General features: G+C 38.0%; 7 protein-coding genes across 14 annotated transcripts; 4 read left to right on the top strand and 3 right to left on the bottom strand.

The window, feature by feature from the left end:
* The first annotated feature begins 3,826 nt into the window (after positions 1 to 3,826).
* On the top strand, positions 3,827 to 20,968 carry LOC128782416 (NEDD4-binding protein 2-like 2). 3 transcript variants are annotated; one of them, XM_053932774.1, is made up of 6 exons: positions 3,827 to 3,896; positions 6,348 to 7,774; positions 14,879 to 15,003; positions 15,403 to 15,491; positions 15,839 to 15,915; positions 19,174 to 20,968. In XM_053932774.1, the coding sequence occupies exons 2-6, from the start codon at positions 6,348 to 6,350 to the stop codon at positions 19,370 to 19,372; spliced, it is 1,917 nt and encodes a 638-aa protein (XP_053788749.1). In that variant the 5' UTR covers positions 3,827 to 3,896; the 3' UTR covers positions 19,373 to 20,968. The 3 variants fall into 3 exon arrangements, with proteins under 3 accessions (XP_053788749.1, XP_053788744.1, XP_053788739.1); XM_053932769.1 differs by having other exon boundaries at positions 3,834 to 4,070; XM_053932764.1 differs by lacking the exon at positions 3,827 to 3,896 and adding an exon at positions 5,209 to 5,225.
* Positions 20,969 to 25,812: 4,844 nt separating this feature from the next.
* Positions 25,813 to 33,412, top strand: LOC128783746 (uncharacterized). Its single transcript, XM_053934774.1, has 3 exons — positions 25,813 to 25,820; positions 32,688 to 33,315; positions 33,395 to 33,412. Exons 1-3 carry the CDS (start codon positions 25,813 to 25,815, stop codon positions 33,410 to 33,412), a joined length of 654 nt encoding a protein of 217 aa, XP_053790749.1.
* On the top strand, positions 33,405 to 58,370 carry N4BP2L1 (NEDD4 binding protein 2 like 1). Of its 5 annotated transcripts, XR_008428781.1 has the most exons (6): positions 33,405 to 34,453; positions 36,846 to 36,931; positions 37,520 to 37,565; positions 39,095 to 39,281; positions 43,821 to 43,880; positions 53,626 to 53,711. XR_008428781.1 is itself a non-coding variant. In XM_053932794.1 (5 exons), exons 1-4 carry the CDS (start codon positions 33,481 to 33,483, stop codon positions 39,247 to 39,249), a joined length of 1,260 nt encoding a protein of 419 aa, XP_053788769.1. In that variant the 5' UTR covers positions 33,405 to 33,480; the 3' UTR covers positions 39,250 to 39,281; positions 53,626 to 53,699. The 5 variants fall into 5 exon arrangements, 4 of the variants coding, with proteins under 4 accessions (XP_053788769.1, XP_053788778.1, XP_053788763.1 ...); XM_053932794.1 differs by lacking the exon at positions 43,821 to 43,880 and having other exon boundaries at positions 53,626 to 53,699; XM_053932803.1 differs by lacking the exon at positions 53,626 to 53,711 and having other exon boundaries at positions 33,405 to 34,033; positions 43,821 to 45,332.
* BRCA2 (BRCA2 DNA repair associated) lies at positions 58,327 to 93,572 on the bottom strand. Its single transcript, XM_053932752.1, has 28 exons — positions 92,975 to 93,572; positions 92,424 to 92,484; positions 91,984 to 92,087; positions 91,115 to 91,366; positions 89,121 to 89,226; positions 88,269 to 88,321; positions 88,122 to 88,162; positions 87,912 to 88,023; positions 86,263 to 86,318; positions 85,235 to 85,349; positions 81,326 to 82,495; positions 75,733 to 80,454; positions 74,433 to 74,525; positions 73,488 to 73,557; positions 72,714 to 73,132; positions 71,556 to 71,746; positions 70,800 to 70,987; positions 70,283 to 70,453; positions 69,620 to 69,971; positions 68,773 to 68,928; positions 66,616 to 66,760; positions 63,702 to 63,823; positions 62,435 to 62,636; positions 62,046 to 62,212; positions 61,822 to 61,957; positions 60,932 to 61,188; positions 60,346 to 60,489; positions 58,327 to 59,065 (listed from the first exon to the last, which is right to left on the bottom strand). Coding segments are annotated over exons 2-28 (10,023 nt in total). The 5' UTR covers positions 92,426 to 92,484; positions 92,975 to 93,572; the 3' UTR covers positions 58,327 to 58,588.
* A 1,510-nt stretch (positions 93,573 to 95,082) lies between these two features.
* Positions 95,083 to 97,680, top strand: ZAR1L (zygote arrest 1 like). Its single transcript, XM_053935269.1, has 4 exons — positions 95,083 to 95,679; positions 96,071 to 96,163; positions 96,311 to 96,385; positions 96,785 to 97,680. Exons 1-4 carry the CDS (start codon positions 95,083 to 95,085, stop codon positions 96,926 to 96,928), a joined length of 909 nt encoding a protein of 302 aa, XP_053791244.1. The 3' UTR covers positions 96,929 to 97,680.
* Positions 97,681 to 97,771: 91 nt separating this feature from the next.
* Positions 97,772 to 257,041, bottom strand: FRY (FRY microtubule binding protein). Of its 2 annotated transcripts, XM_053935267.1 has the most exons (62): positions 256,972 to 257,041; positions 228,319 to 228,518; positions 212,041 to 212,094; positions 203,660 to 203,799; positions 201,686 to 201,776; positions 201,231 to 201,310; positions 201,034 to 201,114; positions 199,300 to 199,468; positions 196,846 to 196,938; positions 196,652 to 196,750; positions 194,125 to 194,226; positions 190,857 to 190,960; positions 190,281 to 190,389; positions 189,260 to 189,346; positions 187,287 to 187,458; positions 186,076 to 186,208; positions 181,782 to 181,889; positions 177,518 to 177,773; positions 176,248 to 176,430; positions 175,262 to 175,348; positions 173,531 to 173,790; positions 173,014 to 173,203; positions 172,133 to 172,257; positions 171,883 to 171,940; positions 169,207 to 169,298; positions 168,834 to 169,006; positions 167,627 to 167,787; positions 166,695 to 166,805; positions 165,334 to 165,488; positions 163,176 to 163,275; positions 162,702 to 162,873; positions 160,702 to 160,958; positions 160,180 to 160,326; positions 156,635 to 156,803; positions 155,780 to 155,870; positions 153,227 to 153,309; positions 149,891 to 150,041; positions 149,231 to 149,334; positions 146,931 to 147,116; positions 144,747 to 144,945; positions 144,030 to 144,151; positions 142,988 to 143,175; positions 141,965 to 142,059; positions 139,699 to 140,300; positions 138,004 to 138,101; positions 137,741 to 137,911; positions 132,425 to 132,565; positions 131,503 to 131,682; positions 130,646 to 130,807; positions 129,750 to 129,824; positions 128,534 to 128,704; positions 126,462 to 126,470; positions 122,662 to 122,862; positions 122,001 to 122,162; positions 118,483 to 118,646; positions 117,435 to 117,624; positions 113,067 to 113,216; positions 111,449 to 111,547; positions 110,918 to 111,001; positions 101,425 to 101,535; positions 99,785 to 99,978; positions 97,772 to 99,230 (listed from the first exon to the last, which is right to left on the bottom strand). In XM_053935267.1, the coding sequence occupies exons 1-62, from the start codon at positions 257,039 to 257,041 to the stop codon at positions 98,972 to 98,974; spliced, it is 9,030 nt and encodes a 3,009-aa protein (XP_053791242.1). In that variant the 3' UTR covers positions 97,772 to 98,971. The 2 variants fall into 2 exon arrangements, with proteins under 2 accessions (XP_053791242.1, XP_053791241.1); XM_053935266.1 differs by lacking the exon at positions 126,462 to 126,470.
* A 154,118-nt stretch (positions 257,042 to 411,159) lies between these two features.
* B3GLCT (beta 3-glucosyltransferase) lies at positions 411,160 to 456,664 on the bottom strand. The gene is made up of 16 exons (XM_053936549.1): positions 456,521 to 456,664; positions 448,571 to 448,632; positions 446,325 to 446,364; positions 443,260 to 443,369; positions 432,325 to 432,401; positions 429,785 to 429,896; positions 428,100 to 428,236; positions 427,209 to 427,272; positions 424,639 to 424,770; positions 423,577 to 423,646; positions 419,406 to 419,519; positions 417,672 to 417,771; positions 416,600 to 416,719; positions 415,926 to 416,070; positions 412,623 to 412,803; positions 411,160 to 411,511 (listed from the first exon to the last, which is right to left on the bottom strand). Exons 1-15 carry the CDS (start codon positions 456,606 to 456,608, stop codon positions 412,636 to 412,638), a joined length of 1,539 nt encoding a protein of 512 aa, XP_053792524.1. The 5' UTR covers positions 456,609 to 456,664; the 3' UTR covers positions 411,160 to 411,511; positions 412,623 to 412,635.
* Between the last annotated feature and the right edge of the window lie 594 nt (positions 456,665 to 457,258).

Below are 457,258 nucleotides of genomic sequence, written 5' to 3'. Positions count from 1 at the left end.
TTGCTTAAACATTAGTATATTAAGCATTAAACATTTGAACATATTGTCCTCCATAAAATGCTGAGTATTTTTTAGTTGCTATATCTGGTGCTGTCTTTCTTCTACTCACACTTTTTGCTTTTACCATTCCACTGTCTGCCCTCTGTTTAAAGCTACTTACTTTAATGTCCCATTGAATTTCAGTCCACTGAAGGCATTACACTCAGTCTCCTTCATTTTTATGTAAATGGGAGATGCTGTTTAGAGACTCCCGCAGACTAAGCAGTGACTGGACCTTCACCTTGAGTGTCAGCTTCCTAGAAACTCCCCATGCTCTACTTTGAAAGACATGAATTGTTAGGAATCCTGTTTCCTTGGCTGGCTTTCACAACCCAAAATCTCAGCTTTGTTGTGGGCCAGCAGTTGTTATATTGCCTAGAGCACTCTGTCTTAAAAGTTAAATCTCTTCCATTCTTTTAGTTCTGTTTTGCTGTAGCACTTGAGACCTAAATCACAGAACATGTGCCTTACTGTCAAGAAAAAAATCTATGTATCGTGCAGATTTCAGATAAAAATCATTAAATGAAAGGTTTCAAGAACCTCCAAAATAAACTAACTAGGTGTTACTTTTATTCTTTCCCCACTATTTTTATCTCCGAAAGGATTTATCCAGTACCAGAAGGGAATCAAAGAACAACATTTAAATTACAAAGTAGTTATATCATAGTCAAAAGAAATACTAATCTAGCCATGATGTAAATATCACTTGCTACAATCTGTTGAATATGTAAAATAATACTCCTATCTCACATAATCAGCAGGCTTCCTGGAATTTTTTTTTTAATTTGTAAAAATACATAATTTTATCAAAACTCTAATTCTTAAGTTAATTTTCAAGTTGAAGTTTGCAAATAAAAACCTCCATATTATCTGTGGAAATTAATAAGCAAAAAGCTCTTACTGTGTTTTTACCACTGAAACTTTGATGTGACATTTGCATACCAGAATTCCTCTTTGTCATATAAAAGCTTCAGAAAAACAATTTGGCAAGCAACATTCCTGGTTTGTTGAGTAAACCAGTTCTCTTAAAGTTCACCAGAATTTCTCCCAAGATAGTTTGATTTGAAGTCAAAGAATTATGCAAGAGTATTTCTTAAATCATCTTGAAGCCTCACTTTTTCAAACAAGATTTAGTAAAGTGACAAGACAATCTATGACCCAAGGCCCTTTAGAAAGAGGCATGATTAAATCTAAGTCTGTAACTTGTGCTCTTGAACTGAAATAGACGGTATATTTAAGTATTATTAGAAGAAGAAAGAGCATTCTGCTATGTTAAGTCTGATAACCATTTCACTTCTGGTTATCAGCTATCATTTCATATTAACCCTTAAACATAAAAGCCAATCTAAAGTAGTGCCCATTGGATAATTTTAATTTTTCCCCTTTTAATAACAGTTGGAGTCTCATCATTCTGTCTATCTTAAATTTGCCTGATCTTTTCTATTAAAAGGCATAACACAGGCATTTATTGTTTCACTAACAAATATTTAATTTTCTGCATTAATATTTTTTTATGCTAGCTACCTTCTTTATGCTGAGTTATTTCGGAAAGTTTTATCTAAAATGTTTCTGGAAACAAATGTAATGGAAACCTTTTCATACACAAAATAATAGTATGATGTTTTTATTAAAAATACCCAGTTTTCAAACAAGAACAAAAGCCACCAGTTTAGAGCAGGCAGGACAGCAATTAGGCAACACCATGGGCAGGAAAGAGTAGCAGAAGCACTTTCTCTGGCAGAAGGTCAATTTTAGTGTGGTTTGCCTGTAATTTGAAATTGCATCTTAAAGCTTTTTTTCCTACTGAGCCTGAAAACAGGCCCATGCAGAAGAAAGCAGTGGAACAACTTCATTTGGTACAAGTATCAGAGATCTCTGCATTGCATTTAAAGCATCAACTGTACCAGTGAACCATAAAGGAATCAGGATGATCCTCCAAAGTGGTCAGCTGCCATCTTCCCTTTGTAATGTAGGAAATCATATGCAAAAACTACTCGGAGAAAATGCTCCATTTGCAAGTTCAAACACTCAAGTTCTGTAACATCAAAACTCTTTTTTTTTTAAAAAAAAAGAACATTACTTACTTCCCATACACATATAAATTGATGTGATCTGTAAGGTTCAAATCAACTTAAACTTACAAGTCACTTAGAAAACTGAATCAAAATCTGATTACATAAGGTGGAAAATTTTCCTTTCACTCTTCTCTTAGATCAGTTAAAGCCTACAATTCATCAACTAATATGAAGGTGATGTAAAATGTCTAGGAACACAGGAACAGATAATTTTTCATATCTTGTTATCTATGCAGTAACACAACCTCACTCTAAGATTTTTTACCTCTGTGAGACACTTCCACCACAATCATAGATGCATGTTACGGGAAGCGTGGTTTGGGCGACACTTAGTAGTGGTACATGGTAGCATTGAGTAACTTTATAAATTTATGTGAAAATAAAATTTTAAAATTCAGACTCCTCTGAAAACAAAGAAAAAATGTGATCTATTAATGCTTCTTTGTAAATATTTTCACTGTTACAGTGTTTGACCTCTTGGATACTGCTTTTTCCTACCCTATCAGCTTCTCCTAACAATGCTTCCAATGGAACTTTTTTAATGATCTAGTGCAGGACAAGGAATATAGGGGAATTATTTGCAGCTTTTTCTCAAGCAAGAGGCTTCCCATGTGCTACATGATTCCCACGTAGGAGCTGTAGCAGCTGTAACAGGATCGTCAGGGAAAGTCTATTTCATTATACTCAATGAGGTTGAAAAAATGACATTAGGGTGCTGCCAGTTGTAACATGTGGCTTATTTAATTAGGTACAAGTAATGGGAGAACTCCTCAGATTAAATGCATCTGAGACAATTACTACATATACAACATGAATGCTTGAGAGCACTGATCTCCAGATATTACCTTCAAAATGTCTATGTGCAGCATTCTTACTTTCTCTTAATGGTTAGCTTGGGTGTTGCATGTCTTAGCCTGTGTAGGGAAGCACGTAATTACTACTACAGATGAAAAATAGAGGCAAACTGGGAGATTCACTTCAACAGCTCACTTCTGATCTAGATTAAAATGCTACCAAAGATACATCCATACATTCCAAAAGCACAAGGCCATGACCTGGTACAGGAAAGGAGACTATGCTTTGGTTGCAGGGTTAACTGGAAGGAATGCCTGGCCAGTGGATTTGACCAGTTCTCTTTCTACCATTTATAACAAATAAACTAATTTCAGTGAATTAATAAATTGTATACTTTAAAACCTTCATAATCCATTTGGCTGATGTGAAAGGGTGAACGTTGCAGGTATTTGGAATGGGCACATCGCTACTGGAGCTTTTGTGTGCGCTAATGAAATTTGGGGAATTACAAGACTGAGGGGTTTTTTAGGAAAAAATGTGGTTTGGCTTGCATAGTATCACAAGATTTGGGGGGGAAAAAAAAAGTAGTTACATCATATTAAAATCTTACTTTATACATGCAGGAGGGAAAGTTGCAAATCCACGTTAAGTACAACATACGTCTAAGAAACTTGGGCGGCTTTTACACTAGGGACAATCCTCACCGGAACTCTGTTCATGTTCCGTGACAAAGAGCAGAATGACACCGAAAGCAAACGCTCGGACACAGAGCAGCCAGCCCCGCGCGCAGGTAAACCGGGATAAATCCCACTCCCAACCCTGGCACCGGGCTCCTCCCGCCAGGCAGAGCGCGCGGCGTGGGGGGGGGAAGGCTCCGCCCCTCACGGCGCCACGCGCGGGGGGAGGGGGCAGCGGGAGGCGGCGCCATTTTGGGAGTGGGGGGTCGGAGGCGCTGCCCCTCCCGCAGCCGGGGGCCGCTGCCTTGAGGTTCGTGTCCTCCCCCGCGTGTGGCTGCGGCGGCTGCTGCTTGGCCGGGCCGCGAAGGGAAGCCGCTTCTCCTCCGCCGCCAGCGCTGCTACCACCAGCCTCTGCCACCACCAGGCGGGGAAGGGGCAGCGTGGGGATGGCGGTGTCAACGCATAGGAGCCGGCGGCTGCTGAGGTTGTTTGACGTGGGCGCCGCGCTGAGGGAAGTGTTTGTGTGTGTGGGAGAGGAGTGGGCTTTGCACCGTGGGGAAAGGAGGGACCGGGCGGCTGATACACCTCCCCAAGCCGTGAGGCCGGCGGCTGCGCCTTCGCCTCGGACACGCCGCTGCCGGCCCGGTGTGGGAGCAGCGCCTGCTTCCCCCGGCTCCCCGGTGTGTCCTGTGCCGTGTGAGGGGCGCTGGGCTGTGCGCCTCTTGACCGCCGTACCCGCCGTGCAAGGAAAGCCAGCCAGTTCCCCTGTCTGCAGGTTCTGCCAAATAGGCCTTATTTTTCCGTTTGGGAAAGGTATTATACAGGTGGAGTTCAAGGCCTTGAGTTAGTTAGTTGATTGAATCTTCTGGATGTTTCACAGGTCAGTTAAAGTGGTATATAAGTCTGGCATCCCTGTGTGCTGGCTTAGGTTCAATGCTTACAGCCAGTTCCTTATAGAAATTATATAGACCTGAACTTGCCCCATTCAAGAGGTGAGAGTGTCAGAGAGACTGCATTTTCCTTGAATGTACTTGCTCTGTCCTCGCCAAGGACGCAGGCAGATAACGCTTTTGCATGCAACTTCACTCTTTCCAAGGTTAGTGAGGGAAAGTGTGTCAGAGATTAGCAAGAAAGGATATTCCTATGTGGGACAGTCACAGAGCAGCATTTTTTGTCAGTGGAGGTCTTGTCATGCAGCAAGTGTTCGCATGTTTGCTGTTTTAATTCCACATCAGGAAATGGGGTCTGCTTAAAACACCATCTGAGAAGATGAGGACATAGAAGCTAATAAAGTAACTTTTTTTGTACCCCAGTACTGTTTTTGAGTGGAGGCAGAGGAAGTAGACAGGGATAGACTCAATGATTAGTCTTTGATTAGTCAGTGATTAGTAGTAATGTCATACTTGCTTTCTAATGCACAAAAATGAAGAGCAAAGAAGCTGGAGGTATGCATACAACATATAAATCTTGAGGAGAGAACATGGTATCAGTTCTGAGGAAGAGAGAGACTTGCATGGCCATATTTCTCCCCCTTCTGACAGTAATGCTTTCTTCCCGGTACTAAAGTCAAGTGTGGACTGTAACATCTTGGTTTAGCCAGTTTGATATTGAGAATGGCAGGTTTCTCTTCCTTTGGATGGTATGTGAGAAAGTGCCTAGAGTACACCTTTTCTTCTCAGTTTTGCAAGTGACCATGTTGGATAATGGTTACTTACAAATCTTCCCATAATACTACCTACAGATCCTTTTCAGATAAAGAAAAAATTTTTCTTGTCCAGGATGAACGACATGTGACACTTGGTAATACTTAGTCATGGAAAGTCTAAATGTTTCAGAAAACAGTAGAATAAACCTTCCAGTAGGAAAATGATGTTCTTTTGTGTTTGAAACTGCATTTATTTGGAGGGGAAGAATTTGCTCTTTATTGCATACTCTGTAGACTTCAAAATCCAAGAAATTCAGACTAATAGATGGCATGTCACAGTGGTTAGTGCCATCTTGCTTTGTAATAGTTTGTCTCTGAACCTGTCTAGAACTTAGTGGTTTAGTTCTTAGAATGCAGTGTCTTTGGGACAGGGATTTTTTTGTGTGTGTTTTATTTTAGAAGACATGCAAGCAAGTGATCTTGGTTCCTAACAAAGGTCTTTAGTACTTCCAAAACTGTAATAACAGATTGCAGCTTTGATTTTAAGTCTTACTTGACTAGTTCTAAATTACGAATGCCACCCAGCACCTCTTTGATTGGTGTTAAATGAGTTAGTTGAGTTTGGTTCATGTCACAGAAAATAGCCCTCATGGTTGAAGTATTTGCATTTTTGTTGGTCATATTAATAGTGATGTCAGGTATCAGTTTGTGCATTGGAAATTGGCATATGCTTATCTTTAAAAGAGATTTCAAACACTTGGCAGAATAACAGCTAGTAGAGAACAGTAGTAATATCAGCCAGAGATTGTTGATGTAATTAATTTTTCAAATAGTCGCATTTTAAAAGCATGATTTGTAAATTAAGGGATATCAGAAAATGAGACTGCTCGACTGATACAGCACTAACATAATTTTTTACTAAAGATGAGCGATAAGTAATGTAGCAGTCTAGTTTAAACCATACTTGTGGTAGGTGATATCTGTTTTTCTTCTGGGTGAGTGCATTCCAGTTGTGACCATGGAGAGTGTGATGTCATGGGCCTGAGTAACTTCAGCTTTTTTATACTTTACTTTAAAAATGTGCATGCTGATGATATATTCATTCTTTTTTCTAAGATGCTTCATGCTGAAAATACAGTAAGGCTCTTGGAGTGTCAGGACGATATTGAAATTGAGCCGTATTTTAAAAGAATGAAGTCAACAGAAGGGGCTTCTGAGAAACTCCCTGGTGATGATAACAAAGATACTCAGAAGAAAGTGGATGTTGAGAGGAATTCAAATGGTTGGATACCTATGTGTGCCTTAGATAACCAAGGACAATGTGACATGCAGAAGCAAGAGAAAATACCTACTGGTGTCTTGGGATCCTTGAGTGAAGTTCTCCCTGACAATAAACCAGTGCTTAGTCAGCCAATTGATTTAGAAACTCTGCAGAATATAAATCCTCCATTTACGTCAATGAATGACTCTAAAGTTGAAGATGAGAAGGACCCTTTTATTACAAATAATGCTGGTGAAGATAATGTTGAAAAAAGCAGTGCATCATTCTCAGTAAATAGAAATCAATCAGATGAAGACTTTTTTACAAGTAAAGATTTTATAGGACCAATTTACAAGCCTGCCAAAAGTAACAAGCAGGACAAATCTGGCAATTGCAATGAATGTAGGAACACTGGAGGAGATGAAAATGAATTACATGAAAACAGATGTAAAAGAAAGGAGGCGAAGAAGATGCAGGCTGTTTCTGCCACTGTACCAGAAATAGATGATCAACTGGATCAGTTCTATAAAGAAATTCACCAGCTGGAGAATGAAAATTTAGATACTAATGGTCAGGAAAAAGAAACTGAAATTTCTGAGGAACAGCACTCTCCATTTAACTCTAGTCAGGGCTCACAAGAGAATTCTCAGCCTGTACTTTTTGGCAGTCCACACCTATTTTCCGAGAATGGACAGTGTTCTTTGGGGGAACACAACAGTCAGAAAACAAACAATGAGCAGCAGTTAGTTGTGGAAACAGGTGGCTGGAAAACTGAAAATACCTTTAATGGCCAAATAGATACTTGGAACTGCTCAGTGCCTGAATTCAGACCTGCTTGGCAGACTAGAGCATCTTTCAATAAACCTCAGGGACCTTTTCCTCCTAGATTTAACCATCAATCCCATTTTCAGATATTTGATCTCCCACCACGAATCCCAAATGTTCCCCCTTCTCAGAACAGGGGACTTCCTTATGAAAGTTACCGAGAAAATACTGATATCAACAGTCATGGTCCATTGCTTGATCAAAATACTCACTATTCTGGTCATACTGACATCCATACTACTCAGGTCTTCAGGAATGGGAACAATGATCAGAATGGACCCCAAAGTAATGGTTTCTGTGAAACCAGAGAAGAGTGTTGGAACTATCCAAAAGCTGACAGTACAGAAGGAATGCACAACTTTTCTTCATTGCAATTATCTGAAGAAAAATTCAGTTCACAGAAATTACTTGTAATCTTAAGAGGCCTACCAGGTTCAGGGAAATCAACACTTTCTCGGTAAGTGAAGACTTAAAGCTTGAGAAGTTCATTCAAGTGAATTTTTTTTTAAGAATTTAAATATATCTGTAAGCACCAAGAAAACTTTTTAGTTTGTAAATTAGACTCTTAAAATGCAGTAGTTTAAAGCTGTCGTTTGTATTTAAATAGTGCAAGTGACAGTAAATATTAAAAATACTTACTTGGTGGTTTTATCTCCCTGAGAGTTTTGATGCACAGGAGCTCCTCTATTAAATTTAAAATGTTGAGCATCTATTAAATTTTATAGTCTTTATTCTGAAATTTTCATACTAGTATGTGGTAGTCTGCTGCCTTTTTTTAATTCTTAAATTTCCTAATTAAAAAAAAAAAATCCCATCAAATATAACAATGTCAGTTTGACTGAACCAGGAGTCCTTTTTCATGCCCATGCAAAAATTTTCAAAGGCCATTAGAAGAATGCTGCTAATGTGAAAATACTTGGTTTTGGTATATTGAAGAAACTGAGCATTATCTCATTCCCTTTTTTCATAGTATGGTCTGTCAGTTGGTCTTCCTTATTTGTGAACAACACAGAATAAAAGCATTATTTTTTCTTCCAAATATACTTGTTGAAGTCTGACAAGGTTAAAAGCACATAATACCTCCAACTTGGAATTTTCCTTTTGAGTTTATTTTAAAAAGCACATTTTTATTATTTTTTATTTTAAAAAGCACAAAAAGTGGACAGAGCACTGTATTAAGTGAAAGTAAGTTTCTCTTGTGTATGTAAAAAAAAGTAGCTGAATCTGTACTTACTGATTGAGTTTCATCCAGAAACTACATCACAGATAGGGTGTCTTCCATAGTTATCATATGTTGTATGTGTGGAGTCTGTGGATTTTTTCCTGTTATTTAAGAGACAGTAATCTCCATATTACAGCTAGAAATCTCTAATAGGTATTTTTCTTACATGTTTCAGTAGTTTTTGATAAAATTTTTTAAAGTAACTGGTTGCTATATTTTGCAAGCTTTATTTTGCTATATTTTGAAGCTGCATGTCCCCATTTGGTATTACTACAGTAATTCCTTTAATATGTGAAGTCAACAAAAAACATTTTAAAAATAACGCTGTGGAGAAAATGCTGCCTCATTCAGTTTAGTGATTGGATAATACTTAATATGAAGATACGAAATATATTTGTTTTCCATGTTTGGTGTGCTAAATTGTCTCTATATCTTTCTCCAAATATGACTCATATCATCTGAAAAATTCTAAATATCTTCAGGTTTATAAGAACACATATTTGTGGTGTTTTTTTTTCATCTCTCATTAGTGAGATCAGTTACTAATTTTGTTTAGCAGATGGGAAAGTGAGCACTATGAGATCAAAGTTAAGAATAGTTACCAAAAGTGAGTGCAGAATTTGAACAGCTTGGGGCTTGTTTTTCAGTGTATTCAATTACATGCAGTTTCATATGTTTAATGCTTGGTTGCAGTTGTTAATTCCCATGAAATCATGGGTCTTGGGGAAAAAAAATTCCCAGAATTAATGGGTGCCGATGAGGAAGATAACTTTATTAGTAGTTAAGTCCTAATAAACATCTTTTGAACATGTTTTTTCTGTTTAACATCATAGAATTCTGCAGTGTAGCCTAGGACAGCAATGATGTTATATCTGATGCCATATGAGTACCCACAGGTATCTTTGCAGATATTTGCATTTTTGGCAGCTGCAGACAAACCTTTACCATTTTGCCAGCAAAATAACTGAAGGAAAAGCAGAAAACTGACATTGTCTGTGTGGATCAGCACTAGAGGGAAATGAGGTGTATCTTGCAAGGGAGTTTCCCAAGTGGGAAATGACAGCAGAGCCAGTAACAAGACCTTGGAATATCAAATTTCACAAAGTTTGTGTTTTGTGCTGAGTATGGGTTTTTAAGTACAGACACTTTTCTTCCTGCTCACAAACTTGACTTGTGTCTGTCTCGAGTCTCCCACTGAAGTTTGTTTTTGGTTTTGACTCTTCCATTCCAACCAAGCAGTTGGAATTACGAGCACATTTTTGGAAGAGAGTAGTGGATGTGAACTAGTTCATTGTTCTGCTTGGAGAAGGTCTGTCACCATCACTGGATCAGGTCAGGTATATCATTGTCAGTCCTGAGCTTAAAAACACCACAGAGATTTCTGTGGTCTCACCAAACACCTCTAGTGCAGTACAAACCACCTAAGTAAGGAAGTTGTTCCTGATCTCCAAACTGAAGTTCCCAAGCCATAATTTGCATGTCCTTTGTAATAAGGTGTTGTTACATGGTAGAATATGGCTCTTCTTTGCAGCTTCCCTACTGATAAGGGAGAGGTTTATTAACTGTAATAGGTTGACATCAGACCTTTTACTGTGTCCACTGCCAGACTAAACAAGCCCAGCTGCTATTAACCTCTCCTTGTAGGTTGTATGCCTGTAACCATCTTGGTAGCCATCTGTTCAGCCCTCCCATGTTTTTCAGCATGTCTCTTGAACTGGGAAGTCCCACACTGGATATAGTATTTCAGAATTGACCACACAAGAGCCAGGTAAAGTGTGGGTGATACCTTCTCAGGTGATCTCCTGGCCACGCTTCCTCTACTAAAGGCCAGGTTGTGATTTGCCCTGCCTTCGATGAGAGTACACCATCACTCATTTCATCTGATGTCCACAGACATCATGTAATGTCCACATGTAATCCTCAGACTCTTTTCAACAGAGCTGCTCAACCACTCACTTTCCTGCCTGTGCTGAGGCTTAGGTTTCATTCATTGTAGAACTTCACTCTTCCTCTGTTGAGCTTGCTGGGGTTTTGCTTAGCCCAGTTCTCAGTTTTCTCTGTGGCCTTCTGGATAGAAGCCTCACTGTTCAGCTCAGTGTTGAGCATCACTGCTAATTTGGTGTCATCTGTAAGTTCTCTGCCTCATTGTCCAGGTTTATGGTGAAGATACTGAAAAAGTGATCTTGCTATGTTCTTTGTTGTTCTCTGCTCGTTACTGGCTGGGAGATGAGGTTGGAAGATTTGGTAATTCTGAGTGTGCTGCATTCATCACTCGGTCCTCATTGACAAATGCACTTGTTTCATCAGAGTGCATTCCGGTCAGTAAAGAATGGTTTGTCTGTTGCAAACCCCACACTGGCTTTTCCTGGTTATCTTAATTTCCTTAACATATTTGGAAATAGATTCCAAGGATGCACTCCATTGTTACCAGGACAGAGCTTAGGTGAGGTTGAGCAGCCATTAGTTCTTTGGGTCTTTGTCTTTACTTGCCTTAAATATGAGCATAAGGTCAGCCATTTCTGGCTCATTGGGGAGCTCCCATCATCTCATGGATTTATTTCCTGTGTCCACCTGACTTAGACAATCCTAGCTGCTGAGGCTCATATGAAATCTGTTTCTTAACCATCCATTTCAATTTTTGTTTTCCTGTTCCTATCCAGTCGTGGCTTTTGGTCTGTGCTCACTAACTCCATATCTGCTTCTAAATACTAAGCTGATTTCTTCAGTTCCTGCTCTATCCTGTTTCTTCCCAGATTCATTTTCTCCCTGTTTCAGTCAGTGGTATTATCTCCCTCCCAATTTCATTATACCAATGTCTTTCCTCTGATTCACTCTGCCTTTGCCCTGTTTCCTAGCTTTACTGTCAGTATCAAGTTGCTTGTTCCAGTGTTTATACCACGATGCTTCCAGTGTCCTCCTACTTTAGGCCAGTTTTGTTCCTTCTGTTGCCATTTGTGCATTGGGAGAAATGTGTTCTTAAAATGCAGTATTGTTCCTGAATCAGCTTCCTGCCACTGCCAGATTGCTCTGTTCAGGATTGGGTTTGCTGTGAGAATCATGAGTTCTTTTCACTACTGTTTGTTGTGCACATGACATTTTAAAGTTGTATACCTTGGGCAGATGTACAAAAAGTTTTTGCATGGCAGACAAACACATGTACTTTGTCAGATTTCACTTCCTCAATCCAAAGCTTCTCAGAGAAAAGCTTGGAATAACAAATTACTATACAAATGCTTCCCTTTTTCCTTGGTTTTGGAAGAGATTGAGCATTTAGTTAAAAATGTTTGAAAGCGGTTTGGCCAGACAGATACCCAGCAGTGACAGCTTTACCCTAATAACCAAAATCTGCTACAATTAGAAGTAGATGATAATGTGATCTTACAGTCCTGGTAAAAGTTATAGGAAAAGAGACTTGTATTTTTAACGTATTTTGCTACTGAAGTTGGCAGCAGTTGCGATTTGCCTTTTCTCCATAAATACATAAGCATTAATTTGAATAAAGGACAGCTTAATGAAATTGGAAGAGCATGTGTTGGTGTCATTTAAGAAGTCCATTTTTAGTTAAATCCAGTAATTACATAAAGATAGTTGTCTTTCTATAGCTGGATGTAGAAGCAGTGGTGTGCTGTTGTTTCTAATTATGTATTTATTTAAGCAGTATTATAAACAGTGCTTTTAGAGGAGTGTTTACGCAGCTCAGTAATGCTGCATATTTTTAAACTATATTTAGCTATTGTCTACTTTTTTCTTCATCCACAATATGGTAGCTATTTTAAATAGGTGAATTATTAGATTCTGAATTATCTTTTTTATTATAATTTGAGTAGGCTAACCAGGATACATATTTAGGGACTGTTTTAAAAGGATTTGTGTGTGCATGCATGCACACATATATTGGAAAAAATGGGTATTGGTTCACTGAGTAGTTAATATTTTGGTTTCAACATGAGATTTTTGTATGTCAGGATAATAGCTTCTATTAGATCAGGTAGCATTTCTGGAAAAAGTAGGTGAGCTGCTTTAATTTCAGTGTCCTACTCTGTTCAAAGGTGGTGGTTGCTTGGAGGGTAGGTTTAGGGTGAAAAAGATGTATTAAGAAGTCGGATAAAATGCTACTCATTGCAAGCATGTGCGTATATTGACTAACCTGGAATTTGACTCTCATTAGAAATACATTTTTTTCTTTTTTCATCTCTTAAAAGTGGAATATAATTTCTGTGGGTTTAGATAGTAATGATGTTTCTTTCCATGGATAGGCTTCTTGCTCTTTCTTTTCTCTAGTTCATGGGCTTGGGATAAATTTATTTCCAAACATGTGTTAGAGGTAAATGAACTATTCCATATGATGTCAACAAAAAGTTTTCTGCTTTGAATTTTGTTTTTGGTTTTGCAAAAATGCAAGGAATTCTTGACTAGGTAATTGTCGGGCTTTTAAAATGTTATGTTTTACAATTTAATTTCACAATTTAAAAAGAGGTTCCAGTCATTACTGTAGTTTTTGAAGTTTGAGTTCATTAACTCATGACGTAGTGATAGCTTGTGTGTTGTGTATGGGGTAAGGGCTCTGTTACTCTGGCCTCTTTGGTAGCTACTTTGCCTTATCAAATTCTGTGGGTTTAGGATTATTGCAAATACAGTTTACTATATTAAATCTGTTATTTCAGTTATATTGGTTCATTAGTAATTGTGGTGTATACTGAACTTCAAGGAACACTAACAAACAGTTTCAAGAATATGCTTTGTTGATGGATTTGCAAGATTTCTGAACCCTTGTCACAGTATTTCTTTATTGCTACTAATGATGTTTGGAAGATACAACAAAAGAATTCAATTAAGAGAGTTATTCTCCAGAACATGAGCAAATAGAGTCAGTTCTTAGAAATAAAAATGAAAATAGTGTCTCATTAGTGCTGATTTGTCAGTTCATATATTCCTATGGAAACCTGATGCTCTGGCCCCACACTACCAGCTGTAGTGGTGTGTCCATCTACTCAGCCAATAGAAGAATCCCAAATATTATTTGCTATCTTTTTTTATTAAGGCAAATGGTTCTTTAGGATATGTGTATATACATTCAGCACACAAAGAGTGAGTGTGGAAGATGAATCCAGTTTTTCTTGCATTATTAATTGGCAAATGTAGCATACTGTAAATAAGAGAATTGAGCCATGTGTGAAATCACAGCCAAATAATTTAATAAGTACAAATTTGTTACATATTTTATACAAGAGAAGAAGAGGGATAAAAAATTGCTGCTGTGTGTGGTGTATCATTTAACCTATTTAGAACAAAAATAGATGGTTAATTCTTCTGCACTCTTCTAAAGCAGTGTAATACACACCCTATTGAAATATCTAGGCTGTAACAAATCCAGTTATTTATATATTACCAGTGTTCAAATAAAGTAGCTGAACTTTAGGTGTATCATGCTCTGCTTTCTCAAATAGCTTTGCTGTTTGTCCTGAAGCAATCATAATGGGCCAGGTGGCAAAACATAGCAAATTCCTTGTGTAGGAATTATATTTAAGTGGCTCTTCCTGCAGATATATATGGGAAAGCTTGGTAACTTAGAACTAGCATATCTTTGTTTCCCTAAGTTATTTGGGATCTGGCCAATTCAGGGATCCTGTCACCTCAGCAGTAGTGCAGTCCCACATCCTGCTAGTGCAGTTTGGCTTTTGTAGCCTGTGGGTATGTTGCCTATTTCTGAGCTGGAATAGTTGCCTAAATTTCCGCTGATACCTGAGTGTTGCAGTGGGCTCTACATGCTCTGTGGCGCCAACTGGCTGTTTTCTGTTTTCAGATTTAGATATGCCATAGAATTAAAAAGAGACAAGGAGGCTTAAAGTCCAATCTACACCTATTCTGTAGGCTGGACTTTAAACAGAACTGTACTATTGTCTCAGTTATATAAGGTTTTCATTAAAACACCAATTTCCAAGGACTTTCATAAACAAAGTTTGCTTTTGGCAGAATGAAGAGTTCTCATTATCAGATTGTTTTCTAGGCGTATTTGCAAGTGAGGATTGAGATAGAAAATGTTAGCAAATACATTGAATTATTACGAAGTACTTACTGTAGTATGTCTGTAAAATTAGATGTATGCAAACATCTCTTGGGAGTGGAGAAGAAACAACAAATACAGAAATAGTAGAGAGGAAATATTGCTTTGACTTGGATTAGAATTATTGCTAATATATATGGGTGTGCTTTTTATAAATCTGTCTGAAGTTTGCAAGTAGTTCAGAAATAGGTCACAGTTCAATTCATTTTATATTTTTTTTCATGTTTGTTTATCTAAAAATTAAAAGTGAATGTTTTTGTGTTTTCCTTGAACAGTGTCCTGCTTGGTCAGAGTTGTGATGGCATTGTGCTCAGCACTGATGATTATTTTCGTCAGCAGTATGGATACACCTATAATGCTGCTCAGCTTGGTGATGCCCATGAGTGGAACCGGAAGAGAGGTTGGAATGAATTAAAGTCATCCTATTAAGCTGTGTTACATAGAGGAAATAGAAGTGTAGCATAACATATATGAGTATTAAGAGTCTATATGAAAAGGAGTATATATATTTTAGCAAAGCATATATAGAAGTATTTAAAATGTTTTATTACTTTAATTCATTTATATATGTACATTAAATTTTGAACTTCTAGTTTCAGAGTTAAAAATAGATAACCTTGTTTCTTTGGGCATCAGGTTCTTGTTTCTACTTGTTTTCATTCCTGCCTGTACCTTTTATTCTTTCTCTCAGAACAGAGTGCTTCAGTCAGAGTAGATTAGTGAAAGAAAATCTGGGCCAGTTTTTTTGTTTTGTTTGAGTTAGATGTGGTTTATTAACTTGCACAATTTTTCATTTCAGCAAAGCAAGCAATGGAGCAGGGAAAATCTCCAGTTATAATAGACAACACTAATACTCAAGCCTGGGAAATGAAGCCTTATGTGGAAGTGGTAGGTTTGTTGCATGATTGTCACCTGTAACAATAATAAGGGATAAGTTGATACATTTTGTCCAGAAACATTTTTACTCAAGTTTTTAAAGAGAGAGATTGCTTATTGATAATGATTAGTAATTGGTGTGGCAATAGTTTAGATCAGTTCAAGAACTGACTTGATTTAATTTGCTTAGCAAAAATTTGCTTAACAAAAGCTAAGACAGGCTAGGTGTAACTAAAATTCAGCATAGTACCACAGCAGAGTATGCTGCTGCATCTGTTTATTATACTTGTCTTTTATTTTTTTTCTTATGTTTTATGTGATCATGGTACACATCACACATATTTCTTTGCTTGCTGCAGGCTCTAGAAAAAGGATACAGAGTGGAATTCCATGAGCCAGATACTTGGTGGAAGTTTGATCCTGAAGAACTAGAAAAGTAAGGTTTCTCTTACAGAAATCATGGTACTTTATTATATATAGAGATAGATAGGCAGATAAATATGAATGCATAAATATATATGCAGTAAGTTATATTTTATTCAAAATATTTTCTCAAGTTCTTTATTAGTAGTATGAAATATATTTTATTTAAATAGGTATTTTGAGGTATACCTTTACATGGAAGTTTAATGGATAAACAAGTAGACCAGCTCCATCTTGTTGACACAAAATGTCAATATTAAAATTTTATTGGACATGTGTAGATGTGACTTAGAGTACTGCTGAACATGGGTCATTGAACTTCTGGGTTCTGAGAGTGCTTGGGAAGCTGCTTATTCTTCCTGGTTAATGTCCTTTTTGTCTCAGATATATCTGCTTTAGGAATCTATGAGTTACCAAACAAGCTCAAGGATATTTCTTTTGAAAAGTAGTGTAATATTTTCACAGTTGATGACAGAGTTCTCTCACTGATTTTTGTTTTATATACATCCAGCTGACTTTGCCTCAATTGTTTCAGCTTTGTAAAGTAGCCCCTACAGTGCACGAAATATGTGTATTTATATATATGCATAATGCTTGCATTACTGACTTGGACTTTATTTGGTTTATAAGTGTTCTAAAGTTTTCACCTTCTGCTCGAAAGCTACCACTCACTTGTTTCTAGAGTTGAAGTTCTCTCTCTATAGAATGATAGTAAGTTTTCCTAGTTTGGCATGCAGCACAGCCAAGTTAGGAATCTTAGTAATCAGGCACTTAAGATTTCCATTACACAAACCAGACTAATTTTCCAGGAAAAATTATGTTTCCAGATGATCTTAACAAGCAACAGGATAAACTGTTGTGTAGTTACTGTTGAGTTTTACTGTTCAGTTATTAATTGGAGGAGTAAAGTTGTTATCTTTCCCAGAGCAAAACCCTTGAACTGTGCTGTTACCAGTTTTTAGAAGATTCCCAGAAATATTTTAGCAGTTCTGGTTGCTTTAAATATTTAAACAGAGGCCCATTGCCTGGAAACTTTCTTTTTTGGGAGTTTAAGAAAGGTGGTGATGTTAGTTTTCATTTTCTTGTTTAGTTACTTTGGGAGAGGGCTCCTCAGTTTTGTTTCATCAGCAAGCTTGCTGAGGGTGCAGTGGTGAAGGGTAGTATGGAAGCATTTAATAGTGGCAGGACTTTGCTTTTATCAATAGGTTCTGTGTTCCTCCATGCAAAATAGTCTTCCTTGTCCTATCTGTTAGGAGCTTTTGCTGGTATGTCTGCTTTGGTTGAGATAGATGACTTTATGAGCTCTCAATATAGCCAAGCTGCCAAAGAATGAGTGAAGACATGCCTGAAGAGGAGATACCAGTATTAAATGACACTATACAGCAAATATATTTCCTTTTTTAAATCAATTTCTATGCTTCATGCAATTTTGCTGCTGCTGATTTTATTATCCTGCCTTATTCTGCAAGGAAAAGTACTACAGTACTTCCTCTTTTATGAAGTGACTATGCACAAGTCCATTCAATTGTGGATGTGTGTGCACTTGATGGCCAGTGCAATTGAGCTGTAATATTTTTCTAGGAGTACTAAGTTAGTAAAATATTGAATATTGATAGGACAACATTGAATAACTTTCTGCTTCCAACATTTTGCATTAAAAGACCTAGACTTGCTCTTCTCATTTTTTGTCTGTCACAAATGTCAAATGTTTTTTAAAATCCACATATTTCTAGAGGGCCGACTTTTTTCTCTATCATTAACCTTGTTCGTATTTGTGAATAAAATCAAAACTGCTAAGACTCACCAAGTTCAACATTAGTTCAGCATGCAGCTGCTCCTGGGCTGCTTTAGCACAATGTAGAAATTAAAAAGATGTAAACAACGACCCACATGCGATGATCACTCCAGCTTCTGGTGTTGCCTCAGGGAAGAGTGTCTGTGAGGGAAATGCTCTGCTTAAGCATTTTCTTCACAGAAAGAAAGCTGATAAAATACACCTTTAAGAAGCCAATTTTGAATAGTTCTGACATCACCAGTTCTACTTCCATTCTGAATGTGAAACTAGTGTGCTACCTACAGTGTGCTTTGAGCCTTTGTCAACTTGATACTTCTTTGTTGTAATAAAGTCCTGAGGGGACTGGATGGTGAGGAATCAGTCTTCTTAAAATATTTCTGTATGGAATATTGTCTTTCCAGTGTAGCCTGTTTGTTCCCACTGTTGATTTCAACTGATCAAGTTTTTAAGGCCCATACCTCTTCTGTCCCTGGCAGAAAGCACACAGATGCAGAAATATATTCCCTGTTGGTTTGTTGTGGACATATTTTAGCTTGGACAAGGTTTCTTGGCAATAAGAGCTATTGGGTTATGATAAATGCTTGTTTATGCTATCAAAACCTTTTGTTTCTGTTTTATGTCTCTTCTTTTAGATTCATTTCTGCTACAGTTCTGTCAATTCTCTGACATTCAGTTTGTGCATGAGGCTTGTGGTTTTCTTCTGACAGAGACTGAAATTCTCTGCTAACACGGATTTTAAGGTCCTATTCCATAAATACTGAGGAGATTATATATATATACTCTAATGTATTGTGCTCAGGTATAGACCAAATTCTCCCTGAAAGTAGCTGGTCACTGAGCACTGCAAGAATAGGACAGCACTTTTGATACCTTTTCCCTTACATGTGTCTCACTACATTTCTGAATTTACAGCAAGTGCAAGTTATAACTAGTAGATGGAAGTGTTTTGAGTGTGTTGCTCTGGTTCAGAACTAAAGTAGCTTCTTATTCTGTAGAGAGATTTCTTGATGAGAAAATATTCTGTCATTAAGTCTTGAAACAATGTAGTTACATATTTTATGCTAGTTTGAACGTTTCTTTCATAAGGAGTAGTCTGTGCTATTATTCATCTCTCCTTAGCTAGTATACCATGTAAAATCTGATGAATAAATAGTAAAATCCTTCTAGGGTAATTCAGATACATAGTTATAGTGAATTACATCACATTTGTGTATGAAGAAGAATAACTGTATTGTTTACTGTTACTCAATATATACAGCTGTGAATTGTTAAAATAAACCTTAATGCAAGTTGAATACCTTGAGAATGAAGATACAGTGTAATAAAAGCAAGAAGAAAAAATAGAGAATTTAGAGGGTTTTTTCTTACCGACTGTAACATGCAATTTTATGTGTATATATATATATATTTACTTACATATAACTATATGTAATTATAAATATACCAGATAATTTATTGAAATTTTTATTTTTGTAGAAGGAATAAGCATGGAGTCACTCGTGAGAAGATTGCTCAGATGTTGGAACGATACGAATATCAAATATCCATCCCTATTGTCATGAATTCAGTGGTACCTCCCCACAAAAACACTCAAAGACCACCTCTGCAGAGAAGACATAGGTGGGGAGACAATACAGACTCGTGGAGTTCTTTCAGTATTTCCAGTAGCCAGTAACACAGTTGCAGTCAGTTAATAAGAATCTGTTATTTGCCCTTTTGAAACACATCATCACCTCCAATAAAGTAGTGGTTTCCTGTGTTTTAAATAGGCCTCTTTCAAGACCCATTTTCTTCTGGAGGTTGTTCTTTTTAATGGACTTGCATGTAAATAAAATTGTACATTTAATGGTTTTTAAAAACTATTAAAGTTGTAAAACCGTGGATTTTAGTAATATATTTAATATAGTATGGCATATAGCAGAGTCTTTATTCAGAAATTTAAGACAGTGATGTCAGATAACAGTTGAGCAGTTTTTTTTAAAGAAGGGGTCATATTAAGGATCTTTTAAAAGAGAAATAAAGCTCAAGAAGATGAGTTTATTTACATAATAATCAATTTTAATGATAGTTATTTAGTCTTCTTAGCTTTCTGGAGATTTTTTTGAAAGCAGTTGTGTTCTGGATTGTCCTTTAGTTCTATTTGACGTATATTGCCAACTGGCAAAATTTTGGCATGTGTTTTTTTGATTTCAGTTAAGAGGTTTAAATTTTTGTTGTTGTTTTCTTGGTTTTTGGGTTTTTTTTTCCTTTTTATTTTCGTCTCAGAAGTTCATGTGGCAGTGAAGCAACATTCTGCCAGTACAGTATCTACCAGTCATAAACAGCACAACCTGAATTATTTTTTTATTTATTCTCATTGGTAGTATATCAACTATGATGATGTTGGCACACTGCCAACTTGTTTTGTGCTGACTGAAAAAAGCCGTAAATTAAACTTTTTAAAACTAAACTACTGAAACCACTGAAATTTCAGAGCTGTGTCTTTCTAAGTCAGTTTCTTTCATTTGTGATCAAAATGAAGTTTTAAAAAATTGGGCTGTCAATTCCCAGTCCACAGTTGAGATGAATCAATTCAATTTAAATAGTGGATATAATTCTGTAAAACCATCTTGCATTCCCAATTTTGACATAGCAAAGGTAATCTGTTTAGCACATAACAAAGAATGAGCCAGCATGGAGACTGACTAATTTAATGCTCTTTTTCTCTTAAAAAAATTATGAATTTGTAAGTGTTCACTTTGCCTTTTTTCTAACAGTTTGCTGTATTAATAAAATATATTTGTGTTCAGTATTGTTGAAGTAGTTCAGTGTAACAGTTTATATTTTCAGGCTCATAGGATTTTATACAGATGACCATTATTACTAACCTGCTAGCTGAAATAACCTAACTACTACTCTTGATTTCTTTATACACTGAATGATGAAATGTTGACCGGAAAATCTTGTCAAGAACATGAGTATGTAACTAAAAGAATTTAGATTGTTATCTACTACTCATTTTGTGGCACAGTATCAGAATTTTGAAAATTTCAAAGCCAGCATAATTTTTTTAAATTGTAGACAGTTTTTTAATAGATCCTAAAAATTACTTTGTCAATAAAGTCTGAATACCATGAGAGCTGAAAATCAAGGTATATAATGAAGTATCTTTCCTACGTGGTTTTCTGCACCTATTGTGCAAATTTATATTTTAATTATTTGAAACAGAATTTAAAATGTCTCACTAGCGAATGCATTGTTAATATATTGAATTATGTGTATGTGCAGAAAAGAGACTCCCCAACTATATTAATTATCTTCCTTCATTGTCTGTTATTCATCTCAAGTATCTTACTGTATTTTACTTTTCATTGTTATCTTTTCCATGTCTCAGAAGAATCATGGATATTATTGTAAATGCTCAGTAATACTTCAATTATGCCAAAGTTTTTATATTTAAACATGAAAGCACAGTTCAAGTGTGGGGGATATAAAAAGGTTTTAGACTAATTTACTCTATTTTACAGTAAGCTATAACATGATAAAATTTATTGAAGCTTATGTAGTATTCGCACAGTGCTAAGGCAGGGCAAAAAAGAGCTGATTATTGAAGATTGAAATGGGGCTGTTTAGCAGTATCTATTTGAAAATGTACTAATTTGTACTGTTTTAAGATGCTGCAGCTTTTCTTGTGATGCCTTTTTAATTAATGGTGCATGGGAGTGTTTTTGCTGTGCAAAGCATGCTGATCAATTGCCCTGCAGTTTGAAAAGGACACTTAGGAAAGGGAAGCTTTGCAATTTGTGTATCAAACATTTGCAAATTGCTTCATCTATACAGTGGTATTCTAAGGTAAGTACAGTGACATGGTAGGTGAAAACCCCCTGGAAATACTGTCAGTGTAACACTTCTCTGTTTCATGGTATAATCATATTTTATGAGGATATGACAGTCACATATCCTCATAATGTGAGGATGGACAGACATATATCTCAGAAGTTGATTTTACACTATACTATTTATAGGTAAAAAAATATGTGAAATACATGTTACAGGTACTGAATTTCTCATGCCCTCAAAACCAAGGAAAATTAGTTATTTGCTCAAAATGTGCAAGAAATGTAAGAACTTGATGCTTAGCTAGACAGGGGATCTGAAAATTCTTACTGTCTGTACTTTCTGTACAGTACTTCTGTTGATGGTGATAATGTAACTAGAATGTTTTCCATTGTTCACTTTTTAAATAAATTGCTAGTTCATCATATTTCATGAAATAATAATGTCAGGTTGGGTTTTTTTTTAATTTAATGCATAGAGCCATAATATTTTAAATAAAAATCCTAAGTTTCTCCTGCATACTTGAAACTAGTGGAATGTTTGGTAAATAAATGTGAGACTTAACTTTTCTAAGCATGAAATTTAAATTAAAATTAATTTGTAGAACATACATAAATTGGTTAATTCTCAAGGCATCAGTAGAGCAGACCATTTAGCATCAGCAGTATAGGGAAAAGTGGTTCTAGTTTTACTACTTCATGTAAGCTGCTGTTCCCTGATTTATGGTTTACATCCTGAATTACCAAAAGTTTTCATTAGCATTCTTTGGGTGATTAGTTTTCTTATTTTAATTTTGTATAGATAAGAAAAAACTTACTACTCCAAGACCAAACCCTAAAAAACCTGTGTGCTGGTTCTGGGTGACATAAAGTTAGTTGTTTTCAGAATAGCTGGTTTGGGACTGTGTTTTAGATTTGCCCTGGAAACAGTATTGATAACACGGGTGTTTTTGTTACTGCTGAGCAGTGCTTACACAGCATCAAGGCCTTTCTGCTTCTCACAGAGTTGGGAGGGGACAAAGCTGGGACAGCTGACCCCAGCTCACCAAAGGGAGATCCCAGACCTTAGGCATCACACCCGGTATATAAAGCTGGAGGAAGGAGGAGTGAGGGGGTTTGGAATGGTGGTGGTTGTCTTCTGAAGCAACAGTTCATGTGATAGAGCCTGGCTTTCCTGGGAGATGGCTGAACACCTGCCTGGCTGTGGGAAGTGGTGAATGAATTCCTTGTTTCGTTTTGCTTGCATGTGCAGCTCTTGCTTTACCTGTTAAACTGTCTTTATCTCAAACCATGAATTTTCTCACTTTTACCCTTCTGTTCCTCTTCATTCCACCAGGAGAGAGTTGTGTGAGGGGCTGTGTGGAGCTGAGGTGACAGCTGGGGATAAATCATGGCAATCTGGTGTAACACTGCTGATTTTTTAAGATGTGATGTTAAATGATTTCCTGTTAGGGATCCTGTCTTCTGTTCTTGTAGCCATACCCTCTTGAGGTTAATTTTAATCTAGTTTGCCATGATGCATAATTTTTTAAGCCTTTTGTGTTTAAGAAGGCAGCCAATATTTCATCTGTTGTCTGTCTCTTGAAACTTTTGCAGAGATGGTTGCTTCTCTGCTAATAGATCACTGAAAACAAGGCTTTCTCTAGCTGAGATAGGACCCATAACATTTACATTTAATTGTTTTGTGTATCTTTCCTGTTGTAATTTAGACTGTTGGTATTTTCTTCTTTTAGCTGAACAGTAAGTTTCATTCTCAGTGAATTAGAAGAATTCTTACATTCATGTGTGACATGTAGTTTTATCTGCTTCTTTCTCCTAGCAATTGTATTTTCTGGAGGAAATGTTTTGCTGAGTGCTGGTACATCATGGAGATGAGGTGACTAGGTATATGTTGAGACTTCAAAAGAACACACACATGTACTACAATTCCCTGTAAAAAAGCATTAAAAATACAGTGTTGAAATGAAATTGAAAGTAAGCCCTCATTTTAAGTGATCATATGTTTCATGGGGATCAGATGTAGAAGTATTTCCCTTCAGTGTTTCTAGATTGATGCTTGTCTCATTTTAATGTTCTCATACTTTTGAAAGAAAAGCAAGAGCAGAGAATATAGCTCTCTGTTAATATCCTAGGTGAAAATCTTGTACATCAATAAAATTGTTGTGGTTTTTTTTTCTTTTTATAGGCTAATTGGTTGAAATTAACTTCAAATCTGCTTATTTTGAGTTCACATAAAAATGTGTGAAAACATAATTGGTCTTATTTTGAAAAAAAAAGTAACAGTTTGTCAAGGTCTGATCATCTCAAATTTGTCTAAATTTATTACTGTAGTAATGAAGAAGCTGCAGATGATGGTTTTTGGTTGAGGTATACTGTCAGTGTAATTCTAGATCAAGGATAATAAAAGCATTGAAGTATTTTGTCTGGAATTGGTCTTTGCAGTTTCCTCTTAGCTGATAGTGCTGCCACATCATTTCTCTGGTAGGCAGGCAGTCCTTGACCATGTCATGTGTACCTTAATGATTTATAGTGTTCTTGTAAGAATATCATGTGCCAAGCCAGTATATATCCATGAAAACTAAAAACAAAAACAACAACAAAAAAAACCCCCCAAAAAAAAAAAAAAACCAAAAAAAAAAAAAAAAAAACCAAAGAAAAACCCAAACAAAAAAAATCAGTTGTACTTTGAGTCTGTTTAATGATGGTAAATTTTTTGTTTTGTTTTGTTAATCCAATCTAAACTACACATTTTTAAAAGCCTGAATTCTATTGGTCACGTTGTTAAACCTCTTTCTAAATTGCTAACAGACTAAGAAGTACTGCTTTAGCTTACTGAGTAAACATTTGCTTATTTCTGAGGGATGTATTGTATCATGAACAAATCAGTCTTAGTCATAGGCCCATAATCCTGTGTGGCTGTTGCATTATTCATGATACTTTTAATATTTTTTTTCTTTATTTTTTAGTCCTAGGTCTGTGTAGCCTGTATTATAGGGTATAATAGTCTATGAGAAGTCACTGAACAGCTTATCCCACATCTTGCTCTTAACCATTAATAGTTTCTGTAGGCTCATGAACCTGGCTTGGGAGTGGATGGACTTTATTACTTTCCCCCATTTAGCATTTTTCCTGATAGCCTTTAAGATGGATACAGTGCTTTACAGGGACTTTGACAATAAAAGTCAAGACATGGAATGGTCTGCCCTGGAGCAGGTCAGGTCTGTATGTCTGAGCTGCATTTGTGGCTCTTTGCAGCCATTTGCTGCATGTGCTAAATACTCAATGAATATTTAGCATTATTCTTCACGTTATGGAGACTGCTTATGGCAGTGCAGCAAAAATTAATTATATAGGATTATAAATTGAATTTTGTATGCAGTATGTGGATGGCAGAGCATTGTGTTTCATTCTGTTACTGCTTTGTTCCTGCAGTCTAAACTGAGTTCTTGTTTCTAATAATTAATTCTTAGGTGCCTTTCTTGGTCCTAGGTGTAGGTCCTCTTAGATGAGAAGCAACAGGTGGAGGTTGCAACATGGAAAACTTGTATTGGATAGTGGCTTGTGTAATCTCATCCTTTGAATATTCAAAACTTATATGGGCAAGGCACTGAGCAATAAGGTCATGATACTGCTTTGAGCAGAGGTTGGACCATATGATCTCCAGAGGCCCTTTCTGACAGAAGTTACACTGTTGTAAGTAATGGAGTGAGAGCAGTGTCCAGGATATCAGAAGAGTTAGCCCTTACCTATCAGAGCAGAGTTTTAAATCACTAATGAAAGTGCTGCCTGGCCTCAGGGTGTTGGATGCTGGCTGTGATGCTGTTCTTATTCTCAGGTGGATGCTAAGTTTCTGCCTTTAACTAGCAGGAAAACTGGCTGTACCCTTTATTCTGGTTATGTTGTTTCATAGCCATGTTGGCAAATTGCTCACAGGTTCCTGACAACACCTTTAGTTGCTCCCCTTTTCTCTCCCTAAGTGTCCATTTGTTAGCTGTATTGTTTTTCCAGAACTAGAAAATAATACCATATATTAGTACTTATCTAAAGTAATTTTTTTATTTTCTGTTCAAACACAAATTATTATTGATGCTCACTAAATTGCAGAATTGAAATTTCTGCATCTATTCATCCCCAACACGCTAGGAATAATATAGGGCTGTCTTGTAAAAAGTCTTTAAGGGGGTAATTCATCATGTCTTTTGTCTAGCTCTAGCCCTTTGGTGAAAGATATTTGAAAAAGGAAATGAGTGAATATCAAAATGTAGTATGCAGAAATAGTAAGTAAAATTTGGATGCTAGCATGACGAAGTATGGAGATTTGTTAAAAAAGGTGTAATAACATCCACAAAGTGTGCATTTTATCTGAATGCTCTGTAGTTCTCAGTATTTCATAGAGCATATGAGATGCACAGAATGAGTGCAAAAAGTGGAACAGATATTCTGAATAGCAACATTGTCTGCAGTTACGTGTATTTGAATTTTAATACATTAGAGGCTGGGATGGTTACCTAATATTTGCTGAAACTGTTTTCTTTTACTGTTTTCTTTTACTGTTGTAACTTCCCCCCCCCCCTTTTTTTGTTTATTCTTGAATTGCTTTTTTCTCATCTGAGTCCTGTGTGTTTGTTAGTGCAGTTGTCTTCATAACTTTAGATCCATCTCCTTCCCTTTTCTTCCCTTCATTATAAACTTGTACAGAGAGCTAGACCTTATTCTCTAAGTTTTTAAATGCCTCTAGTCCAAACCCTTGCTTGATTTAGAAGTTGAGCATATAGTACCCCACCCCATAAGCTGTCCTTTTGAGTCTTTTCTGTTACAAGTAGTGTTTTGTGTCATAGTATATTTGTCTTTATACTTTTTTTCCTCCTTAAGTTTGCAGTATCTTCTTGTGTTTTTAAAACTCATGCTTTTGTTCCAGAATTACAGTCTGTGTTTTGGTGGATAGTTAGGTCTTTGCTATAATTTTGCTAATTAAAGTTATTTAAAATAGAGCTAAAATCTGTCATCTTTCATTGAAAGTTCCTAACAGGGAATAGTTTATTACTTATCTCTTATCTCCAAATCTTTAAGTCTGCTCTCATCACGCCCCTATTGCTTCCTTAGTCTCCCACCCATATTTTTCTTCAACTTGATTCTGCTTGTGTCTCAACTCAAATTTAATTTTGCATTTGTTTTTCGTGTGAATGTGCATTGGTAAGAAAGGTCAACACTTCCCCCTTTAAATCTCATTTTTACTTTTAAAACCCTGTTGTTGTACTTGCTTATCTTTACATCCTGTTATGATGTCTGTCATCTGTGTTCAGGTGCTAGGATGATGTATCAGAGTGTGTGGGTCTTTTTATTTTCTGGTTAAAATATTTATTTCTTGATTTGAACAGTAACTTTAGAGTGCATGACAAGATGACTGGTACTGTATTTGTAGTGCATAACATTGGCATTGGTGCCTATCATGTTCTCTTCAAAGGACTAAATATTGCCAAAACTCAAAACTGATCCTCTGAGCTTTCATGGGGATGATGGTGAAACTGCAGGGTTCTTTCTCTGTATTAAGTTCATCCCCTTAAGATGTAATTAGATCACTTGGAGTGTTTCATGTTGTCCTTTTTTTTTTTCGCCTTAACCTGCTTTTTAACACAAAGTCATACTTAATAGTGCAGAAAAATTCAGTCAAAGAAAAAATTGGCACCTCTTCTCCATCTGTTGCCATCCATCAGTCCGTCTATTTCAGGGGGAGTTGTTTTGTTTCTTTTCTCAGTTTCGAATTGTGAAAGATGAGATATTTATGGCATCTAGAAGAGGTTGAAACAGCTTGTTTTTCACTTGTTCAGAAAGTAGATGTTTCATAGTAGGCACAAGTATATTCAGAACACATATGTTTTAAACAGTATATTCAGGATTGATTTCTTTAATGTTGATCAACATAGTCTATGACTAAGGAGCCAAATTAGGACATTTAAATCATAAGATATTAATGACTTATAAGATATTTAATGACTTACAAATGAACTAGGCAGGACAAAGATCAGTATAGTCATCTCACCTGAGATTTCTATGGAGTAAATGGACTGCCGTTTGAAACTGAATTGCTGTTACCTCAGGAACATGGGGATTTTGGTGGGTGTGTTGTTTGGGTTTTTAACCTTGGAAAGCAAAGTGCTTGCACTTTGCCATGTATTTGATTAAATGAACAGCTTCTAAAGGCATGCTTTAATGAGACCAATTGTATGCTATTCTCTGTGTACTGTCTAGATCAAGGTCTTTTGTGTCTGGACTATAACAGGACAGCAGTCTGACTGATAATACATTTCACAGAACTGTATATACATCACTCCTGTATAAAGATTGGACCAGCTTTTTGAGCATTGTGATAGATTAGTTTATTTTATAAAGGTACTTAAATCTCACCACCAGTGGCAATGCTGTTGAGAGACAAAAGAACAGTAAGTACTGAGTTACTTCAGATTTAATTCAGTTAGTAGGCTCTTTACTGATTTGGGGCAGAGAGAATTAATTTGCAACACTAATGTGTAAACATTTCTTACAAATAATTTATGGTGAATTTTCTTGCTGTGAGGCAGCCTGATATGGTGCTGCTGAAGGTACCCACATGTTCCCACCAGCCACTTCTTTGTCTTAGCTAGACCCTTTTTTTTACTTCTTGCTTTGGAGAGTTACATAAGCATAACAACAAAGTATGTACTTATTTTCTTTTGATGCAGGGTCAAGGCAGGTGAATCCACCCACAAGGAGAGTGGTAGAGCCAGCAAAAGACCATAGTGGAAGTGCAAGGGTATCATCTGGTGACAAAGACTGTTTCTTCAGCAGCAAAGTGCTAAGTTGAATACTCAGCTGTCTAATGGCATTTCAGCTTTCAGGAAACCCAGTAATGCTGGCAAGTTTTGTGTTTTTTTCCAGGTGCTTGATCACCTGATAATATAAAGCAATTTTCCATTTGGTTTGTAGAACTAGATCTTTATCACTCATTTCAGTGCTAAGGGCAAGATATGTAACAAAAAGGCTGGTACCTTGGCTTTTTTTTTTTCATTCCAAAATTATAACTTCAATTTTTAGTTGTTTCTGAAGCAAAATTAGGTCATAAGGAATTCAAGAATGTACTTGGACTTACCAGATGGGGAACGTGAAGTGTGTCCCAGTAAATGCCATCTTAGGCAAGCTGCTCTGCTGTAATTTTTATGTTGAAAACACAGTCCAGAGACTTTGGAGATTAATGATGGCATACATTTCTGAAAGACCATGTACCTCATTGCTAAATGTCATTCAGAAATGGATTTTAAATTTATCTCCATCTTGCCTGATGATTAGGAAACATTTCTTTACTGGTTGTCAAGCACTGGAACAGGCTGCCCAGGGAAATGGTAGAGTCACCATCCCTAGGGGTATTTAATAGACATGTAAATGTGGCACCTGGGGACATGGTTTAGTGATGGACTGAGTTAATGGTTGGACTCAATGATCTCAGATACTTTTTCCAACCTAAATGACTCTATGATTCATTACAGCAGTGACTGCAGGCATGTTTCTATATCAAGCAGACATCAGCTTAGATGCATGCTGGAGGTGAAGTCTGTACAACTGCAAATAAGTCAGTCTTTTGGTTTTGCCATTTTTCAGCAAAATGGGACTAATTGCTTTAGATTAATTAGTTAGTGTGTTCTACTTCAGTGAAAGTGCATTTGTTTCTCCAGTTGAAAGTGTTGTCTGAGCACAGACTCTCAATCAAGCTGGTCAGTGCTACTTTGAGCAGTAGGGTACAACCTTAAAGTCATATGTAACAAAGTTATGGCAAAAAGCTTTTAGTATGGTCTAAACAGTAGGCTGAGAAATTTAAAAGTGTTACAGAAGGGGAATTCCTATTTCAATGAAGATACCATTATATTTTTTCAGGTTTTTTTTATTACTAACCAGGTTTCTAAATGCATAATATGTAGCAAAATTTAAATACCAGCTGAAATAGCACCTTTTTTCTTTTCCTTTTTGCATGAGTTGTAAGCCTTTAATAACAGCTCACCAGCAAATGTCTCTGTAAAAAAGAGAAGTCTGTATCCATGCTGGTTCTTGCATTTTCTCAGTGGTTGTGTGCCATATGGTTTTACAGTAGGAGAAACTCTCAAAAGGCATGTAGGTGGACTAAAAGAGGAGAAGCTATATTAATCTTATGAAAACTAGTAGACAATCTGCTTAAGTGAATGCAAAAACTTTAACATGATATGAGGTTATACCCTAAGCAGGAAATTTTAGCTATGCCATCACAGTGCATTAGAATATTTCCTTGGAGTAGTATTTTCTTAGAATTAATTGAAATACAAAAGTTACCTGGAACCATGAAGTATAATACATTTTATTATTCTACATTTAATAGTTCATCACTTTCTTTTTTGCTTTAGTCCTTTCTTTAGGAAATTCAGATCTTTAGAAAACTAATTTCCTTGAACTGTTATAAAACCTCCATATTTCCAAAGCACAGAAATTACATAGTTGTATTTATGATTAAATGTTGAATATCACTATTCATGGTCATATCCAGATATGCTAAATCATCATCCTGGATCAACATTTGCATTTGTTCTTACTTTGACATGCAACAATTTCAATGCAGTTATAGCTGTTACTTTTTCTGGATCATCCAAGGGATTCTTTTCCCATTTTTTGGTGGATGTGGTTTTTTCTTGCATTCTAAAGTGAATCCCATCTGCTGGGATTTTCCTTCCTGATTCAGAATTAATAGTAAGGAGACTAAGAAAGTGTGCAGACCTTTAAGACTTTCCCCCTCATTTCTGCAATACCCTTTGATGCAACATCCCAGCTTAAGAAAGTTTCTGTCAGCACTGTCCTGAAAGTGTTGTCAGATGTGTCAGGGGATAGACATCAGAAACATGCTTGCACCAGTATTAGGGAAGTTAATTTCCAGCAGCACAAGTACAAATTCACATCTGGGAGAAGTGATAAGCAAAGTTTAGCTACAATAATATCAAGGGTTGAGAAATTCATTGCTTTCCTGTGCCAGTGCTGACATGGATACTTTGATTGTCATTTATGCAGTTGTTCTGGCAGCACAAGGACTTTTAGGTACAACAGTAAATTCTTCTTGTAATTAGTGCACAGGTCTGATGTTTAATTCCCCACTACATTAAAAACAGTTAAAATTGGGACATTTCACTGGTAAGGGGTTTATGAATCTGAAAACTCCAGAGAATTTTCAAGTTATGAATTTTCTTCACCAAAGTAGAAAGTTAATGTCAAGATTTAAGATATAATTGTGGATTAGTATATGATTTCTGCATAAGTGGGGTATATGTAAGAAAGTAATCTCTCCAGCTACAATTTCAGGTACTTCACTTTGATATCATTTGTTTTAATAGACAAATAAGATCTATTCAATCCTTTAACTTTGGTATCCTATGTCTCTTTTTCTGGAGAGATAGGAGGAGACATGTTGTTGACTATGGAGTGTATTGTGAACAGAATTCACCATGGTTTGGACATTCCCATGTAAACCACAGGGCACTGTATCAAAAATACAGAGATCTTGAAAAGGAGAAGTCAGTTTCCATTACTTCATTACCATAAGGCACTGTATCAAAAATATACAGATCTGGAAAAGGATAAGTCAGTTTTCATTACTTGGAGAAAAGTACCATTTGGACTTAAATGCCAACAGTTGAAGAAAATCCCATTTCTTAGTAGGATTTCTTATCTGGATGCTGTTATAGAGAAATAAAATTTTGGATCGCTATGGAGATCTGTAGTGCCCCTTGCAGCAATATCAAGGCACTAAGACTTTTGAATCCTGTTGCAGTCAACAAACTTCATTGCTATGCTGAGAAGGCTGTTGCTGCTGTCCTTTGCACTCAGAGAATTAGGAAGGTTTGTGTTGTAGAGTTCAAATTAAGGAAAAACTTATAAGAGACTAACAGTGAATAAATTTAAGAATTAATAAAGAGTAAGGATAGATTCCCATAGGATTCCCATTAGGTCCCAGGCTGCCTCCTAGTGATCAGTTTTCCCTCTACATTGACAGTCACCCTTTTATGGTTTGTTTTGTATTGTTTCTCTCAAGATTTCAGAATACAGCATTTAATAAAGCAGGTAATTTTACATACACATTCCCCAAAATCAACTAATTTTACCCTATAATTCTAGCTTCTGCTTTGCTTTAGTGTGTTATGTGAAGTACCATCCCAAACAAAGGCTTTCAGAAAAGTGAAGAATTACAGAAAAGGAACAGGTCTTTGGTACAGAGATTTATCAATCAAACTTAGCTCTGAAAACCTCATCTCTCTGAAGAACTGAAAAGGGAGATATTAGGTTTCTGGACGGAATCCTAGACTGGGTTTTTCTTACAAGTTTTCATTTCAGGATTAGCTGGTTGATGGGCCAAAGTCAAGATTTCAGAGAAGTCGGGGTTGCTTTCTTTTAAATTTGATGAGAAATTCAGACAAAATAAATAAGATGTTCTGAAAAGAGCTACAAAATTAACTGTAAACATGTAATTTTTCCTACAGCATCTTCATTTTTCCACTTGTATTATTTTGTTGGTAATAAAGTATGAAATATTTCTTCCAAATATGTATGATTCAACACTTCATATACTGAGCAGTAAATATCAGAGTTGCTGTAGTCACTGTAACTTTACATTATTTGGATTTTGGTTAGTATGTTTTGAAATTGAGTATTTGATGTAAATGGATGACATTATCCTTTACTTTGTACCTTTCAGCTCCACATGGCATTTACTGAAATTTCAGAATAGCACCAGCTTTTCAGGATCTATTATTCAAACATCATGCTAGAAAGGCACTGTGTTTCCAGAAACACAATGTTTGGTCTAATGATGGTTTGTGATACTTTTTGTAAAGCAAAGTTATTGAGACGGCAGCTGGGTTCACTTAAATGGATTTAAATGTTCAGGATTGAACAGGATCATTGAACATGATCAAATTGTATTGATTAAGCATTTGTTTAACCAATAGAAGGTGTTATCTGAGATATTATCAGTTGAAAAATGCAGATAGTCTGTGTTTGATCATCATAATAACATAAAGTACCTATTCTTCAGCTTGATCATGGTGAATACATTATTGCTCTAACTTAGTGGGGGCTTGGTTTTTTTATTTTTTGGGGGTTTTACATTTGATCTTCTTTGTTTTCACATAGGGAGACAATTTTAAGCAAGAACCCCGGATACCTGTTAATAAAAGCAAAGCAGAAGAAAAAGAGAAAAAGAAGCAAAACAATGAAAAGTAATCGTGCAGAAATTACGAAGAAAATGTTATGTGGAGTAGCTCATCATCCAATTCCAGGTGACCATGATGGATCAGAAAGCGAAGAGGATGACCTGGGAGAAGAAAACAAAAAATCATTGTGTACATTCAGCAAAGGCCCAGAGGATCCAGTAACAATTTGTGAAGAGCAGCCTAAGAGTAGTGATGAAAGCCTAAAAGAAGCCGCAGGAGTTTCAAGAGAGAGTTTTCTGGTCACTGTGCCTGAGGTCTCAGTGATGTCAAATAGTGCATGGAAAAATGAATTGCCTGTAGAAAGTGACAGTTTGCTTTTAAGAGATGTAAAACCTTTTTGTACTGAAAACCTAACCAAAAATGCATTAGATGATGAGGAAACAAAGCAAAGGCACAATCTCTGCAGTTTCCTAGCAATAAGCAATGATGAAAATTCCATCCAGGAAACAGAAGGCATTTCTGAAGACTATGATATGTCATTGCTAACCACAGAAAACAAACTGGGATCATGTCAAATTACATGTGAACCTGACTTGGAAGCGAAGCTGGTAAGTTTAAACAGTGAAGAAAATGAAATCTCTCAGTGTTGCAATTCAAATGTACTTGATAATGTGCCTGATAACACAGACGGCAAATGTCCTTTAAAAGCAGAAGAAACTAGGTCAAATGCCTGGGCTTTTTTTTCAATTAATATATCTACTGAGGAGTGGCAGATGGGCTTCAATACTCAAGTTTCTCTCTCTCCTTGCTCTGAGGATAAATGTGTAAGTGAACAAAGATCTCAAAAAGTGAGGAAACCTGAACAGACTCACACAAACAGTTCAGCAGAGCTAAACTGCTATCAGTCAAATGAGGAATTGGTAAAGGAAAACTATCATGAAACAGAAACTGAGGAAGTTGGCAATGTAATAAGCAATGGTGTGTCCGCATCTCCAACTGGTGAAGTGCACTTTGATTCCCTAGTGGAAGCCAGGGCTGCCTTCATGCAGGGTTCGAGTGAAGCAGATATGCCAATAAATTATGCTACACCAATTACACTGAAGAGGAAGAGATACAGGAGAATTGTCAACTTAGCACCAAAGTTTAACCTACCAAGACAGATCTTTGCTCATACAGAGGAAGGGGAGGACATCCTGATAAGAGAAGATGTTCCCCAAAATAATGTTTTAGAAGTGAGGCAAAAATACTTTCTAAGCAAGAACTGTGAAGAAGCACATGAACAGGACCATGCATTGCAGGAATATTCCTCACCCACTCCGGATGCAGGTGCTCTGTTACATAATATTTCTTACATTCATTCAGGACAATGTTCTCCTATATCAAAATATGCCTGCAGAGTTTGGGTAGATTCCAAAACAAAGGAGGTGCAAGCTACAACTCTTCAGCAACAACAGATAGTTAATAAAAAAGAAGATGAGGTTGAACATGTTTCTTCAGCGGTTACAAACGGCCAGCCAGATAATTTATCTTCTGTTAAAGTTGTTTCTGAATATCTAGAAGATTCTACTCCATTGGCAAGCTGCAGTGAAAATGCTAATGGAGCAGATGACTCTGAGCCACCAAAGACATCACAACTTGAAGATTATCAAGATGCAGATGTGAAATGCAGTTTTCTGGGACTTCCCTTATCATTAGGATTTGCTTTTCAACTTGTGCAGCTCTTTGGTTCTCCAGGTCTTCCACTGGGTATAATGCTTTTCTTACTACTCCTATGTAAAATAAAAAAAAAACACAATCCCCTCAAAACCACAAACAAAAAACAAAGCACTCCCTCCAAACCAAAAAACAAATGAAAAGACTATGGTTAAAAACTAATTTTTATTACAGTTCTTAGTTAAATATTAATGCTGTTGAAACAAATCACTGCTATTTTGGTGATAGTTTTTAGTTTGTACCTAAAATCCTCAGTCTCTGTCAAAGGGGCTTTTGGTTTGGCCTTGTATTTGCAGTCTTTTTAGTAACAAAAATTGACTAAATCCTTGCTTGCTGAATTTTTAATATATCCTAGTAAGACTTTTCTGTGTTGATTACAGAACTAAATGATGTTTTAATGCATCCTACTCAGTAAGATTTTACTGTGATGATTATGGAACTAAATGAAAATGTGGTACAAAATGCGTGCACTTATATAAAGGCTACATATTTGGTTTTCTATTCCAGATAGTGACATTTTTTTTATTTTAATAGAGTTTTCATACACTCTTATGTGGCTTAGATGCTGTTGAAAAACTTCCCCAAAATCTAATTTAGTTTGAAATTGAATATCAAGCTTACAAGATGTGTTCTGATAGTGAATGTCTTCTTTTTAAGTGTGCCTGATTAATAAGTGTCCCGGTGATGTATACTTACCTTCCAGAGCTCCAGATGTCTTATTTTTATACTTTCAGTTTAATACTTCTAAGTTAGCAGGTAAAAGATGAGCAGTCCTCAAAGGAATTGAATGTGCCAGCCATCATTTCCCAGTATACTTCAGGCTAATGTAATCCCACAGAGCTGTAACCAGTGAAAACAACAGAGTTTTGTTTGAAAGTCACCCTAGAACATCTGCTGAAAGAGCCATATTTCCTGTGCATAGTGTTTTTCAGCTTCTTGGGTCCAAAATTAGTGGAGAAACTGTAACTTTCATTTAGCCATCAAACAGAATTAAAAAATACAGGGCAGCTTTTCAGTATACCTTTACATTTATTTTTTTTTCAGTAGAATTTAAAGTTAAGCATGAATTTTCATATGAAAATTTTAATCTGACAGCTGAGGAGCAGCTTATGTCATTTTATCTGCTCAAACTGACCTCAGGATTCTTTGTTGTTTTTTAAAATTGACGGCAATGCCACCTGCCAGAACAGTGATGCAAATCATAGGAAGCATTATTTGGCTTTAGGTCCCTAAAGGGGGACCTAAAGGACTGCTTTACCTAAATCTGGCACCACACACCAAAGAACTTGCCATATAGAGCTGAAATTAAGAAAGGGAGTAGTGCTGATGTCCTCAGCTGTTACATACAAAACATGTTTCTTCTCCAAACTTGGTTAATCTTTGTATTTGTGATCTTAAATGTCATAATCTTAGAGGGAGTTGGCCATGACTTGAAAACAGGCATCTTCCATGAAAGAAAAAGAATAACAAGGCATTCAGAAACACTCAATAGGTTAGTGAACCAAATGTCCTTCTTCTCTGAGTCAGTAACAGGTGACATTTTCTGGAGTTTAGGTGAGTTTGCTTTGGAAATAACCTTCAAGAAATACAAATCCACCCCAATATCTCTCGGGAGCTCTGCCAGCTTGTGATTGCTGACTGCTGGGGTTTTCCCACCAGAACTGTGCCTGACTGACCATGTTCTCCTTTGTTATTATTTTCCTACAATTCCAAAAGTTGTCCTGCTTTCTTTTTTTTTTTTTTTTTGGGGTATACAGTACATTGACAGGCAACTATTTATTGATGCACACATTTGAGTGGTATTAGTTTACAACACTTGGAATTGCAGTCAGTCTTTATTGAAATTATTTTGGAGGGGAAATTTTTGGTAAATAAATGAATAAATGTCTTTATTTATAAATGGAAGACTTAATTACATGTCTTGCTTGTATGATTCTTATATAAGACCAGAATATATTTCAGACAGTTTTCCTATAAAGAACCTCTTTTCAGCTTCTTAAACAGTGTTACAGTTAAACATTTTAGGAAACACCTTCTCTACTGATAGTGCACAAATTCTTATAATCGAGCATTTTAAATTTTAAAGGTTGTCAGTTAAGTTAAATTTAATTTAATGGCTGAAAACTTTATTTTTCTTGTGTGTGCCTATTTTTATGGGAGTATGTGTGGGAAATGAAAGTATGGTAGGAAAGTCTTTGTCTAAATAAAGAAATGAAACCCAAATCTCCTTCCCCCTCTTTCCCCTCTTGTGCACTGGCCTTAGAGTCCAGAAATTGTGAATTCTGATTTTACTGCTGGCTCATTTGAATATCTGCTTTTTAAAAAAAATTATATAAATAACATGTGCAAAAATCATAGTTCAGTGATATATTTTGGCTGTGGAGAAATCTGAACACTCAACTGCAAAAAATATTTTCTTCTGCAGAATCCTTGTTGCCAGATGATTATATAGTTCCCCTTGACTGGAAAGTTTCAAAGATGATCTATTTACTGTGGAAGACCTCTGTGGAGGTATGAATTTTAGGGGATTTTGGAAGGCTTTCCAATATTTTAGGTGCAAAGGGGAATTCGTCAGTTCTTTGTTCGTAAATTTACTTTAATATCCACAACGAGGAGACAGATGTATTTTGTCCTCTTCTGAGTATTTCTAAACCAGCTCATTGGCATGGTAGGATTCAGGTTTTAAAATATCAACTTCAGAAGTGTGAGCAACTACTAGTTAAAAAAGGGTGAAAAAACTTTGATACCTGTGTCTTGACCTAACCTATGTTCATTAAATACAAGCTACCATCATTCAGATATTTTCTGTCTTATAGTTTTCTCTCATCATCTGAGCAGATCTCATCCTCCATCACCTCTACTAGAGCTGCAGCAGAAAAGTTATTCTGCGTGACTGTGGGCAAATTAATTCTCTTTGTCTAGCTGGAAAGTGTTAACTTACAAATTACTTTTTTTCCTTGTCCGGTAGTGGAAATCAGGAAAGTCCTGATTACAATGAACTACTAATTATAAAAATAAGAGCATGGACTTTGTTCTTACCCAAAATAACATCTCTTGTCAAGTACTTTCTTTTTGCTGGACTATTGTTATCTATTTTAGGAAAAACAGAAAACAAACGGATTGCAGAAGGAAGATGGCTTGACTAGTAAGTCTATTCTGTGATACAAAAACTGTATAAAATTCTTCTTATCAAAGGGTTTTTCATTACCAGTGAGTGATAACACTCCTCTTCATGCAAAAGCACAATGATGGGATAAATTAATTTATGCTGCCATTGATCATGTCCATGGTCCACAGAGCTATGGTTGCTGTCATCACTTCATTTTTCCTCATCTAAGTGCTAAAATTGCCTTATAAAGTTTCCTACATTGAAATATTCCAGTAATTAGTTCAAGTTTATCCATTCAAGATCAAAATGGTATTTAGCATGATATAGTCTTTCTTGAGACTTAACTTCCTTGAAAGGTTGAGTATCTTCAAGTTAATTAAACTTCATTATCACTAAAAGTTGGCAGCATAATAATAGAACCATGGAATTATTTAGGTTGGAAAAGGCCTATAAGATCATTGACCCAACCATTAACTCAGCATTGCCCAAGTCTGTCCCTCAGTGCCACATCTATCTGCTTTTTGAACACTTTCGGAGATGATGATTTCACTGTTTCTTGGGGACCCTGTTCCAATGCCCAGCCACCCTTTGTGAATAAATTTTTTCTAATATCCAATCTAAACCTCCCAAGTGCAACTTGAGGCCATTTACTCTTGTTCTGTCATTTGTTGCCCAGGAAGAGACCAACCCCCACCGGGCTGCACCCTCCTTTCAGGCAGTTGTAGAGAGCAATAAGGTCCCCCCTGAACCTCCTTTTCTCCAGGCTAAACACCCCCAGCTCCCTCAGTTGGTCCTCTTCAGATTTGTGCTCCAGACCCTTCCCCAGCTCCATTGCCCTTCTCTGGACATGCTCCAGCACCCCAGAGTCTTTTTGTAGTGAGGGGCCCAAAACTGAACCCAGAACTTGAGGTGTGGCCTCACCAGTGCTGAGTACAGGGGGACAATCACTGCCCTGGTCCTGCTGGCCACACTATTGCTGATAGTGTACCATTGGCCAGGAAGCCATTGGCCTTCAGCTGGCTCATGTTCAGCTGCTGTCAAACAGCACTTGAGGTCACACACCTGGGCAGTAAGAGATATCAGGGTTCATGTGAAGCTCTGGACTCCTGCATGCATTAATTCCTGCAGTCTGGAGGTTATGGGATAAGGTTGTTTGTTGTCTTTTTCCATTATTTCCATATTAATGCACTACAATTTCACAGGTTCTGTAACAAGTTTAAAAATACACTACAGTAGTTCCCTGAAAGCTGGTAGAATTTGCTGTCTAAAATAGGAGAGAAGTTTCTGTGTTTTAGAAGAAAGGCTGCTTTTGGAGAGGCAGCGTAAGAATGGGAATAGACACACGCATGCATGGGTGTTGTCTCTCACTCCCCACCCCTTATGAGAAACAAACCAGAAAGATTTCATTTATTTTATAGGCCCTTTAGGAGGCAAAAATCAAGAGGATTCTGAAAAAAATAAAAACTTGTTCTAGAAATACTCTATCCTGACACAACAGAAATGACAGACTATGTAAGGTAATTTCAGGTGGTTTTGGCTACAGTTTGTAATTTCTTTATTTTTAGATGATTTTATTAATCTTGAAGATATAAATAAAAATCACCAAGAGAATCAAGACTCTTCTGAAACACTATCAGACATGGAGCTATGTCAAGATGTGATAGAGAAGAACATCATAACCTGCACTGGCTGTCTGGATGCTGCATTTCATCAGTCATGAGTGACTGTCTTAAATTCTGCATGAAAAAACAGGTAATCAGTCACCTTTTGAATGTTTCACTCTTTTATTATATTTGACCAAATATCTAAAGAATATTGTTTGTTATAATGTTTAAGGTCCGTTTAGTACCCTCCAATTTACTTGGGTTTTGAGTTAGGGTTGAGGATTGTTTGGATATTGTTTCTTTCAAGCCTGAATGGGGAAAAGAGAAGGCAGTATTTTGTTATTAAAGCCATATGATTTTATTTTTTCTTCTGAAATCTAAAACATGTGTGGTGAAGTGAAAGCAGCAGGGTAGGATGCCTAAGAGGTGGAATTTATTCCCATTTTGGTTGCTGTGGCAATCTGTTGTGAGTCATCACAGTCCTACTTTCCTTGTCTTTTCAGCATGGAGAATAATGCTGGCTCCATTAAGGGTCTAATTATGAAAAGAACTCTATGAATAATAAAACAGTATTTCACCAAATTATGAAGAAGTGGCAGTTGTGCTTTTCAGTGGAGAAACAGTAGCAAGAGGTCACTGGAGTAGTAAGACTCTATATATTGAAGTGTTCAATTTTCATTAATGTTTTCATTTGGTGTGACAAAGAATGATATCGTGTTCTTGTTTGTCTCATGAATTTTTGAACCCTTTGGTAACTTGCCAAAGTTTCTTTGGTTTGTTTATGAGAGATATTCTGGGAAGATTGAGATTAAAAGGAAGGATTATGGATTCCAGCAGGAAAATGCTAGCTTAACTTCTCTATCATTTGCCATCAGTTGTTTGTTCCAAAATAGAAAATGGATTAATCTGTAGTTTTTAAACAAACAGAGGTACATAGAAATAGAATAACTTGTACCATGAGCAAACTGAGCCAGAAAAAGATTCCATATCCTGAGGCTTAAATTGTTCCCTTCCAGACATCACAAGACTGGTGGAATATCACCCACATGGGGTTTGGTCAGGGGGTCTTTGTCACCTGGTGCCCTGTGCCTGACCTGACCATGCCTCCAGTCGATGGCTGGAACAGGAGTCAAGGAGGTGGGTGTGCACTGTTGGAACTGTTAAATACATGGATGTTTTCACAGTGGATGTTCATGTCAGAGGAGAAGTAGCTGAATACTTTGGGTTGGAATTGAAACCTCTTGAATGGGGTTTAATTTGATGATATGGTATTTGATTTGATGACAAAAATGACATTGCAGGCTGATTAGCTGGTACCAGCTACCAATGTAGGAAGATGAGGGAGATTTCTGTGAACTACGTGGCCCAGAGAGTACCAGTCTTGCAGGGTGCTCTCAGCACAGATCATTAATAACATCAAGAACATCTGGTAGCAGTATTTTCCTCTTAAATAATCAGATACTACAATATTGGGTAAGCAAATAAAAAATATTTTCACAAAATACTTAGGCCTACACCTGCTATCAATTTTTAGAAGCTACTTATTTATAATATTGCAATATGAACACTCTAGAGGCAGAATTTTGGCTTATGGTCCTGACTGGATGTCTGTATGAGTTTGTATCCTAAGCTATTATCCAGAAATGTCCAGGTTATTGATTAAATATTTATATGCTAAAGAAACAGATGTGAAGAGCTGTGTTTGCTTCCTGGGAGCATATATTTCACCATTTGGTGAAATATATTTTTTTTTTCCTTTTGTGCTTTAAGAAAGGAAAGACACATGCTAGCAAATTGTCCTGCCTTATTGTCTGTACCTTTATCTGGTTGCTGAATCCAACAAACTGTTTTTTTCCCATCAGATTTACTCCCTTTGTCTGTCCACTCTGCTACTCCAAAAATTGTTTCAGTCTTCCTCTCCTGCTTGTCATGACTGCAGCAGAAATGACCCAGAGCCCTGTGTGTTTGTGACCCAGCCGCTGTCTGCTGCCAGTTTATGTTGTCTTGCAGTCTAACACTCTAGTGTGTCAGCTTGTGTTAGTTCTATGGAATATAGAATGAGAGTAATGCAGACTTTGCCACGAAAGAAGACTCCTCATCAGTTTTGGGCTTATAAAAAGGCCTTGTACTGTCTCTGCAGGGCTTGCTCATTGAGATCTATGCTGGAATGGGGAGATACAGCTGGAGTTTTATGTTGGAGGTTTTTGTTTTGCTTTGTTTTAGTTCAGCATCTGAAATGAGTCAGGGAAATTCCTGAAGGCTGTTGGAGGGAGAGGATAGGTTTAGGCTGCTCTGAAGTTGGGATCTGCCATCTCAGACCAGGCTGATGCAATGGGTAACTGCTGCCCAAAGTGTGAAGTGCCCTTCCTCCCAGCCCTGCTCCAGACAGCAGCTCCAGCACTTGCTGGCTGACACAAAGGCTATCATTTAACTCACTAACCCCACAGCAAACAAATCAATACTTTCCTGCTGGACTGAGGCATTTAGATAAGCTGGTGTAAGGTCCAGCTCAGTGCCAAGGCTGGGGCAAAGGAGCAGATGAGGTTGTGCAGCTGAAGATATGAGGATAGGATGTGCCGGTTGTCCTGTCTGGGCAGCAGTCAGCTCTGATATCAGGGGCCATGTATTCTGCAACCAAACCTTCAGGTGGAGGACCCTTTTAAGCTTTTACAAATTTAGGATGTTAAAAGAATTAAAGCAAGAAAAGTATGTGGAAAGGAAGAAACATACCTTAGGGTTTTCAGTCGGCTCATGCTCATTGTCAGGCACAGGATACGGGGTAATGCAGACCCCACGTGAGTATTCCAGTGCTTCCACAATGTCTGCATGCAGGCATTGTAAAAGACAGGTGAGTTTTCCTGATTGATGGTGCTCCTGGCTTTGAGGGATAAGGTTGTCTTGCCTCACCACAAAATAATTCCCCTCTGGTTCTTGATTAAAGCAGACTTGCCAAGAATGATGTCCCAGAGTGGTTGTGAAACTGTTCAAGTGAACAACTGTAAATGTTGAAATGGATTTCATTCCTTCAAATGTCAGGGGGAAATAAAAAACTAGGAAAATTGAGACAATCCTACCAAAAAGATTTTAAAATCATAGGAAATCAAGGAAGAGCTAATATGATCATTTTGGTCCCTTTAGATTGGAAAGCAAACTGAGCATTACTGGCCAAATACAACTTAATCTGTTAGCCAGATGAACATGTTTCTGTATTCATGTTGTGTAAGGGTGTTTGTATTCCAGTGGGAGGGTGAGCCGTGTTCCTCTGTGAAAACACAGGGTTAATCTCAAGTTTTTGTGAGAGCTCCTTATTGCAGCATTGGCAGCACATGAGTATTTGTTCTGGAGATTAAGCAAGAGTTCCCAGTTTGAGAAATGTCAAGATCAGTGAAAACAGCATTATTTTGGTGCCTAGAAGTTCTCCTTAGACCAGGACTCACAGATGCCAGTGCAATTCAAATGTGTCTGTTCAAGCATTTATCTGCAGGGCTACAGCAAAGCAAAAGCTGACATGTTTTGAAGTACAGCAGTCAGTAACTCCCTGCAGGAATACTTCTTCCACAACAGCCCTGAAGGATGTGGTTTTAATGAGACAAATCTCTTGGTACCCCGTGTTATCGCTTCTCCTTTCCCTGACTGTGCTATTCCCAGCACTTCCCTTTGCCGGCTGTGATGCTTCTGAGTGAGGCAGTTCAGCTGTAACATCTAACGCATGAAGACATCCAAAAAGTTTTTGGTCTGGACTATGGAACTGAAACAAATTGTCCTAGAGCCCATGAGATCAGCAGGACATGGGCAAAAAAGTAGGAGTATACAGCTGGGACAGGTAGGACTGGTTTTTGGCTAAAATGAAAAAAATTAATCTGAAGGATACAAAGCAGACTAAAGCAGTTTTCCAGTATTGCCACAGAAAATATCATCCCATGGTCAAACTTCTTCCAGTTGCTATTTTGATACACAGATAACAGTGAAAAAACTTATCTGTCCTTTGACATTTAACCACTTATATTAAACAAAATGAAGTATGAAAAAGTGCACAGAACTGTGACCAGAAAACCTCACCTGCCTTTTACAGTGCTTATCAGGAAAACCTGGCTCAAAAAGTCATTCAAGCAGAGAGTCTAATTACCTGGGAGAGTAAGTGCTGCCCACAGCAATGTTGCTGGAGCTCTCAGGAAAGAGCAACAATTGGTTGTGCCAGTGCCTCACACTAACTCTGTAACATGAAAGCCTGTGAGGTCCTGAGTGCATGTAACAGGGGAACTAATTCACATTGTAACAAAAAAATTGAGATGTACCTGTACTATGGTGGTATTGGTTGAACAGCTGTTCATTATATAGGGTTTGTGACTTTGTTACTCTTATTATTTTTCAGCTTTGAGGTGGTAAGGTCCTTACTGCTTCTAGTTTTGACATCCAAGTTCCTATCTTCCTTTTCCACTCCTTGCATTCTTTTATTTTTCCTTTGCTTTCCAGTGCCTGCTTCCTCTCCATTCTTTTTAACTTTTTAAAAAATAACCGACAGTATTAGAAATTTTAGAAAAAATTAGAAACCAAGAGTATTAGAAACTTTAAAAAACATTGGACAGACTCTTTGCAGTCTGAGGGCTGGATTATCTGTTAAGTCTTTTTGCCGCCTGTGCTGTTGTGGAACTTCAGCAGACCCTCTTCTTTTTTTTTTCTATTTCAGAAACTTCTCGCTTTAATTCCACTATGGAAGGACTTCAGTTGGCCATCAAGGATTTTAAATGTGAGGGATAACCTGGAAGAAAGAAACCACTGTAGATTTTTTGGTGTACATCTTTGGCCACCTCCCCCCAACACTGCCCCCTGATATCAACCTCTCTGACCACGTAATAATGATCAAAATTGAGATAATTTTGTGTATGGCAAAAGGTCATTTTCTGAAGCCATTTGGGATTTACACTTTGTCAGTACATCCTCAAGTGTGGTATAAAGAGATTGAGAGTGGAGACTAGAGGCATCTGTCACGGGGTGTGAGCTTCAGGCTGTAGTATTTCATTAACTTGTATCAGGATCCAGGATATCACCACAGAAGCAGGCAGTGATGCTCACCTGCAGGGAATGGTATTTGTTATGCATCTTAGCTGCCTCCTTCTGCCTTCACCCTCAGTCATAATTGCACCCAGTCCCTTTACAACCTCAGATGGTAAAAATCTTCATCTGTCTTTCCTATTCACTCATCCAGAGGTGCACAACTTGCCTTCTTTTCACCTGAAACCAGGCTTTAGGCTTCTCCTCAGCTAGACTCATTGGGGAATTTGGGACTACAGAAAAAAGAACATTTCACTACAGAACTGATTCAAACATGCTGGAGGAAGGGTGTGTGTGGTTTGTGGTAGACTGAGAAGAAGTATAACTAGCACTGGTAAGCAGTGATTTGATGTTTCTGTTAGTGGTGTTGGAAATATTTATGTATGTAGAGATAAACAAATCATAATTAATTATAAAGAGCAACCTCTGTCAATTATGAGGCATGCATAAGGTTGGACACTTCCTTGTAGGGAGAGGGAGTGACAGCTGTCACCTCATTTAACAATAAAAGTGTGTGAAAAGATTAAGGAAAAGCAGGAAACTTGGTTGCGTCTACTTGTCAGAGGTAGTATTTCCCACTTGAGCAGCTTGCAGATCCTGAATATTTCTCCATTCATTCTTTCATATCCTGTTCCTCACCTTTCCCTGTATGTGCTTATACATCAGCTGAAGATCCAGAATTTGACTGAACTTGTGCTGAAGCTCCACCATGGTCAAATTTGCCAATGTGTCTCCACTTTCTACTTAAATACTGCATCTGTATGAAAACAGTTAACAATGTATGTATTTCTAAATTAATGTTGTACTGGAGAAATTGTCTGGCTGCATTGTTTGAATGCATCTCCCATGTACATGTGTGTGTCTTCCTTGGCTGGAAATGTCCTGTTCTACCAGCAGAACATTATATAAACTGTAAAGGGGAGGACGAAGGGAGCTCATACCCGCCATAACCACAGCTTCAGCCTTCTGTGTTGTACTAGTGGCACCAGACAAGTTAGTTTGATTTCAGAAAAATGTCACTCAAGGATTAATACTGTCTTCGTACTTCTATTTATTGAGCGAGAAATCTGAATGCCTCTATTTTCTGTTACTGAATCCTGGCCTTCCTCAAGAATGCTTGAAATAAAAAATAGTTTTCAAAATCTCACAGTACTCTTGTATGGGCAAGTCATGTTTCATCTCTTAGTAGAGTGTTGCCAGTTCAAGTTTAATTTGACCACCCCCCCCCCCAAGTATCTATGAAATTCAAAATTTCTGTCTCTTCCTTCCTGCTATATTTTCCCTACTTGCTTCAGTTAGCGTTGGTGTGCCATGTCCCTGTGTGTGAACACTCTCTTTAGCACTATTTGGAACCTCCGAACCTAAAGCTCCAGCATTGAGGTTTGGTGGTGGTGTGTGCTTGGGGCATACCTGGAGCTGGCTCCTAACCAAGCTGGGCACGATGCTGTGTGTAGCTCTGAGAAGGGAGGGTGTGATACCACTCCAACTATTTTTTGGTTTTATTGAAAACTGTCATTTCTTTGGTAAGCAAGTTAATGGAAATCAGGTTTTCTTTAGAGGACAGAAATCTTTAAAACTTCCTTTACTTTCTCTTATGATAATACGTTTGAAAAAGAAAATAATTAGGGTGGTGGAGCGTGGTGGAGCGTGACGCACAGGGTCATTTGTTCTGTGCTGGGCAATTCTTTAACTACAGCCCCTTGGCATGCTTGTTGCTTCTGTGGTTGAAGCAACCACATCTATCTCCGATAGCTCGTTGCTAGGGAAGGGATGGGCGGCGAAAAAGTCTCCGTGCATACCTGGTGTCCTGTGACCAGCCCCACTTCTCTTTGCGGCTTTGGTGGTTCATTCCCTTTCGGGCCTGCCTTGTAGTTCACAATACAGAGAAGCAGCACCTGGGAGTGGAACGCTGTCAGCGCTGCCTCGTGTTTTCCTGCCTTTGAGAATTTGGGGAATAATCCTGACTTTAAGTAATTGGAGATGGTATCTCGGGCCAAAGTTCCGGGTCTGCAGAGAGTGCCGTAGCTGAGCGCTTTGGCTGTGCAGCCGCAGACGCCCGTCTTTGCCCGTGTCTGTGCTCCCGGCAGCTTTCGATTTCGCGGGGCAAAGTCTCGGCCTCTCGGGCCATGGAGGGACGCGCGCTCCCGCCCGGCCCCGCCCGCGGGGGCAGAGGGGCGCGGGGCCGGGGTCGCGGCCGGGGCCGGGGCCGGGGCCGGGCTGCGGAGCGGCTGCCCCGGGCCCCCCATCCCGGCCCGGCCCCGACCCCACGCCCCGGCGGGGCCGGCGCCGCGGCCGTGGACGAGCGGCTGCTGCGGGCCCTGAGGGGGCTGAGCCTGGGAGCCCCGCGGGGCGGCGGCGGCGGGAGGCTGGTGCTGCTGCGGGGGCTGCCGGGCGCCGGCAAGAGCACCCTGGCCAGGTAAGCGTGTCCCGGCCCCCGGTGTCGGGGCAGGAGGAGCGGTCGGGGGCAAGAGGGGCAGTGCTTGGGAGCCCCTGTGCCCGCCCGGCACTCGCTGCAGACCCGCCGGGGCAGGGCTGGGCTGGGGTCGGGGGGAGCGGGAGCCCCGCGGGAGCCTTGGCCGTTGGCAGCCGCCCAGAACCCGCCCGGCCCCAGGCCCGCTCCAGGCTGCGCTGTTCCCGGCACCTGTGGCAGTGCCTGGGTGTCCTGCCCGTGGGATTGTGCGAGCTCCTGCTCCGAGCGAGCGGTACCTACAGGGATGCTTCTGGTGAGATGGACTGATCACCCCGACCTAGGCGGTACTTTTCTCAAAGGTACCAGATTGGTGGTGGCTTTATTTTTTCTTTCTTTCTTTTTTTTTTTTTTTTAAGTTTTATTTTTTGGTTGATTGCTTTAGTTTGGTTTGGTTTTGTTGGGTTGGGTTTTTTTTTTTATTATTTGGGTTTTTTTGTGTTTAATCACGATCACGGTAAAAAACTTCCCCTCTTTGGCTGAAAATTGGCAACTTTGACTTCTGTTTTTGTAATGTCCTTCACTCCTGGTCAGAGCTTTAGTGGTGTATAAAATGAGGAGACCACTTCACTCTCCAGCTTCTCAAAGGCTGATTGTAAATAGGTGGAAAAACACAGTGGGGAGTGCTGGGAAGCAGCACTGCAGTCGGTGTGACCGTGGGGCTGTAGTTTGATATCACAAAATTTCACAGTTTGGTATTGTGCAGCTCCCAGTGCCACCCACTCTCTATCAAAAGAGGAACACTCCCTGTCTTCTTCCTCTGCTGGGCTGAGGAACCTGTGCTGGGATCCTGGGCTGCCACAGGAAGGGCTCTGCTCTGAGAGGTGGCAGCACGAAGCTGTGTGATACACTGGGCTCATCTACAGTTTCCTCTTGTCAGTACAACACTTCCCTGTCCCACTGGGCCTTCTGCCTCACTGTACTTTGGCAAACAAAGTTCTTTTATAAATTGCCAAATGCTGTGTTTTGCTCACACCCAAAACACGCACCTCTCCCTTAAAGACGCCGTGTAAGTGTGGGCCTGCTCCTTCAGGGAGATTTGGGTCTTCTCATAGCACAGTAAGAACATAAAGGTTTGGGAGCATATTCTCAGGCAGTGCAAGTAACTGAACTTACCTGTACTTTTTAGGTCAAAACACAGGGTTAATTGTTAATAACATACTTACAAAACCAGTTGCAAGTATTGTTGTAGTAGTCCTCTGTGAGATGGAGGTTTGAATATCTTACTGTTTCTAGCCCCTGTTAATCACATCATCGTATTTATCTGTTCAGCCACACACAGATCAAAAGGCAGCATTTAGTACCTCTCTTTAACCCTGTCCAGATTGTGAAGGGCTGTACCAAGAGAATTCTTTTGCTGTTCTCATGCTGCATACTTTTGGTATTGGTAAATGCTGTGTGCTGCACAAGGGAAAGTTTGCAAAAAATGACTGCAACAGATCTCAAGGCAAGATCCCACTGGAGGAGGAAGGAGGTTGTTTATTTGCAAAAGCACTCTGGAAACTCATTTTATAAGTCCAAGTTTATTTTCTCAGATTTTTTTCACTCCCAATACCACAACTTAATACTTGCAAGTGTCAAGATGAATGTGCACAGGTGATCTGCCCAAAATCAGAGCAGACAAGGACAGTCAGCTGTCCCATCCTCACTTGCTCTGCTGGGTTGCTCTCAGTTGGTGCTGACAGGGTGGGTTTTGCCCAGGTCTGCTCTGCCATTTCCAGCCAACAGCTCCTATACTACCATTTTTTTACCTGTGAATTTTGCTTACTTGCTGCTTTATGAATCTTATGTGAGTTTCCCCCCCCCCCTTATATTAATTTTCCCATGTTGGGTGTCTTCATTCTCTGCCCCTCTTGGAACAAGGAGAAGGAAGCAGATGTGGAGAGGCTGGTGTGACCTCCTCCTGCTCTCAGAGCATGGGTTTTCCTGTGGTGGGTCACCAGTGCTGGGCCTCAGCTGAGTGCTGGCCTTGGGGGCTGTAAAAAGGACCTGTCCCAGTTTTATTGCTGTTAATGATCTTGGCGCTCAGTGGGTACCATTGTTTTAACCTTTGCTCTGTTCTTTCTTCTGGTGTTTTCACACACATCTACATTAATTCTTTCTGTAGATCAGCCAGTATTTCTGTGTTTCTGTCACAAACTCTACATCTTTAGAGTGCTCATGAGTCACAAACCATGAATGTTATCACTGGTGATACTGCAACCCAGTGATAACTCCAGTCAAAAGGCCCCTTTTCTATTCATCACACAGTCTGAGGAGCAACCTTGGATCCATGGCTTGTTTCCCTGACCTTTCAATGTCTCTCAGCAGAGTTTGGATACAGCTTTATAAGCTTGTTTGTAAGTTATGGCATTTTTGTTAAAATTATTTCCTCATCCTGGTTGCTCCCAGCTCAGAGCAGCCCTACATTGGCATGGATCAGTTCAGATCTGGTTTTTGGTTTCTGGTAAAGGCAGCGAAGGACCCACGTGTGACATATTGAGTAGTCAAGCCAGGATGAGGAGTTGCTCTGCTCACCACCAAGCTTCACACCTTTCCAGCAGCTTCGCTGTTAAGGATGAGCTTCCCTGAACCACGTATTTTAGGTGGCCCCCTGCCTTTAACCATTCACCAAATGGCACGGAAGTGTGAAGGAGAAGGGGCAGCTGGGAGTCACATCTCCATCAGCCTCCTTCAGGCGTGCTGGACACGCTCCTCCTGAACACATGGTCCTTGACTTCACAGTGCAGGTTTTGTGATCACACTGAGGCAACTGCTAAGAAAAAGGTTATCTGGGGTACAGTGGCAGCTATACTTCTGAAAATGCCTCCAAAATTTAAGTGAGCCACGTACAAGCTCATATCTGCTTCCCCAGCAAACTCTGCATTGCACAGTAGTTGCATTTACAGCTCTTCAGCAGCACGTTGTTGTGCTGCACAGCTCAGCTTACACCTGACCCTTTATCCAACAGTTTAACTAAAGCACTATGGGCTGGGCATGATCAAACTTGTAACCTTTCAGCCACAGCTGTTGATTTATTACTCAAAATGAGCTTGTTCTTGTACTCCCTTGTGAAGCACAGAGCAAGTAATCTTTCAGAACAGGAGGGGAAGAAATGGCACTCAGGCATCACTGCTTGGCACAATCTGTGTCTTCTCCAGTTCTCTCTGCTGCTGTTGCCCGGTTTATCCCAGCACCTCCAGTCCTGGGCCAGCTGTTCCCAGCGTTCCCAGCACCGGACCTGCTGCAGAACTGTAGCTCTGACGGGTTCATGGATTTCAGCTCTGCAGCTCCTGCCTCCACGCAGCACTGCACTGTAAACATTTACCTTTGCATGAAACCACTTCAGGTGAGTCTCCCGAGAGCCTTGATCAAATAGGACACAAGCCTCTCGGCCAGGCAAAACCCTCGGGGCACCAGGAGTTGTTCAAACGCAACAGGCAGTGGCAAGCGCTGGGCACGTGCTCCAGATCTCGGAGTCCTGCTTTCCTGCTGGATCAAAAGGCTTTTCATTTTAGACACCTTTGAAATACCAAGGGACACTTAACATTTGGAAGAGTGGCCAGGGCAAGTGGTTGCGTGTAGTGGCAGTACATACATGTTCTGGTCTCTGATATTCCATTCTGTGGCCTGCTGAGCACTGAAAATGTTTATTCCAATCTGCTATCAGAAATTAATTTATTTTCAAGTTTTCTGATAGAAAAGTATGATAACCTATGGATACAAAATGCATTATGCTCTATCCTTGGCTAAAGAAAGGTTTGCTGCTCTTTCAGAAATTACAGAGGATAGGAAAGTAAGAGAGCGGGGGATTCTCTGCTTAAAATAAATCTCCTTAAACAGTTTTCTCCTCACCTCTCTACAAGGTGAAGGAGGTACCATGTCCACTGCAAGATGAAGACATGTAGCACTGTGCAATTATGTGTCCAAAGGAAATTAATACTGAACATTTCACAGATGCTGCCTGTTACAATGCAGTGCTTCCAGTTCAGTGGCTTCTTTAAAAAATGTGAACATAACTCCTGTGTGTCCTTTGATCTTGCAAAGAGATTGCATTTTTCTTTTCCTCCTTAGTAAGCTTTACACTTACTGATCTATCATCAGTGGGTAATTATCTTTTTTCAGGGCAGTTCAAGATTTATTCATAAATAACTGTGGTCTCAAGCCCTCCCAATTTTGCATAGCTGGTGTGTATTTTTCTAAAATACAGGCATTTTTCTAAAATACAGGCATTTTAATTGCCTACAGTCATTAAGAGCCTGATGTGATTATGCAGGACTTTTCTTCTAAACCAACCTTAGGTCCTGTGAAGATTGTGGAAAGCTCATTTTGTAAAGAACACATGATTCTTGGTGCCCTTTGGAATGATAAGGGAGAGAAGAAATAGGAGTTTTATCAGCTTTGTGGGCAATATGGAAGGTATTACAGAAAACAGATGTAAACTTCAGTGACAGTTTGGTTGTTTTTGAAAGCTAAAAGTTAAAACCAGCAAAATAAACAGAAGGTTTATTTTTCCCACTTCATGTTTTCTTATGTTGCTGTTTGCAGGAGCTCATTTGGTATGAATATAGCAATGTTACAGTAATTAATAGCTCTCAGCCCATTTTGTCCCATATTTTTTCCTCCTTTGAAACACAAGTTTTATCTACTTTAATTATTGATGTGAGGACCATAGACTGAGCTTACAGATACTCACCTACAGTTTAGATTGCTTAAGGGTTAATATCAAAGCTCTCAGTGTTGAAAATTCAGTAAGATATGTGCTAAGAAAATGGATTTTAAAATTTGCACTCGTTAAGAACATTTTAAAAAGAAATACTGAGCAAGAAAAAAAGTTAGTCTTGAGGTCTTTTGTTAATGTGCATATTTTATGTGCCTATTAGTAGCTAAAGGGACAACACATACTTTAGCAGTCAATTTTTTAGAGAAGGAATTGCAATAAGTAAAGCAGTGGGAAAGGTGAGGTGCTGAATGATAGGGAGACCTGAATATATCAGGTTATCCACAGCAGTAACCAGATAAGCATTAGGTGTTGCTGAGCTTTTCATTATAAGAATTTTTCGCCTGAGGCCAAAATTGAAGCAACAATATTTTACTGTTTGTTAACAGTTTAAAACATGACTTTTCTTAGATCAGGTTTTTTTTTTGTTTGTTTTTTTTTTTTTTTTTTTTTTTTGTGAATCAGCAGTAATTTTGTGAATAAAACATCCATTTGGGGCTAGAAGATAAGGACAGGTAGGTGCTGAAAGATGCATTCCAGGGGGTACAGCCCAGTCCTGGCTCCATCAACACTGAGTCACTGATGGAGCTCACTGGGGTGGACCCCACCACAAAATCATATTAATTAATCAGCAGATGGTAGAAGTTACAGTGGAGACAGAGTCAGAAGCTGACCTTTATTCAGCTAAACGCACCCTGCAATTCTTAGTGAAGAGCTGCTGCTTGCAGGCAGATTAGGGTACAGTTGGTAAGTAAATGGTTGGAACAGAGCTGGGTGACAGAATCAAGGTTTTTCTGTCTGTGTGCCTGTTCTTCTGCTGATAACCTGGAGACACCTTTTCCCTTGCTCTTGCCCATGTAGATAAGACACTGAGAAATGGTTATTTTGCAACTTGTGGGGATAGAAGGAGAAATGTTTTAGTAGGAAAGCTGAAATGAGTCACAGGGGCTGGAGACCATGTGTGGTGTGAGACAGCAGGGCAGCAGCATTCATTCTTATGAGAGACACAGGGTTTCTTGATTGACCTTTCTTTTCCCAAGACATTCTGGGAGATAGATGGATGATGCCATGGGCTCTCCCTGACTTCTTGCAGAGACCCTGTCCTCCCTCAACTCTTCTCTGATTGCTAAAAAAAAAAAAAAAAAAATAGGACAATTCTGTCCATGGACACAAAAAATTCTGCATTATACACAAATGGGAACACAATCATACATTAAGGTTTTGTTTGGTGTTTGTTTGGTGTTTTTTTTTGTTTTTTTTTGTTTTTTTTTGTGGTCTATAAGGACTTGCAGAGGAATGCTTCATATTTAAACCTGCACACAAGGCAGCAGTTCCTTCCACCTCCAAGAGCCAGTGGCTGCCTGTGAGGCAGCTGGTCAGTGTCCAGCAGGACACACATTTGCTCCCCATGGCACCCCTGGCCTGCAGGAGCACTGCTGGGGACACACACCTGTGTGAAGGGAAGTGGGATTGCCCGGTGCCACTCACCACAGCAGTCTGCTTTAGAGATCTGCAAATTTATCTATAAAATATTTTTTATAAACTCAGATTTGTCTATGAAATTAGTTCAAAAGCTGAAAATATAAAAATTACTCAACTCTAGAGGGGGAGGTTTAAGTGGAACAGGGACAAGTGATAAGAACTATAAAATTACATAAAATAACACAAAATATTGACTTATCACTCAGATACTTGTTTGCAAATTAAAATTTTTAAAAAGTGCTACCTACTTTAGAGCCAGAAAAGCCCCTCAAACCAAACTGATGGTTCTCTGGACCATCTTTACTAAATGATAAATCCTTCCTCCTGGTTATCTTCAGAAATCTGTGTAGCAACATTCTCATCATCAAATTGTCTTCTGACACCAACTTCCATGCCTGGATAAGCAGGTTTGGGTTACTGTTTTTTTTTTTCTTCTCTTTACAGTCCTGCTTTCTCAGATAACTCAGAAGGAGAGCTGAATATATTAATAAAATTAAAGACTCAGATGTTGGTAGTCCAGTGTAGATTTCTCTGCTGAATTAAAGAAATCAAGGCCACGCCTTCAAGCTCCATTCCTTTCTTCCTACGTGTCCATCTACTGCTTGCAATACTTCAGATCCTTTAAATTAGGATTTTTCAAATGAAGCACTTTGTGTATTTGCAGAGCACTCAAATAGCTCATGATTTAATGGTCTCTTTTAAAGGGTGTTGCTTTCAGCTACTAATGAAGTAACTTGCAGTTACTAATTACAGCTACTAATCCTTCTTTCATTTTTTTTTTCATTCCTGCAGACAGCTGAAACATGACCACCCCAGTGCTGTAGTCCTTAGTACTGATGACTTCTTTGTTGAAAATGGTGTTTACGTCTTTGAGCCTGACTTCCTGGAGGATGCACACAAGTGGAACCAGAAAAGAGGTGACTGAACTTGATCCAGGGGCTGTGCAAAATAGTTTTGCATTTCAGGCTGTCTTTAAACTTAGCCCCCAGAATAAAATACCTCAAGGTGGTGTCTTACTGTAGTTCATGGGGTGTTGGCTAAAAAATACATTTACCATTTCTGATTGATTTCTTCTGACTTGTAAAAGGGAAATTTGTAAATGAGAACATTTTGGATGTTGGTTAATATTGTTTTAGAGGAAGCACTGCTGAATATTGCCCTTCAGGCACCAGCCCAGCAGCTGCTCCTTGCAGTATAGGCACCGCAGCCTTCACCTCTAACTTCTTAGGTGTCTGTCCTGACCTGGAAGGGGGTGGGAATGTAATGACAGACAGGAAGAAAACTTGCAGGCTGAGTACAAGATTGAGAATTAAACAACCCAGGTCTCTACTCCACGTACCATGCTTTTGTGGCTGTGCTCTGAAGGAATTGGTAGCGATGGCAAGCATACTTCTGAGGTGATGTAACAGGGATCTCCTGCAAATGACAGTAATTTTTGGCTCTTCTAAGTATGTTCTATAAGAGCTTCAGATCAGCCAGAGGCTGCACCACCTCCTCCAGGAGAGCTGCTGGGCAATGACCTCAGCTCCCATTTGGGTGGTAGCTGCAAACCCAGGTCTGGTGGGGAGCCAAGCGTGGGAGCAGTGGACAAAGAAAGGACACTGTAGGGCTAGTAAGGCCTGGCTTTGTTATTTAATATATTTTAGCTTTACTTAATGTGTTACATTGCAGCACGCAAAGCAATGAAGAATGGGAAAAGCCCGGTTATTATTGATAATACCAACATCCATGCTTGGGAAATGAAGCCATATGTGATGATGGTAGGGAAAACTCTGATTTATTGCTTTTATATGCCTAGCTATGACATTTACGGGTTGATCTGACTGAAAAGGTTCTTTACATGGCTAAAAATATTCAGTTTTCCCATAGTTCTCTAATTATAGTTAAGGGTGGATATTGTGATGAAGTAGGGGCAGAGGTGCCAATGTAGTTGTTTAGCTGGTCAGCTTTGTAACTCATTGAAGGCAAAATGACTTGAAAAGATTAATGGCCTTTGAACCTGCCCTGCTACTTCTTGGTGACGAGGGCATCATACCCTTCCCCAGTATTGACATGAATTGAACAGTTCCCAAACTATTTGTTGACAAATATATCAAGATACGATTTATAATTGTAGTTCATGACTTGTGAAAAACACACCATACAGAGTCTTTGAAGATGCACTGGTGTCTCTTGTCAGGAGTTCTGGCAGAGGTGGCAATTCTTTTAGTGCAGTTTCATAATGTCACCTTTGTGTCCTTTAGGCACATGAAAACAGATATGAAGTTACATTCCAAGAACCAGACACACCCTGGAAGTTCAACGTTCAAGAACTGACAAGGTACATAGTTTTTTCTTTGCTGGAAACAGACAGATTCTCTCATTTTGTTGACATGCTCTCAGGTCAGCCTTCTTCCTCTTCATATAAGGAAGAATGTAGCCTGGTAAATGACAACAGAAGGATTGTTTGGAAAATTTCCATTACTGAGTACCTGGTCTGTAGTGAATTCAGCCCCGAAAGAGCCTGAAGTGAGTCAGGCAGTAGAAAAGGCAACAAGCCCTGAAGCATGTTTTTGTGCTGCAGGCTTGATGGGGCAGGAGCCCTGATTTACATTTTGAGCAGCAATCTCTTTTGTTTGGGCACAAACTCGAATCTAAGCACTACAGCCAATATTCAGACTTCTGTCCTGAAGAATCTAACTATAACAGATGCTGTTCTGCTGCAGCATGGAGGGATGGTGGGTAAGAAAGGGGGTTCTAGGGGATCTTTATAAAGATGTTAACACACACACACAAAGGATATAAACACTCTGCACAGTGTGGTAGGATATAGAGGCAGCTGAATGTGGCTCTAAGAATGTTACCTTGACCAGTGATTGCAGGGTTAATGGCTGTAGTCACTGAAAAATTTAGTGCAGGCTTTCTAGCCTTTAGCCAGCCTGATGTGAAATGAGTTACAGGGAGCTGTGCTCTCCCAGCCACCAAATCCAGAAGATAACATATGCTTAGAGCAAGAAAACAAGGCATGGGCACTTCATTGCAATGGATGGATTTGTCTTCTACCAGCCAGGAGCTCTAGTCAAAAATTAGTGCTGCTCCTGTCTGTATGTGATGGACTCAAATGGCAGAGGGCCGAGGCCCAGAGCACTTGTGGCTGCAGAGGGAGGCAGGACCTGGCAGATGATGGCTCAGGCTTCGGGACAGGTGAGGACACCACCAGCCTGAGCTGTCAACCAGCTCTGGCCTCAGCAGCACCAGCCATTGGTAGGGGAGCACTGCAGGGGCACAGTCTGATCATTCGTTGTAGGCAGAGTAACTTGCAATTTGTTTTATTACATATTTGACACATGTTGACTTTTCACAGCAGCACTGTAAAGCTAATTCGCATACACTTACTGGGGCACAGGCTGCACCTTAATGGCAATAAATGGCGAACCCAAAGATACTCGGGGTTTCTGAAGCCACAAACAGAAATTCCTGGTGGCCTTTGGGAAGACAATTCCTGCTAAGCTGTGGAGGGATCATGGTTGGTGCTACTCTGGCTGTTCTATCCAGAAAGCCCTGCATGTTTGAGCATTGTGTTTCCCTCCCTCTCAAACTTGTAATTTACAAGTCTACCCTGGAGCCTGAGCCACATCACGAGTGACGTTTCCCTGCTTGCTCTCAAGGCAACAGTGGTTTGTGACCTCCATCCTTGCTGCTGCGTCAGTGTCTGGGCTGGCTGCAGCCTTTGGCCGCCCATCTCCAGCTAGACAAAAGCTCACTGAGGCCAACAAGCTGTTAGTGCTAAACACAGCAACACTTGTATAAAATAAAACACCACACAGGTCTTCTACACAACTCTTATTGTGGACATTTGTTAACTTCCCATGTCTCGTTTGCCTCCCAGAAATAACGGTGTTAACGTTTTTCAGCAGTCATAATAATATTCCTAAAAAATAGGGGTAATTTGTAAAAATAGGCCAGAAAGAGATCAGTGGAGACCTGAACCATTATGCTGAACCTATCAGGGACTTCAGCAAACTGAAGATAACCTGTCATACACAGGCAGCTAAATACTTGTATTTTCTGTTATTTTTTACTCTACAGAAGAAATATTCATCATGTCCCTCGGGAAAAGATACAACGGATGAAAGAACAATATGAGCACAATGTTACCTTCCACAGTGTTCTCCGGGCTGAAAAACCAAGCAGGGATGAGGGAAGCTACAGTGGAGCAAGTGCAGCTTATGGGACAGGTCTCCATCCCACCCACCTTTCTGCCATCCCAAGGAGGAGGCCTGGCACGGCACGTATGAATGTGACATTTAACTGAAGATGTGCATTCCTCGGTGTTTTAATTATCAGGGTACAAGAGTCTCTAGTTTTACATTTTTTTCTAAACTGTTTTTTATTCTTGTGTTTTTCTACTACATTTCTAAATTACTTATATTTCTTACAAATCTTTAAATGACATTGGACCATGATCTCACAGCTCTACACAAGCACTGTAAGAGCACTGTACCCAGTACAAACTGTACTCCATCTCATCTCTCTTCTTCCATGAAAATCCATCCAGGTATATGTGAAATGCACTGGGCTCTACCACATGCCACATTTCAGTTATTTTTTTCTGCATCATAGTCTGACACTAGCAATGAACATTCCTAACTCATTTCTGTCTTAAGGCCATTGTGGCCAATTCTTTCCCCACACAATTGGCATTTATTGCCATTTTAATGCTTTATATCTGACTGTATAAACTTTTTGTATCTACTACCTTGCCTACAGCACTATTGGAACTTTCAGAGGCAAAGTGAATGATGGCAAAAGTAGCTCAACAGATGGCAGCAATATCTGATGCTGTTCCCTCTCTCCACTGACTGGATTCATGCTTCTCTTACCTCACACACAAACAGCTTCTCCAGCCTGCAAGCAAAACACTTCAACAGAGCAAACTTAGCTCTTCATCCTGCCAAGACATAGGAGTTCACTGGTCCCAAGATGCAGAGGCTCCTAAAATGAAACATTAGTGTTAGGCTTGCGTGTGTCAACTCCTAAGTGGGAACAGGGCTACAGGAGCAGCTTTCAACAGCTGAAGCAGAAACACAGACCCAAGAGCTATTTAATAGTAACTCTGCATGGCATTTTGCTGTGAATCAAATGATCATAGTATTCTTCAAACCTCTCTTAGTGCTATATGGAAAGTCTGAGGAGAAAAGTACAAGAACTGTGCCAGAATAGCAGAGCAATATTTCGGAATTAAAGTGTTCTGTTTGGTGAAGAGAACTCTTTATTATGCTCTGTGCCACTTTGGACAACCAAACAACTATTCTAATGTTGCAGAGGGTAACAAAACGGATGGCTTTAGAATGAAACCAAGATCCTGCTGTAATATAAGAACACAGAATCAATGGCTTACAAAATGTCATCAAACCCTCAGCCACACTGATGCTATTGTACAATACATCTTTGTTACAAGTGTTTACCTACTAAACATCAAACTATTTTGCAAATGAAGTGTTATTTAATGAGTCTGTTTTTGTAATAGAACTTTATTAAATACAATGAAGTTTTAATGTACAAAGTGTAAAAATAATTCTAATTTGAAATATATACAACACTGTACATGTGCATTAGCAGCATTTTCGGGATTTTGGTCTTTGTAGCATTCTGTGGGCTGGTGATGCGTCCTCAGGTTCCTTTGGGTTCTTCTGAAGAACCTCTGCTACTTCAGAACTGCTTTTGATGAGTTATTTGCTTCCCCAGTAGACCTGGAACTCTATCTGATGATCTTTCATCCAGAAAAAGTAGTAGCTGTTGCTTTGCTGTTTTCATTTACGTAATCCATCTTCTTTTCTTCTGGTAAATTATTCATGAGTGCTTGTGTATTAATCATTGCCAGTTCTTCATCAGCAACCAGGTCACTGTCAGGAAGATGGACAGTTTCTCTCACTTTTCTGCAAGGATTGACAAGGCCAATATTCTGATCTGTCTCTTTAGGTGACTTGCTGTGCTGTAAACCCAAACTCCGTGGAGGCTGAAATGCTCTTTTAACAGATGGAGAAATTACTGAACATATTGGTGTCAGTGGTGGAGGGGCAGGTATGCAACTGAGGAAGTCCATAGCTTTTCTCTTTTTGCTGGTTTTGAGATGGTCTTCATTAACTGTAGCAGGTGAAGGTGTTTTTGCTGACCCTGGTGTAACAAGTTCCATATTTGGTGTGCTAGTTGACAAAGGGCTTGGATGCTTCATTTCAATTCTAGAAGAGATCTGGGTAAAAAGAGAAGTTTTATGTTGAATAGAATGTTCTGTTTCAGGAACTTCCTCAAAGCCTTCCAAAAAATGGGGGAACCCCCCCCCCCAATATAAAAACACTACGACATCATTCATATCCCATTTAAGTTTAGTTTGGTATCTCTTGCTTGTGATTAATATGATTCCTTCAAGTGCTGATGACTGATAAATCACTGTTTACCTTTACATTTATATTCTGTTTCTAAGAGCTAAGCAAAATGTATAGGAATTTTTCTATATCAGATGGTAAGAAATCAAAGCACTCATAATAAGTCTTCTACTGCCTTGGCTATGTTCTCCACACATGGTTGGTTAAATAAGTGGAAAGGGGAAAAAAATTTTGAAGAAAAACCAGGATAGAACATAGACCAAAAAATTTGAAGATAACAATACAGACAAGACAGATGCTGCATAGCAAATCTTTCAAGCACAGGCCTGAGAATACACTTAATGTCTCATTCTTTAAAGATGATTAATGTATTTAATAAACTATACAAATATAAACTAGTTAGTCTATAAAATATATAAACTAAACCCTCAGAATTAAACATTAGCCCTCCCTTTGAAATAGAAAAGGATGCCTTATAAGCTTAAATTAGTCCCCAGGAACTGATATCACACCAGGGGTGTTTCCACCTCCCTTGCAACTCATGGCAGGAAAAATTTTTGTTCTGACTGTGCTCAGTACTCCACATCAGAAGCAACTCACCACCAGCAGCATTCATGGGAAATTTGAGTACCATTTAAATAAATTTTTATCAAGACTGCTAAAATACATTTACCAGGTGACACCTCTTCCCTTTTAAATCCTAGAAATAGTAAACACTATCTATAAAAAGACCAGGAAGCAAATTCTCTCAACAAAGGTAGGAACTGCAGAATGCCTTGAAATAAAAAGGTACAGATCAAGATTTTTCCCTTCTGTGACATGCACATTGGATAATCTACACAGTGGGACCAAAGAAGCACTAAATAATCTATAAAGAAAGATAATTCATTTTACTCACATCAAATTCAAAATACTTAAAGTACATTGTGGAAACACAGGCCACAAGGGGAAGTTTTCATATAGTCTATCTCATGGCTTCTCTGGGGAATAATCCTAAACCCACACACACAGAGAAAGCTTCTAATCAGCTTGCATTGCCCTGATAATACTGGATGAAGTGGATGCAGAAGTGAGACCATTCACCACAGGTGTAACACTTGCATGTACTGCCAGTATAAACACAGCATTATAATTACCAAAAGCTTACCAAACTTCTATTCTCTGCATAGCTGCAGGAAGGAGAGGGGCTTTCCAAGCCACATCTTTTAGTTAAACTGGGTGTAAGCAAGAGATTTCCTCGTAGCAAATTCATCAGTTTACTTTCTGCATTGGAGCAAAAGGAGGCCACATTCTGTAATGGAGAACAGAGTTTGCAATGCAGAATAGTTGGCTTTCAAACTATGTAAGGACAATATACACTACATTTAAGACTTTTTCTCATCATTATCCCACTGGAATTTTACTTTATATCAAACCAGCAACATAGAAGATTGCTGCACTTTCTGTCCATGGCAGATTCCCAATTGACAAGTACAAGATCTTTAGTCACTCAGAGATTCTGTGGCACGTCCTAAAGACAGTGCTAGATGAGTTGGGAAAAAAAATCAAGATATTCAATCCCCCAGGAAAACTGCATTAACATCTTACTCTATCTCCCAGAAAATCCCCCTCAAATTCAGCATTATGTGCATTACTTGTTTTAAAGATTTATCAATACTAACAGACTTTTTGGTGAAGGATGTAACTCAGCAGTAACTGAAACTAACCATCAAATGACACTTCTACAGGTTTACCTCTATCACACTTTTCAGTTCATTAACCTTCTCTTGAAGATAGCATTCCTTTGGACTGGTTGAGAATAAAGAAAGATCTCCAGCCAACAGCACAGGAATTTCTGATCTGAATTCAGACTGCCACTGAAGGTTGCTTGCAGAAATGAGTGAGCAGCGGACAACTACATCTTCAATAGCCAAGTGTCTGAGATCTGTCCAGATCTTTACTGCCACTAAGTTATAGTTTTCATCAGACAAGTATACCACAGTAGTGAAGCCTAAAAGCAGGAAAAAAAAAGTGTGAATTAAACCTTTACATCTCTTTAAGTAAGTTGGATTTAGTAAAAAAAAAGTCACACACATCTTAAAATGTGTGGCAGCCCATCTGCATGGTGACAACTATCTCATACTTCTTTCATATTCTACACTAGCTTCCTACTGATTACAGAAAATAACTCAAAGTCTGTGTCTTTAAAAACAATACCCCTAAAGAACTTTCCCTTTTTACCCATAAGATTATCCACCTCTCCCTATCCATGAGCTCCAGTGTCTGAATTCCATGACCCTGTACGCCAAAGAGGGAGTTCACGTACATGTACGATGGTGTTTCTGCAGATGCTGAACACAGATGTGAGAACTTATGCCCACCATTTATGGAAAAAAAAAATAAAAACATTTAAATATAAGCTGCTTTTGAGCTTTGATCCTGCCTTTCTAACTTCCTGAGCTAATAAAGCAGAGACAGTTTTTCTTCAGAAATACAGATTTATCTGCCAGCATGTCACTGTGATGGGCTGTATCAGCAGGGACAGGCCTGAGATTCAGGTACAACACCAAGATAACTCTTACTATTGAAATAAAGAATTCAGTGCTTATTCAACAGGAGGACATGAATGTGGTTCACGACATACCTGCTCTGCTAACAGAAATTACAACTCCGACTAAATCCACTTCAGCACACGGTGGCTGAAAAGAAGGATCCAACAAACTGGTGAATTCTAGAGCCTTTCTTGGAAAAAAAATCTGTACCAGCATCTCTTGTGATACCTGATGAAACACAAAACTTCAGTATTTACCACACGTACAGAGTGTGACACATTTTAATGATGCACCTTTATGCACTTCAAGCACTTACTGATAGCTGTAGATACTGAGTTTTCTTGGTGGCTGTTAACTGGATGTTGGTGGAGTCTGCCCTGCCCCTGGACTGGGACGCTGACAGCTGGAAGATCCTGTAGCGAGCGCCTTCCTTCAGCAAGGAACACACGTCAGGCAGCGGGCGCCAGATACTCACTACTGCTCCTGACAACAGCACAGTAAGCTCAGTTACCTGCTCAGTAATACTTTGAAGGCTTTTAAACAAATCTACAATGCTCCCTTCCTTTCCAAAAGCCCTAAACCAAGAATCAAACTGGAAATATTAACATATAAGCAAAAATACTGTTGGGAAACTCTTCAAATCTATCTATGCTGGCCAGTTACCACATTTAGTTAAAAGTTTTTTATAATTTTTGAAGCACTGACCTTTATGTTTTTCTTGTTTTCTGTAGTCTACCACATATAATCTCCATACTGCAGACACGTCCCTTTTGTAACAACCATTTTCTTCCTGTTCTGCTGACTCTAAAGCCTTCTTGAATTGTTCCTGCAACTGAGTTTGTTTTTTGTCGTTCATCAGCTGCCTGTAAGCCTTCAAGGCTTTTAATTGGTCATCACTGAGATATCCCTGCAACCAAGAGAAGATGAACTCAGCATCGTTTTATTAATCAAAAAAACACAAGATTTTTAGATAGCCTCTTTCTTGAGTGTTCATCTGTTAGAAGCAATTTATTTCCAGCTGATGCACTACTAGGACTTGAAATGAGGTATATTAAAACAACAGGAGGAAGCAGTGGTGCTGCTGGTACTCAGCTGGTGCTCTGGTCTGTGCAGAGATTACACTACACACTACACTAATTGTTCTTATGTGACAATTAGTGGGAAGCCTGCTTGAGAGTGCATAAGTAAGGTGAATATTTAACGTAACAGGCAGGCTTGCCTGTTTCATATGAAGACAGTAGGAAAAATTTCTGGAAGAATAAAGGAAGAGTTGCACTTCTCCTCCAGCTGTTGTCTCTGAGCTGACACAATGATTTACACTAAAATGCATCACACCCTTCACTTTACTGACCAAGCCTTCCAGACCCAGATGCCTGTACGTGCAGCTCCAGAGACATGGATACCATTTTATCAAATAAATCAGATCATATGGCTTTATGACAGACAAGGATCCTCACTTGCAAAAGGCAAGGCATGTATTTAATTTTTAACAACCAGCAGGGACTAATCACCTGAATCTTTATTAGTGAAGGCATAAACACTTAAAAATTGTGATTTAACTGGAACAGGGAATGAAGACAACAAAGACAATGTAATTATCCAAACAATTCAGTGAACAGCATGCCAGAGTATGAAACTCTAGATTGATGATATGCATTAAGTTTTCATATTTGCAAGACAAAGCAAAGTAATAAAATTACAAGTAGCATTAACTTCTACTTGTGCTATATCCTGGATTCTTATACCAAAAGATAATTGCCATCCAAGATAATATTAATCAATTACAACAAGCCTTCATTAAGTTTTTTTCAAAATTTTTAATATTAATTTATTTAGCAATAAGCATGCTGTAGAAGATATCAAAAGGCAGCAAAACCAAAGAGTAATTTAATGGTCAACTTTAGCAGGAGTTATTAAATTTTAATTTATTCCAAAAGCTTTTCAAAATTAACCCAGTAGTATCTACAGTTACCTCCATATAACCAGGATCAGATGCATTCTGAATTGCTTCATAAAGTTCTGCACCATCTTGCAAATGATGGATTTGCTGTCTTGTGACGATCCGTGATCTTGGTGTTCTTCTACTGGTTCTCTCTGTTGAGAAAAAGCCTTTATGTGGATTACAACCAATACACTTTAAAGTGAAAGAAGAAATAATTATATAAGAAGCACAGTAGTACTTAGGCCTTGCCAGAATAAAAATACAAACCACATGTATAGGAATTGATGTGTGTGTGTATGTGTGTATACACATATCAGGAAAATACAAGAAGAAAAAAAATCTTATTAATTTCAATACAACATAGATAGACTATTATACAAACCTTGGGGAAGCCAGTATCAGTGGCTAGGAGGCTAGCAGCTAGAATCAGTGGTTAGTATCATTTAGGAAAATGTGGGAGATTTGATGGGCTGCTAAGAACCTTCATAGATACTTGACTACATTTTCTTTCTGTATATCACTTGCTCTTCTTATGCAGCAGAAAGTCTTAAAGACACCAAGATGTGGGACAGCAGGTGACCACAGGCCTGGACACAAATCCTCCTTAGGACATCAGCTAAATGCCAAGTTAACTTATATTAAACTACTACCCTCTCCTTATGTACGTCACTTTGCTGCCAGAATTTTTTGTCTTCAGCACAGCAGACTCCTGTGTACAAATTTACCAAACATAAAACAATACACGAGGTGTCACAGAAGTAACATTAAGAATTACAAGGCCATCTCTGATTTCAATTAAGAATTTCATGCTAGAACTACTGTTAGTAATCACTGGCAGAGGTGGACAGTGTCAGCCATTACAGAATTAGAATATATTGAAGTGGAAAGGACCTCTGGAGGTCATCTGGTCCAACACAGTGGTGTCCAGTGACAGGTCCTACAGAAGGCTGACCAAGACCATGTCCAGTGAGCTTTTTATTATCTCCCAGGATGGAGATTTTACAGCCTCTCTAGGCAACACTGTCAGTCAACCATCATAGTGAAAAAGTTTCCTGATGACCAGAGGGAATTTCCTGTGTTCCAGTTTGTGCCCATTTGGCTCTGGACCTGTCACTGGACACCACTGACAGAAGCCTAGCTCCATCTCTGCACTGTCCTTCCAGGTATTTAAGTACATTGATCAGATGTTCCCAAGCCTTCTCCAAGCTCAATGGTCCCAGCTCTCTCAGTTTTTCCTAGGTCAGATGCTCCAATTCCTTAAACACATTCATGGCCCTTTGTTGTAATATCTCCAGTAAGTCCATGTCTTTTTGTAGTGAGGAACCCAGAACTGGACATGGCATTCCACATGTAGCCTTACCAGTGCTAAACAGAAGGAAAGGATCACCTTCTTAGACCTTCTGGCAACAATCCTCAACTTATCCACCAGGACCCCCAGGGCTCTTTCTGCCAAGCTGCTTTCCAGATGGGTGGCCGCCAGCATGTATTGGTGCATGTCACTGCTTCTCCCCAGGTGCAAAATTTACAATTTGCTTTGTTGAACTTCATGAGGCTCTTGTCAGCCTCTTTCTCCAGCTGCCAAAATCCCTCTGGATGGCAGCATAATCCTCTAGCGTATCCATCACTTGTCCTAATTTTCAGCATCAAACCTGCTGTCCATCGCCCCACTCTCCAGATCATTACTCAATTTGTTAAAACAGGACTAGGACTAGACCCAGTACTCATCCCTGGCATACACTAGGAGTTGCTGGCTTCCAAACAGACTTTGTGCCACTGATCACCACCCTCTGGGCCCTACTGTTCAGACAGTTTTCAATCCACCTGCCTGCCTGCTCATCCAGCCCATCAGCTTCTCTCTGTGGATCCTAAGGGACACAGTGTCAAAAGCCTTTCTGAAGTCCAGGTAGACAATGTTACTGCTCTCACCTCAACTGCCCAAGCCAGTGATTTCATCACAGAACATTGTCAGGTTGGTCAAACTTGACTTCCCCTGAGTGAATCTTTGCTGAATACTCCAAATCACATTTTTATCCCTTTTGTGCCTGTTAACAGCTTCCAGGATTATTTGTCCCATCACCTTCTCAAGGATCAGGGTAAGGCTGACTGGCCTGTAGTTTTCTAGGTACTCCTTCCTACCTTTTCTGAATACAGCAGACACATTTGCTTTCTTCCAGTCTCCAGGACCTCTACCAATCAACTAATGATCATTCAAAGAGGATCAAAAGCAGCCCCACAGACATCAGTCAGACGCTCCTTCAGCACTTCTGAGTTAATCAGGTATGGATTTACATATGTCCGGTTTGCCTGAGTGTTCTCTAACTTGATCCTCTTCCACCAAGGGTATGTCTTCCTTGCTTCAGAATTTCCCCGTCTCTGTGGCCTGGGATTGCCAACAAAGGGCATTCAGTAACTCAGCATTCTCCGTGGCCTGTGTCACCACAGTCCCCGTCTCACTGAGCAGCTCCACTGACCTCAGTATCCGCACAGTCATGCAATTATTAATGAGGAAAGATGCTCAGTCTTGGTGTTCAGGTCTACTGAGATACATCCTAGCAGCGCCCACCTCTGGGTGAAATCTTACAGTGTCACGTCCCTGAGGGGAATGAAATTATGAATTCTACAATTTTGTAGCATTTCCCTGAGAATCATCTCAAGGATAATTTTTTAGTGGCCTGCCTACCAATATGTTCAAAAGGTGTTTTCTAGACAGCTGCAAAGCCATGCAAATAAGCACAAAACCATTTTGTACCAAAAGGTCTTGACACACAGGAAGCAAAAACCTGAAACAACAACAAAACAAAAACAACAACAAAGAAAACAACCCAAAATACCATTTCTTCTCTATCACCAGACGACATTTTTGACAATTTCTTTAGACTTTTCTGAAAACATCAAAATGTTTTTTTTGTTCTTTATACAGGTTCTGAAAGAATGAAAGCTTTACCTTCATGCTTTTCATATTCTGCTTGAATTTTTGCAAACAGAGCTTCCAATTTCTTTTGCTGATCCTCTGCATGCTTGGCAGCTTCCCTTTCTTCTGCTCGGCTATTACGAAAAACGTAGGAACCAGCTGATGTCTTTTCCATCCACTAAAATAAAAAGATTAAAACTAAACCCAGACTTTTAAAAACTTATTTTTAACATTATCTTTCATACTCACTGTTAAGCAAAAATGCTTTAAAAATGAACAGGCAGCAGACCGTAAGTTCTTCCACTAAAACAGATAAAAGGCAAAACCCCACAGGATTGGTTGGTAACTTGTCAAAGACAAGCAGAACGGAGTAGTATCCAAAACCACATGATTTAACAGCTGAAGAAAACATAGCTTCAAGTTGTGATTTAGATGATGAATGGATCCCACTGGTAGATACATTAAGATACAAACCATCAAAATCAATGCTGAAAAATACACCAGACTGCATTCTACCCAACTTGTCTTTCCACATCAGCTGTACTTTCTGTTTTAACACCCTGGATTACATGCTGTAAAAGAACTATGATGTAGTTCTGCAGATGCTCCTAAACCTTTTCCGCCTGAGATGATTCCATAGCCTTGTCCACAACCCTGCCAGAACTGGCTTGCCTGATTTGAAGAGGCCAGTGAACTAAACGAGGAGATCCATGGCTGCTGAAAGTGGTCCCTTTTCTTCCCTTCCCATTTTCTGCACAGTTCTGTCTTCTCCCTTGCACTGGCTCTAGCAGTGACCTCAGCAGACTGTATCAGTTTGGTAATTCAATAGACATTTATTCATTGAATAGCAGTTCATTGTGTGTTCTTAATATTATTATTAGTTACTTTTTCCTAGTTTAATGAACTAAGTTACCTAAGTAACAGGACCAGGTGAGTTCCAGGTTTATAACAGAGAAGCAGCAGGAGTGTATAGTGAAAGCAAGATAAGGAAAGATTGCAGAACCAATCCTTACAAGGCAGTGAATTGTTGAAATAGGCTCTGCCTACCTCATTAATTGCACATCTTGTATTTCCTGCATTACTCACAGTTTGACACCTTTAATTAAGGCTACTGTGATTCCCACACTCCTTGACTCTTGAGGTAAAACGAGACAGATAGCCCAAATCCTCCTATAATTTTGGCATGTTTGAGCAAGAGTCTCAGTGTTTAAAGCAGAAAAAAGTACATCAATCTCGTGACATAGCCAGATACGAAGAAGCACTTTCCTCCCCAGCCTGGAAACCATTTACTGTGATGCAGTTACAGATTACAGTCCCCTTTCTGAGACCTAAATAAATGTTTGTTCTACCAGGCAGATCATACAATAAGTGCTGCAATTTCCTCCATTAAAGTAATGATCCAAACCAAATGTTGCTAGTACCTTTGCAGAATTCATTCTACATCCACCAATAATAATATAATACCTTAGAAAGAAGGCAATGAAAAAAGTATCCTAGATATATATGCCAAGCATATATATATATATATATATATATATATATATATATATATAAAACCTGCTCTGAGAAAAGCTAATAAAATATGAAAGTTGTGTCCTGGTTAAACTGTTTACATTAAAAAGATTGATTACTAACAGAAATATTGTTTCATTTTGTGTCTGGTATTGTTATAAAACCAAGTAGTTGCAGTGAAGTCTGACTGCAGTATTTAAAATGTCTGGATATCAAGTGGTATTTAAAAGATCTTAATTCTATTTTACACCATAATTACACACTGTATTTTTAGTAATATAAAACTTACACAGTACATCAGCTACATGTAAGAAAAAGTAATCCTACCAATGCTTAGAAATATGTAACTTTTTGTTAATATTTTAATAATAAAACAAGTGCTGTACTTTTTTGAGTACAGGACTGAAATTCAATTATTTCTGGCTTTTTGAAGCTGAAAGCAAAGTCAACTAAAGGATACTGAACACAAACTTCTTACAGCAGGATACTCTAGTCCTGAAATACTAAATACATGCACAATGCAAGAACCACTCCTGTTTATTTTACACATAACAGTATCTTAAAAAAAACCCTGTAACTCTCTATATTGTGTCTGATTTAAGGAATGATATAGCAATTAATTAATATAATTGAGATCTTATAGAACCCTGTTAGATTCATAGAATACTTCCACCATACCTGAATAGGGTAAGTTCTTTGAATAACCACATCAATGCACCCCACTGCACCGCCCTCACTGTAAAGTGATGACAAAGGCACAGGGAAAGGTCTGGGATCCCGATGAAATCCTAGTTTTGTGTGCCATCGCACACGGCGAGTACTGTTTGCTGAGATCTGAGCAAGGGAAATGGTGCAGGAGAAACTGTCACTGCTATAAGTTATAGCAAAATTATATCCAACTTATTTTATCTACATATCTATTTTCACACTGACCTCACTAATAATATATGACTTTTGCACCTGAGCAGATCACATTTTAATTTAAAGATTTCCTTTCACATTGAAGACTGTATTTTAAACAGAATCTAAAGATCTGATGAGTGAAAATTCTCAGGGAAATGAGAATCTGTGAGACAATCCATTGCTTTGTACCAGAGGAGCAATTTCAGTATTATGCTGAAACTTCACCCTCTTTAAAGTTAAAGCTCTTTAACTAACCTCAAATAAGCAAAGGCCCTCCCCCACCAGTTCACCCCCTCATGACATGGTTCCCTCCCAGCCTCCCCATTCTTCCTCCAACTTCCATATTGTCTGAGATGGAAAAATACTTCTTTGCAACTTGGTGTTTAACCAAAGTAAGGAGCTGGAGCTGCCAAAACACGTAGCAAAACTTGGCAGAATTTTATACTACAAACTTCTCTTCCAACTGTATTGAATAACACCCTTGTCTTACAAATCTGGTTATTCAACTTCACCAAAGCTCCATCTGTTTGTAAAGCCCCAATAACTTTTTCTGTTTACAAAATATGGCTCAACGAAGTAGCATCTCTCTGTCACATCCAATCAAGCTGAACTATTTATTTACCTTTAACATAAGGGTATCTGGGGCTTCCAGTGGTGTACATCCATTTTGAGGACCAACAAGTTCTGCTCCATGCACTATGATCTTCTGACCAACAGTCAGCCTTCTTCTATCTAAGAAAGCTTTGAGAGGTGGATCCAGAAGAGCTCTGATCCCATACCAGCCATCAGTAACTTCAATTAAAGCTGCTGCTTTTTTACTTTCCATGTTCTTATTGCTACTGCTAGGAGATACAACTGTGTTCAGCGATATGATTTTGGAAATACACAGTACAAGTGTTTTACCTGCTGCATCATCTCTTTCCATTATTTTTTTGATTGCTGATCGTTTACTTTTATCAACTTCCAAATCATACCTACAAAAAGGAATTTGTGCTTAGTTACAGCAAACAAAATCCATCACATTGTTTTTCTTTAAACACAATTGTAGCAAACTGTTAGTTACTCAATTTACATGATTAAGCACTGCATTAGCAAAGCAAATGTTTTCTACATTTTTGCAGGTAACACACACTGCGTTTTTAATACTGCTGTGTGTAAGTTTAACAATACAAGCATTCTGCTAAGTAGTGAGTGCAAGGTGGATGTGCTTATTTTGTAATACTGATGAACCAGAAAGCACACAGTAACACAAATTACAGCTCCCAATATATTGCTATATACATACCTGTATTTCAACTGCAACAGTACCATTTCTGGTGTCAAACATCTGTTAGCAAATTCATGTGGGAAAGACACTTCCATGGCTGCCAATTTCCATACAATCCATCTATAGTGATTGTAAACCCAGGCCTCTGTGATTAGATTGGGGTTCACACCAGGAGTGTCACAGAGGGCTCTGCAGATAAATTGTTAATAAATTAACCTGAAGTCCACTGCAAATTTTAACCTCCCTATTACTTAAGACTATTTGCACCTTTGAAGAATTTCTAGAAATTTTCCAAATTGACTTTGCTTTCTTTAATGGTCAGTGAAGATCAATCAGTAGCAACATTAATCTATATAGCAAATTTACAGTCCTATAATATCTTGATTTATGCCAACAGATGTGTACTAAAAATGCATAGTAAAAAAAACAGTATTGAGAGGCTTTAAAATACCACTGTGTTGGATTTATTCTAGGAGACAAGAGAATTGCTATTTAATAAATAGCATAGTTGTCCCAAGTTCATAAGCAACAGTACCTGTAAAACTCCTTTTTCCCAGCTTTTCCCTCATCTGTAGGTATTAGCCATCCTCCATCAGCAAGCTGCATTCCATTTCCAGCTAACAAATACTCCTTACTGAAAAAGTCTTTGATGAGAAACTGGAAAGATTCTGCATTTGTGCTGTTAACCTGTACACACTGTTTTGAAACACCATATGTGTATAGCTGAAAAAAATCAGATGGAGAAGACAAAATAATGACAATACAGTAAGAATTCAACAGAGAATTTAAATATCCAATCTTATAAATTCAGATTAAATATTTCTTTAAGGTTGAGACAGCTTTTGTCTGACCTTGCCATTTCATATGCAAACCATGGAAAATGGAGGATTCCCAACAACTGTTTTAGCAGAACAGCATCAGTGTTCCTTGAAAGTGTTTAAAAAATTCAATAGGTTTTGTACTTTTACAGTACCAAAAGCAAGAGCATTTTCATATAGATTTACCTAAGCTTAAATTTTTAACTGTTCTTTTAAACCAGCTCTTCATATGAATTTTAATTGGTGGATTTTTTCCTGTTTGACTACAACACTAGAGATTTATGACCTTTATTATTTGGAATAGTCTTAAAAACTGGATATATGCCACTTAAGTACTGTAGCAACTGGTATAACAGCTACTGTAAATACTTACCTAAAAAGTGAAAAATGTGTCTATTCAAAAGCTACTGAGTTTTTATTTGCTAGTCTTGAGAAACAGATGTGAGACAAAAAATAAAAAGATGTCAATATACCTCCTCTGTAGAATAAAAACTAGGAGATTTCTCTTCTACTGCAGTTTTCAGAGAGATTCTATTGCTTGCAGATGTTTTAATGACATAAAGAGTGCCTGGCTGTGAACGAATATTTTGCCTACATTTCTTTTTAATTCTCATTTCCTGCAGATCTCTGGCACAGCGGAGATTTGTCACCATCCTGGCCATTGCTGCAAATTAAAAAAACCCAAAACATCACAACCTTTTAAAAGCATAATCAAATAAAGACACACAGTCACACTGTAGCAGATTCAGAGCAGCATTTTTTCTATGGCACTCTGCAGATTTTCAGAAACTGCAAGTCTAAATATTAAAAGTTTAATGCATTTAGAAAGCAGTATTTACTGAAGGCATTTGAATATTTATATAAAACAAATTACATATCCATATTAATTTTATATAAGTCCCTGAACTAAACTTCCACCACATATTTTTCTCATATGAAGATTGAACTCAGCCTTCATAGAAAACTCCAAATGGAAAGAAATTAGTTGATGACTACAGAATCCATAATCCTGAAATTTTGGCCTATCACTGCAGGATCTAATTCTGCAAATGTTCATACACCTGTTCAAATATACGCAAGTCCTTCTGAAAAAAATCCAGATTATTTGATTGTAAATTACAGAAGTAATCAGAAGAACCAGAGCATTCAAGAGAGCTTAGAAGGCATAAGCCCACATTCTTAAGTCGAACAGTTGAGCATTCAAAGTCTGCCTCTTTGAAAATGACACAACCAACCATTTATATGGCTAAGTCTACATTTTAATTAGAGGACAGAATAAAAAGAAGCTCCTGTAAAAGTGAATGAAGTATAGCAAGGCTAATCTAAAGTTCCTAGATTATTTTATCTATGAGATATATAAGAAAAATCTAATATCAAATGTTTCTAAGCATTGTGTGAAATATTTTCCTTCTTCTCAATTAACTCTGGCAATAAACAGGATGTGCTCTTTTAAGAGTGCAATATAAAATATTAGCAAAGTGGTAATTTCCTAATTTTCCTGCCAAAATAAAAAAAGTTTTAAAAAGAAGCTTCTTTTTATTAAAAAAAAGTCTGCAAATTATGCAAAAACCTGTTAAAGAATCAACTCTGATAGTATTCACAATAGTTAAGTGAGTAAAATCAGAAAATACCTAAATTGCCATTTTCTAGGTCAGTGTCTGCTGCATGCTGGATACAAGGCTGATGATCTTGAGGGTCAGCAGTATTTTGTTCGGTTCTGATCTGATTTAGTTCCATCTCTTTGGTCATACTTTTGCTGATGGGTGAGTCACATCTGCTGCTGCTGCCTTGTTCGCATGTGGAAAATGTCAGCTTGGTTTTGAAAGGTGGAATAAAAGTTTTAGCAGCTTTGCCAGATTTGTACAAACTTCTCGTTTCTTCACTCTCTTTTGCCGAGGCCTTACAGGGAGTGGAAACCCCTGCAGCATTGTCTGAAGAGTGCCTGAGAGCACAGTGCTGAAAAATGGCAGGTTTAGACTGAAATCCTCTCAAGTCTTGATCTGGCAGAGTGAGGGTAGGATTCTTGACTTCTTGTCGTTCTTTAGTTGACCTACAGAAATGAAAATATTTAAGCATACAGGTTTCATCTTCCTGACAAAAAATCTTTGACAGGAGTTTTGTATTCTTAATTTAGTAATACAAATTTCAATTCTGCATCTATAAAAAGACAAAATATCAGTCTTTGATATTTAAAAAAACAGAATACTTCTATCTATTGAGAAAAGACATAGTATAATAGGGTATATTTTGTTTAGCATCTCACTGGTCTACTGCAACAGCATGTGTTATATGGTAACTTAGTATTTATTTTGTCATAAAAATGGTTAGCCTTTTACAAAGTTGGGTAGTAAATTATTACTGTATATTTTCAGACAGCTACAAAGAAGAACTCAAAAATTTCTCACCCAAAAGGCTGACAAGTTACAGGTTTTAAAGGCACATGGTACATAAATTTTCTTCTGTCCCTAAAAATACCTGTAAGATAATAAGAAAAAAAAAATGTTTGAAATGACGCATTACATAGTTAGACAGAAATTTACAGCACATCCTTTATCTATATTAATGATATATTGAAAAGTCTTCAGAGTGCATTTAAACAGCTTTATTCTTTCCTGCCCCCAAAAATGTTTTTTTAAACATCTTTCCAGAGAGATCTAAAGGATATGTGCTCACAATGCTCAGCTCTCAAGAGTTTGTTTGTGAGCCAGCAAGATATTTTTAGGCTCCTGAAAGGGAAATGTTTATCATGTATTTAACTCCAGGTAAGCTCACCATTCCATTTAGAATTCTTTCAGCAACTTTTATTCTTTTATTTGACATTACAACAGAAAAAGGCACATTTGCACAAACTCCTCCTTCCATTACTGAGGGACATGCTTATCTTGGAATTATCAATGTAACTAAATCATATCTGCCTGGACTGTAAACCCATTTGTGCTATGCCCTTAGGGTGCAAAAAGGAAGTTTCATATGAGAAGTAATTATATAATAAGTATATTACCAGTAAGTATCTACACAAAGTTAATAAAATGCATTCTTCCTATTGAGCCTAGAATTTGTGAGATTTAGGATTGTGAGAGAGCAGGTAAATTCCTCCTGAACTGGAAATTAAACCATAGTTCTTGCAGAAGAACATATTTAGAGTCTGTGCAATAAGGCAAATCATTAATCACATGATTTCAAGTCTGCAGGGACATTACCACAGCACCTTTCCTGAATTTCCATGACTACATTGATAAATGCAGTAGTTAAGCAAACTCATTACATGTTAGGTTATTGGAAATTGAAGAATTCTCAAGATAACAACTGACACTGGATTACTGCTTAGAACACAAGATGACTAACATTACCATCAGGAGTACTTTTTGAAGCTTTCAAAGACCTGGGGTAATTCTTTGTTCTGTTAAATTCAAGCAGAAGCTGCCTCTTAATTGGAGGTTCACCTAAAATAAAAACACAGAGTTTTAAAAGTGATGTTCCTTTCAAGTTCAGTTTCTTATCAATTGGCACAACACAACTGTAATTTCTAAATAAAACACTGAAGTCAGAGCAAGCAGAATTAGCATGTTTTCAGGTCACATGTCTTAAATGGCCTTTTCAAACACAGAGCCACCTCACCAAAAATTGCAGAAGTTTGTCCTGTACAGAATGACTGCATATTGTGTTACCAAGAGTGACAACAAAATCCCATATAATGAAGCCTGTTATTAAAACTTTTGTGACCAGTAATTCTTTTCCACCCAAAATGAAGTCTGTAAGCCTGAAGTTCCCAAACACATTCAGTTTGCCTCAGAAAGTGCATCACAGTGCACCTCAGCAGCACAGCTCTCACAGTGCACTTCACCTGCATCTCTCTTTGAATTTTCAGTTCAAGAGTCCCTCCAAATTTCTAAGAGTAACTCATCTTATACAGAAGCTGTAACTAAGGTCAGGGTTCAGCTGTGGCATAGCTATTTCAAGCTGGAGAGGTAAGAGTCCTTCCCTGGCTTTTGCCACCTACCCAAACTTTCCAGCGCTAACCTGCCTGACCCTTACACCTGAACCTGTGCAGCCAAGCAGGGACTTTGCTGCAATCACCCCTTCCACAAGGAGTTTTCAGCTAGCCCAGGTCCCTGAACTGGTCTGGGTGTCTGTGCAAGCATCAAGTACCAACACTTCAGCCCTAGGCAGTTCAGTTTCAGAAGGCAAGAAACTGCTTTCAGACCAACAACTATTTTTCATATCAAACTAGCAATCTTGATACAAGAGAAACATTTTCCTCACCTACGATGCACAAAAAGGTGAAAATGAAAATACTGCTACTCATTTTTCAAAGAAAAAACACTAGATTTGTACAGAGAGGGAAAAAAAGTCTGCTCAGAAAGAAAAGGAGCAACAACTTTCTTCTGTAAGCTTACAGTAAAAGAGCAAACCTGTACACCTTCAAAATTACTCATCATTAATTTAGCTTCCACTGTGCATATTTAAGCCTGGAAAGAGTGGATGAAGCACCCTGCAGCACGAAGAGTTTTTGTCATTGACACATAGAGAAAGAACTTGAATGTTTCTGTGAGCTAAAAATCAACGTAACATGCAAAAAACCCCCCAAAACCTAAACCAATCCACTATGCAAAAATATGGAGTTGAACATCTGTAAGATAAAACACCTACCAAATGAGTTATTTTCTTCAAAGTGCCTCTTCCCAAAGGTCTTATTTTGGAAGTTTTTATCTGGTCTGCCACTGAAGGTCTGCGCAGCATTAATTTGTACTCCAGAACTGGAAAAATTGTCTTCCATAAACGCTCTTTCACTTTCTACAGCCTCTACTTCCAAATAATTTTTTGGACTTTGGAGAAGATTAGTATTAATTTCTGCTTTAGCAGTAGCACTGCATGAAATTGCTTCAGGTTCTGGTTTTGACCACAGATTCAGCTGCCCTTTTCCAAAAGACTCAGTTTTCTCTTGCTGGAAGTTATTTCTAAATGATGCTAATTGCTTGTTTTTCTGATTGTATGGTGTGTGCTCAGGCATTTTGACATGGTAAGTACTTTGAAGATACTTTATTTCCTGAGGGCAGATGCTTTTAAAGTCAGAATCTTGATTGCAGCTTTTTTCAGTTTTGAATTCTGGGATCACCTTATCTGATAAAGATTTTACACGTTGACCGCTGTCTTTAATTGAACTAAGCTGATCTGTAGTACAAAGCCCACTACTCAAAAAGTAATCAGATTCTTCTAAAATTGCCTTTGCTTTTTGATAGGCATCTTTAGAAACTTTTACCTGCTTTCCACTAGCAGTGCTGAAGCCAAAAGCAGAATCTGAAATCAATTCAGGGCTGGTATTTTCTTCCCCTTTTGATGATACTACCTGCATTTTCCTAGGAAGTACTTCAGTGTGCATTTTAGACTTTTCTACATCTTCCTCAACTAAAAATTCTTCTTGTACATGTGGTGAATGATTACTGTCCATTTCAGAAAAGAGATGTCTAGCTTTCCTGAGTGACTCTTCTGAAAGCTGTACAGGCTTTCCACTTGCTGTACTGAAAAATCCAAAATGGCTTGTAGAAGCATCTGATGGCTTTATTTGCTTATTTGGAACAAAGTGCCCTAAAAGCTTAATATTCTGCTCAAAGGATTGCTTCTGAGAATTTGAAACAGACTTTGCATCTGCAGATGTGCTTCCTTCTTGGTGATTGTCTTCACCAGCACTTGCATTTACTTTAATAAATTGGGATGTGGCTGAATTGACCTCTTCACTTGTTGTAGCATTAAAAAATTTAGCAGAATTAGGACACTCAGTGTGAAGGATTACAGATGAATTTCTAGCAATTTCTGTTTGATTCCTTCTTGAGTTAGGCTCAATTTCATATTTTACAGCCTCACTGCAGTCTTGAAACATTTGTCTGACACTTGCTAATGCACTTTCTGAAACAGACACAGCTTTCCCTTTTGCTGTGCTAAACACCGTTTGTTTCAGATCACCCCTTTGCTCTTCAACCTTAAGTGTTGTTTCTTTTAACCGGTTAAAATTAGCTTTCTCTTCAAGAAGACTGACTAGTGACTGGTTTTGGCAAGAACTGTCTATGGTGTCTGTGAAGCAATTTTTATCAGCAGCAGGCTCATGTAAATGTTCTAAATCGAATTCCTTACTGTCACCATTCATGTAAGAGCAGCTACTTTTTGATTGATCAGCTTTATTGCTCTCCTCAACAAATAAAGTATTTTTTTTATCTCCAGGCACACAGTTATCTTCGAGGTCATGTGGTAACTTTATTAAATGCAGAGATGCAGCAGAGTGCACAGGAAAATCAAGTGTGTTTCCTGAATCATCCCTCTTTCTTGGTGCATAATCCACCTGTTTCTCTGCAAGGAATTTTCCGTCTTCAGACAAATGAGTTCTATTTAAATCATCAATCTTCTGTCCTTTAAGGGATTCTAATTCTGACTTTCCAGGTCTGATATCAGCTTTTTTATGAGTATGTACCAAACTCTCTTCACAAGCAGGATCAAGAATCACACCATGTTTAATAGGACTGCTCTCTATTGCCTGCTTAAACTGATCTCCAAGCTCTTCAGCAACAAGCTTTTCATTAAAATTGAGTTCTTCTGAGTCACACTGAGCAATGCTTTCAATACATAAATCACAGTCTTTAACACAGTTCCTGCCACATTTCCTTTTCTTGGTGAGAGTCTCAAAATTGTCATTTCCTATGTCAACATCTGCAAAAAATTGTTCCGCTTTAGCCAAAAATCCATCAGCAACTGCTATTTTCTTGCCACTAGCAGTATGAAAACCAGTCAGATAACTCCCTTCCACTTCATTTTTCCCCATGTTTACCTCTTGTTCAAGAGGTATTTGATAATGATGGTAAGAATCTATTTTTATTCTGCTTTCATTCACTAGCAGGTCCTTATCATGACTGGTATCTTCTCCCATATTTTTACAATCTGTTTTTTCTTTATCAGAGTTCTCCAAAACATTTATGTCTCCTTCTCCGCACTGTACACTGAACAAGGGCAGAGAATGATCCAACACTGCATCAGGAATGAATATATCACCACCAGTTGGAGTCTGAAGTTTTGGTGACAAACATTCATCTTTCTTTCTGTCTTCTCCTTTCTGCTTAGGAGACTGGCTTTCCATTTTGTAAGAAGTATTTAAACTGTGTTCTTCTGTAGTTGTAATAGCATCTTCTAGACATGTTACATCTAATGAGTGATCTTGCAAATTGCCTTCATCATCTCCTCGATTTAAAATTTGTTTTGAAGTTTTATCATTCTGCTTATGATTTTCAGTGGATAATAGGCTGTTGATAATGTTAATACTAGTCAAGCTAACGTTTTCAGTATTATTTACTGATATTTTTGTCTTGTTTTCCATATTTTCCTTGAATGCCGTGCTAGTATTTTCCTCATTTTCATTCTGTGCATAGTAGGAGAAACAACCTGTATGGGAAACAGCATTACTGCTTTTGAAATCTGGAACACGAACAGTTTTTTCTTTGCTTTCTTTTGTCATGCATCTGGAAAAAATACTGTTAGAAGACATAGATCCATTCAAATTGTGACATCTAGTACCAGTTTCAGAAGACTTAAACAAATAGTTATCATCATCCAAGTCTCTGAAGAGCTCTGCAGACCTGCTCAAAGCTGCTTTTGAAATATTTATTTTTTTACCTCCAGCTGAAGTAAAGCCTATGAAATTAGAAAAGCTGTCCTGCTTAGCTATGGGAAAGCTCTCATCAGATCTTCTACTTTCATTTACGTCTAAGTTAGTAAAAGTAACCTTTTTATAATTTTCATGTAAAAACACTGCATTTTCATTTTTCACCAATTCAGTGTCTTCATTGGTGTCTTCCTCCTGAGTACAATACTTGTCATTTTTTACTTGATTTTCTGATTTAAAAGTGCTACAAACCCCCACATTTTTCCTTGCTTCAGAAATACTTTCTACATTCTTTGTTCCATGTGTTTCTACAGTTCCTAATTGTTGCAAGCCGTGACTTTGTATTGTGCTACTTTGCTTTCTGAACTGTGTAAATTCAAACTGACTACCTGTTTCTTCCAAGATACTGGAAAGTTCAGCAATTTCAGCTTCTTGGCTAGCTGTCAGGGTTTGGTTTGCTTCTTGCAATACTTGTGGTGTTCTAGGAAAGCTTTTACACAAGCCAACCTTATGTTGAGTAAACTGTGTATGCCTGGGCTCAAGAAAACTTGCCTGTGAATCTGAAGAATCAGATAAATTACTGCCCAGCTTGCTTTTTGAATCTGAGAACAGCATATTTTCCTTTTTAACTTGATGTGAAAAGTTTCTGCCTCTTTCCATGCAAGAGGCTTCAAAGCATTCATTTTCAATATCCTTGAACAGCATTCTGCCTTTTGCTATACTGGCTTCAGAGAATTTAATCTGCTTATTGGAGGCAGTCTGAAAGCCATTGAAGCCCAGATTCAAACTGCATGCATTAAGATTCACTGATGATTCCCCTTTACACTTTAGGTTCTTGTTTGTAATTTTGCTGGAATACGTAGGTGGTACTTGTTTATCTTCCGCAGAAATTACTTTATTTAAAGAATTATTATCTACACAATCTAGTAATTCTTTAGAAATGTCTACAGCTACATTACTGAATGCAGCTGCTTGAGGGCTTTTGCTGTTTTCAGCTGGCTTTGGGTCTTCATTGTTGGCTACATCCTCTGAAAAGGCAGCTGCATCTGTTTTCTCCCCTTGTTTTAATACAGTACGGTCATTTTCTGTGCAGTTTATTCCCAAGGGTCTGTGTAGTTCTCTACAGCCAACTCCTGACCTCTGATCTGTAGAATGCCTTTTATTGGGTGATAATTTATTGCAACAGTCACTACTGACTCCAGTTATGCCAAAGTTGATCTGACACAATGTATTATGGGAACTGCTGTTTGTCACAGATGCAGAGTCACTGTGACTATCAACCACGAGTTCCTTGTCCCTGTGAGAAGACCCAAGTTCTTTCAGGCTCTGAGGTACAGCAGCTCCATCATTCACCTTAGCACTTACATCCTTATCTTCTTCACCTTTCCCTAAAGCACAGCTTTTAGGGAGAAATCTGGAATGCTTTCTTGACATTAGGCATGCTGAAGTCAGAACTTTACGTTTTATATTTGAAAGAATCTCACTATTTAAAGAATTTGTTGTGCCTTCTTTCAGTGTATTAGATACTTCTATGCATTTTATTGGTGCAGCAGGTTGATCTTCTCTTGCATTTTCCCCCAAGTCTCTCAGGTCTTGTTGTTTCAACCTATCACTGAAGGAATTATCGGATGAGTTATCCATTATATCCATTTTTAAAGTAGAAGTGCTGAAGTTCTTTGTCCTCTTACTTGATTCCAAATACTTTCTCTCAGTAGGAAGAAAGTGGTCTACAAGACAAGACATTACAGAGAAAATTTTGAATTAATTTATTCAAACAAATCCAGATTTTCATGAAATTTTGGCGGATTAGATAATTTCTACACAAGCTTAACAGCAGAACCCAAAGTATCACTTTTGTTTTCAAATGTAAAGGCCTTGACAAGGCTGGAGGTCTGTTTAACCTAATTATATTCTAACAGCCAGAAACAAGAGATTTGGCTGCAGCTAATGCTACAAGGAAAAAAAACCCAATAAATAAGCTTTTAGTTGTAATGAAATTTCAAAAGATGGGCTTCAACTCCTTGTGTCTCAACATAAGGATTTGTTTCAAATTTGAAGTACCTCAACTCCTAATATTAAGTATTTCTTTTAGCAAGAACGACAGCTTCTAAAAATAGAAGCATGTGCTTGCTTTCATTATATTGTTTTTTAAAGTATTTTGTGCTTTTGGAAGAAACGGATGTACAGCACCTAAATTCTGGAAAAAGCACCTAATTCTGGAAAAATAATTATACAACTTTAACATTCTTTATGATCGCTTTGAAGTTACTAACTCGGACAAAATGGCCCTTGACACAATGGATTTTGTAAAAGCATCATTGACAGAGATAACTAAGGTTGTCAATTACAATAATGGCTCAGGGTGGAAGTTTCTATTCCAGAAATTAGCCTGTAAGGAAAAAAGTTATCACAAGATTACTTGAAAATGATGCTATCCTTATCACTGTTTAACAGACCAATCCCATATGTTGACTGCCAATTGCCCAGCTACTTTTCCACAAACACAAGATTTTACATTATTTTATCTGAAACATTTACATGAAAGGCTCACAATAAATAATGAATCCTCCACAAAGGAAGAAAAGCTTAATAATATACCTTGCTCAACATCACTGGCCACCAGACAGCCTCTAAATTCGTATGAATCCGATTCCAAATGTGGTAATGCAGTATCAATAGGTGATTCAGAGGTTACTTCTTTTTCTATTTTTTCTTCTTGATACAGTAAAGTATTATTTATTCTATAAATAAACTTCTTGGATCTCTTTCTCAGACTGGGTAACATCTTCAGGTTTTTAAAACCAGACTTTGTAAGAGTATTTTCACTATTTATTAAATGTAGATCATCAGAGTTATCTGGAGATTTGGCACTACACACAAGTGGGTGAGACAGAACGTCAGTTAAGACAGATTTAGAAGTTGCTTTTAAATGCTCGGAAAACTTGTCAGTGTAGACTACAGAACATTCTGTGACATTTGCATGTTCAATTAAAAAAGAATTACAGTTTAAGAAGCTCATTTTGGAAACCTCAGCTGCACATCCTTTTACTAATTCTGGATCTTGAACACTCAATGACACAGATTTTACTGGAGTTATTTCTGATGTTGGGTTGGTTTCAGTGTTTTTCATTTCACAGCATTTTTCTGACAAATCCACACTCAACAGCTTTTGTGCTTTTATCAAGCCTGAAGAGTTCAGTAAAGATGTTTCCACATCATCATCCTTGGCCATTAGTAATGACTTTTCTTCTAAATTTTCTCCCCCATGTAAGTCAGAGGGTGGAGAGCTACATACAGACTTCTCCATATGAGTTTCGTCAAGACCAGATAAGTTCAGTTGAGACCACTGGCTTGATGGAGACTGCACTCCTTCTTTCACAGGCCTCTCATTCCCAAAGGACTTGTGTCTTCTATAATCATTCTCATCTCCTGCATTTCTAAGAGACTCCAGTTCTTTTTTGTGTGCTATTAAACAGTCATCTTCACTGGTGTTTTGGAGTAAAGAACCGTTCACTCGAGTACAGTGGCTATTTTCTAATTTCCAGCTATTTGTTTTGACTTCCTGTGAAATGCCATTCTTTCTTCCATTAGGCTGCTGAGAGGGAACATCCCCTTTTTCTTGTGTTTTATCTGGATTTATCTCATATTTCTCTACTGCATCCAGAGCATGTGGCATCAGCAGAAGAGTTCCACTGGACTCAGCTGGCATGTTGACTGTGCTCTCAAAGCTATCCATCTCACCCAGTAAGCCATCTAACACCTCCGACTCTGTAGTTTAGAGAAGATGGAGAGAGGAAAAGACATAAGAAAATAAGCTTTAGGAAATAACTTGGGAACAGTATTTGTAAATAGAGCTTTCAATTTTATAGTCATTAGCTTTACTCAGGAGTTACTTGGTAAAGAAAAACATAAGCAGCTGCTAGAGGAAACAGGAGGTAAAGGAAATACATGGAAATGCCCTGGCCTCCTGGGCTCTCTAGTGGCTAAGGCTACCAAGATGAAACCTGGCTGTCTCAAAAGAGCATATTTTCCCCCTTACAAACAGTGAATGAGTAGTAAATTTGACAAGATAAATATATTGATTTTTTTTCTTCCAAAATTTATACCTGATGGTAGGTACCAGATACTTTTAAGAAACTGCCTATTTTTATCTATAACTGGCAGCTAAAGAAACTGTTATATAAAGATTAATTACTAAATTGTCTTCCACTATGATATAAAATAGTACAGTATCTAGAAAGATTCAGAAATAGTCTCAGTCTTTTAACTGATTAGAAAGCTTTTAAGTAGTTCCATGATTGGCACAAATATTAGAAAAATAATGAAAAATTTTTGTTTGTGTTTAGAAATAACATGCAATGGGGGGAAAATAACCCAAACTCTACTTTGTAGAGCTTATACATATCAAATAAAAATATTACCTTCTCAAATGTATGAAATGAGACCCACTTATCAGAACATTCAAAAACATGTTTCATTTACAGAGTGCTTTTTAAGGTTTTTTCATATCACAGAAATCATAATAAAGTACCTAGAAAACAGTCCTCTGTTTTCCTTAGGTGCATAACCAATAGCTTAACTTTTTCTGTTAGCTTTTTTTAGGTATAATTTCTTTAACTCAGGACTCTATAACTTTCCCTACTAGAACTTATAAATAGCATAGTATCTGAAAGATTTTCCATTTGGAAGTTCATAGAAGATTTCCCAGTACTTGATCACACACAACCAATTATTTGCAATACATCCACTACAGGTTCATGCTGATGTTGTAGGCATAGAAAGTTACCCATTCTTTTTACTTTCTATTTTTTTTTTGCCTGAGTGGTAAATGAGATTTCAAGAAGAAGAAACTGTAACAGATTGAGTGTACATGTAGGTAATTTTCCTTTACTGAAGTAGGTTCCTCTGAAACAACTTCTGTGTCCATACTCTTTCTTTCTGTGATAACTTGTCAGTAGAGCTTTCTACATAGACACAGCTTATTTGTTTTTACTTAAACAAGAGACATTACTTTCTAGGATTAAAGAAAACAAGGACTAACTGAAAGACTGTACAGATACTGTCTGTACGCTGAATAATCTCATGACAGGGAAAAACAAAAATTAGGGAAATTAATTCTGACTTCTAAACTCACTGGAGGGCAGTATTATTTGATGATTTGATATATTATGATCTTATGTTCTTTAACTGAAACAAAATGTAAACCTAATAAAATCTATTGTACTTTATGATCATATAACACTATTCCAGAGAAAACCAACCTCTGAAAGCTACAAATGTGGAGCTGTCTTTTTTTTACACAGCATCTTCAAATGCCAAATTATCGAAAAGGGAAGACATAGGAAAAGGGAAAACACTTGCAAGTTATTTTGAACTCTAAGACAAATGGTGGTCTTCTCCCTTTTATTTTTCTCAGACACTGTTTTAACTGATCTTCTCTATGGTAGCAGGCAATGTAATAGGACCTACTGGAAAACAGACCAAGATCCATTAATTTGTCCTTAATTTCTAAAAGTATTTTGCTAATTACAGATTACTTGAATACATTTACTACCAAACACATTATTTTCAACATATTTGAACCTACAGTATAAAAACAGCAGGCCCAAATCACTCTGTAAGCCACAATGCTTCCTGATGCTAGCATTCTCAGCTCTCCTTATCAAATTCTAAACTGATTCTTTCATCATTCTTACATGTACCACCAAACCTTATTTTTAGGGCAGGCCATTCAATTCAGATAAGGAGACACAAGATCCTAAGGATATACTGTCCTGTCTAGCCAATGTGAATCCCTCCAGCACTCTTTTACACCCATGCATGCTGAACAAATTTCTGGTAATAATCTTCCCTTCTGCCATCATTTCTCAACTAAAATAAAAAAATATCCCACGGGAATTTACACTTTTACTTGTTCACTAACATGATCTAAAAACACAGAATGAAATATTTTTCCCTTGTCTTTTGTACTTTCTGCATTCATTTAAAGAAATCCAAAACATTTTTTTCCAAAAGGATTTGTCACTTTTGAACTACCCATTTTGAACAGGTGAAGTAAATGAATAAAGGATATAGCAAGATCAAAAAACAAGCTCACCACAGAATAATGAGTGCTGGGATGAAACTTCACGATAAAGTTAAGCCTGTTCAACAACTAGAAACAGTAATCTTGCTCCCCCTTGAGCCTGTACCATTTTTCTGTCTCAGCTCTCCCACAGTCTCACCTCTCCAGCTGCAGTGAACACACTTCACAGTACTAATCTGGTTGTTGTCCAGTGGCACCATAACCTGACTTTCATGGCTTAACCAGGACACTAATTTAATTCACTCACTCAACAGACACTCCCTTTTTTAAGGCTAGATTAATTTTACAAAAGAGAATCAATTCAGGGACTCGGAGTACACAGCTGGCAGAACAAACCAGCCGTAAGAACAGCCCAAAACACAGAATATAGTTTTATCTTCAGTCTTCATCAAATACTTATTAGGTAAAGCATCAATGCATACCCAGATCTTTGATGTCATCTTCAGCGTTTAGCTTTACTGTCTCTGGTACAGACAGCATACTTGCATCACTTATCCCAGGACATTTATCATGCTTGGAAAAATAGTTGTACAAAATCTGTAAACCAAAGACAAAATATGTACCAGTAAGCATCTCTTTAACTGAAGGACAAACCTCTAAAAATTTACTGTGTACCTGACTCCATATCTTAAAATGAAAGGTAACATTTTCACAGGTACATGTAAAAAAACAAATAAGCAGATAATCCCCATTTTTGATGCAAATCAGGTTCCATTTTAAAGTCACCTTCAGGGCAGTGAATGGGTTCAGCAGTTTACTGTAATCCTCTCAAAAAGGGAACAAAGGAGATATGAGGAGGAACAAAGACATTTGCCTATTTTCACTTGTAACAGTTTTTTAACTGTGAAGTTTCAGGTCGTTAAGGATCAAATTTAAATTTGTAATTGAATCCTTTTAATGCCATCCTCAGTTTTCAGTCTCAATAATCATTCAGCTTTCATATACACAGTGTCAAATTCCAATTATGCAAGAACTTTCCCCATCACTACCAAAGGACTAAAATTAATACTCAATTTCAACTCTTGATTGTAGTGCTTGAGAGCAAGAAATTATTCCCAAAGAACAACTTTCCAAAGTTTGATGGAAGTGGGAAAAAACCAGACAAACCAATCTTCAGGTAAGTAACATAATTCCTAGGTTTGATTTCTCTCTGCATAATACTCAGTGCTGCTGAAGCCAAGTGGTTTAGGGGGCAGGTGTTCCTTTTTTTTTTTTTTTTTAATAAGCACAGCAAAAAATATTCCTCAGAGAGGATTATTTTTGAGAACACATTCTACAACCATGTATTGCAAATTTAGTCTTGTGAGCAGTAACTTTTTTAAAAACAGTCAGATAGGAGAGCTTAAAATGAAAATGACAGAATTTTTTATTCTTGCCTCAAGGAATGTAAACATGTAACCGAATAGCCTAAATGAAATTAAAGAACAACATAGCTCTTAAAACTACTTACTGTATTAGCTCTTCCATCCTGTCGCTTTGCTTCAGAAATAGAATCATTCTCTCTAGCTTTAGAAGGAGACAGACAAGTAAGTTTATTTTCTCCTGAGTGACCTGCTGAGTGTGTTCAAATACAGCTGTGTTTTGGGAGGGTTTTCATTAGATTATTTTAAATTCCACTCAAATCTGTAAATAAACTACTAAAAACTAACAGTTCTAAGTAAAAAGTCATACATATGGGGCTGAAGGACAGTATACAAAAGCAGTTTTGTAACAGCACAAACCACCCCAAATCACAGGTTATGGTTTCTGCTATGTTTCTAGTTACCATCAGTTACCACCTTGAAACAGCACTGCCATTCCGCTTTTAAGCAGTTATTCATGGCACTACTCCCCATTTTCTTCTGTCCAAAGATCTGGATGAGATCTTCAAGCCTTTCAGGAATGTGGGGTTTTTCTCCACTTCCTCCCAAAACAGCAGTACTATCTTCACTTTTGTTACAAAAGGAGAAAGTGAATCCTATTTCTAAAATGTCTGAAGAGCATATAGCAAAGTGTTTCATAGACATAGCATCTAGGTTCTGTGTAGCAGCTCTTTCTTTTCACAGGTGTCAGAAGGCAAAGAAGTATAATATCACAATTATAAAATACTAGGCTTATCCAAGACATGGAATAATGGGAGCTCAAACCACAGCTCATCTCCCAGAACATCATCATTAAGGTATGGATACTTCCCCCTGCCCTTCTTTTCAGCTCACATCTTTCTGGACCAAAGAACACCCAAAACTGCACAACTCAATAGCCTTATGAATAGTACCACCCCCTACATCCCAAAAGAAATGCCTAATCCTAGGATTCATTCTTAATATGTCTTATATGCTCTATATAGTGGTAGTTTAACAACATGAAAAAGAGCAATACCAGAAACTAAGGAGACACATCCAGGTCTTCCCATTTTCTCATGAATTTTCATCAACAAGTCATACAGTCAAACTTAATTTTGCTTATCATATGCTAATGAAATCTCACTTTCACCAACACCTTAGGTTGAGGCTTGATGTTTATCATCACTGTTAGTTACCACTGAGCAATTATCACCCACTCAATTCTCGTTCACAGCTCTGCTGACACAGCTGTTTGTGCAGCTGTGCAGTAAATGAACTCCAGGAATTGGCCCGTCCAAACAACCCATGAAATATGAACCCAGGAGCTCGGGTCTTAAATTGGATGAGTATCCCAGTCCATCTCACTGGATTGATTCTGATGGCAGGCACAGTGAGAGTGGTTAAAAATGCTGAACCCAGCACTGCTGCTGGGAGGTTAACTCAGCAAGCCACCTTCTTACACTTCATAAACAAACCCATTTAACTTAGCCCAACAGTTTCTAGTTACGTGATAGGGCAAAGGAAACATACCTAATCCTCTTTCTATGCTTTGCTATGTTATTTCTAAATTTATATTCCCTAACCCCTCAGACAAAGGAAGAAAACTTCTGAAAAGTTTTCTGTGTAGGGCTGCATTATCTAAAGGCACCCACTAGTAATCACTGTAAGAATTTTGTCTTTTTTTTAGCTAAAAAACCAAACAGTTCATACTGAGTGAACTTCCAGTGTCAAAACCAGAAGTTTTAAACCCTTAGCAACTGTTCATTTTTAGAAATACCTATTATCACAGTTTCACCAAGGGTAGGAGGCGTGGCTAAAGAACTTGACCAGGACATATCTGGATCCACTTCTGCTCCCAGACTTTCAGAAATACATTTTGGAGTTCTGACCTAGAAATACATTTAATAATCACATATATAATTTCTATGCCAAATTCTAAATGTACAACTCAGGAAAAGGAAACAAAATGCATGAATAAAATCTGTACCTCCAAAAGTTTTGGTGTGTAAAACAAGCTTCCATATGGACCTGAAAAATATTATGTAAAAAGGACATTAAACAGTAACTAAAAAAGTTAGGATTTTAATCTGGAAACGTAAAATATTTTGTAGAACTAAAAAGTGAAGATACAAACCAGGGATATTATTTCTCTGAGGTGTTCTGTAAGTATTTCTTAAAACAGTTGGACTGCAAAAGAAAATTAAAGCCATAATATTAATTTCACGTCTCAATTTCTTAAAATAATTTAATATTTCAAACATTACAAATATTACCATCTCCATTATTTCTTTTCTTTGCACCATGGCTACTTCCCTGACTAGATAAAATGTAGATTCCTCCAAAGCATCAGTCAATATTTTAAACATTACTATAAGTATACTATAAACTGTAAAATATTTCTTTCAGGAAATATTTTAATTTTCATTGATGATTTTTCTGACAAATAATACATTCCAATGTAACCATGCATTTTTATAATCGGCTGTAGGAAACTAGGGAAATTGGCTTAACTGACTGTAATTAAATAACTAGTTTAACTCTTCTTATAATCAACACAAGTACTTTGATAAAATTTATCTGAAATACAGACATTAAGCGTCAAAATCAAGGCTATTATTAAAAAAAAATCTCAGTAAATATTACAAATAGCTTTACTACTTGAGAAGCACATGACACATCACTACTACTCTTTCTTTGGATGTTTGGACTTGGAAAGCTGAAATAATGTTAAAAAATTTTGTATTCCAGCTTTGAAAGAGTAGAAAAATAGGAAGAATGATAACCTTAAAGCAAGGACATTTTTGAATTTAGCTAGTGTTTTATTTTCAACTCACTTAGCAACCTACAAGTATCATAAACATATCAGACATACAAGATTATTCACTGCTCTTAAAAGTTCAACAGTCAAGTATGGTGGGTTAAATATTGCTTTTTGCTTAAGGTCCAGCTTATTTTCTATTTGGTTGGGTTGACATATTTAGCATACCTAGCAGCAAAGCAGTTGTGGAAGGTACCAGGAGGAGAAGCAAGTACTTCATTTTCTTGGTCTATTTTTCTTCTTGTGTTACTTGGGCTTATCAAATACTCTCTGTCTACAACATAGAACATAATAATCAGCACAACTTTGCAGAGCTCCAGCTAACAGTTTCGATTTTGAAGTTTAAAGCTAAGCTTTCAAAAAGACCCAAACAAAACCAAACCAAAACAACAAAAAAAACACACCAAATCAGAACAAAAAAAAATCCAATCCTAATCTCTATTCTAGTATATGAATATGTTCAAATTTTATATCCAAACAATGGTAAACATGTTTCAAATGCACAGCCAAGAAGACCCCTCTTTATGTCTTGTCTTACTGACTTGGCATTAATCAAGTCATATATTCAATTCCATTTCAGTTTTAATGTACTGCATTGTGCCTTTCTTGTCACTGCATAACAAGTTATTCTTAGCAAAAATACAATATATGCAAACACAGGTTTGTGCAGCTTCCCCTCAAATTTACTAAGTCATACACTTAATTGATTCAAATAAGCAGCAAAAACAAGAAATTATTTCCAGAACTGTTGTTGGAGTCACTGTCACTGTCAGCAGCATCTATTCATTTGCAAAGCATCTCCAGGCAAAAGAGAATGCTCCTACTAAAGCAGAGAATCCTATAAACAGTGAGACCCTTACATGGGCAATTCACCTACTAACACGAATTTTTACTCTGAAGTTTCCAAACAACCTTATTATCAGACATTACACTTTAGTTTGTACATTTCTCTCTGCTTCTGAGTTCCTGAGTTCATATACACAGCACAGGTGCATCCCAGTACCATACCAAGGTATGAAATCCATCAGCTCCCATCCAGGCTCTTGTTTTCACAAGAGACATTTGGCTCTAACCAAGAAAACAGAATATTTCAGGCAGTCATATGTGAACTTTGCACATATGCAGACCAAAAGTGACCATTTTGAAATAAACAATCATAACGTTCCTTTCTTTGGCATTTATGAAAGTGCCAAATGAAATTCCTGAAAACAAGAATTCCCTAGGGACTTAACACTGTAAAATACAAATAGCTACATTTAGAAGAAACATATTCTCAGCAGAAGTTGAGCAGAGAACTTCAGAAAAACAGAGTTACAATATTCCTTGGAAGCAGTGTTATAAAGTATACTTGAACTGCAGCAGGCTCTAACCCTTCACAGAATTTGCACTGGATCTAAGAACAATTCTGGTAATAAAAGGCAGTCTTGTGTTTGTCTGTAACCTGGTTAGAAAAGCTTATCAGAAGGACACAGACACAGCAGATGTACCAATCACATACTTCAGGAATGGGGTTAAATACTCTTCCATAGAAGAGATTTTTACAGACAATGTTGCATACATTCTCCATAGAAAAGATTCTTCTTGCTGTCCAAGGAGGGTGGGTGCATCAGAAAGGAGTAGAGTGACATGTACTTGGGATTTGGAAATAATGTATGAGAAGTACTTCACAAAATTCCTTTTTTTTTCCAAATGGAAAAATGTAGTTTTTTCTATATTTTACAATCTTAGTAACTCAAAGAGATGGTGCTTCTAAAACTTTCCAAGAAAGGTTAAGGAGTGCCCTACAGACTGCCTCACACTTCATCATGATAAGGATGATTCCCACCCTTTAAAAGCTTCAAAACTTCTGCATAAAAAACCAGACTGCTAAAAAAATTCACTTTGATTTGCAGTCAACAGGTTATACTAAGTTCATATCCCCTCATATCCCCAGTACTTAGAATGTTTGGACCACAACAGTATTTTTCTACAGTGCATTTTGCTTATATATTACCAGTTTATCACAACCTGAATTCACTATTAAGATTAATTCTGCATTTTTGTAGATGATCTTCAGAAGACTACTAAAATAAGCTTTTCAGTCCCACAGTTCCTGCAGTAGCATTATCTATGACATTAACAATCATCAGCTGCAACAAAAGGTTAAAAAAAAAGTTACTCACTTGCTCCTATTTTTTTCTGATCTGGCTCTTTTTCAGGAGAAGAACAAGGTGGCAATATTGAATTTTGTTCTTTAAAGAGCAGTGGGGTTGATGCCAGTTGACTGTATGTTGAGGGTTTTGTCCTTGGAGTTTTAAAAGCTGTTTGATCAAGCCAGCCAGACGGCTCATCAACCTCTGCAAACGATTTGGGCTCATATGGGGGTGCTTCTGCGCTGAGTTCTTCAAACCAATTAAGACTGATAGGCCCTAAATCTACGAAGGGAAACATATAGAAAACTACATGAAAAGGAAGAAGGTTCCTCCATGAAGGATGTGAAAATACACCAGGCATTTACATGCTAACAGCTAAACACATCGCTCCTTCAACTGCCATACTTCTGATTTGTTTGTTTCTAGATGGCTTTGAACTCTGATACCCACAAAATATAAAGGGATGTCTGCCCAAATTCTCAGACCATTAACAAAATAACCAAAGGGCCAGAGAAATATACAGGTGTTTAAAATCATAACTATACTCTGGCTTTTAGTTTCTCTTGTTTTGCTCAGAGTGGCCAGTTAAACAGGTTTTAAAATTGTTAACTACCACAGGTGTCTGTAGCAAAAGACTAAGCCTGGTCTACATATGGGTATGTATAGAGGTGAAAACTCTAAAAAAGTAAGTACAAAAAGTAACTAAGCATATATAATGGAATAAAACTACAAATGAAAATTTGAAGAAATCTAGGTATTAGGAAATACAAGTTTGGGGCAAGAACAGCAGCTAGCAACTTGCAGAAAGCTTTCCTGTGAAACATATAGCAAACACATATAAAATATTGGTGCCCAGAAAGCAATCCTAATAAGAGCTATTTACTTCAGATAAGCTGTACCTGATTCACTGCAGTGTGCCTTAAATATTTCAAAGAAAGTTGGTCTTTCCACAGGTTTGCAAGCCATTTTCTTATCCATTACATTACTGGAACAGTTGAAAAACCTGAGAAGAAATAAAACACTTGCATACACTGCTGTTTGAATATCTTAGGCCGGCTTTCCTGCATTTTGTGGTGTGCCAAAGCCCAGCTTGTTTAGCTTCGACTGCAATGTGAGCATTAAAACACCACAATGATGAACATGGAGGAAAAACAACAGACAAGAGCATAGGGAATTATACCAGAGATAATGAAAACACTCAGTAAACACATGACACGATGGAATGGGCAGGACACTTCTGAGGTATTTTAAACACAAATCAAAACCCCACACTCACTACAACGTGTTAGGATGGAATATGTACTATCACATATATATTCTAACAACCACTAGAACTTACATGTCAAGAATTTGATTCAAAGTTGCCTTCAAGTGGTGCAGACACTGTCAGTTTCACGGTTCTATTAAAAAAACATGTATAATAAGCGCATAGTGAGACTTCCCCGTTTAACACATCTATGCCTTCCACAGTAAATCCCGTTTCCCACACGATGGCCGTGTTACACACGGTGCCTTATCAAAACCGTGGGAAAAACGGACGCTTTAAAATAGGGTACGGGCTGCATTAAGACAGAACACCTAGGAACATAACACTGCCTCAGAAGTACATTTTAAAAAGTGCGATTTGACCAGTCTGCTCTGCTTTCCGTGAGAGGAAGCTCCTCCCGGGCAATGACCGCGCACAGAGCGCGGCCTGTGCAGCCACGCCGGGTCACCGCGGGGTCTCCAGGGACAAGCCCAAACCCCCTTTCCCCTCACCGAGTCACACCCGGTGACTGCGGACCCCCGGCGGGCTGAGAGGAGAGGGAGGGACGCCCGAGGGGCGGCAGTGACACCCCCAGGTCACAGCGCAGCCCCGGGGCAGGGCCGAGCCACTCGCGGGGCCGTTACCTGCCGGCGGCGCCTCGGGCGGGGCGGCGGCCGCAGCATCGCCTCACGCAGGGGAGCGGGGCGGGCGGGACGGGCAGGGAAGGCGGCGGAGGATGAGGGGGCAGCGCACACCCCCAGCCCGGCCGTCCCGTTCGAAGCTTGGCGCCAACACGGCCCCGCGCCTGCGCAGCAGGAGCATCCGCCGCTCCCGCCCTCCGCCGCAGCCACTCCCAAGCAAGGAGGCGGCGAACCGGCCCCGCCTCGGCCTGCCCCGCACGGGGCCTGGCATTGCGGCCGGGGACGCGTGGTGCCCGCCGTAAGGGCTGTCCTGGTCGACTCCGCACAGAACAGAAACGGTGCGTGCCCTGAGCCGGCATGGCCGCCAGCAGCTTCACTAACGCGTGTAGAGGCGAGGGGGTGACGTATCCACATCCACAGCTGACATTGCCCACGTTGCTGGGCAACAGCAGCTAACACCGACCTCCCGGGAAAAGGCTCTGGAAGGCTCGCAGCGGCAGGGCCGTCCGCAAGTGAACTGTGCAAGCCTCAGACTCTGCTTCTCAGGTGGTTCTGTAGGCCTTGACACATGAAATGGTTGTTGACGTTACAATAAAGAGAATATTAATATCCTCCACATACATATCTATTCCCTCTTTGTCTCTTGATGAAATTCTTGGCTTTGGCGATGGAACAACTTCAAGACGGGTGGAACACTCTCTCTACCACCAACTTTGAGTTTACCATCTTCATGTTGTATGTTCATCTATTTTTGTGCCATAAAGGGGCTTTTTCATACCTCTCCACACCAGTCCTTATGCTGCAGTTTTATCACATCACCTGCTTAGTCATCTGTCACTTTCATTAGTTTCTTGTCCTACAATAATTTTCCATATCCCTCGTCCTTTCAAGGAACTTTAACTTCTAACCCTGAAGTGTTCTGGGGAGCTGCAGTAACTTTCTTCCCAGAACATTTTAGAGGAACTCAAACTGCTGGTTTAAATGATGGCATGTAGTTTCCAATTTGATTTCCATCCCCATTCCCAAAGCACCTAAAAAACGTAGTCTTTTTGCAGCCCCACTGCAATCATTAAGTTTTAACTTGGCTATATCAATACCCTATTTTTGCTTTGATACTGACAGTGCTTTGAAAACCCAAAAGCAACGTGCAGTCTTGAGACACGTTTCTTTTAATTATGATGTGTTTCTTGAATCTTAACCTCTTGCACCCTGTAAAAATGCTGTTTCTTACTGATTTCTCTCAGACACTTGAAAGTGTCAGATACACTCTGAACGTTTAAAGACATCATCCCTATCAGGTCTTCTCTAGCCTCTCTCTTGCTGGCCCATTGAATTTTATAAAGTAATGTATTTATAAAGATGGTGAGGAGTCATACAAAGAAAGGATTTCACATCACTGTAGTTCCAGGGATTTATGGGTTCTCCAGTCTCTAAAGGCTTACATACACATTTTGGATGATTTAATTACATTATTTTAACTGTATTACCATAAAATTGAACTAAAGTGATGTAATTATGTAAGAAGGACTATTAGTCTATTATGTATGTGGTTTTACTACTGCTTGTATTAACAGTTATTTCATATACAGATATTAAGCCACTGCTTTCCCTTACTTCAGTTTGTATACAGGAGTGTATTCCATATTTTCCTAAAGCAGTTCGGTTGATAGAAAAAGTTTCAGGTAGATAATCCCCAAATAATGGTACAATGGGGATGCTCTGACCTTTAAATACCGGTATAGACTTCTTTTCAGAGATGTAATTGCCTGAATTCTTTGCTCAGCTCCCCGAGGGACACCCAGTTTATCGGGACTCTGTTAGTTTCCTAAACCCTCTTTTCCTTCTTTTAAGACCATGAGGAGAATTCCTTCTGTGAGCAAGCAGGCTTCTCCTTGCTACACAGGCCGCTGTTTTCCCATCTGTGCTGAATGACATGTCTCCATCATTAGTCTGGCAGAGAAGAAATGCAGGCCAGCCGGCCTTCCCTTGCCATCAGCCCCCCTCCCCCAGCTGCCCCCACTTTCCCCATCAATTAGCAATCATTATCTCCCCAGTTAAGATAAAAGCAGGGCAGAGAGACAGGTAGGGCTAACCATTCAGCGGCGATAATCATGGACAGCTTCGTCTGTTCCCCCATCAGCACGTACCAGGACTTTAGGAGCAGCCCCACGCTCGGCCGCGGCTGGGACGCTGCGGCCAAGCAGCCCAGCTGGAAGCAGAGTAAGAGTGGCGGCATCAGCCCCTTCCTCAGAGGGCCCTTCACGCCGCTGCCCTCCGACTACCTGGACAGCTACCGGCGAGCGCAGCTCCAGGCGCTGCTGTCGCAGGTGGGCCCCGCGCTGGCGCCGCGGCCGCGCCGGGGCAGCACGAAGGAGGCGGCGGTGCAGGTGAGCCTGCGGGCCGACGTGGCCGTGCAGTGCTCGCTGGGGCCGCGCACGCTGCCGCCCGCCCGCGCCTTCAGCCCCGCCGCCCTGCGCGCTCCGGGACGCCTGGCCCTCTACTCACCCGTGCCCGACCGCCTCCTCTTCGCGCCGCCCGACGCCGCGCCGCTCCTGGAGAAGGCAGCGCCGACCGAGGAGACCCCGACGGCGGAGGGCGGCGAGGAGCAGCAGCAGGACCCGGCGGGGGCCGCGCTGCCGCCGCGCCAGGAGTCGGTGGGGACGCGGCGGGAGGAGACCGCGGCTCCCAGGCAGAGAGCTGCTTTCCAGGTGCGCCGGGTTGGGGCGGGGGGTGAGCCCTCAAGCAGGGAAGGCAGAAATCACCTCATGAGCAGCACGGTAGTCCCTGTCCTGCCCCGGGCTGGCTCTGTCTTACCTGGAGCAGAAGAGCCTGTGAAAACCCACACGTGTGGATCAAAGCATGGCAGAGTCGTTTGGGTTGGAAGGGACCTTAAAGTTGCAACCTCCCTTCCATGGGTAGGGATGCCACACGCTAGACCCTGTTGCTCAGAGCCCCGTTCAATACAGCTTCAAATATTTCTATATGGCTTCCTGGGCAACCTTTTTCAGTGCCTCACCATCCTCGGGGAGTAGCAGTGAGGGAGCTGGCTGGGTGCTCTCAGGGTCCAGGAGGAGGTTCAGTGAACTCTTGTCTCTGCAGTTCTTGGAGCAGAAGTATGGCTATTTCCACTGCAAAGACTGCAAGACCAGATGGGAGAGTGCTTATGTGTGGTGCATTTCTGGAAGCAACAAGGTAGTTAACAAGTAATTTCTTTCCTCCTTAGACTTGTAAGAATGCCATAAAGTCTCTGAAAAATCAGATGTTCTGGCACAAATTTAGGTACCTGTACAGAACACCTCAAATAAGTCTCTGTGCTAACAAAGCTTGCAATTTTTTCAGGTGTACTTCAAGCAGCTCTGTCGCAAATGCCAAAAGGGCTTCAATCCCTATAGAGTGGAAACAATCCAGTGCCAGGTAACTTAATTGTTCTCCATTAAGACTGTCAGATATTATCATGTACACTAATTCTAATGTTGAGTTTGTTATTGACTTTACCTGGAAGAAAACTTGATTTCATGAATATACTAGGAATGGTTATTTGCGAAATGTGTCTTGGGGTAAGCCTCCCTCCTCCCATGGATAGCTTATGTTAACAGCTTTCATATAGCATTATGGCTTGCTACATGTATGGTAGGGTTTTGTGCCTCTAGGTGAGAAAGCTCTTATACCTTAAATCCACAGGGTTTTTACCAGAAGAGCTCTTAAGTATATCGGCCCCAATGTGTTGCTGTGATTAAGGAAAACCAAATGTTAGTCTAACATGAAGTGCATCCACTTTGATCTACTACTACTAACATGTCTTTGTTTCTTAAGATCTGTTCCAAGACTCGTTGCTCTTGCCCTCAGAGGAAGAGACATATTGATCTCAAGAAACCTCATCGTCAAGAACTCTGTGGCCGCTGCAGAGGCAAAAGGCTGTCCTGTGATAGCACTTACCGCTTCAAATACATTGTCTGATCCATGTGCTCTCTTCTGTCTTGTGCTTTGCACTTTGTCTATTGCAATGTTTTGACTTAAGGCTTTTGACCTGGCATTGGATAATGGATGAAGACTTTGGTATTATTGTAAAATACAATAACTTATTAAAGTGTGTAATTTCACTATATATATGCTGTAAATAAAGTTCAATAAAAGTTTGCACTAGTTTGATACCCCTTAGTTTCAGCCTCCTTGGCTGAAAGAGGGACAGTATTTCTGTAAGGAAGCAACCCATTTGATTTCCTAAAGATAGTAGACTTTATTTTGAAGTCTTCAGGGAATGCTAAGATTCAAGCTACAATAGCAAGTTTTTTCCTTCAGTCACTCAACCTAAACTGGGGGGTGGAAGATGCAAATATTTTGGAGCATAAAGTCTGGTGTAAATGCAAATCTGTCTTCCCCCCTGCCTCTGCCAAATGTATATATAAAAAGCACAGCTGCTTGGTAATCAAAGACTATCTGCCAGAACAAGACTATGGCTGTAAAATAGGAGGGAAAAGGGTATAAGCTACCCATGTTTGAAATGAGGAGGGCAAGAAACTTTTGAATGGCAGTATTTGTGACAGTGTAAAAATATTATTTAGGATAGGAGTTCAGAGGCTTTCATAGTCAGTGTAAGACCAATTAAACTATTTTTGCTGTTGTAGTCTTCTGTGCTGAGTTGCGAGGATTTTTTTGTCGGGCTCTAGTTGCATTTCTCTTTTTCTATGAATGGTTTCAGCACAAACCAGGAGACAAGTATCTTTTGGAGGGCTGCTTATCATGGATCCCATGTACAACAGTACTGATTCAGACAAGAACACAATTTTCACAACAGGCATGTACTGTGTTGTGTCTATATATGACTTTTATATTTTAGTTAAATGGATGAACTGATCCAAATTTCAAAGTTACTTCACAAAAACAGTTAAGTGTATTTACAGCATGAATAAGTTACATAGTTGTCAGAATAAAAGTGTCTCAGATGTGCAACAGATTTACATGCATACATTTAACACTGGACAGCAGTTAAATGTAAGAAAAACCATAAAGTTATGACTTTATATATACATTACAAATAAAATAAGACCTCTCTTTAAAGAAACTTAACATGAGAACTTGCATTTCATGTTAATATTTTTACTTTTTATACTCAAAATTTATATTAAATAAAAATATGCATGCTTAACAGTTCAAAAGATTTGACTCTGTGATGGGACTTTCTCCTACAAAATGGCAAGTTAAATTAGATCAACCATCCTTTAATAGTATAAATATATTCATAAAAGCAAACCTCTAGTAAAAAGCAGCCAAGGTCCTTAATAAAAAAAAAAGAAAATCTACCAAGATCTTTCATGATCCTTGGGGGGCCTAAGAACAGACCTCTGCAATATGATCCAGTACCTTCAGAGACAGTAGCCTAGTAACATTAGGAAATGTACTTCATAGCAGCTCATTGTTTTAAGATACAGTAATCATATTCAGATTACAGTGTACATTAAATTATAGTTTGTTTACAGTTTGTTTCATATACACAGGCTCTCAGCTTTTGACCAACAAGTTTGTGAGATTCTGTGGCCAGCTTCATTCTGCCCATCTTTCACTCAACTAAATAAGAAAAAAAAAAGGAAAAAAATGTACAAGGTTTGTTTTTTTAACAAAAAATACTATTTTGTGAAGGAAACATTGCACTTTTGCCAACCAAAAATTAATTTGCTATAAAGGAATTATTGTTCAGTGTAGTAGGCTTTGGTATGCAATGGAAGTCACTTCTTCAGTAGTGAGTTGCAGTTGCTCAGTGAAATGCTAACTGGTTTTTGTGCAACACAGAACAAAGGATGTTATCCCAGGTGCTCTATGCTACCTCTGTCCTTACAGTATTGCTACATGTTTGAAGTTCAGCCCATCGCTTTTTAGAGGAAATCCTAAATGTAACAAGAGTGAGTACAGTTTGACCAAACCTTTGTAAGGCTGAGAAGACATCGAGCCACCTCACTCCCACAGGGCAGCACTCCCAGCTTGAAAGGGGGCCCAAGGGTCCTGTCAGAGACTTGTGCCAGAAACGCTGGAGTCTGGAAGAAAAGTATTGATCACCCGGTAGCTCTGAGCTCTGCGAATCATGTCGCGGATCTCTATGTTCAGTTCCATTAATTTGGTGCAGATTTCAGTCAGGCTCTGGTTGGAGCCCACCAGTGCATAGGTGCCCGTCTGACCCAGGGTTTGGTGGCGGAAGTAAATATTCAGTAGTGTCTGGACTTCATCATCAGAGCTGCTTCCAAAGATATCATTGGGCCACAAAATCCTGCAATGAAACAGGAAAAGAGCAGGCATTTCATTATGGGTTTATTAGCAGAGACAGGAGCCATGTGACAGAGATCTCTAAAAGAAGAATGAGCTTTCACATGCTTATAAGCCTAAAGCAATCCACTGTTTTACACCACTCATTTGTTACTCATATTCTGGTATCAGGCACTGAATTCACATAAAAGTGCAATTTCCATTATCTAGAAAAAATGCTTTAGGAAAACTCATTCAAATAGGTGCAAGTGAAACTGGGCTGAATGTTAGCTCATGCCAATAACATGCACCTGTATGGAATTAACTCAATAAAAAAATTCTTAAGTGCCTCACAGGACTTTTGATATACAGAATGTAATTAAACATCTTAGTTGTTTGCACGTTTGATAGTTACTTGTGGCACACCTCTCCAAAAATCAGTATCAATAACCCTGTGTTCCTTGTGAAACAATTAATTAATTTTGCTGATCCTGTGCATTGTGTTTCATTAGGAAGATAATAAATGCATACTTTTCTAATAACATGAAAGTCTAATATGAACCATGTAGCAAAACTTGCCTGCATTCTCTTATTTGTCTGACGGCTTTAACAAGTTCATTGTTTTTCAAACACTCCAGCATGGACTGAATAGCTGCTTCAGTAGAGTTGAATGTGGGCTCAGATTCTGTTGTCAGAGGCTCAGCTGCGATTGCAGCAGTAGCATCCTTCAGATTTTTCTTCAGCTCACTCAGTTCTCTTGACATATTTAACAGCTGTTCCAAGGAGAAAAATGTGAGATGGGTACTTTCATTCTCCATAAGCCCCACATGGAGTAGGTACTTCAAGTTTGTCCTTACTACTACATTGGATATACACATTATGGAAAAGACAAGGACATTTCTTGATCCCTGTACAATATAGAGAAAAAGCAAACTACAGGTTTTTTTTTACCTTTGTGCATCCTTTAACATTATGCTGTAGTTTTGGCTTGCTAAAATGCAGGAGCATATCTAAACAAGCTTTTATTTTTCACCCTTGATACTTTTTTCACATCATAATGGAAGAGCTGAAGAAAACATGTACTTCTCCTAGGAAGATGTTGATATTCATTTACGAAACACGTGCAGCATCTGACATGATTAACAGATGGACAAGAAATATATAACCCTTTCTCAGGCTGAAAAGTTAGTATGTCACAGGATTCATAAATAATTAGTAAGTTAATAATTTCCAAGGATTTACTTTTTCAGGCTCCTACATGCTAAAAGTAACCACTGTCACATGAACTAACAATGGAATTTCCTCCAAGTAATAGCTTATGGCTCCAGCAAAATATGCAGATGTCATGGTGAAATAGCTATTCTTTGTACAATTGTTGTACAATAACATAGCCCCAGTTCCATGGGCTGTATTATTCATAACAATTTAACAAAGTCATAACTGTGAAATACATTTACAGAAATCAATTATAAGGAATACAAAATATTTTTAAAACTTGGGCTGCCCTAGTAGTAGTAGATGCCTATTGTCCTGTCTTGTCTTAAAAGTGAACAGCCCAGTCATAATGTGAGCCAGCCTTCACAACACACAATTTATTGTATCCTTAAGATACAATAAATATTCAAACTCTTTTTACTCAGACAGCACATTTAATAAAACAATTTCTGTTTATAGGCCATATCTAAACTACTAGAATATGTCATAAAATACATGTAATATCTTCAAATTTTATTTTACAAAGCAGAGTACAACCACTTCTTCTCCTCAATAGTTTAAAATATATACAGTTTTCTCCTTACCTGGAGAAAAGTACACATGGAATGGTAAGTTAAATGATAATCATTCAGCTTAAAGTGATCACCTCAAAGATGTTTCAAAGTATTATATATTTTAAGCAACTGCTGAAAATAAACTTGACTAACAGTACTGTTCTTGTGAAGTTTTTTGTAAGTAAGATTCATGGATTTATCTAAAAACAAAAAGCTGTTTGGGTCAAAGGTGAGAGTGTACCATGTCAAAATATTTAAAGAAAAAGGTTTGTAAATATTACAAAATTAAAAATACAGGACATTAATGTATTTAGTTGATTATGTATGCCTGCAGATTTATAGTCAGGGTGAAATAGTGGGATCCTTGTTGTTAAGTCGAGAGAAAGGAAAAATAAGAACATGAAAATGAAGTGGAATTTTCAGTATAGGACTCTGTAGTTTGTTACATACCTCTGGCATGGAACTCACTTCGTGCACTTGTCCAATAAGTTTACAGTAGGACTGAAAAAGCAACAGCAGCTGGAAGTGCAGTTTATATAATCTCTGACAGAGTTCCAATTGCTAAGGAAAGATTTGTAGGAGAAGAAACAATTAATAAATATTAGTGAGCTTAGACAACTTTTGATGACAAAACACATTGAGATAGTTTGTTCTCAAAAACATTATTTTACTGAAGTATGATCATATACTATTTCAGAAAATAGTATGATGTCAGCATCAGCCTCAAAATATTCTGTTTTGGTTAGCTTCACTGTCTCCAGTTTGCAGCTGGAAAGCAGAGACAAAATATAAGGGGAAGTGACTTCCCTGCACAGAACATGAAATGCCCGAATTTCAGATAAGGTAGAAGACCTCCTCTAAGGGATGGAAATCTAAGAGAGAAGCCATGAAATAGTAGTCCAAGATGGTCAAAGCTCCTGCCTGCTCCTCTGAGGAGAGAGAAACAGAGGTGATAAATTCGTCTAGGAGTGGGAAGGAGGAAATGCCAGCCCTGGAACTTAAAACACTGCTCATGGATTTTCCACCATCCTAAAGAAACTATTCAACAGATGGATGGAGTTTAATTTTTAAGAGGGTATTTGGCTTCTATGAAGTATTCTCCCAGATTAAGTAGATACTGTTCTATGAATATTCACTTGTTTCTTCCAGTGTAAAGTGCAGCATGACATAAAAGATGTTAGATACATTTAAATAATGGGTGATGGGCACGGCTGCCAGAGAGGTCAAGTTAATATGCTTATGATTCCTGGTATTCTTGTGTCTAACAGGAGGGCATCTGTAGTTCCACAGATGGATCATGGTGAAGAAGGGAGGAACATTTAATCTTCAGCTAATTATATAGAAAGTGAAAATCCTGCAAGTACAAGTCCTGACCTTATACTGACCCTTTGGCAGGAAAACCTTACAGACTTCCAGCCGTATTTGATTTGCCTACTGTAACAGACACCGTCACCAAGGGTGGGTTCAGTGATATTTCCATCTGTTTGGAGGAACTAAAGCAGAGTTTCATGCCAAAACTGGCAGAAAAGAAGAAGCTATTCACGTTTGCTTCTTTAAAGCACTTCATACAGGCTTAGTTACCAGCACGTGCTGCAGCTCTTTGCTGAATTTGGGACTGTGCAAATGTCAGCACAAACACTAATAGAAAGTACTTGAAGTACATTAAAAATGTTAATTTGACTGAGGTGTTTTATTTACATATGGTTCAACATTTAAGTGCCACATTTTTTATTAATAAGCCAAAATTAGAACCACAGTTTAGCGTTCCAGTTCCCCAAATTTCTGTACTAACCTCACAAGGCTGAGGGGCTAAGGTCAAAAGCAAATTTCATCTTTATTCATCAGGGTGAGGTGGACACCCTGGTGACAGGTGGACAACTACCCATCTATGAACAGACAGCCAAGGGCACTGCCAAAATGAGGCAGAGCTAGTCTCCTTCTAAAAGGGGGTTTGTGGAGAAAAGTGGGAGCAGGAGGATAGTGCCAAGCCAGCAGGTGTCAGCAGGGTTTGTCCTGCTGAAGGCCAGGCAGATGGGGCTGCTCAGCACCAGCACAGCGGCAGAGCTCAGCACTGTAAATTTGGCTGGTCTGAGCTCTGTGCCATTCTGGATCTGGTATCTGTGTCGTTAGGTTTAATGTCTATTACTGGTGGGCAGCATCGGAGTGCTCCTGTCCCAAATGGAAAGGAGGAATTTCAGCGAGGAGGAGGCCTTCAGCAAGTTTGCAGATGACACAGAAGGATGGGATGCCATCCAGGGTGACATGGACAAACTTGAGAAGTGGGCCCATGAGAACCTAATGAGGTTCAACAAGTCCAAGTACAAGGGGCTGCCCCTGCACTGGGGCAATGCCAGACCTGAGCCCAGACTGGGAGAAGAACTCATTGAGAGCAGCCCTGTGGAGTTCTCCTGGATGAAGAGCTGAACATGAGCTAGCAGTGTGTGCTCACAACCCAGAAGGCAAACCACATCCTGGGCAGCATCAGGAGCACCTCTTCTATGAAGACAGGCTGAGAGGGTTTAGCCTGGAGAAGAGAAGGCTCCAGGCTTCCAGTACTTAGAGGGGCATATAAAAAACATGGAGAGCAACTTTTTACAAAGGCAGATTGTGGTAGGACAAGGGGCAGCAGCTTTAAACAAAAAGAGGAGAGATTTGGATCAGATGTACGGAAGAATTTCTTTATGCGGAGGCTAGGGAGCCACTGGAACAGGTTGTCTAGAGAACTTGTGGATGCCCTACCCTTGTGAGTGTTCAAGACCAGGCTGGTTTTCAGCAACCTGGTCTAGTGGAAGGTGTCCCTGCCTATGGCAGGAGGATTGGAACTACATGATCTTTAAGGTGCCTTCCAACTCAAACCATTCTATCATCCCACCAGACTGGATATGACAGCAAAGATCCACAAATGCAGAAAGAAGGCCCAGCAGATGTGTGGTAAGGAGCAGATGTGCTAGGGCAGAACTGACTTGTGGACAGGGACAGCCTATCAGAACAAGGAGGTAGGGCATGAGGAACACTGCCAGTGAAATAAACCTGCCCAGGGGCCATTCTCTGTAATGCAGGGCACAAGAGCACTGCCAAATTTTTGATTGTGTGGCCAACCATTCTCTCCCCAAAATAAAGACTGATTGTTTAGATACAGCCTCCTGGAGATGGCTCTGGCTTCTGTCTTCTCTCAAACCATGCTCGGGCTTGTCAGAGGCTGGCTGGTGGCCCAGCCAGGGAAGGTGCTGACTGCTCACCCCAGCGAGTGCCAGCCCAGGGACACTCGCTTCCTCCCTGGTCCTGTTCAGCTTTCAGCTCCCAAGTAGAGACACAGCCTGAGGTTCCCCAGCAGGGATCAAATTCACTCTATTCAAATTTTGGAGACCTGGCAACACTACATAGCAGTTACATACAGATATAGTTGGAGCTGTCAGAGAATTAATAACTAATTGAAAGTAAGCATAACATCATTTAAAAAAACTCATCTCATGATAGTTTTTAACACTGGATTTTTTTTCAGTCCTTGAAGAACAATAATTCAGTTTCACCCTTCTGGCTGCTAACCTGAATGAAAACAAACGAAGGTCAAACTAATGGTTCTAGTTTGACTCACTTCGTATTTAGTTACTGTATCAAGAAACTAAATTTTTGTTCTTTCTAAGTATTAGAAACCAATAGTAGTGAAATTGTTCATCAGCATACACACAAAACCCATTTGAAATGTAGCTGCCAACTATAAATTGTAGTTTTTCACTAGGAAAAATGGAAAATTATTAATTTTAAAATAACAAGAAAAGTTTCCTGCCCCAGCATATTACATCCATTCAAAAGTTTGATTTGTAAAAATGTATGTAAATGACCATTTGAAACAGCATATGAAAGTGTCAAAATTTTGGCACAGTATTTTTTGATTTCACAAAACTCATGTTAGTAAATTATTTTAGTCACTGCATTTAGAACCATGTATTGTACAGGAAAATTATAATGAAAAAGAAAACATGCTTAAAAATAAAACAGTAGAATTGGGGTGTATTAGTCCATTCACAGATGGACAAAAAATATGAAAGAACTTCAACTTACTGCAAGAGATTCCATTTGCTACACAGCAAGCATGGCACAGGAGAAAAGGAAAGGAAAGAAAGTATAGTGTCAGTGTAATGCATGCAATAGGAAGCACAGCCCATCTGTAACAGCATAACTTATCAGCAGTATTAGCAATGCTTGCCTCAACCTGATAATTGGTTGGAATATCACATTCAACATGCACAGCATTCTTAATAAAATCAAGCTTTCATTCTAATGGTAAATTCCAGTCTCTATATCCTCAGTTAGATCTTCAGATTTATTAGTTTAGATTTATCCCACCCAGCAGCTCAAGAACTTACAGTGAAATAGTGTTAGAAACTGTTAAAATGATGATTATATTTAATTTTTTTTCTTATTAAAAGGAGCTCATATTTCAAACTACTAAAAAAATTAGGAATTATTTTCAAGTGATGAACAAAATTGAACTTTGCTATTTCTAAACATTTTCTTGTTTAAAAATACTTCTATTTTTTTTTTTTTTTGACAAATAGATCTAATGAAATTGGCAGGATAAGTTTTATGGCTGCTGGGCTTATTACTTGGCACATTATAATGGAAATGTTTTGCATATAACTTTCAAGTTATGACTATCAGAAAGAAAAAAAATGTGTGGAAAATGCCAGTTTTGTTTAACTTCATGGCAATGCCACAAGTTGAGCCTTGTATCCCTTCCTCTCACCAGTAATGATTCACTGGTTTAAAATTCTAAGGCCATTAAAATGTCAGTGCAAGTCCTGTTCCAACAATAATAAAAAATTTAATTGACTTACATTAACATTTCAAAGATTAGGGGACTAAGTGCTCTCTTTGAAATGGAAGTGTTCCTCTTTGCTAAGAGCTAACATTTGCACTCTGTGTTTGCTTAATGTAGCTTTTCTTATTTTATAAATATTACAATCTCATTACATTTTACATGAAGAGAGTCATCATGAAAATGCTATAAGTAACAAACACAACCACATCTGCCCTGTTACAGCCTGATGTCAGTGCATAGGCACACACTGTTAATAAGCATATGGAATTCTTATTAAAATTATTTACCTTACCATCAATACAAAGGCAGAAACACAGGAATGTGAAATAATATTAACTTTGATGAGCCTAACAGAGCATTTCAGTCTGTTTTCTTTACATTGGCCTTACTATTAAAAAATATATATGAAAAGTGTTGCCCCAAATCTTGGACTATTTTTCTATAAAACCATGACAAACTAAGTTTTAAGCTCTTGTGATGCTTAATTTTTTTTTCTTTAACATTGCTTGAATAGTTTTCTCTTCTATTTAGTACTCTTCAAAAAAACCTTTTATATCTTGGCTTCCATGCAGTTCACATAAATGAAGCTTTATAAAGCTAAATTCAAGATAAGAGGAGGACAAGAGCAGACAGATCACTGTGTTCCACTAAACTCACAGGTGTGTTTTTTAAATCTTATTGTCTCTCTTAAGCTACTCTGAAGTTTAGCATGCCACCAAGTTTCACTTAGACTTTCAAAAATACTGGAATCCATATATAATTTCTAATTTGCCATGGAATTTACTTTAAAGAAGAGGGGAAGAAGGAGGCGGAAGCAACAAATAAGTGAATTCCATGGTCTTTTTTGCCAGAAAACACTGTCTCCTCTGTACTGCTTCCAAAACCAGGGTAAGCCAAAAAAAAAAAGGGGTGAGGGGTTTCACATGACATGAAAAACCCTTCTTCACTGGAAGAAAATACACTGGATACAAAATTTCCCTGAGCTACTGATGCTCAGCTCCATATTGCTGTCCAAAATCATGATTGTAACTTCCTCTCTCTTTCAGCATAAAATGAAAGATTTCTTGGAAGTTGAAGAGAGACTAATTACTGGCTTAAGTGATATTTCTTTTATTCTGCAGCAGCAAGGGCTCAGGTGGAATGATCATAGCCTTCACACTTCTCAATTTCTGGTTTAATTCTTAGAGTAAGGGAAGTGTTTTAGATTAGTTGATAGACACTACACAATCAGTGGTTTTGGCAGCTGAAAATACCGAATGTTTAGAGTACTTGGATCATTTGCACAATTCTTTAAGCAGCCGGTAAATGCAGCATCTAAGAAGGACACACTCCCTAGCAGCAACACTTTGATTTAGTTTTTTATTCCTAGAATTACTGTTTTGTGCTGTTAGCAGATCAGGAAGGCACTAATTTTTAGATCTCAGATTTTCTTGCTGTTTTAAGGAATCATTTTTATTTACTGAAAAGAGATGACAGTTACATAATTACTTCAGTCTTCAGTCATTTACTGGCACAGGAGAGCCCCAGCATAACAAAATAACCACTGCATGCAAGGGTTTATTAAATGCAAGTGCATTTTATTAAGGTATTTTATTTGTCTTAACATGTCAGCAGACAGAACCTTTTCCTATTATCTAGGAAGTTGAGTATATACACAAACTTGTATATATACAAGAGACAGAGAGAACAGCATTTGCTGTGCATATTTGAATATCCACTAGACTTGAAGGATAGTAGAAAGTATTCTGCATGGGGAAATCTACACATAACTGTGTTCTTCCTTTAGAAATGCTGCCTACCTGGGCCAATTTTACCTCATTGTCAAACCATGGATCTGTCAAACAACAGATAATTGACTATTAAGAATTTCTTGCTTAACAGTGGTTTCACTGTGCCTTGAGCTTTACAGTATCTCAGCTCAGCTCCAGATTACTGTGGTCCCAATGGGTACTCCTCCAGCCTTATTGGTGGCCTAGAGTGATTGTACCTTTAGACACAGGGAAACTCAGCAGCAGGTATATTCTGAATTTTGGGGGCAAATTTTTATGGGGTGCATCATGTTTTAAATATCCATTAACAGTTAGAGTTTGTAAAGCCCACATCCATTAGCTTATGGTGAGGAAGGTTTGAGAAAGGTGTATACTGACTTTGGTCTTATAAGAGTAAACTGAATGTCTCATTGGGAAATCAATACTTATTTGAATTAGCAGTGTTAATTGACAAGAAAAAGAGGATCTTCCAAATACATTTTTCCACAAGAGTAAACAGAGAAACCAACCAACCCAGTCTTTGACTAGATTTAAAAAAACTCCTTTCTTAATAAGGCTGAAGAACGTATTGATAGCTGTACTCATCTAAGCCTAACACCTGGACAGACAACACAATGGCGTGTACAATTATCTTTTGTCTGTAAATTGACTCCTATGTCATTGAGACTCTGTTGCTTAAAGTAGCATCAAAGCTTATAAATCAAACACATCTAAATCATGTAATCTGTTGCAATGATAAGGCAGGGGAAAGACATTTTGGGGCATGAAACTTTTACCCAATTTCAGAAAAGGTGCTAGCTTTAGCAGCTGACCTAGACAACTTCTATTTCAAGCTTCTTTTATGTCAGAATAAGCTAATTTTTGCCTTTGCCCATTTTCAGTAACAGTAACAATAGTCAACAAATCATGTGCAATTATTTTGAAATAAGATCTGATTAGAGAAATTGCGCCAAATTAGTCACCAGCATCAGGAGGCATTTGTGACGCAACCACTTGTGACAATGGTGAATTTGGTCTCACATCTGTCTCATCTGTAAAGGGGTCTGTATTCCCCTCAAGCTTTTTACCAGGTGAGGAGTTCTAAGAATCTAAGATCTTTGCCTTTCTAGAGCAAGCTGTTGCTTTTTCTTCCTTATCATTAATTCTGAACCTTTTCCAGGAGTAGCCTGGTTTTGTGCTTGGCTAAAAAAAATTTTTTGGACAGAAGTTTTCAGCAGAATTTCAGGCGCTAGACTAAACCTTAATGAGTTTGAGAGTTTGGGCAGGTTCCCTTGTGACTATTACTGGAAGAGAGATTTCTTTCCCCCTACAATTATTAGATTCTTTAGCCTTTCATGCTGAGGGAGAAGTGGAAAGGAAAGATAAGAAAACAAATACTTTCCAGTCTAGGAATAATTTTTCCTTGCCCCTTCCTAATTGCATTTCCTCAGTTTCCCTGGCTTCTTCCTCCCTTTACACTTTCATTGAATAAACAAATTGTTCCTTTGGGAAAAGCTACTTCAATTGAGGTGAATGAGTAGGGGAAGAAAAGAAATATGCCTATTCATCCTGTCAACTTCCAAGGAATAATGCATTTTGGCCTGAATGAATAATGATGGAGAGAAACCAGGGACTCATGAAGGAATGAGAAACTCTTCAATCTGTCTGATAAGGAGTATAAATACCAACCCTGGCTTCACAAAACACACATTTAATTCTGAAACAGAGAACACCTAGTTATAAAACTACTTTTAGATGTGTTTAGGCCAGCTATATGAGTTCAGTTCACAGGTTATTCCTTCTCCTTAGTGTTATTTATTTACTTTTTCAAAAAAGAAACAATGCAGTTGATCAGCAAGATGTGTCATTCTCATCCCATTCTATGCATTTCCAAAAGAGAGATGAAGAGGATAAATTAAGCTGTCTACAGCAAGGTATGTAACACTAGAGTCTGAAGTCACTGTTGAGGTTGTTTGTACATCAGAGGGAACGGAATGCCCATGCTCATCCCATTAGTGCCTGCCTCTCCACTTCCCTCTTGCAGGAGAGGCAGTGGCATGTGTTCCAGGTCTCTTTTTTTAGACTTCAGAATAGCTCATTTGCAACTTCCTTGCACACCATCACAATTACAGAGGAGACAGTATCTTACTTAAATGCACTGGAAAGGGCCTAACTTTTGATGGTGCCAGTGCTAGGTGGGGGAAGATTGAACAATTTTCCCACCGCCTGTGATTGCAGCCAGAGGATTTATTAGAAAATTAGATTTGCTAATAAGGTCAAGGAAGCCAAAATGCAGGGGTGGCAAGGATTTGGGATTCTTGGAAAGTGGCATATAAAAACAAAAATCAAGGGAGTTCAAAGACAAGAAGACACATACATAGAGACGGGAAAGAGAGGTTAAGATAAAGACAGAAAAAAATAACTTGACTTGGAGGAGAAGACAGACAAACTGAAACCAACTTGAAAAAATGGTTACAACAGGCAAGTCTGTATTCTGAATATGTAACAATTAGCTTTTATAAGTGAAAATATATGGGAGGAGGAAACGTCACTTTTTTCTACATGCTGTTTGCTTGCTTCCCAATTTTGGTGAATTCTGTCCAGTCCCCTCTTTTTCCCATCCCTCCACTGTCTTTCTTCCAAAAGGAAACAGCCCAACAAAATAACATTCCTTAACTCATTATACATCACCAAGATATCATCTGTTTCCTATACTTAGTATATCAAATAACATAGTATATCAAATAACAGTATTAACTGCGATAGTATTGATATCTGAAAATATGATTCCTTAACTGGAATCAAGAAACACAAACAACAAATAAATATACATGTACACGTGTGCATTAATTTTTTGTTAAAAATTGATAAAGAGACATTTTGCCTTAGCTCTAAATACTTATCTACAGCATAAATCATTTTGCTGGCCATTTTACAGTCATTGTTTTGTAACTACCGATCGAAGTGTATTTCAACCAGGCAATTTTTGCTGTTGGGCAGAGGGAGACTGTAACAGCCGAAGATAAAATGGGAGTAACATGGAAGGCGAGTACAGCAGGAATGATTTTCAGAGACACTGTGGAAAACTGCTGCTGCAACATCTCTCTAAAAGGGAGAGCACAGGGTTAGGGTCAGCTCTGCTTCTTTGTCTAGAGTAGGACAGCAGAAGTACCTCCTGTGAATACTTCCCATTTCCTGCGGCCAGGACTGAGGCAACAACAGTAGCTTCAAGCCTAAAGTGTGAAAAGTGGATCATGTCCAAGCCCAGCAGAGAATCAAGGAGGAAGCAGAGCAGGCTCTTGTGGGTTCAAGAACAAGGTACATCACTCATATGTCACTTTATGGGAGAGAAATAATACTGGCCATTCATTACCTTCTCTTCGGAGTCCCCTGGCTGGCAAGTAATAACTCCATCTCGTGAGCCCCCAGCAAATGTTGCTTTGCAGTTTGCAAGCCACTGTTTTCAGAAAGTAATTAAAGAAAATATTAATAAGTTCTATGGTTTGATTCAAAGAAAGATAAGCACTATTTTAGTTTCACAGCACATCATGTTAATAAAAAATTTGCAATTGCATTTTTTATTACCATAGATGATGACAATTTGCTTTGATTGTAATTAAAAAAAGTAAAATCTTGATTTCTATTAGTATTTAAATGGCATGAACTAAGAAAATTATTAATGAATAAATAGGAGAGACACTAGGGATATTAATGATGCTGTTATTTCTAATATTAAGGGATAAAATAGCTACTTTTTACTCCTGGTTTATATGTCCAGGAAGAAACATTCAATGAATCCAGTATCTGAAACATGTTTTTCTAGTTTAAACAGATGTAAATGGATGTGCAGTTTCCTGACATAGCCTAAATAGACAGACAAGACCAAGAGCATAATTCAGCATACCGAGAGTGTTGCCTCTTTCCTGTTGTTGTATGTGTCCAGGTACTCCTGCAGCTCTAGAACACTGAACTTCAGCTTTTCAAGAAGGCCACAAGAGAGCAGCTGGAGAAATGAAATCAAAGGGTCTGTAAATGTCACTATAAAAGAATAGAAATACTGGTAGACAATATAGGAAAAATATTGCAAAAGAATACCTAGATTTATATGTAATAATACTGAAAAATATTTACTTTTATGCAAAAATCTACATAACTAGGATACAATACTGAAAAGTCAAACAGCAAAAGTTGCACCTATGGTAACATGGAATTGAAACTCTGTTCTGTGTTTAGTGACTTAGCAGAGGTCTTCTCTAAAATGGAACAGTATATAAAGCTTATCCAGTTTCTCTTCACAGCTCTCTGATGATGTAAGGCACAGTACTTCCATGGTCACAGCAGTGCGCTCAAGATTACACTTGGCCAGTTTCTACCTCTAGACTTACTTCACTGTCAGATGTCACACTGTCCTGAAGCTGCTGGATAAACATGAGCCAGAATGAAGACAATGGGAAGGGCCATCTCATTAATTCCCTAATATATATTTTTTTGTGGAATTATAGAATAATTGAAGTTGAAAAAAGATTTTCAAGATCAAGTCCAACCTTTGACAAATACCATCATGCCCACTATACCATATCACAAAGTGCCACATCATCTTGTTTTTTAAACACTTCCAAGGACAGTGACTCTACTGCTTCCCTGGGCATCCTGTTCCAATACTTGACACTCTTTCAGTGAAGAAACTTTTTCTAATATCTAACCTGAACATCCTCTGGCACAACCTGATGCCGTTCCCTCTTGTCCTGTCACTGGTTGCCAGGGAAAAAAGGCTGCCCACCACCCTGGCTACACCCTCCTTTCAGGCAGTTGTAGGGAGCAATAAGGTCTTCCCTGAGCCTCCTTTTCTCCAGGCTAAACTCCCTCAGCTCCCTCAGCCAATCCTCACAGGACTTGCACTCCAGACCCTTCCCTAGCTCCATTTCCCTTCCCTGGACACACTCCAGCCCCTCAATGTCCTTCTTGTAGTGAGGGGCCCAGAACTGGATACAGGATCTGAGGTGTGTCTTCACCAGTGCCAAGTACAGGGCACAATCACTGTCCTGCTCCTGCTGGCCACACTATTGCTGGTACAGGCCAGGATGACATTGGCTGCTTTGGCCATCTGGGCACAGCTGGCTCATCTTCAGCCAGCATCATCCTCACATTACAGTTGACTCAAATGAAACCACTATACATATTATCATCTTTCATGCTGAACTACGTAAAAAATAGCTGCTTTTTTTTCATTTTTGGATCCAACTGGGTCCAGTAGGCATCTGTTTTATATTGGGGTTGAGCCTGCATGCAGGCTCAACACATCATAACTATTCTATGAATCTGCCCATCTGTCACCACTTACTTAAATGTGAAGTAATACAGAAAATGAATGGAAATACGCTTCCCAACAGGAGATAAAAACATGTAAGATAGGAGGAGAATTTCTTTTTGACATATCTGTTCATGAGTTGCTCAAAAGTGAAACAGCCAGTACAATAACACACAGCAATGAAGTACATGCCTTTTGAAAGGAATATACTCACTGTTTCTGCATCTACAAAGAGGGTGGGACATTCTGAGCATGATGTTAACATCTGAGAAGACCTCACAAACTTGGAGCCTATTCCTCTCAAGTTGTCTCCCAAGTAACTAGCTGCATCACAGGTTAGGAAGCAGAATCTTTTCTGAATATTCTGGAAAGCAAAATACAGTTTATTACATGATTTACACAAGTACAAGCTTCTTTCCTTTGTAAACAAATGACATGGTTGTTTTTCTTTGCATAGTAAAGTGCAAAAGAGACCATCTCTCTGTGGAGAACTGAATGTCTGCTTGAGGATACTGAATAAGAGTTATTGTGCTGGAGACAGTGTACAGCTGGGCAGCTGTGAAACTAATTACAGAGTTCATCTGTAAACCTACTACTGAAATACATTCTTTCCTGTAAAGACGAATCAATCTTTATAAGCCTTTTAGTCACAGGTAGCCTTTTTTTTTTTTTTGTCTCTACAGGGTTAACAGAGTTGATCAGCACATTACTTTTTCTGCCCATTCCGGGCATTGTTTTGTTAATATTCCTGTCAAGTGGCTAATCACATAATATAATGGACATACTAATGCCAAACAGCAGCACGGGAAAATCAGAAAAAAGCCTTTTGTTTTCCCCTGTGGGAAGAACCTTCTTACTAAAACTTTACTGCTGCTTGGGAAGATTCCAGAAATACTGCACTCCATCCGGGAATTATTCTTCTCAGCAGATTTTTTAAAATGTTTTGAGTCCTAAACCAGTCTGGTCTTCCAGAAACATTCTAGCGCTTTTCAGTGACTAATATATAAAGTGAATAATGAACAAAAACAATATATTAAACTTGCACTGACTGAAACAATGATTTTGATAAATACCCATCAGTTTTCACTGCCCAAATACATCTCACAAAGGCCTAGTGCTCAGCAGTTAGGAACAACATGAGAATATTTAAAAAAATAAATGTTTGCAACAATGATTAATTCCAAGCTACCAAAGGCATTTCTCTGAGGAATGTAGCTTAGGACCTGTACCGTAAGTATGCATCACTGGAGAGAAGCACTTCCCAAATGCCAGTCTGGATGACAGACATAGATATAAATATAGACATAGATATAAATAGCCTTTTACTATTCCTGCACTGGTGCATGGGAGTTAAGTACCTAAAATCAGGTTGAATTCAGATTTTATTGATAATGGAAGCTGTTGGACTGAAATGCTAATTAGGCACTCACACTGTACATAGGCTATACACTAGCAATGATTTACAAAATGGATGGAGTTCCTTACCAATCAATTTCATAACTACTTATTTGTGAATCTCTCTTAAAAGCATCTCAACTGCCCATCTGAGCACAGTTAGGACCAGGCAGACTGATACTGGTCTTACTGTTTCCATCTTGCTTCAACACAGAAACAAAGTGCTACACTTATGATGTGCTCATTCAGCACATGGTACAGATTCTCTGCTGCACTGAGTCTGTTAGAGGCAAGGGGTTATCACTCATGACCACCAAACCAGAAAAATTATTATTTTTATAAGCAACTAGCAGAATCATCTGAATCATAGGGCTTGGTGAAAACTAGAGATTAACTACTGTGATGTCTTCTGGAAAAAAAGATTCAGCCAAATCTTTGTGAAACTGTTGCTGATAACTCTCCCGGCAAAGCAAAGATATGATCTTAACCAACAGAAAAGACCTAGCTGAGAATGAAGAAGTGGAAGGAAATTTAAAATGACAGATTTTGAAAGAGAACCCAAGACACATTGGTTGAAAAAGGACCTCTGGAGAACATCTGATGCAACCTTCAGCTCCAAGTGGGACTATTGCTGACCCCAGATCGTGTCAGATGTGCTTTTATCTAGCTGAGTCTTAAAATCTCCAAGGTCAGAGCTTCCTCAAGGCTTTGGGTAACCTGTTTAGTTGCTTCAATGCCCTCCTGGGGAACAATGATTGAGTTTGTAAATCTGAGGCAGTGAAGGAGACAGATTACAGAAAAAGTAACAGATATTCCTCCTCTACTCCTTTCCTTTTCAGATATTCATAAAGGCAACAATCAATCTACAGCTAAAATTATAGTGGTCATGAAAAGGGTTTTAAATTATTAAGAGTGAAACAGTGAGAGACTGTACTTTGCTATCTAGGTATAATACTTCACTAAATATATTTATTTTGTGATTACATGGACTAACAGTTCTATCATAAATTCTCATGTCAGCTATGTCCTTCTGGGTGCAAGCTACAGGGGCTGAAATCTATCAAGCAAGGTCTGAATGCAGTATATATTTTATGAAATGGGATTACTGTGAATAGTAATACCAGCTGTCAGGCATATTATGAATAAATATATACCTGCATATAGTCACTGTGCTTTGTGTTCATGTAAATAATAAAAAATATCTCAGAAAGTTTTCTTCTTAACCTCAGATTTCCTCTCCTGGGAAGAGGACTTTATATAACAAAAGGGCTTGATTGTGGAAGGTACTTGCTAGATCTGAAATCTACTTGTCTTGCAGCTGTCTGGTCCACTGAAAGACATTTAATTTGAGGGAATACAAAGAGGCAGCAGTAAAGATAATCTCTAACCTCTGACTCGTTTACAGGAAAAGGAGTTCAATAATTTCAGGAATTTTAAACAAGTTTAGTGTGTTGTGGGCAAGCATCCAAGATACCATTAACTTGATACTGGACTGAAATGTAGGTGCCCTGGAAAATGCACTTCTTTCACTTCACCAAGTATTTAGTTGACAAGCTCCTCCAAACAAGGATTTTGTTTCACAGTCAAGTATTTTGGCAGTACTTTGCATTGGAAGCTTAGCACATACAGGACTTGTTTCTGAAATTTCCTGTTAATGAGGGTCAAAAGTCAAAGTTGGCAGATGAGTAGTAAAATTTAATAGTGCAAACAAAATACAATTCCAGACAAGCTTGGATCTTACAAAAAAAAAAAAAAAAAGGGGAAATAATACTCCTATGTTTTAACACTGAAAAGAAGAATAAAGTTATTTTTATACATTAAAAATAAGACAGTGACTCCAGCTAAAAATTGTGACTTGTTGCTATTATTAACACCTTTTTCTTTCTCCTCCAGTATCAACTGAAGAAAATGAATAGGGTATCTTCTGACTATACAGCATGCACAACAGCAAATGAAGTGTGTGCATTACTAGGATTTGGAGTTAAACAGGTACTCTACAAGTAATGTTTAAGTCTTCCATTACACTACATTATTTATTTAGTCTTCAGAAATGTGGCACCAGTTCCTTTTCAGCTCTTCAAAGAGGAGAATCAAGGACAAATAAGTCTCTAAACACTCAGACAGGGCTATTAACCTCTAGGACTGGGGTTAAAACAGAAAAGCTGATATCATGAATAAACACAGGATTAACACTTAAGTCAGGACTGTTCTTTTCTTCTTCCAAATGGTTATTTATTAGTGCTTAAAGTGCTTAAAAGAATGCCTATAAAACACCCATATATACAGTGGCAAAATGTTTAAAGGAGGACAGTGTGCAGGTGGATAAGACATTCAACTCCAGTGGAGCACAGAGGAAACATGATGAAGAAGAGATTCATAGTATAGGATGCTTCTTTCATATCAGGTTAGTCTTAGACATATGAAAAGATCTTGAAACTGTGTATTTATTATCAAGGTAATAAAATGTTAATAAAACGTTGTGTACTCTGAGATCACAGGTACTTAAACTCTGCAGAAAGTTACCTGGCTACTGCTTTCACTGCTGCAGCATGTTAAACATCCTGCAGCTGTAGGAGAAACAATTAAAAAAGGCTTTAAAACTAGTTATAGGTAAAACCAGATGATCATTCTTAAGAACAACTTGTACATTTGACTCTTTCTTTTCTTATCTTTTTGCAAGATTCTTATCTTTGCAAGCATACAGTTTTAGAAAGGAGAAATGTATTTCTAGTCTTCAATCTCTGGAATTTATTACATGATGGCAGCTGGGTATTGCTATTCAGATGAGTAGGTACAAACCATTGAATTATGCTGACATTTACATGGACACACTCAGATTTCAAGAGTTTACAATAAAATAACAGATTAACAATAGTTTAGGATTAAAAAGGTTATTTCCTTGTCTCTTGCAGTTACTCTTCCTGCAATCTGTTTGTAAAGTACCAAAGAAAACATTCTTTAAAGTTGCAACATGACCTCCAAACCTGCAAGTATGAGATACATAGTATTTTCATGACAAAACTGGTCACAGAAGACAGTGCTGCGTGAAAATGTAGTACAGCAATTCTGCAGTATGCAAAATTAAAAGGGTTATATATCTAGTAGTTCATTACTGGGGCTGCTATCAAGAAACACTAATTGCCACCCACAAAAACCATGATTTTGCATCTTAAACTTATTATCTCACCTTAAACAGGGAAGAGAACACATGAAATGTATAAACTGCACAGGAGCCATCAGAGTCACACATGAGCTGGTTGATATGACTGCGCCAGGCTTCTTCTGCATCATCACATGCTGCTGGCTGAAATGCAGCAAGGATGGCGGAAAAAAATGGTGAGGGAGGAGGGGAGGCATTTCGATCAACATCTCCAAAACTGAAGGAGAAAACAGAAAAAGGTGATGAAAGGAGAATACCAAGAAGGTGGCAGATAAAATATGCTATAACAGAGAGATAAAATCACAGGAACAATTACAGCACTTTCCTAAAAATATTAATGAATTTTCAAATTACTTTTGAAGGTTGACAAGATGTTGAGTACAATGAGAAAAACCTCCAGATCAGAATCCCTATCTTCAGGCCATTATGATTTATCTTCCTCCATTCCAGAACACTTGAATTGTTTTCTTATATCATCATTTCACAGAAGAAAGCTGAAACTTAACAGGAGAATAAAACTCTCTCTCCCTCCCCATCCACAGGCTAACTGCAGTCTAACTCAGCATGCAAAATCTGAGAGAGCTCCAGATGGCATGTAAAAAAATCTTAAAGTCTTTTTATAACATATACTGGGGTCCAGCCACACTCACAAGCAGCCTTAAGAGCATATAGCTGGGATTTCTAACAATACTGAGACTTTCTTTCATGAGAAATCAGAAAGATGAATACACATCTGATCTGTTGAACAGGTACCTAAGTAATATCTGCATTACTGCCAATCTTTAAAAATTCTCTTTTTAATTAAGCATATTATATACAGAATGCCTAGTTGCATAGATGTACATAAATATTGTATCTTATTTTTCCTAGAATGAAAAGCTTGGTTTTGTTTTGCTTTTTTTTCAGTTGTGTGATAATTATGCAGATAATTAAGGCATTGTCTTCTCATTGCTCCAAACTCATGAGAATTTTATAACTCCTGTGGCTAAAACATCCATTCCATTAACTACCACCTTGAAATCATTTTTTTGTACATTGTAAAAGAACTTGTGTGAATAACAGTGCATCAAAGTACCTAGCAAGAGCAAATTGTTCCAGCCTGTCAGCTTTCTCTTCAGTTTCTGTCATATCCAGACTAAGGCTATCACTGCATTCAAATGCTCCAGGGAGTTCATTTGTAGACCCTGAAAGGTCATCCTCATGGACTGCTATATCTTGTTCTTCAGGTACAGCTTCAGCCTAGGGGAGTGAATGATGATGTCTTAGAAAACAGCAAATTAGTAAGTTAATTCCTCTAATAAATAGAAAGCATTTAATGAAAAAACCCGCCTGACAACACATTAAACTACACAGATATAAAGCCACAGGTTATAAATGACATGAATCAATTTACACTTCTTCAAAAATACTGTATTTGCTCAACTTTCCGACTTGGATAAATTTTATTTTTAAGGCATTTTTTCAACTTGTCTAGCAAAGAATTTAAGATTCCAATGCATGTGGCAACAGAGCAAGGAAGTAATTTTTCAGAAAAAACAATTAGATTTGTTGTCTGTCCTTATCTCTTAACACTTTATAGTGTCCAAGACTGTACTAAAGCCTCTCAGAATACACTGGAAACTATTACTGTCTGGAAGACTCTATGCATGTTTAGAACTGGGAATTAATTTTAGCATGTCATTTACATTCAAGAGGAGTCCAAGCATTCTAACAGACCATTTAAAGGATTGTGCTTAATTTCCTTCCTTTTTCATCTATCAACACCTAAAGATCATGATTTCTTTTTGAAACGTTCCAATTTCTCTTGCATTTTTAGTCTGAACAAGTTTTGTTTCAGCTTTAATCTTTTGACTTTTGTCTGCCTCATCCATAGCATGCAAAGCACTTCCTGTAGGGATGACTGCAGTGGGTTGCTCAAACCTTTGTGCACATTTGCCCATGTGCATGTTCATACATGTGTTGGGAATTAATAGGGAGGGAAATCTGTGGCAAGTGGAATTAAACAAGAAAAGTGGCCCTCCGCAGTTTATCAAGTCTGCTTGGATCCTACAGATTAATTATGAGGATTTGTATTTGTAAAAATAAACAAGACTTGTAACAGAGTGTACAGGGTCAGAAATTAAGTAGAATAATCTTTTGGTTTGCTTTGTTTTCTAAGCAAAAGATAGGGATATTCCTGAGCTCAGGGTGAATGAAATGAATCAGAGTCCAAACCATCTTGAAAAGACAAATGCAAGCTATCTGGCTGAATTGTCAGAATAGGAACCAAAGCACCTGGTAAAAAGCGTAAATGTTTCATGCTTATCAAGAAGTAATGAGTACTAAACAGTTTCATAGATTAAATATTAGCTTGAAAGAACCATTACAGTTTCTTCACTGCAATGACAGAATCTGTAGGAGGAAAACACATTTTGATGGGATAGAGCAAGGGAGGAAGGAAGAGGAAGCAAACACCTCCCACCCACTGGAGTCTAATATGATGCCCCAAAAGCAAAATAGAAAAGTGAACTTTGAATATTAATGGAGGATTGTAGTACACTTCCAGGAATATGTGAGTTCTGGAAAAATACATAATATAGCATCATCTGAATTTTTGTAACCCTCATAGAATTATCCCACTATCGTTAATAGAAAACAAGTTTAACTAATTAAGTACTGTTAACAATAATATGTGGATTTTGGCATTGAAACATCTAGGAAGAGGCTACATAATCAGTCTGTTTCCCTCAATTGCTGTATCTATTTAAAGGTTGAGATATTTTTAGTTTTGCTTATGACGCAACAACTAAACATTTTGTAAATCACTGAAGAAGTAAAAAAAAAATTTCCATTTCATTGATGACACCTCATCAGCTCTCTGAAAAGAAGAATTCAGAGGAAAAGAGTAAAGAGCTCAGATTTTGTGTTATAAAATAAAGTAAAAATTATTTAGGTGTAAGTTTCAAGTTTTCTGACTAAAAACTGTCTTCTTTACATTGACTCAAAATTATTTTGAGTAAAAATACAGAAGCATGCACACTAGAAGAAAATACCTTTGAGGCAAAAACCCACCAATAAGGCATTCTGTGCTTACCCATTCAATCATTCTTGTAACACTTGTAACCAGGGCTATATTTTAAACCAATATCAAATCTGTACCAGGATTAGCTGAATTTGCCTGTCAATTCCACAGGAAACTGCTCTGATTTTACATTCTTCATTTACTTACTTATTTCAAAGCTTTTAATTTTTGATGAATATTAGCACGTGGGACATTAAAGAGATTTTGACAGTAAAGATTCCAAACCCTCAGACATACACTGAACTCCTAAGCTGTGATTTTCAGTTCTTAATGTACACACCAACAGCTACTGCAGCTGGATGCATGAGATCAGCTACAGTTAGCACCTGCAAACACGTCTGTTCTGACTGCTGCTTCCTGAACTGAAATTCTGCCAACTTCTGCTGTTTACAGTTGTTATGTGGTTACTTGTCTACCAACATTTTGACAAATGATAATGAGTTTACCTTCTCCACAGCCACTGTTTGGAGAGGTTCTCCTCCTTTCTATCCTCACAAACACTTCCCTCCTCCCATCCTTCCTTCCTACTGCAGCAGTTTCTGACACAGACAATTTGTTCCATATTCAGCATAATTCCAACCTCCTTTTCTATGACCTCTTCTGTAGAAGTTTCCATTCCTTCTGAAACATGCAGTGCTAGCAGTATCAGTTTTTTGTGTGGCTGCATTTGGAGGGGGCAAGGGCAAGAAGGAAAGCCAATGATTACAGAGCAGTCTCATACACTGCTCTTTCTGCAGAAGTCACTCAATTTAGACATGACAGAGAAACTTTACTGACAGAAGCCAACAGTATCATCAAGTCACTAATTCACACCCCCCCACCCCCAAAACTAGATTATATTTCTGGAGAGACACTGAAAGGAGTAGGTTCACCTCATCTATCATGAGCAAGTACTGTCAAACAGAAAATTAAAGAAACCATCCCCATTTTGATAATGATTTACCAACCTTGCTTTGTCTTCATCTTCTGATACAGTTCTCTGAAATACACTGTGCTGAACATGGTTGCTGTATCCTTGCAAATCATGCCTCCCCACCCCCAGGATGGTTTAATATTTTGGTCATGAATTTAAAATTTCCGTGTGTCTGCCAAAAGGCAAGTACTGAATCCAGGGCACACAATTGTACAATAGGTCCCCACATACAAAAATATTTCAGAGAATACACGCATACACCCACCACATGAGCTGGCATATTGTTCTTTAATTCAGCATGAAAAACAAAAGAATATTGCCTTGGAGTTGTAACTTGTAGCCAGTTCATGAACTTGTCTTCTGATGAGTTTGTAGTATTTTAGTGCATATGTAGTGCAACATATTTAAGAAACAATAAATAAAATCTCTTACTGAAGAAAGTATAAGTAGAAAGGAAATGGTAGCAAGTGAACGTATTGGACTATGCCACTAGACAGAGGAAACCAGAATGTACTTGATTTCACAGATCAAACTCTTTATGAAGTGTAAGCAAAAGAAATTGTAACAGTGTTACATAAAATACAATCCAGTTGGAAAAGAAAGAAAAAAATGTATTCACCTTAGGTCCTTCAGACACCTGGAGATTATTCATACCAGGCAAAGACACATCAAAGCTGGATGTTCCCATGTTAAAATGATGAGGGTCTGCTGAGGTTGTGTCACATGATGTAGAAAGTGAGTCAATATGATTTGCATCCTCAGATGGGGAAAGATTTATAATCTGTTTAAAAGACAACAAAAGCCCAAAAGAACTGAATACACAGCTACCCTACCACATGATGCTTTCATGAACATGCAAAGCAGAGAGTGTCTTACAGTGCAGTGACAGTGGCTCCCTTAATTTGTATATAGACACAACCCTTTCAATATTTCTGTCATAAAAATTTTATTAAAAGCACCCCAGAAGTGAACAATGAAAATCTGAAACCACTTACCAACCTGGAGTCTTGTCCTATTTCTTTAAGCGTTAAATACATAATAAAGATTATTATTGGCCAATTGTCAAAAATTGTCCCATAGTAAAAAAAGGCAAATAATGAGATCTGATGATTCCTGTGTTTCAAACTTTGCATTAAAATTCCTGTTTACTTTTACAAATAAGGGAAAATGTATTCACCAATTTCTGCTCATTAGATTGCACCTGGGCAGAGGAAACTAAAAGCCCAGCTTATTTAAACCCACCACCCTATCTTTTCCTAAATTTCAACTTTGCAACTTACTAGGTCTGAGTTCTCCAAGATTTGGCTCGTGGTCAGGTCCTCCTCCTCTGATGACTCATCCGAGTCCTCATGGTTCATTTTGTTCAGGCTGGGTGTGCTCCCTGAGAGCTGGTTCTCTTCCATCAGCTGCATGTCACACTTGTCCAGGCTGTCCAGGGACCGTCTGCGCACTCCCCAGTTGAAGTTGTCCATGCTCTCACCCTGAAATCAGACAGAGGGTCAGCTTGCTTGATATAAAACTAATCATATGCTAACACTCGATCAAAGTTAGCTCCGGAAATATTTTTATGTAAAAATATAGTAAAAACTTGAAATAAGCATTATCTTGCTTGTTCACCTGGAGATAAGAGCAGAAGCATGGAAATGGCAGTTAAATGAACACTCAGTCTTTTCAATATTAGATATTTTTCATGCATTTGCTAATTTAAGAATTTGTTTTGGTGAGTCCATATATACACACTCCTCGATACCAGCAGAGCAGTTACACGCAAAGGAAAAGTTTGAAAGCAATTTCAAAGGATTTTTTCATTATGTTTAAAAGTATTAGAAGCACAATTCATACCAATGGTTCAATTGCAAAACTTATGTTAAAGATTTTAGATTTTTTGCTTTATATATATGTAACCATAATGGTGAGTAGATTTGAACAAACCCTTGCTTTACACAAAAAATGTAACACCTTAAGCAGCACACCTTTTAAACTTTTTTTCTAGGCCCATATGCTTATGTTTGAATCTACTTGAATTATTTGAAACTATATTTTGGGAATAGCCTGATAAGCATTGCCTGTGATCTCACATTTTAGAAAGGACATAGTCAAATGGACCAAACATTTTATATTTATCAGATTTCCAGTTCAGATCCCACACACAGTTACATAAAGCTGAGTGCATTAAGCAAATCGTGTAACAATTTGTTAAGCTGCTGACCTGATAAAAAGATCACTTGATTTCTTTCATGTATAAAAATGACAATAAGTTTTCCACCCCATTTCCATTTATTTACTTTCTATATTTTCCAGTGGACTGTATGACTTTTCCCTGATTGCAATAATGTCTCGTTCCCTTCCTAAGTCTAGCCATGTTCCTCTCTGGCAAATGCAGGACCACATCCACAGCTGCTCCTGCCATGGACCTCCAGAGGCAAAAGGGGCAAGAAAGGTTTCCCCAGAAGTATTCAGATGCAGTTTCGGGTACTTTACCTAGATGAGAGCCCTCAATTCTGCATCAGCATGGGAAGGAAATTTATAGAGAAAAATGTTTCATTTTAAGGCTCAGGGCTGCCTGTTTTAAGCAAGACTCTGTAAGTTACAATGCTCTTAAACAAGCAAGTCAATTGGTGAGAATTCAAGCTGACAGTGATACTTAAATATTAATTTGAAAAAAAACTTAGTTCTGCCAAAAAATAGTATTATTATCAAATAACTGATTACAATTATTTCCTGGGTTTATGCAGATCAAAATTATGATCACTGCAGTGATTGAGAAAGAAGTCTCAGTTCAGTAAGGTCCCTTAAGAAGAGTTGTGATTTTAAACACTTGAGTGATGCCCTTTTGGGACTACTCAGACATTACTGACTGGAGACCAAACTACGTAACATGGAGTGAATTAAATTGCAATCTTACCTCCTTAACAATCAACAAACTTGCACAAACTGACCTTATTTTGCATCATTACCATTTAATGCAATGGACTGTGGAATTTGAATAGGAGGGAAAGTTCAGTTTCATGACATTAAGCTCACCGTTTCATGAACAAATATGATGAAAATAGAAACAAATATTTTTAAGGAAAAAGACAACCCTTGCAATTCACAATAACATTTAAAACTAAGGAATGCACTGTAATGAAGAGAAAATAAAGATGAAATTGTTATGAAGCCTGACACATTATTGGAAGAACTCTGTGTTTTCACCCTGGGACTGGTATCATATGGTAGCATTGTGTGGAAAGAGAACAGAGCACATCTGACACATCTAACAGAACACATCAAACTTTAAATCATAAAAATGACTGCTCTGTTCCAAGATGTTTATTTTAACAAATTATTTGGTTGTCCATCCTCCCCCTCAAAGGCTGGAGGACACATGCAGCAATTAGATATCCTCCACAAACATATCAATTACTGAACTAACAAATGACAAAATGACATAAATAAGCAAGCAAGCAAAGATGACTGTCATCACATCCTTATCCTCATGATGCCTAGTAAAGCCATCAGTAAATTTAGCACTCCATGTCTATGGGAATATTTCCTGTTGCAGTTTTATTCTGCAATGCCTTAAAGAAGGAAGCCAGCAAAAAGAAGAAAAATAAAAGGGACATTTCCAGGGCATGCAGTTAGAAGGGGGAGTGAATTAAAAGTGAGTGAAGAGGGTAAAAGAGATGAAACGCTATAACTCAAATGCCCATAGCATTTGGATTAGTATAAGTTTGCTACAGGGGAACCCAGAACCATACTGAATTTAAACAAGAGGTCAGTACATATCTGTGAAGATGGAGTTGTTTTTATAGTCTATTTAGGAATCTTTCTTCCACAGTTAACAAGAAAGAGCAAAGATGTATTTGAGAGGCTGTTCATTTTTATCTACAGCAGGAGCAAAGCCATCTCCCATCTGAAAAGTCACCAGTGGTACACATTAAGTCAGAGGAAAACAGTCACATTATAAGTGTGTCTGGCCAGCAGTGAGCAGGTACCACACAGAACTTCCTACAGTCACCACCCTCCTTTACGCATCTGGTAAAGGAACAGATGTGCCCTTGCAGCTACTTCAAACTTTACAACAGCTCAGGGAAAAGGAGAGACAGAAGGGAAAGTAGCCCTGTGTGGGGGAGAGCAGTCAGGCTCCTCCACAGAGGCAGTAAGAATCATGCAAAACCTCTTTCACACAAGTTGACAAAGTATGCAAAGTTAATGGAAACACTCCAATATTACAGGGTGTAAGCAGAAGCATTGTGGAACTACATAGTAAGGCACTATTTCCATATGGATGTATCTCTTGCAGCACAGGCATTTTGAGACAAAGATTTCTGGGAGTTGTGTTTGCATAATAACTGATGTACAAACTATCAGAAACAGACATGTAAAATTCTGTGGTTGCTGATTTCTGTATTATTTGTACAACTCATTAAATTCTCTATAATTTCAGTTCTCTCTATATCTGATAAACTTAAAATTTAGGTCCCAAACTGGCAATGACTGATGTGTCTTTTCAGTTTTCCTCATAGGGTAAATGTGTGCAGGTGGTTGGTAGCTGTATTAATTTAGGCTGTAGAAAATAATTTATTTATCCAATTAAATTCTTTCTGATAGCAATAATGTAAACTGTCTTAAGAGGTCTCAGACATCAGCTTTAGCAAGATGCTAACAGGAGACAATATGCCACAACAGAAAAGGTAGAAATTATATATAAGTTGCCCCTAATAACAAATGGCCCAAACTCTATAGATAATGAAGTTTCTACAAATTAATTAGGCACAAAGATATAACAAGGAGAAAGGGCTCAGTTTGAAAAACATTGATACTAGAATTAAGATATTTTAAAATTTGTGAAGACTGTTGAACATGTCAAAAACAAACTTAAAATGAAGCAGAATTTTTGAAAAAGACCTCAAAAGTATTTCTAATACAAGACAAAAAATGAAGCACGTGTCAGAAATGCAAGCACACACACACACACTCACCTACGCACACACTGAAGGGGGGAGGCAACAGCAAAATTATGATGTTATTCTACAATACAAATTTGCAACAAGGCATAACATAGGCTGGCACATCTGAGTTCAAGTAGCATTCTTACCTGAAGTTCCTGGGTAGCAGATATAACAGATAGAAAAACAAATAGAAAGAATCTATGTAAAATCACTGCATCAAAGACATCATAGATAAACATTTGCCTACAATTTTAACAAATATTACCACAGAAACTTCAGCTCTACCTTTTAAGTTTGAAAATAATTATTTCTTGCTTTCACATCTTTAGGAAATTTCAAACAAGTATACCTTGTGGTCTGAGGATGATCCAAGCATCACTGGCCTGATAAAACCATGTGCATTTTTTTGAAGGACTGATATTTCTCTTGCTAGCTTTAGTTTTCTAACACTGTTTTTTTTCATTTTTATGAATATACCACACTCAGATATGGGGTAAATGTTACAGTTTCAACTCAGTCATTAGAGAAGTAGCCTTTTACACGAGGTTTAAGTTTATTTTTAAACAGTAATAAGTCAAGTCTGAACTAAACTTTGGAATCCACGGCAATTTAAAAACCACTAAGTGCAACTCAACATTTTTAATTTTACTTCACATAAAGCTAGAGAAACTTGGTATCTGTTTCATGACCAACTTAAGACTGTTAGAATATGAATCGATTTAGGTCTCAGTCTTGAAGCTGGCCACATGTATAAAAAAATCTTTGCAGAGTCACAATCCATGAAAGTAAATTTACTTTAAAAGGAATTGTGCACAATTATATATACTCTCTATATAATTTTAACTGGTGAAGAGAAAGAAGAAATTCCTGAATTTCTGTGGCCAAAATATTATGAAGTGATCTTCAGTCAAAGTTGCAGTCATACATCCTTGTAATACCTTAAAAGCATTTAGACACAGAAATTACTGAAGCCAATGTATTTTTGCCAAACAACCTGGCATTATTGTTTTATCATTCATCCTTGTTTGGAACCTTGAAGCTCCTTCAATATTTGTCTAATGTACTTTCAACCATTGCTGCCAACTACCCTTTCAGGTTTGTTTTTGTTTGTTTTTGTTTGTTTGTTTGTTTGTATTTTCCTTAGCAAAGTCATGGGCATCTGTGAGCCAAGACTACTAATTCCTGACTTGGAAAAAGAAGGACTTTGGGACTTTTTTTTCCCATTCATTCATCCTTTCTCTTAATTGGAAAAAAAATTTCAAATGTACACAAGTTCACATCTAAGTGTTCTATTTACCTTAAAATTATTTTACTACTGTAATATAAATAGGTAGAAAAATGAATATTTCTTCCTGTACACATGTTCTTCTCAGGGCTAAGAGTGATGACTGAGAGAATTCCTGTTAAAAACAAGTCCACAATTGAGTCTTAAGTCCTTCAAAAGAACTAACAATTTCTGAACTTTTAAACAGCAACAAAATTGTTAGACTTGTTTGGCAACAGATATTCATTTTTGGTCTTTCTTGATCAAATAGAAAGAAATACCCCAAGTTTGATATTAGCAAAGTTAAAGGGTGTAGCCCTCAAAAATTTATCAGTTCTTCAAATTTTTCCCTTCAGCAGTTTCAGCTCAAGGTGAGCTGACAGCCTTCACCTGTCAAGACTTGATCTGGGGTTCAGAATTTTGTTTAGCTCCTGCATGAAATGATGAAATCACAGACATCTCAGCAGAGTGGAAGCTACATCTCTAAGTGATTTCATCGGCAGTTGCAGGAATAACAGCAGCCTGAAGGCCTGAATTAATGTTTCAGAGGGTTCTGTATGAACCAACAGATTTGTAACAATTTCATTTTATACATTTTTAATCAGCAAATATATATATATATATATTCTTAACAATTTAGATCTTTACAAACTGTATTTAAAATAAGTTCACTTAAAAGTAAGTTCACCAAAAAGGTTCTCGAACAGAGGCTTTCTTTTCCACTACCAGTTTTGCAGTGTTTCCTAAAGCAGATTCAGAAAGGAAGGGTGTGGTAGTCTTTTTACTGTTACACTACTGAAATAAACACTAAGTGAAGATCATAAATAATCTGAACTTAAAAGTACATTTATAGTTACACAGTTAAAGTTTTATGTTACAAGAAGAGAAGTGTTCAGCAGAAGGAGTATAAAAGTATTTTAATAAAAAAGCTGTTTCAGAGAAAATATACTGTACCTCCCCATCTTCCAGCTCAACATCTAGGAAATCAAAGTCCCTAAAGACTCTGAATTGCTGTTCACTGTTTGAATCATCCATGTTCTCCTGCTCCCTTGTTCCGTCTTCTGAAGAGACCAAGCTCGTCTGGTGCTCAATCAGATCCAAATCACCACAGGAAGAAAAAATCACCTACAATTCAAAGGATTTCTTTTGTTACAAAGTGTTCCCTCTGGTTGTTTCTTCCTAAAAGCTGTAATTGGTTATTCAGAAGACTGTATTTCCAGTACACACCTAATTCCTTCACTGAGTATTTTTAGAACACTCTTTATTATTTATGTTGGACAGGTGCCTTCAGATTAAACTTGTACAAAGAAACAACTTCATACTGTGGGAACACATCCAAGAATATTACAGCTACCTCCTAAAGGCTGCAGATTGATGTTGCCTGGATGTTTGCATACATATATAGGAACAAAATTCAGAGAACTTAGCAGAGAAAAACTGTCAAGGGGATGATACAGTAAGTTCATTAAAAAAAAAACCCTCCAGTTAACAAGTTGTTAAAAAATATGTCAAGATTAGAAAATATAACAAGCTGTAATTTTTTCTTTCCTACTGAGTATACTTGTATCTGCAATTTAGTTGCACAAATTTAAACAGTTCCTGTCTTGCAGAAACAAAGGACCCGTTCTCCATAATACAAGTGACATATACAATGTTCAAAAACATTCAGAAAATTTTCTTTTTTTCTGTAGAAAATATTTAATTAATATTTAAAGAGCTTCCCACCCTGGCTGATCAATCACCCTTTTCCTGGCACCAGATAACACTAACTTTTAAAGAGTAACATCAGAACTAGTGTCTAATGGAAAAATCAGACACACACACCCTTTCCCCTCCTATTTTATTTCTGTAATATAAGTTTTTACTTTATAAAGATTCTGGATTGGTAATACAGAGGTTGTTACTCTCTACCCACTGAGATGGCGTAAGTAAAACCTACAGCATGAGAGATTCTCACAGGAAAACCACACATAGCTCTCTTTAAGTGTAAGGGCCATCCACTCCCTGGTCCATAAGGTGAGAAACACAGCCAGGGCCAGTACAAAGGATAATGACAGTAGCGGCTTCAAAACTGTGCAAATCTGGTCAGCAGCTCTGGGAAACACAGTTCTTCACTTTCAACACTTAGGACACAATTAAACAAAAAACTGGTCAATACAAGGCTACTTACTGAAGGGTTTTTACTCAGCCCAACTTCCTGACCACACAGGGAAAGGACATGCACCAGTTTTTCCTTTGTCCTTTTCTAGAAAACAAGATGTTTTTCAAGTGAGCATTTTTTTAACCACACATTCTCCCTGTGGCTAGCAACATACATTAGCAATTTTTAATTAGGAGGAACCAACCAAAGAATTACTCATTAAATGCTCAAAGGATTGCTTTCAGAGCAACTATGCATCAAGGAAACAAAAATAGCTGTTAATGATTTTGCTGTTTATTATATTTAAATTAGTCTATAAATTCCATTGAGTATATTAAGAAAACAATGGCTCATATGCATCACTTCAAAAAGACAGTTCAGAAGCCTAAAATTAAGCACATGCATAATTTTTTTTTTTTTTTTTTTGCAGAATTGGGCCTGCGTCACTGCTGTGTAACCTGCTATATCAAAAAAGAGAAAAGAGCAAAAAATAAGTTTACTCTGCATAACTTTATTTTAACTGGCAGATAAACAAAATCATTAAGGTAATCAAATATCACTTCTAAGAAAATTGTTCTTTTTGTTGAATTTCCCCAGAAAACAACTTTAAAAGTTACACAGTCTATCTACCCTTGCTAAAATCTGAACTCATGTGTTGTGTTTACTTAAATCTGACCTAGACTTAAGAAGTCTGAAAGAGATGCATTTCCTGCAAGCTAAAAGGAAAACAGCTTTGGGATAGAAGATGGACATAACTCAGTCCATTTTTGAGTTCAAGAAAGACACTCAGCACACAGGGTCAGATGTTGTGCTGCCACTGCCCCCAGGCTGCACAGGGCACAGAGGGCACAAGCACTTAAGGACCCAAGCATGTGTTAATTCAGCTGCTCTGACTGCAACTTGCTAATGAATAGTGGACTACCTACCTGAGAGTACTGAGGTCTCTTCCAGCTCACGGGAACAAGGACATTGGAGTTAGATCCTGATGAGGTTGAAGAAGTGCTTCGGGTGACAGCCATTGCCCTGGGTTTACCATCTCGCCCAGAAGAACTCTGCAGCTCATCATACCTTCTCCCAATAATTGGAGTCTTAAACAGAGAGCAATTATTCAGTAGCACCCTGATTCAGGATGAACTTAGAAGAGCCATATTGCTTCAGTTGGAGGAAAAGATTATTTTGAAGATCTTTTCCAGGGATAAAACAAGGAGTGCAGCAAATTTCATATCACTTGGTATGTTTCTTATTTTCCACTCTGAATGTCTGAGTAGCAACTGCCATACTTCGTAGCCAGAGCTTATGTTCATGGATAGATAATACTCAAAGCAACTGCCACACAAGTTCCTGACATAAGAACCAGCAAAAACCCAAGAAAGCTGATGAAGTTAATTTCAAATCTGCACTTCTTGCATATTTGATTTTTTTTTCCTAAGAGTGCTGAACACTTTGGCCCTTTTCCATCAGGTATTGAAATGCTTTCTTGGATTGACAATAAGATGCTCAGCATTTTCCAGAATTATGCTGACAGGAAAGCAAATAGTAGCATATGCCTTTTTAGGCTTGTATTTCCTTTTAACCTCAACAGCTCACTATTATCTATATGGAATAATCTATAATCCTGCAAACAAGTCTTCAGCTTCTTAACAATAGTTATTAGGACCCATTAAGGTCACTAGGATCATTCAGTTCTATAAAGTTACAAGGGTTTGCAGGATAAAGACTGCTGTAAGAGAGTCCAGTGAGAAGTCAGAATTAAGGTGTTAAGAAACAAAACTATAAGAAATACCTCTGAAATATCAAAATGAAACTCCAAAGTCTTCCCTGGTAGCTCCTTGGAGGCACTGTTCCATACTCGATGTATTTCCATTTTTGAAAGATCACTATGTTGATAGGAAGGTAGAACTAAACTGGCAGAACGAGAAACTACCAATTTCAGGATATTCAAGGCTTCTCTCCAGTGAATGCTCTAGAAATAATATATTTACTCAGCAAACAGAAAGTGAGATTCATACACATTCAAGATTATTTACATTTTACAGTTGTATTTGTTACCACATAATTAAAATGTAGAATTGGAATATATGTATTCTTTGTCTCTCTTGACAAGGTGTGTAATTGCAGAATAATTTCAACATCAGAGACCAAGACTTGCCTAAGGTCTCACTGTTAGGGAACTGGCCAACAAGCTGGGAGACCTGTGGATAAAGCCAACCTGGCAGAGGATTTAAAATCTCCTACCTGAATGTCTTATTCAGTATGAATAAATATAAGGGCCATAGCAGAATCCTCATTTAATAAAAAAGGTGACTTGACACAGGTTTTTACCTCTGTGAATTCCTAGTACTCCCATGTTATTTTTCACTTGTCAAGAATTAGGTACAGAAATCTCTGAAGATAACTGCTTATGCCACATCTCCCTTGTGCTAATAATTAAGGAATGGTCACTCAGGCTCTGAGTGGTATTAAGGTTGCTCTGAGGTACTCCAAGGCTGAAGCCCAAAATTCCCCCACAGTGAAGATGCAGCCAGGCATCTTCTCTGGGGATGCACAGGCTACGAGACATCAGGATGTTTTACAAACTTTGTACCACACTAGATACTTGCAGCCCTCCCTGCTAATCTAGTCTTAAATTCTTACACAGAAAATCAACTTAGGATAGTGAATGCTGCTAAGTTCCTATAGTAATATAAAAATGATATGGTATTTACCTGTACGTATTTTTCAATGGTTTTTAGCACTTCCATGTTAAACTGCTTCACAGGAATAGCCGACAGGTCCACATAACTAAGAAGACTGTAGATCATCTGTAAGAGGGACTGTTGCATACTAGGAAGGCCCTTTTCTAGTAGCTTTTAAAAGAAAAGTGAATATAATAAATTTTTGAGACATTTCTTAAGTAAAAAGCTACTAGTTTCACAAACAGCAATTTTACTCTTCATCTCTCTTCACTCACTGATTTTGCAATGCCATTTTACAATAATTTCACAACTGATGATGATACAGGCATGAAACAAAAAAGAGCTTAAGTTGGAAGCCAAATGCAAGCCTGTTATATTTTATATATGCCTGCCCTAACTTATCCAGAAAACACATTCAGCAGATGAGTAAAATGGTAGGTAAAATGTACACTGTAATTGGGTAAGCTCATGCAATAAAAACAGGGGAGGATCTTTTTATGTCTACATTTACTGGAAGTCTGTGAGAAAAAAGAAAACTTGCTGAAGAAACAAAACTACTGCTATTCAGACATCAATAAATATTTATCAAATATATTTCACTGCCAGTGCTCACTGGCTGTAATTGCCAAAGAAACATTTTCTGTTTAGGAGGAGGTGGAGTCCCTGGCCCCTATTACTGTAGAGAGTAATACAAAGAAGGGCTTGATCTAAATCCTGGAATTTTCATATACCTGAGTGTAGATCCTGGAATAACACAATGAACCTTGGAAATGCTCATAAATATGTGTGACAGTAATTCCAGAGGCAGATAGCCATGATTTGTTTGTATATGTGTGAAATATCTCAGCTGAGAATTTCCTGGCAAGCAGCTTGTTCTTTCACTGGTAACAGGCATTGCTCCACCCCACAAATTTCAGAGGCAATCAAATGTTTTGACTGGAGGTTATCAGAGCCTCAATACTAGACACCATCCTCCCAATTCAGGCTGACAAAAAAGTTCTAACACTGGCTATTAGCATTATTGGATTCTAGAAAAAAAAATTGCCTATAAAATTCCTAAGCTGCTTCCTGCCTTCCATCAGAGAAAAATTTCAATTCTTATCCAAGTGGACTTCAGTAATTTTTTAGATATCCTTCTAAGGATATAGAAGGATAAGGTGTCTCCTTTTATTGAATGCGAATGTTTCATGCCAGTGCAAGTGGAATCTATTTTATCCCACTAAATATCTTCTGATTTCTTTCATCAGCAAAAGTGAGTAGCAATTAGTGATTCATAAAACAAAGCAAGCAAATTCCATTAACAGCAGAATAAAGGAAACTCATTATACTTATCTATTCCTCTACAAATAGACAGGAAGAATTTTTAAATTAAAGGTTTGGCAACCTGCTTCAGCCCTTAGACACTGACAGCCCCTCAAATACCTTTACTGAAAATGTGCTTAGAAATTCTTCTTCAAAACTGGGTTACCACGGGGTTTTTTTGCCCTCTATTAGGATCTTGCAATAGAAAGTTTGATTCCTTGTTTGCAAATAGTTGATGTGATGCAGCACATCAGCCATTTCAGTGCAGGATTAGAAGAAAGTATCTGGATAACAGAAAGAAATTTTTTGTTCTCTGACAGAGGCTACTGCATCAGACAATCCCTTTTGGGATAGGAAAAGGAATTCTTGGAAAATAATGGGAATTTTGTGTCAAATGCTGTTAGAGGAACCTTATCTCTGAAAGTTTGTAATTTCCACTACAGTTTGTATAAATTTGTTGTCAAAAGTATTTGTTGACTGAAACAGCTCTTGGCCCTTAAACCTGACGTATTTGTGGACTGTGTCAGTTTTCACTTGCTCAGCTGAATATATGTGGTGGTTGGTAGTCCAAGTGTGTCCTTAAATACATAATGAATTTGCAGTAAGAAAGAGTATTTCTGTTTAAAAAAATAGCATCCTTAACATGCCTTTAGTGCAACGTGAATTCTGTTGCTGCTGGAAGTAAAAAAATAGCAGTGAGGTGGAGTTGTGGTAACAAATCATTTGGATAAGAGAATTCGAGGACAAAGAGTTTCCACTGTATTTTTAGAAAGAAATACAACTGTTCTCAGAATTTTTCTTTTTTTTTGTGCTTTTGTACATATGACCCGGTTTGAAGAATTGTGTGGTCACTACTGGGGGCTTATCTGGGCTCAGGAATCAACACTGCATTGATTCCTGAGGGATTCCTGAGGGCCTGGGGATTTGCCCTCTTCCCGAAGCAACAACTACCCCTGAACAAAGTGGAGAAGAGAGCCTTCTTAAGGGCTGCCTGAGCTACTGGGGTGCTACCCCAGGGGACAGCTCCCTTTGCCCCTCCCAGTCTGGCAGGAGGTGTGAAGAGATACCCAGCTCTGAGGCAATGCCATGTAGTCAAACAAATGTTTTGAGGAAATAAAGAGGGTATTTTAAAAAGCCATGTCTGAGAGATAAGCCATTACTCAGATTAATGCCTTATCTAGGGCATGCTTCCCCTTGCAATACAGATGGTTTAGTTTCTACTGATTCTTTGGTTTTGAACAGGTTATAAATGCTTATGTTCTTATCACCATCTAACAAGGAGGAGGTGGAAAAATCTACCATAAACATATTACTGTGCACTATGGATTCTTGTCTTTTCTTCTCTATTAATAGCATCAGCTACTTAAGTTTGAACATGACCCTGGACTTAATGAGTCACCAATTTAACATGACCCATGCCAATTCAGATATGCTCCTAGAATAAGTGTGCTGCCATGATTAAAGTTTAAATTTCAAAAATTAACCTGCAAAAATCTACCATAAAACCCAAGTAAGCTTCCAGTAATATGTTTGTATGCTGATCTGATTTTGGTTGTGGAGGTTGAGAGTTCTATTGCACTACTGAATAGCAATTTTTCCTCATCTGTAGATTGAGACTTCCCAGTATTTTTCTAGAAGAAATTACAATTTTTCACTAATAGAGAATATGTAAAACTAAGTAAGGAGCACTACTTGTCACTCTGAGATTTGGATAATAACAGAGCTCAAATATTTTATTTTGTACTAGAATCATACTCCTTGATGACAAGCAATGACTTCCCATTGAATAGGTTAAATACAAAATTTTATCTGAATGGCAATAATTCAAACTTCTACTTTGTGCTGAGAGCATTTCTTTTCATGGTCTTAATTTGTGGTACAGTGTCTCCTTCTGAAGCTACACCTGTGTTTGGAAGGGTCACTGTTGCAATACAATTTCCTTTGGTATTCTTAAGCACTGCCTGTCTCACTATTTCCCTCTGTCCCAAGTGTTGGGGACTGAACTAAGATTGTTAAAGCTTAAAGGCTTGTTAAAGGCTGTGTACAGCTTTAACATTCAAGTGCAGGTTGCCCAGTGGGGCTGTTAACCTATTTGGCTTTACCAGTTGACAGTATATCCCACAGCTGGTTTATAGGAGACAGGGGCAAATTGTTTATCCTGGCCTGGGGATTAACTAGGAATAAAAGAGGAAACATTCTGAAAGCTGGGAAAAAAAATATTCAAGGCCACAGCAGGCTGAATAAGATGGTTGCTTGTCTTTTGCTACACCACCAGACTGACAGCTACTTTGTGCCCATATAAATATTCTCCAGACATGACTCAACAGAGCTGTACTCAATGTAAATACAGAGAAAGGAAGTCAGTGCTTACAACTCTGTCATCCTGCTGCTGGTGGTGTTATGCAAGGAATGTGTTTTAATTACAGTATAAAACCTGCCTGGCTTGCTGTTGATACAGTAGGTGGTGCCAATCTACAGCAAGGGGGAGCCATGCAGAAAAGAGTCTCCACATGCACATCTCAACCATTTCAAGGGGAGCAGGATCAGGAGCAATGGTCTTTGTGGAGGTGGTGCAGCACTAGTGACTGTACAGAGAGCACTGAAAGGAAATCAGAGGGGCAACCGCTTTCCTAAGGCTGGGAAAGCAAAGGAGAAAGAATTTGAACACTTACCTTTTTACATCATTTATTACAAATATAGTTTTAATAGCATTTTTTTTTTATTAGGAATACAAGCTTCCACTGTGAAGAAGACACTTGACTCTGGAGGGTTCAATGTCATGAAGAGCTCTTCACTTGAAGAGCTAATAGCACTCTGGAGTATTTGGACTTGAAAAGAGACTGAAAAGCCTCAAGGTCCCGTTTAAGGTTCCTACAGAAACCTTCAATGGCTTTCACCATCACTAAAGATCATATGTGATTGTTTACTTAGAGCCTCCATGAGCAAGCAAGGTGAGGAAGCAGCTTAACATAGCTTTGCTCTGAGCCTTGAGTGTGGGAGCAGCAGCTGGCTTTTCAGGCTCTTGCAAATTTTGAATAGCCAGTATCAGAGATGCCTCAGGATTTTTAATAGATCCTTTGGCAGATACTAGTTAATTTATGTAAGAGAGGTGAGTGTCAACCTCTTCTCCAGAGTACCAGTTGATAGTATAAGAGGAAATGGTCTCAAGTCAGGCCAGGGAAGGTTTAGATTGACTGTCTGGAAAAATTCCTTCAGGAAAAGTTTCCCAGCATTGGAACGGGCTGCCCAGGAAAAGGGTGGACTCACCATTCCGGGAGATATTTAAAAGATGTGTAAATGTGACAGTGAGGGAAATGGTTTAGTGGTGGACTTGTGTTAGATTTGGGGTTAGACTTGATGATCTCTAAGGTCTTTTCCAGCCTAAAAATGATTCTGTGAATACAGAACTGTCTTCTCCCTGGACAAGAGGGGAGACTGAAGGCAACTCAGCAGGGAAGGCATAGATCTGAAAACCCTGTAATAAGATGTTGTCCTGAAAGTGATATGACAACAGGGGTGGCAATATCAAGCAGCTTTGTGCTAAAGAGCAGAACTGAACCTTGGAGCCCCAGTAAGAGCACTGCATTAGCACTATACTCCACAGGTGAAAAATGTTAGGAGTAAGCAATGAACATGGGAAAACCTTTGCAGCAAGATGATCCCATTCAGTATTAGAGGAATGCATACAAATTTGTATCAAGAACCAGATCCTTATATAGCAGATGGTATCTTATTATGCTGGAAAACCCATTGTGGAGTTAGTCTTCTGATTTTCCTCAATGGGATCTAAATAAATGTCCACTTTCACAGTGGAAAATCCAACTGGCTGATGAAGGAATCTGCTTTAAGGTGTATCAGCTTTTGTTTTAGTGTTAAATATTGTTTTTTTAAAGTAATTATGGTTTTTTTCTGCCAAATTCCGCTTGTATTTTTAAATTATAAATAACAGATGCAGAGCTCCCAATAATTTGCTGGCACACTTCATCTCTTTGGGCTGCTGGGCAAGAGAAGAGTTAGAACAGTGAAAAGTTTTTGAAAACTTACCTCAGCCAGATATGTAACCATACTCAAAGTAATATCAGCAAATGCTTCATGAAGGTAACGGCAAACCACGTTTACCCAGGTAACACAGTCCCTTGTATAGCTGTGTGTTTTATAAAGGGTCATGACATGTGCAAGATTTGATAGTTTGGGATTCTTCTCCTCCAAACAAACCTAATTAAATATAAATATCAAAACATATCAAGAACAAGGCAACTGCATTTACAGGGTTTGAGGATGTACAAAACAGCAAATGATTTTGATACCTGAGCAATCCTTTCGGCTATATCTTTACAAAACTGGTTTGGGCTGTCAAAATGCTGAATTAAATGGGGCAGGAGACACAAAACATTCAGTGGAAATCCTAGAACAAGAAAATACAGAACAAAAATATAAAACATATATTCTGGACAGCAAGAGCTGCAGTGATCTTTAAATTGCTGTTTCATGGGAGGTCACAGTTCCAATATTACATTAGCCATAAACTCACACAGACCCTGTCAAGCTGGTCATACCACTGGCCATACCACATTTGTCATAAAGGGGCCTTAATTTGAAAATCCAGTATGTCATTTAGGCAACAATTCTCTTGTAAAGCATGAGCCTATTTCTGCAAACACTACTGCACATTTCTGCCAGAGATAATTTTTATCTTTTCCACTTAACTGGCTTATTGACAGTCTTAACCAGTGGCATTTTCACTACAGCTGCTAAAACACAAAAAGGAATTCAGTGAGTATTGATTAATAAACAACTGTTCTGATCAGCTGCCAGGCACAGCTTCCACTGTTTTACATTGTTCAAGATAATAATAATGCACCAAGTTCCAGGTGCTGTAATTAGCTTAAGTGCTGTCTGGAACTGGGATTCAGATCTTCTGCACCAACTCATAGCTCAAAGTGGTTGATGAAATACCTGCAGCAGCTGTAACAGAGAGCTATAACAAAAGCTGCTCTAGTTCAGGTGGGAGCTCAGAAGTCAACTAATTGTATCTGGACACAATCTGGTTTTTAAAAAGAAAGGATTTGTTCTATGAAAATAATTTTCTAACCGTTCATTCCCTCTCCTTCTACACAATCAAACAAGGTGCTGAAATTAGGATCATGGTTTCCCTACTCTTCCTTTGTATTCAGGGAAAAGGACAGATACCTCCAGATAGTACTGTCATAGTAATTCAATGTGTGAATTGTCCAACCAAAGCCTGGAACACAGGCACCACACACAGCTGCTTAGAGATGGGCAGGCTGTTCATGGCATTCATTCCTTTACTCTGTGTCTAGGCTTGTTATGACTAAGTTGTAAAACCTGGACATTTGTCTTAGTATCTGTTTCCGACCAAAAGAAAGGAGCAAAAATCTAGAACAATGCAGAAATTCTCCACAAGAAATATAATTAAGAAGTAGCCACAACCTCAGCAAAATAATGGGGAATTTCAAAAAGCTATCTTATTTCCCTATAACCCAGACCTCTCTCCTCACTCACTATTGTGCTATTGTAGCTTATCTAGAATGTACAAGAGTTTTTGATATTTATATTTTTAGAGAAAACACCATGAAACACTAATTTAAAATCAAACAATTTGACATAGTCCAAAAACAATTGAACAGAAAAACTGACCAAAGTAGGTAATGAAAATTTTGACACTATCTCCTTACATGCTTACTTTGTCACCAATCAGAAACTTTATATAATGCTAAAGACCTAGAAATGAAATGCTAAATAATGCATGATTTCTCTCCTCCATAACCTTATTGTATATTGGATTCACTTTCTAGAAACAGATCATTATTTCTATGAAATTTCAAAAAGAGCTCACCCAGCTCAAAGCAAAAGTACATTATGCTATATTCCAAGAGAAAGAAAAATTGCTATTTTTGGTTTTGTTCAGATAGCTGAAGGAGGTCTGTCACCAAATGTCAGTGCAACAGAAACTGAAAGACAGGAGAGCATAATGGTTTTACCTATAGCTTGAGAGGAATCCACCATGGATATTCGAGACACTGGTGTCAGCAAACTAAAGAGCTGGAGTGTGAGGTCAGTGGTAGTAAGGGAAGTGAATCCTTTCAGGAGTAGCTGCTGAAGTCCTGAGAAGTCTGCCCATTTCAGCTGCCCTTGCAGCTTCTCTAACTTCTCCCGGTTTTCAGCTTTATCTAGTGGCAGATGAGCCAGAAGTTTATTCAGCAACCGCAGTGCCATTAGATACTCAAACTCAAAATCTGATTCCATCAAAGCCACAGCAACCCAGAAGATGGTAGCCAGTAGGTTGGTTGGATTGTTAATATGGGATGGATCAGTGAGACTGTCCTTTAGAGAGGATGAACTTCTAGTTTTAGAGGACAGGCCTTGCTGGGTGCATGCTTGAATTCTGTCTAGTGTGGCACTGCGTGGTGGGTCTGAGGACTTGTCCACATCTCCAAACTTTTTGGGTACAGAGAAGCTCCTCTGGTGTCTACTTCGCTCAGCAGTGGCTGTGTTGCCACCTGCAGGATTCATATTCAGCTGCCCTGTGCTCTTCCGGTTTGCGGTCAGTTTGGTGTTTGATGTTAAATCTGGTGAAGATGAACTGAAACCAAGATTTAGAACATCCATTACATTGTGTGAATGCACAGCTTGAAAGGGTACATATTAGATGCAAGCTAAGTATTTTTCAGATTGTAAATAAATATTTAAATGGGAGAAATAGAACACCAAACCATCTATTGCAGCCTGCCTTCTTTTTTCCAGAAGACAGACAGGCCCACAGATATGACAGAAGTGAGATTCACATGGCACTGCACCAAACCAGAGCAGGATAGCCTACAGTCTACACAGGCAAGAATGACATGGGAATAAGAAATACAGAGCTGTGAAGTGACTTATGGCAATTCCCAATGGGACAGTGGCAGAACTGAAAACAAGTTTGGTCTTGAGAATGCCCTCATTAATGGAGCAAACCCTGAATTTGGCACAGCTGGCAGGCAAATACACAATTGCTTGCTGGGTAATGTGAGAACTGTGGGCAGAAAAACCAGCATATCTTAAGCAGAACCACAAATACACCCCATTATCCTCAAAAAACCTGTCATGTGGTTGCCCAGGCTCTTGTCAATACAGGTCCTTCTGAAAATTTCTTGTCACTGCATCCTATCCTATCCTAAGATCTCTTTAAGATGGTTTACAGAAAGTGTAGGTGTTTCAAATTCAGTGGCTAATGCCTCCTCATGGACTACCACACAATGATCCAGACATACCTATCAGTTATCTGCACAGAGGAATGTGTTGTGTTGATACACACAAGGAAAGTTTGTTCTGGAGAAAAGCTAATTCCTGACTCTGATCCCATTTCTACCTCATACACTGTGAGTCTCTACTGTCTATAGTACTTGAAGAGAATCTTATTCTGGAATCAAGTGTCAGGGTAAAGTATATTGCATCCCACTGCTTTCTGGAGTGTTTCCTACTCTTTGTTCCATCTTGCTATTTGCTGAAATGTGCACTAAAGAAAGATAAACAGCTCTTAGTTTAGAAAGGACAAGTGTATTTACCCCTCTCTACTCTGTCCCAAGGCATTCCTTGGGTCCTGCTATGGCACAGCACCCTGCCTGCTAGCTTCAGAAATGACAGCCCTGGTATTTTTGTGCTGCATGTAAAGCACAGTAACTTATGGATATTTAAAAGAAATATTTACCTATTCTGTTGTTACTATTGGGAGTCAGATAGACATTCAATCTCCCTCAACAGCAACGTTACAGGGGGAGCCTGTGACTTCCCTCCATGTACAAAGGCCAAGGGTTTCATAAAGATGGTAAACACGTCAAGCAATATCCATGTCTACACAAAAATTATCCTAGTTTTATTGAGAAGAAACCATGATCATTTATTCCTGGGGAATACTTCACCTCAGAATAACCATCTATATGAAACCAGTACTACAGAACCCATGTTCCTTCCCAGATACATTTTCAGGTTTATGACACAAAGGTGCAAAAATACAATATTTTTAAAGGATGTTAGGTTATAGCAAGCAGCAGCAAGGTTGAATTTACAGCACATTGTAAAGTTTTATTGGTTCTATCAACATTATTTCAACTATGGCAAAATTTGGCTGAAATGTGCTCGTAGTCTGGTTCCCAGAAGGTTACAAATGAGGTTAGTCTTATCAAAATTATTTTTTGCTGTTAGACTGCAGAACTGCACACTTAATGTCATGAAACATTGAAAAAAACAGTTAGGAGAACAGATTCTTACCGTGATAACACTGTCAAAAGATCACTGTTCTTCAAACAGTCAGAGAGATTATCCACTGCAGCTTCCAAAGTAAGTAGTGCCTCCATTACATACCCCTACCAATGCAGGAGGTTAAGCATCTTAGCCAAGACATTCAAAAAGTAACATTTAAAAATCTTCAGTTCATAAAAGGAACAGGCACCTACTGAAAACCTATCATTTCTCTGGAAAAAAAGCTCCAACATTCATATCAAAGCCACTGCCCTGAACATTAAAATGTCACTACAAGTATGTTCTATTTTCTGCCTCTGAATGATCTGTGAAGGTATGCAAGAAGGGCACATATCTCATCAAGGGATTGGTAATGACACACTGAACCTCTGACTTGCAGGTCACTGATTTAGATTCTACACAAGCAATTGTGACAGAGTATTACTGTCATCTTGTGGCAGTTTAATTATCTAAATAAAATATGGAGGTGATGTCAGTCTATTTCTTACTGAAAGCCAGTATTTCTCTTTATTAAGTCTTAGATCTTGCTATAAACAGTCTCTGATGGTAAAATTTCAGTCTGTTTAGCTAAACAGAGTGAACATCATAGTGCTGTGAAATGAAATTAAGTCAGTGTAAACCTTGTATTATTATGGATGGTGCAGATTTCTTTACTCCAAAACATGTTATCTTCTGAGGAATGAGACAGTGTCTACTACATGTTTTGAGATTACATCACCAGACAGATGATGGATTCCTTAAACCCAAATTAATGAACTTGAAAAGGAAAACATTGGTCAGTACAAATATATCATTTTGAGTAACAATTACTAAAATTTTCTAGTGTTCTCTTTAGAGCTATGTAAGATTGTAACAGCCTGATGAAGGCTTAGCTAAGGTACATATGATTTCAGCAAACTCAGAAGTAACCTTTTCTGAGGCCACATTCTACTCTTCATCACATGACTTCAGAACACCTTGTTAAAATGGTAATTTTAAATTAAGTATGCATTGAATCAACAGTTCTAAGAAGCATTATTTACACATGAATACCTGAATCTCATCTCCATGCTCTCCAATAACTTCCACCAATCTTGACAGGAGGTCAGACAACGCGTGTGCAGAAAGGGGCTGCTTTAGGGCCCTGAATATCTGGAAAGAGCGACCAGCGTAATGTCTGGAAGAGCTTGAAAGAGCTGTTTGTAAAGCAACTTCACTCAGATGCTGCTCCAAATGAAAACCTAAGCGAAAGAATAGGATGTCAATTTTTTCCCCTTTTTTAGTACAGACTTTACTGTGGGTCATAAACAGGCTGAACTTACTCTGTGAGGAGGATATACTCGTTAGTACATGCTGCAAACACTGAGAAATAGAGGTGCAGAAATGTCTGTGCTTTGGAGAATTTAAATTTATTTTGCACAGAATGCAAGAAAATTAACTGAATTAACTGAAAAACAAAATTTGGAGTATGAAATTGATAATCTGACTTTTTTTTTTTTTTTTTTTTTACAATTCCTGGACAAACTTTCAAGCCATCCACTATTCTTGCTGGCAGCAACAGTTACTTCTGAAAACTCCCAAACCTGAAGTCAAATTGAGTTAGGAGACTTTCTGTTAGCTTCAGAAGGCTTTGGATAAGATCTTTAATATAAATACTGATGCTGCACTCTGCTTTGATCTTGGAAATTATTTAATTAGTGACTGTGCTGGTTTTCAAAATGTAATCAGCACATTCCCTATGTTCTAAAAACCATAATAAATGAAAAATAAACTTTTATTGCCAGAAGAAATTTAAGAAAGTATATTTACTTAGTAAGCTGTGATGTATTTAACTAAAAGGACACAGAGGAGATTTTATCTGGCAGAATCAATCAAAAGGCTTTCCACCAACAGCTTTGAAGAAATATTCAATTCAACACTGAGGCAGTTTAATCTGACATGACTGTTTTAAAGCAATTCTTTCATATGTAATACATCCTTGTTAAGACATATTTACTGTGCTTCTGCATACGCAGATATACTAAGTCACAGGATAAACATTAAGTGTGACTGTGAGGGAATATTTTTTTAGTTATGAAAGGAAAATATTTACTACCTGACTTGGAATCTTTAAATACAGATACAACATGGCGCAGAAAATTAGTGAGCTGTTCAGCACTCTTGGTGTTCTGGTTTTTGGGAGTGATATCTTCATGGCACCATAGTGGACCAAATGCCCTTAAAGAAATACATAACAAAATGTAAAATTTCTTCGAGTTATCTGAAATAAATGTAATCAGTTAAAATATATAATCTGTACAGGTACTTAGATATTTACAGGGTCATGACCTGGTTTACCAGGTTGAACAGAATTTTAAATAAAAGTAGATAAATATTCATATGCTGTATTTTAAAATATAAGCTATGCTGTGTAGCGAGCAGCATAAATAAATCCCTGTCTTTCAATTTAACATTGTGCCTAGAATCTGCTGGCTACAGCTGGTAGTTAATATTAGTTCCACTACAGCCTTTCACTATGCGCTGTACACTTGATATCTTATTTTATAATAATGAAACTGGCTTCTTCTATTAGTTCATTTCTGAACATAAAATTATCGGTCAATTAAACATTTTATTTCTGTCAGGCAAGATTTTTTTTTCCTGGTTTTTGTCTGACACTGTAGTGCTTTTCAGTACCTACCTACTACTGTAAGTATCAATAAAAGAGGAATGGGGTCTGCAATTACTATTAGAGCTCAGTCATTTTCCTTTAAGTTGCTTCATGAAAGTGTGCATTTCGAGTACAAATATATCCTCTGCTTATCTGCATTACCTGGTTGTCAGAAATTCAATTAATTTGTTTGCTTTCTCATCTGATTCAGCAGCAGTGTCCACATCTTCAACTTCTTGTGTAATCTGTGGGAGATTTCCACTGCTGCCTCCCAGACTGATACTGGAGGAGGTGGAGCTGGAGCTCAAGCCAGAGTCTGGCACTGGAGATGACTGGTGTTCCCGCAGAAAGTCAAAGCCACCTGCCAGCCAAAAGGGAGGAGATAAAGATGGAATGCACTGTTGGGCCAGCTTTGCAGATGAAAGTGTCTGCCAAGCAGCTCTTTTCAGAGTCAGCAGCAGAAACCTTCCACTGGGAAACACAGGGAAAACCTGCAGAACACAACAACCCTCAAATATTGATGGGAGTGAAAATGGTACTTTGTTTCTAAATGTGTAGAGTCCAGAATAAAATGAAAACTCTCCAAGTCAAGATTTCTTTTTTTACTGCACAAGGACAACAGTACTTGGAAAACAAATATTCTATGGCATTTTACATTCAGAAGTAGGATTTTTTAAAAGTGAATTTAGAAGCTGGCAAAGTGCATGCAAAGTTCACTTCTCTGGGCTAGTCTGATATGGAAAAAAAACTGCTGGGTGAAATTTTTAGAGTGATTATGCTGTCCTAATTTTACAAATGTAATGGAAATCAAGACACAATGTGGCTCCTTTGAACACCTTTAGTAACTGTACCCACTGGACTAGTCATACAAAATATTTTCAGCATTAGGATGAAGCACCTGAGCAAGAGTTCTGCTAGATCAAAAGCTTGCCACAGTTTCAGAGCTAAGATTAGAAACCAAGACCTGTTTTCCTAAGGTTAGACTTCTAGTCATGTTTAGGCTATACCTACAACACAAAAAAAAAATGGCCTTGTGAGAAAAATGGGAGCAGGACAAAATCTATTGCAAATCAGAAGACTCTTAACTTAGTTGCCTGACATTACGTGGAACAAACCTGAGCTGAAGCATTTTCACTTAGGATTCTTTGCTATAGCTACTCACCCACACTCTCACTCTTTATATTAACTTCTTAAAAACCAGTCAAAAATACCAAGTCTTGATAACTTCTTGTACTCCAGAGGGCCAGAATGAGGGTACCAATTACATTTTTTAGATGCAAGAATGAAAACAGTTTTTCATTTTAACAGAAAAGCAGTAATATAATTTTAGTGTAAGAATTTTATTCTGTATTTAATAATTCATAGATGTGCACTAGGAAAGAAATCCAGCCAACTCCAGGCAGGAAATTAATGTGAAATAATTTTTTGCAGAAATTATTCAGAATGAAATTTCTTTGGCCAAAATACCAAAGAATTTTAAATTCTTCTAAAATTTAATCACTCTAAAATACCTATCCCTTCTGCTCATTACTTTAAAATAATTTTGTCATGTCTCAGAAAAAAATAGTAATAAGTAATCATGTAATATTTTTATAAAGCCTAATTACCTGTTACTTCCTAAAGAACAATGGAAATGGCACTTATTTGAGAACCTTTACTTTTCACTTTTCACTGTATGTAAAGTTCCTCACCCTCTTACCAACAACTAATCCTACACCCATAACTCTATATTGGTTCTGTGATTCCTTCAAAACTGAACAGTACACTTGCCTTTAGTAATATTATATGACTACAGTAAATCTAGCTAGCAGCTTTCTACAAGTTGGTTCCAACCAACTCCTTAAAAGCAGGTAAATTGCTAAAAGTAATAGAACACTGACCTCATCAGAGGTCTGAAGTAAGACTCCTAATGCAGAAAGAGATTTCAGGACAGAAATGCAATGTATCAGTGATATAAAGGAGGGTGTGTATCATGTGAAACTTAATTTAATAATGGAAAATCTGAGCTGCACATTCTTGCTGCTCTTCCTGTGTCGGAATTATTTAGTCAATTCTTTTAAGGGTGAGGAATGATTGCCCTCATTTAAAGTAGCTCTGGATCCCTGAGGGGGGAATCAGGAAGTTATTAGCCCTATTAATTTTAAAATATTACATTACATATTTTTTGCCTTACATTAGATAACTTTCTCAATATCATGAAAAGTTGCCTAATAATAAATTGCATGCATCCCTAGGGTAGTTCACATGGAATTAGTATTAATGGGAACTGTTCATATTTGCCACTTTATTACTCTGACTTATCAAAACCTGACAGTATGATACAGTGTTCTTCTTTTGCTTCATTACCTGTGTAAAGATATTCAGGTAAGTATGCTGGTTGTACTGTCAGAGTCTTGGTCTCATTCATCTCTCTGGTCTGAAGAAGCACAGATGCAATAGCTTGATAGTTGTTATTGCAAGATAATGCAATCAAAAGGTGAAGCAGTAACTTTTTACTGTGTTCAAAGACCTCCGGGCGGTAATGGTCAAGACCTAAAAAGAAAAGGTTACAGCAATCTCTGAATAAGAAGTAATAATAAACAAGTTCACATTCCAGAAATAGCAAAAATTCCAAGGCAGTTCACAATAACAGTGCAAACAAACAAAAGATGTAGCATTTCCAGACATAGTTACCAGTGCTGTCACTTAAATGTACGTGTATATTTAGTTTCCAGACTGAAGTCCCACACCTGAGGTACAACGAATGAGTGGCAATACAGCTTTATGCATTGTCTCACTGCAGTTAATTTGACAGGTCTGGACAACCTTTAAAGATGAGGTATTCTTGATGGTGGTTGTAATTACATTGCTTACCACAGTATCTGGCTTTCTAGCACAGACATTAGATTTAGAATGAGTGCAAACTGTAAGAGGCAGGTACTGATTTATTAAAAAAGGAACTGATAGACAAATCACTTGAAAAAGAACTTCAACTACCAGTGAGCAGCATGAGACATTAGCCCGTAACTCAAACTGAGGGTCCAGCACTGCAAGACTCTGATTTGGTTTACACTACTGCCATCTGTAAGATTTTAAAACAGCCAGAGAGTTCACAAATTACAAATACAAAGGAAACAGATATTTCTGCTCTCTGTTTTAGTAATATCATTTTGATTCTCTTTCAGTTCCCCACAGTATATTTAAACATACTTTCTTCTGTTTAAGAGTAGTTTCAGTGCTGAAAAAGTTAACTCTTTTCTTCTTCAACTCCTCTCTTCTCAGGATGCATACCTCTTCAAAAAGCAGCTTCTTCATTACTCTGTGTGGCAGCAGCCAACAGATCTTCAAGTCAGGTGTTTTTCTAATATACTCTAGTCATGCTGGTTCTTGTTTGGCCTGCAATAATGAAGCTGCTCACACTGCCATAGTCTGAACACTGTGCCTTTGGCTCCTAAAGGCAATTCTTTGAAGGTCCTGTGACCCTTACTCATCTCCCAATAGCCTCCTCCGAAAGAACTGTAGCCATCCTGCCCACCTCTATTTCAGCCTCTTAAGGTTTTTGCTCCTATTCACCTTTCTCCATTTACTTCCACCTGCCAGGAGATAATGAACCCATCATACCTGGTTTCAACATGCATTTCAAAGGATATAAAAAGGTCTTTTAGTTGAAAATAAATTCTATATTGGCAACAGTGGTAGCTGAAATCCTATTAAACCCCAAGTTGTATAAAAGTATTGGCACAGATCTGCCAGTAAAGGAGAACAAGTATCTTCTTCAACATATACTTCATTTTACCACTGTGCTGTAACATCCCAGTTAAATCTCTTGCCTGCTGATCAGCAGATCTTCCCAGACTGACTGTGAATACTTAGTGGTAACTATAGTGACTGAATGAGAAGTGAACTGTGATCTCAGCTATAATAAATTTATTTCATAACTATCTATGTTTATTTGTGAACACTATAATTTATCAACCATGGAAGTCAGGCAATGGCTTTGTAATGCTGAATAACCCTGTGTGCTAAAAAATTAGGCCACTCACTTTTGGTAATGTTGAATGGCAGGACAAGGAAGGTAACAGCCTCCAGATGAGCTATGCTACAGTCAGGAACAGACACAGCAGTGGGGAAAAAAGCAGTGCCTCAGTGCTCAAGCACATAAGGGAGCACATGAGTGATAAAGTATTCCATCAGCAGTGAAATTAATGAAGCTTTGCTTTCCAGTGGTCTGTGTCCTACTTCCACTACCTCTGCAGTACAGCTGTCCTGGCTCTCTTACAGACTATTTTTGCAAATGCAAGAGACAGCGCAGGTGTGTGTAGTCCAGGTCCAAGGTATGTGTAGACTGTCATCACTAACCAAGCTGGTCAAAGGCATGAGTTTCACCTCCTTTTCTTGCAGGGGCCATGCCACACATTTTTATAGAGATATTTTAGGAAGCCATTCATCTTCAAATTTCTACACACCTCTCAAATTTGGCTGAAATCGGCCAAAAACTTCAAAGTTTTGAGACTAATTTACAGACTTCAACTGCCTTGGGCTTTCTCTTGTAGGGTGGAGGGAGGAAATCATAAAACATGTAAGAAACACAGTACCATAGCTTCAGCAAAACTAAAGTAAAAGGAGGGAGTACATTTATACTTTCTTTCTTGTTCTGTTGGTCTTACCTAAAAAGAGAGCATGTAGCAATAAAGGGAGGTGAAGAGCCCAATCTTCTCTCACACTGTGATCCACTACCATCTCAGTCATGAAGATAACAGCAATATTGCACCTGGAAGTTCAACCAGAGCATCATTGCAAAGCTCTTGGAAACGGGAAAGCACAAAAAGGATGCTTGTTTCTGAAGAAATACACAATCTATAAATTTTCAGATTTGTGGCATTTCTTCTCAATACAATTAATGCTGAAGCACTTTACTTACAGTCAAGCAAACAAGTACCCATTACTGAAAAAACCCCTAGTATTGTCAATATAAATTATGTAAAATAGGAATTTCAGAATATGCATGGCCTAGTTAGAATAAAAGATCAAAGTGCTATGAATAACAGGCACAGAGGCCCGGGAAAAAGAAATTTTCCTTTTCTGTTTCAGTTGTTTCATCAGTCTTATTCTTATCAGTGATGTCCTACATTGTAAAAAGGCTTTCTGGTAGAAATCTGCTAGAATTGTGAGCTTTCACTGCATGTTGATTTTTGCACTGGAAATTATCAGAAATTGACTATATGATTTTCAGATGTTCTGAATGGTGGGACAGTTGGATTGGTGTTGGTCAACTACTAAGAGGAAGCATCTCAGTGTCTGAAATGTCAGAATGAGAAACTGCTCACCTATGAAGGGGTCCCCGGGGTGTGATGGTTTCTGGGAGATAGTCCACGAGTGGTGCCCAACATCCTCCATTGTAAGGCATGGGCAGGGGATGTGGCTGTTTGGTTTCAACAATATTCAATAACCAGCTTGTATATGGAGAAACAGGATCATCTGCATGGAAAAGCATTCCAAAAAATGCATAAAACTCAAGTCTGATTACCTATTTTTGCAAAATACTATAAGAGATTTTATGCTAACATATGAGTTCAGCTGTTTGGAACAATATGATAAGATGCCATGAGGTTTGCAAATTCCTATGTTCAATAACAAGTGATGCATTTTTAATCCCTCTTTCATGCTGCTGGAAATTAAAGAGATTCCAGGCAGACAGCGCTGAATGGTAGGAGCGGCAGCTGAATCCCTGCTGTCACTTAGTAGTTTTGGATTCAGATCACAAAGCACCAAGCAACAGACTTTCTCTTCAAAAATGAGGGAAAAGTTCAGCCAACAAAGCTGCTGTCAGAAGCCATCTGCTGCAAGGAGCAGAGTACCAGTGACACATTCTTGCAGCTCCTCACCACTGCCCTGCTGAGCGACGCTACAAAGGCAGAAGTTAAATGTCCTGAATTAGCAAGGAGGCATAAGGAATGCAAAGAACATCATCAGGGTAATTTTCTTTCAACAGGGGTGAATTATATCTTGAATTTCTCAAAGATGTATTTAATTTTGCTTTAGTGTGACAGCTGCTGTTTGTTAATGAGTGTTAGAGTTTTGCCTCCCACCTGTTTATCTGCAATGAGATGGGTCAAGTAAGTTATTTCCACCACTTTCTGTCTTGTCTCAGCTGCACAGTTTCATTCATCATCTCCTGCATTCCCTCATTCCTCTCGATTTTCTCACTGTTCAGTTTTTATTTCTGAGGTCTGGCAGTCTGTGATACACTGCCATGAAAGTATCCTTTCTTGGTCTGTTTTTGACATACATTCAAATATTGCTCTTTATGAATTTTTAATGAGTGTTATTTTTTGTTCTGTTCCTTCTTTTTGTGTTTTTGTTTGCTTGTTTATTTTGTTTTGGTTTTGTTTTATTACACTTTTGTATTTTAGGTAAGCTTGAAACTCAGCATTTTCCTTTTCTTTTTTTGATTAACAGCATGTATCTGATGCTTGTCAGCTTTCCCACGGGAAACAAAACTGTTTTGATGTCTACAAAAGTATCAGAGCTGGATTTTTCTAATGTACATCACTTCTTAGTTTTAGAAAAACATCTTCAGATTTCCAGATCTTCAGGACACTTTCAATGCAGTAGCTACTTCTCCAATTATTTCAAAAATGCCAGCTTTATAACTCCCATTTTTAAGTGTTGGTCTTTTATAAGGAACACTTTATACCTTTATGATTTAGACCTCTACTTAGATTCTCTGGAGGATGATTGATCAGTTACAGATAATGAAGAATAAAATGACTTAATAATGTAGCAAAGTATGGCATTTTCACATATTCTTAACCAGAATTAACCAGATAATGTTTGCCAAATGCTTTTCATAGAAAAAGCACTGCAGAGGAACTACTTATTTCTACCAAATTAAGTGTTTCACAGAAAAGTGCTTCATGAAGATCACACCAAGACCTAGATCCTCACTTCTGTTTTCATGGGTTTATGTGCAGACTGAGAAAAAAAAGAAAAGAAGCACCTTGAAGGCAAACATATAATCCTTGCCTGAACAAAAAAGTTTGTGTTCTGCACAATGGTGTTCTGTATTTATATCCTCAGCAATACATGAATGTTAAAGTAGATTGGAGAGAGGGCAGAAGCCATACCACGAAATCCTTTGCAGCCTAGGCTGCCTGTCTGAGGGAGTAAGTTGGAAGTTGCATTATGTTTCTTGTAGAATGACAAGAGATATAAAAATTCCTTTCTCTTATTAGAATTCTATATAAATGTCAGTAGCTAAGTAAAATGCATTTTATTTTCCTTCTAGGTATTCACATACTTGCTAAAGGAACCCCTGTGAGAATCACACTCTGCATAAATATTCATGGTAGTACAAAACTTGCAGGTAGAGGCAGGAAAAAACATTTGGGCACTGGCTGGAGGAGACATTCCAAAAGAGCAAAGAAAATTTCAGTATTTTTTAACTTTTTATCACTCCAAACTCTTGCCAAAACCATGTATTTGTGAAGGCTGTTCTGATAATATAAACACTATTCTGTCTTGGAAGATTGTTCATGCAGATCAGATTAGCACCAGTGCTTCAATTAACATCTGGTGAAGCATTTTAAGTAGCTGCAGAACTAGAAAGCCATAAAAAATTCAAGACCCGTGTAATAAACCCCACTGAGTTTTAGATGTTGCACACTTTCTGATGTATTTAAACACTGGAGTTTGTACATATACAATATTTTGTCAATTCTGTGCTTCATAATTATGAATAATAATTGTTGGTGCACATTAAATTATCCTATTGTATTGTGTTTTATAGTCTTTGCATGTTTTGCAGAAGAGTATCACCAGAAATTACTTGGATTAAAAAATATATAAAATCTTTACTTTTCATGTCAAAATACAGTTCCAAAATGATGTCTGCAATGCCAAAACAAGACATGATGGCCAATAGAGTACTTGACCTGCCTTTAATAAGCCAGTGATCAAAATCAATAACAAGATCTTGCCTTTTTTACATTTGGTTAGGGCCTAGCCAAAATCTGTATATTGAATTCACTCCAGAAATGAAGTCAAACCATCCAACTCTTCAATTTTGCGCTATGGTACAATAGTAAACTGGTTTTCTTTGGAATCTCTGCTGAGCAGCAGTGTCCATTTATAGCACATTTAGCAGAAATACATAAAGAACAAGAAGCATGCTCAGGAGCCCCATCTCCCCTCTAACACGTTTGCACAGTGCAGCCCAAAACTGGTTGCAGAGAGCACATAAAAGCTAATGAGGAGATAAGACCTCATATTTGGAAACTCCTGAGCCTCTTTTCATGCTTATATAACAGCACTTGATTTGGAGGGATATACTGCCAAATGGCACAACTCAAAGTACTTGCTTTAATGCTCTTACAAGTCTTTTGCCTTGCCATGTATGAAAGGCTCAATGTGTTACTCTCTGGGGGATTCTCTGCTGCTGCTTCCTGTGAAGTTCTCTGGCCTTCAGATGGGTTTGACTGAACCCAGATTAAACAAAGTAAATTAATTAAATGAGATATGGAGGTAAAATAAGGACACTCCCTGCATGGTGATGCTACATTACTGTTTCTACAGAACCTAAACAGAGAGGCTCCACTGGTCATTAGAATGTTTTCCTCTCCAACCAAAACACCAGAAATTTCATTAAATTGAATATAACTTACTTTTGTCATCATCGTAAGATCCTCCAGAGCTATTACTGTACCTCGATTCTAGTCGGGTATGTGCTCTGATGACATTACTAAACCTTCAAATACAAGAAAAAAAAAACCTTCATTAAAAACACAGACTGACATTAAACATCTGGGCTTTATGTTTTCCTTAAAAAAAAAAAAGCATTTCCTTAAGCATTCCCTTTTACACAGGAGTAGACAGTAGACAGCAAATGAATGTAATGCTGATTCTTTCCACAAAACATTTTTGCAGCCAGTTTCTGAAAAGTTCTAACAGTGTGCTCCTGTGTCACAAGCCTTTAAAATTAAGCAAAGGGAAACTCTCATGCTGCAAATGTGTGATTTTTTTTAAGGAAGAAACTGCTTAAGGATGAACTGAGATATAAAATGTTCATAGCTAGTATTTGTCACAGATCAGGCTCATGGGTAAAATCCTGCCAAACCGATAAAGCACTCAAAGCACGGTGCTAATAACATCAAGGCTGTGGGTTCAATCCCCATATGGGCCATTCAATTCACAGTTGGGCTCCATGATCCTTGTGGGTCACTTTCAGCTCAGAATATTTTGTGCTTCTGTAACTGACTGGAAAGTCCAAAGCCAAGCTCATACTGGTACCAAGCAGGAAAAACTACAGCAGATCACCCTTCAAGTGGAAAATCCAGCAAATGCCAGAGCAGACCTAATAGAGAAGTTAAGGGATATGAGAGCCAGAGCAAACTGCTCACAGCTGTCCTCAAATCTGCCACTGATTCATGCTAAGTTGACTTTTCCTGGTGATCTCCTTTGACTTCCCCCACCTTGTAAAAAAAACCAGGGTAATCAGGCCTGAAGTGGAATGAGAGGAGCCATACTGACAGCTCACACACTAGTGGTGATCTAAAAACATCACCATTCCTGCAGAGCTAGGAAACTAATTACAAATAACCATGGATCAAACAAGACAAGACTGAAGATTTTCTAGACAAAATTCAATTCAATTTCTTACTAATGTTCACACACCTTAGTGCAAGTTATTTCACTACACATCAACTTATTACATTGTTTCCAAAGCATAAATGTCCCATAAGCATGCAATAAATTCCCTGTGCAGTTGACAAAAATGCATTGTGAGCCATCCAATACATGGTATTCTATCTATGACCCTCATTATTTCATATGTCCTGGCATATGAAGTCAATATTAATGGGCATTCTCAGATTGACACACTAGTTTTGAAGTGCAGATGCACTTACAGCCGCCTTCAGTAACAAAAATGCCAGCAATAAGTTCAGGCAAATTACTTTCCATTTTCTTCTGAGGTATCTTTCAGCAGGATCCTGAATACCAGTATCAGAACTTTGTAATTTTCCTTTCATTTTTATCATAAAGTCTCTGGCAGATCTGAATTCTAAAAACCTTTTTGGAGTCACATTTAAAACTTATTTAAGACAAGAAATCCTGACTTGAACTTCTGTAAGAGACATTTGCTCAACTTGGCTGTAAATCAACTAAATAAAAATTCATCTTAAAGCTCTGCAGCCATAAACATTCATGTAAAGAATAATAAAAAATTCAGAGGAAAAAATGGTTTTATTATTATCCTTTTAAGTATATTTCTAGTGCATATATTGAAAAACATAACTTAGAGCAAAATCTGCTTCACTAACAATTTGAAACTTAATATTGAGTGCCATTTTCTACTTACATTTAAATTAGCAGACACATCTAACTAACCTGACAAAATGCTACTCTTGTTTGTAACAGGGAGAGAGCAAGTAATTCAAAAGTTTTGAAGTACAGAAAGGTTTGCTCACATAATTATCTCTGCACCTCTAAGCTCTGAACCTTAGGGAAGGAGGGTTGGACTACTAAAGTGATATTAGTGGCTATCAGTGACTAATGTAATACTAAAACACTAACTGACAAATGCTATTATAAATTGTCCAAAGTTCTCTTGAAAAACTAAGACTGTTTCTGTGAGAGAAACAATCTGTATGTCTGTGCTCTAGGATCTGATGGCCCTTAGGCTTTGCATTTACTCATTTGTCATTTGTCAGTAGGTATCCTAAGTAGCAGAAGAACTGAATATATAATTTATAAACAAGTTATTTTCCATAGCTGTCCTCTACAACACATTTCATCTAGACAAAGGAGGTGTCCTTGAAATCACTGATATAAATCTGCAAACTAAGTTTAGTCTCTGTCCATGAAGTCAAACGGTGTGATCAAATCTGATTTTTTGTGAAGATTTTAGTAGTTGTTATTTGGTGCACATTCCTAATTTTTTCTTTCACCTTTGTGGATAATTCCTACAAAACCATGACCTCCTTAGCACAATTCACTGAATGTAGGTTTAACAGTTCTTCCTTTACAATTAAACAAGAGTCAGGAAATAGAATAATGATAATAGCTTAAAAAAAATTATACATACTGGGATAATGCCACTTAGGATCTATCTGAGCACCAGAGCTCCTCACAGTATAATGCAGAACTTTGTCCAACATCTCACCCTCAGCCTAGGAAAACACATACATTTTGGAGGAAAAAAAAACCAAGCCACAAACCTTTCATCATTCTCTTTCACCGCTCTGTTCTCCTCTGCATCAGGAAAACTATCTTGGCCAGCTACAACAGTGTTACTGCTGGAGGTGGTTCCTGTAAATGAGATGTTAATAAGAACACCTGTTAGATGCAGCAGACAGCATCTGCAAAGCAATAAAAGCTCATAACTCACAGGCTTTTTTAGCAGCTACAGTCAAAGTGACCATCCTCACACACATGAATGAACAAACACTGTTACTTCTATAGACCTGGACCTGCTTCCATGGCTGGATGGTGTAAAGTTCACATGCTTTGAGAAGTACATTAACAGAATGATGGTGGTCTACTCCTTAAACTAAGCTCATGCTCAAGGGACATAGTCTAGTGTTTTTCAAGGCTTTGGCAAAACATTTACAATGTTAAATGTGGGGTTGGTTCTCAAGTATATTTGACTACTGCAGCTTGGAAAATGGCATTAGGCCTTTTGAAACAGAACTGCCACACCCTTGAGGCTCTCAGTTTTCAGGAAACTCTGCTTGATGTATCTGCTGTGTTCACTGCATTGATGATGATTTCTTTCTTTCTGAGTAAAACAACCACTATAGAGTGGAGTTTTCTGAAGAGTGGCAGAATTCTGAACAGCATCAAATATTAGTAATATGCTATTAAAATAGTTATGATAATTAAGCACACATTAACAAAGCATATACATCATTAGGAATGAAAAAGAACTGTAATTTAGATATGCAACAAGGTCCTGAAACTTGTACTTTATCTACACAGTTCTGAATGGATGCAAAAGTAGGAGATTGTTTTTTGCAAAGAGATGAAGACTCAAAAGAGCAGGAGAGCATAAAGAAAACACATTCAGGTCATACCAGAAGCTGCAGCTGAGGCTTTGTTACTGGCAGCAAAACGGTAAAATGGAGGATTATCACAATGTTGGACTATGGGGTTCACTGGGTCCGTTTGCTGCAGCTCAAACAGAAGCTCTTCCATTGTCTGAATAGTGTTATTGCGACACAGATATATCGCAACCTTCTTTATCTGTGGAAGGAAGTAACAGTTGTTAAACTCTGACCAAAGTGAATTTTCAAAGTAATCAATGAGTGTTACACTGCAGTACTGAAATTATCTAGAATGCAAATGTTGTTCCTGGACAGACACCACACCACACCTTTACGAACGCACAGTTCAGAGAAATAAAACTTCTCACTTTGACATCGAGATCATTTCCCCAGCAGACTGACCCTATGATTTACTTGCTTCAAAGTTTTTGCTTACCATTCACAACGAATTGTTTATGTTTATAACTATGTAACATGTACATCTACAAAACTGTAGCTGTGGTCACAAAGAGTAAGCCAGGCTTTGAGTTGCTACTCGTATCTGTAAGCAAAGTAATAGCTAATGGAAGAAAGGCAGAGCAATTATGTACACAGACTTCATGTATCCTGATTTGAAAAATCTGAGAGTATCATTTATAGAAACTCTTGAAATTTCTATAAATCTTTTAACAAGACCTCAAATCTGCACTGCAGCAATGAGGACTGTTGAGATACTGAGACTAAATTCAGCTGTATTCTTGAGGAAAAAAACCCTGATCACTATTAAAAGCAGAGACTCTCTCCAGCTCAAAACCACTTGATTCATAAACTGCTGGAGCTGGGAGACCATATGGGGAATATCTCTCTGTGCTTGCCTGCTTGTTTTTTAGATGTGCCTAAACAGGTGCTTAAAGGGGAGCTAATATATTAGACGGAACAGCCTGTTGGCCTCACCAAGTATTGCCATTCTTATACTCTTAAATACTTCCATTAAAATAACTTCCTTACTGCTTCTCTTTCCCTTTATTTTTTTTTTTTTTGTTTTTTGTTTTTTTTTTTTTTTTTTGTTTCCTTATAGAAAATGCATATATGCAGTCTCTTTTACTCTACTGTGCTAAAATTTTCCCAGGGACTTTCCAGAGACAAATCCGTCTTCCCGAGGCTAATTTCTGGTTGGGCTCATAGTGCCACTTTCAGCCTCTCTCACCACTGAAGGGGTCACATTCCCAACACTGAGTCTTGGCTGAAGAGGTTTCTGAACTGTAAATACTAAGAAATCTTTCAGTACATAATGTGAAAGAATGGACAGCTCAGCAATTTGTACTGGGGCACTGGGAAAAAAATGCTTAAAGGAAACATAAGAGACAAAGCAATTAATTTAGATGATAAAAAAATTATTTTAAAATGTGAGTCAGGCATGCTTTTGGCTTGGACCCACACAGGGAGAACAGATGGCCAAAGGCACAAAGCAGCTGGTGACTGCCTCGGGGCACAAGGGGCTCCTAAAGGAGATGGGTAAACTGGCAATCTTGCAGCTCTGTGCTCTTTTAAGCCCAGGTGACCTGGAACACTGCTGATAAACTGTCCAAATGATCTTTATTTGCTAACGTGTATCTGTTATCTACATGATAATGGAAGACACATGTTCATGGTATCAGCAATCTTGTGTAGTTAACAGAGTTAGGCAGGATTTCTTATCTGTAAACTCCAGGGCATTAGCAAAACACTGAGCAGATGCATGTGATAAGACCAGTGTATTTTCCTACTCCAGACAAAGCTATCAGCAAAGGAGTGACTCATAAGCACAGTCAGGCTTCCTACAGAAGCTAAAAACTTTTTCAGATTTTGCAAAATCTGAGAATCAGACTTTTGACTCAACATGACAAAACACAGACTAACTGGGTGGTAGAAAACATGGGAACCTTGTCAGCTGCTGCTGCCACCAGCCATGAGAAAGAAGCCTGGGTGGGAGACCAGAAAAGTCCCACAGGCAAAATAGGAGATGCTGAGCAGATAAAGCTGGAGATGTAAGAACAGACTGCTCTCCTGAAGTAAGAAGACTGCACTGTCCTGGAGGAGGACAGGACTGTGAAAGCCAAGGCTTTGAGGCAAAAAAAAAAGACTTTGAAGAAAGAAGTGCACTGGGTGGAGGGGGTTTGAGGAAAGGCTGCTCAGAGCTGTGGCATGGCAACAGTTATGGAAAAAGGAGGTGTTGAAAGCTTTGGCCTGGCAAGTATCTGGATGGGAGATAAGGTATGTGAGGGGCTCCTGGGCAACTGGTGACAGGGTTATCAGGCTTTTCCAGTCAGGCTACATAAGGAGTCAGCACAGGACTACTCCTTCCTCTCAGAAAACTGCCCCTGTTCCTTTTGTAAGCTGTCAAAAATGAGGGTAATAGCCCTCATTTTCTGTTTTCTCTCTTAATAGGTGATTTCCACTTGTTCTCTGCCAACACAGATGGAGACCACCTTAATCCCAAGTCTGTCATAGATTGTAGGATGAGGCAGGCTGGAAAGAAGCTGGGAAGTCTCTCATCTAAACTCCTACTCAAAGCATGGTCAACATTGAATGGAAAGCCTCTGTAACAATTGAAGGAAAGATCTCATTTCAGATCAACCCCTTTGTTTTCCTCTCATATGAACCTTGAGCTTTTTCTTACACCAATTCCACTTTGCAATTTTTCTACTTTTGACTAGCTAGGCATATATATACATTGATTTGAGAATATAGAACAGGAAATCCTACAAATGAAAGGAAAGAAATGGGATGCCTATGGTACAACAACATGTTGAGGATTTTTACGGGCTTCTTTATTTTCTTTATTCTAATATGCATAGCAGTCATTATAAACAATTTGGGCAAACTCTTATTTCAGCAACTGTAAATGAAGTGTGTTTATGAGGCTTTTTAGATCAATTTCAGTTTTATTTCAGGGAAATAAATGGAAAGAGGCTAACTAATAAACAACCATATTTTAACTGGGCTGGAAAATTCACTAAATTTAGATTCTGTTTCATTCAGCAACTAAGCAAAAAAGGAACATGGGAATGGAAGTAGCCTGTTTTTCTCAGACAGCCCTGATTTTATTTTAACTTGAGTAATAACAATATCCAGCACAGTGTGAGTTGCACATTGCAGCAACTGTTAGATAATTTATGACAGTCAAGCTGAGGCAGAAGTTGATATGGTAAGGAGCTTATAAAGGGTAACTATCTTCTGTCTCTTGAGATGTCAAACAGAAAGCTCTAGTATGCTAAAGAAAAGGATGTAGCATTTTCTGGCAATTTATAGGCACTCTCTGTTACTGTCCCCATTCACAGACATGCAAGGTTTCTCTTTGCTTGAGAGAAACCCACCACTCACTTGCAATGGGGTATGCTGCAGGCTGAGATTTGAACTACTCAATTTCTTTTTTTTAAATTTCAGTTTCCTGGGACTTTTATTCCTGCCATTTAATTTTGTTGGGTGTGTTGGGGAATATGTTGGTATTTCTTATTTTTGATACAGAAATTAATTTTCTGCAGGTAATAGCTGTTTTCTTCACTACAACCAGCAGTGAAATCAGCAGTAAATAAAATAAAAGTGCTAAGACTTACATATGGTAAAAGGATGGTATCACTGCTAACACCACACAAACTAATGAGGAACTGCAGTGTTATCCTAAGGTTGTTACTCCATTTTTCATTGTTGGCCAAAGCATTCCAGACATTTTCCATCTCTGGTCCAGGAATTTCATCTCCATACTGCAAAGAATCATAGGCATACATTCCTTGAAATATGCAGACTTCCAAACTAAAGCACGTTCTTTTAGAACATTTTCTCACACAAAAAATTCCCAGTGAAATGCTGTAAAAAGTTACAAAACAGTATTTTAAATTGCTACCTGACAGATTTCAGAGCATTAACTCCATTTAAAAGTATTTAGGTTCTGATCCACAGAAGGACTTAAATCATAAGAGAACATAAAAGTCTTGAGGGCTGTAAATTCAAAAAGTAATCCTAAAATTAAGCAGGTTTTATTTGATTGGTACAGACTGTTCCAGTGTAAAATTTCTGGTACTAGAGGGAAGAAACAAAAGTTTTACAGGTTAGTTTCTTTGTTTGATTTGTTTTTTTACCTTGGCTGTCATATACATGAGATTATTAAGAACCAGGGAGGTGGCCTCAGGTGAGCCCCAGCCATTGCCTTTTAGTCCACTTGTGACTGCTATTTCCCCATCCTTGTCCTTCAGTTCATCTTCTGGAGTGGTAGGGCTTGAGCCAGGGAGGAGCAGTCTGTTGTCTACCAGTTCAATATTATGAAGCCATGGTAGCAGATAGGTAAGCATGATCTGTCTTCCATTTGGATGTGTTGTTGGAAATCGCTGGCTTACCTCTAAAACAGTAAGAGTTGAAAAGGACAACATATTCATTTATGATGGAAACCCTAAATACACTGTTTACATCACATTTCTGACATTTGTTAGACTACCTGATAGTTTTTACTTTGCACATCACAAGCATAAAAAACATGTTCTTGAATTTCCTGAAGAGACACATAGAATTAGTTCAGTAATAGCAAGCAATTGGTCATATCTTCTGTCTAAAATACCTAACTCAGTCTGGACTTAGAAACAGAAAGTCACCCCTTGTTACTGTGCCATGTTATATATTAAGTAAGGTGGATGTCAATAAAGAGGAAAAAGGATAATTCAGTTACTGGTGGTTACTCTACAATTCCAAGAGCTTCTGGAGAATATACAAAAGTGTTCTGCAGATTACAAATGCCTCATTGGCCTCCAGGTTTATAAGCTATAGTTTAAATAATAAGGCACTTATTATACTGAGTTTACAAAAAAAAATCTTGCATATATTGGGATCCTACTTCCTGTGGGAATGTCTATAAAATTCATAGCTGGCTGTCAGTTCAGGAATGCTCGTATACAGCACTTTATATAGTTTACAAAAAAAGAACTGGCACTGTAAGGCAAAGGGATTTGGAAAATCTGGGATAAGAAATACAGCTTCCTGCCAAAGTGAACCACATTATCTCTCTGTACCAGAATTCTTCTGTAAAATCAGTAGAGCAAACATTTCCTTTTTTACTCACTCCCTGGCTTTCAAAAATCATGAAGACACAGACTGTTCTCTCCTCCTTATGATTCTAGATGTACAGAAAGGCTGTCTCACTTGGACTGTAATATCCGGTATATCTGAGATTTTTGTAAATGACACAGTCGTTACAGCAACATGAGTAGACGATACCAGAGATAATGAACAGCATTTGCGTAATGACAAATGAGCCATCAGAATTTCCCTACACCAGTTATTTATAACTCATGGTATCTTGGGCACTCAGAAATGTAAGGGTGATGTATTGCTCCTTTACCCTCCCTCCAGCCCCTACAGACTGAGTAAAAACAACAGAAAAAGATTTTAAGAGCCAGTAAAAATTCCCATGATTACAGACATTTGCATTCTATTATTTAAAAACTAGAGCAACACGTAAGATTGATTAAACCAGATAGATATGTCTCAAAACATCATTGTTCCCAGGAATGGCCTCACAGTGGGCATATTCTGAATTGTGCTCCTGCAGGTCTCATTCTTTAACACTTTTCTCAGTAATCTTGAAAATATATATTTCTGATAAAATTTTAAAAATGCTGAGACATGCAGATGTGGCAAATAACAAAAGGTGGAGTTCACTCAGAGTAATTTGAATCATTGGTAGAACTGGACACAGGCAATCAATCTGCCAAAGTCAAAGTCAAGTTTATATAGAATGAAGAAATACGTTTTCCCACGTATGATCTTTGTAAATCCATGTGTAAGAAGAATCACATGAGAACCCATCATAGTAGAGTTTGCCAATGTCATTTTACCTCATTCAGGGCACTTGTAATTTCAAAGTTAGCCCAAGATCATGTAAGTGGCACAAAGTCCCCAAAGAGGGTTTCTGTACATTGTGTGAGTACCTCTAGGAAATATTTATTGGATTCCTAAATCTGATTTGACCTGAACCAGAACAAAAACAGGTCAAGCTAAATTTATAAACAGAACTGTGGTTCAAAATGGTAGCAGTCTAGCATTTGTAAAAAAATGTGAAGGAGATAATAAGTCAAATAAATACAGGTACCTGAAAAAAGTGGAAGGGTAAGTTCAGGATACATCCTTGCTAGTTCATATGAAAGAAGGGCAAGTGAGACACTGTAAAGAGGTGGCAGTGGACCATGTGTCCCATACAAGATACTGCCTGGTCTTTGCTCAGCTACCTTTTTTGAATAAACAAAAAGCTTTGATTCAAGTATCTATAAAAGACAAAAGAAAAAAAAAAGGAATGAGACAATAAAAATTGATTAAATCAGGAACTATCAGCATTTGAAGTTTAGCTATCAGAGAATGCTCTGTATATTTCAGAGTACATGCTCCAAATATGAAAGACACGACAGCATTCATTTCTATATAAATATTTGCATAAGTTTCTATAGCCAAGACAAAACTGATTGTTTATTTTTGAAGCAAAACTAATGTGCAAATAACAGTACTTTATAAGAAGTTCACCAAAAACGTCTCCAAGGACAGAAGGAAAAAATAAGTAGCTGATACATGCCTGCATAAGTTGCATGGAGATTTCATAAATCTCTCTGTTGGTGTCAGATGCCTTGAACAGCACCAAATTTAAAAGTGTCACAATATCAAAAGGATAGTTCCTAGAAGAATAAACAGAACATTTTCGTGAATGCTGGTGAGGAATGCAGATTATATTCACTCTGATTTACTCTGTAATATGGTCTAAAGAGAATGTCATCTTTCTTTTTTCTCTTCTACCATCAGAATATGGTAAAGGGAGCTCTTATGAATACACACTGCTTAATCAAAGGACCATCTGGTGAATGGGAAGAAAGAAAGGATTATTTATAATTACTTTGGACCAATGCTTAGGAATGCACTGAGTTACCCACAATGAGAAATGGAATACCTGTGTCTATGACTATCAATTCAGTTTAATTTATAGCATAAACTGTTTATGCTATAAACAGGACAGGCTGACACCCATGAAAGAAAATGGGGAGCATGAAAATTTCCAGGGGTAAAGAATTTCTTAAGCCAAGCTGCCATTAAAATTCCCTTTGGGCAAAAGACACTATCTCTGACATGAACATTCTGAGGTATTAGACAATTCTATGAAAATTGTTTTCAAAGAGTAAATATTAAGAACTGCTTCAAAAAGCCTGCTATCTATAAAGTCAACATCAATTGTAAGGTTAAACATATCAAAGTGTTAACTTAATGAGACTATTGTTAGAGGAGTAAATCCCATATCACAATATTTGGATTTGCACTAAATAGGTTTCTGTTTTCTCATGATGATTTGTAAATGCACTGATTGAATTGTGAACCATCAATTTATCACCCTAGATGTCAGCTACAGTGCTCCTGGATGGCTGCAGGATGCCTATTTGGACTTTTTAATATGGCAGACACATGTGTGGTATGGGACAGTCTTGGTAATTCCATACTACTAGCTGCAAGCCAAGCTCTGTAACTGGCTCTTTGCCCTTCCATTGCTTAAAAAATATATACAAAAAGAAAATAAATGAAGGGAGGTGGCTTCTTTGTAGAAAGTTGGATGGACATCATCAATTGCTGCTTATTTTACAGGTAGTTTAAGCTGTGGTCTCCTGATACATTTTGACAGATGATAGAGGAAAACTATTAACAGCTTTCAAATATTAATAAAAATTCCTGGCTTGATAGAAAGAGGATTTTCCATTCAAAATAAATCACAAAGATAATACTCTAATTTTTTACTGTAAGAAAGGAAAAGAATACTTTTTAGAACACAGTAGCACAGGTAACACAATTTGAGGAAAAAAGACTGGCAGAAACTACTGTGTTTCTGTGTTCATTAAAATAAAAACCCTGTTAACATAACTGAGTTTGCAAACACCAAATTCCATTCATATTTAAAAAAATCTCCATGTAATGAAGTCTCTCGTCTAGTTGTTCCTGCGAGAACAAAACAGTGTTGCAGGAAAACTATGAAATTCATGACTTATTTTGATTTTCCAAATCCCAGTTATTTCTCTATTGAGTATTTCTCTATGCTGATCAGACATCTTGCCAGATTATTTTTGTGAAGAGTAAATTTTCACATTTATTTTAATAAGATGCAAATTACTGCATTATTTAATTTCTCTATAAACTTTTCCTTTGAAAATAAAAAAGGGATAGAGTTTTATGAAGGCCTGACACAAAGCAATATTTGTATTCATGTCTTCATGTAGCTTGTGCTTGCTCAGCATTAGCAGTAATGATGACACCAGTTGACAGGAAAGGAACTAAATAAATCAAATGAAAGTCAGTTCAGAAAAAGAACATGACTTTCAAGATAATGACAAATCAAAATAATGACTTTCAAGCTATTGATATTTAAAACATTTTTCCTTTTAAAAATTAAATTTAAAAAAATCCCAAATATTTTGAAACCAGATTTATGACCTACATTCAAATAAAACTGTTGTAGCTTTGTTTGTATCTTTCTGAGCAAAATAGCATCAAAATTCCCCAGATTTCAAATATACCTATAGTAAGAAAATCTTCTACCTAGCACATCATTTTGTTTTCAGAATCATGAAAATCAAGCGATACAGTCCAAAAAACTGTTTGAGAAGAGAGAGTGCGACCTACAGCTCCTAACAATGCAGTGAGCTGAACCTTCAGTTTTCCTTACATTTGAAAGTGTAGATTAATAAATGAATTAATACCTGCTTCCACACACAGTTGCAATGGCTTTGAAACACCCAGAGGCAAGCTGGTATGATCCTGTGTAACATCGATCTATAGCCCAGTTGAAGAGATTGATTTGATCAGGATTCAGTTCTAGCAACAGGACCACAACTTCACAGCCAAGCTGGTGAACCTGAGCAAACGTCAAAACATGATTGGTGGGGTCTGATATGTTCATTCTTTAAGATTCTGAGAGTGACACAGGCAAAACAGGGCAAAAATGGAAAATTCAAATATGTCAGAAGAAATCAGAACATTTATAATAAATTTATTTTAGGGATATCAGAGTTGGAATGTGACTCAGGTTTCAATACTCATCACTTGAAAAAATGGTATGCACAAACACTACAAAAATGAAATAAATTTTCCAAAATTGGGCACAGCGATGAAAAAAAGCAGAATTTTTGGAAAATCTAAGATACTTGGTAAGTGTTCTTGGGCAACTTCCTTTTATTTCAATTAACTGACTTGTTAACTATTTCCTACTTCATGTGAATTTCACAGAGCGACAGACTTCCATGTTTATCCTTCTTTTGACTAACACAGAAGCAAGGCAGACAAAGAAAAATACCTTTTACAAGACTGAAAACTTGTATGTTTAATCCAACTACATCAAGCAATCTAACGACTCTCCCTACAGACCGTGAATCCCTTAATCCTGGTACCACCACTGCTACAAACACATCACAACTAAGGCTTGGACTTCATGTTCTTTCAGTACAGGATAGGGCTGGTACACCAAACACCAATGCCTATTAATATTCTGTCACCAAATGTAGGTGACTGCTTGTAGAGACTGCATATCACTTGCACATATCTTTATAGCTCTGTCTCTACCAACATTTCAAAATCCCATGTAATTTCTGAAGGATTTTCTCTGCAGCTATTAATTCTTTCTTTAAATTGTTCAACTTTTTTTTTTTTCCTAATCAATTACCATTCCCACAGCCTCTATCCTCTAGCTGCTTCACATGCATTGATTTATGTTCTGCTATTTACCTTTCCTTAGCAGAGATATGTGTGCTGGTATGAGAGTTTCAGGAAGAACAGCAGGACAAAGTGCAAGATACCAAAAGGGAAAGATTGTTGTCTCTCTCTCTCCACTTGATATAAATCACCAGTCTACTCCTCTTCAATCAAAGAGGCAGTCCAATCAGCTACAAACACAGAACTATGACTATCTAGATACAAAGTCGAAGCCCATCTTCACAGAAATGGAAAATGGCAAGAATAATCCATTACATGTTCTTTAAGAAGAAAGAAAACACTTTACAAACTCTTTACTCCCTCAGTACAATGAGTAACTGCCCATCAGCATGCCATTTTGGTCAGTACTTACACGTAAGTCTTGACAAGCCAGAATGTTATCAAGCCATTTGTAAAGATATCCATCGGGGGAAAGACCAACATTATCAAACACAGGTCCACAGCAGAGCACAGCCGACATGGCCTGGAAACACATGGAACTTCAGCCACAAAAAGTAATACAATGAACCTTCCAGAACAATTTGAGTCCAGGCTAACAGGACTGCCACTTGCTTTCTGTTTGGAAGGAACTATGGGGAAAATGGTAACAGCTGACTGACTGGTAGAATTCAGTAATTATTTTGCTACAGATTTTATTGGATTCCAGATCATGCTCAAAGCATTTTGAGGGGAGTACTATCTTCAAGATATATTTTGTCATTTTACCCGGTATTCATAAATCAAGCTACAAAAACAATTAAAAGATACTCTGATGTTTCAATAGTATGTTACTGCAAAAATTAAAACTGTCTTACAGCAAGTGGTGCAGCTTATATAAGTATATAAGCTATTACTTTCCCAGCTTATTCATGCAGGGGAGCTGCAACTAGTTTTGCCACAGAAGTACATTATTATTGAGCATGTCTCCAGGCAAGTGTGGGAGGCATTCCTGAGTTGTACATTGGTACAGATTCAGTATCCTGAGGTACTGCATCTGAACTACACGCAATTTCAGAGCCTAAGAGCTCCTTGCTGAATCTGGTAAATGAACAGCTAAGTAAAATTTCAAAATGAACTCTGGTTTTTAAAATAATTAGCTTTGAAAAGTGTCAACAAAGAAAAAGAAAAACTTACCTTCAGTGCTATATTCTATGATACCACTGTACATTTACATATGAACATACAAGTTTGCATCAAGTATGCCAATTCAAATTTCTTTGAAGTTAAAGGAAATAGATCCCACAACAACTTGTATTTTCATGGAAAAAACTGCTGTTACTGGTTTGTACAGTGAAACTTTAGTACCTTTAATGCACAATACTGATATCTTGTAATCTGGTGATTTCTGTCACTGTAACGGTCCAATGGTGTGAACATAATACTGAAAGGTCCTGCCCACTGACTGAATAAGATGAAGAGGTGATGCCTCAAGCTCTGCTGAGGGAAGAGAAATCTCCTGTGGTGAACTAAGTGAACAGAAATAGAAATAGAAATAGCTGTTATTTGTTAATATTAAACACACATTCATGTGGCACAATGCCTACAGGATTTTCAAATTTCTACAAAAAGGGAGGGGTTCAACATAGACTTAGTCCGAAGTATCTAAGCTCCTTTAAAAAATCTAACCAAGTGAGTAAGATGCATCTTATTTCTAAGAGCCTTCAGTTTTGCATTAAGATGTAGTTATACAAACATGTACACCTGAATACAAAAAAGCATTTAAGAATCTAATTATAAAATCAGGGCTTTTCATTGCCTCCTGCATTCCTTTCGTGGCAAATTTACTTGGTTTTTCCAATTCTTTAAATTTGAGCCTAAACAATACATATGTCTTACTCTAATACAGTAATAAGTAGGGATAATAAAAGAAACTTGGCGGCTCTTTTTTTATAACAAATATGTGTTATATATTCTGAACAACTGAATTACCTGAGCAAATGAAATCTTCCAGTAATTACATTCAGGCCTTTACAGCAGAAGCTTTTTAGATTTTTTGCTAATGTAATTATGTTATATTTCTGAAGTGATATTGTAATATATAAAAAGCATGAAATCAACTGGATAAATCTTTGTGATACAATTGGACTCAGGTAACATGGGATGTTGTCTCAACACCTTGGGCAAGTTTTTCATTGCATTTAATATTGCACATTGTCTGCATGTACTTGTATTTTTCAAGGCCTGTCCGAATTTATTAAGAGTCTGGCAATCAAGTCAGATGGGAGAAAATAATAAGAAGAAATCTGGAGTCCCTGGAGGTCACAGACAATTTCTTTGCTAGGCTTTTAAAGAGGTGATTCTTAGACATGACGATTACAAGCTTCATCAAGCTTTATTGGTATTTTTATTTCAATCTTAGCAGACTCCTGAACACTTTCTTTTTCTACATTCCACTTTACATTCATTATATGAAAATTCAAAAGTAGTGAAAAAAGCACAGACAAAAAAAAAAAAAAGAAACAAAAAATTACTTTTCCAATATTTTTATTAAATGCATAATTTAGCTCCATACCTGGAACACACTGAATCAAGTTGGCAATCATTGCACTGAAATGTGCTCTCATATCCTTAAGGATTTCAACTTCTTTATCATTTTCAGCCTCCAAAAGCATGCGAGTCAGATCAACATACTCTAAGAACAAGGCTCCAAGGGCTAGTGTATCTCTTTCTAAGGCTCCATTTGTACTAGCATAAAGGAAAGTTGCACATTAATATAGAATAACAGAGTAGTTATGCTATAGTTTTCTGCAGAAATTCATGCAAATCTCTCCATACTGATAGACCACACAATTCTTCAAAGAACATACTGACATAATCTCAGTGTAGCAAACACTGAAAATTGTTTCACGTAAAAAATCAATATTTATGATGAGTGATAGTCCTACCTGTCACTTATAACACCAGCATCAGCAAGGAGTTCAAAAATTCGCAGTAGCTGCAGTCTTAGTAGATCTCGTCGTTCTCGACGTTTCTTGTTCTTGGAATTTAAAATAACAACCATGTTTATATGCATAGGTGTACACATTAAAAACTAGTACCTTCAGAAACGCCAGTATCGTAGTGAGATTTAAGAACTCTAGTCAAGAATTTTCTTCACGAAGGAACCAGAGTACTTGCACTGTAACATTGTGCTTATACATCAACAAAGAACTGAATATGATCAATTTTTTGTCTTTGTAAGTATTCTTGAAAAAAATATTAACAACTGCCTTAGTACTTATTGAAAATGTGGAAATGAAAAAATGAAATATTGGATAAAAAAAACTAATATTCAAGGCACCTGTACCAAAAATCCATGCTATCTTCAGGTTACAGGGCTATTTATGTTAGTTTAATGTCATCTAGTTTGGGTGTTACAGGCACTCATAGTGCAGAATGTATATCCAGACCTAAGGAAAGTATTTTAGTGATTAGCCATTCCTGAACCTGGCAATGCTGCAGCACACCATCATTCACATTCAAGTGAGCTCCTAGCAGACACCACTCCAGTCCAGTACTGGGTGTGTTGACTGCAGGGGTTTTTGCCCACAGTAATGTATCCTCCCACAGAACAGGGCTGCATGGTTGTTAACTGGCTCGTCATATCTCTCTGTCTTCTAGAAAGCTGTCCTTTCTGTCTTCTATCTTTCCTGGAAAGATGTGACTGCAACAAGGCCTGTCCTTTGCTGAAAGGCAAAATTGACTTGTTTGACTGTATCAACCCTAAGCAAGAAAAACATGAGGAGGTAAAAAAGCTGTGTTGCACTCAAGGAAACAAGAAAAGCTCAGAGAAAATGCAGATTTTGCTCTTCAAAATTAAGCAATACTAAGATCAAAGGCTTATCTCTTCCAGAACTCTGGCTCTGTCCATGGCCAGCAGTAGATGTGTGGGAGAACAAAATGAAGCTTTGTCTGGTATTCTGACCCAGAACTGGCAGAATTGCAGCATCCCAGCCAAAGGTTTTATTCAAATAACTATGCCATTTGATTTGTTCTATTCAGAGTACTGTTTTTGTCCTGTTACACCTTTAAGGCTCCAGGAAGCACATGTAGAGAAAAAAGCAGTTTTATTGTAATACAGTATTTACCAGACACAGCTGCCTCCTGCAGCAGTGTCAGAGGTGATCTGGCAAGCTCTGTGCCAGCGCCCACAGGGTGGATGTTGTGTAATGTCCATTTTGGTTTATCCCTGCAGCTCTTGGCCATGCTGGGAATTCTCTTCCTATTCATAGCATATGTTCAAGGACATTGTTTCTGGTGTCTTGGCTACCTGCCTGCTGACATGGAGGTCTGCCATGTTCTCTACAGCCACACAGCCCATGCAGTCACTCTTTCCAGGTGGCACTGCTTTGCAGGAAGGTGTCCCATTTATTCATATCAGGAAAAATACAGGAATTAACATTGCCATCTCTTGTTCTCATATTCCTCTACTGACAATTTTATGTGCTAAATTTGCTCTTTCTGCATGCAGTAAACCTCTGAAGTCTTCCGATTCCTTTCCTGAGGGTACACTGGATGTGTATGTCTCCAGAAAAGGCTTTTCAAGTCTAAGTTGTCTCAAATGGCACACACACAAAATGCAGAGGCAAGTGGCTGCACTAAGGTGTATCAATCCACTTCTGACCAGTATCAAAACCAGTGACCTTCAAATCAGTGACTTCATAGGAATGGAAGCCACACAACAGAATTGAGGTGTGAAGCAACACAGAATGGAAATGATTGTGGATGTTTACCAGACACAGAATTATTAAGAATTATCCATGAGCCATCTCAGATTTCTATCTTCAAGCCAGATGGAATGGTCCAAAACTGAGTCAAGGAGGGAAAACTGAGCAGAACTTGAGTCCAGTCCTGAAGCTCTCCCCATGGTTTTTCTGTTTAGCTGAATAGACACATTCTGCAACATTTTGCTTACTGAGGCTACAGATTTTACTGCCAGAGAACACAGAATTCTCTCTTGTATGGGTTGGAAGATCTGTTGGGAACCCTTCCAACACTACCTTCTCTTGTAACTAAAGAGAGTACTATAATGAAGGAGAAAACTCTGATGAATTTGTCAGTTAATTGAACATATTTGGAATGAATCCTGTGCCATATGATCCAGGATGACCCTGCCTGAGCAGGGAGGTTGGACCACTTTGGTCCCTTTCAGCCATTCTGTGATTCCATGAAGTTGAAATAGGTGACCCTGCCTGCCCTGAAAATAAAAGCACACCTAAACATTGCTACAAAATGTGCTTGTAGCCCAGTTGTGTTAAAGTTTTTTTTTTTTTTTCAGATACATAAAGTGAATTTCCAACATATGCAAGTTCTGTATCAGGAGGTTCCATATTGGATGGGAAATTTTTCCTCAGGATAGAATTCCATATTGTACATTTCAGATTACTGATAGAATTTAACTTAAACTAGGTTTTAATGGAATTACTTTAAATTATGCAATTAATAAAATTCTTGTTGCAAACAGAATTAATTTGCTAGTTAGTACAAAAGAATATATTTGTATTTCAAACAGACAGAATTACTATTTTTAAAATAATTTTTATTTAAAAAAAAAACTAGTACATTTGATTTTTGCAACTAACCTCTGGTCTTCTTTCTAGGGCTTCTTTCATTAGTGGGTGGAGTTCTTCTACTAATTCCCTAAATTAAAAAAACATAAATACTTATAAACAAAATCTAATGTCCTTTTGAAAAGCATAAATATTTTATCCAGCATATAAAAATGAAGCTCTAAAGTGCAAATAAAATTTTAAATATATATTAAAGTTACCACAAAAATAAAGCACTTGTATTATAGGCAAATAAGTGAGAATATGATAAGTGGAGAAGTACCTGAAAACAAGGGAATTTGTTCTTCCAAATCCTAATACAAGTGATTCTGTTATTTCTATGCTTTCAAGTCTCATCAAAGGAACTAGCTGCTTTAGTAAGACTCCAACAGATGGAGTTCCAATAGCCTAAAATATATTAAAATATTATTGAATTTGTCAGGATATCAATATTAAGTAAACACATTTTTTTTTGCAAACAAACATTGTCTGAGAATCAATACATATTTTAAAAACATGCTGGAATGATTTGACTATTATGGATATCAATCCACCAGTCTAAATGGATGTCTGCTACCTGACAATCATCTCAATAATACCTAACAAGTAAATACATCTGGGAAATCTCTTTGCTTTAGTACGGATTATTGTAATTTACTTTATTTGTTGTTTCATTAAAATATTCCAGTAATTGCATTTGTGGAGCTACTGCTCCTCTCAGGTTGCTACTACTTGAAGGTGTATTTTATATATTATTGCTTCTGACAGGCATATATCCAACAGGAATACAATTTGCATTCGGAAATCTGCTTTATTTCCTAATGCTTTAAATTTACGAATTGCAGTGCTCCACAAAGAAAGAAAGGGGATGAGAAACTGAAGTTAACTTCAAAACACATTCAGACCTTCTATATTTTGAATGCACATTGCTCAGAATGCAAAAAAAAAAAGCAATATATTGAAAACACCATGGCTCTTGCCAAATATTTATCAACACATCGTATCATTATATCAGATGTTTTAATTGTTAATTATGTGTGTTATGTAGTTTGCATATATCAAAATATTCCCTAACTGAACTACTTTCATCAGGAGAGGATTTTGCATGCAGATGCAGCTTAAAGTCTCCTAAAGGAATAGTTCACTTGTAACAGGTTACATCACCTTATTATCATAGTTCATTGTTCCATCAGGAGTGGTAGCCATGATCTCTGGTGTTGAAGCACGCAGGTGTCCTGGGCTCATAATACTGGGCTTTGCTACTCCAAAACACAGAATAAGGTAGTTTCTCCACAAAGTAACATAGTTGTCTCCACTGCTTGCTGTACTTGTTTTCTTTGCATTAACAGGAATACTAGAATTTAAACATACATTGTAATTCTTAAAACAATCTTCCAGTCTTAATTACAAGTACTAAGGTCTTAATTACAGTAGTTTAAAATATTTTAAGAGGGAATAAATCATGCTCTGTATCTACCAGCTGCAATTCAACATATCATGATACACAGGAAAAATCAACCTTACAAGTTGCAATTACGAAACTCAAACCTATTTCTGTGTGCCACGCCTTGAAGGATGCGTGGACTGATACTCGAACACAAGACCAAAGAAAAGTTTATATTAAAATCACTATATTAAAATCACACATACAAAAGAAAGTGAAATGCAGATTTCCACTTACTTTGGATCCACAAGAGGCATTATCAGCTGCAGCCTCGTGAAGGCGTATGGCCAAGCATAGCTGAGTGCCGTAGGACAGTGCTTTGGTAGATTCTCCTGCCTAAGAAAACTGAAGAGGCAGAGAACCCATGGGTCTTTAACGGACTGTGCAAAAATCCAGACATGGGAAGGACTTTTCACATCATAATGGCTATTTACTAGGACAGCATTCCACTCCACCAGCCACTGCAAATCCACGCTGTGTGTTAATGGGATTGTTGTCTACGGAGAGAAAAGATAAATTAACACTCCTTGCTGTACTAGTCAGAAACCAGGCACAGAGGCAACACATTTGCTTGGCTTTATTATTAATGAACAGAATGAAAGCAAGAAATTCAAACCTTGGCCTCTAAAAACTGCAACACCCAAACCCAGGTGCTGCTATTTCAGACAAATTTCCTAATTCCTGTATTATGAAGTCAGAATGTCTCTTTCTTGCTCAGTTTCTGTTTCCAGATGCACAGGGGCTCAATCTCTCCACTACTTTAATATCCACTTCTTTGCTGGTTTTGGCTGGAGTAGAGTTTATTTTCTTCACAGTGACTGGTATGGGGCTGTGTTTTGATTTGTGCTGAACACAGGGTTGTTTTTTTTTATTGCTGAGCAGGGCATGCACAGAGCCAAGGCCTCTTCTGCTTCTTGTACTGCCATGCTGGAGAGGACGATGGGGGATCTTGGGAGGCTGGGAGGAGACACAGCCAGGACAGGTGACCCCACCTGACCAAAGGGAGGTTCCAGACCGTATGACATCATGCTCAGTGTATAAAGTGGGGCAAGAAGAAGGAAGAGAGATGTTTGGAGTAGACATTTGCCTTCCCAAGTCACTGCTATATGTGATGAACCCTACCCTCCTGCCTACCCATGGAACCGGTGAATTAATTCCCTATTTTGCTTTGCTTGTGTGTATAACTTTTGCTTTCCCAGTTAAACAGTCTGTATCCCAACCTACAAGTTCTCCAGCTTTTACCCTTCTGATTTTCTTCCCGATCCCACTGGAGGGAAGTGAGTGAGCAGCTGTGTGATGCTTGACTGCTGGTGGGGGTTACTTTTTAAGCATACAACATGTGGCTCACATCCACAGCCCTGGAAAGGGCACTCAATGTGGACAGGACCATTTGTTCCTTTAAACTTAATCAGGCTGAAAAGTGCCCCAAATTGATTTCTCCTGCCCTCTAGAAATGGGCATTTCACTAATCTCTAGGACAGCATGTTGTCTTATGTACCAGTTCTCCTACTGACACTTTTTTATTTAAATGCTCAATCTCTGCTTCTTCTGATGCATGTCAGACACATCAGACCCCTGGGAGAGCAAAAGGAGAGATTCTCCCCTGCTGTGAATTACTCTGGAGCTTATGCTCAGGCATGCAGGCAGGGTCACTTTCTGAGGACACAAGGGAGCTAAAGCTGATTCCCTTCTCAAACAGATGATAGCAGTGAGTGCCTCCAGCATTAGGTGGTGCTGGCGATAAGACTTTCTCAACTGTTCTTTTTTCTGTACGCAGTATCTTCCATATCCACAATTACTTTCATGGAACAGATTGTCTGGGACATTGTGGAGCCTTGGAGCTCTTGGGTAGATGGCTGGAGCCTTAAAGCTGTATGATTTCTTTGATTTTTAGCAGTGTTGTTTTTAGTATTTCATGTCTAATATTTGTTATGCAAACACAAGCAGTAACAGTAAAGTAGTACTTACTGAATCTGAAACAGCCACATGAATAAAGCTTTCAAGAATAGAAGAACTCAACTGATCCATGACATCAATCATAGGTCTGTCATCATCCTGAAAAACACAGAGAATACAGGTTTACTGCTCTCCTGACCAAATGATTTATTTCCCTTCTTATGTTTCTAGGATATGCAACAGAAACATCTAAAAATTATGACATGATTCTGAAGTAGCTAAAAATATTCATTGTTGCCGATGGGTACATTTTGTCTTTTTCAAATTAATCTCAGAACTAAGTCCAAGCTGTGGTTTGAAATGAAGTTAATTTGTGGCTATAGCTTACTGCTTAGTGAACAAAAGCACATATCAGAAAATCCCAAATGACTTTGGATAGCCGGTATCAAAAGACTGAAAAATTAGCTTACTGTTTATTGAAGCATTCCTTTGCCATGAAAACACATATTTGTGTTCTTAGGCATTTAGATGGCTCACTGAGCTGCGACCACCAGTACACAACATGACCCTCCATATTTCTGTATCCATAAAAAAGACTTAGAGGTCTTTACTATAGAAGAAAAATGTATGTGAATGATCTTAAAGGTGTCTTATGCTATGGGTTTTTTCACCTACAATGGTATGGGTGAATGGGAAACCCACAGGAATGGGTTTCATTTCCAATGTAAATTTATAATCTTGACAATACAAAAATGACCCATGCAGTAAAAAAGGTTTTACAGTGTATTTTACATTCACATAATTCCAAGAGAAAATAGAAGTTGTTGTACATTTCCCTTCAAATTCTTATACAGGGCATTGCCATTCATGTTATATTGCTGAGTCCATAGAAAGGTTTGCAGTGTTAAGGCAAATAGAAATAGTAAGCTGAGATCAAATGCTTTTTTATAAACTAAGTGCATACCTGCTACACTGCAGCAATTATGTTAAAAGCAACTGTAATAGCAGTTTATCTTTAGGAAATTTTAACTCAAAGTTCCAGAAGAGAAAAATCCTACCTCTGCCTGGCCAAGGGCCAAGAATAAAGAACGGATTTCTCGGAGGATTAGAACAGCCAGTTTCCGTGTCGCAACCTGGAAACTACACAGCAGAACCAGTGCAAACCCTTCGACTGCGTGCAGGACGTTGGAATAGGGGCTCCTTTCAGACTGTATCCTGTGGCTGGATCCGTTTGGTATCAACTGTACAACAGTGCAAGGGAGGGAAAATGGAGTGGTGGTGTTTGCAAACCAGGTCTCCAAGAAATATTCTATTAACTAGGACATATAAAGAACCAAAATGCAGAGGCCATGTAGATGCCGTACTGGGAAACTTGACATATTCTCTCAAACAATCAAATTTTGTTGCTTTTTTGTTCCACAAAAGCAGTATATGAACAGAGTCCTTTGAACAAATCCTTTCCTCTAATTTTCAATTAATCTATCCACTTTTTTCCACCCTCCACTTAAAAATTAATGGATTAATGAGTCAGACAGTGAACACCACACTTTTTAAACTCCAGATAGCATGTCCTCAAGTCCTTCTTTGGTCCTGTAGCAGCCAACGCCTTAGGTAGGTGGCCTCTAGAACCCAACCCCACCAGTAAAGTGTAACAATATTTAATGAGAAGTATGCGAGGACTCTCTTTTCTACATTTGTATGTACTCCTGTTATTACCTATTCATTAACGGCCCTCTGTGATATAAAACACACATCTTGTTTGCCCAAAGGAAAACATACTCAGTGTGATTAGTTTAAGAGATAAGAAGCCTAAAAATCATTTCTCATAATGAAAATATCTGTGGGAAGGTGCAGATGGGAGAAGCAGGAGAAAAGCTGTTCAGTTCCCAGAAATGTTTGTAACACTTGGAGGCAGCAGGCTACAGTAACAACCAGGTTCTTTGATGTTTCTGAATCAACCAAGAGAAATGAAGATCCACTTCACTCTTCACAGCATTCCCACTAGCATTATCAATCTGTTTCAGCCCTGGGAAAATGTCCTTCTGCCACATCGACATACACATATTTCCCTTTATGTGATTTTGTTGATGTGCATATTTTAGTTTGACATGCATTCTCTTATGTTGCTCAACAACAACATCTGCTGTATTACACAAGGACATGGCTGTCCTCAAAAGACACATGAACTAATTGCCTAAAAAAATTTTGCATAGTGAATTCTTCTCAGGTGAGTAAACACGAAACACACAAACAACAGTGTTATCAAGGAACATAATTTCTGCCTTCAATTAGTAAAAATGTTAGGACACAGATCTCTTGATTCCATACCTCTGCAGATCTGGTTTTGGCCTGCTCTGAAGCTTTTCCTGGAGTGTGTATTACAAGCTTCCATTGCGTAAGCAATTGTAGCAGCAACTTCAGTGAAGTATCAAGAAGGGTATGATGCATATCATTCACTTCACGTAGCAGAAAATTAGTGAAACCAAAGAGTACATCCTCCCGCCAGTCAACAAAGTCAACAAGTAGGCCCTGAAGAGAATTCTGTGCAATGTGTCGAAGTTCATCATCCATATGGATGGACAGCCTGTAAGTAAAAGTAAATGTCAGATAATAAAAGATATGAGGAGTGTTTATCACTACATGAAAGTGATGGAAAATTCCCACTGACAATGGTGGATGATGCTATCATGGTTTCATTATTGCTGACCACAATTAACATCCTTGACCTGTTTTCTATATTGTAATTTTTGCTACAGCAGAAGATATTAATGGATCAAAAAGAAGTATGCTCCCCTCCTAAAACAGGGTATCTCTAAGGTACATAATTTGGCAACTTTTCTCAAACTAAGTATATTTTTTATTTATTCATAACTCAATAACTTCCATGTAGGTGTGATAATAAAAGACTTACAAATAAATACATAATTTCAGAGTTTATGTATTTATTTTTTAACATTAAATATAAAATTAAAAGAATCACAACTGGTCAGCTAACAGTTAAAACAAATCTTTAGCCAAGATGCAAATCACAATTAATGACAGTGAATCTTAAAAAGAATTAAAATTAGGCATTTGAATTGAAAACTGCTTTATGTTTTAAATAACTTAGGATGAGGAAATGCGGAAAACAGCCTCAGGACTTTCTATACTTTTAGAAACACATTGAACACCCTCAAAGTCCTTCTGAAAGATGGTGACATTTCAGATCCCATTTTCAAATTTTATTTTCTTCTTTATTTGCATCATGTTGAAGTCCTGCTGAACATAAAAAAACTTATACTTTCTTTTGACACAGAAATCATCAAACCACTTCTGTGCTAGAAGTTGGCAGAATAAAGTAAATTCAGATTAGTGCGTTCTGCAATTTTTGGTTCATTGCCTTTATGATACATTTTGTTTTAATTACCCATGAGACTATAATTTCCTGTAGTGTGTTAGAACTCATTTTCAAAGTATTTTATCTACATTTAATCTACACAGTTGAAAAGGAAGACTCATAATGAAGTGGACAGAAAGCTAGGAGAAAAAACCCAAAATAGCAAATGGAGCGGAACCAAAGTCCATTCAGTTGGAAGTGTATGATGAGATGTGGTTCATAAAAAATCTGGATCATTATAGCTGCCTAATTTGGAGGCAGGGGACATTTTATTTAAGCAAAAAGAAAACAACTGCCATGAAAATTCACCCCTGGTGAGTATGACTCCAAAAATAACTGTTATGCTTTAATAACCATGTGACCTTCTATATATATTTAGAAACACAGTATTTTGTTATGCTAAGAAATGGTAATTTTTGTCTCCCTTTCGGAATGCCAAAACCAGATAAACAAGCAAAACCTTTTGAGACCATAATTAAGTCATCCATGAAATGACATTCACAATGACACAAAGCAATAACAGAGAAGAGAATATAAAAGACATCTCCTAAGCTCAAGTTACTGTCCAGTGGCACTATCGAACAAAATGAAACTCAAATTGAGCGTAAGAATGCATCTATGCATTACCACTGTATGACAGGCAGTGTAGGAAGCAAGTACAAGTTTGTATGCACTTGAGTCAGGTAAATTTAAGACATGCTCGGGAATTTGAAATGAATGGTAGCAGTGGGCAGTGAAAGGGCAAAAGGTACAGTATATACTTGACATCTGCTTCACGGTTTATAATTTGAATACAGCTGTCCTGAAAAAAAGTCTAGCTGCTGACTTACAGACTTCTTCTGGAAACCACCAAAAGACAGATCTATTGTGAGGATAAAAAAACTCAAACCAAACTGTGAATACAAGAACCAATTAACTCAAAGATGTAACCTTATCTTTTGTGAAAAGAAAATATTTAACAGCTTTCCATCTCAACAGCACAGGCCCACAGAAATCCCTGGCAGAACAGTTTCTAGGGCTCTTTTATAAAACAGGGAGAAACTGAAACCTTACCTCTTAGTTTCTTATCCCTGTACTGAGTCTAGTTTCTGACCCAGAACACACAATATTGTAATGCAGAGTTCTCTAGAAGTGCAGATGCTTACCTTCTGGGCCTACACTTTCAAAACTGGGAGAAGTAATCAGTGTGGTCTCAAATAAACATGGGACAGTATACAGAGTGCAGAAGCAGCTCTGGTGCTGGGGCATTCTGGTAATTTACATTAAGTCCAGGCCAGGTATTAATTCTTTAAACACTTTATTACTTTCTTCACTGAAGGTATATTTTTGAAGACAATTTTCAGTTCATGATGTCCCAGGCTAAATTAAATCTAATTTTTTCAATTCACTTATCTTTTTCCCCTTTGTTCTCTGGTCAGCCTCTTCTTCAGCTACAGTGCCCCAGCTTGCATGCTGTTCTACAAATCAGGCATCCTTTATATTGATTAGACCAGAAGAAATTTTTGAAAAACTTCTAGACCTATACATGTGAGTAAGGTTTGTCTTTTCACAGGAACATCACTTCTTTTTATCTGTTCAGTTTGTGATCCTGCTCTGCACCCAGCTGTTTCAACACCACTCTATATGTCTTCTGAACCATAAACTGGTTTGTTAATTGCTTTCCAACCTATTATGTACCTACCTATTTTACCTAATTTGTGATTCCCTTGTTTACACTTAGGAATATGACTTAAATCACTATCAATGTCTCAAAGATGCTGTAGCACGAGAGGAGAACAGATTTCCAAAGTTCGCCTTCTTGGGGAAAGGCTGAGCATGTAATTGCTTCAGAAGTTGCTCTAGAGAAGCTTCCCTCAGCTCCTCTTGATGTCTCTCTTCTTTTCACAGTCAGAGTCAGATAACTCAGCAAACTTATGGCTTGCACTGTCCCAGCAGGGCAATTACCCAAGAAATACTTAGAATCACAGCTTGATTGAAGAGCTGTGTCCTGAATAGATACGTGCCTTTTGCCAGCTCAGTTAAGGCCCTTAATAAGGATAGAACTCTAGTTAAAATATTGGATTAAAGGAAAACATCTCCTTTTAAATTGCCCTTAAGCAGAATTGATGCAACTGTTTAATAAGGTATCTGTATAATTTAATAATGCAATTATTTAAAACAACCTACAAGTGATTCTAGCAGACAATGTGCACACAAGGAAATCAAACTGGCCATGCACTACAGCACACTGTAATAATACAAACTGGCCATGCACTACAGCACACTGCTGGCTAATAATCTGGCTTGTTTGGTTGTCTGCACTCTCCAGAATCAATTGTTTCACTGCTTTAGCACATCACTGAGAGTTAGTTGTTCATAGAGCAGAAAAAACTGGTTTTGTATGTAGCCTTCTGGCTCCCACATCTGCCATTCTCACATCTGTGATGTTTGAAAAGCAGGAACAGGGTGGCAAGGTTTGCTTTGTCCACAGTTACCTGAGAACAATATGCTGTACAGCCCTCTTGGTTCAATTTAATACCATAATCCACTTACATAAAGAACATAAGCTGGAACCTTGGTCTTAGATACTTGAACTGAAATATAACAGACTTTTCTGTACTGATCGGCACCTTTTATCATAATTATTTGCCACAAGTCACTGATTTGATATCTTGAAACCTAAGTGGTGTAGCAGTCATGTCATAGATTACCTTGTTCAGTGAAGTCTACTCAGACAAATTAAATGGAGGGATATAACATTTTTTAAACTGATTTTTTTTATTTTATGGTTAATAATAATAATATAAAAAGATTTTTTGCAATATACCACATCTAGCACATTCTGTTTTACCAAAGAGACATGTGGGAATCATAAATCAAAACTAAACAGGTATCTCCATGTTTTTCCACTACACAGAAAAGATGCTTTTTCCTGTTAATCAGAATGCTGTGATGGTTAGAAAACAGTATGCTGTGACTTTCCTGAATAATATGAATATCACATAACCTACACACTGATGGGAAAGAGTTCTGGAGGACATACCAACTTTTTCATAAAATTATGAACCATAATAAAACCACAAAAACTGTAAAAAAGCTGCTAGGACATCTCTGTCTAATTCATTAAAAGCAATTTACTTTTTTAAAGTACATATAAAAAGAAACAGTTACATATTCTGTGGCTCAGCTTTTCACACTGCTCCCCTGGAGCAGTCATTCAATGCTTGTACAGCTTACCTTGCCAGCAAGTCGATCAACTCAAGTTTTGACATTCCATCAGGAAGTAATCGAGGAATAGCAGCAACACATGTTCTGAACAGATCAATTTTTGGCTTTCTTTCACCACTGAAAAATGAAAACAGAATTTTGACTAAACTTAAGAAGGAACTGTGTTAAATGATCCATCTCTAAAGTGCCAGAGGACTGCTAAGAAGATCAGGATGGATGGCTAGACGCTATAATGAAGTAGAAAAGGAAACATGAATACATTTTTCCATTGAATAAATGGTTTTGATTTTGACATTTTCCATGCATCCTATCTATACATTACTTGGAAAATCAGTTATTAATGATTCATTTGCTTCTCTCTGAGAGGAACTGGCATATATATAAAAAATGGAGGTATAATATAGGAAGGTTCCTTCATCAAGACCAGCATTTATATGATGCAAGCTTTGGATGAGCAGTGAGGAAAGAGTTGTGGTGCTCCACCATAGTGCAGCTGTATTTCACCAGTTGTATGAAGCAAATAGCAGATGCCTAACAAGTTCAAATAACACAACTGAAGATCCAGAGATTTGCCCTCAACAGAGAACAAGCCTATGGAAAACCATCATGATATATTTTAATACTGAAAAAGGTGTGTAATTTAGAGGTAGGTATGGTAGGAGAGTTTCTGTTGATCACTGCCAGAGATAACAGCATTTTGGCAGCTCTTATCAGCTAGAACATGTTTTAGCAGCCCTAAGGGTGTTCTAATCTGTGGAATGGCACAACTGTTCCCTAACAGCCTGTGAAAGTCATTAAGCACAAAGTTCAGCATGAACCAAACACTAGGTTGGAAGTCCATGAATCTTCTAAAAGTAGCTCAAATTTCAGCTGTTGATTATTTTCAAATCAGCAGTGACTTTGTTTTCTGACTGGTTTTCAACATTTTTGGTAAGTCTGCAGATTAAATAAATCCTTCAGATAGACCCCCAAAGGGTGGATTTTTTTTTTTTTATTTGCTCATTTTTATCTCAATCATCTATTATCTGACGATGGAGTGTAAAGGAAATTACCAAAGCATAACAGCATTTCAAACTGTGCAGTCTTTCCCACAGTATTATTAATTATTAGCCTGTAGTATGCTTTGGAAGGATCAAAAAAGTAAGGTCCTATTTAGAGACCATATTATAAACATGCAGAGAAAGATTGTTCCTCTTTTAATATGCTTCCAACAGAACTAGAAAAGAATGACAGGGGGGAAAAGACACACCAAGAAGCATTGTAAGCTACGTAACACCACACTGAAATGGAGTGACAAAACAAAAAATGAACTTCATTTTCTTGCACCCCTGTCCGTTGCCCCGGTTACTACATTACTCTGTCTCTCCACCCAACAGAGGACATTGCATTTGGGTATCTTTTGTGTTCAGTCACAGAGAAAGCCTGGATGCAATGCAGTCTGAAAGAAGATTGTCTGTACTCATTATTTCAGTGAGTAACACTGAGTACAGTTCAGTGAGTACAGAAAAGGCATAAACTGATATTAGACTGACTTAAAGATAAAAGACAGTTTTGTAGTGAACACCATACTGTCTCTTAACACCCTACTTATTAGCTTGGATATATATTACATGAATAAAATGATGACATATTCTTAATTAAGTGTCTTAATGGTACAGTTAGGAGAAACTATAATCATGATAAATTAATTACCTCTATCTCACTGCATCTGTATTCTAAGAGGTAGAACTTGAAATGTGTCAGCAACTGACTGGAAAAGGAGTAAAATACAACATCTCACTGAGAATTTGGTTATAAACCAAATAGTAGAAATCCTTTTCAACTATTATCACAAAGCAAATACTAGTAGCTGGATTAACAACTAGTGCAAAATCTTATCTTTTTACAGTTGTAAACATTTAAGTGCCATTAGGAACTTGAAATGGAAAATGAACTTTGCAGAGTTTCCTTATGCTCAGACCCTAGCAAGGGCAAAGTTCGTGCATTTCAAATGGAGACTTGTAAAATAATAGCTTGAGAGGAAACTCTTCTGAAGGCAAATGAGTAATTATTTATAAATATAAAATCTGTGGGTGTTCTGTGGGTTATCAGCTGCTCAGAAGAGTAGCAGGAGAAGATCCAAACCTCAGGCTCAATTTCCCAACTTACCATCTGAGCTACCAGGCACAACATGCGAGGGAGGCAAGGGGTGCCTTTGAAGTATTTGCAAGGAGAGGTTTGTATTTTAGAAAAATGCATGCCCTATTCTAACTAAATGTTGGAAAGTAATTATAGCCAGTATTGAAATTCATATGCCAGTGCAGGATGCAAAGGATGCTTCTTACTCAGGATTTTAATAACTCTCCATACTGGCAATTATTACTTCAACAATAAATGCTTAGAGGATCAGAAATTAAATATTGTCTAGAAGCAAGCCTAACACTGCCAAAGAACATTCTAGAATCTGCAATGCTATGTCTGCTCACTGCCTAGCTACTTCCCTCAGATTCTTATTTTATTTGTTAATAAAAATACCACTGTGGTATTCATTTTATACAGTTTCTACATAAACTTTACATAACTATGATAAAAGCAATAACTTAAAAATGTACACAAATATAGTGTGATATCTACCACTTAAAGCCCATAAGAATTCAAAATAAATATGTAACTTCAGTAAAGTATAGAATTCTGTGAATAAAATGGGAAGCAATTACATAAAAAAATGCTGGTTTTTCCACATATCCACAATGCAGTTTCTGAAAAGATTATTTTCAATCCTGATAGTAACAGCTACTGATGTCTTTTGTGAGTTCACATGATTTTAGATCAACTGATAATTAAGCATTCCAGATATTTTTTCCCTTGAAAGAACAAGTAAAAATGTCTTATAATGTGGTTTGACTTTCAAATATATATATTACATTAGAGCTCATCTGGATATAAAATACAACACAAAAGGCAGTAACTTACATGTCTAAATAGTCCAATCTTGATGTTTCTTACAAAAGTTACTACCAAATCTTAAGACTTCCTGAAATTTAAAGCTCTTTTGAGTCTATTTGTTCACTGACTCTAAAAATAAACAAAATTTTGGTGATGCTGAAAAACCATCCAAAGGATATTTATAGCAAAGATTCAGTACACTTCTTATCTTGGCGCCCAAGGTTTCACTGTGCAATTATCTCTTGAGAATAAAATGTGAGTTTCAAAACTTGCTTTCCCTGCCACAAAAACCTGAATACCCAAAATGGTTATGAAAACTGGGTGTGAGAACTGAACAGGACATGGGGTAGGACTACAAGAAAAATATAAAATATTATTGGGTAGTAATATTAGCTACAAACATAAATAAAGTAAGACAAGGCTGATGACACAGTTTATAGTCTCAGCTAGAGGCACTGCAACAAATAAGGGCAGAGGAACAAAACTATAAAGATTGCATCAGTTGTACAAGGTAGTTCAATTTGGTCAGGCCTTGCAGGCAGGCTGTCACTCACAGTACTCCCAGCAAGTTGACTTTTTTGGGCAGTAAATAAAAAAAAATCTTGAAGTGACCAGTGTCCTTTTCATTACATCTCAAACTTTTTTCCAGGGGTTGTTTCTTTTCTAGAATAACAACCATGTCCACTGCTCTAACAGGAAAGATACGCAAGTTCTCCTTACAGCTGAGATCTCTACAATCTGTGCTCTGCATCTATCAGATGATGTCTCTGTGTCTCTAACCTCTATTTGATGTTCACCTCACCAGAACTCTTCCCAAGAAACTTCCCTCACTAATAATTCTGGATGAAAGTAAAAAATGGTGCTGTTCAACGCAGCTTGAAGGACACTGGTTTGATTCTGTTTCAGTGGGATACTGCTTAAATCCAAGCTGTATCACAAGATTACTTGGGATTTTAATTAAGATTTGACTTTGATTACTGGCAAGAAAAGCAAAGGGAATTTTTGCATATTATTATTAATAGGGATTTACAGAATTCATTGCATTAATTTTGAAGTTCAGTGATGCAAATATACCCTGAGACAGTGTTCTGAGGATAGGCTGCCAGGTTTTCTACTTTAGCATTCTATTTCTACCATCTAAACAAACATAGGATTCACATATAATTTTACCTACATAAAGAACATCTTCAGTTCCAAACACTGCAGCATTCAAAGAAGCACAATCGACTTGTCATAAGCATTTTTTCAAAGTATATACTAAGCTATATGTTCCCATTTCTTGCTGTTTCTCTGATGACTTATGATAGACAGAAATAGAGAAAAAGTTCCAAAATTACACCTGCATGTTTCATGGGAATTACTGTTCTTTAGCACTTACGTAATCATGTCTTCAGGTTCTTTGTTAAGCATCTGTATGTTGGTAAGCATCATGCACCGACCCACTTCCTTGTCAAGGTGTCTGAGTATGTTGTCCACAGCTTTCCTTACTTGAGAATAATATAATGACATACCTGCAAAAATATGCATTTTTGTATAATTGGGGATATTTATAGATACATATATATTCTGAAAAAGAAAGTTGCTTGCTCATGCTGTGGTGCATGAAATAAGAAAAATACTTTCCTCATGACATAGGATATTCCTGATATCCTGATCCAAAGTCAGAATATGTTGCCTACTCCAAAAGGAACACTTACATATTGTACGTGGAAACTTGAGTAGTGTATCACAAGATTGCAATGAAATGGCTAATACAAGAATTTTATAGTGCAAACATTTGTTATCAAATACTATCCTCAAATACTTCAAATACTTTAAATACTTCAACAGCAGTGGGTCTTACACTGCTTATTTTCTTGATATTAGTACAATGATCTAGCACTCAACACAGTACAACACAGGTCTTTGCCACTGGTGTAAACTTCATTTCATTCATGCTGCTTTAGGGAAGTGTGAAGGGGAGCAGCCAAATTTTTTTTTTTTTTTTAACCAACAAAACCAGGCACCTTCAGGGCATGATAGAGAGACTCTTCTACAGCACAGGATTCTTGCTCTACATTGAAGCCCAAGATAGCAGTGCTGTTAACTTAGGCACTTCAGTACAACTTTATTTTACAATTGAAAGTTTTGCCATTTTGAAAGTTTAAGATATTGCAGTTAAAATGAGGCTATCAGTGGCATCTTTGATAGTTTTCAAAGCTGGTACATCTTCGAGCACAGGCACTGTTTCTAATAGGATGAATATCCACAAATAAACACAGCTATCAGCACTGAAAAATTAAAGACTACGTGTGTCTTTAACCCCTCCCAGAACACAGGGTCACTACCTCTTGTGGAGCAAGGACTTTGCAGAATAACCTACGAAACAGAGATTTTGTAGGAGGACTGAGGACTTTTCAGAACAACCTACGAAAAGTGGCATTTGTCAAACCGAACCACACATTTCATTAGAACACACAATAAATTAAATGCTTACAATACAAAAATAAATCAAATACTTAACAATAATAAACTATTCTGCTCAAGTGCTGAAAACATGTTCACATCCATTCTCACACAAGTTTCTGTATTGTCCATTCTCTTACTGACCTATCATTTTAGCTTCCTCCTCGGTAAGAGTTTTGCTCAAATACGTTTTCTTCACTCTGAGAGTGTTTCCCGAGGGAAGGACAGCTCCAGTCACTGGCATTGGCGGTTCACCATCTTTCTGCTGCAAGCTATCAGCAATTACCAAGAAAGCTCTCAGCCCAATATTCATTCTCTGTGAAGTTTAGAAGATGGATGAGTTCCATAATCAAATAATCATATTCTACTCATATTCTTCATTCAGTCTGAAATTTTGAGAATGCACTTGCTGGCATTTTTTTCTGTGTCTTCTCTACATTAACTAGTCTGATATATTTCACAAAAACTGCCCATGAAATAAATAGTGAATTCTTATCTCCACTGTGAGCAATGCTCTCCCCTCTCAGAATTTTAAGTATTTGCATTAGCACATTATCTTTTTATCTTCAGGATACAACACCTGGATATGATCTGTAGTGCAGCAATGCATCTTAAATGGACCTTCAGTTAAACATAAATGACCTACATCTGTTATGAAAAGAAAGATCAATAACTGTCTTGAAAAGGCCTCAGGGTTAATCATACTGAGAGAAAAGTCTGGAATGGTGCTCAATGCCAAAACTACAGTGTGAAAATATCAGGAAGCTGAATCTAATTGATCTGAATGCCTTCTGGGAATGCACCAGAGGAAAACTTGCAAGCTTTGCATTGCAGTGATTGAAAGACTAGAATGTTTTCGATTTCTCTGCAATGTGTTCCAAAAACTAAAGAGGCTGTCCTACTGACAGTCTCCCAGAGATGCATTTACACAGATTACGGGGATTTTTTTTTTTTTTCAGAATGCTAAAGTCCCTGGACATAAAAAATTGGCGCTACAATGTCTTTATTTTCAGACTTATAATGCTGTTGAGAAACAGTAACATTTCATATGTTGATTCAACAAGAAGCTAAGGACTATGTCCACCCCCTCTCAGCTGGGCTAACACAAAATGTCCTTTGTAGGACCTTTCTCAGTCAATGCTGCAGGTGGCTGACCCAGAGCATGGCGAGGACTGCCTGCTCAAAAATTCTGTTTCATTCTTTTTTACTCTGCCATAGAAAGATGAAAGCCATGTTCAAAATAAAGCTTGCCTTTCATTTTCCTGCTTTTGACAGTAGAAAGTTTAATCTACTTTTCCACATTTTTCTAGCAAATATAATTTGTGCAAGGCAATCGCTCTATTTTAACTTCTTAGTGAATAGATACAACTGTTTAACTCTGCAATATTAATACAGACATGTTTTATGAGAGGATCACAAATTATTTTGCATTTTTTCTTAATTTTTAATGGAAAATATTTTCAAAATTTTAATAAATTGTATATTCTTAAGAGAGTTTTTTATTCTCTTATTTATATTTTTATTTACTTATTTATATTTTGATTTTTTTTGAAAAGTTTTTCAAATTTCTGATTTTTTCTGTAGGAAAAGCACTAGGAAGCTGACTCATGACACCAACACCAGTGGAGCTTTGCTGGTCAGAGTGGTAAAATTTTTTTAGAGTGTTTTCTTTTTCAAGTTTTCTTGCATTATGCACTCAGTAAAACTGTTTGAAAATCATCGATATTGTTACAGAAAAATTACTGTTTTATTAGAATAGTTTAAGGCATTGCATGTAACAACAGCAGACATAGTGCTGATAAGGACATATTGCAACCAATAGTTTTGTTTATATTTTTCTTTTTGTTTTATACATTTGCAATAGTTCACATTTGATATTCTTCACTGAGAACACACCAGAATGGCATCAAAATATGACATTTTACAGTTAGAAATTCAGATGTATTTTACCAATAAATCAGATTCAAGATTTTGCCTGAAAATAGGACAAAGGTGAAAGCATGCTTAGAATGCAACCAGGAAGTAAATGTAGAACAATGCAATACATACTAACTAAAAAAAAAAAAAAAAAAAAAAAAAAAGCAGCAAAATCAAAATAGCACAGATGTACATCATACCTCAGGGTTGAGACTGAAAGCTTTTGCTGGTTTTCCAACACAAAGGAAGTCAAAGATAATTTCTTTCATTGCAAAATCTAAACGTTCCTAAAATAGCAAAAATAGTGCAAATCACTAAGCTGCTCACTTCTGTTAGTTATTTTCATTAAGGCTATAGAATGCTGAAAACCAGTTTAATCAGGGTTTATTTAAATATATGGAAAAACAGATATTCAGAATTATGTAGAACATATTACCAGATCTAAAGTTTTAACAATGCTTTATGTTGACAAAATCAAAAATGTATAGCATTTAAATAGAAAATGACCCATTTTGGAAATAAAGCTTTTTAATTATTTCATTTAAACTGCAGTAATTATGACACTAACACAGTATTTTATATAAAAAGAGCTTGTTCACAGATGGCACAGTTAAGGGAAGATTTTAAGCATCTGTTTGCTTCATTTCTATTCAGAGACTTTAAGTACATGCTTAAGTGCTTTGCTCAATGGGAAAATTTTCTGAATTTAAGTCATAAAAGAGATGAAACTTCCAGCACCGCAAGTTAGTCTATTTTAGCAGTTCCCATTTGAACTGATGAAAACTACATGTGTCAACTCCATGCTGAACTTGGTTGACATCTGACTTCTTGCTTTGAAAGCAGTGCAACTTATTGTCCTATACACCAGGGATGATTCAGTATCAGGATGAAATATGGACTAATATTTTAAACTTTATTGACAGAGTGTGTCAACAAATGCATTTTTTGACTTGCTGGAAATTTTAAAAACTGACAAAAATTACATGTGAGTTAAGTGAATACATTTTAATCTATTTTCAATGGAATGAGATTAATCAAAACCTGTTGTTCAAAAGAAGTTTGCCCCAGCTCCGTCTATAATTTCATCATTCTCTGGATGAAAGATAATATCAACAGGGTGGCAAAAAATCCAGTCATTAGAAGTTCACTTATTTGTTGATTTGTTATTGGGAAAATAAATTGGTCATTGTATGGAAAGATATATGCATTGCTCTCCCATACCTGTGCAATAAACTGTATTATCTTCACAAAGATGTTTAGAGGCATATCTCTTGGCACAACACCACGGGACCCTTTTGGGAAAAGGGTTGTGACAATAGTAATAAGTCGACTGCAAAAGAAAAATAAACATTAGACATTTTTGGACCTCACAGATCTTCATTTAGCATGACACTCCATTTAGGAAAACCAGGAAAAAAATCCTTTGAAATGAAAATGTAATGGAGTGTTTTGTTCTGATCCTTTACTACAAATTCAGTGCAATTATTTTATTTCATTACTATGTTACAAGTAAATTAACAACTCAATGGCCACTACAAAAGTATTTTTAACTTACACTGAACAAGAAGTTCTAATTTTTCCAAAAGCAGAAACACTTTATACAGCAATTTTCATAGGTGACAGATTAACTGACAGCGCCACAAGAGGGAATATTTTATTGTGTACAGCTGAATTTCTTATTTCACAACAAAAATACGTACAGTCTGAAGGACTGAAGGAATTCAGGAGAACTATAAAACCTCTTCACTGGCAACATCCACTCTACAATGGATTTTCATTACAAATAAAGCACTTTACCTTTGGGTAGCTGTGTTGCTTTCACATTTAATTCTGATCATGTAAACCCACAGTAGTCTGTACAGAGATTCCAGTGCAACTCGAGCCATTTTTGGGTCCTTATTCTAGAGAAACATATCACATAATAAAAACTTCAGGCACAAATTAGCAAGGAAGTTCTACACTTAATGGATGCCAAGGTTCAGCATTTTGATAATGAAACTACAAAAAGGTAGAGCCTCACAACTGCTCAGTGCTCTATTCCTGTAGCTGTAGGACGCTCATGCATCCAACCTGCTTCTGACATTACTTAAGTAGTTGAAAAACCCAAGTATCAATTTAGTTAAATTAGATAGATGTTACCAATTAAAATTTCTGTTTGAAAACCCCCACAATTTGACTATGAAAAGAAAAACTCCTATTTAGTAGACTACATCAATTCAAAAGTTGTTGCCCTATGGTGGAGGCCTGTTATGAAGAACAGATAAAGGAATGTACCACACTTACTCAAAAGTGAAAGGACAAAAATCAGTGGATGCTTAGGCTAGCCTAATTAATATGGCATCTGTGATCAGCTGGACTGAATTGGTTTATCTGTTTGGATTACTGTTTATTTTTAGAAACTAGTACAGGATTGTCTTTGGGTCTCTTCAGTCATATGCAGTTTTCTGTTCCTGTGGCAGTTGTAAGGGTTGTCTGAGTGAAAAACAAGTAAGTGCAGTCCAATCAGATGGTCTCCCACATGTTCAGCCATCTGCTGGGTTAAACTTTGCAGGAGTCCAGTACACTTTGACCTGAGATAAGGTTTGCCTGGCCCACAGGGGAAATCTCCATGGTAAAAATCTGAGATATTTTTGGCAGACAAATATTGAGTCACAGATCAAAGACTGCGGTTTGATCAAAGAACCTGCAACTGATGCCATCAGAAATTCCTGAATGTCTATGGGTCTGGGTCCTGCAAAATGACAGAAGACATTTTGCCAGTGATATGGGAGATGACTTCAGCTTTCAACGTGGCATCTGTCACAAGCTTAGGAACAAAACCCCTGCTTTTGGGCTCTAATTTCCATTCAATTCCTTGACAACACATTTTATGCAATAAAGTTTTATAGGGACAGAAAACTGAATAATTTTTTTTTGTTTATTATAGAAGCATACAAGGCTTGTCAAACATGTTTAGAATAAGTAGTAAAACGAATGCCGAAGTTTACTTGGCATATTAATCTCTGCAGGATTTAAAAAAAACAAATTTTGTTACAATAAATTTGCTTATGAACCTGTTTACGTGCAATCAATTTTTCATCAGGTATAATCACATCAGTCCTTGTACAATTCAGACCCAAGAATTTTATTTCTTCAATAGGTAATGAAGTACATTATCAAAATTTATTCTTATTCAAAAGCTTTCAAGAAAACAGCAGGCTGTGGCTAAGCAAGTTAAGGTAACGAGAGACTGCGTAGCAGAGGAGGAAACTATTTGTTAGCAAGTGTCTAAATATCCCAGTGATGAGGCACATAGCTGTGAGGGCTATTGAGAAAGAGGGAGGAGAAAAGGGCTGAGACCAGTACCACTGGAGTTTTCAAAAAATAGCAGACCATTTTTTGTCAGATCAGTAAGCTGCTTGGCACAAACAGGATTAAGTGGAAGATGATAAAAAGCCTAAGATACATCCAGGGATATTATGGGCATCTGTCCAAGCTCATGGTGTAGATGTGCACAACTCTCCCTCTAACGAGTGGATTTCCAGCTTTTCCCCCAGCTGTGTGAGTTTGACTTGGGTTTTGAGGTGCCAGCCTGTCTGGTGAAAAGTTTGTTTCAATGGTTGGGGATCTCCTTCTCTGTACTGGGAAGGAGTGGCCAACCACTTTCTTACTTTAGCCACGTATTCAGCTGCCTTACTTTCTCCCCAAAGTAAAGATTAAACTAGTGCCACCACATTAATCTGAGAGCCTTATAAATTGAAGCATATATCAATGAATTACAGGTTGCAAGATAAATTCCAATTTTATTTTCAATCAGTAAGATAGAACCAACTTTTCTTATATTTTCTCCAATGGTTTCAAATAATTTGTCAGGATCTCCTAATTTTCAGAAAAATATATATTCCCACTTGGCTTTGCCTTTTCTGAAGCTTGTACAATTGCGTAAAACCCCATAAAATTAGTTTCAATGACAACAAGGTTATTTTCTGAATCTCTTTGCAAGATTCTAATGCATTGTCACTGAAGGTTAGGTATTCAAGTACTGGCAGAAAGAAATCTTCAGGCAGATTGAACATTCTGAAGAGCTAATCTAACAGCAGGATCTATATGAAGAGAGTCAATACAAATTGTTTCATTAAGACAGAGAGGAAGCATGACCAGAAAGCAACAGGATGCAGCAAAAAAGGATGCAATATATACCTTTTTGATAAGCTTGAGAACTCAGCTTTTGGAGGACAGATACTTGCCTTTCAGCTGAGAAAGTGGCTGAAATGTGAAGTTTGTGTGAAGTTTGAAGTATGCTGTTAGCAGAAGCCTCCTAACCACTGGTTCATCAAGACACAGCTGGGAGGCCCTTCATTTGCTCTAATCACTTCACTGTGTTTCTTGTATTGCCCTTTTCATGTGGGCACAGGACCATCCTTTCACAGGGATGCAGTTTTAGCACGGCATGGGACATTTTACTTATTGCAAAAGTAAAAGGCACGTGGAGGAACAGCAGTGATAACTAGCACATGTGCATTGAACACTACCTGTAACCTGGGAATCACAGCAATATTGCAGTGGAAAAGTAACCTTAAACCTCAAAGATCTAACGTATGGCAAGGGAATAAGAAGGCTACATGGAGGAAAAAACTTGAAACAGTTTAGGGTTTTTGTAATGCAAACATTTAACACGAGTGAAACAAGAAATGGAATCAGTGTCCTACAAGTAGTTCCATTTTGAAAAAGTAATAACAAGTTCTTTGTTTCCAATGCTTATGTGAAAAAAGCAAGTTACTACTAGCTCAGTTTTGGTATGTCACTCAACCTATTAACTTCCATCAGCAATTTTTTCTGTTTCACAGGTGTTTGACTCAGTCTTGGTTTGAGTTAGAGGAACAGCAGAAATTCAAACTAAGCCCAAGAATACTTTTTTGCTATTGAAAAAACCTGCACAGCTAAAGAACTTGTACTGTCAGGAATAAAGTTATGTATGGAATCAGACAATAGCAATAACTCAGCACATTAACCTAAAAAGGCTATGCAACAGATCAACAGTGCATACTGAACTCTGAATACAATATTAAAACCAAGAGATACTAACCTTGAGATTGGAAAGGCAGTTGTTGAGGAAAATATGCCATCTGTTTAAAAAGAACTGCTTCTGACTGACACAAAGCAGGCATGTTACCAAGGGGTACAAAGCCTAAACAGGAAATGGATGTCAATATAGTGTTATTTGCATGTCTACACAACACAAAACTAACTTAATAGAGCCACTGTAAACTTGAAGTTCTAACTCCTCCATTTTGTGCAATACAAGTTAGCCAACATAAACACATTAGCAAGCAGTACTGCTTAAAAGGAGCCTTCTCTAAAGCTGTTACTGATATGTTTCACAGATGAACTAAAACCAACCACATGCGTACTCATAGCAGTGTAAGATAGGGTACAATTTTACAGACTCTCAGGGCTAAGCTCTGTCAGTTTATTGAGAAATAAAAACATGGAAATAACTAAACTCTATTATTATAACAACAGGATCCATAGAGATTGTTGGAACTTGTGAATCAGATGACTATTACTCCTCAAAATCTGCAGTCACAATATTTACCGCCAGACACGTCAAAGAATTGTGTTAAAATACAGGGAATTCCTGGATCTGCTGGGAGTTACAGCTTGTGAAGTGAAAAAAAAAAGAAGCAAAGCAGAACACAGAAGATAGAAGTTGAAATACCAGAACCCAGCTGCTTTGTCAACACTTACTTTAACACTTGTAAATGATACTAAAAAATAAGCTAAAATGCACCTAATGATTTGGAAACTGACTCTGCTATTTCAAGAACACTAAAGGTTCAGTTGTAATACTAATAAATTCAGTCAGGACTTAAAAGGTGTTAGCCAAAAATAAGGTAAGTTCACTTTAAGATGAATTATTTTAAAAATTATCTCTAAATTCTAACTTCAGTCACAGCTCAAAGTATAAATGCATTATAAATCTCAATTTCTGTTCCAGTAACACATAACATAAACTGTCCATATCTAGGTTAATTTCTTGAGCAAATGTACATTAATTTTTATTTTTATAATCTTCACGTCCAAAATATGTATGGGACAGGATAACTGAAGTCTTCTTATAGAAGACTTTCTTACAATACAGTTGAGTACTTGATTGGATCACAGAGTTTAGTAACATTCCAAGAGTGTTGCAACCCATCCTAAGGAAGATCCCTAGGAGGGAAGATAAACCATCTCCTGGAATTTCCTAGTTCTCTCCATTCACTACCAAGAGAACCTTAATGACTAGCTCATATGAGGTACTTTTAGATAGAAAATGAAAAAAGATGACTTCCCCCATCCTGTCTGTACAGTGAGTGCATGGTCCTGTTCAGACTTTAAGGAGTGTGCTTTCTTCCTGGAAGTCTGGAAATATGCACTGCAGCTATTTTTGTCAACTGTTTGCCTTTCCCCTCCTCCTCCTCCTCGCAATGTTTGTATTTCTAATCACACTCTCACAAGAATCTATTCTATTTTGTCACTTTTAACTATGTAGCCTCCAGTGTGGTATGTGTAGACAAGCAATCAAATGCAAAGACCCAGCTGTGCAAGCCTTTCTCAAGAATGTAGTATTGACTTTGGCAAGTATGGCCACAGTTTGGGAAGTTCTATTTAATGTAAAAACTGTACAGAAAATCTCTACTCTGCTGCAGTTCCAACAATGTTTTATTAACTCAATAGAGTGGAACAGAGCCACACAAACGCAAGCAGAGTGAAATCAGAAATCTATCTCCCACTAATTCAAACTGGATCAGGACTGCACCCCGGGGATGCTCTGACTGTCCCCAGGGAATGCTGTAACAGGCAGAGAGCTCCCGCACACTCCTGCAATCCTCCCAGCAGTTTCGCTAGCGCCACTGACCAGCATTCACCAGAAGAACTGGAAACAGGGAAGGCTTTTTGACTTTCCCCTAGAATGAGGGAGGACAAATGACAAACTTTCTCTACTTAAAAGGTCCAAGACTTCAAAATGGATTAGCTAATGCCACACTGCTGACAGGCGCTGACCCAGTTGGAGAGACAGACTGCTTAAGGCAGCCAGCATCAAACTGACTCAGATCCTCATTTAATTCAGATCAACTCATGATTCCAAAAATACACACTGCAGTGCCACTGTTCATCTCACATGAAAAAAAATGAAATAGGGAGCTACACAGTAGCCAAGTTATGGATTTAAAAGGGCATGTGTTATAATTTTTTTCCTGCCTACAATGTATTATTTAAGCCCTGTGAAGGAGTTGTTCCCACATGCCTCATTTGTTCTCACTTGACAAGAAGTGAACTCCATTCTTTCTCCTCTTCTCCTAATGTTTACACATAATAACTATGAGAAAACCTAACCATTTAATAATCACAGAACCAGAAGCTGACAACATATTTGATTGGACTAATTTAGATTATATTTTTAGTAAAATAAGTACAGTTACTTTCTGCAAACACAGTAATCTTCCCTGCAAATAGAAATGTATTGGTTATAGCCAAATGCAAATAAAACATTCTGCAATTTCCCAAGAGTCTTGCTCAGAAATATGTGTGACAATAAATTTTAACCTCTGCTTCTTAGGGTTACTAACCAATGAGTGTTTCTTCCGTGATGAAAGTTCAAGCGTTGTATCATACAGGCTTTCAACAAAGTTCCTCAGACAGGGGACATTCACTTCATTTTTAACAGCCTGAAATAAAATTTCATGTTAGCAAAAAAACTATTTCACAAGCTGTGTTATCTAATTTTTAAAAATTATGCAAACAACATAAAAAATAAACTCACAGCAGCTACGGGGACAAGAATTTCAACAAACAGTCCTGCCAATGCATGCTTGATATCTTTGTCTTTAACTTCAAGGAAGTAATGTGCACATTCCTAAATAAAAAAAAAAAAACAACAAGAAACATAAATTGCATATCAGCTTGAATAAAGACCTCTGAACCTGTGCTGAATGTGAATCACGTGTCAGTGACTATTTTTATCCTGCAAATCCCACTGAAAACATTTGCCTCTTAACTTCTAAATCTGCATTTTGCAGCAAGCAGAAAGCAGGACTTAAGTCAAGATCAAGGAGCTGTTACTCTAATCCAGAAAGTCTCCACTGACTCCAGCTGTGCCTGGTGGTGTTTTGGACTGGAAATGGAGTTGGACTCAGCAGCTGACCTCATGCCCTGTGTGTATCTTCAGGAGCAAAACTAATAGTCAACATGGACCGCTTTACACAATGCTTTGAGAGGCTAGAAAAGGAATGTAATTCTCTGTAAGACACACAGGGCAATGAACAATGTTATTGTAAATGTTTTTGGATCAATTTCATTGCTAGGATTCGTTGCATATTGAGGGTCAATATGGAATTGTGCTATGTGAGGACAATTTCCAGCCTGCATCTGGGGATTAAGAAAAAAAATAAAACCAGACTTTGTCCTAAAGATGCAGCGAACTACTCTCCAGACAGCTGTGTTGCTCAGGAAGTGAGGGAGAGGAGATAAGCATCCACCCATTTGTGTGTACAGCTTCTCTGAGGATGACAAATCCTATTGCCACAGTTACTTTTTCTCTGGGTTCAAGGCCCAAACAGCCCCTGACTGTATGAGGAAGGTCCCCACTGACCATTTTTCCTTCACAGTCATGCAGAGCAGTTTACACCTCAGATCATGCATATTTTTTTTCCTGTGTGCTAACAGGATTATACAACATACGCTTCAGTCACTCCAGCCAGTCTTCCTGAGGTGCTTCTGCACTCTTCGGGAGCTCACTCCTGAAATTAGCTCACCCTTTGAAAGCATCTCTCTCTACTACAGCAGCACAGTGTGACAGAGGTTTTAGATGAAACACTGCATGGAGATACTCAAACAGATAAACTGCCCAAAGAGTTGAAATGTACTTCACCAAACTGAGCAAACGAGATTTTCCTGTATGCACAAGTGCATCTTATGATGCAGAGCAGTAAATATAGGAATTCATTTAGTACTGAGAGATTGTAGCAGGGGAAGGCAGAGATCCAAATTTCAGTTTTACTGCATAGGATTTTTATCTATATTTTTACCTAAGATTTTAATAGTAGTGAACACTGGATAAAGCTGAGCCACAACCCCAATTACTCATCAAGTGAAATGCACTGAACACACATTACTTTGGTATTTTGTCAGCTCTTGATAACTTAAACTAAGTTGACACATACTAGTATGTGTCTACATAATTAAGAGTAAGGTAGGAAAAAAATTTACCTGTTTCTGTGTTTTTAAATATGTCTTAAATACACAATTAAATATGGTTTAGAATATATTGCAAAGCTGAAATAGAATGTGCTTCCTGTACATGACTCAAAAGAAAAAGCTCAGTGTGTCTGTATGCCTGTATATTTGTATTCCAATGCCAAATCCTTACCTGTGGGCATCTAGCATTGATTTTTTTTCTCCATTTACACCATCGATACACTAAACTATACAAGGAGGTTTATATAAACATTTATTTTACTGGATGAGTGGCTACAAACCATGTAACCATGTGGGTGATCCCAAGAAGAAACAGGGGAATAGAAAGATTAAGCTAAAGAAACCTGCTGGTGGGAACGAAACCAATTGTACATTACCAGCAAGGACTCTGAAACATGAAGTAATTTCTTGCCTTTTACAAAATGATGTAATCTATTAATTAAAAGCATTCATCGTAGTCAAACAGTCAAACTATGTTCTGTACTAGTGACTTTTGAACAAGGAGGGTACAGAATGCACTGTACAGCAAGCAGGGTGAAGGTGTGGTAGAAGGAAACGACATGTCCAAAGGAAATTCTATCCAGCTTTTGCCTCAATTCTTTGTCTCTTCCTCAGTGTTTTCCTCCATTAGAAGTTTCTCTCTTTTCTGGCAACTGTGTGAGTATTGGAAGATCACTTTGGAGGCAGTGAGCAGCTAGGGAGACACAGCTAGGCATGGACAGAGGGCAAGGGACAGCTGTGGGATAGTGGGGTGGAAGGGCTGGGGTGTACAGAACAAGACTTCTTCTAGCTGGAGGATGACCTCTAGGGACTAGAGGTATATGACTGATGAGAAGTTGGTATGGGATGACTCACTCCAGAGACCAGAGCACTGAGGGGTTCAGAACAAGCAGAAAGTAGCTGCATGTAGGTTTATGTGGAAATTACATATGGAAAATCTCCTGGAATATTACATGGAAAATAAAGGCTAGCCCATTCAGAAAGGTCTGAGAAACCACAGCAATATACTTGAGAATTTTACCTGCATAAACTGAAGAGAAGCTTCGAAGTCCTCCACAGGATACATCTTAATGCGAAAGAATTTCATTCCCATTATAAGACTGATAATGCTTTGAACTACATACGGGCTTTGTTCTTTATGCCGCAACTCTTTTAGCTCTGCCATAAATTTCTTCTTTACAGCAGGAAATCTATGAATTCACATTGGTTAGTTTCAAAAAGTTCAAAATCAATATTTGAAATGTATTGTAAGGTATATAAACTGGGAAAAACCTAAAGAAGATAAAACTTAGGTTGTATAAAAGTGCCATTTCGCTCAGTATTTGAATAGATTTTTTTTTTTTTGTTTAGCTTTCTTTCACTTCTAATAAACTGAGAAAAGGAAGCATACAGCCTGATCTTAGTCCTTTTAGATAACCACGTTTCAAATTATTTTATTACCATGCATCTCTTTTACACAAGAACTAACAATGTCATTTAAGTAACCCCTTCAAATGTTTTTCAAAAATCCATCATGGAAGATAGCTATCTTGCAAGTACATGTAATATTTTCAAAAGAAAATGTTTATACTATAACCCTGAAAATATTCATATAGGCAGTTTGTACCTTCAGGCTTTTGTCCCTAATAGCCATTACAGTAACACTTACAACTACAATAACTTAGGGTAGAGGGCTCAGTGATCATTTTTGGTCTCCCCCACAAATCTATTGAAGATGTCTTTGGAGACACATTGTCCATAAAAATGATAAACAGAAAGAGCATCCAACAGGACCTCCTGCCCTTTTTGAGGCAAAATGGGAAGATTGTAATTGTCGTGGTGGGTGTAACAACCACAAGCATGTAACAACCTTTTGTTATCCCCTTTGATAGACAACCCAAGTGAACTCAAGAAATAGATTAGCAGGAAGAAGCCCTTCAGTTATAGAAACATCTTAGCAAGGCCCTTCAGAACTTTTGACAGTCAATGTGAAGCTTTGGATCCAGATGCAACTTCTCCTTTTGCATTTGACCCAGCCAATTCAGAGGCCCAGGTAAGACCTTAGCTGAATTTATATGATTTCCAGAATCTCAAACTGTTTTAGCCACATCAAGCCAAACTGACTGGTTTTGTAGAGCTGAGACTCGCCCTCAGCAACACCCAAGAGTTAGGAGACAGACAGCATTACATCAAGGCAGTAAAATTCATCCTCTGCTTAGTTTGTGGTTTAAGTGTACAATGAGATGCTATATTGGGTATGAGATCCTGAGTTTGACTGTTTTCAGATTCAAAATTTAAGATCTGACCCACAAAATGTTTTATGTCATCTGTTCTAAGAAGGATGAAGGGTTCAGAAGCAGATGCATTAAGTTCTGAGCTGAAATAGCTGCAGAGAGCCTTAACATTGCTGCTGTGCAGGATGATAGCCATTTATAGGTTTGTCCAGCTAAAGAAAAAATAGCATCTACAGAAAAACTAGTTAAAATAGCTCTCTTCAGCCCTTTGGGCTTTCTACAGACGTCATTGCTGAGATAGGAAAAATAACACTGCTGGAGTTGAGTTTAATTTATTCAGTATCACTGGACTAGATGCAGAAAGCCTGTGATTCCCTAGAGGCCTATGTTCTAGAACATCTGGATAAATAAAAGGCCAATGAACTGAAGTGACTTATTCCTACAGAATACTTAAAGAAAGTGAGAAAATCAGAATATTCACATCCTAAGCAAGTAGACTTTGTCATATTTATGAAGGAAATAATATATTGAATTTTTCTTACTTTGCTTGAGCTAGAACACCTATTACTTCTGCATACAAATCTGCAACAATGTGCATATTCCCAGTGTTAGGACCAAGGTACCTATCAAGACACAAGAAATAATTCTCAGCTGAGAAAACATACTGTTTAAACCACAACTATTACAAAAATAAGAAAGAAGGTTTTTCATAGAATTTTTGCATGAAAAAGTGCCTTACCCTTCTTTGTACTTAAAGTGCTTGAAAGCCAAGTTAATAACATCATTTACCAAACTGTCTATTACTGGATGAAGTGGAATCTGAAAACACAAAATAAAATATAAGAAGTACACATATATTACACTAGTGCTAGTATTACTCATGGATATCATCCATTCAGAAATATATCAGTTAAAATAGCATGTAGCTAACAATACAGCAATAATGAGCCATCCATTCTTACTTTTAAAGATAAATACTTTTGTTCTAAAGACTTGGCAAAGTAATGTCTGTATGAGCACAGAATGCTATGTATCTTACAGATGCAAGAAAGACAGCAATGAAGAAGCATGCAGGATCTATTTCATGATTTTATTATAATCTTAAAGATGCAAACAGAAAGAAGAATCCCCAAATTCACTTGCATTGGTAATTTCTATCATTTATTAGTTAATGGATAATTTGAGAACTCCTACCTGTTTCAAAACTTCTATTAATACTAAAGAAAAAATAAAATCAATAGCCAGATCTCTTCTCTCCATTAAATAGTCCCTCTGTTGTTCATCACTGCAAAATCAAACCAAGAAACACAATATTTTGGAGAAGTGTCATAATTCATATTCTTCTTCAATTACACAAATACAGATAACAGGGAATTGTGTCCTACCTTTTAAACTGAGTCCAACATTTCAGAAAGTTATGCTCTTAAAATCTGAGATAAGCAGACCTAATCTAAAGTGTTACTGTGATGTTCTTTCAAATGCTTAAATATCACCTATCCATTTCCTCCCTCTTTTTTTTTCCAGTTAAAGATCCACAACAATAAAAAAAAAAAAAACAAACCAAAACCAAGAAAACTTGTGGAGTCTGTAGTCTAACAAATTTCTTGCTGATGACACTATTTAGATCATTCTTAATTACACTTTGGAAGCAAATGTAACTCTGTGCTATCAATTCATATTTAGACTTGTCATGAATTTTGACAAGTGCTTTAAATGTACTAGTGGAGAATTCACAACCAAATTGTATTATCTCTTAAAAACTGTTCCAGTGTTAATTTTTTAACTTTGGCAACACTTGTCAAACTTTTCAAACACATTTCTTGTACAGAACAACACATAGGAGTAAAAGTCTGAGGTGAATAGCTTCCAATAAAAATACCAAAAAACCCAACCTATTTGAATCAACTGATCAAAGTTTCAAAGTGTACTGAAAAGATAACATGAAATATACAGTACTTATTGTAAAATTAAACATTAAAAAAACAGTTCTACAGTCCATTTGAAGCATTTAATATGATTCCAGTGTGATTTTTGTGTAAATTCAGAACAATTCTTATAAACATTGAGAGTTTTAGTGATTTCAATTGTACTTACGTGTTTGTAATAAAACAGGCATTTAAGAGTACAATTTCATCAGTGATGAAACAAGTTATTTGCATTTTGGTTTCCTTTGGTTTTACATCAGCTGGAGAAAGGACTTGTTATACATTCCTTCTGTAACACCACCAATTGACAGAGAAGTCTTGTTTCACTGCTAAACTGACTTTCAACGGAATTTTGGGTGGAGTTTCCAAAGACAGCAATTTATGAGCAGGTAGTCATGGAACAAGTTGGGAGAAAGAAGCAATTCAAGGCAAGGATTCATCTCACCAAAAAGCAGACATCTAATTAATGAACTGTGTCTTCATACTGCCTACTTCTACTAACCTAATACAGGTTCATTTCTACCTTGGTATATAAACCTAGCCCCTACCCCTTTGTTCCAGCAACTACTGCTTTGTGTAGTTACTGGGTTATAATGTAATCCCAATGTGAAGAATTGCCTGTGCATTTCTGAACACCAGGTCTGACAGTGTTGATTCTCCTGCTGTTTCATTGAAGTGTGTAAATGTAGCACTGAAGTATTCAGAAAAACTCAAAGTTTGAAGACTATACCTGAACCACACCACAAGACCTCAGTATAACCAAGATCAGTTTGCTGCCTTATGACTGAGGAACTACTGACATAATTATTTTTGTGTGCTTGTTACTTTTAAGAGGTGTGTTGCTAAAACTCTCTGACTGATTCTCAAATTTTTGTATTGAGGGTAGGTATATGTGAAGTTTTTATGTGTAAGCAGAATGCTGTATAAGAAAAATTCTTCCACGTGGCATAGAATTATTGTTTGATCACTTGAGTAAATACTGTTTATACAAACTGGTATTTAAATATGAAAGCATCCAAAACATCAGTAAGACAATTACAACAGCACTGTTATGTTTGAACTATGAGGAGCATAATGTGAAAGACACAATTATTCCATCCATCAAGAAGACAAGAGAAGAGTTCCAGGAACAAGCAGTAAAACAATACAACTTTCAAGCAACTGTTACCTCACAAAAGCTGATGGCTGAAATGTAACACACTTAACCTTAGAATTTATCAATTACACATATTCAAAACCATACCTTTTGGATTTAGTGCTTGTTCTTGGTCTATACTCATGAGATTCATCTTCTATGCCATTCTGCCTTTTATACCAATCGAACAAAGTGCGCAAGATAGAGGGTAGACAATATTCTGAAAGTGAGCTCATTGAGCTTATAACCTATTGGGAAAACACAACGAAGCAACAAATGAAATGCTGTTCAAGTTTTCTCTCCTCCTTAAAAAGAGTACTAATTCAATGGTTCTTTCTTGTTTTCATTCATTTTTTTGAAAACTATGGTACAAGTAGTGACTTAATAATCTGGATTTCCTGTCTTTAAAATATGTGTGGACATGGCATGTAGGAACATGCTTTAGTGTTTAGACTTGGCATTGTTGGGTTTGTGGTTGAACTTGATGATATCAAAAGCCTTTCCCAACCTAAATTAATCTATGATTCTATAAAACATAAACAGAAATGCAACACTGGAGTGTATGTTGATAATCTTTATATTGATGTTATTAAAATGCATTAAAATCATGTATAACATCTTTCAACAGACCAGAAAATCATCTAATTCTTCAAGCAGGTTATTTTGATTTGTTACACAATGTTGATTTGAGTTCAAACTGATAGTAAGGAAAGAAAAAGTAATGAGTCAGAGGTACTGTCTCCAGGGGTTATATCTGACTGCTGGATGCCCCCCTGAAACTACAAATATATTGAGAAACACCACAAGTTCTGCAATAATTTTAATCAACTGACCAGGCAGATGCATGTATCTTACTCTTAGGCACCCACACACTTGAAAACTTAGACAAAAACCTGGAAACTTCTCTTTTATATATAGGAAAATGTTTAGAGTTTCTTGTGTCTTTGTGGGCACAAATAAACAAGATATAGTTTAAAATTATTCCTTAAAGGTTGCCAATTAAACACCTCTAGGGGCATACTGGACAAGAAGATTACTGCTCACGAAGTATTAACTGTGTCACCAATTACAGAAAAGTTACTGAGCATGTTGGAATGAAATGTGACTTAAACATTCTATTACAGGAAACTATAAAGCTACAAAACATGAAAAGATCAACAAGTAGGGTGGAAAAAAAAACCCTTATTATACAAGAGGATAATACATGTATTGCAACTGAATGTTCACAGCTACAGCATTTGTGCATATTCTAAGAAAATAAAAAACAACTATTTAAAATAGGGAAGAAATTAGTGATCTAGAGATTTTTGACCACCTCAAGATCATGCAGGGCTTGATCCTGCAAAGTGCTGAGTATCAGGAGTGAAGAGCTGAAGAGTGCCCTACATGCTAAGTACACTGATTATGTAATTGTCAGGTTTATCCATCTGCTTAAACTCAAAGCAGCATGTTTCAATGCTTGTGGAATAGAGTTTAATGTCACATGTAACACCAAACTTGTGTGAATGCTGTGACTAAGACAAGAGCAAAATTGGCAGAGCAAGCATTCCCAAACATTACTATAGCCTTAATTGAGAACTTTTGTGCATGACACTTAGTCTAGATGAGTAACTCTGAATCTCTTTTGTAGTTTTTCAGCCTCAGGATTTAACTAATTCACAGTGACTTTTTGGACTAAAATTAATGAGACACTTTGAGGACAAATTATTCAGGTATTATTGCCTAAAGTTAAACATGCTGCATTAGAAAGATATAACAACTGCCCCTGCTAAATTAAAAGTTTCCATAAAAGTAATATCTTTGGAGAACTATCAATCTAGTCTTTACAATAGATTTTATTACCTGAAATATAAAACAAGTTGCTGTGGAAGATACCATGAAGCAACTGCTTGCAGCAGTGACGAGGTCTTTCATAAAAAATTACTATAGGACTTCAGGCTCAATTATAGCAAAGCCTTCTAGTGTTAAGGCTTCAGATAAATACTCAGAAAAAAATCAGTCACATGGTGTCAGGGCAAACTATACACTACCAACTCACTTCTCTACTGTTTTTCCAAAACTTTTTATGAAGTTAGCACAACATTGCTTATTAATGATGAAATACAATGAAAATGGGTTTCCTAGGGAAGACCAGAAAAGAACCATAAAATCATAGATTCACAGAATGGTTTCGGTTGGAAGGGACCTTAAAGGTCATCTACTTCCAACCTCCCTAACACTGGCAGGGACACCTTCCACAAGACCAGGCTGATCAAAGCCTCAACCAGCCTGGCTTTGAACACTTCCAGGGATGGGACAACTACAGCTTCTCTGGACAACCTGCTCTAGCCTCACAGTAAAAAATATCCTCCTTCTATTTAGTAAAAAATTACCCTCTTTTAGTTTAAAACTCTTAGCCTTTGTCCTATATCCATGGGCCCTACTAAAAAGTCTGTCCTCAAATAGACCTAAATATCTTTTCTGAAATCACAGTAGCTAAACTGAAAATGAAAAGTTATTTCAGTCAGGTCTTCCTGCATGTTTGCTGACATATATAAACAGCTGTTCTCTAAATCTCACCTAAACAATTTCACCAGAAAAAGTTAAAGTGATCCTGTTAAATCTTCTCATGCCATACTTTCTCTGTTGAATTTACAGTGTCTGTCCTCATTTGGGATAAAAGGTCAATATAGCTTTTTATTTTTTCCTTGTTTTTTTTTTTTTTTTTAAATCTTTCTGTCATTGCACTTTTAAGACAGGAAGGAAGGGTGGACTGGGAAAAGACCTGGCTCTCAGGGAACAGGAAGGGAGGGAAGTCTAGCCAGCATGCTGGTTACTCAACCCTTTCATTTACTGGAAGTAAGTCCAGGAGTGAGATGAATTCTAGCTCTGTGCTGCTCCTGAAAGGGAGTGCACAGATGTACAAATATGTCCTTGTTGGACAAGTGATCATATTCTTCCATCATAAATGAACTACCTACTGTACAGCTTAAGGATAAGAAAGCTGCATAAGTAGGGAGCTGTTTAAAAATCTGTCTTCACAGAGCATTAAATATACTTTATGTAAATGTTTAATATTTATTTTGGAGTAAAATATTAGAGTAAATTTAATGAAATTCTGCTCAGACAGCTCACTACAATTTATATACTTTCATTAAAGTTTTGATATATTATCAAAATTCAAATATAAGAAATGTTTCCACTAACAGCAAATCGGTAAGATTACCTTTTTTATTTCACTAATGAATTTATATGTACTTTAACACCACATATATTCAAAACTACACCCAATTTCCAACAGTATCATTAATTTTTTGGCCTGGCATTTTTTTCTATACCACATATATCAATATATATGTTGAATGGGCATTTTATTGCCATTTTAATAAAGCAGAATTGCAATACTTTATTTTTGCACAGTCTTGGTTTATTTCTTGTGACTCTATTTTTTGCAGAGTGTCTGCATATTTTATCTTCAAATTGTTGTGCAGATTCTAAATAATGGACAAGCACAAGTAAGGTTTTACACTTTCTATCAATGCTGCTGAATGCATTTGTGATTGTGGAGATCTCCTTTCCTTCACATCTTTGTTCTAAGCTTTTTTGTGGACCATGCCGTGAAGTTAAATCTCCCTGGAAATGGTTAAAACTGATAACTATTCAAGTTGAACTCACTAGTTTTCATTAATGGCCTTCAATTTGTGAGGCAAAAAAAGAAAGCAGGACTTTTTAGTACCATAATTTTGTGGATGGGTAATTTCAGCTAGTATGCTTATATACTACCAATGTTTATAGCTATTTTAATGCCAGCATAACAGTTTACATGAAAACCCACTTATTTTTAATGGATAGCAAGTTCAGTTCTGGAGGTATTACCTTTAATTTTGCCTTCAGATGTACTTCTTTGTACACTGCTTGAACCCAAACCTCTGACCAGGAGCCAAAGATTATTTTATAACCCCATGACCAACAGCTCTTATACTTTCTCTACCCTGTGCCTTTTTCTGGTGATGAAGGACAAAGTGTAAAACTCAGGGAAAGGGAAAACACAAAAGCGGCCAACTGCCGTGCTGCTGCAATGACAATGATAGCAGTATTCATTAAATACATTTAAAAATAATATTGGATAAGAATCATCAATCATGTTTAGGCTGTTAGGAAAAAGGACACTTTATCATTAGTATGGTGCTTAGTGCCTTATTTATTTATTGCATTTCCCATTTTTTATTATTGTTATTATTTATTTTAGTTTCCTTTCTTTACCTTGGCTGATTTTATTTTTTTGTTTTCATCTACTATAAGCGTATAAAAGATTAAATGTTTTTGCTTTCCAATCTGTATTCTCCAGCATAGTGCACTTCTAAGAAGAGAGCAGTAAAACTGTAACAAGAATAAGCTTTTGTGCAGTTTATGCTGAAACTTCTGCAACAGGCTCCTTGAACAGATAGCTTCATATGAAAACTAAGCCTTCCTGTTAAATTTTCACTTCCATGGCCAAAACATTACATTCATTTTGTGTTTTTATATGGAAAGCAGTCTGTAGCTCAGTCCAAAGTTACACAGTGCACTTCTTCTTCCTCCAGTGTTGTCAGTTCATGGAACATTTATACAACATGGTTAGAACAAATGATACATTAGCAGAGGCTGAGAAAAGAGTAATAAAAATGTTTCCTTAGGTGAGGATCACCCTCTTGGAGAATTATGGGTTTTTGCTAGCTTTTGATCTTTTCATGTACTGCAACTTTATGGTTTCCTGTAATAGGAAGTTTAAGTCATAGTTCACTAGTACAATGTTTAATAACATTTCTTTAACTGGGGACACAGGGCATGCTAATGCTGGAGCTGTAATGCCCTTTGCCAATAGGCAACTAGAGTTGTCTAATCAAGGACTTTCAAAACATGATTTTAAATATACTATGAAAATATTTAAAACCATATGAAAAAAAAGACATAATTTCCTGTATATATTTTCTTTATACACATGCACACCTAGAAAGGAAAACACAGTCAGTGTAAGGAATGCAGTTTGTTAGCCAATGGTGAGACATTCAGCAAGTTGGGATAAGTATCATCACTTCATACATTGCTCAAGATACTATTATTTGTTCAAGGAGGGTGATGCAATTGGCAGCCAGACATGCTGTCTGCCTAACAGGACACACTGACTACACCTATGTGGAGAGAAACAGTCCTGACTCAGTCAGCTTTCCAGACGTTCAATCCATCACCACCATCACAACCAATGCTCCTAAAATGGTGTCTAAGAATGGGCAGGAAAAAAATGCTGGTTCTCAGGGAGCCAGAGACAGAACTATTCAGGGGTAGCAAGCAATGCTTTCATAGCCATCTCAAATGGTTTGGGGGTTTCAGGGTTAAACTTGATGCTGATTAATTTGGGTAGCCAAGTGCCATTCTGCTCATTGTTAAGTTACTTTTTGGGCTTTTTTTGTTCCACCTCTGAAGGTGACTTGCAAAAAAGCAAGTTTTAAATCAGGTCATGCCTTATTTTTGTTGTTCTTTAATTTACCTTTAGAAGATTGAGCTCAGACATTTAAAAGTAACTAGTGACCTACTCACTTCAGCATTACTTATAATTTTCACTTTAAATGAATAGAGATCATTTTGAACATATCAAAAGAAAGAAAATTAGATTCCTTTGGCTATCTGTCACTTAAATGCCCTAAAACTGAAAGTAAAAATTATTAGACACTCCTCGAAGAAGTTTGTTCATGGGGATTGTCCCTCTTTCCTCCCTTCATTTCTGTAGTAAAAATATCAGGAATGTCATGGCTGGCATTTTTTGTTTTTGCTAGATGACTTGATGGGTTTCAGAAAGAAACACCAAAGCTTTCTGCACCCTAACTGGAAAAGGGAAGTAATGGATTACTAACCTGGTCTTGTCTCATCCCATAAATACTTGAGTTAGCCTCAAAAATAAAACCTGAGTGGTTTCAGTTAAAAGCATATGTCTTCTTACTTGGTTTGTGGTACCATGTCATATCATGATCTTCAGAGCTTCCCAGGCAGACCTCACTTTCAGTTATTATCCATACTTTCATGATAACTTTATAATACTGACACATTATCATTTGAAAAACAGTTTTATAATGCAATGTACTCACATAATCTAGTGAGTGAAACATGCCAGGTAAAGAAAGACTTTTTGCTCTGTCTTCCTGTCTGTACTCTAGCTCAGTTCTATCAAATCTGTATTGTGCAATCTTTTGAATGCAAACTATCTTAATACAATTAAAACTGAAATACAATTAAATCATTATGATTGTAAGGATTTAGCCAAACTAAAATCATTTTGGTAAGCATGAACCATGTTCTTGAAAATGGGCTCATAAGCCAGATTCAGGTCCCATCTGCTGATCACAGGCCTACATCAATCCCACGAGCACCAGAACACCTCAAAATGATAATGCTATTTAAGTAGAAAACAATGTGAAAGCTGAAAAGGGAAACATTGCCAGCAACCTGGCCTGAGGCTGACAAATTCTGAAAATTTCAGCTTAAAGATTTTGTTTTAAAAATTTCAAGCACCTGAAAGCAGGTTTTCTGACAAGACATCTAAGTTAATCTCACCACTGTACTTTTCTGCCAACTCTGCACATAGGTGGGACTTCAGATATGTGGATAGAAAGATACATGAATGTCATATATAACAAAATTTACCTTGGTGTTTGGTCTGCATCTGGTTTTTTTTTCTCTCTGCATTCAGAGTCAATTGCTACAGCAGTAAACACACAGTTGTTTCACTCTAGGAAGCTTTTGATGTTCTTATTAAATGATCCTGACTTAATTTCTCAATTTTCTATTTACCAATTACCAGGAAAAGTATCAGTCTTCCAATTCTTCCTTTTAAAGGGCCAAAATTTGCTAAACCATAAATATTTAATCAAATCACGGCTACCCATTATGAGTTTGTTTAATGCATTGCAGGAACAGTATCACAAGGTTTTTATCTGGATGGCTTAATTTGTTTTACTTTCCCATGAGTGTAACATTCTTCCCATAGGAAGGAAAAGAATATGTATATAAAATTAAGGTCAAAATATCACCAAGAATTTCATGAGGCAGGTAGAGAGTACTCAGAAAGAAACTCCTTTAGCCTACAGTGGCTGGTTTCCCTGCAGGGTCTCTGTGGTCAGTGAGGCAGACAGGGAGCTCCCGAGTATGAAGCAGAAGTCTCACCTCCTCTGTTCACCTCCTGCTCTGAGCAGCCCTCCAAGCAGGCTCTCTCTCCCCAAAAAGCAACTACAGAACAATCTAGAATCTCTTTGTCAAGCTAAAATTAGAAAGTGAACCTTAGTGAATGCCAGTGGAGTCTCACAAGGGAAATATCTCAGAAAACTCAATAAATGTTCAGCTGAGGTTCTGAAGTTGTACTTACACCTATTTCCTCTCCCAAAGTCAATCAGTATGGTACCTGTATCTTATGGCATTGGTCCTAACTTCCTTGTCAATTATTGCTGTTGCTGCTACTTCTGTCCTGTCTTTCTGTCCTGTGTTTCTGGCCCTGATGGCAACACAGTGGTGTGAGCAGATGTGGAGTCAGTAGCAATGGTGACAGCAATGGCATACCTAGAGTTAATCATTCCTCCTTGGTGGGAGTGAGATTTGCCAGTTTTGGCATCCTTTATGTAACTTAAACTCTTTGGAATCTATCTTCCTTTATTTCAAAATAGGTTATCCTAGATGTTGCTGACAAAAAGAAAGACTGCTGACAAAAATAAATTGCTTTATATAATCAATTAGACATGTGTATATTGCTGTTGGTTTTATTTTTCTACTTGTCCTATTTTCCTTACATAAAAAATTAATCTAATGCCAGATATAAATTTCATTTTATTAATTACAATTTTATTGTTCTACTAAATGAAATCAGACCAATTATATAAACTCTATTTACTTTTAAATACTTTTTCCCTGCCCACCTTTTTTCTAATAAATATCTACCTTGTCATATACAGGCATTTATCCTGACTATTGAACTTAATATTAAACACAACAGGTTCGCTCAGCCTATTTGAAGTGCAAAACACGTGTAAGTCATGCTGAGTAACAGCTACAGAGGCAAACCAGACTGATGAGGCTGATGGCAACAACCATGATTCTATAGGCCCTCATATTAGCTATAGAAGAAACTTCATAAAAGAAAGATTGGGAGACACACACTTGTTTCAAAAACCACATGATTTGAAAAGATGCAAATTTTGCTTCAAGATCCCCATCAGGGGAAACAGACAAGAAACACTACATGTGCTGAATACACTATAAAAGGAACAAGTTTTATGGCAGAAAAATATTGACCTTGGAAAGTGAGGAAAAATTCTTCTAATTTATATCCAAGAATGGTTAGGCAAGCACTTATCATTCTAACCAAAGCACATCAAGAAATACTATTTTTGCAGTATGCAACAACAATATAAGGACACTAAAATGCCTTCCAATGCACTCCTCTTTTAGCCTGAGGAATGGAAATAATGTAATTTGAAGTGTCTTACTTGATCAAACTGGGGATCTTCTCCTCGTTGCAGAGATTTGGTCAGTGGCTTCTCCTGAAAGAAAATATATTAAATATGCATTACATAAGATCAACACCATCATATTCTAGTATTATTTTTCTGTTAGATTTTTTACTCACATAATGTGCCTCCTGATCTGATCCTAGAGATACCAGGATGGTTGTTGCATATGCAAAGGAGGCCTCTGCATATGTATCAGCCAATACTGACAGAGTGTTTTGAGTGATTTTTGTGTCTCTTCACGAAAGAGAAGGATTGGCCATTCATTACATTTGAGTTTGTGCTCACACCGATGATAAATTCTTACAACATCCTAAAAAGCACCTAGTGTTTCCTCTAATACATAACCAAGGGGCTCTGTTTAGGAGAAAAGGAGACTCGGGTTGACTTTATCACTCTCCACAACTTCCAGAAAGGTGGCTGTAGTCACGCGGGGGTTGGTCTCTTTCACCAGGCAGCAACTGACAGAACAAGAGGTCACAGTCTCAAGCTGCACCAAGGGAAATATAGGAAATGGATATTAGGAAAAAGTTTTTTATGGAAAGATGATAAAGTACTGGAATGGTCTGCCTGGGGAGGTGGTGGAGTCACCATCCCTGGATGTGTTTAAAAAAAGACTGGATATGGCACTCTGTGCCATGGTTTAGTTGAGGTGTTAGAGCTGGGTTGGACTTGATGATTTTGAAGTTCTCTTCCAACCTAGTGATTCTGTGATTCTGTTACATGATGTACCTTCTTGTTATAAAACTACCAGGCAATACAAACATGCCCATAGATATAATGCATCCTGCAGGGCATTCTGAAAGTAAGGTGGTCTTAGAAGAATCAAAGACCATAGAGTTCATTTCTAAGGAAGACAATTGTGGGGGAAATAATTACTAAAAGAATTTTAAAAGGTATTTTCAGAATGGAAGCAAATTTACAGGTCATATTCTCAGAGTAACTGGTAAAGCCAAGGAGAATTGCCCAACTCAGAGAAACTATGTGTGAACATCCATTCACCTGCATGGCTTCTTTGTCAAGCAGGCTGAACTACTGAGACGTGGAGAAGTACACAGGCCAATATTCGAGATGCATGCAAGAGTATATAAAACATGAATCTCCTACACCACAATGAAAATAAACAACACATGAGGGCAGATGACATTCTGAAAAACACATCAGTTGTCACCATCACAATTCTGCTGTGAATTACACTACTGTTTCTGGTGTCTGCAATGTGCCAGTGCCTTATTCTTCTATAACTCATGACTCTTTCTTCTCCTACAGCTGCAAGACTGGGACTCTCCCACCAGCTCAGAATGAGATTTTGTGTTCAGCTTTCAACAAACTATTCCACTCATCAGCATCTGTTAATGTAGCAGGCAAAATACCACCCCTGCCAGGGGATATTAGATGTAAAATAAAGAAATCTGTAAAGTTGATGAGATAAGGAAATGGAGATGTAGTTGGACCAAAGATTTCTATTATTTCATGTTTCTTTCAGAAGCAAATGTTGCCCAGCATAATCTGCTGACTGATTTTGAAATTAATTATGCTGATCCACTTGTAATGCCAGCTGGCAAGGAGGCCAACTGTGGGGTGACTGCAGTATCCCCTGACTACCTAGCAAATACAAAAATCAACAAAATGTTTTCTACTGAGTCACTGATTTACCCAGAATAGCCATCAGTATTTTTCACTGTTTTCTCCAAATATCTAAAGCGACTCCTCCAGGTTACATTATGGGCACAACAGCTATTAGCTACAACTTTATTACAGATTATTGGTGATGAACATCTGCAGTAAAAAACCTTGTAACCCTGAGAAAAACACAGGACACCACCCCACCCACAGTCCTCCTCCTCCTCAATCAGTAAGTCGGTGCTATCCTGCCTAGTTGTGTCTCACAGGAGGACAATGCTTCTTTTGTCTATTGCTGCTATTGTCACTGAAAAGGACAGCAGATAAACTTTCAAAAGTAGTGTTCAACTTATTTGCAAGGAAAAGGGTTCTTGTTTTCATGGGTCCTGGACAAATCAGCATACTAAGAATTTTCTGACGTTTAGAGAAAAAAAATCAACACCCCCTTTTTTGTCTTTTTAATAATGAAATTTCTGATTCTGTTACAGAAGACTTGTGTTACCACAGAGAAACGTCTTAAGGTCTGTTTCAACAAAAAGGGCTTCAGCATGCAGAAGCTTTTTTTTCCATGACCAACACTGCAGCACTTGGCTTTCAGAGAGTAGAGTTTCAGGCAGAAAGGAGGTGTGGGACTCCTCATCACATGCTGTCTCTAAGGGGGACACTATTAAACATAAAAACCCATACTCTGGGAAACCCAGTCAGGAATTGCTATCCTGAAAATGTCCTCATCACCTGTAACCTATCAGCATATACACCTCCCAAATACTTTAGTTTCTGATGATGACATTCCCCAGGGGAGGCACCCCTAGGTTAAAGAAGATACCTCCATTTGACAGTGCAATACAAGCCATCACGTGCCCTCCTATGGGTGCTACACCAGGGCTTCCCCAGCTGTGGTGCACTGACCTAAAGAAACCGCCCACAGGCCATGCAGCAGCCTTGGTCACAGCAGAAAGCAGCTGGGATGGAGAACTGCCAAAAGCCAAGAAGGCTTCTGCTGCCATAACTTCTCAATGTCTCCAGGTTAGGGCTTCAGTTGAGGCCTTTTTCCTCTCTTCATCCCATCCTGCACTTACTGCTGTTCCCACTGTTCCCTTCCCCTTACACTTTTGCCAGGCAGCAGCTGCTGCTGCAGCTGCCTCTGCCTCTTCATCATGCCCCTCTTTGGGTTGCTGCTGCTGCTGCTGCTGCTGCTTCTTCCTTGACTCTTTCCAAGGACAGTGCTGCCACTGGCACTGCCTGCAGCCACTGTGTCAGGACCCAACCTGACCCCACGGAGACAAGAGTCTTTGCACACACCCTTCCAGCTCTGGGGCTCCCACACCAGAGCCACTCATTGTATCCCTGCAGTGAATGGCAACAGCCATATAAGATTGTATGTGGGGTTTGGAGGTTTGAGAGAACTCAGCACAGAAGTTATTACTACTTATTACTAATGCTGAGTGCTGCATAGATGAAGAAGTGAGTAAAGATGAAGGGCCAGATATTAATGTGTTTGGGGTTTTGATGTCTAAGCACTCCTAAAATATAAAAGCATGAATACATTCATGATAAGAGTAACAACTGACCGTGTCAGGGAGAAACTTCTGAGTAAATTCAAAGGCAACTCAATTATATGCAGGTACTTCAAGTATCCTTTGAAAACAGCATTCTTTCATTATGCAGTGGATAATTTATTTTCATCTACTGTAAACAACTTGCTTATTCTATTTGCTTAGTTCTAATATCCTTACAAATCTTACAATTTCATTTTATGCAGTAGTTTCAACATTGTTGCTATGGCAGATACTATATAAAATATATTTATACTCATGGGTAGGTGTCTTTACCACATCCCACAGGTTCAGGACTTGCAAAGAAAGGTTAAAATGCATAATAATATGAAATTGTCTCTGGGCAATAGATTCCATAGTAGTCTATTTAACATGGAGATACGCTTCATGAGTTTTCAAAGAATCCTAAAACTGTTTTCTAACCTCATGGTACAATTTTACTTCAATTTATTTTCTTGCCCACTCAACTCAGGAATGGCAAAGAGGCCTTTTTAAAATAAAAGTTGACTTATTTAAGTCTCTGTCGATATACATTCTATAAAAATGTCTTCCAAATCTTAGATGAATAGTTTGGCTGAATTTGGAGCCAAAGCCAAAGCCTACAACAACAAAATATGAATAAAGAAAGTTTTGATTAATATGGAAGGGCCCATAGCTTACTGAACTATCAAAAAACATCAGAAAATTTCAGAAGAATGGGTTCTCACTAGTAACATTTCAACTTTTAATCGCTAAACTAAACATGCTTATTTCTTCTTTGAAGTGCTGCTTTCAATTGTATACTCTGTATTTGTTCACCTTGGTAATTCCCATGATATAAACATGTTTGAGGTAAGAAGTAAAGGCAATTTAATATTTGAAATTATTGTTTCTCAATAAAAACAGCTAAATGTTTTGTGTCACCAATGCCTACAAAACAAAATGCTCAATGAAGACTTAACTTCTGTCCTCTCTCTCATTGCTCTTGGGAAAACATAAATAGAATATAATAAAGCAGAATATGTTAATTATGCAATGGAAAAATGCATATTTTATCATATTTGCATGCATCAACTAAATACAATATTTATAAATTACCTGAAAAACAACATATCTTTCAAACCCTCTATCCACACAGGCACACTAAAACATTTCTCTGAAGACTGTCAGTGACTTTTAATGGTTAATATATTAAGGCTTTTTCAGGGCTGCTACACAAATATAATTGGGTAAATTTACACAGGAAAAGCCACCTGTCACAGAACTGAGCGTTCAGGGAAACATAAAAACAGAAGGATGTTGTAGTGCCTATTAAGCTTCACTATGTCACCATGTTATAATGACATATAATGCCCCTTAAAGCTATTTCTAATCTCAGCAACCATTAGGCCTGTTTTTCCTACTGAACTGTGACAGGCTACTGTATTACTGATTGAGATAAAACCCCTTTTTCTCCTTCCTAAAAGCATGGTGAAAGGATATTTTTACACAAATTTGAACTTTTGCACTGCACACTAAAAAGCAGCCAGACATACTCTACTGAGTGCTCTTCTGGGGTGGAAAACACACCAAACAGAAAGAAGACCTTTTCACGTAAAATGGAGTAGACATAGAACACATTCAACTACTACAGCTACAATATATGTAAAATACATATAAGCACAATCTTAAGAGCCCAAAAATCCCCAAGCATGATTCCTTCTTCTTATGATGAATTACCCAATCAGCCTGCTCTCCCTGAAATGAACATCTCTGTCCTATATACTTTTCAGCAGGAAAGAGAATTGGTGTTTGTAGGAAAAGGTCTGCTCCCAAACATGCCAATTATTATTTTTTTTTTGCCTTGATTATTTTGTACATACAAAACCAGGAAAAGGCATCACTGTCAATCCTGCGCTCATGTGATGGGTAACCCATGTCCTCCTCTCCAGCTGTGTGCTCCTGCCTTCTCCCTCCCAGAATGGATCTGTGCTGATCCTGCACTGAGCAGGTTCATGAAGCTGAACTTGCGAGAATTTACTTCTGTTTGGCCCTTTCAAAATCGGATATGGAACAGTCTGTGGTCACACAAAAAAAGCTCTTGTACAGAAAATAGCTCTGAACTTCTCAGGAAGTGATTTTTGTCACTTATATACCTTTTCACTATTTGGGAATTCCCACCACCACCCCAAAGAGTATAATTAATTTATACCTAAGCAATTAAGAGAGCCAAGCTTTTTGACTGAAAAGCATAATCTGTTTATTCTGATAGTCTCCCAACTGTCTCCCACCTGCAAGTTCAATGAAACAGGCAAATTAGTGTCCTGTTTTCATTAACTATTCTTTGCAAGTCAGCAGGTCCTCATGCATAAACACATAAACTGCCTGTTCAGTGGATGACAACAGAATCTTTGACTTCTCTTAGCATCAGTTAGCTGCTAGACACTTTTAAAAACTGTGTCAGTGACCACAGTACACAGAGAGTGAAATAAAGGAGATTTCCCTCATTAACCTTTGAAATTCTAAGCATACAGCAAGTGGAAATTCTAAAGACAAACTCAATAAAAAAGATATGATAATACAGCTTCAAGGAAACACCACAACTTTGCATAAGACAAAGTAACAGATACACAAAATGTTAACAAAAACTGTGATAGACTTCATTTAACTGTTGAAAATTGAGTAAAAAAACAATGCTAATTGTGCATGGTAGTTCATATGGTGGAATAAGCATATTTCAAGTGGCTATGAGATATATGTAAAAATATGCTACATCTCCAAAAAAAATTATTTAACAAGCTCAAGTCAAAAACCTACTTGTCATTACAGTTAATGCACATAAATAATGAAAGGTGCATGTTTAAAAGACAAGCTCAGTATTACTGAGTCTATTCTTTCTTCATGTAATTGCTTTGCAGTTTTACTTGTAACAGCTCTTCTGTTTTGTTCATGTGGAAAAGGATGTGCCTGCACCTGCTGAATATAAAAACACAGGAAAACATCCGTTCAGCTTCAAATACAGGTTTTCACTCCCTGGCTTTGACTCTTTGGCATCCTCGTCATGCACTGTTCTGATTTGATGATAGACTGTGTCATCACATCAGGTATTGCAGGCTAATTTTTGTCTGATTACCACATTCTCTGCAAAAGACATCTTTTACCTAGGCTGTCTACCAAGAAAACTAAAATGTGGACACATAAATTTTCGTCATGTGAATGTTTAGTCTGAAGTAACTGACATGTCAGAAAAAAAATGGCCATACAGGACAAAAAAATACCTAATTGATTTTCAGAAGTGATACTCTACAGAAGTAAATTTCAAGCATCCTGAAGACAGAAGCAAACACACTGAACTAGAGATTGCTATTTGAGGCAAAGTACAAAAATTAGCACTGCTACTTTCCCAAGATAACATAACATGTAAAAAAAAATAAAAAACAACTCCCAACAAACAACAAATTTTCTTTCACTAGCCTTTAGCAAGCAACTCAAGAACTCTACCATTCTTACCTAACAGTATAAAAATTCTCTCAACTCACTGTTGGCAATAAACAGTTGCAAACTTTAAACAAAAGTTAAATGATGTTACAGATATACAGGTAACAGCAAAAAAAAAAAAAAAAAACAAACAAAACAAAAAAAAACCCAGAAAACTAAACCAAACCAAACGAAGCCAAAAAAACAACAAATGAACAAAACAAAACAAAACAACCCCAAAAAACAACAACCCAAGCAAAAAAAAAAAAAAACAAAAACAAAAAAACCCAACAAATCCAAACAACAAACCTACTATTTTCTATCTTCCATTGCAAAGTAAGATGCTTTATTGTAGGCAGGAAGTAAAATGTCTCTTTTACTACAATATTTTAAGCCCAAAAAAGCTGATAACTACTAGTGGACCAGCTCTGAAAGAAATATTTTAAAGACATGATTTTGTGAAACCTTAAAGAAATATTTCAAAAACATGCTTTTGTGAAACCTGTAAGTTGAAAAGAGTACTAAGGATAACTTTACTGAGATTTGAAGTACACTCTAGCACAAGTGAGAAAGGAAATTTTCTTGACTGTTTGTTTTCAGAGTTTGTTTTAACAGGAATGCCTTTTCAAAATCGTAACTTAATGAACACATCAAAATCCTCTGTCTATTAGGATCCTCCTGGTTACTATTACAACACTGTCCCTTGGTTTTTCCTGATTTTATTTATTCCAATACTACACTGTACAGAAAGAGTTAGATTTTACAACGTGTAAGTATGATAAATTTTCAAAGATCACCTGGAGACAAAGTGTGGGCACTTAATGTTGACACCATAATTCCATCACAGCCTTGTGTTAGCAGTGTGTGTCTTTGCAACCTAAAAAAATCCAATATATAAAAATAAAACTTTGTTGATTGTAACCTGATTTACTAAGGTAGGGAATGTATAAGGTCTCAGTCAAGAGTGGTGTAATAGGATGCAGTATGAGAGTCCAAGATCTTTCATTTCTGAGCCTGTTGGACTGGAATAAGCATGATGCTCTGTTTGATACAGTAATTTCCAAGTAACAATAAGAACAATAATGGAGATTGAAACTTCCAAGTCTATGTTAAGACCTTCCCATGAAACTGCTATTCAAGATATTGTTTCAACTGTTTATTAAGGTTTTTTATGGATTTTCAGCTATGTGACCTGGCTCAGTAAGGGAGGGGGCAGGGATGTGGGAGGAGGAGACTGTTGTGGCAGTTGTGGCAGGGACTAATTGCTCCAAAACCTGGGAATGGGTCCTGGCCTGTGGGCAGGTGTGGGAGAGACTCAGAGGAGGCCATTAGGGCTTATTAGTGCCCTTAGGGCCCTGACCACTGGTTACCCACTCAGAATAATGTGACCTAATTTAATAAAGCCTATAGGAAGCCCTTATCAGTTGATTTGAATAAATTTAGGGCTGTAATTGCTGGGCTGCGCCAAGCACAGCAGAGACCTCTGCAAATAGGAACCATATTATCTCAAGACTCAGACAGCCAGGGGTAATAAAGGAGAGCAAATGACCCTGGCCACGGTCTGCTGTCTGATGTCCACTACTGCTTTAAGATCAGGTAGATACTTATTGTCACCAACCGTGCACCTGTTTTTACAGAACAGGAAAAGAGATGAGGAAAGTGTATTTTTAAAGTGAACTTGAGAACTATGCCAATAGTTTTCTTTAAAAATCTGTTACTTGGACCTTTCTTGGCTATGTGTTTATTTCAAAGGCTGTAACTGTACCATATGAGAGGTGTCACCAGGTGATTTGATCTGAAGCCTTTTCCTACTGGTTACTGGTACTGATTTGACAGACTTTCAAGGAAGATGCCAGATGCCCTTGCAGAGTTAATGTAAGCCTTCACTGTTCTTTTGCTACAAGTATGCTGGCCCTAAAAGCCATAGTTCCACACATATAGCATGCTCAGCTAGTGAAACAAGGCCTTATTGGGTGGATCTCCAGTTTAGGAAGTAGTTATTTCAAGTTTTCTCATATTTTTCATGCCACCATATATGCAGGGTCAAATAAATTAAGCAGTACCTCATTGACTTCAAATGCGACTCTGAAAGCATGCAAAGGATGATGCTGTTGTGAAGTTATGGGAAGATACCTCTTTACTGAATTGCTACTTATGTGCCAACAATGCTACCGAAGTGTACATTTGATTTTCTTCTGTCCTTCATAATGACAGACTTCAGTGATAAGATTGGCCTGAAATGACTGTAGTAGGATTTTCATTTTCTGGAGAGTGGTAAGAGCCAATATCCTTAAATGACACAATAATGTGATTAAGGGCATGCGGTAGGTTTTCTGCTATATTTGCAAGCATTGGCCAACATGTGATGCAGTGTGACAGCCTCAGAGACATGGGATTGAATCTTGTCTTGCAATGTTAAATTCTCCTAGTGATTTGAACCATTGTATGTGCCACTGACTATCCTCCAACTGTATCCATGCAGTAATTAGGCTGAGGGACAGCGAGCATCCTGCAGAGTCTTGCCACTGGAATGAGCTCTGCTCATGTCCCAGACAGCATTCTGCACACACACTCAGCCATGGAAACCCTGAGAGCACTGAGAAAGTGCCCATTGACACTGTCTTTGAAATGTGTGAGTGTTCTATGGACCTGTATCTAAATGCAAACGACGATGCCAATGTCTATGCAAAAATGTGTCTGTTTCCTTCTTGACTTGCTAAATGGCATGAAGTTTTCCCCTCAGTCTCATATGGAATCAGACCATACTGGATGCTCACTCTGTTCTCCTGCACTCCCTACAATTATTTCTGAAACCCTACATTTGTTTCTTCCTCCAGCTTTTTTTTTTTTCCCAGCTACATACTTCATACTCTTTTCTCTCAACTTCTGTGTTTCAATTCTGCAATATGTCCCCCTGAACTACACAGAAGATAGCTGATCTATGATCACTGCTTCAATCACACAAACCTTTCTAGGTCTTTCTGGAAGATAATTGGAAGATAATTATTCTGGTAGATAATCATCCTGAGATTACCCACCCTAGTTCTACACTATTCAGTGCCTGGCTTCTGCTACAGGTCTCAGCCTGAGATACATACTGAGATAACTGCAGGAAGATATTATATCTGAGGTGGTAAATGGAAGGGGGAAGTGAAGGATCTTTATGCCATTGGACTTTGTTATATTTGATTGCTCTCCATCTTTTTTACAAAAGGCCAATCTTTCCCATGATTTTATGCCTTCATATCCTTTGAGTTCCTGAGTAGAGCTTGCTTATTTCATGGAAGAGTTCTCCCAGGCTTAGCTGCCTTTCCTTCTGCTGAAGAAAAGAACACACTGATCTGGCGCAGCTTGGGCTTCATTATCACTGGTGGACTGGACTATATTTGGAAAGCCAGTGAACTCCCAAGGGAAGATAATTAGTGAAGGAGGAAAGAGTGATGACTGAACCATTGTTCTGCTTAATTGATTTCTTGAAACAGACAAGTTAGCTGCTGGAAAGTCTGAGTAAAAGGAAACAGAACCAAGGAGACAGTCCACACAGAATTTAAACTCAGAATCATAGAATCATGGAATGGTCTAGGTTGGAAGGACCTTAAAGATCATAAAAATCCAACCCTCATGGGCATGGACCCTGCATGGGCAGGGACACCTTCCACAAGATCAGATTGCTCTGTTCTGGTCTTGAATACTTCCAGGGATACTTAAAGCTTCTCTGGGCAATGAGAAGTCCTTAGGTGCCACCGTGCCCACCCTGAAGCTCTCTGGCTTCGCCTGTCCGGCAGAGGCACGGTCAGCAGCGGGGGACACTCCCCTGTGTCTCGAGGAGAGTCGGGGAGCGGCTAAGACAGAGCGCTTCACTGTCCGCCTTGTATGGAGGAGAGGCAGCATCCAAGGAGGCAATAAGGGAGTCGACTCAAGGCCGGGGAAAAAGTCTCAGGTTTAATCTGAGCTCCGAGGAGCTCCGAAGGCCAGAGCATCTGACAGCCGAAAGCGCCTTCGAGGCTTTCGCAACAGCTCAAATATGGGGACGGTAACCAGGGGGAAGGGACACCCACCACCCAATGGAGGGAGATGGGGGAGGGGAAAGCAGAAGGACAGACAGAGACACAAACCAATGGGGGAAGTTCAAAGGAGGGACCCCTGGCCCTTGTCCATTCACTCAATGCCCAAAGTGGAAGATTCTGGGAGAGTGGGATGGGGAGCCGAGTGATGGACAGGGTACCAGGGAGGGGACAAGGGAATGACTGAGCATTTTCAGGGAGATTGGCATTGAGGGAAAGGTGGGAAAGCTCGGGGTGGAACCACCGTGAGAAAATGGGGGGTGAAGGGGCAAACCATTACAGAACTGTTACAGAGATCTAAAAACACAATACAACACTTAGGTATGGCTAGAAGTTAAATAAAATTCTGAGACCAGCTACTAGTCTAAAAAGCTGACCCAGGATCTAATCAATGACTTGCAGAAAAGGAACTCTGCTGAGCTGACACTTTCTGGGAGGACTAGGAGACAGACCCTCTCCTGAGGTTCTTGGTCCTCCAGACTGTCCTACGACTGACTGACATAGATTTGCATATTCAATTAACACATCCACTGTAACAGATCTGTGGGGCTCCATACAATGAAAAGATCATACACATTCTGGTTACATATTGAGTACCTAAAGTAATATGTTGTGCATATTACTTTCACTTATGAGGAGGTGAGAGAACAGTCCTCAGCACAGTATAATAAAGTGAGGCAGAACTTCATAAAGAAGCATCTTAAGTACTTCAGAGACAATTCTTGAAAGAACAATTAAGAATAATTATTTTTAATGATCTACACATTATTTGTTGCAAAAAAAGCTACTATAATAATATTTATTTCTATAATTTAAATGCTAAATAAATAATACAGTAGAAATAAAGAATAATGAGACATTAGATACAGAGGTATGAATGATGAGGTCCTTAGAGCTGGGATTGACGGCCACATGCTTTACAAGATTTTGACTAACACAAACATGCATGGAATAAAAGAATTAGATTAATGATCAGTGGCATAATCCTTCAGTGACACAGAGGTGGATAGGGACAGATGACAATAGAAAGCTGGCATGCTTGTAGCATTTATAAGTCCTAGGGAGATAGGCTTTGTATGAGAAAGGAGAACAGAATTTTCAATATATATTTGCATAAATGTATTCCAATAAAGTCATGCAATTGTCAATTTGTCTGGGCATACATATTCTGAGTGAATAGCCAGAACAGAGCAAGGTAGCTTGCCTTTCCTCTTTTCCAGGAAATTATTTGTTCCTTACAGTAACTACTGTGAATTCACTGTGAACAAACCAGGGTCCAAAGTCCTTGTACAGGCCAAGCTATTAATGAGGACTTCAAATGTAATATACATGTAGCGGTAATGTGTGTCATTACAGGTGACAGCCAAGGAGTTGTCACCTGGTGTGATGCAGCTGGAGTTTTAGTCCATGTAAACCAGAAAATTGTACATTACAGCTGTGGGATAAAACTGCTTGGTATTATAAATCTTACTAGTTATCATAGCCCAGTCCTCAGAAAACAAAAAACCCACTTCCTTTTCTCCCAAGTCTGTTCTTAGCATATTATTCTCCTGCCTAGACAAAGTGAAGCCTAGACTGAAGTTAATCAGAAACCAGTCCCATTATACATATTGGTTGGTCAGTGTCTGCAATTTGCATTATTCTTTCCTTTTTTTTCAAAGTCTTCTGAACCATCTGCTATGTTGTTATCACCAGCCCTGTCTTGAAATAGATCTCTATTTTAATGTCATCAAGCTTTTAAGGAAATGGAAGTAATAAAGACACTAGTGACAACCACATCACTCCTTTCAGGGTTTTCTCCTAAATGGTGAGATGAAACCTGTATAATAAAATGAAGGAGCTACATGCAGAATACATTAATATGCTTATACTCCCAATCCTGTAATGAGTAAATTCTGTTCTTGAGTTCAGTATTCAGAGAGATCCTGAATTTAGACAAGCTCAGTAAAAGAAGATGCTTGCAGCAGAAAAGCATAATGAAAGTTTACCAACAGCTAAATTAACCATTAACAACTGTCAATGCCTGTAGCTCCCTATGTTTTATCAATGTCTACAGCTGTGTGTAAGTACTGCTGAAAGCTGTATTTAAAGATTAGCTTGCTCTGTATGCACAGGATGAATTATTACCCAAAGTGATAATCAACAGGCCTAAAAAAGGAAACTGTTTTCTGGGTTTTCTCCTTACAGAGCTATGATACATATACTTTCATTTGAACTGGCAAGAATATTTCCCTGGCTTCCTCTTTCTAGCTTCATTTCAAGGTCACCGCTGCTTGAAAAAAATCAGCAGTAATAAAATATCAGATTGTGTTTATAAGTGAAGCAATGCAGAGAAGATTTAAAATAAAAAATTGTAAAAATTAAACATGAATTAAATAAGCTGTGAAAAAAGGTTGACGGAATAAAATCTTACTATTTGTCACAAATAAGAACAATTATCTACAGAAAAGAACCAGGAAATTATTAAATATTACCAAGAAAAAATTATTTACATTTCATTTATGGGAATTTAATTTTATAAACTGAACCATCCACTTTAATCAAGTCTGCTGTCAAATACTTTTAATTTGAAATAATATAACTTGACAATCTGGGTACAGTAGTCATTCATTAAAAATTATCCACATTACTATGAACTTATAATTACTGAATTGGTTTTTTATATATCAGAGATCCTAAAAAGGGGAAAAATTGACCTGAAATTCCGAATAAAATATTCTGTAGACAAAGTTAAAAAATGTCAAATCTGGAAACAAAAGTTTTCCATTTTAACTTGATTAAAGACTTAGCAGTGGATAGTTGACATTATACTCATATCTAGAAAATATATTAACTGGGGAGTGTGTTTTGTGATGATCACTGCCAGATCCAGTAACCAAAACATCGAATGATACTCAGTTGCCAGCCAAGGCAGCAGGAGGAGTAGGTGACATTGCCCTCTGCTTTCTCTCCCGCTGGAATATTGCTATCCCAGATGAGACCTCATGGGGCTGCAGGAAGGGGTGGGATTTGCTGTGCCCTTCACTGACTCCCTAGAAAATAACAAAGCTTTCTAGTGCCTTTCTAGAATCTGCAACTCATGGTGTGACACAAACATGGTTTTCCAACATAGTTGTCAGAACATTGTATTCTACACTTCAGCTCTGTGTGTACCACAAAAGAAAGAGACTGATGTATCACATGGGCATATGGAACCCAAAGAAACAGAGAGAAAAATTCATAAAACCAACAGTAATGATAATCAGGAAGTATAAGCAGGCAGAATATGTGTATCAAAAGAATGATCCAGGTAAAAAAGGTATCAATAAATATTTAATTTAACCATAGTAACTTCAGAGCTTTAATGTGAGCTGACTTGGCGATAAAAGAGATGCAAAAGTGACAATATTATAAACAGATAATTTTATCTTCTCTAGAAGATATCCTAAATATTCATCACTCATTATAAAATTAAACTGTCATATCTTGTAATGACTTGGAGATATCAAGCTAGAAATATCTCAGTGTTGAGCACTGTGCATGTTTGACTTCCTTTGAAGTACACTTGAGTTTAATTAGAACATAAACTTCAAAGAGTTCACCATCTGACTACCTATTGTGAAAAAAGGCCAAAAGGTAGCTTTTCACCATCAATTTATACACTTCGTCTCCCAAATCCCTGGGACCTCTTGGTCACAATTCTAATGAGTTGATTAAAATGTGGGAACAAAGCTGCTAAACATCCAGCAGCTACCTCACCAAAAGGGTAGACTTATATTCTTAGTTGTTATTTGAGAATATTTTTTTGCCATTTTCCTTTGTCACTTCTTTCATTACAACCTAATTATTTCAAGATCATTTTGACTGAATGTCTACAGAACACTGCTTACTCATTGGTCACAGCCAACCTCAAACAGCAGCATGCCATGGCTTGTAAGTTTTATTAGTACTAATGAGATGTGAGTACGTAATTGAATTATTGTTAGTGTCTCATGGTCACACCTCTGTAAAAAATACATTCTGAAAATGATGACAAGAAGGTGACATTCCAGTCTCTTGTAATATTTCTACACTCTACATTGAATTTAGCAAATAAAATTCCATTGAACAACCTCTAGAATAAGATCAACATTCAGATAATAATAGTTTCTCAAAGTGAAAAAAACAACATATTACCACACAGCAACTCAAAATCATCTTAACACAAGGTGAAATGGGAAAAAATCCATTCCTGAAATCTTACATGAAAATGCAGAGGTTCATGTTTAAGAGTAACAAAAGTGCTGCAAGGAAATGATGTCCTCAGTACTGGTCTTCTTGCTGTTTTCCTGATCTTGTCAAGTAATTTTATAAACATTTTGTTTTACAATTTTAAAGATGTTCTCTGGGCATTATACGAAGACTGTATGGTAATAAATAGCTGCTGGTATTTTATTTTTCAAAAGGACCTACTCTATGACTGTCAGTTTATTCTACTTCTCGTGATTTGGAGAGAACTTATCAAAGAAGAAAAAAACGGATTTTTGTCATAATATTCTTTACTGTAAGCTTTTTTTTGGTGTTATTTCCAAATTACATAAGATAGCTCTGTCATCTTGCATCTAGCTAATGTTTTAGAAGAAAGCCTGGTAAAACTTGCCAAGCATCAAATGCTTCTGAATCTAAATCAAAGCTAAACAGATGCCATCAGAATAAAGAAAATTTTATTTTTGCCCCCCTTCAAAATATCCTGACAATGGGGAACCGAACTAAGTATTCTACATTGGACTTTATAACAAAATAATTCCAAGATTTTATTAAAATTCCCTTTTAGTACAGAAATAGAGATTTTTGGTTATTTTTAGGTCTTGGGGTTTTCTTACCTCATCAGAACTAAAATATAAGTTATAGAAATAGTCTTCCTTAATCAAAATAGCAAGAATGTATATAAAATGTAACCTCAAGTTAAATGAGCAAAGTCCTGGAAGTTCAGTTACATAAGACAAAGTGTAACAGACATACACGTCTGTTAAATTTACCTAAAAATACAAATAACAATTGCTCTCTCGCTGTGCAAGACCTTGTAATGTAACTCCTTTCTCAAGTGCTGCATGATTTTTCATATCTGGAAAATAGGTGCTGTAGTCTTCTATTAGATTGTGAAATCTACTACTGTCAGAACTAAAAGAGGAGCCAGCAGTGGTAGCCATTTTCATGTTTTAGCTGAAAACTTATAATGTTCAGAAATACTGCTTTTATCATATTTCAGTATTTTCTAATCTATTTTGACTCAAGTGACTGCTCTCCCAGCTCTCCCAGTGAAATCTATGCTGGCTGATACCCCTTCTGCCTCCCAATCCCATTACTGTGTGCCCACATTGCAAACAGAAATTAAATATTAATTCTGTTTCATGTCACCCCTATGGCATATTTTTCATACCTCTGCCCTCTCCCACAATATTCTAACTGCCATAGCAGCAGATCTTACAGTTTGGGAAACAATATCAAACTCCGACGCAGACAACAAGCAAAATATTCTTCATTGCACAGCAAGCAAGCCTGATTTTAAAACAAATTCAAAGCACAGTATACATATATACATGGAGTTTCTTTTTACTCACCAGAGGTTCTGCCATGATGATGCGAATCTTGCGTTCAGCCAGGGTAGTGAAGTTAACAAACAAGCTCTTCAGGACATATTCGCCTGGTTTGCTGTCCGGGTCAATGCTGATGGGCAACATGGCTGGGGGTCCTCTTTCTCTCTGTGTACCAGAAACAGGAGGGACAGGTGGCTTGATATATCCGTTACCAACTGGAGAAGCTGAAATGTAGAAAAGGCACATTAACTTCTGGGTAATTCAACAGGGTTTAACTTTCACAGAGCACCTCAACAGCTCACTACACTTTTAAAGCAAAACTGGAGACTAGCTGCTTAATCAAAGAAATACACAACACATCAATATAACTTCCAGGGTACCATAGGTAAAATATACATTATCTAACTGTAAGAAGAAATCAAAGATGAAATCTTTTATATTAAAATTGAGTGGTGTTTACTATACAGTGTATACAGTGCATACTCAATCCTCTTTTTTTTTTTTTTTTTTTTTTTTTTCTTTTACATGGTAAGACTTGCTGACACCTAACTGATAAACATCCTCATTTTTTATCTTTTGCATGCAAGCCAGACCTGTAACTCAGCTGTCAAGTAACAAAAATTTATTCTTTATTGCTACTCAAGCTGGCTTAGCCTTGCAGAAGTCAGGAGTCTGGTCTTTTGACTATGATGAATTGTAAAGGATCTTATTCTTCTGTAATCTATACTGAGGTCATTCAAGAATTACTCAAAAAACAACATACATGTTACCAGTATAAATCTTACATGAAAAGTAAGACACGGAATGTTTTCCACAGTCAAAAAAGTATTAATTATGCATTAGCTTTCCTGAAAGTACCAAACCCTACAGTTCCATCTGGCACTTCTGAGATTACACCTGGTGTATTTTGTTCAGATTTGTGCTCTCCCATACAAGAATGACATTGCTATTCTGAAGCAAGGCCAAGAGAGGACCACGAAGATGGTCAGGGGCTGGCTAGGTTAGTAAAGGCTGAGAGTGATCCTGTGATTGAATTCCCCATAATGAGTATCAAGACTGAGCTCTACTTGCTGTTTTTCTGTGAACGAAGGAAAAATAAATGGAAACACTTCAAATATTACCATTTTACACATTACACGTAAGATTTACAACCCAAAATCCTCAGGGCTCAGCTCTTATTAGCAATAAAAGTAATGTTTGGTGTTCAGGCAGATACTGGTAGCACCCTTTCTCGGTTAGTTTTGCCAGAAACTTTAAAAGTAGCAAATTAAGTAACACTGGCAAGACCAGCCATTATCCACTCTGAATGTAATAAAAGTGTCGCAATGTCCACGAGCGCTACTGGTGATTGGGACAGAGATGCTTTAATGCAATATAAACCATGGAAATATTGTGAACTAAAACCATTACAGCACTTTCCCATAGCACTGCACTCCAGAGTGTTACATTATATGTCACATCCAAGTTGCAAAGAAAGAAAGAGAGAAAGAAGAATGAACTACAATGATGATTGCCTCACATCTAATACCTTTAGTACCACTTTTCCTTTGAGGTACAGAATTGTAAGTGTTACTGAAATTAATTATTAGGGATATATGATTGTTTTAACAATAAATTAGATTTTTGACCTTTCCTATGGACTTTAACACTTCATTGCTGAACAAAAATGAAAAAAAAAGTTAAAAAAAGAAACTTTATGGTTTCAGAGTTTTTAAATAAGAACCCAAAATTACACACTGAAAAATAATAAAGGATCCACTAGAGAAAAGAGAATGTGTTTTCCTGTAGAAAAATCTGTTTAGAAGATCCTATATGACTATAATAGAAGACAGAAATGCTTCTCTTCATGTAGCTATTATTCTGCAAGTGTAACACATCTATACTTTTCTTTGAAAATAACCCCTCACTGACGAGGTACAGCATCACTCTTCAGCACAGCAGCAGCACTTCTCCCACTGTGACAGATGTTTCCTGCTAGATTTGTTTCCTGCAAAGTTTCACTTGATTTTTGAGGGCAAAAGCATTATCATAGAATCTTCCTGGCATTATGACTCTCTGCAAGAAACAAAGTGCATAAAACTCCTACATTTATACTACACAAAACTTGTTCTAAAAATACACTGTTGTTCTCAATAATAATCTACTTCAAAGTCCTCCTCTGTCATCACCCAGGCTCTCTTAAAACTTAAACACGAAGACAGTGGGATGCAAAGGATCAGATGCAAATTTTTATGGACTATCAAATACTCTAGGCAATGGAAATCTCTCCACAAATAGCTTTAGGATGGAGTCAGACAACATTTTTACAATTAGGAATATATTTGCCAAATGTGTGGTTTTGACCGGCTCACATCTATCCATGAAATCAGCTCGATCTCCAAGTGCTCAGTCAGGAAAAAAATTTGGTGAGTAGGGAAACCAACTTTCTTAAGGATTTGTGTCCTTTGTGCCGCGCGAGCCCCGTCCTTGGCAGCGCCAGCACTCCGGGCTCCCCGCGCCGTTCCCAGGCTCGGGGCCGAGCGCTGTGCCCGGGCGGGCGGGCGGGCTGCTCGCCAGCGCGGCCCCTGCCAAGCACAACACTCCGGGCTGGGGCCAGGCAGCCAGCCCAGGCTGCCGCTCGGAGGAATCTGCAGCAATCTAATCGAACACAAACTTGCCTTCTGTTCCTCGGCAATTCTGCTTCAAACCTGGCCACTAAGCTCAGAACATCGGGGGGATTCAAGGGAGGCAGGCAGGCAGGCAGGCGCTGTGTGAGAGTAGGCACGCTCCACATCCTGGCCAAACCTTAGCCATGCTACCTGGGAGCTGCCACCCTAATCTTCAATCATCGGAGCATTCAGCCAGGATTCTGAGGCTGGAATTTAAATCCACATGGTCATTGTTAGTAGGAAGCCTTTTAACAATGACTCTTGTTAGGTTTGTGACACAGGCGGATTTATTTTTTTTTTTCCCCAGACATCTGAGCAAAAAATCACTTATTTGCACACTGTAATAGAGGAGGAATGCAATTATTTGTGCGATTTGCCAGTGCACCAAGACTTTTTATTCTAGTTCTTATCAGAAATAAAGAACTTCACAGCCTTTCCCCAAATACAGAAAAAGCACATCCTGGGGGTTAACATCTATCATTACTACAGCAATTACAGCAGTTAGAGAAATGACTGACATATGACATTGATTTAGTTCAGGTTTTTAAAAGACCATTTTGTAGCTGTTAACTCCATTTAAGCATCTTCAGTGTGAAAGCTAACACTGCCAACACTCTGAGGGTCTGGAGTTGATCATGGGTTGGTCATGAACTATTATATATAGGTTTGGCTTTCTAAGGCATGTTTTCGGGTTCATTATCTCCAGCATTTGCATATGTTTCATATTTGCATTGAAAAAATCTGGCCCAGTGACAAGACTATCACTGATTTCTATACTGATAATGTATGAGCATTAACAGAATATAGCTTTGATGCCTAGACTGAGAGCCCTATAAAACTCACCAGAAAAAGTTGCCTCTGAGACATAATTGGAAATCAAGGTCTCAAAATTTAAGAAGTAGCTGCATTAAAGTCATCCCTGGTTGGTTCATTTATGTTGACACATTACAATGTGAGCCTTAGAAGTAGCAGTAAAAAGGATGGGCTCAGTTTTACCATCTACCATCAGTGAAACCCTGCCCCATTAAATAAAATGCATAATTTGAACATGAGAAATCACCATATATAGTTTGTGTGGGTTCATACTGAAGATACATGGAGGGAGGTGGGTGGAAGGAAGGAGTTATACTCAATTTGAGATACTGATTTCCTTAACAAGTTTAGTTTTTACTGCCTGATTTCAAAATAAATGTTATACAAAGAGAAGTATCAGAACAGACCACAGAAGCATTTAGTTTGAATGTCTACATATTTTAGGGTGTTGATCACCACATAAGCTAAACCCTTAACCTAGAGAAAAGTAGCTCATCCCCCAGGAGAATGAATGGTGATGCACATGGAGGAGACCATGGTAACCCTGATTCCCAAAGACTCTGCAATAGCAGAGAATCTACAGATCAAGTTTAGAAAGTTGTATACATATTTAAAGCTCCTATCCTACGAAAATCTGTAACAAAGTTTAACCATGCTAGATCAACTACAAAATGTCTGTGCCATTTGGGGTTGTAATTCTGTCTGAAGCACCTTTTCTTGTTTCCAACACAGTCCCTTATTTTTCTACTAAAAGCAATAAGCTGTATTTCGTATACTTTTAAATTATACTCTGATCCTACAAAGTATTTTCATTTAGCGCAGGCTACAACCACATAATTTTCTCATTTTTATGTATTTTTAAGAAAATTAAAGGCAAGGAATAAATATGGAAGTATCAGTGAAATATCACACATGGCTGTCATCACAACCATATACTATTGCCACAGAAAGGCCTCCTGACATAAAATCACTGCTAGATTTTTCCATATATTGATCATTTCCTTGATCAGAAGAACAGCTGTAAAAAAGCAGAGTAGTTTTAGGGCAACACACTATCAAAAGCTGATACTGGGGATGAGTACCAAATTAAATTATCATAAGAGATAGTCCCTGCTATGATCTGCACTATTTTTCTTAGACCCGTAAGAGGAATCAAAACAACTGAACAATCTGCCAAGCCAAGAATCTGTGCTACACTGATATAACTTCAGCCATACGGTTACTGAATTTTCAGTATCTTTAAGCAGAAAAGCAGCGGTTGCATTTTTTTAGTAAACTGTGTCAAATTTACACTTTACCAACAATGAAGAAACTAATAAAACAAACGCAAACATCAACTTGTAGTATTTTCATACCTACCGAGCCCCTTTATAAAGCCGATCACGCTGGATTTTCTCCAACATGCTACTGTAATATCCATGAGCCTGTGAATACCTGAAATGTTCCACTCCTTCAGTTAGAAAAGTTACAATCCTTTTCTAACTAAAATTGAAAAATAAATTAGTTGTTTCATAATCCTGTTTTACACTTCCTCACTGCTTGTGAGGAAGACATTTCCTTCAGTTTCTTGGCATTGTTTCTCAACAGACAAATGCTGAAGACCTGCAACATGTGAGCTAGAGCAGGCCTGCGGATCAACTCAGCCTTTCCATAACCAAAGGGGTAATTTTTAGCTTCAGCATATGATGATGACCACTCACAGAGTGGCTGCACGTCTATATTTATCCACAAGTACATACTATGCTGACAGATTAGTGAAACTACTTCAGGCACTCCAAGAACATGAGACAGGATAATGGAGTTCGACAAAAACAAACCACACATATCGAACACATGTATTATCATACAATCCAAGCTGAAAGCAATTAGTATAGAAATGCAAAGCACAGTGACAACACAGGATGGGTTTTGTTTTGTAACTAAAGTCTTTTGGCCAAAAGTATATACAGTCTGAATTCCTTTAGATAAAGCCAACCTAGTATCTCTTCTTTTCCCATGCCAAGAATCAGTGAGAAACCACATATCTTTAAGAAAACTGTACATCTGCTACAACAACTCTTGAGAAAATTTGCTTTGCTTTAGAACAGCAATTATAATATTAAAAAGAAAACACATTATTAAATAAAGCATGAAGAATTTAATTTACAAGGATATGGTCAATGTGCCACAAAAGGTTGCTGTTTCAGTTTTTGAAGGAGAACATTCCCAATTAATTCAAGATTGATAGATAGAGAATTAAAAAAGGAAACTTTTTGCTGAAAGAAACAAACTAAAGGTCTAGCAGATCCATTTTTAACTTGGTGAAATAAATTTTAAGATTCCCAAGGAAAATGTTATTCCAGTGTGTTAGTATTATGTACTAATAGCACTAGTTTAATGTAAGCATTATTTTCACAATTAATTTGCATGTGTTCACTTCTGGGCCCTCAGTTTAGGAAGGACATTGAGATTCTTGAACGTGTCCAGAGGAGGACAACAAGGTTGGTGAGGGGCTTGGAACACAAGCCCTGTGAGGAACCACTGAGGGACCTGGGGTTGTTTAGCCTGGAGAAAAGGAGACTCAGTCGTGACCTTATCACTCTCTACAACTTCCCAAAAGGTGGCTGTAGCCAGGCGGGGGGTGTGTCTATTCTCCCAGACAACAACTGACAGAACGAGAGGACACAGTCTGAAGCTGTGCCGAGGGGAATATAGGCTGGATATTAGAAAGAAATTCTTCACTGAAAGAGTGACTGGGCAATGGGATCGTCAGCCCAAGGAGATGCTGGAGTCACTGTCCCTGGACATGTTTAAAAAAGGACTGGACATGGCACTCAGTGCCATGGTTTAGTTGGTGAGGAGGTGTTATGTCATAGGTTGGACTTGATGATCTTATAGGTCTTTTCCAACCTAGTTCATTCTGTGATATCTCAGTAAACATGTGTTCTAATACTCCAGACTCTAAAGACTGTCTAAAACTGTTCAGGCAACTATTGGAGAAGACAATCAGTCATTTTGTGCAGCTGTCTTCACACAAGAACATGACATAAAACTATCCCAACTCATCCTGACTTTCAAAAGCGTATTTAATCCAAATACAGGATTCTTCAGGAAGAGTTTCTTTGGTTGACTAGTTAGACAGATGGTGTGCAATGCAACAAAGATAAAACCTAAACAATTACATGCAAAACAAAAGCCTGGAAATCCTTATGCCAGAGGAAATACTATCTAGTCTAGAAGATAAAAGAGAGAAGAGACAGTAGGGTCAGTGAGGAAAAGTACAATAGAAGTTCAAGATTCTGAAGCAAGACAGTTCATTTGGAAAACAAGTCTAAAGGGAACAGATTTGGGAGGATATCCAATAAAGTGTTGAGATGACCTCAGCTCTCCAAAATGGGTATCTTCAAATGCTTGATTATTCTGAAACTATAAGGGAGAAAAGGCTAATTTATACATTTCAGATTCCTTAATTTCTTTAAAGAGACATGCCTCAGGAGATTAATTTGTGTAAATTGGCATGGGGAAGAGAAAGGAAGAAGGTATCTTCCATGATAAAGGCACTCCAGGACTTGCTTACCAATTTACCTAAGGTAAGACCAATATTTTAAATTATTTCTGTCTGAGTACTTAGTGAAAAAATGTTGTTGCCAGGTTTAGATATACTTATTCCACTCTTTTCACAGTACTTGTGGAGCTACAAAAGACAGTTCCAAATCCTGTAGACTTGGTTTGGCAATTCTTGTCCAAACTTCCTATTCCTTTTACCATAATAGGAGAATACAAATTTCATGTGAACTCAAGGAACAGCAAGGACAGAAAACAGGAGACAAATTAATTAGTACATTCACTAAGAAGTGGTGGAATTGCCAGTAAAATGTAAGCTTTGGCCAACCCAACTACTTTACCCAAGGAAAAGGAGGCTTGAATGTTCTGTGTGTGCATGTGTGTGCATGTGTGAGCACATACTTTCCATTCTTGTATTTATTTTGAGTATCTTATAAAAAAACAAGCCTAAAACAGACCATGTGATATTCTCAGTGAGACTGAAGAATTATTATTTTGGGACATAAGGCTAATTTCTTGTTACAAACTAATTCAGCCCTCCCCTTAATCCAAGGGTGGACAATGATTTGCAGAACAGAGCCTAAGATCATGTCCCAGATATGGTAATCTTTTAACAATCAGACCCAATCCTCTGCAGGATAGAAACAAAATGCAACATGGAAATAAATATATGGTCACTCAGTAGGCCTTATGGATGCTGAAAGAGCACTTGTGGGGAATACTCTTCTCTGCACATCTACAAAGTGTTCATATGTTCATTCCACTCAGAGATGCTTATGAAGCAGCCATTCTCTGTGATGGACCCCCCCAGGATAAAGCAATTTAATACAGATATCTTTGCCCTAACTCAGGGAAACATTAGAACAGTCCTTACATGACTGTAACATATAGACAGGTCTCATTTGAGACTGATGTGGTGAAATGCCTGTTAACTTTGAAGCTGAAGGTTCTCATTTAACCTAGAACCCTGGAAAGAATAAAACTGTTGGATTGGCTTTATTAGCCAAACTAGCAATCTTCTGGCCCTCACATCCCAGCTGATGGCAGGAAAGTGTTAAGCTTTGTAATCCTCAGAGGAGTACTGCAATTCTCTGCAAGAGAGGGGTAATTGATGTGAGAGCCTGTAGAGGAAAGCAGTGAGTGGAACGCATTTTCTCCCCTTGCATATGCAGACGATTCAAGAATGATGACTGCCAAAACAAATAAACAAATAGGAAATCCTGGCATATGTGTCCATCAACTTTTTAAAGGCCTTTTCACTGACTTGGCTAAGCATCCAATATGATACAGACTTTCCCTCTCTCCTTCTCCTAACTGGCAGGTCAGGGGTTAGGCAGCATAACAGTGGTTATTATCTAGGTTCTTATCTCAGATCCTTGCAAGACATGTGAGTGAGGCAGGAAAGCAATTCTCCTTCCCTCTCATTCTCTTTGCTCACCTACCTATTTTTCTGCTTCTTTTTTCTCTAAATCATTATATTCTTGTTTATATATACCACTGTGCTGAAGATATGTGGGAATAGATGCACATAACAAAGATTTTTAACTGCACAAATTCTAGAAATTGCTTGGTTTATTATGAGATTAAAGACTGAAAGAGCTAAATGACATGGAAAATCTTGTGGAAAATCTACAATTTTCACATTTGAGTGTTTTATATAGGGGTGGCTTCTCACTAAAGGAAATATCTTTGTTGCTTCTGATGTGATCCAAATCAAACAAAAATGCTTCTCAGTTTCTGTGTTTTATATGGTAATGACACGCTGCCTCTTTGAAGGCTGACTTGAGATTAACAATATACTTTCAAAAGATTTCAAAATCTTGGTATATTTTCTACATAACTTCACAAGGTTTTTGTACCTTTTCCAGTTATTTCAAAAGAAAAAACTCCAAAGAAGGGTGAAAAGATATTTTCAGAGGAGTAATTGTTGGGGTTTTTTTCTAAAAAAGTTAAAACAGAGACAAGGTTTATTTCTGAAACTACACCAGGATTTCTTTGGGCTCAAATAGAGCTTAAAAATAATTTGATTTTGAATAAAGGCATCCATACTCTTCTTTTACACTTTTTTCAGGTACTAGGGCAAAAAGGGTAAGCTCCACTTTGGTTTTGTTGGATCAGAAAATAGCTTCCTGTAAGATTTTTAGACAGACATTTTGTTGCATATGCTTTCCTTTTCAGAGACAGGGAGATGAAGATATTCCTGTAATTTTGTGGTTGATGGGTGTTAGCAGAAGAATTATTTTTAGGGAACTTGGAAAAGGGCCGAGGAAGTACAAGGCTAAAAGAGTCCAAAAGAGAAGGAATTGTTACTTCCAGAAGAGGGACTGACTAGCAAGCAGGGATGATGTGACCTATATCTTCTTTCCCTAATGTGCTGATTTTGGTCAGGGTGGAGTTAATTTTCTCCACAGTAGTTGGTGTGGGGCTGCATTATGGATTTGTACTGGAAACAGCATTGATAACCCAGGGATTTTTCAGTTACTCCTGAGCAGGGTTTACACAGAGCCAAAGGGCTTCACTGCTTCTCATCCCACCAGCGAGTGGGCTGGGGGTGCACAAGGAGTTGGGAGGGGACACAACGGGGACAACTGACCCCAGCTGACCAGCGGGATATCCCAAACCATGTGGTGTCATGCTCAGCATGTAAAGCTGGAGGAAGAAGGAGGAAGAGGGGTCATTCAGAGTTACAATGTCTGTCTTCCTGAGTTACTCTAAGCTGTAATGAAGAGCCAGCTTTCCTGGGGATGGCTGAACACCTGCCTGCACACAGGACTGAGCAAGTGGCCTTGTGGCGCTTAGTTGCCAGCTGGGTTTAAGCCATGACATCTATACATTTTCTCTTTGCGACAATATACTTTTTTTTTTCTACTTAAATGTTCTGCAATACAACTGTAAGTCTGGATAAGATGGAATTTTGAACATGTATTTAAACAGTTTATTTTTTACCAGAGAGAGACATTAAATGCTTGCATCTCAGTCCTATTCCAATTGCAATAGCTACATCAGATGTCAGAACTGGAACTGTCCCTGAATTTTTGTTGTCTGTTTGTTCACACTTACTCTTCCAAACTACTGACATGTTGGATCATGCTGTTAAAACACCTTTCACTGGAATGGAAATAGCATATCGCTTGTGGATGATGTGTCTTCTGAGCAATGTACACATGTGTATGAAGACCTGAGTGTTGTGATGTACTTGCACAAACAAGCAGTACTTTATTACCAATGCATAAAAAGAAACAGCTTCTAGTTCTCCTGACATAACACTGTTCAACCAACTAAGAGTCGGTTTTGTACAGCTTTATTTCATGCCATATTACAGATGTCATGTCTAGTTATGTTTCAAAGTGTGGTACTACAAAGGAAAATCTTTAAAACTGTACTTGCTTTCTTGCATCTTCTGGTGTACTTGATCTACTATATGAGTGCCTTTTAGGAAAAGTTATAAATTTAGCCACCTACCAACCAAATATCAAACTTAATCTAGCCATCCAGGCTCTGGGTAAATTGAGACCGACATTTCTAGGTGATCCATCAAATCCTTCTTAGATTCTTATCTTAAGACAGAATAAATCACTTTCTAGAGGTACCTATCACTCATTCAGTGATTATTGAAACAGAACTGACAACAAAGATACCCAAAATTATTAGTGATGACTCTCACTCTTAAATCTGTAGACCCTTCAAGAGCACCTTGTATGGATCAAACTGCACTGTGGTGCATTTTAACTGCTGCTGGTTCAAATTCTTGCCTTTGCTCATGTGGGTGGAAAATGGCACAACACCAGCAGCAAACCAAGCCACAAGCTGGATCTGTGGACTGGCAAGTTAAACCATCACAAACCAAGAAGACTTTCACAAAATTTTGTGAAGCTTTCTGTGATGACACCACAGGAGGGATTTCTCTGAATAAAGACTAACATGAGAGAGACATCAATTCATGTTTCAGTTTACAGGGGAGCACACAAAGTAACATCTATACAAAGAAAAATGAAAGAAAAAACATTGCAGTCAAAATCTGGATTAATATTTTTTATCAATCCCCTATTCTATGATTGAGTCACTAATGTCATTACTTAATACAGCAGGAGCACACTCGTAACATTGTCCATCTTCCATATTCAATGCTATCTGGCCTCTTTGCTTACAGACATCTTTTATTAGCCACAGACCATTATGATGCTATTGTATCTAATAATTTACGATGTAATTGTATCGAATAACCCTTTATTACATTACATTAACAATTCTTTGAAAGTGGGTTCATTTGCTTCTCAGCCACAAACCTAAAAGCAAACGTTTGCTGCTTTGGTAGACTGCAGCTCCAGGATAGAAATACTTTTTGTGGGGACTGAAATACAAGATAATGTATTTTGCCATCCACATGAGCTCAGTGAAGGTTTCTGAAAATTTGGCTCGTGTGCAGCTGCCCACTGAGAAACTTTCACTTGAACAGATAAGTGGAGTGCATGGAATTTAGCTGCTGTCCAAGGGACCTTCTGCATGACCAGTCAGTTGCAAATATCTAATACAACATGGACAAGACATTGCTCTCATGCTGGTCAGTGGGCCATGACAGAAAACTCCTTCCATGCATTGGAACATCTAAATGTTTTGGAATGCCAGAAATACATTATTGAATTTGGAGAGGAACAGGCGCCTATAGAGATGAACTCTGTGTAATTTAATTATGAAAATAAAGAAAGAATCCTAGGGTTCACATTGGATTTTTCAAATAAACAGCTTAAACCCTGAAAAAACAGAGCAATTCATTAGAAAGACCAAAGAGCCTAATCAAATCTGAAAATAATAAAAATATGCTTTTTATAGTATATTCAAAGGGAAATTCAGTATTCCTGAGGGCTGGAACAAAACTAATATTGTTTCAGATTTTCTCAAGTATCAGCAAGGGCAATCCTGGCAACCACAGCACAGCTGGCCTGATACTCATCCTGGAGTGTCTGCATTTGATTAATAAAGAAGCGAAGTATGATAATACAATGCCATAATCACAGGTTCATGGAAAGTAAATTTTATTAAATTAACCATATCTTTTTATGAGATTATAAATTTGGTTAGCAAGGCTTAAAGTGTAGTCTTACATTTTTGCTTGGCAATAGGTTGGTATTTTACCAAACTTTAAAATCGACATTCACAACCAATATAGATTAAAAGATAGATAACATCTACGAATTAAGGAAGAATCATACTGTAATGAATGTACTTCTAGTGGAGGTACAGAGACCAGTTCTTGGTTCTGTACTATTTATCATTACTGGTAATGACATGAAAGAAAAACTCTTCTACAAAGTTTGCAGGCAAAACACCAATTAAGGGTGACAGAAAAATAGCAAAAAGGTCCTTCTATTCTGTTGGAATAGCATTTGAAACTTTAATACAAGCAAATTGTACATGAGATACTAATTCTAACCAGTGGAGGACTGCATACCCAGAAACAAGGCCACATAGACAGAAGGCAGCTTTCTCTTCCTGGGAAACACTGATGATGAAAAAAGGCCTGAGACCAGGATGACTAATGTGTTGGAAACAGGCTGCTATTCTTGTGACCTGAAGAGCTATGGAGAGCCTTTTCAAGCAGTATGAAAAAAAGCAAAAGCAGGAAAGCCCTACTCGCTTCATTGTCAGTGGCTCTGCAACCACTGCTGGATGCTCAGTCCTGTTCTGGTGTCTGCAGCTTGAGAAAAGACACTGGTGAACTAGGGAACATTTGAGAAAGGCAAAAAATAACTCATGACTGCCAAATTTGCCTTGAAGTTTAGTTTAGTTTGACCATGAAAAAGTTATACCATCATATCTAATGGCAGAAATTTGCACTTATTGTTCCTACAATGGCACCTATTTGCAAAATATATTTCATGGAACCTCTTATCCCCAAACACCTTTTTTAGACAGAATAGGCAAAGTGTGATTCATTACAATAAACATGTCTAAAGCAGCTCATCTGAACTGCACCCCTGTACCTCTTTCACTGGCTATCAGGAAAACCAGGCTTGACTGTATAAGATGTAAAATGTAAACACTAAGGATGCCTGAAAGTTAGGTGAGATGATTTCTGTGCCCATTAAGCATGAATATCAGGAATAGAAATTTGCCAAGAGACTGATTTTTGTTCAGAAACATCCAATGTCTGGAATTTTAGAGTAGTCAAATGCATTAAAGAAGTTAAACACAAAGGAAGGAGAAAATTAACTGTCAGAATGCTATTAAGTCTGGTGCTGATTGTTCCATTACTGGGTATTTTAAATTAAGATTTTTTTTTTAAGATGTGCTTTTTCTCAAACAGAAATTAATTCAGAGAAGCCATAAAGCCTGTTCTATGTGGAGCACAGATTGGATGACACAGTGTTTCTTCTGGCTGTATAATTTATGACTTGTTGAATATTTAGTAGAAAACATAGATCTGAGAACAATCTCTCATTGGTAAAGCTAGGATAAAGACGTTGTAAGAAGGATTCTTCTTTCTCTAATCATGATAATATCAAGAAGCAGAAGTCTGAATTCCTATCAGTACTTGATTTCTCTTTGTACATCCAGATACAAATAGAAATTGTATAATCAGAGTATCAAAGTTGTGGCTCCTAAAGGGGCAGGAGAGCTCAGAAGAAAAACACACATTTCTAGCACTAAGCAAATTGGCCAGAATTGTTCTGTTAGAAACCTCTGATTCTCACTGCAGAAAGACATTAAAACCAGAAGAATACTGACCTAAAGATGCACAAACCGTTTTGCTAATCGGTATGTAATCAGAGAATTCAAAGCAAAGAGTGTAGGCAATTTTGCCAACACTCTTCCATGACCTGTGATCTTACCATAAATTCCATTAGTTACAAGCATCAGATGTTGTTATGGGACATCACTTCGCATCAAAAACAATGACAAGCTATATTAGCATAATGGGTTATTATTCCCAGATCCATGTGATCAGTACTCCATGGCAACCCAATGATAATGAATGCCTTTGTCAGGAAGGAAGCATGTACAAAACTATACAAAGCATGAACCTCAGGCACCTGAAATGGCACAGAAGGCTGTTAACATATTAAGAATTTAAACACCAGCATTGACACTTCTTTCTGTATATACAAGGGAATTTTCCCCATGTTGTCAGTCAATCATTGCCTTTGTGGGGACGTGGCATTTCCAGGACACTTTTCCTCAGGGCCTACCAATTGTGAAGTTGAATGCTTAAAATCAGCCTGTGGAACAGAAACCATAAAAAATTAACCAAATGATAAATCACTTGAATAAATCTGGGTGAAATTTGCTTATAAATTTACTGGGTAAGCATCATCTCAGAACAGGATCCACAACAGCCAACACTGCCTTAGATATATCCCCACAGCAACCTCACATTGTTGGGCCACTTCAAATAGTCAAAGCAGAACAGAGAAGCAGCTCCTCTCCTTTTCAGTTTGGCTGTAATTGCTTTTTATGTAACAGCTTAATGGCTAAAATATTCACCCAGAATGTGATAGTTTGGGGTTAAATGCTTAATTAAACTTCAAGGTTTCGAAATACCATCTTCAACCTTTAAAAAAACTTAATCTGGAATAACTAATACAGTGATTTTAAAATTAATTTTATAGTGTTTTTTTTTTTGTTTTGTTGAAATCAATCTAGTTCCTATTCCACTGATGTAAAAAATTAAATACCCTCTAGTTTTCCATGAAAACCCTTAGGACAATATTTAGCTTTCTGAAAATGCTATTCAATATATCTTACTTAAATTATGAATGCATCTACTTATTAGCTTTTTAGGACACCATGCCAGTTCTTCTACAGTTTATACAAAATCATAGCTATCATTTGAATCCAAAACGTGTGTGATTGCATGATTCAAAACAGAAAAAAAGAAATTGAAAAATATTGCCATTAAGCACACTGATCATTTGTGTTTAATGACATTTGATGTTCACTGGTCACTGGTGTTTAGGAAGTTTAATGACTGAAGATAATTTTCTGTATTAATTAGAAAGATGCAATTTGTTATTTATATTTACACACACACACATACCTACAACAGTAATGTGGAGATTTGAACCTTCTAGCCTAATGCTTCTGCTCCTTAAAAAGCAGGCAAACATATCCAACCCAATAAATACCAACTTGAAATGTCTTTTCTGGATTTAATATTATAAAACTGAAATTTTTTTAACAAAAAGTCATGCCCCAAGAATATTGTCATAATACAAATGGAATTTTTAAAATGCATGACATCTCAGTCAGGCTTTAGGGAAGTTTACCAATTAGGTTGAAATTTGTTAAGTTAGTGTGTTAGCTATGCAAGAGGTTCTGAAAATTATACACCTCTTTGTACTTAATTGGGAAAAATGCTTGATTAAAGTCAGTGGTAGCAAGTTTGAAAAAACTTGCTCATTGCCTTGCAGGGATAGATTCTTTTATGCAACTAGGAAATTACTGCCAAAATTAGTAACAGACTTTATGGTGATCTAGAAACAATGGTATTAATATTACGCAGATAGTCCTTCTAAGTATCTATTAATATCAAAGCATATGATAAACCTAAATAAATATCTAACTTGCCAGCAGTGTGATGCTTCCATTTTACTCCTTAAAGGACTACATTTATTTGTCCTCAAATAAATGAAAAACCCTTCCTTGTAAATGCCACTCAGAGCTCCACTGCAGCAATAAGTCACCTGGAATTCCCACCTTGGGCAAAACAGAGCTGGGAATTGGCCCAGGAGCAGCTATGTATATACATGGACCTTCTGCCACTGCAGCTGCAGTGAGAAATTCTGTTTCTCCTGTTCCAGTGAAGAGCTGACCCTTACACTGCAGTTTAACAATGTAGCCAAGTCTTGTTTATTCATGCTTTAAAAACAAAGTTTACCTTAAAAGACATTTGCAGATTCACATGGTAAAGAAGTTTCCAGATTTTTACTCTAAATAATCCCTTATTTCACTTGATTTTTTTTCTCTTTCTCATTGCTAATACTTATATACTTCAATATGTATACATATACTTAAATGTCCCAACATGCTATTTACCTTCTTTCAAATCCCTGATGATGAGGTAAAGCTGAGAGTCCATCCCTGCAGTACACAACTGCTTAGCTCAATCTAATGTGGTAACAAACCATTCACAAGGATACTTTTAATATTTACAGTGCCTCATGCCAGTTTTTAACACATTGCTTATAAAACTATTATGCTTGAATATATGCTGAGTGACACTCAAATATTTCCTAATTCCCTAATATTCCCTAATGCCCAAACACAAAGTTTCAATTCAATTGAGAACTATCAAAAGTTCCCAGATCTGACACCCTCCCCCTGGGAGATGCTACTACAGACTAGTTTTTATTATTAGGTTAGACATTACCTGCTCTATTGAGAAGTCCATTAGGAAGTTACCTGCTACTGTATTACAGGTAATAATAAATAGCATAATAAGCTGAGAAGACATTTCTTTGTACATCTGTGTTCTTTCCACTGTGCTGCATTACCTCATTGGACTCAGGCTTTTAGAAGTGAGGTAATACAGATGATTAATCTGATGCCAAATGAACCAACTGTTGACCCAGTTACCTTAACAGCATGCCCAAGGCACTTGCTGTTCTCCTCACCTGATAACATTTAACACTTTATGTCCACCCAAGCACTGAGGCATACCTGTAGAAGGCATAACGTGTGCCAGAAGGATGTGCTATAAAGCAAGGTTGTGGAATGGAAATCAGGTTTCCTGCACTGCCTTCTTCTCTTGGGAGGGGATTTTTCTGTCTCTCACCTCCCCCATCTCTCCAGCTGCTCTCTTCTTACTCCATCTCTACAATCTGGTGTCTCCTCATGGCTTTGTCTTCCCCACTTCAGGCTCCCTATTACAGTTCTGGACTCCCATGCACTGTTTGCCCATCTAAACATAGCTCATCTCACCCTTCCAGCCCTCTTAACCCCATCCCATTCTTCCTCCCATCCCTATCCCTTCACCCACCCCTCTCCAGCGTCCCCTTGGTTCCATCTCATACCAGGCACTCTTAATTTCCACTCCCACCATCTGGGAAGTATCAGTTCCTCTACTTCTGATTTCTTCCCCATGATTCCCCTGCCTCTTCTCCTTTCATTCCCACAGCCTCTCTGCTGGGCTTTTATTGCAGATTCACTCCCTTGTGCCATCACTTTCTTTGTGCAGTCACTGTACAGAGGCAGTTGGCTGTAAGGTCTCTGTACCCCACACATTCCTAACAAGATAATTTTTAACACGTACAAACAACAGGGTTTATTTTGCATTTTCTCATTATTAGAAAAGGTAGAACCATTTCAGCACAAAATTCCAAAATTCACCTTCAGGGACATTAAGTTCAGAAGTGCTTTAGCCTGAACTGCAGAGCTCAGGAACAGACGGGATTTACATTTAAAAAGTAGGCAGAGGAATATACACACAATCATTAATTTTTGTTTATTTTGTTTTGTTTTGTTAATTGTTGAATTTTTTTATAATATTCCAATCTCTTTATAGTAACAACTTTTAGAAGTTCATTAAAACAATAATTCAAGTTCTTTCAGTCATTTCAGTTGCTATGGAGGTCTGCAATAACACTCAGTTCGACCTGTCCTATCCCTTACTGATTGAATACATGACAGACAAACGAGTAAAAACAACCAACATTTTTAACTTCACATTCCCTTCGAAAATATTCTCATCTTCCACGACATATTTGTCACCAAGATTCACCAAGGACACACTGAGACTTTGCTTAATTTACTACAAACCCTGATGACTTCTGTATTTCAAAAAGTGATACATTCCAACTTCTGATTCCCAGAGAATCAGAAATGCTCTTGATCAAACACTCATCCCAGTAAAGAATACATACACTGTTCTGTCCCATTTTCCTGCCTATGAACATTAGAACAAAAATCAAAATAACCACCTAGCTTTGATTCAGATGGCACACAGATAAAGGGTGGGGTGAGGCTATTTGTTTCAAACATCTGCCTTCATAGAAAAAGAAATACAGCTAAGTAATTTTCTCCTTATTTAAGACATCAGTAGCAACAAATATGCATGCTGAGGAATTTTAAAACAACCCAATGACATTTCCATATGAAAATTACTACTTACTGTCAATTAAAAATCTCATTATATATATTAACTGGCTGAGTCATGATTTATGTGTCACTTGGCTAACAAGAATGTGAAGGAGAAATGGTTCTTCCAGTACAAAAATAGAAGACAGGGCTTCATTTCCAGATCTAACACAGGATACATGTTTCTCAGTTAATGTCTCTGTTTTGATTTGCCCAGGAATAGCAATAAAGCAATCCTTCATATTCAGGTAATAATGCTGGAAGAATTTAAGTCTGTAAAGCTTCCAGATGGGAAGCACTGTATGAATATTATTATAATGGAGACCATTGCAACCAAGTTATTTGCAGTGGTTTCCCTGCACTTTCCCTGAATTAATGAATGTCAATTTGCATCTGGTGAATGTAGTTTAAAATAGGCAACACAATGAGTTTTGTGTGCAATCCTCTCAGAGGTGTGACTGAAGCTGGTTTCACAGCTGGGGTATTTATAAAGGCTGTCAGAGCAAGGATTTTCCTGCGTCTTAGAAGGCAGGAGGCTCATGCAGCCATTTTTCAACATCTGAGATTCCCTCTTCGCTATCAAACAGCCTCAATTTGCAAATTCATAGTAACTTAAGTATCTTTAAGAATTCTACCCTGCTCTGAATTGTTCTGAATTTGGTTAACATGTCCAAAAAAAGGCAGACAGGCAAACAGGCTGAATAAGTTTTGCTTCCACAGGAAAGCTATCTAAAACAATTCCAATTACAAGGGAATGACTACTTTCACCACTTGGTATCTCAGTAATGCGTGAAGAATAAACCTCATTATGAAAACATACAACACTGCATTGCTGTGAGTATAAGCAGAAACCCACTCTGCAAACTTCTCAAGGTAGAAGTTCCACAAGAACTCTATCCAGGTAACCTTCTGACTGAAAAAAAAAAAAAAAATTACTCCACGCATTTAAAGGCTTTCATAAATAATAATCAGAAATGCAGTAAGAAAGATAATTCTGTATATTGTATTCAACAAAACTTGTTCAAGGAAAACAGTATCAAAACAAACCAATTTAGAAATGGACATCCTTTGTGGTTTAATTTACTCCATATACAAGTTGAAACTCTTCAAAGTTACAGAGAGAGAGAGGACATAGCTTGAGATTAGGAAAAAATGTTAGCATAATGTCCACCCAATTATAGGAGAATTCCTTCAAACTAGTATCTTTGTTAGACTTCTGTGCTGAGCCATGTACTAGTTAAGAATTCAAGGGAATATAAATTAGTCTTCCAAAGTCAAGCTTTTTAAAATAAAACTAAAACCATCTCCAACTTCATGATTATAAATAAAATCAAGATCTGATGCATTCTGTTGATCAGCCCTTGTCTGATACTAATCCATCTAATGTCTTCACATTTTGGCCATACGAAAAACTGTGACTTCTAACCCCCTCACTGACTAGTGAAAAACCACAGCAGTCTCTCAACTTGTATGCATTAGCACTACAAATTTCTGAAAGAATAGAAAGTGTCCAGGAAAAAGATTGTAGAGCATGTCTCCCAAAAGGGCTTCCCTTTTTTTTTTTAATGTGTGAAACTTCTCTCCTAAGGCTCCAATCACCTAATTAAGCTCTTTATCAGCAATGTATTCCCCTAGAGAAACACGATACTGTCACTATAGTGATCCCACAGTATTTACAAAACAGCACTCAGATTTCTCTTCAAACCAGTGTCCTGAAAAGAGCCCCAAAACCTCTCTTCTGAGACATGACAAAGATGAATCTCTCAGGCACCTCTAACACCTGTTGTATCAGTGATCTTACATTATGCATAAACATCAATATTTTGGGGAGTGTCTCTATATTTGCAATCTCTCTTTCACACACATGAGGAAGCAAGGAGATTCAGTATCTAAGTGAAACTACTGCTACTTGGCTGAGAGCAAACTAGGAAGTCAGTGTTTCTTCAGATGCGTTTCATCCAGTGGCTTGTTTTAGCAAGCTCTGCTGTCTGCTGTAAAAAGAAAAACTCTGCCATCCCTCGGTTTTGAATATGACTATAATTGGCAAAATATAGAAGATCATAAATATGTAAGGAACTGCCAGGCTTCTCAGTAGTTCCTGCAAAGAAGAGAGTCTGGGCTTCTGAACTCTAAACTTGAACAAGTTCTACATTTCCCCCTCTGAGATGTGCCATATCAAGTGGAACTCTGGAACCTGGCAGACAGCGGCCAGAGAGACCATCTTGCTGAAGAAAGAGGCAGAAGTGTCACTCAGTACTTCAGTCCACTATCACTAAATTCCCTGCCTCATTCAGCGATGGGTCCACATTGCCCTTGTTCAGCCTTTTACCACTAAGGAAGCAAGAGTAACACTCCTTCTTGACTTTGATATTCCTTGCAAAGCCCACCTCCAGTTGTGTTTTAAATTTCCAAGCACTGTCCCTGCGTGCCCAGGCAATGTCTGTAAATTCCTTCTTTGCAGCCAAATCACGCTTCTGCTTCAGATATATTGCCTTTTTCACAGTGGAGCTCAGCCAAGAGGTCCCTGATAAGCCAAACCAATCACCTCATACTCCTGCTTGTTTCCTTAAGCATGTGGAGTCCATTCTTGTTCTTGGAAGATGCTGACCTCAAAGACCTGTCAGCTTTCCTAAGTTCCTTTGCCTTTTAGAGCTGTCCTTCATGAGATCCCCACTAATAGTTTCTGAAATCTCAAAAACTGAAATCTACTCTCCTTAAGTCCAGGGTCTGTACACAGCCACCCTTTCCCCACTCTTCTTAGGATTTGGAGCTCCAGTCAGGTCTTCCATGTTAATGGGTAACAGACCCAGTTGCAATTACAGTGACCCATTTAGTCACTGTAATTCAAGAAGTGACTTCCAACACTGTCAAGAAATCTTGACTGCTTGCAACCTACTATTTTGCACTTGCAGCAGACATCAGGAAGTTCAATTCTCTCATGTGAACCAACATCAACAATTAATGAACTTCCTCAAGTTGTTCAAAGTTGTTTCTACACTTCCTTACCCTGATCAATGCCCTGTAACACATTCCCACCATCACTTCAAGTCATCTGTTCTAATCCTGACCCACAAACTCTCTAGCACACTGTCACACGTCCATCCCATAGAAGAGCTCCAAATCCGTAATGAGTTCCTTCACAAAGACAGCAACTTCCACTCCTTATTTCCCTGCAGGTCCTCCCTCAGAAGCTTGTATCCATCCATCCATCACAGCATTCCAACAGTGTGAGCTGTTAACACCCAGCTTGCTGCTGCTGCTGCGACATTGTAACTTGTGACTGCATGTAGCACTTGACTTCTTCCTTAGTGTTTTCCAGAATACATGTATTTGTATGCCAACATTTAAGGTATGCATACAATATATAAAAGGCTGTCTCTCCATCCTGTTCTACAGGTTAATATGTTTCTCTTATTCCCTTTGTCCTGTATCCTTTGCTTTCCACCCCTGTTCACTGCCACCTAACTGAACTATGGGTCATAATCCCCCCCCTCCACTGCTACCCCTAGTTTCCAGCTGTGAGCAGGATGATGAGCCAGATAGCAGATGTTTTGTCCTGCTTTGTTACACTATTGAACACCTTTCTATTTGCATTCTTAAAAATATAAACCATTCCATAACTTAAAATATCTTGCCAATAGAGCTACTGCCAAGTTTGAACATTATGTTTGGTATTCCTTTTAGCTAGTGCAATAGACAAAGGATTCAGAAGAAAGAATATCTGAGGAGAAGCAATTTTCTTTCCATGGACAATTGATTATAATCTAGTTTAGGTAACTGCAGTGACTGAAAAATTACCAACTTACAAATAACTCAGCTACTTATCTCTGTGAAATTATTCTGCACTCCAAATTTATCATGGAAACAATGGCAACAACTTCACTGCTGATGCTCTGAGAAAAGGGGGATGCGAAAGCTAGACTTGTCTCCTTCCTGGAGAAGAATTATTATTTATAAGCAGGCATAGGTACAGGAGTCACCATTAAAGTAAATATGATTTACCATACAGTTCCACCAGACTAACAGCAGGAATCAGCCAAAACTGCCTCCCACTCCTAGTAGTGTACACTCATCCCCTTTCTCAAGCTGACACCAGCATCTACACAATTTTAGAAAGTTTAGCTTTCAGGATATTAACTCTGTGGGTAATTAGGGTGGTAGAGAAGGGGTAGGAGCATGGCAACAGGAGTAAGAGGCTGGGATGAGACTGTCCCGCCCAGTCACAGCTACTGCAATGCCATTCATGGTTTCAACACCCAAAGGAATTCAGTCTCTAAGGCTACCAACTCATAGAACGTGTCTGTAGTTTCTGACTGTTTAGAAACTTAGGAATGAAAATAGAAAATAAAGTTGGACAAGCATGTGCCATTGTAATTCTGTAGCTTTAGAGCCAGCTTCCTACTGCTCTCAAGTCAATATGCAGAAAATAGTTAAACTATTAATGCAATGAGTGTATCAAAAGTGGAGAAAATAGGAAATGTAATATTTCATATAAATTTAATATAACATATAAATTTAATTTAACAATTAATATAACATATAAATGTTATATTAATTAAGCAAATGTAGCAATTTAATAAAACATATATTAAATTTAGCAATTAAATAAATTGCTCATTAAATTTAGCAATTTAATATAACATATAAATATAATAGCTTCTATTGTCCAGTATTAGATTTTAAACACTATTGTACATTTTATACTTCTAAGGTATCCTGTTTATCACTTTCCTTATACCTATATATACTCCCTTTTTCATAATTATAGTTTTTATATTTATATAGACATATAAAAGTAAAAGCTACCACAGCTTATTCAACAGTATGTTACATGAATAGAGGAAACGTAAGAATTGTTAGTTCTTTCCCTGATCCTTTTGAATAATAACTAGCAATACTAGAAAAAAACAAACTGCTGGTATTTTCATAACATCACGGATATCACAAATTAATCACTCACAGGGAATACATATAGTGTAACAGAATAGTTTGGTTTTTACCACAAGCAAAATAATTAGAACCTTCATGGGATAGCTACCAGTAATTAACAAAGCCTAGTTTCCAGATCATCTTATATTTTGGTGTTTTGAAGTTTTACCACAAAAAATTATGTACTACATTGCAGTGAAAGCATTTGTAGATTTTTACTGCAGTAATTCAAACTTTTTAATGACAAGGAAACTCATTCTACAAATCAACTGAATCTTGCAATAAAGCGTTTATGATTTTCTCATCTTTTTTTCCCCTCCAAGTATGGTAGAAATGCTTCTGGAATGTCCTCAACAGAGTAGCAAACATCAAAATAACAAAAAAAATCATTTTTAAAGAGTTCTCATGTTTCCAAAGTAATAAAACTTTCACTTTCCCTTACTTCTGAGAAGAACCAGGTTAAAATGCAAGTTCTAAATGGGTACCACCAGAACCCAAACAGCCTAAACATTGCGGTTTACTACCTTTCCCTTCGTATCAGACTAAACACAAAGGAAGTTCCTGGGAGATAACAGTCGCCATTATCAAGCAAGACACTTTACTGTTGACAATCACAGACTACTTAGAGCTGAAAATACACTATGCACCCTCCCTTCAGGCTCAATGGACAGAGCAATCAATCCCCTTCAGGTAGCACAACAGCTTGAATTAATGGCATCCCTTGTCCCAGGCAGAGTCAGATGCCAGACACGAGCAGATGCTAAACCTTTGTGCCCAGGGCTCCCCAAAGGCAGCAGCCGTGCAAGGGCCAGCTCTCTGCAGGTGTGTCGGGGTGAGACCTCAGGGGACAGCAGGACACATGGGTCCCAGCTCCTCTGTCTGCCCACTGCAGCCACAGGCCCTGTCCCTTCCCCAGCTGCTTCAGGCAAGAACTGATCCTCTTCATGCAGGGTGAGCTTGCAGCACATCAGCTTCTGGAATCAGGTTATTTGGGTCTGCAAGAGTATGGATGCCAGAGCAAGAGAGTGGGTAAGGAAGGCTAAGTTCTCCTTGGTCAGTGAATGTGTTTGTCTAAGTGGGCAGTGGGAAACAGGAAGGAGCCTCTTCCCTTGACTGGTATCTTGCTACAAATCTCTATGTCTGATAGCATGGTGTGCTCAGAATATTCAGCCTTAAACAGGTCTGTGTTTGACTGCAGAAAAGGGAACCCTACAAAACAGCTGTTCTCACTCTTATGCACAATAAAATCTTCCTAGAAGATCAAACAAATGCATCACAGACTTGGACATAACAGACTTTCAGCTAAGAAAGTGTCTGTGGCCTTCCCTTTTCTCTTGCTGATCAACACAGAACCTCATGAACATCCTCTGTAAAAAGGCTGAGTTTTATTGCCTTGTGTATTACATTCATTTAATGAAACAAATGTCTTCACTAATTTCTTTTCCTGACATGGTAGAAACATATCTTCAAGAGAAGGACAAAACACGGCTGACCACATGGCAGTTAGCAACACTCCAGGCTTCACATCAGCCACTGGGAAGTCTCTGATGCCTGATGCTCTTTTGACCACAGAACTTGTTTTGATGCTAGCCCCGTGTTCAGCTCGGTACATGACCAGCAGGCTGTGGAGGAGCCAGAGATCCTACTGGGAGTGCTGTGGGATGTGAGCTGATGTGGGTGACTGTGTGGTCCCAGGCCTGGGCTGTCCCTGATGTTACCACCACTTGTAAACAAGAAGTAGCCTTTGACAGCTGCCACAGGGACTGGGCACACAGGGGCACAGAGAAAGAGAACACGGTGCAGTAGGAGGATTGAGCAGTGGGCTTTGTACAGCACAAAGGGTAAGAGGATGATGACATGAGGATTTTGATGTAGATGTTGGCTACTGTGGAAGAAGGCAAAGAAATATGGCCATGGGAAAGAGACCCGAAGTCCGGATACTAGAAAAGTCCTTCTGCTGAGTCTGCATTAAACACAAGTTCGCAGAAAACCCCCTTTCTGTTCAAAGGAAGATAAAAAAACATTCCAATCCTTAAAATCAGGCAGATAACTGTTCTATAAGAAGTGCCAAATACAATATTCCCTATGCAGAATACATAATTTCATTTCATTACACAGAAAGAAACCTTAAAACCTATCTCTAGTAACTATGAGACAAAGAAATGCAGCTTCTACAAGCCCACACAGGAGCTGACTTGTGAGAGCATGAGTGAGCCATCTACCTGTGCCATTTAGATTCTTCTATAGAATCCTTTCCTCCAATAAACTTAATTGCTGATCAGATCTAGGAACTGCAAAAGGCAGAATTTATTATAGACTTTCCTGCAGTTTATAATGATGGTACTCTAGGTTCTTGTAGCTAGACTTCAAAATTCCTGTTCAGATTTTTTTTTAACTATGAATTTGAAAAAGACATTTGGAAATTAAATTCAGAATAAATCTATCTTATTCATTCAAAAAAGTAAAAAAAAAAATTCTAAGGAAAGATCTGATTTCAAATACTTAGCATTTGTATTCATGTATTATGCCTTGAATAAATTACAAATGTTTATTTACAAAAGTCCATTTTGCAATATTTCCACAACAAATCTGAGAAAAAGATTTTTAATTGTCCTAGTTTTGGTAAGTCCTATTTTATTCTTGTCAGCTTATTGACCTCAGTGAGTCAAGTGAGCACCACTCATCTTGTGCAGGTATAGTCATTTTAGCAGTACTTTCAAAAAGAAGTAATGCAAATGATTAATGCAGTTGTCGACTAATGCAGCACTTATGAAAAAACCCTCAAATATTTAAGAAAATATAAAAACACATGAGATGGGTAAAAAGGCCCCTTAGACTATTCTTATTTTCCAGCCAGAGAATCCCAGTTCTGATTCCATCTCCGACACAATACAGGAATATTTTCCAGATAGCACGACATGCACAATCTCTTATGGACACATGCAGAGCAAAAGTACGTCTTGGGAATTGCACAAAGTAGTATTTTGAGATCTCTCAGTTTGATGGGATGATTTGAAGGCCAGACTGTGACTTGGCTGTTTTATCCCCCAGGAGGAAGGGCGCAGGCTCTCTGAAAACACACCACAGACTGTATCAGACTGTGTCATCCTGACTGCAACAGTTAAAGTGAACCAACCCCTTGTCCATAAACTACCTGCCTCCTTAGCTGGATGATGAACATACAAATGCTACGTGAACACCTCAGCGAGTGCTGTGTGACACTGAACTGAAATCCTGCCTGGCATGTCAAGAATGCTAGTTTGCTAAACTCCTTAGATAGCAAAATCGGGGAAAAATGTCATTCCAAGTAGAATAACTGAGTATATTTCATGGTATGGGCAACAGACATGGATGGCAATCTGCTAGGAAATGCTAATGTTCTGTGTAAGCCAAAACACAAATCAATGGGAAGACTAGTTTTGGTGGGACTAAAAAGCCTGGGAAGGATAAATGCTATTTAAACTGATGTTTTGAAGTGCCAGTTTGCAGAAACATACATGGACAGCACCTCTACACTGTTAACACTGCAGCAAAATATACATTGTAGGAATCAAAGTTATTTTTATTTTAAAACTGTATGTTAGACCTCTTGCTGCTACGTAAATGCCCCAGCATAATTTATGGCTTACTTCTAGTCTTGGGTGTGCAGACACAGCACCTATCCTCTTAAAAACATGCTCCCATGCGTGCATGTGCAGGCTTCCCAGCAGTTTCTCAAGCAAGGGAAGTGTTTTCCTCTGCTCCACCCATCACATAGCAGAGCTGAAGAAAGCCCTAGGTTTTTTTTTTAACTCCCTACTGTCTTCTTATCCAATAGTTTGTTTTTCAGCTAGAAAGGATACGTTCAGATTTACAAACATACCCTTCCAGTATGAAAGGAAAAAAAAAAAAAAAACTAATTGGCAACAAGTTTTAAGGCAACCTGGGTTCATTTACTCTAATTCCTCTTACTGTTTCTTCAGATACAGTAGAAGGGGTATCTATTAGCTAAAAGAATGTCAGAAATATCAATTATTCATATACTGTTTCCATTTCCCTAAACTAGAACTTAAGGATTTCTAATTTCAGACTAGAAATACCTTTCCTATATTGAAATACTTGTAATATACTTCAAGATAAAGGAAAAAGAAATAAACAACACTTTATATTTAATTCTATAATGTAGTTGGTTTTATATTCTTAAGTGCTGGTTTTACTTCAAGTTACAGTAGACTATTACAAAATTAATTCCAGAACTGATTTGATTTCTGTACCATAAACTGACCTGTTTTTCTTCTGTCATAAGCTGTGACATAAAATATGTGCTGTCACAATACACACTTATGTTCTCAGTATTAGATTAATATTAGTCCAAGAAGGTAACTGAATCATAAAATTCTCTCCTAGTCCTTGTGGGATCACTTATTTGAATGAATATGCACTAAATATTTTTGTAGGAGGGCAGATAAGCAATGCTGTTCAGGTAATACTATTATTCCCTGGTGGCTTCACACTTGTGGTAGAAAAACAGATTCAAACAAGCACTACAGTGTTACTGAGGTTACAAATGACCTGGAAAAATACAGTTTCTATGGATATCATTTAATGAATACAACTCTTGCATGTCACACATCTAATATAGTGATTTGTTTATTTCTTTGCAGATATAAGGTACTCTCCTTGTATTGAGCAGATCTTGCAATTCTTTTACACCACTGAATTTAAATACTAGTCTTTTATGCAGCCATTATGAAATTATAGACAGTAGGACGATCAGAACCTTATTTCACATGTAGCCAAGCTAGATTTTTCCAGAGACATTGTGTTCTATCTTTAAAAAACAGTTAAATATGGAGATTTAGCACTGTTAATAAAAGCTTCTATAGAGAAGGAATATACTATTCATGTACTTTATTTAAAAAGCAAATTTCTGACAGTGTTATCTCATCACCTTACTTAATCTGAATATATTTGCAAGCACTAAATTTTATTCAGACATCTTCATTATGTAATATTGCTAAAACATCTATAGAGTAATTGATTAAAAAAAGCAATGGAAATCAGGAACAGCAGTACTGAAAAGACTAAGGCAGACTAAAATGCTATTTGTTTACATTCTGCAAAACCCAGCCTGGATCAGATAAACAGATGGATTCTTCCTGGCATAAGATAATATTGCATAAGATTCTGAAATTAAGCATAAAGGGTGGGACATGCAGCTATAAGCAATTGATGTTTTGCTTCCCATCACACCAAAATTACTTTCAGACCTGAAGTAATGATATTTTGTCCTCAGTGCACAATTAATAAAAACCAACTTCTGAGCAATGCCACACCCTTATGATTAAACATAATTTTAAAAAATATTTAGATAAAGTCTGAACAAATCAAACAAACATGTAGACAGGAAACGCTGTTTGGAATGCACTCTCTGCAACATACTGTTAGACCCACAAAGCAGCCTAACTTCAGAATTTAATCAAGCAAAATCTAGTATAATCTCATTACAGCCCTTGCAGTTAATGAAACCTATTTAAATCTCTGACAATTTGATTTTTAGAGCTGACAAAAGCAAAAATTACTTGATTTATACAGCACAAACATACAGAAAGGTAAGATTCTATGCTTTAGGTTATCCTAGCTATTTACCAAGCAACGCATAATATGAAAAGATTACTCTTCTGCTACTCACTATTGCTCCAGGATTTCAGTAAATATTTGATACTGATTTCAAAGAAGCCTGAATCCTGCTGGCTAGCCATGTCTGCTGCATACAAAGAGGCTTCTATAATTCTGAGCAGCTGAAGTGGCAGGTACTATGTATGTAGATGTGACTGTCACCAGTCAGTGATGTAAACGAGGGGTCAGAAGAGGAAATGAAGTCTCCGCAGATCCACTTCTTCCGTTCATGGTAGGTAAGCTCATTAAAAAAAAATAAAATAAAAGCTCAATAACAACAACAACACACCATGAGATTTTTGTCCTTTGCTCTTCCTTCGGGGCTTGTTCTAAATTCTATCTGAAGAGTATTTTATTCCCTCGCCCCCTCAGTACTCAGTATTTTCATTTATTCCATTCCACAACCGGGCAAAATTCTTCTGGTCGGTTAAGGCATATACAGCAGCACAGCACTTGTTCCATAGGCACAGTTAGAGTATCTTCCCGAAGGGTGTCTGAGCCGTGCCTTTGATAACGTGCAGCCTGCCTGTCTGAAGCTGTTTTCCCATCAGAAGCTGTCAGCCCGAGCGGATGCACCTCCTCTCGCGAACCGAGTATCAACTTGAAGCCCCACTGAAACCGTCTCTTCTGCAGCTGCAGGAATCTCACACGTACTGCTTAGCTTTAGGGGGAAAAAAAGCACCCTCTAATGAACATCCTCTGCCTGCTCTGGTCAGCTGCTCTCCTTCCGCCTGCTTCCAAGAAGAGCCCGCTGAACTATACACAACTGCATCATGCTGCAGTAAAGCAGAGCTGCACCCATATATCTGATTGCAGTGACGTTGGGAAGGAAAAAACGCTCTCCCTCAGCCCAGTTGCACAAGAGAAGCACTTCCAGAGCACTAAACCCATGGCATGCAGACTGGCTGCTTCTGCTTTTCTTTCACTGCTACAGAAAAACATGTTGTCATTTTTTTGTTGACACTTTTTCCACCCCCCCAACAAAGATGAAAGACATCAAGCTGAATTCGTAACGCCAAATAAGCCAGACAACTCACTGCTTTGTATTCACCTCTAAAAGAGACACAGAAAACTCAGTTTGATATCATTTTTATCTTGAATAATGGTTTCTAAATAGGAACAGAATTCACATAAGAAAAATGAGGCAGAAGCAATTCACTGCTTGTTAATCTCTCTGTATTTTCTACAAAACACTTAATTTCTAGGTACAATTTCCATATTCCTAAGGTTTCATTTCATATAATCACACTACATCACTATGCATATTTTAATGGTAATGAAGAAAAGTAAGACTCAGTTTCCAAAATACTTTTTGTTTCACATATTCTTGGTATCATCCTTCCAGATATTATTTCCTGGGAATAACAGAACTTTTTTTTCTCACTTAGTGAAATAAATTTCCTGCAGCATTTCATAATTATAGTATCTGAGACAAAACAGAGCTTGTCTGCTGCTGATTCTTCTAAAAACTTTGTCAGCAATTATATTTACACATTACTTTTAGTTTCAGTATGTGGAATATTTGATGTTTGGATTGGAAACTGAGGAACACAAGGGTCACTGAGACCAAGCTCTTGTGGTTCTCACTGAAAATATGTTAAATGTCTTCGGCAAACATACCTCATCTAGAGATAAGGTTTTGTGTCCTCACTAATAACAGGCTTTTGTTTAAACTCACTTTGTAAACCTTCTTTCAGTTCCTAAATGAACTTCACTCAAAACCTGTTTACACCCTTTCATGGACATAAACAACCAGAAATGTTCAGAGTATCTCAGGTTTGATCTCACCAGCCATGTCCCTGAAAGCTGATTAGCTCTTCCTCCCTATGCTGTTAATTATCATCCCATTGCTGTCACTCTGCATTCCCAATTTATATTGAGACCCTGCTGTCCCATTTGTACCTCCTTCCCTACCCCTCCACTGACAAAGCCTCTTCTTGGTGCCATCCTATTTTAGCCAGCACAATCCAGCATTTTACAATTGAAGTTAAATTTAACACCAAATAAGGGAAGTTCCAAGAATTAGGACTGATGACTTTCCACCATCCCACTAACTGATTTTTCATCAGACACAATGCCAAGTAGGTTTGGAAGTCCTTATTTACCCTCACAAACACTGCATTAATTCCTATATTCAAGGATTTAAGTAATAATTTCCCCTGTGGTGCTATATCACATGCTTTTCTGGAGACGACAAATAAATTAATTTTATTGACACTCTCTTGGTTGAAAATAAAAACAGGAGGCTAATCTGCAAGTAGTTATATTTCCTAAATCCATATTATATTTTATCCAATTTTAAATTAAATACACATCTTTAAATATAATCTATCACCAAATTTTTTTTCAGTTTTGAGTATCAAGCAGCCTCTTTGTTGATGCGGATAGTTTTCCCCCCAACAAATCTGTGGTTTATATTTACAGGGCAGAATCTCTCTTTTGATATGCTCAACAAAAATGTTATTACCCAAGCTGCATTGTCATATGCCTACTCTTCCTTGAGTGAATAAATGGGAAGTTAACTGGTTTTTGTAATGTGAATTTGAAGATCTTTGAGGTTTTTTTTAACACCTCACAACTGATTTATTTTGGTTCTCTTTTTGTTACTCCTCCTATCTCTGTTCTACAGTGCAAAATGAAAACTAAAGGCAAAAACATTCATGTTGTTAGTGGTGAAATCTTATTCTTACTCCATCTCTCAACCTCACTGGATACTGGACTCTTTAAAATCAGTCTTCTTATTTCAAAGTTGTAAAGGAGTAAGGATGTTTAACCATTTGCTTTTTATTCCTTCACATAGTCTTACTCAGCTCATCTTTTGTACTGCTGCTGTCAGGAGAATACCAGCTGACATGGGTGACCTGTTCACTCCATGGGATGCTCCTGAGGGTCCCATGCGTCCCTCACACGCAGAATGAAAAGTTCAAGGTTTTGTTGGTTGGTTGGTTTTGTAAAAGAAATTTCAGACATCCCACACAGGCAGTTTTCTTAACTGTCACCATCCAAATCCTTTTCATTTCTCAAGTTTATGTTTTCAGATCTGCAGATCTATCCTTGCTTATTCTGAGTCAGCTTGTATAAACAGGATCCAGTAACATTCCTGCCACTTGGTCTTCAGTTATCAAGTCTAACCAGTCTAACAATCTTTTCTTGACTTTGTGATCATTTGGTGAAGAAATAAACAGGCTATTGCATCCAAGGACACCTGGATTCGACTACCACAGGAAGAATTTGCATCTGGCATGTTAAAGTATCACCTAATGCCTAGTTGCACTTCCTTGCGGAGTAACATTAAAAAGGCTACAGCTATGTTCAGCTGTTTGTCTAGGAGTGGCAGATCACCAGGACCTTTTCTACTGACTTTCTACAAAGTGATATGGAGCCAAAGTAACCCAATTTCATGTATAGTAGGTATTTTTTAAGCATTGCATCACAACTTAATTGCAGAATCTCACTGCCCTCACCATTTAGTAGTCTTTCTGAAGAACATGTCTGCCTATTGTGTGCTTCCACTGATAGTATGATGCTGTACTAAAATACTGAAAAGCTCAGTGGATATATTAAGACAAAACATATGATGCCACCACAATGATGCCACCACTCTCTCTCGCTGTCTATATTTTTGGCATCATATGAATGAGTTCATACAGAATGGTAGTTGTTAAGATTTACTTCAGGTTTGATACTCCTCCGTTATTGGTTCTGCTTTCAAAAGTATCACCCTTCACATAAATGACTCAGAACTTAACTTTTAACATCTTCTTTAAAAATTAGAAGTATAATCAATTAAAATCTTACTAATTTATATCATTAGTCATAATTTTTTTTTAATTGAAATGCTAAATTAAATTTAAATATTTGCCAGTCTAAATTTGCAAGTAAGACATCTGCGGTGGCTACCGATCAACCCAACCTACAACAAGCTTCCACATATATGATTTTACTCATAGTTTGGAAACACTCCTAAAGCAGGAAAAACACACTGAAATGGCAGAAACAACAGCACTCTAATTTGGTGTTCTGAACTTATTTTTGGTAGGCTCACAAGACTAAGAAATTTTGAAGTTACATAGTTTCCACTTTCATTTTTATTGACTTTGTGATATTTATTATTTAATTGCATATTCCAGGTTGTGAAAGATTGGCAGACATAAGTATATGAAATCTGTCAGTGAAAGTAAATTGTCTGATGAGGGCTGTTACAGACTTACACATTTACAAGTACAGTGGGCTCCTTCTTTATGACATTACTACATGGGAATTGACAATAACAGTTGCTTTTTTTTTTTTTCACCATACCAAACCACAGATTCAAAATGTAAGTCTTTTCATGTGCCTGCCATGATGAACTACCTGCTGATTACCATAAGCAATGTTTAAACTATAAACATTTGTGTGTAACTCACACTCCATATTTGTGACACACTGAGCACCTTCTGTTCTCCCACTGTTTTCTGAGCTCAGAAGAAACAAATATCCAGGAACCTTGGTAAACTGCCTAATACCCTTCTCAGTCTGAACAAAGTCTGGAGCTGTGGAGTTTCCATGCCCCAACTTTGGGGAAAAAGAAGCTGGGAGACACTGTTCATCATCATGGTCAGAAGTGTCCTTGCGAGCAGAATGCTGCATGAACAGCTATTGTCGCTGCAAAACATCTGAAAAATAGACTTCCAGAGCTTTCACTCAGTAAAGGAACAAGAATAACAAAACCACATACTGCTGGAGGTATTCACAATATCTATCTTGAGGCATCCAGCTCAGATGCCTACACTGGGAGGTGAGTGCCTTCAGCATGACACAATAGTTCCAGAGAGTTTCAGTAAAGAACACAATTATTTGTTCAAAGCAGCCTGTTTCTCCTCACTGTATACACATGATACTTAGGGTAACTACTTTTGTAAACTAGATTTTTAGATTCTTAATATTTAGTAGCATAGGTACTAGTTTTGTTTACAGTTTTAGTGACTACTGTTTATTACAGTCATTCAGGCAGTTTAGTCCTCTGTGCTTTCAGCAATGCTTGCAGGAATCCTTAAAAAAGCACATGGAGATTTGAATATAGTACAGTCTTGCACAATCTTCTAGGGCTCATTTTAGCTTGGTATGAAAGGGCCTATGTGGATTTTGCAATCTTAACTCTTCAGAATCTGAGGCTAAATGTGAAGAGTAGCGGAAACCTCTTAGGGATGACAACAGTAACAAAGCAAATATAGACTCAAATTTCATCTTCCAAGCAGTGGTGTGGACACATCTCAAATTCTAAAGTAGCTCTGCTGAACTACTGAAGGCTTTAACGTGCTTTATCATGATTATGATTATGATTATTATTTTCTATGGCTTCATATAGCTTTTCCTCCTTATTTTGAGTCAAATATTAAGCCCTTCTAGCCAAATAATACCATATATTGAATTAGATCTGTGTCTCTGATTTCCATGGAATCAGATTGGATTCACACTGGTACAGTCTGTATAAAAGTTAGGCTGTCTGGAGTTCTTCACCTCAGGAATAAGTAAGGGCTGCTTATTAACTTCTTCATGGTTTTGATACAGTCTAGTCCTCTTTGACAAAATAAAGCAACCCTACCCTACAAAGAGTGATTCCCAGACTCATTTGATTCCAGTGCAGAACACACCTAACAGAGGGAAACAAAAAGGATATCGTCATGTCCTGGGATAGGCTGCATTGCATTCATGATTTCACATTCCCTCCTCTGGGAACCTCTTTCTGCCCTGCTCTTGAAAGACTGTGCCAGCTTTCAGATGGATGCTGCTCATAGCTCAAAGGTATTCCAGTGCCTAAATATAGGTGTCTAGCATGATTATAGACACCCTAAGGTATGAGAACTATTCACAGAGACTGGCAGATATGACATAACATATTCATTAGATCCACAGCTTTACTAATGTCCTCTGCTGAATCAAAGATCAAAACTATAGTATCTAAACCAACCAAATTTTATGTACTGTGATGTCCCATGTATTAACAAGGTAAAACAAACATCTTGCTATGATCCAAATTAAAAGTACAGAGTGACAGAAAGCACTCCACAAAATAAGATTTCATCAAGAAAATCGCATTTAATATGATAATCTCTAAATAAAGTAATAGAAATCCTTTTTAGTTTATGTCTCATTAGTTTTGCTGCACCATTTTGTTTTGCCTCCTGTTTGTGACTGTTCAGCTATTGCCACCTAGTGATGGGAAGCAAAACAGGCAGAAACAAGAGAACGGTAAATAATGCATAAGGAATACATGTTTACATCATAAACTGCATCAAAATGGAAAACAGCAGCATTGAAACAAAACACGTTTGTATTTCCGAAGCAAGGGCATCAGGTAACTTGGGTACAGTTATATATAATATTTAAACAGAAACCTATTGAATGGTATTTAATAGAATAAAATAACATATTTTCATAGATACATTATAGATTTATATATCATCCAGCTCTCATCCTCAGCTTGTTTAGTGAATTCATTAGAGTAATTAAATAGGTTGTAAAGAGTTTGTGCCTAATCTATAAATAACAAATGATAACTAGGCATTTTGCAGAGGATTAATTGGTTAATGTTGGAATTATGCCTTCAAGATTCAAAGTACTATTATGCTTCCCTTGACTTTTCTTTAGAGCTGTCAAACTGACATATCCTCTTAGGACTCTGTCATTCACCTCTGAATTTCTCCCTAGCTGAACAGTGTCTGGAAACATCGGCCAGCCAGGAACAAATTTTGTTTGCCCAGACTTACCATACATATGCTACAAATATACCATCCTGAAAGCCATTAGGAAATCTACACCACTACCACTGGGGCACAGATTCAGGCAATACTGATGCAAGAAATACTGCTGTGTAGCCTGTGTCAAAATGCAGCCTGTGTCTCAAAAGCACAGACCACAGGCATCAGCAGGTAAAAAGAATAACTTACGCAGTATTTTCTTCCTGCTCTTCACCTGAAGTTTCCAAGAACCATCCCTAAACAAGCTGTTTTCCATTACTGAAATCCTATAAACTTCCCTTTTCAGTTATGTAACAAACCTTTACCTGTAATTTAGAGACAAGGTTATATATCATACTCTCCAAACATCCTAGCATTAGGTGTCAGACCTTCCTTATAGCAGGAAGTTTCTACACCACCACTGAAGGTGACTCTCATTCTGTTTTAGAGATGAGATGAAGTAACTGAACCCCACCCACACACTCAGAGTATAATTTGTATTTGCTAATTTACTAATTCAAGATTGGTACCAGGTCTAGGACAGAGGGAATCTAGACTCTGTGGCTGTCCTTTTTCTCAAGTTATTTCACGTATTTCCTCATTACACAATTCATAGACTGAATCCTCAAACACTGCAGAATTTCTGGCATAGTAAGTCATAAACTCCCTGTGCCAATTCCCTTCTCTCACACATTTTTATTTCTTCTACCCTCCAGGAAAGTCTGTGGGAGGGCAGAGAGGTGGAAGCCAGGAAGGAGAAGGGCTGCCCATTGCTAGATATTCACAGAGTCATGGAATGGTTTGGGTTGGATGGGACCTTTGAAGATTGACTATTCCAAACCCCTACCATGGGCAGGGACACCTTCCATTACATGGCATTTTTCAAAGTAACCTGTTTGTTCCTACAGGGTCTCTATTACTGCACATTACTGCAGCTGAGATCATAAGACTTCTCTGCTTTGTTTCTCCTCATTCTTCTTCTCAGACACACCCTGAGATTTCAAGCACAGTTTTCCCCCTGTTCTGCCAGGGTCATGGAGGTGGGGAAAACTCCCCTTTCCCTTTCCTCCCCAGGAATGGAACCTGCCTTGGGAAAGGAAAAGCTCCCACCTTTTCAGAGAGGTGCCCGAGATGTGACAGAAAGCACAGCAAGACACACAAGGAGGGAGTGTGTACCCACTCAGAATGGTGATCTGATGACAAAACTAAGGTACCCCTGACCCAAACAAACTATATCACACACCTTAGTTTTGTCTCCCTTGTAGAGTAACATGTTCAAAATATCCATTTTCCACAAGACACCTCCCTGTAACATGTTGCACGTGTATAATGTTTTCATTGATTATCTAATTAGAAGGTGGAATTTTCAGTGTAGTAGCTCCAATTTGTTCTCCAATACTAATCCATCCCTCATACAGATTTTATCTCAATGCACTTCCTGAGTGTGATTTTTAATCCAAATGTTTTCTTGACCCTCAAATACATTTACAGATATATTTTCTTTCTCTTAATTCTGCCAGAGCAGTTCCTGAAGTTCTCCCTGACTTTAAATAAGATGGTCCAGTGACAGGCTACTTGCTTACTTGTTCTTTTTTTAAACTTTCCTTTCCATTCTCTCATTCTGTCTTCAATTATTAACACTTCTTCCTTTCTGGCTGACCTATTTGATACTCACACCTCAATGTTTACATTATTCTGCAGAAAGGTATCCTTCTGCTTATGTCCCTTTGCTCCACTAGAAACATCAACCTTAGAAGATAAGTCAATTCTTTTACTTCTCTCAAAAAATGAGAACAAAAATGTTAGAAGGATTTCAACCAGCTTCCATCTACTATAGATCAAGATGAGATGGACATGGGATCAGATTGTACTACATTTGCTGCCTCTTACACCTTCCTATCAGGTATCAGGCTCTGCCCGCTGTCAGAGAGAGGGTCAGACCAGCCAGGCTTTGGGTCTGAGCTGGCACATGCGCCCCTGTAACACAAACACCTCCAGTCTCCTCAGGTGGGCCTTATGCATACAGTGTCCACTCTGAATGATTCAAAAAAATGCTACCTCTTGCAACAGCTGCATTAGAATTATGTGGCTGCAATAGGGAAACCGAGCACCATCAGATTTAGGTGGTCATAGGTTACCTACTAGTTTTTCAAATGATGAAGTATCACTGGCATCAATTTTCCTTCCTTCCTTCCTTCCTTCCCTTCCCTTCCCTTCCCTTCCCTTCCCTTCCCTTCCCTTCCCTTCCCTTCCCTTCCCTTCCCTTCCCTTCCCTTCCCTTCCCTTCCCTTCCCTTCCCTTCCCTTCCCTTCCCTTCCCTTCCCTTCCCTTCCTCCAGGTAGTACATGTACTTCCCTGACATGTGCCACCACAAACAAGACTGTACATCCTCCAGGACTCAGGTCCCTGCTGTGAGTAAAGTTCCTGGAATAGCTGGACCCTCATTACAGTATAAGAGTTTTTTTCTCATTTTACTCAGAGGTGCTAATAGAAAGCTCAGGTTCACAGAGCTCAGTCCAGTTAGACCAGAGACCTAATGACTAAGCTAGATAACCCCAGAAGTCATGCCAGTTGGTACATCAAAAAATAAATTTTTCTTTCCCTCACTGTAGGTTATAAAAAGGACATGCACATACACTTCTTAGCTGACTTGATACCTTTAATAGCTAGGCCATCACCATGCCCTTCATCCCTTTGAAAATATTTCTGAATATCCAAAGTAAACACAAATAGCTGTGAGCTAAAATCTTCATGACTTAAGCCACTGGCTACTTTACAGCAACTTTACATACATTACTACTGTGCTGTGAGGTACTGTCAAGAAAAATCAGGCCATATGATTTTACAGTGAGATTTCTGTTTCTCATTACATGCATACATTTCAGTTACAACATCTGCCTTAGTGCTCTCCCGTTATTTTTCAAAATTATTTTCTCCATTCTTTCAAGAATTTATGTCAGTAAACCATCTCAATCTCAATCCAGTTGTTGAAGGGAATATGTCTTGTTTTATGTAGTTTTGAAGTTACTTTTCATATAACCCTCCTAGGGAAGCACTGGTGAGACACAGCATCTGGAATTTACTATGTAACACCCTTGACTTGCACAACAGTGTGTTTAGATGTTGGCTAGATAGGAGACAACATTTTGGATTAAAAAAATCTCACTGATCTTACACAAGAATGCTTGTTCTGACTTGCAAAATATCTTTATAATGTTTTTATAAGTACTGGGAAGCAAGACTTTTTTTTTTTTTTTTTTTTTAATTAATACATTATCTATAAGTATGTATTGTTTCACCTTTTGGAGTAAACTGTGCCAGGAGAGATTTCAATTTGAGAGGTAGACTCTTTCTTTCCTGCTTTTTTTTCCCCCCCTGAACACAGTACTTTTTAACTGATGAGCACTTGTTCAAAGGCTCTCCCTTGCTACTGGTGAAGGTTTTGCAAAAGCAACACTTCAATCTGGACACAGGCTCCAGCATTCCCCAACTTGCTGCTCTTCTACAGAAGCACAAGTGTCCTCACAGAGGCCAAGTTAAATATAAGTGCAGCCTTTGTAACTGAGTCTTTTATATCCTTCAGAGTCCATCCCTTCCTGCTAAGCCAAAAGATGTTGTGGGTCTCCCAGAGACATGAGGTCTAATACACCTGCCTGCTTATGCTGGAAAAAGGCAAATGACCTTTTTCCTGTTCAAGAGGGTTAAGTTACTCAAGGTTTCTTGCATGCTACATTTGAATGGGAACTGCAATTTAGCAAAAATAAATGTACAAAACAAAATATACAATCTGCTTTTTATTAACTGAAAGAAAAAAAAATACTTTCGGCTCAGTACACAAGGAAGAAAGCACAAAAAGATGCCACATTTTAAATTCAATGGTTTCCTAGAAAAGGCAGTAGTAATTACAGTTGCTTTAAATACACTTAAAATGATTAATGATTTTGAGCCACCACAGCCTAGATTTTCAAAGGCATTTAGCTTCTGAAACATCTAACAGTTGCTTTGTATATTATGAAGTGTCTAATCTGGAAAAGTATCAAACTCCCATGTACTTGTTTGTCCACTGCATCATTAAAGGCTTTGAAAATCTAAATTCATTTTTTAAAAACTTATTAAAATTAGCAGATCTTATTCTCTCCTTTTTTTTTTTTCTTTTTTTTTGCCAGATCAGAAAAGGAAAATTCTTTCTTTTTCATCTCTAGTTTGGCTTCTCAGCTGTGAAGTAAGATCTAAAATATAGGCTATATAACTGAAAACAATCTGCTGAGATGGAATACTTTTGAATATGGCACTTAGATCTAGAAAAAAATCCAGTTAACATTTACAGCAACCTAATTTCAAAAGGGAATGGTGATAATAAAAAAATAACAATTGGGATTCACCTGCTTTGAAATCTTTCAGTGTAGCTGCAGGCAGTGCTGGGTGTGGAACCTGAGCTCATGCTCAGTCAGGTACCAGTGCTCAGTGACACTGTATCCTCCCCACTCACACCAGGCTCCAACGCACGAACCTTGCCTGAACTCTTCCACAGATCAAGGGAGGTCATCACCAGCTACTGACTAATTCAGTGAACTAAAAACGTAGCATCAGCACAGGCAAAACCCTTTCTAAAATGGAAACTTCTCCAAGAACAGAAGGATACTTCCCCCCATCTGATAATATGACACATTTCACCCAGAGTGTGTTTTCTTGTTTGATTAGGCTAACCTGAGATTGTGCTATTGTTGAAAGAGCTGTGAAATTCTTCCATCCCCTCCCTTTCCCCCATAATTTCCATCAGGTCTCCTTGTGCCGGCACTAGTAAGGAGCAGAAGTTTGGTTTGAGTAGTGGGTGTGTCTTGGGGCTACAGTTTTACCTTCATTACCTTCATTTCAAATGAGGTTATGAGTATTCCCCACAGGTCAACACAATAAGGCTGATGGGTGTTCAGGTGGGGGAAAGAAGCAAAAGAAAATGATGCTTTTAAAAAAAAAAAACCTAAAAAACTCAACCTGTTTTTAAAAATCAGATATATGGCTTGTCATAGGTATTCTGTGGATAAATAGCTTTCCCAAATGCTCACATGCATTTACAAACACCTATAAGAGGCACTTTTACCCATAAGAGGCACTGCTTTTTATAGTAAGAACATTCTTCCAAGCCACTTTTCTGGCTGAGCCCTTATTAAACTATAGCTGTTGCAGGTACAGATACATTTTAGCTCTAATTGCAAGAAGCATGGTCAGAAAATGAGCTTGAAGAGTTAAAATGCCTGAATGGAGAGTGATAATCACTCTTTATAGGACGATAACTCCATTAAAGTTACTGCATCTGTTCCTTCTAGACCTCTACTGTGAGAAAGGAGCAATGCTAATGCTCGTGGAAGTTCCTTCCACCATTCCTTCTGCAAGTATCAGAAGTGGAGGAAAGCGAGTGAGCTAAGAAAAGAAAGGTGTCTTCAACTCCTGCAACAATGGGCCTCACTTATAGGCTACACACAATGAAGTAGGCCTACAGGATTGCTTGACAGTTTTTCCATTAATCTTCCACATAAAGAAACAAACAAACAAAAAAGTAGATTCTATTTTCTGGAAATATTTAGTGAGAAAGGTTGTCAATGAACAGAATAATGAGGAAATGCTCAAACAATTATAATAATCTTGGAAAGCAGAGTAAGAGAATGGGTAAAATTTTCAGTAATACAGTGTGAAACAAAGTACTTGTAGAAGTAGCAGGGGAAATATTGAACAAAACTGTGTTAAAATTGTATTAACTTGACTTCTCCTTACATTGAGCTTCATGAGATTCCTGTTAAACAGTACTGGCTTCAGTATCAGCCCCTGGGCTATGCTGTTAGTGACTGACCTCCTGTGAGCCTTCATGCTGCCAATCACCACCAGTCAGCCTGGCAGCTCAGCCTTCCACTCACCTCACCTCGTGTTCATCCATCGAGCTTGTACTTCATCACTGTGTCTATGATGATGTTCAAGGAGACACTGCCGAAAGCCCTTCTAAAGTTGAAACAAACAGTGCTTTTATCCTTCCATCATGCACCAAGCTGGCTATCTATTGTTTTAGAAGGCTATAGAGCTCGTAAAACATAATTTCTCCTTCATACAAACATGCTGCCTGCTGCTGATCATCTACTTTTCTTACGTTTGGAAATGGATGATAGGATTATTTGCTCCATCACTTTCCCAGGGATTATGGTGAGGATTACCAGCCAGTAGCTCCTGGATCCTCTTTCTTGCCCTTCCTGGAGAAAAGAGTCACATTTGGTCTCTTTCAGTCATCAGGAACCTCCCCCAGTTTTTAAAGCCATGAGCTTTAAAAAACTATCAGGACTGGTCGGACCATGACGTCAGCCAGCTTCCTCAGCACTGGGGTTGCATCCTTCAGGTCCTCAGGATGTACAGCTTGTTTCAAATGTTCCCTAACCTGTTATCCCTGTACCAAGGGTAAAGCCCAGGCCTTCCCACTGGTCTTGGGCCCTGGGATTCCTGAAGATCTCATGAAGGTAAAGACTGAGGCAAAGGCAGCATTGACCACCTGGGCCTTTTCCATCTCCATCACCATCATTGTCCTTGCTGATGGGTGAAGTTTACACATTCACTGAGACCTCTTTTAGGATGGGCTTTCAAGTGGGAAGAATAAATATGTAACAATAGGTGATGCAGAAGCATTCTTAACCCTGAAACCAGAAAAAGAACAAACTGTGACACTACTCTTACTTAAGAGTCCACCAACATTTAGTATGACAAATCTACACTTAAATTACATTATTACTAGCTTCTAAAGGTAGAACTGCTGATTTTCTAGCTCCAGAACAGATTTAAAGTTGGACTTGTACACATATGTTTTGTTTATCCTCAATTCACTAGGCAGAAAATTACATTTCAGACCCTGAAATTTCATCTTGTGAGCTTAATTTAGTCTCTGGTATTCTGCTTTTCTTGTCATCCTTCTTTCACCCTGGCATCTTTGTGAAATAGTAAAACCTCTGCTGCAGATTAGACTTTTTGCTAGAGAACAGAGCCTCAGCAACTAGTGGAAAATTTAACACTTGAATGATTCTCTGTAGAGGAGTCAGTAACTGTCCGTGATAAATCTAAACAAGTCTGGTCAGAGGCACTTTATTGTGACTCACCAAACAAACTGGTGCTGAGTTTTAATGGCCTCTGTGGTAATTAAAGTTATGTCTTGCTGGACAGACTGGTGATTCCACTATGCAGGCCCATGAATGCCATGCCTACATGAACCCCTGGGGCTGTTCTCTTGCCATGAGGCCAGGTGCCATGGAGCAGCCTACAACCGTACAGCAAAACATCATCTAAATTCTGGTGGCAAATCCAGTTCTCTCTTGATTCCTCAGCTCTTGCCAACTTCTGAACTGGGTCTGAGAATTACTAAGAGAGTTATCCAGGCAAAATGCAGAAGAAATGGAGCAACTTTGCCAGAGACAGATTTCTCTCCTGTTCTTCTTATGCAAGTCAGAGGATAGGCCAGCAAGAGACTGCCTACTTCAAAGATCCTAAACAAAGTAGGAAATACAGGACAAATGGGATTGCAGTGAGAAAGATGGCACTTGTGAACTGTCCCTCTCCTTACCAAAACACAGACTTAAGATTAGTCTTAAAAATTACTGTGCCAGCCTTATATTGTTTGCAGCATAAACTACCCCACAAAAGGCTTACTCTGACAGCAGATAATTCACAACAAATTGAGCATACAGATAACCACAGAGATAATCTCTAACACATTCTGCAACTAAAGCATGTTGCCAGTACAGCCAACATGAAACAGTAACTCCCAAAACACAGAACAAAACCCCACAGAAAGTCACATCAATACCCTCAGGCAGTTCTAAACCAACTAATTAAATAAGAAGTCCACTACACAACAGGTCCTTGTAAGAGGAGCCATGGGATTGTGTCACACACAATATACATTACATAACTACAGACTTTTTTTTCCTTGAAACAGAAATATCTTCCTGTAATAGATGGAAAAGATTTCTTATTTTAATCAGTTTTAAGTATAGCTTAAAGTATTATTAAGAAGCATGAACAGATATTTCTTGGGTCTTTGAAATTATATCTAAATATAATACTGCATTTTAGCTTTGCATACCAGCTACACATTAGTATATCCAGAGCAAAGGAATTTAAATTGATATCATATAGTGAAAAACTCTGCAATTTCCATTTCCCAAAAACCCCAAATATAATAAAGAATGTCCTGAGCTACGCATGTCAGGTTCCTAATTTGAGATCCAACCCCCAAAACTCATAAAAAACCACCTTCCAAAACAACCACTCTTAATTAATAACAATAAAGAAAATTTATATAAGCTATGTTCTTTACAAAAATCTAAGTATATGAACTCAGCATCTATCTGCTTACAGACGGTTTACCAGAAGTACCATAAGGATTTCATCCTTAAGGGCATCTTTTACCTTGAGAAGCAGTAAAAAAAGAAATCTTCCAACTCACTTTAGTTGTGTTCTAAGATCTTTCATTAAGTAGCCTTTTGTAATTAAAATGAATTCTACTTTCTACACCAACCTTCAGGCACAACAGTCTAGCACCTAGATTAATAAAATACTGATTTTTTAAATTATTTCTGGAAATTTAGCAAGTACTTTCAGAAAATCCTACACTTGTTGTTGTTGTCGTCGTTCAACTTCAGGTAAAGTAAGACAGCAAAAAAATTAAAATCAAAAAAACAATGCAATTTTTTATTTCAGAGATTCCAAGATTATCAAGTGATTTAACTTGGGTACAGTAGGCTCCAAGTAAATGTGTAAAGTATAAATAGCTGAAAGTTAACTACCTGCCAAATGCACCCAACAAGTGTACAGAAGTATCTAAAATTAAACAAGCACTATATAAGAAATTTTTGAGTGAGTTGTATGCAGTCCATAGATCCATCAGACTACCAAGAGAACATACTTCAATATCATCCTCTACGCTTGCTTATATGAAGATTGCTTTTCAGGAGGGGAACAGAATATCAGCCAGAAGGCTAAATCAAAGCCATTATGACAACCTTTAAGTCTGATTCTTTTAAAACATTTTACTTGGTTGATAAGTTTTTCATTACTGCAGATGCACTACTGAAGGACTTCAAAAATAATGTCTGTCTTCCACATACTAAAATATGTATTTCACAACTCTATATTAAAAAAATATTGTCAATCTCTCCAATCCATTAGCACAAAAATATATCTCTGTGGGCCAGAAATGGGTATCTTTTTTTTTGTGATTGCACTGTTCACAGTACATCTTAAATCAGATAAAGAGAATAAACAGTTCTATTGTCTCTTGATGGCCAAAGAAAGTTTTACTTAGAAACAATGTCAACAATCACTTATGGATTTACTGCTCCTGAAATGTAGCTGCAGCTACTACTATTTGATATAAAGAATGACTTACTTATTCTCAAATATTTTAAAATATTTTTGTCTGTTTCCTATTTTGCTAGCATTTCCTAGGATTCTGGCTTCTATTTTGAAATACAATATGTTTGATATTGGTATATTTCTTTGGAGATACACCCAGAGTTGAATATTAGTTCAATGCTTCTTCTTGAAAACCATATAAACATACAACAACCCCAAAACTATTATATTTCCCAGAAGGTGAGCATTCAGGACAAGTTTTAAGATTTTCCTCTACACTATAATCATTACCCCCTAGAAAGGATACAGCAGAGAGTCAAAGGGTGAAACTGGCAAACGATGTTACTAAACCAGGTTCTTTTTTCACATGCTATTTCTAAGAAAGCACACAGAGAAATCTGTGCTGAAATCAGGATGCAAGTGCTGCAATTGCTTCACAAGGTCTTTCAGCACAAATAAAGTCTACAAATCCTTAGACATTTACGATTTGAGTTACATTACTGTGTAATAAAGTAGGATTCTTTCACTTGAACATTGGAGTCTTTGCTTTCAAGAAGAGTCTTAGCATCTCTAACAACTGATGTTGGCAATTTAAATCTAGGAGACAACTAAACAGTTTTTAAAACAAACAAACAATAAATCAAAACACAAAAATCCAAGCCATAATAACAGAAGAAGCCTTCCTTATCTTAACCTCACCTTCCTCTCTACCTCTCTCTCATTTCCATGTTCAAGTTACTCTCCAATGGACATAGAGAACCTCATTTAAGTCCTAAATATAATTTAAAGATGAGGTGGCATTTTCATCATTTGCTTACAAGAACATTTGGAAATCATTCTCCTCACTCCATAAAATGCCAGTGAACCCAAGAAGAAAACAAGTCTGACAACATACATCTGTTACATCAGGCTTCATGAGAAATCCAGAGCTTTTCTCTGAATCATCAACCCATCCTTCCTAAAGAAAATGTCACTTTAATAGAAATACGCACAAACTAAAATGCTGAAGAGTACATTTAGTAATATATATAAAAATATGTATGAGACCATAAAAAGGCAAAAGGCCAGACCAAAGCAAGATGTTATCAGTAATATAATTTCTGTTAATGAAGCAGTAGCCCCTCACTCAAATCAGTGGGTGGACACACAATCAGCAATGCACCAATGGCTTATCTTAGCATAAGACTCAATAAAAACCCGTAAGGCAGAACTAATGCCAGCTTACAATACGAACAGCAAATAACAAAAAATGCTAACCCTCCCCCCCTCTTGCATTTTCAGTCAGCAGAAGGTCTTGGTAACAGTATTAGTAGGAAACCAAGCCAATATTTTCAAGTGAGGCAGGGAGGAGAAAAACTTTGGGACAAGTCAGACTTGCCTTCCTTTCCTTCTGCTGTATGATACTTGAAAATGCAGCACCAACACAGGCCAATCTCCCAAATGTCAATAGGGGTACCATAAGTGAACAGCAATTATCATATGCAGATCACAAGCATACATTATTGCCATGCAGTACAATTTATTCACAGAGGAGATAGGGTATTCAAATCTTCACCAAATTTAAATACTGAACACAAATCATTATTACTCACTTGAATCAAGACACATACTGTACCCATCACTTTAAGCATCCTTATTAAAAATAATTATATTTTGGCAAGTCTTTCCCAATTTAACACAACCAGTCAAAAGTAAAAAGTAAGTCATACATACTGGCTGTCTTAGCTGCACAACTCGGGGGAAATTAAATAATTTATTCATGTCACTATTGAACAACTTTTAAGAACTTTTTATATATGTGTAAAACCCTTTCTTTAATTATTTTTCATTATTATAATTTACATGCAAATATGGCGTCAAATCAACTTACTTATTTTAGAAAGTGACTTTGCTAGACTGTATGCTGGTTTGAACTCCAGAAATGCTTTGAGAGAGTACCTCAAGACTTCTAACTGCGACAATATTTTCACTGGAAAAAAAAAAAGGCAGTGAATTTGTTAAAAAATACTAGCTATTTGGTTGTAAAATCACAGGCTAGCAACCTATGTTCTTACTTTGAGTAGCTCTCTAAAGTACTGTTAACCAGTGACCTTCGTTACATTAACTCACAGCAACACCACACTGCTTTTACCAAAGCAGTGATCATGTGCTGTCCCACAGAACACACAGAGCTAATTTTGGCTGGGAAGACAACATCTGAGGCTATGAAATGAAGGCATGTCTGGTCCTGGGAGAGGCAGAAAATCCCAAGTATTTTTCTCACCTTCTGTTCTTCAAAATTGACACATCAGTGAGAAAGCATCATTCAACAATAATACGGACTACATACACAACCAATGAAGGAGAAGGAAAAAAGCCTACAAGATACTAATAGCAGTACCATAAGTAGATTTTTAATGGTACTTAGTTAAAAAACATCCCTAGCACACAATACAAATGGCTTCCAAGCAGAACTTGACCATTATATTTTTTTAGCACTTTGACCTTTGTGATTTCTGTCTTACTCTGTTTTCTATAGAAAATTAACGTTCCCAGCCAAAATCTCATGTCTTTTCCATGCATAAAAAGAAAACTCAAACAACATCAGCAACCTCCTGTCAAAAAGAAATAGGAGAAAAACTCACTCTTCACTTCCCTAGATTAAAATAAAAAAATACAGACTAATTTTCTTCAAGCTATTGTGCTTTTAAACATTAGTCAACATACACATTTAATGATGTTTAGCTAATCCATTTTAATTTTATGCTGCTTGAGTTAGTTCAATCTATTTTTTCTAGGTAGCTCCGTCAAGACCTGGTCTCCTAAGGTCCCTTCATTGCCCACTCTGTCTTTATACAATTCTTTCTTCTCTCTTTAACAAGTGAGGGGTTTATCTCCAGGTTAAGACAAGACACTGTTCATTTTAGCATGGTCCTGCCAAAGTGAGGTTCAGTCATGCCCATGAGAGTATGCTGAACTGAGATACTGCACAAACTCCACTAATTAAGGTGATAAACCTCTCTGTTGGCAATAAATGGCCCTATAATGTTGACTATGCTCCCCTGTGCCTGTCTTTTTTCTTTTAAAAAGGATAACCATGTAACAGTAAAAATCAAAATTTATATATAAATAGCAGTTGATATTAACCAAGTCCTGAAGTATACGGCAGCTCTAAACATTTCAAATTTAAAGAACAAGAAGAAATTAAGTGCATTGTAAAAGAAGAAAAAGGTATCTCTGTGCAGTGTATCCCTTGGGCAATGCCATGGTTTCACAGCACAGTTTCTGTCTCTCCCTTGTCATATGGGGATGAACACAACGACTCAATGATACCATTGGTTGGATAGTTCTGCCTAGGCATACGTGAATGACTAACTTCATGATGGCAGGACAGACAGACAGCTCACTTTTCTCAGGTTTCAGCTTTCATGTTTAAAGAGAGAACTTCTAGCTATCACAGTTAAGAAAGAATTGTAAAAGAAGCCTATTGCATGCAAGACCCCTCCCTGAGTTTGCACCAAGACTGCTACAAGAGTCCCAAGGATGAGTCCTTGCAGCTCGATGCCTTGGTATGTCACTATTCACTATTGTATGGGTAAAGCTCTGTAAGATAGAATAAAAGAGAAGAAAACAAGTCCATGACTTCAACCTCAATTGCAAGAACGTCCTAAATGCAAGCTAACAGTGTTACAAAAGATTTAGCAGAGATACAGGGATTAGAAGGATGTGGAAGAATCAATATGATATAGATTTAAAATACTTATTTTAATAGGTGATTAGGCTGAAACAAGGAAGTTGGAATTACCACATTCTCTAAATTCTCCACTCATCCAAAAGACTGCAGAGCAAGCCTGTCTATTTATTTATATTTACATTTAATATCTATCTATATCTATCTATCTATATCTATCTATCTATCGTTGGACAGGGCCTTGAGCAACCTGGTAATAGTGGAACATCTCCTTGCTTACAGTAGGGTGGGTGTACTACATGGATTTCAGAAGCCCCTTCCAACCCAGACTATTCCCTGATTCTATTATACAGCTCTTTTCCCACTCTAACCTACATTTACAGCGTGAAAGACAATGGTCTAGAGGACTTCAAGTGTACTTTGTTAACCTGTTTCCAAAAGCAAATCAAGTAAAGCTCCCATGTATGCTGCTGACCTACCAAATGAAAGGCTACACCCATCTTTCCATCATGCTCCATCAGTTGCTTATAGGAATCAATTTGCATTACCTTTGAGTTAAGTGCCCTTGAGTGTACAGTAACACATCTGCAGTGGATTTCATAAGCATAATGGCAGTGTTCCAGACACACAAATGGCATTGAAGTGCTCATGCCTGACACGGCACAAAGAATGGAGTACTACTGCTAATGTGGTAATTTGGGAGGGTGGAAAAAGAGCTGAGAGAAAGAACTGCATTAAAAAAAAAAACAAACACAAAAAACCCCCACAGAATAAAGGTGAAATTAAGTTTTGAAGACCAAACACAAGGCCAAAAACATATATGCTTTTTTTCCTAACAAAAATGTTGACATACAGGAAAAAACCTAAAAAGTTACAGGAGAAAAAAACCACAAACACAGAGCAATTAAGAAGCAGAAAAGGTAAGTAAAACATAAAAAGTGGCAACTGAGATAAAGATAAGATACAAAGTCAGGTAAGATACAGAGGGTCCATCCTATCCAAAATAATGTGATTTGAGAGTCACCAACAGACCACATCACCTTAGGAAGAGCCAGTTCAAGCACGGGGAAGCCCAGGAGCCTTGGGCACGTCTGAATCACCTGACCTGAGATCTGCTAAGGCTTTTTTGCATTTTTTAAGCTAGAGAAGTAGAATAGGAAGGAGGAAAAAAGCTTTATTTCCTGAGGTGTTGAAATATTTCAGCTACCTTAACTAAGATTCAATAGAGAATCTAAATCCCACAGAAACAATGCTACTCTGTGCTGTCTTTTAACATTATACTCCCATTCTTTCACTGATGTTACAGCTCTTGAAAAGGTACCTGTGTAAGCTTAGATGCCACAAAGGAATATAATACTTAAATAATTTTATATTATTTATTATTTATTTTCACAATTTATTATTTATTTTCACAAGTCTTCAAAGATCTATATGATTGTACTAATTCCCCCAGAAATGTGAAAACCCTGATTTTCATCTGGAAAGGGAGATACTTAAATTTAAAGAAGTTTTGTTTCTATAAAGGATTTAATTTCCTCTGATTACTTCACAGAAACACATTTTCAGTTTCAGCAGGGATGAGCTGCTATTGATTTTTCCCCCTAGAACCTTTTAAGTGCTCCTCATAAAGATGACCTGATTGTTTTCCAACAAATCCTTTGTCCTCGTAATAATCTGTTGCCTATTTTTAGGCACATTTAAAATTATTTGAAAGCACAACACAATAAAATATTCCAGCTTGCCATTACCTTGACTGAAATCTACTCACACCTTGTTCCTACTTCTTAACAACTAGGGAGTTAAACTAAATTATTAACTCCTGATATTACAGGCTCCAGTTCAAACCAGGAATTTAAAGCATGCATTTGATTATTTAGTGATGTTAATTTCTGGCTACACACACAAAAAAGTCTGCTAGACTGAAGAACTCTCCAAACCACTCTCCTCCAGAAAAGCAATGAGATACAGCATTAGAGCAGCAAGAGAGATTCTTATGCTACAGCTGTTGTCTGTATTATTTGTAAGTAGGGTTAAGCAAAATGCAGTTTAAAGCTCTGGAGAAACAACTGTCTTTCTTTAAATGCTAAGTATTAAAAAAACCCTCAAGCAAGCAACATGAAATCAAAAACATGAAGGCTGTCTTTTTGGTTCCATCATTTAAAATCTAACAGCTGACATAATTTAACATAAATGGCACTAGATGAAAACTGTCTTAGGTTTTAAAACAGAATAAGTTCTGACTGTAATCACTGCTGAATCCTGCAGTTACCAAAAAAGATAAAAGATACTGCACTAACATACTACTGAAATAGTATTTCCTACCTGAAAATATAGAAGGTCTTTTCTTAGTGCGCCTTGGATGTATAGGTTCTATATTCCTAATATTTTTTTGAAACTTTCCTTTAAAATCATTTTCTAGCAGGATGTCTGGCGGCAGGCTTCTCCGTCTTGTTGATTTATAACGAGTCTGATGGGGATTAAGTTTACTCTTAGTTCTGGAGTACAAGCTGCTGTCATCCAGTGCCATGATGGAGCACTGAGCGTTAAAGCCACCCCAGCGTGAAGCCAACCTGCACACTCAGAAGTGCTGGGACCAGTGGTTACAGAGCGAGCAATCTCGGATGTTCTCATGCTCAACTCACCCGTTGGGGAAGTTGAGCAGGTTGAGAGGCGTGTGCTGGGACAGGTGTAGTGTTACTGCATGGCCCCTCCTTGCATCAGTGAAACAGCGCTGGGAGGAGGCAGGCTGAAATAATTCGTTTGAAACTTTTGAGGTAATTAGGAAGTTCACCAAACCTGAGCTCAGCAGCACAATCTCTGCAAAGTGGAAATTAAATATAATATGAGGCACTATCTAGGGTTAGTATGGTTTATATTATACCCACAGCATTTCTCAGATCAGTTCATTAATAGTTCATTAACTTGGCAAGTTAAACAGGTGCTGCTTAACCTTATGAAAACAGTGTGAGAGAAAAACAAACAAACCCAAACCCAAAAACCCAACCCACAAACAAACAAAAGTAATACACATAAAACAAACAAGCAATGACAAAACAACATCCAAACAACCAACCAAACTCCAGATGCCAGCCTAGGGACCTGTCAGGGGAAAGGCACTACCCAAGCGTTATGTTTGGGTTTTTAGTCCTGTCATTTCACAAACTTACATTTTGAAGATTGATAAACAGTCCAAATCACAAAGAGTTTTATGGCCACAACGATCAGTATGGGGTTTCTTTCCTCAATGCGCAATAATGCTCTTTCCTACTGAAGAAATCAAAGATGTAATAGTGTGACTAATTTGTCTCTCTATATAACTGCTGACTAGTAAAAATAAGACATTTAAATACATGTATGACAGAGATGGTCTTGTATGACAGAGATGGTCTGTAAATTCTCCATTTAAATAAAACTCCAGATGCTTTTCTTGTTTTGTTCCAGTTATCCCAATGAAATCTTTTGAGCCCCTCAAGGATGTGACCTTCCTTTCTCAAATATTCAGAAAGAAGACAAATTGAAACATTTTCTATGAACCTGCTAATTTTCTTATTAAATTCTACCATAAATTAGGAAAAATGAATTAGTAAATGAAAACAAACAAATCTTCTGACTAGATGCATTTTGTTTTGAAAAAACAGCACTTAATATGGCAACGTGAATAAGCAGAGTGGTAATTCAAAGGGAGAGTAAATAATGTTTCAACTGTGGATACCTAAGGAAAAGTGATTTTAACAACTGAAAATAGAACTTGATTTCCTTTATCTTTTAAAAAACAATTATACAAAAAATGCTTTAATTACTTTCCTAAAGATAGCCTAAACCGTAAGATTGGTGTAATGATAACAAGGATGGCTGTTCCAAACACAGTTTTTGTGTGAACTTCATTACAACCTTCTGTAACTTTATGGTGGAAAAAAGTAAATGGTTCATCTACATGCTTTTGGAAGGGAAGAGGAGAAACTTTACATATATATATATATATATATATATATATATATATATATATAAAAATAAAGGTGTGTAGCTTTTAAAATACTTTGAGTTAGAAATTCAGAAGGATGTAAATAGTCTGCTAGATTCTGTCTTGTTCCTCTGGGAATTACATTGTATTGGGCTGAAAGCTGAAATTATGAATGGAAGGATCCAATCTTAAATATATTGGACTCAGAAATCATACCCTGCATTCAGAACAAACTGATTATTTAAACCAAATTAACATTAAATGTAGATAGCAAACAGACTTTTATGATCTTACTGAGTATTCTTATTGAGTATTCCAGGGATTTGTAATCTTATGGAGTATTCTAGGGATCATGAGCTCTTTTTACATGTGGAAATAAGCTTTTAAAAATTCCAAAAGAGGTTAGGTGGTGAGAATTAGGTTATAACCAAAGGGAATTGTGTGTCTAAATTGCTCAGTTACATCTTAAAAATTTCTTTACACCCTGGTCTTCATTAGAGACCAAAATATTTAATTCATGTCCTTCAAACCTGTACCATCTGTGGATCTCATCCCGTTTCCCCAGTTAATTAAACCCCCCCCAAAAAAATAGGTTCAAGAAGTTTTCCTCGCTTCTACTTCTCTTACAGCTCCATTTGTTTTTTCAGCTTTTGCTGAACCTAATAGCCCAACTAAACCAAAATAAATTCATCAAATGCTTTTCAAAACAACAGAAAGTGCTTAAATCTGAGCAAATAAATATACTTGAACCAGGTCTGAAGACTGAGAAATAAAAAATGCAGGAATTAACTTTTGAGTAGCTATAAACTGAAATTTGAAGGAAGCTTTAAATAAAATTTCAACATCTTCAGTAAGTGATCTAAGCACCAGGCTACAAGATATGGAAACAGCTCTGAACTTTTCCTTCTTAAAAAACTCTAACACGTACACATAATTAAATATTAATTAGAAGAGTGACTTGAAAGTGAGTGTCCCATATTCTCAGGGAGTGACACAATTGCTGCACCATACCATCTTACCTTCTCCAGCCCATATTCATGCAAAGTGGAACATTTCCAACAGATGAAATTGCTGCTGGAACACTCAAATTTGTGTAGTGGTCATACTCTTTCAGATGGGGAAAATCTGTCAAGGGTACAAACCCTGGATCCAGTCTGAGTACACCAGAATCTATGAATAGTTTAATCCTGAGGGGCTTTTAAAGGATCTACTCTAGAACACATTCTTGGAAATGCATTCAGAACTGAAAATCAAAACAGGCAAATACTTGTTCCAAAAACTGAAAATCCTGAGCAGCTAAAGCAAAGGAATATGCAGTGGTAAAATGGAAACTGAGAATTCTAGTGGTATCTGGAAGTTGTTGAGATTGAGATGCCTAAGTGTCATTTTAGTACCTTAACTCATTATATATCCTGTCAAAGGTTTACACAAGATCCTTCAGAAGAGATTACTACAAGAAAGTAATCACTGTGTTGAATTCAGAACTGAATCATGAAAGTGCTCAAATTATGAAAAACAAATGCCAGGAATTTGGCTACATTTCCAGGCTAGCAAAGGTTTATAAAGCTTCAGAATTCTCTGGTAGGTTTGGTGTACTTCAGTACTTTCTTATGATTTTAAAAGGTCAGTATAATAATAATTGAATTGGTTTATCCATTACAGCCAAAGGTTAAATCAGAACATCTTACCCCTTGCCTCTAGCAAATTACCCAGTAGTAGTGTCTGCAGTTACTATTACTAATTATTTTGACTAAAGTTAGGTAAGTAAGTGCTGAAGGTAACTGATATTTGATTTCAATTTGGATGGTACCCTGTACTGCAGAAATACAGATCAGAAGCTACAAAATTAGCCTGGTCCAAAAAATAATTTTAAAAATTCTCACAGGGGAAATAATCATTAGCTTTTTAAAAATAATACAGCAGCAAATACTGTTATATTTCATGTGCAGTAAGCCAGTTATTATGACTGCATTAGAGCTGTCATTCTCCTTTTCAGCTGAGGAAATATTTGGCTTATAAACAGGAGAAGCAAGAAAAGGCTTTTCTAAAAAGTGTTCTCAGTGTGTCACCTCATGTAGGCCAACTCAGAAAATTGGCCTGGTATTATGGAAAAGGAAAACCAACTCTGAAAAGACTTCCAGTCTGGTTTGGTAATGTAACTTCTTTATCAGTGTACATGTATTATGGTCCTTCCCACCACACCACACACAATAGAACAGAATGGTACCTCAAGGGAGGGCGAGGTCTCTAAGCCATATATGTTGGAGGAACTGCAAAGGCATGAAGGGAAAGTTTGAGCTTTTTTAACATTTTAAACCAGCACAGTTTAATCAACCAAACCTCATCCTTCTTGCCTGTGGCCCATGGAGCTTTCCCCCTTGTTGCATTACCACCCGTTTTGTGATGTTGCACAGCAAACTATGGCACAAACCTGGGTTACCTTTTGTTTATTTATTTGTAGCCATGCTGCCACAAAGGACAAAAAGACAAGAGTAAGCATCCAGGACAGGGATATATGAATTGTTTCTTTTAGCGACTGAGCCAGGTTAGAAAATTTTAAGTGTTACCCCTTAAAATATTTGTAAAAATAAGGTTATAAAGGCAATGCTCAGGCTACTTAATTAATTTGAGTGCATTTTACAGGTGTCAGACATTTAAAGAAATGAAATTCTTACGAATCAAGTTGAATATTCCTGTGTACCTGCTTGCCGAGGAGACTGTTGACAAGTACACACCAATTTAGCACACCAATCTTGTTCTTTTATTCCCCATAAGCACTTACGACCCAGGTCTCACACCCTGTACATAGCAGAACAGTCACAGACCTCAAAAGTTATCTATGCCATGAAATCTCTAACTTCTTTTGATTTGCATTTCAAACAGAAAAGCTAAACAACAAAGGAAGAGAAAACAGGGTATCAAAAATAAGGAATTAGGAAAATATATAGCTGTTCAAATCCTCCAACTGTTGCTCAAAAATGTATTTGTTTAATTTTCTGGAATATCCCGGTTGTCTTAATCCATAGGATGTGAAAATCTGACTAGTTCCCTGCTTGAATTAACCTATTTTTTGGGGTTTAATGCTGTTAGAAGCAGAGTCCAGACTAGGTACAGCCTTAGCATCCAAAAAATCTCTCTTCAGTCAAGCATCATTTTTCAGAAGTGAGTATTAGAGGAAAAGGTCAGCAAATTAATGCTGATCATGGTCACAGTCTTAAAGAAAGCAAAGAGATAATAAAAATAATTTCTACCCTGTAGCAAACACTGGCTCACAGAATTGTGTTAATAGGACTCAGTTGCCAGGCTACACCTGACCATCAAGAAGCTAAATAAGAGAATTAGCTGTTCATCATATCACGCACTATATTTATGGTTTTAACTTGTGGCAGATAACTTAAAATTGAATTACAGAAAAGAGGAGTAGGCTTTCAGCCCAGATGATTCTTCAAATTATCAAATACTAACAGATAAAACATGAATAAAAGAACACCGCTTTTACAGAGTTGCTTTCTATGCTGGAATGTTGGTTTTAATAGATGAATATTGATGAGAGATTTGGCCAAGTACTTCAAATGCATTGTCCTGCAGCTGAAAGAAGATAAGCACCTTTAACTTGAAGTCATATTCTTGCCTGCTAACAGCAAACAAAATATATAGTTAAAGCTGTAATCTGAAGCTAAGATACTATTAGTCTTTTACCGTTAGATCTATAATGTGCACATCCCCTATTAAAACAGAAAGGTGATGTAAATCACAGCATTTCATAGGTAGAACGATTCATAGGCAAATGTCTATTTGTAATAATTTCACTTCACACTGATGTTCCCAGTACATGATTGCTGTTGCAGCCTTATTTTCATGAGGACTCGAAAGTCGATCCTTCTCCAAACCCATGAAAAAGGCAGGGTGGAGTGAAGAGGCACAGCACAAGCACCCAGCTAGCTGACAGGGCTCCTGGCAGATGGCTTCAGAGCTGTCAGCACACAGGGCTTTGCCTAAGTGGCAGCAGCTGGACATCTTCCAAAGATCAAAGGCTGAGGGTGGAACTTGCCAGAATCTGCACAACGGTAACACTTCCAATCACAAAATCATGCTTGATATTATTCCACTGCAACCTGGGACATTAAGCCTATGCTCTGGGTACAGTGGTAAGAGAAAGACCTGAGGCTCTGAGGGAATTTTACTCAGTATGAGGTAATATTAGTCCTGAATAAACATGGCAGATGGTTTTCCTCTTGCCTTCTACGTTGAAAGTGAATGCTGTGAGCAAACTATGCATACAAAGGTTACAGATTTCAGAGACAATTTTCTATTTAAAACCACTTCTGAGTGTTCAGTATTCTACATAAAATAAATTTTGTTGGCACATATGTGTGAGATTATAACAGCATTTCAGCTTCTGTAAAAAAAAAAAAAGCGTTACAGATACAGAGGGAAAAAAATTATCATGTATGGAACTTGAAAGTACTTCTTAGAGAGGATCACTATCTCAAGTGCAAGAGCAATCAAATATGAAAATGAAGGCACTCCACCTAAGGCCAGAGCTCTAGAAACACCAGAACACATCCCAAATAACTCTAAATGTCTGACTGACGCACAACCCCAAACTGAGTTTCACCTTTTGCTACAGGAGTCAGCAGTATACAAGGATCTCTGTGACACTGCTACAGCATCATAAAGCATGATGCATAAATGATCTTTAAAATCTCCAGTTACAGAAACAAAATCCTACAGCTTAATATTTGTACAATATTAAACTTCAGTACTTTTCTTATTAATACTTATTTTGCATTTGAACAGTATTAAAAAGGACCTCTTACTGCACCTAACACTGCAATACAGTAGGATAAGTCAGTTATGATATAAGCATTTTTTGTGCACCAGCTTACTCCCTCTCTCTGCATGCCTCTATTCTCCCCTTTTCCTTCTCCCATGTGCAGTAAGCAAAGCATTGCCTGGGCAAAATAAGAATGGCTGAGGGAAAGTTTCTCTACACTAGCTCATAAAGGCGGATTTAGAAGCAGACTGGAGCTTCTCTTACAGTGTCACAGAAGGAAAGAGAAAAAGCAAGGAAAGGAAGAGCTACCTGAATAGTACATGTAAATTTCCCCCCCTGCCCCCCCCGCCATACTTAGAGACAAAAAATGACAATGAGTATATGAGAAGGATCGGGAAATGGAAAGGATGTGAGGAAACTCCATCTCCAAACCACAGGAAGCAGTGGCCAAGGGCAAGTAACTGACACACAGCGCTGCCACAGAGCAACAGCGAGCACTGCTTGGCAAACACAAGCAAGGCCTGACCCCTAAAGCAAGCTTTATGTTAAGTGAAAAATTCCAAGTGCCTAAAGACTGAAAAAGAGAGAAATATCCACAAAACACGAAAAGAATAAGAAATGCTGTACAGATTTACTTGAAGTCAGAGATATTTTCAGGTACTCTTTCATCCATCCCTGCTTACTAGAGATGTTTGAGAACCTAACTAGTTAAAGAGCATCACCATTTTAAACAATGACATTAAAACTCCCAATTTTACTGATTATTTTCCTCCAAATTCTTGAAGAATCAGCTGCATGATAAGATGGCCTCCAAATAATGCCTGAAATATTATTCCTAGACAGGACAGGAAAAATATTATATTCTATCACCCTGCCATAAATATGACACAATTTATGTAGCCTGTATCACAATGCTAGATTTAAGGCAGTGTGCCTGTGCATTTTATATATAAATATATAGATATTTAACATGTCTAGTAAAACCATACATATGTATACTGATTATTCAATTTCTCCATTAACATTCATATTAAAACCCAGTGGTCACAGTTTCAGTTAATACAAACAGAAAAAAGAACAAATTATAAAAACATTTTAAAATTTGGATGGGATTATTTGTGACTCTGTACAAATGGGATTGTACAAAATTTGGATGGGATTATTTATGGCTCTGTACCCAAAGGCCTGAGATAACTACAATTTAGACTAATCTGGCAATTAATTTGCAAGAATAACAGTGAATGCATTCAGAACAGTATTAGCAGAAGAGGGTAGTTGTGTCCCTTTTGCAAGCCCCCTAAATACAGTCAAAATGATACGAGAGATCATGTGCTGAGCAGATGCTCCCTTAGGGGTTGTGCTGCTCAAAGTGCTTCAGTGGCCCAAGGCTTTCCAGATAAACACCAAATACACAGATATCCGTACACACATACTATTGCACATCATGCAAATCAGACACAAAGATCGCTCTTGCAACAACACAACAGAAGAGTTATTTTTCTGAATGTCAGCTGTGCAACTGTCAAATTTTAAACTAAGACAACACAACCCTATTTTGAGTAGTAACATGAAAGAAAACAACTGAGAAAAACACAGCATTAGTGTAAAATGCAATTAGTGTAAAATGAAACGTGCAATAATCTAGTTCAAGTCAGACACTCCCTGCAGCAAGTACAAATTTTGAGACAACTGAAAACCCAGTTTGCCCACTGAGTGTGACCATTTAATCCATACAAGTATCAGTGCTGTCAAGAAAACGAAACACCCTTCACTCCTTAACGTCTTCTACCATTATCTTTATACAGGATTCCAGAAACAGGGAATTTATTTCACCCAAAGTTAAGTAAGAGCTTAGTTAGAGACAAGAAAAGCTTGCCAAGAGAGATAAATCCTGAAACACTCCCAAAACTTAGTGAGACTCCCACTGAACTTTTCCAGTAATTAATTTCACAGTCCAGGGAGGTGCATGAAACACCACCATCTTCACACTTCTTACAAGTTCAGCGCCAGGCTTTATAACCCTGAAATAAAGATGGGTGGCAAAATATCGAGGAGCAATACATTTTTCAGCTGGACTGTTGGCTAATTAATTAAGGGCTTTCAGACTCAGGAGGACAATCCTGAAATTAATCCAGTTTCAAAGATAAACATGTAGTTTGGATAAACAACAATTTCCTGACATTTTGGATTAGTTTCAAGAGGAAATTGAAGACCTAATGTCTGTGATAGCATAGAACACCACGATTTGGTTTATCTCTGGGAAATCAAGTTGTTACCAGTCTCTAGCACAGGCAAACATATTCTTGAAGCCTCCTGCAATTATGCAAACATCCAATAAAAAGTCCTAATACTGTAGAAACTAATTATTTTCAGGGGCACATGTATCAGTAAAGTAAATCCCTCAATCAGTTTGCGTTAGGAGTCACTACCCTTACCTTTCTATCGTTAAGTTAACTGTCATGTTAGCACTATAAATTTAGCTAAGTGACTCTGCATTGAGATCATATTAAAGTTATGGAAGTGAAAAAGCACAAGAGCAAAGGTCAGACACGGCACTTTGCACTGCCGGTCGTAAAATTTCTATCTTTCTTAGGTGGAGAGAATTATTTGGGGGCTATCTTTCCAAGTCTTGACTCCAAACAACAAGTATTAGGAAAACAGCTCAACATAGTCTGCAAATTAGTAACACAGTGTACAAAACAGTAACAAAAAATGCTGGGGAGGGTGAAAAATAATAAGGGCATCTAAATAACCCTTGGTCCCTATTGGAAGCACATGGAGAAATAGGTGAAGATCAGATCACACTTCAGCAGAAATGAGATTTCCAGATACGCTTCTCTAGTCTAACAAGCAAGACACATCTTGCATGGGGAAGAATACAGCACAGGAACACAAAAACCAAGTGTAAACCAAGGTCTGACCAACTGCATACAGAAGGCTGCAGAGTTTTTCCTGCTAGCCAAGGACAGGCTTTTGGAAAGCACTGGGGACTCATGAATTAGATCACAAAGCCTAATTTCAGCCTGAGAACCTATTCTCCCAAACCTGTTTTACAACTCATGGATACAGCCATTGATTTAGGGCTGGGAATAACCTTTGCCTTTCCACTAACTGTACTGTATAGTGGCAAAGGTAAAATTAGCTTTTGAGAGTGCCTGTCCCACAGACAGAGGATTATCTCTCATTCTATGGCAGAAGATGCTGTAACTCATCTATTTCAATGTTAGTATTTCCTTCTTATGAGAAGAATTTGGTTTGTATGGAGCTAGTTAGCTTCAACATTCAGGTACTTTTATTTAGGTTTATAAGGCTGAGAAATTCCTTGCTTTGAGATGGCTTTTTAAAATACAAGAATTTGTAGATGATGATCAGCTCATTGTGCAAAATTCTTTTCTATAAATTTACACAACTGACCCCTTGAAGCCTCACAATATAGAAGTTTTTTCTTCTATCTTTTCCTCTCCAGACCTTCAAAAATTCCACAGGCCTCTTTTTTGAACTCTTTCCCTTATTTATACCTCCTTGTTAAGTGCAAATATTAAGGTACTGGATACAATATTTTGGTACCACCATATTGTAGCATCACACTGACAGCTAAGCTGAAGAAGCTTCTTAAATTGCTCCCTGGCTTTCCTTCAAGTTACTACCCTGAACAGTTTTGTATTTGCAACCCATCTATGCCTAGTTACCTTCCATGTAACAGCATTAAGAACATGTTTTGTTCTACCATGAGCACTTCACTAGGCAATTCACATATGACTATCAGGCAATATGACAATCAGGTGATATTGATCTAACTTGATTATTAACTAACATCTCACCAATTTTAGACTCCTTGAAAAATAATAGAACTGCTGAGGATACTTACCAAGTGAAAATTTTGCATCATCCAAATGCTTAAAAACCATATGAAAAAGCTTTGAAACTGTAGAATTCTTAACTCTCCCACAGAGCCAAAAATCATCTCAATCATCAACTATAAGTGAAGATTTGAGAGACAGGTTTTTTAAAACTACTGTATATAGTCTTTGAGGTATACAATGGAAATTTAAAGAAGAGAAGTAGCAATTCAAATGTCTTTGAAAAATACAACATATCCACAGCTAGCTTAAGGAGGCCATAATACTTTCCAGAGAAGTAAGATGCCTGTCAGTCACAGGAAGATTCAGACCTACCACCCATGATATTCTGAGCCCTCATTTACACTGCCTTGCCTTTCCCTGCAGAACATCAGGATATTGTCGTACGTACAAAGAAAGGAGACTGCATTTCCCCCACCTAGCTGCACACATTCAAACATTAAGTTGCCAAAGTTAAACCCCATCTGTATTTAACAGAGAGACAGGGATGTACCTCTGCAAGACAGAATTGATCTCCTCTACCTGAGGAGAGGGGAAATTGTCTTTCCTCCTTAACTGCAGCCTTTTACTGACACTTACAGATGCTTACCTTTTGAATTCTCACACAGGTTAGATGAGAGGAATGCCACACCAAGACCTTCTACACTACAGTAATTGTGAGTGAAGTACAATACACTGAAAAAGAATTTTCTTCCACCAGCAGAGATACTCTGTTGGGAAAGCTCAGAAGTGAGCAGAGAGTTGCCAAGACTGATAAATTTTCTCTGCCCTAAGCAGAGGACAGAGCATCTCTTCATCTCTCATGACTTGTTTTCTCCTAATCTGTTCATACAATTCCAAAGCTTTACGTATCATTATTTTAATTGGGAATGGCAAACTAATGAGCAGAACTTTCTTTGATTGTCAGAGTGCTGTATAAAGAGATGCATGGAGTAAAAGTAAACAATTCAAAGGGATTTTATCTTCCAATGTCTAAGACAATGCTGAAGAAACCGTAAAAAATAGAATATAAGATTCTTACAGCAATTTTCACTGCAATTTTGGATTATTCTGTTTAGGTATCAAATTTATTTGAAGTTGGGAAGTGAAAACTTTCTATATTATGATGTAACTCTAAATAATGGCACCCCTAGGCTGAAAATATTCTCCTGTCAAATCTTTTTAAGGAAGGTGTCTAGCAACTGATTTCTGCTGCTAGTAGTTTGAAATTGTACCAGAATTGGCAATCTTGATTTGCTATTATACATCAACCCCCCCATTACCAATCTGTGTGTGTGCATATCTGTGTGAAAGTATGTACAAAAATACACTGAAAAATAAATCCAAGTCTGCAGCCTAAGCAAAAATTTTTCAGCTTGCTTTCTAGAAGCACAAAAAGTAGGTCAGCAGATATTCCAAAATAGCACATCAGCACTGAAAGAAAAAGTAGTATATCTGTACCTTTGGACTTTTTACCTCATCTCTCTGTAAGGCGAAATGGAGGATGAAAACCTTTTTCTAATTCTACTATATGTACAAGAAAAAATTGCTTATACTTAAAAAAAGCCCCCACATAAGCCACCTACATGGGTAAAATGTTGTCTGTTTTAATCAAAGCAAAACAACATTGAGTGGGACCGTTTAAGCTTTATCTAAATATAACCAAGGGAAAAGCCAGGATGTTTAAAATGTGTTTAAAATGTTGTACTGGATATGTATCACATCCTGTTCCTTGCACATCTTGTTCCTTGTATCAAAAACCTATTTGGTAAAATATTTACTTTGGAAATAACAGCATACTGTTTGTGATTTTGTTGTTCATCTTGTGAGGATTTTTTTTTTTTTGTTTTTTGTTTTTTTTTTGGTTTTTTTTTTGAGTATTTGCTGTTTCAATAAGAATTGTTGCCTATTTGTGATATCTTTATCTTTGAGGCTAGGCACACTCTTAAAGAAAAATATTTTCTTTTATTTATTCCCCACCCACCCCCATTTTTACGAAACCAGAAAGCTAAAGCAAAAACCAAATTACTTAAGCACTCACACAAACCAAATTACTTAAGCACTCACACATCTTATAGCTATAGAGATTCTTAGGAATTAATATTGACAAACACCTTTCCTGAACTATTACAGTTCCGTAACATGAAAGGAAAACCAAAATCCACTCTTAGGCAATATTAAATAACCCTTATCAGCTCTAAAATATCACCTGATTCAGGTCAGTATCAATACTGTTGGCTTCAACATGATGCATGATGCTGATATGTTTCCCAGAACAGATTTCATGCTAGAACACTGATATATTTAATTAGGAAAAAATTATATTGCCTCCCTCAAATTCCAAGTGTCAGTCTTCATTTGGATCCTTGCACTAGATTAAAATGAATGCTTGAAAGGTACTGAGCATTGGTAGCACGACCTTTTAAGTTCAGTGATTTCTATGCAACCAGCAGGAATGCCTAAGAATAACAAAACAAGTCTATTTTTAGTTTTTCATTCTCTGGGGCTTTTTTTCCTTGCCTTTTTTTTTTTTTTTTTTTTTTTTAACTACTGCTATATTTGTGTTCCATCTCAATTCTTGGGCATTTAGCTCTCATTTATTTTCCTGTATCAGTCAGACCTGTTTAAATATCTCTTTCTCCAGTTTGTGAACTACTATAATCCATGTATATATGTACATCTTTTAGGCAGTTAGAGAACTGGATCTTCCACAGAGCCAGGCCTTCCAAGAAGGGAAATCAAAATGGGAGAATTTCCTGAACCTACAGCTACTGGGATCTGCACTTTTCTTTCACCCTCAGTAAACACATGCTTGCTATCAGAACTTGAGTAAAAAATCAGGACCTTCTTAGGTAACACAGGCTTCACAATTAACTGAGTAAAGAAATTATGCAGTTTTTAAAAATTCTGATCAATGAAGCCAAAGTAGTAAAAAAAAAAATAAAATGGTTGAACTTTTATGTCCTGTGAGGTCTCTACCTTGCAACATTTTAAAACTCTAGCCTATCAAACAAAGTGCATAATTAAACACGATTAATTCCATTCCTAGATTAGTGCCAGATAGCTTGTCACATGCCTTGCTGGGTCTAAATACACAGTTTTCATTTGTTACTTCTAAAAGCCAAAGGCACACAGCTAATTGAGTTCAACCTACATCTCAACAGATATACTATTAAAATATCATCAGATCAAATAAAATAAATAGCATAAATTTACAGTGTAGTATTAAAATAATTAAGGGAAAATAAGGCAGTTGCATTTATGAGTAGCAACAGATATTATCTCATTATCTCCCTTCTCTCTAACACTCTCTTGTTAAGACCAGCACTGTCATCCTCCAAAACCTGAGAGATCTATGGGAAGATAATAAGTCACACATTCATCAGACTTCAGTACTGCTAATTTTCCTGGCATGCAACCAGTGTGATTAAAAACCAACACTGCTCTAGTTAAATGGAACTAAATCAGTTCCTCAGTTCCCTGGGAGTTTTTCTAAACTGTAGAAGAAATTTCACAATACCTCATTATGCCATTTGGTCTCATATCCTTTTAGAAAATAAAGGCCCACAAATATGTTTGCATATTCACATAGTTCCTTCTCTGAGTTCAAGGACACTTACAAGACACCTGCTAATATGCCAAATTTGTATTCATTGGAGTGGGAAGCCTGCTGCCATGAGATAGCATTTCCACTCAGAAGCCATTACCTTAACTGCTGAGAGGGTGTATCTTCTCAAACTGCTTCATGCAGGAGAAACATAAGTATAACCAGTTCTTTGAAGGCACAGTAAAACAGGTAAACTAATCCTGAAGTGGTCAGATCTAGTATTTTCTGAGCTTGCTTAAACCTGGAGGTCTTAGAATTACAGTTGCAAGGTAGTCTAGGAAACAGCTCCTGCATTTCCCAGCTTACCAGCCTGTTATTCCAATAGCTGTACTTTTCCAGACCAGAGTCACCAGGCACTCATTCCCTCCTGGCTCACATGGTGCAATGATACGTGCTCAGCCTCGTGTCTGGAGTACTGAGGATCGTGCTCTGGACTCCTGGGGCCACACTGCTCTACAAGAGGTAGACACCTCCCTTACACCCTTCAGTGACTGTCATGGGAATTTCCTATTGTTCCAACGATGCACCAGGTTGAAACTGGACATGCTGCTGTGAAGATGTGTCCTAAGCCCCACTTCTGGCCAAAGCAAACTTACAGACTTGGCCAAATAGAGCTCTCTTCATGTCAGCTGTAAGATACACATCTCTGTATACAGAAAAGCTTATCTCTAGGCAATGAAAATAACCATCTTCGCAGGGATCATAAAGGTCCAGAACACATATCACACATTTACAGATCTCTGTGCTCTACAGCATAAATGCATCCTTTTACTTGTTTTGATTTTCACTGTCTTGAATAAAAACCACACTACATCAAAATAAAATAAGCACCGAATAATAAAGGGCTTTATAATAATTGTCCCAATGTACTGAAAACCATAATCCAAAAATCTAGGAAAGCTGAAACAGAAATATCTGTATTTAAGCAATCAACAAAGCAAATAACATAACTATTCCATTGAAAAGGCTGTGACCCTGTCAAGAGTCTTTACAGTACTGCTCTTTAAAAGCAAAAGAAAATATTTCACCCCCCTACTGAAGTAGAATTGGGAACACTATAAAAGCACTATAAAAGCCAGCACTCCAGGAGAAATTCTGCTAACAATGTAATCTGATGTGGCTTATAGCCTATTACACAGCAAAATTAATTGTCTCCAAGAAATCTTATTTTTATGACAGAAGGACTAAATACAGCCTAACAGTAGTTTAAAACCAATACAACCTTCTTTCTAGTAGGAAAAGAAAGGCTTTGTTTTGTTCAAGAGGACACTGATGTAATCATGTTGCTGTGTATTTTTCCCCTGGCTCTTTGGTATATAAATGCATGGCAGTAATTGCAGCTATTTTGTATCCTTTAATTAGTACATGTGCAAAATGCTTGTTCATCTGTTTTCCAGCAACATATCAGCATTTACAAAACCAAACATAGCCAACTCTTTGCTGTAAGGAATTTCAGTCCCAGGAAGGCTTTAACTAAACACTTGCGCTGTATCAGATTCGTTAAAAGCCACAGGTTTCTTCAGCTCCTGGTGATGGCTTGCCAGTTTTCAACAACATTAAGACAAAGATTTTACAAATATCTGTAGTAAAGTATGCACAGTCTCATGTCACATGTGATGGTCTTAATACAGCTTTGTAATTCATTTTTAAAGTCAGGCCATAAGAACCCAAAACTTGTCATTGCCAAATATTTAAATTTATGCTCAAAATCTTTTTCGGTAAGGACCACATATACATGAGCTTCCAAATACCAATCTGCTTGTATTATATTCTTCACACCTACGCAAAAGACTTTTAACTATTTACTAAAAATTTTAGAATAGTTTTCAAATCTATTCAATGAAGAAATGCATTTATACCTAGAATTTATTATCAGTCTTACCAGAAAAATCTCATGTAAATCTATAATGACTGGATAATTAATGCAAAATCTTACCTATCCCTGAAGCAACAGTTTCCAGCAGTGATCTTTCTTAATGCTTTAATTCTGCAATGTAATTTTCAGAAATAGTTTTCTGGTTCAGGCAGAGATGGGTTAACTGCATGCAGTCTGGATGCTATCTTGCTTGCTTCCTGGAGATCACTGTTTTGCTTTGTGAGCCATCACAACTACCTAGGAAAAATAACAGCCAACCCTCAGTCACCTGGATAGTGTGATATATCGCTGCTCCCAGATTAAACAAAAGGTTTAAAACAAATCCATGTCTTAAAACATGATGTTAAAATTTGTATTTATCTACCAAACATTTCATAACAGATGCTATTAAAAGAATTATTGCATGCTTTCTTACCAGGAGTTCATGTTCTTGAATAGAAACATAAAACAAGCAAGAAAAAATTATATACAAATGTCATAAATTTTTTAAATTACAACTCATCTTTACACTGACAATATGAACTATATACTAGACCTGAAACTAGACCTTTTTTGCTGTAGATTTTTGGTCAGAAACTATAAGCAACAGCAAAAACTGAGTTATACTGTAATTCCTTACACAGAAGTAAACAGAATGGTGCCTATGGGAAAAAAAAATTGCTGGAAGTAGGAATGCACTTTGGTATCTATTTAGGTATAACTGCAAGGTCCCTATTAGAACAGAAACATTATATTCCTGTTTGGTGCAAATACAGGCATCTGGTTGCCAAAGGGCTCTGAAGTTGAGACTACTACCTGCAAAACCACTGGCAGCAGATGCAGATAGCACACTTCGGCATGATGGGTATGTCTAGAGGCCCATAAGGCTGAATTACCAAATCCAAGCTGAATCTTGTTACTGTGAAGGGCAGCTTGAGTATTTTCTGTGAGCTCAAGAAGTGATGATGCTACACACATCTGTGACATGAGTAAGACATCTTGTTTGCTAACTTGGACATGAAGTGCATTACGCAGGGCCTTGTACAACCAAAGCATTGAATACCTCCAAGGATAGAGACACACTTCTCTGGACATCCACAGTGGTGTCAGAGCAGCCTCTTGAACAGTGTATCTCCACCTAAGTACTCCAGATCCATGGCAGCAAATAGGACAGTCCATCTCCCCCTCGACTTGTTCAGCTCCATGAAATGTCTGACAGAGCATGTAATTAAAAGATCTACTGAGCTGATATTAACAAATTATACTGAGGGGGTGTTTTACAACCTGTCTCCTCTCCCCACCCTTCCCCTGACAACAGGAACCACCCTTGCCACTTCAGCATGCATTATTAAAGGGGTTATACACCCTGATTTCTCTGTTCGGTGCCTTTATCCTTCTGGATAGCCCTTTGCAGCTGATGTCTATAAAAACACAATAAAACCTCTGTCCACACCTAAAGTAGCACTACTGTAAATCTAAATAATTCTCTTCTATCATGTTTATCAGGTTTCCTGAATGTTAAGAGTATCTAACTGTGGCATCTGAGTAAAGTCATTCAGAGAGACAGGGCAGTCACAGCTCAGATCTGCTCCTTCAAAATTTCTGCAGATTTGGGTACTTTTTTCTACGTTATACTCCAGATGCATATTAAAGATAAGGGTCCATTGTTTAGATGCTTTTTGGTTTTGTAATGTAAGAAATGACAGACAGTAGATCTGACAGATTACTGAATTTTCACCCTATTTTCATCTCTTGTGAGATGCTGTCAGAGACATACAAGAATTTTGGACAAAAATGGGTTATCAAGTTTTAGAATCATAAAAGGAAATCCCAGTTAGATAGAATAATTCAGATTATCATCAGTACAAGACAGCAGATTTAGGCATCATACATCACATCTGTGCAGTAAGGAGAGACTGCATGTTAGAAGCAATCACCTACTTTTGCAAATCCCTATCACAAAATGCACATTTCAGTCTCTGGTAACCTGAAGCCATTACCCTGTGCTCTGGGGGAGGAGGACGGTCAGGAGGAAAGGGAGGAAGAGCTTTCCATACCAGACACTGTGTAACACAGTGTAATTACTGACTTTCATGGACATTACTTCAAAGAACAGGGACAACCTGAAGCAAGTAGTCTCAACCAAACATTACAACTCTTTGCAGACACATCACTTTTTCACTCCAGTATACAAAGGGCACAGTCTCCTCTACAAACTGAGGAAAACCAGACCCTGAACAAGGATAAAAATGAGGAACCCGAAATAAAGTACAGTATGGAAATAATTCATTTAACTGTGAAGTGTTGCGCAATGATTTGTCATATGCTATCTAACTTTTTATTAATTCTCCGTGAACAATTCCATTGTAAGTATGGTATTTCTACCCAGGTATTATTTACATCAAACTATGACATTCATAGATCTGTGGTTTGTTACATTAGCCTGATTATATAATATATATACAATAATATATGTACACAAGTCACAGAAATAATTGATACTTCCACTGTGCCCAACTTTTTCTTCTGAAAAAGGAGGATTTTTATTTGTATCTTTTTAGCAGTAAAGAAAATTCTGAAATGCCCTAAGTAGGTACACATTGTTCTTGTAAATATTATTGCTAAACATGCAGTTTTCATAACATGTAATAATCTTTAGAAGTATCAAAATTTTACTAAATATACAAAAAAATGCAGTAACTTCGTAGCTGTACAGTAAGACATCCCAAGTAAGAGTTTGTCAAAATGTGCCTTGCTCTCCAGAAGCAACAAAAATGAGTGAAGGTAAGAGCTGCATCACTCCAGCACCCTCTGTTGGCCCTCAGGCAGCATGGTACCTTGTGCACTCTTAATGAAGTCAGTTGCTGGATCCTGAAGCTATGACAAAGATTCCTTTACAGAAAAATATACATACAGCTATATACCACAACATAGTTTAATATCAGATTACTCAGTATTTCTGGATCTGTCATGTATTAGCCCATCTTTGCAGCTATTTATAATTGTTCTCATTCAAAGGCAAAATGTTCTTTACAAGCCCTGTGTGTGTCTGATATTTCTGACAAACACCAATAATAAATGGCATCTTGCAAGCAGCTCTCACCAATAGAAACAACAGCTCTATAGAAAGAACAACTCTTTTTACGGAACATTATTCACCGTGGCTACTGAGAACTAGCAATGCATACATTATGCAGAATATCATCCACAAAAGAAAGTGCTCCAATCAGGTCTCATCAAGCACACAGAATAAAGTCCAGATGCCAGACACAAGGTGATCTAAATATAAACTCCATACACTGTGCACAGCCAGATGGTGTAATTTCCAAAAGCAAAGGCCCTTAGCCCAGCGAGCCTGGCAGCTGCTTCACAAAGCCGGCTCAAAGCTTTGCAGAGGCAGATGTGAAGTTGCAGTGGGGAGCAGAGAGGAAGAGGAAGGAGGAAGCAGGAGGGCTGAGAGGGAGAAGCGGCTGTGCTCCCACGGTAGGGGCGGTAAGAACCGCTTCCGAGAAAAACCACCCAGGGTGGTTATCGGGGCTGCCTGCTCCTTTCTGGCCCCTCAGTGTGTGAGAACAGGGGAAAGCAGCCTATGCCTGGCTGTGCAGCAAGAGGCAAAGACCTGCTGCCTGGTCATCTCACAGTCCTTGAACCACCACTCAAGAAGAGCCACAAGCAAAGGGGAGGCAGGACACAAGCAGATCTTAGGGAGCTGTCTGTCTGCTTCCACCAGCCAAGCAGTTGAGTAATTGTCTACCTTATCTCCTACAGCTAAGCCAACACTGGCCAGAACCCCAAAAAACAACAAAAGAGCTCTCTTCGGTGATCTTAATGACAGGAAAGAATTTATTCTCAAAAATGTCATCAGCTATTGCAAACCTGCTTCCTTCACTGCCTCTTAACTTCACACCTTTAACCTCTCTACAGTTCTGTATCTCCTTAGTTTTGTTTTCACAGCATCCTGTCTGCTCACCTGAAACTCATACCTATTGTCTCACCACCCTTGCAGGCTCTGTTCTCTGCTTCTTTTCTTTCCCACGTGCAGCTTCACATGATTATCTCCTAATATTTCAACATTTATCAACTTTAAGATGGTGCTAATAAACAATGATCTGTTTGATAACAATCTCCAGAACATGCAGAAATGCATACAAACTTATAACCAAACAAATCTGTGGTACTATTTGTCAGAAAGCATTACTACCCTATTTCAAATATTTACACACATGCTTCTAGTTTGGGTAATTTATATTATACCACTTAACTGAGATGGAGAAATCAGTTTGATTTGGAATGTCAAGATCTGAATTATTAGAGTCAAATATTTATTGTACAGAACAAACTAGAAACTACCTCACAAAATCTAAACTACCTCTCAAATCTAGTTAATTTGAGGTCACTGACTAAACAGTCCAAGAAGCCAGAGGTGGACCCAAACTGAATCCATATCCCCAAACCTCAAAACTGAAAGAAAAACCACAATGGAACACTTACATTTTCCATTTTCAGGAGCTACTATTCTCACAGTTATTTTCAGGCATTTATATTCTCGCTTTATACTAATTTCTGCTGGTAGATTTCTTTCTATTTATCTGTTCTGTTTTTTAAAAACAAATTCAATGCTTCATTTTTTCCATGTTTAAAAGGTCTAGATCCAAACAGTAAATGATAGGAGTTACTTCCTTTAGGATTTGGCTGTCATTAGGTAGCTGACTAGGGCTGCAGTAGCCTGTTCAATAACAGGTTACTTATGCAACCACCTTCCTCTGCTTAGCAACCCCAAGGGTGGGGTCCAAAACAGCAACTGCACCAGTCACATTTTGCAACTAAATGTGGAGGAGAAAAAAGAAAAAGAGAGACAGGAATGGGAAGTCCAAGGGGAAATAGCACTTTTCTTCATGAGAAATGTAACTTTCTAAGAAAAGAAGGCAACAAACAACACAGAAGAATGAATCAGAAGCAGCTAAACTATTTCTCACTCAGAGTGGTAATTAGTTCTGAGATCATAATATGATAATGATTCTTAAGTGAAAAAATTCATGCAGAAAACATGTTAATCCCTGCAAAAGATCATGTAAATACTTTGCTTTTCTTGCACTAATCTTCTCTTTCCACCAAATGCTGAAAAAAATCTTCACTTACTTACAATAAAATGCTGTTAAAAATGATCCTGGTTAAATAGCTGAATATGTTGAATACTTACAGAGAAAGGTTCAGTACTAGTATCTTTGTGTCAAGATGTTACATTTTTAAAAGAAGTGAAGGCAAACATTAAAGATACTGTAGACAATTTTAGGAATAAAATTAACTATTAATTTAATTTACTAAGTTTGTGCTGGTTAACAATAGGCATAATTACAGGATATTATACACTCTTTTAAAGATTTATAAATAAACATTCTGTGAAAGAATCAATGAAACCAGTACTTCAAACAGCAGTGTATGAAGAAAACCCAAAATTAAAATCCCCCAAAACTACCCAAAACTATTTGGGAACACAAAATAGTACCACTTTTGTGTTCATAAGAATTGTTCCAGTTCACAATTTTCCCACCCTCCACAAATTCAAAGTCTTTCTCTATTTGGCCAGGAACTGATTACTGGCACAGAGACAATAAGCTTAGCTGGGGATGTTGACTACTTGTATTCATATAGAAGTTGCGTTTTTCACTTTTTAAAGTGAATGCAGTTTAATGCAGAGGGGAGATGCACATCTTCTGAGCAGCAGGGATGCACTCAGCCAGCCCATGGAGTGCAATGCCACACCAGGAACATCTGTGCTTGCTTCAGAGCAGCTACACAACGTAAAGCCTTTGTTCTGGGGGCTGGAAGGAGCAGAGCTCTACCACTCGCCCACATCCACCCAAATAGCTGCTTTTCTGAGTGTTTGGTTTGGCCTGGCAGGCCCAGGCAGCCTGCAGCTCTGAATTGGTGCAAAAAGCTCAGAAAGGCAGCATGAGCATTTCTGTTGGTCCAGCTCACACTGCACAGGCAGCTCCAGTGCTCGTGCTTTGCCCCCATGGTCTCACAGACAACTGGTACTGCTCTCCATTTATACTCCAGCTCTCATCCCAACACACTGCCTCTTACACAGCAGCCTTCTCAGGTAACTATGTTGCTTCACACAGTAAGTAAATGCTTATTTAGTAAGAACTACTCATTTAGTAAATACACTAAATGAAGAGTTGAGATGCATCACTCATGCTGTGAAACAGATTGATAACCACACCAGCAGGAAGGCCCAACTCTCTGATGTGTTATTACACAGTCTCTAGAGCTCAACTTGGCAGACTGTTTCTTACCAATTATACATAAGATAATGTGCTTCTTTAACATTGACCTAATTAGTGACAAACCTTACTAACAGACTGTATACCTGTATGACCTGATTACTATTAGCAAAGGCAGTTTGCTCTAAAGCATTCTGTGGTCCTAAAAACATTTACTTAATTCACTGATAGAAAAGAAGATAAGAGTGATAACAAATAAACACCTCAACTATGAAAAATTGCTAAGTGAAGGCTGGGATCGACTGCGACTGCCAGCAGGGTGGCAGTACCTGGATTATTGTTCCCCACTGTGGTCAATGACAGCTCCAATCCAGCTCTCTGGAGAGCTCCACATTGATAAATATTTTGAGTTAGCATCAATAAATGCCATCCCATTCTAGTTTTAAACTCTCATGACTATTTCATAAGAGAACATTTCAAAACCCAACAGTTCTAGATATATTTCCCCTCAAAACTGCCTGTCAGTCTTGAATAACTTGAATAACTTCTTGACAAGAAGTTCAGAAGTGAAAAGGACAAAATCAGACAGTATTCTAAAGGGGTCCTAAAGTCTATGGTAGAGGATTAAACAAACCACAAAAAAACCAAACCAAACCAAACAAACAAAAAAAAAAAACCCAAAAAAACCACCCCAAAAACAACCCAACCCTCCTTTTATTTGACATTAACTTTCATTGGGAGAACTTGAGCACAGCCAACACAAGAGATCTAGTGGGACAGAGAAATGTAGGATGACAGATTCTGATTTTCCAGCATCAAGACTGATGGCCTCCTGGTGAAAGTGATCACATAACCCATGGCCTCATTGAGACTCAAAGCAATAAAAAGAAAGCACTTAATTGTTCAAAAGGTAAAGAATTTTCTACATGTGACTAAAAGGCTTCTTACTGCAAGAATCTCTAACAGTGCATCAGGTGTTGGTTTGGTGACTACAGCAAGAGTGAAGGTCCATTTGAATAAAAAAATATTAAAAATCCCCATATTAAAAAACTCAGATTTTTAACTGGAGACAAAAATCTAATCTTTTGCTAGTCTTCTTTGATGTGGCTGGCAGCAATAGTATTCAGATAGGAACTACTACTTTTGTTTTGCTAGTTTTAATTAAATTCAATCTCTAAAATGGCATTTCATTAAATAACTTCCCTGTTTCTGAACGTCCTCCCCACTCTGTTTTGATTAATCAGATATGGAAGCAATTTCAGTGACCCAGACAATGGGTCATGCAACTGTCAGTAAATAGACTCTGGATGAAACTCTTAGATAGTCTGTACAACATCCTGAACAGGATTAAGACCTGAACTTTTTCAGCTTTACTTGGAAGCACAAGCACGAAGAACAACTTGAAAGATGTGTACCAAAAAGTATAGAACAGAAACCTATTTTACAGAGACCCTTTCATGATCTGCAAATATTTTGTCAGCAGCTAAGTAGTTTAAGAAAAGAAACAAAACACCCACTACAGCCAGTACTTTCACTTCATGTCATAAAATTAGCCATCTCTTTAGTTCAAATTTCCTTTGTCTAACTAATAGGCAAATTCTTTAGTACAGCATTACTTTTTCCTTTTTCCATCTCAAGTAACTCTTTAGCATTTTAGGTATAGAAGAGTAGAAATTGAATAATAAATATAAATAACAACCAAACAAGGCCCTCCCCTTGACTTAGAATTGATGTATCCATCTGTTATGTCTTTACACTTAAAGTATGCTCCTTCAGAGTGAATAATTAAGAAGAAAGACTAACAAAAATAGCATGTCAGTCACTTTTAGTTGTAATACCAATCAGTTTACAGCCATCTTACTTATTAAAATACTTGAAGCCAAAAAAAAAAGACAAAAAAAGAAATACAAAACCAAACTCCAGGTGCCTAGACTTGATAATACAAGTGCTCTAAATAATACTTTTAGTGAGTGAACTTTCTTGATGTCACGTCAATGCCAATCTCAGAAATGAAATCAGGAATCAGAATCATAAAGATTTCCAAAACAATAGATAAATTAAAAAGAGACATTCAGTTGTAAATTTATTTTTTAAATTACTTAATTTAGAAAATTTAAACAATTCAGAAAGTATCTGTAACGATGCCTTTATATTTGCAAGCAGTATTGCTTTTTTGGTTGTACAATAAACCACTATCAATCATGCTGCCAGCAAAGTGCTTCAGAATAAAGCAGATGATACCTTATTTGAAACTTACACCAACAAAATGAGATGAACACGTATCTTAACTAAACAAGCTTTTCTCAAAATTATTAATAGTGAATCCTTAATGTGTTGCTCTTCTCCACCATGCTCAGAAGATCCAGACCTGTTTGTCTCTGACAGTGAAGCCTCGGATAAATGTCTACCACTCTCTCATAAAAAAGGTGGGAAAACGACACGATACAGTTCCAATTTTTGAGAGAGAAACGTGAGAATATCTGTGATTTGCAATACTCAGTACTATCTGCTTCTCTGAAAAATAACCCAAATCAAGCCAAACCACCACTTAAAAAGAAATAATGGAAATAAATATTAACAAATGCATGCAACTTCTGTGATAATGTTCCCCTGTATGCAAATCACAGACAATAACATATACAGAATTCATTTTTTCATGTTTAGCAACATATATGGGAAATAAGGCATAGGAAAAGTATTTAAATTCTATGGAAATATCTAACAGAAAACCAGCAAGTACCAGGTAGCAGAAATACAGGCCTAACCCTTCACTCATCTATTAAAAAGAAGATACCGTCTTTGCCTTGTTGGAAGCGTGCACACAAAAACAGACAGACCTCAATGCTGCCACTTTTTTCAAGATGTTACTTTGAAACTTCTGAAGAGCTAATTAAGGAAAAGAACGGCATCTGTGGCATTTATGGAATTACACAGCTTTCCTTCATTGCGTGTAAATTTGAAATGTAATTCTAACTGCCCAGTAGATCTCAAAACCCAGCCCACAACAGCTCCATTCAGCAGTGCCCCACAGGACAGTGTGGGATTGGTCACACAAAGTGCACCTCTGCTGCCAACACTATGACCCAGGCTCAGTGCAGCACATGAGGAATTGCCAACTGCAACATCCAAGGGGGAACCTTTACAGCCCTCAGACTTTCATTTAAAAGGGATGAACAGGAAGGTCAGGACCAGACAACAGCTGCCATTCACTGAAGTGTCCCATTAATGATGGGGCCGTGCTAAAAGATCAGTGATTTTTATTTTTGAGGATAACTACAGTTATTAGCTTTTGATCTGTATCATTTTCACTTCTATTTTAATTGCCGAGCTAGAACTCCCTTCTCACAAAAAGTAACCTTCACCAGTCTGTTCTCAAAAGTGTATTTATCAAGTTCACATTCCCCAATGACATGTTCTTCCCAGACCTTCAAGGTACTGGAAAAATCCTACCCTTTTTTTTGCAATTAAGGATGTTTTCAAATATCAAATATAACTGACTGAAGAATGCAGAGGGAAACACAACCATTCTACATCAAAATCTTTTTGAAGAGGACCTCACAAAGTATTATTATTACATCTACAGGGATTGCTGCTTCAGATACAAAGCCTCTTTCCTTTTCCATACAAATCCATTTTTAAAGCACTGTGCAGGCAAGTATGCACAGAAGTATGAAAAGCATATAAGTTTGGAATTGTTTCTTCTACACAGACCATGGTTGGTCTGTATAAAACATTCCATACATAAAACACCAATGTACTAGATTCAGTTCTGATACGGGCAACAAAACTCTGGTCTGAAACCCCAATCTTTAAATACGTTTGTCTGAGGAAAATAAGAATATTTAGGCATACTACAAACCAGCTGACAGAAAAAAATCTGCCAGTCTGTGCTAATGTGTTCCTCTGAGCTTTTTTAAAGTAAAAAGCATGCATGAACATCAAAGCACAAGCTGCAAATTATTGTTTCTAATCTTAGACACGTATCAATTATTCACTAGCTTGTTCTGCTTGCACTTTATCATATAGACTTCACCATGGCAACACTGTTCTTCCCTTCCTAGCCTTAATCAGTGAATCTGTAAACTAATATTAGATTGAGCTGCTGGATTACTTAATATTCTGCTTATTACACCATGAACATAGACATGTCTCTCTTATTACATCATGAACCCTACACTGCATCCAAGATACCAATAAATTTTCATTTGTTCCAATATTGAGATGGTAGCTGTCTAAGAACCAGCCAATTCATCTCTTACTGCTAAATAGAAATATGCAGCTTTGAATTACCACTTGCAAAATTCAGAATGGATTTTAATGTCTGGATGCAATACCTCTTCTGTGGTCTCTTCACAAACTGGGAAATGGTTGACCTTCCAAAACCCATAAATTTTAAAGTCACTCTTCAGTTTTAGAACTATTTCACCTGTTTTCAGCAAGTACCTTAATTTAAATATGTTATATCTGACACTCTTCTTGGTATGATACAATTTCGATGTTTTCTTTCCATTTCTTTAGGTTTTCCAATATTATTAAACATGTGTATACACATATAAATGCATCTTTTTCTAGCTCATTTGGGCCCAGCTATTTTGTCCCTTTCAATGATTTTCTTCTTTCTAATTTCTCTCTTCTCTTTGTCCAATTAGCTTTTTCTTCACCCATTTCCCCTGTGTTTCTCTAACACTCTTGATCCTGTTAATTGTCTCCTTCTTTTAGCTGTTCCATCACACAATCATGCTTCCTTTTCCCTCCAGACTGTGAAAATTGTTTACATAGCTCATTAATCCAGAGGAGACTTCCTTAATGCTTTAGTGCTGCAAGGTTTCTCTCCTCACCTTTCAAAGCAGAACAGCCAACATTTCTTGTTTCCCAACTCTTGCTTTTTCACAAAGGTGTTCAACTTGTGATACCTCTGCTGGGGTCTCTAGGGAGCACTGATTAAAGTTATGGTTTTGAGCATCTCATTATCATCCTGGCAGCAATTTCTAAGGCTTTTATAATATATAAACGTCTTAATGTGTCTCTAATATGCAAAAATCTAACTACAGTATTAACAGCACAGAAACTGTGATACAAAAAGAGAGTTCATGTCCCTTCCTAGTGTGTCCTTAATATTGTTCCCATATTGTTCTTGGTTAAAATTATGAACTGTGTGATATTTCCCTTACACATTCCTTATCATCACCACAGTTAAAAGGAAGCTGCTTCACGACCACAAGACTGTCTGGCAAAGGGGGCTGTTCACTGGCTGATGCTGGATAATGTCAAAACTGCTCCACTCTTCTTGTTTGGGAAGTGTGGGACTACACCTTCACCCTCAAGTGCTGGCAGCCTCCCTTTGGTTTCAGCTGAGATGGAGTTAATTATCTTCTTAGTAGTTGGTACAGTGTATTTTGGATTCAGTATGAGAATAATGTTGATAATGCTGTGATGTTTTGGTTGTTGCTAAGTAGTACTCACCCTAAGTCAAGGACTTTTCAGTTTCCCATACTTTGCCAGTGAGCAGGTACACAAAATGCTGGGACAGAGCATGACTGGGACAGCTGACTCAAACTGGCCAAAGAGATATTCCATACCATAGAACATCATGACCGGTATATAAACTGGGGGAGTTGGCTGTGGGGGGAAGACTCAAAATACCACTGAAAAATACATGTAGTTAGGATTTTTAAAATACTTTTTCCTATGCATCAGTGACAAGGTCACCACACCTCCATATTTTGAGCCAGCCAGTGATGCACACATTCCCAACACAGTTAACCATAATGCTTCATATGTGAATATAAACCACTACATTGCACATCTTTCAGAGAGCAGAAGCTGCTCCACCAGCAACAGAGGACCCCTAGGATTACACTTACAGTTCAGCTCAGCTTATACACACTGTAAACATCTCCTGCTTCAGCTTCTTTACTTGGCAAAACTTGGGTTCTTGACTCAGTCTCCTCATTCATACACTAGATAGCAGGTGCACCAAATGACATTAGGAGCCATTTCTTACTGTGCAATTTGCACTATTTACAACCATGGGTTATAATCCCAGTAATGAAGCACAGTACTCTCAGATCACAACACAATTTGACTACAAGACTTTGAAGAGATGGTCTCACAGGTAGCCAAGCTCATTTAGCAAATAGGTCACAAACCTAAGACAATAAGGTTTCAGAAGTTGAACTTGGAATTGTTTAACTGTTCTAACTTTGATCCAAAAGGAGAAATGTACAACCCTACCTACAAAAATTATACTTCCTAGATAAATTATAATGGTAAAGTCACTGTTCATGCAAATAAGCAGGATTTTTAAATAAAAGCCTAACTACAGGAACTGATAATACTGAATAATTTCTGCTAGAAGCACTGAAATCTATCAGCATCCTCAAATGAGACCTTATTGTTAAGCTTAGCATGAAACGTAAGAGTTTCTTAAGAAATATGGAAAATACTTCTTTAGAGATGAAAATGTTTAGTTCAAGAAACAGCAAATAAACTAAACTGCTATTTGAAAATCTTGCCTTTGAACAAACTTGGCTGTTTTAACATTGTAATGCAAAAAATGCTATGTTTGTTATTTTTCACTCTGACCACCAACTAAGTCTCAATAATCTCTTTAAGTAGAAAAACTTCTATGATGAATATTAAACAAGACTATGGTGGAAAGTGTTATTTTCCTATTTAACACAGTTTTCCACCTGACCAGCAGTGAAATAGACAGGACTTTCTGAATCATATGTAGCCTGATGATGGAGACTTAGTATGGGGTTTTTTTAATTTAAATTGTAGAGCAATATTCCACAGCTGATATTCAAAAGTGTGAGGTTATATAAGGCAAGTTAGAGTGGATTTATTTTCAATCTTAAAAAAAAAATAAGATTAACAACACACCCACTACAATCTCCACTATACACACTAATTAAAACTTAATTGAGTTTTCAGATCTTTTAGAAAAGGCCAGACAGTTACTGGATGCAGTACATTCTGGTTATGACTGATAGGTTTAAGTGGAAATTAAATAAAAATAAAATAGTTCCAACTTAATTAAAAATAGCAACACTATCTATTCAAAGATAGATATGACTACACTCCAAATTTTAAAATTATTTTGATTTGAAAGATTACTTGTCATGATAACTGGACCCAGCCCAAATTGCTATTAAAGCCTAATGCACTCAGTGATGTTGAGTGGGATTGATCCTTCCAGCAGCAGTGAGGATACAGATGAATTTAAAAGAGTTACAGTACAGCAGTCTACATCTTAAAAGTTCATTAAATTATGCTCCTTGCCTCCTTAAGAACATGAAGTGCCATAAAATTTCTGACCTTAGAATTTTTCCTCAAGACATTTCAGAGGACACATGTCAGCAATTATTAGGATATTGTAGCTCTGGGATACTGTAACAGTTTTATGTCTCTTATATGGCATTAGGGTCTTGATTTAGTTTCACACACACACACACAAGCATCCAGTGCTGCTTGAGATGCTGCAGGTGTCAGCTGGGGAGGATACAGATCTCACATTTAGTTACCCTTTCATGGCCTTGCTTGGGACAAACAAAACCAAGAGACAGACCATGAAATCTGTTCCCCACCACCAAAATACTGAATAAAATTGAATATGCTTCAGGAAACAACAACGATGTTTTGAAAGCATTTAAGTTAATAAATAAATGGGCAGAGAGAGAGAAAAAGAAAAGAAATTCTAACAGGTCAGTCTTAGTTCATTTAGCTATATCTTGTGAACAAACTTGTGTAAAAATTCAGGAGACTCACTACAGAATTGCATTACACAATATCATGCCCTAGTTGGTCACCAGAATGCCTGTAATTAGCAACTTTAGCTTCTGAGTTTAACTGACATCCCCACATATAAAAGAATAAAAGTAAGTATTTACAAAGAGATGTCAGAGTCTTTTCAGGTATGAAATGGAGATCACAACCCAGTAACATTAACTACAGAAAGTCCCCAAATCTACTTTTAACTTCCATGGATTTATGCGCAGCTGGGGGAGATGAACAAATGAACTGCAATGACTCTTGCCCTCTTTGAGAGTTACATAAGCTAAGCTGGTCAGTTTATTGAAAGTAGGCATACTGAAAGCATGAAATCACTCAAGTTATGCTAGGACAGAAAGCATGAACTGAAATAAGTTAATATTTCAGTCATACCCACAGTGGTTTTTTTTGTTTGTGCACTATCTACATACAACTTACTGTATTAGCAGAGTTCATTAAATACATCAAAGAAAATGGGCTGTATATCAGATTGGGCAAAAAAATCAATTAGTTCCAATGATTGGTTATTAGCACAACACACACAGGCACAATGCACAGGCTGTTCCAATATGACCATAATGGTTTTTCACTTTATGGAACTTCCAGTGACATCATTAAGTCATAACTGATTCAGCAAAAATTTTAAGCCATCAGAATTTGTGCTAGCAAAAAACCACTTGCAGTGCTGAGGAACACCTGAGCATGCTCACTCTTCAACACTTTATTAAAAAAAAACCCAATAGAAAAAAAGAAAAAAAACTGCATTGTTGATCTACGTGCAAAATGCCAGTAATGATGACACAAATATTATTGTATAGAGAGCAAATGTAGTATGGCAAAAGCTTCCAGCAAAACCTCTTGACAGGTCAACACAGATTCAGTCCAGCTGGTTGTAAGACTGGTTTAGCAGGCCAAAAGGTTGTTCTTCCTGCAGCTACCACACTAAGAAGAGCACCCTTTGGTTCACTGCTCCTTTGTCCTCAGAGCAGCCCACCTGTGTTCAGTAAGGTGCTTCTGCTTTGATCATGAGCAGGTCTAGAGACTGGAAACCCACCAGCAGCACTGACAGCTTTGATGGTAATGCCAGTCACTTCCACCTACCGTTGCTGGTACTCGATCTTTGATGTTTATAAGCCACTCCCATTTCAACAATAATTGTAGGAATCATTAAAGAGTGACCAAAGAGCATCATTAATTCTTTTTTTAATCATGACAAATTCAAGTATGATTGACTTAAAGTAAAACTGGATTCCTCACAAATACATCTATGAAGCATATCTAAGAATACTTCAAAAGGGCATATGCTGGAATTAAATAAATAAATGAATACTTTCTCTGCTAGTCTGTATAGAGAGAGCTTCAAACATAAGATCTGTGTCTGCTACTAGAAAAAATACTTTTATGTGCTGGGAGGAATATGTTAAAAAGTCAAAGACTGGTGAGGAGGACTGTAAATCGCTCAAATGACCTTGAAGCTGGAATAGGCCTTGATAAACCTGTGTGAACTGCAGGCCAGTGATTCTCTAGCATTGGACCAAAACTTAACAGTGCCTGCCTCTCCACTTGTGTGCCTCTGCCTGGGTATTGCTGGGGGATCCCCAAGTTAATGAGGTAATAGAAATGAATTTATTCTTTGTGTTCTAGCTGCAAATTACTGGTTGTTGCACTGCCTGCCAGTGTCAGCTCATGCAGGTGGTATCTTATCCAGAGATACAGCAGGAAGAAACTAAGAGGTCATGGTGGTGATTCCTCAGAGACAGAGGTTTGAAATGAAGCTGGTAGTTGTCCTAGGTAGTCTGTATGTCCAGCTCTGGTATCTGCTTTGTACTACAGAGTGATGTTTGGTGCCTGGAATTATGAAGATCCTCCACACCAAAACGGGCACTCCTATCAATTCAGTCATTACTTCCCATGGGCATGTGACACAGGTTATTGAGATGTTCTTTTGCCAAATGAAGGCTTATAAGAAGACATTGAAACATGCTTCAAAAACAGTGATGTGGGTTTGTCATTCCTCTCTGTAAGCAGAATCCTGCAGTGCAGAAGCTCAAAGAAAGAAAACTTTGCCCACTCCTGCCCTCAAAAATTTAACTCTAAGCTTCATTAAACACAGAGTTCCCACTGAAAGGAACACAGAAACTATCAAAATAGCTCATACAAGTGCTACATCTAATCCAGCACACTGTCTGTTCATTAGCCTGTGGCAGATGGTTTGACAGAAGGTGCAAGAAATTTGTCAACGGACAATTCTGGATTGGGAAAGTGTCTCTTTAGTTGCTCCAACTAGTTTGCTTGTATTTTGAAGTGCAATGATTTACAGAAGAAAGGACTTCAAGAATACTTAAATGCATATACTGCATTTAAGCATGTAATCTTCTGTTGTAGAAATAATAGAATCTTCTCACTACTCAGATATTTTTGTCAGTTAATTACATAAACTAATGACACAGCATCTAAAAAGAAGTTCTTGCATACTTGAATTTTTTTTAGTTTATTACACAGGCTTTAGCCTTTCATCAAAGAGGATACAGAGAACATACAATTCCCTTTCCTCATCAAGGCTAGTATTCTGCATATAGTTCTAAAGGGAAAAGTCTAAAAGTGCCAATCTTCTCAATCTTGCTTTATATGGAAGGTTTTCCAAAGCCTATTTATCATTGCTGACAGTCTCCAACTTCAACTTCTACTCTCTTTCTTGACTGCAAATAGCTTTACATAAACAGAGATTTCCATGTCTTTGCTTATAACTGGTTGGGTCAGGAAAAAAACAATTGCAGGGCCTGGCTTATCTATCAAGCCATCAACACAGAGGGATATTTACTGTCTATTTATGTCTATTTATTTCATTTTATTTCCTTTGTCAACAATAAGTAAATATCCTTTTGCTTCCTTTGTCAACGAAGTAGAACATAATATATGTCAACAATGAATTTCACGTAACACAGACTTATTCAGAATCTTCTGTAATTTCTGCTAAGCAAAGTAACCTGCCATCCTCAAGCATATCAATATTAAGTTTTCACCCAGAACAGTATCACAGTACTCAATCAATAGGCAGCAGTTTAACTATTGCCTTTTGCACTCTTTTTCAAACACAATGTTTATTATGAGAACAAAATGCTAATTTATGGTTTTAACCTACTCTAACCACTACTGTAATAATAACAAACTGTATACAAAAACTACCTGCCACAGCAATGCTCAAATGTGACTTACATGGCATATTAAGGATATAGCTATTCTTCCACATATCCCAAAGGAGAAAAGAAACAACAAACCACCTATGTGATTTATGCAAATCTGTCAAAACAGGCCACCAGCTTGGCTATCTCCTCCTTTCCCTCACTTTTCAATAATGGCAGAAATGAGAAGAAGAATTATAACACTACAGAATGCTTCAGACATCATTTGAACAGGGCTCCTTCTCAGGTGGATTCACTGGCCTGAGGACCATCAGACTTTCATCAGTCACAAATTGTTCTAGCATCCTGGAGGCAGCACTGTGGATCCTCCCAAGGGATGGGGCACATAATCAGATTGTTTAAAGAATGGAGACTCACTTGTGAATAGTGGGACTGTAGATCCTGTTGCTATATACCTCAAAGCTAGGTATTAGCATGTGAATCACTAGACCAGAATTATTATCCAAAGAAAGACTCCACAGCAATACTAACAAGGCAGAAGAAAGAAAGTAGTGATAGGAAAAGGATAGCATGGAAATCACTCTAAAGACAATGAAAAATAGCCAGCTACAGCAACAGTCACTTTCCACACTGTTTTCTCACTACTGACAACTTTGACTGTATGAACTAAGGAAATTTTAGTCTTTTCCAATTTTTATAATAAATGTATTAAAAATCCCACTCTCTTTAAATATGCTTATAAATTTAAATTGCAAATTCACTAAAAACAAATCAATGGAAAGCTGGCAAAAGTTAATCATGTCATCATATTAAATACCTGTATTTACAAAGAACTTTGTGCACTGCGCAATCCGTCAGAGATAAGAATATGTTCTTGACTGCTCCTTTTGGCCTCTTATTTGTATAAATTGCATTAGCATTTGCAGCTGAAACCCAGTGCAGAATTCAGATGAAAACAGTCATGCTTCCCCATTCCCCCTAAAACAGAGAGAAAGTAAGAAGAGAACCTCCAAGACCATAGTTTTTGGGCTCTGAAGTTGTATTTAATTAAAATATAAAAATAGGAACCTTAAGCAATGCAACTGAGCACAACAAGAATTCAAGATGGTTTGTTGCCAATTGACACTATTAAAAAAAGATCAGAACCAAATCTAACCCATAGCTATGCCCCTTTGGGAAATATACCTTCCTCTGGACCTTATTTCATTCTCAACAATCTTCAGCCACTTCCTCAGGCAAAGAATATCCACATAGTTTCCTCCAAGAACTCATAAATAATTTAGAAGAATTTGTTCTAAATAACATCACTAAGAATTTGGTACTTCCATAAGCCTATATACAGCTTTAGTGCCCTAAAAATCTTTTACCAGAGAACAAAAGGCAGTACAAGAAGCCATCCTGAGCACCAAACCAACTCATGATACTGTTCACCACTCAGCTTGTCCTTGGATCCAGACTCATGCCCTGTACAACAAACTGCTCCAGGCTGAGCTCAGCTTAGCAACGTCCAGGTCCAGACCCGCAGACACAGCGGCACAGACACAGCTGCTGAGGTCTGATTTCTGCTGGGGGCAGACCCATTCTTCTCCATCTGCCAAACTCTAGCAGCACTGCAGCTTCTGATTTGCTCCCTCCTTCCTTCTTGTTACACCTCAGAAACTGCTCCAGTTGCATCATAGCTTCCTTGATGGTAACTGACCTTCTCTCCCTCTTTCAGAAACATTCAGTCTGGGCTAAATATACAGGCAGCTGTTCTCTCATCCTTGTATGATAGCATGATAGCAGTGTTTTCCAACACACTATGTGTACAAAGCATGAAAACAAATTGTGTACTTTTACCTTCCAAGATGATATTAGTAAGCATTTTAGGAACTGCAAGAGCAAAATAAAATACTTATTTTTGTTCTGAAGGGCACCTGCCTAATAAGACTAATGTAAATGGCCTAGTTGCTTTACTTGTTTTACTGGCAAGTAAAACAACTATGGCCATTTACAGCATTGTGGCCATTTACAGCATTATTAAGCTTACGTGGTGACAGAAAGTCCTTGTTGTGTATGCCTTCCAGTATTGGTCCTAAACAGGGAAAATCAGCTGTACAAAATTCTCACGTGGCTCTGACACTGCTTGTCCAGACTTACAAAGTATTTTACATTATCTTTTTATGAGACAAACTTTGAGAAGTGAAGATTCAGGCCTTGATGATTTACAGCTAGCAAATTAGTCACAGCTAACAAATCGTGCAATGAAATCTGAGAAGCTATTCAAAAAGTCAGCTTGACATGAATCTAAGAATAATGCAGATCCTTTTGAAGAATGTATTCAAATTAGTATCTTCAGAGGTATATGCTTTACTTTTACCAGGACACCAGTGATTTTCAAAAGGCTTTAGTGACCCTCATTTTTTTCCCCATAAATAGTCATTTCTTCCCCTTGATTCCTTATTATACTCTTCATTCATTTCATCCCTATCCAATCTCACCCTTCCAATGCCTTCCTATCAATCTATCAAGTTTCCTTAAATTAAAAATGAGATTTATTTTTGCAATCTTTGCTTTTATCTCACTCTTTGAGATTTTACTTCTCACCTCCTGCTTTTACAGTACGACAATTCCTGAGAATGTACAGTATGTCAATACCAATAGCACACTTCAGTGTCCTGCAAGGTTTAACTGTGATTGATCATTATTGACAGAAAACAGTTTTGTGTTCTTCTTTCTGCAATTAAAGAAGCAGGATACCGATTTTGATTTGTTATGGAACAACTTCCTCTTTGTATGGTATGGATTAATTTCAAGATGACTTATGTAATATGACTTCCAGAACAAGATTGCTAAATGACACTGCAACAGACCAGAACTGAAATAACACATCATAAATAATACTGAGATAAACATTGTGTTAGAGTATGTGACTCCACAAGTACTTCTAGCAGGAGCCTTGTATCTACAGTATATGTTAAAGCTACTCTTCTTTACAGGTGACCCAATCCTACATGTGACTCTGCACTCCTTGTACAAACTCTTCCAGACATTCAGGATATTAAGCTGAAGAGTATCAAGTAGAGGATATTAAGTAAAATAAACACTCATCAAAATGTCTTGCCTGAATGAATTGTAGCTATTACTGCTTACAAAATATCCATGAAATCTTAGAATTTAGAAGGGGAAAAAATGTGGGCCTGACAGTTATTAAAAATAAATCAGTATTTTTAAAAGTGTCCTATTGACACTAAGCATTATAAGAAATATTATCTGCACGTTTTAAACTTTTCATACACAAATAATTTTCTTTTTGGGGACATATCTCTTTAAGGAGAGCATCAGAATTCCAAGTGCTACAGAATAATTAAAATACAGATTTCAGGTCTGCTTTGCTAAAGCTAAGAAGCTTATGAGATCACGAGGTCTGCGAACATCTCTCTCTTCCCCTCCCAATAGTTTTGAACCACTTGACAGATATTACTGATTTTTGACAGGATAGCAACCTCTAAGGTAGTAGATTGCTACATGTTTTACAGAAACAGATGGCCAAGTGAAGAACCAGCTTTTGACAAACAGCTCCAATAGATGCCCTGAATGAGATGAAGGCTGGAGTATAGATTCACAAGATATTACACATTACCAGAGTCCACGTGGAGAGAAACCTTATCATGCCTTCAACATAATAAAAACACTGACCATAACCACCAGAGGAACGATAAAATACAAATTCATAAGAAAATGAGCTTTACTAACTTCAGACTTCACAGGAGGGCATATTTAGCTCTTAATGGTGATCATGTTTAATCAAGAAACAGAAGAAACAGGCAAATATAATATGAAAGATGTGAATCATGTTACTTTAATTTTCAATCTTCTAATAAAGGTTGTCTAATGAAACTATTATTAGCCAAAACAATCCCTCTCTCAGAGCATCTATTGCTACAAATATCCCTAACAAGCAATGCATACAACTTTTTATGTATATAAGATGAAGAATTTTCAGATACTGAAAATGTTCATTCAGTAATAACCAAGTTGACAGTGCATCTATAGATGAACCAGATCCATTAAATAATCTCTGAACAAATGCTAAGCATACACATTTCCTTCCAACTCATTTCAAATCTCACCATGCTGTGGGGAAAAAGAAAAAAATAAGTGAGACTGATTAATTCTGTGAAGTCTGTTAAAATTGCCTTTTAAACAACAATGTATGGAATCACTGACTTAGGAATAGTCTAGGATAGGCAGCTAGAATAGAATTACAAACAATTATAGTACTTATTGTCTGTCATTTCACCCTCAATGCCAACCCTAACTACAGCATTATTTGTAGTATTTCATCATACACACAGAGGTTAAAGTCATGCTCTTCCCCAGCAACACTAAGCTTGTCAGTCTCGACAAGTAAGCCTATTTCTACCATAGGAGAAATTTAGCTTGCAATGAAAGCTATGATTTTTATTAGTGTTATTTTGGGAAATAAACCACAATTACTAGGGGCAGAAACACAGGCTTTAAATTTAGTTGTCACCTCCCGTGCCTGTAGTCACCAGAAATTCTCCCATCGTTTCCCCAGCCTGACACTGCCATCTATAGCAGTCTCATGCTTGCAGCAGTGATGCCAGCACTGATGAGAACAAAATGTGGGGTTATATTACAAACACAAAGCATTTTGTGAAAAATGGGTTTGGATCATACATGAGTACAAATATTAGTGACCAATAACTTAAACTGGTGGAGTTTTCATGGGACTAACACCTTCTAGTCTAGGAAAGGTAACTCTCAAGCAGGAGCAACAGCACTCCTTTCAGGGCCAGCTGGGTGTATCTATGCAAATAATGGATTTCTTTATGGAAAAGAGAAATGTAAAGCTGCCCATCACACACAGAAGCTGAGGGAACACTGATTTAGAATAGCATTATCTGCAATTTCAATCAAAGTTCACACATATACGTCCTCAAACATAGTATGGAGCCTATCAGGAGCAGTGGTGCAAACTGCAGAATTTCACCATTTCAAAACCCTCCATGGAGCTTCATGTGAAATCTATAAAGTTAAAAAAAGTCATAAAAAAATCAGTAACAAAATGAAATTTATACTTAGACTCACAGGTATTCCCTGAGTAATAGTGACTGGTGCCATTCCACTACACAAAGGCAAGTTCATAAATATATACTCATACAGCACATAACCTATTCTTACCAGAAACCATCAACATCAATTATCTAACAGTATTCAGAAGCAATTGCTTAGAATAAATAAGAGATGATAAGCATCCCTCATTCAAGATGATATGATACTGGAATTCAGGAATTCAGGAAGCAGTATTCAGGAACAGACTGTACTATAACAATGCTTTTTTTACCCCGGGTTTTAAGCCAAGCCCAAAACTCAGGAGACTCAAGTTAGTATGTATCAGTGTAATTTCAGGCTTGTTTGTAGATGCTGTTTATATTTAAAATACCTGAAAACTCACTAGGCCAGCTGTTGGAACACAAACTTTCCACGTTTTCCAAGTCCAAAATAAAAGACCTAATTAGCAAGTACATGCATGGTCTCTACGTCATTTCCACAAGAGAAGCTGAAAGATACACACCCCAGACCTTCCTACAAACTGATGATAATGGGATTCTCTGAGAAACAGTTTGTGTTCCAGACCTTGCTCTAACACAAATTAATCTGCAACTGGGCAGGTTTCACATCCAGATGAGTGCTGTCACCACTACAGTTCAAACTATAAACTATGTGGGCAGAAGAACTTCTTTTTCCCAAATGTCACATTATCCCAAATCACTCAATCTGGTGGAAAACATTAAATTAATTTTGCCTGAGTCTAGAAACAGTCTGGCAACAAGCAAGCAAATAGAACACCAGCATAAAATACTTGTCCCCCAAATTAGTCACAGATCTAGACTGGTTACTTATATCAGCAACAAGTATGTCCAAAATTATCATAATTATGCATAATAACATCTGAAGAGGCTATTAAACATTATTCAGATTTTAAGCCAATTCCAAACTACAAAGCATCATATTCACCTTGAGCAGGGGATGCAAATTACCTGCCATTTGTTCTCACAATTCCCTCTGAAGCATGTTTTATTAGTCATTGTCACAGACCCCAGGTTTAATTTAGCACAGCCGTTCAAACATTCAGTCCTCCAGGCCATAAAACTGAAAGCGTATGAGCTGCATTATGAAATTCTATCCCATAACAATAAAGTCAAAGCCACTGACAGCCTTTCTGTACGTACTACAATAAGCAAACCGTTTGTGAGTCTAACAAGAACATTCCCGGTTTTATGCTGTTGACCAAATTCAAACTGAAATTTATTATATGAATCACTGCTATCCTGATGATCACCTCTTCCAAGACTTTGATCTTAACAGTCCAAGATAAACTGTTTTTCCAACTATGCAAATCACCCCAAATACTGTCAAATAAAATACAGCCTTTATACCCCTGAAAAAGTTTTATCCTGTGGAAATGAAATATTCATTTATTTATTTATTTTACCATAATTACATGCTAGGAGGAGATTAATACAGACTGGGAAGAGCATAAACAGACTAAGCAGTCCACATTTGAAATAGAAAATATCATTTTAAAAGACCTAAAATAAATTTTAAATAGTAAAATTTAAAATCTTGAATATGAATACATAATCTAGAGTTTAGTAAGCTTGCAGAAGAGATTTATAAATGTCAAGAGCATCTAAGTCTCACACAGTCATTACGTGACTAAATAAAATAATATAAAACAATACCACAAAAAACCTGACCCATAGATTTGATTTCTTCCTGAATGGAAGCTCACTACAATTCATATAAGTCAATGAATGGACCCATCAGGTGTTCCCATCATTATAAAAAAGGCAGCTGCTATCTGGAAACATAAGTTAAATTATTTATCAAATGGTTCTAAATATCATCAAATTCAGTGCAGCTAGTCATTCAAACAGCTACTAATAAATTATTTGATATGACTCTAATGGAAAGCATGAGTTACTCAGAAGCATTTGCACCATGGTAATGTTTTGAAATTCTACCCAGACACATCCAGAAGTGACATGTTATAAATCACATTACAAATATATTCCCTTGCTTTTGAGGTATTATCTGCAACATCCAAGAATTTAAGCAAATTAAGAAACAAGTAATTTTGACAGCCTTATGCCATGGGGGAGAACATGCAGATTTTTATTCTGCACAGCACAGAAGCTTTTTTTAATTTTCCTGCTGGACAAAAAAAAAAAAAAAAAAAAAAAAAAAAGGCATCCACATCATTTACCACATCAACAGCATCATAAATACTAACCAACTCCAGAGCATTAAACAACACCTATATAGTACAAAGGCAAATTCTCAGTAATAACAGGTTATACTGTATTGTTCATCTCTTCCCAAGGAAAATCTATTTCAAGACGAAAGCCAAAAATCTTTCCTTCTATTAAAATGAGTAGACTCTCTGTCATTCTAAGAGATTATTGTTGATGGTGAAAATACTCTAGCAAAAGTTGGGAGCAAGCAATCTCAATTTCAGGTTAAAGAACACAAGGCCAGGGAACAGAGATGGATAAATTATTTGAGACATTTATTTAAGGAAAGCACCAACAAATAGTCTTCATCAGGTGTTTATGTATTTCAAATTAATATGCTAATCTGCTAGTAACCACATTCAAATAAATAAGAACTGTTAAGCAAATATTTGGGATTAATAAATTTCCGATGTATAAGAATAAAATCTAGCTACTATACTTAAAATGATGTCATGAAACAATCAGTTCCTTGGTTCAAAACACTAGCATGGCTTCTTCTACAGATGTACATGAGTATGATCACCCATGGATAGATGTGAGGTGCACAGTGGCAGAATAAGAAGAAACACAAATAAATTGCAACACAGGAAATTGCCAATAGATTAAGAAAAAGAAAGTCACCACAAAGATGGTCAAACACGGGCACCAGCATCATCACAGAGACTGCATAACCTCCATTCCTGGAAATACTCAAAACTCACATGAATAAAGTCTGAGAAACATTACCCAACTGGACTTGCTTTGAATGCAGAGACAGAACTAGGTGACATCCAGAGATCCTCTGCAATTTAAAATGCTCTACAAATCAGTGGGTTTTTTTTCCTAAAGTTCCTTTCCCTATTGGAGGTGTACTTTTCCATTTTCATATATGCTTCATTTTACACAAGTCTCCCAATTGTTTGTAGTGGCTTCAAAATAAAAATCAGAAATGTTTTGTGAGCAATCATGATGAGGTCATTGATAGAAATGATGTAATATTATACATTTAGCGCAATAAGACCCATTTATGTTATGGTAGTTCCATCACCAGAGTCTGCTGAGATACGGTAGCTAAAACAAAAGCAAAAGGTTCATTTACAAAGTAATAAACAGCTCTGATCCTTGCAGGCTGTTATCACTCCATCAGCCTGCATCACCCACAAGTTGCAGGCGTTTGGAGAGGAGTGACAGGACCGAAAACGGAGGAAACGACAGATCAAAAAAAGCTCGAGTGACCCTACAGGAAGTATTGCATTAATCAGGTGTGTACGTACATCAGACCTCGCGTCTCACACCGAAGACACACTGCAGAGGACAACGCCATGAGTACCTTTGTTCGCACGCTTCAGGGGTGACCTTAATGAAGACGCAGTAAAAAGCATCCTGGGTGCACCTGTGGATATTAACCGGCCCACAGTTGCCCATACCACTGAAACATCTTTTTTTTCTCTCTAAAGAAGAAAAGGCTTAAGAAAAAAACTCCCACCACGAGGCCTCCAGAACCAGTTTATTTCCCACTCCTTAAATAAGAACCGTGCTATTTTTAAGACGCATTGTGATGGGAAACATATCTAAAAATAAGTTTGCTGGCGCTCAGCGGGCCAGTGTCGCTCCCCACGCCCGTCCCCGGCAGGGCAGCCTGCCCGGCCCGCGGTCCCCAGGGCCGCCTCGGGCGGGGAGGGGGCCCGAGCTGCAGGTGGGGAGGCGGCTTTGTCTGCGATCGGGCGCTAAGCGACAGCGGTGTCAAGGCGGGCAGCCGCCGGCTGGCGACCGGGTTCCGAGGAGCAGGCGGAGAGGTGCGGGCGGCAGAGGGGAAGGGGGAGCCCCCACCTCACCGGCATCCCCGAAACTTTCCTCCGGGCCACCGCGAGGGAAGAGACGCCGCCGCGAGCCCCCGGAGCGGAGCCGAGGTCCGCCCGGTGTCCCCGCCTCTCTCCCCGTCCGCCGGGCGCGGCCGAGCGCCGCCTCCCCGCTCCGGCCAGCCGCCCGCCATCCGCCGGGACGCGCCCGCTGCGCTGCGCTGCGCTCCGCCGCCCGCTGCCCTCCCCGCGCCGCCGCCCGCTCACTCACCCGCGCCCGCCGAGCGCAGCCACCAGCGCCTCCTGCCCCCGCTCCCTCCCTCCTGTCAAGTTGAGCCCGGCCTCCCTCCGCCCGAGCTCCCCCCGCCCGGCCCCTCCTTCTCCACCGGGAGCCGCCGTCACCGCCTGGGCCCTCCCCCGGCGGAGCCGGGCACCGCCCCGCCCTCACCTGGTCCTGCCGCCGCCGCGGGCAGCGGGGGAAGATGGGGACAGCGGAGGCGGCTCCGGGCAGTCCCAGCCAGCGGCGAGATCGCATCGCGCCGCCCCGCCCGGAGCTCCCTGGGCTCCTCCCCGCCGGGACGCCCCGAGAGGCGAGGGGGGCGGTGGGCCGGGCTGTGCCGTGCCGTGCCGGGCTGTGCCGTGCCGGGAGCGGGCGGGCATGGCAGGCGCGGCCGCCTTCTGCCGCTCGGGGAGATACGGAGCGACCTGGGCGTCGCGGCAGGAAAGATAGGCAGCTTTCCTAGGAGAGCCGGCCGGGGTCACGCCGCTCTCTCGGGAGGAGGTGACAGGAGCCCGGGGTGAGGCTGTGGAGTCCGGCTGGCAGCGCCGGGAGTGGCTGCAGGCCGGGGGGGTTCCCTCTGTGTCACACGATCCCAGCGCCGCTCTCCGCATCCGGGTCGGATAACCCCGTTCGTGAGGAGAGATGCTTGGTGTGCGAAAGAGAAAACAGGGTGTAAAATGGGGACTTCCAGGGAAACTGCAGTGCTGGTAGTACCTGACAGCAAGGAGGTCTTAATCTGAAGTCCTGGATGGGATGCGGGTTTAAAATAAGGCAGAAAGGGTTACGTGAAGTCCAAAAAGAAGAGAAGCTGCAGTGCGTGCTCTGTGTTGTGATCGGGAGGAGCAGGAACGCGGTGCCGCTGCTGAGAGGCATCCCGAGGAGAGCAGCGCTCCATTATCTGCTCGCCAAGGGGCTGGTGAAGGATGGGTTTTTAAGTCTGCGGTCTCAGGCAACTTAAAAGGTAACAGTATGTGTGAAAGGAGTCAGCCAGGAAAGACTTAAACCCATTCATGTTCCTTTAGTAATAATACCGAGGAATAGTGGTAGGAACACAGGTATAAGAAGGTTGTTATAAAGGTGAATGTGTATGCTTGGGAAATAAAAACTTTGTCAGCTGTTAATACTAAGATGTACATAAAGTTCTTCTCAGCTTTAGGCAGATGGGCTTGTAAAAGCAGGTTGGTGTCTTTTTCCTACAAGGAACACACTGTTGCTTAAGCAGCATAGCTGATGAGGCCTGGTTGCCTAGGGAGGGATGTTCATTCTCCCTGTTTATTTCCACTCAGTCCTCTGGATCTCTCCCTGCTGCCAAAGTCACCTGTAGGTTTTTCCTCCTGCCTGTGTGCTGGGCTGACAGCCATGTGCAGAGCCACCATCAAGAGATGTGTCATTACTCTTTTCAAATTCGTAAGAGGCTCAAGTAAAACTGAAATTAGTGGTGACATTAGTCAAGAGACGAATTTAGGTGTCTCTTCTATTCCTTGAATTCTCCTGAAATCTCAGAAAATATAGTGTCTTTGAGATTTGTATCCCAATTCTCTGCTTGATTTGTCAAACTGGCAAAGGCTTCAAAATCTGAGGGGCATGCAGTGACAGACAAAAGGATGGAATAACAAAATAGTCATATAAGCCCCACATCACTTAGGGTTGATTCCAGGCTAAAACTGGACCACATATTACTCATGTCAGTTTGTTGTCTATTGTAAAGCGTATTTATATTACAGTTAGACACCTCTGTGGGAGCTAAATTACTGTGAATCTCGGTGATTACAAATGGTAATTTTTTTATCCAACAAAGATGTATCTTGCAGGGTGTCACAGGCTGGTGAAAAATTAGGTATTGTCTCTATATCATCCATACACCATCTGTGCTGTGCATTACTGCCAGGCAGCACAGAGCCATTAGGGGAGAGTGGGGTAATAGACCTCCGCCTGCCTTTTAGTGCTCTCAGCATTCTACAGAGCAGGCTCTTCAGTGTTCTGGGTCGATGTCAGAGCATTCAGAGTGAGGAGGTAACAGACAGTGTTTTCTACACCATCAGCTACCTCACTGCTTCAGCCTTCCCTAAAATCTCATCTTTGGTGTTCTGTAGGAAAACTGCATATAAATACTTATACCTGAGAACCAGTATTCCCCTTACTGTGAGTTCCTGTTTTCCATTCCCTTTTCCCAATTAACCAGCTTTATTGTGTTCCTCATGGTATTCCTTTACTCTGGACATGATGTCACTTGTTTATCTTCGTCTGGAGGCATCTCATCTACCCAGACCTTTGTCTGGGGGATTATGTTATAAGAAAAATCATTTTGGATTTTGACTTTTATATTCATTACAAAAGAAAGGGCACTCTGAGGAGATACAGCAAAAACACTGTGATTACCTTGAGCACCTATAATGTCTTTTCAGGCTGTGCCATCTTACAGGTTGAGACTAAGCTCTCGGAAAACATCTTGGAATTTTGTAGGGGTGTAAAGTTTCATGAGAAGCGCAATTAAATCTCTACACACAACTTTCAAAAGCCACTGGGAAACAAGAATTTAAAGGTTATACAGTAACCTAATTTAAAGGTTACACAATATTAATCTCCTAGAAGGCAATAAATTAAATCTTGGCTGATTCCCTAGAGTACACTAACCAATGCAACTGAGCCACTAGGGGATTGATGGTGATTGTGAATGCTGGGACAAAATTTCTAACATTCAAGGGAAAAAGAGGATCAGAGTGATTATTGTGATTTAGAATGACTGGATGAGCCCCTTTGTCTTCAGGTCAGATAGATTTTGTAATTACATTTAATTAGGATATCTCTTAAAGCCATGGGTTAGAGAAAATCTGATTTTCTCATGTTTGTATAAAACAGTTTTGAGAACCAGTGACATCCTGTAGAAGGCAATTCTATCCCATCTGTCCTTTTGGGTGTAGAAGGAGGGAGCTATGACAGCATAATGCTGTATTTACCTGTTACCCTTTGAAATACTTGACTTTATTAAAAAGCAGAACCCATTATATCCTACATCTCTGTGTCCTGTATTTGACAAATACTAGAAACAGATAAAAATAGGAAATTGTCAGGTTGTGATGTGTTTGAGAGTGGATGGAAAGGGCCAGCATTAATTTTGTGTCACTCAAGTACCCCCCACCTCCATGAAAACCAGGAAGGACGATGATGGTGAAGATATTATGAGGGGTATACCGCGAGAAAGTATTGGGTTGCTGAATGTGGGAACCAGCGTATGAAGTAGAAAATCAAAGGACAATGTAGAGGAGACAAGCTGATGTGGAGAAAATATTGAACTGGAATTTGTACAAGAAAGGTCACTGCATGGAAGAGGAAGGAAATGGAGTATATCTGAACTCTTTTGGCCTTATTTTCTATGATTGGTCTAATAACAGTGGCAGTTCTTAATAATCGTAAATAACAGTACTTACGTCCCTTGCAAGCAAATTAGAATACCTCTGTTCCTACAACAATGCTGAAAGCTGAATTTCCAGCCTGAAGTGATTACTCACAAGGTGTGCATTCTTGCTGGCTTCAGGGCTGAGACCTGGTCTGTCATTTAATCAACTGGTCTGCACACTTGTAAAGATCATGTGATTTGTGTGGAAGGTCTCTAAAGCTCTATATATTTTAGAGTAGGAAGCTGGATTTTTAAAAATTTGGCCTGTGCATAATTTGGCCTTAAAGACACCTATTTTGATGACTTAACAAATATTTGGAAGCTACACATAACAGAAATTTTATAGCACAACTTTTAATGACAAGGAATTTTCTCTCACAGAGAATGATACGAAAGATCTGTTTGGATTAATTTGGTTTCTTCATTTCTCAGTTTCCAAGGAAACAAGCAAACATGCTTGAAATGAATGTCTGGAAAATGATTTGGAGTTGCAAATAGTAATTTTTTGTTTGATTATATTAATAACAAATGGTTTCCCTAGTTTGGGCATTTTGACACACCTGAGAGCAAGAATATTGTCGCACTGTATTTTGGAAGAGAGGGCAACTCTCAGAGCAGCTAACACAGTTTATTTACCCGACTTTTCCGCTTCTTCTCATTTCTTCAATTAATGGCCTATCAACAATGAAGGACAGGGGAAACTTTCAGAAAATTTCAAATTAACATATTCAAATGATTTGGTATGATGGTGAGACAGGGCATTATGCACCTTTCTGCTTGACTCTTGCCTGCTTTTTCAAAGTGTACCGAGAATGAGCGTTCTTCAGTTGCTGCATTACATTTACTTACACTTTGGTAACACTCAAAGATCAGCTATTTGCTCAGTTGTGACAAGTTCTGTTATACATGTGATTTTTCAAATGTCTTGTCCTAAGATAACGCATGCTACATTAGCAGAGATAAAAGAGGAAATTGTTAGTGCTAAGAGCTGGCACTTCCTTTTTCTCTTGATATTGAGAACTATTTTTAAGTAAATTGCGAATATCCACAATTACATAATGTACTAATCAGAGCTCATCCATTTCTTTTAACTTTGATCCAAGAAAATCCTGTTTCCATTCAGTGAAGGCCAGGATCACAGGAATGCATAGAAATTACATTCTTGAACATAGTCTCAGTTGTTTCCAGTTTCTGGAATGGATCTTACCTTTTAAAAGTTTGCATTTCTTACAGAGTCTTTTGTCCAAGAGAATCTTATTCCAGCAGTGGGATTTCAGGCAGGACTCTGGCAGTTTCTGACTTGTAAGATGTGTGAACTGACCTCTGCCAGTTTCTGTTGGTTGGGCTGAGGTGGATAGACTGAATGGGAGGTGATGGTGGAGCTACTTTGGCATCTGTCAGAAGTAACGAGGGGAGTAAGTTAGATGACTGCAAAACACCAGTTGCAAAACATGCCACATGCAGATTCATCCTGGGCGAATAATGGAGGAAATGCATTTTGAAAACGGCTTTCATCTGTTTATGGAGTGAGGCACCATCTTGTTGTACTCATGTTCACCATCCTTCAGATGCCTACACACTGTTCAGATGTCTTCCTCACACTGTTTGCTGTGCACTTGCATCTAGTTATACTGATTTTTCTGGCAGGAGAACCAAAAGGTAGAAATTGGTTGCCAAAGTCTGAATAAATAAGATTGTAATTGCTTGTCCCCTCTAAAGGACTCAAGCATTCAGTGCAGTTTTCAGTGGCTGCTTGCCTCTCGGTCATTTTTACCAGTGCAAAGAGGGGTGCAAAAAGATGATGATTTATAACACTTTGCACAAGTGTTTCTTTTCTAATAGCATGACTTGATTTAGAGCAATTTTGAATAGGGTCACAGGTAATTGGGAAATAAACCTTAATGAAGCATTTATAGTTGTTTAACAGGAAATACAATACTAGACCAAGCACAGAAATTATTTTCCCCACACTAGAACAAAGTACACAGAAGATGTTACTCTCTAAATGTGCACTACAGCAGCTTCATCTGCATGCTGCTTCCCTGATTTGCACTGGTGAATGACATAGCTGTGCCTTGAATAAGGCATACGGGAATTGAACTTCAGTCTGCTTAACTGGATTTGTGTGTAGCAGCATGACCAAACTAATGGCACACAAATCCAGTGTGCTTTCACTTGTTAAGATTCTGGAGACACTGGAGACCCTAATTTTAGAAGCAAGACTTCTCATGCTCATGTGGAGACTGTCAAGAGTGCTAATAAGCCTACTATGAGCTCTTTGAAATTCTAGAAACAAATACTGTCTCTGACTGTTATTATGTCTCAAATCAAATGTTCTTCTTTCTCAGGAGTGTGAGGTCAGGATGGATATTATTGCATAATGAGTCAAGTAGCCAGTAAGTAACCTTTCTCACTTAGATTTCACAGCATATAGTGCTTGTTTTTCATAGCTGTTACATCAGTGGCAACAAAGCTTCTCCAAAATGGGAGGTGAGACCTTCTTAATGAATTAAAGATCTTAATAGCAAATACAGGACTCAGGTGACATGATGAAGCTACTTGAGAAAGAGTGACTGAAAATATGTGTGGCTGTGCTGCTTATATAAAACTAGTTCCTTTTGCTGCCTGAAACATCATCACATTTCCAGAAACTCTAGAAAGGAAATAGGTTATAATTAGACCTTGCTTTCATGTCTGTGCTTAGAATCCAGGTGACTTAGGCAGCTGTCCCTTGGCTTCCTTTTTTTTCAAATTTATTATGAATGATGAAACTGTTTTGCCCATATGCTGAATAGTGAAGCAACAAGCAGAAGAGGCATTTCACCTGAGGGCAAAACACTTGTCCCAATAAATCAGTTGGACAAACAAGTGGAAGTTGGAAAGGTAGCATGAAGTGGCCAGGCTTCAGCCTTAGCCCCTGATGCCTTTGAAACGTGTTGGTTGCATTTACCAAGGTGTGCCTACACAGCCCTGTGTCTTTTCAGCCTTCTTCTCTCACCTCGCTCAGGGTGAGCTATAACACAGAGGACCAGATCACCAGATTTTGCTTGGCACTTGAGAGTCCTCTGGGCTGGAAGAGTGGTGAAGGTCTAATACAGTCTTCTTCAGCAGCTTTTGTTTCTCATTTATCTAGGTGAAAATCAATTCTACAACCTGCTATGTCCTCCTGCCTCCTGTTCCTCTACATCCCTCTGGTGTAAAGGATTTGCCTCCTTATACAGTACCTTTCAGTATCAAACAGAAAGCAGTGAATCTCACCTTTACTAAGTGTGAACTGGTAATTGTAAGAATGAAGCTGTAAAAATCAACAAGCACTGTTTTAACTCTTATGAACAGATAAAGATGGGCAGGATAAATTTTCTTTAGAAATTGTCAGAAATTCCCACTTCTTCTTCAGACCCAGATGTGCAGCAGAAGTTTCTAGGCTGTCCTTCTGATGTCATTAGTTCTATACCTGAAGTTACCATATGTTGCACAGGGCTATAATAATCTCTGTTGCTTGTGCTCATTTCACATAAGTGCTTAGTGTGTCACATCCTAAATTAAAACTGGCTATTATCAAAGGTCTGTTTTCTTATGCAATGCAATCTTTGTAATAGGTGTCATAGTTTTTAGGGTTATTTACAGAAAATACAAACCTAAAAAGTCATCTTAAAAAGAGAAAAATTGCCTCTTGGAAGGTTCTGGTAGTTGTGTCTTCATTAGAAAATGTAATTATGAATACTGATTTAAAAAATATAATACATATTTGCTTTCAAACAGATTCTTTTTCCAGGATCTTGTTTGAATACTCATTTTAATTGTGATATGAGAAATGAATACTTGAAATTTAAAAAGTTTTGTGTTAAAAAAAGTCATTAGTAATGGCTTTCAGATCTACAGATGAAGAGTAATGTGTAGGAAGAATGAAATTATTTTTTAGTATTTTCATATTAAATATATCTCTTATATTCTCAATGCTTTTTAAGCTATTTGTTAGCACCCTGTTGGTTGCCATCAAAAACTGGTTTAAACAAGTGGTACTAAAAGATCCCAGGAAATCAGGGCAGAGGACTTCTATACCCCCAAAGAAGACTACTGACTTCTTTGTAGGTATGAAGCACTGGAGACACATTCAGTGTATGATCTCAGCTCTGTTTGGATATTTCTGTTCTGGGACAACATTTCTCTCATGCTGAGTGGAGCTGATTTTAAAGAGCTGAGGGCCAGTTTTACACTAGTCAGCAATAGGAGGATAATTCTTTATTTGTCTGCTTTCTTATCCAAGGTGCAGAACTGATTCATAGAGGGGAAATGGTAGCAGAAATGTGAGAGATGTTTCAGTTAAAACACCTCTGCAATCATGAGCCACACTTTTGGGTCTGTGCCCCTTTTGGATTTCATAGTCTCACAGCTCCTACTTCATTCCATACATCTGGGAAACTCTATCTCATCAAGGATCACCTAGCACTGAAAAGTGAAGCTGAGGGACTCCTTCCCTTTTAGCAAGTGTTTTGTAACAAAAGTGTCAGAGAACATTTGTCTGATGCAACAAAGAGCACTTTACTCTGACGTAATCCTCTCAGTGGCTCTTAAGAGTGAAAAAAAGAGTTGGATTCTGAGTGGCTCTATATGGGTGATTTTTAAGATTTATGGCGTTAATGCTTTTCCCCATCACAATAAATACTGATAAGTGCAGCATTCGGTAACTCTTTTACATTCAAATTGTGTATAGTTTCATCTATATATGCCATTAAAAAAAATTAAGTTTCGTTTCCTCTCATTTCTTGATTTTTTTCTTAGTTCAGATGCCTCCAATTATTTAAGTTTAATACTGTTTGTGTTGAAAAGCAAGACAGCAAGCAGTTCCTGAGTAGCTGGATCTTTTCTGGGCAGCAAAGTCATGTGGGGAGGGATCAGATGTAGCAAAGCTACCTTGAACCCTGAAGGTCCACAGGGATGTCATGCTGCGGTCACAGCTCTGCCCCTTTGAATAGGTACAGTGCGAACTCTCCTTATTGTTCAGCCAACTGCTGCTGATTGATGTAAAAACATTAAAGCTTTACAGGCTGTGTCTGAAGTCTTGTTTTATTGCTTATGCCACTTCCTTAGCGAATACATTCCCTGCCTAGAAGGGCTTGGATAACCCTTGGCCATGCTCCCAAAGCATGGGGAAATGCCGGATCCTAAAATTGTGGCTGGTGTCAGTTTTGGTGGCATGATTCCTTAGCTGTTCTATGCATCTGTCACTGCAGAATGACAGATGGTGCTTTGTCCAGTGCCTGGAGCTGTTTGAAGCACCCAGATCTCTCTTCCTTTTCTCAATTTCATGGGTATTGTCACACAGGGACCACCAGGGTCATTGCGGATGCTGAGAGACTGCAGCAGGAACAGCTTGTTACCTGGAATTTTATAAAGGCATCACAGGACATGATGGGGGAAATATGAGTTAGGACCAAGGTCAGCAGTGACTTGTAATTGATGCCACAAACCCTGGTGGCATTTTTTAAGTGCCAAAGGGTCTGTGAAGGAGTATATGGTAGATTTGCTCTGGGCAGTCATTGTGGAGGCTCTTGTAGCAGAGGTGTGGGCCCTGGGAGTGTATAAGAGACATTAATTGTTAAGTGGAAATAAAATACAAGGACAGCTGTTACCTTTAATAGTGCTATCAATAAGGGCAAAAATATCTCTAGTAAAAGTGAACTCCTCTCTTGAGATACCTTTTCCCTTGCAGGGAAAGTTTCCCACATGTTAGAGAAGTGATTAAAGAGCTGCCATGAACATTTTGTTAATTCCTTTGTGCAGTGCTGCTTGGTGAACCTTTACAAACGAGATTATTTACTCTCCAGTTCCTCCATTGTCATTCCCTTGCCCCTTTCTCTGTGTGGTAGCAGAAACAAAGCAAAAGTAACTAAAATGTCAGCTTCTGAAAAGCATCATTTCATTCAGTTACACGATGTTATTATCAGTGCACACAGAACAGAGCTGAAAAATAATATAGGAAAAAAAACACAGATGGAGAGAAGACAGCAAATGGCAGGGAGCATTGAAAAAAATGTTTAACCTTGAAAGAGTAGAATATCTTTCTTTTTCACATTGAACTCTTCAGTTTTCTGTCTTGACTTGCAGTGGGGTTATAAAATAGTACCATTACAAGCATTACAATTACACTGTGCTTCTGGAAGTGTAGGGCTGGTTGCAGTCCCTAAAACTCTAGGTTAAGGTGCAGAGAAAATTCCCAGAACATTTTTGGGGGTTCTTAGCTTTTTGAAGGAAAGAGGGGTGTCTTGTAGGGAATACTTGGACCGCTTTCACCTTTGATTTTATTAATGAGTTTCAAATTATAAACAAAGGCATGAAATAAAAATTTAATTTTCAACTAGTGTGCACAACCCGCATTGCAGCATTTTATCTTACATGTGATGGGTATTTTGGTGCTTGTTTTTAGTACATTTTTAGGCTGCAGAACAAGTAACACTGAAATACTACTCATACCAATGAAGAAATCATCTTGTTTGACCTTTCAGAAAGTGGTGATATTATATATTTCTTTATGAGTAGAATAATAAGAGAGAGCAGCCCAAGCCATGAATATGTTTGGTGCGGCCTTGTTTTTAGAATTAAGAGACTCTCTTTTGATAAATAATGTAAGGCATCTATGTGTTTGAATGCAGAGACAGTTCTACATTCAGTCCACCATCACCACCATGTATCATACTGAAGTACTTCTTACAGATTTATGCAGATAGGAAGGTGTCTAACTTTACTTTCTGTTCCATTATTCACGTGTTGACCTGAGATTACCTTTGTTGATATTACAGTGTGACTCCTGAACAACCTTTGTTCAGAGTAGAAAAATCAAGTGTTTTTAGCCTGGACAAACAATGCACAGTATTTTAGAACTATCCTAAGGGCACATACTTATTGTAAAATACTAAAAACTGAAAATGCTGAATAATATGGATTTCTGCAACAGTTTGAAAGTCCCTTTTTTAAAATATGTCATCCTCTGTATCATTTCAGCCAGTCCTGTCTGATCTATTTTATCTTGTATTTCAAGTGGGAAGATAACATAAAAGAAGATTACTTTTTGAAAGATCTGTCTCTGAGTTAGACCATCTCCTGTTAGGATTTCTAAGGCTGAAGTGTTTGTTGCTCAGTTGTTCACTGATAAAAGGTACAAGGGAATGTTCTCTGCTGCTATCAGGCTGATAATGACCTTAAAAAACTTCCCTGCATTGCAGACAATTGAACTGCACTTGGGATTTTCAGTGTTCACCTTCAATTCCTGCCCCTGTATTTTATTTGTCATTAATTACATACTAGCTCTGAGGGACAAGAAATTATTTTATTCATCATTGTGTTCTGTCCAAAAATATGTTGTAAAGCTAAGTTCAGGTTTTTTTCATATTTGCTTGTTAAACAGACCCAGTAACAACAGAGCAAAAATGTTTAGCACAGCACAAAAATAATCCTCATTTTAGTTCTTCATGGTGGGCAATTACCTGAACAATATTTGTCCAGGCACAGCTGTTTGTTCTGATCTTCTTTTCTTTTATTTTAATTCAAAATTAAGCAAATAGCCATGGAAATAATTATAAAGAATTACAGACATTAGGGGCAAAAATAGCCCCACAAATCGTTTCACCTCCCCAGATATTTAATATGCTAAGAAACTTTGCTATGTCAAATAAGGGGACATGTCTGAAACTTAAAAAAAAAGAAAATGTCACTTTCTATGATTGGAAGGTCAAGAAAGAGGATCTGGGGAACCTCAGATCAGTCAGCTTTACCTTGGTACTTGGAAAGGTGACAGAGCAAATAATCCTGTAAACCATTTCCAAACACAAAGGACCAATAGAAAACTGGGTGCAGTCAGCATGTTTTTAACTTGATAGCCTTCTTGAATGACTCGACTGCCTTGGTGGATGAAGGGTGAGCAGTGGATGCTGTGTATCTCAACTTAAGAAAGTCTTTTGACACTGTCTCCCATAAGGTCTCATAGACAATCTGATCAAATACGAGCTAGATAAATGAACAGTAAGGTGGACTGAAAACGGAGCTGTTCAGAGGCTGAGAGGCAAACAGGCCAGCTTGGAGGCCAGTCATTAGTGAAGTAATCCAGGGGATGGTACTGGATCCAGTACTGTCTAGTGTCTTCAACAATGACCTGGACAATGGGACAGAGTTTGCGGAAGATACAAAACAGTGAGGAGGGGTTGATGCACCAGTTGGTTGTGTTGCCATTCAGGGGACTTTAACAGGCTGGAGAGATGGGCTAACAAGGACTTCACATGGTTCAACAAAAGAAAAAGCCAATCCCTTCCTCTGTGGAGGAATCCTGCTGTACCCAGTACACACTGGGGACCCACCAGCTGGAAGGGAGCTCTGAAGGACTTGAGAGTCCTTGTGGAGAACTAATAGGTTCATAGCCTATTAGCCTATTTACTGCAATGTGCCTTTGCAGTAAAAAAGAGCAAAGCTTCCTGGGCTGAGGTAGGAAGAATGTTTCTACGAGGTCAAGAGAAGGTCATTTGTCTCTGCTCAGCCTTGGAGAGGCACATCTGGAGTGTTGGGTCCATATCAGGGCTCCTCAGCACAGGAGGGATGTACATGCTGAGGTGTGACTAAGGAAGATGTCCATGAAGATCATTCAGGGCCAGAAGCACCTGAAACGCAGGAGGAGGATGAGAGAGCTGGGACACCTCATCCTGGAAAAGAGAAGGCTCAGTGAGTATCTTAACAATATGTTTCAATACGTGTTGGGGAGGAGCAAAGAAGAGAGAGACAGACATTTCTCCATCATGCCCGATGCCTGGACAGGAGACCATAGGCACAAATTTAAATACACAAAATTCTGTTTAAGTGTAAGCAAAATATAAATTCTTTACTGTGTGGTTGTCAAACACTGGAAGAGGCAACCCAGAGATGTTGTGATATCTTCATTCTTGAAAGATACTCAGAACCAAGATGGACATGATCCTGGAAGACCTGCTAGTTGATCCAGCTTGAGTTCATATTTTGGATTAGATCTTCAGAGGTGCCTTCAAACCTCAATTTCTCTTTAGTTTTGTGATTCTGTAATCTCTATTCTTTGCATAATTTCTTTTTTATTTTTTTTCAACAATCCATCTTTCATTTTTTGCAACTTATCAGAGGAGGACCATCAGGGCCATCAGGGTGTACAAACTAAAGAAAAAAATAGTAGTGTTGAAAAGATCAAACTGCTTTTAAGAATTTACCTTGACACTTGGATGTTTGAGATATTTTAGTCAGAAAAAGGATAGCTTTTTTCTTCTTCCATAGTCATAGGCAGTTCTGTTACTGCACATGGAAACCAAAAAATGCAAATTTGAATTAATTTGTTTATTGTAATAAATGGCATACTTTAAATATTGATCTGTTGGAACAGGTTGAAAATTAATGTGGAAAAGTGTCCTTCTGTCTTTATAAATCAAATCTGGCTGGGCAGACAAGGCTGGATAAAGATCAATTTCTACTTTATCCCAAAGTTCAAGAGAAAGTGAGTTTTAAGTGAAGATTTTGTCAAGGAGACGAAAAGATGGCAGACTGTGCCTATATTATCCTAGGGAAGTACCTAGAGTGGAGTAGTCAAGACCAGTTTTCCATCTTATCCCCACTGTTTAGCCAGTGCAATGCACATGGTTTGCTACTGAGGTGCAGCAGTTTGTATGTCAGGAGAGGCTGCAGGGGAGGAAATTGCCTCTTCAAGGTGGGCACGTGAAGTCTGGATGATGGCTAGCTGCCTGCACACCCGTTTGCAGAGGCAACACGTATTTTAGGTGGCACAGCAGCCTCGATGAGGTGCTGGCCTTCAACTTTTGCCCCAGTATGTCATCACCCCTTCTGCAGTACCAACAGTGGGACTGCTTTGCTCCTCCCCTGGCATTTCCATCCATTGTGCTAGCATGGCTCTATCCAAAGTCCTGGTGTGTCTGAGGTAGGACATTTCCTATAGCACCTACAACAGCCAAACCCAAATTCACCTGCACAGATACAGGCAGAGAAACCACTGATACTAACCATCAAGCTGCTCTAGCTCCTCTGCCCCTGGACTCCTGCTCTGCTGTCACCAGGCACATGCTGAGCCCAGGAGGCTCCAGGGACTGTGCAGGACAAGTGGGACTGTGCAGGACAAGTAGGACTGTGTCTACCAAATTAAGGCCAGTGAGTTGGTCAGTACTGGAAAGTAGGTCCACCATGTCACTATCTGAGAGAATCTTCTAGTACCTAAATGGAAATATAGATACCTTGAGGCAGAATCCCATGCTGAAGTCTGTGCTGTGTGAATACTTGGGTGAAAACTTCACAGCTGGGCTCATTGCCACAGTAAAATGACCTTATTATTCACTTCCTGCTTTCATGGTGGTTCAAATATATCCATCATATTTTGGAGTCTGGGTGGGCCTGAAGCACACTCTCAGTCCCACCATCTCAGCTCTGAAATGTTAACTCTTCAGGCTCCTCATTTTGAGTGATTTCCCCACACACTTGTTTTTTTCTCCATTTCTGGATCTTCCTCATTGTTCCAAACCCCTTTGATGACACTTCAGAATGATTTATGAACTAGAGCTTAGAGCTTCTGATCTTTACGAAATATTAAAACAAATCAAAAGTTTGCTGAAAGTTTTGCTTTATTCTCTCTCTAAGAGCTTGATTCTTCTGGCTATAACAGGTCAGCAACTCATATGCAATAAAGTCAATTTATAGCTAAGGTGGTTATGAAAACATAGGTAATAACAGGGCCTTGTTCTTCCTCACAAGTGCCTCAGTGCCATAAATACTCCCCTAAGCATGTGCTTGCCCATGCTGCCCGGATGCCTATGCTTCATAAAACCTGGTGCAATGAAAACTGAATTGACTGCTTTCAAAGGTCCTTCTGAGAACTTCATTATTTAATTATTTCAGTCTGGGCTCTGTTGCTTGCACAGGAAGTTTCACTTGACTTTTAGTGCCTTAAAATATAGTAATAACACTGCTGAGGTCTTGCAGTCCTGAGTAGTGACTTTATATGCACAAAGAGACATTCACCTCTCTGCAGAGCTCTTATATTACTTAAATCCTACAAGATTAATATAGATTTACACATTGCATAGACTGTTCTGGCTTTCTCCCACCAAAGACTTCCAGCCCTGGGAGAAACGCCTCACCACAAAGATGTATCCTGAGATAGGTGGTACAGACCAAATGAGACAAAGATCCTTTCCCTTAATCTATATATATTACATGAATATTATGATAAACTGACTCTCTGGGGGAGGGGGATGAATAGTAGACATGTATTTGCTGTTTTTGTCAATTTCTGAATGTAGACAAGGTCAAATATTTTGAGTAATATTTACTCTTCACCACTGGTGACCAACTAGAATTCCTCTGGCAGAATTGATTTGATTTAAATTGAATCTTCAGCAAAGAAAGTCACATACACAGAGCATTATTTGGAATTTCCACCTGGAATTAGGAGAGGATTTCAATGACTAATGCACAATTCCAGCAGATGGCATCAGTGAATACTATTGAAAAAACATATCGATTGTCAACCACAACATTCCTGTGTATGTGATTCCTTAACTCTGATGCCTGAAGGGTTTTTTCTTTGAGTGGAACAAAATAAAACATGCTAACCTATGAAAACACAATGATGATGGAGGCTAGCCAGGTCACACCTGTGGAGAAAGAAGATTCAGAACAAAGAGCATTGAAATAGTCTTTCCTCTCTTCCCTTTCTTCTGACTTTTCTTTTTCATTCTTTTCCATTATTATGTTATAATTTTAATGTATCTGTAATATATAGATATCAATTTTATGTTAGAAACAGCTCCTCAATATTGTCTGCTGTCACACAGCCTGCTTATATATCGTATATCACGTGTTCCCATCTGTTACACAGCAAGATGTGAATAAGTTGTAAGAAGTTACTATAGAAACAAAATTAATGCACAGCATGGGTGGGCTCGTGATTCCACAGAGATCTGGTCTCCCAACTAGAAATGCTGCAGTAAACCTGAAGCAGAAACCACCTGCAGATCTCTCTCATAGCATGGAAAAACCAACATATTCCCCAGCATCGTGACAAACTGATTGAGGCATGCATTCATTTCAGACTGGTTCTGTATTAACATCTGTCCCAAGGTACTGATGGAAGAACATGTGCAGCACAAGCTGTACAACTTGGATTTTAATGACATTGTGCTGTGTTTCAGAGCATGGCTTTTAGTGTTCACCAAGTGGCAATGCCATGGAGTGGAGAGCTGCAACAAGTCACTGAGAGCCACTGAAAGAGCCATTTATGTCAAGATCCCAGCACCTGTGTCTTGAGTTTGTGTGGCAAGGATTTAGCAGTGAGGGGGCTACAAGGATTTAGCAGTGAGGGGGCTACAAGGGCACCTTGTGTAAGAAGCTGCCAGAAGCTTCCTCCATGCCTGACAGAGCCAATACCAGCCAACTCTAAGATGAACCTGCCACTCCTCAAGGCTGAGCCAATTAGCAACAGTGCTAACAACTCTGGGATAACAGTATTTAAGGAGTGGGGAGAAAAAAATGGAAGAACAACGGCAGAGAGAAGAAGATTTGAAGTATGTGAAACAGCCCTGCACACACCAAGGTTAGTGAAGAAGGAGGGGGAGGAGGTGCTCCAGGTGCAAGGACAGATTCCCTTGCAGCCCTTGGGCAACATCCTGTTGAAGCAGCTGACCCCTGTAGCCCATGAAGGTCCATTGTGGAGCAGATATCCATTGCAGCCCCTGGAAGATCTCATGCCACTGCAGGTGGATGCCCAGAGGAGACTGTGACCTGTGGTAAGCGCATGTTGGAACAGGCTCTTAGCAGAGACCTGTGGCCCTGTGGAGATAAGAGCCCATACTGGAGCAGGTTTTGCTGGCAGGACTTATGATCTCACAGGGAACTCACACTGGAGCAGCCTGTTCCTGAAGGATTGAACTGCATGGAAGGGATCCATGCTGGAGCAATTTGTGAAGAACTGCAGCTCATGGGAAGGACCCATGGAAGACTGTCTCCTGTGGGAGGAACCACATGCTGGAGCAGAGGAGTAGTATGAGGAGCCCTCACCCTGAGGAGGAAGGAGCAGTTAGACAACATATGATGAACTGAGAACAGCCTCCATTCTCTGTCCCCCTGAGGGAAGGAGGGGAGGAGGAGGAAGAGAAAATTGGGGGCAAAGTTGAGTCTGGAAGGGAGGGGTCAGGGAAAGGTGTATTTAAGATCTGGGTTTACTTCTCATTATCCTACTCTGGTTTGATTTGAAATAAATTAATTGGTAATTTCCCCAAATCAAACCTATTTTGCTCATGACTGTAATGGCTGTCTGGTGTCACCCTGCCCAGCTGAGAAGGGGAGTCATAAAGCAGCTTTGATGTGTGCCAGGGTCAGCCCACCACAACCTAAAAACAGGCTTTTGCTTAGAAATACAGTTTGGAACAATCCATCAATCCAAACAGCTATAAGAATCACTGCTGTCTGCTGCTTTCCAGGATGGATTTTACTGAAGGGAAAGACAAACACGAAATAAATATCCATCATCAAATATGTCAACAACAGGACTAATACCTCTGTCAATAGTGTGCAATGAACCCCACGATATGGCATGGTAAACTTTTCTTCTACAATTTTTTTTTATGCTGTCCATATTATTTAATATCAAATACTCTAACAAAGAACAAATATATTCCCATTAGACAATCAGCACGTATTTAAGAAATCAATTTTACACTTTACTGAAAAGTAGCAATGAAATACTCTATCAATAATCTACTTACATGTTTAGCTAAACCTGGGGTACACTCAAAATAATGGGGCTAGAAACCTCCGTATTACAAATGAGAGAGTGAAAATTGGTGTCAGAATATAAGAGTGGAAGTGTTGCCAAATGGGTCTTATGTGAGCATGCGATGATCTGGGGTCAAGCTCCCTGGCTCTGGCCAGCAGAATATTGAATCATGGCAACATTTGGCACACAGGCAGCCAGACCTGGAGAGAGCTGCAACAGTGTCTGGGCACTCCTCAGGTTAGAGATACTGCAGTGACAGCATTCAGCCAGGAACAAGCTGGAAGGATCTCAGGCAGAGTGTGTGAGATCTGGCAGGCCTATGGCACTATACAATATATACATGGCACTGTATAATAAATACACAGGAGACCTCTGATATCTTGCCTTGGATTCAGCTCATCATATCTATAAGCAATTAATTATTTTAACCTGTATTTGGTCATTTGCAAAGCTGATGATCTGAGCCAGTCATGCCTTGTCTGTCTTTATAGCGAATGAAGTCAACAGACGATTTTGGGACATGACTCACTAGGCCTGCTTTGGATGTCTTCTTCAGAATTAAGTAAATTGTACAACTCATTGACTATAAAGAGAGAGCAAAGTGACCATTTCATAGACATTTGCATTGTAAACCCCTGAAGTCATACAAGATAAAATCTTTCCTGTGTGAAGTTAACAAGTAGTCAGAGAAGAGAGTTTACAGGTTTGACTAATTTGAACAAAGAGAGGGGAAGTAATAATAGGTCTCACATGCTTTTAAAGGGTTAATTGCCCATCAACAGTGTCTCACTATTGCACCATAAGCTTGCAATGAAGTAGGATGTAGCCACAGCAAGTATGAATTTGGACCCCCATTTCTATTGGCTCCATTATTCTTTATTTGGTAACAGCTGCTGGACAGGATATGGTGCAATCATTTGGAAATACCATATTTTGAAATACACCATTCAAAAATAACAGAAACACTTATTAGTTCCTGTGCCAAAAAAAGGAGATAGACTAGACTAGAAGAAATTACTTCAGTTGGAAGAGACATACAGCAGTCAGAGATGAAATTTTAACAAAATAATTCCTTCCTAGTGAGTATGAGGGGCATGTTATGAGATATTAAATCAAAGGAGGCTTCACTTAGACATTTGGTGGCAGTTCATGTCCTTTCTGTCCCTGGTAACAATGCTGCTGGTAGTGCCCACAGTCACCAGTGATTTCCTTCAGGCCACTCTAATATGCAATAGTCAGGGCTGGCATATGTTTTTGTTTTCACAAACCTTGTAAGGATGTTTATGTGGTCTTATTGATTGTATCCACCATCTGCTGGTAAGTAAGTGGACAGTAGCTGATTTGAGTTTTATTTTTCAAGAGGTGGGAAAGAGTGGAGTAGAGTATAGTATGAGTTCTTCAGCAATGAAGTAAGGAGGAGGATGCTTACATTCATGGAATAGCAAATAATAGAATAAGCAAATATAAGTATTTTATAATTATTCTAGACTAAAAGACCAAAATCAGAAGGAAAAGTTAAGCCTAAAGATTTCTCATCAAGAAGGACAATTCAACCATTTAGAGGGGCAAGAAGTATTTGAGTATTTTTCCAGGCTGGTCTGAATTGTGAAAGTGTGACACTCCCAGAGTCCTTTACCACAGCTCAGGGGTTGTAGTTCAGAGTCATCTGGTGTTACTGGTCTGTAGCTGTGACATATGTGAAAGAAAAGAACGTGCTTTATGGCAGCTAATTAAGATATCTATTCAGCACACATCCTATCTTCTCTATGAACATAGATGGCTTTTATTTTAGTCTGAAAATATAATCACTTTTCTGTTTCTTAACTCACTTCCCACTTTTGGGAACATATGAATGAAGTATTCTACTTCTGCCTGCTAAGCTTAATGCTACAGTAACTCCCAAGCAAGCAAACATGTCTATTTATTCCACTTCAGCCAGAAAAAAAAAGTAATGTGATATGATGTAGAAATGAGGGAACAGCATGAGGATCTGTGTAAAACAGTGAAATATTTTGTCTATTTTTCACAACTTAATATGGAAAAGCTAGAAGCTCAGTCATTTCCAGGTATCTGTAAAATATGTAAATGTCATGATCTGTAAATGAAGTATATGAAACGGGGGATTTTGTAGTTATCAAGTTTTTAATTATGCAAACAAGCCTTTTCTTAGATGATAGGTCTTAAAGAAACTAACTTCAGGAAAAATTGCTGACTGTATTCAGTAGAAATTATCCTATGATTATTTGTCACACTTAGCTTTTTACTGGAAGATTGTGTTGCAGGGAGGCATATTTAGTCTGAACTTCCTTTGTGGTTATGCCATTCTGAAATGATGTGATATCCATTAAGGGAAGCACAAGAAGTGATTGCACAGGATGTTGTCTCTTTCCTTGGGTGCTAAGCTCAGCTGCTCACAGCAGTGTGATTTAAAATCTTATTATTATAAACCTTGGCTGGAGGGCCTTCCAACTAACAAAGGAGTCACAGAACAGAAAGCACGAATAAGCCCAGAACAGGCAGAGATAAAAGGCAGCTTCTGCTATCACAATAAGTGAGGAAGACATAAGACAAGAAAGCAAGGTTTGTATAACATTACAAACATGCAAGCAAAACCAGCACTGGCACTGAGAGCCTTAAAAATGTTCAACTTTATAAAAAACCTAATGGTGATGCTGCCGTGAAAGAACACTTTGTGTACTGAGTATATTCAGTAAGCATTTCCTGAAGTGTCTGAAAGCCAAGCTTCATTCTGCAGCATCCCACTAGACCTTCAGTCTGCAAATTCAGTGTCAGGACTGCTTGTGCTGGAAGATTAGCAAACCCAGCAAGGCCAGAAACAGTGACAGAATTTCCATCTTTTGCATAATTTGTCTATATTGGAAAAAAAAAAAAAAGAAGCCATGGAAACAGTTTATTTGGTTATCTGTGATCCAAAAACATAGGAGAAACTGCTGGCATACTCAAAGCCAAGGATAGCTACCTGACAGAGGCAAAAATGGTGACAGAAACCTGTGAGTCAGTCCATTGCAGGAGTGCAGATACTGACATATCTGGACTGCATTGTATACATTTCATCTCATCTGCTGGACAATAGCATTTCAAGGGATTTGGTACAATATCTGCACAGATGATATTTCAGGGAAAGGTGGGTGAATTATTGGAAGAGTGACAGGAACTGAATTCCTGTCAATGAGGCTCTAGGAACATGAAAAACAAACCCCATGATATTCATATGATGCAGTTGGTGTAACTTGAAATTGGTTCACAGCAATGGCAGAGGAGTGTGTAAAAAACATCCTTTGATCATGTTTTAGAAAAGGGAAACATCACAACTGAACCAAAAAGAAAAATAACCAAGACAGGTGATCTACTTGGATAAAAGGCACTTGGATTGTGTCACTTTGAAATTACTTTGGTGAAAGGAGAAAAACAATGATTTCTGCATTTCTGAAGAGTATCAGAGACAGAACTGCGGGGATCCTCTTGACAGATGTGACAAAGTGTGTGGAGCATCTATCCAGGACTTACAACCAGTACAAACAATGTTATTACTGTGGCTGTATCACGGCTGCCCAGAGATGTGGTTGATGACCCATCCCTGGAAACATTCAAGGTCGGGTTGGACAGGACTCTGAGCAAGCTGATCTAGTTGAAGATGTCCCTGCTTATTGCAGGGATTGGACTAGATGAGCTTTAAAGTTTCCTTCCATCCCAAACCATCCTACAATTCTATGAATAAGACAGAAGAGTGCTCATGTCTGTTATAGGAAAAGATGAAATCCTGAGTTATGAACTCCAGGGCCTTGGTGCTAGGGCAGATATCCTTTTGATACCTAATCCAGGATCAGAGATTCCTGTATTTCCATAGAACCTAGCAGATGTTCCTGCCTCAGCTATTTCCTGCTCAGTTGTCTGTTTCACTTCTAGGAAGACACAGGGGTGTCTCTTAAGACAAGAGAAGACTGGGGGTAAAGTTGAGGCTGGAAGGGAGGGGTCGGGGAAAGGTGTTTTTAAGATTCTTTTTGACAAGAATTTCAAATTTTATTTGAGGATTTGGTTTGGTTTTTGTCCTGAACCAACAGACATTTTTTGCCTCACAATTTTTAACTTTAAACTCTTTTTTTTTGGATTATATACTGTCTATCCCAAGAAATGAAATGCCTGTCATCTTGTCAGCAGTGCTTCTGGAAATAATGAATGATTACTGAATCACTTTGTTCTGGTTAATTCTAGCCCAGTTAGATTTTGGGGGTGACATTATGTCTGTCTTACATTCTTTGTTTCTGCACTGCATATTCTCGCCTGGAAATGTAGATCAGGCAATCATTTTGACAGGCAGGCAGGTGGTACTATTACATTGGCAGTACCAAATCTGTCACATTAATGTGCTCTCAGATTGAAATAGCTACACTTTCCCTCACTGGTTGAAATTTGTATGGCAGCAGAGCATGTCTCCCTCCATGGTTTAAAACAATGTCCTGTCTTATGATTGCTGCCTTGTTCCTGCGTTGGTTTATGGACTAGAATACTGATATTTGATGCATTTAATTCTGTGACTAATAATGAAACTGAGAGCTGTAAGGCAACTTCACAAAGAATCTAAAAGGAAATCGTTCTGGCCCAGTTGCTGCATAATTGACTCAGTTATCCATCAAAAAACAATTGAGGTGTCCTGGAAACACCCATTTGAGGTGCCCATGTAGAGCTGTCTGATAAGACACAAGACCTGCAAGTCTTATGGATTAGCAGGGGACAGTCCAGAGGTGTACGGGTGTTGCAGGGACATACGGGCATCTCCAGTGGCACCAGACTCCTGTGTATGGGCAGCTGGATCAGGCAGAGATGAACACAGCCACAGGGATCTGTAGAAAGGCTTGCTTATCCAACCTGGACTACCTTTTGGGTTGCTGTGTGGCTCTCCAGACTAACACTCCATCAGAAATTTTCTGGCATGTCCTGTGGTAACTGAGACATCCATGTGGGCAGAGAGATATGACACAGGAGCCATGAGAGACCAAAGATTTTCTGGAATAGGGATGGTGTAGGGGTATCAAATAGCACTAGACACCTGACCTGTTTTGCCCTTGCTGTAATGACACATGGATCACCTGGCTGCCCTTGGGTGCACAGAAGGGTCTGCAGTAGGGAACTGAGTATTGCCCTGTGTTGGCTTCCTCACAGTGCTTTTACTGGGTAGTAGAAGAGAAAAACACCAAACAATGAGTTGCAGAAAAGCTGTTCAGATTAATCATTCAGATTAATTCAGGGTCTTTTCCTTAACAAAAAATAGTGCAAATTAAAAAATAACATTTAGCTCTTCTTTTGGACAACTTTTTAAGAAAAAGCCATATGGCAGAGTGACATTTTTTAAAAAGATGGTTTAGGCTTGTTTTTCAGCCTTTAATCCAATGAAATTATGAGATGGACTTTTAAATGACGGTGAGTCTTTGCGAATTAAAGAGCAAATAATAAATATTAAGAGCTCAAGCTTTGTTTAAAATACTTGGTTAAAAACAAAAATGTGGCTGAATCCTCAGCCTCAAGAAGTGAATGTTTTATAAGCTACCCCAAAAAAGATTTTCTAGATATTCTAAATTATTTGTCACCATTTATTGATGTCCTTGTGTGCCCCAGTGCCCTGTCTGTACTTGTGTAATTTGTTCTTAATTTATGTCTTTTGCTTGCTCCTAGACTTATAATTTGTGAGTAGCAGTAAAACTGAGCGACCTGTATAACTGTAATTTTGTATTCTAGCCTGCCACCTTAGTGTGTTGAAGGAAGAGAAATTAGAAGTTCATTCAGCATCTTACAGAATGGCAATCAGTACTTCACACACCTTTAGTAACTGATTAGTATTTCTCATGGGGAAAAAATACTTAATTTCATGTACTAGGCTAGTAAATGTTTCAGATTTTACTTACAAAAAGTATTTATTTCAGGAAAAAGACATGGCAAATTAGTACATTTTCACATTCAGGTGGGATTCTCATTTATAACTCACAGCTTTTGTAAATACTTCATCTATTTAAACAAATAACATGGTGAGTCTGTAATCATGTTGCTGGAGAGGTCCCTTTGACAGAGCAAAAGCAATCAGGTTTACCCCTAGTATCCCACCCATCCCTTTCAATACGCCAGCTTTAGGTACTGTAAGTTCTGAGATTTTTCCCTTATAGGTGAGGAAGCATGCTATCTTAAAATTTTAATAGCAGCAAAATTAGCTTTTATTATCACTTCAGTTCATCCAATACTTCCTTTCTCTGATTTTATCCATAAGTCACTTTGAAGCCAGTTGGTGCAGGCACTGATGTTTGCCAGTTGCTAAACATGGATCATTTCAGCTCTGATTCATCATAACTAATTCAGCTGAGGTATCTAATTTAGGAACCTGGTTGCCTGGGGGTCTCTATAATTTATGAACCTAATAATTGCTGAGAGATGAGATGAATCAAAGCCTAATTACATAGATGTGAAGCTTTCACATTTAATAAAGGTAGAAAAAGGAAAAACAAAGCAAAAAAAATTAAAACTCCCAAAGTAAATTCACCTCTGAAGACCAGTATTAGTGAACAAATTTTCATTATGCCAGCAAATCAGTCTTCAACAAATAACAGCAGTTTCTTCCACTCTCCTTCCACAGCCAGTAGCAGCTGGTTTCAGTCGCTCATGTCACTGCAGTCACTGACAGCTCCCCCTCTCCTTCAAGCTTTCCCTTCTCTTTTCAGCTTCTACATTTTCATCGGCTGTTTTATGCTCCTGCCTAAACACATCACGCCAGATAATGAGGTAACCAAAACCCAGATGCAGCACGACTACTTTGTATGCAGATGAGCCTAATGCATGCACGCTTATCCCCAGGGTTAGAGAAGGTCTCAGATCTTACAGTAGGTGTCTCAGCTCCCCAGACAGTTCCTGGGAGAGGCTGGTTCACCTCCAAAGCACAGAGATGCTGCCCTATCAATCCTTCTAGAGACTTCACGGTGACCATGGCTATACTCAGTGTGTGTGAGACAAAGAAAATGGAAAATGTCCTAATTGGCTCCGTGGGACCCAGGTGAAGCTGGGCTCTCATATGCCCAGAAAGGAGGGATCCTGACAGTCACCGGGACAGGGGGAGGCCTTATTTTTCAGCCCATATAACTATGCCTGTTGTAAACCACACAAAATTTTGAAATAAGTTTCCCCTCTCCCCTAAGCCCTGCCCGCAGCTCCCTCTTGCCTTCTCACTTTCTGTGCTGCCTTTGATTCTGCACAGCCTCCTACCTCACCTCTGGCAGCAAAGGTGCTGAGTGCAGAGTACACTCACAGATTACAGACACAGAAGAGCTCATGCCCCATGATTTAAAAAGAGATTTCAGAAAGCTCATAATTCCTCCAAATCTTTTAATGACAAAAAGGTATTTGCAGGTAGCTAGTGAATTTGCTTTTCAAGAAGAAACCTGTAAAATAAAATATATATTACAATGAGTACCTAATGATTGAATTTATTGTTGAGTGTTAATTTCATGTTTCAGTATTACTGCTTGGTGCTTTTTTCCCTAGTTTTCTTAGAAATTACAGAGGGCCTGGTGTATTTTTTCAAGCTGCAGCAAGGTGTGTTACTGTAGTGACTGCAAAAGAAAACTAACAAGACTAAGTAGTTGTTTAAGTAAAATTTTCCTTAGTTTTAATTAAAACAAGTGAATTGCAAAGCAAAAGGGAAATATGGATTTTTTTTTATTATTAAAGACTGAGATTTCTTATTCTCAGGAATGCTACATGTACAGATTTAGCATGTTTTGCTTTTTCTCTTACTGTGATTGATACAGCCTGAATTCCTGTTCTTCACTGGTAAGATCCCACATAAGTAACACTAATGACATTTTGCATTTCTTAAGCTGCAGAATATCTATTCCTGTTCATGATCCTCCTTTTCTTGTCCTGTGTGTAATATGAGAAATAGCTGAATATCACAGAATCACAGAATAACAGAATAAAGAGGCTGGAAGAGACCTCTAAGATCATCAAGTCCAACCTATGCCTTAACACCTCAACTAGACTATAGCACCAAGTGCCATGTCCAGTCTTTTTTTTAAACACATCCAGAGATGGCGACTCTACCACCTCCCTGGGAAAACAATTCCAGTACTTTATTATTCTTTCAGTGAAATTTTTTTTCCTAATATCCAACCTGTATCTTCCCTGACGTAGCTTGAGACTGTGTCCTCTTGTTCTGTCAGTGCTGCCCGGTGGAAGAGATCGACCCCCACCTGTCTATAGCCTCCCTTCAGGAAGTTGTAGAGAGCAATAAGGCCACCTCTAAGTCTCCTCTTCTCCAGGCTAAACAACCCCAGCTCCTTCAAACATTCCTCATAGGGCTTGTGTTCCAAGCCCCTCACCAGCCTCGTTGCCCTCCTCTGGACGTGCTCAAGCATCTCAATGTCCTTCCTAAACTGAGGGACACAGAACTGGACACAGCACTCAAGATGTGGTCTCACCAGCGCCGAGTACAGGGGAAGAATGACCTTCCTGCTCCTGCTGGCCACACAATTCCTAATGCAGGCCAGGATGCCATTGGCCTTCTTGGCCACTAAGGCACATTGCTGGCTCATATCCAACCGGCTGTCGACCAACACCCCCAGGTCCCTTTCTGCCTGAACACTGTCCAGCCACACTGTCCCCAGCCTGTAACGCTGTAGGGGATTTTTGTGGCCAAAATGTAGAACTCGGCGCTTAGACTTATTAAACTTCATGCTGTTGGACTCTGCCCATCCATCCAAGCGATCTAAGGCTCTCTGCAGAGCCCTCCTTTCTTCCAATAGATCAACACAAGCTCCCAGCTTAGTGTCGTCTGCAAATTTACTAATGAAGGACTCAATGCCCTCATCCATGTCATCTATAAAAATATTAAATAGAACTGGTCCCAGTAGAGACCCCTGAGGGACACCACTGGTGACTGGCCCCAGCTGGATGCAAAACCATTCACGATCACTCTCTGGGCCCGGCCATCCAGCCAGTTCCTAACCCAGTGAAGAGTGCTCCTGTCCAAACCGTGGGCTGCCAGCTTTTCCAGGAGTATGCTATGGGAGACAGTATCAAAGGCCTTGCTGAAGTCTAAATAGACAACATCCACAGCCTTTCCTGCATCTACCAGATGAGTTACCTGGTCACAGAAGGAGACCAGGTTGGTCAGACATGACCTACCCTTTGTAAACCCATGTTGACTGGGTCTGATACCCTGGCCATCTTGTAAGTGCCGTGTGATAGCACTCAGTATGAACTGTTCCATTATCTTACCTGGTACTGAGGTCAGGCTAACTGGCCTGTAATTACCAGGATCCTCCTTCCTACCTTTTTTGTAAACGGGTGTCGCATTGGCCAGTTTCCAATCATCTGGAACCTCGCCAGTGAGCCACGACTCCTGATAAATGATGGAGAGAGGCTTCACAAGCTCATCTGCCAGCTCCCTCATCATCCTAGGGTGGATCCCATCTGGTCCCATTGATTTATGAATATCCAAGTGTCTCAGTAGTTCTCTGACTGCCTCCTCTTGGATAACAAGAGGACCATTCTGATCCCTGGCACCACCTACCAACCCCTGAGGACAGTTGTCTTGAGGACAAGCTGTCTTACCACTAAAGACTAAGGCAAAGAAGGCATTAAGCATTTCCGCCTTTTCCTCATCTTTAGTTACTAGGTTGCCTGCCTCATCCAATAAGGAACCGAGGTTGGTTATACCTTTCCTTTTACCACTAATATATTTGTAAAAACTTTTTTTTATTATTTTTAACAGAAGTTGCCAAGTTAAGTTCAAACTGAGCTTTGGCCTCCCTGATTTTTTTTCTACATGCCCTAGCAGCTCCCTTAAATACTTCCTGAGAAATCAGTCCCTCCTTAAAAAGATGACACATCTTTTTTTTTTTTATTTCTAAGTTCCTTCAAAACCTCATTGCTCATCCAGACTGGGCGTTTGCCTCGTTGACTCGTCTTTCGGCACACAGGGACAGTCTGTTCTTGTGCCCTCAAGATTTCTGCTTTGAAGCGCACCCATCTCTCCTGAACTCCTTTGTTTTCAAGGGCTGTTTCCCAAGGAACTCTCTGAATAAGTCTCTTAAATAGGCCAAAGTCTGCCCTCTGGAAGTCCAGTGTAGAGATCTTATTGATATTCCTCCTCATTTCATCAATTATCGAGAATTCTATAATTTCATGATCACTGTGCCCCAAGCAGCCTCCAGCCTCTACATCACCCACCAGTCCACCTCTATTTGTGAACAATAGGTCTAACATAATCCTCCCCTGGTGGGCTTGCCCACCAGTTGTGACAAAAAGTTATCCTATATATAAAAATATATAATAATTTATTATTATTATATAATATATTATTACATATAATTATATAAATAATACATAAAAATTGTTGCCTATGCAAGATATTTAATTATTTATATTTTAGTTAATTTAACCAATAAATTTTATTTTCATTTTAATGCTTTGCTTGGATTTCCAGCAAAGAGAAAGCCCATTCTGAAAGAGGAATGGATTCAACAAGAGAAAATATCTGTATGCTGAGATACAGGCATACAATATTGTTTCTGCTTCGTGATCAGATTGCAAGTCCCAGGATTTAGTGGAGTTTAAAAAGCACTCTGGTGCTCATGATCTTATCACAAGGCAAAAATAATACAGTAGGCCTGTTTCTTATTCAGTTTGTTGAAACAAGTGATTGTGACAATTGCCAAAATGTGTCATGTGACTGCACATACAATAATGTAATTAATCATAAAGAATACCTCCTTGACAATAGCACAGCTGTCCTGATGAGGCTTTATACATTGAGACAAATCCTATGTTAGGACTGAGAGCCTCAGATATTCAAAAGGATTTTGTTGCCTTATTTGAATACATCTTATTTCTTACAGTACAGTGAACACATCACATTCTAGGAAGGTGAGATTAGTTAAGGCATTTATGTGATTGCCTCCAACATCTCTGCAAAACAATAAGGAAAGTGGTTTTATTCATGTGTTGTATAACAGTTTTGCAGGAGGGAGCTTAAGGTCTGGGCTAGTCTTCTTTTATTCTGACTTTCCTTTATCTATTTATTCAAAAAATTGCCTACATTTTTTACTTAGTTTTGAGTATGAATGTAAATACCAAATACAGCAAATTATACACTTTTATTTGGTGTTGTTTTGTCTCTATTTATGGCTTAACTCACCAGTCATCTCAGCAATAATAGGCTGATATATTGACATTTCTGATGTGTAATCTGTGTACCACAATAAATAGAGACCACTAGGTGGAGATTTTACATTGCAGTGTATATTTTTATATTCTAGATCATAGTTAGGATAAACACACATTCACAGTAATGGATTTAATTTTCCTTGGTAAACTAAAGTCAAGGGAGAATTTTGCTAAACTCATGACAGTCATGAGAACAAGCAGCTCTAAAGGTTTATGCTGGCAAAGGACTGATATTTTTTAGATAGCCAGTTGAAACACTTTGAGGTTCAACTTTGTCGAGGTTATACATTTTTTTAAATGTCACACCTTTAAAATTGGCTTGGTCTAATGGAATAAACAGATTATGTATTTTTGTCTTCATAGAAAAAGATATATTCATTTATCAAATAAAACTTTTTCATCATTTACTTATATCCAGTCAATAAGAGATATTTGACTACAGATCTTCTTAGGAAAAATCTCAAGTGTCTTGTTTATCATTGATCTTCATAAATTAAATCATGGTTAGAAAACAGGATGTTTTATCATACTTGATAACACAATATGTAAGTGTAAGAAATATGCAAATGTAAACTTTTGAGAGAATCCAAGATTAGATTTTGTTACATTGCTTTGAAATTCAAAGTAAGTTTTACAGAAACAGCACAAGAAAAGGATTTTTTTTAATTGCCAGTAGCAAGACATAGCAAAAATAGTGACATTTTATAGTAGCTCATCAATGCATTTGATTTACAGGCAATAGATTCATTGATTGACAGTAAAATACACTAAAATGAACAGCTCAAAAAAAAACCCCTGTGTTTATTAAATAATTGACACTCTAAGTATGATTACTGTAGGTTTTCCATACATGCTATGACCTTCTTTTCCCTGCTGTGGGTTCCTATGGGAGCTAGTAAGGCTGGAAAAGTATTTCAGCTCCTGCTCCCTCCATTGCTTCAGTGCTTGTTCTGTGGAGTCTGGACCAAAGGCTGCTGGTGCCAGCTCTGATGCCAGCAGCTGTCTGCCTTGAGCTTGGCTGAGTCAATGTATCATTGAAGATACTAAATTGTTAATTTTCTTTGCCCTGAGCCAAAGGACTAGCGGCAAAAATCTTAATTTTCTGCTATAAAATCAAATAATGTATTTCCCTGGATGCTGTTGAAAAGAGCTTTTATGAACAACCAAGACTGTACTTTTGAGGTGCTGGTTTCCTTGGTGGGAGCAATGGAAAATACTAACATCTCCCTCCCACACTCTGTAAGCTCTGCCATATATGTAATTTTCTGTTGCAGTCATAACAGTGATATCTGCATGGGAAATTATCCAAGTACTAAATGCTATTTCAGTTTTCTAAAAGGAGATTCTAGGTGTCTGCTGGTTGCATTCAAGGATTTCCAGTTTTGATCATGAGATCCCAGTAGGCCTTTTGAGAAATGAGATGTAATAAATATATAAATAATTCTAACCAATTTTGCAACTTAAGGAATGTTCTTTAGTTTTAAAAGAAACATAATAAGGATACTCCTAGCATGGAAGACACCTATAAGAAACCCAGATGCTGGTTTTGATCCTGAAGACATGGTTAACATGGAGGATTGACAAGTGTGATTCTTTCATGAAATGTTTGAAGGTCTTAAATAAAGAAAAGATCATGGAGGAAAAACAAAAAGATGGTTTAATGGTGAACATGGTGGTGGTGCTGAGTTGATGGTTGGACTTAATGATCTTAAAGGTCTTATCCAACTGTCATGCTTCCATGATTCTATGAAAAGTTACTTGGATATTGAACAATATCAATATGAAAATATGCAAGAGTAATACATGTCACCCTCTGCCAAAAAAAAAAAAAAAAAAACAACAAAACCAAACCGAAACCCAAATACCTGGTAAACAATGTAGCGAGGAGTCCAAAACTGAACAGGATTCAAAGTGCAGCCCCTCACCTCTGCTAAGTACAGGGGAAATGTCATTTGCAGACATAACTGCACTGCCTGTTCCATCCTTTTTGAATTAATGGCATAAGCACATGCGCTGCTGGTGGTGCAGAAACAAACACATCACAGGTGATGAATGGGGCCTTCACAAGTAGGGAGAAAACAGGCACTCACGGCCATTTCAATTTGTGTAGACCTCCAAGTAGCCCAGGTTTCAAACTAGTGAAACATTTCCGCCTGAGATACCAGTTGACAAAATTGTATAACATGGAAGACAGGAGGATGCCACACAGATTTAAAAAAAATGAACTAGTGGTCTGTGGCATGATGAACTACACAGAATGATAAAAAACACTACAAGAAAACATCAATGACATCAAAATAGTGCCCTTGCTATGAGCATTAGAAATTTGGCCATATGGTTTCATAATTTCTTTAATTCCTTTTGTTGTACTGTTGTCAGAAAAACCCCTGTAATTCTCTGGTCTGATCTGGAGGATCTGGGAACACACTGGGAAATGGCATCAGGCTTATTTGGTGGGTTGCTTAAGCAATCCCCTTTCTTACTGCAAAATCCAGTGCATTTGGGTCACACATCTGGAGATGGTATTTGAACACGGGGTGTTTGAGGCCTTATTCTCTGTCACTGACAGCAGTTGCTAGTCCTGGCTTTCATCTTCCTCAAAGGTTGGGTCATCTTCCACAGGACAATCCTGGAAAGGGAACAGTGTTCAAAACAATATAAAGGAAGAGCTTCTTACACTCCATGTTTTCAAGAGCTAGTAGTGGGACCTGAGTACTTATCAAAAAAAAGTTTCATGACAATTTCACAGCTTGGTTTCATGACAAAATGAGGTGTTTCTTACTAGAAGGACTTATTTTCTGTTTAGTTATTTTTCTGTGGCTGTCGGAGTCCAGGACATTCCTCTGTCTGCCCTGGCTGTCTTGAGACCCTGGTAGGGGTCTTGGAGACCTTGGCATGAAGTCAAAAACAGCTGTGGCTTCGATTTTAGCCTGTGGAAAAAGCTGTCAACTTTGTATGAGGAATTACAAGTCACAAGGGTTTGAGCAGTGTGATATTTGAACTAACATAGGGTAGAAAAGTAGAATTTTGGGATTTTTAGAATGGGGTCCAAGGGGTACAAGATGGAGGAATTTGGGTGTGTCCTAGCCTTCTTCTTCTTTGCCTTGTCTTCCATGTTTTGGGGTGATGGTGGCACTTTTCTATTGGTTTAAGGTAGAGATTCACTGAAATAACAGGCATCTGTTTGGGAAGTAAATGTACTTAACTATTTTGAGCAAACTAGCTGAAGGCCAGGGAGCTTCCTTGCTGAGTTTTAACTGTTTTCCTTTGGTGAGCCAGATAGATCTTCAAGAATTTGTCATATTACCAAGTATTCAGCCATACATATATTTTGACAACTCTTAGGACTGAACTGACAAAATTAAATAGGGACCTGTCAGTTATCTTTAAGAATCAATAATCCTGAAATTCCTGATTTGTTAACTTTAATAATATTTGGTGGGTGCTCTTTACCCCACTGCTGGCTGCACAACTGATGATCTTCAGTGAGTGGCCTGGGGCTGTCAGGCTTTAAGCAGTAGGAATGACAAACCCCAGGAGCATCCAGCTCACCATTACGCAAACATCTACACTTCAAAAGGCACATCTCGGCTCACACCCCAAGCTCTCTTTGGAGGAGAGACATAAACATGTTCTGCGTGCAATTCTTATGATCTGTGTTGGTTGACATATATTTTGTCAGATGAATTCCACACTGAAGTGAGCCTTGCAGCAAAATGCTCACAGCATTCACTACATACTAGTAAATCACCTAATAAATATCTATAGTCGCTCAACCTTTTCTACAGTCATGTAATGCAGAGTGTGTTTAGGCATCTCTTTGCTTGTAAAACAGCTTTAGGCAGGAGACCAAAGGGAACTCTATTCACAGGTACTTGAAACAAGTGAAACTGAACAAACAGTTCTGTTTCCATGCACCTGCAACCTTCTGAGTATTGGTAGAGGCCTGGGAAAAGGAATTCTTCAGGGAATTTCTTAAACATGACTCACCAAGTTTGTCTGATCACATGGAGAGTCATTTTGGGACCTCTTTTTAGAAAGGGATTGGACACCTAGATGCAGCACCCCCTAATTACCTTGGTAAGGTTCTTTCATCAGGAAGGCTATAATACACTTCCTAGGACTAGAGCGATTCACATTCTTCGAATGCAAATGTAAGTAACACTTAAATCAAGTTTAATATCCTACTGTCCATGTGCTACAGTAAGTGTAACTGAAACAAAACATGTATTTGACATACATATAAATTTATATATGTGTACAAATCACAGAATCATAGAATATCCTGAGTTGGAAGGGACTTGCAGAGAGGGATAAGGTCCGATTTGTCATCAAGTCCAACTCTTAAGCAAATAGCCTATACTGGTGTTGAACCTTCAGCCTTGGCATTATTAGCCCCGTGCTCTGACCTGCTGAGCTCATAACGAGAACATCTGAGAAACTGCCAGCAGAACAATTTCCTCTAGAGAATGCAGACATGTTTAAGTTGCTCCACTTCTCTGAGAAATTAGTGCAGACCAGAGGGAAAACAGCATCTAAACTTGCCTCTCTCTTGCCAAGACACTTTGCTTTCTTTCTTGGATTTAAGGGAAGGGCTTTTGCAGGGCCCCAGCCTGGCAGCCCATCTGAAGAGCTGTCCCAGTGCGGTAATAACTTGACCAAGCTAAGGGTTTTGGGTTTATGAATCCTAATAAATAGTCAGGAAGAAATATTTTAGAAGGAATCAACATGAAACATTTCAAGATTTTAAAAAAACATTTCATAGAGAATTCTTTCTTTTTTCTTTTGCTCCAGGGTGCTGTAAAAACAACACCCACATTCCAAAAGTTTCCAAGAATGTAATTACCATTTTCCTTCAACTTTATAAATCTGCAACCTGGTACTAAAAAACTGACTTCTCCACTGCATTACGCTGTTGCACTCTGATATGCATGCAAGAAGCTGTGGGAAAGTAAAGAAGTTCCCTGAGTGCATCTAAAATTCCAGATATCTCTATAATTTTAGTAAATATATGTACCCAGTGAAGATCCTTAGAAGTGTAAAACAGTTTAAGGGTCTTAATAAGGACATTAGGATTAAGTCGGAGTTCTGATAAATCAAGATAATTAGACTTTCCTTGTACCTAGAATCAAAGATATATGCCCCATCCACTTTATTTCCTATAAAATGTAGTAATTCTTTTCTGTGGTGAATAATCTATCAGATTTTAATGAAAACCAGAATATGGATGCTGATTTGTCTGTGGAATACCTGTGTTTTCTTATACAGGATGCAATTTTTTTATTGTCTTTTCTACTGATTGTGAGTCACAAAATTTAGCAAATTAAGAAATCTCACATAAATTGACTATCAGAAGTCTCCTAGACTATTAGTAGGGCAGTGAGATAGAAAAATAGAGAAATCTAATGTTGATGCAAAATATTATTAGAAGATGAGTTTATAAAAAGAACTGAATGCTAAAATAGAATGATTCATGTAGTCAAGAATCTCATATTGTGGTACATAGTATATCATGGAGAGTTACAAATAGTTTATAGTGAAAATCTCTGCATGATAATGGAAATTTTCTAGGACAAGACTAAAAGTCAAAAAGTGACAGTAAAAACCAGAAAGTTTGCATCAATTTCAATGAATGAATATGTTTGGTGATTTCAAATTTTCTGATCATCAGAAGATGATGAGAACAGATCATGACTGGACCAGATAAATGTAGAACCAATTGTACAAGTGGAGATTTGATAGAAAGTAAGATAATTTTTTTTTTAATGGATTGGTAGAAGGTAGGAATCTTTCTTACATATGGACACTATCAGTCTTTGAGGAATCCCTGCTAGGACACCACAGTGCAGTGTGGCACTTGATCTGTGGGTGAACTATAAACAGGAAAGGTGCAATGTGGAAAGTCATAAACACAAATGAGCGCATCCAAAGATAGAAGCTGGGGGGTGATGGTAAAGAAACAAGAAAGAGGCACAGAAGGATGATTTTAAATACTCAGAACAAGAAAAGGAAGTGAAAAAGATGTAAGAACTTCACTAGAAGGCAGACAGGGAGAGAAGATAAAAAAGCAGGAGATGGCAGAGAAGTTTACACATTATCTTCTGACCCAACACGCTTCAGAGTCACAGATATCAAATGTGATGTGGAGAGTATCATACTCCAAAACAGGGATCCTTTACTAGCCAGCCCTGTCTCGTTGATCTGACTTCCACATTGCTGTTTGGACTGAGAGTTGGCATGGAGATCAGTGAGACACCAAGCACTTACGGGCATATGCACAGGTACCAACCTGTGTGTATATCTAAGACACTACAAATGGTTGAAATCATCATAGAATATGAATCTCTACTGGTAGGAAGCCCCACTGAGCATTAGTACCCGTACATGTGTGTGGGAGTTCATGCATCCACTCTAAAGGATTCAGCACACTGATATGCAGTGATTACCCACTGTCCACAGCAGAGGATAATATAACAGGGATTCTGTAGGGATCCCACAGCTGGAGTTTATCTGAGGCGTGCTTTTAGACATCCTGTCAAGTTTCTTTGCATGGTGTAATTTCCTCATTCCTTAAAGAAAAGAAAATATTCAATTATGTTGAAACCCCCAGACTTGTCAGGCTTGTGCATCATCTGCTGACTATTAGCGATAAGAGCGTGTATTAGCTGGAGAGCACATTTCACAACCATATTTTGTTTCTTGTACTTAACAGATGTTGGAATGCTCACCACAGTTCTCTTCATCTGCCCCATTCCCACAGTCATTTATGCTATCACAGTGAAATGCCCATGGGAAGCATGTTATATGATTTCTGCATGGAAAATAACCCTTTTGGCAGACACTTCCAACAGAAATGTTTTCCATCAGCCAGGATTCTGAGAAAACATGAGAAGACATTTCCTCTATAGCTGATTAAGTTTCAAATTAGAAAGGCCTGATAAAACTACAAGTACCACATTTGAATACTTCATTTTTTACTTTGAAATGCATTGTGCGTCATTATAATTCAGCCTCTTGCATTACAGTGTCAGCCACAAATGCCACCAGTGAAATTTAAGAAGAGATAGCTTAAAATTTCTTTTAGGGCTTTTTTTTTCTCTCTTTCCCATCATCTGCAGAACACTGTGCTGACCAGAATATCAATGCAGTTTCCTGTTAGTTTGACTCTTTAGAGGTGTAAACATTAAGCAGTAGGACCCTGTGGCATGGCTGGGGATGGACAGGGATGTGGTACCTGGGGAAAATGTAAGTCTCATGGCTGGGGGAAATGAAATGTAAGTCTCATGTGAAGAGAGAAATTTTCCACAGCTGAAGCATGTGGAAAGTAACTTCCAGTGCTGAAGGCAGCTGGGCAACAGGGAAGTGTTTGCTTACCCATCAGAGACATGCAACTACATAGAACACTTACTGCACAAAATTACAGTAAAATATTTGAACAATTGGCAAGTGAAATCATAGTACAAATCTGCAGAGTTTCACTCAGTTTCATAGCTTTCCTTTTTTGCAATAGAAATTATATTTACAGCCTTATAAATCAGTAGTTTAAACAAGATGTTCAAAGCCAGAAAATAGCTTTTATTTCCTCTTTTGGTGCACAACACAAATTACTGGTTTTCTGCAGAACATTTGCAGGAAATCTGCACTATTGTTTCATTACATGTATGGAGCATATGTTCGCTTGTAAAACACTTCTTCCCTTTCAAAAAGATTACAGGAACCAACCAAGAAAAACCCATGAAAGAATGCTAAAACTGGAATAAAAAGCAAACCAGACAAAACAGGAAAGTTCTTTGTATCATACAGAGCTGATTCTATTTTTACTCATTTGCCATGACTTTCAAAAGTAAAATTTGAAAAAGTAAATTTTATTATAATCTTAGTTGAAGAGGTAGAAATGTCTATGAACTCAGCTTGCAAAGCGACATTTTGACTGTAGACACTTGAGATTCCTCTGGAATATAGACAAGATTAAAATGAAGCATATGGGATAAAATTATGAAAAGGAATGACAGAAAGTGAAGTAATCCGGTTCCTATGAGATCAATGGGCAGAATCAACAAGGATGGAAAGAACAAAAAATTCAGCTAAATGGTGATCTTTGAAAAGTATGTTTTAGTCTTATCTAAATATGTCCTCATAACACTGCTCAATGCAAAGAATTGTATTTGAGAAACATTGTTGATGCCTAGCCCAGGCTTGAGTTCCCCATTAAAATAGTTTTGGATACTTCAAGATACTCTTTGCTTTCTGAGGTTTTTTCTAACAATCTCTTGCTACAAAACTTGATGATGGAAGATGGGTGAGATTAAGACTAGCTGTTCTGAAGGCTTTTGTAGGGATCTACTATGTGGACAGAAATAGGTAGTTTAGACTGGTTAAATTATAGACCTTTGTGTATCAGTATTTTAACAATTAGACTCTGATAGTTTGCTGTTCTCAATGAAGTCCTTATGGTAGTGCTGCTATTTTTAGTTCTAATGCATTTTTTCATGTATTGAATCTTGCACAAAGGTTAGGCTGGAAAAAGCTTTCTCTCTGTATTTGCTCAAAGACAGAAAAAGCCTTTCTTTAAAGTACACATATATGTTCAGTATAGCCTGACAGTTCCTTTTGAAGAGCTGAGTGTGTCCATGACCTCTTGAGAGAAGCAAAGCTGCAACAGAATGCATGTGGTGTAGCAGAGCTCAAAATGAACCCTGAATCTCTCTTCCCTCTCAGTATTCAGTTAATTGCCCTGGCAGACAAGAAACCAGCTATTATTCAAACAGAAAGGACTTGCTTTTTTAGTTTTTCTCTTTGAGTCTCTAAATTAATTTTAACTTGTCTTAATTTGCTTTTTTTTCCCTCAAGCATAGTGCATTTACTGCTCTGAAGGCTGCACCTGTTCTTGACACTTTCCAGTAATGCTGACACACAAACAACAGTGTCATCTGCTCAGTATCCACATCCATTTTCATCAATGCCTGCAGTATTATGTTGTGCAGGTCCACAAGACTCATGATTTACTACTCCATGAGCAGCACTTTGGCTGATGAATAGATACAGATAAAGCAAAAGCTTCTCTTTCAAAGAGATAATGCCTTAAAGGCAGTCCTTTCTTCACCATGTGATAAAATTCAGTCTTCAGATTTCTGCCTGCGATGAGGTAGCGCCTTCTCTACTTACTACTACATTTCCCCTGTTTCTCACAATACATTTCTGAAGGGCAAAAATCTACCAAACCATTGCATGCATTAAATTCATGCAACATGTGTGCAGCTCTCAAACATGTCATCGTTATTCAGTGCTTTACTGAAATAAGTCTATAAATTGATTGCAAATGTGGTAGTCCAAACAAGAAACATTGGCTCCTTTAGTGCTTTGGTGAACAGTTTTGTTTAAAGCAGAAAAAACGAAAGGTTCTCTGCAAATATCCAGTTTGTGCAAAAGCTCCCCATTGCAATAAGACAGAACCAGAGATTTCAGCACTGGTTAAAATTGGTTTATTAAAAGCCTCCAGTTGAATCAATACTGCTTGAAGCCACTGTAACACGTAATTGTGGCACAATTCAGATGATAACAGAATATATTTTGATCCTATTATTATTGCTCCCAGATCACTGTGAGAGTTTGCTTTACTAAGCTTCAAAATCACTGAAATAATGTTGACTGAGAACTCAGTGGAAGTACAGCTATTGTTCACTTATTACATAAGAAGGAAGAGACGAAAAGAAAAAAAACAACAAAACAACCAAGTCAAATGAATCATAAGCACTTAGTAAACAAATTTGGAAAATGGAAAAAGAAATATTTTCATTTCTGGATCCTGTTTCAATAAAGACACACACTAAAACATACACAAAATTATTTACCTGTGGACAGATCTAAATTTTCCTAACTATTTTTTCCCCCATGTGTCTTTTCTAGCTGTGAAAAGAAAGACTTGGTCTTAAATCAGATTTTCCATGGAAAACCCTCCAACTGGACAGATTCCAACTACAGGATAAAGAGATATTTGATGAACGGAAAGAATTATTGTCATAAAATTTTGAAAATTCTGTGTATTATCAACATGAAACATCCATGCCTGAAGAGTGCAGCAGGATTAAAACAACAGTGCAATTTAGATACCATCCATTTTTGAAATTTATAAAATCTACAAAAAATGACATTGTCATAGGGTTTTCGCATAAATAGAAAATGTACTTGCTTTAGGGTTCCTGCATTTACTATGATGACAGACTCTTCATCCACAGTGTTCCACAGGAAAACAACTTCCTTGAAAGCTCTTTTTGAAATAAATGAGTGGTTTACCAGCTTATTCTTTTCCCTGGTTAAAAAATGACTCACACTATAATTAATTCTCAGTAGTTGTACAACACTTAAATAGTTTGTATCATTTTTAATAGCTGGGGGATTTTTATTGTCATTGGTACTCTTATTAAGGACTGGACTGTAAATCCCTTCCTGACATTGAGAAGCAGCAACTCTGAAGAGGTCCTATGGCTCCTGTGAACAGTAGTTTGCCATAAAAAGGCTTAAAAATCTAGATTTAAATATTTTATCCATAAATGTGTTTCTAAGATAATTTCCAGGCAGCGACACAAAAAGTCTGAAACTGCTGTTAAAGATACCTTTTCTCTCAGCTACATCAGAAGATCCTTCAGGGCTTATCGAGTCAGACTGATAAGACTTGTTCAGACACTGAAGTTTCAGTCACTGATGTTTTAGACACAGTTTGTCCAAATACCATAAACTACAGAGTTACATCTCTGGTTTGAAGAACCTTCTTTCCGCTCAGGAGGGTTCCAGTTTTTTTTTCTCCAACATGCCCAGGGTGCTCTATAGTTACTTTTCACAGGTCTTGGCACTGAGGATAACTATGTGAGGTTCATTCTGGCTAGAAGTCTTTGGGTCTCAGTGGCCTGCTGGGCAGAGCTGTTAGGGGAATAAATGCAAAAGAAGGGCGCTGGTTGTGGCCAGACGTTAGAGGGCAGTGAAACACCATCTTTACATCCAGGCGCTGCTCATTCGCACAAAGGGCACTTCATGAAGGTTAACCAGCCCTTCGGATATCAACGGGATTTATAACCGAGTGATGTTTCCCACTCTTTTGGGAAATTCACATATCTGTTCTAGGAATTGTAGAGTACGCACCTAGTGAAGCCTGAACAGCCTGCATCAATATCCATTTTACGCTACAGGTGCTCTCCATGCAAACATGCTGCACATGTGGGTTTCCCAGACATAACTGTGACATTCCCAAAGCTGCTCTACTGAACATGTCCATTTGTGGACACATTTAAGAGCAGGAAGCAGGTCAGGAGCTGATCAAGCATTCCCTTTGTCTTCATATTTCTGTACCACCTGGAACACAGTTATGTGAGGGCTGCGGGACTCATCCATGCAGGAAAAATCTCTCTGATTTTTGATATCATCTTCCCCACGGTTTTTCCTTGTACCTGTGGTTATTCAAGGTTTTTGAGCAGGAACTCAGTCTGCACTGCCTTGGAATGCCCAAATGTCATCTCAAATTCAGAATGCCTCTGGAGCAGTCTGAACTGGTCTGATTTGCCTAAAGGGAACAGAGATCTTATAGTTAAACCAAGATAATTCATGACAAAATTGGTTCTAGCCTTACTGTCAATTCTTGATAGGGAGCATATGGAAAAAGAAATTTGGAAGAATAGTAAAGTGAATATTTTTTTTCTAACAGTTGAAAATAAATAAAGATACATTTAACAGTGTATAAATAGAAAGCAAAGTAAGGTATGCTTTGCTAATAAATTATTTTCAACTTTTGTTTCTTCTAGTCAAAACTGTAGTAATGAAAGCAATATATTAATTTGTATAATGAAAAAGTGAGCCATTATATGGTTTTTATTAACTGCATTGTCTTAATCCAAATGTTGAAAACATAATTAAATAAAGTTTATGGTAAAAATAAAAACTTTTCATGGGTAGAGTTTCAATAACAGAACACAATGAGTTTAACATAGCTATTTTAAAGTGAAATTCAGTATATTAAACCATGACATATTTCACTACTTTGTGACAGGGTGTCTACAGAACAAATTAATACATTCTCTATTGCTTATCTTCTGTCTCTGACAGGCTGGCAGTTTTGAAAATTTCCTGATAGCAATATGTTTTCTATTTCAGTATCTTATTTGGATTATATTATAACCTGCCCTTTGTGCATTGTTAGGAAAAAAAGGGAACTTTACACAAGATGAGAAATTAACATTCATGAGCTAATTACAGAGAGGACCATTTATTCATGTCTTTGTAATGCTTCAGGAATCACTAAGAATAAGAAAAATGTTTATTATTGAAAAATAAATATTGTGCAGGAACTGGAAAGGCTTAATTCTAGAAGTTTTGTGTAAATGAAAAACTGTAACTTCTACTTGTATATGATTACACACAGTGTTTCAATGGGGAAAAAAAATTCTCATAGAAGCAATTGTATTGCCTAATATTTTAGGCAATATTTTCTGAGATTCAAAGTGCTCTATCAATTGTCTAACTCTGTTGTGCTTATACTGAAAGGATTTTCCTCACCAAAATACAACAATTTTTTGTTGCAATAGAGAAGTACTTATGAAAACTCAACTGTTAAGCTAAATATTTATTTTTTAATCTAAAATGTAAGAAAATGTTATGACACTGATGTGAAGCTTGCTGTTTACAACAATGATTTATTATAAGTATTTTTACTAAAAGCATCAGTTTATTCTGTATATGTACTTTGGATGAATTTAATATCATCAAAGTTTACGCTGTCATTTTCAAATTCTGTCATTTAATGATATAAAATTTCCTCATGTGCTGTGAACATTTTTTCCCATAAAATTATGTGGTTTAAAATATTGTAAATGAAAATTCCTTACTGATTCCTTACTTTAGAAGAAATACCTCGATAATTCCTTAATGTAAGAAAAGTTGCTGTAATGTAAGAAAAGTTGCTTTTGGGACTGTGTCCCAAAAGTCATCCAGGTTTATAAAGAATTAAGAAAGAAGCAATCTTACATTGGATTTCTAACAAAGGAACAAAATGGAGCAGAAATAGCATTGCTGACAGTCTGAAGTCAGTAAGATTAGAAGGCAATAATATGTTTATGGCCACCAAGCAGTGCTCAGTGTCTCATCACCTTTGTAGCTGCTCTCATAAAGAAATCTCCAATTTGGGTTGATGTGGCATTGAGCATGTTCACAGCCTGCTGCTTCCCACTTCTAAAGGAGAAATCTGTCACCCATTAGGTTGCTGGCAAGTGTTTGAAGCATTTGAACAGTTCTGTTTGAATTTGGGATTACTACTGCTCTCATCTGAGAAAGAGTGTAAGAGATTTAATTTTGCATTATTGGAGAGATTTCTTTTATGAAAATAATAAGTTACTTTGTAAGGGTGATGAAACTTTCAAGTTTGCAATCTGTGTATTGCAATTGCGACTACAAAGGTGTCAGTTTGATTTTTCAGATTCAATGCCATCTAAATATAAATATCAAAATATTTAAACAGGTAATCAAACACTGCATGGAGTTGGCCTGCTGAAGTCAGGTTGCTCAGTTGTGGTCCTGAGTGATTTCTGAAATGACAGTTTCTCAAAGAAAAATCATTACCACTTTGTCCTAATTATTATTCTGGAAAGGCAGTATTTTTCTGCCCCATGCTATGGCAGTCTTATATATGTCCCTCCCTTAATAAAATGCTTTTTTCCCAAAAAAAAAGAGGATAACAAAGACATTCAGAAGATCTTTAACTACATCAAGATCTTCATCTGCAATGTCCTGAGCTGGAAAAGCAGATGTAAAAATTGAAGGAACTAGAGGCTCAGCTCAGGCTGTGAAGAAGAGGAATCCTGTCCTTCACTTAGGGTGCCAACAAAGATAGTGCTCTGGCCACGGGGCCAGGCACAGTGTGACTGAAGTGAGCTCACCTGCAAGAGACAATGAGCAAAAGCAAGGGGCAGGGAGGACACTGGCCTAAAGGCGGTGTGTTGCTCAGGCAGGAGTTGGTTGATGAGCAGCAGGCAGTGAACTCTTTGTGGACAACAGGCGGTGATGTGCGCCCTAAAAGTGTAGGACAGCGCTCAGGAGGATGTGAGCAGTTCTTGAGGAAGATCCTTGGTAAAAAGGATGGTAGGATGTCTGCTGTGGATGTCAAACATTTCATACTAATTCATGAAGCAAACATGAGATTCCTTTTGAGGAAATACACCTCCAATATGAGATTTTTTAAAAATTTAAATTTGAAGAGAAAATATCAAAAATGTTGCTTTGCAACTGTGGCTTTTGTTCTCAAATTTGTATCAGCTACACATTCAACTTAACTCCCTCCAACACTTTCAACGAGCTAGCAGACATGCACAGTGCCTCATGATTTTTTCCCAGACAACTCTAACCTCTCAGAAGAAAACATGTTTTACCTGTATTTAAAATCCTATCTCTTAACATTCACACAATGGAGTTTTTTGAGTCAATGAGGGCACTATCAGGTCAGCACTCCTTGCAAAAGACATTCCAGAGTGCTGTCACCAGGTACTTTTCTTGCTCGGCTGGTACAAGACTGGCCTGAGGCATTCTGTGACATTATGTTTCTTCAGTGTCTTGGTTTACCATTTTAATAATTCTTTCCATGTGCAGGGAAGAGTGACTTGTTTTCATGCTTCACTATAGGCTGAGTAATTTCCCCTTTAAAATGGTTTGTTTGCTCCATTCAGCTGTAGCTCCATTTATATGTATATAGTATATATATATATACAGATAAATGTATATATATATTTATATAGTATATATTGTTTGAAACACAAAATACAGCACTATTTTAAGTAGAAGGGAAAGTAGAATAAAACTGTGCTGAAAATGATACATATATGGGTGCTTTCTGAGGAAAAAAAAAAAATCATTCATTGTTTTCAGGGGCTTTGGGTGGGGGACACTTCTTTTTTCTGAGATGTTGAGAATACAGTCAAAGTACTTCCTACCAGCCACAGAAGGACAGATTACCAAGCAACTATTCCCATGAAAGCTAATACAAACTTCTAGAGGAAGCCTTTATGACATCAGGCAAGGGAACAAGTAAACTCCCTGACTCCCTAAATGCTGAAGGAGCTAACTTCTTTGGTTGCTTTTGTCTTTGAGGGTTTGAAACCTCAGTTTCGAACCAGGTATTTAATGAATACAATAAGAAAAAATCCAAACTGCTTTTGCCTTCAGATAAAAATGAAAGCAACAGCTTATAAAAGTGAGTTTCTTGCTCGGTCAAGATGCATGTTCATTTTTGGTATAGCCAAGCAAGCTGTAAGACACACGATCACATTGTCATAGAAAACCGAAGTCTCTGATGAGATTGTTGCTGATTTACATGCTGCATTTTATCTCAATACAAACATTGCAGCCTGAACTGCTGCTTGATCCCTTAACTAGAATTCCTTCCTTCCTTCCTTCCTTCCTTCCTTCCTTCCTTCCTTCCTTCCTTCCTTCCTTCCTTCCTTCCTTCCTTCCTTCCTTCCTTCCTTCCTTCCTTCCTTCCTTCCTTCCTTCCTTCCTCCTTCCTTCCTTCCTTCCTTCTTCCTTCCTTCCTTCCTTCCTTCCTTCCTTCCTTCCTTCCTTCCTTCCTTCCTCCTTCCTTCCTTCCTTCCTCCTTCCTTCCTTCCTTCCTTCCTTCCTTCCTTCCGCAACTTCCTTCCTTCCTTCCTTCCTTCCTCCTTCCTTCCTTCCTTCCTTCCTTCCTTCCTCCTTCCTTCCTTCCTTCCGCAACTTCCTTCCGCAACTTCCTTCCGCAACTTCCTTCCGCAACTTCCTTCCGCAACTTCCTTCCGCAACTTCCTTCCTTCCTTCCGCAACTTCCTTCCGCAACTTCCTTCCGCAACTTCCTTCCGCAACTTCCTTCCGCAACTTCCTTCCGCAACTTCCTTCCTTCCTTCCTTCCTTCCTTCCGCAACTTCCTTCCGCAACTTCCTTCCGCAACTTCCTTCCGCAACTTCCTTCCTTCCTTCCGCAACTTCCTTCCGCAACTTCCTTCCTTCCGCAACTTCCTTCCTTCCGCAACTTCCTTCCGCAACTTCCTTCCGCAACTTCCTTCCTTCCTTCCGCAACTTCCTTCCTTCCTTCCTTCCTTCCGCAACTTCCTTCCTTCCGCAACTTCCTTCCTTCCGCAACTTCCTTCCTTCCGCAACTTCCTTCCTTCCGCAACTTCCTTCCGCAACTTCCTTCCGCAACTTCCTTCCGCAACTTCCTTCCTTCCGCAACTTCCTTCCTTCCTTCCGCAACTTCCTTCCGCAACTTCCTTCCGCAACTTCCTTCCGCAACTTCCTTCCTTCCTTCCGCAACTTCCTTCCGCAACTTCCTTCCGCAACTTCCTTCCTTCCTTCCGCAACTTCCTTCCGCAACTTCCTTCCGCAACTTCCTTCCTTCCTTCCTTCCGCAACTTCCTTCCTTCCTTCCTTCCTTCCTTCCTTCCTTCCGCAACTTCCTTCCTTCCTTCCGCAACTTCCTTCCGCAACTTCCTTCCGCAACTTCCTTCCGCAACTTCCTTCCTTCCTCCCTCCCTCCCTCCCTCCCTCCCTCCCCATTTAAACCTGCTGGCTGAAGTGCACAGTGACCTGCACTCTGTACAAAGGCAATTCTCTGGAATCCATGTATGATGCTGCGCATGGATCAGTGCCTCGCAGCTGCCAGGAGCTCCCTGTCTGGCCTGAGGCTTTCAGACCAGCCAGGGCTGTGGGATGTGGGCAGCCAGAGCAGCTTGGCTGCTACTGGATGCCTGAGCTTTCCCTCCACTTCCTTCAGGACAAGGCATCTCCTTGGATGGGCTCCTGGGTCTCAAGTAGGAGGTCCAACAACTGCGCCCTCAGTGGATTGCAGGGCATCAGCTGGAGGAGACAGCTTGTTGTTGGGAGTGAAACACAAATCCCAGGCAAGCTCCTTTTAAACTTCTGGTTAATTAATCCAATCAAACTAAATTTGAACACTGGCCTTTTAATTGTCTGGCTTTAATGCATCGGTGTGTCTGAAAATGCACAAAATGCCATCAAAAACGAGAGGCAGATGTACAAAGGCTTTGTGATGCTCCCAACCTGGATTTTCAATATTAAATATAGACCTTTGCAACAATATTTGTGACAGTCATATCCATAAAAATTCATCATAATTGCAGGAAAACAGAGCTTGAGGAATTAGAGCTGTCACCTAGCCCGAAAGGAGGAATGAAAGCTTTTTGTGATGAATGATTCCCATGTCTGTTGTCAGCCTCTCCTCGCCCTCCCCAGTAAGGTTGCAGAGCTGCTGCCTTGCACGAGTCCTGCTTGAGCTGATTTCCTGTGCCTGGTGATGCAGCACATGAGAGGTCTGGGCTGATGTTGCAGGTGACAGAGGCCTTCATGTTCAAAATCATACTGTTAACCTGTTTTGCCAAGAGGCACTAAGGTAGGGAGCAAAACTATTATTTTGAAATACTCAGTAACACCCAGTTGTGCACCCAGTAGATGTTTAATTTTTTAATTGGATGCTGTGTTACCAGGCTGCTAAGTGAAGGTAAGGTTTTACCTTAAGGCCAAATTGACCTCATGGTGATGCTGCAGGTTTTAGCTTTTCTATTTTTCAGATTCTCTACTGCTTGAGTGTGTACTTTTGTACTAAGCTCTCTTCACAGAGTAGGTAGACAAAACAATTCCTTTTCTAGCTGGGGACCAAGGAAAACTGATCCAAACCTCAGGCCCAAGAGCATAAACAATGGCAGAATGAAGAGATAAAAACAAGAAGGTTGGGACTTAATAATCTAAAACTATAATTGGGCAATTAACTCCAATATACTAATGGACCAGAACTTATAAATGTGAGAGACCTCGTGACCAGTCGTCCATTTTGTGACCATCTTAGGTGTAGCCCTGGCTGGGCTCTTGTACTGCCCAAGGTGTATCCATTGAGGCCTTCTAATAAATATCCACTTTATTCTTTAACTCCGTCTAGCCTCTGTTCTAGGTCAGCCTTCACAAGGCATCGGTGGTGAACTGCTGCCAGATAAACTGCTCTGGCCCCTCTTTTCCAGTTCCGTCATTATATCCCCTTTGCCATCCAGCCCTGGCACAGGACAGTTGCTCTCTGCAAGAATAGCTTTCTGCTGGTTTAGTTTTTTTCATGAGCTCACTGCTCATCTGCCAGGCACCAGAGAAGCAAGAGAGGTGGTGGGAACAAGAAGCCAGGAACAGGCAGGGGTAGACAGGACAGTTCCCATCAGAAGTCACCGTGAAGTCTCTCTCTGCTCTGGAGATCAAGGTCTATGCCATTTTTGGTGCATTATTCTGTGCAAAAGGCATGCGAGAAGTCAGAAGAAATCCACAAAGGATCAGAAAATAGGATGAACCCAGTGCTGCACGCTTACAGAAAATCAAAAACTACTGAGCTAACATTAGTTACAGTGAATTCCAACACAAATATAAGACAAATAGTTTTCACTGCACAGGGAAAAATGAATTTATATCCATTGACTGAATTGCTTTGACAAAAGTTGCTCTTTTTCTCCTTACAATTGCTGTGTTCTGGTTAAAAACATGCAATATGAACCAGTAATTCTTTTCCAAATATTGTGTAAGCTTTTTGGTTTACTGCCAAGAAGGCATGTAATGAAAATTAAAAATAGAGTGATTATTAAAAAAAAAACCCTCCCTGCATGCATTATTGCTGACATTTGTTGAAATAAGAAGATACATGAAAAATTATTTATAGATTTTGTGAGTTACAACAGGAAATAAAATACAATCAGAATGACACATGGGGGAATATTTTTATGGAATATTGTCATAAGTGAAAACATTTGTGACATTAACTGAAAGTTCAAAGAATTATTGAAGGATTTAACACAATAGAACCATATGCTTAGATTTAAAATGTAATTGTCCACAAATTTAACACATTTAAATGTTTTAAAAATATCTTCATCTGGAAACAACCCAAATTGCTGAGAAACTACATAGCTCATAAAGACACCAGACACTTCAAAATTAAAATAAGCTATTGATATAAAATATGATATATTCTGTGGTGATGAGAGTAGTTTATTTTTAAGAATTAGAAAGAAACTCTTGGGAACAAGAATTGTCTTTGGTAGCAGCACCTGGTGGGCAGGATCTTTTTAACCCCTGTCTTTGGACCTTAAGATTTATTTTAGGATTTGACTGTGGCAGCATAAGCTGGGTTCACATAGTTTTTCTGGAATTTTAATAACAAGAGTGAGCAAATAAATAGAGTCCTGAAAAAGATGAATTAAACACTGCAGGAAGAAAACTGAATTAACAATTAAAATTTAATAAATAGACTAGATTAATTACCAAATTAAAAAGACAAGTAATCAAGACAAACTTTGTGGTTGATTCAGGTGAGGGTTGTATTATTTTGCTTTTAGATTTCAACTTCTTCTACCTACATACCTACCCAGAAGTGTAGCTGATGTATTGTATTTATATCCCAGAAGAAGGATGTTGGTATGTGTTGATTATACAAACTTTACAGAATATAAGTATTGGTACTGGTCTTAGGTATTTGTCTTGGAAATTTTTCTGGTTCTTTTCAAGGAAGCACAGATTTATGAGGGCCTAAAATGATAATGCTTTAACACTTAGGCCAGAAATTATATAGTACAGGACTTAATATGTAAGTCATGTCCTTTCAGAGTGAGATGCACCTATAATTAATGCTTTATATGAGTTTTATGGAAATTTGGACTCCTTCAGATGACAATTCACAGCTTCTAATACATTGAGTTCTAATACATAATTAGAACTGAAAATCAATGTCATTACACAAGGCTTCTAAAAAGATAGGCAGAGAAAAGAAGATTTCAACTCCTGAGCCTTCTAGTCTGTGTGTACCTTATTTTAGATGCATGATAGTAAGTTTTGCTTCTCTGCATGTAGAAAATCAAAGTCTACTTAGCAGTGAAAGGAAAGGAAGGAGAGAAAATTATCAGGGACATGTATCTAATGCTTGGGTGTTGTCATCATGGTCCTCATAAGTTTGTGTGCTGCAAGAGGCATTGGATTAAGTATATAAACAATACTGAAAGAAAAAAAAAGATTAATTTGCTTTCAAATCAGCACTCAAATCACCTGTGCTTCAAGATTTGTGTTCCTTCTACCCAAAAACTAGCAAAAAATCCACCACTCTAACCCAAATAGAGAGTGCTCCACCCAGGAAAGTTATTCAAGCATTAAGGTGAGAAAGAGAAGGTTCAAGAGGAGATGTGACTGAAATTCCCTGCAAAGAAGGAATCAAGTGAATGTGTGAGACACAAAGGAGACTGGGAAGTGAGAAGGTAGGCACTGCACTTGCAAGGTGGGTAGTTGCTTACTGGATAAGTGGGTTCATTGCATATTACATTCTTGTAATATTTTATTTTTATGTTCCCTTTTCTCAGTATCAGCTGAGTTACAATGAATGCAAGGAATAGTTGTTTGTCTTGATGTTAGGTACCTTGAGACTGTGTGTCTGACTTGAAAATAAATAAATTCATAGATGAGATCTTTCAGTTCTTTGGAGGACCTAAGAGTCAAGTCTGTCAAGTTGGGCAGTTCATCAAGAATATCCTGTGTCAGACCTTTGGTCTGAATTTTAGAAACATAACTAATAAAGCTCAGCCCTGAACCCCTCACATGTAAATTATCCTCTGGTCCTTCTGTTAATTTTTTTCTTTACAGCCTCGGAAATGAGCCCAGAAGGTAATTTGTAGCTGCTCTGTTTTGACAGAAGCAAGATGTGTGTTCCAGTGAAAAGGTTATCAGCAGGGGTTTGTTAGGTGGTTTTGCAGGGAAGGCTGTCACAATTCCCTCACTCCCAGCAAGTCTTTCACTATTTTCAAAGCTGTTGAACATCAGAAAAGTGGTAATTAAAATCACTATATCTAAAATCCTCTGCTTGTCATTCCTTTCAGGAAAACACTTTCTCTATTCATGTATCATTTTGTTTTCATAACTGCACAAATTTTTGACAAATATTTACCTAGAAAGCAAATAATTTAACATGACTTTTCTTTTAGGACTGGATTTGATGGCAGTTAAAAATTGACCATTGATGGACATTTAAATTCTTTTGAATGGGTCAGTTTGCCAGCTTAAATTCTCTTTGTATCTTCATGTGTGCTCATATAAAGCAAATATTGCACTTTCTGCTTACATTAAAAATCTCAAAAGTTTCATGATTCCTTTCTCTTCTGTTCAGAACTAGTGTAGTAATTTGATTAACTGCTAAAAGTCTGGCGGCACTTTGGAGTGCTATCCTTGTTGGCTTAAGAATGCCACATCATACTCATTAAAGTGAACAAAGCTACTCATTTCCTTTCTATATCTAAACTCAGTCAGCTTTTACAAAGAAATCTCTCATTGCACATCTCAAAATATATTAAACTGGTTAAAAGATGGTCTCAAAAGCTTCCAAGTAACAACCCAAATAGATAAAGAAAGGCAGACAAAGTGATGCAACATTAACAGTTTTGTTCTTCAGAAATTGCTCAAAGGAAATTGCCAGTACAATGACTTGCAACACTTTCTCATGGTGCAGTAGGACAACACACACATACAACCCTTTTCAGTATAGACTCTGTAGGTCATACTTCTTCTAGTAAAAATGATGATAAAAATAATAACAGAAAAGGAAAAAGATAACCTTTGGCAAACAAAAGTGAAGCCCCAAAGTGTATTTATTTATGACAGCAAAGTCTGGAGGTGAACGAGCTCCCTGCTTTTCTAGCATCTCTATTTTACTTCTTGCCCCACTCTTGCTCTTGGTGGAGCAAAATCTGCCTTCTGCTGCTAGACAAAAAAAGAGAACACTTTGTTTAGAAAAAAAAATGCTAGGCCATTGTGGGTTTTTTTTGTGCTTGAACACTTATTTGCCTTGGTCTGCAGTGGTACAGCTGTCAACTGTGCTTCCTTATGATCTGCTTTTGTTTGATGAAGAGGTTCTCTCACTCTCTTCAAGAACTAGCTGGCCTATAGAAAAAAGAACACTGAACTTTAACAACACACTGAATCACTTAAATGCTGAAAGCACATTGAGCTGAAAGCACACTGAGCTTCTAGGAGGAGAATATATTACCTTTCCAAAAGAAGTCCAGGATCAAATCCAGTTTCCTGTGCAGGATTTGGGGTAGAAAGAGGAAACCATCTCCTTTAAAATTTCTGCTTCATTAGTAGATGCCCACCAAGTTCCCGCAATCAGTATCTGTTTCCTGCCAGCCTATTTGTGTCAGATCTCATGGAGCTTGTGTGGGAGCAGACTGCAAGAGGCATCATGCTCCTGAAGGCATCATGCTTGGCTCAAACCTCCATCCTGGGTTTTTCCTCACAGTGCCTCAGACTGAATTCCTGGCTTTACTTCCATAAAATTCTGGAAATTCCTGTTACTTGAATGTGTCAATTGCACTAGAAATATCAATACATATGTTTTGAGTCTTTAATGATTACAGACATGTGGGTGATTGTGTGGTTCTGTGACTCCATAGCCAAACTTAAGAGACTGAGAAACATGAATAGATGTAATTGCCATCTTAGTGAAGTTTTAGATAGTTTTTCTCCCCTAACATATGGTAAAAATTGCTGGAAAGATTTTGAAACCTGTTAGGAGAAATTCTGAACAGCATGTTAGAGGAATCTAAGTGGCTTAGTGTAGAACAGGAGATACTTAAAGACAAAATGCAAGTTAATATTTGAGACTATAGCATTTTTAGAGCCAGTGTGAATGTGCATGGTCAAGAACCATAGTATGAACAAAGGTTCATACCTTTTCCATAAAAATACATTCTAAACTGTTATTTTCTTCCTCAGTTGGCTCATATACTTTGGATGACTCTCAATTCAGTTCATTGCAGTTCACCTTCAAATCCCAAAGCTGCATTGTTCAATGAGTATTCTCATAAAAAAGAGAGAGAAAAAAAAGAAGTACACTGTGATTTATCAGGGACATCAAAATATAGCACATTTTGTGGATATAATGTCAGGCTAGATGCTCTATCAAGCTGTCCCCAATGCCTTTAGCATGATCTCTACATTTCAGGAATCCTGAAAGAAAAATTGGCTCATTTCCCAGCATAAAGTTATCTTACATCCAAAGTGGTGCTGTGCTGGAGGAATATGACATGCTCATAAAATAAGACAAGTAATAAAATTGTTTTCTGAAAGGTACCTAAGTTTCAATGCAGAAGACTACCACCACACAGCTTACTACACCAGTTGCTTGCATGTGACTCAGAGCACTGCACCTTGTGTAAAAATGCCCATCCAGTGAAATGTGGATGTAAACCTTGATCCATGATTGTAAAGTTTTAACAAACAAAATATGGTTATAAAGCACCCAGCAGTCGAGGAGGCATGAATCTCTCATGACAGAGATGAGTGACTGGGGATGGCAAGAAGAAAGAGAGAGGGAGGAGAGAAACTACAGCAATCACTGTAAAACAGTAACATGTGCTTGTAGCCTTTAGGATCACCTAAGACCTCATTCTACTAATGCCAGAGGTATTGTGAAAATGCTCTGGCTTTGGAAATTAATGACAGAGATGTTAAAAATGCTAATAAAAATATTCTCCGTGTTTAAGCGGAGCCATTTGGAATTATGTTGGCACAATTAAATAGCACATTATTAGAAATAGATTTATCTTTTAAATAGGCAAAAGTATTTTCATGTTGAATATGTAAACTAGGTCAGCTCTCATTTAAATTCTGTATTGCTGAGAAAAGGATGCCAAAGGGAATGTGATTTATCACTAGATCCATCTGGCAGATCATAGCAAAAAGCTAGTGTTTTAATTACCATTGGTTTGTCAAATCATAAAAATCACAGAAATGTGTAGTGAAAGGGACCTAAAATGAATCTTTTATATGCTCCAGTAATCAAGTGAGATTACATCTCTTCTGAAAGATACTTGGCTGAATCACAATCATCCAGGGCTGGGGATTTTACTATCTTTCTTAAAGCCTTTTAAAGCCTTTTAGCACTTTCTTCTATGTTAGCCTTAGAAAAAGAAGGTTTTCTCTAAAATCTCCATTTCTGAAAATTAAGCTAATTATTTTTTCTTCTGGCTTTAGTAGACATGGAGAACAGCCACAATACTCCTTTATTACTGCAACTGATACAAAAAATTATTTTACTCAATTATTTTCTGAGCTACCTGAACATATTTATTTGTATTTCTTTATAAACCATAGTGCCACAACCTCTCCAGTTGACTAACCTTCTATACCTGCCTGACACACCTTTGAGAGATTTCCCCACAGTCAATGAAGAGCCCTTATATTAGCCAGAATGATGTATCTGCAGAGCTGTTCTACCTTTGAATATTGGATATATATTCATATATTCATATATTGTATATATTCATATATTCATCTATTGAATATATATGTTCCAGTGGCAGGATCAGAGAGGCTGGAGGTGAACAGAGGCAATGATGTTCTGTTGTTGCCTTTCCTATCCTCAACCTGCCCCTTCACATCCAGCTCTGGGAGGTGATTTTAGCTGAGGGTCACATGAATGAAGGTGAGGACTTCTCCCCCTCTTCTCTGTCCTGAGGCTACACAGAGTCCTGAGGGAAGGGGACAGAAGAACTAGGGAACATTAGGTGGCCTTGAGAATTCACAGTGATTTCAAAGTCTGGCTGAACTGAACAGGGCAAGATTCTTCTATCACAGCTCTTAAAGTTTGGGTCAGGATGGAAATTTGTGTCGCATATATGAGAGGTCAAGTAATGACACCTTGGTGTCATTCAGAGGTGACAACTCAGAAGTTTAAGTTCTGTGTCCTGCGGTGAACTGAGCTTTTCAGGCAAACAACTAGTCCAGTAGGGACTCCCACTAGTAGGGAGGGATGCCTTCTAGGAAAGGAGGAGAAATTAAAATTTTTTTTCTTGTCTTTCTTGGGCATATGTGCTGCAGAGTTTTTTAAAATACATTTTAACTCTTCATATGTGTTTGAACTGCTTGCACAAAGAAATTAGATAGGGTCTTTCGATGTTGTTATAACATGCTTATCTAGAGTGAGATTTATGTGTAGTATTAACACATACTACTGTGAGGCTGCACCACAGCAGACCAGAATGGGAGAATCCCCTGCCTTGACCTGGTGCTGATGCTCTGCCTGATGCACCTGAGGACATTTTATTCAGTTCCTTGTCATTTCTCTTAAGGCACTATATTGCCTCTGTTATAAATGGTCTTTAGTTTATCTTATTACTGTTTTCAATTCTTCCCAGCTAAAGAAATAAACCCTATCCCTCTGCATCCTCTCATGAGAAAACAAAACACACCCCAAAACCCCTGTAGCTAGGGATTTTCATCATTGTAACTTACTTTAAAACCTGCCTTTCTTACATGACTCATTTATTTCAGTGTTTACCGGAGAAGGGTATTTTTTAGTAAATGCAGGAAAAGTAGACAATATTTTTGTATCGCAGATTTAGAAAACTAGGAGAGGTAGTTATGGATGGGAATCTTGTACCTACTCAGGGGAATAATACAATATTCTGTCCTACAACAGTATTTTACCTTATTATTTTGAAGAATTGTCTTTAGTGTGTTTTGTGAAATGCTTTGAGATCTCAGAGGGAAGTCTTACGTAAGAACCCAGCCTCAAAAGATGTCAAAAATGCTCTGGCCAGTAAAGCACTTAAACAGGTATTTAACTCAAAGTGTATAGGAATACCCTGGGGCAAAAATATCTTAAAGCTAAATACATACTTCTGTGCTTTGCTGGATCAAAACCACAGCTCTCAAATCCTTGCAGGACTGAGCCCTTGTGCTTTTTGTTTTTATAGAATATTTGCTTATTGAGTTTTATAAATCTAAGTATTGCACTCAGCTCAAATACAGTGCTAGAGAATGTCCCAAGGGTGTATTTCCTGATCCTGCACCATTTGAGGCCAACAGAAAGCCTTATTTTGATAAGAGTAAGACCAAATCTTAATGGTTTGATAGATTCCTGTGGAAACCCTGTTCATCTATCAGATAGATAATAAATGTAATGAAAGTGAATAGTAAATGCTCAGAGTCTATGTCCTAAAGTTATACACAAATAATAATGCTTGTTGCTTACAAAAAGCATCCAGAAATGTCCTGTGCATTTCATACAGCAAGACAGAGGGAAACACTTCCCTCAAGATGTTTCCCACCTGTCTGTATGGCAGTGCACCAGGGGAGCATCATGTGTAAGCAAGGCTGTGAGAAGGGAAGGGAAAGATGAGCTGGGAATATACCCACACCTTAGGGGCACAGCATGAGCCCTGCAAAAACACTTACAGCAGCCTCTCTCACTGCAGAAAGAATGAGTTAACAGCCTGCCACTGGATAAAAGAGTTTGCCTTCCTTTCTCACTACTTCTCAAAGATGAGAAGGTAAACAGTATCATAAAAGGTAATAGTTACAAGAAGCAATTAAAATGTAAAGAGGAAGGTAAACTTAGGAGGCACAACAGAATCGGGCTATGGATTTCTTGCTCCTCTTTGAAAAGCATAAATAAGAAAACCAAAAAAGTACTCTGGTAGGCTTTCCTACTAGGCTGTGACCGGAGTTCAAGGATATGCCTGCACTTAGAGAACGCCAGAGTTGTCTTGGTAAATCATGTCAGGACTGTAGAACAAAGTCTGAGGGTTATTTTTAGTACAATGTTAACTATTGCAACTACCTGGATGTACTGTGAGAACATGCCAATGAACTTCTCAGTCATATCATCAGTACTTAGCCAAGAGTTATACTGGATAGTGTTCGTGAGCTCCTAATCCACCTTTTACAAGCATTCAGGTTTTTTTTCTTTGAGGGTTGATTGGTTGCTTTTTGGGGTTTTTAAAATCCTTTTCCTTTGTAAGCTCAAAGTGTGGAAAACTACTGGTATTTTCTGCTAGTGATGGTGGTTTCTGCCCTACAAAATAAAAACTGTAGAACCACAGGCAAGATCAGAAATCACAAAACACAAATAACTGAGAAGAAGCTGAATCAAAAGAGCAGAAAAGATACAAACAGTACATGAGACATGTAATTTTACATAAAGAAAAAAAAATAGCAAGAAAGTAAGTGTTCATTAAATATTAAGAAAACCTGGTTTTATCAAAGTCTGTTAGAGGAGCAACAGACTAAGTTGTTCCTAAGCCCTACTATTCTCAACATAGTTCAGTATTCAAAGGAAATGGAGGTAAACCATGACAAGATTTTTTTTTTCCTAAAGTGCATAGCACTACAACAAAGTTGTGACTACAAATAGTTTAGGTAGTAATTATTTCCAGCATTCAAAATAACAATTTACCATTCTACTGAAAAATGCAGGAGCATGCTTCTTGAATAGACACACCTGTCAAAGATCCTTTTTTATGTCAGGGACAATGGCACAGTGACTCTTGCAGCCACTGTATTCTCTGTTGGTAACAACCCTGTATTTCTATTGTATTAGTTCCTAAAGTTCTGGAAGATGGAATTGTTTTATTATAAAATACACAAAGCAATGATATAATTTCTTAAATTTTTTCAGCTACTAACCTCTTCTCTAAAACCTAGTCCATGGTTTACTTGTTTATGTTTTGATATATTTTAGATCTTGCTTTACTCTTCTTTATAAATTCATACAGTACCCCTCTGTACACATATCCTCTTTGAAGTTCAAAGAAAACTATTAGCACTTAAAAGAGCTTTGGATCTATCAAACCTGAAATTTAAGTCCACGTGAAAAGTCCTTATGAAGGCAACTCTGTCAGGAGATAGAAAAGAGAAGAAATATGGACATTTTAAAATCAATTCACAGTAAGTAAATCATTAACTGTACCTTTTTTTATATAAGGAGCTGAATTTTTTTCCTCTCTTCTTAGTTATTTTGCAGTTTGTGAATATTGTTAGTAATTTATATTTGTTAAATGGCTATGAGTAAACTGCAGGGATACTTCCTCTCCTGGATATCCATGAAACAAATTACTTTATTCTATTTGTGGTCTTTCTACATGTCTTTGAACACAAGAATGTGCTGCATTTTATACCAATTAGATTTTCTGCAAATTTCCATGATAACAAGCAATCCGTATTTTGTTTTTACCAACAGAATCTATCAATGAGGAAATGCCAGGAGCAAGGCAAGTATGATAAATTGCTGCAGTGATCAATAACATCATGATTCATTGCATGAAAGGTCCCATATTGCCCCTGTTGTTTCATTGCTTTGTGAAGCATTTGCTGTGTGCTATGAACCAGATCCTGATGACAATTACATCGTTAACAAATCTTTTGCTAATTTAGGGGATTTTACACCCTCTCTTTAAATGGAACAAATATGAATGATTGCAGGTTAATTTAACAAACAACACCACATCTTCTTCCAAACTTCCACTGGTTTTCTCTTGTCTGAGAGCACAGGCTGCAGCAATGACTGGGGGATCCGAACCACCTACACTGGTGATGGCCGATGCCACCACCCAGAGGGAGCTGAGAAGGGAGAGGCTGCTGTGCAGACCTCAGGCTGCAGAGGTGCCAAGACCTGACTCCTGGGGCAGGAACAGTCAGCAGACCTGCCTGTGAAAGGTGTGCCCAGTGGAGGACCTCCTGTGGCAGGTGGCTGAGCTGCAGGACTTGGTGAGAGGGCTGCATAATGCCAGGGAGACTGAGAAGGAATTGGATAGCTGGGCACAAGCACAGCCTCAGTCAAACAGCCTAAAACTCCCCCACAGAGAAGGGAGGGAGGGGGCCAGTAACAGAGAAGAATGGAAGATTGCAACAGCAGGAACCTACAAGAGGAAGAGGGTTCCCCCAAAGCCTGACATGCCCTTTCAGAACCACCTCACTGCCTTGCAGGCTGAAAAGGGAAGATTTATTACATCAGGAGAGAGGGGACCTACAAGAGAGCTGGAGAGAACCTTTCCTCAAGGGTGAGCTGTGATAGGACGAAGTCCCCTTTGTCCTTTAAACTGGCTTTAAACTGAAAGAGGGCAGGTTTAGATAAGGTATTAGGAAAGAAATACTTTATTGCCAGGGTGGTGAGGCACTGGAACAGGTTGCCCAGAGAAGTTGTGGATGCCCTATCCACAGAAGGGTTCAAGGCCAGATTCTATGGGGCTTTGAGCAGCCAGGTCCAGTGGAAGATGTTTCTTTTTGGAGGGGTGTTAGAACTAGATAATCTTTAAAGTTCCTTCCAACGTGAGTCATCCTATGATCCTGTGATTCTATGTAATATTTTATTCTTGGTCTGAGTTTCAGAAAAAAAATTAAATCTTTACTCCTAACAATCTTCCTTGTAAAGATATATGCCTGTCATGGTGTCTTGCAGTGAAGAGGATGAAATGATGGCAAGTAACAATCCTACACCCAGACTTGTGAGGATTGCAGAATTCCTGTGGTTTTATTAGACAACATGACTACAAAGTGCAAGTGAGAGTACAAAGTGAAAAAAAGAAGGTATAATAAAGTCAGATTTCCAATGTAGATCATAAAGTCCAAAGCAAGATGGCTGTGACTTGTCTGGCTGGACTTTTCAGTTCTAATTCTTCTAGGAGTAAAGCCTGGCTATTTACAATCAGCCTCAGGTAACTGTGGAAGTAAAACCATGAAAGCATTGATAGGTAATACAGATTTGTGATAGTATAGTAATTTTTTGTTCAAAGCAGAGATTCAATCTCTCCTTTGTCAGAAATACAACATAACCTACCCTTACAGTGTTAATACTCTTTTGAGAGCCGATTGAATTTCTGAGATTTTACAACCCAATCTGCTAGATAGTTTAGGAATTAAAATTAATGGCAACTGAACCCTCTAAGAAATTTAGCATCTGTGTCAGACTCTATTCCTACCCCAAATGAGCTAAGTAATGGAATAGCACAGGTGAATATATATTTCCTATATGGTAAAGCTTATTGAGAAATGGTGCATATGTCAAGTAGGATGAAATTTTATAATTAATTATTTATATAATTAATTATGTATGTATTTATTCTAATTATTTCATGGACATGTAATGGAAAGCTGAATCAATGCAGAAATGGGATTATGAGCACAGAATTTTGAAATACCTGAGGCAGGCATGAAAATTTTAACATGCAGTAGGTCACGGGGATTTTCCTGACAGAAATATCTGCAGAAAGAGTATTCTTTCTGATGGAAAACTTCAATGAGCTCCACTTTCCTATAGAAAAGTCTCTTATGTAAAACTTCTACTAACTCTTTGACGTTATTTCATATTGCAGCATGACATGGTGTTAGGGCAATTTTTGCATTCCAAGTTGCATACCCAAAATACAGACAGGCACAATTGATATCTCCTTAGCAGTACTTGATTATACTTTAAAAAAACATATTATTTTAATCATCTTAAGATTTATTAAAAAGAAATACCTCACTGCAATTTTGCCAAAACAAATTTTTTGAGGGCAGGCTCATAAATGATACAAACATTCAGAAGGCCACTGAAATCCAAATAAAAAGGGATTAAGTTTAAGGATATGCAAAATACGATGCTGGGGTTTTGGTTCAAGCCCACATATAAATTAAATGAAAATTCTTATGGTTAAACACTGATTTATAAGCCTTCTAAACATTTCTTTTAAGGCCATTTAACTTGTACTGTGACTCAAAAGCACTTCAGTTTCAAAAGCATCTAATTTAAAATACATGTTTAAGAACTACTGATGTCAAATTGATACATTTTGCAACCAGTTAGGTACTTTTCCAGCCATTAAATCATTTTAGTGTTCCTGTCACTTTAGTAATGTGAATTCATTGTACCATGTCTTGGCCACTGTCTGTTGCATGTCTCAGGAACAGAGAAAATGGAGTCCCATTGTTGTGGGATGCTGGCAGCAAGTGTTGTTGAGTAAGATTATGTAGATTGGGCAGTTCTTCTGAGTGGAGTAGTAGTAATTGAGGGGTAGTAGAGAACAGGCTGAGAAGGGAGGGAACTATTTCGTTGGCCAGAAAGATCTCTCAGCAGCCCTGCTGGTCACACATGCCTGCCCCGCTTAGCGCCAGTCACCCTGCACGTTTTGAATCAGTCTTGTGTGCTTCACCCTCATTGCTGCTCCTTGCTCTTCTGTTTTATGTAGTATCTACTGTCTTTATTATCTCTTATTCTAAAAAGGGTCTTCTACAGCTTTGTGGTAACTCAGATGAGAAAGTAGCAAGCTGCTGTGAAGGAAGATGTAAAGGAAATATTTTTCTGGATATTCTCCAAACAAGCTTAGCATTACTGTGGCAGACTTAGATGCCATTTCATACATGATAACATGCCTCACACTGAAATTACACGGGCATCAGAGCTGGCCAGGGAAAAACTCCCTAATTCTGTAGCTTACTAGCAGTTTCCAAATGTTTTTGCAGTCATCTCCCAACTTGTGACTAATCCTCAGCATCTTTTCCCAAAAAACTATAAAAGAAAATTTTTGGAAGAGCTGAGGTGGTGCAATACCTCCTGAAAATAGCAACTTGTAGTTCTTTTAACTATGTTTGCAATGTCTTCTGGGAGACATTAATAAATTTTTACTTCTTTGTTCATTTTAGTCATATTGCCACTCCTAACGAGTGGCAAGAAATAAATAAATGAGCCAAGCTAGGATTTACAACCATGTTTTCCACATGTGGTTGCATGAGGCTGACACTGACTAGCTAAGGAACATGAGGCTTCCAGGTCCAGAAAAAACAGATTTCTGGTTTGCCCAAATTTTGACAGTATGACCAGGAATTTAGAAGCTCTAAGGTCTCTAAACTCTGGGACAGTCTAGGATAGGATTTTCATGGAAAGAGAGGACTGGTCCTGACAAACAAGTCTGACATGTGGACACAAGAAGATAGAGTTTTTCTTTCTATGATTTCTATAAACATTTATTTTCTGAAGAGTCTTGCTTTTCTTGCAAACTTGTTGTGAGAGACTGAAAACCTGAAAAAGTTAATGTCTGAAACACTTGGCAGAAGAGCAAAAGAACATTCCAATGCCAACGAGATGACTGGATGCAATTAGAAAAGAGGGTCTTTTGGAAGCAAGATATCACTTTTCCATCTTCCTTATCTTGGGTATCTACCTAAACAAACAACAATTCTGGGACAGCATTTACACCTGAGTGTCTCACAGAGTAGAGGTGTGCCAAAACCACCAGAGACCCTCTGACCCCTTTCTGAATAGTTTGGAAATGACAAAATTCACATCCATGGGGACCAGTATAAATAGCTCAGAGGAACTGTGTGTGCACCCACCATCTGATGGACCTGGACCAGACATGACCCTGGAACCAACTCTCCTCTCCCTCTCCCTCTCCCTCTCCCTCTCCCTCTCCCTCTCCCTCTCCCTCTCCCTCTCCCTCTCCCTCTCCCTCTCCTCTTTTACAGGCTAATCAAAAGGTTCAAGGTTTAAATGCAGAAAAGGCATGAGAAACATGTAGGGAATTTGCACTGTGAAAAAAAAAACCCAGAAGAAATAGATTGTGTGAATTTTAAGGCAGAAATACTGCAGTGTTTCTATGATTGGTAAAGCAAATTCAGATTTAGCAAAAAATCTGCATGTCACATCAAACTAAAGACTGCTGCAAAAACACAGAATCAAAAAAAATTACAAGCCAAAATGGCAGCATGCTTGGTCTGGATGTTTTATCTAATTTTGCTTTTTCAAATTAAACCGTATTCTATGCATTCTCCTATCTGAGAGGCAAAGCTGATGACGGGATGCCTTCCAAAGCATTAGAAGATAAAGCATTGTTAAAAAAGAAATAAACTGTTTGTAGAGGCCTCAGGTTTCTTGAAGTTTTGGTGAAACAGAAAATTTGCAAGGACTTTCAGGAACTGCACGATTTTTAGTGTGCAATTACCAGTGGAGTGGCAGTTCAGAAATTACATATGATGTTCCACTTATGGTTTTTTTGCTCTCTGGGTGACAGCAGCTGAAAAAGCTGTGTGTTGCTCAGGCATGATTAGGTGACAGCCATGCATGGAGTTCTTAATTGAAAACATGGTAAACCTCTGAGTTCCTTGCTTCAGCTTATTGAAGATAACACCCATTCTTATGGGTTCAAAGAGATAATAATTTCATGGAAGGGTAAACTAATGGTTTCCTAACTACATAGAAACCACATCAGCTTAAGGAGGTCTCTTGAGCTGAAAACAGTTGGAAGCTTGGAGCATATTAGAGAGCAATATTGTTCTCAATTTTTGTTCAGGCACTTGCCAAAAATAATATTTTTTGAGCACACAGTTGTTTGCAGCGCATATCGGCATTTTTTATCCCTTTCATATAGTAGTTGATATCATAACATCAGGGGATTTTGCCATTTTAACAAAGTTTGTGATTTCACAAATGTTAAAACAAGGCAAAACAGTGAGTTTTGTCAGCTGCCAGAACCCTAGAATACACTGTGCTTGGGGGAGTGCTGGTAATTATTTCTGAGCAAAAGGATATTGCCTAAGTGGTGTTTCAAAGTTATGCCAGTCAAACTGAAAACAATGCAGGTATTCAGTTTTTACTTCTAAGACTCAAAAATATTAATACTATACACAAACACACACACAAATTGGAGCAATCACATTCTTGAGTGATAAGGTAATTACAAGAGTTATGATGCAAATAGCTGCATCCCTCATAGTGAAAATTTCAGATGAAATTTCACAGTCTAAAAGTGTTGAACATTTCTTTTAAGCCTTAGAAAGCCTTAGAAATTAAGATAGTAAAAGGGAGGTATTTATGCCTGTCAGGAAACCGAAAGTAAGGTTTATCTCAAAATAGCAAAAATATCCTGGCAAATAGAGATAATAACAGTGAATTATTAGTAGGGAGAACACAACCATTTCATAAACTCAGGGACCCTGGTTTTGTGTGCAGTGTGTCTGCTGCCTCTGTGAATTCATGCAGTTTATTTCAAAAAATCAAGAACAAAAGATCAATTCTTGTCTCTATCTGGCACATCAGGCAGCTGAATACACTTCAGATTTAGAAAGACTTTTCACATTAAAAGTGACTTTAAAAATTACAGGAAAATGTTTTTTGTGTTCTTGAGAACTGTAAAGCATTCAATTCTGAATGCGAGATAGTAACAGAATATATAATTTTATGTATATATAGCCATTTAGTCAACTTCCAGCTTTCATGTTGAAATTGATATGAAACCATAATGAAAAATTAATTTTACTTTTGTAGACTCTGAAATGAAATTATAAATAGACAGACATCAAGGCATTATGTTCAAAAGAGTAACTAAATTACTGTTTAAAAACTGATCCCATTATTATATACTTAAATATATTTTTAGTACAGGAACTGCTGTAGAGTGACATATCATAGGTTCAAATGAAATAAGTTGTCCTTCGACACTGCCTTTGAGTGCAGGGGCTTTTTGAATTTATGTTTGTTACTTTAATGTCAAATTGAAGAAAAATTGTAATGCATACTAAACATTCATAAATACACACGGATTCTGGCTTTTCGATTTTGCTAGAGGCTGCAGGATCCAGTGGGCCTGAGGACCCAGGAGCTTTCTGTCAGTGCCAGCCGACTCTGGCATTCCTGCAGCTCCGCCTCCCCAGCCAGGGCCAGTACTGACCTGAGCAGGTTGTGGGAGTTTCAACTTGTTAGTCACCCTCTCATTCTTACTGGGAGAGGGTGAGATTATAGCATTTAGCCTTAATCAGGTCACAAATTAAAATAAAAAAATAATTCTGACTTCTTCTAAGCCAGTTTTGACAAACTTAAGGCTCTAGAACAAGAAATGTAGCTCTGTATGCAATGGACTGTGATCATGCTGGGGAGATCAATCAGTGTCCTAGGAAAGCTGAACTCCTTGGATGCAATATCTCTCTTAGGTGTAAATCCCCTGTGGACCCCAGGCAGGGGAGTAGGTCTCAGGGTGCAAAGGAAGGCCCAGGTTTCAGCTCTACCTGCCTTCCAGACATGTGGGATCAGGGAGGTGCAACCTGCAAAACTACATGTCTGGTTAAGAAATGCTTCTATCTGTAAAAGACAACAGTTTGCTCCTATCTTTCCAGTTCCTGTTTACAGCCCACTTTTATTATTTTATTTATTATAATTATTATATTGCAATGGAAGCAAAAGTTTGATTAGTTTTTCATTGCATTACTTTTCCACTTGTTGCTTTTCAATCCAGCTTGCAAATGAATGACACAGAACATAAGAAATAGAAAATCTGCCATTTTTCTTTGCCTCCCAATGCACACAATTTTCAGAGCTGCTGTAATCTGATAGCATTATAATATGATTTGGGTTTTTTTTTTTTTTTTGCAGAAAGGGAGAAGGAAAGGAAAACAACTGTGGAAACATCAATTTGTATTAAGGGAAGCCTCATTATTTGTTGTTCCTGGCTGTGTTCCTGCTGTTCCTGGTCACAGTGCTCCTTAGGGAAGCGCCGAATCTTCCACAGCTGCTCCTGGCAATGCTCAGCCACATCAGCTTCTTCTTACCAGCAATGAAAGTGAGCAGTGAAAACTTTAAAAATGATTAGAAAATACCTATACTTTCCAAAATAAGTTGGAAAGTATAGGTAAATGGAGGGATAAAAATTAGATAATGGTAATGAAAGAAAAGTTTAATTGTTACCACACACATACACTTTACTGCTACCACTTCCCTGATTGTAGATATTCATGTTCATCAAACAGTGGGCCTAGCAAACAGTAACCAAACAGGATAAAAATCATTAGCAATTAGATCCTCAACCTCATCACATCATGACATGATATAATAGTCTTACAGAAAAGGAATAAATATCAATAGTCTTTTTTTCCCAAGCAAATAATTTGAGAAATATAAGTTACATTTTCCAACCTCTCTTTATGGGGACTGTTAATGTCTTTGATGTTTTTTCCATTACATCTCCTTTCAAGCTTCAGGAATATTTAATGCATTAATAGCACAGAATCTGTTCAGGAAACGGTTTTATTAAATAAACCTGGTTTTATTAAGTTCATAGTCATTTCATGTTCACTTTCTGTAGGTATACCTATACCAAAATTTAGTGGCAAAACTCTTTTTGAGTAACTTGATAATCAGTTCAAACTGTCCACAGAAATGTCTAGAAATAAAAAGGCAGGCTGAGTAAGAAGCTGAGTAAGGACTAGGTTGGTGACACCAAGAAGTTTGGTCAACCAGCACGACTTGCAAGGTGTGGATCTGGTTCTTGTTGCTGTCAAGGCTCAGCCACCACCGGGTATCCATTTCACAAAGTCCCTGAAAGCCTAAATCATGCTGGGGAAAGCAGAGATAAATTGCCCACTTGAAATACAAGTCAGCATATAGACAGGCACCCAAAGGCATCAGGGAAAGTGACTCTAAATTGTGCAAATCCACAGTGAAGGTGGAAATATCAATTTAGAGATGTTACTGTAAAAATGGTTGTCAGGCTTATCACAGTGAGAAAACACACTGTAGAGCTACAGGTATGAGAAAATACCCACTTCCAGCTGTTTCCACCAAAGCTAAAGCTAAGCTGGATCCCCCTGTGGCAGCCAGTCCATGCATAGGTGACTCTAGCATGGACTGACCCAGATGTGCTACTCACTTTTTTCTCCAGCCAAACCAGCGCTTCAGTTACCTTCCACTCCACTACTATAATTTGAAACTAATTTGTAGCAATTCCAAACTATTATAGCAAATTTTCCAGCTAGCAACTTCAATAATAAACAGAATAAGTTATTTTATTTACTGCACTCAGATTTGCCATAGGTACTTAAATTTCAATTGGACAGCTTTTTCTACACATGCTCAGTTTGAAGGAATGGAAGTGACAGGTGGCAGTAGCAGTAATTCCTGCTTCCATCAGGCTTTCTGCAACTCTAGGTGGTTTTGATTAACGCCTGTGCTTATCACTTTCTATCCAAGATCACTCATATATCAGAGCAATCTGATTGTGAGAATGAGTAAACAACCATTCCTTTCACCATATAGAATAGATCATTCCTAGACATCTCTAAATTCAGGAATGGTTAAAATAAGTCATTTTAAGGACAAGAACATTGGGTTCTTCCTGAGTTTTACGTACACTGCTTGTCCCACACTTGGTGTTTAGTTTTCCTCAGGGGCAATTCCCAGAAGGAGGCTCTTCAAAGGAGATCTTCTTATTCCATAATAAAAATTCTGAGAAGACACACATTTCCCCCCCACCTCTAGATCTCATATCCTCATTACAGAGTGTAATTTCATCTGCAATAGCTGCTGTAATTGGACTCAGGGTGTATGGCCCTTAAATAATGTGCTGCAATAATTCAGTCCATTATTAAAAAGTGTATTATATGACATTCTCAGGAAGAGACCCGAAAATGGAATGGAAAACCTTCCAAGATTCAATGGATAATCTTTTAGATCTATTAATTTTAAACCAGTACTTTTGAAAAAAGAATACTGTTTTTCCTCAGCTCCACACTTCATATCCTCTGTTTCTCAGATGTATTTACTGCAAGATTTTGACAGAATATTTGGAGAATCTAATCTAAAAATTCTTCAGTGGAAGAATCTCATAGCTTGAAGTTTTTCTGCCAGCCAGTAATCCCTATTATGTTCTGAAGACTTCCATGGTTTCCTCCAACATCTGCCTCCAGAAATAACAATCCCTTTAGCTAGAGAATTTTGAAAACCAGTAAGTTGAACAGTGGATACAGCCAACTAATTTAATTTTAAACAAAATTTCTTGCTTTGCAAGGAATATCCCAAATTACTACATTATTGAAACAAAAATAGGATTCACTGTTATGACACTAACACTACAAGCTCACCATGATATTACTGGTGTCATTTGAACCTGGGATCAAAGTTTTATATTATTCATCTTGGTTGACACCAATTCCTTTTTCCAGTATAGAATGAGACTTTCTAACTCAAAGGAAATGCTTTAGAAAAGGTAGCTATCTTCAGCAAAGTCTACCCAAGATCCCCTAGGAAGATCATCTTTGTGTGAACAGTTTCATGAGCTGCTCATGAAATTTTCTTCTCTTCAGAAATGCGTGTATTTAGGTAGCAAGACATGCCCATTGTGTCTTGAGCTTTTATGTTTAGGAGATCTTTTCAATATTCTGGTCCTAAAGGCTTTGTGCATGAATGAATGTTTAAGGTTGATTTTTAATCCACTGGCTGAATTACCTAAATTTCTGATGCAAAGATGTCTTGCACAAAATTTGTAATGAATAACAGAATAAAATCAATTGGATTATACCTGCTCATCAGCTGTACTTTGTACAATATTCATTTGTAGTGAGTTTATACTACTTGAAACTACTGTCACCAAGGACAAAGGTGGGAGAAGAGGGTCCTCAAAGGATGGCAGGGCAGCAAGTGGCAGTTGATCAGGGAATGATCAGGGCAATTAGTGCTGCTCAGATTACCACACAGCCATTCTGCTGTGTTACAGCCAATAAAGGCAGACTTTTTCAGACTCCATCATCTTACACAAGCTTACTAGAACAAATGATAGATCAGGTATCCACTTGTACATAAAAATCAAGTTTTCTTCTTGGTTGTTCTGAGATTTTCTTCCACCTCTGGATGCCAAGCTGAAATTTCTACATTTCCATGGAGATAATTAAAATATATTCTTTGACGTAGCACTTGTTTGAACAGGAAGCCTTCCACCTTCAGAAAATTGAAGCAAAATAGCAAATCTTACACTCATAGTAAATTAATCACAATGTACTTAAAAGAATATATAAAGATATTAGATATTATATACATATAACACAAATGGCACAAAAAATTCTCACTGTATTTTAAAACAAAGAAAGGCATTCAAAATATTACGTTCCAACTTTTTCTTCTGTTTACTTCATGTTGCTTCAGCAGAGATGCTTTCACGTGGTGCCAGGGGAGGTTGATACTGGACATTAGGAAAAGTTTCTTCACTGAAGGGGTGGGCAGGCATTGGAACAGGTTGCCCAGGGAAGTGGTGGAGTCATCACTTCTGCAAGTATTTAAAAGATGTGTAGATGTGGCACTGGGGACATGGTTTAGTGGTGAACTTGGCAGTGCTGGGTTAATGTTTGGACTTGATGACCTTAGAGATTTTTTCCAACCTAAACTGTTCTATGATTCAATGTTTCCTGATCATTTTCCTGATTTTGGATATGTGTATTATTCTGTAAGTATAAGGTTTGCATTAAAAAGTTGTAAACAGTGTGGAAAAAAGTATTTGAAATTTATATTTGAATGTAACTTATCTGAATCAAAAATAAGGTCAAAATTAGATATTTTGTCATTAAAAATTTTAAATGGTACATTCTGACTTTTAAAATGCTATTGAAATGCATGTTGAAAAAGAATCAAACCAGTTTATGTAAAAAAGGAAATTTTATAGGAAAACTGCTCTAGGAATTTCTTCAATCTCTTGTTCCAACTACAAAGCATATTCTTAAATTGCTTTGAGTTAATGGAAAAAAGCAATACATGTATATATAAATATACATATATATTTTATATATAATATATATTATATATAAAATATACATATATATTTTATATATAATATATATTATATATAAATATACATATATATATGTATATATACATATACATTATATATATATGCATTTGTATATGAGCCAGCATAAGAGACTAAACACAACTCTCCTCTGGGAGTGGGATAAATGAATACAAACTTTGTGATAGATAAAGGTGATTACCTGAAAAATGGAAACAAAATACTGCTTTTCACTAATAACTAAAGGATCCCATCACAGCTTGCCTGGAACGTCCCTAAATTAGATTTTGATGCCTCAGTCCCACACACAAACTCAGCAGTGATCAATCTTCTACGATCCTAAAATCAATAGTTACTCCTACAAATAGCACAGAAGGTCCCATGACAGCTGAGGCTGGGCTGCAGGCATGCTCATTGTGCATGAATAACTGAGCAGAACAAAAAAAGAGAAAGGAGATCAGGAGTGGTTTGTGTGTTCTGCATCTTGCTCTAGTAACTAATACCTTATGGTCAAATACTGTTATTTTCCAATGTGTCATAATATTGTCAGGTAATACAAGGCATTGCTAGAGTAATATTGGTCTCTCTGGTTTATGATATATGGTCATAAATTGAAAACACAAGACTGGTCCATGACAACCCCAAGAGGTCATGCTGCAGGCTGCAGCACGGTGAACCTCTCAGCTTCTGAGGAAATACATGACTTACCTCAGTGAGTGCATTATACAAATAAATTGATATTTGACATTTTTGCAACAGAACTGTAAAAGCTTATCAAGTGGGACATTATTAACCACATAAAGGACATTTGTTGGGGTGTTTTCCTGTGCTCAATCTAGTCAGTAGATTTGGCAGCTATCCTCATTTCCTCCTCATTGCATTTTTCTCCTAGCAGCAAATTCAATCTGCTCTGTGGCACCACAGTTGCCATATGCTCCTGGCCTATCATTTCATGCCAGTGCATCCTTTGAGACAACAGCAGGATACCCACAAGGAGCCCGTGGACTCAGGACACCCCATGCCCCTGGCAGCCTTTTGCTGAGCCTGTGCAAAGGCAGGGACACAGCTGGGTCACCTTCAGCACAACAGAGTGATGCAGACTGGCTGTGTGCTAATAAATAATGTCCACAGCCACTTTTACGGGAATGTTAATCTGCACTTTCAATTGCCTGGCTCACTTTCTCAATCACCTCTCCCAGCACAAGAAATTTGCTTGAGATTCTTGCTATCACATCCACCATTTCTGAAGCCAGTTGTTTGCACAAACTGGATTTATGCCCTTCCTCATGAAGCTGATTTTTAGTCCATCCTCAGATTTCTCTTTCTATAGCCTGCTTCTGACCATTTACCCTGCTTTTATCATCATACTCCAGAAGTGTTCCACTAAAAAAACTAATCTTAAGCATTTAGGTGGGGACCATGCCTAGAATGTTTTCAAGCTGCCCCTCTCTGCCCCCTTCACCCATAGTGGTGACCCTATATCTTTTGTTTTCCTCTTTTAATTGCTATGGCTCAAAAAGCGCTTTCTAGTCAATGTAACTTAAAAAAACGTAAGGTAATTGCAGGCTGTAATTTATCTTGCCTTTTGGCAGTTCTCACCTTATGCCAATGCTCCCTGACCTCTGATGCTGAAGGTGATTTAAGTTAATTTATGATTACTTTGCTGTGAGGCAGCCTGGAAAACAAATTTAATATTTTCAGCTCTGGAGGAAACAACTTCCAGGTGACTTTAGACATTTGAACCACTTTTGGTAGAGCTGTGTGAACATGATTGTTAACACCAACTGGTGTTTAACAACTTAGTAAATCAGAGGGGTAACTTTAGGCTGACACCCCACAAAAATTGATGGGAAGAAGTAGTTTATCTAAATATAGTGCCCACTCTCTAAGAGTCTAAACATGTAAGCAAAGAAAATTAGAACTCAAACTACTTGGTGACATTGGTAAATACATATTATCTGCATTTCTCATACAGAATTATTTTTCTTCCTCTATTGTCATACAGTGAATGCTGGAAGAAGCTGCAGTAACAAAGAAGACAGAAAGACATATTCTGCTGATTTAATTAAAAATTCACAAAAGAGTTTGGTTTTATCAATGTCAAAACAAACACACTAACTCCTGAAGAAAAAATCCTATATTTATCATTGATGAAAAAAGAGAGATACAAGGAAAAACATATAGGACTTTAAGAGTGGCTAGCTGGTCTAATTACAATTTAAAAGTGGTGTTAAATAATTTCTATTTTTATTTATAAAGCCCTCTGAACAGCTGAATTATTTCTATGCTATACTACTGCAGAATGTTATCCAGCCATTTCACTCAGATGAAAATAAAACCCATGCTACACTCTCACATCCCAAATCTGAACCCTGTGACAGCTGCCTAAGATTCCTAGCAGATTTTTAGGCATGTTCATGTAATAAAGAACATCCCTAGCAACTACAGCTAGAAAAATATCTGCTTCTGTAAGAAAATATTCTCTCAAACAAAAGACCTCTTATCTGTGTTTCTTTCTAGTGCTTCTTCAGCCAAGAAGTCTTCCGTGTGTGTGAGTTTCCAGTTGTACTGTTCCTCCCCAGCTTGTGAATCACTGCAAATGGCTGATTTTCAAGATTTAATAGGCATCAGGAAGGACAAAACAAGAAAAATTAAAGCTTTCATTTGCACAATTGTATCAGGGTAACAATCACAATTGTATAACAATTGTAACATTGTCCCATGTTTTTCCTGATAAACACAGGGTACCTTGGCATTGTGATGCCTTCACTTACCAATTTTTACAGCATCATTTTGTATTTAGGTATTTTTATACATGCTAAAACATGTTCTTTTTTTCTTGTTTTCTTTCTGCCCAGGATGGTTTTTCTCAATTCAGCAGTTAAGCAACTGTTTCATCAATCTCCAGGAAGAAGTCCCCCTGCACAGTCTTTCCTCTCTCCTCCAGGAGTGGGCAGTTCCCAGCTCAGGACAAAAATGGATATTGCATATGTTATTTTAGGGGTATTTGACATCACATCCTGACATGGCCTTTTGCAAGGCACTCAGGAGCCAAAGCAGCCACTCTGTGGAGCAGACTCTTTCAGCTCCATAGGTGTTACTGATAGAATCATAGAACGCTTTGGGTTGGAAAGAACCTTACACACATCTGCCTCCAATGCCCCTGCCATGGACAGGGACACCTTCCATTACACCAGGCTGCTCAAAGCCCCACCCAGCCTGGCCTTGAATGCTTACAGGGATGGGGTATCCACCGCTTCTCTGGGCAACCTGAAGTAAGACTTCACCACACTCACAGTAAAGAATTTCTTCCCAACATCTAATCTAAATCTGCTCTCTTTCAGTTTAAAGCCACCCCCGCCTTCCTATCATTGCATGCCCTTGTAAAATTTCTAGATGTCTGGTTCGCAACTGCAGTAATAACTTAATTTCAGAAGCTGAAATCCGTGTTTGAGGAAATAAATAAATGTCAGTGGTTTTTGTTTCAACCTTATTTAGATCCATAACCTTTCAATGCTGCTGTGAAGCAGGTTTAAGGGACAGCTCACTGACCCACCTTCCTGAGGAGGAATCTGCTCCAAATTGGGGAAGATAGTGGCATTTCTTGGAGCCATGTCCCTCCTGCTCCAGACAGAAGGCTCCAAAGACCAAAGGATGGTAGGATGAGGCACAAATGAATCGGCAATACTGCTGTAGACCTTGCTTCTCAGGAGCATAAGGGAACCAAATTGTTGTAGGTAAGGATAACTGTTCTTCAGGAGACCATTGGGTAGAATTGGAAGACTAAGAAGATTTTAAGCACAGATACCCTGTTTTAGGTTTTGAAGTGGCCCTTCCTGTCCCTTCATGGTTTTGAGAATCAGCGTACCTGAAAACTGGTTTGACTTTTGCAGTTTTACCTGCTGAGCTAATATAAGTGTAGCACTACCTTTACCTTGCTCATATAAGCTGGGATTTGCTCCAGGACTCAGAATTACACCAGGTGCAAACATGACCTTGCACTTAAATGTAGTCACATGGCTTTTTTACACAATAGCCACACCCGTACAAGCAGGATGTTGTTTGGATTAGTCCTGTCTTAAGACAGTGATGTGGCACATACCATGCAGGAGAGCTGTCCTAGTCAGTAGCCACACTAATCACTTTTTCCAGCTCAAGTCTTCATCAGTTCACTGAGTCCACAAAGCTGTTGAAAGACCCTGCTGAAATGAGAGAGATTGAATTAAAGCTGTGACATATAGTACTGAAAGGGCTGTTTTTTGTGGGTGCTCAATTGCTTTGCTTTGCTTTGAGAGAAAAGGTTTGTGTTTCCTGAGGAGAGATGCAGAACAGCTTTTACCATTAGTGAAATCCTGTATGAGCCAAACCTTTGTCACAAGCCTGTTGGGAAGGGAAGGGAAGGGAAGGGAAGGAAGGGAAGGGAAGGGAAGGGAAGGAAGGGAAGGGAAGGAAGGGAAGGGAAGGGAAGGGAAGGGAATGTGCTGAGCCGGTTCACATCTGGCAAACCCAGCCAAGAGCAGCAAAGCATGAAAGGCAAAGATTAAATTGGAAGTACAGATGCTGAGGGCCTGGGGAGAAGTGTGGTGATTGTGTGCATCACCACCAAGCTCTTCCATGGCACACATGGAGTGGTTACAACGGTAGCACCAAAGCAGACAAGAATGGGGAAAGAGTGGCAGTTTTAGACCAGCTGAGGAATAGATACTTTCTAGTGAATGAAAAAAGCTAATAGGAAAAAGCACTGATGTAATTCCCTGAAAATGTATTTTATTTATGACATTGAGTAACAAATGCAGTAACATTAATAGAATTAATTTAATTGAATAATTTACTTAAGAAGAGTAATGGACATTAATTACAAAAGGTAAATGGCAGGGATTTTATTTGGGGGTCTAAAGTAATTCTTAAGAGCTGAGCCCTGGTTTATGTATGTTTAGATTTATATGTAGAAATGAGGACTCACCTTCGACACTGGAATATATCACTCTGGGGCTTAAATAACATTATTGTGCTCACAATAAAATAAAGAGTAAATCAGACTCACCTTAAAGGTAACTCAGGCAAAGGGTTTTATGGACTTCAACAGGATCAGCAAATTTAGTTGGATTAGCCAAAAAATTGAGTGAACAGATTATAAACAATCCCTTAGTAATGCTGTATGTCAAATTTCCTGACTGTTGGCATGAGACAGGAGATGTATCAATCATCAGAGCATGAGTCAGCTTCTCAGCTTCTCCTCTCACTAATGGAATACACCAGGGTGTAGAAGGGTTCTGGGGGAGAGTACATTTTGTGCTTGGGATATATTTTAAGATCTATACCAGGAAATATTGCAAAGGACATTTAGTGATTTTAAAAGGAAAAAGATGAAAGTGGAGGGAGGGAAAGATTTTTAGAGATTGGATATAATCACTCATTTACGCAAAGCCAGAAATAGTTGGTGAACATAATCAAATCATTTTAGAATATTGCTCATATTTTAATTTTCTTTTTCTAAAATAATTCTTTACAATAATTTTGGCAAAAGAGAGCCAAATGCAGGTGATGGAAAGTTATGCAGAAAAGGATGTAACTTATGATTTCTAAGATTTGGATCTATAGGATGCCTTTTATAACTCTTGAGTCTGTTTTACCTGGCAACATGCCTTTATAACATAGCTGCTGGAAGTGTTTTTACTGAGACTACTTAAAAGGATATACTCTTTATGACATATTCAGTGACATTTCCCCTTTGGCCAATTAAGAGAAGTATTAATTCTTTTGATTAGTACATAGCCAAGATACTCTGTGAAAATGAGAGAATTTCAGTCCTACTTCACATCAAACATTATTCTTTATCTGAACTCCAGTTGAAGAACCCCAGGCCAAGTTCTCACTTCTGGCAGGTTAAATAAAAACTAAAGAAAAACTCAGTGAAGAACCAATTTAATAGACTTGTAGGAACATTTTTAATCTGATATTGTTAAAGGTATGGTCTTCAGAGGTGCTCAGCATCTATGTGCAGCTCCACTGACATCTTGAAAGCTGCAAGTGATGGCTTTGCCATGGGACCTCTGGAGCCGTCAAGATTTAACATGGTCATTGGCCTGCTCTTTCTGGGAGGAAATAGGAAGCCTTTTCCTTTCTTATGTTTAAATTCTTGCTTTCAAGCTCATGATTTCACTTACCTTTGAATAAATCTCTTGTGAGACTGTATTCCTATGGTCAAAGCCCTGTAGGTCTCATGCCTGATGGAAGAGCTCTGCAGTAAGTGATCTCATGCATTTAAGATGGGAGGAAAAAAAAGAAAACCAACAAATGTTGTTTTTCAACAACAAATGTGTCCCACAGCTAAGTGATCCCACCAAGGAAATCAGGTACACTGGAAACAGAGCTGCTGGATTGTGTGAGGGGCTACAGCATTTCCAGGGACTCCAAAATTACACTGTTTCCACTCCTGGCTCCCTCTGCTGCTTCTCCATCTCACTAGTAGTCACTTCCACCCCACAACAAACAGGTTTTGCTTCATTTTTACATTACCTCCATCTGTGACTTCACCTCTTATATTAACCTAGCCCCAGAGTAAATTTTCCACTCGTTATTTCTCTCTCTTTTTCTTCTCCTGACTTTTGTCAGCACATTTCTGTATTTATTCTTGCTGAGGAAACTCTGCCATATTCCTCTGACAAAGGGAAAACATGTCCAGGGCTCTTTTCTTGATGTTTCTTTCTGTATCACTCAAGTTCCTTTCTTTCTCTGTGATGTTGTTTCATGAAGAAATGTAATAATGGGATTAAGACACGAGGAAACATGTGAAGAGCACAGGGGCTGGCACAGCTGAGTGTGTCCATCTCATTTTTCCCAGTCAGGTCCCATGAAAAGGGTACCATCAGTCCCTTTGCTATCTGCTGCGAAGGGAGGGCAGCCAGCCTTGTTCCCTTCACCCCAAGGTGCTAAGGAAAAGTGCTAAATACTGTGAAACAGCAGCATGGTCTCACCTTGTCAAAGGCTGAAGCCCTGCTATATGCTTCTATCTGTGTAACACTGTAGGGTTAGGCAAACAAACATATTTTCCCTGACACAGCTTATCCATTTTGATCAATTCATGGGATGCTAATTTGAGTAACTGAGCACAAGGATAATTAACAATCATGTCAGTGATAGTATATTTATTCAAATTAAGTCAAATGCGAGTAATCTCTGGATTTTTTTTTTTTTCCTAGCCAGCAGAGAGGAGAATAATTTAGCAGCTAATTTTAGACTTCTCTGAAAGAGAAAAACAAATTCTAGAGGCTATTCCTGCTTTACATGTTAAGAAGACCCTGCGCTTCCAGGAATAATACTTTAATATGATTCAGAAAACTCATTTTCTCATTTTGCTGCCTAGTTATGGAAGAAAATGTTTTGATCCAGTTGCTCTCCTAGTTTCTTCTTCCTCCCACTTGCCTTGTGGGTGGGATGGTCTGCCCTCGACACCATGGGTGAGGAGCCATAGAACAGCTTGTTGCAGGCATGGACACTGGAGTCTACAGCCATTTGGTTCCCTGGATGTGGAAGTTGCTTGAGTTAATTTACAGCCCTTAGTGAGGATTTTTTGGGTAATACTACAGCTTCTCACTAATGAAATTCTTGCACATGAACTGCTGGAGGACTCCCACAAGTAATTTTCCTGCATGTATTTTACTGCTCCTCTGGCAAAGGGGTAGAGTGCACACAGGCAGAGAGGTGCAGCAGTTGGATGCCAAAGATCCAAATGTTGATGGATGGACTCCAGGTAGGGTCCTTTCCAACCAGTCTTCAGTTTCTTTGGGATTGTGTGATGGTGATCTCCCTCTTCCCAAATGAGGCCTTTGCACCTGGCCTCTGTAGTGACCACCTCTATCCAGGTGTACAACTTGCCCTGGCTTTGGTGTGCCCTGCTGGCCCACGGTGTCTGCATGCACCAGCAAGTAGCAGCCTGTACTGGGGCACTTCTGCATGGCTTGGAGGCCTCATATGTGGCAAGAAATCCTGGTCCCCCATGCACTTCCCAAGGGAGGGTGCACACAGCAGTCAGTGCCCACCTTGCACACGAATCTGCGCTCCCCTGAAGGTTTCTCGTCTTTCTTGAAACCCTTCCCTGTCAGATCGATCTGCTTTGCTGATGGCTTGGGAGGGACAGGGCTTCCCAGGGCTCTGGCCCGGTTGTTGCTGCTGTCTGCATGCCCAGGGCATAAAACAAAACTGCTCTGTGTCTCAAGAGCAACTGGGACTAAAGACACACTTTTAGGCTCCTGCCTGCCCCCTGAGTCTGATCTCTGCCCTGAAAGCCACCTTCTGCCCCATGAGGGTCCTTCCCGAGGCACCAGGAATAGGGTGGGTCTGGGATGGACTGCCCTGAGGCCTTGTCGAGCCTTGAGGCAGAAACAAGACTGGCATCATCTCCACTTAGAGTAATTAATTCTTTTATGCATGTGCCAAGGATTACTCCAGGAATCAAACCAAACAAAAGCAGTTAATTTGAAACATCCTAAGTAAGTTAAAATCTAGTGAGTCCTATCCATTTATTCCTTCATCATGTGAAGGTGTAATATTATAGTAAGATCAAGTCAACAAATTAAAACAATCTCATTTTAGGTGATGTTTCCAAGCAGAGATTTTTTTCAAAGATTTCTCCCCATCTGGTCCCTCATGAAAACCCACGTGTGACACTGGTGCTGGTACCAGGACAGTGGGGACATAAGCAGGCTGAGAAGAGTGTTCAACATTGCTCAGATTTGGATGAAGGACAGCACACCTTCTTCATCAGGACTGCCTCTGCCTGGTGTTCCCTTGCTGGGCTCACTTTGCCTTGAGGAAACAAACACCAGCTTTGCAGATCTTGGACAGCTTTGGAGTCTTTTCCTTGATTTTCCTCAGAGGGCAACAGAGTCACACTCTGTTGTGCATACCTCTATTAACTGCTTTAAGAGAGATCCACATCTTCAAAAGAAGCCCATAAAACATGCAAATAGACATGCAGTATTTAGAGACAGCTGCTGCAGTAATGACTGTGTGCAAAATTTAACAGAGCCACAAACCCTAAGCACCACATCTTCATAGAAGTCTCTGTGGATGCAACCCTAAGACCCTGTTAACCTAATGGGACTAAGAACATCCAATGGTTTTATTATTTTGCAGTTTGAAACTCAGTTTCCCCCCTTACCTCCCTCCATTTGGATCAGCCCTGAGAATTTTTTCACTGAGAGACGGGCTGGTGCATATTTGGATCAAAAAATTTTTCTGAGTGCTTTAGAAAACTCTCACCACATGGACTGAGTCCCAGACAATGGACAATGACAATTTTGGACAGATTTGGCCAAACAATGGAAAAACATGTTATCAGTGATGGCTTGTACTAATTAATTCTACCTCCCTAGAACGAGGCCATATGTGATATCGATTCATCCAGTCACAGGGTTTCCCACTGCAGATATAACGATAATGCAGAGGCAGCAAGCTGAGTGGCTGCCAGCAGCATATCAGAGCAAAATACACAGCAGACACATACCACCAAGAGGAAGAAGATTGAAAAAAAACCACTAGGCAAAGCTCTAGAAGTACCACTTACATGATCCAGATGAAAGCTCCAGAGGGGAGCTCTTTGTGGGCTGTTTTAGAAAAGCAAAAATCTGTTCAGCTTTCCATGCCCAAGGCACTGCTATTTGGATAATTGCTCACTGAAAACCAGTGACCATTTCTGTTGTATTTTCGGAGGGAAATGGAGACCGAGCCGTCACTCAAGTGAGCAGGAGAAGGGCTAATCCCTGTAGGGGTCTGAGAGAGACCATTTCTTGCATTACCATGTACAAGCTGAAGTGCAGTTCCAGTGGCCCCAGGCACAGGCATTTATCACCCTGATAGACACAAGGCATCACTTCTCACTATGAAACCACAGAAGTTACATGTTCTTCTATAACTGAGCACTGAGAAAAGCTCAGTGACCTTTAGAGGTTTGCATTCACTCCAGTCTGCACTGCAAAGGTGAGAGAGGATGCTGCATGGTCTCTCCTCCATGGACTGTTCTACCAAACCAAATTGAGCTGAGTCCACAAGATCCAGACTGCAGCAAATGCTGCTCTTAAACCCATGTTTCTCATCCCATTCCAGGGCAAAACTTGGTGTGTATAATTTTGAGCAATATCAGAAAGAGCCACTTCAGCATTTGCAGAATCAGAGTACCTGGTTTTGGCACAATTAATTGATCTTGTTGCCAAGTTCATTTGATAATTTTCAGAGTTGATGATTACCTTATTGATCTTTGTGAGCAAAAAGATGGAACAAATTCAGGGTGCTGTGACCTCCAAACACACTCAATGGGATAAACCTTGTCCCATGAGAGGAAAAAAAAGGGAAAAGAAGTCAGGACTCCCTGAATGCTGCAAACTCCAGACAACTCATGACAGCTCACAGAACATTGTGACTTGCTTCAAATCTGGGAAAAAAAAAATTCCCCAGGAAAACACTGATGATTTCTTAATAATTATTTTTCTTAAAAATGCCTTTCTAATCAAAGTTTACTGGTCAAATCTAATTCTGAATTAAAAAAAAAAGTATAATAAGTTTAGTTTTTCAAAATCTTCATAATAAGGCAGGAAAAGTTTTTCAATAACAGAAACATAAGTAAATGTATGCCTATTTTCAAAATTTTAATTTTATATTTCTATAAGAACAACAACTCTGTTGCTTCCTTTGATGAAACACCATCTTCCCCCTTAGGACAAGATAAATGGACAGAAATGAATGGGAGCTGTGAGCTGCTAATGCATCACTTAGTTTCGAGCAGAGCCTTATACAAGGATTTAACCTTTCAGGACTCTGTAGAACTGGGCAAAATTTTTCAGTGAAAATCACAAAAAATCCCTTGCTTTTCTTGAAACTTGCAGGAAACCCGAGGAACTGTTGTGAGATCCGCTTTCTTCCCATAAAGCATAACATAAGAGGGACTGCATAACACTTATCTTGAACAGCATTCAGAGAAAAAAAAACTCCAAAGCTACCAGGCTGTAGGTACACCGCTCTCTGTTATTTGATAAAAGGCTTGTTTCAAAATAATTCCAAGGTTTTCACTAATCCACTTGCAAAGACACCCACAGGCACAAAGGAGGTTTCAAGAAGGCTTCCTCAAGGGGTTCTGGCCCTGTGCCCATTCCCATTATCCCAGTGAGGGCAGAAGGTGCCTCTACAAATACAGCATTCACACAAATGTCCATATAGGCAGAAGCTTAGCTTGCCTGGCCTCTTAAGAGATGAGCTGCACAGACAGTACCTTTCCCTTTGAACCCAAATCTGAGCCCCAGGGATGAATTTGAGCTTGTTACATTTGTGGTGGATCCCTCCCCAGCACCAAAGGCTTTCCCCAAAGGACATCATCCTGCGAGCCTGATTTCAGTCTGCCATAGGCAGTCACAGTGTTGGCCATGGCAAACAGCATTACATGAATCGTGTGAGATAGGACCACGGGCAGTGCTGCATCACACACAGCTGAGCATGTGGATCCCATTCATCTTCCTTTTTTTCTTGGCTTTGAAAGCAAACAATTCACCTCAGCTTTGAATCTTGAGTGTAAATTTGACTTTCCTTAGCCTTCCAAAATATTTTAATCTAGCCCTTTCCAAGTGCCAGATATAGCCAGAATTACCACTAATGGGTTACAATACATTAAGCTTTATGACTTGGTGACTAACTCTGTTTATAGCACAGAGGTTTTCATTTATGTAAGTTCTGTTTGTCTCGATTCCCAAACCTCAAATTTACTAGCTAAGAAGGGTTGTCAGAGCTGATATAGGGAGCAGTATTTAAAATACATTTGTCAGCCAAAATAAATCTGTGATAGAAAGTGTCTCTCTGGGGGTTTCATAGAAAAAGGGTTATCAAAAAGCTTTTTTTGCAGTTGTGCAATTACTTAGCTCATGTATATGTACACAAATGTGTACATATTGTTGTATGAAACAAGTCCTGAGGACTTATCTATCATATAGAAATAAAATTTAATTCAGCCAAATATCTAGTTTTCTGAAGCTACAGATTATTCCAGTGCCCAGAAAAAATAAGGTAAAATAAAACAGAGACCCACATTCCACTAAAGGTTATTTGGTTTCATGTGTCTAGCTTTAGGTATCTGTGGCTTTACTTTCAAAGGTACTGCAATCCAGGACTTTCCATGGACTAAGCTATACTTTAACAGCCGTGAAACTGTGGCATCAATTGACATCTACCGCTATCCTGTCTCACAGGCACAAAGTAACTTGCCTGAGGTCACACAGGGTTTTGCAAAAAAACCCCAAAACTTATATGATTCACATTCTCTCAGTCTCTGTGGATTTTCATCACCTTTACCAGGAGTGCAGCACAGAGAAGTGCTCTGGAAGAAGGAGATTAAATACTCCTGAGCAATAGGCACATGCAGGAAAATTTGCCAAAGGCCTTGAAAATCAGCTGAGAAGGCAGTTTATGGGATGAGCCAAAACAACAAGGATATAGATGCTGTCTGGAAATCTGAAAGTAGAGAGGAGAAGAAATTTTTATGGGTGACCACATTTAGAAACCTTGACCAGTGATAAACCATTACCGGGGCCTGGTTTTGAATGGAATTTTGCTGAGAGTCAAAACTAAAGCATCACAAAAAAGAGATTTCAGTGGACATGATGAAATACAACTGAGTCAGTTGCACATCAGTCCTTGACTAATTGAGCTTATGTAAAATTTTTATAATATTCAAGCATGATTTAAACATCCAAATTTATCTATACAGTAATATTTTGGTTTATAAACATCAAGGAAAGCCATGCACTCCAAGGCATGAAGAGAACTGGTTTTACTTTTTAAAAATTCAACAAATTGGTCCCTCTGCTGTTGCTTTTTTTTTTTTTACCCTAGTTAGCCCTTAAGAGGGCTATATAGCAACAGAGAAGCTGGTCTCATACATTTTGCCTGGGTCTCCTTTCCTTTTCACTGCAAATCTTAGAGCTCCTCCTGCCCCTAACACACATATCCTTTCTGTTTCCTGCTTTCCATGACCATGCAGCCTCACAAAGTCCATGTGTGCCATTCACCCCTTCCCAAGGACTCTGCCATGTCTCCTTCCAGCGAGGTCTCATCTCACCCCCCTCATCCTTCCCCAAACTGCGCAACCAAGCCTCCAGCCGGGCACAGGGCTCTCACTCTGCAGCACATTGGACCAGACAGTAACTAGGTCCTTTCAGCCTTAAAGCCTATGGCCAAAATACAGTGATACCCATAAGGTATCCAAGGGATCTTCAACAGGTATCCCGTTGAAGACAGGAATTTCATGTGGCTCTGATTACCCAAAGCTGCTGCTGTGGTACCAGGATAAGCCAAGCTCAAGCCTGAGCAGAATGACCAGGGGGCTGGATAGTCCTTTTGGCACTCGTGAATGAAGCCAGGCGCTCGGTGCACTGAGCTGAAGACTTTGTCATAACAAAAAGGAAAAACAGCCTCATTTCCTGGGAAAAGTATGTTAAAATGAATCACACTGGCTATGGAGAATTTTTGTTCCTGTTCTGAAGAGAAATTATACCACTGCAGTGTTCACAGGTACTGGGTGCAGAGGTATTAATTAAAGACAAAATAGCAACTGTGTATTGGTCTTTAACAGCCTGCAAAACTCCCCCCTTTTCTGGGTTTGTATAGCACCGAGGTCTGCCTCCTCCTGTAAAGCTCTTCAGCTTTGAGTGTGGTCACCATGAGTTTATAATTCTTCCTTCATGGTAACACTTGGATAAAATCTCCTAACTGCATTCAGCATTTACATATAGGGACCTTAACCTCAGATAAGGGATGGATTATTAAAAACACAGGAGGCAGATTTACCCAGGAAGGTGCTGCCAAGGGCCTAAGGTGGCTGAGCACTGGCAAGCAGGAAAACACCACATTTAGTTTTTCTGGGTATTCCTTGCAGCAGGCACAGATGGGAGCATTGACACGCAATAGACCTGGGGTGCTTCTCTGCATTGACCCTGTCAACCAATGGCACATCTGTCTTCTCTGTGGGAACAAAATGTAGTAAAATTCACTTGTATGTGAGGCACAGACTGGCAAAAACGGCAAGCAGGAGAATAAATTTGAGGTGCTCTGGGCATTTTCTACTTTAAAGGTAGCCTTCGTTTAAACAAGATGTGTCCATGTCAAGGGCATGCCAGACTAGTTGGGCTGGGGTGGATGACTAAAGTCCCCTTAGCCTCCCTACCAAATCTGTTTGAATGGTTGATTAGGCAAAAGAAAAAGAAAACCCAAACAAGCTGGGGACCAGAGGGAGAAAAGAGAGTGAAAGAATGGGAAAAACAGAAAAGAGCAGAGATGTAAAATTTAAGACTGCATGAAGTTTTTAAGAGTCTTACAGGCCTTGGGATTTGTTAAGCAATACTGGTTCTGAAAGCTGAGTGGTGTGAAAGTTTAAAGTGTTTCAGGAGGAACTGACAGACTTGTAATTATCCCTGCAGGACTGATGAAGTGTGTGGAGCTTTGCAGCACGCCTGTGAAGAAGCCCCACCAGGTTAATCTGCCTCTGTTGCTTTTAAAGAGCATTTCCCTTTGCCTGTCTGACAGGGCTGATCACAACCCCTGACAAGTAACTAGAGAAAGGAAAGATTGTTATGTTTTTCAACCTGTGAGTAAATCTTTTTTTATCTCCCTTATTCATAAATAAAATTGAAACACTTGCCCAGCAAAGATGACATTTGTTATTCAATAGCTTATTGTTGAAAATTCCTGTTTCCTGCTGCTAGGATAAACAAACACGCATAATTTTCTATTAAATAATCTCTTCTAGCAGGTGATTTAAACATAAGGCTTTGCCCTGGTTTTGTTTGCAATCAGACCAGGGTTTTAGATGAACTGTGAACTGGTGCTGCCTGGGCAGAGTGGAGGCACACAGACGTCAGAGGCATGCAGGTTAAACGTGGAAGTCTTATACTGGCTTTGAACCAATATTGAAAATAATTAGAAGTTCACAAAGTTATTTGAAGCTACTTGTCTCCTCCTTTATACATTTTTAATTATATTTGGTAATTTCAGATGGAAGGCAGCTCTTATGTAACATTTGGATGTGTACTTCTTGAACAATTAATTTCACCCTGAAAGGGATGATTTGGTCAACTCAAACATGATTCGTTATTTGTCTAATGTGGGATATTTCTATCTGTACAATAGTCATTGCATGAGATACATCAGAAAGATTGCATTTTAAAATAAATTCAAAAAATACAGAATTTAGAAAGCCTTCCTACAGTCCTCACAGTACCTGAGAGGTAAAAGCCCAGTATTCACTAGCATACACCACATGTTTTTTTTTTTTATTTCTAGCTCACAATTACTGAGAGGGAATAAATGACCCTCAACTGCAGAGAGGTGCTTTATATCCACAGCGGTCCATCTAGAACTTTACTAAACATTTCTCAGTATAAAGATAGGTAACTGCAGCCTTGTCACCTGAATAGGGACCCCTTACCTTTCTTTTTCTCTACAGCCACTGAGCCAGTACAGGGAAAGACCTGAGATGTGTGGGCTGCTCCTCCGGGTGTGCATGTACTCCACCTAAAATGAAACATCTTCAACAGCAACCTGCCCACCACTGCTGCTCCAGAAGTCCAATGGCTCCTGGGAGCATGGAGCGTTTCTGCTTTAACTTAGAGATGGGCACTCCAGCTTCCTCTCAGCACAGGTGAAAAGGGCACTTGAGAAAGGATTTGGCTCCATTTGCATGAGAAGCACCCAAGAAAATTACACAGGACAGAAATAATCATTATCTGTATGCTCCCCTATATAGTACCATTATTTCCCAGCCTAGGGATAATGAAATGCAAACACAGGATTTTAATGGTGGCGACTGCATAAAAACAGTTCTTTGGATCTACTAACACTGAGGTTTGACAGAATCATGGGTCTTTGAAAGAGGTCTTATAAGTGTACATGTATATTGTAGAACACATACCTATAAATTCTCTTTAGGCATACACTCCAAAGAGATTGCTGCTGAATTTTTAATTTTTTTTTAATTTGAGGATGGGAGAATATATATGATTATCTGGAAATCTGCAATAATAACTGTTTTTTCACTAAGCAGGAGGACTCAGTGGGGGAAAGCAAACATTTTAGAGGCCTGGGGATATTACAGAAAACAGTATTTGTATCTTACCAATTTAAACACTTTATATTTCCAAGTTACCACCCATAGGTCAGATCCCCAAGAGCTGACTAAAAGTAGTTATATTGCTCTGCACTCCGTGGTGGGGCTGCTGTGGAGCTAAATGTCTGCTCCTGAAGATATAAACCTGCTTTGAAGATACAAAGTGGCACTTCAGTTCTACTGGGGCATCTCCAGAGAAATGTATTAATTTTTTTCTCACCATGGAAGCAATTCCATGTGAACATTTAGGTAGAGAGATGCCAGCACCAATCCCTCAAATGTTTTAAACCCTCTGCTCAGCCTCAGCAACACACACTTTTCCTCCATTCTTTGCGCTCGCAGAGAAGCTCTGGAAGGAGAAGCCTCAATCTGACCCCCAAAATACCAACACAGCAAAGTACGCACTTTTAAGAGCAGGTCACATTTGTACTAGCAAGATGAAGGCACTTCCACACTGGAGGATCAGGGAAGGCACAAAGCAAGTGGGTTTTGGAGGAAATCTCTTCCCCAGCACCTTCAGCTGAAGCACTACAATCCCTAGGGAGGATGCAGTAACACCTTATGCTGGATACTGGTAATTAACCCTGCAAGGGGGCAAAGGGTTAATGGAAAACTGACTCTCCTTCACATGCAAACGATTCAAAACCTGCAGATTACAGTAACTGCCCATTGATTTTTAGTGGGATGAGGGCAGCAGGAGGAATATGTCATATAACTCATGGCTGGTACTGGGGGATTGATGCTCAGAACAGGAAAGCTTGGCACAGTGCCAGGGTGGCTGATGGCAAAACCAAGCAGGGGAGGGAGGCAACAGGAGAGAAGGCCTGAGCAGCGATGTAAATGATGCAGACAGATTGGGCAAATTCCTACAGGACCATGATCCATGGAGAACACGGCTGGCAGAGAGGTGCCATGTGCAGGGTGCCGGGGCACTGAGGAGCTCACGGGTCTCTCCAGCTCCCAGCACTGCTGGCACCACTCCTGCAGGGAAGAGAAATGGGACTCTGAGTGGGGAACTCGCTTTGCACAGCTGTGTGGGTGGTGTGAACCTCAGGGTACAGGGAATCACAGAGGTTTTGTGCTGCTGCTGATCGGAATTCTAAAAAGCAGCAGCATTTTGTATAAATGTTACATTTGAATCTCTTTGACATTTTCCCCTTGGTGCTAATTATTCCCAGCAGCTTCTCACCATGCAGCAAATGCCTGGCACTGTGACAGTTATTAAAAACCTGTAAACAGGCTCTGGTGGAAAGTGCCTGGAGTCACCTTGCCACATTAAAGAGAAACTGTCAGATAAACAAAACCAAATTGAATCTGTACCCCACTTAGGCAGCTTCAGAGACTTCTCAAGAGGCAGAGGCTCAGGTAGGATCTTATCAATAAGTACATGATGAGAAGGTATAGATTAGATTGAGCTGAAGTCTTCCAAGTAGAGCCCAATGACAGGACAAGAGGCAGTGGGAGCAAACTGAAATGCTGGGAATTTCAATTGAAAATCCTTCTATACTGTGAAGATAGTTAAACAATGTCACAGGTTGTCTAGAGAAGTGGTGGGGTCTGCATCCTTGGTGGCATTCAAAAGCCACCTGGACATGGTCCTGAGCTATCAGCTGTAGGTATTCCTGCTTGAGCAGGGAGGGTGGACCAGGTGACCTCCAGAGCAGCCTGGGCTGCTCTGCAGTTCTGAGTTCCTGCATTGCAAATGTGCTGCTCCTGTTGAGAAACAGCTCTGAGAGGCACTGCCTGAGGGGCATGAAGTATGAGGGATCTGCTCACTCACCCAGAGGAAGCTGGTACAGCACTGATGGCAGTCCTCTCAGGGACCAAGTGTGATTAATGCTAATGGGAGTCAATTAAATACTCACCTGGAGCAGGTATTTCAGCCTAGCCAGAGCTAGGCTTCATCTTCCTTTTCTAAAGCCAGGAACAATGATATGGCTCAGGTCACAGGTCCAGGGTTAAACAGATTTTGCAGGATGTACAGAGCACAAGACAAAATTGTAGAAAAGAAAGAAACTTCCTTGCTTGGAGCTTCAGCTTTCAAGCACCAAGTCCCCAAGAGCAGGGTTTGGACAATGGTGCCAGGACAAATATGGCTTCTAAAGCAAGGATTATTTACATGTTAATCGTATCACTTAACTGAACAAGGGGTAAAACAGGGTAGAGGTAAGCTAGCTCTTATGAAACGAAGTCATATCTTTTTCAGACATTTGAACTGCACTTGACAGAGTTTCTCACAAGAATATAATAACCTGGTAACTATAGTATAATTATTTGCATTTTATTTTGTTAAAAATGTATTTCACTGTTAAGTGTAAAGTCATTCCAGAACTTGCATTTGTAGGACCAGATGTTTTAATTAACATCAAGAGAAAGAGGAACAACCAATTAGTATCTTGGTTTGTCAGGACAAGAGATAGACTGAGAACTTTTCAGCACAGCTTCAGGACTGGGCAGAACGAAGCTGCATCAAAGCACTGCACCTGGAGCACTTTGCTCTGTGTAAAGGGCTCCTCAAGGAGCAAACCATCTTAGCAATATAAGAAGTCATAAGAAGACTCTGGAAAGAAAGGCTGGTGAATTAGCCAACATCTCCCATCAGCGCTTGTGACTGACTGTCCTTAGAGCTACCAATGCCTCCAGAGCTGCTCCAGGCTATCACTGCACATTTGTCTTTACTGAGGGTTACACCTCGCATCATTCCTGCTGCCTTGCTAGCCACGGAATGGCTACTTCAAAGGAGGACCAGTGAGAACTCTCCTTAAGACAACTGAGGAACTCACAGGTCTTCAGTCCTACAGTTTCCCTCCTTCCTGAGGAATATGTGCTGTATTTCTTGCCATTCTCCCAGGCTTTTGGGGAGCGGGTGTCACACAGTACCCCTGTGAAGATGGGTGTAGTGCCTGTAGAACAAGGGCAATGCATGAGCTCCTGCTATGAGGACCTTGATGGGGTACATTATAAACTGTCTGATTAGACCTTCATCTGGAGGATGTCTCAGCTAGAAATACATGAATGAGAGGTGGACACAAGTCAGTTGATGATGCACAATAATATTCCCAGTAGGTAATTTTCCTTAATGGCTTCTTATTAATTAAAAATCTGCTTACACTAATTTTTTTTTTGTAAGTTGAGTTTGTAAAGTATTAACAGCCTAGTGCTTTCAACTTTTTTGGAGTTGTTCCGTTTAATAGTCAGGCTCTTAAGCCTTCAGACTTACAAAAGCATTGCTTTAAAATTTTATTTCTCACAAGAATAGCTTAGCATTGTAGCATTGGGGTTTTTTTAGCTTATAAAAGCAGCATGCCTATAGATTTTCCATAAAGAACGTTTCATTAAACTCCATTGATGTAATTTCCTATCACTTCTCTCCATAGCCTATTTTCCAAACCAGTTCTTCCTTTCTTTGACAGTGGGTCCTTTAGGTCTCTGTATGCATTTGCATAATGCCTACTTACCTTTTCATCTTTAAATAAATTATTTCTACTTTGCCATTCTCCCTTGTGTTCAGAACTAAAAATGCACACACACTCCACCAAAGCTGCTTCATTCTTGCCATGCAAATGCAGGTCCTAGCAGAAGAAATTTCATTTCCTGATTTCAGTGGAGGTACTTCTGCTTCCTGGCTGACAAGGGCACAAATAAACAAGGGAATCTGCAAAAGCAGGTAGATAAAAACACATTGTTCACCTTTCTCTACTTCCTCTAGTCCCACAGGTCTCTTCCTGTGAACAACAAGCTAAGATCTGAAAAGCATGAGGAATTTTCTCCTCAGGACAGAATTTGAATCAGGTATTACAAAATGGCTACCACTATGAGACTGTGTATTAAAAAAGCTATTCTTTATATGTGCACATTCTGTGTCACAAACTGAAACAGATAAATTAGTTGCCTACAAATTAATATTAAATCTATTTCTGTGCTGAATGAAACAATTAAAGAAAAAACCCTCAGTGTGACCAGGGAGGTGAATTTGTTCTATACTGACACAGCAGATGTGTGTAGAGGGGTAGTACAGAGGGTGAAGCCACCATGCTGATGTGAGCTGGGACCTCAGAGCCAGAGCTACACCAGGCAGCACTAATGGAGCAGAGTCAAGTGCTCTTAGATTCCTCAGCCAGTGTGGGATGAGGTGACACCATCAGGGAGCATTTTGCTCTGAATTCTAAATTTTTCCTTTAGTTTCGTATCAGCAAGAAGAAGCAGCAATTGCATTGAATCAAACTCAAATACATGTATTATCATGGTGTCCAATGCACAAAAGCATTCAGACTTTTACAGTGTTGCAAAAGGCAAATCTCTTACTACTTTCTCTATGTTTCTCGGTAATGCACTGGCACTGTTGGCTTTGGAGGTGCTCACAGTAAATAATTATGGCAAATCTTACACAGAGTTGACCTCACCTTCCAGGCATCTCACTGAATGGTGTCTCAGGCCTCTGGCTGATACATTCAGCCATGATAATAAAATCCATGAGAAATTAAAGAATTGAAAATAAGGTAATTTTGACTCTTCCCTCCAGTCAGTAGCCGTCAGAGCTGGTGTCAGGACAAAGTGTCCCTGCACAAAAAGAAACTTACCCAGCTTTCAAGCTGCCTCAAGTCTCTTGCTCATTTTCCTAATTGCAGAAGAAGAGGCAAAGGTCATATGCTTTCAGGTCTCTCCATGCTTGGGCCATCTGCAGGTGTAGGGAAATAAAAATAGATTCACAGCCCTCCTTCTCACTCATGATCAAATGTGGGCCTCAAACACTTGATCATTATTCCTCATTGCAGCACTCACCTTCTCTATTGAAGGCACAGGGGTTTTTTGGCTCCTGGCAGATGAACCAACCAAACAAATTATCAACATAATTTTGTGAAAGAAAGATCTTAATACATGGAGAAATTTTATGCTATAAACATTAAAAACAAGTAGTCAGTAATGATTCCCAGATTTTCTTTTTCATGCCACAACCTTGCAATGTCACAGAAAATGAAACTTCAACCACTCAATCAACTTTGCAGACCTGTTTTAATCTGCCCGTTACCAAGGGATTTGTGAATGCCTTTTCTATTGATTTGCTTTAATGTTACACCATTTATAATCCCCTTGATTTTCTTTAGAAACATCAGTACTGTTCAGGCTCATTAAGACACAGTTTTGTCCTTAGATTTCAGCTAGTAACAGTCATCCTGAATCTTCTAAAACTGAAGTTCACATAGAAGGCTTCACATCTTGTTTATATAAACTTTGTGATTCTTTGCTTGAAAAAAATCTTATTTTAGGTGGTGGACTAAAAGGTCCTTTGTGTCATGCTGCTGCAGTGTCTCAAAAGTCAACATTTTAGGGGCAAAATATTTGAGCAAATTATGGCTTTGTTGCCTTCAAAACTATGGAGACTAAAACCAGAAGTCTGATGCTTACTAATACCTCCAGAAACCTTGCAGTAAAACCCAGAGCTAACAGCAAGGGAAAAGATGCACTTCAGAACAGCAACTACTACATTTGTCAAACCAGAAATAAAAGTCAAGCAAGCAATCAATCAATGAGTCAATGACTTCCCACATCTACAGGTACAACACAGCCTGGACTCAAATCTAATCATCTTTTGTTGATCTAGTCTGCCTCCACAGGGCCCAAGGAGAGATTAAATATCACCAACTGGAAGTTGCACCTAACTGGACTGTGTTGCAAGACCTTTGGAGAATTTGGTAGTGCATTATGTTTTGTGATAGCATCAAGACTCTCAATCACAAGGTGTTCATTGAAACATTTTCCATTTGCACAAAACTAGAGGCTGAAAACTGACCTAATACAGAGGTCAGGACAGAACCCCCCCCAAAAAAACACCCCAAAGATTAAGCTACCTTTTAACAAAACTGACAGTAATTACAATTAAGGTGATAAACTTATTTAACTAGTGCTTAAAGAATCCTGTATTTGGCTTGCAAAGAGGAAGAAGGCACAAAAGGTTAAAGAATGCTTTTATTCAGCTTTCACAGTTCTAAACAGTAAACATAATTAACAATTCACCAACAGTATCAGAGAACATAGTCCTGGTATCAGTAAAATGTCTACTGTTTAAGGCACTGGCAGTGGGAAGAAAAGAAGACATAACATGGATTGCTATTTCTTAATCAGAATTTGAATCTATTATGAATATGTGCTTGCTATTCAATGCTTAGAAGCCCACAAGCTACATTCACAAACAAATGTTTATACAAGTTTGGTAATTACCAAGACAGGAATCGGTGGCTCCCCTACTTCGACTCTAGAGCAAGTATTGCTTTTCTTTGGAGTGGAATACATTTTTAATCTACTAAAAGAAAGCAAAACATGAATTACTTCAGCAGTATGGCTTTAAGACCCTGTATTTGGTTACAATATAGCAAGCCAAGTTAAATAACAGCATACAAGTTCCATATACTGTCATTTAAAAGAAGCAGTTTTACAATATAAAAATACGTTTAGAACATACTAAAGCCAGTTTTTGTACAAACATTTTTACAAAACTGAATTACTAAAAAAAAATTCAAGAACGTTTTAAATATGAATCACACGTTACATGTTGTATGAATAAAATTATTTATCTTGACAATATAAGTTAGGGATACTACAAAATTTTTAAAGCTGGCATTCATATGCTATTGAAATGCACACATTAGAAATACTGAAATGTTAGTTCTGCAAAAATCCTTAAGAGTCATTTTTAGATTTGCCAAATTGATGTACAGTGACTTCAGTTTCTAAAGGAGCCACAGTGACCTCCCATGGCCACCTAAGAGATCCCTGTCCTTAACCTTTTTTTCCATTTTGTACATAACATTCCACACAAATGCCAACAAACTTAAAAGGTGCAACAGTGGTTTCATGCCTGGTCCAGCTACTCCAGCAAACGACAGTACTTCTGAAATGAGCATAAAGGAGCACAGCCTTCACACCATCTAGCTCCTGGTCACAGAAAAAAAGTCAAGTGTCCTCTATGATTTATCAAGAAACTGTTCCAGAACCTTTTAGAGAAGTGTTTTCTGTAAGTCAGTGAGAGATGATGTTTAATAGATGTTCAACTCTTATTCAATATTAGGCTCCCAAATACATAAATTCAGCTTTTGAGAAAGCAAAGGAAGGGAATGTAAATTGATGCTGTCTGAACCAAGTCCAAAGCAGAACACAGGTAAAGTTGTATAAGACTCTTAAATGTGAGTCAAGTTCATTGGTATACAAAGCCCAAAATCATTCTAAAAAGAAAGCAAGTGGAGGAAAAGAATACAAAAGTCATTTAAGTGCCTTCTTCCACTGTCCTGAAGGGATGCAACCGACAGGAACAAAACACTGTCATCTTATGTCATGAACAGATGAACAATGTGAAAACAGAACAAAAATCACAGTAGTGACTGTCTCTCAGCTGTAGAATAGTAATTAACACTTACATTCTTCTACTGCTCATAAATCCTCTCTGTCATATCCAACTTTTTTTCCATTACGTGACTCTCCTGTGTTTGGTGCCAGCCATGCGAAATACACCTTCACTGGATCGATATTCCAGTGCTTGTGAAACGATACTGGAATTTGGTGAGAAAGGTAGTCTTTTGGGTAGTCCATTGGCCTTGCCTAAGATGGAAGAACAGAGCAAAAGCACCAGTATTAATGATTAGTAATAATTTTTAAAAGATTACACTGCTCAATGGCCCCTGTGACACAACAACGTGGCACTGACAAAATATGCAACATCGTAACAACGGGGTTTTGACATCATTCTATTAAATCAATTGACCAAGCATTAGATTAAATCTTCAACTCACACTGCAGTCATCATGCTAGGAATGAAGTACACTGATACTAAATATGCCCTATTTCTCAGGATGAAATGGCCACCTTCTCAGTAGTCAAGCAATAAACAGTGTAGTTGGTATGAAATCTTTTAAAACATGTAGGTTTGGCTCAATAATGACAAAATTATTTTAAACTATATTATCTTCCTCCTCTGATGAGAGTTGTCAGCACTGCCACTGTGATTGCAGGATTCTAATAAGGCCATAAGCAGCCCAAACATATAGAGTTTATGACAGGTAAAGATTCCAAACATGAGATACATTGCGGTGCCAGAAAACTCAGTTGTTATTCTTTATCAGCCTATATCAAGCCAGACAGAATTACAACACAGCTACAAGATGCAGGTGCTGTTCTAATGCTCCACACGCATTTCATTTTCTCTGCCAGTTGAATGACACTAAGTGCATCATTACATTAAACATCCCCACCTGTAGTGGTCCCTGGTAAAACAACTACATTTTGCTATTAGAGTTTTTGTAAGAAAAATGCATGGAAGGCAAACATTTGTGTTTTACATCTAGGGGGAAAAAACCCAAACAAGAAGAAAATGTAATGATTTGGATAACAAAGAATTGATTTGATGCCTAAGCTGGTAACTGATTCAATACTGCAGGCTTCACCTACTTATGGTGGTATTTATGAATTCTCCATGCAGTTCTGTATACATTACAGTCATAAAATTAGGCAACAGAATTTGACATTATGAAAGCTGAGTATGTGTTGTTGGTGTTTTGGTTTTTTTATTCTGATATTTAAAACACAGAGTGCTTATTTTTAAAAATTCCACTGGAGAAAGCAAGAGGGAATCTATATCCCTCACGACTTTTGAAAAACACTTTGAAGAATATTTAGGTTTCAAGAACCTAAATAATTTAATTTGGATAGAAACAGTTTTTACACATCTGAGACCAAAGATTTTTGCTGTTTGAAAATGAATAAGCTTTTAACTAAGCTATAGACAAAATTCTGGTGTTTTGATAATTCTAAAATAATACTCTAATAACTGTAATGTTTTTTGCTAAAATTTGTATTTGGTGTTCTAGAAAAGCCAAATATATTGCTTCATTTAAGACCATAATTCTGGCTGCTACTCAACATGGGAAGGTTCCTGTTCTCTTTAAGAGTATGATCATGTCAAAAACCTCTGGAATAGGTTACAGAATATGGATGTATCTACCTCAGCAAGTAGGCAGCAGAAAACCAATAAGAGTGAGCAAACACATCATAGACACTCCAAGAATGAAGATATCTTTGTTTCTGTTTCATAATCTGTATCTCAGTACAATTTTAGAGTCACATACTTCAAGGAACATCACACATCATAATATTTCAGTCAAGTCCTTAAAAAGTTCTTTTCTGGTTGACAGAAAATCAAAAATTGGCTTTCTCATTTTTAAAGTATTTTTTGCACTATAGTGGATTTAGTAGATCAAGAACATTAAATTTTTATTCAGTGGTTTTCCCTCACAGGTTAATTTTTGTTCAAGGGATGCTAAATTAGAATTTGTTAAAGCAGCAGTAAAGATGAATTAGAAGTCAAGTGCAATTTTCTATGTGGAAAATCAAACTGCTAGGATTTCACTTTCAAAGTGATTCAGTATCAAATGCACACTATGAAGAATTACAAGGAGGTCCTTTTTTTGAATAAGAATCATTCTTACAGTTTTGGAGAATGAGTTCTGTTCTGACTCTCCTTTAATTAGGCTGCTTTGATGTTTTGCTTTTTTCTAACATGTGCAAGCAAAATTATTCAGTGACTGTTGATTTTATAATATGCATGACTTGTTTTCTTTCTATATTGAAAGGAGTAAGCAATGATAAAACAGGAGAGTAAACAGATATGATTTTTTTATATGGACAAGGAATTAAAATATTGAATAGTATGTTCTCAGTCTTCCCATTTCTCTAAATAGTAAATGTAATCAGAAATGGAATTTTAACATAGCAAAAGCTGATAATTTAAATAAGAAACTCCCTCCACTGACAGCTGCTTTGAACTACAGGGTAATTTACTAATTCTCAAGTAGCTTATCTTCTTCTCAGCTCACATTCAGATATGCAGGTGAAAAACATCAAATGCTACACTGATTTAAATGTTGACTTTTAAAATAGTTGTGCACTGTTGGGGAAAAAAAATCTCTAGTGCTTCTTGTTCATACCACAGAAGGATTTGGTTTATTTGGTTTAAAGGGAAGAAAATATCTATAGGCCTCAATGCATCATGCTTTCCACTGTGACACTACAGTTACCTTGTTAAATACTGTGGAAGACATAAATAAGATTCAAATCTACTCCAGCCCTTTTCTCCCAAATTCACATGAATATTATGCTTTGTAAGCTCTCTTTCCTATGTGCTAGCATAGAGCAATTTATCATAATTATATCATTCTTCAGAATCCACCATAAGAGCAATAATTTCATTTCTTATAGCTTCACTAATGAAGTATTTCAGAATAGGAAATATTGAAAAAATAGAAAAATCAGGTAAGTAGAGCAGGCAGATTTATTGAAAAATTTTACACTCAATTCTCCATTTCCTGAAGAAAAAATTATTGTGTTGTAGGCTTTTTCCCTTAGAGGACATATGACAACTATTCAAAGCACGTGGCTCCTAATTCTATTTCTTTTTCAAAATCCTCACCTCCGACTGCATTTCTAATATAACGTAGTCATAGGTTAGCTAAAAAATTACATGAACTAGCAAAGCATTGTAGTAATCCATGGTATGAAAATGTTCTTATTTGATCAGTCTTGTTCTGCTGAGAATAAAGGTAAAGCAGCAGCAGCAGCATCTTGGTTAGTGTTATTACATATTGATGGCATTTGAATATTTATGACTGCTTTATGTGTACATGTAAAAAGTGAAATACATTTTTAATACTCAAAAATAGCTCTCTGACCTGATGAAAGAGTGGACTGTGCGTTATAGGGATTCCTAAGCCACTGAAACACATCCCAAGGACCATATCATCAGGTGCATCCATGCTGTAACACCGGCATTTGCTAGCAAGTAGTTTCTCAACAGCTGCTCTGCTGAAAACCATCCTGAATTTAAAAAAAAAAAGCACATGAAATGTGTAAAACCTTCTAAACACACCAAATATCTGTAATTAATAAATATTGCTAAAGTATTTAAAACTGAAAGACTAAATGTAGCCCTCTGATACAACATATCTGAAATTCAAAATTTAAGGGGTCAGAACTGACAAATAGTGCAAGAAGCATTTTCTCCAAGATAATTACTTTTTATACTGAAAACTAATCACACCAATTATACCCATTGTTGTTATTCCAACAATAAGTTAGCTACCAACCATTTTTACTACACCTTAGAATTCCTCCTAAAATTGGCCTGGACTCAAAAGTTTCTCCCCAGTCTTTCTCAAATGTAAGGGAGAAGAGTTGCGGCCTTGAGACCAGCACGTTTTACTACACACAGAAGGTGTGACATAAATTGCACACATCTGGGGAAAACATCACTGTTTCTGTTGAAACTGATTTGTGTCATAATTTAAAATATTTGCACTCAAAACAGGAACTAACATAGATCTCAGTAGGAACTTAAATAAATTACCCTCCTCCACCAGTGATATAACTGTATCCTCCTGTTCCCAAGCCGTAGCCATAACGCTCTCCAAGGAATACTGGTTCAGTTGGGTCATAGCAGCTGAGCAATTTTCGAAGTCTGAATATACTATAATATGAAAAGCCATTAAAAAAAAAAATCTTGTAAACATTCATTTTGGAACAGACATTGCTACCCTCAACAGCATTCTATTAAATAGCACAAAGATGACAGGAGACATTCAGAAATTCTACCCAAAAAAACTCCCCCAGAGATACAAACTGCTAAAGAGAAATTTATGATGGATAATTTACTATGAGATATGACTAAGCAATTTGGTCAAATGATGAACAAATTAGCTTGAAGTATTTTCTAAGTAGTCAGTTTGTTGGTGAAACTGCATCTCATCTCAGAGAAAACATGAAATGACACTTTCCAAGCAATGGTAAGATCTTTGCCAATTATCTATGAACATTTACAAATTGAAAACTGAAAAGGTAGATTTAGTTATATGAACGTTGCATTATCCACAGTTACATCCTCTCACTATTTCTTTTGTCACATGATTTAATGTAAAGTCTTAAATCACTGTTCATGACCACGTGATCCTGCACATAGCTCACATGCCTTTTTTTGCTTATGTTGCAGTGTCAGATTTTACGAGAATGGGACCTAATTGTCCAACAACTGCAAGTTCCAAAACACCATTCTGAGCAGCTCAGACAACTGACCTGGGCTTATGGAACCTTTCTTCTGACACATTTTTCTGAGCAACACTTCTTAGGTTATTAGCAAATTACTAAACCCTATCAGCTCAAACATACCTACACTGAGGAATCACAAAATGTGGTGTATTCAGACTATATGATTACACGATAGCACAGTTTTAATGAAGTTACAATACTGTCTTCAATATCAGTCAAAAGAATACTGATGGGAAGTGAATTTTTTTTCTTCAAGTAATACAAAGCCACATGGCTAATAAAATAGCTGTATCTCTTAAATAAAGAAGGATGGGTGAATATTGCTACATCTCTTATTGACATAAAGGTGGTAGCTCCTAAAGTAATGTAATATATACCTTATCAGTGTGTCATCATCCACTACAACTAACCAAGGGGTTCTGGGAGAAGTATGATTCAAAAACCTTTCCAAAATGGCAAAAGTTTTCCCACAGTGACCTAAAAAGAAGATAAATTAACAGAATATATTTTTAAATAAAACAGGAATTTAATTAAAAACAAGCTTTATTCCAGTTATCTGTCAAGCTGCTGAACAATACTGGACTAACTGCTACTCTTAATTTAAAGAGCAGTAAAAATGAGGAGACTATGATAGAAGCAAATGTTTTACAAAATACTCCAAGACACTGTCATAGCATTTCAAGATGCATCTGTCTGATGCTGATTGCTTCTATAGAAATATTTTAATCTACTGTATTCCTCACTGGCAACTCAGGTCCTGATCACTGCCTCCAAGGAAAGGTCTGGACATTTATCACAAGATTATAAGGAAGTTCAATAGGTAAAACACCCTTTGCTAGGAGTACAGAAGTGAAACACTCTTGTTCAGAATAAGCAGGACCTGAGAAACAAGAAGTTTCAAACTTCTACTGAGTCTTCTTTAGGTCTTGGACAAACCTCATTTCAATCAGTCTTTATTGATCACAGTTGATTTTCTAAAGTAATTACTGCTATCAATATTACATTTAGTAAACAATCACTCAATATTATATTTGAAGACACTCTCAGTTAAAATATTCTTTGAGAAAATGCAGTAATTCTATGCTGAAGACATGAAGGAAGTCCTTGGTCTGGTGATTTTGTGAGATTGTGAACTTAATGCAGACTGATATCTAAACATTTACAAAATTAAACCCAAGATTTCTGTATTATACTCTATCACAAAACATGGAAGCTTCCTGGTGTGACTAGAACTACTGGGCATGGCTTCTAGCAATGATCCACATGTGCCCAGTAGCCTTGCTGCCCCCTGAAAACACTCACTACTTGCTCATGTCCCACTCCACCTGTGCACACAGAAATCCCTGCCTATGCTCTCTCTGCCTCTAACAGACAAAACCAAGGGGCAGAAATAACCCAGAACAACTGACCTAGTGGGCCAAATAAGGCTAACAGGTCACTCTGCCTGGACAACTGTAATTCAGAAGGTAATAGATATAAAATATCAGCCTAAGAACAATATATCAAATGAAAGAAAAAATAAAAATTAATAAAATCAAGGAAGTCATCATATCCATAGCCTTTTTTTTATTTACAAAAGTAAATTGAATTAAATGCCTGTTGTTTGCTATAAAAGCATGTTTCAATCCTAACATTCAGTTTTTGTGCTTAAATCAAGATATACAAGGAACATGAATATAATATCTGAATTCCATATAGCAAGCAGTTTATGCTTAGTAACCACTTGGCTCTGCCTGAGGTCTTTTGAAATAAATTTAAGACTTCTTCACTGTTAATAATCCTACTGAAAATCATAAATAATGCAGAGTTATTACTCTTACACCAAGTAATAAAACCATTTTTTTTTTCTCTTGGTGTATATCAGTATACCACGCTTTCATCATCTTAGTATTTAGATTTCTGCTTAAAAGAATACATTATCTACACAGGGGGACTCTGGATGTACTCTCCATCCATTTCCTGTGTGAAGAGCATTCTTTTAGTTTAGGCTGCACAGATGTGCTAGAGAAAAACAGAATTTCCACACGACATGCTTGACGTGAAAGACACACATCATCCATAAAGCTTCACTTCTTTAGTCAGTCATTTGTGCAAAACTGACAAAAGCTCACCTCTGTCAGTGTTAGGTATGCCTAAGTCTATAGTAGGAATGGAGATGTCTGCATAATCACTGTAGTATTCAATAAGGGCAGCTTCTCTTTCCCAAGTCTGCTTTACAACTGGTACTGCAAAACAATGATTGGCATTCAAACACAAGGAACTTGATTAAAATAGATACTTGATCCAAATATTCACGTTAACCACGTTTTGTTAGCCACATTTCTTCACATGGTAATAAAAATGCTGCTTCAAATACAGCATCATGATTCTAAATGTTCGTTCTATTTTCTTTCCTATAATATTTAGAGAAAAAATTTTACAATTTTATGAAAACCAGTCAGGACACTTATTTAAATGATATTAAAATTTTCTATTAAAATATGAATATATTTTCATGATACTATTATTAATAATAATTGAAAAATGTGATATTTACATTTTTCCAATCAAAGCATAACCAAAGCATGGAATTCTACTTTTATACTTGCTATTGTACAATTCATAGCACACATCAGCATGAACACTATCAGAGATTAGTCCTTCTTCCAGTATTGAAATGGCACATTTTAATCCAACTGTACAGTCTGTAACATATTCTGAATCAGAAACAGACCAAGTGTACCTTTTGAAATACTATATTGGCATTATAGACATCCTATCTGACAGCAATATCATATTAATGCTCCAAAGCACCTGTCTCTGGAGACACTCACAGGACATTTTATAAACATACCTTTTATAAATATATAAATATTTATTGTTTCATTTATAAAGAAGACGTATTTGTCTAGCATAGTTTATGAATATCATACAATCAATTTTAATCCCATGGAGATTCTATTCAAAGGAGGATTGCATAATGCTAATGCTCTAAAAAAAAACCTTTTTCTTACTAGTTTGTCATTTCACATCAGCATTTAAAATTGATCACACAAAATTCTAGTAATGATGTCATGAGTGTTTACATTACATTGAGAAGTGAACAAATTATGGGTAACACAAAAAAAAAAAAAATCCATCTGCAGGGTATTCAGATGAAAACCACCAGATTGAAACAATGATCTCTCTTCCAATCTTAAAAATGAGGAGGTCAGGCCTGAGATGAGCAAGTACTCTGCATTCTGCTGTTACTGCTTCTCTGCTTTACGCTCTGTGACACGATCCAGGAAGTCTCACCAGTAGCAGGGAGTGCTTTAAATGGAGGAAATATTTCCATAACTTCCTTGTGCTTCTATACAACCCTAATGCTTGTCAAAAACTGATGATGTGAACAACTATTTATTTATTAAATAAATGAGAGGGAGTGAAACTGTCTCTAGGGAGAGATGAGACTGTGCAGAAAGAATAACTACAGGGCTGAAGTAGGTTATCGATAGCATGGATACTTTAGTCCCGTGCTAGAATCATCCATCACCTAATTTGATGTTTGTTGCCTACCTAGTTGCTCACTTCCCTCTACTTTGAACACACAGGATTTGTTACTCTTGACTGATCAACAGTCAGTTTGACAACAGTTCCCTTTTAGTTCATTTTAGTGTTAACTCAATGCACTAATAGAAAGGCTTTAATATTTTGAAAAGAAAAAAATCACTTTGGTAGCATTTTGCAATGGTCCATACTACTTTTAAAAGTTCTTAAAGAAATGTAAAAGTGTTCTCATTTTTTCACAAAAAATCCAAATTGAATTATGTACAAAAAATATATATAGGCAGGAATTAATTTTCTTATTTTGCTGAAATGTTTTACTTAAAAATGTTTCTCAGCAGAACAAAACCAGAAAGGTTTCAGAAAACAAGGCTTCAGAACAGAAGAATCACAGATACACAAAAGCATCCGAACTTCTCCTGGAGAAGAGCTGCACTTGTGTAGGTTGTTTTTTCTCCAAACAAGGACCTGAAACTCAGCAGGGTCCTTTAACACACAGAAACTGTTGCAATTACAGGTTTGGCCCCTCAATTCTTTCAGTGGAGGCCCCCCTTCTTTCTATAAATGAAGAAAATTTTACTGAAGCAAGGACTTGAGTCTCATCTCAGTTAAGGGCTTTAGCGAGGGGGCTGTTGGCTAAAGTGTCCTTCTCTTTCCCTTGTTTGTCCTGATGCAAGTGTCACCATGCAGACTAATGTCAACTGTAAATTGAATCCCACATTACTTTGTAATTTCTGGCAAATTGTATCTTCTAAAGAGAACTACTTGAAATTTTGGACTAGATGACGATGCAAATATTTATCAATATGTATTAATACTTGTGATCACACCAAAGTATTAATACCACTAGAGATATTTAAAGGTCAGCTCTAAGCTCTTAATGACATTTTATTTCTGCTATTTCTAGAACCCTCATGCACGTTTGCAGTCTTGAAAATTTCTTTTATAGTTACAGATTATATACCTAAGAAGGAGAGTTGTATCTGAAGTAAATTCTGAGGTAAAATTTAGCTGCTTTTAAAAGCACATCAATTTGCAAGCCATAATGCTACAAAAATGTAGTTTTTGGGCATATAATAAAGAATGACTTACCAGGTAAAAAGAGCTCTCTGAAGCTGGCATCCATTAATCTTTCAAAATCTGGAGTAAGATTATCCTCTATTGCATAACACTGGAAGCTGTGAGGAAAGTTCAAGAATTTTCCTCAGTCTTCAACAGGTGTTTCTTGAAGGATGTTTATACGATCTTTTTGAGGCCTCTGACTTTCTAGGGTTTTTTAAATTTTTCTTCTTTTTTAAAAAATTTTGATATTAAAAAATTAACATGGATCCAGGAAGGAGAACTCTTCAGTGAACTCCAATTACAGGACAGTCAATTTTGTTTTGTCAAAAGCTACTTTAAAGATAATCTAACAATTACATGACTAAAACACTACAAATGTGCTTTCATCAGGTGCAGTAGCATTAAGAAAATAATTCCACAAATCTTATTATGAAAACTTCCTGCCTGTATTTAACTAGACTTAGCTAAGAAAAGAGCTTTTACTTTCATCGTGTCCTCACATAACAGGTGTGGTAAAACCCTCTCAAAATTTGGTACAACTACTAATCAATTACTTGATTTTCAAATTTTTTGCCAACTTTAAATTATGTTTATAAACAAACTAAGCCTAACAGAGAGAGTGTTATGCACCTGGAGTATTAAAGAGCAAGAAAAAGTCAAGCAAATTCCTAGAAACAAATCTCTTCCTTATTAACAAAACGTCTAAAAGCAAACTAGAAGAGACTGGTAGGTGGCATCAAGTAGGTGGAGTGTCTTCTGTTCCATAGGTGGATTTGGAATTTTTCCTTCCAAGCTTTGTTGAGACTTGATCTCCCTCAACTTAGCTGAGCATTACTATGTGTTAGCAGAAGCTGAGAGTCTGTCTCTATCTATTTTCTGTGCCTCTGAGGAGGAAGTTAATGTAGTTAACACAATGTAGTTAACTTGTGTATCTTGTTGGGCTGTGCTAGGGTTTGTTTGTTGTTTTTAGCATGATGACTATCGCTGCTCATGTAACTACAATTTTCAGATGAACTTCCAGATGAAACATGCTATAATGTTTCACACACCCTTGATCTAGGCCAGTGGTTGGACAATGTACTACATATGATCAGATTTCTGGACGGGACAGATTTTCCCATTCCAAGCATTATAAAATACGTGTGCACATGGAACAGCTAGAAGCAACATAACACCATAAGCTGCTCCATCTTTTACTGGAGAGGAGGGCAGGAGAAAGGAAGGAGAAGATGAGGGACCTCTCAGCTTGTTTAAATTTCTAAGCCACCAAAGAGCTGCACAATTGTCACTGCTAGCACAAAGAAAAGTGAAGCAATTATCTGGGGAAACTCACTGAAGGATATTAATAGCTGCTTTATTAATATTGCAACAGTTCCAATTTACAACAATATAAGTTAATCCTATGCATGTTTTAATTTAGGTATTCAATTCCGAATTTTTTGCCAACAGCAACTAATGAGGAAACCATTTTTAATCTTAAATGTTTAACAGCACTCCTGAGGACTCTGAAGAGCAAAAAGATTCCACTTGAAGGATAAGCTGTTTATAATTCCAAAACCTTCCTGTTTCCGAGTCGATTTTGCAAACATTTAGTCCCAAGTGCTATGGAGACAGTATATATCAGCCTGCTTTTTAAATATTCATTTTATCAACTATATTGCATAGAACTACTACCTTGACCAGCCAACAACTTACTTCTGTCACCATGAAATTTTCGACATGTTTTTACAGCAACAAAAACATCTTCCTTATTCACTGGCTCTCCCTATATGAACAAAACAAAAATTAATCTTTTAAGTGCAGGCTGTGCCTGTAGTATTTTATAGGGTATGTATGTCCATACATATAATAAAACAGGAAATATCTTTCTATTGTATAGCCTATCAAGCAGAATAGTGTTCTTGTGATACACCAGGAAGTAAATTTTTATTTCTTGAAAAGAAAGGCATTGGTTGTTTAAAATTCCTGAAATAACATTATTGGAATTTTTTTTCCCATTGATGTAGTACTCTAACAAGAACTGAAACACCTATCATTAGGAAAAGATTGTGAGTGGAAAAACTTGAACTAAGAATGATTAATCTGAAAAAGAATGTTTTCTTAATTTCTTTCAAATCAGTCACTATGAGAACACAAATTGTATCACACTTGAAAAAAAAAACAGCTTAAATGATACACACTAGAAATCTTTGCATTTCCTCAACTGTAATAAACCATTTGACCACTTTGATTGGTTATCCTTTTTGGCACCTAGAATTTTGCTCTCCTGGAAGCATGGAACATTTTTGGCCTCTAGCTACACTTCTCTCGTAATACAATAAACATTCTCCTAGAGGTGGAAGAGATGGGCTGTACTTTAAGGCACCAAATACTATATTACGTTTTATCTTTAGCCTCAACAAGTTTTAGATTCCCATTTGTGGGGAAAAGAAAAAAAAGATCATCTATATTTCAGTATCTCACTGTGTAAAGAGTGCAAGGATAAATAATTTATAGATCATGTGCCAACCAAACATTGTGGTAGAAAGATTCATTAAAGCATACACAATATTAGTTGCCAGGAAATATTCTGTGCCACAGAAGCCTGAAAGCATATCCAAAATACATCCTAGATAAATGCCAGAACAAACTATTTTGTTGGGGGTTTTTTAGCTTACTTAAAAATATTGTCTCAAGTTTTTAGATTTTTGAGCTCAACTATTATATGTTTTAGTAAGAGTTTTACTAAGCAAATGGTATTTAAAATATTGTACTTACACAAAGTGGCAGAAAGTTACTGTATGTTGTTGCACAGTGATCAGCCTTAAATGAATTCACATCATCTGTGCAGAACTCGGGCACTGGAGTAAGATGTGGTCCTTCCCCTTTGTGCCAAATGTACAGGGCAATCTACCAAAATTGGAAACATTTGCATCAGTAATTAAACTAGATAAAAATTTCCAGGACATACAAAAAAATCACATTAACAAGAAAAATGAAAGATATGGGATGGTGTAGCAGATTTGTCCCTGAGTTGATTAACTAATTCCTCCATATTCTTCTGGTGGCACCATGCTCAGAGACAAGTATTGGTTGCTGGCTCTTTCTATCACTCTCTGCAAGTGGAAGGATAGAGAACAGTACTTGTGCTCCTGGGTCCTTTAACCAATTGGCCCCGTATTAGTTCAGGATTCAGCTATTCCGAATTAATCACATGAACCAACAAAGAAGCAATGCTCCTAGAAAACAAAGAGTATTTGACAATCGTAGCTTATGATTAATTATTTATGAAAATTCACAGTGTGCTACAATTTCCCACTGACAAAGGAAATTTCAATAGAAAGACTTAGAATGGTGTGAAGCTATTTTATTTCAGAAGTGAGGTTAAAGTGCCATTTTGGGTTGTAGCACAGGATGACACAAGGTTACTAAAACAATGCAAACATATTTACAATAAAGACAAAAATAGCCTTAGTCCTAGTTCAGACCCAACGTTAGATGTACAAAAAATTCTGTTATTCAATTCCAGCTTTGAATAGGCATCAGAGAATATGCCATATATTGTACAGTTACAAAAAGTCTACTCAGCAACCTACAAATGAGCAGCAGCATGATAAAAACACTTTACCATATCTGCAAGACATGAAAGTGAGATAAATGTTATGGATATAAGAAATAGGGACTTGGAAAGTAATAAGGTAACACAAACAAAAATGAAATAATAAAAAGTATGTAGAGGACAATAAAAAAACCAAAGACTAGAGGCATATGCTATTAGGAGTCCACCAAACTAAAATATTTCCTATAAATGTAAACCCAGTCATAAAAAACTACAGATTATATTCGTCGATTTGCTGTCAATCTTGATTCACAAAAAAAAAGAGCGTAGACAAAAAAATTATTTAAGACAGAGAAGATGGTGATTTATTAAATAAATGAGAGGGAGTGAAACTATCTCTAGGGAGACGTGTGTAGAAAGAATAACTACAAAGCTAAAGTAGTTACCGATGGCAACAAATTTGAAATAAAACATGTGCAAAGACCTGCTAACAGAATTATAAGTGGATGGAAGTAATTTTGTTGGTCAAGTGATCAACTGGCTTTTACTAAGCCATCTGTGGCACATAAAGAAGTGGCTCTTAATCTTTTTTTATGACAATATGTTTAGATACTTTTTTAGTGCTGAGGTAGACTGGAATACTGGGAATATATGAACAATTTGGTCTTAAAAATAAAGTTTAAATAAAATGACATTGTGAAGCCCAAGATCTTGCATTGAGAAAAATTAAGAAGAGGAAAAAAAACAGCTTCTGGTCTTGTTTCTCACAGCAAAATGAACACTGAGAGAGATTCAATTGTTTTTGAGAAACACATAAATCAGTGAGAGAAAACTATATAAAAGAATGGTTTTGCATAAAAACCAAATTTATTTAAATATAAATAAACATATGTATATATTATGTATTATTTCTATTTATATATTTTATATATATTAACATATAAATATATATATACTCTATAAATAAACCATAGATTTATGTTGTAATAATTAAAACTACTTCATCATTTCAAGCCAAAAATCTTAATCCTGTTCTTCTTTCCTTCTTCACATTCCTTATCCCAATCTTAATCATATTCTTATTTCAGGCCAGAAGCTTATTCCAGATTCATCCCCCTCTTCTACCCCTGGTTCAGAAGTTCACTTTGGTGACAGTACAAAACCCTGGACAGCACAAACATTTTAAATGAAGAAAAAATTAAAAAAACCTCCAAAAAAGTAGCACAGATACTCTTTCAGAGCCTCCTTCTCATGTTCCTTTCAGTCAGTTCACTCACTGTCTGAAATACCTTCTGCCAACCTTTTGAAAGCGTTGCATACCAGAGACAGAAAAAGTCTTTCCAGACTTCCAAGCTGCAAGTTGCAGCACTGCTTGTTCACACAAAGGTAGATTCCTCAGAGTATTTAATGCAAACCCCACCATATTTAGCTCTGAGAGGCGGATTCAGAAAGTGAGGCTGGCTGGAACTGAGATACTACTCACCTCCTATGGTTCATGAACTGGAAGTCTCTCTCCTTCCTTACAAAGCAATCCTTAGAAGATACCTTAATGTACACAACCATGTATGCATTCTTTTATGACTGCAAGCTTATTAATGAATTTTTCTATGCTTAAAATGTAGCTCCAAAGTATTACAATATTCTAAAGGAAGGAAAAGAAATCTAACATGCCATTGCGATCAAACTTCTTAGCAATGTTTAAGAATAATCTCTTATTTCCATTATGGTTTAACACTATTCAAATATATAACTTTGAGACAATTTTTTCTTTCATCACTCCACTTCTTACCTCATGCTTTAAATCTATTGTAAAGTCTGATTTGAGTGGTTCGCTCTTCAACTTCTTTGCAAGCCTATGTAATTAGAGATGAAGAAATTTAATCAAATATTAAAAAAAACAATCACTACTGCATGCAGGAAAGTGTGGCTGGTACTACTGACCATCTTATAAGGAGAAAAATAATAATAAATCACATTTATTTATTGCCTCAAAGAGCAACTTATATTTATCATATAAATATTTTTTTAAAAAACATCTGACGATGTAATGATGTTAATATTAGTTTTCAACACACACACTTTGATACATTCTTCTTGCACAAGAAGAAAATTCTTATCTGGAGAAGATAGAGAGTCTGGCATAAAATTTTCAACAGATTACAAGCAACAGCACATTTGAAGCTCAGTATTGATCAGCATCTCAAATGACAGACAATATTCTGTGTATTTCAAAGCATAGTATTTAGGGCCTTTCAATTCATGAGAACATCAATCCTTGCTATGGTAAGACACATTCAACTTCTGAGATCTATGAACTTTTCAAATCTCATTTGAAAGCACCGAAGAGTCTAAGCAGAAATAAATATATAGTTTGCTGCACAGCATGAGAAACCCTTCTAGAGGGCAATGCAGACACTCTACGACCCAAGAATAAAACCACTGTCTGGGGGAAAACACATTCTTAAAATTACAATACAGAATTGAACTAGTTAAACAGTACTGGACAACTATTAGCTACTTGATGTAGGCAGAGTGAAGCAAAATAAATCACATGCAGAGCAATGATAGGGAAATCTATTTCTGCACTCTCGTTTAATTTTGAAGTGTTCATAATAATTATACTTGGAATGTGTAGAATAATGGAGAATAAACAGGAAGTGACTTAAAATTCAATTCTTACTTGTTAACAAGTGGAATGCTAAGTGCCCAACCAGCAGCAAAATCTGGAAATTTAAAGACTGTAGGATTTTCAGCGAAGGCATAATGGTGAATTATTGTAGATTCTTCATCATATAATGCTTTACCTAAAAACCACTCCTGTAAAGGAATATAGGAAACAATTTTGTTCATCTACAGCATCCTTTTAGTGAAGACAACAACTGCATTCATGCTGAATAAAGCAAACCTGAAAACAAAAACATGGGAAGCACACTGTTCACAATAAATAAACCGGACAAAAACTGCACTTGGTGAGAAATGAAACTAGAGATTGTTCTCTGAAATCAAACACAGGCTGCATTTTCAAACTCCAGAACATGTCTTAGTTTCCACCTGTTCAAAGAACACTGAATCCCATAGAATGGCTGAGATTGGAAGAGGCCTCTTGAGAACACCTAGTCCAATTGCCCTGCTCAAGCAGGATCACCCAGTGCAGGTTGCCCAGGACTCTGTCCAGTCATGTTTTGAATACATTCCACAATCTCTCTGGGCAACCTGTATACCAACTTTTTATTATGCAGACTGCTGAGACTTGAAAATTAATACTGAAGGAGCTCTGGCATAAATCACCTTAAATTTTGTACCTGATGGACTACTACTATATGTAAGGAATCAGGGGTGGACTGTTACACTAAGATGACAATTACTATGTACAAAAGCAAAATGTTTTATTTTTCTTTTATTGCAGGTTGGAACATAATTTGTTATTTTATCAGAATCTGCATGTAATGCAAAGGAGAGAGTAAAATTGGCAAAAGGGCAGCATCTAGAATAAAAATGTTCATGTTTCTATTCTGAGAATACCAATTACAAGTAAGTGTTTCTGCAACAGAAAAAAAAAGGATATTCCAAAGGTCTGAATATATTCAGTCCTCAGTTTTGAAGACCAAGTGTTTCAAAAGGTAAGACCTCTGAATTGTTATTACCATTTTAGAAAAGTACTGTGAGAACACACATGGCCTTGTGCCTGAAAAAGAAGTAAACATGCTGACGTGAGTCCTGAAGCAGAATTACAATAAAGAAGCAAAATATTTCACACAGGAGATTTTGGCTTCTTTTATTACAGGAAAAGGACTGACACCAAGGTGTTTTTTTTTTTTTCCCTGAACACTAAAAATTCTAAATATTAGCACCTTTCATGTCAGCTGCATTGCCAAATTTGCTTTGCTCCTTGGTGACTGTGCTTCTATTTTGCTCTGCAAGTCTTTTGGTGTTGGTTTTTTTCCCAATAGGTATAGAATACTTATCACCAAGACAGATCAGCAACAGAATGCAAGTAAAACACCTTACTATTTTACATCAGAGACAAACTAGCATCAGTCATTCAGTTCTGATGATAATCAGAATTGATAACAGACAGAAAAATGGGGAGAAGGGACCACAAAACAGACTATATTCATCTTTTATTTATGGTGCATAATTTTCAGGCTATTCACAGGAAAAAAGGTTTCTCTACATGATTTTAACAGTTCTTCAACAGCTATACAGGCATTTGTACTGCTTCATGTTAAATGCCTTGCTCTCAGCCTCAGCAACAGAAACCTATGCCCCTATTTTAAGGTGTTTGGACACGTCTTTTTCAACATTTGGCAAAACACACTCAATCACATAAAAAAAAAACCTCAAATCTCTAAACTTTTATTTCACCTTAGACTTGTCAAATCTTCTGAGTGTTTCTACCAGTTTCATGACCTGTATTCTTGTATCTTCTTCACAGAAGAAAATCCATGAGGAGTTCCGACCATAGGTAACAGAGAAGCTAAAAAAAGAAGGAAACATTTTACTAATAAGGTGGCTTATGAACAAAAAGCAAATTCAAAGCACATTCCCCAAATACAAATAATTTGCCATCAATTCTTCATTTACACAGAAGTGAAAAATTTTACTACTGATTTAGAATTACACATCAAAGGACTACTGTGAATGGATAAAGATACTGACTCTGCTGCTATTTATAAAATACCAGTTATGCTAGAAAGAAGGGAACAGAGATACAGAAATGTACAAGTCTAATAGCTACCTATGAATTCAGAAGTCCACAGATAGCAATTTAAGTTACCTTCCCCTTCTTCCAAGAGGCCCACCATTGGTCATCTAAAATCTAACAGCACTGCCATCATCATCAAAATGCCTAATGACAGGTTTTCTCACAGCTGCTGGACACTGATCATTCCCAGCCTAAAAACTTCATTAGCTTTTCCAGTACAGTCAAACTGTACAGACTGATGAGACTCCTCAAAGATAGCAATAATCTCAATGCAGTATTCCTGACTCCTTCAGAAAAATTACATTCCTTGTTTCTCTGTTCTTCTAGCCTTAATTCTTCCACTACTCATCAAAACAGAGCCACATATTAATTAATAACATCCTAATAGGAACAAAAAAAAAACAAACCAAACAAAACCTACTATATTTATTTTTCCAGTTTCCTTTGCATGGCTTTTGCAAATAATTCCCAAGGCTAAGTACTTAAGGTCTCCAACAGAGTCTTATGGAGATCTCCAAGCAGAAAAGATTGGAGTTCAGACTGCAATAAACCTTGGAGACACCACAGTAAGATCCTGTTTTGGATAATTTTTTAAAAAGGGATTTCTTCTCTGCTGAATGAACATGGTTACTGAGACGAAATGCAGCAGGCCTCCTGGGCAGAGTAAGGATACTGTGTCATAAGACATCCACTGATTGTATCTTCTGAAATTAAATATTTTGTCCAACTTAACCTGTGCCCAAGAACTAAAAATTAAGAATTTTCACAACTGTTTAGAGACCTCCGTAAAAATGCTGACAGCTACAGGACTGAGAAATCTATCCTTCTGAAAGCTGTTTTCTGATACAGATGCATCTTCTATCACAATTAAAAGCATCATCAACTGCTGCAGGATGGGCTGAACTCCCTTCTTCCTCTTTTGTCCATTGAGAAAACAAAACAATACAAGCTTCAAAACATCAACATACTTCTAAACTACTCCATGTCTTCATTTGCCAAAAGTACTAAATGAAACAATACACAAAAGGAAACTCATATCGCAGAAATCTCTAGATGGAAATCCTCTACTGAAGATTCCTCTTCTGATTTCTAAACAGTTTTTTCTACTTTCTCACACATATGAGCATTCATATTTTTTCTTTTAGTTTTACTATCTTGTAAGAGCTGTGTCTGTAAACCCTGTCACCATGACATAAATAATTCAGAAGAGGAACCACAAGGTCATTGAAACAGGAGCTAAGCAGGGAAGAAAAGAAAGATGATTGATAGTTTGAACATCATCTTCCAGTTTAATTTACTTCAAATCTCTTCTGCTATTTTTCACAGTTTACATATATCTCACAGATAGCCACGACACAAGCACTATTTACAACAAAATAATGGAAAGCAGAAGGAAAAGTATCTTGTTCTGCAACCACTCTGACAACCTCACCCTGAATACATCTAATAAATTGTATTAACTAAATTAAACCTCAGGAGGCTGCAGATTTCAAACGCAAGCTTCAGGCAAAAGATAGTCTTCAGTAACATGGAGCTTCAGGATTACTAAAACAATTTCCTGACAGTTTGCAAGATGTAAATCCAGCATGTCCTCCTTGGAGCCATCTGCATAAGCTAAGAATAAAAGATATTTGAGACTACCTGTCTTTTCTGATCATACTAGTATGAAAATTTACCATATAAGCATCTAAAAAGATGCTGAAACCTACAACTTCTCACTGCAGAGACATACTGTCTCTTACAAACTCTATAAGCAAAAAAACCCAAGTAAGTATTATGATCCACTTTTTTTTTAATTTATTCTACTTCATTCAACCAAGTAATCTGAAAGATCAAAATTTCTGTAATACCTCACACCTTACACTGTAAAAAGTGGGGACAAAATAGAAAAATCCACATCTAAAAATGCTGTTTCTTTAGACTAGTTTACTTCCCTAATAATTTTTAAATGCACAGTGATTTGAAGAAGGTTGTTGCTCAATTAAATTCTATTGTTATTGTTTTTATTTTAAATAAGCTTCTCTGATTTAAGTTTATCACAAAATTGCTTTATAAAACAAAAGTACAATAAGGAAGTTAAAATATAAAGCTGCAACTCTCATTAAAAATTTTTGCTTCTGAAAAAAGAGGTCTGAGTAACTAATATATATATTCTTGGTTCCAAAAATTTCTGAAAATAACTGGCATTCATTACACTTACTCTGTCATTAATGGCAATATTGTCCATGCACCTTCATGCCTGTCAATCTGATGAATAAGCAGAACCGTAGGCAATTCCTTTAAGAAAAATAAAAATATTCCCATTAAACTTGAATTATACGTACTTTCTTCCTAAATATCAATTAATCTTTGAAAAAATATTCTGGAATGACTACTTAGTTTTCATTAGTTTTGACTGGCAAGCAGCCCTGAAGAATAGGTAACTTACGCTGGTATGAAACAAGGTAAACTCTAAGTTAGGGATGGTGCTCCTTCCAACCCGTAATATCCTAACTGTCTTTTAGTTACAAAGCTAACAGACTTCAAATTCAATGCTTTGCATAAGAACCCATGTAATCAACATATCATAGTAATCTCCTTCCACCCCCATGAAGAAATACTTATAAATAATGAAGGGTGTTCTACAAAGGCTTCCATTGGACAATCACCTTAGACACAGTGGGAGTTCTAACACTCTTTACTTTGAGCTGAGCTTTGACCTGTCACACTAACATCATGACAAAAAAAACGATGGATTTACAGAAAAATCAAAATGAGGAGTTAGCATTTTTTCTTCCTGGAAGATCAAAGAAGCTTTCCTACAAAGGAAAATACTTCTCATAAGTTCCTTTGCTCTTTTGTTACTCAAAGCCTATTTGATGTGGCAGATCCCAATGTCTAGCAGATAAGCAAGAATTCTGGGGTAGTTTCCAAGGAAACACCATTTAAACAAAGCCTTCTGATAAGCCAAACTGCACAATTTGTAATACACATGGAAAGCGGGATACAGATACATCCCTCAATACACACACAGTACTTTACTCCATCAGCGAGTCTGATCCCCCACTGCAGCATCATTCTGTCCAAGTATGACACCAGCTTAAGAGAAGGGAGAGGCTCCCTGCTCACCTGACAGTCTGACAGGGAGTCATTGCCCACAGGAGCTTAGGGCTCACCACAGCATTCAGGGGAACAGCACTTCGGGTTGGCACAAAACTTCACATGGGATACTTAGGAAAGAGCACAAGGTCAGCAAAAGAGGGATCATGGTGTTTGAGGAGTGGTTTAAGCCCAGCTGGAAATTAAGCACCACGCAGCTACTCACTCAATCCCCCTTTTCCCCTATCCTGGCTGAAACTGGGACAAGGAGGAAAAAGTCATTGGTAAGTACAAGGAAAAAAGGGAGTTGGTCACTTGTAGCAAATTGCTGGTCAGGATACTCGTGTGGCCATGGCTCGCTCTGATCACTGCTGTCTGTCCTGTCTTCTCCTTAAATTTTGTTTCTAACTCCTGGGCAGGAGGCTTTGTGTGTCTGTATTTGGAGGTCTGTGTTCCCACAACCAGAAAGAGGACCATGAGTTGTAGGGTTGCACCTGTCTTTTCAGGCCCTAATCCTTTTCCACTTAAAGCTTGCATGTGCCACACATTCCTGCTTGATTAATGCTTTTTGTGAATGATGCCATTAACATAAAAGTCACATTTAAACACAAAAATAATTTATTCTCTAAGAAAACCTCTAAGATAAAGTTTATGCTATTTGCTGACTCTTCAAGTTTACTTTAAATCCTTTTTAAGGGCAGTTAAGCACAGCATCTAGAAATACATAAAACCTCCACATTTCATATACTAAAGAAAACATCTCTACTGTTCTAAAGAATAACTATGTCTCTCAGGAGTGCATTAACTTCATACAAAAATAAGGATTTATGCTATTGGAATGACCCAAATAGAAAAGAAACAATGCCAAAACTCCAATTTGTAACAGGATATTCACCTGCATCTCAAAAATCAGCACTTCTGATTTATGGTTCCAGTTCAAACTAACCTAACAAATATGTTTCTGCTTGTTTACAATTTATTGAAAAACTAAATGTTCAAAGTTTTTGGTGGAAGTGGCAAGTCTTACTCATTCTCTGCATCTTGTATTTCACCAGAATGTGAAAATGGTAAAATTTACTTTGGTATAGAGTTTTATCTTTATTGATTTTATTTACATAAATTTATTTATTTTTACTTTTGGTATAAGTTTATGATAAAACCACAAAATTATGCTTACTTAATGGGCTGCAGATAGGAAGACAAAAGGGAAGACCTCTGTCTTCACAAGAATGTTTATTTTTACACGCATACAAAACCTGCAGTTAGGCTAGTATTTGTAGGAAGCCACATATTTCATGTAAAAATAGACAAAGAAAATAGTAGTTGTTAATAATACACTCAGTGTCTCTATCACACTGAAGGCTGAAACTGGATTAATTTTAGATAAAAGCAGCATTTACCCATGCAAAAAATATAAAGTAAATTATATGATCTAAGTAGCTCTACTATCATACTCTATTTCCTTTGTGCAGAGCAAAGGAGTGATGATAAAGAAAAAGCACTCTCTCTTCAGCTAATCCAATACTCTCACAAGGTATCTTTTGTTTTTGACATTCTCATAAACCTGCTCTCTTTCTCAACCCAACTTCCTCGAAAACATGAAAATACATGTCCTGCATGATCCTTTCCTTCCACTCACCTCTAACCATGCATTAATTCTAATTTAATATAGGAGATGTTTAAAACACACTCTATAGGTCTAAAACAGCCACTTTCAAAAATACAGGAGGATTTCTGTTGCTTTTCCTTTCTTATTTTTACTCTGAACCTAGTGGAACTGGGCTGACCTACTCATTTTATTTATCTTCAGTACAAGGACAGAACAAAAAAGCAAAATGTATCTGGTGTCAGCTTTGAGGAGTGGAAGGGCACATGCTGTCAAGGTAATGAAACGTAACTTGCACCCTGTGTCTGTCTATCTCATAAAACTCTCCTACAAATGCATCCAAGGCCTGTACAGCATTCACTCGTTATTCTAGCTTGAAGCTATTGTTTCCACAGTCACAAACCACATGTGTTTTCACACACACCAACATTCTACATGTGACACAAGTAAAGTATCTTATAATCTAAGTAACATCATGCAATCACTTTTTGAAGACTAAGAAACTACTCTCCTCACTTGCACAACTGAGCTGACTTTAAAGGGCAAAACCAAGAAATGGAATTGCTTATAGTCTGAAATACAGCAAGAGATATTTTTACTGCAAATACTACCTACTCTATCAGCACAGTGAGATCAGCAATACCTGCCACAGATGACAATTGCAAACTTTACACAAATGAAAATCTAAGTGTGAATAAAGGGCTTAGGATCCACATTTTCAAGCCAATTCCAAAGACACAGACTCACACAGCCTCATTTGTATCTTAAAATCATCTAGTATTTTTTATGCAAGTTGAAGTATGAAGATGCTAATGACACAATCAATTTCACACCAGATCATCAAGAGAACTCTGATTTTTGAATCTAAATATTGAAAGTTCTCTTCATTAATATGAATAAACTTGGAGGACTAGCATATTCAATAAAGAAAAGGTAATTCAGAATAAATGAATTAAGAACTAAGTAAGGGAGTTGTTAACCTGAAACAAGTATCTGTATTCCTTCTGCATTACATGGAATTTCGTATTAGTCTACCAAATCCTATATGAGAAATGTGCAATTTATAGAGAACAAAACCATGCAGGGTAAAAACAAACTAAAATACTATGGTTTCATAGACTACAAGGCCAAAATGTGCTTCTGTATGCACCCAGGATGGCAGAGATCCACCCCAGCTAAAATGGGATTTCTACTCTATGTCACATCCTCAATGATGCTCCAGCAGAACTGTGTTTGCTTTGATTTACTACAAAATAGTTCACTGAATTTCCTCTAAGCATAACCAAACCTTGCCCTAAGTGTATTCTTTTGTGAGAACACACTTTATTAGAACACAACTCACACTAGATCTTGCTCAGCACTATTAATTACATGTCCTGTGTGACATGATTTTGCAAGTATAACATAAAAACAGAAACAGAACTGCAGTGAAAGGCAAAACATGACAGTAATGTGTTCATTATATTACTGAGTCACCTGAGCAAAGCAAAAAGCCATCATGTAGTACACTAGAGAAAAACAAAGTACTGTACAGGAATTTGCTCCTAATTAGTCCAGTTTGCTTGTACCTGTGTCTTGCATATATTATCTCTGTGCTTTGTGAGCTCATTAAACTGCCTCATGAAGCCCAGGGCCGAGGGGCAGGAGTGGGGACCTTGACCCCTGAGCACTGCTGCTGAACTGCAGAGCTCCAGACTCAGAAATGTTTTCCTATCTCCACATACCCTACAAGCACTTAACATTTTCCCTATTCTCCTATCTTTTCAGTAATCAACCCTAAGACACATTCAGAGCTAGCCTACTTTCTCAACCTTCCCTTGGGAGGTTAAATAAGCTAAGCTCTTACAGTCATCTGTTATGATTACTTTGACAAAGTAGAGCTGTGGAATACATCCTGAAGTCTCCTTTCAGCTTTATTTTGAAAAACATGCCAATTCTGTAGACATCCTGAAGGATTTCTAAAAGAAAGTAACACCAATAGAAATAATAAAAAAGTAATAGCAAATCTCCTACCTCTAAGCCCACTGGGTCAGACAATTTACTGGGAATTGCCAGCTGCAAACATTATACCAAACACCACATCTCCATATTCTAACAATTTCCTTCAATATTGAAAATTACAATACACATTTCAATTATTTTTCACATTTTAAAGACACAAATACCAATTTTATCAGAGCCCCACTTTCAAGAATCCAAGAGTAAATATTATTTCAATAATCCCATTCAAATAAAACTCATGGATGATTTAAAGTACTATTTTACATTACCACTGCAAAAGAACTTAGCTTCTGTTTAACACATCTGTTATTTAGGAGCTTCTCCAAAGTTGTCCAGTCCTTTTAATTTCTTGCTCTATTTCTTCCTTTAGGCTTCATTCATAGAATCCTAAAACAGTTTTGAGTTGGAAGGAACATTTTAAAGCTCTAGTCCAGGCCCCTCCAGTGAGCAGGGACACCTTCAGCTACATCAGGTTGCTCAGAAACACGACCAAAATTATCTCAAATGTTTCCAGGGATGGGTATCAAGCTCTCTGGCAAACTGTCAGTTTGTCACCAACATCACTGTAAAAAATTTCTTCCTTATGCTGAGTCTCAATCTACTCTCCTTTAGTTTAAAAACTTCACCCTTTCCTCATCATTAGAGGCCCTCTAATAAGTATGCTCCCCTCTTTCTTTATAAGATCCCATTAAGTACTGAAAAACCACAATAAGGTGTAAAAGACTCCCACAACAACAAAACCCATGTTTCTAATAAGGCATGATTTTCAATAATCTTTGCTCCTCAGGAAGCCCAAAGTAATAAAGCATAATGTACTATTTTCCATAGAGAAAATTTTTCATAGAGAGAATTTCTACTTCTGTTCTACTCTCAGATGCCTGGTTATCATTTTAAAAAAGAACTGAGTTTTCATAACATATCACATTTAATTTCAGGGAGTTCAGTGAAAGGCCATAGCATTTCCCTGCTTTCACAAATCAAGAGCAAGTACTGTGTGCAAATTAACAAATCAGACCTTATTTTGTAGCAAGAAAAATGAAAAGATGTGGAAAAAATCTGGAAAAGTTTTGAGTGCTTATTATAAATGCTACCACAGATGTGTATAAGACAGTAGCCTAGAATAACAACAACATATTGCAGTAAAGTGACATTTGTTTGCTTTTCACTTGAGTGAATAAAAAGCAGTGAGGAATACTTTCTCCAAGCTCACAGTTTACAAGAATTCTAAATAAAAACAATCATACAGAAGACAGAGGAAGTACACAGTACATAGCTATTATTCATGAAAGCTAATATTAAAGATGAACCACTATAATTATGTTGCCTGGTCTGAGTAAGGTCTTTGTTTAGAATGTGTTTAAGATAGGACTTAAGTATTGCAATGCATAATATTAATGTGTAAAATGAGTTTTTATTTAAAAGCAAAATCTTTGTCAATCCAAACTAGTGCATAAAAACACTTCAGGTTGGATATTGGGACAGATTTCTTCACTGAAAGAGTGATTAAGCACTGGAACAAGCTTCCCAGGGCAGTGGTGGAGTCACCATCCCTGCAAGCGTTCAAAAAACTGAGCAGATGTGGCACTTCCTGATATGGTTTAGTGGGAGTGGTGGTAGTCAAAGACTTGATGATTTGGAGATGTTTTTAAACTTTGATGATTCTACAATTCAAGCAAGAAATTAAGTCATTTATGGGGTTCAGATGCTTCTTTAACTATCAGCAAGATTAGCAGTATAAGTAGATTTATATTCATGGAAAGCCTGAAGCAGCTTTCACTGACAGCAAGATTGAGACCCTTATCTCCCAAGCTCAATCAGTGTGATACGTGGGGGAGCAGGTCCCTTCCCCACAACAGGCTCTGGCCAAGTAAATCTAATGTACCTATTTTAACTAGGGAAGAAGAGAAGGAACAGGAGAGCAGAAAAAAGCTTCCACAAGGCAAAAAATTTGGTGACTGTATTTCAAGTACCAGTATAGATGCTCAGGAGAATTTACAAAAACAAAACAACTGTCACCAGGTAATGATTTTAATCTGATGATTTAGTAATTCTAGTCTCATGTATACTTGAGCATTCTATTCAAAGATGATTGAACAATTTTAATATAGCCAAGAGCAGTGGAAGAGAAAGCTTTATAGCAATCTCTTATTCTTTACTAAGAAAAGAAATACCTTAGTAAAACAGGTTTGTTCAACAATAATACCTTAGTAATACAGAAATACCTTAGTAAAACAGGTTTGTTCAAATCCTATTAAGTATGCAGAGATTGCTGCTGAAGATGCTGAGAGAGACACAGTCTAAAGCACTTTAAACTTCTGAATTCCTTGTTTATATTTTGCCCTGACACGGCAAGACATCTCTGTGAGGTGACAGGTCCTATTTTCTGCATTTAAAAATCAAAGGAAGTTACCACATATTTGATTGGTAAAAGCAGGAATATAAAAATGGCATATGATGTGCAAGGCAGGGCTGAGGGCAGACCACTCATCACTACTAAAACATTTAAAAGATCTCATTAGCGCAGAATTATCCGACTGCTACAAATTCCTTCAAATCTGCTGAGCATCCATTAGAGGAAAATGATCCTGTTCACCTTCCAGCACAAGGTGTAGGTAATTTTTACAGTTTCAACAGTTAATGAGCAAGGCTGATAACAAAGCCTAGCAATTGTCAAAAGGATGCCAGAACCTTTGCAGAATGAGAAGCAAGGGCATATTAGGAAGTCAAAGATCAGACAATTAAAACAAAAAGCTAGGAGAACAGCTGGAGGAAAGCAAAGATAAAAAAAAGTCACTCAAATGTGTAAAGCCCTGCAAGCTGACCTTGAAGAGATTTAAGACAACTCCAAAACATTTTCCAAACTAAGCAGTATCTTTTGTACACATTCCCTAGAACAATTTCAAAAGGTTTTATTTTGAATGCACCTCACCTTTCCACAGAACAGAGTTTAGGAGCATTTCACAACTTGAGCCCCCAAATATTGAAGCCCCAGAAGGAGCAATTGCACTTTAAAATGCAAATCCTAAAAGGAATAAAGGATTATGAAGACAAACAAAGAAAAATGACCAAGAGCATACTGATACTAGGCAATGTACACAAGCAGAATAAGTAACACAACAAAACAAACAGGTGCTAATATGGATAAAAAAGTAGAAAGTAGAACTTCATAGACTGACCACTTAAATGCACACTCTTATTAGGGTTTTATACTGCAAGCTCTCCCCACATAATATAAGTGCAGTTTTATGGACAGATTTGGAAAATAAATGTAAAGTTGTGGATGATGTTGCAAACACAGGAATGAATAAACCCTTGGTAGAAAAAATAACCAAAGCTGTTGCTAGGAAAGAAATAAAGGGCAGACTATTATTTTACACAAAAACCAAAGGGAATCAATCTAGTAATACTGAGAAATTTTGAAGTTAAAACATACCTGTCTTAATCAAAAAAATAGGGTCGATCTTGATATGGTAGAAAACCTTGCCATAAAGACAAACTATTGTAGACAGAAAGATGGAGGGTCAGGTCAGAATGTAGCCCAATATTTTACTTAAATATAATCTGTTAAGTCTTGTTAAAACTGCAGGATCCAAAAATTAATTGCCTGATCAGTCTGAGCTGGAAAGTGGCTTCCATGAAATGGGAAGCCATTACAGGCAGGAGAGAAGCAAACAGGGTTTTCATACTAGAATCCTGAATTTGAGCAAGTAACTAAAAATTGAAGCAAGAGGTATATTACAGATTGCATTGAATTTATGGCATTAATTTTGAAAAGTCTCAAGTAAATTATGTCTATTTTATCTAAATATACAAATCAGTTTAAAAATAACTCTGTTGCCTTGAAAAAGAAGTTCTTCCATTGAATCTTATAACCACATTATTAATAGGACCCCATTTGATCTTTAGACTATTCAGGAAAAATTATAGTTTTTTCAATTGGCCGAGGGCATTCAATGCAAGAACCCTCAAGGACCCAAAGCAAAAAAATCTCCTTCTCTACTAGACCGGTTTTCATAGGGAAATATACAGACTTTTGTCTTCTAAATGGCATCACAATCACAGGCAATTAAAAAGCACTGACTGGTAATTTTTGAAAAACTTTCTTCATTTTACCCATTTTCTCTATTGAAAGTAATAGCCAAAAAGTAATCCTGATTTTGATTTATTTAGACATAAAGGGCATAGTCCCAAATATTACCATTTTAAACTCCCAACAGCTTCCTTATTCTTATTTGGTGCTTCTTATGAAGGTCTAATTTACAGAGGTTAAATGTTCAGGAATTAATTCAGAAAATTAAAAAGATTGGTAGAAACTCTAATGAATTTTTGCCATTGCTAAATTCTAACAGAAGAGTTTTGGCTAATATTCAATAAAACGCTATGGAAAATGTTTTTAAGCAAGAACAAAATACTGACATCTACTGGTGACCGGAATTACATATTGGTTTCACATTAAAAATTTGTTTTAAGTACACCGTGAAAGAAAATAAATGGACAAATCACTTGTAAAGATTAATGCCAGTGACTTAATCCATTTTGCAGTGAGACATATATGCTAGTTTAATGAAGTAACAAAAGCTAGCAGTTGGATTCCATTTCTCATTTTAAACTAGCAGAAAATAATTAATGAAACCTTATGGACTAAACATCTATTGCTTGGGCCTGTTACAACAGAGGAGTGAACCTGATGATTCAGTCTTTTGTTTTCATACAGCAGTTGTCTTTGAAAACACAAGGATTTAACTTTTTTTTGCCTGAAACTAATAATTTCATATAGATTCTCTGCAGAGAAAAATGCCAACTTCAAATATTGTTATGCAGGATTGCAGAGATGATCTGCCCCATGTCCATATTCAGCATTACTGGGGTCTGGCTCACAGTGGCATTGTGAATTGACCAAAACAATCAAGATGTACCAAGAACCTGCTGATTATGCTCATTTATTTTTTTCCTATACATTGATGGCTTTCCCCTTTTCCTAAATTTCAGATATGAGATTATTGGTGGGATTTCCATCACTGCTTCTCTTAAAACACCATGACTGTTGTTCAAGAGGTAACTATTAATACTGGAAAAGCATCACCATTTCAGCATTTCCATAAAGGCAGCTTCTTAAATAGGCAATAAAGGTCTTTAGAAGCCAGGTCAATTTCAGGTACAACTCTGATTACAAAATTATTTCACTCTTTCCCACAAAACATGCTGATATTCCAGCCTCACTGAAACCACTTGGAATTCTACTTACTGAACTTTTCATGACTCATATTCTGCAACATGAATTACAGAACTCAACTAAAATCCTTGGGTTTAACAACTGACACCATAATCCTCTCTGCACACATTGTATCTGAACACTTGTCTCAATTCCAAAGAGGACTCTGGAAGAGCAGAACAAAGGCTATTCACGTGACTGATTTCATTAAGGGATTAAAAATTGTATTTAGAATGGATTTAATTACAATAGGTTTGACAAGCTTGGATAAATGAAGCCTAAAACATCGAGCAATCTGATTTAGGCACTACAAGACTAATGTACATAAGACAATTTACATCAGATTTTTCTTCTTTTACAACAAAGAACATGGAAATGAAAAATAGGTCAAATAACCTCACAGCAAGCTATTTCATATCAGGGGATGTATGCCACTCAAATTTTTCTTGATTTTATAAAACACAAGGAAAATAATTGTTTATGCACACTGAACTTTCAGTGTAGGTTTCTTAAAAAACTCCTCTCTAGGCTTACACATTACAAATCAAATTTCCCTTTAGAATGTAAAGTACAACATGCAGCTCTCAGGTCAGTGAGACCCACCAGCAGGTCAAGGGGAGAGTGCTCAGTCTGCAGAGGGGTGGCAGAGGAACAAGGAACAGTTAGGGCAGGTTCTCCATCACAGAGGGACAGGGGCAAGAGAGGTGTGGAGGACTGCTGCTGCAGGAAGGGGGGAATCCTGCCTTAGGAATTTAATGTCCACACACATTTCCGTTCTACTGCCACCAAGTCACAATTGTGCAATGGAATTCTGACAAATCTACATTACAGCACATTCACTGGCTCCATTAAAATAATAATCCAAAATTATTCTAGCTAGTAATTAAATTGTTATGTTTTTCACTTCATAAAGAATGCATCTTTTTTTTCTTTGTAAACACACTACAGTCATATTGAAAAACTGCCCTCTTCCAATCTCTTATCACTTTTGCATCAAATGCCATACAAACAATAACAGCCATTAATAATAAAGGTTAATAGTTGAAATTAAAAGTAGTGATAAATCACAGTGTACAATCAGCAAATAACCACTGAAATAGTTTTCTTATAAGCACACAAAAAAATAATTGAAAAGAAATAGAATGGATTTGAAAAAAGGCACAACAAACCCCAATATTTTTAGTAAAATGTGGCAACAGCATAAATAACAAGGTGCACTTAGTGTTATCTCAACATACCTTTCCAAGATCTACAGCCTGTTCCAAAATATCTCTTTTTAGATCTTCTGCTCTCTTGGAATGAAAAGAATTACTTTGACTCTGGATGACAAATACAATTCCTTTTAATTCTGCAAACAAGAAATACGAACATTTAAAGATAAAGTATTTTCTGATTTGCTCCAAAGCTAGTGAGAACCCAGGTGTATATAGGAATCTATTACACAGTAAATTGTTCCTGTAATTATACAAACATTTCATGGACTAGTAAAGGGCATTATTTAACACACACACAAAAATACCAACACACAAAAATCCAAACCAGCCCTTTTCCAGATTCATTTAAAAAGAGCATGGCACAACTGGAAGATGTGCAGCAGTTAACAGCAGCCACATTCATGAGGTTGCTTTTTCTCCAATACACCAGCACTCCTTGTCACCAGAGTTAAAAGGTGTTCACCACAGACCAGCATCTCCCCTCACCAGGAAATGCAAGAACATGAAAGAGAACAGCTGCTTCCCAAACAGAGTTTAAAACCCTACACAGAAACAAACAACAGGTTGAGACACACACACACAAGAACATTGAGTTGATAGTCTTCTCTAATATGACAGCACCAATATCTCACAAGTGTCTTCACAGTGTTTAAAGGCATCATAAATAAAAACTTTAAACAGGAGAGAAGACCGAGAGAAATTTAAAAGGAAATAATGAAGTAGCTTTGCAAACATTTATGGATTATAAAAGTGACTATTGTAAAACACAACTAGATGATGAAGCAGGTCGCCAAATTATCTTGATGATAGGAGACAGAATAATCCTTCAATACTGGAAAATCTTAGAAAACCAGGAAGATATGATCTCATTCAGAAGCAGAGCACAGCAGATAAGAGAGGATGAGACAATAAAAGGAAGAGGACAGATGCCTTTTCCAGAACTCTTAGCAAATTTGATCTATACTGTTTAGCCCACTCAAGACCATTAACTAAGTATCAATGAATGATGAGGACTGTTTGGCCACAAAAGGCTGAACTTTACAGAAACTATGTAGAAAGTGCACCAGGAAACTCAGAACATAACTTGAGACAGCGCCACAAGGAAAGAAACTAATGCCCAGGAGACCTGTACAGTATACTGAAAATTGTGGAGAAGGAACAAAGTTCACACCAGAAAAAAAAAAAAAAAAAAGGAAGAAGTCCAAAGAAGGAAAAGTAATCATACGGAAAAAAGAGTAAAACTGAGCCCATGAAGAAGGATCACCAGGAAAACATTGTGAAAAGAGCATTAACCACAAGTATCTGCACTAAGGCTATGAGAAGATTGCTATGTCCAACACCTGAGGATCGATTACATTGCTTTGGTGCTCTGAACAGTTATTTGTTAATTTAGACCTATGACAGCTCAAAGCTGCAGTTAGATGCTTTTCTACTTTTCCCTCAGTATTATTTTCCCTCAATTTATTAGCTTATTCATCAAGACATCATCAAATTCTGTGAGGTTCCTGGTGATATATTACGGAGATGGAATAAGCATTGGTTCAGGTATCAGTATTCATTTCACATTTTTCTCCACACAGTGTAGGAATCAACAGTGTTCATGCTCTGAACTACCAAACAAACTGCTTAAAAATCCCATGCATAATAAAAACTTCTGAATAGCAACTAATTGCTACCTAGCAAGATCTTTGCCAGATTTCCAGTGCAAAAATTAAAATCAGAGTGAAAAGTGAAACTACACTTTGTTGATGCTAATGAGAGTCAAAGGGTTAAATCTACATACATAACACCAAAAGCACCCACGGAGACAAAAAGCAAGCACTACCTTGTTTTTATTAATTGCTGTTATAGTATCTTTAACTATATTTACAGTATATTTACAGATATGGAAGCACGTGAATTGCACTTAGTTACACTTATGGTACATTTAACAACACCTGTGATATTCCACAATAGCATACTTTCTAGGAGTGAGATAACATCTACTTTCATGATTAAATCAAATGGAAATCATTTCCGTTGCTATAGGTAAAGAAGTTAATAAAAGACATCTTCAGTGTATGAAAATGTCAACAGAAAATAGTTACAATATTAAACACCTCAGTTGTTTCTCAAGCTGAGAAACATTCAATGAAGCAAGAGAAAGAACAGTCTTTTGAAAGATTAATTTCCAAAAGTGCTACTGATCTGTATATAACTGTTCAAAAGAGAAGAATGAAATATCAGAGGAACTAGGAACCATCAAGAACTACATTCTGTTTCAAACCCTTACATTTTCCTATAGAAATGGGTTAAAAGACCTAAAAAAAACCCCAAACCCTCAAAACAAAATAACTTTATTAGGAAGAGGCAAAAAACCGATTGCATCAGACCTGCAGTCCATCTAGTCAAGTATGTATTTTTAACATTAGTAATAGGAAAGACACCCCAAAAACTTCACTTTCTCCAGTGCTCCTCATACCCTCAAAGCACTGACAAATAATATATTAGGAAATGCCAGAAGACAGACATAATTAAGCTGGGTCCTTTCAGAACAAGCAGAGCCAAATCCTGAGGGTTTAGCAGAGTGAGAAGCCCAGTTACAGTGCAGAGAATGCAAGTCAGGTCTGTTAACTTTTTGTCAGAAGGACATCAGACTCATCTTCAGAGAAGGCAGAGCCTTGCAGAATTTTTATTTTTATTATTTATCACCTGTCTAGCAGCAAAAAGTTGTTTTACCACTATTTTACCTATTCATGTTTGACATGCTTCTTAAATAATTGCTTCTAAATATTACAAAGTTATTATAATTTGTTACAAGCAATTTATAATAACCTAGTTATTACAAGTACAGTTAGAGCCTAGCAGAACGGTAAAATTCAGTTTCATCTTAAATTGTTACAGGAACAGCTACTAAGTATCATAAAATTTTATTTTAAACTATAGTGCACTACAAAAAGCAATTAATCATTTTCACAGTGCAAGTGCACACGTTCACAGAAAACTTAACTACAAGAACTGCAAGTACCATCAAAGATTTAGAATCTTCTGTTTGATGAGACTACATGAAACAAGAAAAAAAGGTGTTTGTGAAACAGCACTATACTTACCTCTGCCTATTTTACTAATTGTTCTACTTTTTTCAGAGTTCTAGAAGAAAGAAAGAAAAAAAAACAAGTAAGAATATGCACAAAGCCTCAAATATTTCTACAGAAACACACTGGAAGTCAAAGCACTCACCAGATTATAAATATATATATAGGTTTTGAGTCAAAAATTAATATGAAAAACAAAGTAAAATGTTATTCATGATCAAGAATTGCAAGAGATATCCTATATGCTTGAATACTATTACACAAAAAATACAGTAAGAGTAAAAAAAAAAAGGAGAAAATACTTTTCCATAATTAAATTTATACCAGAGCTCTTTAAATTATTACTAATAATATCTTTTTTTTTTATTATGTATCTCCTGAGCACTAAGTTTTGAATATGGAGCTCTACAATAAAACACACCTGTTCAGTGTGGGGAAAAAACCCAACACACTCTATTAATTTAATCTACTATCAAGCTTCTATCAAAACACAAATCTCAAAGGAAGACTCAAATGCAATTTATATCAAGACAAATATCAAAAGTTTGTTACACATAACATGACTCCACTGGAATTTACTCAGGTATCACAAACATCAGGTATCTCTGCACTGCCTAGAAAATTGTAGGAAGGAAAACAGAGCCTTCATTTGTTGCACAGTTTACCCCAGGTGACAGCAGCCCAGTGCTTTGGATTGGCCAGATGAAAAATCAAATCATCTTTACTAATTGCAAAAGAATGTTGTAGGATTTATCTTGGTTCCAGTGTTTTAAGACTTCCAGATAGAAATGCCATACATATCCTCAGTAATAAGCTCATACATAGTTTTCCTTAAGAAAAGTTCTATTTTTAAATACTTAGCTCCCTCCCTTTTTTTAAATATCAGATGTATGTAATCCTTTTAGTTCTACTTGCATCAGGCAATCTTTCCTCTGACTTTTACACTGAAATGATAGCCATCTGTAAAACTTCAGCCATCTGTAAAAAACTGGTAGCCATCTGTAAAACCTTTTCAAAAATTACTGCAACTGCATCCATTCTTATGATCCTTTTCCTGCTGCCTGGATCAATAAAATTTAGAAGATTTCTTACAAGATTAATTTCTTTTGATATCTATACACAACACTGTCATTATATATAGCACAGTAAGTTAACATTCTAAGCTAACCTGTAACAGAGGAAAACACAGGAAGATTGATTTTCCATGCAAGCAAAAACCTATGTGTTTTGTGGTACACTGTGTGAAGAATAAGCCATATTTAAAATTACTTTTATTAAAACACAAACCAATTGTTGCCTGTTATATTCCTGTTAATGTTATTTTTTAAAAAAAGGAAAAAAAAGATATTTTGGCCTGAAAAGTTCTAGGAAGCACCTCTGACTTCATCTGAGGAAAAGTTCTGAAACACTAAAATAGTAGGAAAGCCTTCATAAATTATATCCTATATGAGAAGGGTAACAGCTGGATTGAGACAGTAATGGAATTTAACAAAGAGCAACCTATTAGTAATGACAACAGAATGACATGACCAAGTCTTCCAGACACTGAGGCAGATCAGCAGTTTGCAATAGGAATATTTTTTACTTGAAAAACTACTGTAGTTATAAAAACCAACAATTATTTAGAAATATACACTTCTGACTATACTGCTACTGTATTTGATGTCAGATCACTAGATCTAAATAGCAGCTATAGATTCTAACCATTGATTCATTCCAGTTTATTTTCTTCCCTTCAATTTCTTTTATACATACACAAATATCTGTACAAATATGTACTCATATAAAAATGGTAGTCAGAAGTCTGTGAAAGGACATGCATGCATACACACCTAACACTCAGCATGCTATTTAAATCTAGGGCTGGCTCTGACCATTAGTTCTCCTCATCTGGTTAATTTGAAATTTCATACGCAAGCTTTGCTTGAGCTGTGACTTGAGTGTTAATATGTAATAATGCTAACTTGGCAGAGAGGCAGCCATTTCCCTCTCCATGTATTGCATATGTAACAAAACCAAGAAGAAAGGAAAACCTGTGTTTGAACTAATAAAGGTTACATACTAAAAACTTTTCTCAACAGCAGTAGCACAAAGAACTTACATGACACAGAACAGAAAGACATCATATGAAATTTGGTACTACTGAAGTCAATAATTAAAATAATGAATGCCATAGATAGTGGGCTTTCTGCTCAGATCTATTCCAGTTTATTTTATAATGTCTGTAAAATGTTCCTGCTCTAGCAACTAAAATTTATTACCTGCATCACTGGTAGTTCAGTCTCATCTTCTGCACCTTCAGAAACTACACTTACAGCAAAAGCTGAAAGAAAAAACAGATTTCTTTCATATTACAGGAGCTCACTTTCACACCTGATGAAGTTCTGCAACAAAAAAAAAAAAAAAACAAACTCCTTCCCCCCATCATTTAGGTAGATTTTTCACATTAAATGATACCATATTTGTAATAATCTTTGGGAACATGAGTCTGTTCTTACAGAATTTATACATTTGCTGCCTGACAATTCCCACAACACCACTGAAAAAAAATCACTCTGATATGAAGCCAATTTTTCTTGGCTTCAAGGCAAATAAAACCCTTAAAAAAAAAAAATCTGTTCAGTTCAGTAACTCACTTGATAACAGCCTAATGTGCTACCAACGGGAGACCTGCAGTCCACTGTTTTTAGGTTAAAGTTTGGATTACCAAAGCTTCTCTTGGAACCACAGAAACTTACAGTGGCTGACAGAAATTTCTATCAAAACTGAAAATGCCTATCACAGGCTTTGAACGCCATCTTTGAACAACAGTTGAACTTGTAAATGTATGAGACCCAAATAAATGTTTACAAAAAGAACAGGGACCCCACAGAACTAATCTGCACAGAAGTATCTCAAACTATTTATAGCAATACCACCCTTTTCATACACTTCTGATTTGTATCAGAGAAAATCATAAAATAGGTTCTGGTGCTACTTTTTTTGTTGTTGATGTAGACATTCAATTTGTCTCAGCCTGCTCATTTGTAAAAGTAGTTCCATTTAACATAAGAATGCCTTGCTAAGATTCTTCTTAAGAAATCATTTTCTTAAAAGCACTAAGGAGATGCAAATGAAAGCAAATTGTTACAATTTGGAAGGAATTCAAGATTATATTTTTCATTGTCAAATTCATAGTTTTCTTAAAAAACCGGGGCAGAAAACAGATTCAAGTCTCACTACAACTGCTTGAAATTGACTTCAGAGTGAAATGTTACCTGTTATCATTCCTTTAATGCACTAGAAACCTACAATATAGGACAGCAAGACAAGACTGTCCTACGTCTAGGGTGCCCCATCACTGAACACCCACATCCTTATGCTCTCCCAGCTGGAGATCAAATTTCATCAAGTGTCCAGGAGCTGAGGTTCACAGTGACATCTCAGGTGCTGATTAACCTGCATCTTAAATCACATGGATAGATCCAGACATCCCAAAAATAATTCTAACACAGCAGACTCATGGTGGTCATAAATTAGAATCACAGAATATTCCGAGATGGAAGGGACCCACAACTCTTAAATGAGAGGTCAGTACAGGGATTGAATCCATGAGAACCAGGCTCTAAGCAACTGAGCAAACCTCAAGGTAATTTTCCTCCTTTTCTCCCAGTATAACAGTATTTACTGGTTCAGACAAGGAATAGCTTCCCCCACACAAACCAGATCCACACCTTCCTCTTGACACAATCCTAATTACAAGATCAACACATAACATGCTTATTCCAGGAAATGTATTAATTATGTAGTATTAACCTGAAGAAGTGTCACCTCAAATTCAGCTTATTCACAAGCCTAATTTTCAGCTTTTAATATGCACCTGAGGAATGATACATGAAACCTAAGATAACTGTGACTGACAAGAGATGCTGCCTCTGTCACCACAGTGCGTTCAATAACCCATGCCACACTGCTCCTATGCTTTATAAAATATTAACACACATGATCCTTGGAACAAATCAAACAATAATCAGATCACCTATTTCACACCACATCTTTGAGAGCACAGATAAAGCTCTTGAGGGAATTAATTAACCAACCTACTCATCCTGGTATTACAGAACCACAGATTTGTTGAGATTGGAAAAGATGCCTAATGGTCATTTAGTTCAACCTCCCAGAACTGGATCCTCAGGACCTTGTCTAGTTAGGTTTTGATTATTTCCTAGAACAGACTCCATAAACTCTCTGAGCAACCTCTTCCAGTGTTCATTCTTAGATTAAAAAAAAAAAAAAACAAAACCCAAACAACAAAATAAACAAAAATCAAAGAAAAAAGTAATTACGTTCAAACAATTTCCTGTATTTCAGTTTGTGTAAACAGACTCACGTCCTGTTAAGCACCAGAGTCTGGCTGTCTTACTGTACCACAGTCTGACTGTTTACTGTATCCCATCAGGTATTTACATGTTGGATCTCCTCCCTGAACCTTCTTTCCTCCAAGTTAAAAAGCCCCAGCTCCTTCAGCCTCTCCGTGTCCATCAGGGGTCCCAATCTATTAATGATGTTCATGGTCCTTTGCTGGACTCACTCCAGTATGTCCATGTCTCTCTTGTACTGGAGAGCCCAGATTTGGATGCACCACCCCACCACCCCAGCAGTCACACCACTGCTGAGCAGACAGGAGGGGTCACCTCCCTTGCCCTGCTGCAAACACTCTTCCCCCTGAAGCTCAAGGGGCTGCTGGCCATTTTTGCCACAATGGCACACTGCTGGTGCATGATCAGTTTGCTGCACACTGGGACTCTCAAATCCTTCTCTGCAAAGCTGTTTCCCAGACAATGTGACCCCTCTGTGCAATGTTGTGCCTCCTTGTCAGGAGCCAGACTCTGTATTTCCCTTCACTGAACTCAGTTTCACAAGTTTCCTGTCTGCCCACTTCTCCAGCCTGCTGAGCTCCCTCTGAATGGCAGCACAAGCAGCTGGTGCATCAACTCCCCCTGCACATTTTGTATCCTCTGCAAACTCCCTGAGGGTGCACATCCCATTGTTGTTAATGAAAGGTTAAACACTACTGGAGCCACCATGCCACTCATCAGAGCCCACAAAGTCACACAGCTTTCTATCCACATCACCATCCATAGACATGGCCCATACTTCCATCAGTTTGTTATGACATTATAGGAGACAGGATTGAACTCAAACTCCTTGCTGAAGTTGAGATTAATAACATCCACTGCTTTCCCCACATTCATATCATCACAGAAGTCCTTTGGGTTGGTTAAGCATGACTGCCCATTCATATAAACATGGTGACTTCTTCCAGTCACCCTCTTGTCTCCTTCAGATGTTTGTCTTGTCCTTCCTTGTTTGGCAGTGATACAGAGGGTTATTTGCTCCACCACCTTCCCAGGGACTGAGGTACCACTAGCCAACTTATCCTTGCCCTCCTAGAAGACCACAATGATATTCTTCTACTCTTGAGGAATCTCCGCTAGTCACCATCACCTTTCAAATATTATCAACTCTTGCATTGACATTGTCAAACTCTGCCAGTGCTTGTATGTGCCTGCCATCAGGTCCTGTGGACTTCTGTATGTCCTGTTTGTTTAAATGTCCCCTACATCAGTCCTCCTCCAGTGAGATTAACTCTTCTTTGCTCCAGACTTTCTCATGAGTTTCAGGGTGTTCTGAAGGTGAGTCTTAATAATACCGATTAAGGTAAAGAAGGTTCAAGTTCCTTGCCCTCTTTTGTGTCCTTTTAACCCTGTCCTCCATTCATAAGAAGGCCTATTATTATTTTCCCTAGACTCCCTTTTGCTGATACACCTGCAGAAGCCCTTTTTCTTACCTTCCACAAGTTGAATCTCTCACCAGATTGAACTCCAGGTGGGCCCTAGCTTTCCTAATGGCATACCTGCACTCTCAGATAGTGTCTCCATGTTACTTTTGGGGTGACTTGACTGTATTTCCATCTCTTGTGTGCTTCCTTTTTGATGTTTGAGCTTTGCCAGGAGCTCCTCTATGTGCGTGTGGGCCTCCTGCCATCTTTGCCTGCCTTCCTGCATGTGGGGATGGATCATTATTGTAGAAGAGCTTTGAAAATCAACCAGCTCTGACCCTGTCACGCAGTGCAATTTCAACACTCACATACATAATTTATTCAACAAACCAATACATGCAATGAACGCTGAAGTCTCTTGCTATATCATAATTCTTATTGCCTGTGATTACACTAAGGCAGCTTCCCATCCTTTTTCAACAATTAAACACATTTAAATGACTTGGTATCCTTTACATTAAGTATAACAGGAAGACTTTTTCCAGCTAATACATTTTAGTAAGACAAGAACTGTTCAGACTATTTTTAAACTACTGAAGAACCATTCACAAAACAGACTAACAGACCCCTGAAGACACCACCAAAAAACCTCAAGACTTCACCCAACAGTAATGAAGTTTTCCACGCACACAGACTGTATAAATTTATCTTAGCAACACTCTTCTACATGATTAGCAAATCTATTATGCACATCTAAGTTTATAAAGCAATCTTCAGAAGTCAGCTGTGGCCAAGACTCTTCTGGCTAAGCAACCTGATCTCTCAGAGTGGAAATAAATATCCTCTTCTAAGGATTTACTGGGAAAAGAGCAGCAGGAAAAGAACATGGTAAATTTATCTGGCCTACAACGTATCAACAAAGGGACCGACCACAGGGTAGGCAGAAAATACAGTACCTTGGCACAAATGGACAACTCCAAGATTAATTCATTCACATGCAATTCACTTCCAGGAGGTTTCTGAAAAGGATGTTCCCAGAAGTGGACCACTCCTGATAAAAAAAATTCTACCTCCAGATGCAGCTCATGGCCAGATCACTTGTACAACACAGGCAGAAACTATAAATTCTCTGTGTGAAGGATATGTTTTTGTTGTGTGCAAGGCATACATGCACAAAGAAGGATGACCTATGTCTAGCAGCTATCAGATGCTACTATAACAAAGGAGTAACTTTTCATTCTCATACGTCATTATTAACGCAGACAACTGCAATGGATTTCTTTTAGTATAACTCCCTAAAGCACATACCAATCTCTGGAGCTAGAGGTACCTTTGAAAAATCCAGAATTTCTCCAAGTCCTTTTGTGTTTTCTAATACAAAGTAAGCATACCTCAGTTGGACTTGCCACAGAGCACAGAGAAAATACATTGCAAGAAGAAACTTACTAGGCAGTAAAAGTTCAAGCCCTGTAGATACCACTGTAACCAAAAGACAAGGGTGATTAACTGTACAGTTTCTCGCAAACAAAGCTACCCAGAACAGAAAAAAAAAAACAGGCAAGGCACCATCTTAAACGCAATTGTAACCTTGTATTTCCCACTTCATTATCTAATGCATTGTGTACTCTGAAGGTTATTAACACACGTTGTGCATTAACATCATGTCATCTGGCACAAGCAGACAGGAGCAGACCATGTCAATCATTGATCCTCCTCTCGTTTTGCTAAATGGCCAAGAACTGAGGATAAGAAAAGGAAAGAAATCTTAAAAAGACTTTAAAGTTCTATATTATCACCAGCCTTTATGTCTTTTGAGGGTATGACTAAAATCCACTGGGAAACCTAAATAACATGTTTGGATCCATTCAAAACCTGGACATGTAATATGAGAATTCCTGTTCAATTCAATTCCTTCCATTCCTATTTTTGTCAAGTGTTCCATTATCACCATTAAAATTTTAATAAGTAAATAGACGTGCTTATAACACTAGAAAGTAAAACTCAGCAATTATTTTCATTGTTCAGCAACCAAACTGCAGGAATATGTGCAGGATAGAAAAATGGATGTAAACACTGCAGCATTAAAATACAATACACTGTATAAACATACACAATTATATAATATCACATTTTATGTGTAGAAGCAATCCTTTGGTAATACTCTTTCATGCATAAACTTCCAAACCTTTACAATTATATGTCCTTGAAGTACAAAGGACATTAAAAACTGAGGCGTTAACTCTTTGCTTTCACAGATTAATCCACCTGAGACAGAAAAGCAATACTTCTGTTATATTCCTCTTTCACAGTCTGATTCAAGGTTGACTGACCCCAGAGTTGTTCCAACCACCCCACTGAGCTGTGGGTCAGTTTCAATGAGCTACAAAAGAGTAACAACTCTGTGACTTAATGTATTTTTTGCCAAACTGTGACTGATAATAACCACCTCAAATAATGACAGCCAGTGATTATGTTGTATGCAGTAGAGAAAACATTTACATCAGAATCTCTTTATATTTCTCATAATAATTTAATTAAAGGTCTATTTTTGTTTTGGTTTGGTTTCTTCCCCCTTACAAGTTTTCAAAGAACATAAGGTTCTATGGATTGACATGATTCCAGAGAAAATCTGCACTGATGCTGTCAGGCAAAGAAATGGGATCTTCCATTATGAGACAGCCTGTGAGCACTAGAAATTAGTTTTGTGTATTTAGATGCAAGCTTTTATAATATTTCTTCATCAAAGACTCTGGTCAAGCCAGATAAGAATGTATTACAGATTCATCAACACAAAAATGGGGAGAAAGCGTGGGGAAGAGGAAGAGGAGAGGCTGATACAAGCAAATTTAGAGCTTCTGAAGCTTTTCATAAAATAAAAGCAACTACTTATATTTCTTTACACAAATGGCACATATGGGAAGAAGGCAGCTGAAATCACTACTTTGAACCACTGGAATGTCTAAATGAGTGCTGTGTACACCACTATCTTTATACAAGGCAAGCAAAGAAAAATAGTAGAAGAAAAAGCATCGTCATGATCCCTTCTGATTGCCTAGACATTACACCATACAAAATCACCTGAATACATTTTCCCATTCTGCAAGCTGCCACTCACAAGCTGGAATTTATGAAATTACCTAACTACCGACAGACAAGCTGTTTGCTTATGTGGAAGGCAGTCCAAATTATTTCTGTTTTTGAAGAACAAACTTACTATCCAGGCCATTTCAAAAGCATGAGTTATTTGGGAAAGGACAGACTCTGTAACATAAACAGGTATTAAAAAACCAAAAGAAAACCAAGATCCTGCAGGAAGCTTCTGGTGAATAAATTCCATATACGCATCATTCAAGACCTACTAAACAAGAACTCAAGTGTTTCCATTTCTGCTTTCTACCTGCATATAGGCAGGTATCTATGCATGTACAATAAATACAGATATGGGAAAAACTGAATCTGCTATTCTCTGACCGTGATTACAATCCGTTTGCAATTACAAGTGCTGTAGTACCTTACTGAAGCAAAACTACTCATCCCAGAAACAATGAAATACAGCTTTAGGAAGAGCTGTAGAATATTAGGACTCCTCCAAAAATCAAGCTGTGTCTGTGAAAGGAAAAGTGTTTAGCAGAAAAAAACCAAAATATCACAGTTTACTTTGCTGAAAACGTGATTTATTAGTAGCAGTTTTCCCCTGCATGATTTTGATGCACAAGCCATAGTGGTGGAAGAGAATCAAATCCAAAAGCTCACAACCAACTGACAAGTCTATTCTGACAGAGATGGAAATATTCAAGAATAGAAATAAAGAGAAAGAACAGATGTAAACATTTACTTCTGCCTCTTACGCCAACAGCTCCCAACTCCTGGAAGCCTGCAGCAACCCAATCGCTGACATTCTAATCTTTCATTTTCTCCCAGCTGACTAGACACACGAAAAGCAACTCTAAAACACAGTAATATATTTCTTTCCTCTCGACTGGCATTTTAGGCGGGCGGTTTTAACCTTTCCCCCCGCCCTGAGCAGAACACCCCGTCAGTGCGGCGCTGCCCAGCCACAAGCACGAGTGCTCGCGCTGGGCTCGGCTGCTCCACGAAGCTGTTCCCGATCCCAGGGCCGGCTTCCTCGGTGCGGGCTGTCCCTGCCCGCAACCCCTGGCGCCGCTCCCGGCGCTGCCCCCGCAGCCGGAGCCACGCGGGGACCCCGCGCCGCCCGGCCGCGCTCCAGAGCCCGGATCGGCGACAAACTTCGGGAACATGGGCACCTCGGCTCCCCCACCGCCTCCCCGCGCGGGGCGGGACAGGGCGGCCAGGAAGCGGCGGCGGCTCCGGCGCCACTCCGAGCTCTCCGTGCCCTCCTCCCTGTCATCACCTCCACGGAGGGGCCGAGCGTCCCGGGTCTCCTCCCTTCACCTCGCCATGGCGTCCCGGCGCGGCCCCCGCCACTCACCCCGGGCGCGGAGCGGCGGGAGAAGAAAGACGAGGTGGGCGCAGGCAGCGAAGAGGAGCCAGCGGCTGCAGCCGGGCTCCCGAGACATCTTGGCGGGGGCCGCTGAGCCGCACGGCGCGGGGAGGAGGCGAAGGGCACGGTGCGCTCGGCTGCCCGCCTCTGGCGCAGGAGCGCGGGCGAGCGGCCTCCGGCTGGTGGCGGTGCCGCGGTCGCCGCCTGCCCGCCCTCCTCCTCCTCCTCCTGCCTTCCCCTTCCCTCCTCCCGGCAGGACCGGCCGCCAGCGCCGGCAGCGGGGGGAGGCGCTCGGCGGCCGCGGCACCCTCTGGCGGCAGCAGCGGGAGAGGCAGCGCCCCGCGCTCCCGCGGCTCCCCGGGTGCTCGTCACGGGACAGGGAGTGAGTGAGCATCCTGCCCGAAATAATCCCAATAAGCACAGCTCTCTTTAGCCATTAACTCTTCTTAACCAGCCGTTGGAACGGGCTGCCAGGGAGGTGCTGGAGTCACCGACTTTGGAGGTGCTCAAGGACAGACTGCATGTGGCGCTCAGTGCCCTGTTGTGGTTTGACATGGTGGTGTTCAGTCATGGGTTGGACTCGATGATCTCAGAGGTCTTTTCCAACCTAATTGGTTCTGTTATTCCGTGAAATGTTACCCAGCACTCCAACAGGAACCTCATCCAGCAAATCAAGGGACCTAATTCATCTCTAGACCAACCCTCACAAACCCTTACCCAAGAGAG

Source organism: Vidua chalybeata, chromosome 2 (genome assembly GCF_026979565.1).
Source record: "Vidua chalybeata isolate OUT-0048 chromosome 2, bVidCha1 merged haplotype, whole genome shotgun sequence".
Classification (NCBI taxonomy): domain Eukaryota; kingdom Metazoa; phylum Chordata; class Aves; order Passeriformes; family Viduidae; genus Vidua; species Vidua chalybeata.
Note: the sequence above shows the minus strand (reverse complement) of the source record. Positions and strands in the feature narration are given on the sequence as shown.

Bases quoted from the DNA above. Each gene is read 5' to 3' on its own strand.
- LOC128782416 (XM_053932764.1), top strand. The intron at 15,492-15,838 runs GTAGGTTTGTTG...TGCTTGCTGCAG, and splicing joins TGAAGCCTTATGTGGAAGTG to GCTCTAGAAAAAGGATACAG. The intron at 15,916-19,173 runs GTAAGGTTTCTC...TTATTTTTGTAG, and splicing joins GATCCTGAAGAACTAGAAAA to AAGGAATAAGCATGGAGTCA.
- N4BP2L1 (XM_053932794.1), top strand. From the start codon at position 33,481: ATGGGCTTCAATACTCAAGTTTCTCTCTCTCCTTGCTCTGAGGATAAA. The intron at 34,454-36,845 runs GTATAATGCTTT...TTTCTTCTGCAG, and splicing joins TTCTCCAGGTCTTCCACTGG to AATCCTTGTTGCCAGATGAT. The intron at 36,932-37,519 runs GTATGAATTTTA...TATCTATTTTAG, and splicing joins TGTGGAAGACCTCTGTGGAG to GAAAAACAGAAAACAAACGG.
- BRCA2 (XM_053932752.1), bottom strand. The intron at 86,319-87,911 runs GTATTTCTAAAA...CTCCTTCTAAAG, and splicing joins TGGTGAAACTGTGATAATAG to CTAGAGAGAATGATTCTATT. The intron at 59,066-60,345 runs GTAAGCTTTTGG...CTTTTTACCCAG, and splicing joins ATGCAGAGAATAGAAGTTTG to ATCTCTTCTAGAATTGAAAT.
- ZAR1L (XM_053935269.1), top strand. From the start codon at position 95,083: ATGGACAGCTTCGTCTGTTCCCCCATCAGCACGTACCAGGACTTTAGG. The intron at 95,680-96,070 runs GTGCGCCGGGTT...TTGTCTCTGCAG, and splicing joins GGCAGAGAGCTGCTTTCCAG to TTCTTGGAGCAGAAGTATGG. The intron at 96,386-96,784 runs GTAACTTAATTG...TTGTTTCTTAAG, and splicing joins TGGAAACAATCCAGTGCCAG to ATCTGTTCCAAGACTCGTTG.
- FRY (XM_053935267.1), bottom strand. From the start codon at position 257,041: ATGGCTAGCCAGCAGGATTCAGGCTTCTTTGAAATCAGTATCAAATAT. The intron at 172,258-173,013 runs GTGATGTAACCT...AATATATTTTAG, and splicing joins CAATGAACTATGATAATAAG to GCTATTGGAACTCCATCTGT. The intron at 113,217-117,434 runs GTGAGATAATAA...TTTGCTTTCCAG, and splicing joins TGTTCTCTTCCCTGTTTAAG to AATATTCAGAAAAGATTCTG.
- B3GLCT (XM_053936549.1), bottom strand. From the start codon at position 456,608: ATGTCTCGGGAGCCCGGCTGCAGCCGCTGGCTCCTCTTCGCTGCCTGC. The intron at 429,897-432,324 runs GTAAGTGTAATG...TTCTTTTTTTAG, and splicing joins ATATTGCCATTAATGACAGA to CTTCTCTGTTACCTATGGTC. The intron at 424,771-427,208 runs GTAAGAAGTGGA...CAATTTTGGTAG, and splicing joins CAATAGATTTAAAGCATGAG to ATTGCCCTGTACATTTGGCA.